At 40.0% G+C, this 576,716-nt stretch overlaps 5 protein-coding genes, 2 long non-coding RNA genes and 3 other non-coding genes across 26 annotated transcripts in view; 3 read left to right on the top strand and 7 right to left on the bottom strand.

Moving 5' to 3' along the window:
* Positions 1-5,447: 5,447 nt before the first annotated feature.
* Positions 5,448-5,549, bottom strand: LOC111756738 (small nucleolar RNA U13). The gene has a single exon (XR_002791148.1). It is a non-coding gene; the product is annotated as a small nucleolar RNA U13 (small nucleolar RNA).
* Positions 5,550-18,560: 13,011 nt separating this feature from the next.
* On the bottom strand, positions 18,561-18,664 carry LOC111756719 (U6 spliceosomal RNA). The gene has a single exon (XR_002791133.1). It is a non-coding gene; the product is annotated as a U6 spliceosomal RNA (small nuclear RNA).
* Positions 18,665-24,120: 5,456 nt separating this feature from the next.
* On the bottom strand, positions 24,121-152,609 carry Usp9x (ubiquitin specific peptidase 9 X-linked). 9 transcript variants are annotated; one of them, XM_063245721.1, is made up of 45 exons: positions 152,410-152,609; positions 124,579-124,832; positions 118,995-119,140; positions 113,556-113,635; positions 110,695-110,807; positions 108,669-108,887; positions 104,916-105,031; positions 104,500-104,751; positions 104,283-104,421; positions 103,629-103,781; positions 102,521-102,625; positions 99,350-99,556; positions 98,451-98,587; positions 96,590-96,738; positions 86,331-86,418; positions 83,710-84,052; positions 81,440-81,535; positions 80,664-80,875; positions 79,324-79,564; positions 78,842-78,991; positions 77,795-77,915; positions 68,977-69,107; positions 68,308-68,586; positions 65,929-66,054; positions 64,721-64,864; positions 62,834-63,000; positions 57,459-57,567; positions 57,106-57,252; positions 56,237-56,383; positions 54,473-54,695; positions 52,122-52,342; positions 48,226-48,416; positions 44,934-45,107; positions 41,965-42,106; positions 39,858-40,611; positions 39,198-39,321; positions 38,010-38,235; positions 36,982-37,111; positions 34,205-34,390; positions 33,446-33,666; positions 33,270-33,358; positions 30,413-30,569; positions 30,002-30,262; positions 29,386-29,481; positions 24,121-28,010 (listed from the first exon to the last, which is right to left on the bottom strand). In XM_063245721.1, the coding sequence occupies exons 2-45, from the start codon at positions 124,672-124,674 to the stop codon at positions 27,873-27,875; spliced, it is 7,746 nt and encodes a 2,581-aa protein (XP_063101791.1). In that variant the 5' UTR covers positions 124,675-124,832; positions 152,410-152,609; the 3' UTR covers positions 24,121-27,872. The 9 variants fall into 9 exon arrangements, with proteins under 9 accessions (XP_063101791.1, XP_063101790.1, XP_063101793.1 ...); XM_063245720.1 differs by lacking the exon at positions 152,410-152,609 and adding an exon at positions 151,368-152,068; XM_063245723.1 differs by lacking the exon at positions 152,410-152,609 and adding an exon at positions 151,368-152,068 and having other exon boundaries at positions 96,590-96,723.
* Positions 152,610-267,413: 114,804 nt separating this feature from the next.
* On the top strand, positions 267,414-295,472 carry LOC134475414 (uncharacterized). The gene is made up of 2 exons (XR_010046513.1): positions 267,414-267,873; positions 294,686-295,472. It is a non-coding gene; the product is annotated as an uncharacterized LOC134475414 (long non-coding RNA).
* LOC134475415 (uncharacterized) lies at positions 287,334-321,726 on the bottom strand. Its single transcript, XR_010046514.1, has 4 exons — positions 321,258-321,726; positions 316,711-316,777; positions 290,503-290,594; positions 287,334-287,747 (listed from the first exon to the last, which is right to left on the bottom strand). It is a non-coding gene; the product is annotated as an uncharacterized LOC134475415 (long non-coding RNA).
* Positions 321,152-512,098, top strand: Med14 (mediator complex subunit 14). Of its 7 annotated transcripts, none has more exons than XM_063245709.1 (31): positions 444,504-444,897; positions 449,063-449,089; positions 451,537-451,642; positions 454,812-454,985; positions 456,332-456,461; positions 457,560-457,688; positions 458,012-458,119; positions 459,059-459,191; positions 460,059-460,209; positions 461,354-461,465; positions 465,728-465,853; positions 467,846-467,924; positions 470,776-470,935; positions 474,787-474,978; positions 475,606-475,740; positions 478,619-478,695; positions 484,039-484,199; positions 484,283-484,429; positions 485,576-485,667; positions 487,088-487,240; positions 487,710-487,979; positions 491,763-491,903; positions 496,047-496,158; positions 500,214-500,345; positions 502,895-503,077; positions 504,101-504,336; positions 505,283-505,462; positions 505,554-505,661; positions 508,420-508,545; positions 508,912-509,104; positions 511,489-512,098. In XM_063245709.1, the coding sequence occupies exons 1-31, from the start codon at positions 444,683-444,685 to the stop codon at positions 511,560-511,562; spliced, it is 4,362 nt and encodes a 1,453-aa protein (XP_063101779.1). In that variant the 5' UTR covers positions 444,504-444,682; the 3' UTR covers positions 511,563-512,098. The 7 variants fall into 7 exon arrangements, with proteins under 7 accessions (XP_063101782.1, XP_063101781.1, XP_063101780.1 ...); XM_063245714.1 differs by lacking the exon at positions 444,504-444,897 and adding an exon at positions 453,538-453,646; XM_063245715.1 differs by lacking the exons at positions 444,504-444,897; positions 449,063-449,089 and adding exons at positions 449,138-449,409; positions 453,538-453,646.
* Positions 407,427-407,563, bottom strand: LOC111756731 (small nucleolar RNA SNORA2/SNORA34 family). Its single transcript, XR_002791143.1, has one exon. It is a non-coding gene; the product is annotated as a small nucleolar RNA SNORA2/SNORA34 family (small nucleolar RNA).
* Positions 512,099-515,721: 3,623 nt separating the features above from the next.
* CUNHXorf38 (chromosome unknown CXorf38 homolog) lies at positions 515,722-535,188 on the top strand. Of its 3 annotated transcripts, XM_063245716.1 has the most exons (7): positions 515,722-515,992; positions 516,178-516,312; positions 521,760-521,879; positions 524,438-524,587; positions 525,006-525,185; positions 532,123-532,295; positions 532,793-535,188. In XM_063245716.1, exons 1-6 carry the CDS (start codon positions 515,777-515,779, stop codon positions 532,282-532,284), a joined length of 963 nt encoding a protein of 320 aa, XP_063101786.1. In that variant the 5' UTR covers positions 515,722-515,776; the 3' UTR covers positions 532,285-532,295; positions 532,793-535,188. The 3 variants fall into 3 exon arrangements, with proteins under 3 accessions (XP_063101786.1, XP_063101787.1, XP_063101788.1); XM_063245717.1 differs by lacking the exon at positions 521,760-521,879 and having other exon boundaries at positions 515,724-515,992; positions 532,123-535,188; XM_063245718.1 differs by lacking the exon at positions 516,178-516,312 and having other exon boundaries at positions 515,725-515,992; positions 532,123-535,188.
* Positions 535,189-537,874: 2,686 nt separating this feature from the next.
* Positions 537,875-538,450, bottom strand: Mpc1l (mitochondrial pyruvate carrier 1 like). The gene has a single exon (XM_013151908.3). It carries the CDS (start codon positions 538,353-538,355, stop codon positions 537,984-537,986), a length of 372 nt encoding a protein of 123 aa, XP_013007362.2. The 5' UTR covers positions 538,356-538,450; the 3' UTR covers positions 537,875-537,983.
* Positions 538,451-556,062: 17,612 nt separating this feature from the next.
* The window catches only part of Atp6ap2 (ATPase H+ transporting accessory protein 2), a 22,495-nt gene continuing 1,841 nt past the window's right edge, over positions 556,063-576,716 (bottom strand). Inside the window, exons 2-9 of the mRNA XM_003469366.5 lie at positions 573,031-573,161; positions 571,241-571,372; positions 566,117-566,212; positions 565,820-565,957; positions 564,390-564,443; positions 563,254-563,403; positions 561,412-561,531; positions 556,063-557,107 (exon numbers count right to left, since the gene is read on the bottom strand). Coding sequence (XP_003469414.1) covers positions 556,916-557,107; positions 561,412-561,531; positions 563,254-563,403; positions 564,390-564,443; positions 565,820-565,957; positions 566,117-566,212; positions 571,241-571,372; positions 573,031-573,161 — 1,013 coding nt within the window. The 3' untranslated portion in view covers positions 556,063-556,915. The remainder of the gene's footprint in view (positions 557,108-561,411; positions 561,532-563,253; positions 563,404-564,389; positions 564,444-565,819; positions 565,958-566,116; positions 566,213-571,240; positions 571,373-573,030; positions 573,162-576,716) is intronic.

The following is a 576,716-nucleotide window of genomic DNA, read 5'->3' as shown; positions in this document are numbered from 1 at the left end:
TCTTAGTGAATCTTATTGCCTTCAAAGTAGTTACCTATACCCTCAAACTTGATACTATCAAACAGAACAGAATATGGTAAAATCAGTCAAAACAAGATGGTGAGAACAATACAGGTCTTCAAATCAAGTTAATAGGAAATCAAAAAAGTTACTATAATATATCCTGCTAATTTTTTTAATTTTTCCCTTAATTAAAAAAATAATAATAAAATAAATTTTTAAAAAGGGGGGAGATTGAGATAAAAGAGGACATAACAACATAACAATACAGGTCAGAACAGAACAATTTAAGCAACATAGTGTTTCACCACAAGATAACCCGACTTAATAGTAGCTACCATAGTGTCTCTTTCCTTGAAATATTTGAGTATAACTTCGTATACTATAGCATCAAACGTATCAAGACAGTGTGAAACCATTCAAGAGGATGAAAGTATTACAGGGTATTTAGAACCAACTAACAGAAAACGAACAATGGTTTCTATATTATCTCTTTGCCTATAAAAATTTTGTTTATACTGTCACATATAATAAAATCCAGTAAGATACAACATGATAAAAGCAATGGAGACAGAAGAACAACAGTTTGATGGGACTTTAAAACAAGATGATATTAAATCAGCACTAGCTATTATGATGTCTTGTTTTCTTCAAAATAGCTGTTTATATCATCACAGACAAAAATATCAAACAGCCCAGAATAAAACCATTCCAATTAATGAGTGAAAACTTTATAAGGCTTCAAAGCCCTATAATGGGAATCACGATTACCACATACTTTTATGTATTTGTATCATTTCTTACACTAGGGAAACTATTCAGTATTCATACATGTGAGTTTGATTTATTTCACTTACGAGTATGGTCTCAAGCTGCGCCCATTTATTTGTATCTCAGTGTGGTCCTTCTTTATATCTGAGTAGTACTCCACTGTATAAAAATACAACTTTTTTATCCATTCCTCAGTTGATGGACACTTAGGTTGTTTCCAAGATATGGCTATTACAAAATGTGCTGTTATAAACATGGGTGCACATATATCACTGTGCTTTTTTTTTTTTTTTTTTTTTTTTTTTTTGAGACAAGGTCTCACTATGCAGTTCAGGCTGGCCTTGAGCTCACTTTGTAATCCAGGCTGGTCTTTGACTCCAAATGATCCGCCTGCCTCAGCCTCACAGTGCTGGGATTATAGACATGTGCCACCACATCCGGTGAAAAACAGCCCCCCCCCCTTTTTTGTATCAAGGATCGAACTGATGACCTCACACTTGCCAGGCAAGCACTTACACCACTGAGCTAAATCCTCAGCCTGCAAAAGCTATTTTTTGTAACTTTTTCTTAATTTCACTCATAGTCTTTGCCTATAGCAAATGGGGCTGATGACTGAATAAATGTATCTTTAAGCATAATCTGTCCTTCTATCCAATCAGAAGCTATGGACATGTTTTACCAGTGCCTCTAGTAAAGTATCTAAGAAGGCAGAGAGGTGCTCGTCTTTCTCCTGATAAATAGCTGACAATTTAAAATAACTAGAGGCCTTGGTTTCTGTCCTTCTTAGACCTTCAAGAATATATACTTGAAAACATCTCCTGCTCTAATCTCCAGTCGGCTGTTAGGCCAGCAGGGAATTTGGGTGAGGACTGCCTGGCTTCCAGTGGGAACAAGTGGATCCCCTGGCGGTCAATCTTCTGGCCATTTAAAAAAAAAAATTTTTTTTTTTTTTTTGGCTTTTTCGTTTTTACCGGTACCAGGGATCGAACTCCCAACTGCCTGCTTTCAAGGCAGGCGCTTATGCTGCTGAGCTAAATCCCCAGCCCCCAATTTAAAATTAACAATATTCACCCTCAAATGCAACAGCAGCTTGTAATGCTGCCTGTCTCTCATTAGAAATCAATGTTTGATTTAAGAGTAACATTATGTCTTTCCAGCCTAGCTTATAGGTCTGAGTAAATCCTCTAAAGACATCAATGTATTTATCAGGGTCATCTGAAATTTTTCTGGATCTAACTTGATCTGCTTAAGATCATTGAGAGACAGAGACATATGAACATGAGTAGTCTCATGGATTATAATTATACTTTGAGCATACATAAGAATTATTTCTTAATGTAAAGAAGGTTTGAATATAAGGCAATTCTGACCATTTTCCCTTTTCCTATAGTATGATTCTAGTTGTAAATTAACATCATAATTAATACTTCCCTGTGCATTCCATTTTGGCTCTAGAGGATAGGCAGGACATGAGTGTGTGCAGAAAAATATCAAATAGCTCTTTTCTTTTCTTTTTTTTTTTTTTTTTTTGTCTTTTCCTTTTTTATCGGTACCGGGGATCGAACTCACGACTGCCTGGTTTCAAAGCAGGCACTTATGCTGCTGAGCTAAATCCCTAGCCCCCTAAATAGCACTTTTCAACATGTAAGGGTAAAACATTTTCCAGTGGTTAAGAATATATTCCAAAGAGTGGGCTGGGGATTTAGCTCAGTGGCATAAGCACCTGCCTGGCAAGCACGTGGTCATGAGTTCAATCTCTGGTACCAAAAAAAAAAAAAAAAAAAAAAAAAAAAATATATATATATATATATATATATATATATATATATTCCAAAGGAGTACAAGACTTTGACACAGAGCTCCCCATGTCTCTGTTCAATGATATTAGTGGAAGACCTCCAAATGATATAGGGAAAGAAACTGCCAACCTGCTAGATGGCTGGTGTGAGTTTGTGTTCTCTAAAATCACAGCATGACTTCTAGGAACAACAGAAGTTAAGAGCAGAGTATACTTATTGGGGAAAGCAAGCTTTTGTCTGAGAGAAAGACAGAAGGGGTCCTGAATGGGTTGCCTGAATTGGGTCTTTAAATTTGGAGAAGTCTGATTTCTTTCGAGTTCTTTATATATTGTAGATATTGGTCCTTTTCTTGGGAGCAGCGGGAAAACATTCTTTCCCACACTGTGGGTTGTCTCTTCAACCCTGTTTCTCTTGCTGTATAAAAGCTTTTTAATAGGGTGAGATCCCAGTTGTTGATTCTTTGTGATAGTTCCTGAGTGATCAGGTTTTGCTCATAAAGTCTTTGCCTATACCAATGTCTTCAACACTTCTACCTATTCTATCCTCCAGCAGATTTATTGTTTTTGTTTTAAGATTTGGATCTTTGATCAATTTTGATTTTAGTTTAGTGTATGGTGCAAGGTATGAATCTAGTTTTAATCTTCAGCATGTGGAAAGTCAGTTTTTCCAGCACCATTTACTGAAGAGGCTATCTTACTTCCAGTGAAGGTGTTGGTCTCCTTTGTCAAAGACAAGGTGAGCAAACCAAGGGTTTAGCTCAGTGGCATAAGCCCTTGCCTGGTAAGCATGGGGTCATGAGTTCAATCCTCAGTACAAAAAAAAAATTAACAAAGACAAGGTGGCTGAGTGTGTTTGGAATCATTTCTAAATCTTCTAATCTGTTCCATTGATCCTCAGGTCTGTTTTGGGTTTGGTTTGGTTTTTTGCCAGTACCATGCTGTTTTTATTACAGTAGCTCTGTAGTATAAAGTCAGGGATTGTGATGCTTGCCTTACCTTTGCTGCCCAGAATTGCATTGCTTTGCTTTGCTTTTTTTTTCCTTTTCTTTCTTTCCTTTTTTTTCAAAACTGTTTTTGTATTCTAGGTCTCTTATGATTCCAAATGAATTTTAGAATTGTTTTCTCTCATTCTGAGAGATATGCTATTGGAATTTTGATTTGGATTGCATTAAATCTATATAACAACTTTAGAAGAATGGTCATTTTTACTATATTGATGGCCATTTTTACTATATTGATTCTTCCTATCTAAGAGTAAGGGATATCTTTCCATTTTCTGATATTGTTTTCAATCTCCTTTTCCAGAGTAGTGTAGTGTCTTGTTTGTTTGCTGAGACAGGCTTTCTCTATGCAGTTCGGGCTGGTTTGAACTCACTTTGTAGTCCAAACTGGGCTTGAACTTGCAGCAATCCTCCTGGCTCAGCCTCCCAAGTGCTGGGATTACAGGAATGCACACCATGCCTGGCTACTGTAGTTTTCAGTATAGAGGTCTTTTACTTCTTCCGTTAGATTGATTCCTTTCTTTCTTTTTTTTTAATTTTATTTTGAAAGTATACAACAGAATAAGTCAGAATAAAGCCAACTAAGATCGTACAGTGAACTTCACAGCAGGTTACCGGGATAACAGTAATAGGTATCACAGTACATTTTGTTATCTTTTTTTTTTTTTTTTTTTTTTTTGTCTTTTTCCTTTTTATCGGTACCGGGGATCAAACTCACAACCGCCTGCTTGCAAGGCAGGCACTTATGCCACTGAGCTAAATCCCCAGCCCCGTATTTTGTTATCTTTATAATAGTTGTTCTTTCAACCACGTATATCAAAATGAGATGAAATATAGAACACTATAGAACTTAAAAAAACAGAATATTGAATAGAGCAGTACCATTAATCAGAAAAGAGCAAAACAGTAGTAAAAATATTTGCCTTCAAAGAAATGGTAGAAGGAAGTCCCCCTTATTTGCTATGGTCAACTTCCCAGGAGATGCTCAGATTTCTGGTTTCCATTTGCTAATGGGCGGGGAGGGGGAGAAGGAGGAGGATAGGGGAAGTGGGATATTTGACTCTAGGCCATGTAGCAGCAGGTTCACTATTGCTTAGCAGGGTGGCAGGATGGTCATTTGTTTTCACAGGGTCCTCAGTTCCAACATGGTGCGGATCTCAGGAGACACTGCTGGTTCTCCCCCTGGAAGGGCTGCAGTCTGCCACCCTGCCTCCGCTTACCAGGGAGGGGAGGTGCCTTCTTGGCTTCCCAGAGTCCTAAGTTCCAACATGGCGTGTATCTCAGGAGACACTGCTGGTTTGATTACTAAATATTTCTTTTTTTTTTTTTTTTTTTGGATGATCTTGTAAAAGCTGTTGTTTCCCTAATTTCTCTCTCAGTGAGTTTATATACAGGAAAACTATTGATTTTTTGAGTGTTGATTTTGTATTCAGCTATGCTATTGAATTTGGTTATTAATTCCTAGAGGTCTAGGGCTGGGGATTTAACTCAATGGCTTAAGCACCTGCCTGGCAAGCTCAAGGTCGTGAGTTAGATTCCTGGTACCAAAAAAAAAAAAAATTCTAGAAGTCTATTGGTGGAGTTTTGGGAGTCTTCTATGTAGAGTATCATGTCATATGCAAATAAGGGTAATTTAACTTCTTCCTTTCCTATCCTTACTCCTTTTATTCTGTCTTTTGTCTAATTGCTCTGGCTAACATTTCCAGACCTATACTGAATAAGAGTGATGGCAGTGGACATCTTGTTCCTGATTTTGGAGTGAAAGCTTTCAGTTTTTGTCCATTTAATATGATGTTACCTGTTGGTTTGTCATAGATGGCTTTTATCACATTGAGATAAAGGTCATATATTCCAATTTTCTGTATGATTTTTTTTCACGTCAGATGGGTAATGTGCCAAGGTCGTAACAAGGTTCAAAGGAGGCACATGTCATGCATGGAGCATGAGCACCCAATCATCACGCTTATGAACCTGAGGATTAATTTTCTGTATGATTTTTTACCACGAATGGGTGTTGGGCTTTGTCAAACACCTTTTTTTGCATTTATTGAGATGGTCATGTGACTTTTGTCTTTGGTTGTTAATATAATGTATATCTTGGTTACTTTTCTCGCATTGCTGGGACAAAATACCTGATACCCAAAGTGAAGGAAGGAAGAGTTTATTTAGCTCGGTTTGTGGAGGTTTCTCATTATTTTGACACTCAACCTGAGGCAGCACAGAGAAAATGAGAGAAAAGATAGAGACTAGAGAGGCCTTTAATGAGGAGACTAGAGAGTTGCAAAAGAAGTGTAGGTGCTCTCTAGGCAGACAAAGGGCTGAGGGCTGCTCATATTTCATGGGGTGGAGCTAAAGAAGCTGCTGACGGTGGAGCAGGGTAGTTTTATCTGGGAATTGGAAAGTCTTTGGCTCCAGTAGGAAGGGAAGGTGGGAAGTCTATTTTGGGTCAGGAAGAAGTCTCATAAGGTACCTTTTTGTAATGTCCTCACCATGTTGGATCTCTGCTATGATGACTTAGCAGATTTATGTGAGCAAAAACCTGTCAGTTTCAGTTCCTAATCAGCTGGCTCCAAATCAGGGTGGCACATGGCAAAGGGCAACAGTTCATGATGGCAGAAAACAGTACAAGCAACAAGAGCAAAAGGGGAAGAACATGGAGAGAAGACTCTTTCTGTCCCTTATATTGTATGTAGACCATACCCACTTGGATGTACACTCACACCCATAATCCCAGCATTAGACCATGAGTCATTCATAAACTCTAGAAGCATGCCTCCCTGACTGCATGAGGCTTGGGGGGGGGGCATGCAGACTCAAACCATAACAGTGTATTGCATTTATTGATTTACATATGTTGAAGCATCCCTGCATCCTGGGATGAATAGCACTTGGTCATGCTGTATAGCCTTGATGATTTGCTGCATTCTGTTTGCCAGTATCTTACTGAGGATTTTTGCATCTCTGTTCAATAGGAAGATTGGCTCATAATTCTCTTTTTTCTTCTTTTGGTACTGGGGATTGAACTCACAACCTGGAGTTTGCCAAGCAGGCACTTACCCAACTGAGCTAAATCCTCAGCCTGATAGTTCTTTTTTTGGTTGGATCCTTCTGTGGTTTTATCCAGGAATCACTTTAGGAGTATTACTTCCCTTTCAATTTCAATTAGAGAGTTTGGGAAGTAGTGACATTAATTCTTTTCTAAATTTCTTGTAAAATTCAACAGTGAATCTGTCAGGGCTTGGGCCTTTCTTTGTTGGTAGGTTTTTAATTAGGTCTTCAATTTCATTGACTGATATTGGTCTGTTTAGAATTTTTTTAAATTTTTTTCTTTTTTCTTTTAATCGGTATCAGGGATTGAACTCATGACTGCATGCTTGCAAGGCAGGCACTTATGCCCCTGAGCTATATCCCCAGCCCCTGTTTAGAATTTTTATATCTTCTTGATTCAGCTTTGGTAATTCATATGTATCTAGGAATCTGTCCATTTCTTCTGTGCTTTCCATCTTACGAGAATACAATTTGGGGGAAGTCTTTGTAAGACAGGGTCTTGCTATGTAGTTTAAGCTGCCCTTAAACTCGCTTTGTAGCCCAGGTTGTATTCCAATTTGTAGCAATCCTGCCTTAGCCTCCCAAATGCTGCGATTACAGGTGTGCACTACCATGCCCAACCTCAGGGTTTCATATTTTGTGTCAGGGTCTCTCTATGTAGCCCAGGCTGGCCTTGAACTCACAATCCTCCTGCCTCAGACTCTGAAACTACTGGGATGACCTGCCTACACCACAACTACCCATTGTTTCCCCTTCTATATCAGGGATTGAACCCTGGGTCTTTGTGCTCAGCTACATCCGCAGCCCTTTTAATTTTTTATGTTGAGATAGTACCGCTAAATTGCCCCGGTGGGACTCAAATTTGCAGTCACCCTGCTTCAGCCTCTCTCAATGCAGAGATTACAGCCTTTCACCACTATACCTGGCTTGTTTTCCTTTTTAAAAAACTAATAAGAGGCAAGCGCAAAATCCTGACTTCAATTTCCCAAACCACCTGCCACCACCCCCACCGCCAATTAACAAGGAGCTGCTGGGGGGAGGGAGGCAGGAGACAGGAGGATTCCAATTTCAAGAGGAGCCTGGACTAGGTTGAGACAGACTATCTCAAAAAACAAAACAGGGTAGTTCAGTGGTCCTCCACACACACACAAACACGCGCGCACACCCGCACACCAATACCACTACCACACATCACTCAACCAGGGAGTAGCTGCAGAGCGCCAAAAAGCCGAGTTCAGAGCATCTGTCTCTGTGTGGTTGCCTGAGCCCATGGCGACTCCCCTAAACGTGTCCTCACCCGGCCGCTCCTGATCCTCGCGCGCAGTGTAGCCTCGCAGCCGCTAGAGGTCGCCAAGTTCTCATTCTAGGCAGCCTGGCGGTTTCCGGGACAAAGACCGGCCACACGACTGGGCAGCCCGGGGGACTTCCGAGCCTTGCTGCTGGACGCGCTCTCCGGAACTTGCGTGGCTTCAGTGGCAGCGGGAACCCGCCCCCTAGGCTGGTTGTGCGGTGTTGGGGTCCCAAAGAATTTTTATTACCTGCTTCCTGCCTTGGGCCCTAAAGGAAGCGGCTCTGGACCCTCGCGGCTCTGCGAGGGGCTGTGCCTGACCCCAGGTCTCCTCATGGGACTTTGCAGCCCCTTGCGCGCCTGGGGCGAAGGGGCTCGTTAGGTGACGTGGAGGGGGATTGTGACTAGGGAAGGCCAAGTGTCAGGGTTGCTCTCTCCAGAAGACAATGGGGTGCGAGGGGCCCCTACTTGGGCACAAGCCGCGGCCAAGGACAGGAGTCCCTACAGAGAAGCCAAAGATGTGCCAGAGAGTGCTGAGAAGATCCTAAGCTCGAGGCTAGCAGAGGCAATTTAGCGACTCAGCAAGACCCTGTCTTTCGTTTTGGGGGTGTTTGGTTTCGCGTGTTTTTGGAGACAGACCGGCCTCAAACTTGCCGCGATCTTCCTGCCTCAGCCTCCTGAGTGCTGAGATGACAGCTCGCGGGGCCACGCCATGGTGGTGGCGGTGCCGGGGTTGGAACCCAGAGCTCCTGCCTGCCAAGGCGGCTGCCCCAGGCCGGAGAGCTCAGTAAATGCAGGAAACTCAGTTCCGCTGAAATCATTACTTCACCGTCTGGTGGGGGTACAAGGCAGTTCACCCTCGATAAGTTGTCGGTCAAATCTCAGGTCGCTCATCCAGAAAAATCGGGGAAGTCTGGGACCTGAGAACGGTTCAGGAAAGCTGAGCCTCTGTGAAGGACAATTCCACCCTTGTGCAGAGCGGAGAACCGGCCAGCGCGGCGCCCCTCTCGGCCGGAAAAAGGATAGGAGGTGACCCCAGATGGGATGGAGGTGACGACGGGTGGCTCTCAGCTGCCAGACCTCATCTGCATCACGAGACAGCCGGGGCCACTGCGCACCTCCTTCTCCAACGCTCCCCAACCCCCCCTCCATCCAAGCAATGCGGTGCAGAAAGCGCTCCCGAGGTCTCCTCCGTCAGCCACGCAGCCCACTGCTCGCCGCCCAGCAAGCTGAGGCAGGCGCTTATTTTGCAAAGAAAGAAGGTTCTGTTTAAAGCCAGCCCAGAGGAGGATTGGCTTCAAATCTCGGTTCCCTGCTTGCAAGGGTGTTTGGGGGGGGGGCGCGAGGGACCGTGCAGCTCTTCACACCTGCTTTGTCACTTCCAGCCATCATCAGCTCTTTGTCCCCTTTCTTGTGGAAAGGACACTGGTTCCAGCCTCCTGGGGCCCGTAATCTGCTTATTCTGTGCGTTCCTAGCTGCGGAGGACAGGAGGGGGTGGGGTCCTGTGCTCAGCAGACAGAAGCTTGGAGCAGCGGCTCATGGCGTCTCTCCAAGAAAAGAAATCTCGCTTTGAAACGAGCATGATGACCCACGTTTGTAATCCCTGCGGTAGGGAGACTGAGGCAAGAGGATCGCTGCGAGTTTAGGCCAGCCTGGACTCCATGATGATTTCAAGGTCCGCCTGAACTGCATGGAGACCCTGTCTCACAGCTCCATGTGGAGCTGCTAGTTACACTGGATTATTTCATATATTAAAATGATCGAAGCTTCAGAAAGGCAAAGGGTAAATTTCAGTCTTTCTTGCAGCCTGGAGCTGTCTCATCCTGTACTGGTTTTGCCCAGACACAGTCCCCAAGGGTTCTAAGGCTCTGAAACCGGCAGGCATAGATGCCACCCGAGGGCGCTTCTCTGGGGTGGTCGCGCTGCCTGAAGTGTTATCGTTTCCTGCCTCAGCTTCTCCTGGGAGCGTTGGTTGGGTAGGAATCGCCGGCTCGCACTACAGCCTCTCATAGCATATAGAAATCTCCGTATTAGTGATGCACAACTTTTAACTTCCCCTACAAGAGCCAGTTCAGGGGAACAGTGAAGCTTCGGATGCTTTTCAGTGTTTTACCCTAACATTAGTTGTCAGGCTGAAGCTAGAGATAGGCAGTGATCACCAGCAGTGCTTCCTTCCATGCCTTTTGATGCATCAGACTTGTTGGGAGCTAAGGCCGGAAAGCCACTCACTAAGAATCCTGCCTGTTGTTAATCCACTGCCAATTGTGCAGCTCAGCGACTTCGGTGTCATCTAGGGGAGCCTGGCATGGCAGAACTAGAGCAACTGCTGGACCCAGGAAACAAGGGCTTCCTCAGAAGTCCTCAGGAGAGGAGAAGGAGAACCCACTGGAGTGGCTCCTCCTGCAGGCTCACAAACAAAACAAAAGGACATAAAGATGAGAGTGCTTATTTGTTATCGGCAGAATCTTTTTTATTGTAGTACTGGGGATGTGACTCAGGAGGGATCACCCACTAAGCTACACCCCCAGTCCTCTTTTTTCTTTTTTCTTTGCTTTTTCCTTTTTAAAAAAAATTTTCCTCTACTTCTTTGAAAATGAAAAATTTTTTGAGACAAGGTCTTGCTATATAGTCCTGGATTACATAGCAAGATTGTCTTTTAAAAAGGGGATAATTAATTAACTTTATTGGTACATTTTAGGTATACATAATGATCACATTCATCATAGGGAATTTGTACCTGTACATTATATAACTTGATTCTTTTTTTTTCATTCTCCTCCCCCTCTTCAACCCATCGCCTCTCCATTTACAAAGGCTTTGTTTCCATTTTTTCCTTCTTTTCTCATCATTTTTTTCTTATCCTTTTCTTCCATCCCCCCTTTCTCTCTCCCTAGTTTTCCTTCTCATTTGAATATTTTCTTCCTATTTTGCAGTATCTATTACACATTTTGATTCCTTATTTACTCTTTCCGTTTCTCACACCGGAAAAACAATGTGGTGTTTACACTTGTGTGTTGGATTTATTTCACTTAAGAAAATGGCCTCAAGATGTATCCATTTAGGTAGAAATGGCTCAAGTTTATCCTTCTTTATGTCAGGGTAGTACTCTATTGTACTAAAAAACCACATCTTCTTTATCCATTCACCAGCTGATGGGCATTTGGGGTGTTTCCAAAATTTAGCTATTACAAACTGCACTGCTAAAAGCATGGGTGTGGAGGACCACGGGACAATTATGCTTGAATAAAGAGCAATTATCTCCACCTTGGCTGACCCCGGCCCTATCTCCATGTACTGAAACTACAGAGCTGGCTAAGCCATTTCCTTTTCCCTTCAATTGGCTCTAAGCAATGTAAACAGGACTGGCTGAAGTGCTGGTGCATAATCCTTGAAGCCAAGGGACAGCCCTGTTTCCTCCCTGGGTCTCTCTAAAAGGTTCAGCACAGTGGGATGGTAGAGCAAATGCTCCAAAAATGTCAGTTGGATTCAGTCTCAAAACAAGAGGTTGACTTCCCACGGCAAAAAAGGTTTACATATCAGGACTAAAACACCAGCCCCCTAAACGTTAAATGGTTCTTCAATTATGTCATGCAAATTGGTCTTACTGCATATCCTTTTCTCTGCATCCTGCAGAGGTGCTTTCTGGCCTCTTAGCTAGCTCACCTCTCAATACTCATGTAATTTCCACCGTTCTCACAGTCACTCATCCACTAGCCACTTCCTTCATCGTGAATTAACACATTCTGGGTGAGGCCCAGGTTGAGGCCTTTGTTCAGAGAATCCTCATCTGGACCAGAGTCAGAACCCCTTAGCTGCCTGCAACTGTAAATATGTCTTGGTGTCTCTACTCTCGACATGCATTGCACAAGAGGTGGTAGCTTAGAATTAATTTGTCGAGATTCCAGTAACATTTCCATGGGATTACAAGTATAAACTTCCCAGGCCACGAGGAGAATGGGAAAAAGGATTCCTATACTAGTCCATATTTTTTTTTTTTTTTTTTGTACCGGGGATCAATTTCATGGCCTCGTGTTTGCCAGCCAAGCGCCGCTGTGTCACTGAGCTGTATCCCAGATCCTCTAGTCCTAGTTTTTGGAGGAATCTCCACACTGATTTCCACAGTGGTTGCACCAGTCTACTCTCCCACCAAGAGGGAAGAAGGGTTCAGTGGCCAGGGATTTAGTTCAGCGGCATAAGTGCCTGTCTGACAAGTGTGAGGTCGAGTTCAGTTCCTGGTACCACAAGAAAAAAGAATAAAACCCAACAAGCCAGGCATGGTGGCACATGCCTGTAATCCCAGCATTCCGGAGGCTGAGGCAGGGAGATTGCTGTGAGTTCGAAGCCAACCTGGACTACAAAGGGAGTCTGAGCCCAACCTGAACTGCATGGTGACACTCTGCCTCAAAAAAAATTTAAAAAAAAAATAAAGCCCAGCAAAACAAAACAGGATAAAGCTAGTCAAAAGAAAGCAATGAAAATAGTACAGAACCTCAAAACAGGATAATAGGAAATCAACAATGGCTAACATAATATATCTTGCTATTTTCACAATAGTTGTCCATTCCATCAGACATAGCAAAATCAAAACAAAACAATAAAACCAATCAACACATAACATTGAATAAAACAAAACAATGAGTTGGAGCAAAACAAAACAGAACAATACTGCACACTATTATCTTCAAAATAGTTGCTCAGGTTACCAGATGCAGGGATAAAACAACAGTAAAATGGAACAAAACATTGGATTTCAGAAACCATACAGGAGGAAATCCTCCACAGCTGATACTGCACACTGTGCCCTCCAAGTAGTGCCCAGACCACCAACCCCAGCCTGCAGAGTCAACCACAAAGTGAGGCAGTAACAAATGGTGGTGGGGCTGTGAGGGAAAAGGAACACTTCTTGGTGCCTGCCCGTGAAGCAGCTCCATTACACTGACGGGTAAGAGATATAGCCAAGCAGAAAAACTATGCCTTTGGGTCGGGAATTTAGATTAGTGGCCTAAGTGCCTGTCTGACAAGCTTGAGGTTGTGAGTTTGATCCCTAGTACACACACACACACACACACACACACACACACACACACACACAAACAACCAGAAGAGCACCCCACTGCTGATTTAGAGGACTCAGGGTGACAACTAAGGGTTACAGAATAGCTTGATGCTATGTTACTGGCTCACTTTTTTTCCTTTAGCAAATCTTTTATTCTTTTTTGTTTTGTTTTGTTTTTATCGGTACCGGGGATCGAACTCACGACTGAGTGCTTGCAAGGCAGGCGCTTATGCCGCTGAGCTAAATCCCCAGCCCCTTTGTTCTTATATTTATTTGTTTGTTTCTGTCTTTTTGAGACAGGGTCTTATGCACTCCAGGCTGGCTTAAGCTCACTTTGTAGCCCAGGCTGGTCTCAAACTCGATACAATCCTCCTGCCTCAGCCTCCTGAGTGCTGGGATTACAGGCATGTGCCACCATGCATGGCCTTAAAACAAAATTTCAAAACCAGATAATTAGAGGGTAATAATGGTTAATACATTTTGTACTGTTATCTTTATTTTATTTTATTTTTTTGTACTGTTATCTTTAAATTAGCTTATCTTTAAATCAGAGTACAAAATATCTGCATATAGCGGGGGGGGGGGGGTGGCTCACGCTGTAATCCCAGCACTCAGGACGCTGAGGCGGAAGGGTCCTTGTGAGTTCGAGACCAGCCTGGACTACAAAGTGAGCTCAAGGCCAGCCTGAACTGCACAGCAAAACCCTGTCTCAAAAAAGACAAAAAAAAAAAAAAAAAAAAAAAAAAAAAAAGATATCTGCATTTAATTGTCCAAACAATATTTTTTTTTGTCTTTTTCTATTGGTACCGGAGGTCGAACTCATGACCACCTGCTTGCAAAGCAGGTGCTTATGCCTCTGAGCTAAATCCCCAGCATTGTCCAAACAATATTAGCACAAACATTTCTTTTCAATGAACTAAGTAAAATTAGAAGAATACCTATTTTAACTATCTTTCATATTTATATAAATACACACATGTATACATATATTATTTCTTTCAGCTTCTCACACTAGGGAGACAATACAAGGTTTAAAAATATGTTTATACATGCAAGTCTTATTTATTTCACTTATGAGTATGGCCTCTAGTTATATCCATTTACCTATGAAAGGCTCAAGTTTATCTTTCTTTATGGCTGAGTAGCACTCCATCATATAAATATAGTCACATCTTTTTATCTATTTTTTGGTTGATGGGCATTTAGATTGTTTCCAAGATCTGGCTATTACAAATTGTGCTGCTATGGGGCTAGGGATTTTAGGTCAGCGGCATAAGCACCTGCCTTGCAAGCAGGCGGTCGTGAGTTCGATCCCTGGTACCGATAAAAAGTTAAAAAAAAAAAAAAAGACAAAACAAATTGTACTGCTATAAACATGGATGCATATATATCACTGTGGTATGATGTTTTAAATTCTGGGGAGATACCCAGCAGGAATACCTGGGCCAAATGGGACCTCCAATCTCAGTTTTTTGAGGAATCTCCACACTGATTCCAGAGTGGTTGCACTACATTCCCACCAACAGTGGAGAAGTGTTTTTTTTTTGGTCTTTTTCCTTTTTATCGGTACCAGGGATGGAACTCACAACCGCCTGCTTGCAAGGCAGGCGCTTATGCTGCTGAGCTAAATCCCCAGCCCCTAGAAGGGTTCTTTTTTACCCACAGCCCCTCCAGCATTTGTTATTGGTTGACTTGTTGATACTAGTCATTCTTTCTGTGGTGATATGGAATCTCAGTGTTGTTTTAATTTGCATCCTTGAATGACCATTGATGCTGAATATTTTTTCATATATTTATTTGCCATTTGTATTTCTTCATCTGAGAAGTGTGTATTCATCTCAGATGTCATTTTTGGGTTGGATCTTTAAATTTGGGGGGTCTGATTTTGTTGTTGTTGCTTATATATCCTTGATATTGGTCCTTTATCTGAGGAACAGCTGGGAAAAACTTTTTCTCACATTGTAGATTGTCTCCTCACTCTTTTGGTGGTTTCTCTTGCTGTGAAAAAGCTTTTTTTTTTTCCCATTTTTTAAAAATCGGTACCAGGGATCAAACTCACAACTGCCTGATTACAAGGCAGGTGCTTATGCCACTGAGCTAAATCCCCAGCCCCTGCAAAAGCTTTTTAATAAGATGAAATCCCAGTTGTTGATTCTTTGTGATAGTTCCTATGTGATTGGGGTTTTGCTCGTAAAGTCTTTGCGTATACTTCTGTTTTCAAGAGCTCTACCTAGTCTATCTGCCTGAAGATTTAGTGTTTGTGTTTTAATATTAAGATCTTTGATCCATTTTGATTTTAGTTTAATGCATGGTGTTAAACATAGGTCTAGTTTTAATCCTCCTCATGTGGAAAGTCACTTTTTCTATCACCGTGTACTGCAGACGTTATCTTTTCTCCAGTGAAGGTGTTTGTCTCCTTTGTGAAAGACAAAGTGGCTGAGTGTGTTTGAAGTTGTGTCTGTGTCTTCTAATCTGTTCCACTGATCGTCAGGTCGGTATTTTTGCCACTACAATACTGTTTGGTTGTTTTGCTTTGTTTTGGTGCCTGGGATCAAACTCATGATCTTGCATATGCCAGGAAGGCACTTGTGCTGCTGAGTTAAATCCCCAGCCCTACAATTCTGTTTTATCACAGTAGCTCTATAGTATAGTTTCAAGTCAGGGATAGTGGTACCTCACACCTTACCTTTGTTGCCCAGAATTGCCTTTGTTATTCTAGAGCTATTCTGGTTCTAGGTGAATTTTAGGATTGTTTTCTCTAATTATATGAGAATGCTATTGGAACTTTGATTGGGATTACCTATATAACAATTTTGGAAGTATGACCATTTTCACTATATTGGTTCTTCTTACCTGAGAACAAGGGATATTTTCCATTTTATTTATTTATTTATTTATTTATTTACTTAATACCTTCCCATTTTCTGATGTCCTCTTCCTTTTTTTTTTTTTTTTTTTTTTTTTGTCTTTTTCATTTTTATCGGTACCAGGGATTGAACTCACGACCACACACTTGTAAGGAAGGCGCTTATGCCGCTGAGCTAAATCCTCAGCCCCTCTGGTGTCCTTGTCAATGTCCTTTTTCAGAGCACTATAGTTTTCAGTGTGAAAGCCTTTTGCTTCCTTTGTTAGATTGGTTGCTAGGTATTTCATTTTTTAGATGCTATTGTGAAAGGTGTTGTTTCCCTAATTTCTCTCTCAGTGAGTTTGTTATTTGTGTACGACTGCCTGCTTACAAGGCAGGCGCTTATGCCACTGAGCTAAATCCCCAGCCCCTCAGAGTCATGATTTTTAAGTCTCTATGTGTGTTATTTGGACAAAACTACTTTTTTTTTAAATATTTTTTTTATCGGTACCGGGGTTTGACCACACACTTGCAAGGCAGGTCCTTATGCCGCTGAGCTAAATCCCCAGCCCCTCCTTCTCTCTTTCTTTATTGTGATACTACAGATTCAATACTGGGCCTTCACACTGGCCTATGTATTGTAATCCCAAGTACTGAGTACAGTCATCCAAGTATTGTAATCCCTTTTGCAGTCTTCCTCACAATTCAGAAAGTTATTATTTACAATCCCATTGAGATGTTATTGGAATCCCAGCAAGTTAATTCCAATCTACCACCTCCAACGCAACCCATAGCAAGAGTAAAGACAGCAAGGCATTCCAAGAGCAGCTAAGGAGTCTTAAATCCAATTCCCATGAGGATGTGAGGACAAAGGCCCTGATCCTAGGCCTCTCCCAGAATTTATTATCTTGTGAAGAAGGGGATGGCTGGAGGATGAGGGACAGTGAGGATGGCGGGAATTGGGTGAGTAGCTTGAGCTGGCAGCCAGGTAGGCAGAAAAGCATCTCTGCAAAATGCCGAGATCAGGATACGCAGAAGGGTCAATTTGCATAATTCATTTAAGGTAGCAACTGAGAATTGTTTTTGGAGGCTGTTGCTTTGGTTTCTTTTTTTTTCTTTTTTTTTTTGCTTTGGTTTCTGATATGTAAATTTTTGTGCTCTGGGGAGTCATAGCCTCTTTATCTAGAGACTCATACCCAGTTGACATTCCTGGAGCTGACTGGATCTACCATTACATATTTGAGAGAGAGCACTATGGGAGGAAACAGGAGACTGTCTGAGGGCTTTAGAGATTACATACTAGTACCTGGGCTAGCCTTATTTACAATGCTTAGGCCAGTTGAAGAGAGAAGAGAATACCACAGTCAGCTCTGTACATATCAGTATAAGGAAGTAAGTCTCCAAATAATCAAACTCACAGTAATTGTTCTGCATTCAAGGGGAGTCACTTGAGTTTCTCCCATACCTCCTCATCTGGCTAGGCCCTATATTTTTGAGGAGCATATTAACACTTTTTCTTCTCATTCCAAGCAGTGGCTACAAGAAACCCTTAGCTGAGCCACTGGAAACACGTCAGGGTAAATTTGCAATGTATAATATTTTAAAATGAGGTTTAAAATCAGAGCTGTGAAAAAGTCAAAGGCATATTTCAACTTTCAGGGTGTCACCAATCATGGTATCTGTAACAAGTGCTGCTCCACACTGGGGGTGGTGGTGCACGCCCATGGGAAGCTGAGGCAGGAGGATTGCAGCAAGTTCAAGGTCAGCCTAGGCTATAGAGTGAGACCCTGTCTCAAAGTAACCAAAATATATAAAAAAAGAGCTGCTCCATAGCAAGAGCTCACATTCCTCACAAAGAATTTCTGCAATTTGTGTGTATAATTGAAACATATGGAATGTATTATTATAGGATGCTGGATTTCCTTTTTAATCTAGATACAAAATGTAATGCTACATGCCAGAATGTATATATCAGCAAACAAATTCAGAATATAGAAACAAAGCACCCTCATTCATTAGCCACAGTTTGAATGCCAACTTTCAAAAGCTGTTTTTAAACCAAACTAACATGGAGAATATAGCTCAGCAGCACAAGTATCTGCCTGGCCAGTGTGAGGTTGTAAATTTGATCCCTAGTACAAAAAAAAAAAAAAACCCTAACATGAAGCTTCAGTATTTACTACTATGTCCAGGTATGACAAATGTATGTAGGTTTTTGCAGTTAGCCTTATATTGTCACTTCATTCTGGACTTTTGAAAAAGCAGCCTTTAGGGTCAGGGATATAGCTCAGCAGCACAGCGCCTGCCCAGCAAGTGTGAGGTTGTGAGTTCAATTCCATTATTAAAGCAGCTTCCCTATGATATAAACAATTACTCTTCTTCTCAACCTCAAACTGATTTTGTAATGATGGTAGCCCACCTAGTTTGGGCGCAGTAGACAGTAATGAAAAGTTTAGTAAAGAGAGGGCATCAATATGGGGGAAGGCAAGTGTGCTGGTGCATGCCTGTAATCCTAGTACTTGGAGGCTGAGGCAGGAGGGTTGCTATGAGTTTGAGGCCAGACTGGGCTCCATAGAAATTTTAAGGCCAGCCTGAACTATACTGCAAGACCACGTGTCAAAGAAACCCAAAAAACCAAACATACAAAAAACGAGAGAGAGAGAGAGAGAGAGAGAGAGAGAGAGAGAGAGAGAGAGAGAGATGGCAAAGCATTGAGTGGCAGCAAAATTCAGCTTCTTGGGAAGGAACTGACAAAAAGATTAAAAGCTACAGGTAAATTGCGTGTCATCCTTGTGCAGGGGCCATGCTAATCTTCTCTGTATCATTCCAATTTTAGTATATGTGCTGCCCAAGCAAGCATAAAAGCTACAGGTATATTGGAGAGATGGAAATTAGCATAATAATATCTCTCATAATAGTATCAAGAAAAATAAAATACCTAGAAATTAACCTAAGAAAGTGAAAGATCTCTACAATGAAAACTACAGTATTCTGCAAAAGGAGATTGAAGAGGACATCAGAAGATGGAAAGATGTCCCCTGTTCCTGGATGGAAAGAATTGATTTTGTCAAAATGGTCAGGCTTCAAAAACTCATATATAGATTTAATGCAATCCCAGTCAAAATACCAACTGCATTTTCACCATAAAATTCCTATGGAGCCAGAAGAGACCTAGAACAGGAAAAGCAACTCTGGGCAACAAAGTTCAGACAGGGGCATTGCAACTGCAGACTACAAAGCTATAGTGATAAAAACAGATTTATTAACCAAAAGACTGTGATCTTATTTGTGCATTTTGTCATGTTTGTAATATTCAACGGCTTTTTAAAAGTGTATAGACATTAGATTTCACTAACCAGGGTTCTCTCTCTGTTCAGGATATCACTTTCTATTTTTGTTAAGTGAATGAACCTTTGGATGTTAAAAGGAATAGATCATAATACTCGGGGAAAAGCTGGGGATGGGGTGTAGCTCACTGGTGAGTTAACTTGTCTAGCATGTGCAAGGCTCTGGGTCCCATCCCTAGCATCATCATACAAAATAAAAAAACAATTCAGATGTGGATTGCACACTGACAAATTATTAATGCTCAAAGGCAAATGTGTTGCCCTTGGTAACTTGCCAATGTTTTCTTAATCCTACTGGACCTTTTAAAGTTAGATTTTTTTTAATTGGTATCAGGGATTGAACTCACAACCGCGTGCTTGCAAGGCAGGCACTTATGCCACTGAGCTAAATCCCAGCCCGCCAATGTTTTCTTTCTTTCTTTTTTCTTTCTAGGATTCTTCAATAATATTCACCCGGCTGGGCATGGTGGTGCATGCCTGTAATCCCAGCACTCGGGAAGCTGAGGCAGGAGGATTACCACATTCAAGGCCAGCCTGGGCTACAAAGTGAGATCAAGGTCAGCCTGAACTGCATAGTGAGACCCTGCCCCAAAAAAACAAAACTACACAAAACAAAGAAACAAAAAAATTCACCCAAAAAGTCAAATGCAGAAAAGTGCAGGAGATCAATCCATGCACTAGAGATCCAAATAATCCAGAGAGGGCCTGGGTCCCACAGCAATGTCCTGCACGAGTCCAACTGGATGCCCAGAGCCCACGACAATGTTTCCTGGAAGTCTGTATCAAGGGAAGGCACAAAGGTCAGTGGTGGAAGCTAGAAAGTCTGCACCTGTGGGATGAAAGATCTGTGCCAGCAGGCTGAGGGATCTGCGTGGAGCCAGAAAGCAGTGCTCAAGGCAAGGACCAGAGCTCCCCCAAAGTCAATCGCAGCCATCCTCAGCAACAGCTAGGACCCGAGGTCCTCTGATGGTAACAGCCAAGTTTGTATCAGAAGAGCCAGCGTGACAAGCTCCTCCAGGAGATTCAAGAGCACCTCAACTTCCCCTCCAGTCCTCCTTTTATGCTCCTGGCAACAACCCTCAGGTTTGCCACTATTTTTTAGAGACAAAAATACACAGCTGGAGGGACATCTTTTTTTTTTTTTTTTTTTTTTTTTGGTAACAGGGATTGAACTCATGACCACGAACTTGGAAGACAGGCGCTTATGCCGCTAAGCTAAATCCCTGGCCCGTGGAGGGACATCTTGCAGCCATAAGTTTTATCACTCATTCTGCAACAGTATTCTCCCTGTAAGAAGACTATTTGATCTTCTCATACCTATCTAAGTAACTTTTTGTGACTGTATCAGCAATAAGAAATACCTTAGATGACACTCAAGATTTGGAGGCATGGGGGCTGGGGATTTAGCTCAGTGGCATAAGCACCTGCTTTGCAAGCAGGCAGTCATGAGTTCAATCCCTGGTACCGATGAAAAGGAAAAAGACAAAAAAAAAAAAAAAAAAAAAAAGATTTGGAGGCAGATTTATTTACATCGATGGGCACTGATCAGGATCATTCCCAGAATGTCAGGTCCCAATCGCTGGTCGTCTAGGGTTTATACAGTGTGCATCATAGTGACCAGCTATGTATCACAGTGACCAGCTGTTTCTAAGAGACAAGAGCAACTGGAATTGAAACAGGAACTGTTATGTGGGCAACTAAGAAACTGAAGTAGACTGGCTGGGGTGTGCGTGTGCGTGTGTGCATCTTTTGCTACATAATGCTGAGTTGCTTGCTTGCTGGTTTATATGTTTATTTGCTGGGCTATGGGTGGATTACAGGGCTTTGCATATGTCAGGACAGCAATCTACCACTGAGATATATCACCCTGACTCTAATCATACCTATGGAGCTACTAGCCCAGACTCCAGTGGCAGTTGGACAAGCAAACCTGTTCATATTTTAGTGCAAGTCTGACCGGGGATCGAACTCATGACCTCGCGCTTGCCAGGCAGGTGCTTATGCTACTGAGCTAAATCCCCAGCCCCAGTTTCTATTATTTTTTTTTAAATACAATCTTGGAGCAGAAAAGGCTAACTATAACCTAAGAGCCTGTTTTTTGCCTTTTTGTGTGTGTGTACCGGGATCAAACTCATGACTCTGCGCTTGCAAGGCAGGCACTAAATCCCCAGCCCCTTTTTGGTTTGTTTTTTGAGATGGGATTTCGTTATGCAGTTCAGACTGGCTTGGAACTCAGTATGTAGCCCAGGCTGGCCTCGAATTCATGGTGATTCTCTTCCCTCAGCCTCTGGAGTGCTAGGATTATAAGTATGTACCACCAGGCCTGACTGCATAAACCTGGTATTCATTTTTTCCCTTGAGATAGGACAGGCAGGCCTTGAACTCAGTGATCCTCCTGCCTCAGCCTCCCCAGTGCTGGGGTTATAGGCGTGCACTACTGCACCCAGCTTTATGGTTTTAGTTTTTGACTAAAATTTCCTAAAAAAGATAATGCTTAATATTAGCTTTGGGAATTTGGGTAAGGTCCAGTTCCCCTGGGTTCATAACAAATGCCTAAGAAAACACTTTAAAGCCGGTGGCTGAATAATCAGTACTTTGTATGTTGAGGGGGGGCAGGTGCTGGGATGAAACTTGGCCTTTGCACTAAACTACACCCCCATACCTTTTTATTTTTTCAAGACCTGATTTCACCCAGTTGCTCAGTCTGGCCTTGAACTTGAAGTAAAAAATATTAAGATGTGTTATGTGCAAGTACCGGTGCCCCATGATGAATGTAATCATTATGTATTGCAAATGTGTACTAACAAACATTTAAAATACTAAAAACTATAAAATGACTTCTATTCCTCATTCATATAAATTTTTTCCAAGGACTCCATGAAAACAATCCTTTCCAGTGTTCCAGTAGCCATTTTGAACGTTTTTCCATCTTTACAATTGAAAACAGCAAAGTCTACACAGGAACTTTTATCTTTTTTTTCCCAGAAGCTCTATTTCGCATGGAGACACCCACTGGGTAACTTCTGGGGTGGGAGCACAGCAGAGGAAGGTCAAGGAAGTCAGTCGCCTCACTTCTCCCCTAACATTGGCAGAACTTTGACACACTAAGCCCAGGCATCTGACCAGCAGGTAGAGCCACAAAGTACCGTAACAGAAACCCTTTCTATGGCACTTCAGAGTTGGATAAGCTCTCCAAGGTTTAGTTCCATCAAGCTGCCTCGTAAATCTGTACAATTAGCTAACTTTACCAGCAAGCACCTGTAAATAGGACTTGGATATACCAAGATAAAGTAAGCAAAAGCCTACAACACGCCCACAAGTCCCAGTACTGGCTGAGGCAGAAAGTCTGAGGCCAGGCTCCACTACACAGCAAGACTCCTCAAAAACTTTTATGTGCAAGCATTAGAAGGCATTCAGCATGACACAGATTACTACCAGAGGGAGTGCTCACGCTTTAAAATGTCCCTGAACATGGCCAGCCTACTGGTGTACCTTTGATTGGGTGAAATGTAGCAAGTTCTTTTTAGTGTTAAGAGCAAAATAAATCTACTGTGCCTTAGATGATAACTCATGTATTTCTAAGTGGAATGCCTTTAAAAAGAATCAACTCACTTCCTTTAGGGTCTGAAATTAGTTTTGGAAGGTTTGGGGTTGAGAGCGTAGTTAAGTGGTAGACAGATTACATCCAGCATGTGCTAAACTCTCTGGGCTCCATTTCATATGAGCACTGTGCGGGGGGGGGGGGGCAGAGTTGTAAACCCAAGGCCACTATGAATACTGCATAACATTTTCAGGGTAGGTGTACAAGGTATATATGAAATGTGAATTTTTTTTGGAGACAGGGTATCACTATGTAGTTCAGGCTGGCCTCGAACTTGTAGTGATCCTCCTGCCTCAGCATCCTGAGGGTTGCAATTACAGGCATGCACACCTGGCCATGAATTTTGTTAAGTTTGGGTCCCCTTTAGAGGTATACCAAATCTGAAAAATATTTCCAGTCTCAAGCATTTTATATAAGAGAACTCAACCTGTATTAAACATTCATACTGAAAGGCTGGGGATTTAGCTCAGTGGCTAAGTGCCTGTCTAACAAGCATGAGGTCATTTCAATCCCCGGTAACCCCCCCCAAAAAATTCACACTGAAATATAATGAAGCTGGGAGTTTTCCAAATGGAAGAGAAAGTTCCGATTCATTTTTTTTTAACTGATGTGGCCAGGCATGGTGGCTCAGGAAGCTAAGGAAGGAGGGTCACTGTGAGTTTGGGTCAGCCTGGGATATATAGTGAAAGTCTCAAAAACAGCCAAAAAACTCAAAACCAATCACAAAGCATAAAAACTTAAGCAGTAGGGGCTGGGGATTTAGCTCAGCGGCATAAGCACCTGCCTTGCAAGCAGGCAGTCGTGAGTTCGATCCCTGGTACCGATAAAAAGGAAAAAGACCAAAAAAAAAAAAAAAAAAAAAAACACTTAAGCAGTAGTCCTTTTTTTTGGTACTGGGAATTAAACTCGGGGACTTGTGCTTGCTAAGCAGGCACTGTGCTGCATAGCTATACCCCTGGCCCTAAAAGCAGTTCTTAAGTAACTCAACTTTAGTATCGTTTCTGTCCATGTTAGTTACTTAGAACATGCCAGCCAAAAGAGTTACTTCTTACACATTAAAAAATACCAGGTCGACTGAGAGTAGAAACTCAATTTTCCCTTCCGTAACACCCCCTTCAGTGACATGTGGGTTGCTGGACTTCAGTTTCAAAGCCATGTTCGGGCAGCAGCTAGATCTACAAGATGACAGCTGAATCATTCTCTGCATAAACATTTCCTTTAAAAATTCCCTCTGGGGCTGGGGGTGCAGCTCGGCAGGAGAGCGACAGCAGGGCCCCATATGTGGGGCCTCAGCATAGCAAAAAACAAAATCAACCCCTTCCAATCTTAGAAATCTTACTTTAATAAAAGAGGAAAAACCAAAATTTAATTTATAAAGTTTTATTTTGTATATGTGCTAAATCTTAGGAATTGTGGACAATCTTTATGTCAGTCTGTTGGCTTGTAAAAGGCTAAGTGTGTGATTTGGGCGGTGAAATTTCCTTTTGGGATTTCAAAATAAAGATTTGCATTTGTGACTTTAAAATGTGGCACACACCCCCTTTTTCACACCTATAAATTTGGAGGAAAAGTGCTACATCTCTGCAAGCACAAAATAATTGTTATAAATACAATCGGCAGCAAGTTCTTAATACATTTAGCACTTCTGTAGTGGTTTATCACACCCAAAACCTTATTTTCAAATACTAAACATGTAAGCGTAGGACCAATTCCCGGTCAAGCCCTACTAGGAAACCAGTACTAAATGTCTTTTTCTGGGTAACACAAAAGCTGGGGTGAGGGGATGCTGATTTTCCTTCTCGGCAGTAAGTCTACAGTACCTCTGAACTAAGGTCCAAAATGGGGCACTTCTAATGGAAAGGCAATTTTAAAAATCTGGTTGTGATTCTAAATAAGGCAGGATATAGCCACCAAATTAATCACAAAAATCAGCAAAGTATAATAGCTCACGGGAGAACATAAGCTGGAAAAATACTTATAAAAACCTGAAAGAACTATTCTGAAGTTGTCTTCTGAATATTCACAGACTGTTGCTTTCATTTACAAACTCAATTGAAATTAAAAAAGTGGTTTTTAACCACTAGGAAGATTAAAGACTTAAATTATCATTCACTAATAAAAGTTAATCATGAAAAAAATAGAAAACATTTTAATAATTCTAGATTTGTGTACATAATAGCGAAAAGACACAAAGCTGAGAAATTATCACTGAAAGAAAAATCAATGAAAAAAACCCAAATATGTCTTATGTTAACTCTGCTTCTATGATGTTGAGTATGAAATTTTGGTTGGTGAAGGGCTTAGAAACAGCAGCAACAGGGTGTTTAGCAAGTTGTACACTCAAATACTTAGATCCAACAGGGCAAAGCTCAGGCTCACACAATTTTACAACTAAAATCTTCAGTCTACATTAACAAATCTACTGTCTTCTATAGAGTAATCATGCCATTTAGAACTCTGGGAATTTTTCTTTCTGAGGAAGACTAGTGATTCTGCAACAAACATTTAAAGTAGGAAATATATGGCTCAAAAAAATCAGCTGGGGAGAATTAAATAATCTTTAGGCACTTCGAAGACTTGAAATTTAAAACGTGCCATTTATGTTCAGAAAAAGACCCCAAAATCACCACTATGTTGCTCTTACAGTAACATGCATTTTAAAATTTCTGGTTATACATTAACGCTTAAAGAGTTATATATAGAAAAAATTTGCACAAACAAACAAAAATAACTGTTCTCTCCCCCTCACTCTTGGTTGTAACAGGCCATTCTTTCCCAAGGGGAGGGAAAAAAATGATTCAGAAGCCCTCACCTGGCCTAGGGTGCTTATAAATTCCAAGCAAAGTTGGAATCTCTCTCCAAACAGAAAAATTCACAGCCTCTTAAAATGTCAAGTTTTTTTTTATAGGAAGTTATTGGGTTTTTAAATTAAGTACATTATATACTTTTGTTAAAGAGCAGGAAGCAAAACAAAAACACCTCTCAGTGAGATGGTGTAATTAGCAAAACTTGTACAAACAACCTTAATATAACTTCACTAGCTGAGAAGCTTGTAACTGAGGAATTTTTTAAGTTAAAATTGCCAATTGAAAATGCAAACAGTACAACCTTTGCTAAAATTTAAGATTCAGGCTAGGAATGCAGCTCAGTGGCAAAGCACTTGCTCAGCATGGGCAATGCCGATTTCCATCCCCAGCAAAAAACCCAACAAAAATTCGTATGTAACACAAAGTAAAAACAACCTTATTGGTGTCAAAATTTCCTAATGTTACAGCAAACCTAGAAGCCTAGACTATTAAGTACTGCAAGTAAAATACCCAAAGTCATAGCTTAAATACCTGCCCCTTGTAATCACAAAATAATGCAATGCTTGACTTTGTTTCTCCTTTCAATTCCAACTATAGCCTTTTGACAAAACATTTTCTCATTAACTGAATTGTTAAAAAATACAACCAAGCTTGTGCTCATTAAATATACATGTATATAAAAAACATACAAAAAGTACAAGATTGTTAGGAAACTTTTACAGTGTCAACATCCTGTTTTTTCTAAGTCTTTAGTAAAGGGCCAAAGGTCAAGTCTGTCTGTGCACAAAAACTTGGGTGTGCCTGGAATCCTGAATGCAGTGTCATGCCTATGCATGCTACGCACAGAATCTTAATATGCAGTCCTTAAAAAAAAAAAAAAAAAGACAAAAGGTAACCAAAAAACAAAAACACACCACAGGACGAAAAGTTCTTCTCAAATCAAATTCTATTTGTGAATTCAGCAAAATAACTTCTATAAAATAAAACAGCAAAATACTTAAATAGAATAGGGTGGGCTGTATCTGTTTGCAGGGGATATTTGGTTTTTAGACAGGTTCCAAAAATTTACACACATTCAAGCCACCAATTCTCTTTTCAATACAGTATTCACTGATGAGTTCCTTGTCTTTAATCAAATATTTATTCTGAAATTGTGATACCTCAATTGTATTAACCAGTAGTTTCTCTTTTAATTAGACCCTGCTTTGAACGTTAAAATTTTTGGAATAATGAAAGGACTTAGGACAATTCTTGCTTTCAAGTAAAATTGTGACTGAGCAGAAAATCAGCCAGACATCTTGGTGTAGAGGTACTTCAAGTACTGTGGGATTCAGACAACTTCCACGTCACTGGGATCCAGCAGAAGGAAAGTTTTAGAAGATTCACTTACTAAGCTCTACCAAAGAAACAAAACAAGCACACCAAATAGTCTTCCATTATGCTCCAGCATCAAGGCATAGCAAACTGCCTGCATATTTAAACTCCCATTACTGATACTTATGTTCTTTATCCCACCCAGAGACTGAACTGTCAAACAGAAGGAACCTATGTGCAACTGAAAACTGCTTGTCACATCTCTCCCCTTGTTTTGTGTTTTATATTCTAGATGTAAGGAAAAGCTCTGAGCAACACAGCTGTCACTCCAAGACAGCTGCAGTCATTATGGTATTTTGTCCTCACTGGCTACACTAACTTGGTGTGAAGCCATGCTAAATGTTACAGCATAACTATAGCTTCAAAGTGATTAACCTAATATCAGAATAAAAAGGCAATGAAAAAGATCTAGAAACAATATTACATCACCAATTTTCCACATCAACCAAATAATTTAAAGGTTACCAGCCTTACATTGTTCATAGTAAAACTGCTTCCAGTGGCAAAGAATTAACAAGAAACTATTGGTATGGTTGACATGAATGGGCTGTTTTGTTGCTGTTGGTTTATTTTTTGTTTTTGTAAAGGAACTGATCCAACTGCCACGAGGCAGGCAAACACGTAGTTTTTGTAGATGTGAGTCTCATCAAGAAAAGCTTCTTGCTTAAGAATTAACAGTCAACATTAATATACTATATACACCTTTGCCATTTACACATTAGCATCAGGCCATTTATTACAAAACACTATACACTTTCCACTGCAGGCGGGTTATATATTGACAGCAAATTTCTGCAGATAAGACAGTGAATAAACTCCACTCCATGTTGATTAGGAATAGTTTTTCTAGTTTTAAATATTAGCCAGACACAGAAAAAGGTTGGACTGTAAGGCCTGGGTGCACAGTCTTGATGGAACCAGTTTATATGTGCATTTCACTGCTCCTTCGGTTGAGGTGGAGACACTTCTTCACTGCCTTCGTAGTTTTCTTGTGCTCGCTGGCCAGTTCTCTGAGGATTGTTCATGTGATGTGCTGCTGGGCCAGTATATGGCTGTCCATGCACATGGTTATTCTGGGAGGGGACAAGAGAGCTTCATGTTACAACTTTCCCTACAGTCAACAGACTTTAAAATTGAAATTTGTAGAAAACTAAACATATCTTTAATTTTTGGGGTTTACATTAGTAGTGAAAAAGTAACCTCATTTGAAAGAGACAAAGCTAGTGTAAATATAAACCCCAAGGATCCAAATAAGAGCAGTGATGATGTAGGTCTCTTATTTGGCCAAAGTGATTTTTGGTGCCAAAATTTTTATATGAAAAAGTGATAATCAAGTGTCTGGTACTCGTTTTGCTTAAAAATCTTCACAATGACTTGTAGCCAGGCATGAGGCAGATGCCTGCAATTCCAGCTTCCTCGAAGGCTGAGGCAGAACTGGTAGTTTGAGGCCAGCGTGGGTAAGAGAATAACCAGACATGACCGATGTAAGATCTTTCTTGGGGCTTAAGCAAAGCAGCTTCTGTGAAATTTTTTTTTAATGGTACCAGGGATTGACCTCTTGCTTGCAAGGCAGATGCTTATGCTGCTGAGCTAAATCCCCAGCCCCTGTGAATTTGTGTTTTTAAACTTTTAAATGCCTGAAATCTACAGGGCTCTTATTTGTCTTTATATCCCCACTGGCCAAGCCAAGGTTTTAGGCTTTACTTTCTTTTTTTTTTTTTTTTTTGTCTTTTTCGTTTTTATCGGTACCAGGGATCGAACTCATGACTGGCTGCTTGCAAGGCAGGCGCTTATGACGCTGAGCTAAATCCCCAGCCCCTGGCTTTACTTTCTATATAATCTGTATTATAAAAATGAATTTTTTCAAATATGTACTATTTAGTATGTTTTCATTCATACCCAGAAACCTAAGAAAGAATGTCTGTTTCTTAGTCTGCAGGACTTGTTCCATGCTAACTTATGGTGCCAGCCCCTTTGGGGTGGGGACTGGCACCTTATGCTGCGACAATCAATCACCTGTGGAAATCTGCCAAATCCTTTTTTCTCCCTGTAATTTTTACTGTCGGCTAAAATCTGAGGCTAAGTAATCAACGACTCCTTTAACTTCACTCCTGTACCCTAATGTCTTTAGCAGGCCCCTTGCAGACTTAGCCTATAGGAAATAGCACTGTAATGTTTTATACTAGACAATCATCATCATTTTATGTTGACAATGATTTAAGTTCTAGTAACTGTAACTCTAGAGGGTTACCTGCTCTACCAGGAAATCCCACAGGGGCCAGTTCCAACTTGTACCATGACCTTACTCCAACCATTGCTCTTTTTATCTGGCCCCTAGTGCAAGCCCAGACAATTCTATTACTTCACAGTCACCACAAAAATTGCAGCCATCCTGTACAGTGAAGCATTAAGATTTGTTCTGGGGAAAAATACATCTGACTTGTTTACCTGTTGATACTGAGATCCAGGTGAATGGGGGTACAATGGAGCATCTTCAGGTGGAGGTGACTCATGCTCATCTGGGGCCTCTTGGTCATCTGGCTCCTAATGTTAAACATTTAAAGGGAAAGGAATTAAATAAATTCAAACTCATTTTTAACTTTTTCTATTTAAGCTAAAAATTTATTTATTTTTGAGACAAGGATTCACTATGCAGTTCAGAATGGCCTTGAACTCACTTTGTAGCCCAGGCTAGCCTCAAACTTGGGCGTGATTCTCCTGCCTCAGCCTCCGAGGGCTAGGATTATAGGTGTATACTACCATGCCCAGTCATGAACTAAATTTTAGGTTCTATAAAACTGCTAGTGTTTTCTCTTTTACTGAAGACACAGATGAACAAATTAAAGCAAATGAAAAAACCTTGATCTGGATTCTCAATACCTACCTTACAGAAAATTTCACAGAACCTCTTTCTCCAAAAAAAAAAAAACAAAAAAACCCCAAAACAAAAAACAAACAACAAAATCACAAAAACTCCTTAATTAACTTCATAGACTGTAAACATTAACTTATTTTTAACAGTATCATTAATACATAAACACTGGCCTATAAAGTAAAGAATTACTTTGCTTTCTTCCATTTCTATCGGGTGCACACTGGTGGCTTTTTTTACCTCCTCTGGACAGAGTTCACAAGCTTTTGCAAGTGTCATCCTAGCACTATGTGATCTCTCCAAGAAATAGCCATTAGAGGTTTCATTGCTTTGCACTGGGGGAGACCAGTTGTTATAAGTGTATTGAGGATTGCCAGTGTATGGTCTTCTTTCAAGTTCATCTCCAAGCCATTCCACTGCCCAGGTCCACTTCCTTTTTAGATCTCCATTGCCCTTTAAAAGAAAATAAAACCATGTATGAGGATATGGAATACTTCCAAACAGTTGAAAGAGACAACACCAAACTCTCAGCATTTTCTTCATTGAAAACATTATCCTTAATTCTGAGATTCTAATTTTTATGAAATAGTAAGAAAATCCCACCTGTAGGATTTGGTAGGCAACAGGACAATTGCTAAAGAGCGCTACCATACATTTTATACATTGGTATGCTCTTTTTTGATAGTGATTCTTAGAGCGCTGGATTGTATCAAATAGTCCATCTCGGTCATCTGGAATTCCTTTAAGAGCATTATGAATTCTAAAAGAGAACCACATAAAAGACAACTATTAAAATTGAATAGCAGCTAATGTTTAGTGTATTACGACGTCACTCAAAAAATGTCTGATCTCACCATTTAATCTCACATGGAAAAGTAGGTACTACACGCTTTAATAGAGGAGGAAATGGATGAGTTCAACAGCTTGCTCAAGCTGCCTAGCAGTCTGACTTGTCTGTGGTCCTCTAAACATGTTAACCAGTCCAAAAGGATTTTGGTATGTCTATTATTGATATGTATTACCAAAAATTTCAATGCTCAGAGTAATACAAACTTTAAAACTACATTTTTGAAGAAGTTAGAATACAGTGATTACGAAACACTGACATAATTTGGCAGTACAAAGTTAATTTGAATTCTAATCAGACTACATTATCAGCAAAACAACATTCATCAGCAATAATGCAATTTACCTAACATACCAATATAGGATTTCACTTCTGCTCCCACCAAACCAAAACAGAATATAATGCTAACTATTTCTGTTCATTTTTGACATAATCGATTTAAAAAAATGATTGTAGAGGCAAAAGTATGCCTTGTTTATGTTAAAAGGTATTATCTGCCATTTTGGGAGGGGTGATGACAGAGAAGGAAACAAAAAGAATTAAAATGTGTTATGTAGCCGGACCTGGTGGCTCACGCCTGTAATCCCAGCACTCGGGAGGCAGAGGCAGGAGGATCCTTGTGAGTTTGAGATCAGTGTAGCCTATGGCTATAAAGTGAGCTCAAGTCCAGCCTGAACTGCATAGAGAGACCTTGTCTCAAAAAGACAAAAAAAATGTATTATGTACAGGTATCATGTAATCATCATGTACTGCAAATATGTACTAACAAAAAAATTACCCACCAGTAAACAAAATGAGATATATACCGATATACCTATACAATCCAGGTATATAAAGGAAGGAAAATACTGATACACCCTAAAATATGGACAAATCCTGAAAACATGCAGAGTAAAAGCAGCCAGAAACAGAAGGCTATATATCGTATGATTTCTTTCTTTTTTTTTTTTTTAAAGTTTTTCTGGGAGAGGGTCTCTGGGGTTAAACTCACAATGATTCTCCTATCTCAGCTTCCTGTGGGCTAGGATTACAGGTGTGCTTGGACTGATTTCATTTAATGAAATGATCAGAATTGGGAGATCCAGACTTGGAAAACAGGCTAGTGAATGGTGGGGGCTGGAATGGACAGGTGGTGACTACAACTAAGTAAGGAATTTCCTTCTGGGGTCATAAAAAGTTTCTAGAATGACATAATGGTAATATACCAACACTGAATGCATTACCAACTGCTCAGTATATACTTTAAATTAGCTGAAATGGTTTACCTCAGTAAAATAACCTGGAGAGTCAGACTTTACACCAGGTCTCAAGCATGTTACACAAGTGCTCTACCATGGAGTCACATCCCTAGAACTTTGTACTTTTTAATATAGAGCCTTGCTAAGTTTCCCAGGCTGATCTGGACTTACAATTACAAGTGAGTACCACTACCTAGGCATTAGTTTTTTTTTTTTGTCTTTTTCCTTTTTATCAAAGGATCGAACTCACGACCGCCTGCTTGCAAGGCAGGTGCTTATGCCGCTGAGCTAAATCCCCAGCCCCTAGGCATTAGTTTTAGGAGTTATTGGCCATGAACCCTCTGTTAATAAATCAAGAATATGTACCAAACAGATGCACTCAAAAGGATGAATGTTTATTTAGGTGGTACCACCAGGGACTGAACTCATGACTTCATGCTTGCCTGGTAGGTGCTTACAACACTGAACTAAACCCCTAGTTGGTCGACAAAATGTTTAGTGGCACATACCTGTAGTAAGATCAGCAGTCTGGAGGATTGAGAGTTTAATTGGGCAAGAACAGTTTAGTGAGTCCTTGTCTCAAAATGAAAAAGGGAAGAGCTAGGGATATATTGGAATATGAATCTTAGAGGACTCTGGGTTCAGTTCTTAAGTATGGCAGCAAAACAAAACAGAACACCAAACCAAATCCAACAATACAACTCCCATCTCCACCCTAGGGATGAGGGTGGGGGCATTAAGCTCACAGGACTCTAAATGTATTTCCTCCTAGGGCAATGGGTTAGCATTCACTCTCTCCAGGACTGAACTATACAGCAATTTATAATGGGAAAGGAAGGTACTTAACCTAAGGACTATTTTAGATAACCACATGTTATTTCATGTGACTAATTCTAAAACTAATGTTTTTATAAAAATGCAACTCAAGTTAATAATAGTAGGAAATGTGGACTAAGAGAAAAAAAAAAAACAGAAAATGATAAATAATTGTAAGGAAAGGGAAGACTTGTTATTGACCTTTGTCCTGAATTTTCAATCACTTTTTTTCCCCAAAAAGTACAAGTTAGTAATACTGAATAGTGATACTCTTTTTGGGGACTTAGTACATATATATAAGTATTTTGGTTAATTTCAACATCCCACCCGCCTTGAGACAGGATCTCACTATGTAGTCCAGGCTGGCCTTGAACTCAGTGAGTCTGAGTGCTGGAACTGCAGGATGCAGGAGTGTGCCACCATGCAGGACTGAGTTTTTTAAACAATCACTAGAACTCCAAAAGGCTAAAAAAAAGTGTGATGAGTGTTAATTTTGAAAGTTATATCTAACACTTGGGCAAGTCTAATTAATTAGTTCAGTAATAAAATTAGTATCCACCTGTGAGTCTGCCAGGAATCCTCAATCAGTAAGATTTGCAAAAGTAGATCCAGATAGGGCCGAAGTTCATAGGTATAGGAATAAGCAACCTAAAAACAGGTAAGACATAGTGAGTAACTTAATTATAAGGATAACAAATCAAATCAGAGACCTATGAATGTTTATTTTCCTTTGACCTGCCAGAGAAGTTCACTGAGGACAGTGGATGAGAACTGAGGATTCTCCCAGCAGCAGAAGCGAAGTAATTTGACAGTTTCTTCTGAGTTACTGCAATCTTCGATAATTTTCTTCACATAACTTGTTCTCACAAATAAAATGTCTGCCACATTCTGCTGAATTGGCATTATAGGTTGTGACAAGTTAGGATCACCAAAAGGATTGGGAAGAGGAGGATTACCTAGAATACAGATTTGGCATCAATGAACAGTTAATAAGGTTCTTCACAGTAATATACAGATGTCACCGTAGTATTTACTTGTGAAGTTTTTATTTTGGAAAAAAAAAGTTTCAAAAGTATAATAAAGTAATATGAACTGCAATGATCGGATATGCCAAAATGATAAAATGCAAAAGGGCAGATGTGGTAGTGCACACCTGTGATCCTAGTACTCTGGGAGGTCTGAGTCCAGTTTGGGCAATTCAGTGAAAAGCTCTCCAAAAAAAAATCCTGTTAAATATGTGAAAAAGGCACAAGGCTCTAAAGTATGGATCTTCTTTATTTCTTCAGAACTATTTTTTTCTTTTTTTGTCTTTTTGAGACAGGGTCTCACTATGCAGTTCAGGCTGGCCTTGGGCTCACTGTGTAGCCCAGGTTGGTCTCGAATTTGCAACAATCCTCCTGCCTCAGCCTCCCAAGTGCTCAGAACTACATTAAATCAAGCACTTTACATATTCAGCAGTATTTAACAATTATTATCAAAAATGGGCTATTTTACCATTGATTGAAGACTGCATTCTTGATGAGACATTGCAACAACGGATTAGCTGTGACACTACTGAGTATAATTTGCCTAACTCAGCATACTGATACTTGATTGGAGGGCCTGGACCTTCATCCAAAGACACAAGCATAAAGGTCGCAGGTACACTCAGTTTCAGCAGCTGTGTCTTCTCTGCCACACCTACAATGAAGAAGAAAAGCAGAGTAGGGGGAAAAAACTGAAAGGAAAAAACGTTAGAATGGCAAGGGCTTTATGAATAAAAACTAGTTCCTCAAAAATATTTGCCGTTTTTATGATCTGAAGCATATCATGTTTATTTAACATTCAGAGACTTAACAAAATTGCTAGACAGACACCATGACTATGACCTTTTAGTCCTAGTAGGCCACAGAGAAGACCAACTTCCTATATCCAGGAAAGTCTAAAAGGACTAGCCTACATTTAACTCAATGTAAGGACACTGAAAGCAACAACTAAATTAAGTGAGAAATAAGAATTTTTAATAATTGCTGTTCTCTACAACCAAGCATCTTAAAAAAGATCCTTACACTTGGGCTCTCTACTTTCTTTCTCATTCTCATACCAATCTGGTTTCTACCCACCTTCCTTGGGTAAAGTTAATTAAGTTTTCGAACCATAACCATGTTTTCCTTGGATTTCTATCCATCCTTCTTGTTCTCACTTGGTCTCCTTTCTTACCTATTTTTAAAAAAGTAATATTCCTCAAGTTCCTAGACCAGGCCACCTTCTCATACCATATGCTTCTCCTGTATGACTAAGCCTATTTTCAGGTCCAGTTACTTTCATTTTGATGAGTCCATGAGTTTTTCCAGAAAAATGCCTTGCCATCCTAGTGTCACACAGGCTCAAACAGACCTCATCATTCTCCCTACACGTTTTTTCTTCTATGTCTCCCCCTCAGCAAATGGCATTGTTATCTGCTCAGCTGGTCAAACTGGAATTCTGGGCATCACTCTCCTTCCTGTCCCTTCCTCCAAGTATCTAATCACTAAATGCCACATACTGTCTCTTATAAAGTGCCACAACTCATGTCTGTAATTCTAGCACTTCAGAGGCCAAAGCAGGAGAATCATGAATTCAGAGTCAGCCTGAGTTACACAGGAAGTTCAATCCTAGCCTGGACTACACAATGAGACTCTGTCTCACAAAAACCAAATCAAAATAACAAAAAGCACTAGAATTTGCTCACTTTTACCTTTCTTACTGCCAGTTTTCCAGTGCAGGCTTTCTGCCTATAGATAATTTTAACTACTTCCAGCCTTACCTTATGTAATGCATTCTACACTGTGGCCAGGGATCTTTATACAAGGTATATCTTTTCAGAACTCCCACAATGCCTCGCCAGTGCTTCAGCGTAAGTCTGGATTTCCTCACAAGGCTTGGCAGAGAAGCATGAGCAGAGACTCCTCCTACACTTACCTTACCATATCTCTAAGTGAGATCCTGTAACTAATTACTTCCTTCAGTGAGGGAGTTAATTCCAAGTCTCTGCATCTATATTCACTCTGCATGGAAAACTCAACTAATCAATTCCCACACCAATTTTCCCATTGTCTTTCATACTCCCCAAATCCATCTTATCAGGTACCCTAATGACATACTTCCATAGACTTTCCTTATGACAGCCATGAGCATAGTTAATGGCAACAAAGTTTTAATTCACCTTCATATTCCATTTAGACAGTAGTGTTTTGACATAATAAACATCATTCTACAATCCCTTATCTGATATCCTGAGATGCAAAAAGGCTTTTTTTGGGGTGTGGGGGAGGGCTGTGTTAGGGATAGGGCCTTGTGCATACCGGCCCACTGCTCTCTCCCTGAGATGTATCTCCAACCCTGTAAAAGTTCTCTTTATAAAGTTCTCTTATAAAATAGGTGTCAAAATGTATTTGGTGAGAAAATCTAGTTTGAACTGACAAGAGGTTCTTGAGAATCTTCTTTCCCTCACCTTGTGCAAATATTCATGTTTTACTCAGATATCAAAGTGTTTGATAATAAGGAGCTGCCTTTTACTATCTATCCAATCAATCAAGAAACATTTACTGAGTGCCAATGTGCAAAGTTATTGATGTTTGCAATATAGCTGAAAACAACAGAAGCAATGTGACAGAAGCACAACAGGCTAAATGACTGGCAAAATTTTTAGGTGAGATGTACTAATCATGGAAAAGACGTGATCATGTGCTACTAGAAAGACGAGGGAACTTTGGGAAAGAGATCAATCATATAGAGGTAACAACAGAGAAATTTAAGTGAAATTGTTGGGGGGGGGGCTGAGATTGAACTCAGGGTTTCCTGGAAATGCTAGGCAAATACTCTACCACTGAACTCTCAGCTTTCAATTTTGCTTACTTCAAGCAAAATTTATGTACAAACTTCTACCCAAACTTAGTGAGTATTACAACCACCTAGGAACCTTTTAACAGTATGGATTCTTACATTAACTTCAGGAATTCTGATTAGATCAGAGTGGGATAAGGGCTAGAAATAAGTATGTTCAAAAAGCAGACAGATTTGGTACCACTACTTTACAAGATAAAATCCGATCAAAACATAAGATTCTCACCTGTGTCTACTGCAGAGATAAGAAATATGCATACTGTTATAAGATAAATTGTGTTCAGATTAAACTCATAATGCATTTTATGAAAACAATGGTTTTTATTTTAGACTAGGTTATATTTCATCTGTTGATCTAAATGACTTCACCACTTAATGTAACACATTATGGAAACCTAAATTCTTACCTAGGTTGGCATACATCACAAACAAATTGAAATACTGCTGTAAATGACGTCCATGTTCTGACACTTCCCTTCTTAAGAGATTTAGGACTGCTCTTAGTAAGTGATCACTCAAGCTTAAATTGTCATAAGCCTATAAAACATAAAACATTAGCAATATATATCTCAGTAACAAAGTTCGTGCATAACTCTATTGAATACCGACATCAGTATCTGGAAGGACTAATTACAGTAACTTTTTTGGGTTTTTTTCTGAGCCAGGGTCTTACTATGTAGTTCAAACTGGCCTCAAACTCTGTGGTGCTCCCCCTGCTTTAGCCTCCCAAATGCTGGCATTATAGGCATGTACCACCACACCTGGCTATTAAAAAGGGTTGCTAGTTGAGAAAGGGAATAATGATCTGTGGAGGATTTAAATATAAATCTTTTGGGCAGGGGGTTTAGCTCAGTGGCCTAAGTGCCTGCCTGGCAAGCACGAGATCCTGAGTTCAATGCCCCGTACCGCAAAAAAAAAAAAAAACAAAAAAAAAAACCCCGAATCTTTTATGCTGTTGTAAATTAAAAAGTTCTAAACTCTTTAGGGTAAAGGGGAAAAAAAGACTACTTAAGAGGCTTTTTTTTTTAGACGGAATCTTATTGTGTAGTTCAAGCGGGTTGTGAACTTACTATACAGCCCAGGTTGGCCTTGAATTCTTGGCAAGCCTCCTGTCTCAGCTTCCCCAAGGCTTCCCACCACATCCCTCCAGTTTTTATTTTTTGACACAGGTCTCCTTAACTTCTTAGGCTGGCCTCAAACTTTTTTTTTGGTATTGGGAATTGAACTCAGGACCTTGTGCTTACCAGGCAGGTGCTAAGCCAATACTCACTATTCGTTTCTATGCAGTAGTCTTAATGCAATCCACAGACATTAGACTGTGTGTATAAATGTTATTGAGGTTAACATATCAAAGAGATGTATATAAGTTTGTGACTTCACCTTTTAGGAAACATGTTTTGTCAAGCGCGTAATTGTTAGAAAGCTGTGCAATTACCTGACTAGAAGGTCCAGGAGATGCAAAAGGTGAAGGACACGGTCCATCTTGCAAGGAAAAGTGTGCAATAAAAACTATAAGTTTTGCAAAAGCACCTCTCACTTCTGCACTAGGGCATTCCAAAAGGTATTCAGAGAACCGATTTGAAACATTAAAGAGGACATTATGAGCAAACCAAAAACGTACGTTCTTGCTGTGACGAAGGAGAATACACAATGCATCATACCTAAAAAAAATTATAGGAAACCTATGATTTACTGATTCAATAACTTGTTTCTATAGTAAAGGGATGGATCTCTATGAACCAAAAAAGAAGCAAAGATCTCCTTTAACTGTAGGAGAGAATAGCAGCAATGGCTACTTCTAGGACTACATTAAAATGACAGATTCTATGTCTTTGGCTATTCTCAATAGTTTATGAATTAGGTGAAACCATGTACTACTCTCCTCTAAACATCCATTATCAAAGTTCAATGACAAAATAACTCTCTTCTCTTGTTTTATGGTCTTACTTCTGGAGGAATAATTAAAAATATGAAATATACTGGTTGCTGCACTTTTACAATTAGAAACTTAAAGAGAACCATTTTAGTATTTTACCTTCCGAATCTAGGGCAAAACTTAAGGAAGCTAAAATACAGTAACTTCAAGAGTAAATAGCTTAGATCTTTCAATTTAATTTTTATAATCTTTTTATTTTAAAATTCATTTCCTGGTGTTTTTGAGATAGGGTCTCACTATGTAGCTCAGGTTGGCCTTGAACTCACAGTGATCCTTCTACTACAACTTTCCCCTAAGTGCTGGGATTACAGGCATGTACCACCATGCCTCTTTTATATAGGGATGTATACCTTGTAGGATCGCCTACAAGGTTAGTGTGAAGCAGAAGCCAGCTTCTGAGTTATAGTAATCCATGTAAATACTAAATATATTAATAGGACTTCTCACATTACTCCTTTTTTTTCTAATGGTACTGGGGGGATTGAACACAGGACCTCACACATGCTAGGCAAATGCTCTACCACTGAGCTACATCCTCAGCCCTCTTGTACTATTCTTATCAAGAATTTTTCTATTGTCCATTTCAAATTTGAAGCAAGCTTCTTATGGTTTGGAAAAATGAAGCAGTCTATCAAAGAACCAAACCACATGTTAGTATAACAGAAATAAAAATCCAAAACAATGTACCAATCACTGGCAGAGCCACGGACTATTTTCTTTGTGTGAAATCCTGTAGTAAAGAGGAACCTAGCAGCAAGTTGAATACTAATCATAGTGATTTCTTCTGCTTCAGGCAACAGGTGATCTTGCCCTATAAATAAAATGTAGATATAAAAAAAAATCAAATAAATTTCTATTTTTAAACAAATTTACATTTTGAGGAGCCCTAAATTTTTAAAAATTCCTTGTTAGACTACTTATGAAACAATTTTCCTCATTTTAGCAGTTCACCAAAGCATGTCTGAAACTAATGTATAGTAAAAAACAAAACTGAACAAAAGCTTTGTCTCCAAACAGTAAGTCAACATACATTTTGCTCAAAGCTAAGGTTCACCTGAAATTTGATCTTTTTGTTTTTGTTTTTCTGAGACAGGGCCTCACTTTGTAGGTGCAGGCTGTCCTTGAATTGACAGTAATACTCCTGCCTCAGCCTCCTAGGGTGCTAGAATTATAGGCATGTGCCACCACACCTGGCTTTAAATGTGATTTTTAACACCAAGCAAAAATTTGGATCCATTTAGAGTGAAAATGTTAACTTCATGAACTTAAACATGCTGATGTCTACTATGAAATCCTACAAGTAAGAATTATTCTTTATTATTAGAAAGCTAAACTCTCAACACTTACCTGGAGGAGGGTTTAAGTAAACACCATTACATGTAAGCAGTTTTTTCATAAACTGGAAATACTCCAGACTGTACTGCATTCGGTTATGCATGAACTGGACATTCTGTTTCCGTACACTTCTCTCAATGGCCGATGGCATAACAATCTGATGGGGCCTTGTGGTGATAGCAAGCTCTGATATGTATTTTACCAACTCATTGTCTTGCTCTATTGTGTCCATTCGTTCATAAAATAGTATATAAGCATTCCACCACCTTTTCTGGCGCCTATATGACATGCGCTTCATCATGTGATCAAACACTTCTCCCATGTACTCTCCACCAAAACACTGGTTTTTCATTTCTTCATCATCATCCATTTTACACTCTGTTACATCTCCATCATCAAATTTATACCAGCGATTTCTCTCACCATCCCCACCATTCCTTTGAATGATGTAAGAGTAATAGTGTCCTCCACTTGCTTGGCCACTGTGTACAAGCACACCTACAAGTCTGTACTTTGTGCTTCCTGTTGCCTCGCTTTCAGACTGCTCATTCTGTTGTATCAACTGACTCTCAGGGTTTACATTATCTCCTTCCAGCTTAGCAACTCCTGCAACTGTGTAAGGTTCCATATCCAGCTCTCGAGGAAATTCAAAATAATCATTGAACTTGATTGCACATTCTCTTTCCCAGTCATAGTCAAATCGTTTTAGTTGGATAGCAAGAACAGGAGGTAATTTTTTAATTAGCAAGCGCTTTACGGTATCAACCTAAAACAAACAAAGTTTTTGGATTTTTTTTAATGACCAATGATCCACTAACAAAGAAGCAAACAAACAAAAACCGTAACAACCCTCTCGCCAAAGACTCAAGCACACTTCTAACTAAAAGGAGTTAACATAGAAAGGGGCCTGGGTTAGTTGCTATAAAACTGCAGAAATTAGTGACGTATAGACATCATTTGTTGACTGGTTTCTATACTACCACTGCTAGTCATTATTACTTGTTTGATGCTGTTATTCTAATGAAGGTGGTTTGCTTTGAGCAAACCGAAGATATACAATAACAATACTAACTAGTATTTATTAGGCAATTAGTTGCCAGGTAATATTCTAACTGCTGCACCAGGAATAATATATGTAACCCTTTCAGTCCTTTCAAGGCAGATACTACTGAACCATAATATAAAGACAAGGATTAGCAATCTCAGAGAAATAACTTGTCTCCAGTCTTTAAAGCTGTGGGGAGCTAGCAGAATGATCTTAGTAGCAATAATCTCAGTCTCTAGATGGTAATATTTTTAGCATTGTACAAGGCCAAAATAAGGTGACTTGGAAGTCAGAGGGTTTCAGAGCCCATAAAAATACATATTCTGTAACTATCTCTCCCAGAGGTCCTAAATTCTCACAGGCAAAAACTAGGTTGGTTACAAATCTGATTCAAGTAGTTTGAAAAGCACAGGTTAGCAAAAGAAATCTGATATGGATAAATAAAATAATTAACACTTTTAGCACAGCAATTCTAGATATAAGAGAAGAAATGTTTTTCTCAGCTCTGTAGCTTTGGGTTTTATTTTTTAACAGTTTCTTGGCAGAGGAAAAAAAGTATCTTACATTTACATAAGACAATGAGAGGTATTAGGCTATTTATAACATAATGATCTGTAAAATTATTTATTCAATTTATCTGTTCTCCCTAACCTCTCTGGTACTACTTTTTAAACTTATTTCCCTTAAAAGCCTTAAGTCAGCTATCTTAATCTCTATTAATGCTGCATCACAGTAAGGTAGAGCAGCAAAAATTTTTCTTTGGTGGTATTGGAGTTTGAAAGCAGGGCCTTTGCACTGAGCTACATTTCCAGCTCCTTTTTTATTTAAAAATGAATGAAATGGTTGGGTATGGAGGTGCATGTCTATAATCCCAGAACTCAGGACCCCGAGGCAGGAGGATCACTGTGAGTTCCAGGCCAGCCTGGGCTACATAGTGAGTTTAAGGCCAGTTCAAGTACACAGTGAGACCTTGTCTCAAAAAACCAAAAGTAACAAAAAAAATAAGTAACCACACATTTCCCTAAAATCCATTAAATCTCATAGATACTTTAAACACAACTGAACAATTCATACCTTTTTATTGCATTTTTCACAATGATATGCATTTGCACCTTCCAATAAATCTCCTTTGACATACTGCTCCAAAGAATCAAGAAGGTTTTGGTGATTTCTAATGTCTACATTCAGAGTTGTAAACGATTCTTCACATTCGTACCTAAAGTTATTATGTAAGAAATGATCAAAAGGATTAAATCATTAGTTTTCCTGTTTTGTTTTTTTTTTTGTTGGTACCAAGGATAAAACTCCCAAACTCACACTTACCAGGCAAGTGCTTGAACACTGAGTTAAATCCCTGGCCTACATTTGTTAGTTCCCAAAAGACACAGAATGTACCAATTCTGACAAGTTAACAAGGCAATTATTTATCATGTGCTGGTTCCTCATTATGTTTGTTATACAGTTTATATACAGTGATACCTCAGTTCATGAATGTTGTTTGCCAACTCTCCATTGGGTGAAAACACATGACCGTGAGGATCTTTCTCATATAAACGCAACCATGGTCATGAACCAAGTATCACCTTTACTAGGTTCTTTGTCTTCATGATAAACCCACTAGAGCCTTATCACTTTATAGAGATGAGGAAACAAATTCAGAAAGATTTAACATGGCCAAGATAACTAGGTAAAATAGTTTTTTACTTGGAGAGAGGGTACTAGGAATCAAATTTAGGACCTTGTGCTTGCCAGGCAGGCACTGTGCCACTGAGCTGTATTTCTGGCCCTATGAAATGGTTTGTTAAAGTCAAGTACGCCTGGACTCTGATTTTAAGCTCTTTATGGCCTACCATGCTGCTTTGAATGAGATTTGTGTGGAAGGTAATTAAGGGCCTTATCTCTGTGGCAACTACAAGATTCTGCTATTGTAGTAAAAGCAGCTGGACAGCACAAAATTGACTAAGCATGTTCCAATAAAACTACACAGAAACAGGTGTCAGGCTGAATGTGGCCTATGTTTTATAGTTTGCTGGTCTTGTTCTACACAAATAAAGTCTTACAATGGATGTGGGACTTTTTATGTAACATTATATGATGTAATAAGAATTGAAAGCAGTTTTGTTTTTGGTCATGCATTTAGGATCTGACTTCAATATTACATTTCCTTCTTGGCCATACTGGGGAATAAATGTAGGGCCTCATATACTCTATCACCAAGCTACACCTCTAGCTCTTTACTTTTGTGGTGCTGGGGATTAAACCCAGGGAAAGCTGTTCATCCTTTGTTGTTTTATGTTTGACATGGTCTCATTAGGTTTCCTAATGAGAAACCTGGCCTCAGCTTGCAATCTGATGGTGAACCTTCTAGAGCTTTCAGTGATACAAACAGTCTGCCACGGTACATGTACCATAGGTTCTCCAGCATTGCTTACATTAGTCTCCTATGGCGCTAGGGTCACAGATGTGCACCATTGTATTTTGCTTCTATATTATTGTGACACTGTCTCACTAAGTTAGCCAGAATGGCCCTGAGCTTGTGATTCTCTTGCCCTGTTACCTGAGTAGCTGGGAATACAGCTGTGTGTCACCAAACTCATCAAGATCACATTCTTTAACATTATCATTTGGCAAAGAAAACTAGTAATTTCCAAATAGTTTGGAAAACTATCTAAAACAAATTGAGGACTAAAAAAAAGACAGATGATCAAACAGGCTAACCAAACAGATGACCCAAACGGCTATTTTTTCAGTAATTAAAATCAAGAGCTTAGAATGACAAGTTAATGGTATGCCTAATGTAAAAGGTCTTTCCCAAGGACCAAAAGGTGCCCAGGCTAAGCAAACAAGTATATGCCCAAATTCTGAGTGAATGGTAACATTATAGCCTAATAGAAATTTTCCCATTTATACAATATTCTCCTGTAACATTTCCTTAAGTTCACAAAGTGCTAACCGGGCATAGTGGCACATGCCTGTAATTGCAGCATATGGGAGGTTGAGATAGGGAGGAGGACTGCTGCAATTATATTTAAAGCCCACCTGGACCACACAGTGAGTTCAAAGCTAACCTTAACTGCATAGCGAGACCACGTCTCAAAAAACAAAAATAAAAAAGCCCAAACACAAAAAACAAACTGCCTCCAACAATCACATACAAACCTAACAAGTATAATATATATACAATGTAGCAGGTAAAAAATACCATCTTACTATTTTGGAGAACAAGGATTGCAAACCAACATTAACTGGTAACAAGTTAAGGCCCAAAGTAATTGTGAAAGGTATGTTTTTCAGCAATTAACTGATTATGCAGCTATTTCAATAGGCATTAATGTCTCTTTAAAAAAACAAAACAAAATCCTTGTTATTTTCAACTCCTAATTTTTTGTATGCAAACATACTGAAGCTAATGCTGTTTTATTCATTCATTCATTTATTTATTGGTACAGAGGACTGAACTCATAACCTCACCTCGCACTTGCCAGGCAGGTGCTATGCTGTGGAGCTGTGTATATCCACTAATGTTGTCCCCCCCCCATGCTGCTTTAAAAGTATTATTTCATTTGAACAGGAAATACTACTCTAATCTTCAATCTTCTAAATCTGATGAATTTATAATATATTTAGACTCTGAGATAAAGAGCAAATTTGTAAGTAATACCTTAATTATATGCAAAACACCATTTTAGTTCTGAGGTACAGTCACAAAGATACACAGACTACAAAACAGTAAGAAATTAAGCAGAACAGAAAAGGAATCTAAAGTTATTTGACAAAACCAAACATAAATCCCACAGTAATCTGGTGTGCCATCAGTTCACAAATGTGTTTGCAAATTGTGTCACATTATAAACCCAACAGTGACCATCTTTTCCAAAATCATTGAATGATTAAGATCATGAACCAAGGCATCACTCATATAATTCATTCAGTTTCAGAAATTTTATGAACAGTGACACACTACTTTTGTACATGAGTGCTGATAAAATGTTATTTTTGTTAATGTATAAACTTTATATTTCTGATATGTAATTAGTACTCACCTATGTGGGCAGCCTTGGCAAATCTTCTGATCAGCAAAGGAACCTCCTAAGACTTTACTGAGCATAGCTGGATGTCCTAAGGCTTTTAAAGCTTCATCTAAACTATCCACCAAGGAATTAAAAAATTCTAAAGCATCATGTTGCTCACGGAGATTAACAGGCTCACCCCAAAGCCTAAGAAATGAATGAAATAAAACATGTAATGTATGACACAATACATACACTATTTTTTAGGGAGAAAAAAGCACAACACAACCACAAGTGAGATTTTATTCCTTGAATACATAGGAACAGGTGCACATTACCTACAGAGTATAATGAGAGTGAGCCTCAAAAGTAAAAGTGGAGCTCCCGGGGGCAAAGAACTGGCATGAAACTACTGGTGTGGTTGGAGAGTATGACTCCAGGAATAACAGCTGCTTCAGACAATGTGACACATACATGTATTTTGATTCAAATTCAAGATGCTATTAAAACGAGGCAGTGGATCTCTTATATGGATGGTAGGCCTTACATTAGGCAAACTAATCCCAGGAAAACAAATTGTGAATTGGGTGTACCTTGAAATGAAAACTGACATACAAAAGTTCAGACACTGATTCAAACTATCAATGACATCTGATTTTGTATTTTCAGAGTAAAGGAAGACAGATTTAATTTTTATATATACCAGAACGATCTTCTGATAAATACTTCTATGTGGCAAATAATGCCATCTCAATTATAATTTAGAAAAAACCAAAACTCACACGTAGTAAATGTAAAATCAGATATATAATTACTTGTTAAAACCAGTTTGTTTCATTATTTGAATGTAATTTCTATCTACTTTCAAAATATACTTGACTCTCCACCCTTTCAAACATGTATACAGTCAATTTATTAATTATAAAAGGAAAAAGTCACCCCTTAAAATGGATAGGCCTGTCATCAAGGGACTATAGTCATCATCACTAGCAAACAAATGGAAACATCTGCAATGCAGATGCAATGCACTGAAAAGCATGAAGCATCATTCCTGTGCTATTCTCGCTGTTTCCCTAAAAGTTTAACCTGAATCTAATGATTATATATATATATATATATATAAATAAACCAAGAGTGATATTCTTTAAGACAACTGGCCTGAACTCTTCAAAAATTTCAGGGACATGCAAGTCATGACAACAGATTATTTTAGATTTTAGGAAAGGACCGGGGGTATACCTCAGTTGCACAGTGCCTGCCTGGCAAGCGTGAGGTCCCGAGTTTGATTCCTAGTTCCAAATAAATAAATTGAATGCAGATTACAGGAGAATAACAGGTAAAGCAAAATTCTTGTGATTTTTTTCTTAAGATATTAGACTAGGATGGAAAACTAAAAAAAATTATAAAAACTATTTTGGGGAAATTGAACTATGTACTGATGAACATTAAAGATTACTAATACTACATTTTTTGGGTAAGAACATTATGGTTAAGTAGGAAAAAAAAAGGTGTATTTGACAGGTGTGATGTCACACAGCTGTAACCGAGCACTCGAGAAGCTGAGGGCAGGAGGACTATCATAGGTTCAAGCTCAGCCTGGGTTACACAGTGAGTTCAAGACTGGTCTGGGCTATGCTAGCCAGACACTGTCTCAAAAAACTGAAAGTATTTTTAGAATATATACATGTTAAAAGTATGCAAGGTGAAGTATCATGTTCACAATTTACTACCAACTGGTTCAGAAAAAATAAAACTCAGTAAATATATAAGTAAATAAATACACACACACATATACATACATACACACAGGGGAAGATAAGCAAATATGGCAAAATGTTTATCACAACCAGGCAACTCTAGAAAAAAAGTATAATATAAACATGATTGTTACACTACTCTCAACCTTTTCTAGAAGTTTGAAATTTTTGATAATAAATAAAAATCTCAGGGGTGAGGGATGTGTTTAAGGCATGTGCATCAAGAATAGATCACAAGGAAGGCCAGGGATTTAGCTCAGTGGCATAATTGCTTGCCTGGCAAGCACGAGGTCATGAGTTTGATCCCCAGTATCCCCCTCAATCACATGTCTTAAGTGTAGATAAAAAGTTCTCACCTAGATTAAGTGTGAGTGTACCAGCACAGGGAGTAAAAAAGCAAAAACAAAGACATTGGAGGGAGGGGGAGAGGGAGAAGGAGCAAACTGTGAGTGACGAACTCCAAGATGAAAGATCAACAAATATGGAATAATTTGGAGGAGAGGAACAGAACAGAACTGAAATACAGGAATATAGGGAGAGAGTGAGGGCTAGCTGTGAGGATAATGGCAACCATGGGGCATGAGTGTAAAACAGGGGCCTGGCTAGGGATGAAGGAACCAATGTGCTGGTGGTTCACCCACTGGACTGAAAAGCAGGGGTCCCTAAGCAACATACAGCTTCCTTCTGCCACAAGCAGGGAAGGTGGACCAAAAAAAGCAATTGCAGGCAACGTTTTTGCTTTCCTACTCCTCTCAGCTGTCTGAGAAGTAATGTGTGGGAGGATTTTTTTGGGGGTGGGCAAGGCCTCGTCTCATGCATGTAAGGTAAGTGCTGGATCCTAATCTAAAAAATATCAGTGAAAATCATTTATGAGACAAATGAGTTCAAACACTGTCCATATCTGCTAGTAAGCAATACTGGGTGATGAGCATGTCAGGATTAGTACTATTCTTTTTTATCCCTAGTTTTGTGATGGTCTTGTTATGTAGTCCAGGCTGACCTCAAATTCATGGCAATCTTTCTGCCTCAGCCTCCTGAGTGCTGTGATTGCAGGTGTGCACCACATTCTTGGCTAGGATTGATATTCTCTCTGATAATGCAATTTCCATAATAAAGTTAGTAATTATCTTGAGACTAAAAATTGCTGCCCCTTATATGTAGAAGTATCAAATAGGTGTAAGTTTTATGTGTCAACTAAAAACAAATAAATAAAAATGCTGTCCTTCTAGTAATGAATTTGTATCTTCTATGGGGACAATGAAGAGAAAACAGGAGCAGTTATAATTGCTAAAATATTAAACACATAGATGCCTTAAAATACATTATTTTAGAAGTTTACTGTTGGTATATTGAGATGTTCATCAAGTTTTTGGATTTTGCTTTTTGAGACAGTCTTCGTATACAGTTCTGGCTGGCTTTAAACTGCATAGACCGGGCTGGCCTCAGACTCTCAGGCAATGCCCAGACTCAGCCTCCTGAGTGCTGCAATTACTATAGACATGTGCCACAAGATGGTCATCAAATTTTAAGAACTAGCTTTACTGTTACTATCCTTCCAGTGGTATTACCTGAACTGTTTCCAAAATCCTCTGGGCACGTAGTACTGCAGCCGAGAAGCAGCCAAATGGCCGAAGATGACCTGAAGATGTCTTAAGACACCAATATTATACTCTTTCCTATCTTCTGTTTTACTTAATGATGGTTTGTCTTCAAATTGTTGAGGGTATCCAAATACATCATCCCTGGGATCAACATTGCTCTAGAAACCAAAAAATATCATTAATGAGCTACACTGTAATAAAATACAGTAATATAAATGCCAGTTAGCACACACAATCTATATTATTATTATTTCCAAAGCACTTCATTTGGGGAGCCATACTAGGGATAGAACCCAGGGGTGCTCTTCCACTGACCTATGTCCGTAGCACTTTTCAGAAATTTTTATTTTTAGTGTCTTACTAAGTTGCTAAATTGCCCAGGCTGCCCTCATACTTGAAATCCTCCTAATCTCAGCCACCCAGAGTGCTGGAATTCCAGGCACGTGCTACCATGCCCACCTTAATCTTCACTTTACAAAGCTTAGTCTTCTAGTGTTTGGCCCCATCATTTTACAAGACCTATTATTATTTTTTTCTGAGACAAGGTCTTGCTCTGTAGTTCAGGCTGGCCTCGAATTCATGGTGATCTTCATCCCTTCCCAAGTGTTGGGATTACAGGTGTGCACCACCATGCCTGGCTACAACAGTTATTATAAATGAATAACTCTCACCATGTATCAGAAAAGTAGATAGTATACAGTAGAGTTAGTGTGGTGATCAACTTAGACTAAACTGGACATAAATTCAGACTCTACCATTTACCAGTTGAAGACATTAATTTTCCAAAGATGACATACAAATGACCAATAATAAACATAGCAAAATAGTATCTACATCACTAACCATTAGGGAAATTGCAAATCACAACTACAATTCCATTAGAGATGTCTACATTGAAAAAAGAATGTAACAAGTGCTAAAGATGTGGAGAATGTGGATTCCTTGTGTGCTAATGGTGGCACTGTGAAATGGTATACTTGTTATAGAAAATTCTTTATGGAATTAGCCTATGACTGAACATTTCTACTTCTGGGCATGTACCCAAAAGAAATGAAAGCAGGGTGTTGAAGAGGTATTTTCACACCCATGTTCATTAATCACATTGATCACAGTAACAAACTAGGAAGCAAGTGTCCACAGAAAGATGGAGAAGCAAAATACTGGATAAATACAAATACAGTAGAATACTATTTAGCCTTTTTTTTTTTTTTTTGGTACCGGGAATCAAAGTCATGACCTTGGGCTTGCCAGGCAGGTGTTTATGCCACTGAGCTAAATCCCTTGCCTGTATTTTTGGTTTTTTTTGACCCTGAGCCTTGATAAGGAGTTCAGCGTGACCTTGAACTCATTATGTAGCCTTGGCTGACCTCAAAATTGCAGTGATTCTCCTACCTTGGCCTCCTAAGTGCTGGTATTAAAGTGTGTGCCATCATGCCTGGCTATTCAGCCCTTTAAAAAGAGGAAATTCTAACATATTACATCATGGATGAACCCTGAAGACACGCTAAGTAAAATAGTCATAAAATGACAAATACTGTATGAGTTCACTTAAACTACTTAAGACTGCCCAATTCATAGAGAATAAAGAATGGTGGGTGTTTGGGGCAGGGGTTTTAGAGGACTGATAAAGTTTTAAATGGATGGAGTTAGTTTTGCAAGGTAAAGACAGTTCTGGAGATGGATGATTGGGATTATACACAAAAATATTAAAGCACTTAATTATGTCTTTAAGAATCGTGTTTGACACCATCAATATAAAATAAGACAGTAAGCTGGGGATGGTGGCAGAATTTTTTGTCTTTTTCCTTTTTATCGGTACTGGGGATCAAACTCACGACTGCCTTCTTATAAGGCAGGCGCTTATGCCGCTGAGCTAAATCCCCAGCCCTCAGTGGCAGATTTTTTAACCCTACTTACTATGAAGGTGAGGCAGGAGGATCCCAAGTTTGAGGTTGGTCTAGCCAATTAAAAAGGACCCTGTCTCAAAAATGAAAACAAAACAAAGGGCTAGGGATATAGCTCAATGGTAGAGCACTTGTCCAGCATGTGCAAGGCATAGAATTCAAATTCCAGTAAAGGGAAAGAAAAAAGAAAGGAGCAAAGTAGACTCTGCCCAAAAGAAATTTATAGCCTAAGGAAGGAAACAAAAAAATACAAGCAGGCCAGGCGTGGTGGTGCAGTACTTAGAAGGTTGAAGCAGGAGAACCACAGTGACTTTCAGGCCAGCCTGGGGTACACAGTGACTTCTAGGCAGCCCGAAGTGCACAGTAAGACCCAGTTGTCAAAAAAAAAAAAAAAAAAAGAAAAAAATCAAAAGCATCCTGAGTAAGTAAAATTATAGGAACATGCAACTACAGCTAGGTAAATTGTCATTTGAGTGCCTCATTTACAGCTTTTCAGTGCAACCAGCTATACCTACTTGTGTCTAACTCAACATCTCAGGGATGTACAGTGGGCTACAGAACTAGAATTTAAATTCCAATTTTCCCTCAGAGCAGTGATTCCTAACTAGGTATGGGTGTAAGCATCCCCTAATGAAGTGTTTCCTTTCCTTTTTTTTTTTAAAGTGCTGGGGCTGGAATCCAGGGCCAGTGGTGGAGCTAGGAAAGTGCTCCACCACTAAGCTATACCCTCGGCCCCTAATCGCTAGGTGATCTGGTCCACAGGCCTAGGAAGGAGTTGAAGCAAGTATGTTTTGGAAGCCCTGCAAGTGGTAAATAACAACTGAAGGGAGGAAATGAGGAAAGAACCATTCAAGATATTTATTGCAATAAGAATATACTCTGGCTTCTCTCCTCTGTTCCCATTAATGCTATAAACATGAGAAGATAAAGAAATACAGCACAGGGTGGATACAAACTTGACCACAGCCTAAGTCTTGCTACCATCTGTTTTGAAAAGCAATGTTGGGGCTGGGGATTTAGCTCAGCGGCATAAGCGCCTGCCTTGCAAGCAGGCAGTCGTGAGTTCGATCCCTGGTACTGGTAAAAACGAAAAAGACAAAAAAAAAAAAAAAAAGAAAAAAGAAAGAAAAGCAATGTCATAGTCATGTCAACTGTGATCCACCACAACAGTCTTTTTGTTGGTTTATTTTGTATTGGATACACTGTAAGCAGCCTAAATTTTGCAATGAAATGGGGGAAAATGTAAGTGTAACCTAGAAGCAAGCATAGATAATAATTTAAGTGGTAGATATTATATAATTTGGCACAGATTAGTGATATATAACTAAAATGTGAAACAGAAAAGTAAAAATCTAATTTAAACTATTGAAAGAAGATGTATACAAACTCCAAATTACACTGAACACCACACAAAAACAATGTGTACATTAAATCACAGCAGTCCAGCCAACAGAGTCCACATATGGTTTTACAAATAGTTTATCAGGCCTGGTCAAAGTTGAATACAACTGGCCCTCTGTAACCACTGGCTTACATCTGCATAGTCACCAACTCCTGACCAAAGTTATTGGGAGAAAAACTGGGTCTGTACTGAACATGTACTGACTTTTTAAACTTGTCATATTCCCTAAACATCATAGTAAAATAACTATTTTCGTGGCATTTACATTGTGTTAGGTATAATAATTTAGAAGTTAATTAAATTATATAAGAGGGAGGGTGTGTATTGTATGTCAGTACTATGCCTTTTTTTTTTTTTTGGGTATCAGGGATCAAAGTCATAACCTTGCGCTTGCTAGGCAGGCACTTATGCCTGCTGAGCTAAATCTCTGATCCCACTATGTCTTTTCCTATGAGGACTTAAGTATCCAAAGGATGTTAACTGTACTCTCTTAAAAGAAAGGTATCGGGTTTCCGAACTTCAGACACAGAAAAGAGAAATGACTAAAAAAAATTTACCTCATTGTCCTGCTTCTCATCCCCAGACATATCATCATCTACATCACTACCTGTGCCTTCAATTGCAAGAATACCATTCCTGATGGAAGGGATCATGTAGAGTTGTTGAATCACAGAATTCATGTAACAAGTAGCACCAGCATTTTTCAACCCCACAAATCCTTTTGGTGGGCGGGGTCCAACAGGTGGCAGGTATTCCCACTCAGTAAGTGCTTCGCAAGCTGAGAGAAGGAAAGAGTCTTGTAGTATGAACACAACCATCCTGTCTTTTAGAGCTGTATTCCACACAAAGCGCCTCCACCACCCTTCCAGTAGCCTAAAGCAGTTCTTTCACTCCACCCTCAACACCCCTTAGACAGCAATACAGGCAGCTGCAGATTCTTATCCACACAGCCGTTCACTCAAATTTTATTTTATGTGGTTTTTGTTTCTGATAGCAGTCTCAGAACTGGTCATACAAGCAAGATGGCATATAGCAGGTTTGCTTTTATCTTTACGATCCATTCACTTCATTTTATACTTCTGTGTGTTTTTAAAAAAATGTCTTCAAACTTGCTATGGCATGAAATATACATGATGATTTGCTCAGTTTTAAACAGCCCTAACACCACTACTCTGTTTCTGACACCGATTTTTCTTTTTTGCTTCCAAACCAGATTGCAGATTTCAAAGTCTCATGAGAAATGTTAATCACCCCCATATAAACCTGGGTATCATTTTCTAAGGGACAAGTCAAGGGAATCATAGTCTACTGAATAAAGCCACTAAACAAAATTAGGTAAATACTTAAGAGATGGAGGAAAGGGGATAGTGACAGACCAAATATATCTTTAGACTTAATGGTAAAGCGAAAGACAAGCTGAAGAGTGTTTTCTAAAGGGGCTGGGGATTTAACTCAGCAGCATAAGCACCTGCTTGCAAGCAGGTGGTCGTGAGTTCGATCCACGGTACTGTTAAAAAAAAATTTAAAAAAGAGTAAAATGAAAATAATTTTTGTACGTAGATTTTGCATACAGAGAGAAGCTGGGAGGGCAGATGTGAACTGGTTATACCTAATAAAAGGGACTAGGAAATAAGCAGAAGCATACATTTTAGTGTATGTTTTTATGTTTAAGTATATTCTCTTTTAAGCACGTGAACATACCACTTAAAAATACATAAGCCTCTATTAAGTTTTTGTTTGTTTTTTGTGTCTGAGACGGGGTATCCTTATGCAGTTCAGGCTGGCCATGTGCTCACTTTGTACCCCAGGCTGGTCTCAAAACCGCAATAATCCTCCAGCCTCCACCCTCCTGAATGTTGGGATTGTAAGCATGTACCACCATGCCTGGCTCACCTATTAAGTCTTAAAAAACCATAACACTACATATATTTGAAAGAATAGCCAAAAGTCTAATCTTTTAAGCAATCCATTTAATCAGAAATACTCTGAGGTTATTTAAAAACCTTGCATTCTGAACCACAATGCATAAAAAACTTTACATTTGTAAAAGATTTAGCAATTATATTAAGTGCTAAAAACTGTACGTTTGCCAGGGATTTAGCTCAGCGGCATAAGTGCCTGCCTTGTAAGTGTGCGCTTTTAAGTTTGATCCGCAGTACCACAAAAAAACACCCAACCAAAAACCAAAAACCAAAAAAAAAAAAAAAACCCTGTGGGTTCTTCTGTATATTCTTCTACTCTATACTGTCTTGACCCTTTATGAGTTTTAGTTCAAGACCTGGTGTCTGCATCCCATATTCATAGGCTAAACAGAGGAATTAACTGGACATAAATAGCATGAACCAAATAGTAGATTTGCACACTCTCAGCACCAGAAAACCCCCATATTTTCTTAAAACTCATAGAAGTAATGCTGAACTGATATTTTTGTCTTTTAGATACAGGGTCTCGCCAAGCAGTTCAGGTTGATCTTCAACTCCTTTTTGTAGCCCAGGATGGCCTTGAACTCCCAGTGATTCTCATGTCTCAGCCTTCTAGAGTGCTGGAATTACAGGTATGTGCTACCATGCCCAGCTGAAAAACTTCTAAATGAGTTTTCTAATGGATGAGTTTTAAATCCCATTTTATTTTGGCTACTTATTACCCTGGAGTTCGTTTGACTTCAGATTTTAAAGTTGAAACTTAAGTTACCAAATACTTGTACTAGTTACTTAGTTAACACTTGAAAATTCTTCTATACAAAGCTATTTGCCTACAATATTACACATCCAATTGCTAAAATCATTTAACTGCTGAAAAATTATGACTTGATGTTTAGTAAAGGAAAAATCAGCAAAAAGAATTTGAAACATTAGAATTATCAACCATCACAACTTCTTTAAAGAACTGTGTATTTTTAAATACTTACTAGTTATTGCTGTGCCAATGTAATACATCTCAGTCAAAGAATCTACTATCTGTTTGAGATTCCTCACACAGCCAACAGCCAATGCCACAAGTAACTCAAAGCCAGCATTAATTGTAGCTGGTGAACTACACACTGGGATAGCCTGTTCGGCTGGGAGCTCTCCATTTCTCATATACTGCAGGTAAACATTGGATGCAGGGAAGATGAAATCATCAATTAATTCCTAAGAGTTAAAAAAGAATTATGTATTAGTAACGATATATTCAGGAAAGAAGTATCTACTTTAAGAAAGGAAATAATTTTAAAAATATTTATTGGAATTTAAGGTGTTATTACAACTCAGACAACATACTTGGATTTTCTAAACCCTCCCTGCTTTGGTTTTTTGAGACAAGGTCTTGTTGTATAGGTCATGCTGGCCTTAAACTTGAAGCAACCTTCTGCCTCAGCCTTCCAAGTACTAGGATTACAAGGCTTGCACCACTATGTTCACCTAAAACATTCCTTTTTTTTTTTTTTTTTTTTTGGTACTGGGGATGGAACTCACGATTGTGCACTTGCAAGGCAGGCACCTATGCCGCTGAGCTAAATTCCCAGCCAAGGGGCTGGGGATTTAGCTCAGCGGCATAAGCACCTGCCTTGTAAGCAGGCAGTCGTGAGTTCGATCCCTGGTACCGATAAAAAGGAAAAAGACAAAAAAAAAAAAAAAATTCCCAGCCAAACATTCCATTTTAAGTGCTATTTATTTATTTTTTGATAACAGGGATTGAACTCACAATCTCACGCTCACCAGGCAGATGCTTATACTGCTGAGCTACATCCCAGGCCCTTAAGTGCTATTTATTGAAACTAAAAACACACTCTTGCCATATCAAAAAAATTTCTGAGTATTAAAATCACTGGCTATGGCCAGTTGAGGTGATACACACCTGTAATCCCAGCACTTGGAAGGCTGAAGCAGGTGGTTGCCTCAAGTTTGAGACCAGCCTGAACTGCATAGCGAGACCCTGTCTCAAAAAAACCAAAAGCAAAACAAAAACCCACAAAAAAGTAACTACTGGCACTATGTATAAAAATAAACCATTTTCCCTCCCCCTAGGATTAGGAATCTAATCAGAGCCTTCCTGCTATCCCTGCCCAAAACACAGTCTTGCTATGTAGTTCATTGGTTGATTTTGGAACTCACTGTGATCCTCCTGCCTCCCAAATGCTGGGATTACAGGTATGTGTCACCACACCCAGCTAATCCCCAGCCATTTTAAAATATATTTTGAGACAGAGTGCTGCTAATTCATCCAAGCTGGAGTTGACCTTTCTTTCAATCTCCCTGCCTCAGCCACCCAGAATGCTGGAATTATAAGCATGTGCTACCATACTCTGCTTCAAACCAATTCTGAGTAAAAATAAAATGCATTAAAATACTTTTAATTTCTTTGAATTACCACACACAAGAAGACACTCATTAAAGAAATAATACATATGATATAGTCTTACAAATTAAAGGCTTACCTCATTTAAATAGTCTGACAAAATATTTACTTGATAAAATACTTTATCCTGAAATTTATTTACATATATTATTTAGTAGCATCTCCTGAATAATGTATGGCCCAAAGATCCTTTGAAGATTATTTAAATAAGGTGAAAAGATACTATCAACCAGACAGTGATATTTAGAAGTATACTTCTCATTTAGGACCAAGAATACTGTACTTATTCTATTTTGATTTTCTTTGGGGGGGGGTTACTAGGAACTGAACTTACTTTAATGAGATTAGCACCCCCCTTTTCACAGCCAATATGAAACTTCTTCTCAGGAGTTTGAAAGGCCAGTAACTCTTTTGTTACTCCCAGGTGTCCTTCCAAGATCGTCTCCTCCACACCTGTTTCACCTGTTCTTTTAACATCATCCTACCAAACCAAACAAACAATAAATGTATAACTTATAAAAGATATAAATGAGAAAGAGCCAGAATAAGACAGAGCTGAGGAGATATGAGGTAATTCTCCTAAACCAATAACGGTGAACCTTTTAGAGCTTTCAATGATATAGCCACTGCAGCATGGGTGACATAGATTTGCCACCACTGGTCTAAACCTTTCCATTCGAGCAGGTTTTCAAGTTTATTATTTTCAGGGCTGGGGATTTAGCTTGTGGCATAAGCGCCTGCCTAGTAAGCATGAGATCATAAGTTCCATCCCTGGTTCCAAAAAAAATAAAATTATTTTCAAAAGTTTCTAGAAGCAGGCTTAAGGAATGATCTGAAGGCTAAAATTCTAAATCTTACCAGGAGTAAACTCTGCCTTCATGATCAAATGCACTAGCCTATCAGATGCATTTTAATGAGAACGATTTCAATACTTTTAAATTGTTTTGCAAAAAGGCTTAATACACTAAAAATGGAAGCAACCAAACAGTAGTATTCCAAGTCTTAAGCAAAGCATTTTACACAACTAGTTATGTATTCATTTTGTGAATGGTGAGTTACTAACATCCACCAATTCAGTTATGTTATTTGCTCCATTTATTATTTTGGAGTTTTCTCTTTAAACAAAACATTCAAAACTATAAACCACCTATTAATAAAGCATCATCAACAATGACATAATAAATAGCATTGACTGTAACTTACCCTAATTCTTTTAAGCCAATCAATTTCATTGTTAAGAAGAACTTCAGCATTGGGTACATTAATATTACTGTTGTAAGCATAATTAAGAAGGTGCCTTAAGAGAGTGAAGTAGTCCCCTGAATGTTTAGCTCTCTCTCTGGCTGTGCTCTGCAAACAATAAACAACAATACGAATCTTCATGTCAATGATCAGAATCTAGTTCTAAAAATAGAGTAGATAATTACAATAGGGAAAATTTTAGTATTTTACCTATTAAATATAGCCTGACCTAGTTTTAATAAAAGCTAAAACCAAAATTAATATCCTGGTTCAAAGAATGAATCATACTGGTAAGCATATGAAAAATGTCTCACCCCCAAAACGGTAAAGAGCAGAGTAATGAAGAAAAGCAGAGGTCTGTGTCCCATGCAACATCTGGTGCACATTAAAAAGAACTGCTCCTGTGCCACCTGACGAACAGTTCTGAAACAGAAATGTGTCATACTTAATACATTATTCTCATTTTTTAAATTTTGAACACTGTTTTCTCTTGGCAAGGGGAATAAATAATGGGGATACAAAGGTAACCCCTATATAAACACACAGATGAACTTAGGCTGTATGGCTAGGACTACATACTGAAATTAGTGCTCAAAGTCTGAGGGATATCTTCTGACATGGTCTCTTCAAAATGCTGGAAACGCTACTTTATATTAAATGCTCTAGAGTAAGCCTTATTCAATCTTTCAGCCTTCTACAGGAATTTCATTTAATTGTGTTTGGGAACAACAGCTCTGGGAATTCTGCTGCAATCACAGTTAGGATATTTTTGCAGGTGTTCTTTGTATTATGAGTGATTCTGAAAGCATAGGTCTCAAGATCAGCAACATTAGAATCATATGGGAACCTGTGAAGAGAAAAGCCAATTCTCAAGTTCCATCCCAAAACTTTGAAATCAAACACTAGATGTGGGGTCCAATAATAAACCCTTTAATGCACCAAAGACTTGAGAACCACTATACAGTATCCCCTCTTCTATCATGATTCATGGGGAAAACGTGTCTCTGGTCTCAATACGAGGAATTTTACCTTATCATTATGAATTTTTAAAAACTGATTAAAAATTATATAGATCTGACTAGAATAAATGTTTCAAGGGGAAGGGGACATCTTCTCTTTCACATTATGCCTCTAGAACCTAAGAGTATCTGATATGAAGTTTGTGCTCAAAAACCAGTTACCAAAATACATGAACACTATTTGTTTACAAAATGATGGTCTGTCTCCATTAGAAAGTACGCTCTTCCACAGAGGACTCTTTGTTGTGCTGATGCCAGAATTTCAGGAACCTAGAACAATGTCTGATAAGTGGAAGAGACTTGACAAGTACCTGCTAACAAAGCATTTGTGTATCTTGCAGCTATCACAAACTATATTTTATGGGTATTTTTGATAGCTGCTAAAGAGCTCAGGATTTCCTCTATACCTCAAGCATAAAGAACTTAACAACATACATTTTATGTATTAAACTTTCACCTAGATTGGGGGGGGGTACTAGGAATCAAACTCAGGATCTTGCGCTAGCCCAGCAGGTGCTTATGCCACTGAACTATATCCCTGGCCCTTCTAGATAGTTTTTAAAACTCAGAAGCTCCTAAAATTCTTTGACTCTTTTTGGGGAACATAAAGGAAGTCATAAGTACTTAATTTTCTGGGAAGAGGGTCCATAATTTCCTCAGACTTACAAAGGTATAGGTTACTCCTGCTTTTAAACAAGTAAGGCATGTAGCCCAAAAAAAACTGGGGAATCTATGAAGAGTTGGTTGTTGCTTGTCAATTCCTCACATAATGCACCTAAGCACATGGGGACTTCCACAAACACGTGGACATTTCCACAGTGCTTCATAACAAATATTTTTGTTTCTATCTCACACCATGTCAAGGCTCTATCATTATCACTTCTACTATTGCTGTAGCTTCAAGCACTGTCATCTTTTATTTGGATCAACAGAATAATTAAGCTGCTTTTTCTAATACCCTAGAGCAGTGGTGGCAAATCTATGGCCTGAAAGTGGTATTTGCTTTACTTTTAAGACAAAAGATGTCAATGTACGAGATCTTCCTAAATGAAAACCTCAGTATTTAGGTTTAATTGCAGCATTGGCATTTTCTGATAAATAAGTGGGTTTTGGGTTGCAGTCTGGTCACCTGTCTCTAAAAGGTTCACCACAGAGTATGTGTGAGTTATCCTCCCTGATCTTACCACTATAGCTGCTCTCTGCCCCTTTCATTTTGCTCAGGCCACACTGGTTTCCCGACCGTTCTGCATCTATTGTTCTTCTGTGTAAAATACACTTCTCTGGTCACCTCCACAGTTACTTTATCCTTTCAGAACATTTTTTGAAGGTCATCTTAACTAGGAAATTTTCTCAGACTACTCTGGATAAAAATGAACCCTACTGGCCCCTGTTAATTGCCCACTTTGGTGAAATATATTACTTAGATCTCAGTGTTACAGGCCTTCTGTCACATTGACTCCCACTGAACTCTTTACAGGGTTATCTTCACCCCTCTACACATCAGAGTCCCTCAGCTCTGCTCTGAAAACAGTCTCTCAGGAGTGGCCAAGTCAAATGATTTGGTGGATCAGAAGGGTAAGCCTCGGGCCCTGGAGGGGTATGGAAAAGCATATCACACCTAAAGGAATTCAGATATTGTAACTTATTTGTGTTACTCCACATCCACTAATGTGGATGGAAGCATTTCTAACAGGACAGTGATCTGGAAAAAGTTATTGGAAAATATGCATTTAAATTGAAACTTATGAGTAGAAGTAGGGTCATATTGTAGAGTGTTTATAAGAGAAATTTAAATGTTTGGATTTAATTCAAAGGTAGTGGGAAGACCTGGAAAGATGTTAAGGAGGAAAGCAACAGATTTATATTTTGTAGCAATCGCTCTGCTTGAAGTGTGGTTAACAGGTTAGAGGGGTACAACACTAGGGATAGGAAGGTCAAGGATACTTTGGCTGCCAGGCAATAGGTCCCGATTCCTTAGCCAGGGCAGAAGAGGAAAGCATACAGTTGCAAAAACATAACTTCAAATGAGGGTAAGAGGAGAACACTAACTATAACCAAATTCCCTTGTTTTTTGATGGTGCTGGGGATGGAACTCAGGGCCTTTTGCATGCTATGCAAGTGCTCTACACCCTTAACACCTTATTTTACATTTTTATGCACATACAAACCCTACTCAAGCACAAACTCACATGCTACATCCTGCACAAAACTTTCACTCCTGCTCCTTTAAGACAAAAAGTAACCTATTCCTCTCCAACTCCCAAAGTACTTTACTTTTATGGCACCAAGTTCTGCCTCAAAGATTCTTATTTGACAGTGTCTTACACTCTACCAACGAGCTACCATTCTACCACCCACCTTAACACTGGATTTTAACTGCCAAGCACATACTAGAGATGCACTTATTTGCCAGTTTGTTACAATTATACCCAATAAATCAGAGTTCACTGGGCAGAATGAGTATCAGTTGTTTAATTTCAACAGTTTTAGCTCTACCAGCAAAGTCTGCCTCCTGGAATGTGTGTGTGTGTGTGTGAACACAGGGGTCCTGTGCCTAAACTACCGACTGTGAAGTTGTACTATACATCAAGCTCAAAGTCTTTTTTAAAAAATTGGTATGGCAATTAAGTGAGAAATGTTTTAGTAGTATCATTATTCAGGCATAAACTCAGATTTGTGTGCAGGTTCACAAGGCTTTTATCTGAAATGCTTGGGGCCAGATGTATACAAGGATGCAGATTTTAGAAAAAGTATCAATAACTAATGTTTAGGTCAAGTTTGCTAACAAATTCTTGTGAGCTTAAGATAAGGTCTTTTATCCTACAATATAATCCAAAATCAAAGTTACTTACTTTTTTAAAGTTTAAATTTTGGAACATTTAGCATTTTGGATTAAGGATGCTCAAAAACTTATCTATGCAAATATTCCAAAATCTGACAATTTCCAAAATCTGAAACATTTCTGTTTTCAAACACTTCAACCAAGAGACACTTAATCTGTAATAAGGTACAAATCAGATACCTAGCGCTCACAAAGACCCTAACTTTAAAAATCCTTTTATTATTGCAGATAAGATTTAGACATCATGAGATGGAGCACTCCCTAAAGCACTTTCCCTACTATGCGTATGTTTCAGGCAAGAGAGGGGCATAATTGTAACACAAGGAAATCTATATAAATTCTACAGGGCAGAAAACCTGCTAATCCAAATTTCTTAATTCTATTTGTCCGAAAAGGTGAAATATGTTCCTAATTGCAAGGATATTTTATTTTAATTTTAAGGATTTTTAAAAACATAAACACAGAACAAGAAATACGAAACCCCAGGTCCCGCTTCATTAACACTGCTGGACAATTATTTTTCCTCTCTTCACCACCCAAATGTATTGAATCGAATTAAGACTTACTCAATGTATCTCTCTTCAACATATATGTTATCCAGCCATCCTCAAGGATGGGATCAATGCCACTCTCCATCCCACTGTGGGGATGTTTTGGAAAAGGAGCTTCTTGGGGCTAGGGATTTAGCTCAGTGGCATAAGCGCCTGCCTGGCAAGTGCAAGGTCATGAATTCGATCCCCAGTACCACAAAAAATAAAAGAAAGGAAAAGGAGCTTCTGAATAGGCTATACTGGATGCCTTCAAGGAAATTATTCAAAGAACTTCCTAAAACAATAAGCATTCTTAAGTCCCTACTACATCACTTCCAAATATCTTTGGTGTGGGCAAGCTGGATCCATTCCATTACCTGATGTATTTTTACTTTTGTGGTACTAGGATAAAACCCAGAGTATGTGCACTGAGCTCCATTTCCAGCCTTAAAAAAAAATTCTGATACAGGGTCATGCTAAATCACTAAATTTCCCAGGCTGGGATAAACTTACAATCCTCCTGCTTCAGCCTCCCAAGTAGCTAAGATTACAAGTTTATGCCACAGCTCACTTTTGAAAGCTTGCTTTATTGTTAGACTTCATTTCATCCAAATGCTTATCCTGACTTGACACTAAACCTTCACCATTTTTGTTATTGTAGAATAGCAGATGACAGATACAGCGAACTTTTTGAAAAAAACAAAACGCATGTAAAACAGATTACATATAATAGTGACACTAAGAGTCTAAAAAGTTACAGTAAATTTTAAGGTCAGATTGACATATGCGGACAAAAAAAAAAAATCAACATTTTCTAAAAATCCGACTTGCACAAAAATAATCCTTAAGCAAAATTACTGTCGCTGATTAAATGCTCTTGAAATGAAAACAAATGCTTTATAACTGATCTCTATTCTAGTATAAAATGCAAAAGTTCTTACAGTAATGGTTTCATGACTCTTACATCAAACTCAAGGAAACCTGGAATCTAGGAATCTAACATAAAGGCCAATGTCCTAGTTAATTTAAATCTTGCAATTCAAATTTTTTAAAATGGGAATGTATATGCACCCTAGGTGACACAATTCTAAAGTAGAAAACTTAGTACCTTGAAAAAATGATGTTAGCATTTTACAAAAACTGAAATCAAATATAGGTTAAGAAAAATGCTATTAAATAAGATTTTCCTCAACACTAATAGATAATATTTGATTTATAATATCTGCTGTGCTAGCATAAATCAGTTAATTTCTGATTATAACAGGATTAAGTTTCTCAAGATTAAAAAAGATGCTTACTTGCTATGACAGTGCAACAGCAAGTCAATAATGAATGTCTGCCAAGCCTTTTCTTTACTGAGAGCATCCAAGGCTGTTGGAATCAAAGCAAAACACAACGTCATCACTTCCAATGCTTCACAGCAGACTTGCTCATCTTCCAAGTCCGGCTCATTGCCTGCATTGGTCTGTAAAATAATAAATGGAAACATATTACCAAGCAAAACATTTAATAAAACTATCTCAGGTGATTTCAAGTAGTGTAAATCATATCGCTCAGTTTCCTTACTTGCAATGCGTGAGGACCCTTTGGAATAGTGTAGAAAAAAACTGTAATAGAAAATTAACTCATAATTCTAGGATTTTGCTATATTCCAGAATGGGCTAAAAGAGCACACTGAACATGCCATCTGCTTCACTCTGCTTCAGGCTCCTAGAGTTTTTTTATATAAGCACTGCATGCTAACTGATTATGCCCCTGAAGCTTCCCTAGACTTTCTGAGTTGTGTATTTCTGTACCAACCACCATGCCTTGATTCCCAGCACTTGGGAGGCTGAGGCAAGAGGATTGAGCCACGCTATGGATAGAGTAAGTTCAAGCCAGCCTGAACTACACAGTAAAACCCTGTCTCAGAAAAAAAAATCTCAAAGAACCACTCTAGTACCTAATGGCAGTTAGGTACTTTTGACTAATTTCATTATTTAGCTTGTCTACTAGATGAACTTATCAAGAGTGACTGACTTGGACAACTGTTCAGGAAGGTTTTGAAAGATTTATAAAGCCTAAATTATGCCAATGTAACTTTATTCATTAAAAAGTAGTAACTATAATAGCATATGGCTTAAACATTCTAGGCAATCATTTGCTGAATGAATACTCAGGACAATACCAGACAGATACTATGGGATGCCAGTATGGTAATAAAGCAAATGCCTGTAAAAGGGAAAAGTACTGCCAAAGTAAGAAATCCCTAGTCTCCATTTTTCCTAAATAAGCATCAGTTTCTACCTATTATGGACAGATGCCTATGACAGAAACAGTAAAGATCAAGCATAGTTTCTTTTCTGTACATAGTTTATTCTAAATAGGTCAGTGTATTACCTGGCTGATACTTTCCTTACTTTTGATTGCTTTAGGAAAACAAAAAATACTTGAAATGCCATGTTACGGCAACTGACAGTTAACTAAACCACAATTTACCAGGACTAAAGGATGAAATAAGAAAATAGGAGAAAGCAAATTCAAGGAGACAACTCTATTTGACCCCAATGAGAAAGAGAAAAGTTTCATTTAAAAAAGCAGCCTCAAACTGGGGGTAGTGGTGCATGTTTATCATTCCAGTTCTTGGCAGTTGAGGCAGGAGGTCCAGCCATAAGTGCAAGACCAGCCTGAACTACACAGTGAGACCTTGTCTCCTTATCCAACCAAAATCCCCATGCAAGGATTCTTAAGTATTTTATTTTCAAGGTTAAACAAAACCCCCTTATAAATTTCTGTAGGTTTTTTTGAGACAGAGTCTTACTATGTAGCCCAGGTTGGTCTTAAACTCATGGTGATCTGGCCTCAGCCTCCCAAGTGCTGGGATTACAGGCATGCACAACCGTGTCTGGCTCAAAGAATAAAATTTTAGCTGGGTATGATGGTATAACATGTGTAATCCTAGCACTCTGGAGGCCAAGGCACGATTACTGTATGCTGGAGGCTAGCACGGACTACACAGTGAACTCAAAGTCAGCCTGAAACACACAGTAAGACCCTGTCTCAAACCAAACCACCTCCAAAAAATATCAAAGTAAAGTTTTACTATATTCTGAAGTATAGGTACAGTTACTTTTCAATCATTAAGAATCAAGTGGTTAGATTTTTAAATATAGCAAGCATAGTCACCCAACACAATTCGTTCTTACCTTCTCATAAATTTTAGAGATTTCTTCATTTGGGCTAAAAACTAGCTGTAATGACCCACATCCTGACGCCCAGATAATTTTTTGTATAGCTCGAATCACACAAATTTCAGGCATGTACCTTGAAGCCTGCAAGATAATGAGTAACTAAAAATGTTGATAAGAGTATTAGAGTGGAATAATGACTAGAACATTAAAATGTTTCTTCTTGTTAAAAAAAAAGCACCCATATATTTTATGTTCCCAAATTGCCTTTGTTCCCAACCCCTTGCCCACTTGCCCAACCCCTCACTTTTTTTCCCCTTAAACAGCAAGTACCACAACATATGCTTCCAAGTTAGAATCTGGCTATGCACTACTTTAATCAGAATCTTTGGGCAACAAAAACATCCATCCCACTTTTTGTTGCCTACCCAAGAGAAATGAGATCCTCTGTCTACATAAACATGTACAGAATTTCATAGCAGCTTTATGCACAGCCCAAAAGAGAAATAATCCAAGCGTATGGATGAACAAAATGTGGAACATTCATAACAGGACACTATTCAGCAATAAAAGGAGCGAACTGATTCCCAACATAGGCAATTCTGCAGGTGATTATTCTTAGTGAAAGAAGCTAGACACAAAAGAACACAAGGCATGATTCATTTGTATAAACATCTAGAAAATGTAAATTCTTCTACAAGGACAATAGAGATCAGAGCTTGAGGGAAAAATACAGAGTCTGCAACTTAGGGCTGCCTGTACATGGTACAAAGACCCTTAGTTTGAGTCCTAAGACCACAAAAAAAGAAAAACTTGTGCAGTGGTTTCACATGTTGCATGTGATTTATCAGCATTCACTGAACTATATATTTCAGATGAAGGATACTGATAATTATTATGATATGCAGCTGATTAAAAACAAAATGCTAATACTAATAAATTGATGTTAAGGGAACACTATTATCTAGGCTAAGATAGAAAAATGAGTTGAGTCAAACAAAATTAAACCTATCCTTATAATAAACTGTACAATATAACTTTCTTTTTACTTTTTTTGAGACAGAGTCTCACTATGTAGCTCAGGCTGGTCTCGAACTCATGGTGATCTTCCTGCCTCAACCTTGAATGTACTGGGATTATAGGCAGTGCCACCACACCTGGTTTACAATGTAACATTTTATGTTTATGTACATCTATAAAATCTACAAAACCTTTGCAAAACTAACCTCATCAGATATCTGCTGAGCAAGACGAACTGACACATTTCTAAGCATGCACTCAGATGAGGGGTTAGGAATGCTCTGAAGGGCACTTTGTAACACCACAGCTTGATCATGAGTAACTTGATTGACCTGGAAAAAGTTAACCATTTTGTATTAGTAGATACCTTGTACAGTGGGATGCCATGTGTCTTTCTCAAGCCCCATTCTAGATCAATTCAATGTGTGTCTCTATTTCTGGGCTTAGCTTACCTTGCATGGAACAAATGATAAACTGAACAGACTGGGTTCAATTTTACCTAGAGACTCGCTAAAGTATTACACATCTTTTACATACACATCCCTGTGCAGACCCTGCTTGTATTCCCCATTAATAAGTTCTGCCTCAAAAAGAAAAAATAAAAGAGAACAGGGCTAACATATGAAAGGTGCTGGGGATAATTTAGCTCAGCAGCACAAGCGCCTGCCTGGCAAATGCAAGGTCCTGAGTTTGATTTTGTTTGTACAAAGAACAACAAACAAAACAAAACAGAAAGGCAATGGTGTTTTTATTTAATACTACAACTAAGTTTTTAAGTTTATGAGAAACAATATTAAATTAAGATATTCCAATACTCTATCACCAATTTTACATTTAGCTCCCTACTGACTGCAAGCACCCCTTGCCACCCATAGTGGCACACTTGCTAAGCATTAGAGGGAAGGTAAACAGGGATGCCTAGGATTATTTTTTGAGTACTTCACTAAGGACCTGTGACAGGGATCATGAATAGAATCTGTTTTGATCCTAATAAGAAATCATCTTCTTTTAAACTTAACACATAAAGTACATTTTTTTTTTGTTGTACCAGGGAACAAACTCACACCCCATGCTTCTCAAACAGGTGCTTATGCTGCTGAGCTAAATTCATGGCCCTACAAAAACTACTTTAAAAAATCCTAACAGGTCTGAGGATTTAGCTCAGTAGCAAAGCACCTGCTGAACAAGTGTAAGGTCCTGAGTTCAAGTCCCCATCTAAAAAAACAAAACCAAAAAATACCCTACCAAAATGGACCCTCAATTAAAACAAACAACATAAAACAAGTCATTTTTATAACACCCTATTGTCCCCAGGGCCTTCACACTGAGTTATATCCCTAGCCCTTTTTCCCACCTTAGATTTTTATTTATTTTGTCTTTTTTGTTTTTGTCGGTACCAGGGATCGAATTCAAGACTGCCTGCTTGCAAGGCAGGCACTTATGCCACTGAGCTAAATCCCCAGCTCCTAGATTTTTATTTTTTGAGACAGGGTCTTGCTATGTAGTTCAGGCTAGCCTGGACTCACTATGTAGACCAGGCTGGTCTTAAAATTGTGGTAATCCTCCTGCCTCAGCCTCCTGAGTGTTGTGATTAAAAATTTTAGACTTCAAGACAAGTCTTTGCTACATCGCCCCGACTGGGTTTGAATTTTCACCCCTTCTGGTTCAGCCTCCTGAACAGCTAGAGTTACACGGGTATGCCACTGGGTCTGGCTATACAACTGTGTAACATGAAATTTCACTTTAAATCTGATGGTAGATCCATCTCAAGACTGTTTCCAGGCAAATCCTGCATATATAAATTTATCCAGGGCTGGGGATTTAGCTCAGTGCCTTAAGCGCCTGCCTGGCAAGCATGAGGTCATGAGTTCAATCCTCAGTACCAAAAATAAACCAAAACATTTATCCATAAATATTTCAGCAATTATTTCCAGGATACAGGGGAAGTTCTTCCTTTAAGAACACAACTGCATTATCATACCTAAAGCAACTATAGCAGGTAATATCATCATGGCTATTAACATTTCAGTGTTTTCCAAGTAAGACTCATGTCATTTCTAAAGGGAAAAATCTGTTATTCCTGAAACGTTCATCTTCTATCAGTAACTTATCAAGACTACCATTCATAATACATATTAAATAACTAGAATTTTAGTTAGAATGAAATGTATAGTTCCATTTCTCATAACTAGTTAACAAATTCTAGCATATATATTTTGAGAACTTTTAGAGCTACAGATCAATGACCCATCACATCATGGCAAAGACAGAGTCAGAACTGAAGACTAAGTCAAAGATCAAAATGAAAAGAAAAGTTACCACAAACTTAACTTATTCTCTCTTTTTTTGGCAGGGGCATTAAGGCAGGGTCTTATTTTGTAGTTCAGGCCTCAGAAGAACTCACAGCAAATCCCCTGACTGGAATTATAGGCATGCACCACCATGCCCAGCAGCATTTTTACTTCTAATAGGAAAACTGAAACAAGGTACCCAACTTGAGCCAACTTTGAACTCTACACTTACAAAATTTAATCTTAAAAATTACTATATATTGGTATGAAAAGATTGTTTGAAAGTCTGCATACCGATGTCATGAGATTCACGCCTTCTACACCTGGCTGACAAGCTTCTGCCACAGCCCGAACATGGCCATAGCCAACAGCAGTTAGTAACAGTTTGGCTATTTTAAGAGCATTGAGGTAGGCACCCCTTCGAGTTTCCATGTCTGCATTTGGTAGGAAGTTATTTCTGGTTAGCATACTCAGGACAAGGGGTAGGCCACCACTTTTCAAGAAGTGAAACTGAAAATCAGAGGAATCATCAGCAAGAGGTGCACCAGCAGGCATTAACAAGGCATAGACCACCTGGGGAAAAAAAGGGACACAGAAGCACTGTATTAAAGGATCTTTATAAAGTAACATATTCTTTGTTTTGTTTTTGAGATGTAGTCTCCCTGTGTAGTTCAGGTGGGCTTTGAACTCACTATGGAGCCCAACTGACCTTGAACTCATGGCAGTCTTCCTGCCTCATCTTTCCCAAGTGCTGGCCTGTGCCAATTACAGTTCTATGCCGATACATACACCCACAAGTAATGTAGTAACTTCTATTTTCCCTAGGATCACCACTAAGAATTCTTGACCATTTCAAAACCATCTCATTATAATTGTATCTATGTTCTTAACATTAACATTTTTTAAACAGTCAAAATTTTAAAACATGGAATAAATGCAAAAATGACAAAAACCAAAACCAACCTCTGTTAGGTATAGCACTTGTGAGGCTGAAGGACCAAAGAAAAGTGAGTCAAGAGATGGGCTAAGGCTACTTTCTCCAAGTTTGGCGTGGTCTAAACAAATAGCTCTTAATTTTTCTATTGTTGTGCTATCTGTAAGACAGAGAGAGAGACAGAGAGAGTCAGAAACAAAACAATTCATTTGTTCACAATATTTTACTCCTGATATTTTAAAGACTAGAATGAAATGGAATAACAACTTGAGTTCTAAACTTAAGAATTTAAGATACAATCAGAGCTGGATTGATTTAAAAAAAGAAAAACAACCAAGGCTTCCTAATCAGTCAGCCTAAGCACACAGGAGCAGTTTCCCACAAACAGGCCTCCTATCAACATGCCATCCCCTACCACTGAAAGAAATACAAATACTAAGTAATTCTCACTGAAAGTAACAATAACAACAACAAAATTACCAGTTTTTCCCTCCAACCTCTCCATTGTTTAAGTCCATGACACTATATTGTGCACTGTTATGTACTGTCTAGAGTTAACACCATGACTAAATTGCTTCACCGAGATTGGTACCCAAAAAACTGAACCCTTAAAAATCAAACATAAAAAATACAGTGCACAGTGCTTAAGCCAAAGTAAGCAGAACTGTTAATTTTGAGATAGGATCTCACTAGGTCATCACTAAGTTGCCCAGGCTGGGCTTAAACTTGAGATCCTTTTATACCTTAGCCTCCCTGAGTGCTAGGAATATAGGTGTGAGCTACCATACTTGGCTCATGAAGTTCTTTTAAATGACAGTAAAAAAAGATTAAGAGTTTTAAAACATAATTTCACAATACAATTAAAGCAGTTATAACCAAACACTCATGGGTTGTCAATCATGTCCAAGAAAATTTTTTAAAGTGTGTATTTGGGAGACACAAATTATATTCAACTTGGGGAACTGATATAGATACATTACATCTTGATCATTTTTATCAATTAAAAGTTGAATTTTGACAATCAGGCTGTTTCTAAGGTAACTCCGTATGATTAAAAACATAAAGTATTGGATAAAATTATCTTCCTTTCCCTTCAGCAGAAGCTTCTTTGAGATATAGAATGAACACAACTGAAAATTATTATATATTTTCTTAGGACAGTTTTATAGGCCCGGAAACAAGGGTCATATATTATTATTATTCTTTTTTGGTACCAGGGATTGAACTCACAACCTTGCACTTGTCATGTTGTAAAATATTTCTGAATATTTTCATGGCAGTAGTTGTCACATCCATCACTTAGTGATTAAAATGGCACTGTTATTTTGCCAGTTTTGTTTCTCTTACTTGGCATTTAGACATCTCTACAGTTCTTTTTTTTAATACTAAAAAATCCTCTCAGCTTAATCTTTGTAATTAATTGTGTCATGAAAATCCAATAAACACAAGAAATTAGGACCTAAAAAAGTCCAGTTTTGACACTTGGTGGCAAATTACTCCCTAAAGACAAACTAATTCCTGTATCTGGATGGATTTATCTCATTTCAAAATATTCTTAGTGGAGGATGGCACTAAAAGGATATGGAAGAAAAACAAAAGCTTAAGAAAAGGGAGTAGTGAATTCTAAAAAAATCATTTAATGGTATTGGATTATATAGTTCATTCACCTAAGGTATCTAACCAAATGTCAATACAGACTTGCATTTGTGCAGACACATGATTTTAGGTCCTTCATTACATATATGCTCATTTTACTATAAAATATGCAAAAGAAAACTTCAAACTATCTATACATAATTCTATTAACCAGGGATAATTATGACTTAGAATATTTTTAGTCTTGCAAGTCACTGTTTCATAAGGCAATATACACTTAGGTCAGTATTGAGCAAGTTTTTTCCCAGTTGAATGTAGAGAAAGGCCACAGGAGTTTTTAACTCTAGTATAGTTTATATGCACACATGCACAAACACTAAATGTCCAAATGTTACACAGCTAATTTACCACAGCCAGAAACAAAATTTATAACCATTTTCTTTTCTTAATAGCTCCTGCTTCTCTCTCTCTCTGAGGTAGGTAGGCTTCTTGATATGTTGCCTAGCCTGGTCTTGAACTCCTTGGTCAACAGATCCCCCTGGCTGTTTTTCTTTTTGCTTTTTGTTTTTAGTGCTTGGGATCAAACTCATGACCTCGCCTTTGCCAAGCAGGCACTTACACCGCTGAGCTAAACCCCCTGGCCCTGGCTGTTTTTCTTATACAAGTTTGGTGTGTGTATGCATAACAACTACAGTGACAGAGTGCGTTAATATTTGTTTAAATCTTAAGAGTCAGTTACTAGGTAAATTTTTCTTATACTTCACCTCATATTAATTCCTACAATTCTATGAGAAATTATCTTCTACATTTTTTTTTATTATCTCAAAAAGGAAAATCTGAAAAACTTAAATATGACAAAGGCTACATAGTAGCAACTAGAAGCAGGATTAGCGCTCAAGCTCCCTTGAGTCCAATACTTATACTAATTTGTCTACTGTACTAACAATCATTACTGGTTTTTTCAAATTTAGGTTCATACTATATTTTGTGTAATATCTGGGAAAAAAGCACCCTCTGAAATTTCCTGCCTGATGATTTTTAGGAAGAGCTCACTTTTGCCACTTGGTGGTATTAAACTCAAACCACAAGATTCTATCATTTGTTTTAAAATCTTGTAATGGTCCAATCTGCATAGAATACAAAGCAACAACTGTAACTGAGATACTAGTGAATGTAACAATACAAAGTCTAAACAATACAACAGATCAAGATTAAATAAAGTTGAGAAGACTTAACTGAGAATCTCACTCAAAGTGATTCTCTCCCATAGGAATCAGAAGAAAGGTCAACAAGATGTTTACTTCAGAAAAAGACGGTAATAGAAGAGAAGCACAAGACAGTTTTAAAAATTTTCTGGGCCAATTAAATGTGATATACTGAACTGTATCAGCAATGTATCCCTAAACGCTACTAGAATGAGAACGAATATGAAAATATATAAATGCAGAAGGGCATAAAAACAAGAGGAAGCAACACTAGAGAGATGCCAACAAATTACTGAAGGTGTGTAAGAGGGTAGAGGACAGGTTTAACTGAACCAAAAGGTGTATGGGAGCAGGGAGGAGAGAAAGAGGGCACCTAAAAGCAGCATCCCACTCAATTCTAGAAAAGTTAAGGCCTTAGAAACAAGTACTGGGGTGAACTACAGATGAAAACAAAAGACCTATATAAACAAAGATGAGTTTCTAAACCGATTATGAACCCAATGAATGAAATAATCCAGGAGTAAAAAGTGAGGCTGAGGCAGTAGGATTACAGGTTTGAGACCAGCCTGGGAAACTTAGTGAGACTGTCTCAAAATAAAAATTTTTATAAAGTGCTAGGGAGGACAGCTCAGTGATGAAGCAAGTGTTCCTGAGTTTGATCACCAGTATCCAACCTGTTCCCCAAAGTAAGAACACATATCTAGGCAGAAGACAAAGCATTATCTTCTAGTAGAATGCCAGTTAGTAGATGTAAAAGGTATGAAGAACTTAAAAATCATTATGCAATTATCATAATAACTGATTTAGGCCATCATCATAATAAAATGACAAAAACAATAATATGGTACAATTTTTGTCAGGAAAAAGAGTTATAGAATATTAAAGCATCTCTTCACAGAAGGAAAATAATGATGTCAGAGAGGAGAAACATTTCAGTTACCAACTAAGTGATCTGGGTTGCTGTTATCTAGAAATAATGCAGTTACTTGTGTCTCTATTGTAGTGCCCTGAAAGAAAAATACCATTACGTAAGTAGTATTCTGTTAGTAAAGATACAACTATATATAATCATCAGGAAACTGATACAACTAAAGGAGAGATATTCAAACATCACAACTAATCTCTGCTTTTTAGAAACATTTAAGTAATAGACAAAGACTAAGAAATTATTCAAGAATAAAGAAACCTAGAGAAACACAAACTTGGCATGCAGTGTATGAACCTAGGCAAGACCCTGAACCAGCAAATATTGTTATATAAGGCACATTACTGAGGTGTTGGTGAAGATGTCCAAGGTCTACAGATTTTATAGTAGTACTATGCTTGCTATATTTTCTGATTTTTATAGCCTTTTCTTTTTGTGGTACCAGGGATCGAACTTGAATACTGTTTTAATTTAAGAAGATGTCCTTGACTTTAGAAAACATACATTAAGCTATTTATGGACAAAAATATATGATTGTCTCCAACTGTCCCCCAGGTTAGAAAAACAAGCAGAGAGAATTGTATGACAATTATAGCAAAATGCTAGTTACTAAATTTGGGGCTTCTTTATAAATTTAAAGTTCTGTCAGTCTGTAAAGTTTTTTTTCTAAAAGGAGAAACTCAAAACAAAAGACAATGCTATCAACAGAAGTAAAGAAAATCACAATTAGCTCATATCCTATTAATCAAATACAGAGGCTGGACAGGAGGACCACTGTTGAGTTCAAAGCCAGTCTGTACTACATAGTGAGATCCCATCTCAAAATTAAAATAACATAAAATAATAATAATAATAATAAAAAAGGATCAATTGCCCAGTATAATGTCATCAGTATACAGTGTGTTCATCTATGATTTCTCCCAGTCAATCAGAGCCAGAGTATCAGGGGAAGAACTTTTCATCTTCAAGAACAAGCAAAATCAAGCAAACATCACCACAGACTGGTAGTGGTATAAATAGAAGCCTATTTAACTGGTTGGGGGACCAGAAATTGAACTCAGGACCTCATGCTTGTCAGGCAGGTGGTGTACTGCTACTGTTTAACTTTTTTTTTAAAAGGAAAATATACAGTGAGCACCTGCACCTGGGGCACATCCTAGGACTGTGCTCCCAGACTTCATGACTCTTGGCATATTTTACTTCCTCTGGTGCCCATGTTAATGGCAGCCCATCTGTCTCAGAGCAGTACTTCCTTTTGTATTATCTCAACACCATTAAACCAGCATTTCTTCTTTGTTGTTTTTTGTATCTTTTTATTCTATTCTCTCCTGGGTCATCTTCAGTTACACTGAACCATCTCTGCTTGGGACTGTCCACGATGTCTCAGAAGATACCAATTACTAGTCTTATTAGTCCTCTGTTTTAAGATTCTATATGGCAGCTGGGCATGTTAGCTCACACCTATAATCCCAGCACTCGGGAGGCTGAGGCAGGAGGATCGGAGCCAGTTTGAGACCAGCCTGGTCTACAAAGTGAGCTCAAGGCCAGCCTGAACTGCATAGTGAGACCCTGTTTCAAAAAAGACAAAAAAAAAAAAAAGATTCTATGTGGAAGGAGAGGGGACCATCCTAAGCGTAGAGTTAGAGATCATGTAGGGGGAGGACAGTCTACATAAGGGGATACTTCAGCATAAAGATTCAACTCAGACTGCATAAGGATGATGTCCATAGGGTGGAATGAGGCTCAACATTGAGAGTCAGTCCTACATAGACAAAAAAGTGGTGGTGGTGATGACTCATTTCATATAAATCATCACACACACACGTTAGAAGGATAACGGAATCCAGGCTTTTTACTATCAGAAAAAGAGCTGTAAATACAGATAAAAATCTAGAATGACTCTAGGATTAACCTTGGAGGATCTGGTCTGAGCTTTTTTAAAAGTACTTCAACATATACACACACATAGTGTACATACATACATATATATACCAAGGTTCCTTGGAGAAATGGCTGACTGTAGGACTGGGGCATACAGGATACAAGTTGTCAGCCTAGAACATCTTCAGCCAACAAGTACAGACATATGTGCTTGGAGATTGATGAGAACATGTAAAAGTGACACAAATCAACCTGCAGAAGTAACTACTAAGAGATTATTTTATTACTTTTTGGAGGGATACTGGGGATCCAACTTACAACCTCATACTTGCCAAGCAGGCGCTGTGCCACTGAGCTGTATCCCCAGCCCCACTGAGATTAATTTTAGCAAAATAAATGATGGTAACTGATTGTACCTCTGCAAAATAATTATAAAGGAAAAAGTAATTTTATAGTGCAGAATTAAGTAAAACCTCAAGCGATCACGGAAATCCTAAGGAGATATGCATAAAACTAAAATCACGTACTACCTGACTGGATACACTAAAAAGAACAGAGCATCACTTGGGGTAGGGGGTTGGGGTTTCCAGGAATCAAACTCAGGACCTCATGCTTGCCAGGGAGGTGCTGTGCTTCTGAGCTAAACCCCTGGCCCCAGAGCATCACTTGTGTGGAGTCACATCTCAGATGAATAGCCTGCAACTAATCATGATAAAACAGACAAAAAATTACTTATATTGTAATCCCCAAAAATATTCGAGGTCATGAAAGTCAAAGACAGAAAGAGGAATTATTCCAAAAGAAAACTAAAGGGAGATGTCAAGTAAGTGTAATGTATGATTAACTTATTTAGAGTGTTTTTTTGTCTTTACAGACTGGCCCTGAACTCATTTTGTAGCCCAGGCTGGCCTCAAACTTGCAGCGAGCCTCCTGCCACAGACTCCGGTGCTGAGATTATTTACAGGTGTGTACCACCACACCTGGCCTTTGTTTAGCTTTTTGAAACAGGGTTTCATTGTATAGTTCAGGCTGGCCTTGAACTCACTATTGTAGCCCAGACTGGTCACAAATTCAGTGATCTTCCTGCCTCAGCTTCATGAAGTGCTGGGATTGTAAAGGTGCACCACTACACCTGGCAGTAATGTAGAATTTTGAACTTCAACTTTTCACTCTGCAGAAAGATTATCAGAGACCCTTAGACAGTGTCTGTCTATTAGATAGTAGTAGGGAGTTGACATTAACTTTAGTACAGCTGTAGTTCAGTTACATCGATAAATTTTCTTGTCTGTAACGAATACATAATGAAGCATTTGAAGGTACAGCAGGCTAGTAAATGTCATGCAAATAGATCCCAAAAAAGTAGTTTTATCTCCCCCCACAAAAAAATTTTTAAATGTAGACATTGTATAGGATTGAATGATTTTTCCCAATGAATGTTTTCCCATAAAAGCCCTGTTTAGTGCATAATTTCACAGAATGTTAAGTTTTAAAGCAACACACATTTAGTAGATCAAAAATATATGCTAGTGAAAAAAATATAGAAAAAAGGCTCACTTTAAGAAAGATCTAGATAATTTTACACTACAATATAAATGAGGGTAAAAGTCAAAGACAAGCTATAAAAATGTAAAGAAAATCACTGCAAAGTAAAGTTAGTGAGAAAAAGTAAATTAATAAGCAATTAGACCTAGCAGTTTCAACACAAAACTCAAAACATTTTAGAAGGACACAAAAGCAAAATGTAGACCAAAAAACTAACCCCTAGGGGCTGGGGATTTAGCTCAGTGGCATAAGCGCTTGCTTTGCAAGCGTGCAGTCATGAGTTCGATCCCTGGTACTGATAAAAAAAAAATCTACCCCCTAACTCTGAATACAAATCTCACAACTGAGGAAATCCAGCTCACTGAAAACCAACTGTTACAAAGGAGATCTAATTCCACTAAGACATATCATTGTGAACTTTCAAAACTGAAGGATAAAACCAAAACTTCCATAAACAAGTATCACAAGAGCTCTTTTGTCATTTATCAGCAACACCATTAGCTATGAAGAATAAATTTTCAACCTAGAATTCTATAGCCAAACTACAACTTAAATGTGAGGGTTTGGCTGTTTCAGGAAGCTATCTCTTAGAGTAACATACCTTCCACATAGGCCTACTACCTACGGGGAGGTATAGTTCAACAAAATAAAATAGCACCTCAAGAATACCCAAAACATTCACTAGTAAACACAGAGCTGATACAGAAAACTAATACAAAGTTCCCAAATGAGAGCTGTGTGGCAGACGAAAAACCACCAGCAGAGAGGAAGAGGCATAGTTCTAGGCTAACAATGGAGGTAATGAATTACAAAATGTACAAAATAATGGAAAATTACCCTTTTTTTTTTGTCTTTTTCATTTTTATCGGTACCGGGGATCGAACTCAAGACCGCCTGCTTGCAAGGCAGGTGCTTACGCCGCTGAGCTAAATCCCCAGCCAATAATGCAAAATTATTTTGAGACATTACTAGAAGGTATGTGGGAACAAGTAAAGATAGATATATACAAAAATCAAGAAAATAAAAAGGAGAAATGATTAAACCTAGGATAAAAATTATCACTAGAGAATTACTTTTCACATAGTCTTGAAAATGTAAACATTAAATATAGATTTAAGCAAGTATTAGGAGGATGTGGGGATGGGTATTTTCACCTACAAGTAGAAAAGCAGTATAGATTTAAAAGTGACAAATAGCTGTTCACAGATATAACTGTATGTACATATACAAGAATAAAGACTAAAGATGAAAGTGATTATTTCTAAAGAATAAAAAAAATTATATAGTTTACACACATGATCCAAATTACAGGACAGGCACAGGCATGTATTTTCAGTGAAGGGCCAAAAAGTAAGTATTTTAGGTTTGTGGACTATCACAACTACTGAGCTCTAGTTACAAGACAAAAGTTATACACAATAAATGATTAAGTGGCTACATACCAATAAAACTTCAATTACACACTAAAATTTAAATTTCTGTAATTTTCATGTGTCACAAAATAGTTTCCTCTGGATTTTATTTTTTCATTGCCACTTAATTTTCTTTGCCATCCTTACATGTTGGGTGTGGGTAGTATAGAAAACAAGTGCTGAGCTGGACTGGCCTATGGGCTACAGTTTTTCAATTGTTATTACATGGCTTATTTAAAACATTTGACAATATATTCCTTTATTGTGATCATGTAAAAATTCTTACCTGGTGGCATAAGTTTCATAAGTACTCGTGCTCCATCTCTAAGAGGTGGCATATTTAGGCTGCTACCCAAGTCTGCAACTTGCCAAAGGAAGGAGATATATCTGGGGTGCAGTGACATTATCTAGAATCCAAAATACGCAAAATTATTACTTGTAAATTACTGCAAAAAAGATCCCCCAAGTTCATGTCAATTTTCAAACTTTATGTTATTTCAACTCTCTGTAATAGTTGGTCTTCATCTTCTCACTTTTACAAATCCTTTATGACACAGATTCAGAGACACTTCCAATTACAATTACTTCTTTGTGACAACACTTTTACTATTGTACTAAACCATGGCCACTAAGTTCCCAATCCAACTAGCATAGGGGCTGAATCCTTTTGACAGTAGAGGTGTTTAGTGTTGTAGTCCTTAAAATTTTTCTAGGTAGGAATCAAAAAGGAGGAGGAAAAAAGAAAAAAGAAAGAGGCCAAGAAAATGATTCATAGATTCACTGGATACAAGCTATCTTACTGATAAATCTGAGAAAGATTTCAGATTATTTCCCAACATATGTAAGTTTTGTGAGACAGATCTGACTAGATAGTCTTGGCTGACCATGAACTTGTGATCATCCTGCTCCACCTCTGGAATGCTGAGATTATAGACATGTACCACTACACTCAATAACCTACATTAAATAGTGCTAAAGGAAGGATCCTTTCTATGATACAAACGAAAAAAGTGATACAAAAAAAATTAATATACTCAGTGCTATAAATTAAGCTCTAATTGATAAATTCTACATATACATAGCTACACTGTATCTATAAGGGAAGTAGTGTTTTAAATTTATAATCACCTTTCAAAGGAATCCATTCTGAAGATGATGTAATTATACTTGGTATTTTGAGTTAAGAGTATATGCTTAATTATGTAATTATACTTGGTATTTTGAGTCATTTAACTGCTAGCTCAAGGAAAAGAGAACCATAAATTACTTTTTTATTCTCAAAGATCTTAGCTTAATCCCTTGCATACAGATGTTCAAAACAGAATCTACTCACCACTCCGGGTAAACAGCTTTCCACTTCAGGATTAGGACCATCACTATAATGATTACCATGGTTTCCAGGAGATCCAGTTGAGGAATCAGAAGAGCTATCAGGGCTTGAAGGCATATTGGAGCTGATCTGCGTAAGTTTGGCTGTAATTAGCTGAAAATGACAGACTATGTTAGTATCAAAGTCAAGGGAAAAATACATGAAACAGAATTTAACACTTAATAAACATAACAAAAACCTCCTCCAAATTCTACACTTTTCATAGATACATTTTAGAAGTACTGTTTCACATAACCACTTAGGTGTGTCTATTAGCCACTCAAAAGCTCTAAATCCTTTACTGATATACTGTGGGTGTCGTGATGCCCTTTAGTGTTATAATCCAAACATTCTAACACATATCAAATAATCAGCACTTACTGAATAAATGAAATATAGTCTCAAGTTTGTTTCTGTTAAAAACTCTGGCAACTATAAATACTTACCGATTTATCTTTTAGGTTTAATTGTCCAATCAGCTTTCTATCATCTCCAGGATCTATCAGCTCTCCACCCACAAAGAGCTCAATTTTTGTATGGGCTACATTGGCTTTAATGCGATTAAGAATACATCGTCGAACTGAACCAATTGTATCATTGGTATGAGACCATACTTCCAAGTCATCTACCTGTCTGCCCTGGTTTGGAAATCGAACTATAAAAGAGAGGTGTTTACCGCGGAAAGCTCTGGTAGGGGGAAAAAGGAAAACATCAATTTAGCACTTTCAAATCTTGTTTCAAAGCTGGGAATTTAACACTGAGTATTTTTTTATTAGACAAAAGAAAATGAATTAAAGATACCCAATAGAATCCCGAAAATTAAAACTGCTCCTTTTAAAAACTGTATATAAACGTCAGGACAAAATGATCACATTCCGTTATTACTTTTGTGTCTAAGACTGCAAAAAAGTATCTATTAAGAAATTAAGCCCGAGACATCATTTCGCTAGTTTTTATGCAACACAAGCTGAACTCACTAGACTATTTGTAAATCTATTCTGAAAAAATTCTTCATATCAAAAATCACATCAAAATTATATTGATGATAACACAGTAAGTTTTTGCAGGTAAGATACAAAATATAGATCACGAGGAGCAATTTTATATAATTTCGTTAACAAACAAACCTTTTTTTAAAACTCCCTAACTGATGGCATTTTGTATAAACATTTCTAAACTATAAATATCATTCAAATATTCAAGAATAAAACATTCAGAGAAATGCTGTAAGACCATCTGAAAATATTTCTTGCTGTTTGCTGTATTGTATGTAGTTATCTGTCAAAGCAGCTTTTAAGAGTACCTTTCAACTACAGTACTGAGTATGCAATTATTAACAAGGTGAATGAATGGCATCAAAATTACACTTCAACTGCAAAGTATCACTGTGACACAATCAGCAATGTCAATGGAAAACTATAAAAAGCAGAGAAAATTGGACTTAATGAGAATGACTTGCCAAAAAACGTACAATTTTAATCAGATCCTGGAAGAAATGTCAATTATTAGGATTCTGTAAGATACAAATAATGTTTTTGATGGGTAAGATATGATATTTTCAAATAAGAATGATTTCTTCCTCACTATCCTTTTATCTATACAGATCTATCATTTTATTTATTTATTTAATTTTTGGTACTGGGAACTGAACTCAGGATTGCCAGGCAGGTGCTGTGCCATTGAGCTATATCCCTGACCCCAGACCCATCATTTTAAAACAAAACCAAATGTTTATAAAATACTAAATGATTAACAACTTGTGCCAGCTGATGAGTCATTCACAAACCTTGACATAGGTAGAATGGTTCTTTCTTCATGATAATCACTGTCACATTCATTTATATATTCTCTTAAAACAGTTAATACTCGAACCATTCGAACAGCTTCCTGTCTTGCACAATTAATACTGTCTTTGTCACCATCCAAAACACACAATGTGTCATAAGAGGCTTTCAAACGATCAAAGCAAGACTGAATGAAGTCTTCGTGGATCACCACCTAAATGGACCAAATGAAGACAGATCAAGTTGTTTTGATATGCAAAAATGTGTAACATTAATCCTACCAGAAATGACAATGAGTAAATTAAAGATAGTTCTCAATTAGTAACAGTCATATTTAAGTACAGTCTATATTGATGAAATACATCATGTTATGTAAGTTTATAAGGATAAACTAGTCAGACTGGAAACCTTAAAAGATTAGGTGCTAGTATCAAAACATTCACAGTAGAATCTTTCGCCATTTCAAAATGTAATAATGTACTTTAAGCAAGATTCGCTTACGTGTTTTATGCAAATGACATATAAATATTTTATGTACTTTTTCCTTTTTTTTTTTTTTTAACCATACTAGGGGTTGAACTCATACTTTAGTGCTCTACTACTGACTACATCCCTAGCCCATTTGTTATCTTTTTTTATTTTTGAGACAGAGTCTTGCTAAATTGTCCAGATTGGCCTCAAAGTTGAGATCCTTTTGCCTCAGTCTCCCAACTATCTGGGATTACACGTGTAGGCCACTGCACTTGCCATGTTTGTTTTAATGTGCATTTATCCTCACCTGATTGACCTGCAGTCTTGGGCCAAGGTTCGTATATATCTCTTTAAGGAGATCGATAGCTCTGCTGGCAATATCATCATTACTCTGAATCACCACCTAGGTTCAAAAAGATTAAAGGGTTAATCCTTTCAAGAGATGCTTTAGTTAGGCATTTATATTCAACCAATATCCTTTAATTTTAATACACTATTCAAATGTATTGCAACATGACTTTCAAAATCAAAAGTAAAATTGAGAAAAGTGGAAAAGAATACAAAACATAAGTTTCCGAGAAAAGAAATTTAAGAATGAAAGACATTTTACCAAGGTTAACATATGCCTTAATCAGTACCTTTAACCTTCTATTTTAACATCTTGATAAACAAGTCATGAGGTGTTCAAGGAAGAAATCAAATTAGCTTGAAGCAAATAAGAGATTTTATAAAACACACCTTAGCATATAATGGACTATGCTCAGTTCCTACACCATGTTTATCACTCATCTAATTACCTTAGTGTTTTTCAAACTATATTCAGAATTCTAGGATTCAGAGGAAGTATTTTAGGGGCTAATCTCTGTAAGAGGCTTGGGTAGGGAAAGGTGTCAAAGCACTGGGACATGGAACAAAAGAAAAAGAAAATGCTTTCTTTATTCAACTACAACTATATACTGGACTAAATAATTTTTAAAAAGGGTTTCAACTATAGTAAGCCCCTGACTTACAAACATTCAAATTGCAAGCTTTTAAAGATACAAAACAGACATTGCATTATTATGAACATTCACAGTTGTGAACAAATTGTGGAAGTAGTTCAAGTGTCTGCTAGACATTGTCACAGTTGTACTGCTGTGTGCTTACTGTACAGTAGTACTGTGCTCAATCAGAGCCCTAGGATGTCTAGAAGCAAGAGGAAGAGAACAGTGGTGATGTGGAGGGGATTGCTACCAGCACAAAAGAATAACCACGGAAACAAAAGTGAGAACAATTGAGAGACTGGACTAAACAAAAAGATGATAGATGACATTCATTCTTATGACATGAATCATTCAATCATTGGCATAATTCTAAAGAATAAGGACAAGATCAGGGAACATGTGAGGTTTGCTGCACCAATGAAGTCAACAATAATATCCAAAATACACGGTAAAATGAGAGAGGAGATAGAGAAACTTCTCAGTGTGTGGATGCAGGTTCAGCATCAGTGTCTAGTCCCACTCAGCTTAATGATTATTTAAGAAAAAGCTAAAAGCCCGTTCAAAGACTTGAAAAAATAAGATGAACTGGGTGCGTCTTTTACTGCGAGCTATGGATGGTTTAACGACAAAAATTATTTATTTATAGTTGTACTGTACTATACCACCACTTTAAGGTAACTGTAAAAACAGCTTATACTATTTTTTGTGTGTGCAGTTTTTTTATGCTTTACAATATGCACTTGTGTCAAAGGTGTATAAAACTCACTTTGCTGGACTAACGAATCAGACTTAAGTTTCCCTGGAATGGAACTTGTTCATAAGTCAGGAACTTACTGCATTCAATTTGTACGTGTATGTGCGTGCTGGAGATTGAACTCTGGGCATCAGGTACAGCTAAGCACATGCTATCCCCAACTCCTATTGCTTTTAAAAACATTGAAAACCACTTATTTAAGAAGTTTTAAATACTCAAGATATTTCATTAAATGCCTTAAGTCTATCTATGGCTTTCAGAAAAACATTTCACAGAAACCTAGAAGTATAAGGTGCTGTGTAATATATCAAATTTATAAAGACAGGAACATTATATAAACTCTATAAGAGATGAATTTGCCTTAAATATACTTCCTCAGGTATTTATAAATATTCTAAGTTAAACAGTGCCAAAAAAGGATACTCTTATAATCACTTCTAAATAAAGTCTTCTATTTTAGCTTCAAATGGAGTAACAACCTACAATTTACACTGAAGGGAAGGAAATGAGAACTGCACTGAAAATTACACCCGGTGAATTAACTGGCATGGGGGAGTCATGGAAGAGCTGTGTGGTTTATATACTCACAAACATATCTGAACACATGGATTCTAATCCTAGACAACAGAAACAACAGCGGTAAAATGAGGGAGATTAAAAGAGAAAGAAATCTCTTGAATGACAAATGACTTAAGATAAAGATGAGCAATTATCACCCTCGACGCCCGAGTCAAGCATCAGAACAGAATACATATATACTTTACACGAAAAGTTGTAATTCCTTACTTGGTCAAATATATATTTAAGATAGAATGTTTAGAGTTCGTATTTTTGACTTACCCTCCAAAGATAGTCTAATCCTATCAACTCCAAATCATCCATCATGTAGGCTCTCCTTTTCGCTACTAGTTTTCCTTCTCGACAATTCACAGCTTTGAAGAATCGCTCAAAACATTTCATTCCATTTTCAGTTAATAGGGAAGGATCAAGCTGAAGCACATTACTTTCAAAGAAGTCCTTATTAATATCAGGATCTAAGTCTGGTTCATCCCCCATCAATTTGGAATACCATTTAAAACAGGCTTCGCGATCACAAAGGTAAACTGCATTCTCAGCTAAGCATTTCCATATTTGTTTTGCCTGAGGGGCACATAGCCACAGTTGGCCATCCTTCAATAAAAATCTTGGAAAAACATAAAAATGAGCAATTAGATTTACATAATTTTTATTCCAAAAGGCAATCTATTTGTATATGTATAAAACAACACATTTATCAAAATTATATTTTAATTCTAGATAAAAAGAGGTTAGTTCTTTCCAAAGAACCTATTTCTACAATTTTACTTGGTACCAAAATCACGTGAGATAATTCAACAACCCTATATTGGACATCCACCATGAGCCCTATAAAACTCAGCTAGGTGATTAGAAGTAAAACACAGTCCCTGAATTCAAACAGTTTAGTGTTTGAAACCAGACATTTTGAAACTAAGATTAATTAAGTAATTTGATTTTAACTATATTAAAAGATTTAGGGTTCCAGTTGTATGGCATTATCTGGATATGAGGTATTCAACTGCAACTTTCACGGGAAACTAATCTTTTATTGAAATTGCTTCAATTTTAACACTTTCTGATAATCTACTGTTCATCACTCAGTACCTGGTCACATTAAACACAGGAACTTACATATGACTTAACATGTAAGTTAAATTATGTTAATATCAACATATTAAACAGTTTAATTATGTTAATAATCAACAGAATGCTTATTATTCAAAGACGCTCTCAAGGATCTTTTTAGTTTTTTGACTGTAGGCTCTAACATTAAAATTTGACAGTAATGAAGGTGAATTCCACCATAACTTGTAACTGCAGTCTCTTCATTTTATTAGCTTTCTAACTGCCCTTGGCATTCACCCACTGCCCCTGCCCTGCCATATCTATGAATACACAAACAGTGAAGACCTCATTTTATTCCGAACAATCATGGTGCTACATTCCAGTTATAGTCCACGGTTCATATACTTTATCCTAGTAGGTTAGTTTCCATTTTAAAGTATTTTATCTAGCCTTGCCTGCCTCTAATTTACAGATAAACAGGTTCACTATAATAAAATGAAATGCTTTCACCGTTTTTCATTTTGTTTAAATTTAGCAACAAAAAACTTTCTTCGCGTGAAGATTCTATTTGAAAATGGGAGGCATAAAAGTAGAAGTGCTCCATTTGTTGGGAGGAGGTGTGAAATGGGAATGAAACTTTCTATTGCTTGATGAGAAATCTCTGAAAGAACCTACTCAGAACCCTAAAGCTCCAAGTCGGAATAATTATTGGTCTAACAGAAAGAGCACATATTTAAGTCAGACCTAACTGAGAAGTCCAATTCCATCACATACTGACTGTGTGATTTCAAACAAGCTACTCAAAGACATCTCAATCTTGTTTTCATACTGGTCAAATGGAACTAAACCTACTTTACTGTGTTGCTCAGAAATGTAAGTATGTAGTTTTTAACACAGGCTGAATATATAGCAGGCATTAAAGTTGTTATTTTGCCTTGAGGAAGTTGTTATAGGTCATAAAGATGAGTCAGTACTCATTGAGTAGGGGTTACAATAGGTTCTCTGATTCCAAACTTACATGTGGCCAAAAAAAAAAGGGCTTACAACCACTTTTCTGTTACAGTAAATTGAAGGGAACCAACATACGCCAATCAATAACAATGGCTCTCTACAGCAGTGATTCCACTCTAGGGAGGCAGCCACTTCTATTCAAGTGGTTGAAAAACAAAACACTACTTGATTTTAAATAAATGCTGCCTTTCTGAAAATTTGGTGGGTGGGTAGTTTTTCTCAAAACCATTATGTAATTATTCAAATTTCTCTACAAGCAATCAGATTTCAATAAAAATAAGGCCATAATTAACAAAGCCCGGGAGAATATCTTCTGGAACAGGTATCAAAATAATAAAAGTAATAGATTTGCTGAAGTGCTGATCAACCAATATTTGTTAGTACTCTTATGGCAAGAATAGACTCCTCTGCTACATATGGTTTTTGAATTCATAAGCTACCCGTCATCATCTAAACTTTTAACCACAAGGTAATTTTTACATCTTTAAATGTATTTGTTAAAACGAACATCTATGAGCACAATCAGGTTGGGACATTTCACATTGGTTTGAAGGAATAAACTTATTTTCCTCATCCTCATCAGAAATGATGTTATTAACACAACTTCATCTTGCCTTTGTCAGCTATTCTACCAGAAGAAAGTTAAAACTTAGCCAATAATTTTAAAGTATTTTTAAACAGGAAAACTTGTAATTCTAAGTAATGAATTTTATGTAAGGAAATAAAAGATGGAAGAGGATCACCTAACTAAGACCTAGCTATATAGCACATGCACTCTACGTTCCATTTTTATGTCTTACGAGCAATACTATTTAGGTAAAACAAACCTAAGGAAGTTAAGCCGTTCTTGCACTTCTTGAACATGACTATATCTACTTCCAAGCCTCACAGTTTGTGGATCATAGTCTTCATGGTCTGCAAATTAAGAAAAATCATGCATTATATACATAGATACCCACACCACTGCCAACTTCAAGCAACGAAACTGTCAAAATGTCATTAATCCTTTCTTATAAGGCACCCTGAAATCTAATAATGAAGTACTAATGAAAATGACGTTAAATGTGCTATCGAAAATAGTTCTTAAGAATAACCCTTTTAGCAATCTTCAAATACAATTAAACAATTTATGACTACAGCTTAAGATTGACCTTAATGGTCTGTAAATATAGATAACCAAGACAAAAAAAGGTTTTTGCTTCAGTTTCTGCTTGGTATACTAAAATATATTTGTGGAAAAATTACTCTGGTATAAAAAACTGTATTACTAATTTATACTTTAGGAAGTTAGATTAACAAAAGATATTACTCTGTATGACCAACTTACCATACAATTACAAAAAAAATTATCATCAACACCATGTTATAAACATCCTGAAATGTGCCATTTTTGTTTAGCATTGGTTACTGGTTTTTCTATGACAGATCCTGGACTTCACAGTATGTATACTATCATCAATGCGATTCTAATTGTGTGAGGCCTTTTGGAAATAATATAGTCTTGAAAGACAGCAAGTTTTTTCTGAACAAAATCTTAAATGTTATAAAGATTGGACACCTACAATGTTTGAAAAATAAAGTTTTATGTTTTAGTGAAGAACACAGGAACACATGTTTCCTGCTTACATAAATATTATTTGCCAAGTGTCTTAAACACATGTTAAGTGTGCTTAAGTCCTATTTTCTTATGAGTATTTTGTTAATTGTTTTAGATTCGAGTTCAGTTTTTATACATGGTGTAAAATGATATAAAGCACTTTTTCAACATGCACTGCCTATTTCATGAAAGTCCATTTCATAAGGGCTCATGATTTGAAGCACTACTTCGAGGTTTTTTTTAGGAAACTGGAAATTCTATTCTACGTAAAATTTTTCTTTTATATCACTATTTTTGAAGTATCTGATTAACCATTGGTGTTCATTGGGTAGGTACTTTTTTTTTTTTGAGATAGGGTCTCTATGCAGTTTGGGCAGGCCTTGAGCTCACTTTGTAGCCTAGGCTCGAACTCACAATGATCCTCCTGCCTCAGCCTCCTGAGTGCTGGGATTACAGGCGTGAGCCAGCAAGTTTGGCCAGGGCAGTATTAAAAGTATTGCATGGCTTTACTTGGCAAGTTTTTTGGGAAAACTTTCAATTTTAACAGTTTCAAACAAATTAAAAGCAGAAGAATTCCCGCATAACCTTTACACACATTCTCTAACGCTTTATATCTTGGCTCTACATGCTGCAACATATATAAATATACGTAATTTTTCTCAATTATTTGAGTGAATTGGACACATATCCCTTTATCCCTCAAAACTAGAATGAATACTGTATTTCCAAATAACAAAGAAACTAGCACTGATAAAAGACTTAACCCACGGTTTCTCAACTGCACATTGACATTTTGGGACAGTTATTTCTTTGCTATAGGGGACTGTCTTGTGTGCTGAATGATGGTTAGCAGCATTCTAAGCTTCTTCCTTGTAGTATCCTTGCCCTTACCCCAAGTTTAGACAATATAGCTTGAGACAGTATCAAATACCTACCCCATTGTTAGAGAACCAAGCATTAAATCAAGTCTACATTTCCATTTCATCTATTTTAATTTTCACAATAAAGTCCTTTTATGCTTTCTTTTCTCCAGGTTCAAAATTAAAGATACACTGTATTTGTTGTGTCTTTTCATTCTTTCATGTGGAGAATTTGGTTTTTTTTCTAGAGCCTTTTGAAAACTAGAAGCCCATTTTGTTAAACTGGGTCACTCTATTTGGGTATCTATGATGCTTCCTCATAGATTCAGGCTATAGCAGTCTGGCAACAAATACCACAATAGTGACACTATGTCTCTCTCAGTAACAATCACAATGCCAACATATAAGCAAAGTGGTTGTACCAGGTTTCTTCTCTGTAAAGTTACTTTTTGTACCTGCCAGTTTTAGCAACCAACCCGTTTCCATTTTTTCATTTAACTGCCAACACCCCAGACACAGGACAGAACTCTGGAAACACTCAATGAAAGATATATAATAATTAAACTATGAAGACCTTCATGTTAAATAAGAATGAAAAGGCCTTCTCATTACAGAGAAGCTTTTGGGCTGTTAAAAATCAACATGGCTGGCAGTTTTCATAACATCTTGAATTGTTAACAGTTAAATGAATAGGATGATTCATTTTTGACTTAGCTATCTAGGTGCCTGATATCCCACTGAAAATGGCAGAAGAAATAATAGACAAAATTAACTTCACTGTTTTTGAAAATAGGTGTGAAAAGGTGGTGAATCATGGCTGAGATTAACATAAATTGGTTCCTGTCAGCACTGTCTAGGGTCTGTTTGAGAGCTCATTATAAAGGTAAGTTCACCTACACACCTGTAATCTAAGCTACTCAGAAGGTTGAGGTAGGAGAGCTATAATTCAGAGCCAGCCTGGGCAACTTAGCAAGAGCTCTCAAAATATAACGGCTGAAGAAGCAGCTCAAATCTCCTCCTGTTCAATCCTCAGTACCACAAAAAGAAAAAAAAAGATAAAGAACCCTAAAGGTTTACTTGTTTTAAAAAAAACTCCTTAGTGAGCTATAACTCCATGATGGTACTGGGCCATCAAATCCAAGGCCACATACATGCTAGGCAAATGCTCTAGCACTGGGCTACATTCACAATCCTTTTGAAAAATTCTGAGATAGGATCTTACTGAGTTGCCTACTTGTCTTAGTTACTTTTTACTCGTCGCTGAGACAAAATACCTGAAGCCCAAAGTTGGGAAAGGAAAGGTTTATTTCTTACAGTTTTTGGAGGTTTCAGTCCACACTCAGTTGGCTCCAAGACAGGCAGGCATGGCTGGACCCTGCCGACAGCAAGCTCGAACCAGCAAAGAGAAAGACACACCTTCTTCCTGCCATTACATCACATCCTGGCTCCACCCCTATGTGGGTGGAGCACTGACACAATCAACCCAAGCACTAGACAACGAACGAATAACAGATGCACAATTCAAACTCTTGGGGGCTGGGGGACACAGACATAAATCATGACACTACTCCATCCTCAAACATACAATCCTTCAGCTTTAGTCTCCTAAATAATGGGATTACAGACATGAACCATCACAGGTGGCTTAAAACTCAGATTTCTCAGTAGAATGGGGTAATTATCATCACAGTCTACATTTACATTATTCAAAAAAAAAACTATATACAAAATCACTCTTTTCTATTATTCTCTACCCCTAGCCCTTTGTCTATTTGAGATCTTTTCATGTAAACGTAACCATTTAATTTGTGGTCTTTTATGAGTAGCATTTCCCACTTCAGCGTATATCCAAGGTTCATGCATGTTGCACCATATTGTGTTTTATCTTTGTAAATGATGAATAGTACTTCACTGTACAGACATACATATTTTGCTTATTCCTATCCTTCAACTAACAGACATTTGGGTTGCTTCCATTTTTTGGCATGATGAACAATGCTGCTATGAATATTCATGTACAAGTTGGTGCATCCATTTGTTTCCGTTTCACGAGCGTATGTAACTGGGGATGGGTCATATGGTAAATTGTTTAACATTTCTGAGGAACTGCTGATCCATTTAGCAAGGTGATTGCACCACTGTACAACTCCATAAGTAAAGTATAAAGCCTCTACTTTCTCTAAATCCTCGTAACACTTGCTGTCATCATGTTACCTCAGCAGGTGTCAAGGTGCACATCTTACTATGGTTTTCCTCTTATATTTCCCTAATGACTAATGATCCGAAGCATTTTTTTTCAAGTGGTTATTGGCCACCCAGAAAAATTACTATTCAGATTCTTTGCCCATTTCCTTAATTGGGTTTTAAAAAAATTTTTGTCAGTGAGTGATAAAGCTCTTTCTGGGCCCAAGCCTTTTATTAGACATGATTTGAAATCCTTTTTTCCTGTTCTTCAGTTGTTTTTTCACTCTTGATACTTCATTCATTTATAGCATAAGTTTTAAGTTGGATTCAGTCTAAGTTACCACCACTCCACCTTGGGTTTTCCCCCTAACCAAAAATCACACAGACTCCTGTCATCTTGTAAGAGCACAGTATTACATTTTAGTGTTAATTGCGTAAGATTCATTTTGAGTTCATTATTTACACATGGTGTGAGGTAGAAGCTCGTATGGTGTTCTTAAAGATGTAGACATTCAGCTGTTCCAGAAACATTTATGAAACCAATTCTTCATGTTCCACTGTATGTTCTCAGCGCCCTTATACTCAACTGACCATAAAAGGTTTATTTCTGATTATGCTACATTAATAGATACATCTATCATTATGCCAGCCTGTCTTATCAATATTGCTCTGTAGTTTTGAAATCATGACGTTAAGAGTCTGTCAACTGTGGTTTTTATCAAAATTGTTCTAGCTCTCTGAACACTTTCAATATCTTCATGAATTCAACTGGATCAGCTTTGCCAATTTATACAGGAAAATAAAGCAAGTTGGTATTTTTATAGAGATTATATTCAATATGCAGATCAACTTCAAGATTATGATCTGTTAAGTCTATTTTGTGCTGCTATAACAGAATACTTGAGATTGAGCAGTTTATACAGAACAGATTTATTCTCCTTAAAGTCCAAAATTGAAGGGCCTGCTTGCTGTGTGATACCATAGAGAGAGGTGGGAGAGCAAAAGAGGACTGATCTTTTATAATGAGCTTACTCTTAAAATAACCTCATTAGCTCAATGACACTAATATACATGGACTAATCACCAATTATTTGACCACATCTCCCAACGTTGTTGCTTGGGGACAGAGTTTCCAACACACAGACTTTGAGGAACATATTCAAACCATAGCATCATTATAACAGTGTTTTAAGTCTTCTATTCCATGGATACAGAATATCTTTGCATTTATATGGACCTTTAAGTTCCTTCAATGTTTTATAGTCATCAGTAACAAGCTTTTTCTTTTGTCTTTTTGAGACAGGGTCTCGATGTACAGTTTAGGTTGGCCTTGAGCTCACTTTGTATCCCTGGCTGGTCTCAAACTCACCCATTCTCTTTCCTTAGCTGAGTCCTGGGATTACAGGCGTGCACTGACACACCCGGCAATACTTTTTTTTTTTTTTTTGGTATCGGGGATCAAACTTACCACCTCATACTTGTCAGGTAGGTACTTGTGCCGCTGAGTCCCTGAGGGCAAGCTTTTTATTTCTTTGGTTCAAGTTAGTATTTTATGCTTTCTGATGCTACTATAATTGAAACATTACTTATAACTTTCTAATTCAGAAGCTTTTCATTCCTTTTTCTTATCTAGTTACCCTAACCTCATGTGGAATGTTAAGTATAATGGTTAGAACAGGTAACCCTGTCTCATTTCTTGTCCTAGACCTAGGAGACAGCAACTGTTATATAGTATGGTATCAGTTGCGGGTCAAGGTATCTTTGATTTGGTTGAGGAAATTCCCTTCTACTCCTGGTTTGTTCAATGTTTTTAAATGAAAGGATAGAAGATTTTGCTGAGATGATCATATACTTCTGTTAAGTTTCTACCATTTTGGGTAGTGGTGTATAGATGTGTTAGGTCTAGTTGGTTTAGTGTTAAAGTCTTCCATTTGTTTTCTAGAGATTGTGCCATTGATCTCACTTGGATTAAGCCTAACTACTGCCTTTAGGACTTCTTGTAAGGCAAGTCTGACAATAATGAATTTTCACCTCACTAGTCTTTACAATATAAGGGAACTAGAAAGAGCATTTTAACTATTCACCAAAATCTCCACTTCTTTTGGTAACACCCTGAGGTGTAGCATGCTCTGATCCAAGTGTCCCTATAAAGATTAAAGCTCAGCTCTTCACCTTATTGCTTCTCTCTCCCTCTGAGTCAAACACCTGTATTACTGTACAGGAGCCATGGGCAGAACAGCAGTCAGTTTCTCCCAAGATATCCCTGCCTTATGAGCAGGCATTCTCATGGGAGTAAAAAAGAAACCACTTGTTTTTTTTTTTTTTCTCAGACTATTTCCCCTGACAGGGAACCAGGGAACTTTTACATTTCGAGCAAACTGAGGTGGAGGGTAATCAGATCTCCAATGTTCTCAGACTGTAATGCCTGAAGTAAAGTTTCACCCTATTAGCAGGCACCAACTTGGGTTAAGAAGTGTCAGTCGTTTCGCCCGCATCTGCTTAGAATAGAGCTTGTGCAACACAGGACTGGGAAAGATAACAAATGCTGGTAGCAGCTGTTCCTAAAGTAAAACTGTAGCCCTAGACTAGCAGCTGTGGGGATACAGGGGTCTTCTTAGTCACACCTGCCCATAGTAAAGTTGCCACATCATAAAGCTGAATATGGAGAAGAGCAAGCTAGTGCTCAAGTACCCTAGGCTTGCTGGCTGTTCTTTTTTAAGATTTGCATCAGTATATATATTCATGTTATTCAGTGAGTTCAATTATTTTCATTATTTTGACCCAGTTTTGGCCAACAAAAGCCAACTCCTATACTGTTAATGACACGTCCACATGATTCCTTGAACACTTTCCCAAGTTTTGGGACTAAGATGTTGAAAGATAGCTTATACTTTCCTTCCAGGTCTGAAAACAGTCATTTCTCCAGACAGGCATACATAGTCTGTTTTTAAACCAGTAAGAACTCACACAGACTTAGTATTTCATGCCTGATATGTAGGAATGATCCAGATTACTTAGAAAGTGTAGGAAAGCCTATGCACCCCAAAAGAATACTGCTGGCTAATGCATTTATGAAGATAGCTACTTTTATGGAGAAAAGATTCTTAAAAACTGTCAGTGCTGGATATAAGAGAACTGAAAGATGTAATAGAAGGTGGAAGTCCTTAGAAAGCAGAGCAAACACAATCTATACTGAAGACAAGTCACTCAACTCTCTCCAGAATCAGGAAACATGGTAAATTAAACTTTCAGTAAGTGTTCAAGTGAGTGCAGTAACTACCATTTAGTTAAAACTTGACGAACAATTGAAAGATGGTTTATACTTTATTGCATCTGTTATGGTATATACCTACATGTCCCCCAACAACCTCAGGTGGTCATAAGAGGTTTTTCTGAGGTGGCTGGATATAGAGTGTATGATGCTGCAATTACCGTGCCCCATTCTGAGTCAGGTAGTACCACCCAAGCCTGGAAGGGATAAAAGGGAGAGGGGCAGGTTTCTGCTGCTGCTGCTTGCTGATTTGCAGTCTCCTGCCTGCTTGTCATACACTTTTTCTCCCCAGCAATGCCCCTCTGCCTTGGAGACTGATAATGGACTGAAACTTCTACAAACTGTTGGCCTTTCCTCCTTTAACTTTGGGTGTGGATATTTTGTCTCAGCAATGAGAAAAGTTACTAAGATAGTATCCATATGAAAAAAAAACTAGAGGGAGTCTTGGGAATCAAATTTGAGACCTTACACTTGCCACGCAGGCACTGTGCCACTGAGCTACATCCCTGGCCCATATGGAAAAATTTAAAGAATGATCAGTAAGCTTTAGCACATGAAAATGCAAATGTGAACATATGAGCAATTACTGGAGAAAATTTTAGTAAGTTCACTCCTAAGTAACATGGAATCAGCTGATCATGCTACTGAGAAAATGTTTTTTTCCCAAAACTAATGACACTAGAGATGAAATATGGGCAGAAAAAATGTACTACTGGTGAAATGGTTATCTGAAATTGAGACTATCAGTGAACTGTGCAAGTCTGATACTATCCTGCTGAATATTATGCCTCTTACCTAACAAGATTTACATAACAATTTCATTATGCAGAGGCAAAAAGCCATAATTTATTGCAGAATTGAAAATGTTACCACAGAAGTGATTTAATGTGGTCAAAAGTTTAGCAGAATTTTACTAGTTTGTTTATTTGGGGAGAAGGGAGGAACTCAGAATCAAACACACAAGTTTACGTCACTAGGCAGGCGCTTATGCTGCTGAGCTATAACCCTGGCCCCAGAATTTTAGTAGTTTAAAAAAACTATCCCTCTCACACTTAAGTATCTGTAGACTAATAAGAAGTAGAACAGTGTTAATAAATTAAAGCAAGTGGTGTATCAAGGTTATAAGAAATAGAAGGTATATAATGAGTACAGAGGAAAATATTATTAGGACTTACAAAAAAACCTTGCATACTGTATGCCAGGCACTATTTTAGCATAAATAGCTTCCCTAAGATCAAACACCTAAATATGTTTAAATCATGTTTCAAACCTAGGCAATCTGACTATGCAGATTCATCTCTCTTACTTTGTGGCAATACAGACAGTATAAGGAAGGAAAGCCGCATGTGGTGGTGCACCACCTGTAATGCAGCACATCGGGCAGGTCATGAGGATCCCAAGTTCAAGGCCAGCCTGAATTACACAGTGAAACCCTGTCTTAAAAAAGGAAGGGAAACTGAAAAATTAAATATTCCTGTGAGCATGAAATTGAGATGAGGCCGTAACAGAATTTGACTAAAACAGAAAACTTTAAGGAGGTACAACTGCACATGTACCAGCTCCAAAGTGCCTAACAGTAGATTTCCTAACCTCTGACAATGAAATGAAACACCACTTACAAATGAGGTAAAAAAAAAAAAATCAAGCACGAAAGAGTGTATCATTTATATAGCTCCACTATGGAGGAAGTGCTGCATTGATATCTGTGAAGGCTTTGTAACACAAAGGAGATTTTGATTCTAATTTATGCTGAACTGAGCCTGAATGTTTGGGTGTTTAGAGTATATACTACATAGAAACACCACTTATTACTCTCACTGACTTTGGTTTCCTTTGGTACAGACATATATTGTATGTTGCATTCATAATTCTATCCTGCTGCTTAGGAACCTAGGACTGAAATGAAAAAAAAAAAAAGATGGTGGTCTGTTGCCTGCCAGCTGTCTGATACTTAAGATTGCTTGTCTATCTCTACAACCTACTACTTGGAGGACTCAGCTGGCCCAAAGGGAAAAATGGAATAAAAAAGAGTCAAAAAAATCAGTAAGGCTATCTAAAGAGTTGCTTAATTTTTCCTTTACGTTTATTTGAATTTACGTATTCTTGAATTTAAGTACTCTACAATAGCAAGACTACTCTGCTCTTCAAATGAGAAATACATAATCTGAGCAACTACTTTGAAGACAACAATATACAATACACTAAGCATTGTTAATCTCCTATTATGCTGACTTGAAATTCTGTGCCATTGTTTTTAGTCTGTTTGGTTTTAAAATTTTAAAAATGATCAAATCAAAAACAAATCAATGAAAGTACAAGCATCTTCATTTTTTAGTATATACTACTTGATTTGCACATCATATTTTTTTTGTCTTTTTTTGAGACGGGGTCTTCGATATGCAGTTCAGGCTGACTTTGAGCTCACTTTGTAGCCCAGGCTGGTCTCGAACTCGCACCGATCCTCCCACCTCATCCTCCTGAGTGCTGGGATTACAGGTGTGAGCCACCACACCTGGCTAATTTGCACATCATATTATAACATCATGTTATGTGAATGCACATCATATTATAACATCATGTTATGTGAATGTTATGTTCAATTATCAGTATGTTCAATTCTGTCTCTAACATTTAAGTTCTCTTGTCTATGGCTCTGGGAACAGACTTCAGATTACAAATTGGACGGGGAGATTTCTGACTCTGGCATAGGACAGAGGAGAATGTGTAGTAAGAACCCATTTATACTTCAGCATACACAGATTCTGACAGAACTGACAGGGATATACATATGGCAGGCACTTAAAATTCACCTGTTGAAATCTCAACAAACTTTACTCCAGTATGTTTAAATTTTCAAAACATGTAAAAATCCAAATTTGTGTAGCATTTTATCTCTTAATTCCTAAGTATATAAGTCTGAAGCACTTACAAAACAGGATTATAAAAGAATTATATGTAAGTATAGACTTAAACAAGTTTTCCTGAAAAGCTACAGGTGGTGCTAAACAGGGAGATAAAGGCTAGAAACCAAAAAATATCTAAGAAGGCAATAGCCAACTGTAGTAGAGTGTATGAACTATCACTTTCCATCTTGTATGTCATTCCTAAGGTAATTAATTGAAAGAGGTCATTATTACTGCATTTTCATAATTTAATTTATCTTGTAATACTTACCTCTAGCATATAGTCTCATGCTTTCCATGTAAGTTGCAAGGTTTTCTGCTACCAGAGTAACTAGGGCATGATTGTGCTGAAGTTGATTGATTAAGTCATGGCGATAAAATACATGAGGACTTCGCTGAGTTTGACTGAAACGAGAAGAACTTAACAATATAATTAGGCAATTAAACTCTGATATAATCATGATTTTACACTATCTAAATGCTTAACTACTTATCAAAAAACAAGACTATAGTTTTCTTCATTTAATTCTTTTAATGACAATTTAAAATAATGTTGCAAACAGGAATTTTTCTTACATACACAGAAACAATGCATCAGTAGCATCTAGCTTCATCCCCTGGGAGTCTACTTCAGTGACTGATTTCTACTCCTGTACTACAGGAGTAACCAAAGTATTTGTGTCGGTTGCATAATCATTTCAGAATTATAAAATATTACTTGTAAGATTAGACTGCAACTGATAGTGAACACTTTACTCAAAGAAAATGTTTTCATAAAACTTATTACCTATTCAAGGTACACATTGGGAGACTTGGAATTTGTAGCCAAGGATGCCTATAAAGTGTCACCAAAAAACATACCTAGTTTCTTTCAATATTTTGTCACATTCATTGAAACCAGCCAGCTTTCACAGCCACTACGATTTCACTGGAGATGAAGTTACTGATCATCAGTAGAGTGATGAACTATCACGTATATCTCTAACAAATTAATTTGAAAAAAGACCAAGTAACATCCATATCTTGGGCCAAATACACTCATATGTCCCTCAAATGAATGTTGCTTTTAGGACCCAGGATATAGCTCAGTGGCACAGTGCCGAAATAAGATTCTCAGTTTGTTTCCCAGTACCCCTCAACCCCCACACAAAAAACAAAACAAATCAAACCAACGATACTTTTAAGAAAAATGTGTACATTTTTTCAGTGATTATTCCCATAGCTTTTCCAATTTCCTATTATTTTTTTCCGGCTTTAAGAAGAAAAAAAAAAAAAACACAAGGTAAATTCAACTGTTAACATACAAACATATATATGACTCTTCTACTTCTGGCCAACCCATGATGATAGTGATTCAGTTGTAATGGGAGTGGCCAATCAGTTAATCTTACCTAAGAAAAATGATTTTTTAGAAAATGTAAGATTAAATGACTGATTTGAAACAATGTTTGTATTTCACTGTGTTACTTTTCCTTTTTAAAAAAGTCAGTTCTAACTGTATTACAAGAAAATACAAGGACAAATTATTTCAATAAGCAGAACTTGGCATCTAAGATAGTGTGTTACTTTTTGATGGTACTGGGGATTTAATTCACCAACTGAGCTACATCCCCAACCCCAAGATAGTATTACCTAAAGACAGCTACTGGTATTAAAAAGAAACTTATCTTTAAAAAGTTTTAAAATGTATTTTTAAGTTGTACTGTATTTTGTTATCTTCCATTATTTGAAAGACAAAATCAACTTGAAAGATTACTTTAAAAAAAGTTTACTTTGACAACCACTCTGGTAATGTTTTAAAATTAATAAAGCTAGGAAAGGTAAAATAATTAATAGACATAACACATGCTATGAAACCATCTAGCATATTTGATGGAGGTATTATATATTTCTGAATCAAGAACTAAAGGCAGTATTCATTTTAATTCTGATATGTATCATTTAATTATGGCTTATTTCCCCATCAATAAAACAATGGTGAAGATGGCAAAGGGTACTTTTGTTTCAAACTAATCTTTCCCTTAATTCTCGTCTTTCACTAGCTTTCTTTAAAATTTGCTTTGTCAACCACTCTGCCATTTTCAACAGAATACTTAAATAAGAAAACTTAAAATTCTAGGTTTTAGTCTTACCTCAAATTCTGAGGTGCTTCACCAAACAAACTACAAATTTCTCTAATTTGTTTCAGTGCAGGAATAACCCATTTGTCATTTGTGCGAAGTTCTTCTATAAAGCGATCTATCCACTGGATCTTTTGTGTGTCACGGTCCTTAAACAAACAATTTCAATGTTTTACATAAATCTGTATTCATTCTTTTATTTTTATTTTGTGGTATAGAATAAAAGCCTTTAAAATTAGTATCCCAAACAGACTATAATTGAGTGTAAGGTTTTTAAGAAAAAGCTTTTTTTAAAATTCCACATTTACTCCTAAAACTCCAACTAGTAAAAACTAGTATTATGAAAATTCAGTGCTGTGTATTAAATTTTCTGGAGTATTTACTCATATCCAGTGTACTTAAGAGGTTCTGCCATATCACAGAATCAAACATTAACATTTGGCACACTGATTATATGTTTTACTGTTTAAGAAATTCTATTATTTTTCTTAACTTACCTATGACCAAAGAAAATATAATTTTTCTTACTTCTCAAGTCCCAAATCAGCTTTCACATTCATGATCTATTTGATTTTTTTTTAATCGGTACTGGGGATTGAACTCATGACCGCCTGCTTGCAAGGCAGGTGCTTATGCCACTGAGCTAAATCCCCAGCGCCCTATGATCTATCTGAAACAAGTATTTCTGTACCACACCTTTGACAATACTTAACAAGGAAACTCAACTGATTCATAAAACCTTAACGTACAGCCCTAAGTAAAGGAAAACAGGCTTAAATGAACAGAGCTAATTATTGTAGATCATTTTTAAAAATAACAATGTTGGGGTAACCTGGATCTATTCTGCAACTAAGCCATCCTAACTGTGCAGGAGAAAGGTCACAACAAATGAGCAAACAGCACACTCTTACCTGGGAGCAACTATAATCTAGTATTTTTATGTGAGCACTAAGAGCCAGGTCCATGATATCTACAGGCACATCATCGCTGTGGGCTAGATTCCACAGAAGGTTCAACACTTTATGTGCCATCACACCATCTTTATCATCTTCTGCAAGACGACGTATCAATTCAAGTAGCTTTTCACGTTGCTTTTTACTTGCATTTGTCCAGCTGGCCTACAAAAAGGATTTAAGTGACATGAAAATAACAATTTGATTATTTCGTCTTAAATACAGTGTTACCAGCATAACTAATTTCAGTTCACTGGAAAAATAACACAGATGGGCAGAGAATTATTCAAAGTACACTAGAAAGACAATAGTATTCATACACGAGAGTTAAATTCCAAGGGAAAAAAAAAAGAGAGGGAAACTTCCATTTACAGTTAAATACTTTAACATTTTAAAATCTTCCTCAACTTCAGTTCTAATGGACATTTTGGGCTGTAAACTTTTTATTGTGCAGGACAATCTTTTTGTGTGTTTTAAATACCTTTTTATACTTATAAAAGTAAAATTCTTACACATTTTTCTTCCATCCACTAACATAAGTGAAAGATCTTTTCAACAGAATTACCATACCCATTTACAATGGCAGATATGGGATATCTTCAAAGACAAGTTAACTTGGCATTCTCAGGAAAAAAAAAAACGTAAAGGAGCGCAAAAATATAACATGTTCATGCATTACTGATCAGGGATTTCAAAAACCCAAATACCGCAATGAGGTAACATTTCACAATACAGAGATTTGAAAATTTTAAATGCTGACAAAAGTGCTGCCAAGGTTGTGAAAACCTTCATGAAACTTCAAATTGATATAACTACTTAGAAAAAAAGTCTTACTTAGTACTCAAATATTTAAAAACTAGAATATGGGTCAAGAACCTATATAAAATCTGATTGAGGAAGTTAGGAACATTTGGGTGTAATGTAAAGAACTACAAAGAGACTCAGGCTTCATGCTTCCTTTGGTCACCTTTACTTTCAAAATACTCCATAGGAACTGCTAGATTTACCAATATCTTCACCAAAAAAAAGTGCTTGTATTATTTCTGAAATAACAACTGCTCAAAAAGATTTGGTAAGCCATAGAAAAATATCAATTATTTAGATCATCCTAAGCAGAAAGTGGACCATGAGATAAAAGAACAACTTTGTTTCTTCCATTATGGCCATTCACCGGTCATGTACCACCACTTCAGAAGTCATCACAAGACGTAAAACAAATGGCAATTAGCTGTATCTTTCACTTACATTAGTGGATGGAGAAAAAAAATGTGTATTTTATTTTTGTAAGTATAAAAAGGTATTTAAAATACACAAAAGATTCACTCAGTGCTTTGTTCCTTTCAAAGTTCAGTTTTTCTGTAAGGCAGGGGTTTACAACTTTAACATGCTTACAGGTCTGAGCATGTTTCTGAGAAACTTTAAAAATACAGATTGTCAGGTTGTATACCTAGTGTTTATAATTTTATATGCCTGGGGGTGGAAACCAGTGATCAGCTTCCCTCCCATATTCTGAAGTACATGTCCAGGAAAGTACAAACATAAGGATCATAATTACAGTATATATTATAAACATCTAACTATTACAAAACTCAAAAATAACACATGGTAAGTGGCACCCTAGATCCAGCTGGATTTCTGAAGTTTACGTTAATATAAATCAAAGGGTATGAATTAGTGACTTTATTCTTTTCTCCAATCTTCTAATTATAATTAGACTATCCAAGTGGTTTTGTTACTCTAATACATTCCTACTCTTTGCTGTGAAGTATTCCATTATACGAACATTCCACAATGTATCCCTAGTATTGTTCATCCATTCTACATGGTAGTTATTAGGTTTTTTTTTTTTTTTTTGTCTTTTTCATTTTTTATCGGTACCAGGGATCGAACTCACGACCGCCTGCTAGCAAGGCAGGTACTTATGCCGCTGAGCTAAATCCCCAGCCCCAGTTATTAGTTTTTACAAACAATTCTGCTACAACTGTTTCTGGACATGTATTCAGGTGCACATATGCATGAGTTTCTAAAGTATATATTCAAAAGTCAAGTACGTCATGAGAATTTTATACTTTACCAGAAATAAAGTGTTTATAGACCCTTTGAGAATACTGCCTTTAGGTCTTAGGTTTTTAATCCCCACATTCACTAATCACTCGGGCTCTTACAAATCCAACTTTAGCCTTCAGTGGGAGAGAGACTGTTACACAATATGGCCTTAAAGAAAGTACACGATGATATCAAGGCAAACACCACTGCCAGGGTCTTAGGCTTCCTGACTGAGTTACCTTTCTATTTAGGAATGTTTTGTTTGGGCTTATGTCCCTATAATTCCATAACATTATTATTCCCTTGCTATCATCTGTTAATTTTCATGGTAATCAATGATCTATTCAGTTAGTCTTATAGTTCTACTGCCAAAATACAAACTGCCAAGAAAAAAAAAATGCAAAATGATAACCCAAGTTCTGAAAGACAATGAGATTCCTTATTTATGAGGGCTTGTTATGGCTTGTGTAAAGATATGACTCATGTCGTCACAGGCAGGGCTTTGCAGAAGTGGCTGGATCTAGAGAATGTGACACTGGGATCAAGGATGTGTGATTACTACATTAGTCTGCTGATAGGTTTAGCATAGTTCTGGGAACAAATGATGGGAAGGCCCATGCTGGGTGTGAGTGCTACCTGCTCCAAGTGGGTATAGCCTGGATAGACTAAAAAGGACAGAAGGGACAGAAAGAGGGCTGCTATGGTCATTTGTAGCTTGCTGCCAGCTTGTTGCCTTCTGCCTGTCTTGAAGTGCTTCTCCTCTGCAATGTCCCTCTGCCATGCCATTCTGTCTTGGAGCCAGCCAACTATGAATCAAAACCTCTACAAACCGTGGGCTAAAGTAAAATTTCCTCCTTTAATTTTGGGTGTTAGGCATTTTGTCTCAGCAATAGGAAAATAACTAAGACAGAGCTATTAAAATCTATCACAAAATTAAAATCAAGTTCTCATTAGAAAACAATGACAAAGTCACCAAATATTGTTTACTAGGACTTGTATTTATCTATTGACTAAGAAAAATTCACAAACCTAATGAATTCGTTCTATTTAAAATAAAATGGTAATTACTTTCCTAACAATTACCTTAAAGCAATCAAAAAGATGATCAAGTTGTTCAGGTGAAAAATCCCATGCCAATTTTGCCAGTAGATCATGTACATTCTTCACAATGGCTTCATGTTTTCCTGCCTATTGAGAAACAAAAATAAAGAAAAACATAGCACAGTAGGATGTAATGATAGTGGCATATTCACTGCTGTAAACTACAAAGTTATTCCCATCTCTTTATCTAATTGTAAAACCTAAAATCCCTAATATATTTTTTCCCTTTGGTTTTTTTGAAAGAGGCTCTTGTTGGTAGTTAAGCTGGATCTCAACTCTCTATGTAGCTCAGGTGGCCTTGAACTCATGGGGATCCTCCTGCCTCAGCCTCCTGAGAGCTGCGATTACAGGTTTATATCACCATGCCTGGTTTTGAAAAATTCCTACTGTTATAAATGCTTTAAATTGAAACCATAGCAATTCTGAATATATACAGTTAATGTATATACTTTACCAGCTCACATGAGCCATTTATTTCAGTTTATGGAATTTAACATATCAATTTTAGTATTGTAAATAGGAGAAAAAGAAGGTTCCAAAGAAAAATAAGGGCTCCTAAATAAATAACATTTCAAAACTCTTTTTCATTTCTATAGACTAAATCATTACTGGTTTTTATATATAAAAACTTAAAAAATGAGTTAACTGTTGATACTGGAGGTTTCTTTTAACTATCTATCAAAAAAACTCATGACTCTTTCTTGATACACATTCATATATGCATGTTTGTTTGGTTTTTTGATACAGTCTCACTATGTAGTTCAGGCTGGTCTTGATCTCTCAGTGTTCCTCCTGCCCTAACATCCTGTGTGCTAGGATTTCAGGCATGCACACCACACCAAACTCAGCCACTTATTTATTTACAACTACCTATAAACCACAACCGTTGCCAAATAAAAAAGGCAGAATACCTTTACAAATATTATGGGTTATTTCAAAAAGTTTTCTGGCAGAGTTCTGTAAATATAAAAAGTACTTAAATGTTTTAAAAATCAAACAGCACAAGTCTGCATTCCATTTCTTGATCATACTGTATTTTACTTTTTAGCAGTTTTCATTTAAAAACTAAGCATCATCTTAAATTCCTTACCTGTGCTGCCCAAATATTATCAAGATCTTGCAATGTCAGAGCTTTTTCTTTGATGACAAAACGAAGAATCTTCTCTAGTTTCTCTACATATTGTGGCTGATGAAGACTATCTCGTAAAACTATGGATAAAATATTATTCTGCTGTATCCACTCCTAAATGTAACATAAAAACTTGTTTTAAAGCAGGAACTAAAACAAATTACTTATGTAGTATTTACACTATTAAACAGTAAGACATTCCAGAATACATTTACCAAAATACCCTAAAATTATGGGGGGAAACCCCACAATTTTTAAAACCCAATTTTGCACATACAGTAATGCTTCATAAATTAGAAACATGGAAATACAATATTATTTTTACAGTATTCACCTTATTGGGAATAAAAAGTACTCAGGCCCCAAAACGTTCTTAAAAAGTACATTCCCCAGCTGAAAAGGGATTAGTTTTTAAAATTTCAAATCTGTTGTAGGTAACTTCTTAAAATACAATAATAATGTGGCAATGTCAAATTGTTACTTTTTTCTTAAAGGTAAGTTCTTTTCTTTTTGGTACTGGGAACTGAGCTTGCCAGGCAGGCACTGTGCCACTGAACTACATCCCTGACCTGTAAGTAGATTCTTATTTATTAAAAAGAGAACCAAAACACATACTGCCATTCGTTCAGCTGTGAGCCACTCTTCCTCCTCAGGATTACCATGCCGATGAGTGTAGTATGATACACTAGAAATCACCTTATTAACTTCATTCAGTGCATTCATCTTTCCATTGAAAGAAGAAATTTGCAATAATCTGAAAACAAAATTAAGTGGTAAGTATGATTCAAAAAATCCACATACATGACTATTTCAAGAGATACCAGTAACTTACCTAAGTATCATTTTCAACCTAAATATTTCTAAATTTTTTACAGTTTCTTCTTGCCCTGGAACTCTTGAAGCTAAATTCTTCAAAGATTTAATAATCATGGAAAGGGCATCATTTTTGGCTTCATTCTTTGCTTCTTTTTTCAGTTCTTCATCAGTTAAATTTTCTAAAAATTGTGGAACCATTTCTATTATTGGAAGAAAATACTTTTTCACTGTATGAAGAGTGAGAAACTCATAGCACTGCCCAAATGGTCTGCAATGAAGAAAGATATGAAACCTGTAATACTCAATTTCTTAACAATTGAGAATACACGCTTGAGAATTTATTAAACCCACACTTAAATAATTCAATAAAAATCAAGCAATAATATTCCAATTTGAACACTACAATGAACATTCACTTAAAACATAACTTACTTAATGAGGGCTGCAATTATTTGCACGTTTAATGCAGATCCATTAAGAAATCGATCATGCAATATCTGGAACCCATTTAAAGTGCCAAATTTGTTGAGAAGATCCACTAGCCAACCCTGCAATACATTTAGTGAAAAAATTTTAACTTCCTGCTTGTGGGAAGAAAACAATACTATCTTGATTGATACATACTAGAAATAATAAATTCAGACTATGTCAAACAATCTTTGAAAAGACTTTAAAATTATGTTATGCATTATGTTCACACGAATCCCACCTGTGAGACAGAAGCAGCTCATTCACAAGTACAAATTAGATCACTGGGACACAGCTCTGTTCATATCAACAGTTAGTGAACAATTAGAAACCACACTTCTATTTCAATGATCCCATCATTAGTACCTGAAAACACTCTGTATTAAAATAATTAAGGAGATAAAGACTTCAAAAAAAATCAAGAAAAAGCTACTTAGTAACTAATGTAGTGAGTTCTGAATTCATTTCTTATTGTAGTTGTAAATATTAAGATTTCCAATAACCACAATAATGTTGAAGCCTCAGTGTGAATTATCAATTATAAACTAGCCCCTGGTGGGACTGTGATAAAGTGGTAGAAGGCTTGTCTACCATGCACAGGGATCTGGATTCTATCACTAGCACCACGACTACCAAAAAAGAAAAAGGAACCCATAAACCCCTAAGTTGTTATTATCCCTGGCACTTATAATGTCTGCTGTACCTAAGGAGAACATGCTGATTGATACTTCTGCTGACTTTTATGAATGTAACCAGTTCTTACCTTAGAACAAGCAGTGTACAACACTATGGATTGTCTTTCAACATCTTTAAGGAAGAGCAGTAACTCAAAGTACAACACACTGGCATAGGTAACAGCAGCGTAGTTAAAAGCACATTTATGTGGAAAAATTTAAGATGCATTAAAAGGTTATGTAAGTATTCAATATATCTAATGCGCCTAAGACAATCCTTCCTCTAACAGGCCACATCTTAAGACACCCCGAGGGAATAACATGGGGATAAGATGCAGATTCTCTACTACGCCTTAAGAATAATTCTATACTTACTCAAAAAAGTCTAGGAATGAGGGAAAAAAGATAAAGAAAAGTTTTACTATTAATATTTCTTTTAGCAAAATATAGTAGCTAGTAATTTTATGATAATCTAAAGCAACTAAATTCTCTATTAAGTCCACTATCACATTTCAACATAAGTTCATTATTTCTTTAACTTTTATTTGGTAACGTTCTTCAAAACAATTAAAATTAATTCCCCAGATCCTTTTTGGGATTCAGAAATTCTAAAAAAGTACATGCTAGTTACATAATATAGTTTTATCCCCTTAACTGAAGATGAGATTTTTGGACTAATACTCAATACTTAAGTGTTTTATTTTTATATATACATATATAAATATATATAAAATAGCAAGTATACCCACAGCTAATCTTTATGTATTTCTTCACATGAAATATGTTTGTGATTAGGTATTATGAATGCTTCTAATTGAAATGTAGTTATAAGCTAGCTTTAGCAGCTGTAAAAAAAATCTTATCTGGATCTAAGCTATTAAGACTTGAAGGGGCAGATCAGTTGCTTTACATAAAAATGATCAAACACATTACAGCTTGTCATATTTTCCAAATGTAATTTCATCTATTACAAACTCCCTTTTTTTAAATCTTTTTGAGACAGGGTCTCGCTATCCAGTTCAGGCTGACCTCAAACTTGCGACAATCCTGCCTCAGCCTCAAGTGCTGGGATTACAGGTATGCACCACACCATGCCTGGCTACCTGAGACCTTTTATCTCAATCTAATTTTTACTAAATTATTTTTAACATTTTGAATAAAAACTCATTTAAACTTCTTCAACTATCTTGGTGGGAGGTTGGGGGCAGAGGAGATGCTACCAGTCAGACAAATCATTCTCTCACAGGCAGCCCTGACAGCTTTAGTTCTGTCAAGGTTCAAACACTAGGCCATAAAATGTAATTGGGGGAGGGGGTTTGTACTGTAAAGAAAATAAATGGTGAAACAGAAGACCTAACCAGAACTCCTAGAGGATGATTAAGTAGTATAGTTCAAAAATATTCCCTAACCCAAAACTGTGAACTATGATGCATTCAAAATTTTGGATTAGGGACATACAACCAGTGAATTATTTATGTAAGTATTTCAAAATCTGAACAACAACAACAAAAACCCCAGATCTGAAACACGTATGGTCCTATGCATTTCAAAAGAAGGATGTTTTAACCTATACCACCATTGGAGAATAAGACAAAAAATTTATGGGCTTTACATTTCCTTCAGCACATTGTATCTTGGTGCTTATATACATCTACGGATATATTATAGTTGAAAATTCTGCCAAATACATCTTTTAATCAATTCTTTAAAAAGTTAGGCAAGTTGGTGCATGCTTGTAATTCCAACTACGTGGGAGGCTGGGGCAAGAAAAATCCAAGTTTGAGGCCATCCTGTCACAAACAGAAAGACAGCTGGGGGAATAGCTCAGTTATAGACCACCTGCCTAATATGTATGAGGTCCTGGGTTCAATCCCTACTACTATAGAAAAAAAATGTGAGTATAGATGGAAGTTTTGATTTTAGAGATCCTAGAGTTTTATTTTCATATTAATCTGATCTACTTAAGCAAAAGTAAGACTCCTAGTGGCACCAATATGAACAGGAAAATAGCATAAACTGTCACTTCTAAGTTCAACACCTTTTTGATGATTTCAGCTTCTAAAAAAATAAACCCAGAATTGTATATGACTTCAAATATTTCTGGCTGTTGGAAAACTGCAAGATCTACAATACCAAAAACACCTAACTTCTAAAATTTTAAAATTACATATTAAAAGAAACTTTTCTTTTTGAGACAGTTTTACGAGGGAGCTCAGGCTGGCTTTAAACTCAGAAATCTTCTCGCTTCCGCTTCTTGAGTACTGGCACCACACCCAGCTAGAAGAAACCTAAGGATATATATATTTTTAAGTGTACAGGATTTATAAAAAGTATATAATCTGCTTATACTGATACAAGGAAGTTTAAATTTAGGTACAAAAAAATTGTGTATTTAAGTGATTTTAAAAATTTAGTTAGCTTTTCGATTCCTGGTACCAAAAAAAAAAAAAAGAAAAAAAGAAAAAATTTAGTTAGCTTTATAATTTCTAAAGATTTACCTCTGTGATATGCATTTACAGGATATACTTGATTTTGTGGTCTAAATCTTAGAATGTGAAAAATGGCCTTCCTGGTCAACGCTGATCTTTAATCAAAGAATCAACCTTTTAATCTACTCTTATTATGAAGGAAAAATATGATCCATTTGATGTTAACCTAAATGATGACTATTTTCAAAGATGCTGGTCAGAAGACAATAGGTATTAACTATACATGGGAAACGTAAAAAAAAGATAGCCATAAACATTGAACTACAATGCTATGGCTGTGAAAAAGGTTCCTCATTCCATCTTATTTTCATATGAAGTCTCAAAGTCAGTTTAACCATTATACTTTATTTCAACACAGAAAAACTAGAGTAGTAGAAACTAAATACTACAACTTTGGTTTAAAAAAAATCTGTAACAAAATTTAAGCAGAATCTCCTTAAGAGTAATATGAAACTACTCTTCACTATGTTAACAGGAGGTTCAGATTACTGAAAGATCTATGGCAGAGCAAAACAACTGTAAGATTTAATTTTGAATATAACAAACCAACACACTTTTGGTGATCGAGGGTCTGGAGAACGAGCGAAGAGTTCATCTTCAGGCAACTGAACACTTGCAGAAACTGATTCACATGGACGTGTACCATTGTAGATATGAAATTTGCAATGAGGATTTAAGGCCATGGCAAGAAGTTCTAGAAGTGGAAACCAGTCTTGGGACAGCTTGGCCACACATAACTCCACTAGCCGATGAGTATTGTTAATAATACATCTCTGTTATACATGGGAGAAAGGTGTTTAGAATATCAAAACATTGCAATTTCAAACATAAATATTATCTTGTAAGATTATCTTATAATGACTTCTCAATTTTTTATTTTGAATTACACTGAATTGCACTGGTACTGGAATCAAATTATTGAAAAACATTAGCATTTATTTACTTGTTTTATTTGGTACCTACTTTCAAAAGCTTTTTGTTGTGGCTTAAAAAACAAAGTAGGTGGGGCCGGGGATTTAGCTCAACAGCATAAGCGCCTGCCTGGCAAGGATGAGGTTGCGAGTTCGATCCCCAGTACCACCAAAAAAACAAAACAAAACAAAAAAACAAAGCAGGTGCTGTAATTTACCAATTTTGCCTTATACCCATAGAGAAGATAATAATTACCACATCCTGTTTGGAATTTGTATACCACAAGCAGCAATTATAAAATATGTCAATTATCCAAAATGGAGTAGCTTTGCTATCCTTATATTCAAATTTGCTTTCCCTTTTACTCTTTTTTTGCAAATAGGGTCTCACTATGTAGTTTTGGGATTACAGGTGTGTGCTACCATGCCCAGTCCAAACATTCCATTTCTTTCTTTCTTTTTGGTACTAGGGATCCAACTCATGACCTGCATGCTTGCAAGGGGAGGTGCTTATGCTGTTGAGCTACATCCCCAGCCCCTCCATTTCTAAGCCCATAATATAACCTATTACGTGTAACAGATGATCAAAATATACAGTTACTGTTTAAATTATTTTTTAAAAAAACTTTGTTATAGTAAAAGACACACTGCCAAGAATGTACTTGAAAGATAACTTTGAGTTCTTTGATGAGGAGTAATGGCAATATGTCTTGTAATTAAACATTCACTGTAGTTTTGATCAGCTGTGTACAACCTACGATAAAACACAGTAAATCAGAAGATCCCAGAATTTTTATGCCATGATCACAGCTGGGAAAGTTCATAGATCACAAAAATTAGATGCTTTACAACTTATGACCATTTTCACAGTAAAACAAGGAACAGAGACTTGGACAAATTACAACATTTAAAAAGCCTAATACACAAATATTTTTTCTTTTTAAGATTTCTGAAATCTGACTTTATTTTATAATCAATGAGGTAATGAAGTATTTGTAGAGATCTGAGTTTACAACTGTCACTTCAGGACAACACTCAACTGAGACCACTTTCAATACCCCACTTTGGCTTATGGTTTAAATTTTTAGATCACTTTTTCTCCCTGTACCAAGTGCCAAAGCTGAAACATTCAAATTTCTTTGTTGTCCCTTTCTGTATGAATAGCATATTTTTCATGTATCTTTACACTAACCCTTTTGGTGTCTCAACTGTGTTATATTCCCTATCTTGGGTGGTTTTCTTCCTTAATCGTACATAGAATAATGGTGCATCTAACAACTGATAGTATCATATCTTCTATGAAATGTTGAAGGTCACAAGACATTTGTGAACCCGTAAAGACTAAATTTTCTCACTGTAAATCTCATGCTTTTTCTAAGACAAGGTCTTGCTATGTAGCCAGGCTGGCCTTGAGCTCATGGTGATCCTCCTATCTCAGTCTCCCAAATGCTGAAATTACAGGCGTGCACCACCTTACTCAGCTCATGCTCATTCTTACTGACTGTGCTGCCTTTAATAGATTTGTGGAAAAAAATATTTTAAATGCTTCATTTTTAATTCAGTTAATGGATCAAAATGTACCCAAATATACCTGATCCCAACCATCTCCTTCTTTACTCTAGAGACTGCTATGTAAATTTAATCTTTTAAAGTCAAATGCAAGACTTACATGAATTTCAAACTTCCAGCCACTTACTGCTTCATCTGTAAGGATTTTAGTGAATGATATTGTCAGCCCGTCTCGAAAAAATCGCTGACATGCTTCACTTTTAACATCAAGGCCTATGAAAAGAAAAACAATGTAAACGAAGTATTTCTCCAGTTGTTTTACAATGTCCAAATATACAAAACAAAATAATAAAAAACTTGATACTGTTCAATGACATCTCACAAATGCAGAGTGAGGGAGGCGCTTACAGTATGTAAAAGGCAATAATACTGTCAAGTTATTATCATTTTGAAATTCTTATACTATATAAGATAAACTGATTCACAAAGAAAAATACTCAACATTTTAAAATATTTAATTATGTAAAGATGTATTAAACCTAGTGATGCTACCTGGAAACATTAAATTTTATGACATTGGATCCTAAACATAAAATGGTTGTCAACAACATGTGGTAAGGAATCTAAATACTTCGTAGCATTTTACTCACTGAAAATAAACCTTAAAGAACATTCACAAATTTTTAAAATCTTGTCCATAAATCACCAATTTAGTATCCACATCCTTATAAGTTTTTTCAAATAAGATGAATTTTATTAACCTGTCTGAATGCTTATATACTTCTATCTTTGCTGAATTGTATTTTATTTCAAAAGATAATAGAGCCATCTGCTACCAAACAGAAAGAACATCCATAACTCTTCAAGACAGAATGAATAACTATTCCATTTATGGAGTCCCACTGTCCCACTACTTGGTAGGGATTGAACTAAGGCCCTAACACTGAGCTACATGTCCAGCCCCCATTTTAAAATTTGAGACAAAAGTCTTGCCAAGTTGTGTAGGCAGGGTTCAAACTTTTGACCCGTCTGCCTCAGGATCATGCTGGGATTAAAAGTATGTGTCTCAAAGCAAATTACAAGTGGAAAAAAATTTAAAATATATAAATAAACAATTAATTTGAGTAGTGGAAAACAATTATAATTTGGTTAACTTTTTGGGGGGGGACAGGGACTCACTGTGCAATTCAGGCTGGCCTTTAGCTTACTTTGCAGCCTAGACTGGTCTTGAATTCACAATGATCCTCCTGCCTCAGCCTCCCGAGTGCTGGGATTACAGGTATGAGCTACCACGCCCGGCTAGAGGTAGAACCTTTTATTTTAGACAGTGACAGTGAACCTTTTAGAATTTTCAATGACACAAACAGCCCTCTATAGTCCTTGTGCCATAGATTCACCACCACTGGCTAGAGGAAGGTCTTGGGACATGGAGGCACGCTCTCAAGAGGTAATCCTGGGACAGCATTATCTTTCGCCATCTCTTGTACTTCTGGCCACCAGGAGGTAACATTCCTCCAATGTACAGGGTCTACCATGATGACATGCAGTTTCACCATGGGCCCAAAGCAACAGGACCAATGTAACATGGAACAAAACCTCCAAAGCAGTGAGCTGTAAGCTCATTACCTCAGGTATTTGTTACAGTTAACAGTCAACACACATGGTGATCCCTATTCAGAAAACAAAATGTTACTGCTTTTTATCTTGATCTCTCATGCCTTAAAAATCAGAGTATTACAGTAGTCCTGATAAATTTAATTCCATTACAACTGAAATAGAACAAAGTAACTTAAAACCATTATTAATTCCTACATTGTTTTACTTCTGAACAATTGAATATAAGAATAATTTCTTCTCATTAGTTTAAAAAAATTTTTTAAACAGAATCCCATCTTTCAAGTGTTTTAGAGGGGGAAAAAAATCACACCATTTCTGTGCATTTAAAAAAAAATCACAAGTAGTGACTAGGTGTGGTGCTGCACACCTGTAACCCAGCACTTGAGAAGATGAGGCAGAAGATTGCCAAGAGTTCAAGGTCAACCTGAAATACATAGTGAGTACAAAGTGAGCAGAAACTATAGAGCAAGACTTTGTTTCAAAGAAACTAAAGCATATGAAGTAATTTAATTTTAAAACAGTATTAATAAAATGGCAACCCTTAGGATCAACCCTAGTAGACAAGATTCTACTAGGTACAGAGATCCTCTGTACACTTGCCTCATAAAGGGCAAGTGTACACAATTTGTAGGTTTACATAGTGCATATTTTGAGACCAGAAATGGCTCAGGACAAATATGCACACAAAGCCAGCTACATCTGAAGTCCTCCCCATTCATCATGTAGAGTACCAAACATAATTGTAATATGTTCTTTCATGTATTATCATTTCCCCTAAAACAGATGGGACTCTAGTTTCTTTCTTTCTAAATTTTTATTTTAAAGAGGGTAAAATTAAACAGAACAGATCATAAGAAAACAATTTAAGAAACATAGATTGCAAAGCAAGACCACCAGAGATCCTCACTATCACATTGTGTCTTATTTTCTTCCAAATAGTTGTCCATATCTTCACACACAATGAATACATACTGAACAATATAGTACTAAACTGATCAGAACAGGATGATAAAGGCATTTTAGGTTTTCAAGACCAGACAAGAGGGAAGTCAATAATGGCTGCAATAATGTCTCTCGTTTTCTTCGAAATAGCTGTCCATATCTTTACGTATGTTGAAATTAAAAGAAAATAGACTAATACACTCTAAACACAGAATAATAGTATTGCTAGATTTTATATTGTAACGTTTCAAAATAAAATGTAACCTTTAACAACCCTTTTACAAATAGGACTAAACAATAGATCTGCTCCTTTGAAATATGAATATATATACAAATTGAATGTGTTCAGAGTTCATAAACATCCTTGAAGGCTTTAAAAGCCTCAGCTAGCAAACAGAAATAAAGTAAACTATGAATCTAAGTAGCATACATCATGGAAAGTATGATAACATCAAAACTTACCTTTCTTACTAAGATCAATAGCAGCTTCTAAAAGCACTTCTAATTCCCCTTTCGGCAAAACTGGAACCACCCATCGAGGCCTAAGAGTTTTTATAAAATAAAAAGATGCTTACTGGTTATGACTGTAAGAGGCACTATAAATGAGTTGCTAATTATAATTACTTACCTTGCTGTGAAAATATTATACTAAAATAACAAAGTACTGTATTAAAAGATTCAGGTTGGCAGAATATCTGCTTTATGTGACTGAGCACCATCAATTGTGTCTACAAACAGAATTTCTTAAAGATACCATGAATCAAAAGACACGTTAATGAGAGAGGGAATAAAACTCATTTCAATAAAGTATAGCAAAGTACTATAATAATTATCAGCTAATTATGTATCAGATGCCTATAATTAAAAGTTCACAGGAAAGGGTTATTTCAGGATAGATTAGAAGAGACATGTCTTGAACTTCTTCACAAAGTACAAAAACTTTTTAGGAAGCAAGGAAATGATTTATGCCTCCATTCATCGTAATTCTTTGATTTTTTCTGATGGTTAAGTGGGCCATAGGGGTCTGCAGCCTCCATGTTTCCACAGATGCCTCTCCTCCCTCAAACAGGGATGCAACCTATACACAAGTGATGCTTTCTCGCTGAGTACAGTTCTGAGCCAACCTTCTAGTTACCCATCCTTCTCCAACCCTTTCCTCCTAAATCAACACCCCGTTCACTCACTGCCTCCTAAAAGAGGTAGCTTTCTTCAATTTATCCCTTATTAATCTCTGTCCTAAGAGCTGACAAAATACGCCCTGTAATTTAATAAAAGGCATTCCATTACCATATAGTTAAAAACAAATATATCTATCTTTGCCATTGTTTTTATTTACATTAAGAATCCTATATTTTCCTTTCCTTAAAGATAACATGCATGTAGTCCTCTGTTTAGACAGCAAAAACAACAAGCAACAACCACCAGTTAAAACTGCAAAACAACCATACAATCTTCTGTTTTGATATTTTTGCTATAGAGAACAGTGAGGAGCTGTTACAAACACATTTATATCATTCTTCATTGTAACTCATTGTACTATAGGTAGCTTCCAGAATCATATATAATGTATTGTTTTAAAATTTATGACTTAACTATTAGGAAAAATATGCAAGATAAATGAAGGAAAGAAAACAAGTTACAAATTATAGGAAGAATCTTGTATCTGTAGCAATACTAAACACAAAGAATCTGCTCAAATGTACCACTAATTGTTAATAGTAACTTTGATTGGGACATGTGATAGGGAAATTAAGAGAAACCTACCTACATAATATAGTTCTACTTTGACAATGCATACCTATTCATTCATATTTTAAATGCAAAGGGTATTTACTTCCCCTGACATGCACACAAAGTGAAAACACAATGAAGAACACTTGGTAAAATAAGTGTCTGTAAGACTCCGTATTCATTACTTTCCTTTTTGCAGGTCAGGGGAATATGTCACACCTGTCTAGTGCTTCCTTGTCCACCCCATGGATGCAAGGAAGACCATACCCATATGGGGCTCCTTGACATGTCTTCTCTTATTTTCTTACAGTCTTTTTCTTGCCTTGTGCAGAAGCATAAAGTTTCACTCAGGATTCACAAAGGACAAGCTTTGAGTAATTCAGTCTTCTCATAACCTAGTTTATCTGAAGGCCATCTCAAAGTTATTAAAGTCACTGAGCAAGTAACCTGCTAATGAGAAAGAAAGCTTCATAAACTCTACAAAAAGGAAATGGCACAGTTCCATTTCTACTTCAGAAACACATCAATTAGGATCCTCATTCATCTAAAAACACCCCTTCATTTATTAAATTAAAAAGCAAAGTACTTGGCAGTGGCTAAGATGTGAGGCAACCGAAGTGGCAGTGGGGTCACTACAATATTCCTCTTTACTCTTCCTATCTACTATCAGGCACAATGCTGAGAAACGTGGTTGTTTTTCTTACATTTGACATACATTATAAAACTAAAACCAGGAGAGAGCAGAAAAGATGGCGGATAGATAACAGCAGCTACAGAGGCTCTCTGAGATAGTCAACTTACATTCCAAAAAATAATACAGCATGGGGAGTCACAAACAGAGGGACATATACCCTGCCGACCCAGGAACCAACTAAGCTGAGAGAAACCAATTAAAAATACAGTCCTGGTGCTACGACTGGAACAGCTAAAGTCTCGCTGCCGCTGCTTGTACTCGCAGTTTGGGTACCTTGCTGCTGCCACACCTGAATTGGCGTAGCCAGGATAGCCCACTAGTTTCAACTCACTGGAGACACCAATGCTCTCAGAGCGGAAATCAGCAAACTGAACTGAGAGTAGAGCTAGCAGAGAACCCTGCATCGACCTGCAGTGAGTGAGATGAATAAAAACCCTTCCATAGACAAAGAGGCTCCATCAGACGACATTTTGGGACTGGGCAAACTGGCCAGAACAAGGGGCTGCATTGACTTCAGTCAGATAGTCCCTTCTCCAGCGGGATTGGTGGGAGGAGCACTTGACCTGGGTGACACCATGGACTGAGGCCCAATAGGCTAGCCCTAACCAAGTCCCTACACCTGACAGTGCATCCTAATGCAGTGACGCCTTCAGTAGGTTGACCTGGAGGGGCGGGCCCAACATAAGCTGTGCGGGTCTGTACCTCCTGGTACACTGCAGTGGGCAGGAACACCTTGTCAGCACACTTCAGGCAAAGAAAGAAATTGGGCCTCCTATATATGCCTGTATGGAAGGAACAAAAAAATATGAGACGAGGAGGCAACAAGAAAGGGTCTGTCCTCAGTCCCCAATCCTGAGAACACTGATGCAGGAAAGGTAAATGCAAAGGAGAATGAGGACAGAAAACATGCAATATCAGGTATGGCACCAATGGACATAAAGCGTTATCTTAAGGACCTCACAGACGAGTTCAAAAGTGAAGTATTTAACCAAATAAAGCAAGATACAAATAGAATTAAAGAAATGTTAAGCACCTCCCAAGAAAAAACAGATGGTAGAATGGAAGAACACAAAAAAGGGGAGAATTGTTTGATGGAGAAAATACAGAGAAAACATAGAATACATGAAGCAGGTTCAAAGAGATTACCAGGAAATTAAAAACTCTATTATAAACTGGCATACCAGCTTGAAAGAACCTAAGGATAGATTATCTGAATTGAAGGACAGGTTTGTAATGTGGGAACATGAAAGGAAAAACTTCTTACACAAAGATGACAAGAGGATCTATAACTTAAGAATAAAGAATGTGAATGAAGAAGCAAGGGTACAAACAAAGGAACTGCAAAGGGTAGTCACAGAAATAATTAAGGAAAACTTCCCAAACAAAGGAAAAGATGCTCAGATGTATGAGGCATACAGAACTCCAGCCACCTACAATCAAAACAGAACTACACCCAGGCATATAATAATCAAGATTCCAGAAATCCAATATAAGAACAGAATACTAAAAGCTGTCACAGACAAGAAACAGATCACTTACAAGGGAAAACTCATCAGAATTACAGCAGACTTCTCGGCACAAACCATCAAATCACAAAGAGAGTGGGGCAAAATAATCCAAGCCTTGAAAGACAATAATCTCCAGCCAAGATTGATATATCTTGCACAACTGTCCCTAGAAATTAATGGAGAAATAAGGTGCTTCCAAGATAAAGAGGAACTGGGGGAATTTACAACCACCAATACAACTCTACAGAGAATACTACAGGACATTCTTAAGAGAGAGAAAAGCACAAGGATTTCAGGAAGAGTGGCAGAGAAGCCCCAACAAATGGAACAAAAAGTGAAATGAAGAGACAGACAACTAATGACAGAAAAAGAGCACAACAGAAATGAGACACAGAAGGTTGGATATAATTTCTAATATAGATGGCCTAGATACACTAACTTAAGGGAAAAGAGAACCACAGGCAGAGTGGATCAAGAGGTAGGGTCCACCGAGAGGCTCTTTATAAGAAATATAATTAGCCTGAAGAAGGTTATATGGACCAAAATCAAATATGAGAAAATGGAACTCGATGTGAAAGGGAACCAGAGAGTAATAGGGGTAATTGGACCAGTATTTATGGATAGGTTGAACAGACAGGCTTTAATAAGTGAAGAAATATAACTAGAAATCCAGTCCAGGAGTGAGAAAGTTCAGAAACACTTAGGTAAATAGCAGGTTGCCCCCCAATATAAAACCATAAGTGTTGGGGAGACCCAAAAATACACAGTTCATCCTGGGAGAGTGAAAAACAGCGGAATCCAAAAAAATAAAATAATAAAATAAAAAGATTAAAAAAAAAAACAGCGGAAGATAAAGCTAATAGTGTATGAGGACTTAAAACCCTTATTACTCGCACCACTCTGCTTGGACAGAACTTGTTCCGTCCTAGTTTGTATACAAGCACTGGATCTGAGGGCACAGACAACTGTCCTGAAGATATCAGGACATAGCACAGTGGTCATCATTAATTTCCTGTTAACTCAATCAGATCCCTGTATGACTTATACTGTTGTATCATGACTGATCTTAGTTAAATCTGATTTGCTTCATTGCTGCTTATTAGTCACAGATTTTATTCAAAATTGTTAGGTTGCTGGTATCAAGTTGAGGAGTATAGACCACTATACTGAAAATGACAATGATTCACTACAATATCCATTCTGATTTGATTACTACCTGTTTCTATAGCTCTACACTATCTAAAAAGTTGTATTTCTATTAATTCTATTATGTACTGATATATTCAATTATACTTTATCTGATGATATAGCCAATTCTGTCGATAACAAGAAACAGCACAGTGTCCATGGAAGAATTCCTTATACAGCAGTTTTATATGTCTTTTTAGTTTTATGTGTCTATAGGAATATGTTTAGTTCTGTCCTGCTTTGTTCTGTTTCTCCAATATAGAGAGGATAGAAATACATGTTAAGACTCATGCTTGCTTAAAACCTATAAACAGTTTATGAGAACTGATCTTATAACACATGATGAAATGAACAAATACTTTGAAGGAAAGAAAGGGCACTGCAGTACCCAGTGCTGATTCCGGAGTGTTATGATGTGAAATCCAGCAATATTATTAATCTCTGTTCAAAATGATTTTTATAAGTTTTGTTAGGTCTCAACATAAATGAAGATATGGATAAATACGTACATGTCTAAGTGTATAGGATAGACATATTAATAATTAGTTTTTGTTGGATAGTTGAACCGAACTGTTTGCAGGCTCCTTGGTTGAATTCCCATTTATATGTTCTACTTTTATATATTAAACAACTATTTGTGGGGGGACAATATGTATACATCAACTAGTGATTTATTACCGTTTCTTTTTTTTTGAAAGTATGTACTATTTCTGCCCGTTCTATTTTGTTTTGTCTTTCTTTACATAATAAAAAAAAAACCTAAAACCAAAACTGACTCACCTATTGATCATATCATCCAACTTTGCCAAGTCAGTATGTGGAAATGCAGGTTCCTCATCTTCAATCTGTGGTGGGGCATCACCTTGACCTTGTTCATCTGGTGGAGTTGCCGGGGAATTTTCATTGGAAGAATCGGGTGATGAAGTCTTGGTTAAAAAATTAAATATCCAAATTTCAGTTTCTTTAACATTTTGTGCAATATTCAGTAAGTCAAAAACAGGTTAGTGTTGCAAATTATAAAAAATGTTGTAAATGCTATAAAGTCTTATAAATAATACTAATGAAAGTTTGAGTCTCAGGGCACCTCTGTGCTACTGTGCTAAAATTTCATTTGGTACTCAACAGCCTAACAAAGTATTCTATTGCTGTTTAGCAGATGAGAAAACAAACTCAGTAAGGTCACACATAGCTCAAACTCTGGAGAGTCAGGATTTGAAAGTCTGGGTTCTTAATCTATACCACTTCTCTGCTTATACTATTAAATGAGCCCTGTTCATGATATATAAATTATATACATCTGAAGCATTCACAGATTTATTTGTAACTTACACTTTTAAAATTAGAAAAAAAATTTTCTGTAATTTCCCTACTTCTCACACTCTTATCCAACAACATTAACTTTAAAACATCATAATTTAGTTTTTAAATATGCCACATCTCTTTTAATAGGGATAATTTTCACTTCTGTCATTCCTTATTTTTTTAGCACATTTCTTTCCCCCAACTTCAGCTATACATAGTATTTTCACAATAATGTAAATAAACTTTTATCATTCCTAATGCCCTATTTTCCTCAGTATTGATGACTGAACCCAGGGCCTTGAACATTCCAGGCAAACACATTACCTATTCAGCTATACCCTCAGCCCATGCTCCTTACTTTTAATTTAGAAAGCAAGTGGTATTTTCTCTTTCAAAATGAAAACAACCGAGATTTTAAATTTATTTTTACTCATATATTCTCAAATTTTCCAGTCACCACTGGTGGACAGCCCTTTTAGAAAAGAGAGCTCCTCTCCCTATTATTTAAGTACCTACAGTACACAGTTACAATCAATAGAGTTGCATAACTAAATGCTTACATGAAGACAGCTGGTACACCACCATTAATTCTACTTAAAACATTTTACATGAACTCCTAAGGTCAATTAAAAATTAAATGATGTTGTGGGCTGGGGATTTAGCTCAGTGGCATAAGTGCCTGCCTAGCAAGTGTAAGGTGATAAGTTCAATCCTCAGGACAAAAAAAAAAACAATTAAATGGTCAACTTTTTTTCTGATATAAGAGACATGCACAGCTAGTCTCAAGGCACAGAATTCAAGTGCAAAAACTCCAAAAGAAATAACCCATTTCAAGTATGTTAACTTTAAAAATCTGATTCAAAGATGAAAAATTTTCCCCTGCTATATATGTACTATACACATACTCATAGAAAATAGACAAAAATAAGAATTTTAAAACATCTGTAATACAAACTTGGCACAGTGTACAGCCTTATAATACCAGTATCTCCAGACACTGAGGTGGGAGGACTGCTGAATATGAGGGTAGCCTGGGCACTTAAGGGAGATCACCTCAAAATAAAAGGATTGGGGATATAGCTCAGAGGTAAGGTACTGGTCTCAACCGCTAGTACTTCAAAACAATAAAAATCTGTAACATCACACCAATTACAGTTATTTCCTGTGATCGTTATGAGCTAAACGAAAACTTTACATGTATGAATTTTCAGTAAAATTAACATTAGACCTGCTTACATTTGTGGCCTTTCCCATTAGATACCTGAGTATTCATTTTTTTTAATTACCAAGAATCTTAAAGAAAAAATTAATGGTCAAGTTGGGCACAGGGTTGCACCTATTGTCCCAGCTACCTGGGACACTGAGGCAGGAGGATCACTTGAACCCAAGAGCTCAACACAAGTCTAGGCAACAGTGAGACCTCATCTCAAAAGGGGAATGGGGCTTAGAAAGACGAGCTGTTGCCTAGCACACGTAAGGCCCTGGGTTTCATGCCAAAAACCTCAAATAAGAAAAGAAGGCTAGAGAGTATTACTTGAATGAAGTAAAACCAATGCACATTTAGTATTTTGTCATTTATAGAATATAATTTTTTCATTTATAAATCTTGGTGTTGAACTTCAATTTTTCCCTAAGGTAGGATCCTAGAAATATAATTACTAGAACAAGAGTATAAACAATTTCTTTTAAGGCCACCAAAACAAATTGAGGTAGGAGGAGACACACAAAATAGTAATTTAAAAATAGTAATCTTTGGCAAAACCATACTTAAAGAAATCTGAGTACTGGCCATCAAATTTGTAACAGAGGAAAGACCTAATTCTGCCCAAGACCAAATGCATTACTACTTAATGTCTTAAGACTGGGAACTAGAGGGGAAAAAGTAATAAAGTTGACACATTTATTTTGGATAAAGATACCTGATGTGCTCATTTCTCTAAAATGGCAGAGAAAAAAGAAGATAGGAAACTTGTGACAGATTTGTCTGTTGTGTAATAACTGTACTATAAAAACTTCTAAATTCTACAATAACAATACTTTTGCCTTAAAACTTTACAGACTCCACAAAAAATACATACTAACAGTAGGCCACAAATTTGTGAGTTATATATATACTCCCTGCTAATTTACCCATAAGTACCACCTGAGCTACCTATGAAAACTGTTAATGTTTGTCTTAGTGTAATACTTCCCAATATAAAACTATACACATATACACGTATATACATCTCAAAGTGTTAAAATCATTATCTAAACTTCCAAGAAATAACAACAGTGAATCAAATCCAAAAGTGGTAAGAACAACAAAGAGATAAGGGTAAGGGGGGGGCACCCAAAGCCAAAATAGTTGGGTTTTTGGAAAGATTTATTGAAATTGTTGAATCCCTAGAAAAACTGATCAGGAAGGAGAACACAAATTGCGAGTTTTCATAAACAAACAAGGATATAGTGCTCCAGGTCCCAAGACACTGAAAGATAACTGAACTGGTTCTATTGTGGACAAGGGAGTTTAGTGGTAGAATATGTGCTACATGTGCCAAGACCCTGTTTGATCTCCAGCACAAATGCACATGTACATATGCACATAAACAACTACTCTATGTCTTTTTGTTGTTGTTGTTGTTGTTGTTGTTTTGTCTTTTTCTTTTTTATCGGTACCGGGGATTGAACTCACAACTGCCTGCTTGCAAGGCAGGTGCTTATGCCACTGAGCTAAATCCCCAGCCCCCTAAACAACTACTCTAATTTGACAATCTAGATGAAATGGACAGATCCCTTGTAACACTCAACTTACCAAAAGACACAAACAGGGAGAAAAAAAGTCAAAAGACTACTTTTAAAAAGTTGGATCTCCAAAGTAAAACCTTTCCACAAATAAAATCCCAGATCAGATGGTTCCACCAGTAAAATCTTCCATATAATTAACGAAAAATGTACTGAAGCCTTTTCTATCTGAAGAGCTTTAAGGCCAGTACAAAATCCTGACAGCAAAATCTATGCTAACCCGTTGGCAAACATGATCTTGGTTAACTGTCATTTACAGTGCCATGAAGTAGTGACACAATTATTACACCTCACTATACAGATAAAGAAATTGAAGCAGACAGGTGACATAAATGACTTAAAAGTCTTAAAGCTAGTAGGGTGCATAACTGAAATCATTTTTAAATTTATTTTTAAAGAGGGTAAAATTAAACAGAACACAATAGATCATAAGATAACAATGTAAGAGACAGATTTTAAAGCAAGACAACCAGAGATCTTCACTATCTATCACATTATCTCTTGTTTTCTTCCAAATAGTTGCCCATATCTTCACATACAATGAATTTACACAAAACAAAATAGTATAAAACTGATCAGAAAAGAATGATGAAGGCATTTTAGGTCTTCAAGACCAACAATAAGGAAGTCAACAATGGCTGCCATAATGTCTCTCATTCTCTTCAAAATAGCTGTCCATACCTTCATGTATTTTGAAAAGAGACTAAAATCACTCTGAACAAATAATAATAGTATTGCTGGATTTCATATCATGATGCTACAGAATCAGCACTGGGTACCTCAGTGTCTCTTTTTCTTCAAAGTAGCTATTCATTTCATCGTGCATTATCGATTCTCATAAACCTTTTAGAAGTTCTACACATGCATGAGTCTCTACATGTATACCTATCCTTTCTGTATCAGAGAGAAAAACAGAACAAAACAAGACAAAACAAAACAAATTCCTAGAAAAACATGAAACAAAAAAGACATACAAACAACAATAGCAAAGAGCCCAGAGCACTGACAGTATAGGCCTTCAAAACAAGGTGGTATGAGCATAACTAAGGCTGTTATTTTACATAATGATCTTCAAGAGTTCCCCAAGTCACTATACAATAATATGCACAATTGTTCCAATCCTATGAATGTTAACTATTTTGTTCCAAGAACTTGTAGAGTTTATAGTACAATCATCTTAGCTATTCTAAGTGTATTTATATAATTTTAGACATTTTTTCTTTTCCCTTCCTTTTTCTTTTTCCTCATTTTCCCTGACATATTATTTTTCCCCTTTATGTATATTATAAAGCCTTTCACTGTAATTACTGAGTTTTTTGTATCTTATGTACTCTTAACATGTCTTACACTAGGGAGACTATATAGTATTTACACATGTGAGTTTGATTTATTTCACTTATGAGTATCATCTACAGTTGTATCCATTTGCTTATAAATATCTCAGTGTGATCATTCTCTATAACAAAGTGGTACTCCATTCTATAAAAATACCACATCTTTTTTATCCATTCCTCAGTTGGTGGGCATTTAGGTTGTTTCCAAGATCTGGCTATTACAAATTGTGCTGTTATAAACATGAGTGTATATATATCACTGTGGTATGATGTTTTCAGTTCTTCTGAGAATATGCCCAGAAGTGGGATAGCTGAGTCAAATGGGACTTCCAAACTCAGCTTTTTGAGGAACCTCTAGACTGACCTCTACAGTGGTTACACCAGTCTACACACATAACTGAAATCTTAACACTAGCAATATAACTTGAGACTACGCTCTTTCTTTAAAAACAAATTACTAATTGAATGCAGATATCTTGTGCTCTGGAGTGAATGCTTTGGGAATGACAATGAGCAATGTATGTACCATTGTTGCCCCCTGACTGACGTGTTTTGACATTTTGTTTTCTCTCTCTGAAATAAAATGGATTTGAAAAATAAAAACTGTAAACTGACAACTTATAACTGTCTACATTTATGAGATACAAATTTATGAGATACAAAGTAGTGTTCTGGCTTATCTTGGCTTCATGCTTTCTCCCAGAATAGACACAGCTTAAACACTTAATTTTGATGATGACTGACAATATTCATTAACAAAAAAAGATGGACAATATACTCAAACATCACTATCTACAACACTTGCACTTTCTTGCTACTATGCAAGACCTATGTTCACTTTCTTAAAAAGATAACCATTTTATGGCTACTTCTTATTCCGAACACTCTTCATCATTCACCACCTCAAGAGTAGACATACCACCACAGTAATTTCAACATCCTACCTGATTCTGTTGGAGGGGGGGCTGAGACTGGCCATCAGGAGCCTGGCCCTGGTTGTCATTCCCTCCGACTGGAGAGCCACGAGTCGTGGCTGTCATACTCGACACAGGGCAGATCTTTGCAATTTTGTCTGCTTATGTAGTTGTCTTGAGAAAAGAAATTATAGTCCACTTATAGAAGATGAAGTACCAGCATTTGTCAGTCTTAAAAAGCTCCAATTCAAGAATAAACCATCTTGCAGAGACCATTGCATAACCTACAAGTAGAAGAAAAAAAAGTACATTTGTTTTAGATATGAAGAACATGAATTAAAACTGAAAATTTGTTATGGGCAAGTAAATCAGGTCAGAAGAAGATGGCTATATAAATGAAAGGGAAAGCCAGGCATGGTGGCACCCGCCTGTAATCCCAGCATGTAAGAGGCTGAAGCAGGACTGCTGCGTGTTTGAGGTCAGTCAAACATTCAGCAAGACCCTGTCTCAAAAATACTAGAGAGGAAAGTAAAAAGTTAGTTTCATTACCACATTTGACATAAACTGAGATATGCCAGCCACTGATTGTACCAAGAAAATATGAAAATATATCTTATGTAAGATTTCAGTTGTTTCCAGCACTGAATCCAAAGATAATATATCAAGATACTTACAAGACTTAGCTGCTACTTTCATTATGGAATGAGAAACTGTCCTCCATTTGCTAATGCTTTAAATATACTACAAAATCACGTGTACTAAAGTTGTAAAGCAAAAAATAATTTCTAAAATCATTTCAGGAAAGACCATGCACACATATATCACTGACATTACAACATTAAAATGGTTTTAACATAAGCTTATTTTAACACTATGGAGAAAAACTCCAAGAGAGAGGCATATACACGAAAGACCACACGAATACAGCAAAACTGAGGCCATCTTCAAGCTAAAGACAGGTCTCAGAAGAAAACCAAACATTCAACATCTTGATCTTAGACTGTCAGCCTGCAGAACTGTGAGAAAACAAATTTCTCTTTAAATTCCCCTAGCAATTGTATATAAGAAGAGAATGTCCCCAAACCCTCAAATTCTATTTTTTCTCTCAAATTCTATTTTTACTAGACCAGTGAATTTCATCCTTAGCTGCATAGTAAAATCATTTGAAGTACTTCTAAGAAGAACTGATGCCCAGGTTCCTCTCTAGATGGAACATCATTTGGTTATAAGGCCTACATATCAGTGCTTTTCAAAAATCTCCCAGATGGGGATGGGGGGTAGGCTCAGCAGCACAAGTGCTTGCCTGACAATCGTGAGGTCGTGAGTCAAATCCCCAGTACTACCAAAAAATAAATAAATAACCGGTTGATTCTAATGTAGTCACCAGATGGAGAAACTTAGCTAATTGATTATAAGTATTTGGTTCTAAATAAGGTGACCACTACTTGCCGTTTTGTCCAAAAAAGTCCATCTACAGCTACCATTGAAATACATAACTTGAAGGAGAGAGGGGAGAAAGGTTGCTTTCCCACAAATATGCCAATGTTTCATTTCTAGCTTTTAAAATCATAACCTGGTTTAAGATATTCAAGTACAAATTTACAGTATGGCATATAAAAATCTAGGGCTCACCTGCATAGGTAAGTATTAACACCCAAATACAGTGTTTATCACAAGACGCTTAGGTGAGCAAAATGTCACATCTGCAAAGAACAAAAGATTTCTGAATGCTATACTATTACTCACTGATTCACACTACCAATCTACATAGCACAGAAAGTGACGACAATTACCTCCATTTTAGAGGATCATACAAAAGAACTGCACAGCTTGTCTAAGTTTATGGAGTCAACTGTCATTCAGATCTGACTTTTTTTTTTCTTTTTGAGACAGGGTTTCACTATGCAGTTCAGGCTGGCTTGGTCTCACTTTGTAGCCCAGGATGGGATTACAGCCATGAACCTCCATACCCGGACTGACTTCCATGACATGTCTTCCTCTCCAAATTCTCCTTACCATTTTCAAACTAAGTGACGTGTACTTTATACTACACCAAAAAAATAAATTATAGGTAGGTTGATGAGGAAAAGTATAACAAAGAAACTATAATACAGTTATTAGAGGGAGATATATATATATATATATATATATATATAAACCTGATTTGAAACACACATGCAAAACTCTGATTTTAAAATTTATCTTGGGTAAGCACAAGGTCGTGAGTTGGATTCCCGGTACAAACAAAACAAAACAAGTTATGATTTTAAAACTTAGAAATTAAACATTGCCACGTTTATGGGGAAGCAACCTTTCTCACATCTCCTTCAAGTTATGTATTTTAACGGGAGCTGTATATGGACTATTACCTTTTAGGCATCAGGGAGAAAACTGAGGAATCTGAGAAAACTAAAAGTTATGGGTGAGGGATGTAGTTTAATGGTAGAGCACTTGCTCAGCACTTTTATGGCCCCAAGTTCCATCTCCAACACCGCAAAAACTAAAAGGAGAATGAAAGAAGAAACCTGTACTATGTCCAAAGCGTTGCAAAATAAAGAGGCACTGCACCAGAAAACCAGGCAAAGGATACAGAAGAGAAGTCTCAGAAAAAGAAACATAAGGGGGTTTTTTTGCTGTTTTTTCAGACAGGGTCTTACTATGTATGTTAGGTTGGCATTGAGCTTGCAGTGATCCATCTGTCTCAGCCTCCCAAGTGCTCGGATTACAAGTAGGGTGCTACCATGCTCGGTTCAGTTAACTTTAAAATAAAGAGTTTTTCACATAGTAGGCACTGTTTGAAGTAATCTAATTCTCCCTAATGTATACAGCAGGAACTTTTATCAATTTCTACTTACAAATGAGAAAAGAGTGAAAGAAATTACCTGTACCAGCACTGACAGGCAAAACTGGGACTTTAAGCTAAGGAGTCCACAGTCCTTAACTGCTACACTAGCCTGTATCTCTCTGCCTCTTTAGTGATTATGAGAACGCAAATTCAAAACCAAGATTTTGTTTCACTAATCAGATCAAACTGGCAAACATAACAAAAAAAGTTTTAAACTTATACTGTGGACATAGAAGCTCTTCAAGTGAAATAATTAAAAGATATTAATATTCTCTCATTTTTTTCCATTCTATACCTAAATTACAAGATATTACATGAAGTAGATAATTTTAAAAACCTGACTGCCTATTATTTTCCTCAGTAATTTGGGGTCTGCTGACAAATTATTTGAATAAATTTTTTGCTAGGCATTCTAAACACTAACTAGCCAATTCAAGTTCCATTTTTCCTTCAAATGTGATCCTATTTTTATCTCTTGTCCTGCACCCCGGGCTTGTGATCCTATGGTATCTGTTTCTCCAATGGATGATGCTCCCCACTCATCATCACCCCCCCTTCGATCTTTTCCTGGATTGCTTTTCTTAGCCTGTGCTTCAATCTTCCCTACTGAAAAATTACCAATCTCTGTCTTTTCTTAATACAAACATCTTTTTTAAAAAATTGTTTCTGCCTCCTCTTTCATTTCTTCCATTCTGACTCATCGCAGTCAACAGTACCAAAATTGCTTTAAACCCAGGGGGTCTTTATGAATGGGTTTGAAGATTTTTAAAAGTACATACAAAGCTTTGTCAGTATGTTCAGGGGGGTGGTGGTGAAAAGAAGGTCTGGTTCAGAGAACAATGGTCTACTAATTGACAAATCAAATGACTGCTTCCCAGTATTCACCTATCTACTCTTCTCAATATCAGACAAAATTAAAACACTGTAGTACTCTTTAGGCAAACCATTACCATTTATGTACAAATTTGTGCTATTTCTACAAATTACAAAAACCAGGGCTCCAACTCCTTACATGACTTGACCCAAATATAGGTAGAAGCTGAAATGACTAGAACTAATTCTATCATCTTGTCCACTAAACCATCATTTAAAAAAACAGTCCAGGAAGCAACCCAGGTGTCCACTAACAGATACATGGACAAGCAAAATGCTGTACACACACACAATGGAATAGATCTCTTTTTTAAAAAGGAAGGAAACTGACAAGTGCTACCATGTGAATTAATCTCGAGGGCATTATGCTAAGTGTAATAAGCTAGACAAAACAGGTCAAATAATTGCATGACCCCACTTACAAGGGAACTGAGAAATAGTTGCACTCACAACAGAAAGTAGAATGGTGGTTTCCAGAGGCGAGGGAGAATGGAGAGTTACTATTTACAGGATACAGAGCTTCAGGCCAAGAAGATGAAAAGGTGCTAGAAATGGATGATGACATTGGTTACAGGCATTAGACCTCATTATTAACTATTTAAATTCTAACTGACCAGGTATGGTGGTGCCTGCCTGTAATCTCAGCACTTGGGAGAGACTGAGGCAGGAGGATCGCCACAAGTTTGAGGCTTTCCTGGGCTACATATGTGTCTCAAAATTAACTAATTAATTAATTCTAACTAACTACAAATGCCTTTGGGAAACTGTCTTGCAGTTAACATTCTAGCAAGCAGGGAAAAGAAATTATACTAGCTTTAAATTATTTATGCATAATGTGCCATCTATATGTATTCCAATTACCCTCCATCTATAAACAATATAAATCAAAAATATCTGGCAAGCCAGACACAGTAGTACATGCCTGTAATTCCAGCTATTCAAGAGGAAAGGCAGGAGGATTCCAAGTTCGAGGCCAGCCTGTACACTTAGATCCTGTCTCAAAGTAAAATAAAAAGAGCTGAAATATAGCTCAGCACTTCCTGGGTTCAATTCCCAATAACACAAAAGAATAAAAAAATCTGACAAAAGTGAGGAAAACACTATTCCAGACCAAACTATATAGGTAAGAATTCTTTTAAACAAACTCCAAGAGAAATGGGAAAAGTGACAGTATAAAGACTCTCAAACACAACTTTCTCTCAGACCAGAATTAAATCACCATCTGCCTGCCTCCTGTAGGACATTCGATCAGCAAAGACCATATCTATTCATTTTGTCTTGCCCTTGTAGCTCTTGCTTTACCTGCTGCTTCTACTTCTGTCAAATTCTCATTTCTACATTTCCACTGTTGCTGGCAGGTATGTAAGGTATCAGCACAGCATACCTGCTGTATTCTGATGTTTTTAAAAGTATCCCTGTAAGAATTTGGGCCAGTGGCATCTTTGCAGACATATGAGTTTCAATTCTACTGTCACTTGCAAGTGCAGGCTCAGCGTGAACTTTGTCAGGTAGCTGTAATACCTGGCAGGCCTTTCTCCCTCCCTCTTTCCTTCCCTTATCCTAACTCCCTTTTAGTTCCTTTCTTTCCTATTTGTTTTTTTTTTTAGCTGACATTTTAAAAGGGAAAGTACCAGTGTTCAGATTTGAACTATAATAGTTTGTATATTCAACATTTGAAATATATTCTATTTTGTTGTACTCTTGTTTCAAAGTGTATTTAAGGTAGGTTTTCTGAAATATAGAAATGAAATTTATTTTAAAAAAAAAGAATTTGGGCCAGGTGTGGTGGCACACACCTATAATCCCAGCACTCAGGAGACTGAGGCAGGGAATTGCAGCGAGTGCAAGGCCAGCCTGAACTACACAGTAAGACTCTTGTCTCAACAAACAAAAAAGAATGTGTTACCTTTCCCTTAATATGTTTAGGTTGTTACCAAAAGGGCAAGAGGCAGAGAGCAATTAAAAGTAATTTCTGCATTCAAACTTAACACTCCTGTTCACAAATCTTACCTCTGCTACTTATACCTAAAAATCCACTTATAATCTTTTTCCCAACTCTTAAAACTGAGATGATATACCCACAAAAATGTCATGAGATTTGAATTCAAGGTGACCCTCACAAGTACCAAGCACACAGTAATTCTTTAAAAATGTAGTTTTCAACCAGGCATGGTGGCACACACCTGTAATCCCAGCACTTGGGAAAGGCTGAGGCAGAAGGATCCCTGCAAATTCGAAGCTAACCCAGGCTACAAAGTGAATTCAAGGTCAGCCTGAAATGCATAGCAAAACCCTGTCTCAGAAAGACCAAACCAGTTTTCTTTCCTTTTTCTATAAGGTATTCTGCAAGGTTCTTGAGTATTTAAGGAGCAAATTTAAAAATGTTTTTAGGTATGATTTGGAAATGTGTAAACGGAGGAAAACATCTCATAACATATATTCTAACTATACTACAGTACTTTTTTTAAAACCAATCCCTTTCAATCAAAGTAGGAGAATAGCTTGGACTTGCTTTACTTGGTTTCAAGTAGCAGTCTCATGGGTCAGAGCTTGTTTCCTGTGTCACTAAGCTAATTTAGGCACATAAGCAAGACTAGAACTAGCTTTCTTCCAAGTCAGAGAAAAAGTATCCTACACAAACTGATCAGCTCAATAATCAATCAAACCATTTAAAGCTTGATATAATAATCACCCGCTCCTATAAGAATGCACATATATTCAACTAATCCCAATGTGAAATTTTACTGCATAAAGCTTTGTTTCATTTTTAAAAAAGTACTGAATAAGTAGAAAGCACCTTGGATTTTCTACAATGCAAAATACAATCAAACTAGCAATATCGGGTTGCTATCATTATCATTTGAATATGAAAATAGCATTTTTCTCATATTCAGATGTAACACCCTAACATCACTGATGATGAGAAAAGCATCACCTTTACTTAAAGATTATGGTTGGACTATATTCTCTTAAATAGTCTCCCACTATGTAAGTGGCAAACCATTTAGGTATTTTAAACTTTGCAAAACTGATTTTCATCAACCCCAGAGAGCCTTAGTACTAGACAAATCCCTCAGGGACACAGACTGGTTCTTCTGTACTCAGGCACTATTTCTCTGTGCTCAAGAATTCTCCCCCATTCCAGAATCTCTCTCACACAATCCTCTATGATTTTATGTGTGAACCTAGTATACTACTATGGTTTGCATTTTTTAAAAGTATCCAACACAACAATAGTTTTCCCACACAAGATGAGAAGACACACAGAAACTGTTCAGACCCCAAAGCTATATGAAGCAGAACACAAAAATAACAAATTCACACTCTGTCTTTAACTTATTACAACTCTCTCTCTCACATTCTTCTATTTCAATGCTACAGTCACATTGACATACTTCAAATTTTACACTTTTTCTTATTAGTGGTTAAAATGTGTTTGCTTTGTGCCAGGCATTATTCTAAGCAAGTTAATCATCAGAATTGTACTATTGTCCCCATTTCATGAGTAACTGTGGCACAGAAAGAAATTGTCAACGTGGCAGATTCAGGATTTGAACACAGGCAGTATAAGCTCTAGTACTGTCCCACAGTTTTACTTACCATACCATACATTAGTAATGCTAGAAAATGAGAAAAAAAGCTACCACTAATCTTAACCATATTCCAACCCCAGAGATAAGCTTTTTTTGGTATCAAAATTTTTTGATGCAGAAATGTTTTTGAAAAACTGAAAAACTTCACTTAATTCATGATTTTCTCACATTATGTATTCTTTCAAAACAACTGGCTGAGGATTTAGCTTTGTGGTATAAGCACGTGTGTGTGTGGCAAGTGTGAGGTTGCAAGTTCAATCCTTGGTATCAAAAAAAAAAAGGTAAAACAATTAGGTGTATCCCTAGAATGATATAGCATAATTAGAAATAACATCTATAACTGGTGTTACATTTTAGATGTAAGATGTCCCCCAAGAGCCTCACTCTCAGTTGAGAGTGGGGCTTGTGGAAGGTCATTATGGCAGACTGCTGGGAGGTAGGGTCTGGTTAGAAAAGCTGGGTCTCTGTGGGCCTGACCGGGAAGGGTATACTCTCCTCCCTCCCTTTTCTCTCTACTTGCCATGATGTATCTTTCCTCTGCCAGACCCTTTCACCATGCCTTCCTGCCTTGGAGCTGACCAACTGCCAATTAACATGAGCCAAAATAAACCTTGCTCTTTCAAGTTCCAGGTGTGGGGCACTTTGTTCCAACAATGAAAAAGTGGTTAAAACAACGGGGCATAGTGGTACATGCCTATAATCCCAGCACTTGGGAGGTTGAGGCAGGAGGATCAGTGTGAATTTGAGATCAGCCTGGGCTACAAAGTGAGCACAAAGCCTGCCTAAACCGCATAGCAAGACCCTGTTTGTAGTCGTTTTTTGTCAAAAAAGACAAAAAAAAAGAGTAAGAAAAATAAAGGGCTACAAGTGTAACTCAGTGTGGAGGCTCTAGGTTTGGGAGAAGATCATATCATAAAAACTGTTGTTCAACAGAGAGCTAGAATTTTATGTTAAGGAATTTGAAATACAGTATTTAATATCTGAGTCCACAGCTATAAACCTCAACATTCCTAAGCAATTTAAAATGTAATCATTCCTGAAGAGTAAAAGATTTTCTTTTCCTAGCTCCACCAGCACTGCTCTTATCCCACATTACTGTGATAAATTAGACACAAAGCCAGTTGAAACAATCATAAGTACAGTCCCCTAAAGTGTGATGTTCTAGACAGCCTCACAGCTAATCAATAACTCAGAAAATTCAAGTGAAGATGTCCGATTAATCTTTGTTAATGTGTCACTTGAGCTAAATGCTTTCTTTTTTTTCTAACACAGGGTCTCATTATATAGTCCAGGCTGACCTTGAACTCACACTGATCCTCCTGCCTGAGCCTCCCAAATGTTGACATCACAGGCATATGCTACCATGCCCAGCTTCACTTCTATTTTCAATACTATTTTGAAATATTCTTAATTTTTGTCACTGACATCACTGTATTCTGTACATCTATGGTTACTTCCTAGACGTCACAGCAACAGAACTGCACCCTGCACTTGAAACTCTACTTCATGCAGAAATGCTTGACAATTAGTCAAACACTTTTACAAAATTTCTTTATATCCAGGTCTGTCAAATAATGTGTACACAATTAGGGTACTGAAAGCTTTTATATGTCCCTAAAAACTTCAGTGAGCTTTGGCATCCTTTTTAAGGCATTCTCAAACACAAAATTTTAAGTGGTTTTATTCGATTTGGGTAATTTTACATAAAAAATAAGTTGTGGAATGAAGGTATGATAAGCTCTGTGAGCAGTTTCCCAATGAAAACACCATAACAGGTGAAAATTATTTTTTCAAAAACAAAACATCTAAGGTCTCTAGAAATTATCCTAAGAATAGTCTTAGGACAAATGAAGCAGCTTTTTTTTAATCAGGAAAATCTACCATACTTCAGTAAGCACAGAGTCTGGCATTTAAGCCAACTCAGCAGGACAGAAGTTGCACTAAAGGCAAGTACAGCAAAAATACCTCTGGGCTCCTCAGCTCCAGGAGAGGAAAGTACCAGCATTCCTCATCATCCTCAACTGTGAGTTGCACAGTCTCTATCACAGCCAAGAGTGGCATTCGAGTGAGTCTCAGGGCCCTTTCCTTCCACCCAGGCCTCACTTGTGGGGGTACAGCAAGCCAAGAACCAGGTAGTCCTAATGGCTATCACTCCGCCTCACCCACGAGAGACCAAGTAAGACCCCTAGGAAAAATAAGCTAAGACTAGAGGCTACTCAGTCTGCCCAAAGTGCAATTTCTTTGAAAGAAGTGAACCACACTGTCTGTCTCAGGTCTGAAGCAGCAGTATTCAGATTTTATCAAGAGGAAAAGCAGCCCATAAGAACAGAAAGCTCTGTGAAGTTCTCTTAAACTGACAACAGTATTTGGGATTATTAAGAAGCTGATAGTTTCATGAAGGCAACAAGTTAAACCATCCAGCTAGCAGTTTACCAGAGAGAACCAGAAACACACAGCTAAGAACTGCCTTAGTGTGGTCAGAATAAACCTCAAACTTCAGACACTGGTGCCCTCGATTCCAACAAATGTGAAGAGATCAGAAGGTAGGGGAAGGAAATTTACATTCCTAGGCACCAGTCTGTGATTAGTAGAGGCTAACGTTTACAAGTGAAACCATGCTTAATGAAAAGGAAAATATGACAATTTCTAAATTCAGGAATGGTGGCACAAACCTGTAATTCCAGTTACTTGGGAGGCCAAAGTAGGAAGATGGCTAGGAGGAAGCCAGCCTGAGCAATTTAGTAAGGTTTTGTCTCAAAATAAAAGACCTGGAATCCAGTATGTAGCTCAGTGGACAAGGTGTTGGGTTCAAGTCCCAGCACAAAAAGAGATACACTTCACACCCACTAGGATGTCAACTGTGAAGACCAACATGTTGGCAAAATTGGAAAGAAATTAAGAGTCATTGTGTGCTGCTGTTCAGAAACAGTACAGTTACTGTGGAAAACAGTATGGTAAGTCCTTAGAAAATTAAATAGAGTTTACCACAAGATCTGGCCCAAAATGATTAAAAGGGACTTGAACAGGTAGAAATATTTGTACACCCATATTCATGGCAACATTACTCGCAGTACCCAACAGACAGAAGCAATCCAAATGCACAAGGAGGATGAATAAACAAAATGTGGGATGCACAAACAATGAAATATTATCCAGCTTTTTTTTGGTACCAGGGATTGAACTCAGGACCTTGTGCTTGCCAGGCAAGCACTTACACTGCTTCGCTAAATCTCTGGCCCTTATTACCTAGCTTTTAAAAGGGAAACTTTGATGCTACAACAAGGATGAACTTTGAGAACATTAAGCAAAATAAACTAGTCACAAAAGGACACAAATACTGTATGATTCCATTTATGTGAGGTACAAAGGTCACCAAACTCACAAAGAAAATAAAACAATGGTTGCCAGGTTTCCCTTTAACATAGTATTTTGCACCCAAAAATAACAGAAACTAAATTCAATACAGAGGTGGTAGTTAGACAGCCAGACCAGATGCCTAGGGCCCACATTCTATTTCTTGCCTTTATCAGGTCACACAGTCTTAGGATTTATGCAGTACTACCTGATCTGCATACATTTTAGGCTTGTGTCTTAACTCACCTTTCTTGCTTTGTAGTTCATAGTACCCTTCAACTATGTAGCCCAGGCTAGCCTGGTGATCTTTCTGCCTCAGCATCCCAAGTTCTCAAGTTACACATATGCTCCACCACACCTGGCTTAAGGTTACTTTTTAAAGTCCTACATTTATTAAAGATTTTCAGGAATTTAGAATCTTTTAAAGTTATTCATTTTATTAGAATTTTTGTTTTGGTTAGCACTCTGATTATAAAGTCAACACAGCTTTTGAGAGATCAGTTTGTTCTTAATCCCCATTTCCCTCATAAACTTCGTTGTGTTTTTTTTTTTTTTTTTTTTTTTTTTTTTGGTGCAGTTTTGCAGAACATGGGTTTTTCAGCAATGCATATACTACAATACAGCAGACCTACAACAGATGATATTTAAATGTCAAGTATCATCTCTTTTTCTCAAGGTGGCTAACACCTCCAGAGATTGTTGGAAAGCTTTAACGAGAGCATGTACATAAAGTGCCGGGCACACAGAAGGGGCCCAGCAAATGATAGGTGTTTTAGTAAGTACCGTACTGGTTATTTCTATTCCAATGTTAATCAGATTTGCCCTACTTTTGACAATTCTTATTTTTGGACCTGTAGAGGCTCATTATGAATATTGTCTCCAGATCAGCCCAAGGAGAAATTATTCTGCCAAGTATAAATACCAGGACTTTCTGCTCTTAATATACACACCAAATTGCTGAGGGTGACTTTTATCTAAGTGAACTTCAACAGCTTTACTAATGTTAACTTTTTATTATTCTACTGCATTAACAACATCCTACCACACTTTTAACCTGTCATGTATTACTTTATATGCGGTCTGCTTTGTTTTGTTTTTGACACAGGGTCTTGCTATAAGCCCAGGCTGACCTCAAACTCACGGTGATCCTCCTCCCTCGCCTCTTGAGTGCTGGGATTACAAGTATATGCCATTATGCCCAGTTCATGTATTACTTTATAAAAGGTAAATTCCAAATCAAAGATATTTTCCCCCTAGAAGACAATTCATAGCACGACATTCCTATCAGCCTGTGCTGGCTCTAAATATGAGAGTAGGGAGAATAACCACACAAGACATCATCGAAATTATGCAGTGCTATACAACTAATTATATGTTCAGGCAAAGAATAAACAAATGAACTGCCTTTTAAGGTAAAAATATAAAACAGAAAATAAGCTAGTAAATATGAAATCAACTGATTCCTAGGGGCAAGTTTTCTATCAATAATACTAAGTTGGCTCAAGTTCACTAATTCTGTGAACTTGAATTACTGCATTAAACACTAATTTGATTAATTTCTATCTTAATGTTGCTTAAATGTACAAGTAAAATTAGGAATGAACTCCTTATGTTTACTGCTCATGCATAACTATAAACCAAAACAAACTATAAAACTAAACACAAACAAATATATTACTATTAATGACAGATGGCAGGGTATTTATGACTAAGGCATGGGTTCCTGAGTTTTTCATGGCTATATTACCACCATTATTGGTCATGAGGGAGACCTAGCTCTCCTACTTCAAGTCACTACACAACCTTGTACACATAGTGAGCTGTGACATCACTTGCCTTGGCACGAGCACATCATTCATGTGTTAAATTGGCCTCTGGTATTCTCATTATCCCAAAATCAAATGGTACAGTTGAGCACAAAGCCATCAAAAACAATGTTAACATCAAGTACTGAAATGATATACCTGTTCTTGTTTATAATGCAACCATGTAGACAGTTTAACATACATGTACCTATGATCAACAGTACAACAAAAATGAAGACAAACTTGTCTTAAAAAGAAGACTTTGTTTTCACTTGAACATAAAAGAGGCACCCAAGAAATACTTACAAGACCTAGATGTGACTAAAAGAACATTAAAATTTGGAAATCAACCATTCCAAATTCTTTTTCTATTTTCTCCTTGGGCATTTTGTTACAACACTATAGAGACCACTGCTATCAGCTAATGATCTTTTTTCTTTCCATTCAAAAACCCATTTCCTTTGTGAATGAAATACCCATTAGGTATAGCTCTGCCCCTAAACGTAAGGTCAATTCTTTTTTTTTTTTTGTCTTTTTCATTTTTATCGGTACCGGGGATCGAACTCACGACCGCCTGCTTGCAAGGCAGGTGCTTATGCCGCTGAGCTAAATCCCCAGCCCCCCATAAGGTCAATTCTTACATCATACTTGATGTCATAATCTTTCAAGAAACTAAGATTTACTAGATACATACACCTTGATCTCTTTTCAAGAAAAGGATATACTTTTACTTAAATACTCCTTTACTTATTGAATCCTTACAAAGGTGCAAGATCGTATTAAGTTCCAGTCCCTAAACAAATCAACCAATAAAAATAAGCAATGTTAAAATATTAAGATGCAAGTCACGTGCCAAGTAGACCTTCTGTAACACTAGTCTACTTTGTTGAAATAATAGGTTAGAATAAACACCAACTTAATAGTATTTACCAATCTTAGCCAAATTATCTCCATTCTTTTGTAAGTTACTAATCAAAACCATGAAATGCTGATCCAACAAACTGAAACAAAGACCTCATTTCATCTAGTCAACATTTTAAGCAAAAGAAGATCATTAATTAACATTTATTTGCATCCTTTTGCTTGGATCTTTCACAACTAGAATGGTTAGGCCATACATGTAAAGGATCAAAAAAGAAACTAAGAATTTCAAATTGCTTTTCATCAATGAAAATTAGTATCTTCAATGTATTCAACAGCCTTCAGATCTCATTCACATACCATACAAAACATTCACCTGAAATGTACAATTACCACCACAATCTTTTCAGAATATTTTCACCACCTCCAAAAGAAACACCATTTTGGGGATGGGGGTATAGGTATATAGCTCAGTAGTAGAGCACGCACTTAGCATGCACAATTGTACAACATTTGAGCTAGCAAATCCCTTGGTCAATCCCTATTGCAGCACAAACAAAACAAAAAGCCTCATATAGAAATAGTTTCATGTCCTGACCAGGAGTGGTGGCACACACCTGTAATCTCAGCACCTGGGAAGCTGAGCCAAGAGGATCACACACAGCAAGGCTAGCCTGAGCTACATAGTGACTTCAAGTCAGCCTGAATTAGGTGAAATCCTGTCTCAAAACACTCCCCCCCTCCACCAAAAAAAAGTTCTATGTCCTGAAATAAAGATTACATGATAAACTACAATTTCCTAATATTTTCTATTTTTTAAAACAGGGTCTCGCTATGTAGTCCAGGCTGGCCTCAAATTCATGGCAATCCTCCTGCCTCAGTCTCCAAAGTGTGGTATTACAGGAATGGGCCACCACGCCTTGCTTCCCAAGGTTTTACCAATATTTAAATGTAAATTATATTAAAGACCTACCAGAAGGCATATACAAAATGTCTGTGGCTATACTTTTTATTGGCAAGAACATAATCTGAATGTCCACAAATGGTAGAATTGAGAAATAAATCGAGTTATGTACTTCACTGAATGGAGTATCACACAGTAATGAGAAAAGTTGTGAATCATGTGTTACAAAAAGCAGCCAGATGCAAAAGTGTACAGTATTACTTCATTTATAAAAAGTCTAAAGCTAGTGAAAGATCAGAATAGGGCAGAGAAGGGGTGGAAGCATAAAGAAACCTTTGAGAAGATTGGAAATAGCGTCTTGATTTGACTGGTGGCTACAGAGATGTATACATTAAAAAAAATTTACCAAGCTACTGTATTTGCCCAAGATTTGTACATTTTACTGTATTTAAGTTATATTTCAAAAGCTGAAATTTTGTAATAGACAAGCCACTCAAAAAGATAGTGCCAAATTCTCTTGGTTTTGCAGTTTAATGCACTGGTTTTCAAAGTATGAACTAGGGACTGTTCCTTTTGCAAGAGATCTGAGAGGTCAAACTCGTTTCTTTATAATAAAACAGTATTTGTCATTTTCACTGTCATTCTCTCAAATGTACATACAGTAGCCTTCTTTCAGAGAATACATGATTGATATAATATAAGACTGAAGGCAGAAGCAGACACAGCATCCTGCTGTTCAGAGATTTGTAAGAACTGGCAAACAACGACAATCATTTAACTATTTTGCAAAAGGTATTTTCACAAAAACATTTATACTAACACATCCAATGGGCTTTTTAATGTATGCTTAATTTTTTAAAAGGTCTGTTTAAATTTCCAATATAGTATATTGATATAATTACACATAAAAGCAGTTTGGGATCCTTAAAAATTTAAAGAGTATATGGGTCCTGAGACCAAGAAGTTTGAGAGTGATTGGACCAATAATTTCAACCTAAATGCTATTTTCTCTAGCGGATGACATCATTTTTTAGGAACAATAATGTTCTTAAAGCTTACACTAGACTTCAGATGAAAATTTAATCAAGCTTTGGGCTGAGTGTATAGCTCAATAGTACAGCACTTGCCCAGTACGAGTGAGGGCCTGGATTTTCTTTCCTGAACTGCAAATCCAAACCAAAGCCAAACAAAACCAAAAAACCTTAACCAAGCCTGAAGTTGCTCTACTAATAAAGAATTATACCTCTAGCTACCAACTACCAAGTCTATAAATTCACAATACAAGCTATCAGAAAAACAATTAACCCACAGAATTCTAAAGAAAATAAAGCATTCCAGGCCCCATGCAGGGATAGAATCAAGGGGTAGGAAACACTTAAGTTGTTATATATTATCTCTCCATTTATTTGTCAATCCAACAACTCCTAAATTCATTAACTCCTTTTTTATCTTTCCTATTTTCCTTTACTTGAAATTTTTCTTGTCTAGACTGTGTTTTCCTCTACATTTCTAGGGATAAAAATAAATTTTAAGCTTAAAAGAAGTTTTAAATGACCTCTTATGGACTTTTATAGATGCAACTTGAGACCATACTCATAAGTGAAATAAGACACATGTGTAAACACTGTATTATCTCACTAGTGTGAGAAGCTGGATAAAATATATGTATATATGTATATATGTGTGTGTGTATATATATATATATATATATAAGCTAGTTAGGATATTTATACTACTGATTTCTCTGAGCTCAATGAAGATTTGTGCTGGTACTGTTCAGACAACTGAATGCAGATGTGTTGTGCTCTGGGTGAATGATTTGGCAACGACAATGCACAATGTATGTACCATTGCTGCTACCCCACTGATATGTTTTGAAATTTTGCTTTTTCTTCTTTTATTTTTTCGTCCTTGAAATAAAATGGATTAGGGGGGAAAATGGGTACCAAGGGGGAAAAATTAATTATCTCTTGTGCAACTCTTTGGTTTTACAGGTGTTATAGAGAAACAAGAGGTTAGTGATTTAATATTGAATAGAACTGGAATTCTAAAACACAGCCCTTTTGACCAACTACAGTACCCTTCCACTGACTACCCCATTCTCATTTAAAATGTAAACACCGTTTTAAACGAAATAGGAAATGAAATTATTGCCAACTACTCAGAAAAATTATCAAATTCTTTTTAAAGTGGCAAAATAGTATCCTAACAAACCAAAGAGAGCCAACAAATAATACTCTCTAGATGCCAGCTTCTGCACCCTCTCCCCTCATGGGGAGCTGAGTTTAAGAACTGGATGTGGCTTGATTTAAAGTAAAGCAACCATACTGAAACAGTACAATCATTATACATAACTCAGATTTTTTTCTCTATCACTTTTCAACTTTCTCAAAAGACAACAATACTTAGTGAGAGAAAAAGTGAGGCTGAGAAAAGGAATTGAAAAAGACTAGAAGTGTTTTGCTTAGGACTCCGTATCTGTGACACAGAAGTCCAAGTCAAATCAGCAGTACCTCCTCCTTACAATGGAGCCTCATAGATTTCATTCTTTTATGCCATTTTTATCATCACTTAGCAGTATTACTGTCTTTGGTCTGGTGGGAAGGTATAGATCCCAGCACTCAAGAGTCTGAGCAGGAAGATCATAAATTCAAGCCTAGGCTTGGGCACTTAGCAATTAAGACTCTCAAAACAGAAAAAGGCTAGGCATGTAGCACACAATGCGAAGACCCTGTGTTTAATCTCCAGTACTACAAAAAAAATTGTCAATTCTGCAAACTACCCAACATATCCAACCATGATGCCACCAGAATTATTTTAAAATCCCCAAAACTAGTGTCATCTTTCAATTAAATGCTTATCTCATTACCTTAGAAACAAAACCTACCTACTCTAAGCAAGGTACAAACTTCTCTTGTGATTTTAGCTCCAAACTATTTTCCTAGTCTCATCTGTTATAATCCTTACTTTCACATACTATTAGTTTTTCCTCTAAAAATATCCTTTCACACTTCCTCTGATCCAATTTCAAATAATGAATCTTAATTTTGCTCCCAGGATATATAACTAGTGATACCTGCCTGAAGACATTTTTAGTTGTCACAAAATGATGTGGTACTGGCATCTTGTGTGTAGAGGTCAGAGATGATTAGGACAGCATCCCCCAGAGCAAAGAATTATCCAGTCAAATAGTATCTGGTCAATAATTTAAAAGTTAAGAAATCTTTAAGAAATCTTGCCTGATCAAGTTGTTCCCTCTGTGTGGAAGTCCATTCATAGGACGAACAAAATGGCTCATCTCTGAAATAGCAAACCTATTTCTCTCTTCTACCACTACTTTTTTTTCAGTGTTTTGGTTTTTGATGCTGGAGATTGAACCCAGGGCCTCATGCTTGCTAAGCATAAACTGTACCACTGAGCTACACCAGCAGCCCCTCCCAAGCATAATTCTTATCATACTATATAAACCATCAGGCTCACTAAACCTTAGAACTCTGATGTGGAGATTAATCCTCTTTGTACTTTCTCTGCCCAAAATGCTATTAAGTGAATGAATTTACTTCAACAGTTTAGAGTAGGAGTCCAGATAAATGCTGCCATAAAGGCAGTACCCCTTCAAACATAATGCATTCCTAGAAATGCAACAGAAGCCAAGTCTTTCATAGTCAAACAATAGTCACATGTTTTTAGAGGCTTTCCTACTCCCAGATTGCAGGAAAATACTATAAAAATCCCTGATTAACCTCATCCATCAATTTGCCATACTTCATTTTTTTTCTTGTTCTTTCCTTTTCCTTCCTTTTTTTTGTGATGGTGAGCATCAAACCCAAGGTAAGGCAAGAGCTCTATCACTGAGTCACATCCCCAGCCCTGCCATAATTAATGTATTTCATTTTAATTACTTCTTTTACCTGATTCACATTCCTAATCCAGTGATGATGAACCATTTAGAGCTTTCAATGATAACATACAGTTGGCTGCTGCACACATGCCATAGATTTGCCACCACTACCCTCATCAGTTCCCTGTCTCAAGGAGTATCAAATTTAAAGCTGTGGAAGCACACACTTGTAATTCCAGGACTAAAGAGGCTGAGGTTAAGACAGGAGGATTGCAGTTAATTCAAGACTAGCCTGAATGACAGTAGGACAATTTTCAAAAGACAAAAAATATAAAAAACAAAACGAAGTTTCAGACCTCCAGCTGATTTACAGCTTTTGCTTTCCCATTCATATTTATAAAAAGGCACAGCTGAACTTGTAAACAAACACACAAGGTACTGCAGTAACACTCCTGAAACCAAACTGTTCTCAAATAGGCAATTCCACTTCACAAAACAGCAAAGACAAAAACAACTCTTTCATCAGCTGACATACAGAAGTCTGAACTTAAGGGAAGTCTAGGGTTGTCAACAATGTGTATAGGAATGGAAACTACACAAAATGTAATATTTCACAGTTAAGGACTAGCTAACATTTTCAAATGGGAAAAGGGTGTAGAACAAGAATCAAAGCTCATCACAAAGCAACTGCAAGAGACTCATTTTTTACATTAAACCATAATATGCACTGTCATCTCATTTTCCAGTCCACAGCACACTAAAAAAAATCAAAGACCAGAAAATAAGCTAAATGATGAAAATAAGTTATGAAAAAAAAATTTTTTTGGTGGTTTTGAGACAGGGTCTCACTATGTAGCCCAGGCTGGCCTCAAATTTGTGGCAATCCTCCTGCCTCAGCCTCCCAAGTATTAGAACTCAGGCATGTGCCACCACACCTGGCTCTGAAAAGGGAATAGTTCTCAGAATTATTCAAAAATGCGTGAGGTCCTGTAACGTACATGGTAAAACCAACCTGTAAACTTCATTACCACTGAAGATAAAAAGAAACAGATGCATAAAATGAAACAGGCCACAAAACAGATTAGGTTCATGATGTAACTGGCTTTTGCAATGAGAATCCCCTAAACAGGATATCGGAAAAACAAAATTGTAGAAGTAGAAAAACATAGGGGCTATCTGGAAAATGAGGCGTTAAATCAATGGAAGCCTGGGGATTAAAAAAGAAAAAGTGGGTTGGAAAGTTTTATCAAAATCAACTTTATGATGGAAGTTTTGAATAGTATTTAGTTGGGCTCAGTGACATGTGCCTGTAAGCCCAAGCTTCCTAGGAGACTATGGCAAGGACCCCTTGAGCCCAAGAGTTTTGTGCCAGCCTGGGCAACACAGCAGGATCTCATCTCAAAAAGTTAAGTTCCAAACAACACATAAGTAAAGTCCTGAGCAGAGATAGAGGACACCTAAATGTGATTAAGTTCATTATGTAACTGATGAGAACCTTATCAGAAATTCAGAGAAAAACATTAACCCCAAAATGTTCACTACAATGTACCAGCAAAAAATGAGATTATTTGTAAGGCATCGGGGCAACTAATAAACTCATCGGATGGAATGTTACAGAGCTATGAAAAATACCTGTGGTAAGCCAGTGATTTCGCTCAATGGCATACAAGCTTGCCTGGCAAGCTCAAGATCATGAGTTCCATCACTGGTACAAAAAAAAGTCTAGTTGTAAGTTTTGAAATAAAATGGAAAAAAGTACACCTACAGTATTTGTCACCTTAAAGATAAAAAACAGGGTAGAAATAGACCTATAAAAAATATGGCTGCTTCTATATGGTAAAATTATCAGAAGTAGAGTTTGTATTTTGCCCAAATCCCTTATCTCATTCTCCAATCTTAAGAGATTTTATAATCAGATAAAAATTAAGACAAAATATATGACATTTTATGAAGTTTTCCATCAAACATTAAATTATAGCTTCAATATTTGAAAGATAGCTTTGATGTTCTGAAAATAATATAGAACATTATCTCCCAAGACACCAAATTAATGAAATATTACTGTATTTAACCAAGCCCTTTTCCAATTTAGCTTATGCTACTGGCCTGCTTTCAAAATAGTATTGTCTCACAGACTAACCTCTAAAGTGTTTGTGGAAATTGATTTTTTAAATTCACTCTAACCAATACATAGGACTGAGACAATTCTGTTCTTCCTTTTAGCTGGTATGATACCCAGTATATAATGAGGCCTTTAACACATAATTGTTGAATTTAAAATAAAGTTTAAAAAACTGATCTCAAGATAGAATTAGAGGAAATGATAAACTGGTGGGAAGTAAAGTATGCTGGAATTAATCTTTAAATCAATAAGCCTCTAGCACCTAAGAACTTGTTAGAAATGCATTACTGCAGGGCTCTACTCCAGACTCAATGAATCAAATTTTAGGTGCCAGTATAGCAATCTATTTTAACCAGCTCTCCAGGTTGAGAATCACCGCTGTAAAGTAGGAGCTGGCAAATGATGGTCACTGAGCAAATCCAGTCTCCTGTTTTTGTTCAGTCCATAAGCTAAGAATGGGTTTCACGTAGGAATATTTGCAATCAATTTGATGATAGAGAAGAACATTAATTTTGAATCTGTTAACCAAATACAGTATTATTTCCTTCCATACACATCAAATCCTTCTATTTTCACTGGACCTGGATTAGATGTGATTATACCCAAATAGCACTGTATTTTTAATTCATCAATATGAAATTTACCAAAAGTTCCAAAGTTCCCTTAGTCCACAAAGTTCAAAATACTTATATGGCCCTTTACAAAAAAAGGTTTACAAATCTCTGCTCAGAATTCAAGGTATTTTCAAGGAAAGCAAGATCTTGCCACACTGTGTCTGTCAGACGCAAAATACCCTGTTATGGTAGAACATGGCTCTAATACCATGTTCTCTGGGGTTGATGTTAGTAATGAGAAGATTTAAAAAATTCCAAGAATTAGTTGAGAGAAAAAGCCAGGAAAAAAAGATGCAATCAATAATCAAAATGTTCAAGTCCAAAACCACCAGTAGCAAGAAGGAAACAAGCATAAAGGACAGGAAATGAGAGGCTTCCCCTACTCCCTTTTCTTCCTAATTCAGACAGTAGAAGATAGAATCTAATATCCAAGACTACCAGCTCGAAAGCATCCCAAGGAGCTGGACACAGTGGTACATACTTGTAACCTCAGCTACTCTGGAAACTAAGGCAGCAGAACTATGAGTTCAAGACTAGCCTGGGCAATACATAGACTCTGTCCCTAAAATTAGAAAAAAAAAGACATCCCAGGGAAAATAATTCCATGCACAAAGATGGATGGGTCTAACACATTCAAAGCTCATGTGCTTGATCAGTTACAGAAAAGATAAACTGTATCATAAAATGATGCATTGATCCTGTGCAGATTTGGAGTAAGTGAAATTACTGTCCTAGATTTTGCCATTTAGGCAATAGTTATTGTAAACAGCATCATTCTAGGTGTTCTATAATACAAAAAAGTAAAAAAGCCAGAAGCCCAGATCATACTACCCATAACCAGAGAGAGAATTTGGCATTACTTATATGTTTAGAAAATAATGCGATTTGTTAAGAAATAGTGTCATGAAGAAGGTAGTCTATGTATGCTACCTTGGTCATATTACTTCATTTCTTTGAGCCATTTTCCTGATCTGAAACATGAAGGATTTGATTAGAACGAAGATCCATTCTAAAACTTATAAAATGATTATTAGGTCAAGCATCTCCAAGAAGCAACTTAGCAAAAGAGGGAAAAAAAAATCATACCAGTACTGACTACATTAATTCAACAAGTATAGCAGTTACTGAATGTCTACGTGCCAGGCACTTTCTCTGCACCAAAGATGTACCAATCAGTGACTTGGGATCTTGAGTATGAGTAGATAGAAGCCATCAACATAAAAGAATTTATAGGACAAGTTTTTTGGTTTTTTTTTTGTTTTTTTTAGATAGGATTTATGTTGTTCAGGCCAGCTTAAACATCTGAGCTCAAATGATTTTCCTGCTTCAGCTTCCTTAGTAGCTAGGACTACAGACTTGGGAAGAAAAATTAAAACACCTGAACAAAATAAAACAAAAATGAAAAGCAGTGTAGCAATAATAAAGCATCAATACAGAAAAGTAAAGGTAAGAGGAAGGGGTAACACCAGAAAATGTCATTTCTGGTGAAAAATTAAAAATATCTTCAGAATAGCAATTCCTAAAGTCAATATGCCAAGAAATTAATTTCTACTAGCACTCTGATATGTGCTCACTGGGAAAAACAAGTTCAGAATAAAATTCTACTTTACTTAAAGAAACTATATGGTAACAGGACAATGCCACTGGCTTATATCATAACAAGGTCTATTTCTTACAAATTAATCCCGCCTCCTACAAGACACAAAAAAAAAATGAAGAAAATGACAGTCAGACTTTAGAGATTCTTACTTTATACAATTAAGCTTCTAGACAACAGTAATTGCCAGAACAGTGCCACCCATGTAACAGGTGCCCAATAAATATTTGCTGACTGGATAAAAGAGGAAACCAATACCTTAACACGTATTTAAAATGTTAAATTTTTGAGCTGGAACCCTAACTCCAAGTGCTTAAAAGCAAGAATACATATTGCAGCCTAGTGACAAAACAAATGCAAAAGGCCTCAATCTCCCTTCCCCTAAAATGAATTGTAAAAAGCCCCTACCTATACAGATTGCCATTGCGTTTTCTAAAATGCCCAGTTCCCCCTATAAATCCACTCTAATTACAATTTAGATTAGAAAGAGTAAGATCTAGTCAAATACATATTTTGAAATGATTCTGATCCTCAATTGAGGCAGAAAAATCACTACTGACAGTGATTAAGAATAAAGCTGAAAACCATCTGCCTATAGTCCTAGATACTTGGGCGTGGGGCATGGGTGGGTTGGTGCTTCAGCCCCGAAGTTATAGCTAGCCTGTCTGAGAAAGAGACTAATTCTCAAAGAGGAAAAAACTGGAAACCCATTTGCTGCTGAATATACATACAGGACAAATCTTTGTATGCAATGTTCAAGGCCATAAAACAGCATGGGTATATTTAAAAACACATTTTAGGTAAGTAGCTCATCCTAACAAACTCTTTTAAACATTTTATTTCCTAAAAGTATGTTACATAGTGATCATCACTTTATAATCGACAGTAATAACTGAATGATAAATCTAAACTCCCCAAGACATATTTCAGTAAACTTCACTTAGGCTTTTTTCCTTGTTATTTCATAAACTTTTAGGGTAACTAAAATTCTATTTTCTATAATTTTACAGAAAGATGTTTGAGGAATCTTGTGTCACATTAAAAATGTTCATAAGGTTAGAGGTCATTCAGTAGTAGAGATACACTCCCTGCATGCAGGCCCTCCTGGGTTCCATCCCCAACAATGCAAAAAAAGAAAAAAAGAAAGCTCATAGATCCTACACTACTAGGCTCTTTCTCCCATACAGTATTTAGCAAAACAGATCAAGGAAGTTAAGAGACAGTTAATAAAAGTCTATTGTTGCTATTTTGTTATCACAAAACAATCATCAACCAATGCTACCAGAATGCGAAATAAACTCAAAGTTTAAAAAGTCACTTTGTGAAAATTCATTATTAAATTAAGCTAAGTAAAACTCAGAATTCTTGAAATGATAAACTTGAAAATACTATATGCTTGTTTACAGGATAATTTAAGTAAATTACCAGGAGGACAAGTGACTGTTTTTACATCTTTAGGAAAGTTGAGCTGCCATCAAACTATCACTCCAAACATAATGGAAGATATATGAAAGGCAAAGAAACTGCGTGCTATACAGTTTCTACTTCTTCCTTGGCCAAACAAGATATTTCTCAAATTGCAGACTATGCTGATAGTCTTAAGCATTACTGTTGCAGCAAACAAAAAGTCCTGAATGTTTTATTAAAAATCAGTATTTCACTAACATGGCACAGCAGGAAGCTAAAGCACCACTGCTTAAGCCTGACAGACCACAGTCTCCTTACCTGTATAAAAAAATACTGCTATCTACAAAACTAAATAAATGGAAATGCTTGTGCTGACACAATCAATTCTCAATAAATAATAATTATGTTGGAAAGTGAAAACAACTGGGAAAAATTCCATTCTTCTCATTTATCCACTTCAAAGTTCTAATAACAACATGCCAGAGCCTGCCCTACTGGTGCATGCCTGTTATCCCAGCACTCAGAAGGTAGGAGGACTGCAAACTCAAGGTCAGTCTAGGCCACACAGGGAGACCCTGCCTCAAAACAAAAAACAACAGCCCAGTACTTTCCACTCTGTGTATCATAGGCAGCTCCTAAAAGAACTGAAAGAAAACTAGAATCCTATTTCTCAATTTTGAAAACAAAAACATTTCAAGATTCAGAAAATACACCAAAAAAAGAAAAAGAAAAATATGATACAGGGGATCACAAATATTACATTACTTTAGAATAAAGATTGACTACTTCCATAACCGTAAGATTCCTTCCCCTAGTTGATTGCCCAGAAGACTTACAAGAGAACTAATCCTCCTAACACATATCTGTTTCAAATAACTCAACCTGCTTCAAAAACTGGATTCAATATTAAAAAATTAAAAAGCAACGTCATGAAATTTTAGAAACCACTAAAAGAACGCCTGCATGTGTTCAACTAATAAAGACCTGAATGACTGGCAAATACATAACACTGATTTTGAAAACTATAAGCACCATTATTAATACCCTGTCAAAGAAAGTCGATCTGTGAAGAAATAATCCACAAAATCCCTCATCTTCTTGACATCAGAAAATGTATTTCAAGACTCTGGCAGACAAAAGACCCACAGTAAATCCTACCATACTTGAGTATTCCACTGATACTCCCTAAGAGAACTGCAGAATACCAACAAAAGATAACAATAATTTGACGAAAGGTGAAAGAATTTACATTCTCTTATGCACTCTGGTCCTTTCAGAAATTCAGAAACTACCAAGTTCAGCAAACAAAAGAAACACCAAGGGAACATTAAGACAACAAGAAGTAAAAGTTAGATGTCTGAGCACACAAAGCGTGGAAAATAAATTCGCATAGTTCCCAAACTGCAATTTCAAATCAGAGAAAGCAAAACATACTGACAACAAATACGTTTTGAGTTCACCATGGGAACATCAATTCTAAATACTTCAACTTCTCATTGTACCCGAATACTAGCACAATAAAGTTCAAAGGGTTAAAATTACAAGTACGACAAAGCACAGGAGTTTAAAAGTTGAAAAAACAAATACTGACATCTTTGTATACTTAACACCCAAATCTTTCAAGATTTGGAAGGCATTTGCTGAAACCAAAATGGCAGCCCAGTGAATCAGTATAACAGTGAAATCTAAAGGAGAGTTTGTGGTCTCTATTTTTAAGTTCAAGCCTACGGGTTGAGAAAGCCAGGCTAGTCGTGGTTAACTATGCCTTGTCACAAAGGCGGATAACAGGCTCCAACAGAAAATTAAGTACCTCCTGAAAAGTTTCTTCCCTAATCAGTACACCCAAAATTATTCTTCCTCAAAGTGAAATTATACATTTCAGGGGCTCATGGGATTGTAGATGAAAGAATGCTACAAATCTCGCCTCTCCAAATAAATTACTGGACCTGTACGAATATTTAACCTAAACCTACAACTCAATTTAAATTCAAAGACAATCTGAGCAATTGTACACACCTGTAAACTGCAACGTGAAAATTCAATTAATGCTGTTTCTGAACTTCCCTGCCCCGCCAATACTTGCTTAATTTAAGCAGGTTCTACGAAAATCTTAAAAACTCCCAAGCCGCTGCAGAAATTCATACAAACAAAAAAGAGCTTATACACCGGCGGCTCCGTAACTCTAACTTCATTTTTTCACAATGAATGAAAAATAAATCACTCATCAAACCCGCAGCCTCACATCGCATAATCTTAAGGTTTCATCACTAACCAACTCGCACATACTGATATTTTTTGCAGAAAACAGTTAAAAATAGAAAGGTGGCAGGTCCAACCTCACTTGGAATCGATCCCTGCAGCCAGACACCTTTCACGGCTCCGGCCCTACACTCCGGCCCTACACAAACGAAGGGGGGCGAAGGAGGTGGCGGCAGCCGATAACTCGCCCCGGACTCCCGGAGCACAGGGCCGAGAAGTGGCGTGTTATCGCGGGCGGGTGGGGGGAGCGGACAAGTCGTCTGGCCCGATAGTCGGGCGGGCGGAGGCGAGGCCTAGCGCTCCGGCTCCAAATCACTCCACCTCAGAAATGGCGTTTGGTGTCAAGTGGAAGGAGACCCGGGAGGCCAGCGGCGCCGAGTCCGCGGAGCGCCAGGCTGCAGGGCCCCGGGCGGGGGCGGCGCTGACCCGGCCCCCGGCGGGCGGGGGGGGGGGCTGCTCACTCGCGGCGCCCGGAGCCGCCATCCTCCCACTCGGCCCCAGACAGGACGGGAAGGGGGAGGAGGGGGAGGGACGGAGCCGTCAGCCATTTTCCCTTCCCGTCCAAAACACAGCCACGCTCCTGGGACGCCGGCCGGGCTCACAGCGCAGCCCCGCGCCCGCCCCGCCCGGCCGCCGGCACAGAAGGAGGGGGAGCTCTCGGCCCCGGGCGGCCCTGGAGGGAGGGACTTCACACGCCCCCCGCGCCACATCCAGCTGTTGGCCCGGGAGCGGCTGGCTACTCACCGCACGTCACGGGCGTCTACTCAGAAGCAGGACACACGTTGGCGGGAGCACCAGGCGACGGCCAAGCTCAGTCCCGGGCCACGGCCTAACCTGAGTGCATCCCAGGGCTGAGGGTGACGGGCAACAAAGTGCGTCGAGGGGTTGCAGCGATCAGGTTCCGGGCTGCGGGCGTGGAAACTAGGGCTGCACCCGGGCCCCGGAGCTCGCTCCTCCCCGCGCCCGCTCTGCAGCAGCAGCAGCAGCAGCGGCCGCAGCCGCCTCCACCTCTTCAGCCGACGGCCGCCCTCTTCCCCTTCTCGCCTCGGGCTGGGGCTCTCGCTGAGCTCAGACGGGCTCCGGGCGGTGCGTTTGTCCTGCGTCACCTCCTCCTGCTCCTCCTCCTGCAGCGGCGGCTTCACCTTCCCTTAGTCGCCGCCTCTGTCCCCGCTCCCAGCCTGGCCGCTTCGCCGCGGCTCGTTCCCCGGTCCCGGCGCCAACTGGAGCACCGGACGCTAAGGCGACCGCCTCCCGCGAGAGAGAGGCGGCAGCGGCGGGCTCCCGAGTGGCCCGAGCGCTGTGCGAGGCGGGAGGAACTCGGCGGCAGAGGCCCGAACGGGCCGGGCACAGAGAGGTTGCGGCTCCGACGGCGGCGGAGACTAGCTTCCGCAGCCGCGAGTGCCCGTCCTCGTCAATATGGCGGATCCGGCAAACCGAAAAAAAAAAAAGAAAAACCGCTCGGCCGGTGGCGGTAGCGGTGGCAGCAGGAGCAACGGCAGGAGCGGCGGCGCAGACTATTAGCCCCAGCACCGCCCAAAACCCCGAGGTTCTCGGCCGTCAGGTCCCGCCCCTCGCAGGCGCCGCCTCCCAGTCCTCCCCTTGCCCCTGCCCAGCCCCCGCCCGGCCCCCTCTCGCTCAGTTGACCCCCCTTCTCCGCCACCCGGGGCTGTGGAGCCAGCGGGACGGAGCGTACCTCTCAGGAGGCTGGGCCATTTGAGAGACGCTTGGAACGCGGAGTTGGGTGGGGGAGGGGAAGACAATGCGGTAAAGTGTGTCCGCGCAGTACCTTTCCTTCCGGTTAGCTCCTCCAGGGGTCATGCTACGGGCAGCCCCCGAGTTCCGTACCCCTCGGCTCGGGAATGGGGTGTGGGCAGAGTTGGCGCGACGACGGACAGAAGTGGGGGAAGGGAGACCCGAGAGGATTGGTATACCACAGCAGAGAGCTAGGCGGTGGGGATTGGTAGTGTGTGACGGTCAGGACAGGGTTAACCGCGAGCCGCAGCCGCGTCGCGGAGTTTTACTTGGGCCGCTTGTTTTTGTTCCATTGTGAAGCGTGGCCCCGCCGCCAAGTGCCCGGATGATGACGTCACTGGCCTCCCCCTTTTCCGGGATTGTGGGGGAGGGGCGGCGGAAAGAAGAGAGCCTGAGACCCAGCACTAGGCGGTCTCTGCCTGGGTGCCTGGGGGTCCCGGCGGCACAGCTGACCCGTGTCACGTGATATTGGAACGGGCCGGGTCACGGGGCGGGGGCAATGCCATGTCCTGAGGGTTTGGCCACCTGCTCTGCGCCGATATGGGAAGGTGTGGCTACAGCTCCTGCAGGGGGATGGGGGGGGAGCATGGGAGTTAGGGCCTCCTTCCTTGCCTGTGAGGGAGGTGCTGTGACAAACTCATTCACAGGGTGCTGCTGCCTCATCTTCTGAAAGCATTTAGGGTTCCTCAAAGCCTAATTGACTGTGACAGACCATTCTTTGGCCATAGAAGCCCTTAAAACAGGCTAGCAAATATAAAAAGTATGCGGTGGCAAGGACGAAAGCACAGCTGCATATAGCAGGATTAGCCTCTGTTGCCAAATCGTCAGCACGACACAAATGTGAGAACCCGGAAGGGACTCAGAACTCATCCGCTATGTCATGGACTATTTTCTACACGTTTATAACCGAAAATGCGGGCTGCATAGGAAAAATTTATCATTTATAATCTCAAATAAATGGCGTGCCTAAAACAACTCTATAAACTCAACCTAGGTGAAGAGGAAACAAATGAAGTTCCCAATTTACATTTCCTTTTGATTCAAAAATGTTTCTAGGCACCACCAAAACACAAAATCATAGTAAGTCCTATAAAACAAGACATATTATATTTTATATTTTTTACAGGGTTGAATGTAGTTAGGCTAAAATTATGCTAGTTCCTAAAAAGGATTGTTCCCTGGGATTCAAACTAACTTAGGTGACATACAACACAATACTGGTGTGTTAAAATTTTAAACCATTTCTCTAGTATAGCAGAAGACTCTTCACAACATATCATTTCATAGCCCTAAAATCTTAGCACGTGTTGCTTGATTTTATAATTATTTCCATGCATGATTTTCCTCCCCCAGTAGATAATAGGCTCCTAAAAAGTAGGCACTACCGCCCATGTACATTGTAGATTTGCAAAGTACATCGTGATTTTATTTAATCCTCAGAACTCTGCAAGGTAGTCAGAATGTAGGTTGCACTCCTTGATTTTAGATAAGGAAACAAAGGATAAGTGATTTTTCTAAGATAGGATAGGCTAAGTGTTGTACACAGGTCTCTTAACATTATCAAAAGTTCACCTTTAACAAAAGTATTCATAAAACAATCAAAAAACAAAAGAAAGATGTCTACTCTCAGCAATTCTATTCAAGCAAATCTATTCTTGAAATTCTAGCCAGGGCAATAAAAAGAAATGAAAGACATTTCTTTCCGGTCAGAAAGGAACAATTAAACTCTCCGTTTGTATATATGACATGAGTCTATACACAGAAAATCGTGGATCATGTATCACTATAAAAATTACCGCTAATAAATGAATTTAACATGGTTGCAAGATCAATAGTTTTAAATCAAATATATTTCTATCCACTGCCAACAATCTGAAAAATTCCAATTACAATAGCATAAAAAGAATAAATAAAAGAATTCATTAAATGAGGCACAAGGTTTGTACACTGCAAACTACAAAACATCATTGAAAAAAACATCAAAATAAATGGAGAAACAGTCCACGCTTAAGGATTAAAAAAACAATACAGGCTCCATGGCACACGCCTGTACTCCCAGCTACTCCAGGGGCTGACCAAGGAGAATTACTTGAGTCCAGGAGTTCGAGGTCAGAGTGGGCAACATACCTACCTCAAAACAAACAAGAAGCTACTATATCACACTGCATAAATATCTGAAACTACCATGTGTCAAAAGTAAAAATTTTTCAGTCACATTGTTTAGTATATAAAACAAACTAGGAGACACTATCACACTATAAATATCTGTAATTACTACATGTCAAAAATAAATTTTCAGTTACATTTCTTTTCATTAGAGTATGTTTGAGATGATATATAATAGTTACACTCATTTTGGAAAATTAGTACATATATAATGTCTTGATTATGCATTTCTTGATCATTTATTGATCAGTTTTGATCCCTTTACCCACCTTCCCCTCCCCTCATTTTGTCCCTCCTTTCTTCCCAATCTCTGTCCCCTTCTCCAAAAATCAGCCCTCCCTGCTTGTTACAATCTCTCTTTTTACTCTTTAATTAATTTATATGTTGGATTTTCTAATGTAAGAGAAACCTTGTGATGTTCCACTTCCTGTGTCTAGCTTATTTCATTTAACAGTACGATCTCAAGATCCTGCAAATGGCATGATTTCATTCTTTATGAATTGCTTGAGTCTAGGAGTTCAATGTCAGCCTGGGCAACATAGTGAAACTCAAGTCTCAAAACAAGAAGATACTACATCACACGGTATAAATATCTGTAATTATTATATGTCAAAAAATCTTTAAAATTTTTTTAAAAACACTGTCATAAGTGACAAGACAACCTACAAAATGGGAGAAAATATTTGCAAACCATATGAGTTTGGTAAATGAGTAAATGATTTCTCTAAGATCAACAGGATAAGTAAATGTTGAACATAGGTCTTTCTATGCTCAAAAAAATTTTGTTGGTGTATGTTTGCAATATATAGTAAATATGCTCACTGTGGGGAAACTGGCACACACACGTATGGAAACTTAATCCTTTTTACTTTCCATTCACCTCCACCCTTCCTCCTATCCCCAATCTCCCTCCCGTCTGTTCAAAGAAGCAACTCTTTGATTCTTTGGTATTTTGTGTTTTTTTTTTCAGTTTCAATTTAATTAATTTCCACTCTGATCTTTATAGGTTTTTTCCTTCTATTAGTTTCAGATTTGGACTGATCTTGTCTAAGACCTTGACAACATCATTAGATTATTTATTTGGGATAGCTCTCTTCTTTTTATGTGTGTATTTACAGTTATAACCTTCCCTCTTAGAACTGCTTTCATTGTGAACACAGGTCTCTAACCCTACCAAAAGTCTACCTTTAACAAAAATGTCCATGAACAAACAATAACATCCCTTATATCTGATAAAGGATTACTATCCAGAATATATAAAGAACTAAAGCTCAAAGACAGCAAAACAAAACAAGTCAATTTACAAATAGGAAAGAGATTTGAATTTCTCCACAGATGTACAAGTAGCCGATAAACACCTGGAAAGATACTCAACATCACTAGTTATTAGAGAAATGCAAATAAAACCACAATGAAAGATCATACTTCACACCCATTACAAAAGCAAAACAGTGGGCTGGGGATGTGCCTAGCATGCTTGAAACCCTGAATTCTATCTGCACCATTAGCAGGGGTAAAAAACAAAAAGAAATAATGAAAGAAGCAAAAACTAAGGAAGGGGATAGGAGATAGGGAGGGAGTGAGGAATGAAGGAAAAGGAGAATGACAAGTTAAACAATATTAGCCAGAATACAGAGAAACCAGAATTTTCTGACATTGCTAGTGGGAATGTAAAATGGTACAACTGCAGATCCTCAAAAAGCTAAACATAAAATTATCATATGACCCAGCAATTCCATTCCTAGATTCAGGCTAGATACTCTTACAAAGAATCAAAAGCAGGGACTCACACATGTACACCAATGTTCATAGTAGTATTGTTCCTACAGCCAAAATGTAGAAACCACCCAAATGTCCAATAGATATATAAACAAAATGTGATATATACACACAATGAAATGTTACTCAGTCTTAAAGAATGAAACTCTGATACATGCTACATGTCATAACCACATGAAGGAAGCATGCTAAGTAAAAGAAGTCAGACACAAAAATTCACATATTATATGATTCCACTGAACCTGAGGGACCTAGAGTAGTCAAACTTATGAAGACAAAAAGTAGAACAGTGGTCACCAGGAAAGGACTGGGAGAAGGTAACATTTAAAGGGCACAGAGTTTTCTGTTGAAGGATGATGAAAAACTGGAAATGGAGGGGGCTGGGGATTTAGCTCAGCGGCATAAGCGCCTGCTTTGCAAGTAGGCAGTCGCGAGTTCGATCCCTGGTACCGATAAAAACGAAAAAGACAAAAAAAAAAAAACTGGAAATGGAAACTGCTAACCGTTGTACAACATTGTGAATATAATTAATACCACTGAATGATACACTTAAAAAGTTACTATGGTAAATTTCATATATATTTCACCATCAAAATAAGTAAATAAAAGGCAGGGGATGTCACTCAGTGACCCTGGATTTAATCTCCAGTAACGCCCCCCCCAAAAAAAGAAAATCCTGTTCGACACAGGCAATTTCCTATGATTGAGCCTATAAATTACTCTCTAGTCTCAATTTAAGTTCACCAATAACTGCTTCTCAAAATCTGTGAAGCTACCTAAAATGTACACACACACACTCACATGCCCTATGCCCTCCCAAGGTATGTCCTACCCCACTGTTTCCTTTGATACTTTCCACTCAATAAATGGAATAGAAAATGAACAGTTCTGAGTTCAAAGAATAAATTCAATGTCATGGTGCAATTCACATTCAAATGCATATAATCTGAGTTGTTTTTTCTTCCTTCTTTTGTTTTGGTTTCTCTTTTTTAACACCTGTCCTTTAGCTTCACAACTGTAATTTTTTTTTTTTACTTCTTGGTTCTGCCTCATTAGAGCAAACATTATTATATTACATTTCCTCATAAAATTTCCCATTGCATTCTCTCCCCTCTTCCCCACTCCCAACCCCAGAAATAATTTGGTAAATATACTCATTGTTTAGTAAGGTATGTCCTTTTTGTGAGAGCAGGAGACACAAAGTGTCTTGCTAGTCCAGACTGGCTTCAAACCTACTATGCATAGCCAGGCAGGCTCCATTCGCTCCATTCTCTTCCCTCAACCTCCCAAGTGCTGGGATCACAGGCCTGTGCCACCATGCATGGCTTACTAGTACACATTTTAAAGGACAGATTTCCAGGGTAAGTTGACATCATTTAATTATTTAACACTTTCAGAGCTAGCTATGGATACAGGTTTCAGTGCTTCACACCTTTGGAAATACCTTCTAAGTTAATGGCCAAACTAATACAGAAGAGAAGAGAGCTTTGATAATATGCCCCCACAAGGCTTCATGATCAAATGGAATGAAGAAAAGTCGAAAATGACTTACAATTTTAATCTACAAATATGATTAGGAATCTAAGTAGGTGGACCTATTTCATCTTGATAATAGGCAGAGAAAATAGCTACGAAGAATGAGGAGCAAGTTAAAAAGATCACAGTTGATAATATGCTATTGCACATGGATATTCATTTGCATTTGAAATACCAGTGCTGACCAACATGGTTAGTAATTGTTATGGTTTGTGTCTAGATGTCCTCCCAAAGCCTCTTGCAGTCACAACTGGGGCTTTTTCAGAGGTGGCTGGATCTAGAGTGTTTGACAGATTCACAGTGCAGTGCTAGGATTAAGAGTGCTAGGATTAAGGGTAAGTGATTACTGAATCAGTCCACTGATTGTTTTGGCACTGCCCTAATCCTGGTAGCCTGGATACAATCAAAGGGACAGAAAAAAGCCTTATCTTGGGGCTGGGGATTTAGCTCAGCGGCATAAGCGCCTGCCTTGCAAGCAGGCAGTCGTGAGTTCGATCCCTGGTACCAATAAAAACGAAAAAGACCAAAAAAAAAAAAAAAAAAAGCCTTATCTTGCCCTTTGTTTGCTTGCTTTACTACCTTCTGTCTGCCATGAACTGTGTCTCTTCTGCCATGCCACCCTGCCTTGGAGCCAGCTGGGTACAGCCCAAAACCTCTACAAACTATGAGCTAAATAAATCTTTCCTCCCTTAACTTGTGGGTGTTGAGTATTTTGTCTCAGCAATGAGAAAAGTAACTAAGACAGAAATCGTATCTCCATCTTGCTGTGGGAAACTCTGAATTTGACCTGTCTCCAGCCAGGGACTTGGATGTAGAGTCCTATGGGGACACCAGAAGTAGGCCCCATCGTTGGATCATTCCTATACTCTGGAGACAGGTAGTTCTAAGGCAAAATTGCCCTTTTGCCTGCCCACATGAGGGAGACTAGCTTCTTGGTCTTAATTGTGATACACGAGGCTCAGATGCTAAGCAATGCCATTGATACTACAAGGAGAACATCAAGGACAAGCTGGGTAATACACTTTATCAAGCCAATATTTAGCTCTCTACCTGGACAAAAACCTTGAAAACTTGCAGATTATATAGGAAAGAAACTTGATAGTTATTTCAAATTTGATAATAATCTTTAACATGTATTTGCTATTACTGCCAAGTTGCTAAGCTGAACAAATTTTCTAAATTATTCATCAGAAAAAAACATTTTGATCAACCATGATTTTTTTCCCTGGATTTCATGCTTTTTTAGTTGGTTCATCTATTGGAAACTTATAATTTGTAGTGATTTCTATTTATTTATTTTTTATTTATTTATTTATTTATTTTTTTTTTTTTGGTACTAGGGATCAAACTCATGACCTTGCGCTTGCCGGCACTTAAGTCACTGAGCTAAATCCCCAACCCATGACTTCTTATTTTAACGATTCCCTTTTGTACCTTATTTTGCATTTGTAATTTTGAGGCATTTTTGTTACAGAATGTTCCCCAGACTGTATAAACTGCAAGCTTCAAAAAGCCCAGGTTCAACCCTCTTAAGAAAAGTAAGAGCCAAATGTGGTGGTTTTGTCTTGAATTCCAGCACTAGACAAGCTGAGGCAGGAGGACTCCTGCAAGTCCGAGGCCAACCTGGGCTACATAGTGAGTTCAAGGCCAGCCTGAATTATAATAACAAGACTCAATCTCAAAAAACAAAAAGGAAACAAAAGAGGGATAAGATAATAACAGCAAATAAATAATAATAAAAGGCCCAACCACGGTATCCTTAGTGTCAGTGAAGAAAGTCTCTTATTTTCTGTTAGTTTCTGTTAAAAAACAAAAAACAGGTGCTGGGGATTTAGCTCAGCGGCATAAGCGCCTGCCTTGCAAGCAGGCAGTCGTGAGTTCGATCCCCGGTACCGATATATTAAAAAAAAAAAAAAAAAAACACCAAAAATTTCCAGCAATGTTAAAAAGTCAAGAAAAAACACAAAAGAAAAAAATACATGTGACAAGATGAAGTGTTTTTTCTCCTGATTTTTGAAAGAACTTTGAAAGGTCCTGGAGGTGAAACATGAGCCCCCAGAGCCCAGGCATTGGATTGGACAGCTCTGCCGGAAGCCTGGAGGAGCACAGGAAGGAAGGAGCAAAAAGAGAGGAGTCACTCAGCCACCAGACAGGGAAAAGGAGCCTGGCTAGGGATTCCAGAGGTAGGATGCCTTGGAGAAGTGCAGGAGATGGATGGCTATTTAACAGAAGGTGGCTTTTCATAATTCTGATACTGTGGAGCAGCTACCCTGGATAATGGGATCCCATCATTGTCACCCTCAGGAAATGACCTCTTCTAGCAATGAACGCATTCCAATTGCAAGTTAGGCTCCTCTGGATTTGGCTGGCATAAGGTTATCAAGCATAGACTGGTCATCTGTAGGTATTAAAGTTTTGGAAAAAACAAGATTTGAAAACTGATAGCAAAATGCCAGAGCTGACTCCAAGCCAACCTGGTATATCTCCAGGAGTATATGCTACCTGCAACAAGACGCATCACCTAGTATTTTACCCAGTCTATTAGCTAGTGTTAAAGGTATTATTTCACTGCTTTTAGAATTTTTGGATCATTTTGGCTTTAAAATTTTGTTTTCTTTTGTTTGTTTTTGATACAGGGTCATCTTGTGTAGTTCAGGCTAGCCTCAAACTCACAGTGCTCCTCCTGTCTCAGTCTCCCTAGTGCCCCCATGTCTGGCCTTTGACTTTAAAATTTGAAAGGTTTTATTTATAGTATACAAAATTACATTTTGTGTATATAATCTACCACAGTGCAAAATAATCTGATCCTTTTGTTTTTATTTGCAAGTTGCTTATCTTGTCTGTTAGTTACCACCAGCAGTTTGTGGCACCTATTATGCCTCACTCCTGTTTTTCTGCTAGTTCTAGTATGCTTCTTGCTCCTAAACAGAGGTATAGCTCTCATCTACTCATATATTTGTCTGGAAGATTCCACAATGTCCAGGTACTGCCTACCTAAAATACAAGTCTGATGATTTAAACAAGGGCAGTGAACTCAACCTGGTTTTCTCAAACATTTTTGCAAAGAAAACTGTCTCAGAATTTTAAAAAGATTTTTGAAAAGGGGCTGGGGATGTACCTTTGTGCAAAGACCCTGGATTCAATCCCCAGCACAAAACCAAACCAAAACAAAAAACTGTACTAGTCCCACCAGGACCAACCATTTGGTCATTCACAAGCCAAATTCATTTATCATTTTACCCTGGAACCAGGTCCATCTTGCTGTCTGCAGAAGCATATACTCCTATTATCTTCCAGACCAGGCTAGAAGTTTTATAGAAAAGGGGGGGGGGGGCTTTTTTCGTTTTTCTTTCTTTCTTTTTTTTTTTTTTTTTTTTTTTTGAGATGTTTCGCTATGTAGTTCAGGCTGACCTTGAACTCATTTTGTAGCTCAGGATGGCCTCAAATGCACAGTGATCCTCGTGCCTCAGTCTCCCTAGTGCTGGGATTACAGGCATGTGTAGTCCATGCCCAGTTTAAATTTTCAACATATTCTTCCTTTTACTAGAATTTCTTCAAAATCTACTCTAATCTGGGAATACTTTTACTTATTTCAGAAAAAAGCAAACACTTTTTATTGGTCTTTTTCCTTTTTATCAGTACTGGGGATCGAACTCATGACTGCCTGGCTTGCATACAGACGCTTATGCCGCTGAGCTAAATCCCCAGCCGCCCAAACACTTTTAAGCTCATAAAAATACATGCTCCTCTACTACCAATTTATATACTACAACATCATTCATTTGGATCTCACTTGAGATCTATCTTGAATTTTATGAAGGAGGAACTATCTTGAATTTTATGAAGGGGGAAAGGAAAGAAAAACAGGAGAGGTCATTTAAATTAGCATAATTCTCTTAGAAACCAAATTATAGGAGAATTATTTACAATATCTCTTAATACTGTTATGTTGAACATTTAAAATTCCTTAAAGTACTAAACTCCCTGATCTTAGTACAGTAAATTTTTTTTATTTAAGGAGAAAAAAAATAGAAAAAGGGTAGAAGTTATACAGAATTTCAGAAAACATAAACAGTAGGAAATCACTAGTCAATAGATTACACATTGTTACCTTAGAAATAGTTGTTCAACTTACAAAATTAAAGCATATAAAGTGGACTTTCAAACAGTGAGACTGCAAACAGTTTTTTTCAATGATTCAACAAAACTCAGTAATATGGTTATCTATCTTATACACTTAATATATATGCAGTTATATTCTTTAGAGTACTTTCTTTTCCTTTCTTTTATACAATGACAATTACACATTTTGGGTTTTATTACTCCCACAGTTCTTACTACTTTTTTTTGAAGACATTAAAACCAAATGTGCCATAGCAGAACAGAGTCAGTCAAATCAAAAGGATGGACATAATAGATAATGTAAAAACAAAATACTAGGTGATCAACAATGGTTACCATACTGCCTCTTGCTATCTTAAAAAGAATTGCCTATATCATCAGTTATAATAAAATTGAACAAAATAGTAAAGAATAAAACCAAAACATTGGAGACATTACAGGACTTTAAAAGAAGATAACAGTCAATCGGGATGGGTGTCATAATGAATCTTATTGTCTTCACAGTTTTGCCTATACTTTCGAACTTGGTTTAGTACAGTAAATTAAAACCATTTCTCTAAAGCGCCTGGGACAAGCATAGTCATGACCTGAGGGCTTAGTTTCACAGAGAACTTTCTAAAATCAAGAGAGGCAGGACCAAGAGGCAAGTGAAAGGTAACCTCCCTCACTAAGGGACTCCACCACAGACTACTAAAGTTTGAGGTCCACTTTCAGGACTTTTAAAACAGAAATTATCAGCTGTGTGTTTCTCTAAAGATATCCTGCAATTCAAATTTCTCACTAATTCAAAGAGGCTTTCTTTCCATTAAAACTGGTAAAATTTCTGGTGTGTGTTTATTTATGTATGTAATCTAACAATTGCATTTTTGATTGCTAAAAAAGGCAGTTCTTTTTTGGCTCTTAGCTTATTTTCCCCTTCCATTCTTTTAGATAAATTTTATTCTTTTTAGGAAAAAAATGTAAATGAAGATTTGTTAACTATCCTCTCCCTTCTAATTTTGGGTTCATGCCCAAACCTCCTGCTACTTTGGGGGGGGGGCTACCCTGAGTAGCACTGCAGCCACCATGGCTCTGCCCTTGCGTTTGTCACTTGCAGAAAGTGCTGTTATTTCTGGTTGCACTGCATGCTCATTCACAGTTTGCTTAAGACTCAAAGATCTCTCCTAGTAGTCCATCAAATCCTTCAACAAACGTAAGATTGCATCTGGAAATAGTGACAAACGATCGCTTTTAAACACATGCTATAACTCTGCTGAGCTCGGTGATGCACACCTGTAATCCCAGCACTCAGAAGGGTGAAGCAAGAGGATTTCCGTGAATGTGAGGCCAGCCTGTGCTACATAGTGAGTTCAAGACCGGCCTGAACTACATAGCAAGACCCTGCCTCAAAATAAAAAATATGGTGATTATAATTCTGGCATATTTTCTACTAGTTATTTAAATTTAATTTGTTATGAAGAATAGTAGATGTAGGGGGCTGGGGATTTAGCTCAACGGCATAAGCCCCTGCCTTGCAATCGCCCAGTGGTGAGTTCGATCCCTGGTACTGATAAAAAAAAAGAAAAGAAAAGAAAAGAAAATGCTGACTTCTAGCTTCTGGTCCAACATGTAAAGAACAAAAAAAGTTATCACTCCCAACCTCACAATAACAAAAATGCTGAGCAAACCCAAAGTCAGTAACTCCTCTTAGAACGATCAGAAAATGAGGTAACAGGGCTAACTGCTGTCCCCTAAATTGGAGACACAATCACAGAAGCCTCAAAATGGAACCCTGCAGCTAGACCCAGAACTAGGATAGGAAGCTGAAACTATAATTGATGAATTGTTGGAGGTGAGTGAGAACAAACTTAAGGTAAAAATTCCACATGTAGGCCAGTTTGCTTTGTGCATTTTACTGCAGGAGCCTACCAGGTTCTCAGTGGGGGGAGGGGTAGGGGGGGTGTCCAGCAGCTTCTCAGCAGGGGTAGAGGAAAAGTAGCTGCTTCTCAGCAGGGGTAGAGGAAAAGTAGCTGCTTCTCAGCAGGGGTAGAGGAAAAGTAGCTGCTTCTCAGCAGGGGTAGAGGAAAAGTAGCTGCTTCTCAGCAGGGGTAGAGGAAAAGTAGCTATTTTGAAATATACTAAAGTGTTCCAGACAAAACAAAACAAAAGCATACCTGCAAAAGAACTCAGGGTCTGCGTGTGCGTGTGCGTGTGCGTGTGCGTGTGCGTGTGTGTGTGTATGAGACATGCATCTGTGGTACTGGGAACTGAACCTGCATCCTTTACATTGAGCTACATCTCCAACCCTCCAGGCTGGGCTCAAATTTCCAATCCTCCTGCCTCTCAGAGTGCTGAGGCGTGCACCACACCTGACAAGGGAAGCAATTTCACCAGCATCTAAACACCTTGCATGTTAACAATCTAACCAACCTAGCAGGGCCCTCTAGCCTTACACACTGGGGAAAAGAATACCCGACTGCAGCCCTCCCACGTCCTCTAGTCTCATCTAAAGGATATGAGGAGATTTAGAAACATTTGTGAAGTCCACCACCCCAGTAGCTGTGCAGGGTCACTAAAAGACTAAGTCCTAATTCATGAGACTATAGAATCCTTCCACCTCTCCACATACTAGTACCATATCACTTAAGATTTGTTTGCTAGTTTCTTTTACCCAGTGCATCGTATCTACTTTTCAACAAAACATTAAAAGGCATACTAAAAAATTAAAAAACACAGTTTAAAGAAGTAGAACAAGCATCACAAACAGAATCAGGTAAGGCAGAGATATCGGGATTATCAGACCAGAAATTCAAAACAACTATCATTAATATGGTAAGAAATGTAATGAAAAAGGTAAACAGCATGCAAGAACAGATGGATAATATAAGCAAAGAACTAGAAATTCTAAGAAAGAATCAAAAAGAAATGCTAGAAACTCAAAGCACTGTAAAAAGGGCTGGGGGGGTAGTCTAGGGTACAGCAAGTGCTAGAGTACACAAGGCCCTGGGTTCCATTCGCAGCCCTAAGCACTAGAGGCAACACTAATAGAAATGAAAAATGTCTATGTGGCCTGTGCATGGCCAAGGGAAAAGAATTCAGCAAGCTTGAAGATGTCAGCAGAAACTTTCAAACCATTAATGCAAAGTTTAAGAATAAAAGGGATAAAAAGGACTGATCAGAATATTAAAGACCTATGGCACAATCACAAAAACTGTTAACAGGAACAGTAGAAAGAGAAACAGGAACAGAAGAAATATCTGATACAATAATGGCTGAGAATTTCCTTGTATTATTGACAGACACTGAATTACAGAGCCAAGACGTTCAGACAAACATGGAGGGAATCTGTTGTTGGTAGAATTATCTTGAAAGAAATGTTAAAAGAAGTGCTTCAGAAAAAAGGAACACCACATAGGTCAGAAACTCAGCTCTTGGTGGCTGTGGTCTGTAATCCCAGCACTCAGGAGGATGAGGCAGGAGGACTGTTTCGAGTTTGAGGCCAGTCTGGGCTACATAGTGAGTTTACAGCCAGGCCAAATTACAGCAAGACCTTGCCTTAAAAAAAAAAAAAAAGAAACAAAACTAAAAACAGAAAAAAAAACCATACACACACACTCAGATCTACATTAAGAAAGAAAGATTAGAGGAAAAAAATAAAAGTAAAATCTTTCATTTTTCTTTTTTTTTTGGTCTTTTTCATTTTTATCGGTACCGGGGATCGAACTCACGACCGCCTCCTTGTAAGGCAGGTGCTTATGCCACTGAGCTAAACCTCCAGCCCCAATCTTTCATTTTTCTTATCCTTAGTTGGTCTCACAGCAGTTTGTTCAAAATAATAATAGCAGCAATGTATTCAGTGATTATAGTTTACAGACAGCTGAAATGAACCACAGGAATTGGGAATATTTTGTTATAAGATATTTGTACTACCTGAAAGTAGCATAGTGTTATTTGAAAGCGGAGTAGAATTAGTTTTAAGTACATATGGCAAACTCTAGGAACAACTTTAAATTTTTTCTCCTATTTTAGAGACACTATTTTGCCCATACTGACCTGAACTCCTAGGTTCAAGTGTTCCTCCTGCCTCAGCCTCTGGCGTAGATGGGACAAAGGCACACATCACTAAGCCTGGCTTGAGATAACTTTGAAAGAAAAGAAGTTTTCTTATAACTGATAGGCTACTACTTTAAATCCACTTTTTTTTGAATCAGGGTCTTGCTATGCAGTTCAAGCTGGCCTTGAACTGGCTTATGTAACCCAGGCTGGCCTCAAATTCATGGTGATCCTCCTGCCTCAGCCTCCCAAGTGCTGGAATTGCAGGCATGTGCTGCCATGGCCAGGGTCTAAATCCATTTTAAATATAAAGACACAGATTAAGAATAAAAGGGTGGAGCTTTCTCTTGCTAATCTGGATCATGAAAAAACTGATGGGAGGGGACGTAGATCCAGATCCATGCTAAAGTACTTTCACAAGGTCCTGGATCAGGCTTGAGTAACACTCCCCCCATGCCGTCCCCATACACACAGCTGGAGTAACTATTAATTTCAGACAAAATAGTTACAATAAATATCACTATAGATATTCTTTTTTCTTATTATATCTCTTTTTCTAAAATTTGTTTTGTTTTTTCTCCTTAATGAATGAATAAGGTACATACAGTAAAGTGGATAAAATGCACTAAAGCATTTAACGGTTTGGCTTTTTCTATGCATACATACATTTTTCACATATTTTAACAATGGCATCAAATCACTTATCACCTACTAAACACTGTTCTAAGAATTTTACATATGTTGATTCCTTCGATCCTCATATTAAACCTGTAAGTTAGGCACTGTTATCATCCCATTTTAGATAAGGAAACTACAGCACAGACTGATTAAGCAGTTGGCCAGATTTGTATGAGTAATAAACTCAGACAGAATTCAGATTTAAGCAGTTAGACTCCAGGGTCTATGTTTTTAGCCTTTCTAGATGATAACTACACATAAAGATAATCATAGAAAGGGTTTTTCCCAAAGCGTGATGCACATTCTTAAATGCTCAATGTTATCATCATTTTTACTGCGTTTCATTGAATTTGAGGTGTCATCAATTGCAAGATACATCAGTATTTAAAATGCCACTAATGAAGAAAGAAAACACTGTCAATTATAATATTGAAGATCTTATTGAGTGTTGTAAGATGCCTCCCAATTTCAAAGATGTGAGAAAATGTACTTTGTGGGAAGAACGAACTATTTTTGGATATACAGTTTTTCATTTAGTGTCTCATAGCTATTCATACCATCTACATCTTGAAGGCCCCCAAATTTATACTTTCAGCCTGGACCATTCCTTTGAATGGAAGATCTACACACCCAACGCTTATTTGCTATTTCCACAGGCACTTCAAAAATAACATGCCTCAAACTGAGGTCTCAAAAACCTACCACCTTTGTATAAGGCAATTCTATTCTTTCTGTTATTCAGGCCAAAAACCTCAGCATTGACAAATCCTAATGTCTCTACTTTCAGTATAAATCCGTAACTGGGGCATTTCTCATGACTCGCTGTCAGTCACTATTGTGCAGCCTCTGTGGCAGAGGTCTCTAGCTGCTCACCTCCTCCACACTTTCCGTTTCCTTCTGGGCAGACATTTTCCAGTCTTCTTTACAGTTGGATATGATAAGCAATGGGATACGACAACAAATATCATATGCTACTTTCAAGCCTGCTTCTATAAAACTCGCAAGAATATTTTATCTGCTCTTCTCCCAGTTTGTGGCACCGGAGTTGGCTCTGCATCTTATCCTCAAAGACAACCTGCTTAGCTCTGTGTGGAAGACAGCAGAGTTGGTCAGCCTGGGCTTTTCCATGACTGCATGGAAGATGGCTGCCCTACAGACTTTTTCATCTATTCATGAATTAGTCACCCTCCTGTCACTAGGACAAAATACTCAGAATTCAAAAGAGGAAAGGTTTATTTTGGCTCAGAGGTTTTAGAGGATTCAGTCCATGGTTGGATGGCTCCAAGGCAGACACAGCATGGAAGAGGGGCATGGTGGAGGAAAGGTGCTCACCTCATGTCAACCAGGAAGCAGAGAGAAAGGGCAGCAGTGGGGGCCAAGAATACACCCTTCCAGGTCACACCCCCAGTGATGCTGACCAGGCTGTATCTCCAAGCATGAGACTTTTGGGGGACATTCTAGATCTAAGTCATAACGTTCCACTTTCGGACCCACAAAGGCTCATGTCCTTTGCATTATGTAAAATATATTTTATCTACCTTTGAGAGTTACAGCCTTAAAAGTCTTAACAGTTCCATCACTGTTCAAGTCCAAGCTCCAAGTCTCTTCTGAAACTCAAGGTAAACTCTTAGCTGTGAGCCCCTATAAAAATGTAAAAAGTTAGCTACTTCCAACATACAATGGCACAGGGTTAACATACCTATCCCAAAAGGGAAAAATAGGCAGTTAAAAAGGAAAACAAGACAAATTTAGCAAGGGAAACACCAAATCCTGAAGCTTCATTTCCAACACCCAGAGCAGACCATGGTGAGATGTGAAACTTTGAAGGGCTTCGGTGACCCAGCCCATATGACCTTTGGTTGTAACACACATGGCCTCTCTCCTGAGCTGGCTCCACTTGCTACCTACAGCTTTCCTGAGCAAACATTCCACGTTCTTGGCATCTCTGCTGCACATTTGGCCTCTCACAGTTTTACATACTGTCCTCATGGGGCATGCTGCCCGACCTCCTAGCCCCTACTCTGAAATCTTGGCGGAATCATCTATGACCCCATAACTCTTATATTTGACATGCCAATAAAACCAGTACCACATGGGTAATGCCAGAGTCTGCCGCCAGCTTGAGTAGTAGCCAGACCCCCATGGACCATGGTTAACAGTGGCCTCTGAGTACCTGGATGGCTGAATATGCTGAAATGAATCCTAGGGACTTCCTTAGCTTAGGTTAAAAGGTTAGACATTTTGGAAACAGCTATTTTGAGAAATAAGCTGAGAGAACAACTGTATTAGGCACTGGTAATCATGATCATGTTTCTTTAGATCAGGGGACATGAGGACTACTTCTGTCTTCCTACTTAAGAGGAAGACTTGTTATGAGTCAGGCATATGCAAGAGATACAGATGGGGGGATAAAACTATCATTTGTTACAAGTTCTCACATTTTCACACTTCAAAAATGGCAGGATTACATATTAGTCTGGAAGACAATAGGTTCAGTCACCTCATTTACTATTTATTCTTGCTGCTCTGGTAAAAGTAAGCCAATGTCATTTGTTTTTCCTCTCTCTGTTCCACATTTCAAACTATTAGAAATCTGAAATTTGGGAGGAAGGTTCACCTTATAGACCTCAGGCTATGATTCCTAGAGTTCTACTATAAGGTTGCAGGTATAAAGCACTTTACTTTTTGCTTCTTTGTACCGTATCATGTGAACTTGATTCCTGTATAACCTAAGAGTGAAATATTTCAGCAGAGGACCCAGAGGCTCTCTTTTCAAATGAAAAGTTTGTACATTTGCACCTTGCACCTATACTGGGTAGGGTCCTGTGGATTTCTCAGATACCTTTGAGCCATATTTCCTGCTGTCTTGATGCAAAGTAGTTGGCTTCTCTTTAATGCCAACCTTTTCAGCAACCAGGTTTTCCTTGGCTCCAACTTTGTAGGTGGTTCCTTTCTGGTGAAACTGCAAGTTTTTTACACGTACTTTTGCTCCTGACACTCACATTAGATCTTGCCAAAGGAAGCCAGTAATATCCATGCCACTGTCTGAGCACTGGGTTGCCTTGAACTTTCCTCCACAAGATTAATTAACTTTCTACTTTTACATCCAGCCTCTCACAAAGTTTTGGGACACGGACAAAACATAGACAAATTCTTTGCCAAAATGCAACACACATGACCTCTAGTCCAATTTCCAAAAATGTCATCATTGCCATCTGAAATTGAGTGAACCTGATCTTTACTGTCTGCAATTCTATCAGATTCTGGTCTTCTGCCCTCCAACCAGAATCTTCCATCAAGCTCAGCATCTAGTAGTCTAGGACTATTCTAGTTGGTATCACTAAACCTTTCTAAACTCCTCCCACAAAATAGTTCCAAAGGTTTCTAAGCCATGTAGTCAGGTACAATCATAGCAAAGCCTCCCATTCTAGTACCAGTTTTCTGTATTAGTCACTCTCCCATGGTTTAGGCAAAATAATCAACCATCCCAACTTAAAGGAGAAGTTTCTTTTGGCTCATAACCTTTAGAGGATTCAGCCCATAATTGGCTGGTTTTAGGGTGGAAATAACATGGCAAAAGGGTATGGTGAAGGAAAAGTGCTCACCCCATGGTAGCCAGAGAGCAGAGAGAAAAGGAAAGAGTTGGGGACAAGAATACATTCTCACAGGTTATGCTCCCAGTGACTCTGACCAGACCCCACTTCTGAGACTTTTGAGGGAATATTTAGTACAACTCAGTACCATAAAATGAGCAACAAATTTTCTGTTGTGCTTGAGCCAGTGGGTAGTGAGAAAACTGATATTGGCATATAGAAAGATGGAGAGTCATGTTAAAAGGCAGCAAAATTCTTGATTAAAATGTCACCCGTGATAAATTGGAAGTCACATCAAATGCCTCCCCAGCCTATAACTTTGGGCAAAGAGGATGAAAAGCAATGTTAGTTATTTCCAAGGTATTTCCAGAGCAAGGAAAGTTCATGCAAGAATAGGATGGTTCAAGAGTAAAAATAAAATGAAATTAGAGTTGGGAGATTCGTGGATACAGAGTAAGAAGAGGAGACTGCGAGCCAGGCACAGTGATGATACTTGTAATCCTAGCACTTTGGGAAGCTGAGGCAGGAGGATACATAGTTAAGTTCAAGTTCTGCCTGGCCAACTTAAGTTACATTCTATCATAAAAATAAAGAGGGGTTGGGGATGTACCTCATTTGTAGAACACTCCTGGGTTCAATCCCTAGTTCTAAAAAAATTTTAAAATTAAAAATATAATAAAATAAATAAAATCTGATCGCACAGTATCCTAAATATGACAAGTCTGTGAAAGGCTTTGTGTAACTAAGTGTGAGGGAATGGCTCAGTTGTGACATGCCGGTGACTTTGCATAACTTCACCTAGGCCACATGAGCAAGGCTTGACTACAAGCCAACCTAAGTCTTGGCGGAATGCCCTGTGATTGCCCTGGAGCAAGAGATGATAAGGACAGGAGCTGCTGAGAGGCAGTCTCCAGTCGGTATCTTGTGAGAGACTGCCCCAAGGCTATTTCTCATCCCTCTCCAACTCTGGGAGGGCTGCCCTCTCCACCCTCCCCTCCATCCCAGCAACTGCACAGCTCAAAACTGCTCTCCATAGGAGAGCAACCTACCTGCTGCTCAGGTGATTGGTCACTTGGTTCCTCAGCTCAAGTATCATCCTCTGGAACTAGGGCCTGTGGAGCTGACCTCACACTGACCTTGCTTATGTTGTTGCAACATACCATCTAAACCCCTTTGGCCTCATTGTTTGTTACCAGCCAAATATACATGGCCCACCCGCAGCAGGTATCAGCTACCATGCTGCTGCCTGGGAGCTGCTGGGCCACTTGACAAAAGAGCCCATTAAAAAACCCCTCTGTTTAAGGGCTGGGGATTTAGCTCAGCGGTGTAAGCCCCTGCCTTGCAAGCAAGCAAGCAAGTCAAGAGTTTGATCCCTGGTACCGATAAAAAGGAAAAAGACAAAAAAAAAAAAAGACCCCTCTGTTTGAAACTGGGTGTGGTGGCACACACCTTTATCCCAGTACTTGGGAGGAGGAGGCAGGAGGATTGATTGAGTGTGAGTACATAGCGAGACCCTCTTTCAAAAACTAAAAAAAAAAAAAAAAAAACAAAGCAAAAAAAAAAAAAAAACTCCTCTGTTATAAACACAGGAACCTTGCCCTGAAACAAAAATCAGATTATGGGAAGTGGTGGCTCCTCATCTAAGCCTGGTTGTTTTTATATGACATCAAGGTGAGCAGCATTAATTTAAAAGGGAAAGAAGCACGGGAGCAAGGACATACCTAAGCACATAAAGCAAACTTTACAGCTATAGCTAGAAAAGAACTGTGGGCATGGTTACTGCCCAGGGAACTATTCAAAAGCAAGGGTGTCTGGAAAAGAACTGTGGTTACAGCCCATGCAACCATCTACTAGTAGAAGCAAATAGATTATGTCTGCAAACCAAAACAATAAAATGTTGGTGACAGTTACAGCCCATGTAACTGTCTAGAAGCAAACATGTCCAGGAAAGCATCTGGGTATGGTTACAGCACACAGGACTGTCTGGAAAGAAACAAATTTGAATCCTCCTACAGTTTTGAGTGAATTAAAATACAAAAGAAATGAAGAGCCTGGTCTGAAAAAGCTGTGAACATTAAAACAACCCTTGGGCAGGAAGTGACCTGGGAAAACTAATACTCTCCCATCCTCATCATTATGTCTCTGAAGTCATTTCCTACTTTTTCCCTTTACTGCCTCTGTTTCAATCCGCCTTTTTTTTTATGATACTAGGGATGGAACTCATGACCTTATGCTTGCCAGGCAGACACCGCTAAGCTAAATCCCTGGCCCCCAATCCGGCACTTTACCGTACTTTTTTTTTTAACCCGATAAACACACCAACACTCCAGATACTTTGTCTTTGTTGCTTCCTCTGCCAGGAAAGAAAACATTTTTTCCAGATATTCATGTGGTAAAACACACCATGGATCCCAGCTTCAGGTAAAAGTGAAAGAGATGGTCTAGCTTTCTCTGTACTGCCACTCCTGGTGACAACATAAAATGAACACTAGGAATAACCAAATTGTTCTGCCACTTGGTCATGCAAGAAGCTCAGATCCCTACAAAGCACACCTTCTTTCTAGGAGCTGCTAGGGGTTGTCACAGGTACAGGAAAAAGTCCACTCCAATGGATATGTTATTAACATCTAATGCCATGTTGAAAATACATTCTCTTTTATCTAGCATTTCTACTACTCTGAATCTATCCTAGACAACCATTCCTAAACAGGTACAAAAGAACAAGGATACAGCCATTAATCATGGAACTTTTGCAATAGTGAATATGTGACAACAGAGAAATAACCCACGACTTACATAGACTTGGAAATAGTATACAGAGGTTAAAAAGAATGATCTATATATCATAATACGGAATGACTCCCAAGACACATTAATGAATAATAGATAGCTATGTATACTATGGGATAAAAATCTCAAGACATACAAATAATATCATACATTTCAAGGAGCATATATAAGCATAGGAAAACACAGAAATCACAACTGATGGAAGTGGTAGCCTTTGGAGAGAAATGAAGAGAAGGAAAACACGACTGAGGGTGGTGATGAAGAGAGCTTTTTGCCTCACTCTTAATAATGGAGTGTCTTTCAAAGACAAAGAATGCTTCTGTAATTAGAAATCAACGTTTCTTTTTTTTTTTTTTAATCGGTACCAGGGATCGAACTCACGACTGCCTGCTTGCAAGGCAGGCGCTTATGCCGCTGAGCTAAATCCCCAGCAGAAATCAACTTTTCAAATGCTGTATACTGGAGATGGAACCCAAGGGCACTTTGTCGCTGATGTTTTTGTTTTGAGGCAATCTCATTAAGTTGCTCAAGCTGGCCTCAAACTTTCAAGCCTTTTGTCTGAGCCTCCTAAGGAGCCGGGAATATAGGCAAGGGCCACTATGCCTGGCTTAGAAATAAATTTTTTTTTAATCGGTACGGGAGATCGAACTCATGACCGCCTGCTTGCAAAGTCAGGTGCTTATGCCGCTGAGCTAAAACCCCAGCCCCAGAAATAAATTTTTTAAAAAGGCCTTCTGACTGTGTGGCAGACGTCCCTCTCCCTTATCAATTCAGCACACTCTGGCCCAACTTCCAACTACTGGCTTCTGCATTACTGCCTGCGGGCTGCGGTGAGCCTCATCATCCTCCAGACATAAGGGAATGCTGGGGGGATCGAGCTCCCAGCAAGCAGCGCTTATAATGACTGGTGGGAGTCAGTGTACCTCTCCGCCACTATCGGAAGCACAGAAGCCACCTTAGGAACTTAGAAGGTGAAAAGAGAACTAACTCCAAGGTATTGAAGAGTCAGTAAGTACAAGTACCATTCCCCAAAGCTGGGAGAATAAGAAAAAGGGGAAAATATTACAGTTTACAAGCTTCTCCCGAAACCCAGGGGTAGGAATGCTCTCACCTCATGCTGGTGTCTGCGATGCGGGTGCCAGGAGGCCGCTTCTGTGCAGCTGGATAACTGCAAACTGGACTCAGCTAGAGAGCCTGGGAAGGGCCTCTGCTGCAGAACCCAAGCTGATAGGAAGAACAGAAAGTTGTTTGTCCTATGGCCTTGGAGTCTCCCTCCCTCACCCTGGATGGGGGTGTGGCCCAGAGGCAGAGCACTTGCCTAGCAAGCTCCATCCCTAGTTCCAAAAACAACAAAACAGTTTTGAAGGCTAGGTTGAAGTGTAACAAGTCAATTGTTTTTAACAGACAGCAGTTTAGTGAGTGCAACTTTTTTTTTTTACTGGTACCGAGGATCGCACTCAGGACCACGCGCTTGCAAGGCAGGCGCTCATGCCGCTGAGCTAAATCCCCAGCCCCTTGTTTTTTGAGACAGAGTCTCTTGCTGTGTGGTTGAGGCTGTCCTTAAACTCACTGTGCACCTAGACCAGCCTCAAACTCATGACCCTCCTGCCTCAGCATCCTGAGTGCTGGGGTTACATACATGCACCACCATCGTTGGCTTGTGAGTCCAAATTTATTCACCAACAATTATTATTTGCCTTTCTTGCTTCATTTATTTCCCTCCACATTTTTCTCCTACCATATTTGAAAGCAAATCACATGATTTCACTTATAAATAATTTGGTATTTATGAAATACAGACTTTAAGAACACAATACAATGAAGACCAATAATAACCTAGTTCCCACTCTGTTCAAATTATCTTGATTGTTGGGACTGGAGATTTAGCTCAGCGGCATAAGCACCTGCCTTGCAAGCAGGCAGTGGTGAGTTCGATCTCCGGTACCGATAAAAAGGAAAAAGACAAAAAAAAATTATCTTGATTGTTGCCAGTTGTAGTGGTGTACACCTGTAATCCCAGAAGTCAGGAGGCTGAGGCAAAGAGGATCACTTCAAATTTGAGGGCAGCCTAGTCTACACAATGAGTTCAAGATCAGCTGAGCTACATAGCAAGATCTTGCCTCAAAAAAAAAAAAAAGAGCCTGTTTAAAAAATGACATTCTAGGGCCTGGGGATTTAGCTCAGCAGAGTAAGTAACTGCCTGGCAAACGCAAGGTCATGAGTTAGATTCCTGGTACCAAAAAAGGAAAAAAAGGCATTTTATAATTAGTTTATTTGAATCAGGACCCAAACATTGTTTTGGTCAATACTTCTGGCTTCATCTTTCCTTTTCTTCTCTCCTTTTCCCCTTTCTTTATTGACAAACGTCAGTATTGCCTAGGCTGGTCTTGAACTTGTGAGCTCCAGTTAACTTCCTCTGTAGTTGGGGCTACAGGCATGTGCTACTATAGTCGGCTGGTTAATATATATCTCTTGCCTCTTTTATTCTGTAATCCTTCTGCTGTGGTTTGAATGTGTTTCCCCAAAACATATGTTGGAAACTTAATTCCCCATGGAGCAGTGTTGAGAGGTGTGGCCCAACGCAAGGCCATAGGATATGTCATTGTATTCATCATAGATTAAGGCCATTATCATGAAAATGGGCTCCTTATCTCCAGAATGGGTTTCTTATAAAAGACAATTGAACTCTTTTTTCTCTCATAACTTTTGCCATGACACAGCACAAATGCCCTTATTAGATGCTGGTGCCTTCATCTTGGACGTACCAACCTACAGAACTGTGAGAAATAAGTTTCCGTTCATTATAAATTACCCAGTTCCTTATATTCCATTATAGCATCACAAAACAGACTAAGACACCTTCCTTTCCCCTTCCTCTTTTCTTTAATGTGTGTGTGTGTGTGTGTGTATGTGTGTGTGTGTCTTTTTGAGACAGGGTCTCACTGTGTAGTTCAGGCTGGTCTTGGGCTCACTTTGTAGCCCAGGCTGGTCTCAAACTTGCAACAGTCCTCCTGCCCCAACCTCCCAAGTGCTAGGATTACAGGACTGTGTCACCATTCCCACCTTTAATGTCATTTATGCATTGAAGAAACCATATCATTCATCCTGTAAAATGTCCCCTATTCTAAATTCACCTGGGTGTATCCTGCTGGTATCATTTAACATGTTCCTCTCTACCTTTTTTTTTACTGTAAGCTGGTAGTTACCTCTAGAGGTTGGATTAGATTCAATTTTTTTGGTAAAAATATTTCATATGTGCTGTGTATTTCTTTACTGGAAGGTACACTTATACCTCATTCGAATGCACAATGATTTTTTTTAAATTGAGGTATAGGGCTGGGAGTGTAGCTCTGTGGTAGAGCACTTGCCTACACGTATCAGGCCCTTGGCTCTATCCTCAGCTGCCAAAAGCATACAAATTAACATGAAATATAACTTTTAAATTGAGGTAAAATTAAGATATACTTTATCTATAATAAAATGCATAAATACTAGCAAACAGCTTAATAAATATTTACATATTATATAACCATGTAACTACCACTTAGTTCAAGGTATAAAGCATTTCCACAGAACCTGTGGCACACATGTTGTTTTTCTTTTAAGACAAAAGATATGAATATATGAGTTGTTTTTTCTAAACTAAAACTTCAGTATTCAGGTTTATTTGCAGCATTGGCAGTTTGTGATACATAAGTAGGTTTTGGGTCACACTTTGGGCATTGTCTCTAAAAGGTTTGCCATCACTGACATAGACTATTCCTGCATAAAATGGTGATTTTTCCAGTTCTGTTATTCTTTCTGGGCCTGAAATCTTTTATGACAAAGAAATTTCCCATCAATTCTGGATGTGCTGAAATATACTTTCCACAAGGCAAAATAAATGCTTAATTCTTTCCATTTATTTGCCAATTTTACAATTAGTAAGTTGGCATCCTAGCAGCTTTCAAAAAGAGTAATGAGGCTTTATATGTTCTTTAGTATCATTTAGAGCTCATGGAGTTTTTAAAATATTTGACATATAAATATATACAGTACTTTGCAGGCACTATGCTCTTTGATGCCCAATCTGACCTACCTTGGGCTAGTAAGATCCTCTTAGAAATTTGGTTCCTTAGTCCTTTAATATGACCTTTGTACCAGGTTCATCTTTTACATATCTAGCCTTTGAGTTGGAGTCAGCCATTTCCTTAAGGAGTTCTGCATGTTTGTTTATTTTAAGCTATATTTAATCACTATGAGGTAAATGTTGAATGTTTATTGTTCTTATAATTTCTTTCAGGTCTTTCAGTGCACAAGACTAGGAAAGATATTTTTTAAAAAATACAAATAAATTAGGAATAAATACTATTTCCTATCTAAAGATTAAAGGCTTTCCACTTAATTTCTTTGATTTTGTGTTCCTATCTCTCTTCTCTCATGTGTAAAATCTTGTTTCCTAATGATATTAACATAATGACCTATTTGCTTTATTCCACTATGCAGACAGAATGGCTTCAGGATAATGACAGTAATGTTATTAGTTACAATTAGATCACCGAATGCCATGTAAGATTTATTCACAGTTATTTTTGTTCTCAGGATCCAGCCCACTAGGGATATACAGTAAAAATACTGTGATTGTAAGTCATTTGAAATAATTAGCTGTATGGTTTTGCCACTAATTCGTTAGGCTCATTTGTTTCAGTTTGTCTTTAATTTTTAAAGACTGCCTTTTTTCAATTTGATTATAGTCAGTTTTTAAATTATTAAAAAACAATCTTACTGTTCTAACATGTATTAGTGATGCATTGCTTCCTAACAAATGATATAAACTAGCAGCTCAAAATAACAAGCATTGGTTATCTCACAGTTTCCAAAGTCAGGAATCTGGAGCAGTTCAGCTGGGCCGTTCTGGCTCAGGATCTCTCATGACACACACAGCTGTCACCCGGAGCTGCTGGTGCCCTAAGGCTTGATAGGTGCTGGAAGATTTACTTCCAGGATGGCTTGATTCTTCTTGTGAGCAAAGGGCTTCCCCTAGAGCAGGTGGCCCAAGAGGGCAGGGTAGACAGGAAGCACACTGTCTCTTGGAACACAATCCCAGAGGGCCATACCTTCGCTTCTGCCAGACACTGTGGGTCACACATGGTACAGTGTGTCAAAGGGGACATCCCAAGGAAATACCAGGAGGTGGAGATCCTTGAAGGTTTTTATACAAAGAAAAAAAGAAATATGAAACAAGTATACCCAGAGAGATCTGGTTTGCAACTTAGTACTTTCTATAGTCCCTACCTTTACTTTTAGGAAATCACTTTTATTCCTTTTGGTACTGGGAATTGAACTTAAGACCTTGAGCTTGCCAGGCAAATGCTGTGCCACTGAACTATATCCCCGGCCCCTTTATATTCACTTTTGCTGTATCTTCCCATTGTTTTATCCTTTAAAAAATCAGAAAATATGTACATATATTTCTAGTCCCAAAAGTTAACTTACTACACAACTTTTCTGTACCTTGCTTTTCACAGTTAACATTGTATGCTAATAGAACTTACAGAGATCTCTTTCACTGCACTTATTAAACTCTATTCCAGAGCTATACTGCAGTTTAAATGTTTTAAAGGTATCATCATTTATTTATTCTTGTCCAAGTTTTGTAATTTTCATCATTGTAACTATGGTGCAGTGAATTATATAAAACTAACTGTATCAAAGTTTTCTAGATGGAGGATTATTGCTTAGAGTATACTTCAAGGTATACATTTAATAAGATGAAGGTTCAATACCTTCTTTGCTGTTTATATATTGCTAAACTGGTTCTGAAAAGAGTTCTCTCACATTACATCTCTATCTGCTACATAGAAAAATTTCATTTTCTCTGTGTTCTGCTCCACACTGGGTTAATCCTTACTATTTGCTTTTTTTTTTTTTTTTTGGTCTTTTTTTGAGACAGGGTCTAACTATGCAGTTCAACCTTGCCTTGAGCTTACTTTGTAGCCAATGCTGGTCTTGAACTCTCAACAATCCTCTTGCTCAGCTTCCTGAGTGCTGGGATTACAGGTGTGAGCCACCATGCCCAATAATCCTTACTATTTGAACAGCTGTATCTAAGTCTATTCTTGTAGTGTCCATATACTTTTACACTGTATTTTAGTGCTAAATTAGTTGACCTTATGACAAAGTATTTCAATGATAATTCATTACTTTAGGAACTATATTTTTTAAATGCCGTTTTGGACTATTTTGGTTTTCTGAAGTATATATGAACTTGTAAAATATTTTTAAGCTAGTAAAAATATTTTTTCTTTATTCAAATTTTTGGGTTTTTGTTTAAATAATAAATTCAGTGTTCACATTTTTATAATGAACCCAGTCACTAGAACATAGTGGCACATACTTGTAACCTCAGCACTCAGGAGGCTGAGGCAGGGGGATCACTGTGAGTTTGAGGCCTGAATGCATAGCAAGACTCTGTCTAAAAAAATAACATGAATGAACCCAGTTTTGGGCAGTCCTACCAGCTTCTAGTGTGAACTCTCTGTCCAAGGCTCTGGGGAACCCTGAAAAGTAGTCTATGGGAGAGCAAATCTGTGACAGGCCCATGTGCTCAGTCCCTGAGCCAGTAAATGTTTAGAATTTACATACAACACTATAACATGTCTGGAAGAAGGATAGCCTCTTTAATAAATGGTGCTGGAAAAACTGGCTCTCCACATGCTAAAGACAAAAACTAAACCCATGTCTATCCCCATGCACTAAAGTCAAAATTAATCTAAGTATTAAAACAGAAACACTAAATCTACTGGAAGAGAAAGTAGATAGAAATCTTGAAGACATAGGGGTAGGCAGAGTTCACGAACAAAAACCAAACTGCATGGGAAGTGCTTTGAAGAATCATTGACTGGGATCTCATCTTATTAAAAAGTTTCTGCACATCAAAAGAAATCACCGACAAAGTGAAAAGAAAACCAACAGAGTGGGAAAAAATTTTAGCCAACTGTTCCTCAGACAAAAGACTTCTGTCTAGAACATATTCAGAATTGGAAAAAATCAAGCCCCCCAAATTCAAAGACCCAATCCAAAAATGGGCATCTGAGATGAATACATACTTCTCAGATGAAGAAATACAAATGGCAAATAAATATATGTAAAAATGTTCAGCATCATTGGTCATTTGAGAAATGTAAGTTAAAACAACACTGAGATTCCATCTCACTCCAGAAAGAATGGCTATTATCAAGAAATCAAGCAATAGCAAATGCTAGTGGAACTGTGGGGAAAAAGAAACACTTCTCCACTGTTGGTGGGAGTGTTGACTGGTGCAACCACCGGAAATCAGTATAGAGATTCCTCAAAAAACTCGGATTAAAGGTTCCATTCTACCTAGCTAATCCCCCTCTGGCTATCTTCCCAAAAGTATTAAAAATATCATACCACAGTGATAATTTGTAACAGCTAAATCTTGGAAACAACCCAAATGCTCATCAACGGAGGAATGGATAAAAAAGATGTGATTTTTTTATATAATGAAGTTCTAGTCAGCTATAAAGAAGGATAAACTCGAGGTTTTTATAGGTAAATGGATACTAGACTAGAGACCATACTCATAAGCAAAATAAATCATACTCCTGTGTAAAGATCCTATTGTCTTCCTAGTGTAAGAAACTGAAAAAGTAAGTAAGATCCAAAGTCTACAATAGATATTATGAAAGGGAAATAAACTTCTCAAAAGGAAAGAACAATTCGGATGGGGAAAAGGAGAAAAGAAGGAAAGGAAAAGTCATATAACTTTCAATAAAAATTATTCCAACAACTTTTAATTTATACTTAGAAGTCATAAAGCATTCAAATTATTTTGTCAGACCTGTAGCACTACAGTTTTATTTTGGTGTTTGTAATAACTGTTAACTTCTTTTTACTAACAAACTCTAAACTAGAGTTAAAGATCTACTCTTCACGGACTATATACTCAGTCGATGCTTTCAAATCAACATGGCCATGTTTCCCATTATGGCAGCTGCAGCATGTGTTTCTAAGTTTCTGGGTCCTTGTTCTCCACTGGGTTAGCAAAATGATTTCCTTTTCCTTTTCTGAGTGATATTTTAAAAAGCATTTCTGAGGCTTGATGTGCTAGTGCACACCTGCAATCCCAGCACTCTGTGAGTTCGAGGCTAGTTTGGTCTACAAAGTTAGTTCAAGGCCAGCCTGAACTGCATAGTGAAACCCTATCTCAAAAAAGAAAAAAGAAACAAAAAGATACCATACACAAAAGTTTTCTGCCACTGTGCTCAGAAAAGAAGAAAAGAAAAAAATTCTGAGGTTAGGGGGGGATGGTGGTACACTCCGGTTATCCCAGCACTAGGGAGGCCTGAGGCAGGTGAATTGTTGCAAGTTTGAGACCAGCCTGGGCTACAAAGTGAGCCCAAGGTCAGCCTGAACTGCATAGTGAGACCCTGTCTCAAAAAGACAAAAAAAAAAAAATTCTGAGTTGAATGCAGTGGCGCATATAACATTGAGGGAATTCCAACATTGAGGGAAGCTGAGGCAGGACAATCTCATTTGCCTCTGTCTCAAAATAAAGTATTTTAAAAATCGCTAGGAATTCAAGAGGCATTATGGTAACTATTGTTGATCACCTTGTATTCTGTTTTTACATTATGTACTGTGTCCATCCTTTTGAGTTGACTGATTCTGTTTTGTTATGTCACATTTTATTCTCTTCAAAAAAAGTAATAAGAACTGTGGGAGTAATAAAACCCAAAATGTGTAATTGTCATTGTACAAAACAGAGGAAAAGAAAGTGCTCTAAAGGATATAACTGCATGTATATTTAAGTGTATAAGATAGATAACCATATTACTGAGTTTTTGTTGGATCATTGAACAGAACTGTTTGCAGTTTCACTGTTTGAATGTCCACTTTATATGCTTTAATTTTGTAACTTGAACAACTATTTCTAAGATGACAATATTTAATCTATTAACTAGTGATTTCCTACTGTTTATTTTTTCTGAAATTCTGTATAACTTGTACCCCTTTTCTGTTTTTTTTTCTTTTTCTCCTTAAATAAAATTTAAAAAAAAATAGCTAAGAATGCAAGGCGTGGTGGCACATACCCATAACCCTCCCACTCTCAGGAGATGGAGGCAGGAGGATTGCCACAAGTTTGAGGTCAGTTTGGGCCACAGAGTGAGTTCAAGACTAGCCTGGACTTCACTGCAAGACCCATTCTCCAAAAACAAACAAACAAAAAAACCACTAGGAACGTAGCTCAGTGGTAGAAGACCCCTGGATTCCATCCACAGTACTCAAAAAGGAATGACATACAGAGTGCAATTTATGGGTCATAAAATAATTATGCATATAATTAAACTGCTTTTGCACAGACCTGCTATTGATACTGTGAATACTAATTGTGACAGTATATTTAAATTTTTGGATTTAGATACTTAGCTGTTTTTCTGAAATGTGAGAAGACTCACTAGCAGAGGGGTGGGGGAAGTCAGACAACAGTCACATGAAGACCAACTGAACCATCAATCTCATTGTTCACAGCAAGTGTAACAAACTGTGTTGAAGTTTCTTGAAATTCCTTGAATCCCAGGTAAAACTATGTTACTGTGTTTCATGCTTTGAACCCTTACAGCCCAAGAGTGAAACATGGGCTACCCCAAAGCTTTCCCAAAGGCTAAAACAGTTTAAAGCACATGTTTTCAGACTACAATGCTACTTTTCCAGTTCCTCCTGCACCCAGGTGGGGGGCATTTTAGCCCTGGGGGTTGAAGTCAGGAAACAATGGGATACAGTTCTAGCTCCTTCTTTCCATTTTAAGGCAAGATCTCAAGTTTCCTAGAGTGTCCTCCCCCTACTCCAATTAGGAATCTTACTGCCTCAGCCTCCCGAGAAGCTGAGCCAACACTGGGACTTTTCAAAAAGTTTTTGCTTTCCTTATAAAAGGGACAGATACCGTTGGTGCCAGCAATCATCTACTGCGGAACCTGAAGCGGGAGACTAACCCCTACGTAGTAAGCAAAGGTTGGTTATGTTTCCTGCTCTATGGAGCCCACAGCGTCCCAAATTCTGGTGGATTCCGTGAGTGCTGCTCGGCCTCTCCCTCCCCTCGGGGCCACAGGGAGTGTTAGGGCTGCCAGGCTTCACCGCAGGCTGGCTCTGGGAACTGTAGTTGCTTGCAGTCAGCGGCTTCGCCCAAGGACGGCCCGGCTCTCGAGTCTCGCAGGCCCAGGCCACATCAAACAGCACGCGAGTAGAAATGCCCCGGCTGCTTTCTGCAGCTCGGGACAATGGCGAAGGCCCCGGAGCCAGCAAGCCAAAACTGGGGTGGCTACCGCGCCATCCCCAGCGCGCGACTTCCCCTCAGGTCTAATCCTACCTCATTCCCTTCCCCCATCCGCGCCGAATCCTGAAATCACTCCCGGCTCGCCTTCCTGCGCAGATCTCTGTCTGAGTCTGTTTCCTGGGAAACCCCACCTACCACCCTACCGATACAGTTATTCAGATGAAAAGATGTTCACCACGAATGGCTTCATGACAAAACAGCAGGTTATAGAGCAGGATGCACAATAGCATCCTATTTTCTTGTTATGTGAATTCTGTATCTGCGTAGAAATAAACATCCGGGAAACTTTTTAGGAAATCATGTAAGAGAATATCTTTATGATCTCATGATAGGGGAAAATTTCTTTGAAAGGACAAAAAGTGCAAACTGTGGAGGAAGGTGTATACATTCAACTACATTTCAATTAAAAATTGCATTAAAGGATGCTACAAAGCAAAGCAAAATGATAAAGAGATAATGTCTTTGTATTTTCAGCATGAGCACTGACAACAGATTGCATCCAGAAGGTATAAAAAATTAGGAAAAAAAGAAATCAGGAAAACAAGGCTAAGAATATGAAAAGGCAATTAGCCAAAATTACACATGGCCAAAGATACTTCCAACCTTACCAACTCGCAGGATAAGGCCAAAGGTTTTTCGCCCAGTAGGGGACAAAGATGCAAAAGACAGTAATACTCAGTGCTGGCAAGAGTGTGGAGAACCAGGCATTAAGACACTCTGTTTTGCTGGGTGTGGTAGTGCACACCTGTAATGCCAGCACTCAAGAGGCTGAGACAGGAAAATCGCTTGAGTTTGAGATCAGCCTGGGGGCTACAAAGTGAGCCCAAGGCCAGCCTGAACTGCCGGAACCAGAGTAGATTCTTTAGAGTTCTGCAAATGTCCTTTGATCCAAAGCCCTATCAAGATAACACTTACAAAACCCAATCTCATCAGAGGCAATTACTGCCCTGATTTTTTCCATTCTACATTTGTTTTGCACACTTTGGATTTTTGTCTAAATACAATCATACAATATGTACTTTTTTGTGTAAGGCTTCTTCTACTTAATTTTATAGTTGTAAGATTCTTCAAATTGGGGCTGGGGATTTAGCTCAGCGGCATAAGCACCTGCCTTGCAAGCAGGCAGTTGTGAGTTCAATCCCTGGTACCGATAAAAAAGTTTAAAAAAAAAAAAAAAGATTCTTCAAATTGTTGCGCATGTCCATAGTCCACTGCCTCTGAGTAGAGTCAAAGAGTTCTGAACATGCTACTCCAAAATATTCCACTCTGGTGTATTGACTTTTTTTTTTTAGTATGTGAGGTACTGAAGAATTGAATCTGGGGCTTCATGCAAGCTAGGCAAGTGCTCTGCCACTGAGCTACATCCCCAGCCCTGCTACTCCTTTTTTAATATTTGATTTTGAGACAGTGCCTTGCTAACTGTGCAAACGGGCCTTGAAGTTGCAATCCTCCTGTCTCAGCCTCCTGAGTACCTGGGGTCACAGGCATATACCACAGAGCCCATATTGATCATTTTGAGTTAAAATCATTTGAAATACAACAGATAAAGATAGGCATTGTGGCCTGTGCCTGCAGTCCCAGCATTCTGAGAGGCTAAAGCAGGAGGCTCACAAGTTCAATCTTAGCCTGGGTCATTTAGTGACTTAGGGAGACCCATCTCAAAATAAAAAAAATGTAAAAGGCAAGGGATATAGCTCAGTGTGAAGACTCTGGGTTTAATCAACTTAGTAGTTAATTTTGATGAACTCTCATCAGTGTTTTCTTTTGTGCTTACTGCTCCCTGTGAGATAGGCAAACTTTGCCTATTTCAAATTAGGAAAATACTCTCTGAGGTGTCCTCGGAAAGATACATGGTTTTATGATTTACACTTCGGTGTATGACTTCCAGTTATTTCGGCATCATTTGTTGCACTAACCTCTTTTTCTTTTTGGTGCCAGGGCATGACCCAGGATCTCTCTCACTCATGCTAGCGAGCCATATTCCCAGCCCTGCGCAGTGCAGCAATTGCATTGCTTTGGTGCTTTGGTAAAAAAAAAAAAAAACAAAACAAAACAAAAAAAACAAACAAACAAACTAATGGTTACCTAGGCATGGGTCTATTTCTAGCTCTTTAATCTATTTTTCAATTTATAGGTCATACTTACAATTTTAATGTAACCCTTGAAACCAGTAGTATAAGTTCTCCAACTGTGGGTTTTTTTTTTCTGATCTCTAATTTTCTAGTCCTTTACATTTCCATATAAACTCTTTCTTTCTTTCTTCTGTCTCTCTCTGTCTTTCTCTTTCCTTCTTCCTTCCTTTCTTAAACAGAGTCTCACTATGTAGTTTATGCTGGCCTTGAATGCACTATGTAGCCCAGGCTGGCCTCAAACTCACAGTGATCCTGCTGCCTTAGCTTCTAAATGCTGAGATTACAGGCATGCGCCCCCACACCTGACATAGACTCTTTTTCTTATCACTGTGCTATAACTGCAACCCTCATATATACTTTAGAACTAGTTTTTCAATATCTACAAAACTGACTGCTGATATCTGAAAATAGATTGCACTAAATGTGTAGATGAATTAGAGAGAATCAACTCTAATTCATTAACACTGTTGCATCTTTCAGTTTATGAACGTGGCCTTTCTCCTCATCTATAATTTTTCTTTGTCTCAAACATGTTTTGTAATATAGAACTTTTTTTAATGTTAGGTTAGTTCCTGAGTATTTTGTTTTTGACGCCATTATGTATGAAATTTCATTTAAAATTTTATTTTCCAAAAGTTTGCTGGTAGCATGACAAAGTACAATTGAGTTGTTTTGTTTTGTTTTTGAGACAAGGTCTCTTTATGTAGCTCAGGCAAGCTTTGAACTCACTGTGTAGCCTAGGCTGGCCGCGAACTCACAACAATCCTCCTGCCTCAGCCTCCCTAGTGTTGAGATTAAAGGCATGTGCCACCATACCCTGCCTGTAGAATTCAGTTTTTAACATACTAATTTTGTATTCTGTCACTGAAAAATTAGCAGTTGTTGGGTATTATTTCCTATGGTTTTCTAAACAATCATGTTACCTGCAAATAAGTACTGTTTCCTTTCTGGTTAGCTTGCCCTTCATTGCCTTCTCCTTGCAGAAAGACTTCTAGTACTCTTGACTAGAAGTGAGAATAGTCTTACTTTGTTCTTGATTTTGAAAAGAAAATGTTCACTATTTCACCGTGAGCTATAATGTTATCTGTAGAGTTTTGTAGTTTCCCTTCATCATTTTGGTAAACAATAACCACAAAAAATAGTGAATTAAGCCAGGCGTGGTGACTCACACCTGTAATCCCAGCACTCAGGGGGCTCAGGCAGGAGGATCATTGCGAGTTCGAGACCAGCCTGGGCTACAAAGTGAGCTCAAGGCCAGACTGAACTGCATAGTGAGACCCTGTCTCAAAAAAAGAATAGTGAACTTGAAGACACAGCAGTACAAATTATCCAAAATTCAGCACATAGAAAAAGAGGGAGTTAAAGATTTAAAGTGCATTAGTAAGGTGTTTGACAACTTCAAGGGGCCCAATAATTATACCTGGAGCCCTAAAAGGGGAAGGGAAGACAGGGAAGAACATTTGAAGGAATAATGGCTGAAACATCCCACAGTCAATAAAAATGTAAACCTAGTAACTCAACAAATCCCAAACATAAGAAACATGGAAAAAATGAGAATTCTGCACCTGAAAAAATGTCTTTCATGAACAAAGGCAATATAAAGATATTTCCAGGTATCAAAAAGCTAGAAGAATGCATCAGCTGCATAGCCATGGTAGAGAAATGTTAATGTTTTCTTGGGAGGGGGTGATACCAGATGGAGATCTGGACCTATGAAAAGGAATGAAGGAACCAGAAACAGTTACCCACATAGGTAAATGTAAGGTTTTTAACATCTTACTTTATTATTTGTCTGTGTGTGGTGCTGGGGGTAGAACCAAAAACCTCACTCCTGCTAGGCCATTGCTCCTCCCCTGAGCTACCTCCCCAGCTCCATAAGAATTTTTTTTTAATTTTTTGAGACAGGGTCTCACTCTGCAGTTCAAGTGGTCTTGAGCTCACTTTGTAGCCCAGTCTGGTCTCAAAGTCGCAATGATCCTCCTGCCTAGCCTCCTGAGTGCTGGCATTACAGGCGTGTGCTACCACATCCAGTTGATGGCAACATATTTTGAGGTCCTAACATGTATAAAAATTAAGTGCATGTACAATAGCATGAAGCCAGGAGGAGAAAAATGAAGTATTGTAGGGCTCATATACAAGTGGTGTGATGTCACTTGCAGGTAGACTGATAAATTAAAGGTGTGTACTAGGAATCTCAAAAAGCACTAACTTTAAAATTCTGTATTTATTTTCTATTTCTGCATAGCAAATGATCACACATTCAGCAGTTTAAAACAAGACCCATTCGTTAGCTTCTAATTCCATAGGTCACAGGTGGGCCTGGGGAAAGCTTAGGAGCTCTTAGTCAGGAGGCTGAAACGAGCTATTTTCCAAGTGGGGCTCTTGCTCAGTAGTTTCAGGGGAGGAAACCACATTCACACTCATTTTTGTCAACAGATTTCAGTTCCTCATGCTGTGGAATGAAGACTGAAATGCATCTCTTGGTGGCTGTCCTCTAGGACCGTTCTTAGCTCATAGAGCCTGCCTGCATTTGAGACTTGTCACCTCTTCCATCTTCAAGAGAACAAAGACATACTGAGTTCTTCTCATGCTTCTACTCTTTGACTTCCTTTTCGTATAAGACAAAATGATTAAAATGGAATCACAGATGATGTATGATGAAGATTCCTCCCCTCCAAAAAGACAAAAGAGGCAAAAGGGGACAACGAACAAATGGGACAGACAAAAAGCAAGTGGCTAAATGATGGACTCAAACCTAACTGCAACAAAAATCACACTAAATGTTAATGATTTTAACATCACAATTATAAGGTAACTGTATGCCTGGGTGCAGCTCTGTGGAAGAAGTCTTGCCTTCCACATGGCAGGCCCTGAGTTCAATCCCCAGGCAAGGCCGAATCAAAACCAAATGAAACCAAGCCCTCAGAAAAGTGAAAAATAAAAAATGAAAAGAAAGAAAAGTGAAAAACAAAACAACAAAAACTTCCAGAGCACATAATTAGCAACTACTCACCTCTGCAATGAGCAGTAATCATTCCTGGACTGAAAACTGCTCCAAATTCACTTAACAAGTAATGAAAAGAAGACCAAAGAAGATAAAACTGTTTCTAAGTGGCTGAACTACATCCCAAAAAAAAGCTTCAGCATAGTTATAGAAATACAAAATCATCCACCTCAACAAGGTAAAATTTTTGTTCTTTGAAAGACATAATAGAATGAAAAAATAAGCTGCAAACTAGGAAGACATATTTACAAAGCATATATATTTTAAAAATTCTAAATTGGGAGTAAAATACATATAACAAAACTACCATCTAAAATGTTTTTTGCCATACATGTGAACTAAGTTCATTTTATTTTATTTTTTCTTCTATCAAATTTTATTGGTACATGTTAGATATATGTAATGATCACATTCACCAGAGTGTTTGTACCTGTACATAATATAACTTGATTCTTTTTTTCAAATTCCCCTACTGTCCCTTCAATCCCTTTTCCCCTTGCAAGTTACAAAATAAAACATTTTTAAGTGCCCAGTTCAGCGCCTTTTTTTTTTTTTTTTTTTTTTTGGTAACTGGGATCAAACTCATGACCTTGCGCTTACCAGGCAGACACTTATGCCACTGAGTTCAATCCCCACCTATATAGTTCAGTGTCTTAAGTATATCCATGTTGTGCAATCAACCTCCAGAATGATTTTCCTTTTTGGGGGGCAGTGATAGAGTTTGAATTCAGGGTCTTTGCAGTGAGCTACAACACCAGGCCTCCCTCTGTTTTAAAATGATTGATTGATTGATGTTTCGATCAAGGTTTCATTCTGTAGCCCGGCTGGCCTTGAATTTAAAGTGATCCTCCTGCCTCAGCCTCCCAAGTACTGTGATTACAGGCATGAGCCACCACACCCAGCTTTTGTTTTTTAAATTTTGAGATGGTGTTTTGCTAAATTGCCCAGGCTAGGCTCAAATTTGTAATTCCTACCTCAACCTCCCAAAGTACTAGAATTACAGATATGTACCACCACATTCAGCTTGTGTGTGTGTGTGCATGCGTGCACACGCGTGTGTGCATTGGGAATGAAACCCGAGGTTTTAGCCAGGCATGGTGGCACACACTTGTAATCTTAGCACTCAGGAAGCTGAGGCAGGAGGATTCCATGTTTGAGGCTATCGAGGGCTACCCAGTGAATTCAAGGCCAGCTTGAACTACATAGCAAAATTGTGTCTCAAAAATCCAAAAAAAGAAACCCAAGGTCTTGTGTCATGGTGGGCACATATGTGCTTTACCACTAAGCTGCACTCAAGCCCTACCTTTTCTTTTTGCAAAACTAAAGCTCTATGTGAATTAAACAACAGAATCCAATTTCTTCCTTGTCCCATCTCCTGGCAATCACCATTCTGTTTCCTGCTTTTGTTTCTTTTTTTTTTTTTAGCAGTCTAACAAACCATATTCAAATAAGATCAGTCATAGTAAGACAATGTAAGTTATACAGGGCTTCAGTTTAATAGGAAATTAAGGATAGTTACTGTAGGGGCTGGGGATTTAGCTCAGCGGCATAAGCACCTGCCTTGCAAGCAGGCAGTTGTGAGTTTGATCCCCAGTACCGGTAAAAAGAAAAAAAAAAAAAAAAGGATAGTTACTGTAGTATATATCCTGCTATTTTTGAGATGGCTGTCTGTGCCCTCAAATCTAGTATGAGTAGACAGACTGGAACAGAATAAAATGAAACTAAACAGAGCAATAAGACTAATGTAGCTTTTAAATCCTGATACACTATTAACAATGTCCTCTGCCTTCCTGTTTTAGACAGTTCCTCCCCTTTCCTTTTCTCAGGGTGCTTTGTATATTTTGGATTCCACTAACTCCTTTAGTTTTTAGATTAGGGGGGCAACCCGCTATCTATCTAAGTGGTGCTGAACTTTTTTACCCCTGAGCTTGATCTTGAGCTGTATTCCTTTACTTACTAAAGTCACAAGGTTTTCCTTCCTTCTAGCTGTGTAGTTCTACACTGCACAAAAGTGTCATGACTTTGCAACTTATCTATGGCTTCTGGACAAGCTGTCTCTATTTCTCTCTGGTTCCCTGTTACATAGAGCTTGTTTTCTTATCTTTGACTTTTGGTTTATTAACACTCTTTCAGGTTGAGTGTATTTCCTATTCAGAGCATCTCGATGGATCCTGCTTCCTAATCTACTCTGCCTGTGTTTCTTTTTGTTAGTGTACTAAGGTTATCTATATTAGAGATTATAGCCCAACTTCTTTGCCTCATCTCTGCTATTCTATTTTTATGCTATTATTTGTCCACTTTTCTCCTTCATTTCACTGTCTGCCCCATTCGTTGAGACCTCTCTGCTACTGTTGCTGGAATCCTGATATTTTTTTTCTCTCTCTCTCTCTAGAATGTCCTTCAGTATTTTTCGTAGGGTTGGATTGGTGGTCACAAACTCCCACAGTTCCTCTTTGTCATGGAAACATCTTGTTTCTCCATTAATTTTGAGAGAAAGTTTCTCAGGGTACATCAATCTGGGTTGGAGGTTATTTTCTTTCAGGGCTTGGACCACTTCACTCCAGGCTCTTCTTGATTTGATAGTTTGTGTTGAGAAGTCTGTCATGATTTTGATGGATTTTCCTTTATTGGTAATCTGTTTCTTTTCTCTGACCGCTTTTAATATTCTGTTCTTTTGGTGAATTTCTGGGATCTTGATCATTACATGTCTGAGTGTAGATCTGTTTCGGTTGTAGTTGTTTGGAGTTCTGTATGCCTCATTTATCTGGATATCATTTCCTTTTCCTATGCTTGGGAAGTTTTCCTTAATTATTTCTGTGAATAGCCTTTGTATTTCCTTTGTGTTTACTCCTACTTCTTTGCCCACATTTTTTATTCTTAAGTTATAGGTCCTCTTGTCATCTTTTAGCCTTTCAATTGTTACTTCCTGGTTCCTTGTTATTTTTAATGGGTCTTTTCTTTCAGGATCACACATTGCAAATCTATCTTCAAATTTTGAAAGGCTAATTTTACTTTCTGTCAAGGCATTTTGCCAGCTTTCAATGGAGTTTTTTTTTTTTTGTCTTTTTCCTTTTTATTGGTACGAGGGATGAACTCACAACTGCCTGTTTGCAAGGCAGGCGCTTATGCCGCTGAGCTAAATCCCCAGCCCTCAATGGAGTTTTTAACTTCCTGGTAATCTCTTTGGATCTGTTTCATGTATTCTAGATTTTGTTTATATTCTTTACCAAAGGTTTCTCTTCCTTTTCTGGGTTCCTCCATTCTTCCATCTATGTCTTCTTGAGAGGGGCTTAGCATTTCTTTTATTAATCTTTTTATATCTTGCCTCACTTGGATTAGAATTTAAGTTTTAAATTCACCTATGAGGTCACATAGGTATTTCTTTATGTCTGCTGATGCTATGGCTGATATTGCATGATTGATGCACTGGTTCTATTCTGTATTTACCTCTCCTGGACTTATTTTCCCAGGGTCAGTGGCTGGAGGCTTTTTCTTATTTCTTTCTCTTGTCATGTTTCTGGTTTCTTTCAGACAGGTATATGGTGGAGGTCTCAGGCCCTCTCTGTATTGCTTATGGTTTTTCTGAAGCGTGCTGGCCGGGGGCTTGCTGCCCTCTCCAGTTTACTGTTATCTGAGGTGCACGCAGGGATGATGTAGGCTAACTGCTCTTCTCTGAGCCAGTCAACCTGCAAGTGCCTTCAGCACGTTAGTCTGTGCTGTGCAGACATCACAGGTTTGGGACAGTTTTGTCCCTGGCTATTGGGTCCCTACCAGGGGAGTGACTGAGCCCAAGCAGATCCCACCAGTCCCGTCTGGGCCAGGGGCGGCTGACTGACTCCACTCCAGTTCTGGGTTCAGGCCTGTCCTGCCCAACTCCAATATGTCTTCCAGCCGGCCACACCCACTGGGGGACCCAATTTCCAGCACTCACCACGAATTAATGCAGTTCTCCACCTTGGCTGCACTCCATGCTGCGCCGCGTCCTCCTTCTAAGGGCCCCGGACTCACCAACTCTCAACATCCGCAGCCGTGGCTTCAGTGCAACTGTGACTCGTCCAACTCCATGGCGCGCCCAGCACAATGTGGGACCGCTAGTGAAGCGTCTGGCTCCAGCCTTTCATCCAGGTTTTTCTTTCCTTCCTTTCTTTTTCTTTTCCCTCAGTTTCTTCCTGGGTGGTGAGAATCCCTCTCTTTTCGTCTGGTCTTCTCCATGGTGTTAAATTCTAGTGTCTCTGTTGTTTTTCTCAGAGAGGCTCTCTACCCTGCTACCCATCAAGCCACCATCTTCAGAACTGCCTGCTTTTGTTTCTAACTACTTTAGGAACCTCATTTAAGTGGAATCATACAGCATTAATTTTGTGGCTGTTTCATTTAGCATGCTGTCCTTAAGGCTCATCCCTGTTAACAGCGAGTCAGAACTTCCTTCTTTTTTTAAAGCAAATGATATTCCATTTCACAGCTATACCACATTTTATTTACACATGTATCTGTCTGTGAACACTTGCATTGCTTCTGTCTTTTGACAGAAATAATTTTGCAATTAATGCTGCTTTCCACATAGGTGCACAACTATCTCTTTGATTCTCTACTTTCAATCCTTTTGGAAACATATCCAGAAGCAAAATTTCTGGATCATATAGGTTACTATAGATTATTACTTGTAATTATAAGGCATATATTTTAATAATGGATTTATACCTTAAATATAGAAAAAATTCACAAAACTCAATAATAAGGAAACAACCTACTAAAATTGAGGCAAGCACTTTGAACAGATCTTTCATCAAAGAAGATATATGGATAATAAAAGCATTTGAAAGATGCTAGGTATCATTACTACCAAGAGAGCAATGCAAAATTAATCCCATATATGATGCCACCATATATCTATTAAAAGAGCAAAAATTAAAAAGACTACACTGAGTTTGGCTAGGATATAGAAACACTAGAACTGCCATGCATTGCTGGTGGAAATGTAAAATGATATAATCACTTTGTAAAATATTTAGTGGTTTCTTAAAAAGTTAAATATACGCCTCTCTTATAGGTATAAGTAGCCATTTTTATACCTACTATTATAGTATACATTCTACTGTTATGTACTTACAGAAGAGCAGACAAAGCTTATATCCACACAAAGAATCATATGTAAATGTTCAGAGCTTTATTCATAATAGTAAAAAGTGGAAACAACCCAAACGCTCATCAGCAGGGGAAAGGATACACAAACTGTAATATATTCATGCAATGGAATACTACTCGGCCATGAAACGAATGAGATTCATTAATATATGCAACATAAATGAATCGTATCTTATGCTGTGTGAAAGAAGCCACTCCATAATTTGTACATTTATATAAGATTCTAGAAGATGCAAAATAATTTATAGAGAAAGCAGATTGGTGGCTGCTGGGGTGAAGAAGGGTTGAAAACAGAAATTCCAGTGGGTACCAGGAAAGTTTGTGAGGATGACATAAATGTTTCCTGTTTTCATTGTGGTGATGCTTCCATGGCAATGTATGTGTATATGAAATCATACATTTTAAATTTGTGCATTTTTAATGTATTGATCATATCTCAGTAAAAACATGCAAGAAACTACCAGAATTGAGTTTGTTACCCTCTCCCCCAAACAGGGGCTATGTTTTCTTACTTAATCTTGACAGCATGGAGAGAAGGGAGAAACGTTTGTCTTTTTATGTTTTTGGTTTTTTGAGACAGGTCTCAAATGTAGCTCAAACTGGCCTTGAACTCAATATGTAGCCCAGGGAAACCTGGAACTCATCATGATCCTCTTGCCTCGGCCTCCCTAGTACTGGCATTCCAGGCCTGTGCCACTACACTCCACTGTCTTTTTTCTTTTTTTTTTTTTTTTATTGAAGGAGAAAAAGAAAAATACAGAAAAAGGGTACAAGTAATACAAAATTTAAAAAATAAGCAGTAAAAAATCACTAGTTAATAGATTACATATTCTCATCTTAGAAATAGTTGCTCAAATTACATAATTAAAGCATATAAAGTGGACTTTCAAACAGTGAGAGTGCAAACAGTTTTGTTCAATGATCCAAAAAAACTCAGTAATATGGTTATCTATCTTATACACTTAAACATATATGCAGTTATAACCTTTAGAGCACTTTCTTTTCTTTTCTTTTGTACAATGACAATTACACATTTTGGGTTTTATTACTCCCACAGTTCTTATTACTTTTTTTGAAGAGAGTAAAACCAAATGCGACATATCAGAACAGAGTCAGTCAAATCAAAAGGATGGACATAACAGATAATGTAAAAACAGAATACAAGGTGATCAACAATGGTTACCATACTGGCTCTTGCTATTTTAAGAAGAATTGCCAGTTATAATAAAATTGAACAAAACAGTAAAGAATAAAACCAAAACATTGGAGACATTACAGGACTTTAAAAGAAGATAATAGTCAACCGGGATGGGCGTCATAATGAACCTTATTGTCTTCACAGTTGTTGCCTATACTTTCGAACTTGGTACTATAAAGCAAAGCAGAATAGGGGAAAATCAGTCAAAACAAGATGGTGAGGGCAATACAGGATTTCAAATCAAGTTAATAGGAAATCAAAGTAGGTTACTATAATGTATCCTGCTATTTTTTATTTATTTTTCCCTTAATTAAAAAGATAAAATAAAAAAGTAAATAATTTTTAAAAAGGGATTGAGATAAAAGAGGGCATAACAACAGAACAGCACAGGTCAAAACAACCATTTAAGCAAAATAGTGTTTGACCACAAGATATCCTGACATAAAAATAGTTACCATAGTGTCTCTTTCCTTGAAATCTTTGAGTATAACTTCATATACTGTAGCCCCAAACATATCAAGACACTATAAAACCATTCAAAAGAATGACATTATTACAGGGTATTTAGAACCAATTAACAGAAAATGAACAATGGTTTCTGTATAATCTCCTTGTCTATAAAAGTTTTTGCTTCTATTATCATATATAATAAAATCCAATAAGATATAACCTTTTAAGACTGATTGAGACAGAAGAATACAAGTTTGATAGGACTTCAAAACAAGATGATACTAAATCAGCATTAGCTATTATGATGTCTTGTTTTCTCCAAAATAGCTGTTCCTACCATCCAATCTTCTCTGCCTCATTTCTGTTGAGCTCTTTTTCTGTCGTTTGTTGTCAGTTTGTCTTCTTCATTTCGCTTTCTGCTCCATTCATTGTGGCTTCTCTGCCACTATTTCTGGAATCTTGGTATTTTCCTTTTTTAGAATATCCTGCAGTATTCTCTGTAGAGTTGAATTGGTGGTTGCAAATTCCTCTTTATCCTGGAAGCACCTTGTTTTTCCATCAATTTCTAGGGACAGTTGTGCAGGATATATTAATCTTGGCTTCACTGCTAGGGTACACCTCCAGGCCCTGGGACATGGTTTGGGCTAGCTTACTGGGTCTTAGTCAGTGGCATCACCCAGACCAGGCACTCCCCACCATTCCCGCTTGAGAGGGGAATATGTGACTGAAGTCACTGCAGCATCCTGTTCCGGCTAGTCTGCTCGGTCTCAGTATGTCCTTTGCTGAAGCCTCCTACTCTATGGAGGGGTCCCTGATCCACTCACTCACCGCAGGTCAATGCAGGGCTCCTGGCCAGTCCCGTTCTCAACTCCATTCACCGCTTCCCACTCTCAGAGCTTTCGCGCCTCTCTCCTTGCCGTGCTGATTGGGATGCAGCAGCGGCTGCAGGAAATTCAAATTGTGGCTTCCAGTGGCTCGGGCTCCAGCTTCTGTGCTGAGACCTTATCTGTTCCTGTTATATCACTGGGATTGCATTTCCAGTTGGTTTCTCTTAGTTTAGTTTGTTCCTGGGTCGGCAAAGTATATCTCCTCTTGCTTAAGACTTCTTGCTCGGCACCATTCCTAGATTTTAAGTGCGGTTTCTCAGAGAGCCTCTGAAGCTGCTGCTATCTATCCACCATGTTCTCCCGGAAGTCCCACTCCACTGTCTTTTTAAAAACCCACTAATTAATTTTTGTTTCTCCCTCCCTCCTTTCCTTCCTTCTGGCTTTTGGAAGTATTGCCATGCAGTCCAGGATAGCTTTGTACTCATTGTCCAGGCTGGTTTTGAACTCATGATCTTCCTGCCTTAGTCTTCCAAATGCTGGGATTACAATTCTACAAGATGTCACCCAAGTTAATAATTCATTGTCTAAGAGTATTCCCCATCTGACACGGGCCCCTTACAGTAAATAAGGCTCATTGACCCCCAAATATAGAGTAGTGTTAGAATAACTTTCCTGATTGTGGCAAAGTATCTATCAAAAGGCAGCCTTGGAACTTCTGTGAAGATGGAGAAAATGTACTTTTTCCCCCAATTCCTTCTTCAAAGTACAGCTCCCTCCCTCCTTCGGTTTAAATGTAAAGTAAGGCAGAGGGAAAGGGGGAAATCTGCTAGAGGCCTCAGGACCCCAGAAAAAATAGGGCTGTGAATTCCATTTTCCTTTCTTGCAAGTTGGCTTGTTGGAGAGGCCAGCGACCCAGAAACAGCAGCAAGCACAGGAAAGGAAACAAAACACACAAACACAAACAAGGACAATCTGTTCTTTCTAGCAGACATCAGGAAACGTGTGGGCAGTTAATTCCTCCCAGCAGGAGCAGTCTGCGGCCCCACCCTCTGGGCAGGCCCAGCAAAGAGCCCTTTGCACCTTTGAGCCCCTTAAGGAGTGGGCTCCCCAATATCCCCCACGCAGAGGTGCCAGGAAGCGGCTGTTACAGCCCTGCGGGGACAGGGAGGAAGACAGGACAGACAGTGCAGGCAGTGGACTTTCCCCTGCGCCAGCAGGAACCTGGCCCCATCCCTCCTCCTGAGGTGAAGTTGGGGACTTAGAGTGGGTGTGAGAGAGGTCATCCCTACCAGGGCATCTGCAGGGGACAGTAACAAAGTGCCACCAACCCTCCCAGCCAGTGGAAGCCTGAACTCTTACCCCTGTCTGGCAGTAACACACGCACAAACACACACCCTCACTGATCAACACAAGCTGAGCAGAGAACCTGGACTTTACCCCTTGACTGGCATCAGCAAAAAGTCTATGCCTGGCCACTTAAGCAGCAGGCAGGGCTGCTGAAACACAGGATTTCAAGACTATTTGGGATTTCATTGCATTGTCCCCAGAGTATCCTGGTTTCTACTTTTAAAAATCACTTTTCATATCAATAATCTGAAAGGTCTCAACAAAGGAGAAAAGATAACCAAAGTGACGGACTTGTTAGAATGATCTGATTGGGACTTTTAAACAGTTGTTGTAAAAACATACTGGCAAACAATGACAAACGTGATTGCTTGAAACAAATTTTTAAAAAGCTCTTGGCAAAGAAATAGAAGCTATAAGGGAGAATCACTGGAATTTTTTTAACTAAATGACAATAATTGGAATTTTTAAAAACCTCAATGTATAGACTCTAGCAAAATATAGAGGGCTAAAGAATCAGAATTTGAGGATAAATAGAATTTATTCTATCTGACTGACCCACAGAGAGAAAAACAGATTGGAAATGAAACACCACTTCAGGGACATGTGAGACTATAACCAAAAATGTAATGTTTGGATCTTGGCAGTTTCAGAAGGAGAGGAGAAAAAAGCTGTAGCTGAAGTAATATTCAAAGAAATAATGGCTGAATCTTTCTGAAATGAGGCAAAAGACATAAACGTACAGATTCAAGAAGCTGATGAGAGGTGTGGCAGCACGTATCTGTAATCCCAGCATTTGGGAGGCTGAAAAAGGACTTTGGGTTTGAGGCCAGCCCGGGCTAGACAGTGAGGCTGTCCCAAAACTGCAGTAGTTTTCAAGTGTTGAAAAAAATTTAATTCAAAATTGTATAGCTAGCAAAAATATCCTTCAAGAATGAAGGGTGAATCAAGATATTCTCTGCAAGCATAAAACTAGGAATTTGTTGCCAGTAGACATACACTGATGAATGGCCAAAGAAATTCTTTAAACAAAAAGAAAATGATCAAAGAAGAAATTTTCGCCTATCAGGAAAGAAGAAAGAATGACAGAGCTAAAATATGGGTAGCTACAATAGACTTTTGTTCTCTTCTTGGGTTTTCTAAATTGTGTCTGACAGTTGAAAGAAAACTGGTTTATGTGGTTTTTGTATGTAGAAAAAACAGCACAATTATAAATGGGGGAGGACTAAGAGTTACGAAAGGAGTTCTATACTCTACTTAAACTGGTAAAATGTTGACACCAGTGGACTGTTAACGCATATATTATTGTAATGCTTAGAGTAAACCATTAAACATGCCACACAGTCAGATATGTACAGCCCAGTGTGGTGGTATGGGCCTGGAACTGCATCACTTGAGAGGCTGAGACAGGAGGACTGTTTGACCCTAGGTGTTTGGGGCTAGTCTAGGCACAGAGTAAAAGCCCATCTCTCTCTCTCTTTTTTTTTTTTTGTCTTTTTTTCATTTTTACCGGTACTGGGGATCGAACTCACGACTGCCTGCTTGCAAGGCAGGTACTTATGCCGCTGAGCTAAATCCCCAGCCCCAAAAGCCCATCTCTTAAGGAAAGAAAGAAAAGGATGGGGGAAAGCCAGGGTACTCTTGTGATCCTGGAGAAGATAAGGCAGGAGACTGAAAGTTTAAGGACAGCCTAGACTAATTTGCGGACACCTTGTCTCAAAATTAAAAAACAAACAAGGGTTATGGCTTGTAGAATGGTTGCCTAGCAAGTACAAAGCCCTGGATTCACTCCCGAGCACTCCAAAAAACAAAACAAAACAAGACAACAACAAACCCAAGCAATGACAACAAACAACCCCCTCCCCCACAAAAACTCCCAAAGAAACCCCCAAAGAACACTATGGCTAAATCAACAAGGAACCTTCCACCCCACTCCAAAGTTCCAGCAATGCATAAGATGGACAAGGAGCAGGCTATTCTCAGGGGAAGTGTGGGGCTAGAGCTCACTTTGTCTTTGGAGCACCGTCCATTCTGCTGCACTGGGGTGCACTGGGAGTGGAAATAGGGCACCGAGCCCCTGTCCAGTCACTTTCTAGTGGTACTGGTGCTCACACGGGGATCTTGCCAGGCCTCAGCCAGGCCTGCTGCTCCACCGGAAGAGGCCTCCAGCCAAGGTGTGGGTGCAGCCCACCCGCTGGAAAGGGCCCCCCTCTGACAATTTGGTGCTTTCCACTGGAATTCTAGCAGCCAAGAGCAACACTGCGTGTGTGACTTATACTACTGCTAAAATGGAATTAAAATGTCTTTGAAAAGGGCCTGATGCAACTTTGGCAAGGGGTAAAAGCAAGCTCAATACATTTGGAACTGTGCCCTGAATGCTTAAGTGATATTTGGGTTCCAAATCAGACAACCTTGGCAAATTCTCCCTACCAGATATTAAGACCTATTTTCACAGGCAGCTTTAGCCTTGGAGCTTCGAGCGATTCAGAAGGAAGTGTGTACTGAGCTCTGGACTATTCAGGGTAGCAAGCAAGCCCAGGATCTTATAGTAGATCACTTCCTAGGCCCTGTTGGCCCTGGGTTTCTGGCTTCTTCCATCCTGATCTCCCAGAATACCTCTGAAGAATCTCCATTAGAGTTATTTATAATTTTGGTACTTTTAAAAAAGAAAAAAGATGTGACTAGGTGGGGTGGCACATGCCTACAATCCTGGCACGCGGGAGGCTGAAGCAGGAGGATCTTGAGGCCAGCCTGGGCTACATGGTGAGTTCAAGGCCAGCCTGAACTGCATAGTAAGACTGTGACTCACTATGTCATAGTCAAAAGACAAAATAAAATAAAAGAAATAAAGAAAAGAAAAAGATAAAAGATAAGATGTGACTGGATGCTATTTGCACATGCCATGCCATTCATTATTCCAAATGCCTTTTTTTTTGAGACAATCAAGGTCTCACTATAAGTTCAGGCTGGCCGTGGGCTTTCTTTGAAACCCAGGCTAATCTCTAATTTGCAAGTGATTCTCCTGCCTCAGCTTCCCAAGTGCTGGGTTTATAGGAGTGCACCACTACACGCGGTTTTCTAAATGTCCTTTTAATCAGGCCAACACAAAAATATCTTACCGTCCTCAACAATGGCACTGGTAACTTCAAATATTAAAATCCATATTAAAAAATTAGCCACCTAATTCCCCTTATCGACACAATATATGTAAGAGATGATAAAATTAGCAGATTTGTGGAAAATTGGTTGCTTTGCAGGACAAAGTCTTCTAGTCGAGGTTTCCTTGCATTTCTATTCATAATAGTAATAGTATTCTATAGCTTTCCCTGTAGAGTTCTTGCACAAGTGTGGCAAACTTAAGTATTTGGTGATTTTGATGCCCTTGCTAATTATTTCTTATAGAATTTCACTTCCTAATTTTTGTTGTTACTGTTGTTTTTGAGACAGCATCTCACTATTTAGTTCAATGTGGCCTTGAACTCACTATATAGCCCAGGCTGGCCTCAAACTTGTAGCAATCCTCCTGCCTCAGCTTCCTGTGTGCTGGGATTATAGGTGTGTGCCACCTAATTGGCTTCATTTCCTAATTGTTTTTGATGGCATACAAAAAGGCAGCTGACTGGGGACTGGGGATTTAGCTCAGCGGCATAAGCACCTGCCTTGCAAGCAGGCAGTCGTGAGTTCGATCCCTGGTACCGATAAAAACGAAAAAGACAAAAAAAAAAAAAAAAAAGCAGCTGACTTTAGACACTGATATTTTGTCCTGCACCTTGTTGACCTTCTATATACACAAATATTCACACAGAAATTACTCTTCCCAGCTAGATATAAGGTATTCTCATGTATTCTTTCTTGCTTTATTGTAGTGGCTAGGAGCTATGTTACAATGATGATTAAGTAGTGAGAGTGGACAATCTTGTCTTATTTTGATTTCAGAGATTTCAATATTTGTTCATAGTGTGCGATGTTAGCTGTAGGCATCATTTGAAAGAAATCCATCTCTATTTGGAGCTTTCTAAGAATTTTTTTTCGATCACGAATGGATGTTGTAACAAGTGTTTTAATGTATTTTGAGATACTTATCATTTTGTTCCTTTATTCTTTTAATACGAGGAAAAACCTTTATTTTCAAATTGTGCACCGATCCTGTGTTTCTGAAATAAACAAATCCTTTTTCATAAAAATACAAGGCAGCCTCTCTACCAGCTCTGGCCAGCCTGCGTCATAGTGACTCACAGCAGCAGCTCTCTGGAGCTTTGCATATTTCTGATGTTATGTGCTGGAATTTTGTGCTCTAAGAGGTAATAGCCTCAACTGGGAAAATCTTAAAAAAGATTTACTGGTTGATTTCTTACATAAATGCGGGCATGGCTCTGTGTGTGTGTGTACTTTAAAACCAGATGCATAATTATCCATCCTTATGTTATATAGCTATTATTTTGCTTATGCATTGCTTCACACTTATGTGTAGATGTAGCCTCTATGATGCTGGCTTCCAACTCACAGGGATCCTCCTCCCTCAGCCTCCCAAATGCTGGGATTACAGTCATGCACCAACATACCTGGCTGATGTGCCCTTTTAATTCTTAATATTTACAGTTCTCTTCTTGACCATGTATCTAAAGGTTTATCAGTTTTATTGATATTTTCAAATATAACCATCTTTCGATTTTATTGCTTGTATTGTTCTCTATTTTCCTTTTTTTGAGACAGGGTCTCACTATGCAAATTGGCTGGCCTTGAGCTCACTTTGAAACTCAGGCTGGTCTGAACTTGCAACGATTCTCCCGCCTCAGCCTTTCAAGTGCTGGCATTATAGGCATGAGCCACCATGCCCATCAATATTCCATTTTGTTGATTTGTACTTTTTACTTTGTTTTTCTTCTACTTTATTTTTTTCTTTTAAATTACTTTAGGTTTAATATATTGATCTTTTTCTCTTTGTTAAGATCAGAACTTTAAATAATTGGTTTTAGATTTCTTCTAATGTAAGTAATCAATGTTATGAAATTTCCTTAAAGGTTGAAGCATTATTCTAGTTGCAGCTCACACATTTTGTATTTTCATTTTCATCCTATTAAGAAAAGGAATTCATTGTATTAATTCCTTTGTGATTTCTTCTTTGACCCATGGGCTAGTTAAAAATGTGTTATTTCACTTCCAAATATCCAGATATGTTTTACTTATTTTGATTTATAATTTAATTCTGTTGTGGTCCAGGTGTATGCTCTGTATTCTGTCTTCTTACTTTTATTAGGTTTTGTTATGATGCAGCATATGGCTTGCTGGGTGAATGTTCCATGTGATCTGAAAAGAATGAATATGTGATAGTTAAGTGGAGCATTTGTAAATGTCAGGCCAACTTTAATGATTATGTTAAGTATTCTTTACTCATTGCTTTTCTGTCTGCTTGCATTATCAATTACTATGAGTATTATGTTGGAATCTCCAATTTCCTTGATTTTATCCGTTTCTTCTTTGAATTTTTTTTTTTTTTTGAGACAAAGCTCTCTATATAGTCCAGGCTGGCCTTGAACACACTATGTAGACTAGACGGCCTGGAACGCTCAGTGATCTTCCTGCCTTAGCCTCCCGAGTGCTGGGATTACAGACCCATACCATCATACCTGGCTGCTTCCTTCAATTCTGTCAATGTTTGTTTCTTAGCATATGGGTGAGTCATACTTTAAAAAACAAAACCAAACTAATTTCTACTTTTGGGGGAGCATTTAAACCATTTACATTTAGTATACCAGTATGATTAGCTTTAAATTAAAAACTCTTTGTCCACCTGCCATCATCAAATGCTAGGGATCTAACACAGAGTCACTCTGTCACTGAGCTATACTCCGTTTTAAATTTTTATTTTTGAGATGAGGTCTTGTTAAATTGCCTTAAATTTGCAATCCTCTTGCCTCAGTCTCCTAGGTAGCTGGGATTGTAGGTATGCCCCACCATGCCTGGATATTTGCTTATTCTCTATATTTCTTTATTTAGTTTGAGGTGGCTTCTCTAGAGTTTACAAAATGCTTCCTTAACTTACCACAGTTTGTTTCCAAATAATATGGTGGCAATTCACTTATTGGGTAAGAATCCTTTGCCTACCTACCCCCACCCTTTGTGTTTATTTACCAAATATTTCACACCTACACAGGCTATAGTCTGCAGTGCACTGTTTTCATCTTTTTTTTAAACAAGTCTCTTGAAAAGCAATTAGAAAATTGGAAAGATAATTTTGATATTTAACCACCTATTACCCTTTTAGCCTTCTTTATTCCTTTGTGTTGATCTCAAATTTCTTTCTGGTATCATGTTTCTCTGCTAGAAGAACTTTTATAAAGTTTGCTTAGAATGCAGGTGTGCGCGTGCCAGAACCTCCCAGTTTTTTTTGTTTTTTTTTTTTTTTTTTGTTTTGTTTTTGTCTTTTTCGTTTTTATCGGTACCGGGGATCGAACTCACGACCGCCTGCTTGCAAGGCAGGTGCTTATGCCGCTGAGCTAAATCCCCAGCCCCGAACCTCCCAGTTTTTGTCTGAAACTGCCCCCCCTCCACCCGCCTTCTGTGCGTGCGTGTTATGTGCGTTCGTGCATGTGTGTGTGACGCTGGGACTTGGGTCTTTCTGTAGCCTGGCACCTGCTCTACTGCTGAGCTGTACCCCTAGCCCCACACCGTAATTTTTGAAGGTTATATTTTCAGGGTAGAAAATTCTAGGTAGACTTTTCCCCCACCTTCAGCTCTGTAAAGAGCTATTTTTATGCCTTTTGCAGTCCCTGTGGAGAAATCGACAATGATTCCTACCTTTGTATGTCTGTATGTAGTGTTTCTTTCTTCTTGGGCTGCATTTGATTTTCTTTTTATTACTGATTTTCTTTTTAGCAATCTGACTTTGATGTGCCTTTAAAAATATTTTTATTTGTATTGGTATATGCTTGCAGCGTATGATTCCACCATGGTGGGGAGTTGGTACCTGTACATGACACGGGGCCTTTGTTCTTTTTATGTCTCTCCCCCGTTCCCACTGCCTCCTTCACCTGATGTCTTGGTGTCTTCATGTAGTTTTCTTTGTCTCATGTTTGGGAGGCCTTGTGTTATTTGGGTCTGTGATTTTACAGGATCTCAAAAACTGAATTTGGAAAATTTTGGCCATTGTTTCTTTGAAAATATATTTTGTGGGGGCTGGGGATTTAGCTCAGCGGCATAAGCGCCTGCCTTGCAAGCAGGCAGTCGTGAATTCGATCCCTGGTACCTATAAAAAAAAAAAAAATATATATATATATATATATATATATTGTTGTTGTTGTTCCCTTCTTTCCCTTCTTGTGGAAGTGTAACTGCACTCAAGCTAAATTGCTTGGTATTGTTGTTCAGGGCACTGAGGCTCTGTGTATTGTTTCTTAGCCTTTTTCTTTTTTGTGCTTCATTTTAAATAATTTGTGTTGCTAAAGACCTCTGATCTTTTTTTCTGTGGTGTCTAATCTGCTATTAATCTTATACAGTTATCTGTAATCCGAGCACTCTGGGAAGCCGAAGCAGGAGGATTGCAAATTCAAGCCCAGCCTGGGCAATTTAGTGACTTAGCAGGACCTGGTCCCAAAGTGAAAACACAGCAGAGGATGTAGCTCAGCACAAAGGTCTTGGGTTCAATCCCCAGTAGAGAGAGAGAAAGAGACAGAAGGAAATTGTACAGATATTACATTATTCATATCTAGAACTTTTATGTGCTTCTTTTCATGTAGCATCCATCTCTATTTCACTCTATTCATATTTTCTTTTACTATATTTCCTACTTTACTGTATTGAGCATATTTAATAATAGCTGTTTTATCATCCTTGTCTGTTATGCCCAGCATTCTGTAATTCTCAAGTCTATTTCTCTTGACTAATTTTCCTCTTGGTGATGGGTCATAGTTTCTGTTTCATTATGTGCTAGATCATTTCCAATTGGATGGCAGGCACAGGAACTTTGAGCTGTTGAGTTCTAGAACTTGCCCCGCAGCTTTGATCCTGTTGGACTTTGTTCTGCAGTCAGTTTATGTTCACTGCAAATCAGCTTGATCCCTTTGAGATTTGCTGTTAAGAATTTTCAGGGTAGGTCCAAAGTGGCCTTTCCACTAGGGCCACATTAGCCACACTCTGAAAGTGTGACACTCTGGATTCTCTACTTATGTTTCATCTACTCAGTGAGATGTCTGCACGCAAGCTGGCGGGGACCTAGAAGATCCTCCTCGATCATGTATGCACTCTGGGAATTGTTTGAACACAACTTCCTGGGCGTTCTTTCTACAGAAGTTGTACTTTGCTCTGCCACGGAGTTTTATTCCCTATATGTGGGACCCAGTATGCCTACTGTATTATGGCATTGGCCTACACACTTTCCTTTGCAGCTCTGTGCCCTGAACAATGCTGTGGTGAGGGTGACATTATGTAAACGTTCTGTATGAGCTATCTAATGACTTATCCAGTAATAAATCTCTTTGTATTGCAGTTCCATTTAGGTTTAATGTTTCAAGCAGTATGAGAAAAATTACATAGTACAGTGAAACTGTAAACACAAACATGGAATCAACATCACATTTGACACTTTATGGAAAAATTACTTTAGATAATTCAGATTGTCTGTTTTACCATAAGGCCCACTTGTTACCTGTGTTACCACATCCTGGATTGCCAGAATGGAGCAGAGCTCACATGCACAGGGAGCCTAGAACTCCAGCTCACTTCTTGGCCATGAACAAATCCCAAAGCTTTCTAAATGTGTTGGCTTTGCGGTCTGAAGAATTGTGAAGCCTTTGTTGATAAGGTAAATATAAAGCTTCCTGGAAGAGACACACTAATTATTGCCATTTCTTGCAAGTATGAGGAAGTCAGTTGGAATTGCATATCATGAAATATATAACAACACATAAGGAATTATCTTCAGACATATACGAGACTTCTTATTTGTTCTCTTCGGGGATGGTATCTTTAGTCAACATGTTAGCAAAATTTCAGGAACCTTTAAATATTTTTGCTTTGTCTATATGATAGCTTTACATTTTTAGGGAAAATAAATATAGTTTAATATTTTAATCATGTGATTGATAGAGTAAATACTTAACTAGATACATATTTTTAAGAGTAAGGATAATTGTTGACGTATTTCCATTTTTCACTCTCAATTTTTCAAATAAGAGTCCATTGTAAAAAAAATGCAGGAAAGGTACCACATTGTTTCACAAGAAGACAATTATAGGATAAATGCAAGTGTGATGGCACACACTTGTAATCCTGCACTCTGGGAGGCTGGGCAGGGGGATTTTTTTTTTTGAGTATTACTTTTTAAAAATAAATAGACTTAACATTCCTTTATTTTTATTTAGTTTTGCAGATTTTTTTTCAGTGCCAGGGATCAAACCTAGGGTCTCACACATGCTGAGTAAATATTCTATCACTGAACCACATTCCCTGTTCTGTATTTTTATTTTATTTTATTTTATATTGGAGACAGGGTCTTGCTATATAGTTCAGGCTGGTCTTGAACTCACTATGTAGCCCAGGTTGGCCAGCAACTCGCAGAAATCCTCCTGCCTCAGCTTCCATAGTGCTGGAATTACAGGCATGCACCACCATGGCAACTCAGTATTTTTAAATTTTTTTTTTGTCTTTTTCATTTATCGGTACCAGGGATTGAACTCACAACTGCCTGCTTACAAGGCAGGTGCTTATGCCACTGAGCTAAATCCCCAGCCCCTTAATTTTTAATTGACACAATAATTGTACATATTTATGGAGGTACAGTGTAGTACAGTATTTCAGTACATGCATGCAATGCATAATGATCAGATCAGGAAAATCAGTATTTCTGTCACCTCAAATATTTATCATTTCTTCATTTGGGAACATTCAAAAACCTCTCTACTAGGTATTTTTAAGATATGTGATTAGTTGTTGACATCGTTATCCTGCCATGCTATAGAACAATACAAATTCTTCCTCTTCTCCAGCTGTACCCATCTGTGCCTGTTAATCATCCTTTCTTTGTTCTCCTGCCACCTTCCTGGCCTCTCTGGAATGCTATCCTACTCTACTTCTGCAAGATCTGTGGGGGCAGCTGGGTAGCTCTGTGGTAAAATCGTGTGCTTAGCATGCAAAGGTAAAATAAAACTGTGAAATCCCTTCATCTATTTCTTGGTGTTGTCATTGAAAGTTGAAATCGTAAACCTCTAGTAAATGTGCATATTGCCAATGATGTAACTAAGAAATTGTAGCTATTCATGCAAAACCTCAAGTAGACTAAATGTCAGCGGAAGGGCTAACAATCCTTTAGTAAGAGGTGTGCAATACCACCTTTTGAGGTGGACGTTGCTAGGGATGGAATCTAAGATATGCCCAGTTCTCTTTCTCCCCAGAAAAGGAAAAACAAAAAACAATTGCACATATCTTACTGGAGGGTTCTATGCTTTCCGGAAAGTATAAAACCTCTACCACTGCACTATGCCTCAGCCCTTAGCTACGTATTTTTAGCAGCGCACTTGCTATCCGCCATCCAGCATAGCTGGTTTCAGGCAATGGGATGAGACAAACTGGGAAGGGCTGAGTTGTCCCTTGGACCATTGCTCTAGCTCTAGGCACAAAGACAAAGTTCATTCCAGAAGGTATGACACACTATGGAAGGAAGGGCAGCAACACTACTAAGGAGTTTGGCAGAAGACGAATAAAACGGTTAGCACTTGGGGCCAAGCCTGGAACTGGAGCACGAGCATTTCTCAGCCAGAGCGCAGAGCCTGCAGTTGTGATGCAGAGCAAAGCCAAGCGCTCAGATGGGTGGAAGACGGCAGGCAGCCGCCAGGTGGGTAGGCCCTGGGAGTGTCGGCTAGTGGATGCCAGGACACAGCCCAGCAGGACTCGCCCGTGCACAGGAGAATGACCACCCCTGAGACTTGGACACCTGGAACACGGCTGGAGCACTGGGGGCATCTCCTTGCTGGTGGCTGGCTGAGGGTCACATGGCAGCCAACTCAATGCCAAGCCCCTGCACCGCGCTAGAGTTCTTCCTATCCAAGAAGTATGTTTGGTCGTAGGGCCGGGCTCAAACTGAGCCTGTAGGTGGGTCCAAGTGGCCCAAGCTTGGGATGGGTGGGTGACACAGACTGAGTGACACAGAACCTACAGAAGTGACTCTGCTGAGACAAGTTCAGCCCAGTTAAGAAGTAAAAAGGTAATGATACAGTGGTCAGCTCAGATTTCTGTCCAATCTATAGGAAATCCTGTTTTAAAAGGAAAATAGATGGTAAGTACCAGTGTATAGATTGACCAGTTCTACCCTTTTGTTTTTCCATTAACGATTTATCTTAGATGTATCTCCACACTGCTATGCAGAGGACTTTCTCATTTTTCCTTCACAGTCACCAGTATTCCATGAACACATCATAATTTGTATAACTAGTTTTCCACTGAAGGACATTTACATAGTATTCAAAGTAGCCTTGTACATATTTTATACATGTATAAATATTTTGTACGATAACTCAATGGAAATGGAATTAATGGGTCAAAAGATTTATGCATTTGTAATTTTGATACATTTAGCAAAATTAACCTCTAGGTTACACCAATTTACACTCCCACGGGCAATTTATGAGAACACCTAGCAACTGAATATTTTCACTGTGTATTTTATTGGTATAAAAAGGCTGATGCTATGATCACAGAGAAACATCTCATGGAGATGGTTCCTGTGAGCATAGGTTGCCAGGGAAGTATGAAGCCGGGAAGATCATGTTTTTTATGAAGTTGTGGGAAGCTGTTATTTTATTTATGGAAGCTCATTAAATAAACTTTATAATTCAGAATATTTAGTTCTTTCCTTTTTTTAAACTGAAGTGTGTAACCCCATGATAAGAAGCAAACTAAATATGCTGCGTTATAGTTTATGACTTGTTTTCCCACACACAGTTCTGTGGGTTGATAGATTAACTGATATTTCGGGTGCTGGGAATTGAACCCAGGGCCTCACCTGTGCTAAGTACATGATTTACTGCTGAGGTCCCCTTCCCCATTTTAAACCTACTTTTTTCCATACCTGAAGTCTAGTTGTATACTTCTGAATATTAAGGGCTTTGCTTCAGAAATATTAGAAAAATCCAAGTGAGCTGGAGCAAGACATCATTTATCACATTTATGCCCGCATGCTTCTCATGTCCACAGGGCCAGTTCTGCACTTCAAAGCAGTTATTTTTCTCTCTAATAGTGTTTGGAGCTCCCAGTGGCTCTTGAATCCAAGCCCATGTATTAAAAATGAATGACAACATCACATTATCATGGCTGATTCCTGCTTTAATCATTCTTGCAAAACCTCTTTGCATTCCAAGACAATGAAAAATGCAAAAAGCTGTTATAAACAGCTGAGTCAAGATTTAATTCTCCAGTATGTTTCTTCTTATTAAGTTTTACATACCCTCTTGGCAAAGGAGATTCAATAACACATTCTGGCAGAAATGAGCGTTACTGACAAACAGCTACATGGTGCTCGATGCAAAGGCATGACAAGAATCTTTCTATGGAATCTTTTAACCACCAATTTATTTAGCGTGGGTCACGTGATCATCTTTGCAGCTTGTGGAAGAGGAATAGAATTTTCTTGTGCGCTGCAGCAAGCCTTAAAGAGGTCTATTTTTTCCTCTGCAAAGTCCACAGTCACGAGACTCTTGAAAAGCCTAACAGCAGGAAAGAGTGCTATTCATTGGGAAAACAACCAAAGCCCATTTTCCACTAGTAATTCGTCCACAGATGTTTCCTAAAACTGATGGTTGTATATGTCAGACATATAATCCTAGCACTGCAAAAAGATATATTTTTAAAGAGCTTTTTAGTAGAAGATTCCCATGCACGTATTTAATATTAGTTGTCCAGACGGCTTTTTTTTTACCCTATGCTGTGCTGGGAGGGGGTGGCCCCATTTCTTTGTTTTCTTCAACAGCTGTGAATAACAACTCACCAATGACTTTCCATGATGAGCCATTTATCCACCCCCTCGGTTCCAGGAGAAAATATGGGAGAAATTTTCTAGAACAGTGTTTCTCAAGGTTTATATTTAAAACATGTTCAGTGTTGGGAATGGAATCCAGGGATTTGTGCCTGCTAGGTGACTCTACCCCTGAGCTACAGGCCCAGTTCTTTGAGTTTTCAAGTGCAACTTAATTGTAGGAAGAGGGAATCCGGTTAAAATGCAGAATCAGATTCAGTGACTCTGGATGGGTTTTCTTTCTTTCTTTCTTTCTTTCTTTCTCTCCTTCCTTCCTTCCTTTCTCTCTCTCTCTTTTGAGACAGGGTCTTACTATGTAGTTCAGGCTGGCCTTGAGCTCACTATGTAGCCCAGGCTGGTCTTGAGCTCACAGCAATCTTCCCACTTCAGCCTTCTGACTGCTGAGGGTTACAGGCAAGCACCACCACATTTCTAACGAATATTTCTTTTTCTTTTTTTTTGGTGCTGGGGATTGAACTAATGAATATTTCTAAATGAGTATGTCTGATGCTTCTGTTGCTCATCTTAGCACATGTGGGTAGCAAGAGCATCTGCCCTATAACCTGCGAGAGGATAAAATTTTTATAGTTATGACACAAAGTGCAAAAGCAATAAGGAAAAAATCAGATAAACTTGGTTACACTAAAATAACCCTTTGAATAAAAAAACAAGCAATGCTTTAGGTAGATAAGATACAAACATGAATGACAAAATGGGAAATTATTTCTTCTGTATCACAGAGGATTACTGACTCTAATTCATGAATACCTTTCAAAAGTAGAGAAGACTCTAAGTTCTGGAAAAGCAGCTAAAATTATGAGTGAAAAATTTAAGAGAAAGAAATCAAAATGGCTCTCTATGGCATAGAGAATCTCAGTCAAAGAAATGCAAATTCAAACCACACTGAAATAACTTTTATCTCCTACCAGGCTAGCAAAACTCCAAAAATTGGACAATCTTCTCGGTTGGCATTCCTACATTTAGGAATCTATCCCAAGGATACATTATGAAAAGAAGAAAGCACAAATCTATTTATTGCGGTGTTAATTAATTATAGTAGCAAAGGATTGCAAATAACCCTGCAATAACCCTGAGGACTTAGTTGAATAACTTTTGATGCATCTACCCAATGAGGTACTATTTACATATGAAAGGGAATAAAAGACACTTCTGTGAAGTATTCTCCAGGATAGACTGTTAAGCAAGGTAGAAAAATAAAAGCTAGTAATCTGAAAATGGGCATGATGGCTCACATCTGTAATCCCAGCATTCTGAGTTCAAGGTCAGGTTGTGCTACCTAGCAAGTCCATGTCTCAAAACATACACACACACACACACACACACACAGAGTATATATATTTATGTGTACATGTATATATATTCAAAGTTTCTGATGGGCACTAAAGATAAAAGGGAAATGCAAAATATTACTAAACTGATACTGTTGCTTTTGTTTTTCTGAAAATATATATTTTATATATAACATAATATAGTATAAATATGAATACTTATCCACATGATAGATAAAGCTTACAATTAATCATATTAGTGCCATCAGGAACCAAGATTATCAACATAGGAGAGGAAAAATTAAACTCTTTAATCCTATGAATAGGAACTCCCAAAATGAATTCATGATATTTTTTCTCTTTAATCTTTTTTTTTTTGAGACAGGGTCATGTTATATAGGTCAAGTTGGCTTTGAACTCACTATGTAGTCTAGGCTGCCTTAGAACTCAGGGTGATCCTCCTATCTCAGTTTCCCAAGTGCTGGGATTACAGGCATGCACCACCATATCCAACTAAAATAATATGTATTTTCATCCAAAGGAAATCCATAGAAAAAAATGACCAACTCAGTGGTAGGGAGCACTTGTACCAGTCTGTGTCCAGTGGAGAGAAAGCATGGGGGTAATGTGAACAGGGAAAGTGTAACATAAAGAATTACTCACTGTATAAGGAGAGTAGCTGACGGGATTGGCTAATCAGAAATCAAGAGAACCCAAACATAGAACAGCAGATACATGGTGCCATCATTACCCATAGGGATGCAGTGTTCAATGAAGAGTCCCTTCTGCCTCCAAAGATTGAAATCCACAGTTTTGGAGAAGACACGGAGTGGCAGAGTCATGATGCCCTATTTTGTGGGACTCAACAGAAATTACTCTCTGGAAATTTCTGGAAAATATTTTTTGAAGCTTGCTGAAAAGCTGTCCTCCGGAACGTGGGAGACAGCCACCTTCTGGGATATTTGGGAAAGCTGTTCCTTACTGGATCCTGCTGGCCACTGTATACTGCAGGACTGGGTATGGGCCTCGGCTGCAGGGCTGGAGCCCAGAGGGCACGCACCAGAAACAGGAAGCAGAGCCCTTTCCCTCTGCAGCGGCTCTTCAATGCCCACTCCAGATAGATTCAGTACCAGTTGGCATAGGGAAGAAGAAAAACAAAGGGCCCAGATTCATTTTCAAAGAGCTGTCTAGAAAGATGACCTGCCAGCAAGAGACAATACATTAATATCTGCCACAGCATTCCCGGCGCCCAGATTTTTGTGTGTGTGCGTGTGTGTGTAGTGTTATTGAAGACTGAACAGGGACCTTTGCACTAAGCTACATCTCTAGCCTTTTTAAGAAGTTTTATTTATCTATTCTTTGAAACAGAGTCTCACTATGCTGGCCTTGAACTCACCATGTAGCCCTGGCTGGTCTTGAACTAGAACTCCTGACAATCTTTCTGCTTCAGCTTCTCCAGTGCTGGGATTACAGGCATGCATCAGCACTCTTAGCTTTAAAAGTTTTAATTTTGAGACAGGATCTTGCTATATTGCTCAGGCTGGTCTTGAACTAGTGAACCGCCTGCCTCAGCCTCCCAGAGTGCAGGGATTACAGGTTTATACCATGATTCCCAGAGAAATTATGGCTTTTAAATACCATTTCCTACTAAAAGTCACTGGAGATCTTTAGAGAAATGGTTGATTCCAGGTCCCAGTCAGGAAAATACAGAAGGATCACTGACTATCTGGTCATCCAAAAAGGTAGAGAAGTTGGTGAAGATTGTCAGGATTGTATCAGAGAGACCCAGTAGCTAATGTGAAAAGACTCCTATTAGCAAATGATGGGACAATGTCAGTATCGATAGAAATAATAACTGCACCTGGCATGGTGGCGCACTCTTGCAATCCCAGCACTCGGGAGGCTGAGGCAGGAGGATCATTGCAAGTTTGAGATCAGCCTGGACTACAAAGTGAGCCCAACACCAGCCTGAACCACACAGAGAGACCCTGTCTCAAAAAACACACGAAAAGTTAATAGTAACTGCAATGGATCAAAACACCATATGTTAACATCTCTAAATTCGTAATGAAACAATCCAAAAACTTCTTGATTCCTTTTGAGAATGCAAGAGAATTTTCTTCAAAAAAAAAAAAAACTAGAAAACAAAAGGGAAATGATCAAGTTAATTTTTTTTCTTGTCCAAACTGACCTCAGTGTAATCACACAGTAGATAAGGGAAAATTTCTCCCCACAGAAATATTCCAATTTAAAAATGGTACAATTAGAATGGTGGTTCTTAAAGTGTGGCTTCTTGGATTTTTTCAGCGGTCCATGAAGTCAAATCATATTTGTTTCTTTCTTTTATTTTTGAAAGGGTCTCATTGTGTTGTCCAAGCTGATCTTGAACTCCTGGGCTCAAGGGATCCTCTTGCCTCGGCCTCCCAAACAAATGGGACTACAGGCATATGCCACCATGACCTGATAACTAATCAGTGTGTGTGTGTGTGTGTGTGTGTGTGTGTGTGTGTGTGTGTGTGTTACTGGGGATTGAACCCAGGACCCAGGGCCTTGGGACTGAATTACATCCCCAGATCTTCCTTTTTTAATTTTGAGATAGGGTCTCACTAAGTAACTAAACTTCTTAGATTGGGGTCAAACTTGAAATCCTCCTGCCTCAGCCTGCCAGAGTGCTGGAATTATAGGTGTCCACCACCAGGCCCAGCTAACCTGCCGCTTTCCTTGTGGAACATGATTTTTACTTGAAAGACCCACTGACAAGCAACCTACGGTTATTTAGAGATTGGAATTTGGCAGATGTTTTCTCAAAAATTAAGAAATAAGCCTGTCACTTCAAAGAAAAATAATTTGACAGCATTTGTTGCCAATGATAAAATTCAAGTTTTCAAGTAAAAACAGAAATTTTGGAAAACTTGTATCCACCACTCTAATATCTGCTCAATATTTTGAATACTCTTCTCTGATGAGATTGGTGATATTAAATGATTTCTAGACAGTGTGTGGTGAACTGTGGCAGCATTTGGGACACCTGCATGACTCAGTGAGCCAAAAGCTTGGAAATGACTAATGTGTGATGCTGCCACATTGTCAATGGTTTTAAACAATCCATTCAAAGCACAAGGCAGATTTCAATGAATACAAAATATATCAATGTGATTTTGGATTTCACACTGCAATTTAGCTTTGAAGAAAGTACCATTTCTTTTTTTAAAAAACGTTGTGTACAGTTGTCTACAGAGGCCTCTCAGATGCTCCTCCTGGGTTGGGGATGTGGTTTGGGGGCAGATCACGTACTTAGCCTACAAAAGTCCCTGGGTTTGAGGCCCAGTACTAGAGAATAAAATAAAATAACTGTATGACATGTTCCTCTCTTTTCTAACTATGGATCTGTGCAAAATTGGATATTCCCCATATGTTGCAACTAATATAACTGTATCACAACTGATAATGTAGAAGACATGAGAACCTGTTTTCTATGAAGCCAGCCATTAAAGAGATTTATACAAATACACAGTGCCAAATTTTCTCTTTAATATTTTATTTTGTTTTGGGTAATACAGTTATCTTTTGTAAGATGTTGTTTATGTTGTGTTTACTGTTACTCTTTTTTTTTCTAGTGCTGGCAATGAAACCCTGCCTACTCTATGCACGCTAGGCAAGTTCTCTACCATTGAGCTATACCCTCAGCCCTTCTTGTTACTCTTAAGTGAAGTTTATTAACTTTTTTGTTTGTTTGTCTTTATTTTTTTTATCCTTTTGGTACCAAGAATCAAACTCATGACCTTGCACTTGCCAGGCAGGCACTATGCTGCTGAGCTACATCCCTGACCCCTTTTTTGTCTTTTTTGAGACAGGGTCTTGCTATGCAGTTCAGGCTGACCTTAAACACACTTTGTAGCCCAAGCTGGCCTTGACCTCACAGTGATCCTCCTGCCTCAGCCTCCCAGGTGCTGGGATTACAGATGTACACCACCATACCTGGCTCTTAAGTGAAGTAATACATTTTAAATATCTTTGTATAATATTAAGCATGGTACATATCAATAGATACAATGTGTATAAACAAAACCTTGTGGAGTATAAAAGAAATCTGAGTTCAAAAAGTTTGAATACCTTTGAATTAGAATATTTTTATTTTTCAGAAAGTCAGTGAAGTAATGGCTCTAGGAATTGATCAATGACCACTATGTGACAGAGATACAGAGAGACACAGAGATAGAGACAGAGAGGCAGACACTCTTTAGGTCCTGATGAAGAGTTACAACATTTTACTTTGAAAAGGGTCTCACCAAGTTGCCCAAGCTGGCCTCAAACTCATGATCCCCCCACTTCAGATTCCTGAGTGGCTAGGATTACAGGTGTGCACCACTGCACCTGGCCCCTAGGTTCTTCTTTGCCTCTGGTAGGTAGATCTAGAGGCTTTCTTGGAATCATATTTTTTGTTTTGTTTTGTATTTTTTTTTTTTGGCACACACACACACACACACCAGGGTCCAACAAGCAAACCCCAGCTGCATAGCTCATTCCATAGGATAAATAATGGTATTTCTTCAATAAATAAATGGCACGGAGGGGTGGAAAGGGCAAGCCATGGCTTCCCGTTCCTATTGTCTGGATTACTTTGCCCTCTTTTGCCATGTGGTGAACTCTTACTCATTTTTCAAATCAAAGCTCAAATATTACACCTCCAGTGACGCCTTTCCTGCATACTCCAGCAAGAACCCATCTGCCCTCTATTGTATCCTAATGGCGATTCATACCGATCTTTGATTTTGCACTTACTATCTCGTATTACAGTGTTACCGTCCTGTATTACACTTACCATACTGTATTTCATGGGCAGCGCTCTCTTCTCCATGCTTGTGTATTTCCGAAGGCTCAGTATGACTTAAGTTCATAGCAGGCACTCAACAGATCTTCCATAGACAAATGAATGAGGTGATGGTTGTGTCCATGCTTAAAGTCCATGAATATACTCTTCATCCCTTTTCGGATGAATTCTGCTACCTTTGTTCCTTTCACATTTGTCTTCAGATTCTTCATCATTTCCCCTATCTAGGAAACCAGACTTCAGTGATCAAGGCTGTGACTGTTCATTTTTTTTTGGTACCAGGAATCGAACTCAGGACCTTGCACTTGCCAGAAAGGCTCTACACTACTGAGGTATATCCCCAGCTCTTGTGACTATTAATTGTGATAAGTCAATTTGATTGGACTAGGAAACCGGATTGGTAAAGCACACTTCTGGGTGTGTCCAGAAGCAATTGGCATGTAGACCAGCAAACTGAGGGGGTGGGATCCACCCCATTGTAGGTGGCACCAAATAGGCTTGCAGCCTGGATGGAATGAAAGGAAAGAAGGAAGTTGGCCCAAGTACTTGAACAGTTCTAGTCTGCTTGAGTGGCATGGCGGTGCTGCCTTTGGATGTCAGTCTCTGCTTTCTCTCGTCTTCCAGTACAGACTTACATCAGCAGCTCTCCAGGGAGCTTCTGGGTCTTTGACCTTGGGTTGATGCTGCATCCTTGATCTCTTCTGTTCTATGGCTTTCATCTTCTTGGCCTGAGCAGCTGAGCTGCTGGATTTTCTGGTTCTCCAGCATGTCAGTTGCCATTGTGGATTCTGACATCTTTGAGCTATCATCTATCCATCTTTTCTTCTAGGGGAATGCTAACCAATACGAAGACTCAGCTTGGCAGGGTACAAGTTTAACAATAAACATGGAATTCCCACTCTGTGGCAGGTACTGCTCTGGGTACAGGATGGTCTGAGGGTTATGCATCTAGGAACCTGCTATCTTGAGTTTACATCCTATTTGGGAGACAGCTAATAATCAAATGAACCCATAAAAATAATTCCAGTTTCTCTGAAGAAAACAAATTTGATCTTTGTGATGGAGACCTGGGGCATGCATGGAAACAAGTGAGGAGGATACACTAGTTAAAGTGGAAAAGGTAGAGGTAACATTTAAATTGATATTCAAGTGAGCCAGCCAAATGGAAAGGGGAGAAGACTTTGTCTTATGGAGTTGAGGAACAGTCAGTGCAAAGGCCCTAAGGCAGAAAAGCCTGTTATGTTCTGATTGCTGGAAGCCCACGGTGCCTGGAGATGAGTGAGTGCAGATGAGAGGAATGTGAGCTAATGGAGGAGGCATAGGAACACACACCGGGTTCTGCACACCAGGGTAAGGGCTTTAGCTTTCCTTCAATGAGCAATGGGAACTTTCTGGTGGGTGCGAGCATTGTCATAGGGGAGGGTGACAAGGTGGAAACCTGGATTTCCATCTGATTCCCAGTGGCGACTGAGACATTGTTAACGGCTGCAGAAGATGGAGGGGGTGGCATGGGGCTTTGCTGTGCTCATAAGAGCTGTCCAAAATAGCGAAGTACAAACTGCACAATAAAACCAAAAAGTGTTGTGGTGGCAGCCTTCTTTTTAAAGCCACCTTGCTGTATTTTATGGTTCATGGTCAATGTGTTCCCATTTAAGGTCCCTAGCCCTTACTGCCAGACTGCTGTGGTGGGCACTTTATTTCTTCCTCTAGTAAACTACCCTCTACTGAGTTTCATTTCTGAATTTCAGAACTGCAGAGTGAGGCTGGGAGTGCGCTTCAGTAGTTAAGAGTGCTTGCTTAGCATGCCAAAAGCCTGAGTTCCATCTCCAGCACAAGATATAAAAAAGACATCAGAAATAGATATTATATTAGAGTCATCTTCTATGTTTTTTTTTCTTTTTTCATATAAGTACTTGCTATGTTACTCAGGCTGGTCTCAAATTCCTTGACTCACGTGTCCTTCTGCCTCAGTTTTCCAAGTAGCTGGGACTACAGGTGTCATCACCACACTCTGGATTTAGACTCATGTAAATGAGTGCATTAAGTGAGTTCTGGGGTCTAAGGGCTCAAATTTGAAAACACGGTTTCCCAGCAACTAGTCTGACCTTGAAAAATAATAGTGAACCCAGTGCTTCTTCCCTCTTTTCCAGTGGTGGCCAAAGTCCTGCTGAACTGTCTGGCAGAGATTTCTTTTCCATCAAGCAAGAGTTAGAGGTACAATCTTTTTTATTTTTATTTTTCGTGGTGCTGGAGATGGACCCAGGGCCACTGGTGCACTAAGCAATGCCCACAAAGAGTACTGAATGCTATGGAAAGCCACCCATGACACCCAATACTCTTGTCCTTAGCTGGCCAGAACCAATCCTGAAGGTCAGGTAGCTCCTTCTTATCAGGCTGACCCACTGATTACCTGGGCTGTGCTGAAATACCGGAGGCACTGGGATATCTCTGACCAGCTCAGGTCTGCCTTTAAGATGCCATTCATGCCACCAGCTGACAGAGTGGATGAAACCACAGGTATTTTCACGTGGCCTGTGGACAGCTTGTCCAGCCACAGTCCACCCCTTTGCTGCCTCTCCAAGTTCTCTTTCTTTTGCTTGCTCCTCTGTAGGAGGAGATGTCTGCATCTCCTCTATAGCCCATGACAGGCCAGCACCTGGTCCCTTCTTCTTCCTCTTGAAACTCAGTGTTCTTTTTTTCCTACCAAAGCTAGCTTGCTCCAGGCCCGTGGTTTTTCTGTGGTTCCTGAAGATAATCTGTCTGCCTGCACTGGTGTCCAGGGTTTCGCAGGATAAGAAGAGCATTACCTCTCATGATGGGAAAGCCCTCCTTTGGGTCCTGTGTGAGGCAAATGAAAGCTCTTCTGAATTTCAGGAGCTGAGTGGGGTGTGACTAAGAGAGCAAGTTCCAGCATCAGGGATCACATCACACTCTCCTACTTGTTAACTGGTGATTTTGGTTGAGTCACATCACCTCTCTTGGCCACTATTTTGCCACATCTAGAGCAGGGGAAAGGCCACCAACCTCCAGTACTTGCAAGCATTAACCATTAGTTGACGTGGACGGCTGGGTTCAGATGGTGAAGAAAATCCTGGTCGCTCGGTGGTGCTAGGTTGCTTAGGTTGCCCCTTTGGGTCCACTCCCTGTTCTGCTTTGCACTGTTCTCCATCTCCCTGATTTCTGCTTGCTTTGTCTGAGGGTGAGTCCCAGCAAGAAATCAAAGGAAGAAGACAAGAGGAAGCCATGGACTCATTTCTTTTATTCTTGTCTCACTACAGTGTGTTGGTGTCCCTTAACATAGGTCCTCTCAACGCAGCCCTCAGAGTAAGACCTGTCCCTTGTGGGGACTCACTGCAGGTGGTGAACTTCGGGCCTAGGGGTGATATCCACCTCACGGGACTGCACTGAGCCTAGTTGACATATCTGGGAGCTCCTAGAGTGATACTCTTCTTGGTGAGTTCCTTCCTTCTCCAAGTTCTGGGCCCTTATTCATCTCTCCTCACAAGGCCTTTAGGAAATAATTGAATGCAGTATCACCTGGTATTCTCTGTCCACAATAAAACACCGAGAGCGCAGGAGTTGTATTACTACTGTTCATTGGCTAAAGTCTTTTGGGTGAGAAAGTGACTATAAGAGTCAGTGACCTGTGATGATTACCTTAGGCCACTTGTCCTATTTACGCACTTGGATTATAATTTCAAAACGCAATTCTGTATATGCAAGTGACATCCACCTATTGCTAATAACCTGAGAAAAGACCATTTTTAGGCATGTGGGTTTTAGGCAGGTCCCCCATTTGTAGCTGCTTGTCTCGTCTACTACAGAACCTAAGGAATTTAAAGACTTTGATTCTCGATAGGCTGTGGCCCACGGGCTCATTCAGGGCTCGACACATCTGTTGTACCAAAAGCTGAGGAAGACTTGTCTCTGTCTTCTTGGCTTGTGAATTATATGAATTTTGCAGTTTGATACGTACAATCTATTAGCACATGGGACTTTTCATTTCAGATCTGTTTTTCCCTCAGGCTACCTGACTAGCTGGTAGAGCTGGTGGGGAAACACATCTCACCCCTTTTGGTGCTGGGGTGAGGCAAGAAAGAAACTTTTGACGGCCTCCTCCCTGGAGCTAGTAGCTGCATCGTGCCCTCAAAACTCTACAAAGAAGATTGGTGTCTCTGTGGTCTCCTGACTTAACTCTGCCACCTCTTCTGATTGTTGTGGCTGACCTCCTTCATTTTTTTTTCTTGTCTTTCCTGAGACAGGGTCTTGCTATGCAGTTCAGGCTGGCCTTGGGCTTACTTTGTAGCCCAAGCTGGTCTCAAATTTGCAATAATCCTCCTTTCCTGCCTCAGCCTCTTGAGTGCTGGGATTACAAGCGTTCATCACCACGCCTGGCTCCTCCTTTGTATTTGACCCCACTGCTTCTAACTTTTCTAAAGTAATGTTCTTCTTGCTATAGTTTCAATCTGTAGTGTCCTCTATGTCCTTGAAAGCTTAGTTCCCAGCCTTGGTACTATGGGAAGAGGTAAGACCATTAAGAAGTTAAACCTGATGCGAGGAATTTAGGTTGATGGGGTGCTGACCTTGAAGGGAATATTGGGGTGATTGCCTCCCCACTTTTCTGCAGTAGTACGGATTAAACCCAGGGCCTTCTCCCTGAGCTGCATCTATAGCACTGCTATTTTTTCCTTTAAGACAAGGTCTTACTCCATTACCAAGTTGCCCAAGCCGGTCTTGAATTTGTGATCCTCCTGGCTCATCCTTCAGAGTGGTAGAATCACAGGCATGTGCCACTATACCTGGCTTCTTTTTGCTTCCTGGCTGTCATGATGTGAACAGGCCTCCTCCTATGTGCTTTAGTCATGTACCATGCTGGCACGGTCCAGAGAGGCATGTCCAAGTGACCATGGATAAGAATGTCTGAAACCAAAAGCTGAAATAAATCTTTTCTTCTTTTTAAAGTTGATTCTCTCAGGCATTTTGCCATAGTGACAGAAAGCTAACCCCTTCAGGTATCACTCATGAGATGTTACACAGCAGCTTCTCAGTCACCACCTGTCACTGCTTGATTTATGACTCACACGCAGGGAGGCATAACTCCTGGAACGAAGGAAGAGTCCTGCAGCAGTATGAGTAAAATGAGTTACATCGTGGCCATGGCTACAGAATTGAAGTAAATTCTGAAGTACTGTATGTATGTGGGACCAGCGAGTCCTACTTAACCCTAATTTCTATTCTTCATCCCTTTTCCCTCAAATCAGTGTACTAGTCACACACGCCTACTAGGGACCACATTTTGATTTGGTTGCGTTGTACTGCACAGAACACAAGGAGAAAGAAACTCTCAACTATTTTCTTTAATTGATGCCCAGAAGAGGCCTCTTTTCTTCCGAACATAATTACCTTTCATCACAACTGATTGCTGTCCTCCTCCACTCTTGTTATTCCACAGCTTCTTTTCTCCCTAAAAACAAAATGTTGTCCTTAAGGTCAGCATTTTAAAAAAAAATCCAGACTGGACCCAAGCTAATGGTAGAAATGTACTTTAGGAGCAGGACGATAATAAGCTGAAATTGCCTATACAGGCCTTGTAAACTCGGACTGTCTGCTGACCGCTCCGATCAGGCAGAGAGCTGGAACAATCCAGAAACCTGAAGGACACGAGCAAATGATACAGTGCTGAAAGCAGCACTGTGCTCTGGTGACACCCTGAAGCCACCCAGGCACAGGGACAGGGAGTCAGCTGGATCCCAGGGTGTCCAACTGGACACAATTCATTTGGTTCGAGTCAGCACTAACACTGGCGGTTAAGCTGCCTTTGGTTTTGGTTTGGGCTTGTTTTTGGTGCTGGTTGTCGATGTCCGCTCCCGGCCGGCAGGAAGGACACACGACAAAGTCTGGTAGTGGACAACCTTTTCTTTTTATTTTCCTTCTCCGTACAGCCTGCCCTGGGTTCTCCCAGCTGAAGCCTCCTCTGGTCCGCTCCCCGCGGCTCCTTTTGTGCTTCAGTCTGCCCCAAAGCCTCTACCGGTCCGCTCTCCGCGGCTCCTTTTGGGCTTCTACTTCCGGGCTTCTTCTTCCGCCCAGGGGTGGCACCGGTATATATACGGGTACAGTGTCCAATCATGTTAAAGTAAGCAAGGCAAGCTGATTGGCTAACATCATCAGTTGCCAGGCAGACTATATTGTTGAGCGGGTTGTTTACGCGGTAAGCAGGAAACTAACATATTCGATGGGAGGGGTAATCTACCTCAGGCTTTGCTCTTTACCACAGGCCTCACGTCCGCCAAGTAAGGCGACCGGGCTCGGGGCTGCGGCTCCCAACAGCTGGTGATGGAACTTGGCCTGGCCCAAGCTAAGTGTGCACTCTACCGCTGAGCTGCCCCCTTAACCCCTAGGTTGCTTTTTAAAAGAAAGGAAATATATTGGCTTTAAAAAACTCTTTTTTATTGACGTGTCCAGAAAAGTGAATAAATCTTAAGCAGAAAACTCTCTGACTTTTTAAACTGAACACTTCCTTGTGGTCAGCATGTAGACCAAGAAGTCACAAATGCCTAGTGACCTCCAGAAACTTCCATGGTGGCCTCTTCTAGTCGCCATCCAGTTCCTTTTTCCTGTTCTCTTTTTGCCTCTTCCACATTTCTATCTAGCATACTATATATTTACACTATTTTTCTTTTTTGAAATCTGCTGTCATCCCCAGAATGAGGTACAACTTTGATGAAGACAGGGATTTTTTGATCTGTTGTCAAGTGCTGTACCTTTAGCTTCTTGAACTAGAATAGAGTTGCTGCTCAGTAAATATTTATAAAACAAATGAATGAAATGCTGTAATAAGGAATGTCAAAAATACATCCAATTAATGAATACACTCTATCCCTGCACTGGAATATTGCTCAGCCATAAAAATGAATGCAGTACTGATACACATGAAAGATGCTATTTGTCTTAGTCACTTTCCTGTCTTTAGGACAAGATATTTGATATTCATAGTTTAAAGACATTTATTTTGCCTCATGGTTTCCTTCCATGGTTGCCAGCTCCAAGGCAGAAAGTCACCTTCCAAAAGTTACACTGATGCACACATGAGACTTATAGGGGGCATTCTAGGTCTAAACTATGACACTGATGAACCTTGAAAATATTATTCTGAGTGAAAGAAGTGAGACAAAAAAGGACACATGTGGCATGCTCCCATTTATATAAATGTCCAGAAAAGGCAAATTCGTAGAAACAAAAAGTAAACTATTCATTGCCTAGGGTTGGGGAAAGGGGAAAATGAGGAGAATTGCTTTAATGAATACAGGTTTTCTTTTGGGGTGATGAAGATATTTTGAAACTAGGTAGAGGAAATTCCTGCACAACATTGTGAATGTGCTAAATGCCACTGAATGCTACTTTATTGTTTGTCTTATGTGAATTTCACCTTAATAGAATACAATTTAAAAAAACAAACCTAGATGCCACATGCCTGTAATCCCAGCTACTTTGGAGACTAAGGTGGGAGGATTTCAAGTTCAAGGCCAGGCTGGGCAATTTAATGAGAACCTGTCTGAAGATAAAATATGAAAGGGTTGAGGATGTAGCTCAGTGCTAGAGCATTTACCTGGAAGATGAGCCAGCAAAGCTGAGTGAAGGAGGAAGAAGATGGAAGGAAATATTCAGAGACTTCAGGGCTGAGAGAGGAAATGGGATGAATCAGTGGAATGGGATTGTTGGGCCCAACACAGACTTTGGTGGAGTCAAGGATCATTTCTGAAGACAATAGGTAATTATTAATGAGTAAAACGCTGTAGAGACAGACTTGAAAGTTCTTATAAATACAGTTAAAGACTTCTAGCCAGGCATGGTGGCACATGCCTGTAATCCCAGCAGTCAGGAGGCTGAGGCAGGAGGATCATGCTTTTGAGACCAGCCTGGGCTATATGTCTCAAAAAACTAAACAAACAACCCCCCCCAAGCAAACAAAAACAAAAACATTCTGAGTCCAGGAATATCTTGCTTTGTAGTGGGTTGAATAGTGGCCCCCAAAAGATATGTTCCCATCCTAACACTGGAATTTGTGAATGTGACACCTTATTTGGCAAAAAGTCTTTGCATATGTAATTAAGTTAAGGACCTCAAGATGAAGACATCACCGTGGATTATCTGAATGGACCCTAAATTCCAAGAATAACTGGCCTTATGAAAGAAAGACAGATTCAAGACAGACAAGAGAAGACAGATGCTCAGGGACAGCAGAGGCTGAGATCCAAGTGCTGCAGCCATGGGCCAAGAAGGCCAAGCAGTGACGGTAACAGCCAAGGCCGACGGGTCCAACCCTATGGACCCCTTGATTTTGGCTCCCATAAGTGTGAGAGAATGCATTTTTATTTCCTTAGGCTACTAACTTTGTGGTAATTTATTACAGCAGCCCCAGGGAATCAGGGCTTCAACTGTAAATCAATACAATACACTGGAGGTGAAATCACATACAGAGCCAAGAGTTGGGGTCCCTGGGCATCCAAGGAATAATACTATTTCCTGTTTGGGTCTCTGAGGAGGAGTTGGTGGGTGTCAGGCTATATTATATAATGGTCACCTGTGTTCAGGTAAAACTCCAGGGGCTGAAGACTGGCTCTTAAGCATTTCCTACTCTTTGGCCACTGTTTTCATTAGTTGTCACAGAGTTTGGACACCAAGGAGAGCATTCTGGGAGGCTGAGGCAAAAAGATCTCAAGTTCAAGATCAGCCTAGGCAACTTAGTGATTTAGTAAAATCCTGTCTCATAATAAAAATTTTTTTTTAAAAATCTGGAGATGTAGCTCAGGGTGAAGCCCCTGAGTTCAATCCTTGGTACTGAAGAAAAGAAAAAAAGGCAGCCAAGGAGAAAGCAACTTATATCTGCTTGGCAGAAATAAAATTTTACTGCTCTATGAGCTGGGCTTATTAATTCAGAGTAGGGAAAGGGAACTGGCAAAGTCAGCCACCTTTTATTTGACAAAGTGACCAGCCACCTGCAGCCGGTGTGTTTCAGACACTGGGTGAAGGGCCCCCTGCATGAGGAGGGCAGGGGACGCAAGCAGGTTTGATTTGGTAAGCACAACCTCACAGAACACTACATACACACAAGTATGAGAAATATGGATGTCAAGCTTCTCTGTTGGAAAGCATTTTACAACCTTCTTTCTCTGTTGCAGAGGGAAGCATGATAAAGAGAGAGCAAGGATCATTGGCATGCTTATTTATTTGACATTAAAGCTTCGACTATACGCTTCAGTAGTATCTGGGTGGATATTATTGGGTTGGGTTCTAGAATGTTTACGAATCCTGGCTCCCATTCAAGTAAGTGTAATTTCATGTTGAAGGAACTGGATCTCCTAGCTAAGAATCACTCCTTTCTCTTTCAGTTCACAGAGGACAGAGATTATTTTCTTTGGCTATGTTCTGAGGAATTAATGGCAAAACTCAACGAAGATTTCCAAAGACTGCGAAAAACAGCTTCTTAGGCTACGGATGTGGTTTTGCCGTGGAGCATCCAGGGATGCCTTGGGTCACACCCCCAGTACCATGAAAAGATTTTCTTTGTTGGGTGTAATTCCAGTACTATGGGAAGCAGGAGGAGTGCATTACTTAGAGACATTCTGTCTCAAAAATGAGTGGGAGGGGAGCCCTGGGGACTTAGCTCGGTGCCAGGCCTCTAGGTTCAATTCCCAGTACTAGGGGTGAGGGTGAGGAAGCTTCACTACCTATATCTCTTCAATATCTCACTATAAAACAAGACAAAAAGGTAAGTATATTTTTTTATTTATTCCTTCCTCTTTTCTGAAGGAGGCCTACCTGTAATGCATGTACTGTATTATTCATCCTCCTCATTTTAAAATTCCCTTTCCTTATTTCCCACACAGCCAGTCTATAAATCAAACCTATGTAATATATGGATTCTAAATGTCAGACGGGCTACTTGTTAGGAGGTTTTACAATCCAAAACAATTCTGTTCTTGTGCTAGTTTTCATTTAAACTCAAGCAAAATCTGCAGGCCTGTGTGGCTCAGAATTCAGAGAAGCAGCAGGACCAGGATGAGCATTCTAGGAATCAGCAGGAGAAGCGAAGGTCCGGACGCGGAAGGGAGGGACGCGAGAGAGACACCAGCCACTGCGGAAAAGCGAGTGCAAGCTGCATGCAGCTGAGCTTGTAGAAAATTCCAGAAGCCGCACGTCCAGCTACGGCGTAGAGGGCTCTGGGGGCGGGGAGCTATGGGACGCTGCGGCGGCCGCTGTAGGGCTCCGCGCGTGCGGAGGGAGGGACGCCAGGCTGGCGGGTGCTGGGCCTGAGGCAGCTGCTGGCCGGAGCGGAGCCAGCGGCGGGGGGGGGGGGGGGGGGGCGGGGCACCCCTGTTTCTGTCCCTCACTGCAGTCTGATGGGAAACCCACCCGCTAAGGGAGCTCGCCTTCTGCCGCGCAGCGCTCCCCAACGAAGGTGCGAGGCCGAGGCTTAGAGGAAACGGAGTCCCCAGCCCGACTCAGACGCCGGAGCCCTGGGGTGGCGTCACGACGCGCAAAAGCCAGTTTAAAACAACTCCCCCAGTCCCCTGCCCTCAGCTCCGAATTGAGACCGCGCCCTCGGGCCTCCTCTGGCGGGGACTCAGCGAGGGGCGCCCTCCGTTCCCTCACCTGGGTGGCTCCCGATGCTTCCCGGGGAAAGCAGAAGCCACAGCCCCTCGAGACCTGCCAAATGCCATGCTGCCGGTAATTTTCTTGATTTCAAGGAATATTCTTCAGCTTGGCGTATGCTTAGGGTTTACACACAGAGTGTATACTCAAAGGTAATTGGGAAGTGAATGCATTCATGAATGAATGGAACTCGCCACAATAGAAGAAAATGGAAGGTTTCGGTTGAGACATAATTTCAGGTACAGAAACTGCTAGAGGAGCATCTTTTCTCCCCCAAGTCAGCCCACCTCATGACCTGCATCAGGGACATGACACCCTAGAGGTTACCATGCATCTAGAGGTCAGTATATTTTCTAGGTAACAAACAGAGCATTGTCACCATCATCGTCATTTGCTTCAAGGGCCATTGCAATGGAGCTCTGCCAATAGCAGAGCAATTATTGTTCACTTCACTGAGGGGCAGTCATAGAAGTTCACCTAGTGATCCAGGAATTCCCTTGTGGGAGTTTATGGAAAGAAGTGCCATCACATGCACAGTTGTGGAAGGCCTGGGCCTTAGCATTCTGGCCAGAGGTGGCTGCATCTCTCGCTGAAGAAAGCGCCTGTAAAAACGTGGATGGGGAGCGCTCCTCTTTTTGGGTAGCACTTGACCTTTCATAAGGTAGCCCGAGAATGTTATCAACAATTTGAGGGGCAAGGAGACACCATAAAACCATATTAACTGATGTATTAGAAAGGGCGGGACCTGAGTGGTGAAATTAGAAGTAACATACTTTACCTTTTTACTTTCTCCTTTTTCAAAAATGTTTTACAGTAAATGTTTATAACTAGAGCAAGCCAGAAATATTTTAAATAACAATTCACTGGTGTGTGAATTTCACGTATACTGTATATATTCCATGTATCTTTTATATATTTTGTTAAAAGATTTTTAAGGATAGAATATAAAATCATTTTTATAAATGTTAGCAGCTAGGGTAACTACACTGGAATTTTAGGATAATCTAGCCTTCTTAGTCCTTGAATCAATTTATCGGTCAAATGACTTACCTGATAAGAAACGGGTTCTAAGTACTTTAGAACATTAATCATATTTGCATGGGGATTCAAAGTACGCCTGCCTTTTCCATTGCCCAGTATTTATATTTATGATAATGTTCTGGTATTTCACCTTGAAATAATTTTGGTGTATGGTATAAGGTAGAGGCAAAGTTTAATTTTTTTCCTAATCTGATGTTTGCTGAAGCCAATACAAGTTATTTCTAGTTCTTTGTCTTTCCAATAATTCCTTTCCAGAGCAGGACATAAATAGAAAAAAAGCTCTGAGAGAATGAACCATTTGTAAACCCTGATTTCTAGCAATGGGGCAATCACTTTTCCTCATTTGGTGACATAGCTTCTCTTCAGAAGATTTGGTGCCATGCTTACATGGAACATTTTCACTTAAAAATGAAAGTTCTTAAATCCAGATGGTGCTCAAAGAAGCCGTAGTCTGCTTAACACTGCTGTAACACAGTACCATAGACTGAGTCATTTATAATAAACAGAAATATATTTGACTTACAGTTCTGGAAGCTGAGAAGTCCAAGGTAGAAGTGCCGGCATCTGGTGAGGGCCCTTTGGCTGCATCCTAACATGGCTGAAAGCATGATAAATGGGCAAAGAAAAGGAGAGGCACCCACCCCCCACCCCACGAAAGGCACCAGTCCATTGGGAAGGGAGAGCCCTTATTATCTAAATACTTCTTAACAGCCTCCTCCACACACACACTGCTGCAACGCAGTTACACAACAACATGGCTTTGGGAGAGATCAGACACTCAAACTAGAAACTATCAGATTGGTTTCAACCAGTGGAAGCAGAGTTAGGTCAAGCTCCCTGGTTGTTAGTTTTGTCCAGTTGGAGTCATATGCTAGGAATCTTTGGGTAAATCAGTTTACTTTGTTGTTCTTCTAGTTTCAAGACACCTTGTGACCATACTCTGAAATATCCATGTGCTCCCTTATGTTTCCCAACCTCTTTTGTGGTTAAGCTGAGACCACATGATGAGTTAGCATCAAAATATGGACAAGCTGGGGCATGGTGGAGTAATCCCAGAACTTTAAAGGCTGAGGCAGGAGGATCACAATTTCAAAGCCAGTGGACTATACAGTAAGCCCCTGTTGCAATTTAAAAAAATATGAATAGAAGTGATGTACTATTTCTAAAGAGCAGATAAGAGTTCTCCATGCCCTTCTCTCTTATAGTAGTGAGGGAGAAAGGAAATTTCAAGATAACTAAGTTCCAAAATGGAAGTGACCTACATTTCTCAGGCACCATTGAGGAGACTTGTCTGATTTGAGTAAAGCAACTGAAAAATAAATCTTTGTTATTACCAAGACTTTAGGGTTAATTTGCTACTGAAGCCCAGCCTCACCTCACCAAGGCAACCTTATTGTGTCTGTCTTAGTTACTTTTATTACTGCTGAGACAACATACCTGACACTCAAAGGTAAAGGAGGAAATGTTTATTTAGCTCACAGTTTGTAGAGGTTTCAGTCTATAACCAAGGCAGGGTGGATGGCAGGCAGGTTTTGCAGAGGAGAAGCAGTTCGTGGCAGGTAGACGGTAGCAAAGCAAGGGACCTTAGCACCTTCTTTCTGCCCCTTTTATATTCTATCTAGGCTACCAGGATTAGAGCGGTGCCAAACCAATGAGTGGACTGATTTAGTAATCACACATCCTTAATCACAGCATCACATACTCTTGATCCAGCCACATCTGAAAAGCCCCACCCTATGACCACATGATGTTTTGGAGGACATCTAGACATATACCATAACAGTGTCATTGAAATCAGTCAACTCCAAGTACCAATGATCAATCTTCTACCACATTCTGTCAGATCATGAGCTGGGCATGAAAAGTCAACCAGATGGATAATGGTTGCTTTTATTATGTAATGTTTACTTATTTTAAAGTTTTTATTGATTTGTTTATAACTGATAAGCAAGGACCCTGACTTTAAAGTAGCTCATTATCTGATGGGGAGACAGGAGTGCATGTGAAAATTTGAACCAGCTCTGAAAAGTAAAAGGTTCTTATTGGCATTCAAATTACTTCATTTTAAGTGCAAGTAAAAAACTCAAATGGTTCAAAATCCAAAACTTTAACAAGATATAAAATAAAAAGTCTCCTTTTGTTTCCTGTGACTGGGTACTCAGTTTTTGTCCTTAAAAGCAATTAATACTACCAGGGAAAGAATGGTTAGGTTTATTTTTAAATAACCACTCAGTCAATGTGGTGTGCACATTAAAAGTCCTTATGAATCATTGTTAGAGTTTGCATTATTTCTATAATGAATATGTTTCAGGGTTTTTGTTTTTGTTTTTGAGACAGGAAGTTCAGGCAGTCCTTGAACCCTCTACAGAGCCTAGGTTGGCCTCAAATTCACAGTGATCCTCCTGCCTCCAACTCCCGAGTGCTGGGATTACAGATGTGCACTACCATGCCCAGCTACAGACTAGCTTTTTTTGGGTACACTTCAAGTAACTGCAGAGAGGTTCACGAGGTCCTGGTTTCAAATTTCACCTGTTGATAATACAGACACGTATAATCGAGATGATTCTGGAGGGCTCGGATGTGCTCAAAACTCTTGTGGTAGACCAGCTCCAGAAGGAAAATGATTGCAGAGATCTTGATGTTTCCAAGCTGTCACTTATTTTCTGAGGGCAAAGAACTGCAGGAGACTCACTGGGTTCACAGAGGAGTATGCAGGAGACACATGGATGATGATCTTGACAGTAGGAGCACATGCCTCAGAGATAAGTACACCAGCTGCCGCAGGCCGTGTAGCCCTGAAGGTGGGCATTTCTGGTCTCTGATGCCTCCTTTAAGAGCCTGGCTGGATGGTGAGTTCCCTGAAGGTGCACATTACCAATCGTGTTTGTGCAAAGCAACTCTGAAGAGCTGGTATGGCATGCCGTATTCTTCCATGTGTACACAACCAAATCGTCAGTGATTAATATCGAAAGCTTCTGAAGGCCACTTTCCCAGGTGCTGGTCAAAGCCTCATCATGGTTCCGGGATCGTTGAGGAAGTCAGTGTGCTAAACAAGCAGACACATGGCATTACTATTTTCCACTTCCGACCCCTGCACCAAGCAGAAGCAGGGACCCAGCCTCCGGGACTCCCAAATGCAGCACCTTTAGGGAAAAGTCCCATTTTCTCACTTAGTCCAATCACCAAGAGACTGATGTAAATGCAAACGTGGGCATCATGTGCGTGCGTATGTGTGTGCTCACATGTGCACTGGGATGACATCGAATTTCTCAGATGATACCCTGGGGAATTGGAAGCTTCGGTTGTGACTCTAAGGTGGAGCTTGGAAGTGGGCTGACCTGGTGGGAAGCTCAGGGTTAGCAGAGCCACTGAGCTGTCCAAAGCTGGGAGGAGAGTGCTGAGCTTCTGCACTTGCATTGAGCTGCTGGGTGTGGGCTGTTCTAGCAGCTCCCAAGGCTCAGGTGAGGGGCTGATGGCTGAGGACGGTCTTGTGATCACACTCTTGAGGTCAGAAAACAAGCCTTTTGTTAAAGGGGAATAGGGCAAGACATCCCCACACCCAATACGATGACCATTTGGAGGGACATATTCATAACCAAACAGAATTTGGAGCATTGAAAATGTAATGCCACCTTCTCTACCAGAAAGAGTGTATGGATTCATATTCAATTTTAATCTGGAATAAAGAACTTTTGCGAGCCAGTGTTTAAAAAATAACTTAGTTACAGCCCAGCAAGGGACTTGCACAGGCATTTCACCGGAGGCGACTTACAAATGGTTGGTAAGCACCTGAAAAAAATGCTAGATGTTATTATGACTAGAGAAATGGAAATTAGAGATGAGCTATTTGACTCTCCTAGGATGGTCACAATCAGGAGGACTGACCATAGCAAATGCTGAAATGAGTGCTGACAAAGGAGAACTGTCATATACAGCCAGTAGATATAAACATTTGGTACAATCAATTGGGAAAATAGTTTCGCTGTTTCTTAAAAAGTGAAGCCTAATCATACCATTGTGACCCTGAAGCTCCACTTCTACGTGTCCACAGAAGAGCAATGGAGGTGTATGTCCACGTGAATACTCGATGCCCATGTTCATAGCAGTGTTATTGATTACAACCAAAAGCTGGAACTAATCCAAACATCTATCCATGCACTGAAGGATGGATAAACAAAATATGGTCTCTCCCAGGCAGTGCAATATCATTTTTTCATAAAAAGCTATGAAGTATTGATCCATGCTGTAATGTGGATGAACCTCGAAAATGTTCTGCACACTGAAGGAAGTCTGACTTAAAAAACCCACACTGTACTGCTGCATTTACATGGAAAGTCCAGGAAAAGCAAATCTGAGAGACACTGGCTGCCTGTGGCTGGCTCAATGAGAGTGTTCTAAAATTGGAATGCAGTGATGGTTGCACAACTCTACATTTACTACAAATCACTGCCTTAATTTTATGGCAGTAAATTATGCATCAGTAAAGTTGTGTTGAAAATTTCAACCTGGGTTTGCAATTGCCCCCAACCTAGATCTAGAATATTTACTAAATAATAATCTGAAAAATAAACCAATGTCACGGGTGAATCTCCATTTAATTTAGAAAAATTAACATGTAGGGCTGGGGCTGTAGCCCAAGGGTAGAGCCCTTGCCTAGCATGAACAAGGCCATGGGTTCCATCCCTAATATTGCAGAAGAAAAAAAATTAGTAACTCAACCAAGTTCTACTTTGTAAAAGTGTGTTAGACATCTCAGACTCTGACTCAAAACCCTTTCTGGGCACAGGAGTGGTACAGGCAGTAAATAATTTTCTCCTTCTCTGGGCAATGAAGTAGGATCTTGAACTGATCAATATGATTAGATAACAAGTGGTAATCAACTTTTATAAAATAAGTTCAGTAGGTAATATGCAGAAGAAAACTGAGCAAAGTTTATTTTCAACATCCATTCAATAATTCCTGCATGAGGAATTAATTTCCTGTTCCCAACACAAATTCAGTGAAATGCATCATTACACACTGCTGTGTGAGTTCAGTCACCCTCCTGAGAGAAAAAAAAATTATCACTTTTTTCCTGTGTACTTGTTGTGGTTGAACCTAGGGACTTCCTACTGAGCTACATCCGCAACCGTTTTTTAGATATTTTATTTTGAGATTGGGTCTCACCAAGTTGCTAAGTTGCCAAGGCTAGCCTTGAGACCCTCCTGCCTCAGCCTCCCAGAGTGCTGGGGTTACAGGCAGGCAACATCCAGATTTGTCTTTAAGTCACCATTTGTGGGGGCTTGTTTCACTCCAACAACCTGGGTGGGAGAATAGCCTGACCAGGCTCCTAGAGTGGAGCAGCCTGCTGAGGGTCTGGCATCTTCTGTCTCCCTATTTCTCTCAGCAGCCTCCCATCCTCCTAGTTGCCTCATCAGGAAATTTACAGCATCCTCTGTGCCTGCTGTCTCTCAGCTCCCAGGCTGGGCCAATCGCTAAGTCCTGTCACTTCTGCATTGCTTGCCTCTCTGTGCTCCTCATCAGACTCACAGATCCCCATCCTGCTTGCCTCGGATCTCATCACAGTTCTCTCCTATCTTTTCTCTCTGCCAATCCCTCCCCCATTCTAACTCCTAGCCTCCAAATCCTTCCTCATTCTCATAGCCTACACACCAGCACTTAAGGTCTCTCCTGCATGGGTCCTCGCCTTTCTGGGGTAGGCATTAGTTTCACATGGCAACTTGCCTAGGTCAGGGAGTCCCCAGATACTGGGTCAAAAATTATTCTACAAGGGTATTTTTTGATGAGATTACCGCACACAATGGTAGATTTCCACAGCAGCAGACGGCTCTCCATACTGTGGGTGGGCCTTGCCCAATCAGTTGCAGCTTGACTAGACCAGCCGTGCCAGCCTCTTTCAAGCAAGGAGAATTCAATAGCAGACTGTGCTTGGACTTTGCCTGCAGCGGTAGCTTTTCCTGGTTCTTTAAGCAGGTAGCAGCCTTAGGGGCTCCCCAGGGGCTCCATCCTGCTGGCCTACCCTGCCAGTTAACATAATTACATGAGCCCATGCCTTGGAATATTTTCTGTCTTGCTCCATACACACGCGCGCGCACACACACACATGCGCACACGCACACACGCACACACACGCCGTGCTATGTTGCTTGGAGGTCTTCCCTACCCCTCCCCGGGCACCTCATCTGTTGTAATATCTCACGTTATGGTATCATGGATTTTTTTTTAAAGAAAACACATGGTCCTCTTGATTATATTGTGAGCGACCAAAGGCAAATCGTACTCTTTTTCTCAATTACAGAACTGCCTGTCTGATTGATGTTCATAGCGATGACAAAGTTGTTTCAAAAGGTGCATGCCACACATGAGCCCGATCTTCCCCATCAAACATGATCTTCTCTCTGAGTTATTTGTGTCAGCAACCACGGGCGGGGACCCTGGGAGACACTGAGATCTACAAGAGGGGACTGAGGAGTCTCTGGAAACTGACACCACAGGGAGTAAAGGAAGCTGGACTGGGAAGGAAGGAAGAAGTTGGGTGTTGATGTGCTTGTGACAGTGGGTCCCACGAGGCACTTGGAGTTGGCATCGCCTTGTCCTGATGTCCTGTCCTGGTAGAGCGGGCTGAATACGATTCTCCACGTGGACCAATCGCCAAGTGTGGAGCTTACATCCTGGTACTGAGAGACAGATGGTAAGCAATAAACACAAGGAGTAAGTAAGTTCTAGAGTACGTTAGAAGGTGCAAGGTATAATGGAAGCGAAAGAGGATAATAAAAAGGATTAGGAGATAGGGAGGTGTAGGTTGCACTGACTAGGTGACATTTGAACAAGGCATGAATGAAACAGTTATACAGATATATATGGGAGAAAAGAGGTCCAGGCAGCATTGTTTAAATGTTTTACGATCAGCATTTATTACTTTTGTTAATGATACCCCCCCAAGAGGTAACCATTATTCTGACATCTATTACAATTGATAAGTTTTGCCTGTTCTTGAATTGTATATAAATGGAATCACACTCTATTTACTCTTTTGTGTGTAGCTTCTTTCACTCATATTATCTGTGATATATGCCTGTGTCATTGCATTTACCTGTCATGTGCTCTGTGGGTGCTTCTGTATTATTCCTGTCTATGAATACTCTACCAGCAGCACATCCATGCCTTCTCCTGTTGATGGACATTTGGGTTCTTTCCATTGTTCATCACATGAATGGAACTGCTGTAAATACTCTTTTTCTGTTCATTTCTTTCTTTTATTTTTTTAGGCAGCGGCTCACTGTGTAGTTCAGGCTGGCCTTGAACTCACTATGGAGCCCAGGCTGGCCTCATGCTCATGGTAATCTTTCTGCCTCAGCCTCCCAAGTGCTGGGATTATAGGTGTATGCCACCACACCCAGGCCGCTATAAATATTCTTAAGCATGCATTTTGGTGAACACATACACTCATTTCTTTTGACTATATACTCAGTAGTAAAATTGTTGGATCATAAGGCAGGCATATATTTAACTTCAGTAGATTCTATAAAACTACTTTTCAAAATGGTTGTATTAATTTTCACTCTTCTAACCATGTATGAAAGTTGTAATTGCTGTACATCCTTTAGGTGGTGGTTATCATGCAATGTTAATTGAATTTTTTTTGTATGTCTTCTTGAGATATGGTGTCACTATGCAGTTCAGGCCGGCCTTGAGCTCACTTTGTAGCCCAGACTGGTCTTAAACTTGCAACAATTCTCCTGCCTCAACCTCCCCACTGCTGGAATTACAGGTGTGCACCACCATGCCAGGCCAAATGAATATTCTAATACTTTGACTAGTGAATTTTTCATGCTTTAATGTATGTATATCTCTTTTACAAAGTGGGGTTATGAGTGTGACAGACTTTCAGGAATAATTTCACAAACTTATTCTGCTGTTATTTTCTTTTTAATATTCAAAAGTGAGAAAAATGAATGCCTAGATAAATCTAGCTGAGCGTGGTGTCACATGCCTGTAATCCCAGCTGAGGCTGAGGCAAGAAGATCGCCATGAGTTTGAGGATAGCTTGGGCTATATAGTGAGTTCAAGGCCACTCTAAACTACATAGCAAGACTTTGTCTCAAAAAAAAAGTCTAAAAAGACTATCTTAATAAATTGAATATTACGGTGCACATCTGTAAACTCAGCACTCTGGGAAGCAGAGGCAAGAGGTTCACAAATTTAAGCCCAGCATGGACAATTTAGCAACTTTGTGAGACCCTGACTCAGAAATAAAAAATAAAAGGGGTTGGGGATGTAGCTCAGTGCAAAGACCTAGGGTTCAATTTCCAGCACTGCAAAAACAAAATTAAAAGACCTCTCTGGTAAATAGAAGACAAAAATTCTAAGTGATGAAAAACACACATTTGTGTGCCCACATATTTTTAGCTTAGTGTTTCTTCCATAGTCAGTCACTTCCCAGTGAGACAGCAAAATGTTCCATCCCCTCGTTCGACCCCAGCCCAGAGTGCACAGAGCTAAAGTTGTCTGTGGGGGCTCTGAAGGCCCCATCTAGAGAATAGCAGCTGCACAGCTGTGCCCAAAAAGCCTGACGTAGGTCATTGACATGTACTTGGTGAAGGCCATCAGGTCTGTCCTTAAGGAGCTTCTGCTAAACCTTCCACAATGTTCAAGCCCATCCTTGCCCATGTCTTTGCCCTTACCGCAGGAGCTGGGGGACTCCATGCTTTCCACCCTCCCAGTGCCAACCAGGAGCAGATTCTACCATGTTCTGCCTCTCTTTGAGCGAGCCCATTCCCATGCCTCGATGACTCTGAGGACAGTTAAAGGAGTGACCATATTTCACACACTTGGGGCATAATGTGTAGAAAACACGAAGAGCAAACACTGGACCCAGAAATCTGTTCTAGCAGACCCCCCATGACTGGACTATGAAGTGCTGTGCATAATTTAATCAACCTTTCCTTTGTATACTTTTAAAAGTCAAGAAAAATGTTAATCCAGTTTCACAGCAGCAATTGAGAGCTTTTTCCCTCCATTTTATTCGATTCTCAGAACTGTTATTAGACCTTTAATTGGATTCATAGATACAACGTTCGCAGATTTTTTCTTTCTGAGATTTAATATTATGTGTTCCCTGACCCCTGTGATTCCCAAGTTTCTATAAATGTGTAAATTATTTATGGTCCAGATGGTGATTTGATAGTATTCTGGATTTTAAAATCTTTTGCACTTTTGCTGTCTGCACAGTCACTGAAGTACAAAATTCAGATTTGTCATTAGGTACTGTCCTAAAAGCCCAAGGCATCCTTGATTACAAATAAATACTCTTTTTCCCATTTGTCTTTCATTGCTTAAAATTAAAAGCCATCTTTCTGTGGGAGCTATCAAATTAAAGAAGAGAAAAAGGAAATTTCTGATTTTTAATTTTGTTGGAGTGGAGAAACATTTTTTTTCTTCAGATCATTATAAACTTTCAAATCTGAAAATGGGTGGCTGTGGATGGACAGACTGCTGATTGTTCCTCAATACCTTTTTCTTTTTTGTCCTTTCTTTCTTACTGTTTTTTGGTAGTTATAGAAACCTTGACCTTGGAAAGGTAAAATGGCTTCCCAGAATAGAAACTACATTACCCAGCCTCCCTCACAACCAGGTGTGATCTTGGGCTGCATTCTGGCCAACCCCGTGCGAACAGAACTTATAGATCCAACTTCTGGGTCAGTTCCAAAGGGTAGTGTTTGCTACTGCTTCTCACACTTCCAGCTGGCTGAAAGGATGTGCTATCGAGGCATCTTGAACCATGTGGATAAAGTGCCAAGGGATGGCATTTTCTTAAATAAAGGAGCCAGGAAACTACAATGGTGGGCACTGAGCTCCCTGGACTATATAATCGTAGAGGAAGAAATGGTCTTTCCCTCTTGTCTTCTCTCCCCTCCTCTCCTCTCCTCTTACTTTTCCTCTGCAAACCCCTCCCAATGGCCCCAGACCTTTTAATTTTTAGTTTGAGATAGCACCCTGTCAGGTTGCCCAGGTTGACCCCAAACTTGTGGTCCTCCTGCCTCAGCTTCCCAAGTTGTGTGCACTACCATGCTTGGCTCTGAACTACTTTCCTATGACATTGCTATTTTGGTTCTCAGAGACAACACTTGAAGCTCTATTCTAATGAAAAGCACAACCACTTAATCAGTTAAGAACATTTGACTAAAGGAACAGACAAATGATCACAAAAGGTCTCCATACTCCATGTTCAATTGTGGGTTGGATCAAAAGACAGGCATCGATGGATTTTTCTTAATACACACAGATGTGCTTTGACTAGATGGTTGAAGAAAGGTGCTCTTGAGTCTTAAGCCAAGGGACAGATTCAGCACTTGGGAATGATTTACGAAGGGTCTCAAATAAATCAGAAGGGGCTGCTAATGTATCAGGAGGGATCTCAGAGACATCAGAAAAAGTTTCATATTCATAAGGATCACTCTCAAAGAAGTCAGGAAAGGTCTAAAATATATAAGAGTTTCAAATGGGTCCCAAAGCATCTCATGTATGTCAGAAGGAGAATCAAAGAAGTCACGAAGGATCTTGAATAGGTAAGGAAGGACCAAAAATATATCAGAATGGAGAACTCATAAACAGTGTCAAAAAGAGGAAGGATCCAGGTGCAATGGTGTATGCTTGTAATCCTAGCATTTGGGAGGCTGAGGCAGGTGGAATGCTTTGAGCTCAAGGCCAGTTTAACCTACATAGTGAGACTCTGCCTCAAAAACAACAAAAAAGCTCAGATACCTGTGGAAGCAAGTGAAGAAGAGTGTTAAATATGTAAATGTTCCAAACAGAAAGTGACAGTCTCAAATGGTTGCAAAAAGTTTGAAATACATCAGAAAAGGTCTCAAGAAAGAGTAAAAAAAAAAAATCTCAAATGTGTTCCAAATAGTCTGGTAGCATCTCAGTAAGTTATGAAGAACCTCAAGTATGTCAAAAGCAGCTCAAACAAGTCACAAAAGGTCTCAAACATGTTAAGAAATGTCTCAAACTCACAAGGAAATATTTCAGATACATCAGGAAGGAATTCACTCACACAAGAAAGGCCTCAAATACACCAGAGAAGGCCTCAAACATGTCAGTACATGTCTTAAACTGTCCTCAAGAGATTCAACTATATAAAATGGGACCACAAAGTTGTTAAAGGAAATGTGGTCTTTGAAAAGGCTTTCACACAGACAAAGTCACAAAGGACTGAAACACATCAGGAAGGGTGTTAAACATGTCAGAAAGGATTGTACCTGATTGGAGGTGTCTCAATGTCATTGGGAAAGCTTGATCAGGAATGGTCCCAACTAGGTGAGGAAGTGTCCTGGATGGGTGAGCAAGCTTCGCAAATACATCCAGAAGAGCAGCCCTCACGTCAGGAAGAACATTGAGCTCGTCTGACGTCATTTCAAATGTCATAGGAAGCATCTCAAATATGTTAGGAGCTGTCTGTCATTCACCAGGAGTGTTTTCAAACAGACAAAAAGAACTTGCCAGGGAGAAATTTTTGAAATAAAGGTTTCAAACAAATAAGAATGGGTCTTGGACATGCCAGGAAGGATTTCAAACAAATCAGGAAGGATTCCTTCAAGAGGGAAAGAGTCCTACATGCACCCTGGCAAGTCTCAGATATGTCAGGCATCTTAAGCATACCATGAAGGGTCTCGAACAGGTCAGGAAGTTCCCAAATGTGACAGAAAGGCCTTAAAGTCATCAGGAAGTCTCATGTCCTTCAAAGACAGCTTCACATACATTCAGTATGTCCAGGAGAACCTGAATTATGTCAGGAAAAATACCTAGTATAAGTCAGGAAGGGTCAAAAAGCTAGAGGCAAGAATCTTACCTGGTCAGGATGGGTCTCAAATATTGAAAAGAAGGTCTTAAGCAATCAAAAAGAATCTTAAATAAATTGGGAAAGATGTAAACAGTGGCAGGAAGGGTCTCAAAATCAGCAGGAAGAGTATTAAATCATCAAAAAGATTTTTGATGAGACAAATTAGAAAGTTTAAGGAATCAGGAAGAGAATTTAGCACACTGGCTTCCCACTATTTGAGTTAAGTGGGATATGTCCCCAACAAATCAGTAAAAGTCTCAATTAAATTGAGAAGGGTCTCACGTGGTATGGTAGTGCACACTTATAATCCGGGCACTCAGAAGGCCGAGGCGGGAGGATCACCATGAGTTCCAGGACAGTCTGGGCTACACTGTGAGTTTAAGGCCAGCTTGAACTACATAGCTATGCTCTGTTGCAAAAAAATGAAATAAAACAAACAGTAGGAAAAGTCTCAAACAATCAGGAAGAACATGTTAGAAAGACTCTCAAACATGTTAGTCATGATCTAAGATCGTCAGGAAGGTCTGAAATCAGAAACAAAAACTGATATTTCAGGAACCTTCTCAACCAAGCAGGAAGTGTCTCAGATGATCAGAAAAAAACTTAAACAAGTTAGTAACGTTCTCAACTACAAGTCCAAAAGGGTCTCACTCAAGTTAGGAAGGCTCTTGAAGAGAAAAGAAATGTCTCAAACCTATGTAAAAGGGTATTTAACATGTCAAGAAGTGTCCCACAGAAATTATAAAGGCTCTCAAGTAAGTCAGAATGATTACAAATATGTTAGAAGAGTTGAAAAGTCATGAAGGATCCTAGACATTTCAGAGTCATGTTTTATAAACGTAAAGCACTTTCTTGAATTATAATATACACACCACACAATCTACCCATGTACAGTATACAATCCAGTGGTGTTTAGTATATCCACACTTATGTGTGATCATTACCACACGCTTACACACATCTTCATCACTTAGCAAAAAAACCCCACTTAGCCTTTAGCCACCACACCTGTATTATTCCTCCTCCCTCAATCATAAGCAACCACTAACCTTCTGTTTCTATAGATTTTCCTATTCTGAACTTATGTATAGTCCCCTGATATGTGGTCTTTTAAGAAAAAACTGGCTTATTTTAGTTAAGCTCAAACTTGTTGCAGGGTGTATTCATACTTTTTAATTTTATTTCATTTTATTTTTTGAGATGAAGTTTTTCTGTTCCTCAGACTGTCCTCAAACTCCTGTGCTCAAGTGTTTCTCTTTCCTCAGCCTTGCAAGGGGTTGGGATTACAGGTGCATGCCAGCATACCTGAAAGTATCTTGTTCTTTTTTATGGCTAGATAATATTCCACTGCATGGAGTCACTGTATTTTGTATATCAATCCATCCACTTATGACAATTTGGGCTGACTTCACTTTGTGGTTATTGTAAGTATAGGTATTAGTGGTTAGGTTTCTGTATAGCTATATGCTTTTACTTTTCTTGGATAGATAGGAGTGGAATTGTCAGATCATATTGTTATTCTGTTTGGAACTTCCAGACTTTTTTTTTTGGTATGGGGAATCAAACTCACGACTGTACACTTGCAAGACAGGCACTTATTCCCTGAGCTAAATCCCCAGCCCCTCAGACTTTTTGTCCAAAGTAGATACATCATTTTACATTCCCATCAGTAGCATATGAGGGTCATGATTTTGCCACACCATTGCCAACATTTCTTGCTGGACTGCCTCTAGCCATGCCAGTGGGTGATAAAGGCAATGTCACTGTGCTCTTGAAAGAGTATCATACATGGCAGGGAAGGTTCTCAAACAGAAAGGAAGCATCGCAAATAGAAAAAGATCTCGCACTCATCAGAAAAGTTTGCCAAAAGTCAAGAGGTCTTAAACATGTTTGATTGTTCTAAAAACAGATGGGCGGTATCTGTGTTAGTCAGTAATACTGTTTAATACATCAGAAAGGATTTCTATTCTCAAATATGCTCTTATAGGTCTTAAAAAATCGGAACAAGGCTTAAATATGTCAGGAAGAATCTCAAAGTTGAAAATTGTAAGGAAGGGTTTTTTATTGATATATAATTCACATGCAATAAAATTTACCTCTTTAAAGAATACAGTTCATCTGTGCGTGGTAGCACATGTCTGTACCCTCAGAAGGCTGAGGCAGGAGGATCACTGTGAGTTTGAGGCCAGCTTGGGCTACATAGTGAGTTTAAGGCAGCCTGAACTACATAATGAAACCCTGTCTCAAAAAATCAGAAAGAAAGAAAAACACGATGTACAACTCAGTGGTTTTTTTTGACTGTTTGTGCACAGGGCTGTGCCATCATCACTGCTATCTAATTCCAGAATGTTTTCATCATCCTGAAAAGAAACACTCTCCTTGTTCATTAGCAGTCAGTCTCCATTTCCCCCTATTCCAGACAATGGCAATGACTCATCTACTTTTTGTCCCCATGGAATTGCCTATTCTAGACATTTTATATGAATGGAATCATGCAACATGTAGCATTTTTGTCCAGTTCCTTTCTCTTACTGTAGTATTTTCAGAAACATCCATGTTGTACTATGTAGCAGCGCTTCATTCCTTTCTATGGATAAATATTGTGCCACTATACAAATATATCACATTTTATTTACCTATTTATCAGCTGATGGACCTCAGGGTTGTTTGTAATTTTTGGCTTTTATGAATAATGCTATTATATTTGAGTACAATTTTTTTCTTGAGACAGGGTCTTACTATGTAATTCAAACTGCCTTGAACTCAGTTTGTAGCCTAGATTGGCCTCAAACTCAGGGAAATTCTCCTGCCTCAGCCTCCCAAGTACTGAGATTACAGGCATGCACCAATAGGTCTGGTTTGAGTACAAATTCTTGTGGGAACATAAGTCTTCAGATTTCTTGGGTACATACTTAGGAGTGGACTTACTGAGTTGTGGTGTAGGGAAGAATTTTAATTCCTATAGGAAAGGTCATAGGTCAAATAAGAAGACTCTCCATCATACAGGAAGGGTTTAAATATATCAGGAAGTGTCCCAAATATGTCACAAACACTCTCAAAGACAGAAGAGAAGAGTCTCAAATATGTTATAAGTCTCATGCAAGTCTGTAATAGTCTCAGCTCAATCAGGAGCATTTCAAAATATGTCAGTAAAGGGTGCAAAGGGCTGAGAGGAATACTTTGAGTATGTCACAAAAGGGTGTCATACTTAAAGGAAGAGTATCAAATAATCAGGAAAGGTCACAACCTGTTAAGAAGGGTCTCAAAAAGTATCAGAAAGGACCTCTAATAATTAGAAAAGGTAGCAGTAAATCTGCAAGAGTCTCAAATATATTAGGAGTCATCTTATTCAGACAGGAAGAATCTCAAATCATCTGTCCAAGTGTCTAACACGACAAGAAGAGAGTGCAACAAGTTGATACAGGTCTGAAGTTGGTAAGGCAGGATCTCAAATTCATCAGGCAGAGTTTAAAGTATGCTTCTTCAGAAGAATATGAAATATTTCAAACAACCTCAAAACTGTCAGGAAGAGTGTTGAACATGGCAGGAAGGGTCACAAATGGTGACCAGATGCCTCAAATCCTTCGCAAATCATCTCAGACAAGGCAGGAACAGTTTTCAAAGTAGGAAGAGTTTTAAGTCGGTCAATCAGTGTCTCAAACTGAGAGCAACAATCTCAAATAGTTGGGGAAGGTCACAACTATCTCAAGAAGTCTCAGACTTGTCAAGAAGAGTCTCGAATAAGTACAGGTCTTAAAAATGTCAGAAAGAGTTTCAGAGAAGTCAAGTTGAGTTTCATGCAAGTCAGAATGGGCTTCAAACACCCTCCAGAGAGGGCATCAATAACATCGAGAAGAGTCTCAATCACATCAGAAAGTGTCTTCACGTCACAATGTGCTTCAGACATTACAGGAAGTGTCAGAGACCAAAGACAGATCTGTAATACATCATTAATTCTTTAAACCAAACTGGAAGCTTATCGACATAGTAAGCAAGATCTTTCAAATTTGTCAGTGAAGGATACAAACATGAAATGTCTCAAGGAAGTTAGAAAAGTTATCTCAGATGTTACGTGAAAGTCATGAAGGCTCATAAATTGTTCTTGCCTTGTTTGAGATAGTTTGTAAAGGATTTGACACACTTGATCTCTACTTATGAGTCTTTTTTCATGGTTTTTGTTGTTCTTGTTGTTTGTTTGTTTGATAGTTTTGAAATACTTTCTGTCAGGAGAAGTGTTAGACACATTGAGAAGCCTCTCCAGTACATTAGAAAAGTCTCAGACACATTAGGAGGTGTCTCAAACATGACAGGAAAGGATTCAGGCTTGTCAGGAAATGTATAAAACAGAAAGAGTTTCATATACATGAGGAAGCGTCCCAAACAAGTTTGGTGGTTTCTCAAACCAAAGTAGTGAGGAAGAGTTACAAATTAGTAAGAGTCTCAAGCAAAATGGAATGTCTCAGAACCAAACCAGAGTGTCAATACGTTGAGAGTGCTCTCCAACCTTCAGGAAGGGGCTCAACAAAATCAGAAAGAGTAGCAAACACATCAGGAAGTGTTGCAGGGGGAAGGTTCTCACATCAGAAATCTTCTCAAACATGTGTGGAAGGCCTCAAAGGAAACAGGAAAAGCATTAAATATGTAAACAAGGGACTCAAAAAGAGAGAAAGAGTTTTTAATATCTCTAAATGGTCCCAAAGTTGTAAGGAAAGTTTTTGAGTAAGTTAGGAAGGATCTTGAACAAGTCAGAGATGTTCCTAATATGGGAGGAAGAGTCACAAAGTTTCTCTAACACACATAAGGAAAGAGTAGGTCAAACATTAGGAAGTTTCTCAAATATGTGAGGGAGCCTCAAACGTGGCAGGAAGGGTCTCAAACTCCTTAGAAACTATACAGAAAAGAGAAGAAGATTCTTAAATATCTAAGGAAACACCTCGAACATTAGGAACATTCCCAAGGCAGTAAGGATGAGCCATATGGAAGTCAGTAAAGTTTACCAAACATAAGGGAGAGTTTCAAATTCATTTGAGAGAAACTCAGTCACTCCAGGAAGATTCTCAAACAAATGAAGAAAGGTCTCAAGCAAGTTAGAAATATCAGGAAGAGTTTCAAAAGTAATATGAAGAGTCTCAACTATGTCAGTAAGACTCTCAAATAGGAAAGGAAGGTTTTCAAAACTGCCAGGAATGATTAAAAAGACACAAGAAGAGTCTCAAATATGTCATAATGGTCTCAAATAGGAAATGTCTCAAAGGCATCAAGAAGATGCTTACACACATCAGAAAGAATAGCAAACATGTCAGGGGCAGACTCAAACATAGAAAAAAATCTCACACAAATCAGGAATGATCTCACACATGTGAGGAAGCTTCTCCAACAGGCCAGGCTGTGTCTCCAACAGATTGGAAGCATCTTGACTCTTTCAGGAATGATCACATACAGGTCAACAAGGCTCTTAAATGTATCAAGGAGGGTCATGAATGACAGAAAAAGTTTTAAACACATCAAGGAAGGGCCTCAACCTCATTAGGATGTCTCAAATACATCAGTAAGAGTCTCAAATGTGAACAGGATGTTCCAGAAACATGACAGGAAGCGCTCCCAAGACGGAGAAAAGGACCCCTGCATTAGGAATCCTCTCAAACTGTATTGGAAGGATTTCTGAGTAGACAGAAAGAGCATTGCATTTCTCAGTATGGATCAGTTAAAGTCTCAATTACAGCTGGAAGGGTCTTAGAAATTTCAGTAAGAGACTCAAATGAGTTGATAAGCCTCTTGAGCAAGTCAGAAAAGATCTTCAATTTCTCACAAAGAGTCACAAAGGAGCCCAAAAACTCAAACATGTCCAGAAGAGTCTTAATGTGTTCTCAAATTTGCCTTAAGCAAAAAGAGTCTTGCTTAAACATTTTAGAAACTGTTGTAATCTTCTCAGGAACCATCTAGAAGAGCGATAAAGGATCTTAATTACATCAGCAATCCTTTCAAACAGACCCAGAAAGGCTTTAAAACTCTTGCTGACAACTTAGAGATGGAAAGAGGCACAAACATCTTCAGATAGTCTCAAACTAGTGAGAAAAATATCTATTAGACAAATAAGAGTTTCAAACAAATCATGAAGGTTGTCAAACATGCCAGGAAGAGATTTAGATACAACAGGAAGGTCTGAAAATATATTGGAGAGAACCTCAAGCATGATAGGGTATGTTCCAAACTTCTAAGGAACTATTTATTTATTTATTTAATAGTACTAGGCATTGAACCCCAGGTCTTTACCCTGAGCTGCATCCCCAGCCTTAAAAAAATTTTTTTTGAGACAGGGTTTCACTAAGTTGCTAAATTGCCCAGGCTGGGCTCAAACTTGTGACCCTCCTGACTCAGCCTCCCAGAATGCTGGGATTACAAGGGTGCACAAGTATCCCTGGCCCCTAAGTAGGTTTTCAGAAAAGCAGTGGAGAATCTCACATGCCATTCCATGTAAGTCATGCAGGTTCTCAGACATGTCAGGAAGAATCTAGAATATGTTTTAAGTACACTAGGCAGGTTCTAAAATAAATTAGAATGAATATTTTACAGAAAATGTTATGAAGGAAAGTGTCTCAAACTTCTTATAAATATTCTAGGATGCAGAGGAATGTTTGTGAACATATTAGGAAGCATCTCAAGTGTGAACTCTTTTCAGAGTACTAAGGATGAGGTGTAAACAATTCTGTAATATGCCTCAAAAAGATGGAAAGGTCTCAGTCTGAGAGTCTCAAACATGTCAGGAAGGGTCTCAAAAAATCAAGGAAGCTCTCAGTTAAATCAGAAAAAGTACATAAGGAAGTACATAAGGAAGAGCCTTATTCAAGACATGAAGGATCACAAACACATGGACAGAAGTCTTAAAACATTCTCAAATCCAGACAGGAAGAATCTTAAAAATGTCAAAAACAGTCTCAAATCCAGAAATTATTACAAATATCTCAGAACAAGTAGCATCATGTCAACAATGAACTCGAACATGTCACAAAAAGTTTTGAAAAATTAGGAAGAGTTGTAAGCAAGGCGGAAAAGGTTTTGAAATATTTTGAAATTTATGAAAAAATCTGGAAGGGTTTTAATCTCTCAGGAAGAGTCTAAAAGGATTATAAATCTCCAACCAGACTGGATCTCAAGGAGAGCAAGAAGAGCTTCATATTCATTGGTAAGGGTTTCAGACAAAAAGAAGAGCCTGAGGTAAATCTGAAAGGGTCTCAGTAAGGGGCCCAAACAAGTTGAGAAGGGTCTTGAACACGTTAGAAAAAAATTCGAAATATACTACAAAATATCTCATATAAGCTGTGTTGGCTCTCAAAGAAGTCTGGAAGAGTCTTATTTATATAAGGAATATTTTTACATATGACAGGAAAAGTCTCAAATATATCAGAAAGTGCCTTAAACTTGCCAGAAAGTTTCTAGAACAGAGGCAGACTCTTGAATATAGGAAGAAACAACTCAAACAAATCTGGGAGGTTCTCAAATAAGAGCTATAATGAAGTTGAAAAGGGTCTCAAACAGAAGGGAAGTGTCTCAGATTGAGTTGAGAGTGTTAGTGGCAGGAAAAGTCTTAAAAACCTTGAGAGGAATCCCCTGCACAGCTGGCAGACTAACACATGTCAGAAAGTCCTACGGAGAGAGAGAGTCTCAAATACATCAGGAATCTCATCGAACAAGTCTGGGAGGTTCTCAAGGTAGTCAGAAGCTCTAAAGAGTCAGTGTTCATTTCCAACTGAGAGAAAGGAACCTGAATACCTCCAGAAGGGTCTCAAGCATGCCACAGAGGGTTTCAGGTAGGTTGGGAAGAGTCTCAAGCAAGTCGGAAACGGTGTATATGTCATGAAGAGCCTCCAACAAGTCACGAAGGCTCTCAAATATGTTAGGAAATCTAAAATACCTGAGACGGGTTCTCAAACATGGCAAGAAAGGTTCAGGAAGAGTCTCAAACTTGTTAGAAGGTATCCAGAACAGAGAGCAAGAGTGTCAACTAAAGCAGAAACATCTCAGGCCAGGAAGTTTCTCAGAGTAATGAGAATAAGCTAGATGAGTTAGGAAGATGTTCCAAAGAACAAGAAGTGTCTTAATACATCTTAGAGATTCCACAGATGTCAGGAAATGTCTTGAGTCAAGAAGGACTCAAAGCCAGGCATGGTGGCACATATTTGTCATCACAGAACTCAGGAGGCTGAGGCCTCTAAGTTAGAGGCCAATCTGTGCTACATAGTAAGTTCAAAGCAGCCTAGACTACACAGTGAGACCCTCTCTCAAAAATCAAAACAAAACAAAATGACTCAAGAAAGAAGAAAGTCAACAAAAGTTTTATAAATATCTGGAAGAGTCTAAAAAATTTATGAAGTCTCTTAAACATGTTAGAAAAAAAGTATTAAACAGGTAAAAGAGATTCTCACATTCTGCAAGAATGGTCTCTAGAAGATGAGAAGAGTCTCCAATATGCCAAGATTTATGTCAGACCATCAGCAAATATTTCAGATAAATCAGAAAGATTCACAAATATGTCAGAAAGAGTAATAAAAATGGAAGAGATCATCCCACACAAACCAAGAAGAGTCTCATACAAGAAGAGTTGCAAGCAAATTATAAAGGATTTCAGCTATATCAGTAAAAGTCTCAGAAAGTCAGGAGGCATTGTAAGCAAGTCAAAAAGTACCTAAAATTCTCCAAAGTTTACAATGTATCTCAAAGGATGTCAGCCAGACAGGCACAATCAGGAAGTCTCAGATAGGATAGTGGGGTACAGAGTTTAACAGTGTTTCCTCAAAATTCATATGGACCTGAAAGCTCACAAAGTGACTTTATTTGGAAATAAGGTCTTTTCAGATGTAAGGGTAAGATGAGGTTGACCTGGATGAGAGTGCGCCCTAAAGCCCGTGCAGGCCATGGAAGATAGAAATGACTGCTGTGTGAAGAAGGGGACAGAGAGCTGAGCGATGTGTCCACAAGGCAAAGAATAACAGGGATTGCCAGCAACCACTGGAAGCTAGGAGAGGGGCATAGGACACACTGTCTCTCAGAGAATCCAAAATGATCCAATCATAGTGACCCATTGATTGCAGACTTTGGGCCTCCTGAAGTGTGAGAGAATTAATTTCTGTAGCTTTAAGACACCCAGTTTGTGGTCTTTCTTTCAGAAAGGATGAAAGCAGTTCTTGTGGGATCCCTAAGCTAGTTCTCAAGAGAGGGTTATTATGAAAGAACAAACCTGGCCACTCCCCAGCCTGTTTGGCTTCCTGTCTAGTGATTGATCTCTCCTTTTTATAGGCACTTTCACCATTGTGTTTTCATCTATCATGAGCCCTTCATCAGAGATGAAATGATGACTTTGAAAATCCAGAATCATGAACTCCTTTACTTTTAAAAGTTCTTGGCCTCAAGTAGTTTGCTATAGTAAAGGAGGGCATGCTAATACAGGAATGCTCTCAAACAAATCAGAAGAACTTGGTGAAATGTTAGGAATCTTTTACATGGGTCAAGAAAGATCTCATATTTAAAGAAGAATTTTACATAGTCAGAAAGTTCTCAAACCTATTAGGAAGGCTCTTGACACACAGATAGGGTCTCAAAAGTATCAGAGAGGTCTGAAATATTCGGGAAAGGACACAAATAATATAAAAAGGGGCTCAGAAATGTCAGGGAGATGCTCACATTCATTAGGTAGAGATAAGGGACAAGAAGAATCTAATATAGATCAGGAAGAGACTAACACAACTCAGAATGTTGTCACATAGTCAGAAAGTATCCCAGAATCATCAGCAAGAGTTTCAAATAGGAAGGGTCTCAAAAATGTCAGGAAGCATCTCAAATAAGTTAAAAAAGGATCTTAAAGTAAGCAGAAAAGCTTTCAGGTGTGCTGGTAAGACTCTCAAAGAGTCTCAAGTAATTTAAGTATGGTCTGTAGTCAGAAAAATTGTGAAAATTGTCAGTTCAAGTCTTGAATGTATCAGGAAGGGTGTCAGTAATACAGGGAAGAATATGAGATCTATCCAAAAGGGTTTCAAACTCACAGGAAGGGGTAAATTACATCAGCCAGTGTCTCTACCACCCCAAGGAATGTCTCAAACGTGTCAGGAAGAGACTCAGTGACTCAGTGACTCAGAAATGGTCTCTACCAAGTGAAGAAGGAGTTGGCTATTTGGAAACATCTCAAACTAGCCCTTAATGGTTTCCAACACAGAAGAAAGGATCTCAAAGTTGTCGGGAAGAGTTTTCATGATCTCAACGAGGCTCTCAGATACACAGGAGGAGTCTTAGCAAGTTGAGAAAGATTTCAAATAGTTTTTGAAGAATCATAGCAGAGGAAATGTCTTCACTAGTCAATAATGTGTTCTAATGTGTCAGGAATAGCCTTAAACACATCAGAAAATTTGCCAAATAGATCGAGCAAAGTCTCAAACCACTTAGGAAGGGTCTCAAAGATGTTGAGCGGTTTCTTACATAATCAGAAAGGCTATAAGACAAGTCATATAGCATCTCAGGCATGTCAGGAAGGGTCTGAAATATCTGGTGGGATCTCCAATGTGTTGAAAATCATCTGATACAAATTAGGAAGTGTCTAGAATAGTTGAGAAGAGTTTTAAGTATATAGGAACCTCAAACATGTAGGAATGACCTTAATATATCAGGAATGTTAGGAAAGGTTTAAATACATCTGAAAGAGACTCAAACAAGTCACAGTGGATCTCCAAGTTGTCAGAGCTTCAAATATGTCTGGAAAGGCCTCAAACAGACAGGAAAGGTCCCAACTGTATGCAGAACTGCCTCGTATGTGTCCAAAATTATGCCAAAATCCTCAGGACAACTCAGACACATCGGCAAGGGTCTCAAACATGTTAGAACAGGTTCCAAAGAAGTCTGGAAGAGTCACAATTAGGTCAGGAAGAATCTCAAAACCATTAGGAAGCCTCACACAAATGAGGAAGTGCCTCTAATACATCAGGAAATATATCAGCTGAGCCAGGAACTGTCTCAAATATGTCGGGAAGGGTCTCTCACATGAAAGGATGAAACTAAAACAAATTAGGAATAATGTCAAACATGTTACCGTTTGTCTAGATATTTCTCCAAAGCCTCATGTACCTACATTTAGATGGGGCTTTTTTGGAAGCAGCTGAATCTAGAGTTTGTGACTGATTCATACTGTAACACTGCAATTAAGGGTGCTGGGACTAAGGCTGGATGATTGCTGGATCAGTCCATAGACTGGATTGGCTCTGGCCTAATCCCAGCAGTCTGGATAAAATAAAAGGGGCAAAAAGAGGCTTGCTTCACAACTTTTGCTTGTTGCTTTTGCTGTCTTCCACCACCATGAATGGTTTTCCCTCTGCCATGAGCCACCCTGACTTGGAGCCTGAGCAGACTGTGGATTGAACCCTTTACAAACTGTGAGCTAAATAGACCTTTCCCCTATTATCTTTGGGTGCTCGGTATTTTGTCTGAGCAATGAGAAAAGTAACAAAGATGCATGTTCAGAAGGGCCTCAGATTAAGTTAGGAAGGGTTGTATATCAGAACTCAAAACAACTCAGAAAGGGCTTAAATAAGTCAAAAAGAGTCTCAAATAAGTCTGAAATCTTTTTACTTACCTCCATAAGGTTGTTAGCTTAGATATGGACAGTTAATTCTAAGGAAATAAATGCTTTTGGTTGCTGTTTCATCACTGCAATGATCTTGGGCCTCTAGCTGCATGCTCTGATGTGCTCAGAATCTCAGAAAGGGCCAGAATATGTGGACTCATCCTCTCATGCCTCTCCCTCGCTCTATCCCTCCCCCAACCCAGGAATTTGTTTTGCAGCCAAGTGAACAGAATGCCAGACTTTTCTGACAAAACTTGCAGGTCATGGTTAAAGACCCAGTGTTTGTTGTTTCCTTCTCTGTGCATTTATATCACAGCTGTCAGCTGGAATTGTCTCAACAGCAAAATGAATCCAAACTTAGAAGCACCTAAGAGTTTTTTTAAAGACTGGTTTTTGATCATTTGTGTTCAAATTAATAGCACTTAATTCTACACAAAGAAATTCAGTGAGTAAAACTGATTGACATTTTTTTAAAATAGAAAACTGGAAAGGGGTCCTGTTGTGTAGAAATTAAACCATGGCATGCCTGTAATTAGTGGTTTACATCCTCTTTCAATGGAAAATAAACACTGGGTTCAGCATGGCTGGTCTTCCACTTCCTTATTTACAGAGGTGTCTGGGTATCCTTATCAATCATTTGTTTACTGTAAATGCCCTAATTAGATATTGGCCAAACTTGCCACTAACTTTGCATTTTTTAACTCTAGGAAAAAAAATTTTAACCCCAAGTAGAGGCTATTGTGCTTGTATTATGCACATGAAAAAGAAATAAAATATGCTCTCCTGGACTGTGTTTTAGATAATGACACAGAAAATGTGGGAGTCAGCAAATGTGGTTAAAGGGTAAGAAGGAAATCTTTTGTGCCTTGAAAGTAAAGAATTAAAGAAAGAATACCTTAGGAAAGAAAACACCTACAGTTCCTCAACTCTGAAGAATTATTGCATGTGAGAGCAGATCTGAATTATAATTTGTCAAATTAATAGCTACAATAATTAAAAATAGATGACCTAATTTGGTTTCATAAATTATTTTTGAGAATAACCAACTCATGCCAAAGTGTCTCTTCAGTGAAGACTTCGCCTTCTCTGGTGTCTTCCCAGCCAGCTTCACAGGTGGAGGTTCTGGGGGCTCCCTAGCTCCCTGTCCCACCCTGTAGGCCTGGGCCTAATCTGCCAGCCAGGGTTCTCTGTAATGAGTACCTTCTGGAGGTGTTAGTGAATACTTCCATGAGTGTCCTTGAAATTCACATTTTTATCTATGGATCAGATACTGGGGAAAGGGGACACTTCCTGTGGTGGATTAAAGATGGATCTTAACCTTCCCCCAAAGCCTATGAGTTAAATAGCTCCTGAGGAGAGCTATTAGTTTGAGGCTAGTAGGAGGCTTTAGGTCTTTGGGCACAGTGGGAATCCCCTTTCTTTTGCCTTTTCAGGGCTCAACAAGATGATATTTTACCAGTTCTTACTGGTGTGCTGCACTGCCCCAAGCTGGCAGTCTGGCTATGTGGCCCAGGCTGACCTTGAACTTCTGACCCTTTTGCCTCAGCCTTCCTAGTAGCTGCACCCAAAGGACCTGTCAGAAAAACCTTTTACTCTGGAGCATTTCTAAACACATACACTAATAATACAGTATATGAACACCTAACCCCTGCTTTCAACAATTGCAAACACATGACCAATCTTGTTTCTGCATTCCCAGCTATTTCTGTCACCCTATCATGAGATTATCTTAAAGCAAATGACAGACATCATATCCTTGCCCTGGAAAATAGTTAAGTAACTTTAAAAAATAAAGAGATTTCTTTTCTCCACATATCATCGCTATCACAAAACATTTTTTGACAATAATTTTTATATCTGTCCAGTCTTCCATCTCATATCTTCTTTGTTCTTTTTCCTTTTTTTGTTACCTGGGGTCAAACCCAGGGCTTTTGTACTTAGCTACACCTCCAGCCCACCTCCAAGCTAGGCTAGACTCACAATTCTGCCTCAGCCTTCCAGAGTGCTGGGATTAGAGGCATATGCCCACCATTCATGGTTAATTTTTTCTTCTTTCTTCCTTTTTTTTTGACAGTGTTTCATTGTGTAGTACAGGCTGACTTTGAACTCAGAATCCTCCTGTCTCAGGTTGTCAAGTACTGGGATTACAGGTGTGTGCCCAGCTTATATTGATAACCGGTTTCTGTAAACTAGGAACCAGGAAAGGTCTCTCATCACATGTAGTAAATATGTCCCTTAAGTCTATTTGAAGGTTACACTTATCTTATATTCTTGCCATTTGTTTGTGGAAATACTGGAGTATTTGACCTGGAAAATTTCCCAGAGTCAGTTATTTTACTGGCTTCATCTACCTCTCTTGTGTCATTTAATATTGTCCCTTAAACTTTGTATTTCCTATAATTTGGAAGTTAGATTTAGAACATGATCAAATTCAGGCTTGATTTTCTTAGCAACAGTACTTTGCAGGTGGTACTATGTACTTCCTAGCACCATCACATCAGGGGGACCCATAATGTCCCATTTCTAGTGATATTAACATTCAACAGTGGATTCCTGTGTTATATACTTCCCTTTTAAGGTTCCTATCAGCTTTTTATATAATAGAACTGCCTAGTTCCTTTATTTCATTAGGGCTTACAAATTTGTTAGATTCTAATTCTATAATTTTTTCTGCCTATACCAGGTAGAATTTTCCTATGATAATGAATTTTATCAATTTGATACTTGGAGGTATAGTTCACATAGGAAAGATAGAAAAGTTTGGTTCTTTAGCTTTATTTATCTATTTTCAGAAAAATGAATTGATAGTCTAAAGATGACCAGAGGTTTTTTTCTTTAAATTAGAGCCTATGGATTTTAGCATATTTCATGTGTTTTACACATGATCTTAGCCAAAAGGCCAAGAAGCGATGTTTTAATGTTACATTTATTATTCATTTTAGACTCTTCATCCTTTAACAGTTTCATGGAGTTATAATTCACATACAGTTCACTCATTTAAAATGCACAGTTCAGTTGTTTTTAATCCTTTTTTGGGATGGGTACTGGGTATCTACAAATGACTCAAGTTTATCTTTCTTTATGGCAGAGTAGTACTCCATTGTATATAAATACATTTTCTTTATCCATTCTGTTGATGGACATATAGGCCACTTTTAAAATTTAGCTAGTATGTATTGTGCTGCTATAAACATGTTTATGCATGTTTCTCTGTAATATTATATCTTTAACGCTTTGGGGAAAGATACCTAGGAGGGGAATACCTGGGTAAAATGGAATTTCTAGCTTTAGTTTTTTGAGGAATCTCAGCATTTGCTTTTATTTGATTTCTTGATGGTAGCCATACTTTCTGGAGTAAGATAGAATTTCAGTGTTACTTTCATTTGCATTTCTCTAATGGCCAGAGATGTTGAACATTTTTTCATGTATTCATTGGCTGTTTGTATTTCTTCCGAGAAGTATCTATTCATTACAGTTGCTCACTTTCTGATCGGGCCTTTACATGGAGGGGGTCTAATTTTTTTTGAGTTCTTTATATAGTCTAGATACTAGTCCTTGGTTTGAGGAGTAGCTGGTAAAAATTTTCCCTATTCTGTAGGCTGTCACTTCACTCTTTTGCTTGTTTCCTTTCATGTACAGAAGCTTTTTAATTTGGTGTGATCCCATTTATTGATTCTCAGTTCTATTTCTTGTGCCCCTGGGTTTCAGTTCGCAAGGTCCTTGCCTTAACTGTGTAGGCACAAATACTATAGCTCCTTTATTACCCTCGGTCTTGTATCAGCTAAGAAATGTTCCACAACGTGTGGCAGAAACCCAAATTAAAATGGCTTAAATTTGACAGGGGTTTACTCCTGTAAAAGGAGTTCTTTCTGATCCTTTCTACTTTAGTGCATGGCTCGCACTATCGGGAGTGCTTCCTGGTCCTCGGTGCCTGATGCGATGGCGATGGCGCAGGCTCCTTATGTGCATCTGGCGGGCCCTAAGCAGGGGGAAGCGAGAGAGGCCAAGCGCAAAAGGTGAAATCACTCACATGACTCAGTTCCCTATCCAAAGCTTTCTCAGAAGCTTCACGCAGTGACTTTTGCTTTCACCTCCTTGGGCCCCAGTATCTGCAGGGTAAGCTGGAAAAGTATTGTTTGAAAACTGGGCACCTCACCACCCTGAACAGCACAGTATCAGGCTTCTTTCCCTTCATGGTGAAGGTGCGAAGAAAGAGCAACAGGTAAGTGACGAATAATCTGTGCCACGATATCAGTAAATCCTTGTGCTCCATGACTTTGTGAGATGCTTGTTGCACACTCTGAACGCGGCCACTTCAGGATCACAGCGGGTGCCCTGACAATAAGAACAGAGACTCTTCAACTGCGTCCTCTTACACTGCTTGCACACAGAGCAAGGCTGTCAGGGCTGCTTCCTGTTTCTTAAGATTTCACTTCTTTGCCAACACTGTGGCCCCACCATCTCTTTTACAGCAGTTCTCTTGCCTGGATTTGGTGACTCTCACACTAATGCCTCCATCTGTTTTCACCCCAGGCTCCTGCTTGTGCTTGCACCGTCTGATGACCGCTCCGCTGTCCCCTCATGTCCAATCTTGACCTCTACCCTATTTTCACACAGCTTTTTTTTTTTTTTTTTGGCTTTTTCCTTTTTTATCGGTACCGGGGATCAAACTCACGACTGCCTTCTTGCAAGGCAGGTGCTTATGCCGCTGAGCTAAATCCCCAGCCCTCTACCCTATTTTCAACTTCAGCATTCTCAGGTTGTCTGAAAAGCTCCAACCTTCCATGAGGGTAAATTTCAGTTCTGCTAACAGTAACCATCTCAATCTGCGTGCATACCTGTTAAATTGTAGCCCAGATGTTAGGAACTTTTTAATAACCAAAGATAAACTGCTTAAACAAGCAAGCAGGAAACAGAGGTGCTGTGCCATCATTTATTTATTTTTCAACCAGTGGTTTTTTGAGCACTTTCTTTGTGTTCTTGTGGACTACAGAATGCTGTGGGCTCATTTTGTAAACTCTCTGTTCCCTAAAATGAACCTGCGTCTACAACCAGCCATTTCTCCAAGAGACGAGGCTCCTCTTCTATTACAAAATGGTATTTGAAATCAAGTCAGTCCTAGGCATTAGGTGTGCTCTTGGTCAATCAGTGCTCCTAGGCATGGCCAGCTGACAGAGGAAGGAGACATGTGTGTTCACTACCATTGTGTATCTACAAATCTGTGAGTGTTTCTGTATGTACCCACTCACATCTGTATTAAGTTAAACATGGCGAACATGGCAGGCTGAATGTCTCAGACTCAATCTAGTACCACCTCAGATCATTTTTACCTTCTCCCTTTGCTTCTCTGTAACTTCCCACCCTGACAGTGGGAAACCTGGCTTCCATTGTCTGCCATTCATTTGCTCAGTTGTTCCCTTTCAGAGAACATGCAAAGCAGGATTAGAGCCTTCAATGCATACCCTCATGGGAAACAACGTTAACAACCAAGGTATAGTGTTCATGTGTAGTTCCTTTTGCCTTTAGTCTTAAACTTATTGCCAAAGTGACCTAAGTCAGCACTCTCCCAGGAAATTGTTTCTTATATCTATGATGCATTTAGATTCATTTGTCCTATTCTGCATGTTGTAGTTAGGGGTTGTGAAGAACTATTAAAATCAGGACATGGAATTTATACTATTATTTTATGATGGTCACACACAAGAATTAACACAAGAAAGTGCAGGAAATCTATCCACAACACCGAAGACACAGAATATTCAGCCAAAGGCCTGGATCTCACAGCAGTGTCCTGTATGAGTCCAGATGAAGACGCAGAGCTCATGACAGCGTCTTCCACAAGTCCAACTGGAGGTCTAGAGCCCACAAGAAGGACTCACACCAGTCTGTTTTATGGATCCATGCTGGGAAGGCCCAAAGTTCAGTGGTGGAAGCTAGAAAGTCTATGCCAGCAGGGTGAAGGAGCTGTGCTGGTAGGCTGAGGGTTCTACGCTGGAGCCGAGAAGTCATGCTCAAAGCAAAGACCAGGGCTGTCCTGAAAAACACCACAGCCATCCTCAGCGACACAAAGGCCCCGAGCTCCTCTGATGATAAGCACAGTTGAGTACATGCCAGGAAGCCAGCATGAGGAGTTCATACTGGAGATTAAGCAGCACACGTCTTCCCCTCCAGAGCCAGGAAGCAACGCTCGACGTGAGGACCAGAGCTTCTCCAGGAGACCTAACAGCTCAAACAACAACTTGTAGGAGAACCCACAATGCCTCCATGCCTCACCGCCTTAACGCCTCCCTTCTCCACATCTCTATTTATGCTGGCAACTTTCCTCAGGTGAAACATCGATGCTTAGCACCATGGTGATTTAATTCTGCTGGTGTTAAGTTGACCACCAGTTTTTAACCTATAACACTGCCTTCCATCTTTGGACCCCCTGTCTCCCTGAGTGATTTTTTAAGAAAAATTGCATACATTAGAGTTCATTCTTTGTGCTATGATGTTGTATAGGTTTTGCAAAAATGCATAATGTCGTGTGTCTGCCACTATAGCAGCACCCAGAATAGTTACGCTGCCCTAAAAATCCCCTGAACCTTACTTACTCAATCTTCTCTATTCCCCAAGCCCCTTGAAACCACCAATCTTATTAGCTCTGATTTTTACAAAATGACATACAAAAGGCAATCGCACATTGCATAGTCTTTTCAGACTGCTTACTTTCACTTAGAAAAAAGCATTTACAAATTCATCTGTATCTTTCCATGGCTCAATAGTGCATTCCTTTTTATCAGCAAAAGTAGTAGTGTACTATGCACCACAGTTTGTTTATGCATTTATGTAATAAAAGACCTTTTGGTTGCTTCTAATTTTCACTAATTATGAATAAAGCTGATTTAAATATTCATGTGGGGAAAACTGAAATCAGTTGGTAGATACGTAGGAGTGCAATTGCTGGATTATATGGTATGTTTAGCTTCATAAGAAACTGCCACGCAGTCTTCTGAAGTGGCTGTAGTATTTTTATATTCACCACTAGCAGTGAATGGTAGTTCCTGTTGCTCCACATCCTTGCCAACAGTTGATATTGTCAGTTTTTGGATTTTAGGATCCAAACACTTGTGTACTGGTGTTTTGTTGTTGAACACAATCTTCGGTAGACCACACTATTTCTCCTGTTCTGACATTACATGCTGCTTTCCCCTTGAGGACTCACATCTGAGCTTTTTGGCATCTTTTATGTAATTAGACCTTGCCTTCTCCAGATTTCTTGGTGGAAAGAGAACTGGCTGTCACCTTGATACAGCTTCAGGTGCACTGCATGTGGATGATAAGGAAAGTACCATGTTTTTTCTGTATGAAATGGTGTCTCTAGAGGATAACACTGCCTCCCTTACAACTCTAGACAGCACAATAATCAAGGTGCAGTTCCAGGTTTTTTCTGGTAACCAGCAGGTCTGTGCTATTGCATCCAGAGAGCTAAATTGTTCCAGGAACTAAAGTATAGTTCACTCAATACAACTTCTGATGCCTTCCCCATCCATTTCTGCCTGGAATTCAAGCTGTCTTAGCCCAAACTCATGGTCACATTTAGTTGTTGCTTGCCCACATGTAGCTGGGCAAATTATATCATTTTATTTTCATTAATTAGGTACAATACTTTTATAAAGAGATACTTCCCCAATCTACTGTGTGATCATTTACTGTACAGTTTCTATAGGAAAAGAATATATGTTTGATCCTTTCCCTTTATTTATCAGTTTTCAGGTGCTGAAACAGTACCCTGACATCCTTCAATGTGTCCAATTATTAAATAGCAACATGAACTTTAAAATCAAAGTATTCATTGGAATTTTTATTGTGGTAAAATACATATAACATATGGTTTTTGTGGCATTAAGCATCCATAGCATTTCAGTACCCATTGAAAAATCCATCTAAAACCATCTTTTACTATTTCCTAGTCGTGGGCCTTTCGAGTGAAATGAGGAAAATTTCATTCTCACATTTGCTTTCCTCTTTCGTCCCTAATTTCCAGTTAACACAAGTGAGAAGTGAAACGCCCCACCTCCTGAATGCTGTGTGCAGTGTCACATTATGAGTCACATTTAGCATGGACACTGTCACCAGAGTCTACAGGATACAGGCCCAATAAGTATGCCAGGGCTGAGGTTTTAAAACAAATGCAGTTTCAACATGAGAGTGATGTTTAAATCGGAGTTGAATTACTTTCCTCCTATTTATGTTTCCTTAAAATTCATCACTGGATCTTTCATGTATGAAAGTGTTTGCATTTCACATACTTTGACATGTCTTTTACATTGGAAACTATGTGCATGGAAATCTTTCCCTTTGAACTTTAACCCAGACTTCAGCAGCTGAGCAGACAGCTGCAGAAATCTTACACAATACAGTTGAATGGACAAGTTGTTCTCATCTTTACCCATTTCTCTCCTTTTCAGTTTATTGAATCTCAGTTTTTTACCCTCCCTCCATCTTCCTTTTGGGCTTATACACTCAGTTGGATAAATAGTTGGAAATCAAACCTGTAAGTTTACATAGAAGCATTACAAGTTTCTGTTGTAAAGTCTACAGGAAAAGCTTACATTAAGAAATCAAAGCCCACATGTAAACAGCTTTCAGAAAAGCAGAAAGAATTTGCATAAGGAACAAATTTTGTATATAAAGAAGCCCTGCAATCCAGAAGGCTTCAAAAAGTGTGACATACCCAGTTACTCCAATGCTGTGACATCTTTATGTTAACAAGTACTCAGAGGAACAATGATGGCTTGGTGATTGACAGCCATGTCAAATAAAATGTTATTTTTGAGCTTATCTGCTGAAATAAAGATGAAAGAATGAGTAGCTTACTCATTGGATATTTCAGAAATACCAATTATATACTAAACTCTATGCCTGGCATTGGCATCGTGGCTATGAAAGGTCCTCGTGGATCAATGGTTGAGAAGGAAAAGCTGCCTGGTATCAAGAATTGTGAAGGGTCTGAAATTTTATTCCACTTGCAAGTTAATAAGTTAACCTGGCACAGTTTTGCGGTTGTTGGAAGAAGACATGCGACTCCTGGGTCAAAGGCAAAGGATTTTATTACTCATGGAACAGCGAGCAGCATGAGCATGAATATATTTGTGCCAGTTTTTCTGCCCCCGAGTCTGATGAGGGTGATGTGGATAGGCTCAAGTGAATGCCTACACACATACTGCATTGCATTACAGGAGAAACGCACTAAAGTTAGGGAACCTGAATCTTTTAGAATTGGTGATAAGCATGCTTCTCCTTTCCTTTGGAGGGAGACACTATCTCTATCCCTCAAACCTGTTGGCTATACAAACATCATTAAAAAGACAGTCCCAGGGGCTGGAGGTTTAGCTCAGCGGCATAAGTGCCTGCCTTGCAAGCAGGCAGTCGTGAGTTCGATCCCCGGTACCAATAAAAAGGAAAAAGACAAAAAAAAAAAAAAAAAAGACAGTCCCAAACATGCCACTGCCCATCAGCCCACAGGCAAACACTGTCAGGTGTCCGTTATGGTTGGTATCTAGATGACCCCCTAATACGTCATGCACTCATAGGAGGACCTTTGGAAGATGATCGGATTATAGGGCATTAGAGCTGATTGACTGTCACAAAGTGGGGCCTGTTATAAAGAGGTGGGTCAGGGGCTGGGGGTTTAGCTCAGCGGCATAAGCACCTGCCTTGCAAGCAGGCGGTCGTGAGTTCGATCCCCGGTACCGATAAAAATGAAAAAGACAAAAAAAAAAAAAAAAAAAAAAAAAAAAAAAAGAGGTGGGTCACTGTGGGTGTGACATGAAGGGTTATATCTCTCTTCCTGGTTCCTCCCTTCCCTCTCTGTTTTCTGTCTGCCATGGTATGGGAAGCTCTTCCCAGCCATGCTCCTCCACCATACTATTTCTTCTTGTGAGCTGCTGACTATGGACTGAAGTATGAGCCAAAATAAATCCCTTCTCCTTTAAGTTGCAAGTATTGAGTATTTTGTCCCAGTGACAAGAAAAGTGATTAAGACAACGTGTGGATCAGCCTAGACGAGATGAGCAGAGTGGCCTAGCTGACCTCTAGTTGACTCCAGACATGGGAGCAATAAACTCAGTTGTTTATTACTCTGGTTTTGTGATTTATACATAGCATTATTGTGGCAATAAATGACTGATACCATCACCAATGGTTTCTTAGTTTCCAAATCTAATTTGTCTTTCCCACTGTAAGTAAAGCTATTTTCTGAAATAAAGATCTTATCAGATCTCTTACTATCTAAAAGCTTTCTGGTATCGACTACAACTCAAACACAGAATCCAAAGCCTTTAGTGATCTGATCCTTATTTTGCTTTTATTTCTTTATTGACAAATAAAAATCGTACTTATTTATACTGTACTACATGGTGTTTTGCCCATGGGGTTTTTCCCACGTCATCCTTCACTTCTCTTCCCTCCTTTTCTATTTTGCTTCCGGCATTCTGCTTACAGAGACCACACAAATGTTTTCTCAATGAGGAAAAACAAAATCCTTAGAACAATTTTAAGATTATAAAAGTATTAATTCACGTCACTACATCTGGAAACTACAGACATGGACAAAGCGCATCACCCAGGGCAACATTCCCTTGAGGTTTTTACCACTCAGGTCTTTTTGCGTATATGCTAATTTCAGATTCATTTCTTTTTTTCTGGAGGCATAAAAAAAGTTTTAGGAATAAATTTAAAAGTACACACTCAAAGAAATAGAGTGTGGGCCCTCAAGAAAGAGAGGTACATTATTCCCTTGAACTAGGATCATTTATGTTTCCCTTGAGAAGGTGAGAACTCTATTGGAAGTTCCGTCCTGGGTCTTGGTTTATGGGAAAAGGGTGGCCCACCCACAGAAAGATAATACTCCATTCATAAGGAAAATCCCACTTTATAGGTGAAAAGAAATGATCCACCTTCACAGATGGAAAAGGCCAGTTTTCAGGTGAAAAGGTATTTCCCAGACAGTGTGTTTTATGAGAAGAGAAAAACATTATCTCTTTCTACCTATCTTTATATCTTCTGTCCCACCTCATTTCTCCCCCTAAGACTTGGGTCCCTTATTCTCAAGGGATACAGAGGGGCCCAAGGTCCTCCTTCTTATAATAGCTTCAGGCTGAGGAAGGACACTGATCCTGCCTAGCCAGGGATCAGAAAGTTTCGCCCTCTCTTACAGGAGACAAAAGAAGATGGATTTTGTTGAACAATCATCTTTTGATAGTCGGAAAAAGCAGACAAGAACATCAGCAGGTCATTGACACAAGCTTCATTTTATAACCATTTTAAATAAACAGGGGCTTAAAATTAAAAGCAACGTATTAATGAATGTCAACTCAAAAAGTTGCAGAAGTCAGACAAAATCAGCATTTGGGATAAGGCTTTTATCTTTCATATTAACCTCTATTTGTAGAGAATAGTTAACCCAAGTACAAGTGTATTCTGGTGCAATACAAAAGCAAAAAGTACAAAACGAATAGGTTTATTGAGCAGAGGTTGTGGAAAGGAGCACACAACCCATGGCGGCTGGGCTGTCTCCTTTGATCAGATACCGAGAGGCAGAGGGTCTGATGACCTCTGGCCGGAAGTGGTGCATGGGGCGGGCACTGATGACGTGTGAGGAACTGATTGGAACTCTGTGCCTGCAAACAGGAAGGGGAGTTGCAATTAGGGCTGAAAAAGAAGCAGGAAGTGGTAAGTGTTCCCACTTTGGCCTTCTGCCACGTTAGACCACTGCCAGATTTGTACAGTAATTTATACTAGGGCAGGAACCTTTCAATAAGAGGTATAGGTTAAGAACATACAGACTCTTCCCTGTTTTGTGAAAGAAATCTAATGTCTTTTCTATTCTTCTTTTCCTTCCCTCTTTCCTTTTCTCTTTCTTGGTTGTCTTTCTTTCTTTTTGATGCTGGGGATTACTGGGGAACCCAGAGCCTTTGCATTGAGCTTTTTATTTTTTATTATGAGACAGGGTTTTACTAATTTGCTAAATTGCCCAGGCTGGACTTGAACTTGTGATTCTCTTGTTTTAGCCCTATAGCGCTCTGGGGATTACAGTTATGGGTCACGATGCCAGCTCAGATGTTTTTTTTTAACATTAAATTTGGAGGAACAAACATCATTAAGAGAGACAAATGAGCATTTATGGAAAATAATGCAGTATCTGTGATAGACTGGGTTAATAGCTTTCCCATATAAACAGCTTATTAAAGTCCATTAAAAAGTGCACATGGATTTGTAAAAAAGACAAAGAACAAGAATAAGCAACTCTCGAATGGTTACAAATACCCTCCACTCCAGCCCAAAACAAAACAAAAAACATGTTTAACCATAACGTTGCAAATTATAACTATGATCTAAAAGTTTTGGCTTGCAAGATTAGCTGGGGAAAAATAGTACATGGAGTGTTAGCAGGGGTACTCACATGTACTGCTGGTCACATATAAAATTCACATTTTGGGAGGGCAGTGTAGCACTGTTTGCCGAAAGATCTATAATATTCTGACTGTTTGGTCCTATGATTCTGCTTCTTGAAATTTATTTTAAAGATCAGATATGTGTCTGTAGAGCTATGTTCACTGCAAGTCCATGTAATAGAAAACAAGGAGAAACGCCAACATTCCCGAGGACAAGAAATAGAATAAATTAATTATAGTACATTCAATCAATAGGCTAGTGACCATTAAAATAATAAGATAGGGCAGGGGATGTAATTCAGTGCTTGCTTAGCATGTGCAAGACCCTGTGCTCCATTCTGAGAGACACAGAAAAGAAAAAGAAAAAAAAGAGCTATATTTATTCACAGCGGAAGCTGCTCAGAATCATTGTTAGGTGAGAAAAATGGAGATATAGAACTGAATGTTTCATAAGGTCACCTCTCCATGTATGTATATAATATTTCTTGAAATAATATCAATAGTTATATGATTTTTGGAGACAGGGTCTCACTATGCAATTTAGGTTGGCCTTAAACTCACGGTGTAGGGTAGGCTGGCCTCAAATTTGTAGTGATCTTCCTGCTTCAGCCTCTTGAGTGTTGAGATTAAGATATGTGTCACTGAACCTGGCCAATGTTTAGATACTGTTTCTTTACCTGATATACCAAGACATGCAGCATTTTCCCACTTAGCTGTGGAACGTAAAATTGCAGACTCATGGAAGTAGAAAGTAGAATGGTGGTTGCCAGAGGAGGCAGGAGCGCGGTGATAAGAAGAGGATAGATACGAACAAAGGTTATAAAGTTGTTAGGTAGGAGGAGTAAATTCTGGTGGTTTGCTTCCCAGAATGACGACTATAGTTAATGATAATGACTATTTCAGCTGGTCATGGTGGTGCACGCCTATAATCCCAGCACTTGAGAAGCCGACACAGAAAGATCACCATGAATTCGAGGTCAGCCTGGCTACATAGAGAGTTCAAGGCCAGTCTGAACTGCATAGTGAGACCCTGTCTCAAAAAACAGTAAGAAAAAAGAATAATGTAATTTGAAAACTACTACTAGATTTTAAAGACTCTTACCACAGAGTAATAATAAATAAGAAGGGTCAAAAATATGTAAATCAGCCTGATTTACTCCTTCTATAATGTATTCATCACCCACATCATCATATACCCCATATTATTTGCCCATTAAAAAAAAGTTTAGAGTGAAATATTATGATGGTTATTTCTGGGTGGTAGGATTATGGTAGTATTTCAAATTATTTTTGAAGTTTTACTTTTTAATATGTCTACAGTGAAATATGAATTATTTATTAGAAAAAAGAGGGTTGAGTCATTCCTTTTAGTTATTTGAAAATATTATATTTTCTGGGGTGTCTTGATATACTTAGAGCCCCGAGTGACTTCAAAGTGCTGCTGGTCGTGGTTTTGATGGGCTCCAGGCCCCAGGCCACTTCATAATTCTGCTATAGTTGAGACTTTCTTTGCTCAGAGTCTTTGGGAGGCAGCCTGGGGCAGGGAGCCCTTGGTCACTGAGAGGGGCCCTCACCAAGGCACTTGTGGTATTGGTTCCAGGATTTCCAATTTGGCTTGGATCAAGTGTAGTTCGTTTGGCCAAGTCTAGGAGCGCTGAGCTTGTTGATGAACGGAGAAGGATTTAAATATACAGAAGCATGGATTTCAAAAATTCAAATAGGATGCCTCATGGGACAACTCTGAAGTCCTTCTAGAAACTGCACTCTCTGCTTCCTCATATGCTTCCTGTATTAGTTATCTATTATTGCATAACAAATTATTTAAAATTGCAGTGACTCACAACAATCATAATCATTTGAGTATCTCTGATGCTTTCTGTGGTTGGAGATTCAAGCAGGGGACGTGCAGAGACAGCTTCTCTCTGCTCCACAATCTCTAGGTCTCAGCTGGAAAGACTTGGTGAGCCAGAACCAGAATCCTCTGACGTCCCACTTGCCCTCAGTGGTTGATGCTGGTTGCCAGCCAGAACAACTATGCATCCTTGTGGTCTTCTCGAGACCCAGACAGCAAAGTATCCTGGAATGAGCCCATTGGAAGCTGTGTCCTTTCTACCACTTAGCCTCGGGTGTCGCATTAGCCTGTGCCACCATACTGTATGGGCTGGGGCAGCAGTGAGCCTCTGCCCAAGTTCCAGAGGAGGAAACAGTTTTTGATGGAGGGGCCACCGTCACACTGAAAGAAGAGCATGTGGGATGAGAGATGTTGATTGAAGCAGCCAGAGCAGGAAACTACACCCTTCCCAAGTTTCTGTGAACTCACCAAACATTGTGGATCCATATTGTAAAAATGAAATCAAATCTTTCCTCTCCACCTTTTCGCCCTTCTCTCCCATCCTCTAGCTTTGCTTCCTTCACTTTCCTGTTTCTTCCTTTCAGTTATAAGCAGCACAACTGACCCTGAGTTGTTTCACAGGATCATCTTCATAGTCTGCTCAGAGGCTCCTTAAATCATTTTCTTTTTGCTATGTTTACATTTGATTTTCTCCATCACCATATCCTTTATGCTCTAGGGATCAGGAGGCTGTCTCTCCAAATGATCCCTTGTTACATCTTACCTAATTATTTCCAAGAAAGATTTTGTAGCATTAAAAACATTAGAATGGGGACAATGCTCTTATTTAACAAATCCTTTAGAGTGCTCGCTAGGTGCCAGGCACTGTTTTAAGCAGGCACTTTACAAAATATTATCCTGCTTCACTTTCAAAAATTATCCCAATATATAGGTGAGGAAATGGCGGCCCAGAGATGTTAAGCAACTTGCCCAAAGTCACAAAGCTATATCACATGGCAAAACTAGGTGTCGAACTCAGAGCATCTGCCTCCCAAATCTGTATTCTTAGCCACCATGGTGTGCTGTCCCTGTATCACTGTTCTGCTGGCCCCTGAGTAACTTGAGCAACAAGGACTCTTTAGTCTCTAGAAGAAATGCAAGCTTTCAGATGTACAAAACAGTAGGTAGCTAGGGAAATATGCCTGGATGTCTGTGCAAGGCCTGGAAGGGAGGGTTGTGTAGCAGCCCCAATCTAGCCCTGTCCCTGCCCTAGCAACACTGCTCTATCCAGAGGGACTGAGTGGGAGGAGCGATGGCCATTTGCTAGAGTTAAGTGGTGAAATAGAAAAGAAACTCAAAGTATTTGTTAATATTTTGTATTGCTGCTTCCTCCTGCAGTTGCAGAGAGACAAAGAGATTTCCAGTGACTTCCGGTAAAGACTTGTGAGACAGGAACAAAGTTCTGCAGACACCAGGCCTGGGACTGTTCCGTCTTCGAAAAGTAATCTTCCCCAAACAGCCTCTCCAGACAGTGTCAGGTTTCCTGGGCTGAGTATTTATTTAGGAGGCTGCTGGTGATTCTAATCGCTTGGGACATCTTAACAACTGAAGTCGCATTTGACGGAAAAACTCATAAAGAAGCTGTGGGTGATTGAGGGCATGTTGTCAGAAGCCTGGCTCCAAATATCTGTGATGCCACGTAGGTGGAATTCTGCAGTGAGAATGCAGAAATATTTTGATGAAAATATCAGAGGGGTTTATCTGATTCTTCTAATACAGTGTTTTCAACAAGAAAGAAACAAGTTCTCCATGAGCTGAAAAGCACCATTTATTTGAAGTAAGTAAGTAAATGAAGTTATTTGTTATTGGAGTTAAAAAAAAAAAAAGCTAAGCTATAACATGGTTCCTTGAGGCAGATTTTCAGGAAGCCCAGAAGGAGGAGAGAAAGGAAAGAACTAAAAGAGAGAAGGCTTGGAAAAATATGCAGCTTGGTCTTGGTCATTCGCCAGGAAAAGCTGGGTAATGAAGGACTAAAACCAAAACAAAAACCAAAAGGAAACAAGGGTAAGGAAAAGGCCACAGGGAATAAAGAACTGGCCATGTGGTCAATAAAAATGAAAAGCCCCGAGTCTTGTCACGGGTAGAGGGTGTGGGCCCAGGGAGTGGGGCGCAGGCCAAGGTCAAACGCAGGGTGGGAAAAAAACTCCCCACAAATGGCAAATAAATGAACAGAGAAGAAAAGAGGAATACGGAGCTAGAATAGAAGAGAAAAGGAAGCAATTTTAACAGGAAGCTGACCAAAATAGATATGTATAGTGTGAGCTGAAGGGAAAGGAAGAGAAGGGGCAGTTAACACTATGCAAGCTGAGGAATTCAAGGAGGGTTGATTTTCAGTACTAAACAGCTGAGGTCCTTCCAATTACCTGCAGAGTCTCTGCAGAGTGTGGACTGTAGAGGATGTTGTCACAGGAACAGCTTCCGTGATTTGGCCAGGACCCCAACTGCTGGGTTTTAAGTGCTCCAGAGGCTGAGGGTGGCAGGCAGCAGGGTCAGGTGGGACAAGGGGATGTGCAAGGCCACAAGGAAGGCACTGGGATGCGCCAGTGGTTGGTTGGTGAGATGCCCTGGCCGGGGCTGGGTGGAGCTCAGTGGTAAAGCACTTGGCTACCACGCACAGGCCCACGGCTTCATCCCCAGCACAGATACCACACCAGCCTAGCAGAGCCCAGCCCAATCTAACCCTAGCCAACTGGCTGTAAGTATCACAGCAGAAAGGGACCAGGCCTCGTCTAGCTGCTAGCCTGAGTCGTCCCCTGACTATGAGGGCCACATGGCCTACATCTGTTGATGTAGCTCTAGGAAGAATTCTGGCCTCAGCTGGAATTTCTCGGGGGCCCTGGTTCCATATGCTGAGATCAGCAACAGGGAAACAGTGCTGCTTATGTTGTCTTGACCTTAGGTTTTTCTTTTTCTTTTCCTCTTTTTTGGTCTCCCTAACTGGAAGCCACAGATATACCTGTTCTTAGCCACAGTTCTCCTTTTTGCCCTTCTTTTGGTCCTGGCTTTGTTCCTTATGTTTAAGGCACCGTGGGCACCTGTCTGCTTCCTAATACCCTCCAAGGCTGGGGCTTGTGGTTTAGTCTTGCAGGTTCCTTGCATAATTCTGAGTCCTGCCCAGACTCCTTCCCAGTGATTGGCTCCAGCTATTAGACTCTGTCACCCATTGCCCATCTGTCCCCTTGGCTCAGCACTGTCTAGGCCTGGATTCCATCACATGCTTTAAGCACCTTTGTGGTCCTTCTGTCACCCAACTTTGATCTTTCCAGTGCTGTCCCCATCATGGCCTCTGCCATCCTTTGCCATAGCTGTGAGACTCGTGGGCTGCTCTCAGCCCAGAATTGAGGGTCTCTTGCCCTGTATTCCCACAGCTGTGCCTGTCCCAAAAACATCTGTGAATTGGAGGTGGGAAGCACAGTTTTAGATGTCAGTCTCTCCCAGCCTGTTCCATCTACTGTAGACAACTTGGTCATTCCCAGATGGCTTTTTGGACTTAAAAAAAAGGAAAAGAAAAATCAATAGCTTGTTTCAGTATCTTCAAAATATTTTACTAGCAGGGTTGTATATTTAACTACACTGGAGTCCAGCAGAAACTAGGAAAAACACATTTAAAATTCAGAGATGTGGCGGATACTGGCCCATTCATAGCCCTTTGGCACCGGCTCCTCCAGCACAGGACTGAGCTTCGACTGAGGCACTGGGCCCACTCCCCAGACTGTGGGCTGCCAGGCAGGAAGTACCAAGAGCCACCCCCAGCCCAAGATGGAAGGGACTTTAGGATCACTGCCCGTGCTTCCTATTTTTAGTGTGTGGTGTATGCACAACCCCAAAGCATGTTCTACACTCTCTTCCCGAGTTCCTCAGTGGGATGGAGCCTTCATTGCCCAGAATTAGAACATGCTCAATAACTCATCCTTTTGAAAAATGAGTGCATATTAATTATACATAGTAATGGGTTTCATTGTGGCCTTTTTATACATGCATATAATATACTTTTATCATATCCATCTTCCCATTACCCCTCCCCCCTCCTCTCGCCAATAGTCTTCCTTCTACTTCCATGTTGGTTTTTTGTGGTTGTTTTATTTTTTTCATCCCCAGATCACACATGAGAGAAAACATGCAATACTTACCTTTCTGAATCTGGCTTATTTCAGTTACAGGATGCAATACAAATAACTCACTCCTCCTCCTCCTCCCCCCCTTCTTCTTTGAGACAGGATCTCATTATGCAGTTCAGGCTGCCCTTGAACTCACTATGTATCCTACATAGTGACTCATGGCAATCGTTCTGCTTCAGCCTCCAGAGTACTCGCGTTACCGATTTGTGCTGCCATGCCTGGCTAATAGCACACCTCTTACAGCTTCTTTTCTTTATGTCACTTTCCAATTCCTCTATTGGTGTTTTCTGAGATTGCCTCTCCCTTGTCTCCCAAATTTGGGCTCATATGCTTGTCTTGGAGCCTGCTTCTGGAGACATCCAAACTAAGGGGAGAGATCTTGTGTTCCAGGTTAAGGATTTACTCCTCTTCTTGAGAAGCACACTCACTTTCAACACAAGCATCTTAATGCATTTTCTATAATACACTGAGACAGGAAATAGCAAAGTCCCCTGTGAATAGCACATCTTACCTGGGTCACATGAACTCTACTGGCCTTTGAGATAATGGGGGATATGATACTTGGGGGAAAAATAAACTTAGGTTATAATTAAGCAGCTGTCTTCACCTCAGTACTCCTATAAATTTTGTTTGTTTGAGAAAGGGTGTCACTTTGTAGGCCAGCCTGGCCTTGAACTTGTAGCAATCCTCCTGCCTCAGTCTCCTAATGCTGGGTTACAAGTGTGTGCCACCATGCCTGGTTCTTAATGAGCTTTGTACATTTCCAGAAGTGCATTTCACAGGCTTCCTAAGTTTACCTGCTCTTACAGTCCCATTTCCTGCGCATGCCTTTCTGGAGGCCTGTGTTGCCAGAAATACAGTAGGGAAAGACCTTGGTGCCTGACCTACAGAATTAAGCAAGCTCATTGGTGGATGGAATGCTCATTTCAGGGCACCATGTTTTCTTTAAAACCTCAGCCAACTAGAACAGACAGCTATGGGCTGAGGTCAGGTGTTAACGTTTCTGTTATACAGAAAACCAGTGATATCATTGGTTTGACTTGACCGAACATTTGATGCGGCAGAGATACTTGTTTCCTTAATGTGTGCTCTGCAGCAGGCAGTGTGAGCATCAGCTGCAAAACTGAGAAACACTGAATCTCAGGCCTCATCTAGACCTGAGTCCCAGCGTGTACTTTAACAAGAGCCCCAGATGATTTCTAGGTACATGAATATTTGAGAACCCCAGGCTTAGCAGTCAACTCAGGTGAACTTCCGCCTGGTGTAGGGATCTCCTGCAGTCTGTAGTCCTTGTGGCAGGAAATCACTACCTCACTGCATTATTAGCAAGGTCCGTGATTAGAAAATGAGTCTTTCTGGTGAGCAAAAATTTCTTCTCTGCATCTTCCATTCTTGGTTCTGCGAGGAATGAGACAAAACTGTCCTTTAGAAAACAACTCTGTGACTATTCCAAGGCAACTAACTGTCTGGTCTCTGGTAAGTTTTGTCTTTTCTTAGTTAAACACTTACTGGTTTTTCAAACATTTTTATGCCATCAATTATGCACCAGACACTGTGTCAAAAGCTGAGGATACAGAAATGCACAAGGTAGAAATGATCCTTGAGAACACGCTGTCTCTGAAGGGAAGCAGAATTAACACAAAGGATTATTTTGACTGCTGTTTCTGCTTATGGAAGATGAAGATGTAAGTGCCTTTCTCTGTCCTTTGCACTAAGCACTGAGAACCCCCTGGATAGTCTGTGTTCAGTGAACCTAAGAAGACTGAGAGGTGGCAAGAAGGCTGTCCAGTTGCAGCCGTCCTGAGCTCCTCAGTCTCCTGTTCTGCCAGCCGCCTTCAGCAGGTTATTCTACATTGGCCCCAAAATGCACAAAAGTGGCCACGTGTGAACAACAAACCGAACTCACTGCCTCCCAGAGCCTCTGCCTTTCACAGCCCAAACCAAGGTACCACCATCATGTGTTTTTCCTTTCCCTACACCCTCAGATGGGAGGAATGACATGGCAGTAAGCTCCCTGAGTTCTCCTTTTGCCTCATCTGTCCAACCCTGGCTACTGGAGAAGCTGGCAACACAGAAACACCAACTTTCGCCAGCTGCAGCGGGGAGCTCTGAGTCCCCTCTGTCAGGGGTGCCCAAGACGGGAGCCTGGCTTTCTGCTCGAGGGCACTCTGTGGAGGCATTATCATATGTTTGATCACCCTCATAAAAACGGCCATGAAAAAGGACTTCCGGAACTGTTGTGGCACACATTTGTGATCCCAACACTCTGAGAGGCTAAGGCAGGGGGCTGCAAGTTCAAGCCCTGCCTGGGCAATTTAAAGACTTGGCAAGACCCTGTCTCAAAATGTAAAGAAATGAAAAGGGCTAGGGAGGTAGCTCACTGTGAAGGCCCTGGGTTCAATCCTCAGTAACCTTTTCTCCTCCCCTCGTAGGCTAAGCGAGTTTGATACGAAGGGGATTATTCTGAGGAGGATTAATAGCAATATATCTTTTACTGTAATAAATTTTTATTTTTATTATTATTTTTTGAGACAGGGTCTCGCTGTGCAGTTCAGCCTGTCCTTGAGCTCACTTTGTAGCCCTGACTGGTCTCAAACTTGCAACCATCCTCCTGCCTCAGCCTCCCAAATGCTGCGATTACAGGTGTGAGCCACTATGCCTGGCTTACTATAATAAATTTTTAAAAATGTAAACATTCACTGTATCTTTCATCACCCTTTGCATAAGTAATGTGAATATATATGACAAACAAAGGGGTAAAGAAAGTCACTCTTAGATAATGGAAATCCAAGAGAATTTGTCAACAGTGAGACCAATGCTTTGATTTTTTCTTAACATTCCCAGGACTTTTAAAAATTTCATTTTAGTAGTAGATGTTTACAGTATATATAAGTGCTTATATTTCTGTAAGGAAATAGGTGCATGTAGTTAACACATCTTAATTCTTTTTAATCCCTGCCCCTCCCCTCCCTGCCCCTCCTTCCTTCCCCCCCTTCCTTTTCCCCCATCTGTGTTTCCTTTTGCCCTAACTAGCAGATCTATCTTAGAGAGTGGCTAGAAAAATTCATTAACACAGAGAATCTTGTGATAACAGAAGGAATCTTGGAATAGCAAGAAAGAAGAAAGAACAAAGGAAAGACCAAAAACTTGGGTAAATACAATAGATTTGCCTTTTTCCCTTGCATATAATAAATTGTACTTGATGGTTGAATAAAAAATTAATATGCCATTGTATATGGCTTTAAATGTATGTGGAGGAAATATTTAAGAAAATTATAAATTGGGGAGGGAGGAAAGCATAAGATTTTATACATTCAACTGAAAACATGACAGCACAGGTAGACTATGATAGGTTATATACAATTTATAATGCATTGTAGACACAGAACTGCATACATATATTATCATGAAGGGCCAATAGAAGAACTATAGGGAACATACACTCAATAATACTACAGATGAATAGAAAAAGAATCCTAAAAAAATACTCAAGTTACCTATAGGAAGGCAGGAAAAAGAAAATAGAAATAGAAAATAAAGGAAAAGCAAAAACTAAAATTCAGACTTAAGCTTTTACATATCAATAATCATACTAAATTTAAATCGCCTAAAATACAATTATAAGACAGAGTTTGGCAGAGCAGATAAAAAGAATCATGGTCCAACTATATGTTGTCTACAAGACACACACTTCAAATATAATGATATAGGAGGTTGAAAATAAAAACAAAGGAAAAGTGTATATTCAAATACCAATCAAAAGAAAAGAGTGGCTAGGGCTGGGGATTTAGATCAATGCCTTAAGTGCCTATGCGCCAAGCACAAGATAGTGAGTTCAATTCCTAGTACCAAAAAAGAAAGGAATGACTACACCATAGGAGATGAAGTATACTACAAAGAAAAAAGTTACCAGTGACAGAGGGACATTCCATAATAATAAACATGTTAATACACTAAGAAAACAGACATGATAGGACATAGGAAAGTAGACTTTGTGGAGATGGGAAGGAGATTTCAGGATGAGAAGGGAAGTAAAACTGATTAGGATGCAATATGTATGTATACCAATTCCCCAAATGAACGTAGCTGTTATGTATTGCAAACATACTATTTAGAAAAAATAAAAATTAAAAAATACACCAAGACAGATTTCTATGTGTGTATGGACCAAGTAACAGGGGAGCTAATAATGTGAATTAAAAATTGATAGAACTAGAAGGAGAAATAGACTAATCCACAATTCTAGTTGGAGGCTTCAACATTTGATGAGCAGCTGGGTCAAAAAAATCATAGAACATATCACCATCAACCAACAGGATGCAATAAACATTCTACCTAATAAGCAGAATATACATTTTTTAAAGTGTCCATGAAACACACGCAAAGATCCCAGGTCATAAAACAAATACAAATTGAAAAGAATGAAAACCATGTAGTGTGTTTTCTGACTGTGATGTAATCAAACTAAAAATCAGTGATAGAAATATCACAGAAAATCTCCAAATACTTTGAGATTAAACAAACAAACATCATTTTCAAATAATCCACGTGTCAGGGGATGACTCGATGAAATTAAAATATACATTATAAACTATCAAATTTTTTGCTATACGCCAGTGCTGAGAGGGAAATTTATAGCACAAAAAGTTTACGTCAGAAAGGGGGAAAGTCTCAAATCAAAGATTTGATTCCTACTTCAAGAACCTAAAGGGCTGGGGATTTACTCAATGGCATAAGCACCTGCCTTGCAAGCAGGCAGTCGTGAGTTTGATCCCTGGTACTGAGAAAAAAAAAACCTAAAAAAAGAAGAGCAAAGTAAACCCAAAGCACTCAGGAAGAAAATAATAAATGTAACATCAAAGATCGATAAAGTTGAAAACAAAAGAAAAGAGAAAAATCAATGAAACAAAAAGCTGATTTTTAAAAAAAGATCAATAGAAACCGTTGTGGTGACACAAATCTAAGCATGTGACAGAAGTGCACAGAACAATACACATGCATTGTGCCAATATCAGTTTCCTGGGTTGCATATTGTACTGTAATTATGTAAAATGTAATCACTGGGGGAAGCTAGGTAAGTGGCTCATGGCACCTCTCTGTATCATCTTTGCAACTTCCTCTGAATCTGTAATTATCTCAAGATAAAAAGTTGAAGTAATTGGACATCTGTACAATTTAAACATTTGTTTTGCAGTGCTATGTAAATTCTTTCCAGGAAACCTACAGGGTGCTAAGATAGCTTATAACTAGTAGCCCTTATTCCTTTATCTCGTCTCAATATTACATGACCTTGGCCTTCCAAGCACCTAGTCATCTCTCTCTGAAAGGTGTCTAAACTGTCAGTGTTCTTCAATAGTGCTGGGGGAAGGGCATTGAGCTTCAGATGGGCTATCACCTCCCTTTTCCCAGCCACAGTACTTTTTTTTAATGTGACCTTAGTCTTCTTTGGCTATCTTTGCATCCTTTTTTTTTTTTTTTTGTCTTTTTCCTTTTTATCAGTACCAGGGATCGAACTCACGACTGCCTGCTTGCAAGGCAGGCGCTTATGCCGCTGAACTAAATCCCCAGCCCCTTTTTGCATCCTTTTTAATCTTCTAGTCAAATGAAACTATCAGATCCTTGCATGTGAGTAGAAAAAGTATTTTCACCCTTAGTTCTTATTCAATAGGCTATCATGAACCTAAATGGGGATCCTTGTGGGGATTTCACCTTGTTGATTCAGGTCAGCTCTGTTCCAGCCAACAAGAGTTTTCAGCATTCTGGGAATCTGAGGCAAAAGGATCACAAGTTCGAATCTAGCTTGGGCAACTTAGACCATATCTCAAAATGTAAAATAAAAAGGACTGGGGATGTAGGTCAGTGCAATGGCCCTGGGTTCAGTCCCTAGTATGAAAAGAGATGGAAAGAAAGAGAAAGATTACAAACTTGTGTTATACTTGCATGTATAATAAGGACTATTCTCAGATTGTGAGTCAGCTGTAACCATATCAGTATTTCCAGATGCCTTCATCTCTGTCTCTGTCCCCTAAAATATTGAGCAGCCTTAGGTACAGTAGCCACACAGGTGCACTTCTCTGGTGCTCACAAAAGAATGAACCACCCAGGGGCCAGGGATTTAGCTCAGCGGCATAAGCACCTGCCTAGCAAGCATGAGGTTGTGACTTTGAGGCCTGGTACCAAAAACAAAACAAAAAAAACACCCAGCTGTGAGGAATAAAGTCAGCTCTGAGCCGTCAGCTGCTAATGCCTCCAGGCTCTGCCTTGACTTTTTAAAAAATTATAATATCAAAACTATATAATCTGAGATCTACCCTTTTGCAATTTTCAGCATATAATATTAATAACTATGAGTACAGCGCTGTACGGTTGATCTGTAGCACTTTCTTCTCACTTTATAGTTTGTTCTTCTAGCTTCTTGAGGTGTAGTCAGGCTATTCATTTGAGACTTTTCTTCCTGTTTCATATAAGCATTTACCACTGTAAGTTTCCCTCCTACAATTACTTTTAACTGCTTTTAACTATATTCCATGAAACAACATGTTCTCTCTCTCTCTCTCTCTCTCTCTCTCTCTCTCTCTCTCTCTCCCTCTCTCTCTCATACACAGGGATGGAACCTATTGAGCTGTACCCCCAGTCTCTTCTGTGTTTTCCTTTGTCTCACTATATTTTCTGATTCCCCTTTTGATTTCTTCTTTGACCCATAGGTTGTTCAAGAGTATGTTATTTAATTTCCACATATTTGTGAATTTTCCAGTTTTATTTCTGCTACTGATTTCTCATCTCATTCCATTGTGGTCAGAGAAAATACTTGGTATGATTTCAATTGTCTTATATTTGTTAAGACTTGTTTTGTTGATTTACCATGGATGATGTTCTGTGTGTGCTTGAGAAAAATGTGTATTATGTTGTTATTGGGTAGATTATTCCACATATATCTGTTAGGTCTATTTGGTCTGTCGTTCAAGTCTGCTGTTTCCTTATTTATTTTCTTCCTGGGCACTCTATCCATTATTGAACATGGGGCATGAAAATCACCCACTATTATTGTGTCACTGCTGTCAATTTTTTCCTTAAGTTATAGCAATGTTTGCTTCACATATTTAAGTGCTGTGATGCTGGCTGCATATATATATATATTTTTTTTATTTAAAGAGAAAAAAAGAAAGGAAATACATATTGTCGTCTTAGAAACAGTTGTCCAAATTATAAAATTAAACCATATAAAGTGTATATTCATACAATGAGATTGCAGACAGTGCCGTTCATTGATCCAACAAAAGCTCAGTAATATGGATTTCCATCCTACACACTCAAACATACATGCAGTTATATCCCTTAGACCACCTTCCTTTCCTCTCTTTTTAATAACAATTACACTTTTTGGGTTTTTTTTACTCCCACAGTTCTTATTACTTTTTTTGAAAAGAATAAAAACCTAACGTGACTAAACAAAACAGTCGGTTAGAACAGAAGGATGGGCATAGTACATGATGCAAAAATAGAATATCAGGTGATCAAAAATGGGTACCATTGTGTCTCTTGCTATTTTTAAAAACAGTTGCCTATATCATCAGGTATAATAGAATTGATCCTAACAGTACAGAACAAGACCAATAAAACCTACACTGGAGACCTTACAGGATTTCAAAAGAAGATAATAGTCAAACCATAATGGGCATCATAGTGAATCTTATTGCCTTCAAAGTGGTTGCCTATACCCTCAAACTTGATACTATCAAACAAAATAGAATATAGTAAAATCTGACAGAACAAGATGGGGAGAGCAATACTGGGGTTCAAGTCAGGTTAATAGGAAAACAAAAAAGTTACTATAATATGTCCTGCTGTTTTTTAATTTAGTTTTCCCTTAATGGAAAAAAAATGTAAGAGAAAAATAGATTAATTTTAAAAAGGGTGGAGATTGAGATAAAAGAGGACATTGTATTAGAACAACACAGGTCAGAACCAAACAATTTAAGCATCATTGTGTTTCAGCCCCAGATAATCTAACATAATAGTAGTCACCATAGTGCCTCCTTCCTTGTATTATTTGAGTATAACTTCATATACTATAGCATCAAGCCTATCAAGTCAGTCTAAAGCTATTGAAGACAATGGAGAAATTACAGGGTATTTAGAACCAGTTAACAGAAAACAACGGTTTCTATATTATCTCTTTGCCTATAAAAAATTTTGTTTTATACTACCACATATAGTAAAATATAGTAAGATACCACATGTTAAAACTAGTGGAAACAGATGTACAACAGCTTGATGGGACTTCAAAACAAGATGATATTAAATCAGCACTAGCTTTTATGATGTGTTGTTTTCTTCAGAATAGCTATTCGTACTATCACCGATACTAAAATCGAACAACCCAGGTTAAAACCATTGCAATTAATGAGTGATAACATTATATGGATTCAAACCAATATGATTAAGAATCATTATTACCACATACTTTTATGTATTCTTATCATTTCTTACACTAGGGAAACTATTTGGTATTTATACATGTGAGTTTGATTTATTTCACTTATGAGTATGGTCTCAAGCTGTGTCCATTTATTTATAAATATTTCAATGTGATCATTCTTTATAGCTGAGTAGTACTCCATTGTATAAAAATACCACAATTTTTTATCCATTCTTCAGTCGATGGACACTTAGGTTGTTTCCAAGATCTGGCTATTACAAATTGTACTGCTATAAACATGGGTGCATATATATCACTGTGGTATGATGCTTTCAGTTCTTCTGGAAATAGGCTGCATACATATTTGTAGATAGTATATCTTCTTGTGTAATTGACCCTATTATCAGTATGTCCTTTGTCTCTTGACAGTTTTTCATTTACCATCCATTTGACATAAGTATGGTCATCCCAGCTTTCCCTTGGTTCCATTTGCATGGAATATCTTTTTCCATCCTTTCATTTGTTCTTTCTAATTCTCAGCAGCACTCAACCTTCTAGAATACACTCAGAGACAGGTAAAACAGAAAGAGGCCCCAAATGCTGCCACAGTAGAAGCCACTGCCTCTGCGGCACCAGGTGCCCTGGGATCAGCAGTAACCCCCAGGCCTCGAGAGTACTATTGGTGCTGTCTGTCCTGGGAGACAAGCAAGACAGTGATCAGTCCCTCAGGCAACCCTTCAAAAACACTAACAATGAACACACACCGGTTCTCACTCTGCCTGAGGGCAGGCCTCTGAGAGCTGGGTTGGCAGGGGTGGGGGTGGTCCTCTGGAAAAACGGCTCGCTGCTGCCCGTACTGTTTTGCACTCAGCACCCCAGGCGGCTGAGGCAAGTTGAGTCCTGTTAGCACTCCAGATGAGCAAGACAGAAGCCAGTCCCTCAGGCAGCTCCTGACCCCAGGAAAGCCAGAATGTTCTGCATCCAGTCCCCTCTTCTTTTCTTCCCTAGGGAGAAGGCAGGAGCTTGGAATTTCCTTGCCAATCACACCCAGGAGGACAATAGTGGAAAGGTGTTGTGAATTTTTTAACGCCAAGGTGGCTGCTTTCGGACTCATCAGAGAAGCAAGAGCCTCTTCACTGGTTTCTAGACTTCTCATGAACAGAATTGGTCTGCGTGTTGTTGTGGAATTGGTGGCCCCATGGGAGTGAGGAGGGTTTGGGGGGTTCCTGTTCTACCATGTTGTTGATAGCACTCTGCCTCAGCTTTGGAGTTGAGACCACACTTTTCCTCAGGGGTCCCAAAACTGAATGGGGTACAGGAACTGAGCCCTGGCCACTGGAGAGCAGTCTTTGCTCCCACGGGCCACCCCCCTTGGATTGGCCAAGACACTGTCAAATCTGTATTGCAGTCTGAAGCTGCCCTTACCCTGCCTACACATCCTCCCTTCTACCCATCAGAAAACCTCCTCCCTCTTGCCTAGCTTATCATCTGCTTCCCGGAGGACCTAACTACCACACAAGATGGAGATCTCATAGCTCTCATGGCTCTGCCTCGGTTTCCACTCTAGGCTAACGGTGATTATTTAATGAACGCACTCTGGGGAAAGTCATCCAAATGACTTCTCTCCAGTTCATCCTCTACCTCCTCACCAGACCTATTATTGCTTCTTCCTGGGAGCATCACCAGACTACATTTCCCAGCCTCCCTTGCAGGCGGGTGGCTAGCAAAAAGAATACATTCTGTTTCTTCTCTTGAATTTGTAGTGCTTTTGGAATGTTAGAAAGAGGATATGATGGCCTCTAAGATGTATGATCACTGTTTCCTTTTCCTTGTTTCTCTCATCATCTAACTTAAAATGGACTCTGAGGGACCAGATAAGGAGATATGTAGTTGGATGGCAAAAAAAAAAAAAAAAAAATATTGTGTTGATTTGCAAGACCTGGTTGGGAAGTCTTTAATTGGATGAAGAGGGAGTCAGATTACCATCTGGAGGTAATGCTAGCGTGTTCATTATCACAGGGTTTCGTTAATGTAAGTGCCTAGCTGGTGAGGCCTATGCCCGCTCACTGGAGAGAAATCCAACTCCCTGTGCCACCTGCCCATAGATGCTGAGCCTCCTATTGTTCTGCAGTGACATTTTAGGTTCCGGTTAGGAAAATTGAAAATATTACTTATCATCTCTGGGAATGACTTGTATTTTGCTGATCTAACCTGTGCTGAATTCTCAATGAAGCTCAAAATGCCTGAACTGGGAATATCATGCCAGTGGAACTGGTGTTACAGGAGAACATGATTTGTGGCACCCTCTCTACAGTGGTCCTCCATCTGCCTCCAGATTCAAGACATTTGCCACCTAACCCCCGCAGCATCTCCCTGTGCTGATATAAAAGACATTCTGTAGTATATATAGTCCCTATGGTAATGGATAAGAACATGACAGAGGTTAATGACCAGCTTTTTTTGCTATTATTACTACTGTTAGCTGAATCTACAATTTCATTTTCTTTCATGAGTGACTTTATGGGCTACACATTAGCAAATGCGTGGCTATTTCAAGTCCCTTTTTGTTTTTTGTGACAAGGTCTCTTTCTGTTTCAGACTGGCTTTGAACGTACTATGTAGCCCAGGCTGGCCTCTGATGGTGGTCCTCTTGCCTCAGCCTCCCAAGTTCTGGGATTACAGTACATTATTTTACTTTATAAGCTATACAACTGAGTGCAGTCAGTGCTAAAATGCTTTCCTAGAATATGCAAGACCATGGGTTCAACCTCCAGCATGGCAGGAAAACAATTACTGTACAGTAAAAGGGACTTTTTCTTTTGTGTACAATCCTATGACTTTTAAACCATATATATTTGTGTAACTACAAGCCCAATAAGGACATCAAATTGTTCCATCACCCCGAAGTTTCCCTTATGCTGACACTTTATAGTCCCATCTACCACCCCAAACACTGCAGATCTGCTTCTGTGTGTATCAGTATTAATTGCTGAGTACAATTCTGTCATTGTGGGTATACCACCCACTATTAATTTATCCAGTCACCAACTGAACAACATTTGAGTGGCTTCCAGTTTGGGGTTAAAGCAATTGAGGGGATATTAATATTATGTCCAGGTTTCTATGTGAACTTAAATTTTCATTTCTTTAGGGCGGAGGTTGGTGATTTCTTTTCCTTTCTTTTTTTTCTGTAAAGGGTCACATAGTAAACATCTTAGGTTTTGTGGGTCACTTGTCCCTGTCATATGTTTAAAAATCACACACACAATTCTTTAAAAATGTAAAAAGCATTCTTATCAGGCATATTGTACAAAAACAGGGCACTGGCCTGATCTGGCCTGCTTGTCTTGGTTTGGTGACCCCTGCTCAAAGGTAAATATCTCAAAGTGGGATGGATACATCTGTTTAACTGTATATAAGAAGCTGCTGCCCTGTTTTTCAGAGCATCTGACCCATGCTGCCTTGTTAACATCAGTGTGAGAATTTCAGTTGCTCCACACCCTCAGCAGCATTTGATTTTGTCAGGGTTGGTGAGATTGTTGCCCTTCTAATAGCAGGGAGTAGCATCTCCTTGGGATTTTGTTTAGATTTCCCTAATAACTAATGATGTTGTTCATTTTTCATGTGCATATTTGCATCTATATATGTTCTTTAGTGAAAGTTTGCTTATATCTATATATATATCTATCTTATATCTATATATCTTTTATATATATATATATATATGTATGTATGTATGTATATGTTCTTTAGTGGAAGTCTGCTTATATATTTTGCCCATTTTCAAACTGATTTTTGTTTAGCCATTGAGCATTCCTTATGTCTCTTAGATAGGAGTCCTTCATCAGATATGTGGTTTGCAAATACTTTCCTCAGGCTAGAACTTGTTTTTTCACCATCTTAACAGGCTCTTTTGTAGAGAGAAAGGTAATTTTGACGAGGTAAAATTTATCAGTTTTCCTTTTACAGATTGTGTTTTCGGTGTCAGGTCTAAGAATTATTTTCTTAGCTTGAGGTCTTGAAGATTATCTCCTACTTTTTCTAAATGCGCTATAGTTTTGTTTTACATTAAACTCCTTGTTTCATTTTGAGTTAATGTTTGCATGAAATATAAAATTAAGGTTGAGATTTTTTCCCCCTGAGGATATCCAATTACTACAGCACCAGGTTGAAAAAGCAATTTTCCCTCCACTGAACTGCTTTTGCACTTTTATAAAAAGTCAGTTGTGGGTGTATTTCTGGGTGTTCTGTTTTGTTCCATTGACCTATGTGTCTATCCTGCTGCAAAATACCACACATTTTTGATTACAGTAACTATGTAATAAGTCCTCAAGTCAGGTAGTATAGTTCCTCCAACTTTATTCTTTTGTTTTCAGAATTGTTTAACTGCTCTAGTTCCTTTGCCTTTACATTTTAGAATCAACTTCTTTAAATCTGAAAAAAGAAATTCTTCTGGGATATTGACTGGAGTTTTGTTATTAGCTACATCGGTCGATCATTTTGAGGGAATTGACATCTTTCCTATGTCAAGTCCTCCAATTCATGGAAACACTATATCTCCACTTGTTTGACTTCTTTCATCAGTTTTTTATAGTTTTTAGCATACAGATGTTATGCATGATTTTTTAATATTTATACCTAGATATTTCATTGTATTAGAATTATATTATATCCAGGTTGACCTCAAACTCGAGTTGATCCTCCTGCCTCAGTCTCCTGAGTGCTGAGACTACAGGCATGTGTCACCATGCCTGGCTGTTAATCATATTTTAAAAAATAATTTACTTTCTAAAGTGTTGTAATATAAAAACTTGATAGCCAAATTGTTAGTATAGTACATAGAAATATGGTGTGTTGACTTTATACTCTGTGACCTTGCTAAACTTCTTATTTATTCAAGAATTTTTTTGTGGATTTCTTGGGTCTTTTTCCACAGATAACTGTGTTGCCTGTGAATAAAGATAGTTTTATCTTATTCTTTTCAGTATGTATACCTATTTATTTTTCTTGCTTTATTGCACTGTCTAGGACTTTCAATATAAAAATGAACAGGAGTGGTAACAATGTATTTCTTGGCCTTACTTCCGATCTTAAAAGCAAAGCATTTAATCTTTCATATATAACAATGAATTTGCTAAAGGTTTTTATAGATGCCTTTTATTAGCTTGAGAAAGTTTTCTTTGAAAAAAAAAAGTTTTCTTTGTGCACTTAGTTGACTGAGAGATTTTTTTGTTCCTTCCTGGATAGATGTTAGCTTTGGCTAAATGATTTTCTGCATTGGTTGAAATGATTATGTGAGTTTTCTTCAGTCGTTCATTGATATTATGGATTTCATTGATTTTTGTGAGTCTTGTATTCTTGGGATAAATCTCACTCGCTTATAGAGTATTATTCTCTTTATATGTTGCCAGAGTGGCTTGGCAATATCCATTTGTAACTATGGTGAAAGGAGATATTTGCTTTTCAACTTCTTTTCTTCTAATATCTTATCTGGTGTTTGTATCACAGTAATATTGCCCTCATAAAATAATCAGAAATTATTCTCTTGGATATTCTGGAAAAGATTGTGTAGAATTCATGTTACTTGTTCTTTAAATGATAGAATTTGCCATTGAAACTACATGGACTTGCAACTTTTCTTTCTAAAAGACATTTAACTATGATTTAGGTTTTAAAAATAAGCATTGGACTAGTAATAATTTTTAAAACCTAAAATTTAGTGAAAACTTGTTATAGTGCCCAGCACAGAACCCAGCACCAGGATTTATAGCACTTAATCTTGACAACATTTTGGGGTAAACAATATTAACCCACCACTGAGGAGTAAGTAAGGTGCTTTCATACCTTGTCTAAGATCACAAAGCTAGTAAGGGGCAGAACCTGGATTCAAACACAGATCTGTATGACTCCAGAGAATATATTCACTCATCGTCTTTGTGTTCTCCTCCCTGTGAACCACCAGATATAACAAGGAGAATGGCAAATAGACTCTAAAATTCACCTTCAGTGAGCACAGGAGGCAGCTAAGGCATAAGACTGAAATACGTCCAGGAGAGCTGCTTAGCGCAGTTAGGATGGGCACAGGCCAGGGAAGAGTCCCAGAAACGGCACCTGCTCTTCTGACGCCAGTCACATGTGGCAAAGCAGAGCCTTCTAGATTGTGTGGGACATCATTGTGGGCCAAATCAATAACACTTTGATACAGGAGATAGAGAATGGCAAAGCTGGCTGGGGAAATAAGCAGACCTGTCAATTACAAGACCTCAAGTCAATGCAAGGACCCCATATGTAGAACTTCTCACAAACTCCCATGAGATGTGGATGGCATGAAAAAGAATAGCCTTCCAAAAAATTGCTATTGTGTGGGAATTTTCTGGGTAGCCTGCGGGCATCTATTTTTAATTTTGCTTTTACCCTCTTTTTCTTTTTGTTCAACCCAAATTTACTCTGCAGACATGGTTTCTCCCACACCCCTTCACCCTTCACTTTTCAGATAAACTTCAGGCACCATCTTTGGCTTGTCTCATCCAATTCTATGTTCAAGGTAGGAAGGACCTGGAATACTTTTGAAAGGCGAGCCATTCTGAAGAAGCCACCCTAAACAACTTGAAGTGTCACCGTGTGATATGGGTGCACAGGCTGGTATAGATGTGGTGCCAGACCAGGAATCAGTGGTCAGCGATTTTGGCAGGCAGCAGTTTGTTGCTCTGGTAGGGTGGGAAGAACACTGGGATTGTGGTCATTGTAGGTGGGAAGAAGGAAAAGGTAACCCACTATACTTTTATACCTTAGCCTATACCTTGAGAGACTCCACACTCTGAACCAAGGAAATGATTTGCTTCATAAAGCTCTGCTCCATCCCTTCTACCTGGTACAAAGAGCTGGTCTAGGAAAAGCAGTCACTCCTGAAATATTAGTAATAATAAAAAGAAGCTATATGAAAATATGGTGAAGAATCAAGGGTTGAGGCCAAGAAAAGGCCAGAAACACATATGAACTTGAAATATCTAACCATGGGACAAAATTTAAAATCTTGACCAAAGATTTATACAGGTTGTTTATGTAAAACAACTTGATAAAAGCAACATGTGTGAACCAGGAGGTTAAACAGACATACAATAGCTCATGAGAAAGATAAGATTAAAAAGATTAAAAAGATTTTTAAAATCACTTGGCAGAGCTCAAGAAAGAAATGGAGACCTAAAAAAATAAAGGGGAAATGAAAATCATATTAGAAATAACAAAAAGGAAAGAGATTTTGCAAATAAACAGCCATGAACATGGAAGGAAGGCTTGAGAAAAGTAAACAAAATGAATGAGAATATAACAAATACTATATTATTATTTTATCTTATTTGTTTTTTGAGACAGGGTCTCACTATGTAGTTCAGGCTGGCCTTGAATTTGAGTTGATCCTCCTGCCTCAGCCTCCCCAGTGCTGGACCTACAGGTACACCACCACACCTGGCTAACAAACACTTTTTAAAGTGTGAGAACTTTAAAGAGAAAATAAGATACATAGAGAACAAAGGTGATCTACCATATTCACGATTGGTGTTTCTGAATAACATAATAGATTAAATGAGCTGACAACATCAACAGAAATGTTCAAATATATAATTCAGGAGTGCTTCCAGTAACAAGACTTGAATTTATAGCTTGAAAGAACAATCCACTCCTAGGTAAAATCACCAAAAAGCAAGTAAATTCAGTACATATCCTGATAAAGATACTAGACTTCAGAGATTTAAAAAAAGAATCCTAAGGGAAGCATTGCAAATAAACGAAATCACTTGTGAATGGGAAGAGAATTTGTCCGGCTTCTAACCTTTCCATAATAGCATTCAACATTAGAAGATGGAGGAGCAATGCCGAGTGAGTCTTCAGGGAATAAGAATGTGTGCCAGGCCAGACTGCCATCCAAATCCAGGGGTACAAACAGATGCCTTTATTGTTCCCAAGAGCCCTTCTTGAAGACAGAACTCTCCAATGAATTTCTACCAACAGATGCAATAGTGAAAATGACGAGGAGTGATCTATGGGCCCATTAAAAGCTAAAGCAACTCTAGAAGCAGAACACTGTGTAAATGTTATATATGCCATGATATAAAGAAATAATGTAACCAGCCAAATTCTGAAGATCCCCGAGGGGGAAACATGGCAGTGGTATATATGCCAGTTTTTCATCCTTTGAAAATTATTTAAAACCTATAACTCAGTAATAGAGATCGGAGTGTTTCTATTTGAAACTGTAAATTTGCTTGAAGCACTCGTTCTGTGCGGAGATTAAAGAATATTTATTCTTAGTATTTTATTTAAAAATAATTTTAGATTTACAGAAGAGTATTTCTGTATACCCTTCAGCCAACTTTCTCTTTCATCTTACATAATTTTGGCATATTCATTAAACCAAGGAATTAACACTGATACAATACTTTTAAGTAAACTACACTTTATTTAGATGTGTGCCTTTTCTCTTTTAAGCCCTAGCCCAAGATTCTATGTTGCATTTAATCATCCTGAGTCTCTTCCAATCTGTGATAGTTCTTTGTCTTTTCCTATCATTAAGGAACATTTATTTGTGAAGACTTTTTATTATGGAAAAATTCAAACATATACAAAAGTAGAAATTACAGTATATAAAGAATTCATCAGTTAGCTTCACTAATTATCAATGTCTTGCCTTCCTTGTACTGTTCATCCAATGGGACAATGTTTTTGTTGGAGTATTTAAAGCAAAATCTAGAGCATGTCATTTCACCCAGAACTGTCTCAGTAAAAATCTCTACTTAATAAGGACATTGAAAGTACTATAAATCCCCTGCCAGTGTTACACTTAAGATGAACAATAGCTTCCTAATGTCATCGCATCCTGAGCTATCTTTGGAGCTGATTTGTTCACATCAGGATCCAAGTGAGGTTCATAAGCTGTATTTGGTTATTACAAGTCTTAAATTTCTTTTATTCTATAATAGCCCCATCTCCTTTCTCCTCCCATACCACTGACTTATTGGGACAGCTGGATCATTTGTCCTGCAGAGTGTCTTACATTCTGGATTTGGTTGATTGCTTCTGAAAGATGTCATTTAACTTGTTCTCTATTTCCTGTGTTTCCTAAAAAATAGATAGAAAGGCTACTTAGATCGAGAAACCTTTGTTAATTAAAAATTTTATGGCAAAAATATTTAATAGGTACTTTCTGTCACATCCTATCAAAAAGTAAATAATGTGGGTTGTAGAGATACTGAAATTGGGATCGGATGGTGTCAGCCTGATTCCTATATTATAGAATTTTCTTTCAAGTTTATACCTAATGGTTTATGTAGTCATTAATGATCATCGCCAAGATCCATTACTTTATTAGAGCCTGAGAAATGGTGATATTCTTAGTCTATCAATTATTCTGTGTATCTTTTGAAGATGCACATGAATTATTGACAGATTAAATGATATAAGGCCTGGCAGTTGCTGCAAAACAATAATAGTAAAAGGGGGATAGTGAAAAAGGATATAGATAAAACAAGATTGGCTTTAAATTGTCAAAACTGTAAGATACGTATGCAGCGTTCTTTACATTAGTCTTTTTTTTTAAGGTTTGAAAATTTTCCGTGATAAAGTTTTTGCCAAAATGCTATGGGCAGGTGGTTAGACATACTCCATTTGTCCCTCGAGACCCACTCTCCACCCTTCCCTTTCCGGCCCTGCCCACTCGGGGTCCGTGCCCGGTTGGCTTTGGGAATCAGGATGCAAGGGAAGGAGAGTGAGTTTGGGCCTTTGCATTTTTGTGTTCTATGACTGATGAGTCATAGTGAACTGTCTGCCTTGGGCAACCAAGCACAGATCACAGCTCTTCCACACAACCCTCTTGGCTGCAAGATCCTATCCTTGCCCCCAAGGTGCTGCCCTGTCCCAAATGGTTTCCCTGTACCCTGCCCAGACTTTTATGTGTGGTCCTTTATTAAACAGTTCTCAGATGACCCAATGTGAGTGCACCATCTGCCTCTCACTGGGTCCCTCTCTGATCTGGGAAGGCAGTCAGCAGCCACAAGCTGGAGCAGGGAGGAGGGCATGGAAGGGCTTGAAGTGACAGGGCTGGCCACTAAGGACACAGGTGAACATCGCAGTATTTAACAAGAGTCAGGACACATTCTGCGTGTAAACAGCTAGTACTGATACTAGCACTGATGTATCCTGGTAGAGTCTTGGCTCTGCTGGGGTGGAGGTGGGGGAGTGGCTCAGACCTGCAGGACAGGCCTGGTTGGGTTATTTGAACTCAGGTTTTCCCAGATGGCTGGGGCCTGGTGGTTTGCAGGATCCTCAGATTCTTATCTCCCAGGGGAATCTCAGCTGCCAGCTGTGGCTCTGGGGGTGCAACCGGAGAGTCTCAGTGGCCTCTGGGAAAGCAGCCCTGAACTCCTCCCCAGGGAGCTGGGGTGGTAAAGGTAAGTGGTGGTTCCATTTAGGGCACAGTGCTTGGTCTGGAGAGTCCAAGTGAGGTGGGCAGATGGAGGGCCTTCTTCCCAGGCAAACTTGGTTGCACACAGCAAAGGAAAGTGACCAGGTATTCCTACAAAGATCATTTGGCTTCTTAATTCCATTGGTCCAGAGCTTTTTAAAATGTTTTCATTGTAAAATCCATTCACTTGACATTTTTCACAGCTAATAATTTCAAGGGATTCAGAAATCGAAGGTATAACTAGATCCGCAGTGAAATGTCTCTCTCTAAAGCCCTCTCATCCTCTGCAGTTCCTGCTCCCCAAACAAGCAGCCACAGTAACCTCTCAGAGTTTTTAAAGGTAAATTTGCGCCAATATGAATATTCATCTGCGTTCCCTTCCTTTTCACACTATATATGCTCTTTCCCACATCGTATTTTTTGCCCTTAAAATTTTATGAGAAATCTTTCCAAATTGATACATACAGTGCTTCTTTGTTCTTCTGTTGCTGTCATTACACAACAGCATGCCCAGAAAAATAACCTTTTGACTTGGTAAAACTTGTCTTTTCAGTTTTTGTGACACTATTTGAAGCACTGGAGATATTTTTTCCAGAAAAAGAATTTTGAGTCATCGGTAGACCATTATCCTATAACTGCTTGGGAGACCTGGGGTGTTTTCTAGGAAAATAAAGATTACTTAGAAAATTTACCTAGACAGCTAGGACTAAGATATTTTCAGCTGTAAATTCCCTTTGGCACAGATTAAAACTATGTTCATCTTTTTATACAGAAGTCACTATAGTTCAACTACATAAGCATACGACAGTGCACCCAATAAATTTTGAAGTCCTTTAACCTGGGTCTAAAAATCAAGGCTGGATCTTGTCCTTACCAACAACTGTGAACTTTACAGAGGGTAACAGGGAAGAATCTAACCCAAATCAACTATCTGTAAATGCTAATACTGCTCTATATCCAGTGACAGGGTTGACATCAAAGACCTGTCATCACACCTGAAATCATTCCAAAAGACGCTTTTCCTCACAGTCTTGTAGGCTTTGCATTCTTTTAAGTCTCTGCTTCATATCCTTTTAAATTAAATATTTTACTTTGAGATAATACTAGATTCACATCAAGTTGTCAGAAAAGATGTGGAGAGATTCCCACTTCTCTTTCCAGTGATAACATCTTGTAACACTTTAATTCAACATCGCTAGCAGGCAGGATTCTGACACCAACCGGAGTCAAGGTGCAGAACATCCCCACATCCCAGAATCTCATGTATTGCCCTCTGGTGACAACTCTCACTTCCCTCCCATCCTACCTCCTCCTGACCCTTGGCAAGCATTCATTGGTTCTGTGACTTTGTCTAGATAGTTATAGAAATGGAATCATATAGTATATAGCCTTTAGAGATTTAGCATTACTCACTCAAGAGAATTCTCTGGAGCTTCATGCAGGTTGTTCCTCATCCTTAGCCAACTTTGGTGGTACACGCTTGTAATCCCAGAAACTCTGGAAGGCTGAGGCAGGAGGACAGGAGGAACACAAGTTCAAATCTAGTTTGGGCAACTTAGTACCTAGTGAGATACTATCTCAAAATAAAAAAATAAAAATAAAAAAGAAACAGGGATGTGAAGTACAAAGGCCTTCGGTTCAGTCTCCAGTTATCACCCCCCAAAAGAAACCTCACTCTTTTTTGTTGCTGAGTAGTATTCTATTCTATGAATGTACTGTAGTTTATTTTCTTCTGTTAAAGACATCTGGGTTGTTTCCAATTGGAGGCTGTTATGAATAAAGCTGCTATAAACTTTTGTGTATGGGTTTTTATGTGAATATAAGTTTTTATCTCTCTTGTATAAATGCCCAGGAGTTCAAGCACTGGGTCATATGGCAAGCATATATTTAGTTTTTAAAGATAGTGCCAAACTGTTTTCCAGGGTGGCTGTATCTGTTTACATTCTCACCAGCAAGGCATAAGTGATCTAGTTTCTGTGCATCTCATCAGTGTTTGGTAGTGTCACTATTTTTCATTTTAGCGAGTCTGATGGGTAATTATTATATTCTGTGTGCTTATTTCCCAACTCTACATTCTTTCAGTGAAAATTTTTTTCATATTTTTGTCTTTTCGAAGTGGATTGTGTGTGTGTGAGTGATTTTTTTAAGTTTATGTTTTAATATTGAAGATTTTTGTTTTGTTTTTGTGGCGCTAAAGCTCATCTCTCACTCTCAAGAGTTCTTCCATTGAGCTACATCTCTACTTTCACCTCCTTTATAACATTTGATTTTGAAACAGGGTCTCGGGGGCTAGGGATTTAGCTCAGCGGCATAAGCGCCTGCCTTGCAAGCAGGCAGTCGTGAGTTCGATCCCTGGTACCGATAAAAAGGAAAAAAAACAAACAAACAAAAAAAACAGGGTCTCATTATGTTGTCATGCTGGCCTTGAACTTGCGATCTTTCTGTCTCAGCCTCCTGAATAGCAGGGTTTACAGACATAACCCATTGTGTCAGGCTAGTATTGAATTTGAAGAGTTCTTTATATATTCTAGACACCAGTCCTTGGTCAAATGTGTGGATTACACGTATTTTCTCCTGGTTTGCAGCTTGCCTTTTCATCTTCTTAGCAGGATCTTTCCCAGAGTAAATGTTTCTAATTTTGATGAGATTCAATTTATCAGTTTTCCTCTAATGGCTTGTGCTGTGGGTGTTAAATTTAGGATTTGCCTATTCCAGACTCTGATGATGTTCAATATATTTTTCCTAAAAGTTTTATAGTTTCGTGTATTAAATTTAAATTGCTGATCTGAGATCACTCTGTATGAGCGAGACTTCTTTCGTCAAGGTTCATTTGCTGCCTGTGGATGTCCAATAGCTCCAGCGCCATTTGTTGAGAAGACCCGCTTTGCTCCATTTCATTGCTTTTGCACCTTTGTCAAAGGTGTGTCCCCATATTCATACAGGTCTGTATCTAGGTTCTGGCTTCTATTACACTGATGTACGTGTCCTTCCCTCCACCAATACTACTCAGTCCTGCTTATTACAGCTATATGGTAAGTATTGAAACTGGATTTGTGAACATTGAAAAACAATTCCTCTTTATATTTTGTTTCAGTTACTGTAGTTCCTTGCCTTTCCATATACATTTAGAATGATCTTGTGTATATCTGCAAAAATTCTTGCCAGAATTTTTATAGTAATTGCATTAAACCCATATACTAAATTGAGAATTGATATATTATACTACATTAGATCTTCCAATCCATGAACACAGTGTGCTTTCCTAGATATTTAAAACTCATCACTGTTTTTGTAGTTTCTATTATATTTATATATATATGTTTTTAACCATTTTATTGTGTTTAAAAAGATATAAAATGTATTATCATAGTCATTTTTGAGTGTACTATTTAGTGGCATTAAACAGATTCCTGTTATATAACCATCACTACCATCAGGCTCCATAATTCTTTTCATCTTATAAAACTGAAACTCTGTACCCAGTAAAAAACTCCCCACTGCCCCCTCTCCCCAGCCTCTGGCCACGGCCATTCTCTCCCTCTGAACCTGACTACTGTAAGTACAGTACCTCATGAAAGTGGAATCAAGCATTTGTCTTTTTATGACTGGCTGATTTTACTTAGTATAGTTTCCTCAAGGTTTATCCACGCTGTAACATATGTCAGAATTCCTTCCTTTTCAGGCTGAATAACATGCCACAGTGTGTACATACTGTATTTTGCCTATCCACTCATCTGTTGATGGACATTAGAGTGCTTCCAGGTTTGGACATTTATGAGTACTATTTCTATGCATACTATGAACATGGGTGTACAAATACTCCTTAAGATCCTATTTTCAATTCTTTTGAGTATATACTCAGGAGTGGATCTGCTGAATTATATGCAATTTTATTTTTAATTTTTTTTGAGAAACTGCCATACTCTTTTATTTTCCTTTTTCTTTTGAGTTTTTGTTACAGGTTCTCTCTAAGTAGTTCAGGTCTGTTCTTGAACTCACTATGTAGCCTAGGCTGGCATTGAACTCATGCTAATCCTCCCAAGTGCCAAGATTACTGGCATGCACCACCATGGCCAGCATCATACTCTTTTCTACAATGGCTATACCATTTTATAGTCCACCAATAGTGTGCAGGTTTTTAATTTCTCCATTGCTACTTCGCAACACTTATTATTTCTTAAATAGTTGCAATGCTACTATGTGCAAAGTGGTATCTCATTGTAGTTTTGATTTACATTTTGTAAATGGCTAGTGATAAAAAACATCTTTTCATAGTTTATTGACCATTTGCGTATCTTGTTTGGAGAAATGTTATATCTTATTTTGAATGATTATAGATGATATTTTATATTTAATTTTTGTGCTGTAAGTTCATTGCTAGTATTTAGAAATATAATTAACTTTTTATGTTATTTTTGAATTGAATATTGTAGTTTTATTGGACTCATTTATCAGTTCTAGGAGGACTTTTTGTTTGTTTGTTTTAATTCCTTAGGATTTTCTACATAGACCATCATACCATCAGCAAACAAGAATAGTTTTATTTTTCCCTTTCCAATCTGTATGCCTTATATTTATTTTTCTTGTCTCATCACTCTACCCAGGACTTCTAGTATGATGTTAAGTAATAGTAGTGAGACCAACACTTCACAATGAATTAGTTTACCACAAGCTTATATTTATATTTAATAATAATAAATTTATTGATAAGATCACAAAACACCATAGAGTTTGAAATACCATTGTTCATGATTTATTTGTTCCTCAAAGATTCTTGAAAGATGAATGGCATTATTATCCCATTTCAAGTGAGAAAACTGAGGCTCAGAAAACTTAAATGATTTGTCTCAGGTCACCCAGGAAGTAAGCAGGAAGATTTAGCATCCATAGAGGAGACCATCCCATTTATGAAGTTTTAGAGAAAGCTTCATATCAGTCACATGACCATCACAGAGGGAGCAGGGCACTGTGCCCTGGAAGGCCAAGTAGGGAACCCTCAAGTGACCCAGAGAAAGAATGGGAAAGCATACTAGACAGACGAAATTCCAGGGACCACAATCCCTAGCGAGAGTAAAACAAATTCTTTGTATTTTGTGATTTTTATGGAAATGTTCTAATAATCCAAATTTCCCTCTGTCACTTTTCTGAATCCACATTTATATGATTCATTTTAACAGTTCAGAATCACATTTGATAAAACCTGAAATAGACTGGAATGGAAGAGACCATTTATCTTCTTATATAGATAAGAAAAAAGGGGCTGTGGATTTAGCTCAGCAGCATAAGCACCTGCCTTGCAAGCAGGCGGTTGTGAGTTTGATCCCTGGTACCAATTAAAAAAAAAAAAAAAAGTAAAAAAGAAAAAGGCTGGTAAGAAGCTACCTGGGGTTGACAGAAACCACACTGGGCCTGAAAGGAGTAACAAGAAGCCAATTTGCCTTTCCCATGAGCCAACTGATGTGTGGGCTGGGAAACCAGAACACTGCCTACCCCACCCCCACCCCAAGCAACTGGCTGATTCAGAGCACAGGCTGAGGTGATAGCAACTGAGGCACCAAACAACTTAAATGTTTGTATTGTTTGATTGACTTTACAGGCCCAAGGTCCATAGTCTGAGCATCTATTAAAAGGATAACACTCCTGGAAACAAAACCATCAGCCAAGGTTCCAAAGCCACCAAACCAGACATCACTGGCCACCTGATCCCTGATCCCTGGTCGCCCACCTTGGAGGGCAGTCTGCACCCCAGTATCAACTGTGCCCCCTCAACTTCCTAAGCTGGATGTTTCCTGCCTTCCCTCTAACTTCCTGATTAAAGCATTTTTCTGTAAAAAAAAAAAGGATAACAATATGCAAAATAGAAAATATGGGGGATTTCCTTCTGTCTTATTTTTGAAATCCAATATTATTCTGTTTTTGTTCTGTTTTATTATTTTGTTTTATTCAATGTTCAAAATTGATTTTATTCTATTCTGTTTTGTTTGATTTTATTATACCTGATGGTATGGACAACAATTTTGAAGACAACAAGAGTCATTATGGTAACCACTGTTGATTTCCTATTATCCTGTTTTGAAATGCTGTATCACTTTCACTGTTTTGTTTTGATTGGCTTTATTCTGTTCTTTTCATTTTGTTTTGCTTCATTCTCTTTAAAATATGCTTTCGTTCTTTTTTGACTGGTTTTATTCTGTTTTGTTTTGTTTGATTTTATTATGTCTGATGGCCTGGACAGCTATTTTGAAGAAAACAAAGAGACATTGATTTCCTATAATCTGTTTTGAAGTCCTGTATTACTTTCATTGTTCTGTTCTGATTAACTTTATTCTATTTTGTTTGGTTTGGTTTTATTCTCTTTAAAATTAAAAAAGAAGCTATCTTGACCAATTTCATACACAGTTGTTTTATGTTTTCCCTGTTTGCATTTATTGAAAGAATAATTTCAATATTATGTGAAAAAATTACTCTCAAACTTCAATATCCCAACACAATATTATCATGTATCATCTAGCCTTTGTCAGCTTTTTCATAGTTGGGCACAGTGGTGATAGTGCACATTGGTTTTCAAATATGATAAAAGGCAGCCGGCATGGTGGTGCACGCCTATAATCCTAGTACTCTGGGAGGCTGAGGCAAGAAGATCAAAGGCTGAAGTTTAGCTTGAGCAGCTTAGCGAAACCCTGTCTCAAAATAAAAAATAAAAAGAACCAGGGGTGTAGCTCAGTGTGAAGACCCTAGTTTCACTCACTAATAGTAACAGGTAAAAAGGGCTGAAGATGTGGTTCAGTGGCAGAGTGCGTGCCTAGTATGTAAGAGGCCCAGGGTTCAATCCCTAGTACTGGAAATAATAGCAATAAAAAAGATAAAAGGGCTTATATGCCTAATCGAACTACTAGCATATTTCTGTGATTTAGAATTTGTAAGTAACTGGCCTATACCCACTGCCTGATGAGAGGTGGATACCCTTTTGCCCAAGGGCAGAGGCTGTTTTTCCCTTTCTTTTTAGCTGAATCAGCACTTCCTCCTGTCCCAGAACCTCAGTCTTAAGGAAGATTGTGGGCTGGGTGGAGATCTCAAAGGATTTGTTCTTTTCTCTTTTAGATCCATATTCTTCCTTCAACACTGTTTCAATTCCACATCTCCTCAGTTGCTGCCTCTTTCTGAAGCCCTTTCTTGGCATCTAACTCCTGTTCAAGGACTCACTGGTGCTTTTAATCTCAACAGAAAATCATTCATAGTACAGCCTCTCAGGGACCTAACCATCAAAAGGAGACCCCTTTAAGACAGAAATGTTCCTGAACAGAGGGAAGAGAGGAAACCTGTCCTTTGAGGGCCCCCTTCATAAAGATCAGCCATAGTGCTGCAAAGCCAATGAGCCACAGCCCCCATCCCCACAGAACTCAAGTTGCATAGTTGGGCATAGTTGTGATAGAAAAAAGAAGCTGGTAAGAAGCTATCTTGGGTTGACAGAAACCACACTGGGCCTGAAAGGAGTACACAGTTCCTGGCTTCTTCCCAGGTACCTGAAGTAACTTCTGGCTGTCTGCAGGCTGCCCACCTCTGCCTAGAACAATGCCAGGGACTTAGACTCTCCATCAATAGGCCCTGTCAAACAGCCATCTGTATCATTCCAGGTCCTGGCAGGAAGCAGATGGCACCTCAGATTGGGTAAATTGAGAAGAGTTTAATAAAGAGACTATTTACAAAGGCATATCAGGGTATAGGGAAACCACAGGCCAGAAGGAACAGAAGGAGGAAGCAATTACTGGAAATTTGAGAGAGAAAATTCTGTGAGCAGGGCCTCTTGACAGGAGCTGTGACTTTTGGTCTAGAGATACAGCTAGTTAGCCCTTAAGGAGGAGAAAAGAAATACCCTGACCTCCCTCCTCACAGCCATCTCCTACTAGAAACCAATGCCAAGAAGACACAGGAGATTTTGGCAGAGTTCACTGAGGCCCACTGCTGGGGACACAGCTCGGCTGGGGAAGTGGAGAGGGAATCTGGAGGGGCAAGAAGGAGCCACGTGGCACACTGTCTGATTTTGGAAATGTTCTGTTGTGGTCCTTGCCTGAGGTTGTTGCTATCAGCGCTCCTGTGGGTGAGGGGTGAAAGGTGGCAGTGTTATCGCCTGGTTGGCGATGCCACAATATTGTCAAGTATTTCTTTATAAATGCCTCACCAACTAAAAGTATTCTAGGTCCTTCTTGCCTCAAGCAAAGAATTGGACGAGACAAGCCAAAACCTGTGCCAATAGTTTATTTGAAAAGTACAGAGTGAATGGGTATGGGAGAAACTAGCTCTGCAGAGTAAACATGGGCCAAAGAGAAAAAGAGGGTAAAAGCAAAAATAAAAGTGCATTCTGCATCTAGGAGATGCAGAGTGGACTACAGTGAAGAGAGCAGGCTTCTCAAAGCAGCTGGTCTCTTTTTTATGCCATCCATACCTGGTGGGAGCCTGTAAGTTCCGCATAGGGGGCCCTGGGAATTACTTGACACTATCCTGGGGTCTTGTAACTGACAGATGCAGCTTATTTCACCAGCCAGCATTGCCATGCCCTACCTCCTGTATCTGCAGGCTTGGCGTCTTCCCCTCCCTGGGCATTTCTAGCAGGATGTGGGATAGCCCTCCTTTTCCTCTTCGGTCTGTGTTTGGGGGCTTGAGTTTTCTCTCTGTTCACCCCACAGTATCTGTAAAGGGCAGTGCTGTCCATGAAGGAAGATGGTTGCCCTAGGCCCCAGCCTTCAGGCAGAAGCTTAGATTCCTATACCCATCCTGCCAGCCCTGTTTTTTCCCCCTGCCATGTCCTGAACAGCCACTGCAAGTGGGCTACCAAACATCCCTGCCGTGGCTGGTCCCTGACCTTGCATCCCTGCCATGCACCCTGACCTTGTTCCTGCATATCCCCATGGCTTCCCAGATTCAGAATGAAAGGACTTCACCTCAACTGTAGGCCAGCATGGGGTCCCACTAGTGCCCAGTCCATCCTGAAACTCCAGCTGGCCTCAGCTCCCTCGCCTGCTGGCAGCTCTGTCCCTCTTTATTCTTGGCCTGCCCTGTGGTATCTGCTGCAGTAGAATGCTTCTCCCTCTTAAATAAAATTTAACCCCTTCATAATTTAATAAGCCAGGATGATAATTTATGATCAGAACGCTAAGAACACTGGCTTCTTGGAGTTGCTTTACTGAAACTTTCTCTTCATATAAGACACAACGGAGCTTCAAAAGAGACCGAGGGAAGCTGGGGGAAATGAGAGACTGTCTTTTTACTTGACATTCATTTTTACTGAGACGCTTCGTTTTTAAACCAAGTCGGTATATGTAAAATTACATACTACTATTTAAAAAAAGAATTGTAGCTAATTGTAACCAGTGACTTTGAGTGGCATGGATGATAGCAGCACAGTGCAAATTGCAAATACATAGCCCCAAAAATGACAATGACAAATAGGGCAAAGCCACTGGGGATTGATTCGACACTTCTGCTCAAGGCAGCCCTCACTTGAAGTGGGACCACATATGCTTCCCTGGTATTGTTAGGAGTTGGATGGAACGCATGGTAACTTCTGTGGTAAGTTTCATCTATTCCCCCAGTGACCTGCATCCTACAGAGACAGGTGCCCTGGGATTCTGTTTGGTTGGATTCCCTACCTGGTCTCTATGTTGTCACCACACCTAATGGGAGATCCCTTTGTTACACTGGCGCTTCCCTGGGTTCTGTTTAATAATCACTGTAATGGATTGACATTCAGAGAGCTGTGATTTATTCTTTGGGTTCATTTGAATATTTATTAAGAATGAGGCCATTTCTGTCTCAAACTCTGAGGTTTTTATCTGCCACTCTTCTCCCTTCCTTTACTATCCACCTACCTGGCAGGGATGGGGAGAAGGGAGAATCCTGAGTGAGCACAGGCCTATGCTGATAGCTTCAGGAGAAACACTTCTGTCTCTCCTCTCATCATTTGCTAAAGCTCTGACTACTGGCCCCCAAGGTGAATGTAAATAAGAGACTCTTGATAAGAGCTGAGAGAAGCTTGACCCCCAACTGGCTTTGTGAGCTGAGGGAGATACTAAGATACATAAGGGATCTGTAACTAGGGATCCCTACAGATTTGTGTGAAGACCAACTCTGTGATAATTGCCAGTAAAACTTTTCAAAACAAGACCAGTAACAGTCCACTAGTATCTTGCCCTAATGAATATTAAAATTAATGATAAAGCTAGTGTAATCCAAAGGATAAGGTATTGGCACATGAACAGACAGATTAGTGGAATAGAATAGAAAGATATTGATTTTATGGGAATTTAACACAATGTGTAATAAAGGTGGCATTTCAGTTCACCAATGGCTTATTTGATAAGTCATCCTAGAACAATGACCTATTACATGGAAAGTACAAAGATAGAATATTTGGTTAATTACAGATGGATTAAAGATGCAAAGGTGAAGCAAACATTCTAGAAGTAAATTTAGGAAAATATTTATATAATATTCAGGGAGAGAAGTCTTCTCAAATCACACAAGAAGCCAGAAGCTACAAAGGAACCAAAATAGATTACATATATATATATATATATATATATATATATATATATATAACATTTTCTGTGGTAGAAGACACGACTTTAAAAAAAGGTCAGAGGAGAGCTAATAAGTTGTGAGAAAATAGTTGCAACCAAGTCAGATAAAGGATTAGTGTCCATAATATTAGAATATGAATATCCATAATATTAGATGCTGATAATCAACTGCTTTGAACTTCCAAAATGGCAGTTTGACATTTAAACCCAACACATAGTGCTTCGATATGTTGATTTTTTAAAAAGACAATCTAATAGAAAAAAGTGAAGTCTATAAGTTATAAACAGACAATTTATAAAAAACATGTCAGTAGCTGATCTACAAATATATGATTACAAATATCTGAATATATGTTAAAATGCTAACAGGAGGCTTCTAGCAATAAAACAGAAAATAACAAATGCTAGAAAGATGTGCAGAAACTGGGACCACTATACAATGTTAGTGCAAATGTAAAATGGTGCCCCTGCCACAGAAAATAATCTTCAAAAAATTAAGAGGGCCAGGCACAGTGGCTCACGCCTGTAATCCCAGCACTCGACGGGCTGAGGCAGGAGGATCGTTGTGAGTTCGAGAGCAGCCTGGGCTACAAAGTGAGCTCAAGGCCAGCCTGAACTGCGTAGTGAGACCCTGTCTCAAAAAGACAAAAAAAAAAAAATTAAAAGTAGAATGATATATGGTCTAGCATCTCACTTCTAGATAAATACACAAAATGATTAAAAGCAGGGTCTCAAGAAATATTCATGCATCCTTGTTCATGGCAGCCTTATTCACAACGGCCGAAAGGTGGGAAACACCCAACTATTCTTTGATAGATGAATGAGAAACAAAATGTGGTAGTTTCACACAATGAAATATTATTCAGCCTCACAAAGGAAGTCAATTCTGACATGTTCTAAAACATGGACGAATATTAAAGACATTGTGCTAAGTGAAACCAGCCAGACACAAGAGGAGAAATACTGTATGATTCCACTTGTCTGAGATATCTAGAGTAGTCAGATCCATGGGGACAGACAGCAGAATGGCAGTTGCCAGGGGCAGGGGGAGGGAGGAATAGACAATGTGTAATAGGTGGGGAGTTTTAGTTTTGCAAGATGAAAAGACTTTTGGAAACTGGCTGCACAACCACATGAATGTAGTTAACACAGCTGAATCGTATGCTTAATGGTTAAGATGGTAAATATGTTTTATATATTTTACAACTATTTAGGAAATTTAAAAAATATCCCCACACAAATCACAAGATAACATTTTTCACTCCTCTGGCAAAATTTAAAACTAATTTTGACACTGATGTGGGAAAATGTGTACTTGCTTTGTTCCTGGTTGGAGAGAGTTGTGATAGGGTTTTAATTGTTTAAGGGTTTAATAATTTGGTGGGATCTATTAAAATCAAAGATGCATATGCTCTTTGACATAGTAGTCCTATATTTGGAACTCTAGTCTATAGAAATCCATATACCAATACATAAATATATTTATATAAAGATGGTTTGTGTTGGTAATAATTAGAAATAATTCATTTTAAAATGCAAATGGTTGAATATTGAACAACTAGTTTAAAGAATGAGTAATATCTATAAGGATCAACCTGAAGAAATATGTGAGATATTATTTTACTAATAACGTGACATATTATTGTATAAAATAAGCAAGTTTCACAGGAAAGTATGTGGTATGTGTAAAAAGCAAATAAAAACCCTATGTTACGTTTATATGCTGTGATAGTTAATTTTATCTAACAACTTGACCAGGCTATGGTTCCAGGTGTTTTGGTCAAACATCAGCCTAGATGTTGCTGTGAAGATTACGTGACTATCAATAGCCTTTGAATGAAGCACATTGACCTGCATGGTATGTGGGGAGGCCTTATCCAAATCAGTCCAAGGTCCAACAAGCAATGACTGAGGTTCCCTGAACCTCAACCCTGCAACACGGAAGCACAGCCTGAGTTTTCACATTGCCTGGCCACCCCGGGGAATTTTCACTCAAGACTGTAACATCAACTCTTACTTAAATTCAGAGTTCAGCCGTGCCAGCTCACATGAGCTCTCAAGCCAACTCCTTAAAATAAAACATCTCTGTTGAGAAATTTAAAGCTTTCTCATTACAATCAGGAACAAGACAAGGATATCCTACTCTTACCACTGCTGGCCAACAACATAGTGAAGTCCTAACTAAGGCAGTAAGATGAGAAAAGGGATACAGATTGGGAAGGATGAGATAAAACTGTCTCTGTTCAGTGGACATCCATGTAGACAGTTCAAAACAATCCACATGAAAACTCCTTGAACTAATAAGTGATCATAGCAAGGTTGGAGAATACATCAACTATAAATACAGCACTCTGAGGAATAACACTGGGGAAGGATGTGGGGATCTCTGTACTTTCTTCTCAATATTGTTATGAACCTAAAACTGCTTTAAAATAAAGTCTTTTTTTTTTTAAACAGGGGATTGGACTCTTGACCTCCCACTTACCAGGCAAGTGCTTAAGCCACAGAGCCAAATCTCTGGCACTAAAAATAGTCTTTTATTTATTTATTTTGTGGTACCAGGGACCAAACTCACGCTTGCCAGGCAGGCACTTATGCCACTAAGCTAAATCCCTAGCCCAATAAAGTCTTTTAAAATAGACTTTTCTGTTTGTCTGTCTCTCTTCTACAGACAGACAGACAGACACACACACACACACACACACACACACACACACACACACGCACACATCTCCTGTTGGTTTTGTTTCTGTAAATAACTTTGACTAAGACATACGTATTTGTATGTTTTGTATAAATATAAAGAATATCAGCTGAATATGGTGGTGCACACCTATAACAACTCAGGAGACTGAGGCAGGAGGATCATGAGTTTGAGACCAGCCTGGGTAGCTCAGCAAGATCCTATGTCAAAAACAAAACAAAACCAAGAAAAAAATTAGATGGCTAATAAGCCAAATTTACCATTAGTGATCTCAAAGGTGGGATTAGAGTAGGGAAATAAATTTTTTTTTCTAAATGTCTTCCTCTCTGCTTAACTGGCTGCCATGTACATAAAGAAACTGCAAATAAGTCCATACAAAAGAGAGAAAACAAACCCTATGGGCCCTGTGGCTATCTTGCTACATAGTGGCAGACTTTTGAATTGAATTCTGGGGCCTAAATGCTCATTTATTGTGTAAATCAGCTTCCCCTTGCTGGAATAAACCCCTGAGATAAACAACTTCAAAGGACAAAAGCTTTATTTTGGAACATAGCTTCAGAGGTATCATCTGGGAGTACTTGTTGCTTTGGGCCAGTGATGAGGCAGCACAACATGATAAGGAGCCCGTGGTGGAAGAAAGCTGCCCACCTCGTGGCAGCTGAGAGAGAGAGACTGCAAAAAGGGCCAGGGTGCCACTGTCCCCTCCCAGAGCAATCCCCAGTGACCTAACTTTCTCCCCCTAGGTCCCACGTCCTTTTTTTCTTTTTTTGGGGGGGCGGGTACCGGGGTTTGATCTCACAATCTTGTACTTGCCAGGCAGGCCCTTGTGCTGCTGAGCTAAATCCCCGGCCCGGCCCCACTTCTTAAAGGGTCCTCCACTTCCCCATAGTACCACAGGCTGGGGGGACCAAGCCAGTAAACAATAACCCTATTCTTGGAGTGATCTGGAATTCACAAGAAGTGGTACAATCCAAGTATCTGCACTTGTGGACTGTTTCACTGTGTGTCAAATGAATGAAATAACTTGGGCTCTAACTGCCTTCTGAAATGGTCACCCTACATCTTAGGTGGTCCTGAGAAGCTATGGTGAATTGAGCCAGTGTACATATGGTTAGGACAATAATAGTACAAATCTCGTTTTGAAGAAATAGTTAATCAAGCACAGTTTTATAACGCCCAAATGAGAGGACCAAGATTGGGGCTCAGATGAGTGCTCTACTTCAGGCGCTCTTTTACGTTCACTTCCTAATGTGGACACTGAAGAGGGAAATTCAAAAGCTGTGTGACGTGCAGTGCTGTGATGACTATTTGGGCTGTTTTACTGGTGCAGTTTACACCTGGATCAGTAAGATCAGGCCTCAGCACACTGTGATTACTTCTTGCTGCACGGTTAGACTTCAAAATCAGCTAAGGGCCTCTTAAAAATAAAATCCCCAGGCTCCTTCCCTGGAGTTTCAGATTCAGTAGGTCAGGGGTGAAGCTGGATATTTCTACTTTTAAAAAGTTTTGGGGCTGGGGATTTAGCTCAGCAGCATAAGCACCTGCCTTGCAAGCAGGCAGTCGTGAGTTCAATCCCTGGTACCGATAAAAATGAGAAAGACCAAAAAAAAAAAGTTTCACACACCATTTTGACACAAGAGTTTGGTTAAGAACCAGAGGAGGGCTTAGGGGGTCAGCTTGGGTTCTGGGTTTTGTCCTGTCCAACCTGATTATAATAGGCAGCTTTTATCATATGTTGCAGGAAATGAATGGCGACCCTCAAAGGCAGAGAAGGGTGGTGTCATTTAAAAAAGCCCTGGTGAAGGGCCCAGGGGAAGAACTTCTATGAGGGGCACTGCTCTAGGGCTCAAGGACTTGTTGGGGATTCAGTCCTGCTCCAGCTGGCTCTCCAGTGGAACTCTTTATCACCTCCCCTTGATGCCACTCTATCTCACTCATCATGGGCCTGTCAATAGGCACTTTGTTTGACAGAAGGGCACCTAAACCCATCTGTACCTGAAACCCTCCTACTGGAGGTTGGACAGACAGATACCAGCTGGACCAAGACACCTCTTTCGATGCCTCTGTGCCCCCTTTTTGTGGACACTTCCTAGGACATGAATAATCCTTGAGGGTGATGCTAGGGGATTTGTGCAGCTGTATTTGATAAGGAATGGACTCAAGTTAAAACCCTTAAATTGGGATGTCAATCGTGTGAAATAGACAGGCCTTACTATCATTAACTTTGAAATTGGGAAACAGCATATAAAGTGATGAGTGTGCCATTGTCACACAGCTGGTCATTCACAAAACCAAGTCACTAACTCATCAATATCTTTCTACTCTTACGCCGTTATGCATTTCTCCACCTCACATTCAAAGAGCCAGATTTCCTGTGGACTTGCTACTGTACAAACTATCAAAGTTTCCATAAGTATGTTTAGTAGTTCCTTCTCGCTCCTTCTCTCTCTCCTTCCCTTCCTTCCTCTCTCCCGTCCTCCAGTGGGTATGGCAAGTCACCAACAAATTGACCTTGGGCCTCAGCTACAGCCTCTCAAATTCACCACCATGTTGGTGCTGAGGCCACAGCATACTCCCCACTAGAGACTGAGTGCAGCAGGGAAACAGGCAGGTCCCCACTCAAGATATGTGGAAATCCCTATGATTGACATCTTAGGCTCAAGGACTACCCACTGGCTGGGCCAAACCTTCCTTAGACCCCATTGCAAGCTAAGACGGTTCTGCCTAAACCTCCCTTTTCTCTCTCCTTTCTAAATGTTTAAAAATCCATTTTATTCAAGGCTAGAAAGAAAAAGAGGAGGAGGATGAGGAAAAGGAGGAAGAGAAAGAAGGGGAAGGGGGAGTAGAAGGAGAAAGAGGAAGAGGTGGAGAAAAACTACAACAAAATTTTAAAACACATCAATTAGGGGGCAACAGTGGTACATACCTTATGCACTGTCCTTTCCAAATCATTCACCCAGAGCCTTTTCCCTCTCCTTTGCAAGGCAGACCTGCATGGAGGGCTCATTGCCTCTAGTCCTCTCCATTTTGTGCCCATAGTTTCTCTCACTGGTCTTTTCTTTAATAAAGTTTGCAGGTTTGTTCTTTCTTTCGTTGTGAACTGAGCCCGAGGCCTTTGCACTCGGCTATATCTCCAGGCCTTTTTTAAATTTTAAATTTTAAGATAGGCTCTTCCTAAATTGCTAGTTTCCCAGGCTAGGCTTGAATTGGAAATCTTCCTGCCTCAGCCTTCCAGAGTGCTGGGGTCACAAGTGTGCATCACCATGCAAGGCATTAGCCTTGCTCTCCTTTCTCTGAAGACCAAACTAACACCATCCCTCTCTTTCTTCCTCCCTCCCTCTCTTGCTTCATTCTTTCTGTATTCTATGCCAACCATACCAGAGGTATGCAGATTTTATTATATGGTCTATGTTCTCAGGGTTTTTACAACCTATTAAAAGTGACAGACTAAAGAAGACATTAAAGTACCATGAGTCAAGCATAGTGACAGGAAGTATAAGAAAGCATTGGCAGGGCCAGAGGAGCTGTAGCTAACCCAACTGACGCTAACATGGAGGAAGCCACTGACTGAGAGAAAATAAGAACCAGCATGGTGGACCAGGCTGGCCGGAGGGAAGGGTAAGAAGACTTCCAGGCATGTTGCTGGGGCTGATGCTTTTAGGCAAAGAGGGTCAGGAGACAAGCCCAAAGAGGTGAGCAGAGGCTGGACGTTGGTGAACTGTGAATGCTTCCCCGAAGGCTGGATGTTTAGTCTGGGCCAGAATTTCCCAAATGTCAATCTAGGCTGGGCTAGAGGAGAATTACCTGGTGCCCAATAAGAATACACCTCACTTTGGAGTCCCCTATCAGAGGGGAGCCATTTGGGGATTAAATATGTGCTTTCCTCCTCTCCTTTTGCATTAAAATTTGTCCCTTCAAGCTCTAAAGGGGGCTAGACAATTCCTTAAAGGATATGTTTCTCTTAGTTTTTGACGGACTACCCCTCTACTGCATAGTGGTACTAGGTCCCACTCACTGCTCTGGGAAAATTTTTGTTGTTGTTTGTTTTCATTGCTTAAGTGGTCACTTCCTGCCATCACTCCCCAGCCAGGCAAAATGAGAAAGGCCCTGTTCAGTCTTTCCTGTGATAGTTGAGCCAGGGGCCTTCTATTATCATTCCAAGGGGGCTGGGACACTTGAGACCACCCTTTTCTCAACAAAAGATGACGACAGAAGGAGTAGTACAGGCACCCAGAATGGGGGGAGAGGGGATCAGAAAGCACAGTCCCTACTTCCCTGCCTTTCAACCAGACAGTTCCTAAAATGTGCCCAGCCTATATTGGATCCTGCTCAGTCCAGAACTTGGGTCTCTACCATTCTGAGCTTGTGAGGCCTGACCTTAGACTAGGCCCCATCCCACCATGCTTAATCTCATGGGCCCTGGCCTAAGATGAGAATTGGAAACACTCACAGAAGTGGAGGGAGCTGCTTCAGCAGGGAATGGGCATCCTTAGGAGGCAGGGTGAGTCTGAGGAGTGTTGTGAGTCGCAGGGAAGTTGTTAGGCAGGCAGCCGGGTAGAGGAGGCCTGGATACTGAGCAGTGGCCTGCTCTCCATATGTGGCCCCTGATGAGACTTAATTAGTAAAAGACAGCCTAGAACAGAGTGTAGAGTAAGAAAAGAAGGGAAGCATTAAGGTGTAGGCAGAAAAGAAAAAGTCCTTGAACAAGAAAAATGGTTCATGATGTATTATAAGGAATAGAAAGAAAACAAATGCTGTCAAAACAACTGAAGTAACAGTGAATTCTCACTCTGCACCAGTCATTAATCTAATTTCTTCATGAGCAATAAATAATTTCTCATAGAAATCTTCTAAAGTAAACTGGAGTAGATGCTGTACCACTTTAGTGCACCCTAGTGCACTTGAGAAGGAGTCCATTTGAGGAGTTGGCCCAGAACATGGTAGGACGGAGGTACCACAGATCTGACAACCCAGCTACCAGCAAAGACTATGGCTTATTAGAGTCCCAATACTCTAGCCCCCTCTCTCATGTGTGGTGACATCAGGCTCATATTCTATACCATTCCCAGAGTTCTCCAGTAGAATTGGGCCATAGTGACCCACACTTATATCTTGCTGGATAACCACCCTTTGAGGCTTTTCCTTTGTGGACTTTCTTCTGGACTCCCCTACCAATGTTGTCTTCACCCCTCAAATAAACTACTTGCACTCAAATACTTGTCTTATAGTCAGCTTCTAGAGGAATCCAAACTAAAATATCGATGTAGATCATAGAAAATGTGAGAACAACAAGAAGACTCTGAACATCGAAAAATGAAGAAGTAATCACTGAGGTGTAATGTTGTTAATCACCAACTCTTCAAATTTGACAAGAATGTGTATTTGTAAATCAAACACACAAACTTAACTATCGCATGGTTTCTCTTATGTGATATATATATATAAATATAAATAAAGAGCAAAATAAAAGATAATAGGAAATAGGGGGTTAGATATTTATCAAATAGGAAGGGGACCAAGAAACGGAGGGACGGGGGACAGAGGAGAAAGGGATGAGAAAAGGGCGAGGATGTGTAGCATACATGTACCAACTCCTCACGAGGAATGTAAGCACTCTGTGCTGCAAATATGTACCCCCACCAAAAAAAGTTGAAAAAAACAATGTGTATTTGTGCTCACACCAAAGCTTTTGACAGAGTATACACTCTTTTTGGTTATAAATATCACTAGAGATATCTTACCTTTACTAGGCATTAAAGCCTTTCTCCCTTTTCTCTGTGGTCAGGAGATCTCACCAAGTATTTATTTAAAAATATTAGCTTTAAAAAGCCCTTTAGGGCCGGGGTTTCGCTTAGTGGCACAAGAGCTTGCCTGTCAAGTGCAAGGTTATGAGTCCTCAGTACCAAAAAAAAAGCCCCTTTGCAGGAATGGGGCCATAGTTCAGCAGCACAGCACCTGCCTGGAAAGTGCAAGGTCCTCAGTTCAATTTCCAGTATCCCCCTCCAAAAGAAAAAAAGCTCTTTTGCTTTTCTTAATCTGCATTAAAACTTTTTTTTTTTTTTGTCTTTTTCTTTTTTATCGGTACTGGGGATCGAACTGACGACTGCCGCTGAGCTAAATCCCCAGCCCCAATCTGCATTAAAACTTAAACACACCTGTTACCTGGTTTTATTTATTTATTTAGAGACAGGGATTCCCTACATTGCCCAGGCTGGCATCAAATTCTTCAGCCAAAACAATATTCTTGCCTCCGTCTCCCAAGTACCTGGAGCTACATTCCTGTGGCACCATACTCAGATTGTTACCTGATTTTAAAGGAATCCTACCTCTTTCCATTTGCAAGTCTGAGCTCACTAGAAAATTAAATTTTATCAATCATATTTCAAGAAAATATAATAAAGACAAACATATCTTTGAAATGTTTTCTCTACATATACTCTCTTCCTAAGTTGCTTTTCAAAACACTGGAGAGTATAAATCCTAGCAATGTTTTATGTTGATTACGAGAAGCACAGTTTAATAAAATTTCAGCTACAATGAATTTTAAACAAGCATCAGGAGTATGTCACCAACCTACAAACATAATGTTAAACAAAATACTTCATATTGAAATGTAAACACTGTGCAATATAATAGGATAAAGGACTCCTTAGTTATTTCTATCAGTGGCCATTAACTTGCTTAAAAGAGCTTTTGTGACTCACAATCGTGATAAAATTTCATTAGGTCTTGCCTTTCGCAGTCCACGTTTACAATTACCAGCCACACTGTGGGCTTTATTAAGCAAATACTCTCGACAATATACATGACTTATATGTTGGCTTGTTGACTCCACCTGATACGTGTAAAATGTGCAGTTTAACATATTTGAGGCAACTTAACTACTTAACTGATAAATGTGGCCAATAAAGCCACCCCCTGCAGTCCTACATGAAAATGCATGTTTAAAATATGCTGAAAAAAGCTACTTTAAGGCTGGAAGATAAAGTCTACACCTTGAGTTTTGTAAAAGTGGTTTACATGAAGAATATTCTTGCTTTAGTATTTGAGTCATTCTTAGGACACACAAAGGGCAACAGTATCACTTAATTCATTTGAGGTCTACTTGCTAATAGACCTTTGGGCTTTTATTTTCCTTTCACTCAATTCAATGAACTTCCGGCAGGCAGAATTCTGCTTTTGTAAATAGTCACTTGTAAACTAATGTTATACTTAAATGTGAAAGGTTCTTTTTGAAAGGGTTGCTGGCCCAGACCGGACACTATAGCCAGAAAAAGCCTCAGCCGGAATTAGGGAGCTCCTGCCTCCCCCGCCCCTAGAGATTTACCTGTAACCCTGTACCCCCACCCTTAGAAACCTACCTCTGGCGCCAAACTAAGACCAATGGGCAACCTGTACATCCCTAATGCCCCTTAGGGTCCACCCCAGACCGAGGCTACTTATGTGCCTCACTCCACGTGTTGGGGGGGGGGGTGGAGATGCCGCGCCCCGGGGGGGGTCAGTGGTGTCTCTCCCCGCATTCCCGAAATAAAGGTTACTTATATTTTATACTTATCTTTTCAGTTCTATCAGACCTATCACTTTTTAATATGATTTGGCTCTCATGTAGCATATTTGCTTAAAAAGAATTGGATACAGTATCACGGAAACTGTAATAGCGAAGGTTACGAAAAGCAACAAGGGCTAACATTAATTCCATGATGCTATGATCCAAATGTTATTTGTCCCCCTCAATATTTTCATCTGTTGGCAGCTTGGTTTCCAGGGTGGCAATGTGGATGCCTATGAAACCTTTAAGAGGGAGGCCTAATGCGAGGTCCTGGGTCACTAGGCCCAAGCTCACAAATATTTTTCAGGTGATAGCACGTTCTCTCGAGAGGACTGTTGGAAAAGCCCTAGCCTGGTCCCACTCAGTCTCCTTGGCTTCCAGCTTGGCAACAGTGTCACTTCCTATGTGCACTTTCACCATTGCCACAACTCGAACCAATGCCAATGCCAGCCCGATGCCCTGGAACCTCCCAAACCAGAAGCTCAATAAATTTCTTTTTCTTCATGAGTAGCCTGCCTTGGGTACTTCATTATAGCAGTGAAACTTCACTAAGAGAAGTTCTTACAAAGCATCAGGCTTTCGTTTTGCTTTTGAGATAGGGTTTTGCGGGGCTGGGTATTTAGCTCAGTGGCATAAGAGCCTGTCTTGCAAGCAGGCAGTCGTGAGTTCGATCCCTGGTACTGATAAAAAAATGAAAAAAGACAAAAAAAAAAAAAAAAAAAAAAAAAAAAAAAAAGAGATAGGGTTTTGCTATGTAGTTCAAGCGGAGTTGAACGCACTTTGTAGCTCAGGCTGGCCTCGAACTCGAGATGATTCTTCTGCCTCAGCCTCCCAGGTGCTGGGATTACAGGTGTGCACCCACACATACCCGTAAGCCCCCCACACCTGTTACCAGGCATTCTTTATTTTTGCCACCTCATTTTAGCCTTATAAGAACTCAGCCCAGGCAAATCATTAAGGACCGCAAAGCAGGATTCATTCACAGCTTCCTGTAGAAACCCTTGATGCTACTTTGTGCTGAGTCATGGCTGAATCTGCCATAAGCAGCTGTGGAAAGTAACTAAAAACAAATATGAGATCAAGCCAAGGTTTGCATTTGTATTTTTGTTTTTTTTTAAATAAAACCATGTATTACAGTGGGAAATGACAGTCTAAATTTAGTTCTATATTTGCATTAAAGTCAAAATGAGGTACATAATGTGGAACCACTATCTTACCCATGCAAGTCATGTGGTACCCATAATTTAAAACTGGAAGATGGAAGATTCTTAATATGCCCTTTGTGTTAGTTTTTTTTTAAATTTTTTTTGTCTTTTTCTTTTTTATTGGTACCAGGGGCCGAACTCACGACCACAAACTTGCAAGGCAGGCGCTTATGCCACTGAGCTAATCCCCAGCCCCCCTTTGTGTTAGGTTTATTAATTCAGTTTTTCCTCCCAGGTTTATTGAGGTACAATTAACAAATAAAAATTATATAGAGTAATTATTTTTCTGATACTAAACCCAGGGAATGCTGACTTAAGTCCCTAGATTTTCTTTTTTTGGAGGGGGTAGGTCTTGCTAAGTTACTCAGGCTGTGGTCCAACTTCCGATTCTCCTGCCTCAGGTTTCCAAGTAGCTGAGATTACATGCCTGTGCCATCATGCCTGGCTGTAATGTGGGGGTCTTCTTGTTTGTTTTGTTTTGTTTCTGTTTTCTGATGTTGGGGCTCAAACCCAGAGCCTGGTACATGCCAGAGAAGCTCTCTACCACTGTGCTACAGTCCAGGGTCCCAGGAGTGAGGTTTCCTTAACAGCAGCCAGGTAACACAGTTCAGGTGTAGAAGCCTACTTTGAACACTGCAAGATTCTATGAGCTCCCCTTCTCTGTTGGGAGCTGTTGCAGCTGGAGATTGATCACATGTGTGGGGCTAAAGCAAGGCCAGCCCAGAAAAAAACAGAGACCAAAACAAGCTATGTAAACAAGTTGTTCCAGCACCAAAAAGGCAAGAGGCCCAGGCCAGTCAGGCAAACAAGTTGCTAAGCAGTGGGGTTGAAACTGGCATTCTTCTTTGTACTGTATAAATAAATGTGTTAACAGTCCTTGAGCACTCCACCTGACCCCAGATTTGTCTTTATTTTTCTCATCTTCTAGGGATCCTTAACCCTAAGAACCTCAGAAGCTGCATGGGTCCCCACATATTTTAATCCATCTCTTTTGTTTTGTTGTTGCAGAGGATGAGTGGTCAGTTGAAGCTGGAGAAGCTATATTGGAAAGCTCTGTAGAAGATCTTTTTAAGTGCAGTCCAAAGATTATAAATCCCTGCATTCTGAAATTGAAACTCTGTGAAGTGGATTAGTCTGTGACAGTAGTCAGCTATTAGTGTAGCTGGCAATTGTCAAAAGGTATTAGGGATTTGAGTTTCTTTTATAACAAATTACTTTTACATTGTTTTATATACCTTTAGTAGTTGTAAATATTCAGCAAGATGTTCAAGACCAAGTCCAGGTGAGATCTGTTTTATTTTTTATTTTTATTTACTTATCATTTATTTATTAACTGGTACCAGGGATCAAACTCATGACCTTGCACTTGCCAGGCAGGTGCTTACGCCACTGAGCTAAATCCCCAGCAAGACCTGTTTTAAACACAATCAATTATTGTTATGTATCAAGGTCAGTTAGGTCTCCTCAGGAATACCTTGGAACCAGCTACAGCACCTGTTAGTTTTTCCATTAGTGTCAGCCATTCAGATGTGTCATGGCCATTGCTTGACCAAGTTGTTTTCTGTGTAAGATTGGGAGTTTATTGCTCCTGGTGACTCTCCTTAGGCACAACACACACCAATGTGGTCTCACAGTCTTGATCAGAAGACCAGGGACTCACTGAGTATAGGATGATGCAGCAGAGGTTCTCTTATGTCCTGGGTCCTCACTGACCTTGGAGGGCTAGGACCAAAATACTAGCTCTCCTCTTAACCCAGCTGTCTCTCTCTAATTGTTGGTCTCTATACCTCAGTTGTTGAACATCCAGAAGAAAAGATTGAAAACGTATCATGCAGTTAGAGGCATTAACATCTTATCTAAATATCAAGTATCTTACAACACAAAAAAGGACCATTATTTTTAACAACTATGAATGTTTTAACATTTGAATACCTATGTTAACAGTTTCATATTTTACACAGAAAATTAGAAATCAAAACCATACCTGATACTTTAACACGACAATCATAATGACATTTTTAAACACACTTGAATTTGCATTTGACATCAAATATCTCCTTTTAGTCAATTATCTCTCTCTAATACATAAAGGTATTTACCTAACTTGATGATGTTTAGTGGGATGTAGATTTCAGAAGCATTTCTTGAAGGCAGAGGTCTGAATCTGAACCACTATAAATCCCTGTTTTACATTTTGGAAAACCAGTATATCTAGAAGCATGAATATATGAATACACCATGAGGTTAAAAGCAATCATCTGTCTAACAATATGAAAACCTTTGTATTGGCATTTTTAAAATAAAAAACATTACGGTATTATTTCTTTTGATGATGACCAAAGTGAACATATTATAATGATATTTTTCTATAACTTTAGTTGGAGTATCTCCTTAAGGCTATAAAGATCACTGGGGCCTCAGATCAATGAACAGGAACAGGTTAAAAATGTTACGAGGCAGCTGCTTTCTGATATATCAATTGAAGGCCTGTCCAATAATCCCAACCCCGAGGGACTTTTAAGTATCTTAATATAATTTTTGATGACTTATGAAAAACCCAATTATAACATTTAACCATTTAATTTTTAAACAAAGAGAGACTCTTTTTAGCACCATTTTTACTAACTGGGAACCGAGGTGGAAGCATGCTTTTAAGTCTATTATCCAAATTAACCTTGATTAAGTGATCCAGAAATGTAAACAAAATTTAAAAAAGAAAGAAGGAAAGAAAAAGGAGAAACATGGTTGAGCTCAAAATAAAAGTAACAGCTATTTACAGAATGGACAAATGGACAAACATGGACAGACAATCTGTACAGATTGAAACACGCAGAAACAAACATAGCTGTCAGTGTCCACAAGAACTCTGGGGGCTCTTTCACGCCCGTTTGCTGAACTCGCTCGCTTCTTACGCCCCGTGTCCTCGGAGTTGAAACACCTGTCACCTCCAGCACACCCTGCGCTCAGAGCGTTTCTCAGGTGCTCCGTGCCACTTGCACACTTGTGCTATGAACTCCTCACACGTGAGTGATCACTAGCTCAGTGACTTCCAACGACAGTTTAACTGACTGGACAAACAGACAGGTACACAGGAGACTGACGAACATCTTACACAATCAGAGTGCGCTCAAATATATTTTAGCCAAATTCAGTTACACAAAATTTTACAGTTGTAGAATTTGTAATTTTAAATAGACTAGTCAGATTTGTTGTAGGTCAATTAGCAGAGATCTCTTATCAAATAATTTGAAAAAGACAATCTTATCTGTAACACATTTTTGTCATAGGACTTAGCATACACTTCTATCATCTATTTGGGCCTTTTCTATTTTTTGTTACCATCTTCTGGCATCTTGGGTCAACTAAGGTTGGTTCTAGCTTCATCCTTTTCTACTGGTTGTGGCACGGTATCAAGGCATCACTGTCATAGGACTGAGCATCTGCTTCTTGAGAGGTGGAATCAACTCCTTTTCTGGGTTTGGGTCCATGATACCGCCAGATAGCACACACTGGCACCCAGAATGGCCATGTAACTTTTCCTGGAAAAACAAAGCATACCTTATACCCCCTATTAGCACTGCACTGGGTGCTTTTATTGTCCAGTATTAAGACTTTTCCAATGGACTTTTTTTAGCTTTATTTGATTGCGCCATACTTTCTGCTGCAGTAGTTATATCATTATTAGAATTAAATGTTTTAAATGGTATATACTGCCAAGAGAAATCTCCCCTTTTGATTTTGAAATTTAAATTGTGAGTGCATTAAAGTACTTTTCGATCTGAAGATTATAAAGACATTGTGATAACTTATAGAGAAAAAAGAAAGCTGCATTTTGCATTTGGGCACCTTGGGCTCTCTCTTGACACGCAGGTGGTGCTGCTGCTCTGGGCTGGAGGCCCCACTGTTGTTGGGGATCTGAGCATCAGCGCAGTGTAACCTTTTGATGCATAAAGCATGTGCACAGGTGAGAGGAAAAACCGGGGTGCCTCAGGCAGGCTAGAGCTGTGTTCCACCTCTCTAATCAGTATCAGAAGATCCAAAATCCTTAGGTACCCTTCTTTTACTTATAGATTTGCCAATTTTTGTCAAGGGAAGAATAACCAATTGAGCCATACAATACTGGAGGGAGATTTGAACTGTGTTTTGAGTAGGCTGAACCATAACCTTGATTTTCCCTTAAGCTGAAACTAGCAACATTGTTTCTTTACCTTCTTTGTCTGGGCCACATTCCAGGCTCAGTGGAGGCTTTGGTGCCCTGGGGGCCTGTGAGAAGTAGCAAGAGGAGCAGAAGGCAGCAGTTATCCCTGTTAAGTAACCCTTTAAAATCTGGAGAGGTCCAGCTAGACTTGTGTTGGTTTGTTTTCTTGCTAGTCTTGCTCTAAACTGTTTTTCAATTTCCTCCCAAGTATGTAAATTTAGGGTTTCTTCTTCTGGAGATGAACTCAAGCAATTTAGCAAGCTGTGTAGGGTCAGTGTATTAGAAATTAAAATTGAGGGGCTGGGGATTTAGCTCAGCGGGATAAGTGCCTGCCTTGCAAGCGCACAGTCGTGAGTTTGATCCCTGGTACCGATTAAAAAAAAAAAAGAAAATTAAAATTGACTGAAAGCAAAAAAGACCTAAATAAACATGGAGTTACATTAATCATCAATTTGAAATAAGTACCCCTGTAGTAAACAAATTTTGAAAAACAATGGAAGTTTAGAATTTACACTACTAGATATTAAGACTCACTACAAGGCCATAGTGAGACAGGGATATGCTGGAGGAGCCAGCCTATGATCAGCTGTGAAAGCCAAATGATGAATTTTTAGAAGTTTTAAAGGTTAGCTGTTGTTGTACTGGTTAGTTGAAACTGTCTTTTGTAAGAGCATTCTGTAAACAGAAAATCTGCAAACCACGAATCGGGACCATATTACCCCCAACCATTAGAAGCCTGCGGGGCCAAGCTAGGCCAGGGGAAATGTGTCAGAGCTGTCACACTCCTACTTTTGGCAGGGCTGCCCCAGGTCCAGCTGGAAGTTTTTCTTTTGTAACAGTTTGAATTTATGTCGAGTGGGCCAATGATCCTGTGGTCTACACTTTGGACAGATAGTTGAAGGTTTTGCTGAATGGACAGTTTAGTGGCTCAGTTAAGGTTATCAGGATGGTGGTCACGCTGCCATCTTTTCCCTGCTTGGAACCTGATTCTGAAACAGTGCCTGGAGCCAATTCCATTGTGGTTGTCTCAAGAAGTTCATGATTATTAAGATCTTGTCTAATCCAGATCCACAGAGGAAATGTAAGTGCTGGAATCAAGCATACAGCAAACACGTCCTTATACATTTGTGATTCTTTTGCATAAGTTTGCCACATAGTTAGACAGCTGATATAATCAATATACCTTTTTTTTTTCTCCTCAGGAGAAGCGTTTTCTCGCAGGCCCATTTATAACTGGCCCTTGAGAATAAAGGGAGTTTCAATGGCCCACTCTTTACACCTAATGAAGCCAATATCAATATACTCCAGTGATGACTATTGAGCTATACCAATGCACTTCTCCCCCTAAGTCGCGCGCACATGAGAAACATGTGCCCTCAATTTCTTACCCCATCTGTGTTCTGGCGCCATATGCCTCGACCCATTCAGCTCCTGAGGTTCTTGAGTTTAAGGACCCTAAAACGATGAGAAAAATAAAGAAAAGACAAAACTGGGGTCAGGTAGAATCTTCAACATCTCCAACACCCTCTCTCCTCTGTATGTTCTGTTTTCTTCACCAATCAGAATAGAAGTTATTCACAACAAAGAACCTGCCTGGTACCCATGCCACATGATTCTGCATTGCGATTTCCCTGTGTAGCTGTTTTAAGCAGAAGACATTGGGCATTTTGGAAAACAAGGGCCTCACACTTCACAGCGCACTCAGAGGTGGCAGTACTTCTCCAAACATGTCATCGAATGGCATCAGGGGAACCAGTCCTCTTGGCTAAACTTATTTTTCAACCCACACAACTTCTTTGTCTGCTGGATGCCACCTTATCCCCTGCTTTAGTTGTTTTACGAGTTCCTAAAGAGACCGAAGACAGCAGCAAGCCCATCCCTTCTTGTTTTGGCGCTCTAGGGTGCCTGGCTCAGAATTGAACCCCAGGAATCCTCAATGTACCACTTGACATAAAAGCATGAATGTCCAACCTTCTGACTTGTCTCAGTCACAATGAGTACACATGTAAAATATACATAGTATAGTTAATGTTTATAAGTAACAAAACTTAAGAAAATTTTTACATCAGCCAAAAAAAAAATAATGCAAGTGACCTGTGGGCTGCAGGTTGGACACACCTGCATGAGAGCATGAGGAGTGTGTGTGTGTGTGGGGGGGGGGTTCTTTACTGCCACCCTTCCAGTTCAGCATCACACGATGAATGAAGAGGACCTGGTAGCGTAGACAGTGGATACATGATTCTCCATGCATCTGCACCTCAGATGGAGTGGTGACACTGCAGAGACCAGGGCTCATAGAGATCTCCTCAGTCTCCGTCACTTCTGCACAGTCATACACACCTGCACCGCTGGATGGATGAGCTGCCACATAAGCTCCAGCATGTTCTTGACGAGCAAGTCACAACATGCAAAATATACCTGGAAAGCACTGACAGCTAGCTGTTCATCTCCCTGGCCAAAACTTCACACATTTTGCCATTTGTTTCTGGAACTTGGGAGTCCAAATGAATGGACATTCTGCTGCATGGGAATTATTGAGCTTTCTGTACCACCTGTTATTTACTTCATACAAATTGGTGGAAAATTGTGACTCAGCTCATTTTCCTTACAATGCACATATTCACATAATCATGTGAATTATGTAAGTAAAGTTTGAGTTCCTACATTATACAGCATTCTGCGTATGTGTGATGAATGTGATACTGTGAAGACATAGCTCCCTATTTTAAGCCCAGAGTACACCTTTTTGATTTATTTCATTAGTCTCGATTTCATTTTCCATTTCTTTAACAAAAAGAGTTGATGTTTGTTCCTATGACACAGTTTAGAGATTTGATGCTTGTTCTTAGATTCCAGGAATTCTGGTTGCTTAAATCCTGAATCATCTAACTGGTAATTGAAGCAATTAGTTAATTGCAAATTGATCAGGCTTTCCATCCTGTCTCCCATGTTGAATATAATTTCTGTTCTTGCTTGCTAGTCTTACTGTGATGTCCCCTTAGTCCTATCCTGAACAATTATTTCTTTGTGTGTAGTAGCTTCCATAATAAAGCAATATATCATTGCAACAGAAAAGCTCCGGATTGATTTCATTATTAGCTGGTGAGCCAGGAATATCATAATGCACAGGGTGAATATATTAAAAGCCATGTATGGAACAGTTAACCTGGCAGGGCCTTGCGTCAGTGTTGAGAATTATTGCTCCTGTGAGTTACTTGAAATTTAACTGTGCCCTCAGAGAATAATGTAACCCTTTAACCCCATTTGGTTAGGATATTTACTTCTCCGCACAGTCTTTAGCCACCATTCTGTCTTTTAGAAGTGACTTCCAAGCTGTTCTGAGCCCAATGCACGACGAGAAACACATTTTATATTACATACACAAACATATATAAAATGGAACAGAAGCTTAACAGAACCACATTTTTTCTATGATGCCTTCTCTTAATGTTTATTCTGTTCTGATTATAAAACAATAAACTGATATCCACTAAATTGATTTCAAAACCTGCTGAGTCATGTATGGTTGTCTGAAAAATACGATTTTGGAAGCAATTCCTGAAATATTCAGATAAAGAATAAGAAAAATCTTCATTTTCCAAACTGTTTGTTAGTTCTTTTAGGATTTACTTCATGTTTCTGTACTTTTTTCTTTCCCATTCTTTTCTGCTTTCCCTTTCTCTCTCGTCTTCCTCCTGCTCCTCATTCTTCTTTGCTTTTAGATATATTCATGTCTTATAGAGGATGAGGATTTAGTTTCCTTCTGTACATCACCTTCAAATATGCATGTATTTCCCTTCCCCTCCTAATATATTATGACTTTTTGACTATGAATCCTTATTTCTATGATCATACTTATGTGTATCAGGGTCCTAGCATGAAGCATATGGCACACTCAAGTTGGGGAATTTTCGAGGAATTGAAAAAGGGACTATTTATAAAAGTGTGGGAAGAGTATGGGGAAAGGGCTAGAGAAAGGGTTGGTCAAGCTGTGGGAACTCCACAACCACTCCTGGGCCCCAGAGAACCCAGAGACAGACAGCAGTAAAGGAAGAGCTGCCTGACAGACAGCTTTAACAAAAAGAGTTGATGTTAGAGTTGATGTGGGCCTGCCTTACAGGCCCACAGCCAGCCAGGAACAGAGCCAGGGAACTACATACCCCCACCCATCCACCTCCTCCCATCTGTGGCTGGGACAGCCCTGAGCCAGAACCCCCTGGCACCAGACACCCATGAGTGGAGTCCACTGATGTCACTACACCCTCAGCGCAGGGCAGGTGGAGAGAGCCAGCTTGTTATGTGACTGTTAGTCACAGCTGAGTACAGTTAGAGGTCTTCTTTTCTTAACTCTTCCTTGGAGTTAATAATTGGTTCTTTTTCTTTAAAAAAAAAAAAACCTTTGTTATCCTTTTTGTATTTCTTGAGCTTTAAATTTAGCTTTTATTTAAACTTCTACACAGTGCGACAGCTCTACCCAGCCAGTGATGATAAAGGACAGTCCTTGGTATCCCGTCCTCTTCCCTGACCACTGCCCAGGGTAACTGTCATGCATGGCTTTTCTCTTGACTGGGTCTGTCGCTAGTTCCCTTTGCATCACTAAATGATGTGGTGACCGTACTATCACTGACTGCACAGCATAGTCATTAACTACAGATGTCTCAGTGTGGAAAAGGATAGGTTTTGCTCCTTCACCAGTTTCCCCTTCCTTGCTTCCCAAACACAGCTCTATATATCTGTTCCCATACACATCCATACTTCCACTCCTCCACATTCAACCTTTCCATTAGTATGATTATGAAAATGTAATGCATGGCCAAACTATGTAGCACCCCTTGATTATTTTTTCTTGCTCACTCAACTTTTTACTTTTCCTGGAATTAATAAGGATCTGGGTTTCTTCCCTTCCTTCCCTCCTTATGAAGCATGAGCTCTACCACTTAAGCTAATTTTCCTTTCAAAATGTTCAGACACACATCAAATATCCACCAATTCTTTTTTTTTTTTTTTTTTTGAAGAACTCTTTCCTGGAGCTCTCCGTATTAGTCACTTTCTACTGATGCTTTGCTGCTGTCTTGTCTCCTGCGACCACCTGTTGCCTCTCTTTCAAGTTACAACTCCCCTTTCCTAGTCCCCTTGTCTTTCTCTTTCTTAGCTCTACCCCTTGATTTGATGGGGCAGCTCTGGCAGATTGTAAGAACTGGATGCATGGAAGCTAATTTTTTTGGGACTGCACATCTGAAAGTGTCTGTCATCTATCTTCACGTTAATGATTTTGCAGGTACAGAATTCTAGGTTGGAATTCATTTGCCCTGGCATTTGGGAGGCATTGGTCCATTATCTGCTAGGTTCTAAGTATTGCTATGAAATTCATACCTGTTCTAATGCATGATGCTATGTGACTAACTTTTTTCTGAAATGGTAAGAAAATTTTATTATCTCACATAGGAAGTCCAAAAGTTGACATGTTTTGGGATCAGCTAGGTCCTCATGAGCCTAGTTTTCTTCTGTGTTTATGCTCTTCCAATTTCAGCTTGCAGGCTTCCTTATGATGTTGCCCCCTCGTGGGCATAAGATGGCAGCCACAGGGCTAGGCATCCCATCCAGATACCACACGATGCAGCAGAAGACAAAGATAATTTCTTTCCTTTGCATCTTTTTTTTTTTTTAAGTTGAGCAAGCAAGAGTTTACGCTTGTTAAAGGGACTTCCGGGAAGATGGCGGAGCAGTAACCAGCAGAGAAAGCAGCGTCTCTGAGAGTCACTGTAGAAACACTGGAGTATAGCTCTGTGAGGAAGACAAGAAGGAAGGAAGGGGGTCCCCTTGGCCCAGGAAGAATCTGAAATGCAAGTTGAAGCCCACAGAGAAAGTAAAAAGGAAAACTTAAGCAAAGAAGAAGGTAGTAGCTGGCGACACCTTCACCCTGAGCCAGACTCACCGTGCACGAGGAGCTGCTGGCGACGCATGGTCACGGTGACAGTGGCGGCTGGCCAGCCTGGAGGCCTCTGCAGAGACACGGCAGTGGAGGGAAGCGGTGGACGTGGAGGACTGCACTGGTTCGCGGTGAGTGCAGAGGACTCAGTCCTCCCGCTGTAAAAACGATTGGCTGGGAGCCATTTTGGAATTGGGCAGAATACGCCGGAACCCGAACTGCTGCTAGCTTCCTCCAGCAGCTCCTAGCTGGGCGCCGACCCGGGGACACTGCTTAGACTGCGGCGAGCATAATGAGTCTGGTCTCAGAGCATGCCTGCTAAGGTTGTCTGCTACTCCACTATAAAGCAACTGCTGGCTTGTGAAGATAAGGTGGCACGATTCGGGACTGTGTCACCACAGGCTGTCTGTTAGTGAACTCAGAATCCTGGAAGTGGACTGTTTGGTTTTGTTGTTTCGTGGGGTATTTTGTTTGTTTTGCTTTGTTTTATTCAGTTGGTTTTTATTTCTTTCTCTTTTTTTGAGTGTGACAGTGGTTCCTAAGCTCTCTCTGTGTGGTTCTGTTCTCTTTTTCCTTTTATCTTTTCCATCTCTCTTCTCCTTCAGTCTTCTGCACCAGTTTCTCCAAGTTGGCGAGACCCACCTTTGTCCTCCAACCTTACTTGCAATCTCTTTCTCTTCTACTTACCTGTTTTCACCTTAACGTATTTTAAATTTTAACCCCGAGGGCAAAATTGACACATTATGTATTTATATATGGCACCTGGTTTGTTTTATGTTATGTTATATAGTCATGAATCTAGTTAACACAGTTAAAAGTTTCAAATTAAAGGTTAGCTCAGTTTGTTGTTTTCTAGGCTGTTTGTTGCTATTGGTGCCACTACAGCCAAAATTGACATAATTGTTCTAAACAGCTGTTGGCGCTGATAACCCATGATTGAAATTAACTAAAGGTCACAGAAAATACTACGGCACAGTGCCAAAGTGCCACTACACAATGCGGTTTCTGAGGTTCTTGGGATTAAGGACCTGAGATGATGAGGAAAATAAAGAAAAAACAAAGCTGGGGTCAGGTGGAGCCCTTATCCTCCTGATGAGAGAAAAATTACTGTTTAACCAATGCGGCATGTTTATTTACAAACTGGGAAAGATGATGTCAATTTCAGCCCCTCTGCCTGGCAACCCATTGCTTGGATTGTCTAGGAGCTTGGTGTTTTTCTGGGCTGTAGCAACTTCTTCACCTGGCTGACCTGGGTGCTCTTTGTTTTCTGGTAGGATCACCTCTGGGTCCTGCCCTAGGTCAATTTGCAGCTTCCACAGCTCCCAACGTATGCGTTTCTTTTGTTTTGTTGTTGCAGAGGATGAGTGGTCAGTTGAAGCTGGAGGAGCTGTGTTGGAAAGCTTTGTAGAAGATCTTTTTAAGTGCAGTCCGCGTTCTGAAATTGAAATTCTGTGAAGTCCATTGATTTGTGACAGTACTCAGCTACTAGTGTATCTGGCAATTGCCAAAAGGTATTAGGGATTTGAGTTTCTTTTATAACAAATTACTTTTGCATTGTTTTATATACCTTTAGTAGTTGTACGTTTTCAGTAGGATGTTCAACACCAAGTTCAAATGAGACCTGTTTTATTTTTATTTGCATATTACTTATTTATTTACTGGTACCAGGGATCAAACTCATGACCTTGCACTTGCCATGCAAGTGCTTACGCCATTGAACTAAATCCTAGGCAAGACCTGTTTTAAACACAATCAATTGTTGTTATGTATCAAGGTCAGTTAGGTCTCCTCAGGAATACTTTGGAACCAGCTACAGCACCTGTTAGTTTTTCCATTAGTGTCAGCCATTCAGATGAGTCACAACCATTGCTTGACCAAGTTGTTTTCTGTGAAAGATTGGGAGGTTAACAGACAGGTACACAGGAGACTGATGAACATCTTACACAATCAGAGTGCGCTCAAATATATTTTAGCCAAATTCAGTTACACAAAATTTTTACAATTGTAGAATTTGTAATTTTAAATAGACTAGTCAGATTTGTTGTAGGTCAATTAGCAGAGATCTCTTATCAAATAATTTGAAAAAGACAATCTTATCTGTAACACATTTTTGTCATAGGACTTAGCATACACTTCTATCATCTATTTGGGCCTTTTCTATTTTTTGTTACCATCTTCTGGCATCTTGGGTCAACTAAGGTTGGTTCTAGCTTCATCCTTTTCTACTGGTTGTGGCACGGTATCAAGGCATCACTGTCATAGGACTGAGCATCTGCTTCTTGAGAGGTGGAATCAACTCCTTTTCTGGGTTTGGGTCCATGATACCGCCAGATAGCACACACTGGCACCCAGAATGGCCATGTAACTTTTCCTGGAAAAACAAAGCATACCTTATACCCCCTATTAGCACTGCACTGGGTGCTTTTATTGTCCAGTATTAAGACTTTTCCAATGGACTCTTTTTAGCCTTTATTTGATTGCGCCATACTTTCTGCTGCAGTAGTTATATCATTATTAGAATTAAATATTTTAAATGGTATATACTGCCAGGAGAAATCTCCCCTTTTGATTTTGAAATTTAAATTGTGAGTGCATTAAAGTACTTTTCGATCTGAAGATTATAAAGACATTGTGATAACTTATAGAGAAAAAAGAAAGCTGCATTTTGCATTTGGGCACCTTGGGCTCTCTCTTGACACGCAGGTGGTGCTGCTGCTCTGGGCTGGAGGCCCCACTGTTGTTGGGGATCTGAGCATCAGCGCAGTGTAACCTTTTGATGCATAAAGCATGTGCACAGGTGAGAGGAAAAACCGGGGTGCCTCAGGCAGGCTAGAGCTGTGTTCCACCTCTCTAATCAGTATCAGAAGATCCAAAATCCTTAGGTACCCTTCTTTTACTTATAGATTTGCCAATTTTTGTCAAGGGAAGAATAACCTATTGAGCCATACAATACTGGAGGGAGATTTGAACTGTGTTTTGAGTAGGCTGAACCATAACCTTGCTTTTCCCTTAAGCTGAAACTAGCAACATTGTTTCTTTACCTTCTTTGTCTGGGCCACATTCCAGGCTCAGTGGAGGCTTTGGTGCCCTGGGGGCCTGTGAGAAGTAGTGAGAGGAGCAGAAGGCAGCAGTTATCCCTGTTAAGTAACCCTTTAAAATCTGGAGAGGTCCAGCTAGACTTGTGTTGGTTTGTTTTCTTGCTAGTCTTGCTCTAAGCTGTTTTTCAATTTCCTCCCAAGTATGTAAATTTAGGGTTTCTTCTTCTGGAGATGAACTCAAGCAATTTAGCAAGCTGTGTAGGGTCAGTGTATTGGAAATTAAAATTGAGGGGCTGGGGATTTAGCTCAGCGGGATAAGTGCCTGCCTTGCAAGCGCACAGTCGTGAGTTTGATCCCTGGTACCGATTAAAAAAAAAAAAGAAAATTAAAATTGACTGAAAGCAAAAAAGACCTAAATAAACATGGAGTTACATTAATCATCAATTTGAAATAAGTACCCCTGTAGTAAACAAATTTTGAAAAACAATGGAGGTTTAGAATTTACACTACTAGATATTAAGACTCACTACAAGGCCATAGTAAGACAGGGATATGCTGGAGGAGCCAGCCTATGATCAGCTGTGAAAGCCAAATGTTGAATTTTTAGAAGTTTTAAAGGTTAGCTGTTGTTGTACTGGTTAGTTGAAACTGTCTTTTGTAAGAGCATTCTGTAAACAGAAAATCTGCAAACCACGAATCGGGACCATATTACCCCCAACCATTAGAAGCCTGCGGGGCCAAGCTAGGCCAGGGGAAATGTGTCAGAGCTGTCACACTCCTACTTTTGGCAGGGCTGCCCCAGGTCCAGCTGGAAGTTTTTCTTTTGTAACAGTTTGAATTTATGTCGAGTGGGCCAGTGATACTGTGGTCTACACTTTGGACAGATAGTTGAAGGTTTTGCTGAATGGACAGTTAGTGGCTCAGTTAAGGTTATCAGGATGGTGGTCACGCTGCCATCTTTTCCCTGCTTGGAACCTGATTCTGAAACAGTGCCTGGAGCCAATTCCATTGTGGTTGTCTCAAGAAGTTCATGATTATTAAGATCTTGTCTAATCCAGATCCACAGAGGAAATGTAAGTGCTGGAATCAAGCATACAGCAAACAGGTCCTTATACATTTGTAACTCTTTTGAATAATTTTGTTCCATATTTAGGCAGGTGATATAATCAATATACCTCTTTTTTTTTCAAGGGGAGGGGTTTCTCTTAGACCTGTTTATAACTGGCCCTTGAGAATAAAGGGAGTTTCAATGCCCCACTCTTTATACCGGATGAAGCAGTATCCGTACAGTCCAGTGATGACTATTGACCTGTACCAATGCACTTCTCCCCCTAAATTGCACACTTATGAGACGTGTCCCCTCACCCTCAATCTCTTGCCCCTTCAGTGTTCTAGTACCACATGCTGTGACCCAACGAGGCTCCTGAGCTTCTTGGGATTAAGAACCCTGAGAGGATGAGAAAAATAAAAGACAAATCTGGGCTCAGGTGGAGTCCTTATCCTCCTGATGGGAGAAAAGGTACTGCTCAACCAATGCAGCATGTTTATTTATATACTGGGAAAGATGATGTCAATTTTAGTCCCTCGCCTTAGCAATCCCATGCTTCGATTGTCCAGAAGCTTGGTGTTTTTCTGGGCTGTAGCAACTTCTTTATGTGGCTACCCAGGCGCTCTTTGTTTTCTGGTAGGATCACATCTGGTTCTTGCCCTAGGTCAATTTATAGCTTCCATTGCTCCCAACACCAAAGAACCAGAGGCTAGGCCAAATGAACAACTTCTCATGTTCAAAAAGCTGAAAAGGTAGTATCTTCCAACAGACTCAAAACCTAAAATTCAGCTGTTACGGATTGAGAACTGGTGGTCAACTTAATGCCAGCTGGAAAAAATCAGCATGGCATTGTGCGAAGATGCTCCACCTGAGCCAGCATAAATAGGTGGAGAAGAAGGGAAGGTGTTGAGGGTTAAGGCATTAATGCCTTGTTGCGTGGAGGCATTGTGGGTTCTCCTGTGTGTTGCTGTTTGAGCTGTTGGTTCTCCTGGAAAAGCTCTGGTCCTCACATCAAGCATTGCTTCCTGGCTCCGTAGGGGAAGACATGTGCTGCTTGGTCTCCAGGATGGATTTGTCATGCTGCATCCTGGCACGTACCCGACTGTGCTTGTCGTAGGAGGAGCTCAGAGCCTCCCTGTTGCTGAGGATGGCTGTGGTGCCTTTCAGGCTAGCCCTGGTCTTTGTTGTGAGTGTAACTTCTCGGCTCCAGCGTAGAACCCTCATTCCACTAGCACAGCTCCTTCACCCCGCTGGCATGGACTTTCTGACTTCCACCGCTGACCTTCGGGTCTTCCCGGCATGGATCCGTAAAAGAGAGTGGCGTGAGTCCTTCTTGTGGGCTCCGGACCTCCAGTTGGGACTCCTGGGAGGCACTGTCCCGAGCTCTGGGTTTTTATCTGGACTCATGTGGGACACTGCTGTGGGATTTAGGCTCTTGACTAAATCTATGTCTTTGGTGTTGCACATAGATTTCCTGCATTTTCGTGTGTTAACTCCCAGTGACCATTATAAAAATAATGTTATAAACTCCATGTCCTGATCCTAATTGTTCTCTGCACAACCCCTGACTACAACAGCAGCTATACACCTGGAAGATCCCTCAGAGAAGTAATCCTCATCTAAGGGTCCTAAATACCAACAATAAAGCAACCCACCATAGCCAACTTGCAAGCATCACCCCAGGAATTAAACTAAAAAAAGAAAAGAAATAAAACACTTAAGATGCAATCTCAGACATCCAGTTCACCAAAGGCAAACCCAGGGGGCAGTGAAGTGGGACAATATGACCCATTAGGTCTCTCTGAAGTGGAAACAAAGCAACTGAATGAGGCTCTGGAAAAAATGAAATCAGAAATGATCTCCTAGATAACTACAGAGATTATCAAAATATACTTGTTAAAGGTTGGAAGAGAAACTTGCTCAGCAGAGCAAATGTGGGCGAATTTAAAAGTAGGGAAAGAAGTACACTCTACAGCATGAGAGCCAACCACTGTGAAAGAGATCAAGTGACCTCTTTCATCTTTAAAAAGTGAGAAAACCTTTCCCACAAACTCCTCAGTGACAGCTCTTCCTACATCTTTGGCCTACCTGAGTCTGGCCTCTAATACCACCACTGACAAAAGGAAGTAGAATCACTTGGACACTCAAGCTAGAGATAAGGTCTGTTTTCTTGAGGTACAGATAGATATCAGACAACATCAGGATCCTGCTAGTGGGTAAGGCATAGGATGGCTGTTAGGTAGACAGTCAACAGTGTTTATTTCAGCATGGAATCTTGTATTCAATAAACATTTTAGTCAGGGGTTGTACATAGAGAACAATTAGAATCAGGACATGGAGTTTATAATTTTATTTTTATAATGGTCACTGGGAGTTAACACAAGAAAATGTAGGAAATCTAACCACAACACTAAAGACATAGAATATTTAGCCAGGGGTCCAAATCCCACAGCAATGTCCCACATGAGTCCAGATAAAAACCCAGAGCTCGTGAGAGTGCCTCCCACGGGTCCAACTGGAGGTCCGGAGCCCACAAGAAGGACTCACGCCACTCTCTTTTACGGATCCATGCCGGCAAGGCCCAAAGGTCAGCGGTGGAAGCCAGAAAGTCCATGCCAGCGGGGTGAAGGAGCTGTGCTAGTGGGATGAGGGTTCTACGCTGGAGCTGAGAAGTCACACTCACAACAAAGACCAGGGCTAGCCTGAAAGGCACCACAGCCATCCTCAGCAACAGGGAGGCCCCGAGCTCCTCCGACAACAAGCACAGTCGGGTACGTGCCAGGAAGCAGCATGACAAGTTCATCCTGGAGACACAGCAGCACATGTTTTCCCCTCTGGAGCCAGGAAGCAGTGATCGATGTGAGGACCAGAGCTTCTCCAGGAGAACCAACAGCTCAGACAGCAACTCATAGGAGAACCCACAATGCCTCCACGCAACAAGGCATTAACGCCTCAACCCTCAACAACCTCCTTTTCCTTTTCCACCTATTTATCCTGGCAACTTTCTTCAGGTGGAGCATCTTCGCACAATGCCATGCTGATTTAATCCAGCTGGCATTAAGTTGACCACCAGTTCTTAATCCATAACAAACATTAACTATATGTTAGCAATTCTTATTAACTCTTACTAGCTGTGGGATCTTATGCAAGTCACATACCTCCCAAGGCTGTAATATCTTCATCCATCAAATGAGAATAGGATTATCTGGTTTGTTGGATGGTATACTATAAAATTAAATTATTTGGTGTATGTAAAGTCTTTGGTGCTTAATAGTAGCAAGTTATTAGAGTTGTACATAATTATTGTAGATGAGGTCTACAACAAAACTTTCTGAAGTTGGCCCTAGACAAATGCAACTATTTTTCTCCTGAAGCTCACAGGATCTTTTTTTGTCCCAGTGTTCTAAAATTCTATGATTGTTTGCCTTGAAACAGATCTTCTTCTTCTTTTTCTTTTTCTGCTTCTTCTTCTTCTTTTTCTTTTTATCTCTCTTTCTCTTTCTCTCTCATCTTTTGTGCTGTCTACTCGCAAATGTCCTTCAAGTCTGAGAAATTTTCTTGAATTATTTCTTTGATGATTTCTATTCTTCCATTTTTAACATGTTCTCACTCTGGAGCTCATGTTATTTATATGCTGAGCTTCTTGACAGACTCAATGATTTTATTATCTTTTCTCTGATCTTCCATCTCTTGTCTCTTTATTTCACACTTTGGGAGATTTCCTTAGCTTTCACTTCCAAACTTCCTATTGAGTTTCTCATTTCTGCTATCCTATTTTTAATTTCTAAGGGCCCTCCTTTCCCTATTCTTGAAATGTTTGCTCTTCATTTGGTTGCAATATCTTCTCTTATTTCTCAGAAAATATTAAATAACAAAGTGGTGATCTCAGAGCATAGTCTCTTGTTTTTGCCAGATTCTTTTACCCTCAGGGTTTTAGTCTCTGTCTCAGGATTTCCTGAGATATCTGATGGCCCTTGGCTAGCTGCTCGCATTTAAGATTATAACCTAAAAATACAACTGAAACAGAAGGTGGTGGGGGTTATTAGTTATAGATTTCACTGTAAATTATTAGACCATTATTTCAATGTCAGGATATTTGGGTATTTAAGTTGTCAGGTTCTCTGAGAAACTTTCTGGAAAGCAGACACTTAACTTTCAGTGGAGGTCAGCTGGGAGAAAAGGGCTGAGGTTCTGATGCCCAATAAGCGTCCACTTACTACCTATTTTCAATATGGGGTTCCACCCTCAACAGTGCTAAAAGCCACCCACCCGCCAACCCCCCCCCTCCCCAGAGAACATAGCTCAGGACCCAGCTGGCTGGGAGGAGCCACAATTGCCTTGCTGAAGTTGGGGGTTGGGTTCAATTTGATTCTGACACCAACGCTGCAAACTATGACATTGTCTTCGGGCTCTGAACTTAACCCTTCTCTGCTTGGCTTTGGGACATGGAAGGGGCCAAGGACACTGCGCACCACTGATTTTGCTAGCAGCTCCCTGTGAGTCATCACCCATAGAGGGCAATAGAGGGAAACGGAAGGCCAGGCAGAGTCAGGGGTGGCTGCTTTCTGCCGGCTTCCGGCTTCTGTGAGCAGCGCCCAGCCCCTGGTTGTCTTTCTTGCAGCAGCTCCACTGGAGCAGAGCAGCCTTGGGAAAGATGGGGCTTGCCTTTTATGACGGTCACACAGCCTGATTGTCCCTCCACCGGAGCAGAGCAGCCTTGGGGTGTATGTGTGTGTGTCTCCCAGCCCTTTGGAGCTCTTGATCCAGAAATTATGGCTTTTTAGTAATTGTAGCCTCTCCTGTTCCCTCAGCATCTGAAGTGGTTTAGCTCTTTCCTGTAGACACAACTTCCGCAATACCTCAGAATGCTTTTACCTTTTCAGTTACCCAGTTAACAACTTTATGCCTAGTTAATGATTCTTTATACTAAATTCCTTCAGTTCAAACAATTGGCATGGCTTCTGTTGCATCAATTTGATTATATGAAATTCCTTCGGTCTCAAATAATGGGCATGGTTTCAGACTCTACCCGAACTGATATACCTACCTACTTTGAACAAAACCTTCTTTCCAGCTGCAGCTGTGCCCCACTTTCACAGATATGGTTACCTCCAAATTCTGAGTCTCTCTGGAGTTTTACAGTGGAAATTAGCTTGCTTGTTAGTCTTCCTGGCCCCTTTAATAACAAGGACTAAGCAGCTGGGCATGGAGGTGCGTGCCTGTAATGTGGCATTTGGAAGGTTGAGGCCAGAGGATTGCTAGTTTCAGCCCAGCCTGGGCAACTGAGCAACATAGTGAGACTTTATCTCAAAATAAAAAATAAAGAACTGGTGATAAAAAATAAATAGCTCAGTGTGAAGTCTCTGGGTTCCATCCCCAATACTGAGGAAAAATCCAGGACTTGGGTTAGATCGTAGCTTAGTGAAGCAACATTTGCCTAGCGTGCGCAAGATCCTGGTTCCAGCCCCAGCACCACAAAACAAAAACAAAACCAAGGAACACCCCTCCAAAAAGTAAGACTCAGCCTCTCGTGGTCTGTGGGATCAGTAACTATTCTTTCTGTTTTCTAGCTTCTAAAGTTTTGTTTTCTTTCTCAGTATCTTTGTCCCTGTAGGGTTTACTTTTTTAAAAATCGAGCTTCATTATAATGAAATTTAGTGATAAAAACCTATTACTTAACAAAAATAAGAATAAAATACTTTACTTTTTAAAATAAATAACAACAAGCTTGAAAAAATATTTCAGGACAAGCCAGGAAAGTGGTCTATTGTAGGGGAGAGAATCAAGTGGGATCCAGAGGAAGCAGGTGGGGAGCTGGACTGGATTTCTCAATCGCGTGTGAGTTGTACTCACTCTGTGTATGGTTAACTTCACAACTTTAAACAAGTACACTTAAGACTACCTCTGTATCACTTAGCAGCTGCATAGAATAGAAGCTTAACCAAGTTAGCTCTGTCTTTCTCATATGGTTGAAGAGCTCAAACTGGGCATGGTGGAGCATGCCTGTAATACCAGCACTCAGGAGACTGAGGCAGGAGGATCACTGCAAGTTCAAAGCCAGCCTGAACAGCAGAGCAAGGCCCTATCTCAAAAAGACCAAAAAAAAAAAAAAAAGGACGGTGGCTCACATTTATAATTCTAATACTCCAAGAGGCTGAGGCAGGCAATTGTAAGTCAATGTAGTGACTTAGCAAGATACTGTCTCAAAATAAAAAATCTAAAAAGTGTCGGGAATGTAGCAGAGTGTGAAGGACTAGGTTCAACCCCTAGTACTGTTCTGAAGTGCCAGGGATTTCTTCTAGAGATTTTTCTTAGCTTCTTCTTGTCCTACACAAGAATTGGACAAAACAACTGTAAAAGTAGTGAGATTTTACATTTATTAAAGCGAGGAAAAGAAACACAGTCTGTAGGCGAGCGTGGGCCAATTGAAAGTAGGAAACAAATGTGCTCTATAGGGTGAGAGGCTTGTGCTGTCAGAGAGCACAGGGCTGCTGTGAGCTCAGTAGCCTCTGTCTTTGTGTCTCCCACTCCTCAGGCTGATGTCAGCTCCAGACCATCCTATCAACAACCTGCTTAAAATCTCCGAGAGAGGAATTGAAGATAGCATCCTGATTGGTCCCAGTTGCAGGACTTTGGGAACAGTTTTTCTGCTTATTTCCTGGATCTTTGTTATTGACAGATCAGGTCCTCTTGCTCAGCCACTTTGCCATTCCCTAATCGCCTGCCTCAGTACCAGAAAAAAAAAAAAAGTTCAGAGGAGAGCAACTCAGGGGTTGACACAACTTCTTCATGGTGCCCTGGGTACTCAGTAGCCTCCTAGCTCTTGGCACAGTCATATTTGTCATTTATCTTTCTGCTTCTGAGATGGCTGCTTCACTTCTGAGTATGACATATGTGTTCCAGAAGGAATGGCAAATGACAAAGGACAAAAGATAAGCCAGCAGAGCTGAACCCCCTTGAAAAGGCTTACCTGAGCCATCCAAACAGCTGTTTGGCCATGATTCTGTCACACGCCTCTCCAAGACAAAGAGAACATTGTGACTCTGAAGGAAACTGGGGCCTCGGGAGAAAAAAGGGTTCATGAAGTGGGTTCTTGGGAGGTAGCTGTTGCCACACAGTATCTACCCACTGGTGGCAAGGAGAAAAAGCAACGTGGGTATCAGGTAGGTGACCAACTATGGCTGTCACAGTTTCCAGAAGGATTGAAATCAATGATACGTGTAGAGTGTCTAGACTTACCCCAGCTTATCTGGCCCATGAAAGAGAAAAAAGTGAAAAAATGAGTCAAATGGATAATTTAAAAGATACCGTGAGAAACACTGTTAATTTTTAATCCTTATGCCCTTAGGGCTTTATTTGGTTATTTGTTTTTTTGTGGTACTGTTTTTTTTTTTTTTATCGGTACCAGGGATCAAACTGACAACCACCTGCTTGCAAGGCAGGTGCTTATGCCGCTGAGCTAAATCCCCAGCCCTGGTACTAAGGTTTGAACCCAGGGACTTCATACTGAGCTACATCCCCAGTTTGCTTTTTTTTTTTTTTTTTTTTTTTTTTTAAATTTTGAGACAGCTAATTAGCCCAGACTGAGCTCAGACATGTGATCTTCCTGTCTCATTATCCAGGACTCATATGAGTGTTTTCTCTTACTGTCTTCCTATCTTTAGTATGTCAGGTTTGGTCTTTATATTTGTGTCTCATGATCACACAATGGCTTTCGTAGCTCCAGGTACCATACTTCACAAAATGGCACTGAGGTAGGGAGCAAAAAAGGGAGAAATGCTTTCAGTTTTCTGGTGCTAAGAGTGAGCAAAACTTTCCCTGCATTCCCCCACCGGACTTGCTTTCTGATTTCATTGGTCTAGTTCGGATCACATACCCATGCCTGAACTGAAAATCACTTAATTGTCTGATACCTGGGTGGGGGAGGGGAGTACCTTCTCTGAGTGTGTGGCCACAGAAAGTGATTCTGTTTTCTCCCTTCCTTCCTTTTGTTTGTATGCGTGATTTTATTTTCTTTTTGTTTTGAAACAGGGCCTCACTTTGTAATTCAGGCTTGCCTTGAGTTCACAAGGCTCCTTTTGCTTCAGCCTTCTGAGTGTTATGATTACAGTTATGTGACACACTTGCAGCTTTTTCATTTTGTGTAGTCCAGGTTGGCCTTGAACTTGCCAATCTCCTGCCTTGGCCTCCTGAGTACTGGCATTATAGGTGGCCAGTGCTCCTCCTGGCTAGAGGGTGATTCTAAGGAGAAATGGATTTAGGTAGGCAACTAGCAGTGTCTACAATATTTGGTAATTCTAATCTACTGAAGAGAGAGAAAAACAGAGAGAATAAACAAGAGCGAGCGTGCGTGCTGGGAATGCTTAGAAAGAGGTAACGGTGTGGGAATTCTGATTCCTTCATGAAATGATTTCCAGTTTTGTTGACATGGATAGTCTTACTTGAGGTTTTAGGGTTTTTGTTACTTTTCTCTTTTTGCTGAGACAAAATAATCTGATTCCCAAAGTTAAAGCAGGAAAGATTTATTTGTTTCATAGTCTATAGAGGTTTCAATCTGATCGACTGACTCTGAGGCAGGGTAGGGTAGCATGGCAGATGAACATCACAAAAAAGAACAGTTCATGGCATGGGCGGCAGAAAGCAGCGAACAGCAGCAGCAAGTGACAAGTGACAAGCAGAGAGCCTCTTTCTGTCCCTTATATCTTATCCGCGCTTATCTGTACCCCTTAGGGTGGGGAGCACTCACAGCTCCAGGGTGAGGCAGCCTCAATGCTGGCATCACACCATGCACCCAGCCCAGCCTCACATCCCGTATCCCAGGATACAGACATCTAGGCACACGCTCTAACACGGTTCTCGCAGTTTGCAGTACTCTCCCTCATCTGTGGCTTCACTTGTGCCTTTAGTTACCCAAAATCAACCAAAAGGTCTTAAATGGAAAATTACAAAAATAAGTAATTCATAATTTTTAAACTACATTCCCTTCCAAGTAATGGGATGAAATCTTATGCCATTTCCACTGCATCCTGCCTGAGATATGAATCATCTCTGTCCACTCTCTCCATGCTGTATGGATGACCAGTTACTTATTAGTCATTCAAAAGCTACCTTGGTTATTAGATTGACTATTGTATTTTGTTTTGGTTGAACTCATGACCTCATGCTTGCCAAGCCGTCACTTATGCCGCTGAGCTAAATCCCCAGCCCCTTGACTGTTGTTATTTTAATGCTTATGTTCAAATAACCTTTACATAATGGTTTAACACTACATCACCACACCTAGGTTGCTCACCCCATGTCATCTCATCATGTACAGACCATGTCATCTCACAACATAACAAGAGTGGTGATTATAGTGCAGTGTTTCTCTACTAGGAGTGGTATTGCATACCTATAATCTCAGCACTTGAGAGGCTGAGGCAGGAAGATCACCATAAACTCAAGACCAGCCTGCGATATACAGTGAGTTCAAGGTCAGCCTAAACTGCATAGCAAAATCCTGTCTCAAAAAAAAAAACAAACAGGGTGCTGGGGATTTAGCTCAGCGGCATAAGCACCTGCCTTGCAAGCAGGCGGGTATGAGTTCGATCCCTGGTACCGATAAAAAGTTAAAAAAAAAAAAAGGAAGCAACAAAAAGGTATTTTGAGAGAGACAGAGTAAGGGACCATAGTCACATAGAATATTTTTATAACCGTTCTCTTTTATTATTATTAATCTCTTATTGGATCTAATTTATAAATTAAGCTTTGTCATTGTATGTATATTAACTGAGTTTGAGGGTGCTGGAGTCTCCTTCTAGAGCTGGTTTCTTCTTCCTGTCTTGAACAAAGAATTGGACAAAACTGCCACAAAAGGTCGTGAGGTCCTACATTTATTAAAGCTAAGAAAAGAAACATACCCTACAGAGTAAGTTTGGGTCAAGGGAAAGGAAAAGTAGACTGTGCAGCGTGAGAGAATACTGAGGAAGAGTGAACTTAAGCAGCCTGGAACTCAGTGCCAGCGTCCTTTTGTACTTCCTCCTCCTCCTCCTCCTCCTCCTCCTCCTGCTCGGGCTGCAGTCAGGTCTAGGCGGTCCTGTGGGAGATTTGCTCCAGTGCTCGAAAGATGAAGGGAAGCCAGCACTCTGGTTGGTTCCACATGCAGGGCTTTGGGAGCTGTTCTGCACACATCCTGGGACTTTGTGATTAACAGATCAAGGCCACTTCCCCAGCCAGCCTGCAATGCCCTAACATCCTTCCTCATGTATATATAGGAAAATACAGTACAGATGGGATTTGGTATGGGATATAAACTTCGGGTCTTGGAACGTATCACCCATGGATAAGGGGGAACCACTGTACCTATCTCCCTTACTTCTAAATAGCTACATGCTGTGTTCAAGTACTTATGCTCTAGCCCAGTTTTCCAGTTCAAGTTAAATCCTTCATTTCAAATGCTATTTTTTGTTTATTTGTTTTTCATTTTAAAGAGAATAAAACAGGCCAGAAGTTTAGCTCAGCGGCATAAAGTGCCTGCCAGGCAAGTGTGAGGTCGTAAGTTCAACTCCTGGTACCAAAAATAAAATAAAACAATGAGAATGATATTGGATTTCAAAAACAAGACAGCAGGAAATCAATACTAGTTACTATATTACCCATTGTTATCTTCTAAGTAATTGCTCAAACTACCAGGTGCAGGCATGCAAAGTTAATTAAACAATATAAACACTAAGTTGTTGCTTCAGTTGCTATCATTTCAGAAATTTCAGGTGTACAGCTTCTAATTTCTTTTGTGTCTATGTCTCCTGCACTTGTTCTGGATGGACTGGGGGTCTGAGACTGTACCCTGCGCCTTCATCTTGATATTTTCCTGTGTTCCTTTGAATCAGCTGGTGGCTGAGTCCCAGATGTTTCCTGCACTGGCTGCCTGTCCCATGGTGTAGGGGATTGGGCTAGGCACCTGGGTTTCTGTGATCCAAGGTTTCTGGGGTGGTGAAGAGGTGCAGGGTAGCAGTTCACCCGTACTCCCCAGATGGTGGCGGGGGCCTTGGGCGTGGCCTCTTCTCTTCCAGACCTGGGGTAGGGGTGCAGGTGGGGCTTATCAGGGGTGTGGCTTCTTTGCCTCAGAGCCTGTGGCATCACTTGCTGGGTTCCATTGTGGGTTTTTTTTGTTTTGTTTTTGGTACTGGGAATCAAACTCAGGACCTTGCGCTTGCCAGGCAGGCGCTTACATCACTTAGCTAAACCCTTGGAAGTATGTTTGGTTTTTGAGACAGGTTTCACTATGTAATTCAGGCTGGCCTTGAACTCACTGCATAGCTCAGGCTAGTCTCAAACTTGCAATGATCCTCCTGTCTCAGCCTCCTGAGTGCTGGGATTACAGGTATGCACCACCATGCCCAGCCATCTCAGAGAGTGAACAGGCCAGTCTGTATTATGGAGGAATAAAGTTGGCCCTCATTTGATGAGAATCATTCCTCTGTGGTCCCTAGCAGTCACTCAGAGCCCTGCCCCCTTTGGTGAGCTCGCTACCCCTCCACATTTACAGTACTCCTCCTTAGGCCTGATGACTCTGTTCAGATGGGGAAGGAAAGCAGTGTCCTTTCCAAGCCTTGTGTGGGGCACTTCACATGGCTTTGAATTGGATTTTCACAGGAACAAGAAGTAGATTTATACAGGGCTAGAGAGGAGCAATCGCCTCAGTGCTGTGACACACTTCAGACCAAGCCTGTCTCCGCAAGCCTCAGATCTCTGAGCAGCAGGGCCTCTTCTTCCTCCCCTGTGACTTACCCCACCTCCGCCTGCGCTTGGTGGCAGTAGGAGGGAGAATAAATCTGGAGTCACAACATCTGGCCTGGGATCCAGTGTCCTCGCATGGTACAGGGTGACCTCAGGCAGGGAAGGTTACTTCCCTCTTATGTGTCTTAATGATCTCACTGGTTACATGGGAAGAGCAACACCTGCCCCATGGGGCTGCTATGGAAATGAAGCGAGGTCATTGCCTGGAATTCTCTTTAGAAACTCCAAACACTATGTGAATGTCACAGTCATTATTATGGATGGATTTATTGTTTACCTACTCAGTAAGATACTAAAGTGGAACCTTCCCAGTGCCATTTTACATCAGTCCAAGAGAAACTGTATTGCACAATGAGTGTGGGCGGACCTATAGGGGCAGGGATGACAGATGCTCTAAGACTCTTGAGCGCCCTCAACAGTTTGATTATAAAGGCATCAAGTGAAAAAACCAGGAAGGAGGACTATGAAGAGAATTTTTTAAAGAAATCTCTCATACTTTGAGTATGTAACCCTCTCACTTGGGCGGCGGAGGGCTGTATTCTAACCTCAAGTCTTGTAAAACGGTGCATTGAGGAGACCTTTTAGGGGGGCATGGTGGCTCATGCCTGTAATTCCAGCATTCTGGAAGGCTGACATAGGAGGATTGCAAATTTGAGCCTACCGTGGGTAATTTAGTGACTTAGGGAGACCTGGTCTTAAAATAAAAAGTAAGAAAAAAGCTGAAGCTGCAGCTCAGTGGGAAGTCCCTGGGTTCAAGTCCTAGTAGCACAGAAACAGTGGGAGGCGCACCTTAAAGAGGTTGCTGTCTTTTTCCTGTGGTTGAGGAGCCAGCACTGGAGCCTGGGTAAACACAGCCTGTGACAATGGCAGAGGGGGCCCAGAGCAGCCACCAGCACCTCCACAGCTACGTACATATTTATGGATCTCATAAATATAAAGTTGAGAAAATGAAGCTGGGTACAAAAGGGTACAAGATTGTATGATTCAGTTTATATAAAGAACAAAAAAGAAGCAAAGCTAATTGATGCTATCAGTAGTGACACTGATGTAGGGGTTGTACTTAGCGGGTAGCAGAGATTGAACAGGGGTATGGGATCCCTGGGGATGCTGATGATTAATGCTCTGGTTACATGAGGGTGCTCTGTTGGAGAGAAGTCATCAAGCCATAAACTTGTTACTTGTGCACGCTATAATAGGTTTCTTAGATTTCCATAGAGGTCAACAGAAGACTCTAGTCTGACAACTTTGAAACTTAGCAAGACCCTGTCTCAAAATTTGAAAAGAACAAAAATAAAAGGGCTGGGGATATAGCTCAGTGTGAAGTTCAATCTCCAATACTAGGGGAAAAAAAGATGATTAATTCCTGATGAATGCACTAAGGTCATTATTGTGGAAGTGAGCTGGTTACTTCAAGAGTGGACTTGTGAGAATGATTGTGATCCCTCTTGCTCTCTTAGGATCTTTTGTCCTGGAACAACTAGCTGAAGGCCGTTGCTGGGTACCAATACATTTGATTTTGGCCTTCCCAAGCTCCAGAACTAGGAGAAATCCATTTCTTTGTAAAGGATGCAGTCTGTGGCTTTCTATTACAGCAACAGAAAGTAGATTGAGGTGGGGAATTTCCCGATGGGAACTACTGGGAACACCAGGATCATTCAATGCATGTTTTTTGGTCAACACAAGCACATATTTCTCTTGCAGATTTACCTAGGAGTGGGATTGCAGGCTCAAGGGGTGGTATTTGTAAAAGTTAGAGCAATATGAAGTTTTTCCCGAGTGGATTTGTTAGAGATGGCATGGATTCACACCCCTACTGCAACCATCAGCCCAAGAACCAGGAGCCAAAATAGTGCAGCGATTAGGGAAACAGTGTGGTCTGCTTCATTCATAAGAGATGAAATATAAATCTATCAAATTTTGATCAAAGACTTTGGATAATTAGACATTCCACACAGACCCAAAGAATCCTTCTTTTCCTCTGAGAATTTGTTTTATCACTTGCTACTGCTTTGTTCCTAATGCTTAGCATTTAACCGTTATATATAGAAAAAAGAAAAAAAAAGATTCCAGACATTATGTAGTCTCTGTCTGGAATGGCGTTATATTTCAACAGGATATTATCACTCAGGCAAAAAAGAAATAATTTTTACTGGGTAGAAAATTATTCCATTGTGCAGTATTATTCAAGCAATTAGAAATCACATTGCGTGGTGAATGATCATCTTTTTTCCCTGGAGTTGTTATTCTACTGTTCATATTTTAAATGTGAGGCTTCAGAAAGAAAAAGCCCTTTTCAGTAGACACATAGATGTGGAACAGTTCAGGCAGGTGAGCCAGCGTGGAATCTCATTGCCCAAGAAATTCTTTCTGGAGTTCCCCTGAAGTACCCTGGCTTACTTCACTCCTCAGCAAACTTGGTTCCTTGAATCCATTGCTTTTAAGCCAAGGAAAACTTAGCTTGCCACCTCCCCTCCCCCAGGGCTTTATGGAGAACTGACAACTGAAAAGTTGGTGTTGTTCCAAAAGTTTATTGGAAAATATGCCTTAGAATTCAAAACAGATTTTTCTTCAGTTCCATATGAATGACTTGGTTCCTAAGCAAGCCACCAGAGCCCACGTCACCCATGAGAAATGAGACTGTGGTATTAATGACGGTCAAGAGACTGATTACTGGGGAGAAGTGTTATTTCCTGGTGAAACCCATCTAAGCTTCACCTTGGGAGAACTGAAACATAGCTCACCCTCTTTCCTCCCAGAAGCAAGGGGCCCTGTAGCAGGAGGAATTGGGATGCCTAGGACAAGGAAAGGAGGTAAAAGGCATCCAGAAAACTGAGCAGGCAAGGTCTTCCCAGCAGAGACAGAAAGAAGGGAAAAGAAGCTAGGGTAGGCCCAGCAGTGAGGGAGGGGTGGCGGTAGATGTGTTTATAGCTTTGGCTGCCGGGAGAAGGAAAGCCCCTGGACATGGGGGTGATTTTGCTCATGGAACACTGGCAACTTGGGCAGTCATGACTGAGGTACTGTCCCAACCAATACAATCTGCTGTAACTTAACCTTTCTCCTTTTAAAAAATTATCATGGTTCTTCAAACAAAGGACTTTGGAAAAAAAATTATCATGGGAGCTGAGCAGGGTGGTGCACACCTGTAATTCTAGTACATGGGAAGGCTGAGGCAGAAGGATTGCAAGTTTAAGTACAACCTGGACAACTTAGTGTCATGCTATCTCAAAAAAAAAGAGATATAGCTCAAGTGCGAAGGGTTTGTGTTCAGTTCCCAGTAGTGAAAAAAGAAAAGCAAAAAATAAAATATTTCAGATACATCAAACATATGCAGAGCAATGTAACTAACAACCAGCTTAAGATATAAAACATTAGGGCCAGGGTTTTAGCACAGTGGTATAAATGCCTGCTTGGCAAACAAGAGGTCATGAGTTCAATCCCTGGTACCAAAAAAAAAAAAAGATATAAAATGTTTCACATATAGTTAGAGCCTTTTGTGTGCAAATTGTCTTATTTTCTTTATCTTTGAGACAAGCACAAATTTTCTATACTATTATTATTTTCGTGTATTATGACATGTATCACATACTATAAATCCTAAATGTATTAGTTTACTTTTCTGTTACTGTAATGACATACCTGAGGCTTTCTTTGTGAAGCAGAAAGGCTTTTCTAGCTCATAATTCTGGAGGATGAAAATCCAAACAGCATGTCACTGGCTCTTAGGAAGCACCCCTCTCCCCACATCATAACATGGCACAGGACATCATGGTAGAAGCAGACACCAGAGAAAAAGGTCACATGGTAAGATAAGTCAGAAGCAATTCAGTGATTGAACTTGCTCTTTCATAACAACTTGCTTTTGTGCAAATTAACTCAGGTCTCATGTGAGCCACCTTAATCCCTTCTGAGGACACCACTCACAATGATTTAATCAGTTCCTAGGCCCCACCTCTTAAGGTCTTACTACCTCTTAGCTTTGCCACACTGGAGACCAAGCTTCCAACTCATGTACCCCTGGGGAACACACTCAGATCATATCCAGACTGTAGCACTGTATCACTTATATCCTATTATAAATCATTAGGTGTGTTTATCGCTAATGATTTATAATATTTTGCCCATTTTAACATTGTATATGTATTTTAACATTCTATATGTCTTTCTGCATTTGTTTTTTCTTTTTTTTTCTGATGAGTGTGGATCTCAACAATTTGTTTTTTCTAACCATCATGTTTTAAAAATTAGTCCACGCTGAGAATATGGATCTGGGGCTTCTGGTGTATTGTGTCCATCTTCCAAATAGACACATCATTTCTACCAGCCAAACTTGGACTAGGTAGGCTGTGTATTCACTTTTTTCTGTCTTCCAGAGGATGTTGGACTCTTAGTTCATAGCCAGAATGACACCTCTTTCTAAGAACAAATTGTTCAGATCCCTCATGCAAACCCTCCTTCCTGGGTCTCAAGAGAAGCTTCCAGTGGACGTGGCAGGCTGCTTGATGTATGTATTCAAAGCATTATCAGACCTTGAGAATGAATTTGTCATGACCATGAGGTACAGGTGGAAGAAATGGCTCTGGTTCCAGTGGCCAAATGACTCATGTCCCTGAAATTCTCTGCCTCTTTCCCTTGCAGAGAGTCCAGGTCATGCTGTCAAAGTGTCATTGGTTCACTCTTTAAAAGGGGAAAAGGAACCCTCAGAATTTATAATAAAAGAATCACACAATGCAAGAGCTAGTTTACCTTGTCCCTTCCTCCTTCCCAACACTAGTGCAAGACGAAGGACATCTGGGCAGCAGCCAACCCAATTGTCTGAGCAGATTCAAGGAGAAGGGGGTGATGACTTGGAAAGGCCAGAAGCAGCGCCGAGCACCACCCTGATGGTCAGTCAGTGGCGTTTAGAGCCATTTCTCTCTCTTGGCTCTGCTCACCGAGGCAGGGCGTCTCCTGGCAAAAGCCCCTGTTGCAGGGTTTCTGGCACTCAGTGTTCTGGCCTGTGTCAAGCATTCCTTGAGAACTGTCTGGCCAGTCAAGTGCTGGCGCCTGCCACATTGTTCTGAGCAGGATTTTGAAGTACAGAAAGGGCTCCTTCAAGTTCAAGTTCCAACCCCGACTTGACTGCAGGGAAGCTGCTCATTTACCACTGCTTTCCCTGTCACCTTGCCATTCTGTGAGTGGACCTGCGAAGGGAGCCCAGCAACTTATGGTTGACAGGGACCCCGAAGGCCTGGCGCACCACCTGGGTTATCAGGCTGTTGGTTTAGTAGATAGATGTTAAGGACCTAGAGTGTGCCAGGCTCTGGGTTGGGCCTTGGGAATGCAGCAGTAACCAAAACCAGATGGGGCCGCTACCTGCTTGAGGATTGCATTACAGCCAGTGGGATCCCAGGGTGACCAATGCCGATCAATCAGACAAATGTTAAATACGGAATGCTGTGGGCCAGACTGAGGGGACCTCAAGGTGGGCTTCCCGGAAGAGGTGAGACTTGGCTGATTTGGGAAGGAGTAGGTTTAACACTACGAACAGAGAAGAACTTGGAGGAAAGGGAACTGCATGGGGTCAGATGGAGCATAGCAGACCGGAAGGCCACAAATGCCACGGGATCAAAGCAGAGAAGGTGAGATGAAGGGGGGCAGGTAGGAGTCACACTATGTGGAGCCTTGACCCCTGTGCTAAATGTTCTCATCTTTATCCTAAGAGCAATAGGAAGCTATCGAGGGGCTTCAGTGGGAGCACAGGACATAGTCAAAATGTGTCTTTGACCACTGTGTGGAAAACAGATTGGAGACTGTGTACAGGGGCAGGTTATTGAGGAGGTTATTTTAGGTGAGAGATACCAGTGGCACGGGCAAGGGTGGTGCAAGAGATGGTGATAAAGAGGAAGGGACAGGCTTGACAGATACTTGAGGCTAAAGCAATGTGATTTGATGATGGCATGGATACAAGGGTGACAAGGTGGTGTTCATTAAGGAGAGCATGCAGGCTTCTTCGGCAGCGGATACTGTCCAGGGTGAAAGAGGGTCAGGTTAGCAATGGAGGATGGAGTTTCAGGCGCTTTGGTCACATCTCAGAGATGTCATTCTGGCCAACACTTGGGTCTGGGACTATAAGAAGAGATCCGAGCTAAAGATCTATGTCCACTCTGGAGACATCTGCAAACAGGCAGTGAATCAGTTGCGGTCCCCAAAGGAAGTAGATGGCACAGTCAAATTCAGATAACCTAGTGAGTTTTAATAATTAGGTTTCTGCTGTGTGATAAACAACAGCATAGCCTCAGTGACTTTATAGAGCACACATTGTATCTCTTGGAGACTGCCATATGAGTTGGTTTTGATGTAGCTGATTTGGGTGGGCTCAGCTGGGCCGGGCTGAGGCCGGGCTGGATCCCATTCATTTCTATCCTGTGTGTCTAGAGCCCGCTGCAGAGGGTGCTGCACTGAAGACTTGGAGTTCACCAGTCAGGCCTCCAGTAGTGGGCTTGGGGAGGGAGCCCATGTTGTAGATGCCCTGACACAGGATAGCTGAGAGAAAAGGCTGGCTGCCATCCAGAGATACTGTCCAGTCCACTGGCCATTGATGACCTCGCTAGATGCCCTCTTTTGGGCATGGACATGTACATGAACACTGTCACGTCCCAGAGGTCCATTCACATATCTGCCCCAATATCTCCTTACCACCAGTTTCCCAGTCTTGTTTTTTCCAGGTTCCTGACCAATTGATTGTCCATCACCAAGGGGCAGGTGGACCCAGCCATCTGGCCATTCCAACAAAATGAACAACTGAAGAGGTCCCTGGAAGTTTTATCTCCTGAGAGGATTTTCCTTTATCACTGTCCTCAGGGCTACTCCTGAATAAGGCTGGAGTGTGACAGACACCCACTTCTGGCTGTGTCAGCAGACCATGCAGGCCAGGTCTTTTCCTGCTTTGCAAATAGGTCACACGGAATGGTGGCCATGAGACCACAGGCGTGGATTGAACAAGGAATAGAAAAACAGTAAGAACTGGCACTGTGGGCGTCCACCTGTGCAGTTTTCTATTGCTTTTCAAACATGCTGGGCCAGTTGGGCATTGTGGTACACACCAGTAACAACAGCACTTAGGAGGCTGAGGCAGGAGAATGGCTGCTAGTTCAAGGCCAACCTGGGCTACATAGTGAGTTCAAGGCCAGCCTGAACTGCATAGCAGCAAGACCTTGTCTCAAAAAACAAACAACAAACATGCTGGGCCTGGCCTCATATATTTCACTTCTATTTTATAATGTAACACTGTTAGGTATCTCCAAGTTTATGATCTGGTAGATCAGTGAATACCCAGCTTATAATGGGCATTCTTTGAAAAAGTGTAACAGTAGACACTGAATTTTATTAAATGCTGTTATAGGATCTGCAAAGATAAGAGTATGGTTTTTCCTCTTTTCATACAATTTTTCAGAAGAATTCCTGCACACAGAACTAACCTTGCATTCTTAGCATAAGATCCACTTAGAGAAGGTAATTTTTTTACTATGGTACTTTTGTTTGCTCATATTTTATTTTGGATTTTTACATTGATATTCATAAGTGACATTGGTCTGCAGCTTTATTTTGTGTGTTATTTTTTGCCAGCCTTCTCAGCTTACTAGGATGATATTTCCTTTTTTTATGCTGTAGAACACCTAAGGCATTAGAGTTATCCACTGCTTAGAGATTTGCTAGAATTTACTCCTGGAGCCACCTGGACCTGAAGTGTTGGGAGACTTGACCGTGACCTGTCGTTTCCAATGAGTGTCTTTGGTCAGCTCATCATGTGGGGAGAAAAAGCTGCTTTTAACAGAAAGAACTGCCAGCAGACAGGCCTTAGGTCAGTGTTGCTTGGAGTGTGGCCTGGAATGACCCAGGATACCAGTGAAAAGGACCTTTGACCTTTTGAGTTAGAGTTTCTTAGGGGAGATATCAAGTTCGCATTTTTAATGTGCTCTTTCTTACTCTCCTGGATGCTCTAGTTTGAAAACTCCATATTTTCAAGAAACCTCTAGTTGCTCCACAGTAAAATAAAAGATTATCTTAGTCTGTTTTCTCTGTGATCACAAAATACTGTAAGCCAGGTGGCTTATAAATAACAGACATTTGTTTCTCATTGCTCTGAAGACTGGGACGTTCAAGATGAAGGCTCTGGTAGGTTCAGTGCCTGCTGGGGACCCACTTCCTGGTTCTTAGATAGCTGCTTTCTCACTATACTCTCACATGGTGAAAGGGATTACTCTCGGCATGATGGTATCTATAATCCCAGCACTCGGGAGGCTGAGGCAGGAGGATCACCATGAGTACAAGGCCAGCTTGGAATACATAGGAAGACCCTGTCTCAAAACAAACAAGCAGCAGAAGGGGTGAGGGCACTCTGGGACCTCTTTTATAAAGGTACTAATATCATTCATGACTTACCCTCAAAGACTCCAACTCCTTGTACCATCACATTGGGGGGTTACAATTCTAATATCTGAATTTAGGGGGATACAAATATTCAGTCAATAACGAAGACTGTTATGTGTCCAGGTCTCCACCTTTCTGCTTAGATACGCTAAACAAAACTTATGTGTGCCTTGGAAGACACAGTCATGGTAAAAAAAAAAAAAAAAAACTTATGTGTGCCACTGCTTTAAACTGAGCTCCTACACTAGGCTCCAAAAGACCAACCCAAAATGGAGTCACTCGTGCTGAGGTCCCACATGACCAAACTGAAACTTATAGCTGTTTGCAGGTAACATCTAATCTTCCAAAATCAGAACAGGAAAAAAAAAATCAGAACAGAGATGATAGCCAACTCCCATTAAGCCCATGCAATGCTCCGCTTTTTTTTTTTTCTCAAAGGAAAGTAACTTTGAAACCACCAATCTCCTTTTTGTTCCTTGGTATTGCTTTCTTGCTTTTTTATTAGACTCTAAAGGCCACCCACTCTACCCCACTCATCTGATTCTTTCTGTTTTTTAGACTGGAGTAATGCCTGGATCATTAACAGAAACCAACTAGATCTTTAAAATTTCAATTTGCTGCAAGTTTTATTCTCCTCCTCTTCTTCCTCCTTCTCTTTCTTCTCCTTCTCCTCCTCTTTCTTCTTTTTTAAATCAGGATCGCACTATGTAGTCCAGGCTATCGTTGAACTGAGTAGTAGCCCAGGCTGGCCTCAAACGTGTGGCAATCCTCCTGCCTCAGCCTCCTGAATGCTAGGATTACAGGCATGCACACTGTGCCCACCCTGCAAATTTGTTCTTGGCAGGTGCCTATGAGCCAAGTAAAGCCAAAACACCTGTTTTCATCCTCTTGACCCTGGATCTAGTGGTGGCCTCAAGGAGAATCACATGCCCTGCCTCTAAAGTCTGTGTTTTCCCACCCTCTGAGGTCTCATTTGCCCACCCCTCTGCCCCCACTTACCTAATGATGCCTGTTGGGTTGGTAAAGCTTTCAACACTGGTCAGAACATCACTGACTAGAAGGGTCAGGGACGAGTAGGATGACTAAGTATCCTGGTCTGCCCAGGACTTTCCTCTTTGAGTACAGCCCCACCTCCTGGAACATCTAGGTCCCAGTCAAAGCAAGACAGTTGGCCACTATATCTTGTGTCACATCTAGTACAATCATGTGGTTCATCGACCTTTTGACACACCTAGCTGTCCAGAGTTTATTCTGGGAAATCTGGTTGGGTGAGTTGGAAAGAATACCGCCCCTTTAAACTGCATTTAACTCTTTAAATGCTGGGTCCGCGCTGCAATTTGGCTCTGAAATCTTGTTCAAACAAGATTCACATGCACATTCAAGTTTGAGAAGCACAGGCCTGGAGCACTTGCTCTCAGACTCAGCTGCACAGGGAATCACCTGAGGAATTTGGAAAAATTACCAACACCCAGTCTCATACACAGTGATTCTGATTTCCTCCGTCCAGGGTGAGGCTTGGATATCTGAACTGTTTGCCTGAAGTTCCCCAAGTGATTCTAAAGTGCAACCAAAGGGGAGAGCTGCTGTTCTAGAGTAAACAATGGAGTCATCTCAGCCTGTTCCTGCTTTTCTATCTGTCCAATTTTATCCCATACTGTACCATATAGTATCCTATGCCATGCTATACTGTTAGCGTCTACTGGCCACACAGTTATATTCATTCACAATTCTGATGGCGATTATGCTCTGCTAGAGTCTCAATACTCCAGTCATCTCCACCCAGCTCTTGCCCCTCTGGATTTCCATGACACTTGTAATCAGATTATACAGTACAACGCTTTATATATGTCAGCTCTTATAGCTCTCTAGTTGTTTACTCCTTATTCTGTTCAGTAATTTTTTGGTGACAAGTGACAGAAGTCTAGGTCAGCCTGGCATAAAATGAAAACCCAATATATTGGCTCATTAGAAAGGTTAGGATCTAGGTGCTCAACCCATGTCATCAGATGTCATGTCCTCCTTCACTCGATGGTGATTTCTTCTGTGCAGGCTTTGTTCTCAGGCAGGCTTTCTCCACTTGGTAGTCCAAATGACCACCCTAAAAGTTCAAAGGTTAAGGATCTTTAACTCTCAGAGCACTTTGAAATCTCTACTAGAGGGGCTGGGGATTTAGCTCAGCGGCATAAGCGCTTGCCTTGCAAGCAGGCAGTCGTGAGTTCGATCCCCAGTACCGATAAAAAGGAAAAAGACAAAAAAAAAAATCTCTACTAGATAAATCTCTACTAGAAATCTCTACTAGATAATTATGTTTCACATTATGCCTGGGACTTCAATGAGCCACTTATAATGTCAGCCACAGTTTACAGAAATTCAGGCCTACAAAGAACAAAAACAGAACAGAGAACACGGGCACACCTTGGGGACAAAAAAAAAGATAGGGACTAAAGACCTCACTCTGCTCTTTTATTAATGCTAGATGCCACACTGTGATAAGCAGTCATAAGTTCAAAGGACCTCACCATTTACCAGACATTTATGTGCCAACTACCATACATCAAGTACCGTGCTGGGGACCAATCAGGAAGATACAGGCTCAGAGGATGGCAAGTGAGACAGGCACACTTGTGGCCATGCCGCAAAGTGGCAGGCACACCATCAGAAGAAGAAGAAGAAGAAGAAGAAGAAGAAGAAGAAGAAGAAGAAGAAGAAGAAGAAGAAGAAAGATTGCATCAAAGATTTTCTAAAGTCCCTTCCAGTTTGAATTTCCTGATATTTATTTTTCACCCCATGAAGTCCTCCTTCCACGGAAACAAGGGTAGTTAGCTCTGTGGGGATGTGGGTGGATTCCATCTAAACCCACTTACAGATCGCCTTAGGAGTTCTTTTTCTAACAGTAAAAACTGTTTCCAAGGCCACTGTTTAAAATTACTTATGTGTTCCAGAGGGAAATCACGTGGAATGACAGAGCAAATGGAAAGTGGATGTTTCAGTGAAGACATGAAAAGATCTCAAATTTTGGTCAACTTACTGGAAAGGAAAGGAGACAGGCCCATGGCACAAGAAGAATTTCATCTGAATAACTCATATCTGCAATGTGAAGGGCAAATTTATGCTAAGTCCAGGAAAAGGCTTTAATGTCATTTTAGTTTTCAAGTAAAAACGTGTATGTGGACTGTAAATTTTGTGCTAAGCCTTGGGTATTATAACATCAAAATTTGAAGGGTTGGTTGTTCTGTAATCCCAGCACTCTGAGAGGCTGAGGCAGGAAGTTGCCAAGTTCAAGCCCAGCCTGGGCAACTTAATGACTTGGGAAGATCTTGTCTCTAAGTAAAAACTAAAAAAAGGGGCTAGGGATGTAGCTTGGTGTATACCATTAAAAAGACAAACAAGTGTCTGTTTTGCATCCCTTGGACATGGCCTTTTCTGCTCTTCCTGTGAGCGCTGGAAGGCTGTCAGTCTAGAGAGCAGCTCTGTGCATCATAACGGCCACTGCCACAGTTAGCATGCACCATTGTGCTTTTCATCCTCTCACCTGTCATACTTACTTAATCCTTGTTCTGTGACTGGCAGGCAAGTAACATCATCAGCCCCATTTTACCATCATGAAAAGGAGAACTCACAGAACTTGATATAATTTGCCCAAAGTCACCGGGCAAAGCAGACTCAAACATGGAGCTTCCTGGCTTCTTATAAATTTATTTGTAGGTACATGTTTGTGACACCTGACTACTTTCATTGTGGGTATTGTGTGCCTGTGCATGACACATTTTAATTCTTTTTGATGTCCCTCCCCCTGCTCCCCAGCCCTCTCCCTCCATCCCTTGGTCCCCTTCCCCTGCTCCCCAGCCCTCTCCCTCCATCTCTTGGTCCCCTTCCCCTGCTCCCCAGCCCTCTCCCTCCATCTCTTGGTCCCCTTCCCATCTGCAGCATATCTGGCTCTCTGCTTCCTTTTATCTTTTATTTTGCCTTTTACTTTACTCAGCCTTTAGACTTCTCATATGAGAGAAACCCTGCAGTATTTAAGCTGTACATCTGATTTATTTCACTTAATGTTTTGTTTTCAAGTTGCATCCATTTTCCTACAAGGGAGTCGAATTTATCCTTCTTTATAGCAGAGTAGTATTGTGTGTAAATACATTTTCTGTATCTGTTCATCTGTTGATGGACATATAGGCTGCTTCCAAGATTAAGCTATTACGAGTTTGTGTGTCTAAAAACATGGGCATGCATGTATCACTGTAATATGATGTCCTTAACTCCTTCTGGATGATTCCAAGCAGAGAAACAGCTGGCTCAAATGGAATTTCTAGTCCTAGTTTTTTGAGGAATCCCCACACTGATTTCCATAGTAGTTGTACCAGTCTACACGCCCACCAACAGTGGAGAAGGGTTCCTTTTCCCCCACAGCCCCGCCAACGTTTGTTATTGATTGATTTCTTGATGGTAGCTATTCTTTCTGGAGTGAGATGGAATCTCAGTTTGGTTTAATTTGCACTTCTTTAGTGGCCAGCAATATTGAACATTTTTTTACATATTTATGGGCCATTTGTATTGGTTCTTCTGAGAAGTAGTGTATTCATTTCAGTTGCCCATTTTTTGATTAGGCCTTTTATTTTAGGGGAGGGTCTAACTTTTTTTGAGTTCTTTGTATATTCTAGATATTAGTCCTCTGTCTGAGGAGTAACTGACAAATTTTTTTTCCCATTCTCTAGGCTGTCTCTTCACTCTGTTGGTTGTTTCCTTTGCTATGTGACTTTTAAATTTGATGTGATGCCATCTGTTGACTTTTGATGTTATTTCTTGTGCCACTGGAATTCTGTTCAGAAAGTCTTTGCCTGTGCCTGTGACTTTAAGAGTTTTATACCTATTTTATCTCCCAACAGGTTAAGTATTCTGTTTTAATATTTAGATTTTTAATCCATTTTGATTTTAGTTTAGTACATGGTAGGAGATATGAATCTAGCTTCAATCTTCTGTATATATATAGCTAAATTTTTTAGTACCATTTGTTATCCTCATATGTTTTTAGCTCCTTTGTGAAAGATTAGGTGGCTTAAAGTGTCTAGAGATGTTTTTGTATCCTCTATTCTGTTCCATTGATCCACAGGTATGTTTTTGTCCTAGTGCTATGCTGTTTTGGTCACTGTAGCTTTGTAGTATAACTTGAAGTCTAGGATTGTGAAGCCTCCTGCTTTGTTCTTGTTGCCCAGAATTGCTTTTCTACTCTAGGTCTCTGCTGGTTCTAAATGCATTTTAGAATTGTCAAACACAGAGCTTTTTTTTCTTTTGTTTTGTTGGTACTGGGGATCAAACTCACAACCTCATGCTTGCCTGGCAGGCACTTGTGCCGCTGAGCTACAGCCCCAGCCCCAACACAGAGCTAGTTCTAATACCAGGGGTCACCTAAAGATAGATTACAGACAGATGGATGATGTTGATGAGGAAGGAAATCCCTACTCTTATCTCTTACAGGGTTAACCAGCATCACAGACTTATTTAAAAGGGGCTTGAGGGAAATGTCCAAGTTAGTTACAAATTGAAGCCTGCAATTCTCACCCAGTTTCCCTGGCTTCCCAGGCACAAAGCCACCATGTAGCAAGACCTGGAGAAGCCCAGGGATTTGCGTTCCCAAGGATCCTTCTTTCTGTATCTTCTATATCCCAGAGGAATTTCTGAGCCTCGACAGGCAACAAATGGTCCCCATTTTCCCAACTTTGAATGAGAATCACTTGAAGCAATTTTTAAAATTTAGAATTGCCTGTTGAAATGATTACATCCTGAAATGATACTGTTGTGGAAATATTGGGTTAAATAAAATACATTATTAAAACCTATTTAACCTATGTCTTTTTAATTTTTAAGATGTGGTTGCTAGAAAATTGAAAATTACATGTGATTCATGTTTTATTTTATTTGGCAGGGGTGCTGTCAAGAGTATGCCAAGCTAGAAGTGTTCTCTGTGTGTGTGTGGTACCAGGGATTGAACCCAGGACCTTAACACTAGGCCACATCCCTAGCCCTTATTTTATTTTTTACGTGAGAGAGGCTCTCATTAAGTAGCCCAGGCTGGGCTTGAATTTGTGAGCATTCTTCCTCAGTCTCCCCAAGTGCTGGGATTACAGGCATGCATCCCTGTGCCTGGCCAGAAGGTCCATTTTAGGATGAAAGTGCTCCTGGGAGGGATAGGGAAAGAGATGGCTCATGAGTTCAGTGTGGCTGCCTGGTCCCAGGAGGTTGTAGGAGAAGGTCAGGGTAGGGTAGGAACGTTCTCTGTGGGCTCTTTCTCTCTGCATCTGTTCCATCTTCTCTCAACAAACCCCCCATCCCAGTCCCTCTCCTAGTCTACACAGAGCATGGCCTGTACTGGAGAGCTCCCAAGTTTAGATTTCTTTTGTTTGAACAGCTAAAGTCAGTTGAAAGCATGAGAGTCAAACTTTTCAGACAAGGCACAGCTCATGTCCTTGCACTAAGTCAGCTGTTCTTAAGGTCATAATCTCATTACCAAAGTGGCGGGATGGGGAAGGGAAGGATTCCCCCAGAAAACCCATGAGGGTGAAGGGAATAGAGGCACACCAAGTATACAAGGGTGTGATTGGCACTTGCTCGGTGCCAGGCTGTACTGTCACCTATGCCTGCACATAATGTTGGATGTGGCAATCAACAAACAGGTTGAGCCACAGAAGCCAAGGAAGCTGTCCCAGTGTGCTTGGCTGGCTTGTCATAGGCTGACTTGCATCTGTCCTGCCCTGCCCTCAACTCCAAGTTCCTTCCTTGAAGCTCTAAACACTCACTGTGACTGTATTTGGGGACTGGGCCTTTAGAGGGGCCTGAAGTTTAAATAAGGTCAGGGCAAAGCATATATGGTGTCCTTGTATACAGTGGAAGAGACACCAGATCTCACTTCCAGCCCCCAAGAACACCTGTAGTGTGCTCAAAACATACCATGCATGTTTAAATAGCTAAACATACTACAATGAAAGACACATTGCTGTTAATCCCCTCCACGTCCTCCCTTTCACTTCAAACACACTTAGCCCATTGTTCTTGCCACTTTCTGTAGCAGTTCTGGAAGTCTTCTCTCGAGTCTTTACAAGGTATGATTAAAAAATGTGGTGAATGCAGCTGTTAAGTGCCACCCAACAGAAAGGGGCATGTCGAAGCATTATGGTGCGTCCCTGTCCCCTGTATTCACCCAGTCTGGCACCATGCAACTTCCGGCTCTTCCCAAGAGGCAAGGTGACCATGAAAGGGAAATGTTTTGAATCAGTTCAGGACCTTGAGGAGGCCATGACAGAAGAAAGGCTGTGTGAAACTGCAGAAAGAGGATAGTAGTCTGTGAATGGGGAACAGGGGCCACCCCAGAAAGCAACTTCCATGGCACCTTGATTGTGAACTTGTAGCCTCAAGAATGGTGAACAAATAATTTTCTGTTTAAGCCACTCAGCCTGTGATATCCACTATGGCAGCCCAAGCCGACCAATAAGGAGTTGTTCAGTTTTCACTTACTACCTATTTTAGATTCCAAGAATGAAGCAAAGAGTTCTTTTTTTTTGGGGGGGGGGTACTGGGGATCGAACTCATGACCTCACATTTGCCAGGCAGGCACTTACGCTGTTGAGCTAAATCCCCAGCCCCAAGCAAAGAGTTCTTAAGACAATACCAAAAGTATGAGATATAGGAGGAAATTTTCATAAATTGTACATCAAAATTTAAAACTTTTACTCTATGAAAGCCCATATGAAAAGGATATAAAGGCAAGCTATAGCCTGGAGAGAATATATGCAAGCAGTATAATTAACAAAGAACTACCACCTCGCTAGACATTGTGGCATGTCTGTAATCCCAGCACTCCAGAGGCTGAATCAGGAGGATCCTGCAAGTTTGAGGCCAGTCTCAGCTATATAGTGTACTAGTGATTGAACCCAAGGCCTTCTCACTAAGCTGTGTCCCAAACCCTTTTTCCGTTTTTTTATATTCAGAGACAAGCTGGACTTGAACTTGCAGTCCTCATGCCTCAGCCTTGCAGAGTGCTGGGATTACAGGCATGTGCCACCAAGCCTGGCCAAAATATATTTTTTAAAAGCTCTCAAAACCCAGCAATAAGATCACAAATAATCCAATTAAAAATAGGCAAAAGACGTGAAGAGACACTTCACTGAAGACATACAGATGGCAAAGAGACATGTGAAAAGCCATTATAAATGAAGACCACAATGAGAGATTACCACACACTTAGGAGAATGGATACAAATTTAAAATAGTGACCAACACCAAATGTTGAAGGGGATGCAGAGAAGCTAGATTACTCCTACATTGCTGGTGAGACTGTAAACTGATATAGCCACTCTAGAAAAGGGTTGGTCAGTGTCTTTGAAAAATTAAACCTGTGGGCTGGTGCTTTACCTTAGTGGTAAAGCATCTGCTTTAATTAAACCCAGCAATAGCACTTCTGAGTGCTTCTCCCAGAAAAAAGAAGACTCATGTCCGGTCTATACAAAAACCTGTCCACAAATGTTCATAGTAGCTTGATTTATAATAGTCTAAAACTGGAATCAGCTCAGCTGCTCCTCAACAGATGAATGGTTAAACAAACTGCTATCCCATACTTTGCAATTCTATACCATGTAGTCTTCTGTTGCTATTTAACAACAAAAGGAAATGAACCATGGATACATACAGAGCCTAGATAAATCTAAAGCCAAGCACAAAAGTTTTGTGTGATCCCATGTGTATAACATGCTTGAAATGACAACATTTTAAAAATGTACGAAAAGATTGTGAGTTCGACTCCCAGTTTAAAAAAAAAAAAAGTAGCACAAATGAGCAGTTGTAGGGACTGAGGGTAGGAATGAGAGGGGAGTGGGTGTTGAAAAGTCAACAGGCAGAGACTTCCAAGTATAGAACTGCCCTGTGTCTTTACTGCAGTGATGGACATGTGACTATACAAGGATCAAATGGTATAGAACAAAAGGCGCACAGAAACACACAGCCACACATTCAGTAATGGAAGTATAGCTAGGGAAATCTAATTTATATCAGTAGGTTTGCTGGGCATGGCAATGCATGCTTGTTATCTCAGCACTCAGAAGGCTGAAGCAGGAGTATCACTGGGAGTGTGAGACCAGCCTGGGCTTCTCAGTGAACTCAAGGCCAGCCTAAACTACACAGTAAGACCCAATCTAAAAAAAAAAAAGGTATATTAAATCAATGTCAGTAACCTCGTTGTAATGTTACAATATAGTTTTCCAAAATGTTACTAGCGGGGCCAGTGTACCGAGAACTCTCTATATTATCTCCCCCCCAACACAAACTTTTTTTAAGACAAAGAAAAAAAAAAAAAAACAAAGCCTCTTAGACCTAAGCGACCCTCCCACCTCAGCCTGTTGAGTAGCTGGGACCATGCTACCACCCGCAACGATCTTGATAAATACATTAATTAAAAAATGTTCCTTACTGTAGAACAAAGCAAAAGGTTTGAAAGCTATTAAAGTGCTAAGAACAGTCCCATTCCCCCCCCCGTGGAATTTTATTGTCTTCCTCAGCACGTGCATCGCAGTGCTCATCATTGTTTGATAATTGTCTGCAGACTGTCTCCGACCACACTGTGAGCTACTGAAGGAGGGGTCGTGATTTATCCTTTGTCGCCTTGGTGCCAGACCCGCGTACGCCTCTCTGTGCGCCGGATGAATGGAATTCATTCAGCTCCAGCATGGCGGTTGGCAGATTACACCTCCGCGCGTTTGGTCGGCGGGAGCTGGATTGCAGCCCAGGGCCGGGAGAGCTTTGTGCTTTGTTCCCCGGCAGAGCCGAGGCTCTGCGCCGCGCGAGCTCGGGGAAGGGGGTGGGGGGCGTCTGCCCCCTACGCCCAGGTGCGGCGAATCGCTACAGGACCTGCACCTTTCTCACACGTTGGGAAGAGCAATCGGTCATCATGGTGGACTTCAGATACGTTAAAACTGGAGGTCACTGTGCCCCCTGTGCCTCAGGGAGTAGTGGGGATAACAAAAGAGCGACATTGCAGTCTGAAAGCGGCCTTTTTGTTCTAGGAGGTGCTGAAATTTCCCAAGCGTAGGAGGCAATTACTGGAGAAAGCGTGTTTGAAGTGAGCGAGCTACGCCGCACGAACAAGAAAAATCTGTAGTTTTTTTTAAAGCTAATATTACCCTCTAAAACCAAAGGCTGGGAGTATTGTGCGTTCCGGCCGGCTGAGGCTGCTGACAGCCCGCCGCTTGGCCGGGGTGCCGGTTTCCGCAGGCAGCAGCCCAGTTTCCCTCCCAGATAGAAACCTGGGGGAGGGGCGGCGAGGCAGTCAGAGCGGGGAGGATGGAAAGCACTCTTTCCGAGCCACTCGGCTCCCTCGCGCGGTCTCTACAAACCCAGGCCTCCTCGGCGAAGCGGGGGAGACCTCTGGATAGTTCTGATTGCTGGTGGAGACCAAATTAAATTGCCTCCTTCGAGGGGGATATTTCGTACTTGTTCCCCTAAAAGGCCTCTGGCCCCTTAAAAAAAAATCTATCTCCCAGGGTAGCTGCAGATGCTTGAAATTCCTCCTGGGCAAAAGGAATTCTCCTTTTCAGCCTTCACTTTTAAATGCAAATAATCTCTCGATTTACTGCAAAGAGAATAAATTTTCAGAGGTCACCAATGAACTCTGTCGGGTGTGTGTGTGTGTGTGCCTGTGCGCGCGCGCGCCGGTGTTATTAGGGACTGAACCCAGGAAATGCTGAGCTACATCACCCCTTTTGTTTCACAAAATTGGCCGGGCTGGCCTTGAACTTGTGATCCTCTTGCCTCAGCCTCCTGAGTAGCTGGGATTATAGGTGGAATAGATAGGATTATAGGGTGCACCACTGCACCCAGCAGCAACAGATGCTTACACAAATATAACATAAGATGAAAATCGTATGAATTAAAGACTATTAGGTATGTGACCACCGTAGCCTACTGAGAGAGAATAATTTCCTTTGTTCACATGTTTCCTGTTTGTTGAACAAGAAGGATGAAGCACAGCATCTTTAGTTTAAACTCAGCATCACTGTGTCTCAGGCACTCAACTAGGTACTGGAGAGAGTTCTTCATAATAAGGTATGGGGAATAAAATATGTGTACAGGGTAATAATAATATAGATGCTAAGGGCTATGACAGGGACGGGCCTATGGGCTGAGGTGGGTAGTCGGGGAAGGTTTCTCAGAAGAGGTGCCAAACTCACAGTGTCCTGAAAAGTGAGCACACCTGTCTTAAGGGACGTGGGAGGTCGGTCATCTCAGGGAGCAAGGAACTCAGTAGACATAGAGGCAAGGATTAAAAATATACTAGGCTGGCAGAGGTGCTACCCACACCTCTCTCCAAGCAAACCTGCTCCCAGTGAGGCAGGAAAAAAATAAATTTAGGTAGAAAGGTCACAAGGAAACTCAGTTTTTTGTCTCCCTGTTCAGCTCTGCACATGGGCAGGTTAATCATTCAAGGAGTACTTGTGTCATAGGGTTAATTATTACAAGTGGCCTAACTTTGCCTGGCCTGATCTCATCCTCTTTTGAGACTGAGGGCAGTGAGATAAAAGTAACTGACTTTCAGGATCTGTAGGACACTCAGTTGCCACATCGTTTGGACTGATGCCTAGAAGTCTCCATACCTCCACGCACCTTGATTCCAGGAAAGGCAGATCCTTGCAGACCACATACCATGAGGTCACCTCCCTTCCAAGAGGAACAAGAACACAGATAGAAGGATCTGAGGCAGCAGGGTCTCCAGCAAGGACCATCGTGGGAGCCAAGTCGCTCCTCAAAGCTATGAAGTCACAACTGAGCCAATGATCCAACCAGACCTGGCCTGCCCCAGCCAATCCGGAAAAGCTGGCCTCCTATGAGTAGGTGCCTACTAGTTCCTCAGGTGGGAGGAACCAGTTTCCCTTACTTTCTGATGCTGCCTAGTAAATCTGCCAAGGCTTTACACTGATGCATCCTCAAATTCTTTTTCTATGATGAGAGGCAAGAACTTATCCAGAGCCATGCGTGGGGGGCCCCTGCACCTGTAATCCCAGTGTCGAGGAGGCTGAGGCAGAAGGATTGCAAGTTCAAGCCTAGCCTGGGAAATTTACTGAGTTGCATCCCTAGTACCACCCCCCCCAACACACACACACACATGCACAAGCTCTGAAGTGTTGCCTCATCGAAGAAGTAGCAATGTGGTTAGAAGAAATGGAAAGTAGAGATATATGGCAATAATATGGTGGAATTGTTGATTAACTGGTTATGAAACACAATAGAGAGGGTGCAAAAGAAACTGAATTGCCAGCATTATATTGAAAAGAGGATTAAAAAAAAAAGAAAAGAAAAGAGGGGGTGGCTTCCTCCACCAGCTTTGCCAGAGAAACTTGGACCAGACTTGCTTTCCAGATGCAAATAACTAGAAATTAACAGAGCAGCTGGGATTTAGCTCAGTGGTGTAAGCACCTGCCTGGCAAGTGCGAGGTGGAGAGTTTGATCCCCGGGAGAAAAAAAAATCATAAAAATTTCCCACAAGAAAGAAATGGACAGTATACCCCTTCCAAATCTCCAGCAACAGGCAGCACGGAAGTGCGGTTTCTTAAAAAAAAAAAAAAAATAGGAATGCAAGGGAGGGTGACCTACAGCTTTGCTTTGGTTTGGACCTGCACTGTCCCCAAAAGGCCTTTGATCACCAGCTTGTGGCACTATTGGAAGGTGAGGGAACCTTTCAGAGATGGGGCCTAGTGGAAGGAAGAAAGGTTACTGGGCCCTACCCTTCAAGGAGACATTGGGACACCCTGGTCCCTTCCTGTCCCTCTCTTTTCACTTCCCTGCTGCTACAACATCAGCCTAGTCCTGCCCTAATAAAGCTGAAAAGCCTCAGGAGGATTAGCCCGAACTGCTTTTAATTGAACTACTTGTCCAAAAAAAAAGGCACTTTAGGCCTGTTGTTATAGCACAAGCCTAAATACTAGTAGTCTAGGAGGCTGAGGCAGGAGAATTGCAAGTTTGAGCCCAGCCTAGGCAACTTAGTGACTTAGAAAAATGCTGTCTCAAAGAAAAAGGAGTGGGTGGAGTGGGGCAAAGGAGACTGGGGAAGTAGCTTAGTGCAAAAGCCCTGAAAACCTGCAGTACCATGGGGAAAAAAAGGTTCAGTACTCCTTAAAAGAAGACAATAAAATTCAGACTTAATATTCATATGTTCAGCATCCAATCAAAATTGTTAAATTTACTAAAAGTCATAAAAACTTGGTTGCCCATACCAGGAGGAAAAATAACCAATAGAAACAAACCCAGAGGTGACAGAGATGAGGAAATTAGTAGACAAAGACTATTATAAACACATTAAAATACTTGGAGGACAACATAAACATGAAAGGGAGAAAATGGAAGACATTTAAAAAAGCCAAATGACCATTATTGTATTTTTCCACTTATATGTGATATCTAGAATGGCCAATTCATAAAGACAGAAAATAGAATGGTGATTGCCAGGGGCTGGGGAGAGGAAGAAATGGAAAATTTATTGCTTAATGGATACAGAGCTCCAGTTTGGAAAGATGAAAACATTTTGCAGATGGATGGTGGTGATTATTACACAACAACGTGAAGGTATTTAATGTCACTGAACTGTACACTTCGAAATGGTAAAAACTGTACATTTTATGTTATGTCTATTTCCCCACAGTTTAAGTAAAAAGAAACTTCTGGACAGAGAAAATATAATACCTAAAAGGAAATGTTCACTGAATGGACTTAAGAATAGATTGGATTGGGGGCTGGGGATTTAGCTCAGCGGCATAAGCACCTGCCTTGCAAGCAGGCGTTCGTGAGTTCGATCCCTGGTACCGATGAAAAAAAAAAGAATAGATTGGATCCTGTGGGAAAGAAGTGTGTTACTCAGTTTTCCATCACTGTGGCAAAACACCTGAGATAATCAACTTTCTTTTTTTGGTACCAGGGATTAAACAACTTTGCACTTGCCAGGCAGGTGCTCATGACACTAATCCCCAGCCTGAGATAATCAATTTAAAGTAAGAAAGTTTTATTTTGACTCATGATTTCAGACATTCCAGTCCATGGTTTGTTGGCTTTTGTGGCTTTCGGCCTGTGGCCAGGCTGAGAATCATGATGAGAAATATGTGGCAGAGAAGTTGCTCGCCCATGTGGCCTGGAAGCGAGGACTAGAATTCCAACATCCCCTTTAAGGGCACACCCATAAAGATCTACTTCCACTTAGGCCCCACCTCCTAAAGGTTCTACCATTCCTACAGATCCATGGACTACAAGAAATAGCTTATAGACCCTAGCTAGACTAAAGCATAAAAGGGGAAAAAATGTTCCAAAAAGAATGGAGTAACCTGTGGGAAGCAATATTGTATCATCTAACAAATGTTTAATGTGTAAGAAAATGGGTTAAACATCAGATTAGATGCTGCAGAACAAAAGATCAGTGAACTTGAACACACAACAATAAAAACTATCCAAAATAAGGTTGAGACAGAAATGAGACCTCACCAGCTTGAAGGGTAATATCAAGCAGGCAGTCTTGTTTACTTCAAAATGGAGTTCAAGGAGAGCAGGAAAGAGGAAATGGCAGGAAGAAATACTGAAGTCACTGATGATCAGCCTTTAAAAACTGAGTGAAAACTATAAACTTACACGTACAAGAAGCTCAATGAACCCAAGTAGAATACATCCTAAGGAGATCACCACAAGGAAAATCCTCACAATCCAATTCTTCTAAATAACATGGAGAAGACATTAAGATAGCCAAGAAAAAAATATTTTTTTGGCCGAGGAACAACAAAAAGTATCAGAATTTCTACCAAGCAGGAGAATATGGAATGACATCTTTAAATACCAAGGCAAAAAATGCCAGCTTAGAATTCTATGTACAAAGAAAATACAGCTAAAATATGAAGGTGAGAAAAGGACTTTTCCAGACAAACAGCTGAGAGAATCTGTTCTCAGCAGACAGGCACTACAGAAATGGTAAAGGGAGATAGATCTTCATTTGGAAGGAAAATAATACGAGCTTAGAAGCTAGATCAAGAGAAACAAATAAGCAGTATGGCAGTGGTAAATGTAGGACTTTTTTCTCTTTTTTTACCTTACTGAGAGGATATTGACTATTTGATGCCAAAAAAACCCAGATATATATTGTGAGGTTTATAATCCATATTGAAGCAAATATAGGCTAACCACAGCACAAAACATGGGAGAAGCAAAGCATGTGTGTTTTATGAGCTTCTGTTACATATAAAGTGGTACAATGTTTTTGCAAGGTATGGTACAAGTTAAAGGTGCTGGATGTAAACCCATGATAAACCCTAAAAATAAGAGATATCACTAATAAGGTAATAGAGATAAAGTGGAATGCTAAAAGTGCCAATCAAAATATGGCACGAAACTGCATGGCCTGTGGGGCAGCCTAGCAGAGCAGCCCTGCCTCTAGCCGGGACAGCAGTGACAGCCATCCTGGGACAGCAATGTGACACACCAGTAGCACCCCCCGAGCCAGCAAGGGCTCTGAATCCACAGTAGCCATCATCTCCGGGGGGAAAAAGTCGAGTGGGAGGCTGAGGCAAGAGGATTCCAGGTTTGAACCCTGCCTGGACAACTTAGCAACCTAGTGAGACCCTGTTTCAAGATAAAGAATAAAGAAGGGCTGGGAATGTAAAGGTCCTTGGCTTCAGTCCCCAGTACTAGAAAGGAAGAAAAAGAATGAGAGAGGATAGGGGGAGCCAAGAGAGGAAAAAAATAAATGTAGAAAAGGCATAAAAAGGAAGAAGAAAAACATAAAAAGCCAACTAGAAAACAAGTAGCAAGATTATACGTGGAAATCAAACCACAGTACTAATTAAATTGTTTAGTTTAAATACTGATTAAACTGTCAGAAGAGACTGTCAGACTGAATTTTCAAAAATACCTATTCACATTTATTCTCATTGTTTTCAGATTTGTTTCTGTCTGTTCTTTGTTGTCGGTGGACGTGCCACCTGCTAAGTGGATTTCACAGACAGCTGTCTTGAAAACATTTCTAATCTTCAAGGCACAGCAGTGAAGGATGTTCTAGTGTGTTCTCTTTTTTTTGTGCCGGGGATTGAACTCGCAACCTAGTGCTTGCTAGGCAGGCACTTATACTGCTGAGCTAAATCCCATTTTCTGTGGGATGTTTTGCTTTTCTTCCTGACATCAGGGGCTTCTGTTTAGAGAATAAAGTATGGTGTCTGATGATCTTTTGGAAACTCATTTTCTGCACAGTGCTGACACGTGACTGTGGAGAGGGACCATTTTTCTGTGTCATTTGGAGGCTTATTTCTTTGTAGTGGAGATGGTGGTAGAATCATGGCTAGTGATCTGGACTTGGGAGTCTGAAACCACCAAGGCTGGGAGACCGCACGGTCTTTTTGCTTTTTTTTGTCTTTCTCTTTCTTATCGGTACCGGGTATTGAACTCACGACCATGCACTTGCAAGGCAGGCGCTTATGCCACTGAGCTAAATCCCCAGCTCCAACCTCATGGTCTTCTGAGCTCTGAAGGCCACACTGGTGGTGGCCAGAAGTGGCTGGGAGTGGGGGTGTGAAGGGATTCAAGTTGTCTCATGGCAGATGTAAGTTAGGGTTGTGGAAGAATTTTTTGATCACCACATTGCTAAGGACAATTACAGTTCCAGGAGACCTTGGCAGGCCAAGGTCTAAGATGACGGAACGAGGTGCTGTTTGACCAAGAGGCAGGAATGAAGGATCTCTGTCTCTCACTGTCTCTCTGTCACCTGTAATTTCACCACTCGGGGAGGCTGAGGCAGGAGGATCAGGAGTTTGAACCCAGCCTGGGCAATTTAGGAAGATCTTGCATCAAAATGAAAAACAAATAGGCTTGAGGATATAGCTCAGTGCAATGTCCTTTGGTTCAATCCTTAGTAACAGAGAGAGAGAGAGAGAGAGAGAGAGAGAGAGAGAGACAGACAGAGACAGAGACAGAGACAGAGACAGAGACAGAGACAGAGACAGAAAGGGAGAAAGGGAGAAAGAAAGAAAACCAATTCAGAGATGGAAAGTAGTTCGCCCATGCTCACCCAGAAAGCGGTGTAGCCGGTACTTGAAACCCAGGTTTGTAAGCCAAGTCGGGCTTGGTGTGTCTACTCCTGCCTTCCTTCATTATTGTGCTGTGGTTCCAACCACACAACATAAATGCTGGCAGCTCTGTTTTCAAGTTGTCTTTCCCATTCTCTGACTGTATTTCTTAGTTTTTTGGCTCAGAAAATATAGGCCTAATCCTATGCAAGCATGGCAGTCTTCATACAGAAACTGCTACAATTATTTTAATATGGAGTGTGTGTGTGTGTTTGAGAGAAAGATTGAGCCTCGAGCTGCCACACTGAGCTACATTCCCAGCCTTTTTCTTTGTTTCTTTTGTACTGGGGATTGAACTCATGACCTTGCACCTGCCAGGCAGGCGCTGTGCTGCTGAGCTACATCCCTGGACCTTCCCAACCTTTTTTATTTTGTATTTTCAGTGCTCACTTTGGCAGCACATATACTAAAATTGGATACTTTTTATTTTCAGACAGGCTCTTGCTAAATTGCCCAGGCAGGGCTCAACTTGAGAACCTCCTGCCTCAGCCTCTTAAGAGTACTAGGATTGTAGATATGCACCACCACACCTGTGACATCTCTTTACAACCTGGCTGGACTGTCTCTGAGCTCATTTTCCTCATCTGTCCACAGTGGGGACAGCTGCTTTCCTGCAGTAGCATCGCCACCAGCAGATTTTTAGGGAGTGGTTGCTATAGTTTCGGTATCTGGTGCAGAATGATATTTATGTCAAGTAGTACCCAGTGGTTCTCAGACACAAGTTTTTTTTTTTAAAAAAAGGGGGGCACTTGAAGATACAGAGGGCATAGCTTTATTTTTGTAAGAGTGTGCAGACATATAATAGGGTGACTGGGAAGACACAGGCCACAATGGCTGAACCTGCAGATAGGAAGCCAGCCAGGCAGTCAGCAGAAAGAGTTGGAGTGGAGTGAAGGGCCTGAGCACAGAAAGGCAGGGATAAAGGACAAAAGGACCATCTGGGTGCAGATACTTTCTGTGCCTCAGTGTGGCCCTTGCCATTGGTAAACATAATGAATAAACTTTATCATCCTAAAAGGAGAGATATGCTGCGGAAAAAAGCAAAAGGACTGAAGGGGAAGGGGCATCGGGATGGTAAATTGGAGTGGTGGCTGCAGCAAGTAGGGTGTCCAGACAGCCTCATCAACAAGGTGACAAGGGAGCAAAGACTCAGAGGTGAAGGAGTGACCAGGCTGACTATCTAGTGCAAGAGCGACCCCAGCTGGGGGCACCACCAGTGCAAAGGCCCTGAGGCAGAGTGGCCTGGAGTGGTCTGGGGAGGCCAGCAAGGCTGGGGCAGAGGATACTGCCCCCTGCCCACACAGTACATCCCTTCTGCCATGATGTTTTCCCTCACCCCAGCCCACTGTGATGGAACCAGCCAGCCTTACGCTAAAATATCTGACCCCGTGACTTAAAATAAATCAGTCCTCCTCTCAGTTGTTTTGCTCATGTATTTTGTCACAGCGATGAAACGCTGACACATTTATTCTGTCCTAGTCTGGGTTCCCTGGAAGCAGTGCTGAGTGCCAGGAGTTTATGTGGAAGGTGACCTCCTACGTCCAGTAGGGGCGCCAGTCACAGACGTTGGGAAGCTGGGTTGGGTCAGCCGAAAAGCAGCAGCCACCACCCTGCAGTCCTCTGGGAAGCTGCACACACTTTGCCCCAGAGCTTATAATGGAAGAAAAACCTGAAAGAATCCTCTAACTCCACTTGCTTTTAACTACTGGTTTGTAGTTGACCCTGAAAAGCACCGGTTTGGGAGGTCACATAGCTGAGTAATCTGTTGCTGCTTATCTCCTACTGGCTGAGTTGGAGATAATACCTAGGCATGCAGGTCATTATGATAACAGTTGTCTGACTGCTTCCCAGGGGCTTGGAAGGCACTTTTGTCTGGAGCACTGACCCTTCACCTGGGCTGGAGCAAGTGTCCTATCTGTGAGCTTTTGACACCAGGAGGCTGAAAACCACCATGTTCTGAACATGTGTCCCTGAAGAACCATGAAGTTTGATAGTGTGTCACTGATTGCTTCACCTCCAATCAGCTTTCCCCATGTCTCAAAGCACCCAGCAGCTAGACTGCTAAATAGCTCAGGCTGGGCTGGAATCTGTGATCTCTTGCCTCAGCCTCCCAGAGTGCTGGGATTATAGGTCTGTGCCACCAGGTTTGGCTTGCCCAATTTCTTTATCACATCCCATCTAAACCCTATCTGGGGGAGGCTGATGTGAGACCTGGGTCTCCTTTATACATAGCTGCCTAGTCAGTATTCTTCCTGTCTTGTAAAACTTCTTGTCTCAGTGATTGGCACACTGTGGTGTGCAAAATGGGCCTGGTTCATGACAATTTGTCTCAGCTGAGGGGAAGAAGCCGGGGCATTTTTTTCCCCTCTGTCACAGGCCAAGGCCACAGTCTAGGGGTAGTGACCCATGGCCCTGGAAAGGCCCCAGGCAGAGGGCAGGAGATGGGAAGTGAGCGCCCAGGGCTCTACGTGGGCAGCCCCGTGTCTGTCTCAATGGCGCACACTGACTGGACAGCCTGCTGTGTACCCTGTGGCCTGGCGAGGCTGGACCCCTGGCCCCAGTGTGGTTGCAGGAAGGCAGATTAAATGTGGCCACAGGGCACTGGACTCCGTGTGGCTCTGGGCCTCCAGACTGGGTGAGGCAGCCCCAGCCAGGACACTGACCCTGGCCAGGGCAGGAGGAGAATTTGCCCTGTTTCCAAATAAATGAAAAGGAAGGCTGCACATACGGTTCAGGCGGGCTATGGGTTCAATCCCAGTTTCACCCAAAAAGGAAAGAAAATACAAATTGTTGGTGAGGATGTGGGAAAGTTGGGACCTTCCTACCACGCTGGTGGGGATGTAAATGCAGGACCCAGCAGTCTCATTTCTAGATCTACACACAGAATACTTGAAAATGGAACTCACACGGATTCTTGCAGGCCCCTGTTGATTGCAGCACCTTTCACAATAATCAAAAGATGGAAACAGCCCAAGTGTTGGCCGGCTGAAGTGGATAAACAGAGCTGCTGCTGAAATGCTGGTGTCTTGCTACTGCTTTTTTTATTTTTTATTTTTTTGTCTTTTTCTTTTTTATCGGTACCAGGGATCAAACTCACGACCACACACTTGCAAGGCACGTGCTTAAGCCGCTGAGCTAAATCCCCAGGCCCCCTGCTACTGCTTTTGCTCCAGAATCCATTTGTTGGCTTGAGAGTAGGGGGGAAATCGCAGACCTCGCACAGCTCCCGAGCATTTTGGGGAGGAGGATGGGACGTGTTATTGTGGGTACATGAATGGAACTGGAAGAAGAGTCACGAGAACTGGGAGGAAATATGTTGGCCAAAGGATCTGCTCAAACAGGCAATGCATGGTCCTCCATTAGTGGCTGTTGAAGAAGGATCCAAGGAGTGGGTGCAGGCCGAGGCCCAGAAAGTCAGCCCAAGGACTGCTGCCCAAACGGTGCTCTGGTTTTCGCTCACTGACCTCCAGGCAGAGGCAGCCAGCCCCAGAGCTGCCCACTGTGAAACTGCCGCTAAGAACCGTCTGCATGAACAGAAGCTTCTGCCATCTTGCAGACAATGGTGGCAGACATGTGTGGCAAGACCGCTGTGACCACTGACTCTGAGCAGATCCAGGCACGTGGTTAGTAGTTTGGCTGATTCTCTTGAGGGAGTGGTGCCCAGCAGTGCTTATCTGGTGACAGTGAAGCCATTGTACGCCTCAGCCCTCTATCACCTTTGTCTTAGATACACTGGGGAGGATGGTAAAAGGCTTCAAGAGTTTTTTGCAGTGGGTGCTGGCTGCTGTGAGGGAAATTAAGCTTCCCAGGGAGATTTCCCTGAGATAGACAAACCCCCAGGAAAAAGACAAGTGGCCACTGACTACTATTAAGGCTCCCGGTGATACCCAATTATATCCATTTTGCCCACCATGCAGTATGGTGATCACTGAAATGATGAGTCTCAAAAAAGATTTTATCCAAGAGGTGTCCAAGCATGAGGAGATGGGAGACTAAGGGTCAAACTGTCTCCTTAATGAGAAGGCTTGGGGGTATTTAGGGGATAACATAAGCAGAGTGATTTAAGGAGTAGGGAAAGGTGATCAGAGGTGATCGGTGGTCTGTACAAAGGTAGTCAACCTTAATAGCTCTTCATGGTTCACAAAGAAGCATATTCTAAAGGTGAAATTTTTGGCCCCATATCAAAAGGCTACACATCAGATGTGTGCACAGGCCCCATTGATGAGCTGGTGGCTTCAGCTCAAGTGAACTTCAATCCAAGCCTGATGGTACAGGCCTGTAATCCTAGCACTCAGGAGGCTGAGGCAGGAAGATTTCTGTGACTTCAAGGCCAGCCTGGGCTACATAGTAACACTCTGTCTCAAAAACAAACAACAACGAAAAACAAAAAGTGGACTTCAAGTCCCTGAAAAGTAACCTAGGCAACCATTATCATGACCCACTTATCAGAAACATTATTTATAGCAATGCTAGCAGGAAATAAATAACATTTCTCAACTGTAAGACCTCCAAAAGCAGTGATGTTTAAAGGCAACTAAAGCAAGTGACAAGCTGGGCATAGTGGTGCTGGCCTGTAATCCCAGCACTGTGGGAGGCTGAGGCAGGATAGCAATTGGAGCCTAGCCTAAGCAATTGAGTGACTTAGAGAGATCCTGTCTCAAAATGAAAAATAAAAAAGGGCTAGGATGTAGCTCAGTGTCAAAGCCCTGGGTTCAACCCCCAGTTTAAAAAAAAATCAAGTAACTAAAAGCAAGTGAAGCCAGAGGATTCATTCAGATTTTCTCTGTTTTATTACTGCCTCAAATTGGGTTTGCAGTGTAAACAGTGGTGTCCCACTGGAGAATGGAAGCCTGACCCAATCAAATCTAGGTGGGTTCTCAGAGCCAGCCAAGCAGCCCTGACAAACTTCCCTTGCTTGAGAGCAAGGAGAACGTAAGACCTGCTGTCTTGGGGATGGGGCTGCAGAGGCTCTAGATTAAAATGGAGCCTCAAAGAAGGATGCTGTGCTGGATGTGTGCGCTGTGCTGGAGTCAGCCAGACGGCCATGCAGCTCTGAGTGAAACAGTGCACAAAAGGGAACTCGGTGTCATCCATAAGGACCTCACTGTGCAGGAGAAAGTGTGGGTGACAAAAGGACTTCAGAAGTTTGTTTGGTTGCATCGTAATCTCCTCACATACTGCTTAAATACAAGGCCCTTTTAATACAATAGCTCAGAGCAGCATTATCCCTCTGAACACCTAAAACCATCCCTCTTCCTTTATCCGAACCTTAGCTACATTGAGAAAGATGAAGCCAGGTGTGATAGCACAAACCTGTAATCCCAACACACTGAGCACCCAAGGCAGGAGGATCATAGGTGCCAGACCAGCCTAGACAACTTGTGACTTAGTGAAACCTGTCTCTATCAAAATTAAAAACAGAGCTGGGGAGGTAGCTCAGAGTAGAAGCCCTGGATTCAGTGCCCAGTACTGAAAAGAAGAAGAAAAAAAAGGTGACTAGAGGTAGGACCAAGGTTTTCCTGACCACAAAAGCCCTCAGATTTAGCTAATATGCTTACCAATAGATAATGTTCATAATGAGGAAGAAAATCTAACCTGTGATGAGAATCCATAGGACTTGTTTTTAGTCAGTTTATTGCTGCTGAGACAAAATACCTGACACTTGCAACTTAAAGGAGGCAGAGTTTATCTTGGCTCATAATTTCAGAGGGTTCTGTCCATGCATGGTGGGTAAGTTCCACAGGAAAAACAGCATGGTGGAAAAGGAAAGCTGCTCACATCATGGCAGCCAGAAAACAGTGCAAGAAGGGAGGAGCCAGAGTGGGGACTGTTTCCTTCCAGGTCACACCCCAGTGAGCAACTGGAGCCAGGCCCCACCTCCTAATAGCAAGTGAGCTATGAATGAAACAATGGATTAGCACATTGGTGAATATAAATTTCCCGTGATCGGATCACCTTCCAAAAGCCCTGCTCTGAGTGCATGAGAGTTTGAGAGAACATTCTAGATCTAAACCACAACAGGACCAACTCAGTGTACTATGCTTGCTACTTTTGGACCTCAATTTGCAACAGGAGTTTGGTGTGGTATATCCCATTCCACAAATGCCAGCGTTCCCCCCGCCCCGAGGATATGAAAATTGTCATATAGAGAAATGCTAGAGGGGAAGTCTATATTGTTTTTCAACCCACCTTCCTATTTCATCCTCTGTGGTCCAACAGAAGCTAGAAGTATCCCAGGAAGAGAAAATGAAATCATAGTCTTGACTGAGGACTTAAAAGCATTGGCACTTAGTTTACTGTGCTATCTTACGGGTACTAGAAGACCAAATAAGCTTATATTGTGTGCTAGGTCTCCAAGATAAGTACTAAGCTTCCTGGCATTAGGGTCAGGATGTCCAAATCTTTCACTGTATGGACAATGCTTTGGAAGGCAGCTAAAGAAGTCTGTCTCAGTGACCTTGGTGGTAGTGTTGTCATATCATATGGGTAGCCAGCATGAGGGAGTGATAAACCCTGACAGATTTCAGGGGCTTACTCACCAAGCAAAGTTTCCAGGCATTATGTGGGTAGAGATATGTGGTGAATTGACAACTAGTGGTCACCTTGTAGCACTCAGCTGAACTGAGTCAGCATGGTGCTGGGCGTGGAAGGCCCACCTAAGGATTATTACCAACAGCATGAAAGGAGAACTGGAGGGGAAGATTGTGTGCTGTCGATTTCCCTAGAGGAGCTTGGTGCACTAGCTTTCCTAACATAAACTTAGCTGATCTCATCACTTGGGTCCTAGCTGTCACTGAGGATGGCTGCTGTTGACTTTAGGGGAGCTCTGGTCCTTACCTTGAGCATTGCTTCCTGGCTCCAGTGCAGATCCCTCAGCCTGATATTTCATCCCGCAGGTGCAGACTTCTTGGCTTCTACCACTGTCTTTTGGGCCTTCCCATTGCAGAATCTTGATATAGATTTGCATGAGATATTGTCGTGGGCTCCAGGTCTCCAGCTGGACTGGTGGAGGACATTGCCTTCGGCTCTAGATCTTTAGCTGGACTCATGCAGAACATAACCATGGGATCCAGGCCCTCAGCTGGATTCTTTGGAACTCTAGTGTGTGGACAGATCTCCTGTACTCTTTTATATTTGACTCTTTGGGTGACTACTATAAAATAATCCTATAAATTATGTGTCGGGTATTAAACTGTTTCCCTTGCAAAACTCTGACTGCAACAAATGTAACACTCAATCTCTCAGAGTTATAGAAAAATGAACTCCTTGCCTTGCCTCCTCCCCCTATGAAAAAGGAAGCCACTTAGTATTTTACTGGACTCTCTGGGTATTAGAGACATTATGACCTCACTTTGGTATGGTTCTAGATCTTTCATACCAGTTAACCTGCCAAATCAGCATCTTTTTTATGCTGCTTAAACTGACAGCTGTGTTGGAAGCTGTCTTACAAGCTGTGGCATGCTGTTCATCTGTAAGGTTCGGTAAACATCATGATCAAGATGGATAAGTGCTGACTAAAGACTGACAGAGAGAGGAAGCTTCTCCCCCAGAAATGTTCCTTGGGGGTTGGCACTTCCTGACAGGCGTTACTAGATGCAACCCTTTTTAAAAGCAGCTATTAGCTTGCTGTTGGGCACTGGTCAAAATGGAACATCTTTCCCAGCACCACAAAACAAACAAACTGGAACACCTGTTGGGCAGAGGTCTTGTGATTCTGTAGTCTGACGGTCCTGTTTTGGAGTTAACTCAGAATCTGTGGAAGATGGGCCCAGGAAACTTGTCAAAAAGGAAAGGGAGAGGCAGACACACAAGTTTAAATACCACATTGTTTCTCTGGTGTGAGAAACTCAAAGGCTAAACAAGGAGCAGAATGGAGTGTAGATACTGAGAAGCAGGAAGACCTTGTTCAGATGGGAAGGGGAACAAGGGAGGAGGGAGAGGACAGCAAGGAAGGGAAAGGGGATTTAGAGAAAGCGAGAACTAAAGGAAAAACTGGAAACACAGGTTTTATAAATGGGAAAAGAAGGTTTGAAGAGAGGAGAGGGAAATGGAAGAAAAAGTAGAATTAAGATATATTATGTACAGGTACAAATTCTCTATGAGGAATGTGATCATTACATATGGCAAATGTGTACCAATTTGCCATATGTAATGTACCAAAGACAGCTAAAAAAAGAAGAAAAGATAGAAAAGAAAAAGGATTAGAGAAAACACCTGACCTGGCTTGAGTAGCAGGTTAAAAAAAAGTGAATTATCCCTTTGTGGGTAATTTATCTCCCACTCTGGTGCCTAAAGCAAAGCTACTGGCTCAGTGGGACCCTCGATTCCTGGAAGTTCCCTCTAACACCTGGGCCTCTTCACTGATGGTTCAGCTAAGCTGAAACCCAGCAGCATCCCCTGGGATCCTACAGCTTCGCAACCTCCCACTAGCTTAGTGGGCAGGGCTCAAGGTCATTCCCATTGCTCTAACAAGCAGACTTTCCCTTAGATGAATCTCATTATGCTTTTGCTGGCTTCTTGGCTCTTGCCAATGGCTTGGTTGTGTGGTTTGCCACATGGATAACTATATATTGACAGATGAGGGAATCTCTCCCTGAGGCCATGTGAAGCAGATTAGGGCTGCGGAGCAGAGACCCTCTGGGTTACTCATCTAGAAACCCTTGGAGTGATCCATTCAGAAGAGGCCAATTATTGTGGCTTGTGTCTAGATGTCTGCCTGAAGCCTCATGTGGTCACAAGTGGGGCTTTCCCTAAGGTGGCTGGATCTAGAGTGCTGGGATCAAGGATATGTGATTACTAAATCAGTCCATTGATTGGTTTGGCACCGCCCTAATCCTGGTAGCCTAGATAGAATATAAAAGGGGCAAAAAAAAAAAAATGCTAAAGTCTCTTGAGTGCTCTTGTCCCCTGCCTATTTGCTGTAGACTATTTTTCCTCTGTCTCCACCCTGCCTTGGAGCCATCTGCCTGTGGACTAAAACCTCTACAAACTGTAAGCCAGCTAAAATGTTCCTCCCTCAATCTGGGTATCAGGTATCTTATCTCAGTAAGGAGGCAAGTAACTAAGCCACCAATCCAGCTGTTAACTGAGGCTGTACTGCACAGATTACCACCACTGCTGCCTGGGTCAGGTGTGGAAAGACACCCACCTCATAGACTGGGCCCAAAGTAGAAGAATTTATGTGTCTGATGTAGAAGCTACCATTACACCCCGGACTTGTAACTTCTGTATGGAGTTGACCTGTTTGTCTCACAATGAGGAAGGCCACTTTGCAGGGAATATTGACTCCACCTGTTCCTGGAAGAGTAACCACAGTGGACCTTTGACAACCCTCCCCTGTTGGGCCTATCAGTGGAGCCTCACTGCTGTTGATGCTTTTCGGGTTTTACTGTATTGCTGTTCCAGTATGATCAGTTGAGTCTGAACAAATCACTGTGATCCTTTAGGCTAATCTGTGTCACGTGATCAGCTTCCCAGACCTTTTGTAGACAGACAATTAATGCCCCTTTGCTCCAAAGCCACACACGAAGGGCTGATTGTCAAAGTGTTCAGTGGACCTTCTCTGCTCCCTGCCATCCACAGGCATCTGGTGTTAGGAAGTTTGACCAGCCCCTTCAAAAAGTCTTTTTTTTTTTTTAGTACTGGGGATTGAACTCATAACCTTGCGCTTGTAGCAGGTGCTTATGCTGCTGAGCTAAATCCCCAGCCCCAAAAATGTCTTAAAAAACATTTTTGGCTCTATTTTCCTCACCTTCTTCTGGTCTCCACATTGTAATAGGGCAATTTCATCACTGAATGTAGCAATTCCCGGAAGCCCTCCTCAGCTATGTCCTAAGTAATGATCAGGAAATGATAAGGAAAAAGGAGCAGGATTTATGGAGACCTACTTTGAAATTTCAGAATTCCACCTGGACTATTTCTAAGTAAGCTGCTTCTTCCTTTCCTTCAATGGCACCCCAACTCATCCTGGTTGGTGTACGTTCTGGCTGGCAAATCAGCATCAAGAAAGCCTAGGTTATTGAAACTGAATTCTGGTTCAGCCATCTGGATTCTTTTGTTGGACTACATGGTCTAGAATAATCACAAGGCTAATGACCACTTGGTAGAATGCACTACCTACTGAATTCCTCAGAGATCTACTTGGGCCAAAGTAGGCAACATAATGAGTCTAAGTTTTGAAAGAATACCCTTGTGCCTTTTGCATCTGAGTCTTGTGGACAAAAGGTCTGGGTATGATTAATAGATGATTAGAAAAGGTGAAGTTTTACCTGTTGGAATGGCCGTATCAATATCATGGAAATGGAAGGAGAGCAATAATTATATCTGTGATGATCAACAAGGCTCAGAAGAGGTGTGATGGTTAAGTTTGTCAACTTCATTGGCTCAAGAGCCACTAGTATTAGTAGAGTATGCTTCTGTGTCTGGGTAGGTCATGGAGACTTGACCTTGGGCACTGTATCTAGTCCCTGGCCCCTTCCTGTGGTGCTGTTCCCCTGATTTCCAGGAGCCATGATATAAGCAATTTTCCTCCACTGAACACTTCTACCATGATGTTTCTGCTTTGGAACCAGCCCACTACAGACTAACTCCTTTGAAATTGTGAGCCAAAGTGAATCTTTTCTGTTAATTTGTGAGTTCCAACAACAGGAAAGGTGTCCAATACAGGAGAGAATGCCTCAGATGCCACAATAAGCAGAGGAAGGGAGGAACATTAATGAATTGTCATCTTTTAGAGCCACCCTGAAGCCTTCCTCAAGAACAGATACCCTGTGTGGCTCTCCTTAACTGTTTTATTTGCTCACTTTAATTTCAGCTGACTTCTGAGCCTGCCAGCCTTGGCCAGACAGCTCTGACCACAATTTGATCACCATTGTCTTTTATCTTCTGACAACTCTATCAGAAACAGCAGAGGAGATACCCAACTGGCAAACTTTACACAAAACACCTGGCAGCACCTTGATGACTTCTTGACTCTGTTCCTATGGCTGTCATTCAATGAGACAAATGAATGCCACTCAACTGATACAGTGGACAAGTAAAACAGACTGGTCTGACTGCCCTCACACAACTCTCCAAAAATAAGGATCATACTCATTGTTCAAACAAAACTGGGAACCTTAATGTGTGCTAGCTGCCCAGAGGGCCACATTGTTAATCACTGCTCTGTAATGAAGGCCCCACTTAGGAGGAAGGGGCAGCAATTGTCAAGCTTAGATTAATAATATTCCAATTATATCCCTTGCTGGTGAGTAGAATAGCCCATCCTTTCACAGATGGATCTTTTTTTTTTTAACCTCTTCTCTCTACTGTGCTTCTTAGCTGCTTTTACCCCATAGCACCAAAACTTTTGTACAAGTTTACCACTTTGATTCTGACTCTTTGTTTCTTTCTTTCTTTTTTTGTGTGTGTGTCAGGGATTAAACTCATGACCTCACATTTGCCAAGCAGGCACTTATGCCACTGAGCTAAACCCCCAGCCCCTTCTGACTTTTTCTTTGTCATGTCTGCCAGTTTTATTTTATCTCAGCTATGCATGTTAAGAGATATTTACTTTACATTATCCAGAATTGATATATATTTTAGTTGACACTTTTTCAGATAACTGGTTACTCCTTTCCCCTTTTCAGTGTACTTCTATGACTCTTTAACTTTTTCCAACTCAGTTTCTACATTTTTATAATCTGAGTTTGTTCTTATTATTTTTCTGGGGTAGGTGATAGTTTTTAGTTTTTTTGAGACAAGCTCTCACTATGTAGTTCAGGTTGGCCTTGAATTCTCTATGTAGCCCAGGCTGGCGTCAAATTGACAATAATCCTCCTGCCTCAGCTTCCGAAGTGCTGAGATTACAGGTGTGAGCCACCATACTTGGCTGTTTTTGGTTTTTTTTTTTTGAGACAAGGTCTCACTATGTAGCATAAGCTGGACTTGAACTCACTACATAGGACACAATTACCTTGAATTCCATGTGAGCCTCCTGTCTCAGCCTCCTGAGTGTTGGGATTATAAGCATGCACCACCACCCCTTTCCATGTTCCTCTTATTAGTGATCTCATGGCTTCTCTATAGGCATGCACTACTTTTCAGCTTCCTTTGCTTTCTGTTTCATAGTTTTGAACTGTCATACCCAAGAGAGGCAATATGACAAAGCCAGCATGGCTTTCGGCACAAGCTGTATCAGGGTTTCCCAGTCGGCCTCACGACTGACTGCTCATTGGTCAGGTGCTGAGCCTGTCCAATCTGCTACACCCATGATTGATGATGGCAAACGGGGAGCAAACACTGAGTCAAATGGATCTAGAAGTGGTGCAGCTGTCTCAATAGGACCCAAAGATGGAGTAGGTTCCCTTAGGAGCTATGGGAGGAGAAATACTGGGCATATCTGAGAACTGCTGTGGAACACCATGTGACGGATGTATGGGCCTCTCTGGAACCTGTGTCTTCTCTTTCTGGACAGGGAAGAAGCAGGGAAATAAGAGGCTGGTGAGTGACTAAAAGGCAAATAAACAGAGACCATCAGATATAAACTATGCCAAGAGTCTTTTAATCTTTTTGCTCATAAATGGCTTAGAAGCAATTTAAGAGCTAGATGTGGTAGTCCAGCTGCTAAGGAAGTAGAAGCAAGAGGATGGGAAGTTTGAGGTCACCCTGGGCAACTTAGTGAGACTCAGTCTCAAACTTGAAACAAAACAAAACAAAAAAGAGTACTTATCAAGCACATCCAGTTTGTGTAAGGCCCTGGGTTCCATGCTTAGCACAAGAAAAAAAGAAAAAGAAAGATTGTCTTTTTTAAAAGGCAGACAACTGTTTACATTTTCACACATTTAGAAGTTATCTAATTTTTTCTTACATTTAGACAGTTGCAAATTACAAGTGATAGTTATGATGAAAGACTGCTATGACAAAGAGATCTCTATCACGTACAACCTTAAAGAATAAAGAATTTTATTTCTTTCCCAAGTAATGGTTTTAAATTTAAGGCTGGTTTATTATCAACACATGGTTTCCAAGATGAATCTAGTGGTTGGCATAACAGGCAGCAGAGAGCAAGAGCAGAATCCCAGGGTCAGAGTATATCTCTTAAGCAAGTGAAGCTACAGTTGCTGCATCACTTCTGCTCACATTCCTCAGGAGAAATCTTTGTCACATGACTGTAGTTTGGCTACAAGGGAGTCTGGGAAATGTGGTCCTGGGTTGGACAGCACATCCTAGCTACAACTTTATTGTTAGGGAAGAAAGGGAATGAATTTCAGCAAGGGTTTTGCCTCATGGTCTGTATATCTATAAACTAAAAAACAAATTATTGGGGGCTGGGGATTTAGCTCAGTGGCATAAGTGCCTGCCTTGCACGCAGGCAGTCGTGAGTTCGATCCCCGGTACCAATAAAAAGGAAAAAGACAAAAAAAAAATGTTTCCTTTCTAATCAATATCTAATGGTAATGTGAAAAAAAGTTAACTATTAGAAAAGTCCTATTGAAAGAAAGGAAGAATTCAAAACACTGCTAGTCATTGGTCTACTAATAGTCATGGTTCTTTAAACCCATTTAGCCAATACCAGTTCCTGTATTTACAGTAGGCTTAGTAGGCTACAACAGGCTACAGTAGGCTACAACAAAGATGCCTCCTAAAATTTAGATCTTTAAAAAATGTCTATTTCTCCTATGTTACATAGTGAACTGAAGGTTCTAGGTCTCCACACAGTCGAACAGGGAACCAATCAGACGGGGAACCAGTGCACACAGTTGGACAGGGAACTAGTCTTGTGACAAATCTGTCTTCTTTAATGTGAGACTTCCAAGGTCACTGTAATCATTTCTATTCCAGCCAGTGAGCCAGGAGAAGGTGGGATTATCCAGGGCTAGAAATTGTCTCTTAACCAGTTACTTGTGCTCAAACTTCACTTATGAGAGGTTAGTCCAATGGTCACTGTCTTAGTTACTTTTCTTATTGCTGAGCCAAAATACCAGACACCCGACGTTAAAGGAGGAAAGTTGTATTTCAGTTCATAGTTTATAGAGGTTTCAGTTCATAGTTACATGGCTCCAAAGCAGGTTGGCATGGCAGAGGGGCATTGCAGAGGAGAAACAGTTCATGGTGGGTAGAGGGCAGCAAAGCACAAGGCAGCAAGGGAGCAGGCAGTAAAGTACCAAAGTAGCATGCAACCATAGCAGCCCTCTTTCTGTCCCTTATATTCTGTCCAGGTTACGCTCCCAAGTGTAGCACTCCCACTCAGGGAGGGCCTTGCCATTATCCACTCCCGGAACTATGCCAAACCAATCAGTAGATTAATTTAGTAATCATATACCCTTGATCCCAGCACCACACACTCTAGATCCAGCCACCTCTGCAAAGCCTTACTTATGGCTGCATGAGACTTTGGAGGGACATCTAGACACAAGCCATAACAGTCACACTGAATTTTAAGAGAGAAGAAATTTAGTTTCTAGTTGGTAGCCAGAGCTCAGCTATGATACTGTAATGGAGAGAATGGGTTTTAGTGAACACCTGGTGATTTCCATCACAAGGTATAATTTCCAACATATTAAAACTGACATTTCAAAGTAAGATGTATGCCATTTTCATTAAGTATATCAAATTGATACTAAATTCTGTAGTAATCTGATGTGCATTATCTGTTTCTTTTTTAAAGCTTAAACAAGCTCTTCTTTAACAGCTGGATATATTGCATTATTCTGTTCACTCTTTTAAGTCAAAATTCCCTTCCATTCCATTTTACTTCCCCCACAAAATGTTAATGTACTATATTTTTAGGTTTGAAGATCTTTTATTAATTACCCTATCACATGTCTCTGAAACAAAAAATGTGTACATGTGTGTGTGTGTGTGTGTGTGTGTGTGTGTGTGTGTATGCTATGTATATACAAGAATATATTTAAAATAAATGTCTTTAGGGGCTGGGGGTTTAGCTCAGCAGCATAAGCTCCTGCCTTGCAAACTTGTAGTCGTGAGTTCCATCCCTGGTACTGATTAAAAAAAAAAAGTCTTTTAAAAACAAACATTTAATTTTCTGCAACCAAAAGGCTCTAAGTGCTAAATACTGTTCTTTTAGATTAAATTATCATTATAATAGTTCATAGAACCTGATTGATCAAAACAACCTAAATTTACCATGGATTTTGAAAATTAATCATTAAAACCTTTATTTAAAACATATCACAACAAAAATTTTTAAAAAACACTTCACTTAAAAAATGTAAATAAAATCACTTAAGTTGGATGGACTTTTTCTTCATAGTTCATGTATACATGGATGACTACTGCTAAAATGAGACATGTTCAGCATCAGCTGTATCCCTGTTTTTCATTTTTATAGTTACAAGCATTGAGAAAAATTACTCATATAAGTAAGTAGTATTATGGCTTATAGCTAGATGTCCCTTCAGAGTCTCATGTGGTCACAGGAGGGACATTTCAAAGGTAGTTGGATTAGGGTGTGTGACTATGGATTAAGGGTGTGGTTCGGGGACTAAGGATGTGGGAATGGAAGCCCTGCCCTGGGTGTGGGTAGAACCAACCAGTCGGCTTGTAGCCTGCATAGACTATGAAGGGGCAGGAAGAAGGCCCGCTTGCTGTGTGCTACTTGCTTCCTGCTGCCTTCTGCCTGCCATGCTGCTTTCTGTCTGTCATGCGGTGAATTGTTTGTCCTCTGTGATGTTCCTCTGGCATTCCACCCTGCTTTGCTTTCAGCTGGACTGAAACCTCTATTAACTATGAACAGAAATAAACCTTTCTTCCATATCAGCAACAAGAAAAGTAACTAAGACAAATAGCATTAGAAAGGGTTTTGTTCTAGTAACATTTATTCATTAAATGCTTGCTTTCTTCTTTCTTTCTTTTTGACACAGGGTCTTGCTATGCGGTTCAGGCTGGCCTTGGGCTCACTGTTTAGCCCAGACTGGTCTCAAACTTCCAAAGATCCTCCTGCCTCAGCCTCCTGAGTGCTGGATTATAGGAGTATGCTACCATGCCTGGCTAAATAACTTATTTCAAAATGTGTGAGGACAGGCAATTGTGCTCAGGGAACAACCAAGGTAGAAATTTAACAGGAAGCCCTTTTCCTATAATGCAGGACCACTGTATTTTCCAACAATAGGACAAACCTCCATTTGCATTGTAGTTTAGGACATGCTCCCTGGAAATATGAATGATGCCTTCTGGAGTGAAACAATATGGAGGCCCCACCTCCCAGATTGATTCCTTTAATGGAAAAGTGAGCAAGAAGTACATTTGGGCTGGGCCTAGTGGTGCACACCTATAATCCCAGCACTGGAGAGTTTGAGGCAGGAGGATTGCTGTGAGTTCAAGGCCAGCCTGGGCTAAGTAGTAAACTCAAGGCCAGCCTGAAGTACCTAGGGAGAATGTGCCTCAAAAAAAAGCACATCATTTGGGTTTTAGAGTGCATTAAAGAAGATAGAATGCTTTGATTTTCTATGGAAAAAATGTTAGCAACTACCACAGATCTAAAAGAATTGAGAAATAAACTCATGTTTATGAGTTATAAGACAAAGTGTAAAGATGTCAGTCATCTCCCAGGTGATATATAGATTCAATGCATAGCCAATCAAAACCCCAAGAGACATTCTGTGAAACCTTAGAAACTAACTCCAAATTTTATATAGAAATGTAAATAGATGAGAATAGCCATATTACTACTGAAAAACATGGCAAGGATAACCGCCTTACCAACTAAAATGTCAATATAAAGATATAGTAATTTAGGCAGTGTGGGATTGTACTGCAGACAAAATGACTAATGGAACAGGACAGGAAGCCCAGAAATAAGCCTGGACATGCTAGCAGAGGTGATATTCCAGATCACTGAAAAAGGTAAAGTTTTCAATGAATTGCCTGAGATAAGTGGCTAGCTATGTAAAAGGAAAAATATCAGCTGGACTCCTATCTCAGGTCACACACAAATATCAGTTTTAGGTGGCGTACAGGCAGCCTGACATAAAGTTTGCATCTTTTTTCTCTCAGTAGAAGCCCGAGTAGGAAATGTTTGTTGATGGTGGGGACACTCGTCTTCCCAGGGGTGTCTGAGAATCATTGGAGAAATCCCAGCCCTGGTGAAATGGGCATCTTTCCTCCAAACTGTGGTTCCCTCCATGTACCATGTGACATCTGAAGCCTTCTTGGATGAGGTGTTTCTATGGCACTGGCTCCAGTTCCAGAGTTAATACAACTACTCACAGCCATGTACTCCCGAGTGCAAACAAAGAGTTTATACAGGGTGACTTCACTGGGAGTAAGAGAGCAAGACCCAGGAAGGTGTGGACCCACTTAGTCCCCAGAGAAAACAGAGACCCTGGCAAGCAGATGTGTCTTGCCTCAGGGTTGTTTTGCTGAATGACACAGCCTAAAACAACTGAGTCTGTCACCCTCCCACTCCCAGACCCTGTCTGAAGACAGCATCCTGAAAGTTGCTGCCAGGTGTGGGGAGAGGGGTCAGGGAAGGAGAAGGGAAAACCTGAGGCTCCCTGTGTGCCCCAGTTTCCGCTCCACAGAAACTTCACCAAGGCCTGCCTTCCTTTCCTTTCTGTTCATTTCATTCCCAAATGACATAATAGTTTCATGATTCCGGTGCAGTGGTTTAGATCCCATGGAGAATGGACTGGAATGTTGGATATGGGATGCGATACCTTTTCCTGAACGAGTTATGGTGATGAAAAGCCATCAAATACTAAATAAGAAACACACACAAATTTAATTTAACACATTCTGAAGAGAAAAATCATTCTGATAATAAATGCAAATAAATAAAAGGCAGAGTCAAATTAAAATGCAAAATAGCAGCTAAACAAAAAACTAAGGGATGGAAGGGGCATTAAAGATACATAAGAGGCACTTGATTTAAAATGCTTATCTCACATGCATGATAAAATAAGCGATTCATAGTCAAGTAGATTGCAAACAGAAATGAATGCAGAAAATCAAAATTTAAACAATGATGCTTTTAAGACACTTGGATAAAAAACAGTTGGACCTTTTACTTTTTTATTTTCTATTTTTTTTAGTTGGACCTTTTAAAAGATAAAAATTAAGAGAGGCATGGTGGTGCATTCTGGGAGATCTGTTTTGGCATGACCCTTTAAATTTTAAAGATCTTTTCACTCTTATCTGGAAAATCCTCTTCTCTTCCTCAACCCTTTGTTTATTCAAATCCTACCCAACTCCCAAAGAACCAGTTTAAGTGACAGTCCTCCCCTGGAGACCTTACATGGCATTTATTGCATCTACTACTTATTTTGGCACTTAATAATAGCAGGTGCCACATAGGAGTATTTATTATGTACAAGTTCTGAACTAGATCTTCAGGGACAGATCTCACTAAACACTCACAACAATCCTTAAGGTAGCCAGTATTGTTCTCCTGTTGGGACACAATTATAATGTAGAAATGCATTCATGAGATGGTAAATTTATAGATATTTCTAGAAGACTCGGACCAAGTTGCTATTCTGTTGTCTCTGGTAAATTCAGTTGACCCTGACAATGTCAGAGCAATTGCTTTCATTCAGTAAAAGCTCTCTCCCCCACAACATTCCTATATTATGGTAAATCCTTAATCACTTTCTTTCAGTCAAGGCTCTGTCTCTCTCTGTCTCTGTCTCTGTCTCTGTCTCTGTCTCTGTCTCTCTCTCTCTCTCAAACAATTCCTATATTATGGTAATGTTCTTAAGTATACTCATTCTGTAAGAGCCTCCTCCCCTGGTTCCTGGAATTTTTCTATTGTTTCAAGACTAGCCTATCAATATATGATTCAATGTATGTAACCAATCATGTAACATTTGATCACTTGCTTTGTAACCTCCCACTTCTAATTCTACATAGACTAAACTCCTTCCTGATCCAGGATGGTTGCTTTAGAGGAATTATCCCTGCAACAGTCTGCTCCTATAAACATTAAATGCTCCTTTCTTATCTCCTCGGTGCAGTCTTTTAGTTTGGTTTGGTTTGGTTTGGTTTGGCTTGACTTGGGAAATTTCCCCCAACACTCCCATTTACATAAAAGAAAATGAAGACCTTTCAAGGAGGATCAGAATGAAAAAAAAAAAAAGAAAATGAAGACCCTGAGAGACTTGTCCAAAATCACAGTTGCAGAGTTAGAACTCAAATTGGAGTTTTTTCTTTCAGGTAATCAATATTACATCCCATCTGTCTATCTAATTTTTTTTTAAACAGGGTCTTGCTATGCAGTTCAGGCTGGCCTTGAACTCACTATGTAACCCAGACTGGCCTCAAACTCTTGGTGATCCTCTTATCTTAGCCTCCCTCCTGTGTATGGGGATTACAGGTGTTTGTCACCACAACTAACTTGTATCCTAGAATTTTTGAATCATTCTGTAATTGGCTAATGTGAACGCACTTACCTATGATGTCACCATTATTATGTATCACATTCTATATTAATACTTAGATTAATAATGTGATTTATCTATTCCACTTAAAAATTTAGGAGTTGGCAATTATGTTCAAAACAAACCAGGTGGTGGCGCACGCCTATAATCTCAGCACATTGGAGGCTGAGGCAAAAGGTCGCCAGACCAGCCAAGCTAGATAATGAGTGAGTTCAAGGCCAGCCTGAACAGTAGTGAGACACTGTCTCAAAAAATCAAACCAAAACAAAACAAAGTAAAAACATAATAATGGGAAAGGAAAATGTAAAATTTATTTTCTGTAACTGATGTTATTATATACTGCACAAACCCAATTGTCAGTAAAATACATTAACATAAACAATAAGAAAATTCACTTAAATAATGGGTATTAGCATGCAGAAATCAAAAGCCTTTGTATAAAATCTACTGCTAGTATCACATCCACAGTGAAAAGTTGTAGGTTTTCCTCTAAGATCAGGTACAAAAGACAAGGACGCTGGCCTTCCCTACTTCCATTCAACATAGGACTTGGAGTCTCAGCCAGCACAATTAGGAAAAAGAAAAAAACAAAAGTCATCCGAATTGGAAGGTCAAAGCTAAATTGTCCCTGTTTGCAGGTAACACAATCTTACATATAAAACTAAATTGTCCCTGTTTGCAGGTAACCCCACCAAAAAAATTCTTGGAACTAGTAAACTAATTCAGTAAAATTGCATGATACAAAGCTAACATACAAAAATCAGTAATATTTCTCTATATTAACAATGATCTGAAAAAGAAGTCAACAACAATTCCATTTATAGTAGCTACCAAAAAAATACTAGGAGGTCTGGAGATTTAGCTCAGTACTGTAAGTGCCTGCCTGGCAAGCCCAAGGTCGTGAGTTCAATCCCTGGTACCAAAAAAAGAAAGAAAGAAAGAAAAACATTAGGGATAAATTTAACCAAGGAGGTGAAAAAGTTGTGTATTGAAAGTTATAAAACACTGATGAAAGAAATTGAAGATGACATAAATAAATATCACAGGAAAGGCTATCCCATGTTTATGAATTGGAAGGATGTTAAAATGTCCGTAATACTCAAGCACTATACAGATTCAATGGAATTTCTATAAAAATTTCAATGATGTTTTTCAGAGAAATATAAAAAAAAACCTAATATTTTTTTGTCTAAAGTTTCACTATGCAATTCAGGCTGGCCTTGAACCCGCTTCGTTTCCTAGACTGGCTTTAAATGTGCAGGAATCCTCCTGTCTCAGCCTCCCAAATGTTGGGATTATAGGCATGCACCACCACGCCTGGCACTAAAATTCTTATGGAGCCAGAAGAGACTAAATAACCACAGCAATATTGAGCTAAAAGAACAAAGCCAGATGCAGTACACTACCGGATTGCAAAACAGACTGCAGAGTTGTAGTAATTAAAATAGGCATTGTACTGGCATAGAAACAGAGGCTTAAACTGGTGGAAATGAACAAGGATCCCAGGAGTAAATTCATACATTTGCAATCACATAATTTTCAAGAAGGTGTCAAGAGCACACAGTGGGAAAAGAACAGACTCTTCAATAAATTAGATACTTATCATACCATATATAAAAAATCCTATCAAAGTGAATTAAAGTCTTAAATGTAAGATCCCAAAATGTAAAACTATTAGAAAACAAGTCATAGGAGAAAAGTTTCAAGAGACTGACATGAGAGATGATTTTTTTGGGATATGATCTAAAAAGCACAGACAACAAAAACAAAAAAAATGGAATAAAATCAAACTAAAAATTTTCTGCATAGCAAAGGAAACAGATTAGCTTGGTATAGTAGTGCATGTCTGTAATCCCAGGCCAGGCTGAACTACATGGTAAGACCCTGTCTCAAAAAAAGAAATTGAAGGCCTATAATGCCTTTATCATTCTGTTCTGATTTTTTTTTTGAGACAGGGTCTCTTTATGCAGTTCAGGCTGGCCTTGAGCTCACTTTTTTTAGCCTAGGCTGGTCTCAAACTCGCAATGATCCTCCTGCCTCAGCCTCCCAAGTCCAGGGATTATAGGAGTGAGTCACACGCCCGGCGATCTGATCAGTTTAATACTATTTTGTTTTATATGAATTCATTGTATGTGAAGATATGGACAACTGTATGGAAGAAAACGAGGCAATATGATATCCAGTGATGATCTCCTGTTGTGTTGCTTTGAAATCTGTGTCACATTGTTTTCTTCTGATCTGCTTTGTTCTGTTTTGTTTAGTTTTACTCTCTTTAAAATAAAATTTAAAAAAGATACATCTATGATTATCTAAAAAAAGAAAAAATATATAAAGATATAACTTACAAAAAAGATAATTTATTGAATCAGAAAAATTTTATAAACTATATATTTTGACAAATTGCTAGTATCTAAACTATATAAGGAATTTGAAGAACTCAATAATAAGAAAATAACCCAATTAAAATGTAGGCAAAAGGGGCTGGAAGTGTAGCTCAGCAGTAGATTACTTGACTCACATATGACCTGACTTCACAGGTCCAAAAATAAAACACCAAAAACACAATAAAAACAAAACCAAAACCAAAGCAAAGCAAAACACAACAAAAAACAAAGGAGCTGAATAGACATTTCTCACAAGTAGACCTGCAAAGAAATGCAGATTAAATGCAGATAGTGCCTTGCACCTGTTAGAATATCTACTGTCAGAAATAGGAAAGATAACAAATGTCAGAGAGTTCATAGAGAAAAGGTAGCCCTTGCACACTATCAGCACACATAGTGGAAAACTAAAAAAGAGTTACCATATTCCCCAACAAAGCCATTCTGGGTCCATATCCATAGGAACTTAAATCAGTATGCCAAAGAGACACCTGCACTCCATAGTCACTATAGCAGTGTTCGCAACGACCGAGAAAGGGAATCCACCTAAGCACCCATCAATAGATGATGGTCTGGGGAATGAGTCACATATACAAAATGGAATACTATTCAGCCTTTAAAAAGAAGGGAACTCAATAACAGAGATGAACTTGGAAAACAGTATATAGAGTAAAAAAAAGCCAGAAAGAGAAGGACAAGTATGTTTTTACTTATATATGGAAACTTAAAAGTTGAACTCATAGAAGTAAAGAGCAGAATGGCAGTTACTGAGGGGCAGGGGACAAAGTTGGGGAGATGTTGGCCAAAGGATATAAAATTCCAGTTAGATAAGAGAAATAAATTTATGAGATCTATTGTGCATTATGGTGAATACAGTTAACAACATATATATGGTACACATGAAAATTTTTAAATGTTCTCTACAGCTGGGCATGGAAGCACACACCTGTAATCCTAGCACTTAGAAGGCTGAGGCAGGAGAATTGGTGTGAGTTTAAGACCAGCCTGGACTACATAGTGAGACCTTGTTTCAAAAAACAAACAAACAAAAAAGAGGTTGGTATATGAGGTAATGAATATGTTAAATATGTTAATTAGGTCAATTTAACCACTGTACAATGTATAAACATTTGAAAACATGTTTTACATAATAAATATATACAGTTTTCATTTGTCAATTAAAAAACACTGTAAGTATACATACATGTAATAAGACTATACATGTAATAAATAACCAGTCAAGAGAAACAATGGAAAGTAAAACATCATTTATACTAGCAAAATAACATAAAATAATATGCCTGTGTATAACTATAGCAAAGAAATGTAAAAAACTTTTGTGAAGAAACTATAAAACACTCCTAAAAGATCTGAATAAACAGACTAATGCATTCTTCCATAGGAAAACTTAAGCACACAAAGATTTTAATTTTTTGCAAGCAAATCTAGAAATTTAACAAGAACACAATCTTTGTGTGTGTGTGTATGTGTGTGTGTGTGTGTGTCTTTTTCGTTTTTATCGGTACCAGGGATTGATCACGACTGCCTGCTTGCAAGGCAGGCGCTTATGGCGCTGAGCTAAATCCCCAGCCCCTAAGAACACAATCTTAATAGAATTCCATTAGTATTTTTTCTCTTAAATCCAAAAATGTGGATTATAAAGTTCATTTGAGGAATAAACAAGCAGAAACAGACATTTCTTTAAAAATGGAAGCAAAGAGGAAGCATAGCTCTAAAAGATAGGACAACATACCACACAGCTTTTTTTTTTTTTTGGTACCAGGGATTGAACTCATGACCTTGTGCTTGCCAGGCAGGCATTTATGCCACTGAGCCAAATCCCCGGCCCCAATCACACAGCTTTTATACTTAAATTGGTATGATTATAGGCCCCTAAATTGACAAATGCAGCAAGATACAAAAGCCAGAAGAGACCCACATGCACATGGAAATATATGAGAAAGCCTTATCTCAATCATGGAAAAACAATTTTGAATAGATGGCATTGGAACAACTGGATAGCCACATGAGGAAAGATAAAATCTGATTTATTCCTTATAGTAGGATAAATTCCAGCTAAATCAAAATTCCCAATGTATAAAATGAAATTACATAACTAATGAGAGAAAATGTAGGTGAATTCCTTAAAGCCTAGTTGTGGCAAAACATTCGTATGACTCAAATTTTGGAAGTAGTAAAGCAAAAGATTTGATCACATAAAAATAAAAATGTTTTGCATGTTAGAAAACAATATAAAAAAAACAATATAAGACAAATGCATAGACAAATAACTGGGGAAAAGATTTGTAGTATATGATCAAAGAGCTTCCTAAAATTAGGGTGAAAAGACCATCTAAATTCTGTTTCTATTTTTGCATATTTAAGTCAGAGAAAAGTTTTATGCATAAAATTGTTACTTTTTCATCTAACATTTTACAACATAATCATTTTTCTCATATGTACTTACTTACTTTCTTTCTTTCTTTCTTTCTTTCTTTCTTTCTTTCTTTCTTTCTTTCTTTATTCAGGGTGTGGGGAATCAAACTCAGGATCTTGCATTTGCCAAGCAGGCGCTATGCTGCTGAGCTATATCCCCTCTCATATGCACTTTTTTGGGTAATATTTCATTTTTATCTATGAAACCGTGAAATAAAATTTTATTGAAATTTAAAAAGGAAGGAAGAAAAGAGAGACCACCAACCTAATAGAAAAACTGATAAGAGATATACCATACCATTCAGAGAAAAGGGCTCTTAAATATATGAAAAGCTGTTCAACCTCACTTATAAAAGGAAAAATGCAAATTAAAACTATACAGAAATCTGAGCACAGTGGTACATACCTATAATGTTAGCTACTCAGGAGGCTGAGGCAGGAGGATTTTGAAAATTCAAAGCCAATCTCATCTCAAACAGAAACAGAAAGAAAACATTAAAAACAACTATATAGAGATAGCATTTCTCACACACAAGATTCCAAAATTTCAGAAGTTTGACTAGACATATTTATTATTGACTGGCTGATCTAGCATTGGTCTCTCCTGGGTAGAGAACTGGACACTCATCAGTGGCAATAGTTAAATCAATCATGGTGAAAGGGAGCCCACGTAGCTGGTGCATACAGAGCCACCATCACCACCACTATGGCCATTCTGTTCATAGGTACTAGGGTGGGCAAGGAGAGGGGTTAGCTGCAGTCCATGATATAAGTCATTCCTTGTCCCCACAGGGACTCCAACTGATGGCATTGCTGTGAGACAAGGTATGCCCACCAGGTACCTCTTCCCCAGCAATGTATGTATCTTTGATAACATTTTCCTAATCTAGTGTCTACAGTTCTCTTAATGGTTTCCAGTGGACATCAGGCTCATTTTAGGTAGTTTAAGCAGAAAGGGATCACATCCAAATCAGCCAGAAATTATGCAGCCAGGAAAACTACACAGCCCCAGGAGAAGGTTCTTTATGGTTGATACATTATATCAAATTGAAAAGTCTGGAAATTGACAAAGTAACTCAGCAGCTCTCCCTCCTTGTTGTAAAGGACATACTGTTATCTCTCTAGGATATTGTTCATTGTGTCAATTTGAGATCAGAACTTTAAGTACTCAGCAGCTCTCCCTCCTAGGGTGCAAAGGCCAGGCTGTTATCTGTCTACCATATTGTTCATTGTGTCAATTTGAGATCAGAACTTTAAGTAATTGGGCAGGGGGCCAAGGTCCTTACTTTGTAACATCCACAGCCCTGCAGGCAGAGGGCAGGAAGATAAGGTTGAGTACTACACTCTGCCCCCAGGCCCAGGCTGCTTACAATATAACAGAGGGAAAGAGGTTTGCTACATACTTTTTGCCCTTTTGCGCTTGTGGCTCTTGGTATCTGCCACAGCCACCATGAATACGCTGCCCCTCAGCCATGACACCCTGCCTTGGAGCCAGCTGAGTATGGACTGAAACCTCTACAATCTCGGAGCTAAATAAGCCTTTCCTTCCCTCAGTTTGGGCGTCTAGTATTTTATCTCAGCAAGGAGGCACAGAAGTAACCAACACAGGTTCTAACCCTGGGACTAGAGTTCAGGGAGACAACTTCTCTGTTTCTTTTTCAGTATGTGTTAAGTACATAATTAGCTATATGAACTCCATCAAAATATCTAAATCCAAGTACACTGTGCCACACTTATCAATGACCCATGTAAAAATTTTTTTTGTCTTTTTCCTTTTTTATTGGTACTGGGGATCAAACCTACGACTGTCTGCTTGCAAGGCAGGTGCTTATGCCACTGAGCTAAATCCCCAGCCCCAACCCATGTAAAAATTGAAATACTTTTAGTAACAAGAAACCCATTGCTAGCCGGGCGTGGTGGCGCACACCTATAATCTCAAAAAAGACAAAAAAAAAAAAAAAAAAAAAAAAAAAAAAAAAAAAGATACCCATTGCCTAGCATTGTGCCTGACAGTTAACAAGCACTTAATGAATGTTTGTTGAGTGACCAAGAAAAAAAAATGTTTTTGAGAAACCTGCCTAGGAATCTCTGCTGGCAGACTGATTCCTAGTGGTCAAGTATCAGTGAGACGATGGCACTATTCCTCAGGGTTTTTAGTTTTCGTTTTCGTTTTTGCATTTGTTTTGTTTTACTGCAGTACTGGGGTTTGAACACTGAGCCTTTGTAGTGAGCTACCTCTCCAAACCTTTTTAAATTTTTTTCTGTTTTGAGGCAGGGTCTCACTATGTAGCTCAGGCTGACCTTGAACTCACTATGTAGCCCAGGCTGGCCTCTAACTCATGGCACTCCTCTAACCTTGGCTTCCTGAGTGTTGAGATTACAAGTGTATGCCACCACAGTTGGCTTATATTTTGGTCTCACTAAATCACTAAATTGCCGAGGCTGGGTGCCAACTTGCCATCATCCTGCCTCAGCTTCCCGGAGTGTGGGGATTATAGGAATACACTGCTGTGCTCAGCTTTGTAGGGCAACTTTAAATTTACTCTTATGCTTACAAAAGGATATCTATGATTCCAAAATCTCAGGATTTTGTACCTACTTCCTAAATGATGTCGATACCTCAGGGTAGGGGAGAAACCCTCAGGTAGAAGTTGTGAGTCTGGCCCCAGACACAGAAGTAGCATTATAGAGACAATCTTCCCTGTGGCTGTCTTCACTTGGTTGTCCTGCCAAAGGTCATGAGACCTAGAGTTAGAGACAAGTGGTTTACTTAGATGACTGACTCTGGGATGCACAGTGAGCAGGTCGGAAGCGAGGGAAGCTGACGCAGGGTGAGCCAAGACGAGAAGGAGCACCTCGCAGGATCCCTTGAGGGATGCTGGGCACAGACTTGAAGGGCACGGGAGCTGAAGTGTTTATCCACCTGTGGGAGGGGTACTGGAGACTGAACGTGGGGCCTGGGCCTTGAGCTCCATCCTTATTCTTTTTTTCATTTTTTGGGACACAGTCTCTGTAATTCACTAAGTCACCCATGCTCTCAAACTTGCAATCTCCTGCCTCGGCCTTGCAGATTACTCTTAGTTCTTATTAATATTGCTACCCTGGGGGCTGAGGATTTAGCTTAGCGGCATAAGCGCCTGCCTTGCAAGCAGGCGGTCGTGAGTTCGATCCCCGGTACCGGTAAAAAGAAAAAAAGGGTAAAAAAAATATTGCTACCCTGAGAACTGCCCCTGAAATTGTTAATTCCCAGATATTTTCAAGCATGCTTCCTTGGCCAGAAAGCACTGGGACACACAGAAAGCCATCGGTGTGCATGGGAGTGTCTTCAGTGACCTATAGGATGGAAATGGTGTGACCCCCAGGTAGCATCTGCTGTAGTCCCCCTGAAAAGATTTGTGTGTGCCTTGAGGTGGGGAAACCAGAAGGAGCACACTGGAAAAGTATATCTTCCTGTCTGAGTCATGTTTTGGGATACAGTGGCTTGGAACTGTGGGGTTTTTTTTTTTCTTTCTGGTCTCCACATTTGTGGGCAAAGGAAGCAGCTGTCAAGAGGCAGGGAGATGGCAGGTCCTCCTCTCCAACCCACTCACCCAAGAAAGAACGCTGTGAGCAGGAGTCACAGTAACTCAGGCAGGTTTCACTCTGAGCAAAATATTGAAAACAAACTCCCAGAAAGGGCTTTTAACTCCACTTTGGGAATGTGGAGTTAATAAATGAAGGTACGGCATGACTTGGGTGACAGAACTACCACATGAAACATTTAATGCTTTCACATTTTATTATACAGAAAAAGTATAAGCCGGGCATAGTGGCATCCACCTGTATTCCCAGTTACTGGGGAGTAGAGGGTCTGAGGCAGGAGGCTCATAAGTTCAAGGCAACTTTGTGAGACCCTGTCTCAAAATAATTGTTTTAAAGAACCAGGGATGTAGCTCAGAAGTACAGCTCCTGCCTAGTATGTGTGTAGCCCTGGGTTCCATCTCCAACATTGCAAAAAAAGCAAAAGATTGTAAGTTTATGAATCAGACTGAAAATAGCTGTCATACCTAAGGCAAGAGATGTATGTTTATTTAATATCTAGTTAGATGTGTATAAAATATACATATGTGATGTATTGCTTATATAATTTCTTTAATATACAATTTATATATAATATACATTTAATGTTTAACATGTGTATATGTGTTTAATATACATTTACTTAAGTAGCTTAGCTTAAAATGTTATTTATAGGGACTACATTTTATGAAGTAGATGAGTCAGAATAGGTTTGTTATAAAGAATGAAGAAACAATCCTGAATTTCAGTGTCCTAATACTGTATAACAAAATTCTATTTCTCACAGTCAGCCGGTTCCTGGCTGTCAGAGTCATCTTGTGTCTACACTTTCTGGAACCCTCTGCCTCTTGGTCCCCTGCAGAGGAAGAGACAGGAAACTTACTTGACCTTTTCCTGCCCAGCTCAGAAACCAGCCCTCCCCTCACAGCCCATAGGTCAGAACTAGTCACATGACTGCCTATCTACACAAGGGCTGGATAACAAACGTAGAGCAGAAAATAGAATATTTTGTGAATATTACAGGCTCTTGAAGATGAAGACAGACAGGTACATGTTGGGAGATTGATAAATGGATAGACTCTCTGACATTTGGTACCACTGTATCTAATCTACCAATTTGATTTTCTCTTCTCAGAGGTGATTAATTATTTGAGGATGGAATCCACAGTTTGAGAGAAGTGACAGTAATGTCACTCTTAGCAGAGTAAACATTAAACCACTAAATATCTAGCATTTTGCCCACAAAGGCAAAGCATTATGTTGCTAATTGGGTTCCTCAGGAAGCAAATTCTGAGATGAACTTTATTTTGCAGGCTGCTTATTAGCAACTAATACCTACTGAACAAATAAAAGGCAGTCAGAAGATGAGCCACAACACAGGCATGGTGATGATTTTGACCAACCCAAGGACACCTTCAGGGCTAAATTGTCTCCCTGTGAACTTAAATGGCCAAGCCTTCATACCACAATTCTGAACTCCTTAGTCACTGGACAGGGGCTGTGCTGGGAGGGGTGTGATTTTAGTAAGTACCTATGAAATATGATCTCCTTTCCCCAGGGCAACAGGCCCTTCAGGGAAGAGGGATGAGAGCATATCCCAGGGTCTACCACACATTGCAAAGTCCATCTTGTAACTTCAGATCTTTGCGAATAGAGCCATAGTTACCACTACTCTTTCAAGAAGTATAAGCAATATATGACTTTTAGGAATAATTCTTTTTACTTGGTTTCTTGCTTTTCTTAAGCTAACAAGAGCTTCCTGCAATCCAGTGGCTACTCATCAACTAAAAGATAAAGTGTTTTTTTTTTTTTTTTTGTCTTTTTCCTTTTTATCGGTACCAGGGATTGAACTCACGACTGCCTGTTTGCAAGGCAGGCGCTTATGCTGCTGAGCTAAATCCCCAGCCCCGAAGTTTTTATTTTTAAAGATGAAGTTTAAAATAAATATTTTAAATCTCAACATAATAGCTCTTGCCATGTCATGTTACTCAAGAACCTAATCAGAGAGTGTTCAGTGGGTGGAAAAAGGCCTCCACCTCTGGAACTGATTCCCATCAGGTGATTCATTTCAATCTGTGAAGAGTCATGGGGAAAAACTTGGAACAATGTGCATGCTTGATTGGGTTCAGATATACACTGAATCATCTGAAGTAGCAGCAAAAAAACAGGAGGAAGTTGTTTTCCCTTTGAAAACAACTAGTCCAAAGACAGAAAAAGTTTTATGTTTTTGTTGTTGTTGTTTTGTTTTGTTGAGACAGAGTCTTGTTATGCAGTTCAGGCTGGCCATGCACTTACTTTGTAGCCCTGGCTGATCTCAAACTTGCAACGATCCTCCAGCCTCAGCCTCCTGAGTGCTGAGGTTACAGGAATACAGTACAGGAATTACAGTTTTATGTATCTAGAGAAGTAAATTGGTATAGGTATGTTGTGGTAGCTGGTACTTGGAGCCCTCCATGTCCAGCTACAGTTCCACTATGGGAAGAAAGATTGTTCCCAATCAGCCCAAAGTCTAAAGGGCTGACCACCTTGGAGACCAAGGGATTTCTCATGTGGCACTCTTCTAAAAGCCCCTAACACAGAGATCATACTACATTCCTTCCATCCATGCCATATGTTTTCTTTTGTTTGTTCCCCAATTACTGGCATTGAACTCAGGACTTTCCCACTGAGCTACACTCCCAGCCCTTTTTATTTTTAGTCAGGGTCTTCCTAAGTCTTCAGATTGTCCAGGGTGGGCTTCAATTCATGATCCTCCTGTCTCAGTCTCCCACAGTACAGAGATTATAAGCATGTGTGACCACAGAGGCTCCATGCCATGTCTCTGCAAAGCTAAGGTTTTGGCAGTTGCTGTGAAAAAAACAAAGTCCCATAGGAGAATCAACATGGAACAGGAAATGCACATGGTGCTATCCAATTAGATTCCCAGGTTTGAGAAGCTGTAGTTCTTAATACTTACCAACATCCTATTAGCAGGTAACCAGGATTTTTCTAGAAAGAAATAAAAATATTAATGTTTCTTTCAATTTAAGTGAATTTCTCTCAAATGGCTAGTAAGCTGTTAGGATATATCATATCAATTGTTTGGATGCAACTACTCAACAGAACTTTTAGATCTTTGCTTTGGCCTAAGGGCACCATGAAGAGATTACTGAAAAACCAGGGGTTCTGTGAATTCCATGAACCAAGAACATCCAAGAAATTTAAGCAGTTTTTTTTTCTTTTTCCTTTTTATCAGTTGTAAGGCAGGCACTTATGCTGCTGAGCTAAATCCCCATCCCGATTTAAGCAGTTTTAACACTGATTGGTGTTGCTAAATTCACAAGGATGTAGACAAATAGGGAAGAGGAGGTTGATAACAGTACAATCTAATGAAGGAAGTAAAAGACCTTTACAGTGAAAACTGCAGTATTCTGAAAAAGTAGATTGAAGAGGATATCAGAAAATTGAAAGACACTCCGTTTTGGGGTAGAAAGAAGCAATACAGTGAAAATAGCCATACTCCCAAAACTTGTTATACAGATTTAATGCGATCCCAATAAAAGTTCCAATAACATATCTCACAGAATTAGAGAAATCATCCCTAAAATTCATGTGGAACCAGAAGAGACCTAGAATAGCAAAAGCAATTCTGGGCAACAAAGGCAAGGCAGGGGGCATCACAATTCCTGATTTGAAATTATATTACAAAGTACTATGAGGGCTGGGGATTTAGCTCAGTGGCATAAGCGCCTTCCTGGCAAGTGCACGGTCATGAGTTCAATCCCCGGTACCAAAAAACAAAACAAACAAAAAAAAAAACCTACTGTGATAAAGCAGCATGGTACTGGCATGGCACTGACAAAAAAACATACCCAAGGATCAATGGACAGATTAGAAGATGCAGAAACAGGCCGGGGATATAGCTCAGTAGCAGAGCACTTGCCTAGCAAGCACAAGGTGGTAAATTCAAGCTCTGGTACAAAAACAAGGAGGAGGAGGAGGAGGAGAAACAACTCAGAATTTCACCCACCTTTCTTTGACAAAGGAGCCACACACCTTCGCTGGAAGAAAGATAGCCTCTTTAATAAATGGTGCTGAAAAAACTGACTTCCCATATGCTGAAGATTGAAACTAGACCCTTATATCTTTTACCAGGCAGTAAACTAAAATCTGAATGAATCAAAGATCTAACTATTAAAACAGAAACACAATCTGCTGGAAAATAGAATAGGTAGAACTCTTGAAGACCTTGCTGCAGGCAAAGACTTTATGAACAAAACCCCATTTGCACAGAAACTGTCACAAAGAATCAACAACTAGAATCTCATCTTACTAACATGCTTTTGCACAGCAAAATAAACCATTGACAGAGTGAAGACACAGTGTGGGAAAAAATTTTGCCAGCTGTTCCTCGAAAGACTACTATCTAAAATATACAAAGAACTAAAAAAATCAGACTCCTCAAATTTAAAGACCCAATCCAAAAATGGGCATCTGAAATAGACACATCTCAGATGGAGACGTAGAAATGGCAGATAAGTATATGAAAAGGTGTTCGAGATCACTGATCATTCAAGAAATGCAAATTAAAACAATGCTAAGATTCTCACTCCAGAAAGAATGGCTATTATCAAGAAATCAATCAATAACAAATGCTAGCACAGCTGTGGGGAAAAAGAAACCCTTCTCCACAATTGGTGGGAGTGCAGACTGGTGCAATCACTGTGGAAATCAGTGTGGAGATTACTCAAAAAAAGTAAAACTAGTGGTTCCATTTGACCTAGCTATTTCGCTTCTTGGCATCTTTCCAAAAGAATTAAATGCATTATATCATAGCAATATATGCAACCCATGTTTATAGGAACACAGTTTATAGTAGCTAAGTCTTGGAAACAGCCCACATACCTATTAAACAATGAATGGAAACTAAGATATGGGTTATTTTTACACAAGAGTACTCCTCTGCCATAACGAAGGATAAGCTTGAAACATTTATAGCGAAATGGGTGTACCCTGAGATCATACTCTTAAGTAAAATAAATCAGGCATACATGTGTAAATACTACATAGTTTCTCCAGTATGAGAAACCAAAAGTGTAAATAAGGGCCAAAATGTATAATAGATATTAGGAAATGGAAAGAAGATATTGAAATGAGAGGGAACAAGGGAGGGAGGAGAGGCAAAGAAAGGATGCGACAAGGATAAAAAGAGAATAGAAGGGGAAAAAATGGAAAAAAACCTTTATAAATAAGGAGAAGAAGCGCTAGGGATATAGCTCAGTGCCTGTCTGGCAAACGTGAGGTCCTGAGTTTGATTCCTGACACCAAAAAAAAAAAAAAAAAAAGAAGAAGAAGAGTTGAAGAGAGGAGAGGGGAATGGGAAAAAAAGGAGCAAGACACACCATGTACAGGTACAAATTCTCTATGCTAAATGTGATCATTATGTATAACTAAAATGTATCATAAATAAAAACAAAAAAAATAAGAAAAAGCCATTTCTTGGAAGGTACCAGAAAGTCAAGCTTCCATAGGGGATTTTAAAAATACCCTCCATATAATATTTATTTTTGTACATCTAAAACTAGATACAAAATTCAAATGAGATTTTTAATTTTGTTCTTCATTAACTGATCTACTATTTAAAAAAGAGAATTTACCAACTGATCTCTGACAAAGGAGAAAAGGTGATCCAATGGAGCAAATATAGTCTTTTTCAACAAATGGTGCTGAAACAACTGGATAGCCACAGTGAAAAAGCCAACTTAGACACAGACCTTATGCCTTTTACAGAAATCGACCCAAAATTGATCGCAGACCTAAATGCAAAATTCAAAGCTGTAAAACTCACAGAAAGACAGGCATAGTGGTGCACGCCTGTAATCGAGGCACTCAGAAGACTGAGGCAAGAGAATCCTCATGAGTTTGAAAGCAGTCTGGGCTACATAGTAAGTCCAAGTCAGCCTGAACTACATAGGGAAACCTTGTATCAAAACAAAACCAACCCAAAACAACACTCTCAGGAGTTAACACAGGAGAAAGTCTATAGGGCTTGGAGTTTGGTGATGGCTTTTTAGAAAGGGCACCAGAACTATGAAAGAAAGAATTTATAAACCGACTCCATTAAAATTAAAAGTTCTCTACTGCAAAAGATATTGTCAAGGGAATAAAAAGCAAACCACCAGCCAGGAGAAAACATTTGCACAAGACATATCTGAGAAAGGTACAAAGAAATTTTATAACTGAATAGTAGGGAAACAAATAATTATATTTAAAAGGGCCAAAGGCCATAACAGATACCTCACTAAAAGAAGATAAACAGCAAATAATATATGAAAAGAGGCTCCATATCATGTCATCAGGGAAATACAAAGGAAAACAAAGAGATACACTATGTACCTTTTCCAGTGGCCAACGTTTGAAGTACAACCGCATCAAATGCTGAGTGAGATGGTGGAGCAGCAGGAACTCATTCATTGCTAGAGCAAATGCAAAAGCATACAGCCATGTTGGAAGACTTGCAAAATTAAACATACTCTTATCATCCTACCCAGCAATCATGGTTTTTTGGCATTTACTCAAAGGACTTGAAAATGTAGGGCCACACAAAAACCTGTACACAGATGTTTATTGTACCTCTATTCATAAGTGTCAAAACTTGGAAGCAGCCATGACGCCCTTTTGTAATGTGTGGGTAGACACTGGTAAATCCAGACAATGGAGTATTATTCAGCACTAGAAAAAAATTAGCTATCCAGCTATGAGAAAGCATTGAGAAAATTTAAATGCAGATTATTAGGAAGACACTAATCTGAAACTATACTAGGATGTCAACTATATGATACTCTGGAAAAGTCAAAACTACAAAGATAGTTAAGAACATTAACAATGTTGTGGGGAACTCATCACTACCGAAGAACTGAGCTGCACATAGAAAGGCGGGGAGAATCAATTTATTACACCAGAGGACTCAGAGGAGCTAAGTGCTCCATAGTCTGAGTCCTGAATGGCTTTTATTGTTTCTTTTTATAGGGATTGGAGGGTGGGTGGCATGGTAGATAGTTGTTTTTTGCTAGCAGCCATTTTGGTCTTAAGTCTCAGTTTCCCAAAGTTTTGTTCTCCTCAGTAGTTGTCAAGGGTTAGAGGTCAGGGAGGGGTTAACTGGAAGGATCTGAGGACAGTGAAGCCATTCTGTATGGTAGTGTACTGGGGAGTATGTCATTGTATATTGTCTATACCTGTAGAATGGATTGTTACTGCAGAATGGGTTGATATAATCCAGGCTCTGTGTATGATAAGGAAAGAACTGCCAAGTGTACACACAGTAGCAAGTGCCAAGCATCTGTATTTATTGAAGATCACAGGAAGTTGTGCTCAGGGCAAGTCAGTGCCAACAAAAGGCAGGGACAGAAGAGTGGTAAGGTGACAGAAAAGTAAAATCACTGCACATAGGCCATAGCACACAGTAACGGCAGCAACAGCACATGGATCAATCAGGCTTTTGGAATTTAAAGATTCCAAGGCTGTGGCCTTGGCATAGTGATGTGTCAAGTGTAACAAAGGCAGTGCTCTTAGGAACAATGTTGGCAATGAGGTGGGCGGTGCGTATGTTAGAGCAGGGCATATCTGGGGAACTGGGCACCTTCCCCTAAATTTTCCTCTGTATTCAAATCACACTAACAATAAAGCCTGCTATTAAAAAAAACAACAAGGGATATGGCAGGAAAAAATGAGAAAAATTTGGAAAGCAATAAAGGAGACAAAAAAACTAGCTCTAGGTTTTGAAGAGGATGGAGGATTGGAGTTGGATGAAAAGATGAAAGATTTTGGATGAGGGATTTCAGCTATGAGTGTGAGATGTTAACATTGGAGATGAAGAGAGGAGAAATGGGAAATGTTTTAAAACATTTTCCTATGCAATATGAATAGAATTTTCCTTTGAAACTTTTTTAAAAATTACTTTATTAGGCTTTGGGATGTATGTAGCTCAATGGTAGAGCACATACTTAACCTGCATGAGGTCCCAGCATGAAAATAAATAGAAAATAAAATATAATTTTATTAATTTTTTTTGTTTGTTTTGAGAGAGAGCCTTGCAATGCACTCCAGGCTGGCCTGGAACTCACCATAATTGTCCTGTCTCAGCCTCCTGAGTGCTGGGAATAGATGCATGCACTGCCGTATCTGACTATATTTTATTAAAATTTAAATTACTTTTGAAATTGTTTCTTGAATGTTGAACTGACATTTCTCTGACAATACCACTATTAAGACTTGTCTATTGGGGCTGGGGATTTAGCTCAGTGGCATAAGCGCCTGCCTTGCAAGCGCACAGTTGTGAGTTCGATCTTCAGTACCAAAACAAACAAACAAAAAAGACTTGTCCGTGGTACAGCTTAACTTCATGTGGGTTACATGTCCAACTCTTACTCATTTTAAAGTATTTCATGAAAATGCTTGCTTTTCTCAGTCCTGGGGGGGAGTGGGCAGAATTACATAGTGTGCCATAGAGCCTTTCTAAGAATTAAGAAACTCCCTCTATTAGTGTATAGACTTATGCCTTATGTCAATGTTTGTTCAGATGGAAGATTCAACTACCACATGTCCAGTGATGTTCTCTAATTAAAGCACTTTGCGGATTCTTCCTCTTTCTTCATTCATCTTTTCTACCTCGCTCCTCAACTTAAATCTGAAAATAGTTGTAAGTGCAAATGAAGTTGAGAACCTAAGCAGGAAGTTTTACTCTAAATGAATCTGGTGTTTAAAATCTATGTTAAATAATGTAAATCCCATTCTAGATTATGTGTAGAAAAATATATATTACCATGCTGATGAGAGTATGTTCAATATGGCTTTTTGAAGTGAGTGTCAAATTTGACATTACCAGATGTCACACACTTAGGTCATCTTACACAAATAAAAGTCATTACTGAAATTATTTCCTACCTTAAAACTGTTCCTACACATTCGACATGTTCATGTAATTCAGCCTTACACAGCCCATATGCAATGACGGTTTTCAGTGGTATTTCTTTTCTGTTAAAATAACTGTGGATAATCCATTAACAGTAGTGAACACATGTAGTGGCTAGATCTTAGTTTGCAGAGATTATATCCCTGCTGAACAGAACCAGGGCTCCTTGGAGAAGCAGATGATTTGAAGTTGAAGTAAGGAGAGTATAAGGAGCTTGGAATATCTTGTGCCACAAAGTGTAGAATTACTCAAAGCCTGATAAGTTCAGGCCAAAAAGAAGATAGAAACCAGCTTGAAAGGGCTCCCGCTTGCTAACCATAGGACAGTTTTGAGTGTCAAAATGAATAATGACTGGATCAGATGATGTTAAATTAAAAATTTCAGCCTAACACTATTCTCTTAAAAAATTAAGGAGAAGGGAAAAGTTGCTTACAGAGCAATGTCAACTAATTAATGTAAATTAATTAAAATTTTAAAACCAGTTTAGGGGTTTTTATTTTTTTTAAAAAAGGCTGGGGATTTAGCTCAGTGCAAAGGCCCTGGATTTAATTCTCAGTACTAGAAAATAAACAAAAAGCAACATTTTGCCGCCACTGTGATAATAATTGATTCAGACCAGAATCATCAACAGATATAAAATCATTGAGTGAACTGTTGTTAAGAAAAATATGCTCACAAAGCCTCAAAGTACTGTTTATTGACTCCATAGGTTCGTGTGTTTTCTATCAGAAGTTTCAGACAAGAAGAACTGTTGCTCCGGGACAAGGCTTTTATTCTTACACTCCAGCATAAGGTGGAAAGTCATGGGGCACTGGAATATCAAACAATAGCAAAGATGCAAAACTTTTATGGCACCTACAGGGCCAGCAAGGAACCAGTTTCTTGATGTCATCACATATACAAGTGTAGACGGGGGAGTTTTTGCTGTACCTATTCTCTTCTTCATCAGGCCTCTTCATGCAGTGCATTTTAAATCTCTACCTGGGATGTGATTTTCACCATGCTAATAAGGTAGAGGTGACTGTGTTACTTTAATGACTATTATATGCATGTGCTTTTTCCTTACCAACTGGTATGTCTCCTTTATCATCTGGGAATGTTGCTAAGTAGGTTTTGGAGAAGGGCAGATCAGCTTCCTGCCTCAGTGGGTTTGATTCTAATGATTTTTTAAAATTTACTATTTTCTCATCACCAGGACACAATACCCAACATCCACAATTTAAAGGAGGAGGAGCGCCTTAGCTTGGCTCACAGTATCAGAGGCCTCAGGCCATGGTAAATTGGCTCTAAAGTAGAAAGACCATGGTGGAAGGGTTTGGTGGAGCAAAGCCGCTTAGTTCATGGCAGCCAGGAAGCAGGGCAGGGGAACACACCACAGAGGAAGGGCCAGGAAGTCAGACAGACCCCAGTGTCTTCCCCCTCGTGTGCTGCCTACATGTCAGTCATCCCCAGACACATCCAGAAATGGCTTACTAACTGGCTGGGCATTTCTTAATGTATTCAAGGTGACATATGACATATTGTAATTAGTGGTCACAAAAGGACATATTGTCAGTAGTTAATATTGTTCTTATAAGAAATATGAACATGGAAATGCATATTAGATAAGTTTAGTGTCAATGCCAAATTCCCTAGGTGTGATAAATGTATTGCAGCTGTATAGTCTTTTTTTTCTTATAAAATATATCTCACACGTAATCTAATTAATAAATGGCTAAAGAACTGAGCAGATAGTTCTCAAAAGAAGAAATGACTAATATGTTTTTTTGTGTACCACACACATATACACACACAAATCCAACACCTTTAGCTATGGGGAAATGCAAATGATTGAAACTAAAAGCCAGTCAGAATGGCTCCTGTAAAAAAAAAAAAATGCAAATCCTGGTGAAGACATGGAGAAAAAGGAACCTTTATATGCTATTGGTAGGGAAGTAAATTAGAAATTATGGAACCCAATAGTTTCTATGGAAACCAATACGGAGTTTCCTTAAAAAGTGAAAATGAGAAGTACCATAAGATCCAGCTATGCCATTCTTGGGTATGTGACTGGATGAAATGAAGTCAGGATTTAAAAAAGTTACTGCATGGCCATGCTTGTTTCTGCTGTATTCACAATAGCCAAGCTGGCAACTCAGATTAGGTCCCTGCTGACAGAAGAGCAGATAAAGGCACAGGCCAGCCACACAGTGGGGCAGCATTCAGCCAGCACCAAGAAGGGAATCGTGTCACTGGCAGCAAAGTGCGTGGGCCTGGAGGTCCTCGTGCTAGGTGATGTAAGCCAGACACACAAAGACGAGGACCATGCGTTTGCTTTCATGAGTGGAAACTGCAAAGAGAAATAGACTTGAGAATAAAAAAAGGGCTAACAGGAGAGAGAAGGGAAGCAGGCTGACAGAAGAGAAGGCAAAGGGAGCATGGATTTGACCAATGTTCAGTGTCTGCATGTTTGGAAATATCAGAGAAACCCGTTAATTTGTGCAGCTGATATGAGTTAATAGTCATAACTTCTTAATTTAATGAAGCTAGTGAAACCCATCTCGAAAAGACTAAAACATTTTAAAAGAATAAAAATATGTTTGAAGTATGCATGACTGAAATGTCAAGATGTCTGAAACTTAGTATCTTCCACAAAAAGTGTGTATGTAGGTGCATTTACACAAAAACACCATTAAACAGAAAACAAGTTTGGCAAAATGTTAGCATTTGGTGAATCTAGGTAAAGGAAAGTAGTTCACTGTAGTATTTTTACAACTTTTCCATAGGATTAATTTCTTTCAAAGTAAAAAAGTAGAAAAAAGAAAATAACTAAAAAAAATAAAGAGAGGCTGCAGCCACAGATAAAATGCAAGAGGCAAGTTGCAATGGGCAAAATCAGAAGCAGAGTGAAGATAGCTGGGGTGACTGCACACCTGTAATCCCAGCACTTTGAGAGGCCGAGGCAGGAGGTTTGCCATATCCAGCCCAGCCAGGGCAATTTGAGCAAGACCCTATCTCAAAACAAAAGGTTAGAAATGTACCTCTGTGCAAAGGCCCTGGGTTTGATCCTCAGGACCAAAAGAAAAAACAAGTAGAATAAGGACAGAAAGCACATTCCACAGTATTCTGCAAATTCTTCAGGTAAGAACAAAGTGCATTAATATGATGTTAGTAGCGTCTTAAGCTCCTGATCTACCTCACGGAGCAAACAATGTAAGAGAAACTCAAATGGTACAGCTTAAGCTCTTACCTTCTTTCCTATAGGCCTGGTCTCTAGACTCTTCTTATTGGTGGGCCTGCTGGATTTTATCCTCTTTGGTGGCTGCTTTGTGCCAAGGATGACATAGTTCCCACAGCCTGGGAAGTGCACTAGACACCAGCTATCTCAGACATTGTAAAACGCATTCCTGAAAGTCAGACAGAGATGGCATTTCTCATCTGTTTTTTTTTTTTAATTTTACCTAGTTTTTATCTGTATGTGTGGCACTGGAGATTAAACCCAGGGCCTTTTTGTTGAGCTATGACCCTGCATTGCCAGACTCTTTATATTTTTTATAGTTTTAAAATTTTTGCAACAGAGTCTTGCTAAATCACTAAATTGTCCAGGCTGGGCTTAAACTTGCAATCCTTCTGCCTCAGCCTCCCAGAGTGCTAGGATTGCAAATGTGCACCCCCTGCCTGGCTTCTCCTGTGGTTTTCAGAGCAGTCTTCCTCTAATATTTGTGCAGATCTTTCTTTTCTAGGGCACATTGTGGATCTGACTAGTCTGTCTCTCCTAATGACTTTCCTTCGTCAGGGTGACCTAGCCAAATGGCATGTCACTTGTTTTTGTGTGTCACTCTGAACAGTGTAGCACTTCTTTGGCCGCCTTTGCTCATTATTTATTCATTCCTTGTGATTACTTATTTATGTCAGTCACTTTATTTGAAATGATAGTTATACAAATGTTTAAGCAGCTGAGCATTGGGAAAGGGCAGGAGAGATGAACAAGAGACACAAAATATACCACAGAGATCAGTGCCTGTGAGCTCTTCTCTTTTAAGAGTTATTGTGGGGGCTGGGGATTTAGCTCAGCGGCATAAGTGACTAGTCCGATCCCTGGTACCGATAAAAACAAAAAAGACCAAAAAAAAAAAAAAAAAGAGAGAGAGTTACTGTGGTTATGTTCCTCTGAGTGTACAGTGGGAGGTTCTGGTAGACACAGCCAGAGTGTGATGGTGACAACACTTGAAGCTGCATATCCCCCATCATTCCTGCGCTCGGGTGCATGGCAATCTCTTTGACCATCATCATTTGCCTTTTTTTCATTTTCAGAGCCCTCTTGGTCTACTGTTTTCCAATGGCTCTTGATTACCTGAAATCCCCTTGTGGTCCTTTTGGACTCTAGTAGCTCAAACCTGAAAGAAGGCTCATTTGTTCTTTTCATGGCTGCAGAACATGGCTCCTCTGGACTAAATGAAGACCAATGTGTGCAAGTTGCAGATCTAGACTCAACCTTAACTGAGCACCTGCTATATGTCAGGCACTCATTTGGAAGTGAAGGAAAAGATCAACTGAGACACAATGTCTTAACTCAGTGCTTCAGAGTATTTCAGGCCAGCTTCACAGTGATCTCATCTGAAGAAAAGTGATTAGGGAAGAAAGAGAGAGAAGTGCTAGAGATAAAATAGTGTCCACTGCTTAGAAATGAGTACACCATTTAGGAATTGTGTTCAGCTGCTAGTAAGAGACAATAAAGAATGGCTTAAATAAATTGAGAGGTCATCTAAGTCAGTCAAGTCCCAGGATCTTTCTGTCCTTCTTTGCCCTTCTAAGTAACAATTTTCATCCTAAAGTTTGCCTCCTGGTTGCCAGATGGCTTCTGTAGCTCCAGCTCTCCTCTCTGTGTCTATTCCATACTGGAGGAAAGAAAGAAAGAGGAGAACAGGGCAGAAAGACACTTGCCGGGTAAATCAATTTCTTTTTAAAGAGATTTTCCAGAATCTCTACCTAAAACTTGTGCTTGTATCTCATTAGCCAGAATTTAGTTATGTGACTATCCATACCTAAGGAAAGTATCTCAACAAATCAGAGTTAGTTCTTTGATCACTCATTTGCAAGTCCAAAATCAAATACTAAATATATTGGCTTACTTGTCTTTTCATTTGAGACTTGGTGTCTTTTTTTTCTTCAGCACTAGAGACTAAATCCAGGGCCTTTGTACCAATTTATATCTCCAGCCCATATTTTGTTTTGAGACAGTCTTGCTAAGTCACTAAACTGCTGGTCTTGAACTCATAATCCTCCTGCCTCAGCCTCCCAGAGTGCCAGGATTACAAGCATCCACTAGCACAGCTGGCACTTTTTAAATCAACTTGGGTGGGTTCTTTTTCTCACCCAATTGTCTAAAACAATCATCCTCTTCCTCTTAAAATGAAAATGTTTGAGGCTGGGGATTTAGCTCAGTGGCATAAGTGCCTGCTCAGCAAGCATGAGGTTGTGAGTTCAATCCCGAGTACCAAAAAAAAAAAAAAAAAAAAAAGTAAATGTTCGAATTTTAACATTCTCAAAATGTTAAAATTCTTACCAAAGAAGGATAGGAAGATGTATTAAGTAGATATGAATTAATGCTAGGGCAAGTAGAAGGGAATCTCATATAAGAAGCCCCTGATTTGGGGCTGGTGACTTCTGTTACCATCATTTAAGGTATACAAAGTAGCCAAGCGTAGTGGCTCACTCTTGTAATCCCAGCACTCCGCTTGGGAGGCTGAGGAAGGAGAATCTTTGCAAGTTTGAGACCAGCCTGAGCTACAAAGTGAGCTCAAGGCCAGCCTGAACTGCACAGCACGACCCTGTCTCAAAAAAGACAAAAAAAAATTAAAAGTATACAAAGTGTTTCCTCTTTATGTCTCTATGTTATTAGGGATACACCCTTTGTTAACCTAATCTTTAGCACTCTATGAAGTAGTGACCAAGGCTGTGGTTCGATTTATCCTTCCTAACTCATGAGTGAGTGCTGCCATTCTCATGCTATAGGTGAGGAAATCAAGGCTCCAAGTGATCAAGGGACAGTTGAGGGAAGCGTGTGACCAGGAAGAGGTAACACTGGGAATTGCCCTAAGCTGCACTGCTCTGAAGTGTGTGCCTTGAATACCTCACTATCAGTTCCTTTGGCCCACTCAACTATCCATTACAAGTTAGGACAATCACTGTGAGAAATTTCTTAGAAATATGGGGGGCCAGGGATATAGCTCAGCAGCATAAGTGCCTGCCTAGCAAATGCAAGATTGTGATTTTGATTCCCTGTAGCACCCCAAAAAGAAAGAAATATAAAAGGGGAGGAAATGGGGCGAGGCAGGGCAAGCTGCTAGACAGTAATGTTGGTCTGGCCAAAAGTGAAGAAATACTAATTTCTCGTAAAGCAGACACTGTTGGTTTACAGCGGCTTTTCTGAAAATTATATCTTACTTGGGAATGTTTCTATCCTCCTTCCCTCACTCCTTGATGTTCTAAGTGGATACATTTCCTTAATCAACAACTTGGCTGTCTGCCTGTCTCAGGACTTGCTGCAAAGGAACTTAAGCTCAGATAGTCCTGAGGATTCATTTTAGATCCTGATTTCCTCCTCTATCACAATCACATTTCTTTTATTTTTAAAAGTATGTTGTGGCTTCAACTTCTAGTCAAAATGAAAGAACCTGGAACAGATTTGCCCTCTCAGCCGAAACAATGAAAAACCATATATATGCTTTTTTTGTCTTTTTTTTCTCTCACACCTTAGATTTCAAATTTTTTTTTTGTCTTTTTGAGACAGGATTTCATTGTGTAGTTCAGGTTGACCTTGAACTCAGTTTGTAACCCAGCCTGTCCTCAAACTCACAGAGATCCTCCTGCCTCAGCCTCTAAAGCTCCAGGATTATAGGCCTGTGCCACCTTGCTGGGCTGGAAGGGCTTTTAAGATATTGGATGTAGGAAAACAAAAAAGTTACCATAATATATCCCGCTATTTTTAAATGTATTTTCCCTTAATTGAAAAAAAATAGATTAATTTTTTTAAAAAGAGTGGAGATTGAAATAAAAGAGGACATTGTAACAGAACAACACAGGTCAGAACCGAACAATTTAAGCATCATTGTGTTTCACCCCCAGATAATCTAACATAATAGTAGTCACCATAGTACCCCAGTATTGCTCTCCCCATTTTGTTCTGTCTGATTCTACTATATTCTATTTTGTTTGATAATATCAAGTTTGAGGGTATAGGCAACCACTTTGAAGACTATAAGATTTACTAGGATGCCCATTATGGTTTGACTATTATCTTCTTTTGAAGTCCTGTAAGGTCTCCAGTGTAGGTTTTATTGGTCTTGTACTGTACTGTTTTAATCAATTCTATTATACCTGATGATATAGGCAACTCTTTAAAAATAGCAAGAGGCACAATGGTAACCATTTTTGATCACCTGGTATTCTATTTTTTAAATTTTTTTGGTATTCTATTTTTACATCATGTACTATGCCCATCCTTCTGTTCTAACCGAATCTGTTCTGTTTAGTCACGTTAGGCTTTATTCTCTTTTTTTTTCTGAAATGACAAACTTTTTTTTTAATTTTAAAAGGGGTAAAATTAACCACCACAAAACAGAACAAAATAGGACACAAGAAAGCAATGTAAGAGATATAAATTTGAAAGCTAGCCGACCTGAGATCTTCACTGTCTATCATATTGTCTCTTGTTTTCTTCCAAATAGTTGTCTATGTCTTTGCATATAGAGAATACATACAAAACAACATAGTATAAAACTATGCATATAGAAAATACATACAAAAAAACATAGATCCAAACTGAATGAGGAAGGAGTTTTAAAACCAGACAACAGGGAAGTCACTAATGGCTATTGTAGAGTCTCTCATTCTCTTCAAAATAGCTGTCCATACTTTCATGTATACTGAAGTCCAACAAAACAAAACGGGCAGGGGGGAGGGGTTGCTTAGTTTCCCGGCATTCCAGGTCCCAGCATGGCACGGGGCCCAGTAAATGTCGGTGACTCCCGTCCTGGGCTACCGTAGCCTGCCATGCTCACAGCTGCTTAAGGGGGGTGGGATGGGTTGCTTCAAGCTGTTTCTTTCTAATAAATTGACCGTTTCACTGCCCAAGTTCTGAAATGGCCAACAGACCATAGAAAGACATCTCTTTAGGCTCCTGCTTGAAACCAACAGCGTCAGGAAGCTGCAGGCCTTGACTCAGAGCCAGAGGCTTTATTCTCTTCAAAAAAAGTAATAACTGTGGGAGTAAAAAAACCCAAAAAGTGTAATTGTTATTGTAAAAAAGAGAGGAAGGGAGGGTGGTCTAAGGGATATAACTGCATGTATGTTTGAGTGTGTAGGATGGAAAACCATATTACTGAGCTTTTGTTGGATCATTGAATGGAACTGTCTGCAATCTCACTGTATGAATGTCCACTTTATATGCTTTAATTTTATAATTTGGACAACTGTTTCTGGGATGACAGTGTGTGACCTATTAACTAGTGATTTCTTACTGTATATTTTTTTCTTGAAATTCTGTATTATTTGTACCCTGTTACTGCTTTGTTTTTTTATTTCCTTTCTTTTTTCTCTTTAAATAAATTTTTTTAAAAAGATATTGGATGTAAGGTGATAATGGTGAGTAATTTCTTGAGAGACCAGAGAGCAAGGAGAAGTCCCCATGAGTGCTTCAGACCCATCCTGGAGAGGTAGCAGGTTGCAGCACACAAAGGAGGTGCTGGGCCGGGGAAACACTGGGGAGATGGAATTCTGGAGAGTCCAATGCAACATTGGCAGAACAGGGAGCCCTGAGGTCTGCAGCGTCCCCAGCAGGGTCTGATCAGCATGATCATGAGGAAGATACCCATATATGGGAAGATGGCCATTTAATACTTAGCTGCAACAAGCCTGGCATGGTGGCACAGGCCTATAATCCCAGCACTTAGGAGGCTGAGGCAGGAGGAATGCCAAAGACAGTCTAGACTATAAAGTGAGTTCAAGGCCAAAGTAAGTGCAAGATCCAACTCAAAAAGATCCTGCGAGATCCTGTCTCAAAAAGATGAAAAAAGGGAAAAATAAAAAGAAATATTTAGCAGCAACAGTAGCCAGAACTCACGTAAGCCTTAGGAAAGTGCCTGTTTTCCAGTGGTGCAATTGGAGAAAACTTTGTGGGTCAGAGGACATTAGAGCACTCTGCAGGGCCTTGTTTCAGTCACAGGAATAATTACCCCTTATGTGAACTAAAAACAGTTCTGATTTTTCCAAACAGATTACAATGACTTGGCTAGATAGGCTATAGCCTCCGGCTATTTGATAAAACACAAACCTGGTCATTGCTGGAATTATAGTCACTGGAAATATATTTGAAGTCCCTAATTGGTGGGTTTTAAGCAATAAAGATTACCTGAGTTATCTGAGTGGAGTTGAACTAATCAGTTGGAAAATCTTAAAAGGAGGACTGGAGGACACAGGTCTCCTCTGAGACCTGTGAATAGCCCTGTGACCTGTGGCCACAGTGTCTGCTCTGCTTGGAATTGCACCTTCCTGACTGAGTGCCCTGGGGGCAGAGATAAGGATGACAGCATATTTCTCACTAGAAAAAAATGCAAGCAAGTCAGTAGTGGAACCACTGGTTTCAAGTACTGAAAAAAAAGTCAACCTACAATTTCATGCGCAGCTCGGCAGCTCGGTGCAGTATACACGCCTATAATCCTAGCACATGAAAGGCAGAGGAAGGATTTCTGGTAACATAGTTCAAGGCCACCCTGAACTACTGTGAGACCCTGCCTCAAAAAAAAAAAACGAAACCAAAACCAAAACCAAACCAAACCAAAACAACCCAATGTTCCCAAAAGCAACCACTAAAATAACAACAACAAAAAAAGCCAGTTGAGTTGTGATGGCTCACTCCTGTAATCCCAGCACTCCACTTGGGAGGCTGAGACAGGCGAATCTGCAAGTTCGAGGCCAGCCTGGGCTACAAAGTGAACTCAAGGCCAGCCTGAACTGCATAGCAAAACCCTGTCTCAAAAAAAGGCAATAAATAAATAATAAAATAACAAAAATAGTTATGACTTGTATGAGAAAAAAAAAAAAGATAAAATGAAATCCTAAAAAACGCTCAGCATGTTCTGGCACTGACTATTGGTAGTTCTCTCAGGTTGCTTCCTGTGTCACGTTGATGTATTTTTTTAAAAAAACATTTCTTTGGGAGGGGGTGCGAGGAGCCCTAAGTGCGGCCAGCCTCCACGGTTCCTGCCTGCACACCTGGGCAGTGGCCGGGGACCTGCGCCCTGCCCAGCCCACTGTGGCCTGCCATATAAGAAGGGTTTTAAAGGAGTTTGCTCCCGCCCCTCGGCTCCCTCACCCTTGGAAGGTCCCTGAAGTGAGGTCTCAACCTGACAATTAAAAAAAGGGTTTTTGCTGGGGAATTTAGCTCAGGGACTCAAGCGCTTGCCTGGGGAGCCTGAAGTCTTGAGTTTGATCCCTGGCACAAAAAAAAACAAAGAGGAGGGAGGGTTAAAAAAAGTTCTTTCCTTTTTAATACTGCAGGGTCCTCTCTGCCCTGGTCCTAAAACCAGCAATTTTCCTGAGGATCCTTGGGTTCCTTTGTTTTCTTTTCTTTTCTTTTTCCTGTCTTTTTCATTTTTATCGGTACCAGGGATCAAACTTACGACTGCCTGCTTGCAAGGCAGGTACTTATGCCGCTGAGCTAAATCCCCAGCCCCTGGGTTCCTTTCTTGAGGAACAGTATTTAGAAACAATGTTTGGAATATGGGTGTGTTTGTCGCTGTTAGGGGCTCCTGCTTCTAGGTACTTTCAATGGTCAAAGCTAGGGAGCATATGTGTATATACTGACCCACATATATATGGCTAATGGCTCTGCTGTTATATATATATATATATGGCTGTTCATCTGTATACATATATTAGACTAAACATTTTCATACTGATGGATGACTTAGACTCTAACCAGTATTACAGGGTTCATTCTATTTCTCCTTTCTTGTTTCTCCGTTCCTTTCGTCTGTGCTGGAAAGAAACCTGGCTATGACATTCATCACACATTTACTTGTTTGTTTAATCCTACTATACATACAAAGTAACTTGAAGAGTCAGGTCCACACATAATCCTGTATACAAATGTCTACAGCAGCTTTATTCATAATAGCTAGTGACTGGAAGCAAAGAAGATGTTTTTCATTGGGTGAATGGGTAAATAAACCACAGTACACCCATAAAATGGAATACTATTCCAGAATAAAAAAGAACGTACTATTGGCTTATTTGTCAATGCATTTCATTAAGTGAAAGAAACCAGAGGAGACTATGTCTTGTATAAGTCCACTGATATGCCACTAGGGAAAAGGCAAAGCTGGAGGAACAAAAAAGCAAGTGAATGGCTGCTAGGGAATGGGGAACTAGGAATCATTGGACACAGGGGTGAATGAATTGTCCTGCCTGGTACTGGGGTGATGGACACAGTAATATGCATTTGAACTGCATACAACCTAGAGGACTACATATTACAAAGAATAAGCTTTAAGGTATGAAAAACTACAAAAAATCAGCAACTAAAGAGCTGACTGAAATAAGTGTGCGAAATGATAGAGATCTGTGTTTATTTGGTACTGGGGATTGAACCCAGGGCCTTTAACATGCTAAGCATATATTTTACTACATTCTTGGCTAGGGAAGTGATGTTCTGATGAGGCTATACACAAAAGGAACTGTAGGAGCCAGGGGTCCAGCTCAGCAGTACAGCGCCTGCCTGGGAAGCACAAGGTCCTGAGTTTGATTCTTGATGATGATGATGGAGGAGGAGGAGGAGAAGATGACGATGACTATGTATAGTCATGGGCTCCAGTTGGTGAATTTGTTTTTCATAACAGTATGGGTTTCAAAATGTCCTTTAAAGACACAAGGTTCAAAGTGAAAGGATGGAACAGATATAATAGACTAATACTAATCAAAAGAAAGTTTAATCAATTAGATTAATGTCAAAGTAGGCTTCAGATAAAAGTGGTTATTTTATGCTGAGAAAGCAATGAATTCATCAGTAGGACATGGCACAAAACATTTATATGTCCAGAAACAGAACCTCAAAATATATGCAGCAGAATCTCTGAGAATTCCAAAGAGAAACAGAAAAATAAGCAATTATACTTTATTTCAATACCCCTCTCTAATGAATAGAGCAAATAGAAAATCAGTAAAGCTATAAAAAGACTTGAACAGTACAATCAACAAATTTAACCTACTTGACGATTATAGAACAGTCCATCAACAATACCAGAATGTGCATTGTTCTCCATTTGCATACCAAACATTTACATAAGTGAACCATAGTGCAAGGCATAAAATGACTCTCAATAAGTTTAAAAGGATCAAGTCATATGTAATATGTTCTTTAAGCACAATGAAATTACATCAAAAATAATTCAAGCATATTTGTAAAATCCACAAACATTTGAAAACTAAATACTGTGGTATATAACCCATTGAGTTAAAGAAAAATGAACAAGAAAACTAGGAAGTATTTTGAATTGAGTGAAAGGATGAAAACAGAAAATTTGGGGGATGTCACTGGAGCATTACTTTGGGGCAATTTTACAGCACTAAACGTTTATACTGGAAAATAAGAAAAGTCTAAAATCAACTACCTTAGCTTCCAACTTAAGAAACTAGAAAAGAAACAGCAAGTTAAACCTAAAGTAAGCAGAAGGAAGGAAAGAATAAAGACCAGAGCAGAAATCGATGAAATGGACAACAGAAAAGCAATAGAGAAAATGAATGAAACCCAAAGCTGCTACTTTAAGAGAAGTAAAACTGATTAGTCTTTACTTAGAATGATTAGGAAAAAAAGAAAGAAAAAACACATATTACCAAAAATAAGAATGCAAGAAGCAAAATTACTATAGATTCTAGAGATATTAAACACATCATAAGGGCTCTGTGTGGTGGTGCATGCCTGTAATTTCAACATTCTGGGAAACTGAAGCAGGAGGATTAAGTTTAAGTTCAGCCTAGGTAACATTAACTTAGTGAGATTCTGTCTCAAAAAACAAAAAAGGACTGTACCAGTCATTCAACAAATTGGGCTGCAACAAATGACTGTACACTATGTGAAAAAATGTACTTCACACCCGAAACAAAGATGGACTCAAAATAGATCAAGGACCTAAACGTACAAACTATATAACTTCAGAAGAAAAGATAAGAGAGGAACTTGGTGACTTTGGTTTTTTTTTTTTTTTTTGAGACGGGATCTCACTATGCAGTTCAGGCTGGCCTTGAGCTCACTTTGTAGCCCAGGTCGGTCTCGAACTCACAACGATCCTCCTGCCTCAGCTTCCTGAGTGCTCGGATTACAGGCGTGAGCCATCACACCTGGCTGAACTTGGTGATTTTAAATTAGGCAAAGATTTCCAAGAAATGACACCAAAAGCCCAATTCACCGAAGCAAAGAATTGAGAAATTGCATTGCATCAACATTCAAAACTTCTCGTCAAATATACTGTTCAAAAGAATGAAAAGATAACCTGTAGACTGAGAGAATATATTTGTAAGCCGCGTATCTTATAAAGGACTTGCATTCAGAATATATTTTTAAAACTCTCATAACTTAAGAATAAGAAAACAAACAACCCAATAAACAAAGCAATGGAAAAATTTTGCAGGTACTTCACCAGAGAAGATACATGGATGGAAAATAAGCACATGAAGAAACATTCAGCCCAACACTTATTTGAGAAATGCAAATTAAAGTCACAGTAAAATACTACTTCATACTTTTTAACTGATTAGGGTTGATCATACCAAGAGGTGGCAAGGATGTCGAGGAACTAGAACTTTCATATGGTGATGTGGGACATAAAACGTGACCATTCTGAATAGCAGTTTGGCAGTTGCCTAAAAAGTTGAACATATGCCTACCAGATGATTCAACTATCCTATTTCTATATATTCATCCAAGAGAAATGAAATCATATGTTCATACAAATAGAAATAATCATTCTGAATGAAATAAACCAGAGAGAATACACAATAGTAGAATTCCATTTACATGTATACTTTAAATATATATAGTTTCTCATATGTCAACTATATTAAAGGTGTTAGAAAATGAAACCTTAAGGAACCACTCAATATTCACTACATAGTTTTATTTAGTCATATTCTCTTATTAGCTCCAAAACTGGGTATTATGTTTGCTCTTAAGTCTTTGAATACAGTTTAAATTGTTTTCTCAGGGTAATTGAGTTAGCTTTCTGGTTGCTGACACTCACAGCTTAAAGGAGAAGTTTAATCTGGTTCATGGTTTTGGAAGATTCAGCACATGGTCGTCTGGTTCCAGGGCAGAAACATCATGGTGGAAGGGCAAAGTGAACAGAGCGGCTTACTGCCTGGTGGCTTGGAAGCAAAGCAGAAAAGAGAAAGTGCCAGTAGAAGAGGCACTTGCCAGTGACCTGTCTCCTAACCATGCTGTTTCCTGACATGCATCAGCTATGAATATCAGTGGATGAATTAAGATCAACTGGCACAATAATACATGTCTTAGAGTAGAATTACTAGGGAAAAATGTTTTTTGTTGTTTTTTCGGTGGGGTTGGTTATTGGTGAGGGTAGAGATTGAGTCCCGTGCCTCACATACCTACAGTTTACCACTGTGCTACACCCTTAGCCCTTGTTTCTATTTGTTTTTTAAAAAAATTCTTAGCCATGCGTGGTGGCACACACACTGTAATCGCAGCACTGGAGAGCGTGAGGCAGGAGGATCACCACAAGGTGGAGGCCCACCTGGGCTATATAGTGAGTTCAAGGCCAGCCTGAAATGCAAAGTGAAACACTGTCTGAAGAACAAACAAAACTCTTGCGGTACATCCAAAAATTCCTTCCATAAAGATTATATCAATTTGGGGCTGGGGGTTTAGCTCAGCGGCATAAGCGCCTGCCTTGCAAGCAGGCAGTCCTGAGTTCGATCCCCGGTACCGATAAAAAGGAAAAAGACAAAAAAAAAAAAAAACAAAAAAAACAAAACAAAACAAAAAACCCAAAGATTATGTCAATTTGCAGCACTATACCATGAATGATAGACTTGGGCCATGTTAAGAAACTTTATGTTCAAAATTCACTAAACACTTCATAAACTCATCGTTTTTTGTTTCTAAGTAACGCACACCAGTACTATTGCTCTGCTCTTAAATTGCCCAATTGTCCTTTTGCTCAAGTTTCCTGACATTTTGCTTCTTGCTATGGCATTATTGCTTCATTTCACATCCTTTTTTCCTTTAAAAATATTTATAGCAGTTTTATTAAAATATTATTCATATATTATACAGAACATCCACTTAAAGTGTACAATTTAGGGCTGGGGATTTAGCTCAGCGGCATAGGCACCTGCCTTGCAAGCAGGCAGCTGTGAGTTTGATCCCCGGTACCAATAAAAAAAAAAGTGCACAATTTAATGGTTTTTAGTGTATCAACGAAGTTCTGAAACGATTACCACAATCAACTTTAGAACACTTTTATCATAGCAAAAAGAAATTTTGGGAGCCAGTGGCACACACCTGTAATCCCAGCTATTCAGGAGGCTGAGGCAGAAGGATCACTGTCTGAGCAATTTAGTGACTTAGCGAAGCCTTGTCTCAAAATAAAAAAGAAAAATTTAAAAAGCTGGTGGTGTAGCTCAGTTTGAAGGCCCTGCATTCAATATCTTCCCCCAAAGCATTCCATATATCTAAATATAAAATATAAAGCTCTAAACTTTTTAGAAAGAAACATGGGAGAAAATCATCATCATCGTCGTCAGTGGTTAAGCAAAGAATTCTTAGGACACCTGAAATAGGATCATTAAAAAAAGGACTTGTATGCAGGGTTCAGGGTATATAAAGAGCTCTCAAAACTAAACAATAGAAAACAAACAGCTCATTTTTAAGAACATAATTGTTCCACATGAAGACGGTAGTGTGGTTATAGGAATCTGTGAACATGTTCAAATTTTTAAGTGTCTGCACACTAGTGCCAATAATGTTGTACATTAATTAGAAAAAAATCAGCAACTTGTCAAATCAGTTCACCCTCCTCACGAGCAAGATCAGAGTTTGTCTTCTCTCTAAGATACACGAATCAAGAAATTGTTTGAAAGCTTTGGCTTCTATTCTATGTATAACTTGTTTCCTTGCTGCAGTAATTCCCTTGGTTTAAACTGCAGCCTTGGAAATTCAATTGTAACTTGCTAGGTTATGACTATGACAACTGTTTCTTTAAGGGCAGGAAAGGCACGTGTTAATTGTTCTGTGTTACAAAGAGAAAAATGTATTTGTCCCTTGCAATAATGTCCAGTTGATTAGTTGAGCAATGAACATTTAAACTCAAAGCAGGCTGGGAAATCCAGGCCGTCAATAGCAATTCAGTCTGTATTGTTTTAGGATAAATCACCCTTGTGAGCCTTAGGAATTGTAACTTGTGTTATACAGAATATGCCCTTTCTTACATTTTCCAAACTAGAGACGAATGTGACATTTAGATGAATGACCTGGAGAAGAGGGCACTGTGACAGTCAGCTTCACTTTTCCCTGGGCCACAGTGACTGTCACAAAATACTTAGGGTATTGTATCAAAAGCCCCAAGGGGAGGGGCTGGGGATATAGCTCAGCTGCACAGTGCCTGCCCGGCAAGCATGATGTTGTGAATTTGATCCCTGGTAACAAAACAAAAGCAAACAAACAAACAAAAAAACCCCCGAAAGCGCCAAGGAAACTCAGCTGGTCTGGCCAGCTGAATACAATCTTAATGCTTCCCTAAAAAAGTCTTTTAAAAAAAACCAGTCTTTAAGGCATTACACATACTGAATCATTAGTTGTGATTCTGCTAGTGCGTGGATATAGGGGCCTCAGGTTTGGGGGTACTAGGAAATTACAGGTCTAATACCAGAATCACTGCCCCAGGGGAGCCCTGTGAGAAACAGTGTAATCTTTGAATCTAGGCAATCCTGCAAGCTATATTTATTACATATGTGCTTCAGGGAAACATGTGGAATGAAACTCTTTAGCCACATTTTACTCTGAGTACAAAGGGAATTCAAAGCTAAAGGTCAAATGCAAAGCATAACAGAATTTTTCCATGGCTCTGCAGGGTAGTGCTACACCAATGGCTGGCTTGGCATTTCTCTCTTTCTGTAGGCACCATCTCTTCTCATGGGCCCCAAGCACTTCTATACCCCCCAGACTAAGTGCTTTTATCCTGTTTTTCCTCTTTATGCCCATAAAAATACATGTTCAGCAGCAAAGTTTTATTGAGCATCTACTAGGTGGCAGATAATAATTGTGATACATACGCAAATAAAACAAAAATCTGTTCCTGTAGAACTCGCATCCTAGTGTGTGTGTGGGGGGAAGCAAACAATAAATATAATAATCAAGTAAATTATATAGTATGGTACCTTTGATACATTTGAATTACTTAAGGAAACTGGTTAGCTGTCTCTGCTCAGTTGGTGATAAGTGATAATTCTCTTTTGCACCAGCAATTTCCCTTCTGTACTGAACTATTCCATTGGTACACCTGCAAAGACTTTATAGTTCCTTAATCTTAAGGGAAGCCCTCTCCTGATTCATTCTGTTTTCATCATAGCAGTCAGAGTGATCCTGTTACAATCCGAAAGCAAATGATGACCTTCTATAAATCTTCTAGGACCTCTCTGTCTCAGAATCTGGGTCCACCTCCCAGTTCAGCTCGACAAGACCTGCCTACAGGTCCTGCTTAACACTGGCCTCTTGGAATTCACCCACCACCTGGACAAGCTGTTGTCTCAAGATTTTGCACCTTGAGACCATAATGATAAATCAGACATGTAAGCTGAAATATCACATGGTTTCTCTTATATGGGAAACCCAAGGTATAATAATTAAAGAGCAACAAAAAAGCTAGATAATAAAGAATAGGAAGATCTTCTGTAAATGGAAAGGGGACCAAGAGAAAGAGAGGGATGGAGGGTGAGGGGGGATAAAGAAAGACTTAAAATGCATTATGTCCGTGGACCAACTTCCCATAAGGAATGTGATCTGTACATACTGCAAACAGGCAGCAATATGAATTAAAATTTAAAAAATGAAAATACTAAAGAGCTACTGAGAACTAGATTTTGGCATTTGCTCTTTTCACTTTCCTGGACTGCTCGCCCTGCCCTGGAAACCCTTGCATCCTTCAGATTTGACCTAATGTCACTTATTAATCTCCACCCCATCGCTACTATCACCTGTCGTGAACATCCCATCCTTCCTGTTCCTTGCTTTAGTTTGTTCTCCTTAGTAGTGCTACTCACATGCATGTGTGCACACTATATATATATATATATATATATATATATATGGAAAGAGAGTGACAGAGAGACAGTATGAGTGTGTGTGCATATGTGGTGCTTGAACCCGGGACTTATACATGCTAGACAAGTGCTCTAGTACTAAGCTGCACCCTCAGCTTTTTTTTTTTTTTTAAAGGACTGGAGTGTGCCCGTGGGTCTCGAACCACCGGACCCATCGGCCAGGGCGGTTGGGAAGCCAGACTCGAAGGAACCGTTGGGCTAAAGCCAGCCCCACCCTCAGCTTTATATCTATATTTCATAACTTTATTTGTCTGTTTTAATCTGCTTTCTCAACCAGAATGGGAACGTTTTTTGGAGGGGGGAGTACTAGGAATTTAACGCAGAGCCTTCACACTAAGCTGCATTCTCAGCCCTTTTTTATTTTTTATTTTGAAACAGGGTCTTGCTAAGTTGCCCAGGCTGAGCTTGAATTTGCAGTCCTCTTGCCTCAGTCTTTTGAGTGCTAGGATTACAGGTGTGTGCTACCACACCTTGCTTATTTACTTTAAATTTGTTTTCTCAGATAATGAATTGAAAAAAATGGAGTTACATTTCCACATTTGAACATTTTTAAATACTAAATGTACTAGGAATTTTTTTAAAGGTTTAAAATGTATCACTTTCAGCATTTGGAGATTTAAAGACAAAAGCATAGTTATTTGTGCAGAAATGTAAGATGTTATATGATGGCTGAAATAAAAAGTCTTAAGAATAGTGTGTGTGGAGGAGGGTTTGAAATATCCAAAAGACCATCATTTTACTTTTCAAAATGGAAACTCCCTATTTTAGTCACTGAGAATTCTAATCACAGAGCTTGCCAGATTTTAAAATGTTTATTTTAAAAATCCACTCTATATATCTTCTCTCTTTCTCCTCCCTCCTCCTCCTCCTTCCTTCCTCTCCTTTTTCTCCCCTTCCCTCCTCCCTTCTTCTCCTCCTTCTGCTTCTAGTGGGGGTGGAATCCAGGGCTTCTGCACAGGGATACGTCTCCAACTATTTTTTTAACTTTTGAGACAGAATCTCACTAAGACAATATACTGCTCAGGCTGGGCTCAAACTTGTCATCCTCCTGCCTCAGCCTCCCAGAGTGCTGGGATTACAAATGCCATACAGCACCACACCCAGCTCCTATATATTTATTTCCTTATAAGTCATTTTAAAGCACAATTATTTGGTCTTAAAGTTTCACCCAAAACCTGTAGATTACTTTTACTGGCTTCAAATTTGTTAGATTTTATTAATTTTTGGAGGGCCAGTTATACTCAGGTATAAATGCAGTGTTCATTTATTTTATTTGTTAAATGGCAATTGTGAGTCAATTCATTATCAGGGTCTCCCTCCCAGAAAAGAACGTCTTACAAGAACAGGCGTCATTATCCCACCATGATAAAAACCTCAAGCATCTTTAGTTGAAGGATTCAGATTACATCTATTGCAACACCAAGGCACCAACCAGCTCATTAATCTCCTGCCTTCCTCACCTGTAACTAGCTGCATGCAGATGATTCCAGCTTCCCTAATGTGACTTCATTTTCATTAAATTAAAAAAAAGAAATTAGCAAGTTGAAACAGCAGTGGAAGTAGCAGAGGCAACAAGTGTCACTTTTTTATTTCCTCCCTGTCCATTCCCAATTATTTCTGTCACTTGCTAGATAGATGTGGTCCAATAAAAAAGGATTATCACACACACACACACACACACACACGCCATCATCCTAGGAGTTGACATACTTAGTTTTGCTCTTTGATTTCCCATTTTCATGTTCAAGTTATTCAGTTTCTAGCTTTCTTTTAAAGTAAGGATTATCTGTACTACAAAACTAGATGACAAGGGCCAGGGATTTAGCTCAGTAGCAACATAAACACCTGCCTGGCAGGTGCAAGATTGTGAGTTCAATCTCTGGTACCAAAAAACAAAACAACCAACAACAACAACAAAAAACCCTGAATGACAAATTATCTCTCTCAAAACACAAAATATGGCCAGGTGTGATGGTGCACACCTGTAATCCCAGCACTCTGGGAGGCTGAGGCAGGAAGATTCCAAGTGTGAACTTGTCTGAGCAAACTAGCAATTCAGTGAAACACGGTCTCAAAACAATTTTTTTAAATGAAAAGGGCTGCAGTCAATGTGAAGGTCTTGAGTTCAATCCTCAGTAGCACCAACACACACACACACACACACACACACACACACTCACACGCGTGCATACACACACAGTGACAAACCAGACAGCTACAACGCTATAGTACTGGCGGTATGTGCAGAAAGAAGCATGGAGAAGCAACAGAGAACAACAAAGTAACCAACAGTGGCTTTCAGACAGTTTAGGAAGCCCAGTGGAAAAAGTAGGGCTAAGTAGGGCTACACTCAGATCTTAGAATCAATCAGTCAAATCATCCTTTGAGGATAAAGATCAACATTGGAGATCTGCTAACTGGTAGAAACCAAACAGGATAGTAACAACAGAGCCAAAGAAAAAGACGGCCAGAAAAGTAGGGAAAGAGCAGAGAATCTAGAAGAAAACAGAGCCTTTGCACATGCAAGCAAGGTTCTTGCTACTGTGAATTTGTGTCTCCTGCAGCTCAGGGGCTCCCCGCTGTGAATATGCTTCTTCTGCAGTTCAGGGGCTCCCTGCTTGGAACATGCGTCTCTTGCAGATCAGAAGTGACTCCAAGGAGGTGCCCAAAACTCCAGGCTCCAAGAACGCCTTAGAGGATAGCGGGCCTTAGTCTCAGGCCTGTGACCCAACTCCTGGGGCTTTTTATTTCCTGACTCTGAGCTCCCATGCTCCTTCTTAGTTACTTGCTTTTAGTTTGCTTTGAAAATTCTGGAGCTCTCGCAGCTGAGCTGTGTATTGTTGAGTCTCTCATTAGTTATGCTCTGGACATGTGGGTTATGAAGATAACTGGTTGCCTAGGTTAGTTTTCAGTGGCTTGAAGGCTGTTTTTGTCAAAACTGCTGAGTCTTCCCTTGAGCCTGCACAGGTGTTTGATGGGTGATCTTTTGACACGGTGTGTGTGTGTGTGTGTGTGTGTGTAAAGGGGTGCTCACCCTCTGATCACACTGACTCGACATTTTCAGAACAGGTTTCGCGAGAGGAGCGTGAAGATCCACTGCGCATGTGCAGAGCACTCAGGCCTTGACTTCCATTGTGCTTCTCTGTGCCTTTCAATCACTCGGCTTCCTCACCGAATGTGTGTCCCCAAAGGCGAAGGCGAGGTGGATTCTGGACTCCGCCCCGTCTCAGATAAAGTCTCTAGGCTGGGCTGCATTCACTGACCAGAAAAATAAGCCACTATATTTCCAGACCCTTCACAAAAACAGCGGGAGAGAGTTGTAGCCATAAAGTTACAAAATCTATTACCTACCCTCTAAAAGTACAGAAAAAGTAAATTCACTTGAAAATGAACAAAGGCCATTGCAGAATCAAGGACAAAAGCACTTGATTGTTTTAACAGGTACAGAAAAAACATTTGACACTCAACAAACTCTTCCAAAAAAAACTTACAGTTAGTGCAGGCCTAGAATCCCAACACTCCGGGAAGCTGAGGCAGGAGGATTGTCAAGTTGGATGGAGCCTGGCCTGGGCAATTTAGCAACTTAACAAGACCCTGCTTCAAAATACAAAATTAAAAGGACACAAGGTATTGCTCACTCCAGTACCCATCCTCCCCATCGAAACTTGCCCGAAGGGTCATGCATTCCCTGAAGACTTAGAGAAGAACCTGCTTTGCCTCTTTCAAGCCTCTGGTGACTTCTGGTGACTCGTACCTTCCTTAGCTATAGTTAGTGCCACACCCCTCAGTACCTCCATATTCTCACGTCTTCCCTCCTTCTGTGTATACCTGTGTCCATATCCCCCCCCCTTCTGTCTCTCATTTTGTGGCACTGGGGATTGAATCCAGGGGGTGCTGAGCTACATCCCTAATCCATTTTATTTTTTATTTTGAGATAGAGTCTCATTAAATTCTCCAGGCTGACCTCAAACTTGCAGCCTCCTGCCTCAGCCTCCTGATTGGCCAGGATTATAGGTGTGTGACAACAAAATTGGCTTTCTTTTTCTTATAAACATACCAGTCATTGGATTTAGGTCCCACCCTAATCTAGTGTTACCTCATTTTGTTTGTTTGTTTGTTTGTTGTCTTTTTGAGACAGGGTCTCGCTATGCAGTTCCGGCTGGCCTTGAGCTCACTTTGTAGCCTAGGCTGGTCTCGAACTCACAACAATCTTCCTGCCTCAGCCTCCCAAGTGCTGGGATTACAGGCGTGAGCCACCACGCCCGGCCTAGTATGACCTCATTTTAATTTGACTATATCTGGACTCTGTCTCTAAATAAAATTACAAGCACCAAAAGTTAAGGCTTAGACATATTTTGAGAGATCCATTTCAGTCCACTACTATAACATTAAACATGTACTTAAACATATGACCCAGCATCACAATTTGGGGCATTGTGTTAATTCTCTATTGCTGCGTAAGAAACTACCATAAACTTAGCGGACTAAAACAGCATCACTTAATTAGTTTACACTTCTATGAGTCAGACAAGTCTCACATTAATCTGCTTGCCAACCTAAGCTCTCATCCAGGAGGTACAGGGAAGAATACACTTGTATACATCGAAGTTGTCAGAATTTATTTCCACTCAGTTGTAGGTCTTCGGTCCCTGTTTCCTTCCTGGCTGTCACCAGGGGTCTTACTCAGCTCCTTGCAGGCCTCTCTGGTCTTTTGCATACAGCCACATCCATTTATAAGTTAACAACAGGGTGTCAAGTCCTATTTGTGCTTTAAATCTCTGACTTCCCTTTTTGCCACCAGCCAGAAAGAAAACTCTGCTTTTAAAAGGGCTCATAGGCTGGGGGTGGTGGCATAGGTTTGTAATCCCAGCACTTGAGAGTCTGATCCTTTTAGGATTGGTATGAGTTCAAGGCCATCCTGCACTACATAGCAAGACCCTGTCTTAAAAACAAAACAAACAAAAAACCAACTATAAAAGGGCTCATTTGATCAGGTGCAGTAGCACACACCTATAATCCCAACTTTTAGGAGGGTGAGGCAGGAGGTTCCCAAATTCAAAGTCATGCTGGGCCATTTGGTGAGACCCTATCTCAAAATAAAAGGATTAGGGATGTAGTTTAGGGGATGGGTGGGTAAAGGCTGCTGGAATAGATTTTTCTGTCTCTGTCTTACACAGATAAAATAACCATGGCAGTTATAACTTGTTATATTTACAGACCCATCATATTCACATATTCCAGATGTTCCAGGAAGAGACATCTTTTGAGGCCATTAAAAAGCACTGCTGGCCATGACCTGCCCTCTGATCACCAGTGATCCATATTTTTCTAAATGAAAAACATTTTCACTTCCTCCCAAATTCCCAAGACTCTCATTCCATTTCTGCTTCCACTCAAAGACCAAACTAAATCTTATCAAGTCAAAAGTTCAAAATCTTATCATCAAATCATTTCGATAAAGTGGAGCTGAGATGCTGGGCATGAGTTCTTGCCATCTGTGGACCTATGAAACCAAAGAAGTTACCCACCCCCAACCACAATGGTAGAACTTGTGTGAGCTAAGAGTTATAGACATTCTAGTTCAAAAAGGAGGGAAAGGAAGGGTAAAAAGGAGTCACCAAGCCAGATGTGGTGCCATAGGCCTGTAATCCCAGCTACTTACGAGGCTGAGACCAGAGGATCACAAAATGAAACACAGTTTAGGTAGTTTAGCAAGATTTGGCTCAAAATAAAAAGGGGTGGGGATGTAGGGTACTCCCCTAGCATGTGTAAGGCATTGTTTGTCCAATCCCCAGTACTGAAAAAAAATCCCCATCCAAAATAGTTTTAAACTACTGAGAAATCCTTAAGGTCAAGATTTGGTACTAATCTTATGTGGCTCTCAACTTTGTCCTCTGGGCTTCCAGTTCCTCGCTCTGAGCCACCCTTCTTTTTTCAAAAAAGATACAGTATGTTTAATTGTGTTAACTTTCTTCCTTCCTCAAGAATTCTGGAGTTTCCCTCTTGAATTCTGTCACTTTCAGACAAAGTGCGAGGTGTTTCTGCTGAGAGAAATTTCACAACTTTGTGGCCTTCAGCAGGTGTTTTGGGACCTCACTATACTGAGCCAACCCCTTTTCTACCTATGGCTTCTGGAGAGGTGACTGAGGGACACCCTTGAAGCACACCTTCACCCTCTTAGAACCCAATACTCTGGTCTTTTGATCTTCTGCAGTTTCTAAAAAGAACTGAATGACCACATACTCTGTGTTTCTTTCTGCCACACTTTTGGAAGCAACCTCTGTATTTTGGTGTTTGGGGTCATACAGATATAGCTAAAAGTTATCCAATTTCTTGATTGCATCTTTAACATTTTGCATGGAAATCTCTTTAGCTAAATATCCAGATTCACTCCTCTCAATTCTACCTTGTACATAACTGCAGGATTTTTTTTGGACTAGAGATTGATCATAGGGCCTTTACACCGAGCTCCATCTCCAGCTTTTTTCTTTATTTTTTATTTTGAGATACAGTGGGTTCAAACTTGCTTTCAGGCACTTAGATTTGTACTAATTTTCTACCGTCGCATAACAAAGTACCGTGAACTTGCCATATCCTGAACTGAGTTCCATGTGTGAGTATTTATCTAATGTAGCTTTCGCTTTCTGGGGGTTATTTTTATTTTATCTATGTCTCATCTAAGTCCTCTATGCCCCACTATGATGTTGTTTTAAGTGGGGTGCTGGAGCTGGATCCCAGGGCCTTTGTACTGAGCTACATCCCCAACCCATTTTTACTTTTTATTTTGAGACAGAGTCTCACTAAGTCACTAAATTGTCTAGGTTGGGCTCCAGCTTGCCATCCTCCTGCCTCAGCCTCTCAGAGTGCTGGGATCACAGGTGCCTGGCATCCACTGGGTTTCTTTCACAGTCTGTTAAGCCTCTTCAACTCTGCACCTGTACCCACCAGTCAGTCTGCAGTAGCAGACAGACAGAAGTTCCTCTGGAATTTAGTTACAGGTAATTTGAACATCATGGCGGACTCTTTTCCCAAGTTCTGCCAAAGACATGATTATATGCTGTTTTATTTATTTATTTTTTTGTCTTTTTCATTTTTATCGGTACCAGGGATTGAACTCACGACCGCCTGCTTGCAAGCAGGTGCTTATGCCGCTGAGCTAAATCCCCAGCCCTTATGCTGTTTTATTTTACAAAGTTGATTTTTGGGGTGAATGGATGAATAGAAAGACTTAAAATGAGGTGGTATGGCCATTGACCTCCAAACTCAGAAGGCTAGTTTTTCACAGCAGTTAGAGATTGTCAATTCTGAAACAAGTTTCTGTATATTCTAGGATAAAGCAAAAAATATATTGAGCTAGATTTTTCACTGTTAGAAAATGAATTCACAATTATTTGGGGATGATAATGTGCAATGTATGTATCATAGTTGCCCTCTGATTGAGATGTTTTGAAATTTTCTTGTAGTTTTTTTTCTTCTTTTCTTCTTTCTTGAAATAAAATGGATTTGGAAAGAACTTAAATTAAAAAAAAAAACATTCAAGACAAAGAAAGGGAAAGACTGGAATATTCTGTGGTACTGTGCCAGCCCCTTTATGGCCCATTTTTGTCTCCCTCTCTCCTCCATTTCATACCAACTATTGAATAGAGTGCAGTGACTGGCTGGAAAGGCCTATAATCCACCTGTACCACTAAAGCCATCACCCTCTGTATTTCTTCTGGTCAGTTCTCTTAAATTTTTAACACACCTGGTTTGAAATCGGAAATTACTATTTTTATTGTCCTGAAAATGTACGGACTTGAGATATTTTACCTCCAATTTCCCCTTCTAATTTTACATGTTGTTACTAATACTTTAATTTCAGCTTGTTTTAATACACTGGAATTAAATCATTATTGTCACTTTTGTTTTTTCTTAATCAGTGCCCATATAGATGTATTTGCATATTTACCAATTTGCATGTTTATCAATTCGGTTTTGAGTAATTTTGTCTAGTTGGTTGGTTATTGTTGGCTTTTTATTTTTTGTTTTAGACAAGGTCTCACTTGTAGCCAGGCTTCAGCCTCCCCAGTGTGGGGCATCACAGGCTGTATCACCGCGTTCGATGTTGCTTCATCCATCCCACGCTGCTCTCGGGATTCCAAATATTTCTTTCTAAAATGAATCCTTTAAAAGACTCCTAGGGTGATGGTCTGTGAGTAATAAGCTCCTTCAGTCTTTGCCTGAAAATGTCTTTATTTCGCTCTTCTTTGAACACAAAATTTAGTCCCCCGGTATGGCAGCTATGAAAATATGCCACTCAGATCGATTGCTGCCGGAAGCCTAATTGACAGATGGCCTCAGCGCCGCGGTATCTCCCTGGCGTTCGCCCCTGGAGACCACACTTCCCGGAGGCTGCCCGCAGCCGGTGACTAAGCACGGCGGGGAAAATGCGGCACATCCGGCCCGGGAAGTCACGTGGCTTCTCGGTGGGACACTCCAGCTGGAGCGTAGCCTGAACCCCGGCCTGCGAGCCCTCCTCTCCCGGAGTCAGAGGAGCTGCGGGGTGCTCTGCAGACTCTTCCACCTCCCCCTACCTCCTCAGACCCTGAAGTTCCAATGCCATTTCAGCGTTTGCGTCTCAGAGGACCCAGACTAGCACAGGCTTTGACAATGAAAGCAATATAAAATGCATACAGCCGTTCCTTGATTGGCATGTTTTAAAATTTGTTTTAGTTTTATTTTCTTTTTTTCCTTGAAATAAAACGGATTTGAAAAAAGTGCTCACACAATTAAAAGGCTTAGTCCCCATCTGTGCCTCCATCTACCATTTCTCCACCACAAGCACTCTCAAACATGTACTACTTTGGTTTTGTTTTGTTTTTTGGTACTGGGGATCGAATCAAGGGTCTTCACACTGAACTACACATCAGCCCTTAAATTTTTTTTTTCAACATAGTGTCTCAGATGGTTAAATTGCTAACGCTGGGCTGAACAAATCCTCCCTTAGCCTCCCTTAGCCTCCCAGTATGCTGGGATTATAGGCATCTCATCTGGTTTTACTACTGTTTATTAATTTATATACAGTGATTTCAAATTTTTACTTTTACAAGTACGTTTGCCAAATTCAAGGCTAGCCTAGGCAATTTAGTAAGACCTTGTCTCCACATTAAAAACAAACAAAAAAAAATTTAAAGGGCTAAGTATGTAGCTCAGTGTTCCCTGGGTTCAGTCTCCAGTACTGGGGGATGGGGAAGAAGAGAGGAGAAGAGAAGAGAGGGGAGGGACGGGAAGGAGAGGAAAGGAGAGAAAGATGTTATCCTGTTATCTCTGACTTCGGAGCTCCAATCCTTCTGCTTTTGTCTGTGAATTTCTTCTTATAGTAGGTTATTCTTTAAATTGAATTGTGGCGAAGTGTTGTTCTTTCTACCGGAAGTGAATGCAACCCAGGTTCCTAGTTTCAGTTGAGAGACAGAAAACATGCGAGCAATTTGAACATAATTAATACAAGGAATTATTAACTAGCTAAAGGTGATCACTAAAAGGATGAGAGGAATCGCACTGCAAGGAGCAGCTGCTACCCTAAGAGCTGAGGGAACGGATCCAGGAAGGGCGACCTCTGGAACACTGACTGTCCCTAGCTTGGGCTGAGGTTCAGTGCCTGTTAGACAGGGTGTGGCCGTGGCTGGCGGGCTAGAGGAAGACTGCTCTGAGGTCCACGGGGCAGAGCTGGGGACTCCGCCATGGCTTCGGAGAAGGGAGCCAGAACGCTGGTGCTAGCGAGCCTTGGCTGAAGAGCCGGGAGCTACTATTAGGTTGCGCTCCACTGGGTCCCCGGACACTGCCAGTAAAGATGTCACCCGCTGGTGAAAACTGCCGAGTGGCGAGTGCTACTTTGTCTCCTGCAACCCTCTGGCAGTTTCGCCATCCATTTCAGGAAAAGGAAACCTACAGAGCATTAATACCAGCTTCCTGCCTGTTTGCACTGCTCCTCCAGCACCCTCACCTGACAAAGGTTGACATTGCGCTGTGTGACAAAGGAGGAAGCTGCACAGCACAACGCCGCGGGGCAAAGAAGGGCGGACCTGGAGCTGGGAGACCACAAACTGGCACACTCAGTTCTGGAGACCGGGCCGATTTTGAATGTGGATTTTAGAGTTTGGGGTTATCAATTGGCATGGGTAATATAAATGTGGACTTCAAACCTTCAAACCAAAGATTTACGATTTTTTGGCAGAGATTGTTTCCTGATAAAGCTTTCTAGATAGCACTGCCTCCCTATAAAGAATCCCCAGCTCCTTTGTGAACTTGTTAGGTAGCCCTAATGATGTGTGTGTGCAAAAATACTTACATTTTAGTACTGAGAGTGTTGTGCTGCTGATTAAGTCAAATACCTAGGACCTATCTAGAACTTCTCGTCGCTAACATGGAAAAAAAATCCATAGAGTAACAGAATATCTCAAAGAAATAAGCACGCAACCAAGAACAAGTAAGAAAGTGAACAAATTCCTCAAATAGACATAACCAGATACATCTAGACATATAATTAGAGCTTTCTAGAGATGGAATGAAATATATGATCATTACATTAAAAATAACTCAAAAAATGAGTTAAAAAGGATAATGGACATATCTAAGTATGATGCTAAAAATATTGACTGCCGGGTGTGGTGGCTCATGCCTGTAATTCCAGCACTCAAGAGGCCAAGGCAGGAGGATCATGATGAGTTCAACCCCAACCTGAACTACATAGAGAGACCTTGTGTCAACTTCCTAACGATGTATTTTAGGTTCTTCTCGGCGGTACACACAAAGACTGAATCAGGAGATGTTTGCAGGACCTAGGACATAGCAGTAGAGAAATGAAAAAGCAAAAGATATGTATCAAGAGACGTGGGGAATAGACTCAGAAGTTTAAACACCCACATGATAATGACTTTTCATGGATAAAACAGAGACACTAGAAAGGAGAGAATAAAGAAAGGATAGAAAGAATGTTATCAGCACTCAAGAAAATACATGTTTTCAGGGCACCAAGGTCCACTAAGTATATTTTTCTTTTTTTACAAATCCCTTACCTACTTATAGTGAAGCTTTAGAATTTATAATCTAAAGAAAATTCTAAAAACATTCAGAGTAAAAGTAAACTGGTTGCCTATAAAGAAATGAGAACAGGGGCTGGGGATTTAGCTCAGCGGCATAAGCGCCTGACTTGCAAGCAGGCAGTCGTGAGTTCGATCCCTGGTACCGATAAAAAGGAAAAAGACAAAAAAAAAAAAAAAAAAAAAAAAAAAAAGAAATGAGAACAAGGGCTGAGAATTTAGCTCAGTGGCATGAGTCTGCCTTGCAGGTGTGTGATTGTGAGTTTGATCCCTGGTACCGATTTAAAAAAAAAAATCTAAAAAAAGAAATGAGAATAAAGTTGGCAGTAATGGCTGCTATAAGACAATAGCTTGAAATTTCTGAGGGAAAATTATTTTGATCTCAGAGTGCTGTATCTAGCCTCATTAGTATTCAACATTGAGGATGAAATGAAAACGTTTGTTGCTTGTCTGGTTCCTCCAAACTGTTTTCTTTCCAGACCCTCACAATTGTAAAATTACTAAGTATCTAGATATGGAAACCATTTTTAAAAGTGTTATTTGGGGCTGGGGATTTAGCTCAGCGGCATAAGCACCTGCCTTGCAAGTGTGCGGTTGTGAGTTCAATCCCTGGTACTGACAAAAACAAAACAAAACAACAACAACAACAACAAAATGCCTACAAGAGTTATTTGAAGATATACTATGGCAACAAAAAAATGAACAGAGGAGCCTGGATGTGGTGGCCCATGCCTGCCAGTCTAGCATTCTGGGAGGCTGAGGCAGAAGGACTGCAAATTTCAGCCTAGTTTGCGCAACTTAATGACTTAGTGAGATCCTGTCTCAAAATAAAAGAATATTAAGAAGGGCTGAGGATGTAGTTTAGTGTGAAGGCCCTGGGTTCAATCTCTAGTAGTAAAGAAAAAAAAAACTAATTAAATGAATAGGAAAGAAAAAAGGAAAGAAATCTAAGTAAATATTGAAGCATATTATAAACAAAAGGATCAATAATCTAATTCCATTTCCAGGTGATCTCAGTATGTGAGGGCCACAGATAGAAGAAGAAATAGATTGTATACTAAGGTTCTTTTGCTTCAAGTAGGTATAGAGTTTGAGAAAGAGAATCATTAGGGTACATGATTATGAGAAAAAAATAAATGTTGTTACAGGAATAACTATATGACACAAACAGAATTATTGTACTCTATAAATTATTTACAGCACTATTTACATTACAGCTTGTTATGTGGGGTCATCTGAAAATGGTTCTTTTACTTTTAGGGTTTTTTCATCTCAATTTGGAAAAGGGAAAATTGGAAAAATAAAAACTAACCTTTATTGAGCAGTTACTATGTGCAAACACTGTTTTAAGTCCTTTAAATGTAGTATTTCATTTAAACCTAATACAATAATTCTAAAGACAGGAGAAAGAATTATCACTACTGTTGTAAAGGTGAGAAAATTGAGGTACTGTATAGGGTAGGTAAATAACTTGCTCAAATAAGTCAAGATTTGAACTGAGCCAATCTTTTGTATGTATTGTTTTGGTGCTATATAACAGGTGCTGTACTCTACCCACTCATTTATAATTTATAACCGTTGTAAGGGGAGAGGAGAGGCCAGTTGGAATGAATGAATAAGACACTATTCCTGCCTTGATTTCCCCACATGCAGCCAGTGACTATGGAGAAAGCAGTATGGGGTATGGAGTTAAGTGATTGGGTTGTGACGTCAGGGAAAGCTGGGGTTCTGTGCTCATGAACAATTTAAAGTTTGTAAGCTTTGGTGTCAGCAACTAAGCAATAGGGACAACAACCACACTACCTCATTTAGTGGTTGTGAAGACTGCCGTATCCTATGTAAAGCACCCAGGCTATTGCTATTTTAGGCAATAATGTTCCTTGAAGCTCACCACTTACTCCATTTGGGGAGATTAGGGAACACTTCATGGAAGAGGTAATATTTGAGCTGGGTTATGAAGAGAAAATAAAGTGTTCACTACAAGGAATTGGAGAAAGAGGTCTGCTACTGGTGAGCCAACAGTATGAACAAATGCTTGGAAATGGGAAATTAAATTGGGTTAGATCACACAGTACTCTAAAGGAAATACTAGCAAATAAACCTACAGTGGAAGCTTTGATTTGTATTTTGGAAAAATAAGTGGAACAAGATTTTGAACTCCCCACAGACAGAACTACCTTGATTTCCTTCTTAATTTTGCCACCCTGTGCCCCACTGAATAGACCTGTGTAGCGAAAAGTTACACGTGCTTCCCATGTGTTAGGAGGCTAAAAAGAGGCCTGTTCTCCCCTGCTTCCACTCTCAGCTGGTCTCCATTGTGAGGGCTACAAAAAGCCTTTGTGTTTTTCCCAGCCTCCTTTGCACCCTGTAGCAGCCATGTTTCAGTTTCTGATGAGTGAACTACAAGCAGAAATCTGCTGGAGGGCTTCTGGGATAGTTTTGCTTTATAATGAAACGTCGAATATCCTGGCACTGTTTCTTTTCTACTACTTCATGCCAAGTATAGAATTTCAACAACCATTGTATGACCGTGAGTTATGGAGTAGAGCACAGAGTTTAGACATGAACCAATTCCCCAGCAGCCACAAACCTCCAGGCAGCTTGTTTGTCTTCTTTTTGTGGGGAAGCTATCAGAAATCGAACTCAGGACCTACAGGCATGTGCTGTGCCACTGAGCTAAATATCTGTCTGATATGTGAAAAAAATGAACCACTGGCCACTGTTCTTATGTCCTAAATAATTTTTATATAATGGGAAGTATTTGGGCTTTGAGAATTAAAAAAACCTAGGTTTTACTTCAGCTAAGTTTCATTTATTCTCTTGTTCTCAGGTCAGAACCCATAGTCCTAATGATTTTGAAACATTATCTAGTATTTGCCTGGGGTCAGTCTAGGACTGGGAAAATCTGTAAATGGGTTGTGACAACTACATCCAAGAGACAAATGGACTAAGGTTCAGTGCCACTCCTCATCAATACAGGTTTCTGTATAGACTTTTCAATCTATTACTTGTTCTATCTAGAAAAGTGTTCTGTTGTCAAAGAGAAAATGCTCTGACATTAAATCGTGACCCTCAGGGTCAGAATAATTGAATGAAACATCCATAAAAAGGAAATAACTGACTGATATGGAAATTCAGTGTGTCAGAACTGTTACTTTGGTGCCAAAGACAAGGCAGTGCAGTGAAAAAATTGTTATACAGTGATTCCAAGGGATGATAATGCTTAACCCAGTATCAGATTTCAAGGTGTGGATCCATCCACATGTTTTTGTTTTTACATCTTGGTGACCCTCAAAGTTCAAGAGCTTGGATTCAGTGCAGTCTAGATTTCATTACACTAAATACATTTCCAGTTGTTTGGCTTGGTAAAAAACCAGAACTCTGAAAAATTAAGAATACATATGCAGATGAAATTATTAAAGAAATGACCATCTTTTTTTTTTTTTTGCGGTACCGAGGACTGAACTCAGAGACCTCACACTTGCCAGGCGGGCGCTTATGCCTGCTGAGATTAAATCCCCAGCCCAAGAAATGACCATCTCAAAACATTCAACAATCCTATTTTGGACTTTTGGTTCAGTGACTCTGTTGCTATTTCACTATCTCTGGACAGTACCTAATTCAAAAATCTTTTGATAGCATTTGGTGGAAATAATTTTGGCATCCTTCATAAACATCAAAGCAAAACTGAAATTATAGTTCATATTCTCTTGAGCCTGGTTTTCTCTCTAAGATTTACTTTTAGTTTAGAATTTGAAATTTTCTTCTCTTGCAGCTCATTCCATCTTGTTCAAAAAAATCTCTAGAAATAAAAATGACCAAGCTGTGATATATATATGTACTAGTTCCCCAAGATGAACGCAGTTAGTATCACCAACATACACTAATAAAAACTGTTTTAAAAAATCTCTAGAAATAGACTAAATTTTGGAGGAATAAAAATGAATTCTGGACAGATCCTGTGCTGGATTTGGGAGAGGTGGTCCCCCATGGGTCTCGGGTACCCTGCATAGCCTTGCCAGGTATGCCACAATAAGGCTCAACCATCTCCGATACCAAGCAGTTTCCATAAAGTCATGTATGCAATTAAATTGATAAAGGTGACTGATGCATGACTATGATGTGACAACTTGCTCCTTAGGAAAGTGGGACTGCCTTGTTTAATGCTTGCTAAAGATCCTGAGCTCTTGGCCCTGCGTTCCTCACCTGTGGTACAATTCTCTGGGTGGATGCTCTTTGCCTCATGATACTTAGGGACAACTAGAATTACCTGATGTGCCTAGTGTTTTGTATGTTGTAATCAACTGGTTTATCCTGATTATTGATTCTCATTGATGACTCTCTGGGTACTTAGGAAAGTGGGAAGTTTATTTGGTACTAACCCATTCAGCCTAAGTCTATCAGGGGCAAACGAAAAAAAAACTTCACTCCATTGACTCATTGCAATGGGGGGTTTAGGGGAAGGCTAGAGGGTTGGTGAAATTGAAATGAAGCAGTGCTTTGGTAGACTTTAAGCGACTGTGAGTGTAAAAGCTCAACCCCAGCACTAAACTGCCAGGTGGATCCTTGGAATCTACTAACTTAGAATATTGAATCTGCAGCTTTGTACCGAAGGTGGAAGTAATCAGATGACGTAGATATTTACACCAAAGTGACTTACATCCTTTGGGCAAGAGCGAAATTTTTTTTTTTTTTTATCGGTACCGGGGATTGAACTCAGGACCGAGTGCTTGCAAGGCAGGTGCTTATGCCGCTGAGCTAAATCCCCAGCCCCAAGAGTGAAATATTTTAATCTTGAAGACATACTTCTGAATAGCAGAGTTGCCAACAGTCTATGATTTTAGAGAATAAAGCTTCTTGGTCCAACAGCAGTGGTGGTTGTTGTTATACTTTATAACTGCAGTATGTCCTTGGGGGAAATAGTATTTCCTGTTGACTGTGCAGCTAACTTTATGTGTGTATCATTCCAGCCTAAGAAATGGCTGGGAAGATTTCTACTTTATCACTTTGAGCTAATTTTTATTATCTCAGTCCCTTCTTTTGACTAAGAGCTGTGAAGTTCATTCCATAGGCCCTTATTTTATGAAATCCAGACCTGTACCTCTGAGGTCTGCTGACCAGAAGGCTGTTTAGATAGTTGGATTAAAGTCAGTCCTTCATGTTCCTTTCATTGTAAGACAAAGTCACATGACTAAATAGTACTATTTATGATTATGAAGATCACACATTTCAATACTATTAACAGACAAATATAAGTTTTTATAATCAAGCTCTGTAGTATACTTGTAAATTAGAAGTCAAAAATTAAAAGTATTTACCACATTTTTCTTTTTTCTTTCCACATTTTTCAATCTACTCATTGATTGACAGATATTTGGATTGTTTTCATCTTTCAGGTATTGTGAATAATGTCACCATAAACAGGCATATGTGAGTACTAATGTATCCATAGAGACCTATACTATACATATATAAATGTACATGAGTGGAATTACTGGGTCATACAGTAATTACATGTTTAACTTTTTAAGGAAGTGCCAAACTGTTTTGTATGGGAGCTGTACTACTCTGAAGTCCCACCAGCAATGTGTAAGGGCTCCAATTTTCCACAATGTTGCTAACACTTGTTGTTTTTTATGACAGTCGTCCTAATAGTTGTAAAATGATATTGCACTGTAGTTTTTGGTATTGGGAATTGAACTCAGGACCTCACACTTGCCAGGCAGGTGCTGTGCTGCTGAGCTACACCCCCAGCCTTACATTGTAGTTTTGACTTGTATTTTAGTGATGTTAATGATTTATGATGGTAAGCTTCTTGGCTATTTGTGTATCTTCTTCATAGAAATGTCTATTCAAGTCCTTCATACATTTTTAAATTCTGTTGTCTATTTTTCAAATTGTAAGAGTCCTATATATAATGGATACCGGATCCTGATAAGATCTATGACTTGCAAGTATTTTCTCAAATTTTGTAAATTGTCTTTTCACTTGATATTGTCCTCTGATGTACATGTTTTTAACTTTAATGATGTATGATTTATCTATTTTCTTTTATTGCCATATGTTTGCTTTTACATCTGAGAAGCCACTGCTAAATCTAAGATCTTGAAAATTTATCCCTATGCTTTCTTTTAAAACTCTAAAAGTTGTAGCTTTTCTATTTAGGTCTTTAACCTATCCTTATACATGGTGTAAAGTACAGGTCCAACATCATTCTTTGGTATCATTTGAATATCCAGTTATCTAGCACCATGTGTTTCTTTATTTTTCTTTCTTTTTTGAGACAGGCTCTCTCCATATAGTTCAGGTTGGCCTAGACTGACTATGTAGCTCAGGCTCCAACTTTCAGTGATCCTCTTGCCTCACCCTCCTGAGCGCTGGGATTACAGGCATAAGCCACCATGCCTGGCTTCCAGCACCATTTGTTAAACAGATGATTTTCCAATGAAGGGTCTTTGCCAAATCGGCCAAATAGAAATGTGAAAAATGTTTACTAATCATCAGGGAAACATAAATCAAAACCACAATGAGACATCACCTCACTCTAGTTAGAATGGCTATTGTCAAAAAGACAAAAGATAATAAGCATTGGCAAGGATGTAGAGAAAAGGGAATTTTTCACACTGCTGGTAGGGATGTGAATTAATTCCACGTTATGGCAAATAGTATGGAGGTTACTCAAAAAAAGTAAAATAGGACTACCATATGATCCAGCAACCCCACTTCTGGGTACATGACCAAAGGAAATGAAGTATGTCAAAAAGACATTCACACTCTCATGTTTGTTTAGCACTATTCACAATAGTCAAGAAATGGAATCAACCTAAGTATTTATCAAGTAGTGAATGCATAAAAGAAATGTAGCATATATATACACTGGAGAACTATTCAGGCATAAAAATGATGAAATTCTATCACTGTGACAACATGAGGGGAACTGGAAGACATTGAGTGACGTAAGCCAGGCGCAGAAAGACAAACACTGCACAATCTTACTCATGAGTGGAATCTAAAAAATGGATCTCATAGAAATTGAGACTAGAACAGTGGTTACCAGAGGTTGAATCTGTTCATCATTCTGATTGCTAGTTCTCACTCCACACTGCTACACCCAATATTTGTGCCTTTGAATGTTTTTGGCAGAAGTTGCTTGGGAAGCTACTCTTACCCTGAGAATGCTTGAAGTTGTCTGAAACAAAATAAGCCTTGTGCCAGTCCTTTGGACAAGTATAAACCCATAATTACAGATAGGTTAAAAAGATGGTAGGTTAAAAAGATGGTTCTAAAGAAATGAAAGGAAAAAATACATATATATTTAAAAATATATATATATATATAGTTCCTGTCACTCCTTTTGCCATTAGCAACCTTCAGTGGGAGTGTGGGCTGCTGTCCTTACTGCTGTCACCAGCCTGGGGTGTGGGGTACTGGAGGCAAGTGTTCTCTTATCTCAATGCTTCTGTTGTCTGATAGTTCCCTTAGAAATGTCTCACCAAGTGAAAACATTCCAGGTCTTTCTTACCTGGAACCAAGAACTGTAGGAGACAAGCCAAAAACTATGCCAAAAATTTACTTGACAATCGAGAGGTGATGAAAGGGTAAGGAAAGAACCAAGTCTGTAGAGTAAACTTAGGCTGAACAAAGAGAGGAAAGGATAAAAGTGAAAACAAAAGTGTACTCTGTGTTCAGAAGACTCAGAGTGGGCTACAGTGAAGAGTCACAATAGTGGGCAGCCCCAGAGAAGTTCCACATACCGGGCCCTGGAAATTATTTGGTGCTGTCCTGGGAGCTTATAATTGATAGGTGCTGCTTATTTCCTGAGTCAGCTTTGCCATGACCTGTCTCCTATATCACTTCCGTCTTTTTTTTTAAAGAAAAAAAACCAATAAAAACAGTAGCACAATATTTCAAAATAAGGTCATAGGAGAGCAACAATGGCTAGCACATTGCATATTGTTATCTTTAAAGTAGTTGCTCATATTACAAGATATAGGCATCAAAATTTGATCAAACAATACAGCCACAAATCTTGCTTTTCAATGAACTAATAGCAACTAGTAAACTGTCTTAACGATTTTGCATCACTTCTGTCTTAACAAAGCTTCCTCTGGTTGGTGGAAGTATCTGACTAGATTCTAAAGTTCTGCAAAAATTCATTGTGACTTTCCAGCCCAGCTGCTGTTTTGGAGGAAGTACCATACTCTGTGATTTTTGGTGACATCTCTCTGTAATATACTTTCATTTGAATGTGCTTGGATGTAAATATACAGCCATGTAAAGATACAATAAAATGAAAGGCTTTAACTTTTATTTAAATACAATTAGCATGTTAAAGAAAATAATACATATACTAAGATTTCTAGTTTAATGAACTAATAATCTTAGGTGGTGGACAAGTCATATCCATTTTCTTGTATATATGTTGTATTTTATGTAATTATTATACCATACCATGTATAGACTTTAATTATTTTTATGTCTTTTAATCTAAGTAGCCAAGTTTTGTTCTTTGCATATTCAAAGAAAACTACTAAGCAGGAAGGAAGCTGAGAACTTTGTAGCTAATTTTCCCTAAGCACACCTTTTTCAATTACCTTTATAAATTTTAAGGTGGCAAAATACACCCATGACATTGTATGAATACTGCAACAGTCTCTTAATGTATAGCCATTTTTTATACTTTTTTTTTTTTATCGGTACTGGGGATCGAACTCAGGACCACCTGCTTGCAAGGCAGGTGCTTATGCCGCTGAGCTAAATCCCCAGCCCCCAATGTATAGCCATTTTATAATATATGAAAATAAGGATGAATAGAAATTATGTTTAGTAATCAAAAGTTTTAATTTTTTTAATTTAGAAATTGGCCAAGAATCCAAAGATCATCAGTGAATTCAGCCTAATATTTAAAAGCTTAGCAAATGTCAACTGAAGCTCTGGAAATTACAATTTTAATTAACACATTAAGCTCTTTCTTTTTTTTTGGTACTGGGGACGGAACTTACAACCTCACCCATGCCAAGCAGATGTCTGTGCCATTGAGCTAAATCTCCACCCCCAGCTCTTTCAAACTGCGGATTTACAAGAAATTTATAAGCTCAGAGCCTTTTGTTTTATTTTGTTTGCAGCGTAGGGCATTGGACCCTGAGCCTTTGCACTGAGCTAAACCTCAGCGCCCCCCCCCTTTTAAAATTCAGAGGCAGGTTCTTGCTAAATTGCCAAATTGCTCAGGCTGGGCTCCATCCTCCTGCCTCAGCCTCACAAAGTGCTGGGATTATAGACATGCGGCACTACACCTGGCCCTTCCTATGTATTTTTTTTGTACCAGGGATCAAACTCATGACCTCATGCTTTCCAGGCAGGTGCTTAGGGTGCTGGGCTAAATCCTTGGCCCTTTTCTGGGGATTTAGCTCAGCGGCATAAGCACCTGCCTTTGCAAGCGGGTGGTCGTGAGTTCGATCCCTAGTACCGATTAAAAAAAAAAAAGATGATAAATCCCTGGCCCTTCCTCTATATTTTTTAAGAAAGAGACAAACAGTTTATTAAATGCTTTTCTTTCTCATAAATATTTGTGACTATCTGCACTAAATATTCCTAAAATAGGTACACGACAAGGTACTCTTTCTAACCTATTGTCATTAGCATTTCCCATTGCTGCTTGGGGCAATCTGAATGGAAGACTTGGGAGGAAGGCAGACTGGCACTCCTCCTCTGTGGTTCTACCCTGACAATCTCCAGCCACTCCTATTTTTTCCCCTCCTGGTCCTGGTGCCTGTGAAACGTGATTGGCTTTATCTTTCACTGACAGTTGAACAACAGGGGAAGGTGACTGCAGCCTTTTGCTTCTGCTACCACATGGCTCAGCTGTGGGGTACGGAAGACCAGTGTGCACGAGGATAATAATCAGTTGGTGACAGTCATGAGCCTTGGAGTAGCTTTCCAGTGGCCTGCTTGGCCATGTTAAGAGGACACCATGGGTCTTCGCAAGTGCCCAGTCCCAGGAGCCCTCCATTTGGGTGGAGGTGGCATAGTGGGGTGGGTGAAGGGAGAAGCAATGGCTACTGACTTAGAACAAATGGACTCTTGTGGCCATGGAAAGAGTAATCACTCTGGCACCTGGGGAAGGGACACCTTAGTCCTTTGGAGGTATGGGGACTTAGCAGGGGTAACATTTACTGTTTCCTTTGTCCCTTTGATCCAATACTGAACAGCAAAAAAAAAAAAAAAAAACAAACAAACACCTTGTCTACCTGAGTCAGGCCACAGCTACACTTGGCACTGAGACTCACCTGGGGAATTCACCCTCTCCAGCCTCGCATCCTTAAGCTCTCATACCGGCAGGACTGCCCCTGAGCATTCTACTGTGGCCAGCACCCTCACAACAGCAGGACTGAGTCTTAATTTAGCTCATTTCTCATGCACACCAGTACACTCTTACTTCAATCTGATTGACCAAGATTAAAGCACAAAGCCAGGCAGGGTGGGTGACGCCTGTAATCCCAGAACTCTTGGATCCCACGCAGGAGGATTTCAAGTTTGAGACCTGGGCAATTTAGCAAGGCATGACTCAAAAAAATAGGTTCATCTTCACTACATTTTATGAGCACAAGAAAAACCCTGTGTTAAATTATGGAGATTTTGCAGTTTGTTACAGAAGCCTCCTGAGTGGCTAAGATGACAGGCTCACATCACCAATGCTAGCTAGATGATTTTTTTTCTCCTACAATGCTGCAATAAACTTCCTTAGACATGCCTAGTAGTGTAGAGTCAGAAAGACCTTTCGGAGGATTTTCACCTTTAAGCTGCTACTAGAGGGATGAGACTCTAACTATTAAGCTACTACTAGAAGGATGAGAATCTAGCTATTTGAAGACCCAGGAAACAAGAATTTCAGGTATCTGGAACAGAGGACAAGCCCTGAGGTGAGAGGGAATGGTATGTCCAAGATCCAGGGAGGACCCCATCCAGTGCGGTGATTCGGGAAAGAGGAACAAGACAAATTTGTTCTTTTTTCCATGTTGGTCAGACTATGCCCACAATATCGTGAATTGCTTTCCCCAACTTTACTATGAACATAGCATCTGTTGAATGAATGAATTTACTGCTTTTGCTCACTATTTTGGAGGAACCGATTATATCTTATTTTTTTGTAATGAAAATCGAACTCAGGGCCTCATGCTTGCTAGGCAGGTGCTGTGCTACTGAGCTATATCCCCGGCCCCCTGATTGCATCTATTATAAAAACAAAAGCTTTTGAATTCCTTTATTACCCTCTGGTATTGGAGCAGTGCCTGTGTATTTCAAAATGAAACCCTATCTATCCCAATTTCATTTTTTTTTCTGCCCAGAAGACTTAAAAGGAAATGTGCCCTGTTTTCCTCTCTGTGTCTTGCAACCAATTTGTTGTCCCGTTTGTTAAAATAAGACTGACTTCATGCAAGGTCTAAAGCATTTAGGTCAATTTAGTTCTCAAACTATTTGAGCTGTGACAGAATCAAAATGACCAAGCTAAGGAATGACTGAAAAATGTGAGTGGAAAAGATATATACTACCTACATTACAGTGCCAAACAGTACTACACTTTAAGATGATAAAAATTATTTCCAAAAGTGGTTGGAAAGTGGGTCATTCCTTTTGTAGCTCAGCCAAACATGCTAAGATCTTTTCTCCTTCTTCATTCATTTCTTCTGTTAGCCCCTTGTCCATTTGGTGAGTGGCCGAGTCTCAGTATCTGGTTGGGAGGTGGAGACCACTGCACTCCAAGGCTCTCATTTACCTTATCTATCTTGTCTCCTATGTTAACGCGCAGCAAGACTGACAGTGCTAGCCCAATGTTTCCACTCTACTCTTCTTTAGAACATCCTTTTTGATAACTATTACTTTGCCATTTTAAAAGCTATTCAAACTCACAGAAATCTCAATAAAACCTAGTCTCATTGATGTGGGTGAAATTTTCTCTTGTCTAAAGCAACTTCCCCATCTATCAATTTTTTAAAAATTTACAACTTTCCTGTACTCTCTAGGTAGAATCTTACTACCCAAATGGAATGAGTATCAAAAGGCAAGGTGTATAACTGTGTTTTGTACAATAAAGCAGAATTAAAATCCTATTGATATCACAGAATCAGACTCTTAGTGTTAGAAAAGAGTTTAAGGACCATCTGGTGCAACTACCTGTCTTATATGTGTATGTGACAACCAGGGTTTCTTCACTGAAGTCAATATTGTTTTCAGTCTAGAGGAAGAAACTTCAATAAAACAAGTCAAAACTACAAAGAAATGATCTGATTCTAGCTAATATAAAAGTTTTATTTCTTCTCAATGCAAAATAAAATTACAATCATTAGATCTATTACATTACATCTATTAGAAGGGTTATTTTAAAAAAAGTAAATGGTGAAGATGTGCAAAAAAAGGAATCTTTGTACTCACTATTGCTAAGCATGCAAATCAGTACAGCTGTTTTGGAAAACAGTGTAGTGATCATTCAAAAAGCTACTGTAAATCCACTAAATCCAGCAATCCCATTTCTGGGTTTATATCCAAAGGAATTAAAATCAGTATGCAGGGGCTGGGGATTTAGCTCAGCGGTATAAGTACTTGCCTGCCAAGCACAAGGTCATGAGTTTGATCCCTAGTACCAAATTAAAAAAAAAAAATCAGTATGCCAAAGAAGTCAGCATTCCCACATTTCTCCCAGCACCAGTCACAATAGCCAAAAAGTTGCTATCAACATATGAATGGATAAAGGATTGTATACAGCATATACAGTTAAGAAAGCAAAACAAAAAAATACTGTTATTTGCAGTGATGAGTTTGAAATCTAGAGAACATTTTGCTAGGTGAAATAAACCAGCCACAGAAAAACCAATGTGTTATGAACTCACTGAAATGTGGAACTTTAAAAAATCAAACTCATAGAAGTAGAAAGTAGAATAGTGGTTCTCAGAGGCTGAGGGAGGCATAGATGGGCCCGGAAAGGTTGGTCAAAGGGTACAAAGTTTTACTCTGAAGGAGTAAGTTCTGGTGATCTATTGCACAGTTAGTAATAATGTACTGAATAGCTCCAAATTGCTCAGTGGACTTTATTTTTTGTTTTTGTTTTGAGACAGGTTCTTGACATGTATTTCAGGCTGGCCTTTAACTCATGTAGCCCATGGGGGCCTCAAATTTGCAGTGATCTTCCTGCCCTAGTCTCTGAGTGCTACAATTACAAAGTTGAGCCACTATTCTTGGCTGTTTAGTGGATTTTAAATGCTTTTACTACAAATAAGTCAGGTGGATATGTTAATTAGCCTGACTTGCTCATTCCACAACGTACACATGCATGAAACATCATATTGTGCCCACAAATATATACACTTATCAATTGAAAATAAAAATAAGCCAGATACCCTGGCAAGTGATGTAATCCCTGTGGCTTGAGGGACTTAGGCAACAGAATTGCAAACTGGAGGCCAGGCTGGGCAGTTTAGTGAAACCCTGTTTCATTATTTATTTTAGCCAGGGATTTAGCTCAGTGGTGTAAGTGCCTGCTGGGAAGAACAAGGTTGTGAGTTTGATTCCTGGTACCAAAAAAAAAAATTTGTTTTTAATTAGATTTTATTGGTACATTTTAGTAACACAAAATGATCGCTTCTCGGTCTTTTGGCTAAGATCAAGTGTAGAAATACAAAATGATCACATTCATTATAGAGAATTTGTTCCTGTACATAACCCCCCCCCCATTCCCCATCTTTTCTCTTCAACCGGGGCTCCATTCCCCGTTTACAAAAGCTTTGTTTCCATGATTTCCTTCTTTTCATTCTCTTTAAAAACTATTCCCTTCTCTTCTTTTCCCTTCAAAATTTAAAAAGGGCCAGGGATTCTAAGCCTAGCCTACATTGAGGCCCTTGGCGATCTTATCCCTGAAAAGAAACAAAATTTTGTTCTGAGGCAAGGTACACTGGGGTTAATGCAAGTCCGGCTTTCAGAAACTGCACCCGCAGGGTAGACAGCAAAAACAGCCTTCAAGCATTACGATAAGTATCGGCAATATGTGTAAATTTGCTTTAGGCCACAGAGATGGGAAGAAGTGATTACATCCCAGGGGTTGCACCTTCAGAGGACAGTGAAAGATTTTCAGGAATGACTAAGAAGTAGCCTGAGGCGGTGGCGGCCAGCCTGTAGTCCCAGTTACTCCAGAGGCTGAGGCAGGAGACTGTTGAACACAGGAGTTCCACGCTTGGTTTGGCGAACACATGGAGACCCCAGATTCCAGCTCATTAAAAAACAAACAAAAGAGCCGGGCCGTTGGTGTAGGCTGGTAACCCCAGCACTCTGGGAAGCTGAGGCAAGAGGACTAAAAGTTCGAGCTCAGTTTAGGAATTTAGCAAGACCCTGTCTCAAGAAAGGGCAGAGGCTGGGATTATAACTCGTACAAAGACCCTAGATTCAATCCCCTGTATACAACAAAAATCCACGGGTGGGGGGGGGAGGCTAAAGAATAGTCATTCCAATCATTAACTGGACAATGAGAATATCCTAACCTTAGAGAACAGCTGCAGAAGTTTAAAAAGGGGCGCAGCAAATCACATTTTAAACCGCGAATTTCTACATGAACTGCGCATCAGGATCACCTGGGCAACTACAAATTGCGATTTTTCAGTCCTCGTGCCAGTCCGATGACCTCGGACTCTATGGGGGTAGAACCCACAGGCCAATGGTTTTTTGTTTGTTCGTTTTAAAGCCCCCAGGCAACACTAAAGTGCGGTCACGGTTGAGAGAGGATCACCGTTTTAAATCACGTGCAAAATATTTTAAGCATAGCTTTTGAGGGGGAAAAGGTGGCGGTAGGCACACAGGAACTGAAAACCCTAGAGGGTGGGGCAGCGTGGCCACTGTAAGAGCAGATAGGAAAACCTAGAGCCTGCAGCAGAGTTAAGGACTTTCTGTCGGACTGATGGCATTTGGGCACCAGTAAAGGGGGTCATCACACTCTCAGCTCTATCAAAATTAAACTAGCCGGCCGGAGACTCTGCCCCAGCCCGTCAAATTTTCAAGCACATTTTCCCAGTTTAAAAAAAAAGACCTGCAACGTTCTGTCCCACGCAACACGCCTTAGACGTCTGTGGGAGGAGCGAGGACCTTGAGAAACCAAAAACGCGCTGCCACTACTACAGTTTTCTGCGCGATTTCAGAACCACAATTTAGGAACTACCAGAGAGGCCCTCCCGGCTTCTGGTACCCCGCTTAGGGGGTGATAATTGACTCCTCAGGACAACTGTAATCTTTAGGAAGTCGCGGCAGGGGGGAGGGGGGCCAGGGTAGGAGCCGGCAAACTGCTGACGTTCCGTGACGCGGCCCGCTCCGCCTTCACTCTCGCTTCCGGCAGCGCGCGACTCTCTTTTCCGCTCTCCCGCCCACGCGCCGGCCCCGCCCCACCCCACTCCCACGCGCCCCAAAAGCTGCAGCGCAGGAACGCGCGAAGAACCATCACAGGTTACTATCGGAAGGCCCCCTGCAGATTCCCCTTCCGCTCTGCCCAAGGACTTCCGCTTTGGGCAGTCAATATGGACGCTGCGGCAGTCTAGTTGAATGTTCACTGAGCAGCCGTGGAGGCGCTGCTTCTCTGCGGCTGTAGTCGCGTGTCCCCGCCCTCCCCATCTCCCTCCCCCCCTCCTCCCCCCGCCTCCCCCCGCCCTCGCTCGCGTCCCTGGGGCCCGCAGGCTCAGCGCTACATGGGGGCGGGCCTCCGCAGCCAGCGCTCCGCTTCCTGTTCAGCGGCTGCAGGGCCGTAGGCGGCGGTGTCTCAGGCTGCGTCTGCCTAGGCGCGGTGACCGAGAGCCCAGCAGGCTTAAGGGCTGCGTCTTGTGCCGCTGCGCCGAGCCCAGCCCCGCGCCGCCATGGCTCCAGTACAGCTGGAGAACCACCAGCTGGTCCCGCCTGGAGGCGGCGGCGGAGGCAGCAGTGGCCCCGCGTCAGCCCCAGCTCCTCCTCCTCCCGGAGCCGCTGTGGCGGCAGCCGCCGCGGCTGCGGCCAGCCCTGGCTACCGACTGAGTACTCTCATCGAATTTCTGCTACACCGGGCCTACTCTGAGCTCATGGTGTTGACGGACCTGTAAGTGCCGCGAAAGCCACGCCGGCTTCCCAGCCCCCCCTCCCGCCTGCCGGCTGAGAGAGGGTGCGCCTCCCTCACCCCAAGAGGCTGCCGTTTTCTCCGCTGAGCTGCTTAGTCTAGAATTTCGGAACTCCTGGGGTTCGGGGAGGTGGAGGAGAAGCTTTGTATTGGGGGTCTTGCCGGCGATGAATCAACCGAGACTTGATTTTGTGTTTCGTTGAAGATGGTCTTTGGGATTTTTGTCCGAGTGCCCGGCAGAACTCTTTATTAATTTTTTCGCTGGAAGCATTTTAGCCCAAAGCCCAAAACTGGAGTTGAGAGTAAGATTTCAACTTAAAAAAATCTCCAAGACGGGAAATCTGTTTCACAGCTTCTTTAAGGGAATATATTCGAAATGTAGCTAGCAATTGCTTCTCTTGCGTGCAGGAGATAGTGTGTAAAATGGACCAACGTTTTAGATTCTCAGTATTTCTGAAACGTTTGAGAGTGAAGTCTTCATGAATTTAGTGAACGTAAAATATTTTTTGTAACCAGCCCGCTGTCATTTCAGTCTCCCAGGTACCCGTGAAATGCCTTGGGGCATGATTAGGGTGTTAATCCCTTCAGACTAGAATCGGAATGCCCTGTAAAGATTCTGTGTGTGTAGAAAAAGTGCTATAAAGTTTTGATGCTCAGTTTTACATCTTATAACGTAGATTGAGTAAAAGTAAGTCCATATTCGTTTTGATTAGTGTTTGTCTTTTATCCATTGTAAGACTTAAGCGTTTCCATTTAAAATATATTACTATGCTAATACTAGGTTGTACAATGTCACAGTCATTTGTTACTAGAGACTTAAAATCTTTATTTGCAGTGACTAAAAGAATAAAAGTTCCACTTACTCTTACAAAGCATCATTCTCAATTTCATTGTACTCTTCATCGAATGAGACAAACAGGTGGAAGTTAAGCCTCCCCCATCCAGTGACATTTAAATAGCTGTGGTAATTAGAAATTATTGTAATAATATACTTCTGAACCTTTTGTTGGATTTCATAAGATCCAAGAGTATCCACAAGAAAGTTTGTGTATGTGGAGATCTCCTGGCATGTGTGCATCTATGGAAAAAAGTGTTGGGGACTGTTACTGTCAGTGTTTGTGTGGTTTATTTTTCTGCACAGGATTTGTCGAATAAGTGTATTTATAGTGTATTTTTTGACTAGGACTTGGTTTATGATGAGTGAAACATCTGTTTTATTGCTGTAGAATAAGTCCACACAGTCCCATGCCCTTTGTAAGATGATGATTTCCATGCTGTGTCTCGTTTAACACAGACCTCTCAGAACTCCACTCATAGGTCCACATGCCTACATTTCATTATCTCATTTCAGCATACCAGGTCCAAATTCTCCCCTCTACCTCAAAGCCTTTCCTGTCACTCCAAGTACTACCTTCATCCTTTGTGTTGTTGCTCAGACTATTTTGGTATAATTCTTGGTTGTTTCCCCTTCACATCCCACACCCAGTGTACAAGTCTAGTCATCTCTGACTTAAGAATTTGACCTCCCCTCAGTGTTTCCAACCGACTGGCAATCCAAGCCACCCACCCTTATGGTCAGCTCATTGCTATTGCTAGTGGTATTCTCTCTTGCCCGCTTCTATGGGTTCTTTTCCATGAAACAGCCAGAAAAATCTTTTGAAAAGTTCTCTGCTAGGAACTTTCCAGTGGTTCCCCATCATCTCACTTAGATTAAAAAGTTTTTGTAGTCACTTATATATAGAATGACCATAAAATTCATAAACATAAGAAGGTGCTGTTGATGATAATGCCTGAATAACAAGCATAAAACCAAGACTGTCTTGTGCAAACCAGGATATGGTCAATTTACATAAACCATACCTTTTCCTTCTTTAATTCATGTCCTTATACTTCTCCTTATTCCATTCAGTCTGTACTGGCCTTCCTGATATTTCTTGACACACTCCCATCTTGGAGCTTTTGGTCTTGCAAAAATCTGTGCTATTTGCCTTCTTCTTGTAGGTCTTACATCATATATAACTTGGCAGAAAGATTTTTTTGGACCAATCATAAGCTATAGTGCTCTGTCCTTCATGATAGCCTTCTTTCTTGGTGCTCTTATTTTTCTCTACAGGATTTATTGCCCCCTGATGTTATTAGTATATTGTTGTTTCTCCGTTGCTGGAATGTAAATGCCAGGAGTACAGGGATTTCAGTTTGCTGCTTTCCCCAAGGCTTAGAACAATGCCTGGTACTAACTCTGGGGGTAAATATTTTGAATGAGTGAATATTTAGGATATTAGTCATGGAGACTTTAATGGGGAAAGTCACAGTTGTTCTTCATAACAGAGGTGTATAACTTCGTTTTTTGATCTGTGGTAACCAAAATTAGGAACTAATATGAAAGCTCCTAAATAGTGTGTTCTCTCCCTTGCCTGCTCCTATGGTTTCCCTTGTTCTAGGTAGAAGCTGTCGAGATTGATATATTTTGTAGAGCCAGTGTCCTAGTATGCTTTATAAGAGACTATAGGGACTTCGCTACTTATTTCTGCATCACTCGATGTCTGTGAACCGTCTTGGCTATTTAGGTAGTTTGGTTTTGACCTCAGATTTCTGGGCTTTTTTTCTGCTGCTCGTCTACTCGCTGATTCCCCCGTCATACATGCTTATGTATTAAAGCTTTCTTTCTGCCTTGACTTAGATTGTACTTTCTAACCTCTTTTGGTTAAAAACAGAAGTGCTAGCATCTCTGTCATGTAAACTTGTCATCCCACTTTAGCAAATTACATTTTTATGCCTTCTGCCAACATTTGCAGTTAAGGACTTTTACTCCAAATGTTGCACGTTAGGAATTTAAAATAGGTTAGGAGATATGGGGGTAAAGGGGAGGCAAGCAGAAAAGCCTATCCTTTGTCCCCGAAAAGGGTAGCATTTATGATGTGAGACCATCCTTTTAGGTTCTCTAGGGTGGACGAGAGGAGTTGGAACAGTGGTTCCAGTTCTTTGGACCCCAGAAGGATCCTCACTCCCCCCTCTTCCCACCCTCAGAAGCAACTCACCCTTCTCATTTTCTTTCTTCCTTGAGGACAAGACTATAGTTTCTTAAGGAGCGTTCTTTAGGAGTTTTTGCACATGGAAGAATTTAGCAATGGCTGCTTTTATTCATGGTCTTCTAATAAGACCTTAATTTCTACTTTATTCCTTTTTTGGCCCTTTCTTTCAGTCCTTTAATAGTTCTCTGTATCATTCTGATTATAGCTTGAGCTTCTGTCTCACAGTCTTTCTTGAAAATAGAAGGAAGCCAGAGCTCATTTTAATAGTTTCCCATTTCTGTACTTTGAGCTTAGTTTTTCTGATCCTGTGGTTACATGGGTTGGGGAGCATTTAGGGGACTGAGTGTATTCTCAAGATCTGATAGTGCTTGCTTCTATAGCACATTTACTAAATTCAAGATCTGATAGATGTAGAATGAGCTTAAAAGTTGTTCAAGCCATTGAATCTTAGATCATAGGTTAGCAGAATGTAGCAATTCAGGAGGCAAATTAAGACCTTACTAAGCATAAGTAGATATGAGTGTGGTAAGTGGCTAATTTATCGGGGAAGAAGTTGACATTGATTGTTAGCTGTCAATATTGGAACATTAGCTAAAATCAAAACACTACTGCAACTTTTAAAATAATAACAAATCTTTTCATTTAACCACTGCGCAGCATCTTCGCAAAACCCTTGATCACCACTTGCCTGTTCTTAGGTTTAGTTGCCAGTTTTGTCCACTCTATCAAAGCATGAGAGATTATTGCTTAGAAACAAAGTATCCGTTAGGTACAGCAGCAACCAAGTATTACTCCTGCATCTATGGGTGTTTTAGTCTTAAAAATATTACCTGATTCTCTGTGGTATTCATAGTGTGCTAATGTGAGATTTTGGATTTTTAAAATGTTTCCGATTGATACATTTCTTGGAGCATTTTGAATGGAGAGAAATGTTCCTTTGTTGAGTTTCCCCTTGCAAACATATTGGTAGGAACTCAAGTACAAACTGGATAGCCACATGAGCTCATAGTAGCTGTTTACCCAATTTCTCTAGGTATTAGCAGAGTCAGAGTAAAGACCATTATCACATTTTGATGAAAGTCTGTATGTATTTAATCAATTTTTTTTCTTCTTAGATTACCAAGGAAGTCTGATGTGGAAAGGTGAGTATGTAAAAACCTTAAAACTGGCTCTGGTTTTTATTGATCCATCTGTGAGTATGGGTGTGTGGGTATTGCTGATACAGGGCTGCGGACTGGCCCAAAGAACTGGATGGCTGTGTGCTTAGGAAGTACTGGCACATGTAATGTTGTCATTCTCTTGGCTATGCTTGGATGCGAGGTCAGTTCTAGATTTTCTGTTCTGCAGATCTCTATTGAGTGAGTGACCAATTCAAGTCCTTGAGGTGGGTGGGAAGATACAGAAGATACAGAAAGTATGGTCCATAATAAAAGAAGCTGAGGAGCAGACTGGCTTTAGAAAGGTGGCTGCTAATTTACCATTTTCTGTAATATAAGATACTGTGGATATCTTTAGAGAATTGACATTTGCTTCCTACTATTACTGTTACAGAGTTGAGAAAATTTTGGTTCAACGTTTGGGGCTTAAAACTTAACACTAGTATGTTCCCGTAAGAGTTCAAATAAATCCTGTGATTGGGATTTAAAGAAATGTTTGGCATGGGGATTGAACCCAGAGCTTTTGCATAGAGCTACATCCCTCGCCCTTTTATTTTTTAATGTTTTATTTTGAGACAGGGTCTCGCTAAATCACCACATTGCCTAGGCTGGTCTTAAACTCTCAATCCTCTTGCCTCAGTCTATATCTAGGATTACAGGTGGGCGCCACAGCACCAGGCCTGATTGTGATTTAAGTTGTAACTATAGTACAGATTATTTGACTGTATCTTTGCTATTACTTATACTTCTTGATTGGTTTTCTTTTAATTCTAAGTCACTACAGAGGAGTTTAGTACTTATTAATGGCTTTCCTCCACTGCCAACCTCAAGTGCCCTTTTTGATCAAAAAGAGAGGCAGAAGACACCTTTGCTATGGTGTGGCTGTTCAGTTTTAAAGGAAGGAAAGATAAGTAAGTTAGGTTTGCACTGTACACTTTGGGATAGAAGGGCATTGAGCCTTTCAAAAACTGACTCATGCTTCCTATCACTTGAGGAACCCTGTTACAATAGTTTACAAAGAAGAACATCTTATTTCTGGGAGAGGAACATATTTAGGAAACCAGATTAATAATATACAAATCCATTTGTTCTAGGACAGGGGCAGAGACCTCTCATCCTCTAATCTGTTACTGAGTTAGAGTGACAGTACTGAGACTCCTTGACTTGAGGAGGCTGCCAAATTTCCCTGCTTCTCGGGTGCAACCTGGGGCACATATTATGCAGGTGCTCTACCACTGAGGTGCACCCCAGCCCTGCCAACTCCTACTGTTCATTCAGCCCTTCCACTGTGCCTCAGTGTTGCCTGTGATGCTCTCATAGTCTGTCAGAGACATAGCTGTGCCCTTGATTTTTCTCTTTTTAGAAATACTTTTTGTATTGTTGGCTGATCTTAAGCCACTCAGGTTGTTTGTGGGCTTGGTAAGCTCTTGGTAGCAGCTCAACTCTGTAGTCTTCATTTTGGATTGTACTTTAGCAAAAAACTTGGTACATTTCATGATGGTGGTACTGACGAGAAACAGGAGGTGGGTTGGCTCTGTGGGTCATTGAAAAGCCATATTAATTTAGGTCAGAGTCTACTTGGAGGGAGGTTGGTGTTTTGCTAGGTCCTGTCATTACTCTTAGCATGCTGAATTTTTTTTCAATGTCTTAAGGTAAATCATGTAAAGTTTCAGTTTTGTAGCTGCCATGAGCGTGAGAGGTCTAGCTAACACAATGACAGCATAAAGCTTTTTGTGAAGCTTTTAGGACTTTGTGAGATGGTAAAAATACTGATGCATATTGAGAGAAAAAGCATGGAAGTGAGCATAGCATAAAAATAGATATGGACAGACTTTATACATTTTATTTTTAGTACTCATATTTTCTTTAATTTGACTTAGATCATTTCATATTCAAGTTTTTCACTGAAATTCATTTGGTAAGAGTTGCCCAATTAAATTCTTCAATTATTCAGTTTTGAAAATTGTACTCTTGTACGATGAGAAGTGAACCCTTGCTTCTGTAAGGAAGAATATAGTGTCAGGTTTTGGTAAAGAGATATTTCAGTACCCTTCTCTTACCAAAAAGGCTTGGTAGTTAACTAATTTCAGTTATGAAATTCATACTTTATAACTCCTAATTTGATCCCCTTTGTGACCCAGTTAACTTCTGTCATATATCCATGAATTTAGTAATTTTGTTAAACAACTTTTATTACAATGTGAAGTTAATTTAAAAATATGATTCACTGCTTAACATGCCCTTGAGTTTATTACTTGAGGTAAAAATAAAGCATATGTACCTGTAACATACAAAATGTGATAATACATGTTTAGATAAATATCTTAGATTCCTTTTATTGTAAACGTAAAGGAAGATTTTTTTTAGCTCAAGTGAAATAAGTTGTGAAATACTTTTTCTAATATATTGCTTCACTAAAAATTGCTTTATAGGAAAATAGAAATAGTACAGTTTGCTAGCCGAACACGTCAACTCTTCGTCCGATTATTAGCTTTAGTGAAATGGGCTAATAATGCTGACAAAGTGGAAAAATGTGCGGTGAGTTGAACTTTTGACTTTTACTTTGTGTAGAATAACTTTCTGAGTATTATAATTTAGTTTCTAATTTTAGTTTTAACACCTTCATATTTTAAATGATGTTACTTGCGTGAGTATTCTGTATGATGATGTAGAATGTATTTCTGTAGAAACCCAGTGTATGTTTGTGGACATAATCAGAAAGAAGAGTAGAAGATATCTGGAGAGATTTTACATGAGGAGACTGAGACAAACTAAAGAAGGGAAGCTTAAAATTCTATAGTTCTTAGAATTTGTAAGGTTCTCCCTTAAATTTTGCTTGTTGAATCTTGACATCCTTGTGAAAATGGTAGAATTGGTATTTTCTTCCTATTTACAGATGAGATGATAAAGTTCCTAGAAATTTCATGGCTTCTTCAAGGGCACAGGGCTGATAACAGACTTTATCTGCTCATTTGTTTATTCATGGACTCAGTCTGCAAACTTCTGTAGAATGCGGGTTACAGGGCATGGTGGATGGAGATTGAATAATGTGCAGTCCCTGCCTTCAAGAAGCCCATATTGAATTACTGTTTTGAATTCTAAGGGGTGCCATGCAGTGAAGTATACCAAAAATCCTGAAATATACCCCATCTCCACAAGTTTTAGTTATGTTCAAGAAGCAAAAGGAGATGCTGTGTAAGCTCGCTGAGTTTATTGCTTTGGAAGAATAGTGTGTTAACAGATGAGGCATGGAGTTGCTCCTGTTTTACTTAAGTCACTCTTAATAACGAGCATGGAGTTTATATTGGAAAGGGTAGAGTGATTATCTTAAAGTGAATAAAATACTGAAGTAACAATAACATTTGGGCACTTAAATTGGGGTCAGCTTTCCAAGCCCAACTCTACAATGATGAGTAAACTTCTAGCTGCTGTCACTTATATTTGGGAAGCGAGGGTGTGTGGGGAGATTGTTTAAACACAATAGTGATGCTCAAATTCCTTTTTTATATAATTATGTAATAGCATTTAGAAGTGTTACTAGTCTTTTTAAAGCAGAAAAATTGAGCCAGGTGTGGTGGCACATGCTTGTAATCCCAGCACTTGGGAGGCTGAGGCAAGAGGAATATTGCAGGTTTAAGACCAGCCTGGGCTACAAAGCCAACCTTAACTGCATAGTGAGACCCTGTCTCAAAAAGATCCCCCTCAGAAAACCCAGAAAAATTACATTGGTTAAATTACATTGCAGGGATGTTTAAATTCTCTAAATTTTGTGAGGCTTCCTGGAAAAATTGAAATTAGTGCTACCTACTACAGAGGTGACATAATAAATTTATTTTTGGCAGTCTAGCAAGCTAAGTTCAGAATATTTTAATAGTGATTTTTATATTTACAAATGTATGAGGGTTTGCTTGTTTCATAAAATTTTACTTTGGAAAGAAATCTGTGACTCAGTGTTTCTGCATGTGATTTTCCTGACATCTCACTTCAATTTTAGCTTGCTATGTTTGTTTAGCCTCTGTCTCACTAGATTCCTTTATCATCAGACATACAGCCTATGCAAAAGTGGCCAAAGTGAAAAGAAAAAGGGGCTTTGAAGAAGTTGAAAATTACAAATTTTTTTGAAATTAAAAAAAAAACTAATTTTAATTGATGTTAATACATAATTCCAGCCCTGGCAGCTAAGCCAGTTGCAAGACTGGAAGAGTTCTATAATACATACTGGTATCCTGCCACATATTTTCTGTTGCTGAGTAAGCTGATATCCCTCTATATAACACTGATCAAAGGCTTAGGGGGAGAATATTTTGTACCGTAGATTAAGTTTTCCTTATGAGGGGATATTGATAAACTGGCGTCCCAATAGGATTGATGCAGATCTTCTCATAGGGAAGTCTCTGGGATTCTTGGACTTTGACTTTGATTTGATTTTACAGTGACTTGAGAGAAGGAGCTCTTAGTATGACCTAAATCTGAGTGAAATCTAAAATCTGAAAGCAATTTTTCAGAAGTTGGACATCTTAGCAAGGTCACAGCTGCTAAAAGGTAGTATTGGTGGCATTGATAAAAATCTACTGTACTGGTCATAAGAGGTAACATTTTTACTGGCCTATGCCACATAGTGGTCTAAGGAAAAAAATTTTTTGGCTCCACCCAACATATTCTGATCATTGGCCATTTTTGTTTGAACAGACGCCTTCACTTAAACTTCTATTTTCTTATCGCTAAGGTGATAGTAACTACCTATTTTCTAGAATTATAAAAGTCAGGTAAAAGTATAAGTCTGGAAATGCAGAACTAAGAAAATGTAGAGCATATTGTATTCATAATACAACCCTCTTGAATTCTGGGTGCCATGTTTTAAGTTGGCCATTGCCAATTTGTTTGGAAGACAAAAGAGAGGGAACTTTTAAGTATGGTCTAGAAGAGAACCAGAAGATAAAAAGTTTCAAGGAGGTGGTTTTTCAGCTCCATTATGAGCTGTACTACTGGCACCCTTACGAAATGCATTGCATAGAAAACTGATAGGATTTCTGTGTTGAGCATGAAGTTGCCCTGTGTCTCACAATGGGCAATACTTTTTTTTTTTTGGTGACGGGGATCGAACTCATGACCTTGCATTTGCCAAGCAGGCACTTGGGCCGCTGAGCTAAACCCCAAGCCCTAGGCGACACTTTGAGTGTTTCCTGTGTTCTAAATGTTTTATTTGCATTAAGTCTTAATTCTCAGAACAACTTTATAAGATTGGGAATCATCTCTATTTTACGTTGAAAAAAATTGAGGCACAGAGAGGTTAAGTAACTTCTCCAAGGTTATGGGGCTAGTAAGTTGCAGAGTTAAAATTGAGACCAAGGCAACATAGGTCCAGGAGCCATGCTTTTAACTACTTCATTACCAACCAACTCTGGAAATTATTAAAAATAAAAAGCATTTTATTCTGTTTACTTTTTCTAACTTATAACTTGTACTGTGTGTATAATGTTAAGGATGGAGAAATGGGTTAGAAAACATTTTACTTAAAGTAATGGAAAATTAAGTTTTAATGTCAAATACAAATGTATTAAATATTTCTTTAAATGCTAGGGAAGCTTTAATATATTTGGAAAACCTATATTAGTGTCTTTTGAAATTTACTTTGGAGTAAATTATTCAATGTAAAAAGTAGATAGTATTCAAGGCAGTTTAATAGATTTGCCTTTTGCTTTTAAAGATGATCTCAAGCTTTTTAGATCAGCAAGCCATCCTGTTTGTGGACACTGCTGATCGCCTGGCCTCGTTAGCTAGAGATGCTCTGGTCCATGCGCGCCTGCCTAGTTTTGCCATTCCATATGCTATTGATGTACTGACTACTGGCTCTTACCCACGGCTGCCAACATGCATTAGGGTAAGTGCTACCCTTGAGTTCATAAAAATTAAAGTCTTTGGTAAGTAAAATTGGGGGATTTTTAAAAAATAATATGGGGCCAGAATGTGAATAGATTTCAAAATGGGTGAATTTGGAGGGTGGGTAGTGGTGAGCAGAGGGCAAATGTGAAGCCATGAGTTTGATTTCCGGTACTCACCGAAGTAGGGGAATTCATCTAGTGATATGAAGTTGATTTCATAAATGGTGCATGAGCCTGTAATCCTAGCACTTGGGAAGCTGAGGCAGAAGGATTGTTGTAAGCTTAAGACCAGAGGACTGGTGATATATCTCAGTGGCATAAGTATTTGCCTGGCAAGTGCAAGGTCCTGCATTTGATTCTGGAACCAAAAGGAAAAAAATACCACAAAGATAAGTTCGAGACCAGCCCGGGCTACAAAGTGAACTCAAAGCCAGCCTGAACTGCATAGTGAGATCCTGTCTCAAAAAGACAAATAAGTAAGCAAATAAATGGAGCATGAAGATGACCATGCTGTCTAATGGTCTTAGCTAGGTGACTAGAGGAATTACTGGCACTCTAATCATGGTAGTTTTGGTCAACTGTCATTGGATGAACAGAAATAAGTGTTGAGATTCTTTGGGTAAAGTAAGAAAACATTATGTAAAGATAGACTCGTAAAAAATAATGCCCTGGGTTGGAGGTATAGCTCAAGTAACAGACCACTTGCCTGACTTCCTTAAGGTTTGGGTTTCATCCCTAGCACTGCAAAAACAAAAAGCAACAAACAAACTTAAAACCTCTCTCTCTGTCTCTGTCTGTCTGTCTGTCTCTGTCTCTCTATCTATCTATCTATCTATCTATATTCATATTTTAACCCCTATACTGGGGACCGTCTCATTGAGCTGTATTCCTAGCCCTTCTTTTTCTTTTTTGGTCTTTTTGAGACAGGGTTTTACTGTGAAGTTCAGGCTGGCCTTTACTCAAGCAACGATCTCCTTGCCTCAGCCTCCTGAGTGCTGGGATGTGCCACCACTCATACCCTGCCAGCCCTACTTTTAAAGTGGCCTCTGAAGTTGCTAAGTTGCCCAGGTTGGGCTTGAATTTGCAGTCCTCCTGCCACAGATGAGTGCTGGGTATACAGATGTGTACCACCACATTTGGCATATACACTTTTTTTTTTTGGTACTGGGGATCGAACTCAGGACTGCAAGCTTGCAAAGCAGGTGCTTATGCCACTGAGCTAAATCCCCAGCCTGGCATATACAGTTTTTACACATTATTTAAAAGTCACTTAAACCATTGTTACCTTGTTTTGAAATTTCTTTCTTTAAACAAATTTTAAAAAGTCATTTAAATTTTTTTGTAGGATAAAATTATTCCTCCAGATCCAATTACCAAAATTGAGAAACAAGCCACGCTTCATCAGCTTAATCAAATTCTTAGACATCGGCTTGTTACCACAGATCTTCCACCTCAGCTTGCAAATCTTACAGTTGGTATGTACCTGAAATGTGTATGTGTGTGTTTTCATGCATTTCCTCCTGGGAGGAAGGGAATATGGGTCTGATTATTTTGCCTGGTTGGTCTAAAATTCTAGGCTTCTGTTGGTTACTTCTGTGCCTCCTTGCTGAGATAAAATACTAGACGCCCAAACTGAGGGAAGGAAAGGCTTATTTAGCTCCGAGATTGTAGAGGTTTCAGTCCATACTCAGCTGGCTCCAAGGCAGGGTGTCATGGCTGAGGGGCAGCGTATTCATGGTGGCTGTGGCAGATACCAAGAGCCACAAACGCAAAAGGGCAAAAAGTATGTAGCAAACCTCTTTCCCTCTGTTATATTGTAAGCAGCCTGGGCCTGGGGGCAGAGTGTAGTACTCAACCTTATCTTCCTGCCCTCTGCCTGCAGGGCTGTGGATGTTACAAAGTAAGGACCTTGGCCCCCTGCCCAATTACTTAAAGTTCTGATCTCAAATTGACACAATGAACAATATGGTAGACAGATAACAGCCTGGCCTTTGCACCCTAGGAGGGAGAGCTGCTGAGTTACTTAGTTAAAGGCTTCTAGACCTTTTAATTTGACACAATGTATCAGCCATAACAGGACTCAAGTGAACCTCCTGCCTCAACCTCTCAAGTAGCTGGGACTGCAGCCATGTGCCATGTGGCTGAAATCTTGTTTTTAAGATTATTTTCTTGAATGACCTTTTCAGTTTTATTCAGAGAACTATCATTCATTATGAAATTTTGACCCACAGTTTTGGTGCTGTTTGAATCTGTGACCTGGAAGCTGTTTTCTCTTTAGTACCTGATGTACGGTGCTGGTATTTGAAGCTGGGATTGGTTGAAATCATCTGGCAATAGAGTCAAAAAGAGTTCCCAGAGTTGAACCTCAAGAAAACGCAATTTATGTTAGAAAAGTTGCCTTTGGCTTCTTAATGACCTGCATGCTAACTACTGTTTATGCAGGAACCACTGAATTGTCTGAATACTAATGAAAAACTTGGGCTAGTTTATTTTTCTCACAAGCAAGACTGAAAGTTCTAGGTTAGCAAGAAAGTGCTTATTTTTTTAGCCAAGTGCACTTCTTCTTTTAAAAGCAAATGGCCGTGTGAAGTTTCGAGTTGAAGGAGAATTTGAAGCCACCTTGACAGTAATGGGAGATGACCCTGATGTTCCATGGCGGCTTCTCAAGCTAGAAATTCTGGTTGAAGATAAGGAAACGGGAGGTAAATCATAAATACTGATTTAAATCATAGGTGCTGATTTAAATGTTTGATATTTTTATTGAAATATTCCTGCAGTTATTGAAGTATTCCTGCAGAATAATAAATGTGTTAGCAATTTATCCTGTAATTTGAGTTAAATTTTATCATAACCAATATATTGTATCTATTGACTATCCAAGTTTCAGTGTTTCTCAGAGCATCATATTCTCTAATTTCCATAGATACTTTTAAAAATCAGCTGTTAGTATAGTTTCTTAGTTGCACTGTGACATGACCTATGCACCTTTCTGATTAACTGCCTTCTTTTCTCCTTCCAATGGAAGATGGACGAGCTTTGGTTCACAGTATGCAAATCAACTTTATCCATCAGCTGGTGCAGTCGAGGCTCTTCGCTGATGAAAAACCTCTTCAGGACATGTACAACTGTCTACGTATCCTTCTGAAATTTGAGACATGGATTTTCTCTCTCCATTAATCCTGAACTGTAGCAGTCTAACTTCTCCCTTCACTAGGGTACACTTCACTCCTTTTCTGGGTACAAATAGTGCTGGGGGAATGGCCAATGTGAAGACTGTGATACATCTGCAGGAAAACAAATTTAAAATTTTATTGTTGACTTTGCAGGTGTTCCCTCAAAGTGATTAAAATAGTTCTGTTTGGGGAAAAAAGAATACTTTTTGATCAGTCAGTCTGGACCTTATGGTTTGCTTATGTTGCTTAAAAATTAAATATAAAACCTTTTCTAAAATTATGTTGCATAGCCAGGAATGGTGGCTCACATCTGTAATCCCAGCATTTAGGAGACTGAGGCAGGAGGATCACCAGGAGTTCAAAGTTATCCTGGGCTGCATAGTGGGTTCATTTTATAGTGAACTATAAAATGAGACCCTCCCTCAAAAACTAATAACAAAAAAATCACAAATTTTGCTGTTTAGGGGGATGAATCATTGGAGAAATATTCTAGAAAACTCCTTCATAGGCCGCTTTTTATTGTTATATATATTTTTTGGTGGTACTATAAATTGAACATAGGGCTTCTGCTTGGAACTATATTCTTATGTGTCCCTCTGTTTTTTTTTTTTTTTTTTTTAGTACCAAGGATCGAACTCATGACCTTGTGTTTGCCAGGCAGGCATTTGTGCCGCTGAGCTATATCCTCAGTCCTCTTATTTTTTTTTTAACTTTTAAAATTTTATTTTGAGAGATTTCCCTAAGTTGCCCAGGCAGGGCTTGAACTGGTAATCCTCCTGCCTCAGCCTTCCATTGTACGAAGCCTGCTTTTTGAGAGTAGATCCTTAGTTAAATGAAGTTTGCTGTACTTGATTGGTTGCTGAAGTAATATATTAGATTTCCTTACCAAGCTCTCTTAGATTCTTTCTGCTTGTCTCTTCAGTTAGAAGTGCTGCACTCCCAGACTCTAATGTTAATCCGTGAGCGGTGGGGGGATCTTGTGCAAGTGGAAAGGTATCACGCAGGAAAGTGCCTTTCCCTTTCTGTTTGGAAGTAAGTAAAATTGGTTCTGCTAAATTCATGAGTACTCTGCCTTTTTTGTTTTCTCCCTCTCATGCATCTGATTTAATATTTGCCAATAAGTGATGTGCCTGTAGTAACAAAGTCCCATGACATTCTGTAGACCACCTGAGATCCGTAACTGACATTTTTCTTTGAACATCACCATGTGTTTAAATACATAGATGTTTATCTGTTTGTACTAAGATTTACTATTCCTTAAAAGGGTAGAGATTAGTTCATTCTTGGCTGATACCAAATTGCTAAAAGATTAGATTGTTGAGTATCACTATTTTTTGCTTTTTTTTAGTACCACTTTTTGAAATGTATTTGATTATCAATTTCCCATTTTTTAATTATACTTTCTAAGAACTTTGTTTTAGAGAAAATCTGTATCAGGTTATTTATACTGTCCAATTCCTGTTCAAATGTGGCTAATTTCCCAATTTTTTGTAAGGGAATCAAGTGAATAGATAGCACCTAGAAGATAGGTTGCTCTGCTTTATAATTATTTGTATGTGCATGTGTCTTATTTTTAAATTCTATATCTGTTTTTAAAAATATATTTAGTCACACATTGTGTTAGGTTACAGAATAGCTGTCTTCTCAGTATTAATATAATCTCTTACAAACAATGAGGGCTTGCCTGGTTCTAGATTCTGGTTAAGATGCCCAATAGCAGGCTGGGGACTTAGCTCAGCAGCATAAGCACTTGCCTGGCAAGCGTAAAGTCATGAGTTTGATCCCTAGTACCAAAACATAGAATAATAAAGAGATGCCCAATAGATTATTTCTCTTTTATTCCCAAAGTTAACAAGCTATGTTAAAAATAAATTGTTAATATTTCTTTTTTCTCTTCAGTCAACAAATTCTTGGTAGAAAAACAGGGACAGCATCTGTTCACAAAGTTACAATTAAAATTGATGAGAATGATGTCTCCAAGCCTTTACAGATTTTTCATGATCCTCCTTTGCCAGCTTCTGATTCCAAATTAGTAGAAAGAGCCATGAAGGTAAAAGTTTTTAATGTACTGTAATATTGGTTAAATGAATATAATTTACCATAGACAGATTCTTTAAAATACCTAATCATTTCTAAAACCCTGTATGAAACTTGTTTTAAGTGTTATATTTCTGCATTTGTTTTTTTTTTTAACATCTGGTACTATAATGCATACCTTTATGTTATTTTGTTTACTTATTTTTTGTTTTTTTTGAGACAGGGTCTTACTGTGTGGTTCAGACTGGCTTTGAACTCTGTATAGTCCAGATTGCCTCAATCTCACAGTGATCCTCCTGCCTTAGCTTCCCAAGAGCTGAGATTACAGGTGTGCGCCACCATGCCCATCCTGCATAATTTTAAGTGTGTTATTTTTTTTTCCCTTTTTTTGGTAGTGGGACTTGAACCAAGGAACTTGAACTCAGCAGATACTCTACCATTGAGCTATGTTCTCAGTCTGTTTGAAATTTTGTAGTTAATATGAGCTCATCATTTTAAGGTCAGGCCTTTGAACACTACAATAATTGGTGTATGTATAGTATTTTGATCTCTACTCTTCAGAATAATAGCTATTCAGAATGGGTATGATGATTCACACCTGCAGTTATAGCTTATCAGGGACTGAGGGAGAAGGATCACAACTTAGAGCCAGCTTGGGCAGTTTAGTGAGACCCTGTCTCAAAATTAAAAAGGAATGGGAGCCAGGCATCATGGTGTACATCTGTAATCTCAGCACTCAGGAGGCTGAGACACGAGGATCATTGTGAATTTGAGGCCAGCCTGGGCTACATAAGCGAGTTCAGGGCTAGCCTGAACTACACAAGACCCTACCTCAAAGAAAAACCAAAAAAAGGGGATGGGGGCAAGTGGCGAGATAGATAAGTGGTAGAGCTTTTGCCTAGCATGTGCAAGGCCTTGTGGGTTCAGTTCCCTAGCCTTTGAAACAAAAAGCAAAGCACTGTAGTTTGTATGGTTTCATTGCCATACAAGTTAATTTTAACCCAATTCCATATAAGTTAATTTTTAACTTTGTCTGTTTATTTTTCCTTGTTAAGTGTGATTCTAAAAGGAAGTTATTGAAGCACCAGTAATCTACTCTCAGACTTTAAAAGTAAAAGTGACTTAACTATGCATGATTTTTGTTCTTATTTGTGCAGATTGACCATTTATCAATAGAAAAACTTCTGATTGACAGTGTCCATGCAAGAGCTCATCAGAAACTCCAGGAATTGAAGGCCATTCTTAGAAGCTTCAATGCCAATGAAAACTGTAGGTGTTTTAAATTGATGTTTTTGTGTTTGTTTTCTTTAGATTAATATTCACATTGGTTTTATGAAGAGTCTTTCTTAATATGACTTTTTTCCTGATACTGGTTTTGGCTGAGCATTAACCTGCCTCTTAGTTTTTCTTTTATTTTCTAACATATTTAGCCTGGTCTTACTTTTGAAATGTTTGTGTATTGTCTCTCTTTAGAACTTTTCCCCTTTTGAAATGGAACTATTTTAACATGAATGTTAAATTTCTTTGGATTTTTCTTCTAGTGATAAAGCACTACTGCAAATGTTTATAATATTTTAATAAAATATGACTGAATAAAGCAAAATTCAGCCTTTATCTTTAAAATTTTTGAATTAATATATTAATGATTTAATATAAGAAATGTAGATGTAAATAAAGAGTGGAAAATCTTGCAGGTTCTGTACAGAGCTCCCGGGAAAGTTTTGCAGATCACTCTTCAGCAAGTGAGAGGTCTTTGTAGAGGTGTCACTACCTGGACAGTTAAAAGATCAGCTGTGAACTCTTGAACAAGCCACTTACATACTTTAACTGTAGTATGAAGATTTTAGTCCAGGTTCTTCCTGGATCTGTAGTACGAGTGTGCTACAGCAGTGGCTTTTCAGCCGACAGTTTTTACAATGGCCTTGCTAGGTGTTAGAGAAAAGTGTTTCAGGGACAGTGACTTGAAGGCAAGGAAGAAGTTGGCATTTGGGGTTGGTTCCTCTAAGACTCCTTTAATCAAGGCATTCTGGAAATGAGTGCTAGAGGAAAGGGTCTGCTGATCCATCATTTAGGGTATAGTACTTTTTTAAAAAATTCATGTTCATTTTTTATATTATCCAGGTCTTTGTTTTTTTAAGAGAAGGTTGGCTTCAAATGAGATCCTTCTGCCTTGGCCTCCCAGGTGCTGGGATGACAAGCATATGCCATTGTATCTGGCTTCATGTAGTCGTATTTGATCCTTTTTGCAGTGGGAAAGCGTGCTTTAGTAAGATCCTTTCCTGAGACCAGGGACTGTAGTCGCCTTGGTATCCTCTAGTACAGTTGCCTTTCTTCCAGCTCCTAACTGGAATAACCTGAGGAAATGAATAGCTAAGTGATTAGAGCATTTTGCGAAAGGGCTAGATAAATGCATAGTTGCAGATTTTGAACAGTGCAGATTGGTAGTATGTGGTTTCCTAGGGTAGAAATGGCTTGGGAGAAGCAACATGGGACTGTGGAGAGATCAAAATGTATCATGCAAGGCAGTAGAGGTAACTGAGATACAGTAAACAGTTCCTGGCATTAACTAACTTAACCGGCAGCACTAGAATCAGTGCATAGTGCTCAGTTTGGAAGCTCTGACCATTGATAGCTATTCTTCATTGGGCTTGGTTGCTTTTGTTCATTTTCTATAAAGAAGAATAAAGACATTGGCAGTCTAGCCAGGCGTGGTGGCTCACGACTGTAATCCCAGCACTCGGGAGGCTGAGGTAGGAGGATCATTGCGAGTTCGAGACCAGCCTGGGCTACAAAGTGAGCTCAAGGCCAGTCTGAACTGCATAGCAAGACCCTGCCTCAAAAAAAAAAAAAAAAAAGACATTGACAGTCATAAAATATATTTGTAAATACACATCCAAGTATTATCTCCCTTTTGGACTCTATTCCCTATCTTCTGATTTTTTAAGAATACATACTATTTCATTTCCCAAAACTAGTAGTACTTGGTTGCTACACATTAGAAATTGTTTTGCTTTAAAGAATATCTTTGTACAGCACTTCAAAGGCCGTGGCAGGAGGATCTCCGTGAGTTTGAGGCCAGTCTACGTTATATAAGCAAGTCAAGGCCAGCCTGAAAAGCATTGTAAGACTGCCTCAAAAATAAATTAAAAAAAATAACTTTTGTACCCCATTAGGAATCATAATTATATAGAAATGTGAAAATCAGCAACTCTGTTTCAAATTTGTAAGTACTTTTTATTGTTCCACTTAATGTAGTACATTCAGCAGAGCATTATTGATTTGAACTACTCAGGCACACTCGTCTTAAATTACATAATATAAAAGAAATTTTTGTTCTGTTTTGTTATTTTTCTATCTTTTTGGTGAAACTTCTGCTGGACTTGGGTGTTAAACATTTGTATAAAATGTGTATTAAATATACTTGAAAGAAGTTAATTTTCATTTAATTAAATGTCTACTGAAAGTTTTTACCTTATTAATTTGTTTGATAGTTTATATAAAGAGTATCAATGATAACTTCACTCAAATGAAATAATGCAAGAGCTTTTGGGTTTTCTTTGATTCTTAAAGGAATACTTAAAGGACGCTTTTTGAATATTCTGCTTTTTTATTTTTTTGGTGCTGGAGATTGAATCTAAGGCTTCCACATGCTTAGTATGCACACTACCACTGAGTACACTCTCTGCTTCTTAAAGCATTTTCACAGATTTGTCATTTTTTCCCTAACAACCTGTGGCATGGAGAGGATGATACTGTTTTATGAAGTAGCACAGAGAATTTGTGCCTTCATGAAAAATCTGTCACTCCTTCCTCCCTGGCTGTCTTTCTTTTTTGTACTATAGTTTTAGAGGATTTTGATAACAAGAAGAGGATGTTTCTTAGCCAGGATTGTGGTACAGGGCTGTAATCCCAGTACTCTGAGAGACTGAGGCAAGAGGATCACAAATTCAAGTACATCCTGGGCAATTTAGCAACTTAGTGAGACCCTGGCTCAAAAAGTGAAAGTAAAAATAAGAGAGCTATTGATGTAAAGGCCTTGGGTTTCCTAAGAAGAAAAATAAATAAATCCTTAATCCGATCAGCACTTAGTGTGGCTTCAGTGCTTTGCTTACTGGATTTCCTTTTAATAACTTGTAGGATTAAGGGAAAATTTAATTAGGCCTGATGGAAATACTATGAAACTAGATCAAGTATATTGTCAGCCTTGGGGATTTCTCTTTAGAAGTTGCCTGTATTCTTGTTTCATTTGTAACTTTAAAATGAGGTACACAAATAACTTGAAAATGTTTTTTCCTAAATAATCAGTAATGTTTAATAGATTTCCAGTGTTTCTTGAAACACTTTGGCCCTATTTAAAAAAACACTTTTTTAAATGACAGATGATAATAATATTTAAGCTATAGGTGACATTTATTCTTTTTACCAAACAACTAATTTTCTCATTGATATTTTTCAATATCAACAGTATGCCTAAAAATTAGCTTACTACCAAGTACTGAGTGAAAATAAAACTAGAGTGCAGCTGGTAAGATTGGTTTTTCACAAATTTTTTAAACCCTTTTAAGAAATGTTGGGGTTTTTTTCTTTTTTGATATAATAGCTGAGTGTGTTTCTTTCAAGTGAACTTGAAAATTAATTACATTCTACCTTTTGAGCTACTACTAATTATAATAATTCCAAACTTTTGGAAAGTCACATTTTCCCTCTTAAACATACAAGATATTTCAGTAGTTGCTTCTCCTCACTGAAAAATACATTTTTTTGGGAAATATTCACATAGAAAAATAATGTTGAGATTTCATGGACTTCAGAAGGAGAGAACCAGGCCTCACCAGTAGGTGATCCCTGCCTGGAAAACAGTGCCATGTGCAGGCTGCTACCAGAGTAGGGACAGCCAGAATCAATCCTCTCTCTGTGTGTCAGTGCCATTCTTAGACTGCAGCAGGAAAGAACCAGGCCTCACCAGGAGGTGATCCCCACCTGCAAACCAGCACCATGCATGGGCTGCTGCCAGAGTGGGGACAGCCATGCCCAAGCCTCTCTTCGTGAGTCAGTGCCAATTGCAAACTGCGGAGGGAGAGAGCCAGGCTTCACCAGAAGCTATTCCCACCTGGAAATCATGTTTTCATTGTTTTGTTTGGTTGGGTTTTATTTTATTTTATTTTGATTATGTTAAATCTGATGGCCTGAGCAACTGTTTAAAAGATAGCAAGACATTATGGTAGCCATTTTGGATTTACTATTGGCTTGGTTTGAAGTCCTTTATTGCATTCATTGTTTTGTTTTTACTGTTTCTATTCTTTTCTGTTCTGTTCGGTTTTTACTATGTCTGAAGATATCTGCAGCTATTTTGAAGACAACAAAAGGTATTATGGTAACTATTGTTGATTTCATAAGATTTTGGAGTCCTGTATCACTCATACTGATTTATTTTGATAGGTTTTACTCTGTTTTATTTTCCTTGGTTTTATCCTCTTGAAAAGAAAAGGAAAGAAAGAAAGAAAAGTAATGTTGAATTGTTAACTGTTCAGCTTCCATAGAGACTGCACTTCCAGCTCTTGTTGTTCCCATCTTGGAGCCCTGTGGAAATTCGGAGTGCCTACACATTTTTGTAGATTTGCATTCTGGAATGTTCCAGTTGATGCTCTATGGACTTGGTAAGTTACTAAATGATATAGTGACTCAGTGGAAGAAAAAATATTTTTTTCTTTTCTTTTTTGTTTTTTTGTTTTTTGTCTTTTTCCTTTTTATTGGTACCAGGGATCGAACTCACGACTGCCTGCTTGCAAGGCAGGCGCTTATGCCGCTGAGCTAAACCTCCAGCCCCGAAAACATATTTTTAACAAAAGAAAATTAAGAATGTTTTGCATTGTGTGTTGGAAGGGATGGTCCAGTGTATATAGCATTGAAAGTATGTAAGGAGAGAATAACTGGCTTGTGTATATTTCTTTGGGCTCTTAATTTAAACTTACTTTGGATTTTTTTATACTGCAAGATAAACTTCCGAATATAAAGTGCATTCATGCTCTTATGTAAAAGTAATAAGGTTTATGGCTGATATTTTTTACATTTATCCAGTAGCTCAGTTTGTATCTTTCTACTAATGAGGGATATGGAAATTAGTTAGGGATTGTATTGTCTTTTGTGTCTGGAGAGCATATTTATGATGGTATAAATGTGTGTGATGACTTGAGGTAGAGTCCTGGAGGAACGTATTTTGTTTTGACTGAAGCATAATAAAAGTGAAAGTTCAATTTCAAATTTGGTTTGTAACCAACTTGGTGTTCTGAAATGATGAAGTATTACTAAGAACCTAGTGTTTTTGTATTGCTTCTAGAAGTGCTATTGAATATATTAGCAAATTTGTCATTCAAAATTAGTATTGGAAGAGTGATTGAAAATAAAAGGTTTTATGATCATATTGTATAGCTGTAAAGGTAAGTTTTTATATGAGCTGCTCATAGTAAATGACACATGGCTTTTCGAATCCCATCACATTTATGATGGCTAGATGACAAACAAATGGTACATTTATGAATATTTCTAACTGTGGTCTCAAGCCAACTAGCTAACTGTTCTTTAAAGGCTTTTCCTGATTAACATAAGCAAATAATAAACCTAAACATAAAAAATAAGAGAAATAGTAGAAAATTGTGTTTTTTTTTAAACACTTTTTTTTTTGAGACAGGGTCTTGCTGAGCAGTTCAGGCTCGCCTTGAGCTCACTTTGTAGCCCAGGCTGGTCTCGAACTCAACAAACAATCCTCCCACCTCAGCCTCCCAAGTGCCGGGATTACAGGCATGAGCCACCATGCCCGGCTAGAAAATTGTTTTTTATGGATGTGTACTTCTGTTAGGTTAGACTACTCTAGCAGAATACAGTAGGAATTTATTTTCTTGCAGTTCTTGAGGCTAGAAATTCTGTGTGGTTGATTTCTGCTGAGGGCCTTCCTGGCATTTAGGCAGCTGCCTTTTCTGGGTATGTCTTCACATGGATGGGAGAAAGGGAGCATGCTCATGTCCCTTCTTATAACCACCTCTATCCCTAGTTAACTCCTAAAGGCCTCTTCTCTATATGTTCTCACCTTGGAGGTAAGGGCCTCAACAGAGGTGCTTGGGGAGGGCTGGAGGACACATTCATTCTGTAGTAATGTGCTTTCATTTGTTTTGATATTCTAATTTTTTCTTTAGTTTTTTTTTCTCATTGATTGAAATCATTCTCTTTTTTGCTCGGTATTTATTGACATTTTTCTACTTTTTTGTACTGGGGGTTGAATTCACAACCTCACACTTGGCAGGCAGGCGCTGAGGGCACTGAGCTAAATCCCCAGCCCAACAATTTTCTTATGTGATTAAAAATTTGGAAAGACATTTTTAGCAAGCCAATCTTTAGCCAACAACTCTTGCTTATACCAAAGATCATTTGTGTTTGGTAAATAAACACTTCAGTGAAATCTTATAGTTTGTATAATTTTTAAGGTTCTAAGTCTAGTAACATGAGTTTCAAATACTTTTAAATTGAAACTATTCATTAACTAGAGAAGGAGCTTTGGTAAGAAAAACATAGGAGTAGAATTGTGTATTAGTTTTCTTATTTTCATTTGCTATCATTTGTGTTATCTGTAAGCAATTAAGTGCTTTATTTTGTAGACCAAGCCACATTGGATGACATGGAGAAATCTATCAATGATGACATGAAGCGGATCATTCCTTGGATTCAGCAACTTAAGTAAGTTTATTTCACTTAAGACTAAAAATGGAAATCTATTTTGGCAGGATATATTTTCTTCTTGACCATTGCTCTTGATCAGTCACTGTCCTTAAGTTTTATGGCATGAAACTTGACTCCTTTTGGTACCTTTAGAATCTTAAATTCTCTTGGGATAGGTTCAGGGTGGCAGTGCTTCATATCAGATTCTTTAGAGCCAATGTAGGTATGAAGGGCATGACACTCAACTTTCATTCCTTTCTACATTTTCTTCTGTATAAGCACTTTACAGATCACTTATATAATGACTTTTTTGTATCAAGTGTTCTCTGTACTAGAGTCTTATTTGTTCTTCTCCAGAATAATCTTCATAGCATGAATTTACCAGCTGACACTGTCAGAAAATTCATTTCTGCTTCTCTATTACCACCATTCAGTTTGTCTCAAATTCCATTGAATGTTTTTATACTGTTAAACTAAATAAAATTGGAAATGGAGCTAGAGGTAATTCTGTTGGGTTTCATGCCCCACCTCAGTAAACAAAGCTACCATTATGACAGCACTAACAAATGCTTTTAAAATTAATAAAACAAAATTCTAAGGAATAAAAATAAACTTCAGAGATCTGAACCCAAACTAACAAATTCAGAAGGGGGGGGGCGAGGCTAAAAGACACAAAAATAGGAGTGTTCAACGGGATCTTGTTTTTCTGTTCTTCTAGCCTCCTTTTTCTTTTGCCAATTAACAATTTTTGGGGGGTGAAGGGTACTGGCAATCGAACTCAGGACCTTATGCTTGCCAGGCAGGCACTATGTCACTGAGCTATATCCCCAGCCCATTATAATCTTTTAAATATGTGAAAAATTCAATGTAATCAAGTAATTTTTTATTAACAGCATGTTTTTACTGATAGTATATAGGTAATATATGAGTCTCTTTTAAATAACTTCAGTTTAGGTGTATATTAAAATCACAGTTATTAGTTGCTATCATTTTGTGTTAGCTATAACACTCCTGAGATATTAAGGAAACAGATAATTTAGAATCTGAGTAATTCTAAAATTTTCAGTGTTTTACCATCCTTTTTGTGCATTTTGGCTAAACAAACATGGTTTTAATACTTAACAATAATTCACATCTTGTGTAATTTGAGGTTGTTTATCAATTCTCACTACCAAAAATATAACCTAAAACCAGAAAACTAAGCTTCCAAAAGCTTTATCTTATTAAATGTATATCTGTACTTTAACTTACATAATTTATTTATAAGAAAAATCCTGATTGTTACTTGTGAATGCACTTCTCAAATAATCTGTGATGAGTAGCCAGTTTATCACTAATCTATCACAGCGTTAATTGTTTCGAAACAACCTCATGAGATATTACTACTAGTTTTACAATCATCACCAAGTGTTGGGTAGTTAGGTTCAATGTTGACCTTATGGGGAAATTTAGCCTTGTTGATTTGATTTGTGGCCAGAATTGTGTAAAGAAGTAAGTTGATGAACTGAGATACCACTGTATATCACTATTTAGGTCTAGTTTTGTTTGTTTTTGTTTCTGTTTTTCCAGTGTTAGGGATTGAGCCAAGGCCTTCTGCATGCTAAGCAAACTCTGCCCCTGAACTACATACCTAGGCCCAGTATTTAGAGTTTTTCATGTGGCAAAGAAATTTGTCTCTTGTTTATTGTAACGTACCTAAGTCAGACTGATGATAATACTAATCATGACAATGATGACTCTTTATCTAACTGTTCTGTTTTCTTTTAATAACATACATAATAGATATACCAGTCTCGCAAAGATATGTTAAGAATTGAAGAGATTTGAAAGCAATTGTAGCAAGTTTAGTAGATTTATAACATTTATCTAAAATAAAGCTCATTCATTTTCAAAATTGGTTTTCATTCCGTCATCAGTATCCAGTTCTAGCAATTGATCCTTTAAATTTGTGGTTAAATTTAAGTTATGTTTTAATGGAAACAGTGATTGCCAGGTTTTATGCACTTTTTAGTAACAGCAAACTACTCTTAAGATGGCATATATTCTAACACGATTTAAATGTACATGACTGGTTCATGATTTGTACCACATATAATTCACCGTGCAAATGTGATAGTTGCCGAGCTCACCTGCAGCCTGTTTAACAAGGCAGATGACTCTACTAATCATGAGCTTCTATTGTTATATTGCTGTGAAAATTTGTATTTTTGTGTAGTTATTTCATTGTGCATTAATGAGAGTTTGCAAACCAGTTATTGTATACTTTTTTATATATTTAATTCCCTGATATCCTAATATCAAGGATAACCAAATAAAAGGAGAGGAGTACTATAGTAAAAGTATCAAAATGACTTACCTAAAAAGGAGAAGGCAGGAAGATAATTTGTACTTACTAGCACCTGCCAGGTATACCAGATACTTAATACATACACAGTGTAAAAAATGGGGCTGTATATGTCCAGTGACACCAGAAAATGAAGTACCTTTATGCTTATTTATTATTTATTGTACTGTTTTGTTCTCTGAATACTTTAGACGCTTTAGAAAGGATGTTGAGATTAGTTTGTACTGTCTTTAAAAGGTAGTAAATCCATCATTCTCTATAATAAATTAAGCTAGTATCTCAGATTTACAGTTCATTTTCACTTATAAGTAGTCAGAATCATTCATATTGCAGTTTAAACTTATTAAAACTCGAACAGTTCAACATAAAACTATGTAAAATGACTCATCAGTATGGTCTTTTTGTTCAGTTAAATTTCCATAAATTGTTTTTTTAGTTGTCTTCAGTCTGCTTTTTAATCAGTACCACACAATTAATCAGAAAAGCCTATGATTTTATGATGTGAATTATCTCTTTTAAATTAAGGTTTTGGCTTGGACAACAGCGTTGCAAGCAATCTATAAAACATCTGCCTACAATAAGTAGTGAAACATTACAGCTTTCCAATTACTCAACTCATCCTATTGGAAAACTTTCTAAGAATAAGCTGTTTATTAAACTTACTCGCCTTCCACAATACTACATTGTAAGTATGCAAAGGGGTAGTTGGGGATCAAGTCCAGTAATTCCTTTAGTATCATGAATGATTTATTGTTTAATTTTCTAACGAATTCTATTGAATATTTGACTTTCACGTATTCTCAACACAGTGTGTAGAGATGGGGGAGAGAAGAGAGTTATGTCTTATGGCAGCTGCCATCCCTCATCTAGGATCTCTTTTATAGTGAGTCTTAGTTTTTGATTGGAATGAGGCCTCTCTTCCATTTGAAGAAACAACTTGACAGCCAGCACTATGAAAGTGGTGTCTGGTAAACTTGTTTGGTCTCAGTTGAATATGAACTTACATAAAGCAGCCTTTGCTTTGTTATTTTTTATTGTCGTTGTTGCTCTTTTTTTTTTTTTTTTTTTTTTTTGAAGCGAGTGTCTCAATATGCAGTCCAAACTGATCTTGAACTCACTGTGTAGCACAGGCTTGCCTTGAATTTGGGATGTTCCTGCCTCAGCCTTCTTAGTACCAGGATTACAGGTGTGCACCACCACTTCCAGCTAAAATAGTTCTTAATTGTTTGAGGGCATATCCCATTTTTTTGATTGCTTGCAGCTACCTTTAAGCGCATAGAAAGATCCTTTCATTTTCCATTTTCACTTTTTTATATGGGAAATAAAGCAAAGTTTCATAACAATAAGAGAATAATAATAGTTAATGCATTGACTATTGTCTTTAAAGTAGTTAATCAGAATATAACATATGAGCATAAAGAATTCTTCAATCAATATTAGCACAAACCTTTCTTTTTAGTGAACTAAGTAATAGAAACTAGTAGTATAACTATCTTGTATTTTGTTTTTTTCCCTTCCTTCCTTTCCCCTTCCCCCCAACCTAGTTCCTTATTCCTTTTGAATTTAGTTTTTTCTTGTTTCACAACATCTATTGTACATTCCATTTTCAGTCTTACTGGGTGTTTTCCAGGACATCTTCGAAGTAGTTAAAATTTGTAGGAATTTGAAATATGAACCCACCGTAAATATATTTCCTTGCTTATAGAAATTTTTTTTTGGAGAAATTTCTGAATATACCAGATAGCTACTTTTGGCTAAGCATCTAATGTATTTGAAATTTTTAATTCAAGATTGGTGGTTGAAGGTAATGGGAATGAATTTTTTTTTAAATGTTGAGCTGTACTTTTAAAAAACAGTATCTTGAAAAGAATACCCTGGGTAGGCTGGTAGATCTTGAGTTGCTGATATAGATTAATGAGTCTGTTACTGATGCAAGTTTTACTTTTTTCTGAATTTTAAAACACAAGCTGTGGAACTAGATATGTCACACAACAAAGGGCTATTATTTCGGTTCTCAGTAAACTACCTCATCTACATGTAAATGATTATGCAGAATACTTGTATGATAACCAAACCTGTGGACATACTCAGTTACACACAAAATACCATTTAGATAGCTGTAATCTTAAAAAATTCTTTGGCCTTATTTAGCATCAACTGACAGCTAAGTTTTAGTGTCAGTGCCCAGTTGCAAAACAACATTTGTTTTACATAACTTAGACCAAATACGGGTTTAATCCCTATCCTGCAGATTTATCACTTAGGATGATATATTCATAAAAATGAACATTAACAACAGAGGTGAGGCTTACTACAGCTGATTTCCCTTTAAATGTCTGCCATTTTATATTTGTTGATCAGCTTTATTCAGATAATTTACATATGATAAAAATTCAGACTTTATGAGTTTTGATAAATGCATAGTTATATAACTTCTGTCTCAGTCAGGATATAAAACACATCCATCATCTCCTACTGTTGACTTCTTTTCTGTCTATAGTTTTGTCTTTACTTTTTTTCCTCTGCATGATGCCTTTGATATTTATCCATGCTGTTGTATGTATAATTTCTCACATTTATTGTGGCAGAGTATTTCATATAATGGATATATCACAGTTGCTTAATTATTTTATCCATTGAAGGACATCTCCATTTTCCAGCAATTGGAGCAGTTGTGCCAAAGCTGTTAAACATTTACGTATATTTTTGTGTGACTATATGTTTTTCTTTCTTTTGGATAAGTAATTGGGAGTGGGATTGTTGGGTCACGTAATGTGTTTTATAAGAAAACTACCAAACTTTTTCAAAGTGACCATACTGTTTTGCTTTTACCAGTAATATTTTGGGAGTTCAAGTTGTGTCTCATTCTTGTCAGTAATGGGTATTGTAAATTGAGACAATTTCAGTTGCTTGATAGGTGTATAGTGGTATTTTAGCATAGATCTGACTTACAGTGCCACAGTGGCTGATAATGTTAAACATCTTTTCATGTGCTCACTTGCAATCCATATCTTACTTGGTGAATTGTCCATTTTACTTTAACTTTTCCATTTTCTCAGGTGCATCAGCAGTGTAATGCTTTCCTAAAAAGATATGGGGAGGGATGAGTATTTAGCTCAGCAATTCTAGCACTTGCCTGATAAGTGTGAGGTTATGAGTTCAATCCCTGCTACCAAAAGAGAGAGAGAGAGAGCGTGAGCGAGTGCGAGTGAGCTATGGGGAGAAGAGGAAGTGAAAGAGACTTTCTTTTTCGAAAGATGAGAATATGTGTTGGTCAGGAGCCTTTTTTTTTTTTTTTTCTTTTTTGGTCTTTTTGAAACAGTCTTGCTATACAGTTCAGGCTGGCCTTGGGCTCACTTTGTATCCCAGGCTGGTCTCAAATTTGCAATAATCCTTTTGCCTCAGTCTCTTGAGTGCTAGGGGATTATAGGCATGCACCACCACCCCTGGCTGGAACCTTTTCTAGTGGCATTTCTTTTTTTTTTTTTTTTTTTTTGAGACAGAGTCTCCTTAGTCTGTTCTGGTCTTGCACTCATGGTGATCCTCCTGCCTCAGTGTGCTGAGTGCTGTAATTACAGGGATGTGCCACTGTGCCTAGCCTACTAATGGCACTAATTTCTGTCACATGAGGACTTTTTTTTAGCTAGACCTTCCAGCTAGTAAGGTGGGTTAGAGCAGTGTCTTGTAGCCAAACTTTCAAGATCAAAGCTCAGGTCTATCACTTCTTAGCTGTAAGATGTTGGGCAAGTTACTTGGGTTTTTTGTGCCTCAGTTTCCTTTTCAGAAAAATGAAATAATACCTACTTCCCAAAGAAGGAGGATTAAATGTTTTCACATCTGTAAGGTACTTCAGATAGCATTTGGCACATGGTAAGCTCCTCATCACTGTTAATCATTGTTGATACTGTTATCTCACAGTGACCACATTTTTCATTTGAAAAATCAAGGTTATTTTTACATCACAGTGAGATACAGTTGTCATTTTCCTCTGCCATAATGGATTTTTAAGAATGTTTTAATGGTTAAGGGAGGCAGCATGGCAATTTAAAATGCGTACATAGAATAAAATACGTTCTAGAAAATCTAGCAGACCTGCTGGCCTTAGGCGTACTTTTTTCCACTTTATAAGCTAAACATGACTATCAAGAATACCTAATGCTAATAACTTTAAATATTCCATTTGCTATAGTTTATGGTTACTTTCACTTGAATCTTTAGTCTGATCTACTTTTTAGAAAAATTATATTTACTAGAAATGTTTTTGATATCATAGTCTATTTGTCCTTATTTTTCTTTTTTCTTCTTTTTTTTTTTTTTTTGTCTTTTTCATTTTTATCGGTACCAGGGATCGAACTCACGACTGCCTGCTTGCAAGGCAGGCGCTTATGCCGCTGAGCTAAATCCCCAGCCCCTGTCCTTATTTTTCTAAAAAGTCATCTGTGTTAAGTTTATGATTCTGAGCCTTACTTGACATAAGGGTGAAATATCCAACCCTTGTTATTTCTCGAGTCTCATTTCTGATTTGGGTCTTTGTAGGTTGTAGAGATGCTGGAGGTTCCAAATAAACCTACGCAGCTGTCGTACAAGTACTACTTCCTATCTGTGAGTGCTGCAGATCGTGAAGACGGCCCTGTTATGGCACTGCTGTTACAGCAGTTTAAGGAAAACATTCAGGACATGATTTTCCGTAAACCTGGGAAACACGCCAGAACTGGTACCAAACGCAAGGTATGATCACATGTGGAAATGAGTACAGATTTTGGATATGTTAACTTTTTTGTATATTTTTACCTGTTTTTAATGTGGGAAAGATTTAAATACAGTTTTAAAGAGGACAGCTATGATGTATAAGTACTAATTGGCTGCATTTTCTTGGGACTGCTTCTGTTTTAGGTAATAATCATACACGATTTTCCACACAGAATTTGTTAAATATACTATTTACTACTAACTTACCAGTACTCAGGTTAATATTTGCTCAGTAAACATCTGGTAAAAGTGTAACGTTTTAGTTAACATTGAGCATGTTTTTTTGAGGCAGGGTTTTGTTAGATAATTTAGGTTCCTCTCAAACTCACTGTGTAACCAAGGCTGGCCTCGAACTTGTAGCAATCCTCCTGTCAGCTTCCCGAGTACTGAGATTATAGGTGTATACCACCATGCCTGGCTAACTCTGAACTTTGTTACAGTAGTCATATGTAATGTTTTTTTTTTTTGGTCTTTTTCGTTTTTATCGGTACCAGGGATCAAACTCACGACTGCCTTCTTGCAAGACAGGCGCTTATGCCGCTGAGCTAAATCTCCAGCCCCAATGTAATTGTTTTTTAACCTAGTGTGTTTTTGCTTAATTTCTAGTTGTCTGATGATTCATGTCCAGTAGAATCCAAGAAAACCAAACGATCAGGAGAAGCGTGTGCCTTCAATAAAGTTCTAGCTCACTTTGTTGCTATGTGTGACACAAACATGCCATTCGTAGGACTTCGGTTGGAGGTAATGTTTTTGAAATAACTCTGGATATGTTGAGTGAAAAAGCAGTTTTTAAAATGCATTAATTGAATGAATTCAATTAGGAGAAGTAGAATGGTTAAGATCCTACTACTCATTTTTGGAAGGGTGGGGCTTCAGTCCTCATGGTTCATGATATACATGCAAACGTAAGTCATTTTGTGTCATTCTAAGTCTTCTGCTCATTATGTAAATTCTCAGTGAAAAAATACAACTTTCAAGAATTAATATCTTTTTCATCTCTCAGTAGCTGCTTTAAACCTATTAGAGTTGGTTAGTTGATAAAGGGTTGGCTCCTTTTTTGAGTTGATGAAGCCATGCATATAGCTTAAGCATTAATTAAACTGGGCTTCTTTATGAGAAGCCAGAAGGAATATTAAACTATATTTTTATTTTTGTCACATGGGAGAAATGATAACATTTGTGCAGAATCAATGTCTTTAAAAACATACAGTTGTGCCAGGTATGGTGTGCATGCCTATGATCTAGCACTTGGGAGGCTGAGGCAAAAGGATCAGTGTGATTTTGAGGCCAATCTGGGCTACATAAGGAGTTCAAGGCCAGCCTGAACTACATAGTGGGCCCCTGTCTCAAAACAGAAAGGAAGAAATATAGCTATGATTTCTAGGCATGAAAGTAGAAAGAGGTAAAAATCTGAAATTTCTTATATTTCCAAAAAGAGGCTTGACCAAAGATTGACAACCCTGCATAAGTGATTAAAACTCTGATTTCTCTCTAAAAGTTTTCATTTTTGTTATAGTTCCTTCTTTTGTAAGTTACTGTAAATGATGAGATCTAGAAACAGGAAAGTGGACCTTTTTATTGGGCTGATGATAATGGCCTTGAGAAGACTATGAAAATAGCTTTTATGCTTTGAAACTGATGGGCAAACCCTTTTTTTTGGTACCGGGGATTGAACTTATCACGAGCTTGCAAAGCAGGTGCTTATGCCGCCGAGCTCTGCAAACCTTTTCAATAAAGGGCCAGGCAGTAAATGTTTTAGGCTTTGTGGGTCATATGATCGCTCTAGAACTCAAATCAGCTGTTGTCATAGTTGATATTTAAAGAAATGAACATAGCTGTGTCCTAATAAACTTCATTTTATAAAAATGGGCAGAGGGCCAAATTTGGCCCACAAACTGTTATTTGCCAATCCGTCCTTTAGAGGACTTTGAGATCTGCAAGCAGAGGATAAGGTGTGAAATTGTGAAGAGTGCAGTATCTTAGAGAAAAACCCAAGCCAAGAAACAGACACCTAAAAGAGGTACTCAAGACCTTGATGTCCCTTGGCTCCTAAAACTGTGAGTGAGCTTGGTGAATATCCTCTCATCTGGGAACTGGCCATAGCTCCTAAACTGTACAGAGAGTATCTATTTCCTGTGTTCTTGAACTCTTCATCATGTCACTTAGATTAATTATACAAGTGTAATTCAGTTATAACCTTTGCTGTGGAATGGGAGGATACATGGTACTGGGACATTGCAGGGCATTTGTGTCCTCTCTCCCTACCCACAGGCCAGATTGTACAAAAATGTGTTTTTGCAGGCTCACAGAGAGTAATGCCTATTGACATGTATCTTCTCTGTGCCCTGTCTCTGGACTGGTATCCTTATCACACACAAAGGACATTTAAAAACATTTCTGTAGTACTCTACTGAACTCAGTAAAGGTTTTCAAAACTTACTTACCTTCTCCCAGTGAAAATTCTAGCTATATTAAAAACAAAAACACGTCTTCTTCTTATAGTAATTTACCCTTTATGTGATTTAGTTATGTGAATAACTAGGTCTAATCTTACCGGGGCTGTTTGTATCTCTGATTGATAGAATAGTGGCTGTATCTTTGAGACCATCTCATCCTTTCCTTCACTTCCTTTGAATCCAAATTCCCACTGCCTATCTGCCTAATAGTTACTTTTCTAAATTTCTGCCCTTCCCAGGCCAAAGAGTGACTTAAGTACTAACTGAAATCCTTTCTGGAAGAGGGTACATATAAATCCCCTATCAAAGGAGACCTGACAGTATCTGCCAGAGGCAAGCCTTTCTTCGGTAGATCAGATGACTTACTTACATTCCTTAACATCTTGTCATTCTGTAGAAAAGGTTTCCTTGCATTCATCATCTTAATACTTTTTGAATCCTCCATTTGGGAAAGAGATCTTTTTGAGTAGATGCATAAATTAGAAATTTTCTTGGGTCTCAGACAGAAAATAATTTGAATTTTAAAAAATAGAAAATTGTTAAAAATGTATTTCAGCAAAGGAATAAACTTAAAAATATTTGTGATGATTAGAAATGAGATGAGTATAACTCAGATTTGTTTTGAACAAATAATAGAATTTGCATAAGAAAACCAGTCTTAGTTTTTCACATGGCTTGTTTGAAACCACCAGATTTGATTCTGAGTTACTTTTAACTTGCTACAAAAATTAGGTTTATCTCCTGAATTTTGAAGATTTGCTACCTATGAAGGTGTTTTTTAAATTAGAGACTTAGGCAGTGTTGAGTTTCACTGGGCCTAACCTAGTTTTTCAGGAAATCTAATAATGGGGTCAATGATAATGTTGGAACTTCGGGAAAGACTGGCCCTAGATGCCTAGAGAATAGAGATAGAACCGGTGTGGTAATGCCTGCCTATAATCCCAGCACTTGGGAGGCTGAGGCAGGAGAATCATTGCGAGTTTGAGGCCAGCCTGGGCTGCAAAGTGAGCTCAAGGCCAGCCTGAACTGCACAGCAAGACCCTGTCTCAAAAAGACAACAAAACAAACAAAAACAAAAAGAGAATAGAGACAGGAGTACATAGAAAAGATAGGTTTCTTTGTAAAATTAATGGTCTGTTATGACTGTGCTTTTCTTTTCCCAGTTGTCCAATCTGGAAATCCCACACCAAGGAGTGCAAGTGGAAGGTGATGGCTTCAGCCATGCTATTCGCTTATTAAAGTAAGCCCCTGTCGTGTGACGCACCGGGTGCCCCTCATTGCAGTCACACTGCCAGAGCTGTTGCGCTCCTTCTGTACAGGGGCATGAAGCAGAGTCACAATCTCTGAATGTTTTGGATTTCTGCATAGACTTACTGACATCTAAGGGAAGATTCCCTTTAAGGGTGGAGTGCAGTTCAGCAAGATATGGTATTTTAGGATGTCTTTTCTCTCCATTTCTTTTATTCCTTCAGCAGCTATTTACCAAATGGGACTGTATGTCAGGCTGGAATTCTCATAAGGCCCTTCGGGATATTGTTGGTTACTGGAGGTGGATGGGTGCTTTAGAAGTTAAAAGGCATATCCCTTAAGAAGCACCAGTTGTACTCATCATGGGGGGGGTAATAACTAGGAAAGGGGGGTTTGGGGAGGGTAACCGCTGGCTAATGGAAAGGTACGAAAGGAGGCAGAAGAGAGCTCGGCAACCCGGAGCCAAAAGTTTAGCATGGCAGGCACTAGAGAGATGAGGCTGGAGATGTAAGCAGGAAGGGTCAGATCCTGTAGAACTTTTTAAAGTTTCCTTAAGCAATTTAAACTGTCCTAATGGCACTAAAATGTCATCAGATGATTTTAAGCAAAAACTGACATCATTAGATGAGTGTTTCTGAAGCTTAACTTGGTAGAAACGTGGAGAGTAAATTGGAGGGAACAAGACGGAAGTAGTGAGACCAGTTATTGAGCTGGTTCACCACCACAGTTGGCAGCTTGGACTGGGTTAGGATTCACAAGGATTTAGGAGGTAAACTTTCAGATTTAGTTGATACTGGAGGTTGAGAAAGGTGGAGAGGAGATGGCAAAGATGCTTCTTAGTTTTATCTTGGGCAAATGATGGATGATGGTAGTGGTTTCTGTGACAAGGGACATTGCAGATGTGAGTGTGAAAGGACTTTCCTAAGTTTGAGGTGCCCCCATGTCCTCTGAGCAGGCAGATACATACAATAAACTCAGATTACCGATCTGAGAGGGGAAGTAGCTAAAGTCTTCATCCTGAATTGAGCTGGGGAAGTAAATCACCAATGATGAGTATACCAAAGGAGATGAACAGAGGGCTTGGTTCTAAATGGACAGAACCAGGAGCTGAAGGATGCTTAAAAGTAAAGCTAATGTGGTTATGTGGACTTTAGACAGTGATAGAATGTGGACTTACAAAGCTGGAGTACCATGAAAGAGACCAGCTTCTTGGTCCAGAAAATGGTAGGGGTTTTTGCTTTGGCATTTTTTTTTTTGAGAGGGGAAGCATTTTATTGTTTTTTAGATGTTCGTTAATACATAGTTTATTAGTATATAGCAGTTTTTATTTAGTGAATTCCCATCTGCCAAGCCAGCATATCTTCAGATTTGAGCAGTGGGGCTTTAACTTTCATTGCATGGGAATCCGTTTGTTTCTGTGGAAGGTAGAAAGGCCTAGCAAGTACAGTACTATGCACATGACCCACATACCATGGTGCTCACTTTGGGTACTAAGGATTGAAAAGGGAGGATAGCTCTGCTTGCAGCTTTTTAAAATTTTCATGATGCCGGAGATCGAACCCATAGCCTTTGCATTGAGCTACATCCCCAGGTCTATTTTTGAGATAGTCTCACTTAAGTTGTCCAATTTGGACTCAAACTTGTGATTCTCTTGCCTCAACTTCTTGGAGTATAGGGATTATAGTTGTATACCACCACATCACACTTCTATCTGACTGTCTTAACACTGTCTTTACACAAAATTTTCAGGAGACAGAGCTGGTTTTACAGATTTAGTAGGAAATGTAATATTTTTTATTGCGTTTAGATTTGAATTGGTTTGCCTAAAATACTGTATAGGACACATTTCTTCTACTTTGCTGAAAATATGTTCTGTTCTTGTTCAGCCATATCTCCTTGAAAATCTGTTGAGCTGGCCTCCTTGGTGCTTCTCTGGTACCATAATAGATATATTATAGAAAATCCTTTATTCATTCAGTTCCATGGACCCATTGCCTCCTGCAGAAAGCAGCCTCGATTGCACAGCATACATGAGGTTTAGGACGTCATTTTGAGAGCCACATGCTTATGATGGCTAGTATTGAGCTCTCCAGCAAGTTTCTTACCTTCTGTGTTCAGATTATAGTCCTAAGCAGTGGCCCTCATCCCCTGGACATACGAATTGGAGTTTTTGTCTCATCTGTTGTGCATGCCTATGTGTGTGTTTACCTCCTGTAGCTTTTGCTACAAACGCACAGCTCTTGTTTTTTGCAAGTAGAGGGCTCTGCTTCTCCGTGTGTGTGTGTGTGTGTGTGTGTGTGTGTGTGTGTGTGCGCGCGCGCGTGTGTGCGCGCGGCCTTTGTGAAGTCTTTTTTGCTTCCTTTAGGTATACTTGTGCTGCTTTGACTAGCTCTTTCAGGGACTCTTCTGCTTTTGCACTGTGAGGCCAGAGTGTGCTTACTGATGTTTGTAAAAGCCTTCAGAACAAAGCAGTCACCCATCTGCCCTAGAGGACCTTTGCTTAGTTCTTTAGTTTGTTCAGTGCTCAGGAAGGACTGGGGAAAAAGCCAGGAGCGTCTGTTTAACAAAGATTTTGAAAAACTTTTTTGAATTGGTAGAATTTTTTTAGAAAAGGTTAACATGTTATTCAGGAGATGTCTTCCTCAGTTCTTAATTTTTGGCTAATATGATAGTATTTTGTAATATTTTAAGTTTGTAGCATGGTATCTTTCTGGAGAAAACCCTGTGTGCTATCATGCCAAGACGATTAAAGTTGTAACTTAGTTTCTTTTGTATTCTATTATACTTACAATCTTATAAGTGAGTAAATATGTAACAGGTTCCTTGTTATATCTATATCACGAATTATGAGAGTGACACAGAATGGACTTTCAGAGTCTTGCTGTCTCTCTAATAGAAGTTGAAAGGAGTCTTACACTTACCTTAGCCCTCACTTAAAAACATAGCAGCTTTGGTGCTTTCATTTTCTAGCCAGGTAGGTTTCATGAAAAACCTACTTAATATAAAAAGAAGATAATTCTTCAGTTACATTTTCAAGCTCAAAATAAAATATCTTCTGGATGTGGTGGTATACACCTGTTATCCTCTCATTCAGGAAGCTGAGACAGGAGGATTACTGTGCGTTTGAGACCAGCCTGGGCTACATGGTGAACTCAAGGTCAGCCTGCACTACAGTGAGACCCTGTCTCAAAAAAATAAGAGAGGGCTGGAGATATAGTTCAGCAGCATAGCGCCTGCCTGGCAAGCATGAGGTCGTGAGTTCGATTATACCAAAAACCCTAAACACACACACACACCTCCATTTGAATTGCCTACTTTATAACTCTTGAGTAGAGCTGTGTCTCGAGTGTGGGGACAGGCAAGTCCTCAGTGTACCTATCATGTTGAAGAACATGTGTGCCATATATGCAGTTTCCATAGCTACCTAAAATATAGTTGGGCAAAATCTTCCTGTTAGAGTGGTAAAAAGTTTGTAATTTAAAGAGATAACGTTTGAAAAACCTTAAAAGCTACATATTGAAGAAGAGATATGATAGAAGTTTTAATTGTGGAAATTTAGTACTATATTAGTTCTATTTTTATGTGACCTATATAGCTTTTATCCCCCTAAAATTTTTTATTTTATTTTTTGCCACATGCAATGTCACTTTTTTTCCTCTCCTACGTTGTTTGTACTGGGTCATTGGTTCTTGAACCTAGGGCAATGTTGGGGTATTTTTGGTTATCATTAACTGAGAAGACGAGTGGGAGAGACTTCTGGCATCAAGTAGGTAGAGGCCTGGACTACATGAGTCCCCCACAACAAAGTATGGTCTAGCCCAAAATGTCTTAATTGCCAGCATTAAGAAACCCCATTTGAGGTGTTATATTCTGAGTAAGACTTCTGAACCAAGATTCTGTATTTCTAATTACATATATTTTGTAATTTTTTCACTTGATAAGGATAATCATTATGCTAAATCTGAGAAGCAACTATTTTCTTTATTAACTCATTTCTTGTTCAGGAAAAAAATGTGCAGCTTCCTGCCAGTGTTTCTTTAATTTTTAGTGATTAAGAATTACTATATTTTATAAATGGAAATACCACTACTAAAAACAGAATGTTATAAATAGAATGACATCTGTTATTCAAAGACGATTGATAATACTAGAGCCGTGCAAAAATAATAAAAGTGAAGTATTTTATGGCAGACTTTAGCAGTAAGGCTAGTACTATAATCTGCCAGTTTTGGGGGGCAAATGTGAAATGGGTTAAGAGATAGTGTATTAGCTGGACGTCGTGGTACATGCCTGTCATCCCAGCACTCAGTAGGCTGAGACAGGAGGATCATGGTGAGTTTGAGGCCACCCTGGGCTACATACATAGTGAGTTCAAGGCCAGCCTGAACTATGTAACAAAACTGGCCTTAAAAAAGAGGGAGGGAGTATAAGAGGGAGAGAGAGAAAGAAAGATAATGTGTAATCAATATGTCACATCATTATTTTATCCATTACTAAAATAACTCTAATAACTAAAATATATTACCTCCTGTTAGGACAAATGAGATAGTTCCTAAAGCTGTAGAAGAAAAATGGATAGGTAGATCTTTTTAAAATATCAAAAGCTACTGTTTCTCTTGTATATATGGTGTGTGTCTGTGTGTGCATGCATGTATATGTGACAGACAAGAGTTACTACATGGAAAACCCCATCATTGTAAGAGTTACCCTTACAGAGGAAGAAGGGTCCGGGGGGATAATGAGCCTGGGGTTTTGTAATGGCAACTTAGGGTAATTAACATATATGAATATCTGCTCTATCAGACACAATAAGCATTTTCTCTGTTGTTTTGCCATTTTTTTCCTACCATTGACCCATAAAGTAATTCTTCATTTTACAGCTGGGGAAACTGAAATTCCAAGAGGTTAAATGAGGTTGAGTAAGATTAGAATGCATGTTCCTGACTCCATAGTCCTCGTTCTTTGTAATTTGTTGCCATGTCTTCAAAGTGTAGCTTTACAAGTATTTTGTTCACCTTAGCTTTTTCTAGAAGATGCTCTGATTTTATGGAGCCTCTGTTCTTGATTTTCATTTTATATGTGTGGTCTTTAAATGACAGAATTATGAATAATGACAAATCATTACTTTGTTAAAATGAGAGGTTCTAATCCAGGATGATATGAGTTAAATGGGATAAATACTATTAATTTACTGTGAAATTATTCCCTCCTTTGCAGAAGGAATTAGAAGTAAAATTTGAACTACAGTTCTGATGTCACACCCTGCTTGTTGTTGTGTACATTGTGCCTTGTCTTTCTGTAGAAAGTCACTTCATCTGCTGTCTTTCATCACCAGAATTCCTCCCTGTAAGGGTGTAAATGAGGAAACCCAGAAAGCTCTGGATCGCTCTCTTCTTGATTGCACTTTCCGATTACAAGGTAGAAATAACCGCACATGGGTGGCAGAGTTAGTGTTTGCCAACTGTCCACTTAATGGGACTTCTACCAGGGAGCAAGGTGAGATGTTTCATACACTTTGTCTTTGCATATTTGTGAATTTTTTAGTGTTTATTACTATTAATCTTTTCTTAATCCTGTAGGACCATCCAGGCATGTTTACCTGACATATGAAAATCTGTTGTCTGAACCTGTTGGTGGTAGAAAAGTGGTTGAAATGTTCCTTAATGACTGGAACAGCATTGCACGATTATATGAGTGTGTGTTGGAATTTGCACGCTCTCTACCAGGTACACATGATAACCTTCCTTTTAAATTACTCCCCTTGGGGTGGAGATGTAGCTCAGTGGCATAGCGCCTGCCTAGCAAACGTGGGGTCATGATTTCAATTCTAGTGCCCCAAAAGAATAAATAATAAATAAATAGTTTTTAAATTGAAGTAAAAAAGTGTACATTGTTTTAAAAATATATATATATCCAATAAAAATATGTTCCTTTCATTCCAGACTTACTTCCTTCCCCCAGAGATAATCACTATTAAATTTCTTTTGTTTCTAGAAATTTTTAAACTCAGGTATGCCTGTGCATACCTACGTTATTATAATGTACTGTACTTATTTACTATCTGCCATTTAATTCAATTCTGTTAATTGCCTTAATCTTCACAATCGCCTAGTAGGTAGTTAATGTTCCCCATTTTACAAATAAGATAAGTCACAGATACTAAGAATATTACTAAAGGTCACATAACGAATAAGTGGCTGAGTTGGAATTGGAACCCTCTGTCTACTCTGCTGGACTGCTTCACTATTTGTCCCCCCTCCTTTTTTGGTTCCCTTTCTTGTCGTGGCCCTATTTTGTAGCATATTGTTTGTGCTGTTACCTTAAAAGCTAGAAGGATAAGCTTGAGCTATTTCTAGATAAATGGATGCATCTTGAGACCATAAGTAAAAGTAAATCAGACGTGTATAAATACTGCATTATTTCTTTGTTGTGCAAAATCAATAGTGTAAATAAGGACCAAAATATATAATAGGTATTGTGAAACTGGAGGAAAATGTTCAAATGGGGAGGGGAATGAAGGAGGGAGGGAGGAGGACAGGAAAGGGAAAAGTAAAAAAAATAAATGAGAAAAGGAAAAAGTGGAAAGAAAGCTTTGTAAATAGCGAGGGGAGGGGAGGTCAAGGAGAGGGTAGAGGAAGGGGGAGAAGAAAGGAATTAAGTTTTATGTACAGGTACAATTGTCCATAATGAATGTGATCATTATATATACTTAAAATGTACCAATAAAATCTGATTGTTTAAAAAAAGGTACTTATTTTAGAGACCTTTTTATTTAGGTATGTAAAATTGCCCAAATCTCCTCTTTTTCATAGTTGTATTTTAAAATTTGGCACGTATACTCTTAATTTCCTTTTTGTTTCTGTTTTGTTTAGATATACCTGCTCATCTCAATATTTTCTCAGAAGTTCGTGTTTATAATTACCGAAAACTTATCTTGTGTTATGGAACCACGAAGGGAAGCTCAGTAAGTCTATATGAGTTTACAACTCTGAAGTCTCTCTTTCCCAAATATTTTTAAAATCAAAAATTGCAGAAACATAAAAATTGCCTTAAAATGAATCTGTACTGAAGTATGGTCCCATGGCTCCATGGTTGCAGTACCTGTCTAATATAAGTAAGGACCAAAGTAGAAATCAGAGATAAAATTGTAAATGTTAAAGATGTGGTTGATATAAATATACCATAGTATACTATAGCAATTAACTCTTTAAAAAATTTAAAAATACCCTTTTTGATGAGTTATATGAGCTTGAAGCGTTTTTGGACTAAATAAGGGTGATATCCAAATCATGTTGACAGTGTTATTAGTATAAGCAAGAGTAAGTGGGAGTGGTTCTGAACAGAATAATGTTTCTTTGCTTGGGTCACATGGATGTTATCGTTGTTTGATCCTATCTTAATTTTGAGATTACTTCTTGTAATCTGTAGTTCCTTAGTTTTTTCTCACTCCATATGTAAAGTTCTAGAAATTTAGTATAAAAATGCAACCAGCTGACCTCTGTGAACTCCTTTATATCAAGTCAGAAATTACTTGTATGGTTTTTTTTGTTTTGTTTTGTTTTTCTGAGACAGTTTCACTATGCAGTTCAGGCTGGCCTTAGAATCATTTTGTAACTGTGGCCAACCTTGAACTGACAGAGATCCTCCTTGCTCAGCCTCCCAAGTGCTGGGATTACAGGTGACTTGCTACTACCTATGTGTTTTAAAGTGTATTAATGCAATGTATCTGTTCGGAGTGACTTCTTCTCCTTTGTAACAGTTCTTAGATAATGGCCCTAAAAGTGATTGTTCTTTGAGAAAATAATAAATAAGAAACACTAGTGATATTAACCAAGTATAATTTAATCAAAGTTTCTTTTTACTGAGCATGGTAGCTCATGCCTGTAGTCCTAGACACTCGGGAGACTGAAGCAGAAGGATCACAAGTTTGAGCTAGCCTGGATGATTTAGCAAGCCTCTACTCAATAAATGAGTAGATGGGTGGAGGAATAAATGAAAAAAGTAAGAAGGGCTGGGTGTATAGCTCAGAGGTGAAGCGCTTCCTGGATTCAGTCCCCAGTACCACAAAAAAGGTTTTTTTTTCTTTAGTACCTTCTCTTTCTGTTTTTTTTTATAGAAGACTAACACATGCTCTGGGAATATACTGACCTATATGAATAGTACATCTGGGATTTGAATCCAGTCTTGTTTTTTTACAAAAAAATTATTTAGAGGGATAATGAGGAAGTGGAAATGAGTAAAACTGAAGCCCATTAGTCTGTAATCAAAAATCAAAGATTTATTAAAAAGGGGGGATCTTAGATTGTTAGCATTTTGCCTTTTGTTGTCTACTTTTATCTTATCTTTTACTTCCTGTTTCTGAAACATGCAATCTCTTGATTTAGATTAGTATCCAGTGGAATTCCATCCATCAGAAATTCCATATTTCTTTGGGAACAGTTGGCCCAAATTCAGGTTGCAGTAACTGCCACAACACCATTCTCCATCAGCTTCAAGAAATGTTCAACAAAACACCAAATGTGGTTCAGTTATTACAGGTAATTAAGTTAATGTTTATGTTTAAAAATGAGACCTTGGGTGCTAGTGTCTCATGCAAACTCTTTGAAAATATCATATAGATTTGTCTTTAATGACTAAGGTGGGCATCTTTCCCTCTATTTTGAGCCTGCTTTGGCAATTGTCTTTGATCAAAGTGGATGCAGTAAGCTGGGCATGGTGGCGCACAACTGTAATCCCAGCACTCTGGAGGCTGAAGCAGGGGGATTGCTGCAAGTTCAAGGTCAGCCTGGGTACAATAGTGAGTTCAGTGACAAACTGAACTATACAGCAAGGCCCTGTCTAAAAAAAAAAAGCAGGCACAGTGACCTGGTTTGCATCTTCAAGGGAAAGTTTTAGGAAATGTGCCAGAAGGACATTCTGTCATTTGTGATAGTTACACATTAAAACTTCTAAGGTTTTAACATCTGTACAGAAACTGGCTGCTCTCACCATATGTACTCTTTATAGGTACTATTCGATACTCAGGCTCCTTTAAATGCCATCAACAAACTCCCCACTGTGCCAATGTTGGGCTTGACCCAGAGAACCAACACTGCCTACCAGTGCTTCTCCATTCTGCCACAATCATCCACCCACATCAGACTGGCCTTCAGGAACATGTACTGCATTGACATATACTGCCGGAGTCGAGGTGTGGTGGCCATACGGGATGGTGCCTATAGTCTTTTTGATAACAGCAAGTTAGTTGAAGGTTTTTATCCTGCACCAGGACTAAAGGTAACAGACTTTAGTATTATTACAGCATGATATGTTAAATGGAAACTGTTTTCCAAAACAGTTTTTCTGGGGGAGAAATCATGGACAAAAGCAACAGTCCTATTTGGGTTTAGTAAGCAGCAGTGTTAATTCATCATCTGTGGGAATTTATCCTGAAGGTTCTAACATGAGTGTTTAATCTTCTGGCTTGCCTGGGCTGCACCGAGAGAAGAATTGTCTTGAGCTGCATATAAAATATGTAACATAGTAATTCGTATAAGTAGCAACACTTCTTTTCTAAATGTATTCTTTTTATTATAAAAAAGAAGGCATATGGCTCACGGGCTGTAAGCTAGTTGTGCCCGAGAAGTCCTCATGAAGTGCTGTGTCCATGTGTACAAGCTAATAAGTCCTTTATTTGCTTACCCTTTGATGAATAAGGTTGAAGACACTACAGAGTGCCATGTTTGCTCTTGGAACCTTGAAAGTCATTTTCATCATTGATTATTAAAATGTTTGATCATCAGTTCAACTATGATGCTTTCTACAAGTGTAACATCTTGTGCCATATCCACTGAAGACTCTCCTGTGATTGGCTCAGTTGTTTACCTTCAGAATCAAATAGTTCCAAAAGGCTTGTTTTGGAAAATAATCTCTGGCCCATTTTCCTGCTCAAGTGTAACTACTTTAAATACACATATTGTTGATACTTAGTATTTCTATCCATCTCTAAATAGCATATTTGCGGTATTATTTGTTGACTTTTTAGTAAGAAGTTTATCTGATTCTCATAGTGGAAAAGAAATAAATTCTTAAGTTACTTTTTTTTGCATTTTTCCCCCTTTGCGACTACTCTCAGTACATGGATACATTTTTCTTTCCTCCTGTGTTTGAAATATAGTTGGATAGCAACTATGATTAGGAGTTTTTTTTAGTGTTCACATTATTAGGAATAAATAAACACTGTCCCATCAAACTTACTATGATTATTTTTCCTTTCTTATTCTGTGTTTTATTTACCTGGGAGATGATGATGACGACGACGATGATGATGATTTGGCTTAGCTTTTTCTGTACTCCATTTTAAACTCCTTCCCAGTTGTATAACGCTCCTCTTAGCACATTCTCATTTATCAGATACCTTACTGGTTTCATCTTGAAATCTCTTCCATGATCCTTTGATCTGCTCCACTTTAGCAATAGCACTGTAGGCTTTTTGTGGAATTGTGACATAGGAATCCACAGCAGGATGAAGAGGGAAGTGCTATGGTTCTTCCTTATGTTGCATGCCCTGTGGCTTTTATCCCATGTTTTATTCTTGGTTTGCTTGGGTATTTTGGTATCCTGAATCCTATAGTAACTTCCCAGGAGATGGTACATGGGAGGTTATTTGAGACCTAGTATATCAGAAAGCTGCTCCCCTCATCTAATTGAGAGTGGCTAGGTGTAGAGAGATTCTAGTCTGCAATTGTGTTCTGTAAAAATATTGAAGGCATTGTTTCATTGTTTTTTAGATTTCATTGTGACTGTCAAGATACTTGATGCTATTCTAATTCTTGAACCTTATATATCTGAGTGGGCTCTTTGAGTTTTAAAACCTTTGCACTGGGGGGCTGGGGATTTAGCTCAGCGGCATAAGCACCTGCCTTGCAAGCAGGCGGTCGTGAGTTCGATCCCTGGTACCGATAAAAATGAAAAAGACCAAAAAAAAAAAAAAAAAAAAACCTTTGCACTGGGAAATTTCCTTGTGTCATTTCTTGCTATTTTCTGTCTTAGCTATTTCTGGTAACTGCTATGCTGATGTTGGGGATCTTAGACTTATTCTCTAATTTCCTTGTCTTTTCTGGGTTGCTCTCTTTGGCTCTGGGAAACATCTTTATTTTCTATTCTAACCCTTCTATTTTCCTTTCTGCCAGGATTGTTCCTTTTTTGAAATTTCTCTCTCTCTCTCTTTCCGTCTCTGTCTCTGTCTCTTTCTCTGTCTCTCTGTCTCTCTGTCTCTCTTTTGGTACCGGAGATCAAACTCAGGATCTTGCCAAGCAGTCACTTGTGCCACTGAGCTAAATACTGGGCCCATTTTTTAAAATTTCTAAAAGCTCTTTTTGCTTCTGAGTGTTCATTTTATGATGACATGTTCTCATATGACCACATTATCTCTTCTTCCCACATAATCTCCATTTCTTACCTTTTTGAGGGAGTTACTTCTTTTAGTGTCTTTCTTCAAATATTCTTAACTCTATTCTTATTTAAAGAGGACTTACTGGCTGTTGTAGGAGGATCTGGTTGGGCCATTTCTTTGGAAAATTTTCATTGTTAGTAGCTTTAGTTTTTTTTGTTGTTGTTGTTGGGCTGATACGAGTACCAAGAAAAGAGTGTCCAAGTTTCCTGAATAAATGATACACATCTGACTCTCAGTTGGGGGAAAGTCAAATGAGAGAAAAAAAGTAGTATTCTTGAATATCAGTATATAGATTTTAACCCCTACTTTTAATATGGCACCTTTTCTCTCCATTGATCCTTGGAGGTTCCTCAAGTCAGAACTCTTCCTCTAGGAAAATGGAGGTCAGCCTAGCACAGCCAGAGTAACAGAAAATTTTGGAATTGAAGTGTCTCTTAAAGAGACTTTAAAGATGGGTGTGGTGGTGCTTGCCTATAATCCCAGCACTTGGGAGGCTGAGGCCAGAGGATTGCTGTGAGTTCAAGACCAGCCTGTGCTACACAGTGAGCTCAAGGGTAACCTAAATACGTAGTGTGAGACTTTTTGAAAAAACAAGAGATTTTCGCCCAGTCCTGTTTTTAATCCCACCTTCATGCCCATTTCCAGAAGTGCCTGGTACTGCCAATTACAAAGTATCTTTGGAATCTTGATGGAAATAGCTTTGCTTCTTGGCTTTCCTTATGGGTTGCTTATAGTTTCTCACATTGGATGCTTCATCCATCTGTTTTGCAGACTCCAGAATGTTTTGCTATTTTTTTTCTCTCCTCCCATTCCTTTTGTGTTTGTGACTATTTCAGTAGTTTTAGTAGGGTACTGAGAAAATACAGAACGTGTATTGCAAATCTGTTTAATTAAAAGTCAGACTGTGTGCTTTTAATAGTTTTCTTGTGATTTTGGTAAGATCATGATACACATCTTTGAAGACTGGGAAGTAGAGGGTATTAAAAGATTGAGCATCTGTTTGAGACATAAACTCTGGTAGCTTTGCTCAGTTTTTTTAGTGCCATATCCTATAAAATAAGGCTGTGTCACTCTTGGTAGCTCAAGATTAAGTCATAATTTGAAAAGCCCAAAGTTGGCTTAATTCTTAATCAATTTTCCTGTCATATTCTTACTCATTAAATGGGAAAATTTACAAGTTATTTGTATAACCAACATACAATTTTTCACATCCACTCATGATTTCTGGTCAGAAGTTAATAAGAAAATATTTTGACCTGGAGGTAAGAGGTACATGGCTGTACTTCTTCACTTTTTTGTTTATGTAATACTTCTTAACTGTTATAATTTTTTACTTAAATGTTATTTTTTATGTCATTAGATTTTGTTTTGTTTTGGTAGCAGGGATCAAACTCACGATGTTGCACTCGCCAGGCAGGCTCTTATACTGCTGAGCTTATCCCTGGTTTTATTGTTATTGTTAACCAGTTTTCCTTCTCTCTTCCATTAAAATTAGTAATACTCTTCTAGATTGTCCTAACAATAATTTTCAGGGATGAACATTATATGTTTGCTTCTGTTAGAAACTGTAAATGATTAAAATATTTTGCTAAAGTAACGTAAATTATACCCATTTACATCCACAGACATTCCTGAATATGTTTGTTGACAGCAATCAGGATGCCCGCAGGAGATCTGTAAATGAGGACGATAATCCCCCTTCTCCTATAGGAGGAGATATGATGGACTCTTTAATATCCCAGCTCCAGCCTCCACCCCAGCAACAGGTAATGTTTGAGCAGAACTCCAAACAGTGTCCCAGGTGTGTAACTGCACAGGCTCTGCAAGTGTCCAGGCTTCTCTGCTGAAAGGGGAAGAAGTCCTCAATAGGCCCAAGATGCCCAGAAATTTTTATTATGTAAAAAACTGATGGAGGTGAGGCGGCTTCTTGTAATGGGAAGCGAATAGTGCCAGAGGAAGCCTTGACCTCACACTGAGCTCGCACATGCACTTAAGCTGATGTGATGCAACTCCAAGGATGGGAGCATCCACTGAGGGACCTCCAGAGATCTTCGGGAGAGTGTCCTTGCCATGTCCTGTCGGACACCTGTTATTAAATTATGAGTATGGAGATTTCTGTGTCTAGTGATATTCTGCAGAAAACAAGTACACAAATATCGAGGGTTCTGTCCTCATACCATGGATAAGCCACATTATTGAATCCTAAAAGCTGGTATTTGTTCTCATGATGGCCCATGGGAAAGAAGATGATCAGGGATCCTTTACCCCTCCTGTCGTCACATAGGCCTTCCTCATCTGGGAAGCACTCATTGTGGGTGTTCAGAAGCTTACTGCCTTGGCTTTCTGAGGCCCAGTATTTGTTGTAGGTGAACACACGACCTGAAGGGGCTCTTTGGCGTGTCATTTAGATTTGGTTTAAAGAATAGCTCAGTGTTTCTCAAACACACTTGAGACAGAATGACTTGAAACAGCACTGTACAGAGAATTCACTTACCTGTTTTATTACAAACTGGCTGGCTGACTGCTTAGTGACTGCAACTTTCCACTGCTTATATACATACCAAGGGAAGGTTTTGTGGAAAGTGTACTGTTCTGGCAGTTATTTAGATTTCTTGTCTTCTCTCTTTACTTTCCTCCTTTTTGGCTTGGTTTTTTGAGACACAGTCCAGGCTGGCCTTGAGCTCACTATGTAGCCTACGCCGGCCTTGAACTCACAATTCTACCTCAGCCTTCTAAGCACTTGGATTATAGGCATGTGCCACTGTACCTGGCTTTGGGGCTTCAATTTTAAAATGTTTTTAAAAATTTTTTGTGGGGCTTCCCTGCTTAACCTTCATAAGAATACAGGAAAGCATGTGTAAAGTGCAGTCAAACCCCATGGAAATGTTGCTATGTAGCTAAGGTTTGTGACAGACATTGACTCCGGTGAGATGCTAGCTCTCTGAGAATGTTGGGCCACCATGGGAAAGAAGTACTTCAGCTTGGATTGTATGATTTTGCTGTGTCTGATGTGGAATGCTGGGGATAAACCACATCTTGAGGAAATAAGTGACTCGCATGAGCTGACTAGTTGACCATAGCCAAGCAGGGCCGGTGTTATATGGGGAACATATGAAAAATGTGATCTGTTGTTCTCCTCTGGCTCCAAATAAAGTCATGCATTAGCCGCTCTGCAAGTTTTTTGTTTGTTTTTGTCTTTGAAAAATCATAACCTGACACAGAAAGACTCTGTAGTACTCATTTATTCCATATTCTGCTTTTGATAAGGTGCTGTCTACCAGTAGCATTTCATACTGAGCACGAGATTTTTAGAAAATAGTTACAGGGTAGGGTAAAGGATCAAGAGTGGATAGGTTAGGGAAAAGTTAGAATAAACAGCTGGCACAGTGGTGTGCACCTGTAATCCCAGCACTGAGGGGACTGAGGTGGGAAGATCGCTTCAACTAAGGAAGTCAAGACCAGACTGGGCAGAATAGCAAGAGACCCCAGCTCAAAACGAAAGTTGGAATAATTTTTCATTTTGTGAAGATTTTAGAGTTTTTCTGCTTTTTCTTGTTCTAAATTTAACCTACAACTTGAACTTTTTTGTTAATTTCTTTTTTTTTTTTGGTACCGGGGATTGAACTCACGACCTCACATTTGCCAAGCAGGCACTTACGCTGCTGAGCTAAATCACCCAGCCCTTTTGTTAATTTCTAAATTGAAAAGTTTGACATTTAATACCAGTCGAAATTCTTTATAAAAAATACCAATGGCTGCAAGTTTTTGGTTAGTGGCCTTGGCTTTGGGAGAATCCAGCAAATGACTAAACAACTTTAGTTTTCAGTTCTTTTCTGTTTAACAGATACAGTAGCTAAACTCCAATTTGTAAACCGATAAACTCTTTGATAGTTGTAAGGGAAACATTCATAAAGAGTTTCATGTATATTTTACTTGATGTTAGCAGATTTTTCTTCTTTTATATAAAATGCATTTGTATTCCACAAGCTGGTCCATGAGAAAAGAATAGGAAGAAGCAGTAAGAGAAAAAAAAAAGACAAAACTGGACAACTTAGTTTTTGAAATGAGTGAAAGATTCAAGGCAGCTTCACAAAAGAGGATCTGCAAGTGACCAGAAAGTACAAAAGATGTTTAAACCTCATTTGGCATCATAGAAATACAAGTGAAATCACAGTGATAACACTCTACACACCACAAAAATTGACTTTAAGAAAAATAATTGAATGTTTCACATATACTAATGCATCACATATACCATAAAAATAAAAACAATGGATAATTCTTGCCAACATTTGGTATTAAGAACAAGTGAAACTCTCATTTACTGCCAGAAAGTTTGTAAAATAATTACCTTGTAGTAGTGTTTAGCAGTACACCAGAATGCTAAAACTCAACATTATGCATACTTGTGATTTAACAGTTACTCTTAGGCATATATGCAACAGGACTGCATCAAAAATCAAGAATTTTTATAGCAATATTATTTTCAAAAATTTTAAACTCAGTATCCAACAACTGTAGGATGAATGAATACATTGAAGCACATTCATACAATGGAATCTGTTAAAGAAATGGCAAAAATACCATTGTCACATACTACATACTAGATGAATTTCACTGAGATAATGTTCTACAAGAAAAGCCAGACAAACCAGGCGTGGTGGCACATGCCTGTAATCCCAGTACTCAGGAGGCTGAGGCAGGAGGATTGTTGTAAGTTCGAGACCAGTATGGCCTACAAAGTGAGCTCAAGGCTAGCCTGAACTCTCAGCATAGTGAGACTGTCTCAAAAAGACAAAAAACAAAAACCAAAAAAACCCTCAGACACCACCAAGATTACATTCGTTTATAGAAAATGCAAAAACAAGACTAAGGTTGGGTGGTGGAATTGGAATGCTACCTATCTTTTGGGGAAAGACCTGGAAGGTATAGAGGGTCTTCAATGTCTTGTGCTCTGGCATTTTAAAAAAATGCAACAAATGAGCCAGTCGTGGTGGTAATGCTCCTGTAATACCCGCACTTGGGAGACAGAGGTAAGCAGATTGTTACAAGTTCGAGACTAGCCTAGCCAGGGCTACAGAGTGAGCCCAAGGCTAGCCTGAATCGAGTAGTGAGACCCTGTCTCAGAAAGACAGGCACACACGCAAAATCAACAAACTACACATTTAATATTTGCATGTTTTACTACATAGGATCTGTATCAGTTTTCGAAAACTGACAAGGAAGGTAATTAGATTGTTCTTGGTTTTTTATCACGAAAGGTAAAGGTAAGGTGAATAGAGGTCAGGTTGAATTACTGTATGTAGTTTACTAAAACCTCTACAATACGAGATGCACTATTTTTACATACCATTGAGGGGGTAGGCCGGGGGAGACACTGCAAATTAAACTGACATGCCAGAAGTTGAAAGATAACACTATAATTTCAGAGATGTTAACATGTGGAGGGAAATGTTTTGAGATTGATGAAATGGTAGATAAATGCTGCAGATACATGAGTGGTGTGGTAGATAAAATGAACAGGATATACCTTGAGGGGTAGAAACTGTGATGTCGCAAGGTTGGGAATGAGGATGCTGCTGTTTGGAAAGTGTTTTGAAAATCAGTTTTTAAAGACTTAGCATATTTTAGGGCTTTGTTTTGGTTTTTTTGAGATAAGAGTCTCACCATGTAGGTAGCCCAAGCTGGCCTTGAACTCACAGCAGTCCTGCCTCAGCCTTCTAAGTGCCGGGACTGGAGGCATGTGCCACCATATCCTGCTATTTTGCACACTTGTGTATCTTGTATTTCCTTCTTGTGTGACTAGTAAAGTGTGTAAATGTTAATACTACAGCCATAATCAGGGAAAGTCACAATCTTCTACTGCCTGCAGTTGGCCATACACCAACATTTAATTTTCTTCTTTTCAGCCATTCCCAAAGCAGCCGGGAACATCAGGAGCTTATCCCCTTACTTCACCCCCTACATCATATCATAACACAGTTAATCAGTCTCCCTCTATGATGCATACGCAGTCTCCAGGTAAGATGTCTCTTGTCATACTCTTTTTTTTCTTTCTTTCTTTTTCTTTTTTTTTTTTTTTTTTTTTTTTTTTGGTACTGGGGATGGAACTCATGACCTTGTGCTTGCTAGGCGCTTATGCTGCTGAGCTAAATCCTCAGCCCCCGTATTCATCTTTTAAGTCTAAAATACACATGTGTGCATGCACATCAAGAAACACTGCGTGTGGCCTTGGGCTTCAGAGAGAATCCCCTTTCTAGACTATGGCTAGATAATTGCCATGTGTTCATTATAGCAGGATTGTGAAATCTGTACATGGTTTAGGAGTACTTTAAAAAGATTTGAGTTAAGATGAGGTATTGTCACCCAGAATCAAACTTGTACTAATCACAGCATAATCAGAAGATGATCTGTGTCAGAAGTTGACAGTCTTAGGCTCATAGGCCAAGTCCTGTATACCACCTGTTTTTGTAAGTAAATAAAATTTCATTGATATACAATCACACTTCATGTACAACTATGGCCACTTTCCTTCCATAACTGTCTCATTTAGGCTTTGATATATGAAGGATGGCTGTTTGCCAAGTCTCAGAGCCAGGCAGTGCACATCCTGTTTGTCCAAACAAATTGTCTTTGTCAGCAGCCCCATGAAGTATAGTGTAAAAGTGCTTGAGAATGGCAGTCTTTCCTTTTGACTCAGTGATTCAGTGGTATCTCTTCAGCATTTGATCTGTAGTAAGTACTGTGTGTGATGGGGATGCTTTGGGGAGCCAGATGCTGGCCCTGCTGGCCAGTGCTTGTGACCTAGCACCAGAGCGAGGAAGGTAGATAGCAGCTTTGTTTGAGTGGAGGTGAGGCACGACCTCTTGCCTGCTGGCACCTGTATTTCATCTGTTCTGTATCAGTAATGCTGCTGAGTATAATCATTTTTAAAGTTGCAGCATGAAAGATATACGTAATTTAGGATATAAACTAAAAGAAATGCAAGAATTTTTAAAAAGTACATGCGCAGTAAAATCCTCTTATTTAATATAAATGTTAGTTCAATCAACTAAAGAATGCATTACCATTTAAAGATGTAGCTTATTTATGAGAAAACAGAACAAACATAAAACTTTGACCTTTTAAAAGTGAAAAATCCAAAAAATGCATTTCTAATAAGTTTACATTTTGTAGAGCAGAATTTGCAGTGTATATTTTTGTCCATTATAAAATATAAAGTAATCATATATATGAAAAATTTATGACCAGCAGAATCTATTAATCTGTAGATAGGAGATAAAGGGACATCACTTGCTAACCAGCTCATATCATTTGTAAAATAGAAATAATAAAAAACATTTCACTTAGAGATATGAGAATTTAATGAAACAATTCACATAAAGTGTTAGCCTTGGGGAAAACATAGTATTTAGTCTGGGGCCTGGCACATGACACATTCCTGCTGGACCAGCCCCTTATGTACTGCCTGGTTTCCCAGACTGGGGAGTTTGACATCCAGCATGGCCCAGGCACTCAGTCCTGGCAGACTGCACCCCATCTGTGTGTCTTACCACTGGATTGCTCTACAAATTACTGAAGTACTGGGGCTTATTTTGTTTGTAAACAGATCTTTGTTTTAAATGTCTTTAAATTACCCCCCTTTTGTGGAGGGGGGAATGCATATTCTCTTGAAGTTCCTAGCTAAAAAATCTAAATCTGTAATGCCAAGCATGATGAGTGTTAGACAAAGAGTCACTGAAAAAGAGCATTTGGCCAAAGTCGGCCATCTTTCCAAAGGAGCTTTGTTTGTATTCTGCCCATCCTCCCATCACACAGCTTAAGCCGTGACTTAAATAGTCTCAGCTAGATGGGTTGGAGACAGACAGTAAGGTGTTTCATGCAGTTCCTGGGGCTAAAGGAGCCTGAGGTAAAGAAGTTGGTAGATTGTCCTTAATGGCCAGAGTATGGAGAGACAGGGCCCTGTTAGGAACTTTGCCCATTATTATGTGGGTAAAGGAAGCCATTGTTGGATTTTAGTAGAGCACCATAAAGGTTCAGTTTGCTAACACGGAGACAGGAGTGGAGGAGGGGTGGCTTCACAGGGGAAGCAGGCAGTTCTTCAATCTGTTGGTTGTGCAAGTCCCCAGGGACTTCTCAGTGAAGCCATCTGTGGCTCATCAGAGATAGTGGGACCACATATGAAGCCCTGGAAATTGTTGTCATACCTGGGGTCACTGAAGCCCGAGTAGATGGGCAACCTCAGCCCCAGCAAGTGTGGTATGGAAACAGCTATGGAGAACGTAGGCAGACAGAGAAATTCAACCCCAGGGGAGTGTGTCTCTAGGGTATGAGTTGAAATTGTTTTTGCATAAGAGGGAAGAAAAATAATTTTGAAAAAACTATAGTAGCAGACAGGTTTATCATTCTTAACTATGTGCCAAGCCCTTTTCTAAGTATTCTACTCATTTAATCCCCACAGCACATTTGCAGCATAGGTCCCGTTATCCCCATTTTATGGAGAAGTCATTTGTTCAGATCATACAGCGAAAAAAGTATAATGTGTAATGGTTAATGAAGTTGCTCAACATTTATTGAGTATAACACATTGCTTTAGGTATTATAGAACATAAAAATAATGACATTATGGCTGGGTGGGGTGGTGCACATTGTAATCCCAGCACTCTTGGAGGCTGAGGCAGGAGGATCACCATAAGTTCCAGGCCAGCTTGGGCTTCATAATGAGTTCAAGGCCAGCCTGATCTACACAGCAAGACCATCTCAATAACCAAATAAATGAGTTAATATGAAATTATGTAGTAGAGAATTTGATACCTGTTGCTAGCAAAAGATAGTGATAATGTAGCAAGAATATTAATGTTATATTTATTCTTAGTTTTGGTAGCCATAGTTGCCCCTTTCATAATCCTAAATTAAAACTAGCCTTATAGCTTTAAATACTAACTTTAAATTCATGTCTCCTAGTTTTTATATCTAACTGAGATGTGACCCCAGAACTTTAACCCTATATTTGCATATAGTATCAACCTGAAACTCATCCTGGCCAGAACTACCCCAGTTTGGTAAATGACAGTCCCTTCCTTCCTGTTATGTAGGGTAGAGCTTAAAGTCATGCTGAACTCCTTTTTCTCTGCACTTGGAATATTGTGGCCACCTCTCACTTCTAAGCTTCTGCTCCACACTCTCCGCCGGCCTCCCACTCATTCAGGGTAAACCAAAGTCCTTAGTGGTCTGCAAGTGCCCTGGCGGTCTTGAATCTGCCCCCAGACTTCCTGATGTCGTATCTTCCTGGGCTTCCTTTCTCACTGCCCTGGCACACCAGCCTCCCTGTTCTGCATCACCACTGCCTCCTCCAGCCCATTTGCGTTAGCTATTCTGTTTGTGTGGAATATCTTACCTTGGATAACCTCATGCCTTATCCTGCAACTTTTTTCCTGTCCAGCTTATGTCTTTTGGTGGGGATTGATATTACGGATTTGAATCTAGGTCCTTCACACTGAGCTATATCCCCAGAGTTTTTTTTTTTTCTTTTTAAATTTTGAGACGAGTTCTACTAAGTTGCCCAGCCTTCTGCACATGTCCTCTTCTTAAAGAGGTTTTCTTGGATTGCTTTATATTAAGAATAATACCTTCCTCCAGTACTATTTAAAATTGCCTCTTAGCTTGCTCTAGTTTACTCCATAGCACTAAACATTATGTGACAGATTTGTCTTTCTTATTTTACTAGAATATAAGCTCCATGAGAGCAGGAATTTTTTCTCTTGTTAACTGCTGCATCCTCAGTGCCTAGAACAATGCTTGGCATGAAGTTGATATTCATTCCTATTTATTCAATGAGTGAGTAAAAAGTACACTGGATTTTTTAAAAATTATTTAGTCAACTTAAGAACTAGAATTTGGGCCCATAGAATTGAGCTCTTTTTCAGTAATGAACTCTTTCCAGTTTTTCTTTCTGCTATTTATGGGAGCTTTACTACTTGTTTCTTGAGGCTCTCGGGAGATTTTTAATTTGGGGTCCTCGGACAGGACATAATATGTGTCCTGTAAGGTCATCTATAATTATTTTCCTTTATTAGGAAATCTGCATGCTGCCAGCTCCCCCAGTGGGGCTTTGAGAGCCCCATCACCAGCGTCATTTGTTCCAACTCCTCCCCCATCCTCGCATGGAATCTCAATAGGACCAGGGGCCAGTTTTGCTAGTCCACATGGTGAGTCCATACATGGAAACTACAATAGCATAAGAGCTTGATGTGAAAATATTTTTTGTTTAATAAGCTTCTTATTGCAAAATTAGTATTTATTTGTTTGCTTACGAAATAGCAAAAGTATTGTTTGCACAAAAAGAGTAACTTTTCTTGATCACACCACATGAGTGATGAGTGGTCGGGTCTGTCCCTGCTTGATCTGTCTCTCTTTCTCTATCTTTCCCCCTCACTCTGCCTTGTTTGCCCTGCCCGTCTGCCAGCCTGTCCACCTTGTGTGGCTCTTGCTGCCTGCTATCTACCCATGGGCTGTCTTCACTAGCACGCATCAACCCCCACCTTCCCCTAGGAACTGTATTGTTTCCTGAATTTTAAAGCTTTTAACTCATTCTAGTTTTAATGGATTCAAGAATAGAAGTGGTAGTCAGTGAAATGTTTCTTTTTTATTGTGCCAACTGCCTAGTTCCTCTTTCCAGAGGCATTTTGCATTGCTAGTTTCCAGTATATTCTTGCAGAACTGTTTCATATACACAAACAAATACACATGCCTTTTTAAATATATATGGCAGCATATTATACAGAGAGTCTGGTGTCTTACTTTTTTACATGACATATTATGAGTACCAGAGCTGGGCATGGTGGCACATGCCTTTAATCTTAGCACTTGGGAGGCTAAAGCAAGAGATCACCATGAATTTGAGGCTATCCTGGGCTACAAGGCAGTTGAAGGCCAGCCTGAACTGCATAGCAAACCCTGTCTCAGACACACAAAAAAAGACAAAAGAATTATACATACATATGTGTGTATACACATATAATATCATGAATACCAGCCCATATCAGAACATAAAGAGTTTCCTGTTTTTAAGCTGTATATAGCAATAGTTTTATTATTAACACAAGTGGGAATATTTGTTAGTAAAAACTGTCATTCTACTACATGATTTAGTGTTTTCTCTTGCCTAGACATAGCATAATTTAGTTGCTTTCTTGTATTACATGTTTCAAATGTTTCCAATTAAAAATGGTGTCATTTCTGTTCACATCCATGATTATTTCCTTAGGAAAATTCCTAGAAATGGAATTATGGTCTCAGCAGGTTTGAGAAATTCTAAAACTTTTGAAACATTGCAAATTGCTCACCTGAAAGGTTTTACCAGTTTCCTATAACATTATAAGAGAATATCTATTGTGTTGATCATTGCCACCTCAAGGTATTAAGATTTTTTTAAAGTCTTGGCTATTTTGATACATAAAGAATGGCATCCTACTATGGAGTATGTGTTTCTTTGGTTAGTAGTGGAATTAAACCTTTTTAAATGTACATTGGCTACTGAGCATTGTGCTCATGCCTATAATCTCAGCACTCTGGAAAGCTGAGGCAAGAGGGTCACAGTGATTTCTAGGCCAGCCTGTACTAGATAGTGAGACCCTGTCAAAAACAAAACAACAAAAACCCAAGCCAGGTGTGGTTGTAATTCTAGCGCTTGGGAGGATGAGGCAGGAGGATTGCCATGAGTTTGAGCCAGTCTGGACTATATAGTGAGCTCAAGACCAGCCTGAACTACACAGTGAGACCCTGTCTCAAAAAAAAAGGGGGGGGGGCTGGGGATTTAGCTCAGCGGCATAAGCGCCTGCTTTGCAAGGAGGCAGTCGTGAGTTCGATCCCTGGTACGGATAAAAACGAAAAAGACAAAAAAAAAAAAACCAGAACAACCCCTCCCCCCCCAACCAAAAGTACATTGGTCTTTATGGTTTCTTATTTTATGCCTACTAACTTATATACAGCACTTTGCTTATTGTCTTGTGTTTTTCTTTGTATAAGAAAAGTAAAGACCATTTACTCACTAGTATATATGGTAGAAGTATTTTCTCAGTTTGTAATTTGGTGATAAAGGGACATAAATATTACATATAATTTTTTTAGGATGAAGTTTAAATATCAGAATTGTTCAGGAAGTCATTGCTTTCAAACTTGATTCTTGGTTCATTTCTTAGCACGGCCTTTACTAAATAAAGAAAATGGAAAGTTTCCTTTTCTTTGTCTTTCTCTGAGTAGACCAAAAATATAATGTCAGAGTTCATTTAAAAATACAATATTTCTGTCCCTAAAGAAGCTTTGAGTCAGGTGTGGTGGTACACATGTGTAATCCCAGCAGTCGAGGAGGCTGAGGCAGGAGGATCGCTGCCAGGCTGGACTACATACTGAGTTCAAGGCCAGCCTGAACTACATAGTGAAAGCCTGTCTCAGAAAGAAAGAAACTAACTAACTTTGAAATCGGTTACTGTTTTCAAGCATATAGTGGCATAAACATGTAGAAAATTGTGCCAAGGTAAATTTTATCCTTTCGTTTTTCTAGTTCTTGTATTCAGTTAAAAAGTAGAAAAAAATATATGAAATAGAGATTCAGGTATAACAGGTTAAGAAACTTCAAGCTTTACTGAAATATTGTCTTAAAAAATAAACCACCATTTAATGGCTGAATACTGACAAATAATTTTCAGTTATTAAAATAAAAGCTTTGAGAACCATGTGTTTATTTATTTTTTTTTAGGAACGCTTGATCCTAGTTCCCCTTATACTATGGTGTCACCAAGTGGACGAGCAGGGAACTGGCCAGGGTCTCCTCAAGTGTCAGGCCCCTCACCAGCCACACGTTTGCCAGGAATGTCACCAGCCAACCCATCACTACATTCTCCAGTTCCAGATGCTTCTCATTCCCCTCGAGCTGGGACAAGTAAGTGTCATCCACATTTTTATGTTCTTAGTATAACAAATGACCTATTACTTTGTTTATTTGTTAGACAGCCTCTTGGTATGTAGTTCAGGCTGTCCTTGAACTTGCTATGTAGCCCATGCTGGCCTTGAACTCGAGGCAATCCTCCTGCCTCAGCTTCCTGAGCGCTGGGATTACAGGCATGCTCCATCACCATGCCCAGAAAATAACCTATTTTATCCCATCCTCACATTTGAAAGTCACTTTGACATTTGAAAGTTAGTCATTAATTAACAGTAGTTATTTGCAAAGTCATGCATCATATACGAAAGGGAGATATCTCCTGAAGTTGTATGAAGTATGTCCCAGTACCTCTCCCATGACCGCTAAGTTGACGCTCCCATATTGGATTATAAAAGATACCTAAAGTGACAAGGTTATGCAAATTAACAAAGAAGACAAGACTGGTACTTTTGTTAGCTTTGGCTATATAACTCAGTGCTTAAAACAACAATCAAATGTTAGCTCATGGTTCTGCAGTTTGGCACCCTCTGCTGGCCTCACTTGTGTGTGAGTGGCCAGTTTCTGAGTTGGCTAGGGACTGGATTGCCTAAGACAGCTTCACCTATCTGCTTTTGTCTGCTCTCTGTGGTCTCATACTTGATTCCAGGCTTGTTCATGTGGTTGGACAAAGTTCCGAGAGAGCGAGTAGAAGTTTAGGTTTACTGTTAGCTCAATGTCACTTCTACCATGTTCTGTTAGCCAAAAGTAAACGAGAGGCCTGCAGGATTCCAGGTGAATGAATAGACCCCATCCCTTGAAGGATTTCCTGTAGTCACTTGCAAGGGGCCTGGATAAAAGAGGAAGAAGAATTGTGGCTGTTTTTGCTAACGGGAAGTTTTAATATATTATTGCTACACCAAAAGGAGTAACTGAAATAGTGCAGATTGATTTAGAATACCAACTGTTTCTAAGAAAGTAAAATAGGAAACAATGAGACAGTACATATTTGTAAATGCAGTAACATGTTTTCCTTCCTCAAAGGTTCCCAAACAATGCCAACAAACATGCCTCCACCTCGAAAACTACCTCAGCGCTCTTGGGCGGCATCCATACCAACCATCCTCACTCACAGTGCCTTGAACATTTTATTGCTGCCCTCGCCAACGCCCGGCCTTGTGCCTGGCCTGGCAGGGAGTTACCTTTGTTCCCCACTTGAGAGGTTCCTTGGATCTGTCATCATGAGACGACACCTTCAAAGAATTATTCAACAGGAAACGGTATGGGTACCTCGTGAGCTTCCTAGTGGTGATTATCAAAGGCAGAATGCTGAGTTGTCCTATAGAATAGGCTCCGAACTAGAGTGACACTCTCATCCCCATCAACCAGCTGGTTACAATTAGATTTTCCTTCCTGCTCTAGCACTAAAAATAGATGCCACTATTTCCTTTGCATTCTTAGGTTAACATTTTTGCATTTTGTAGTCTGCTATGCTGTGGCTTCCATGTTGCATGACTAACGTGGACCTAAAACAGTAGCATCTGAATAACCATTTGCCTTTACAGGCAGGCTGCCTTCAAATCTGAGTGTCTGTTAAAGTAAAATTATTCACAATTGCAGGGATGAAAACTCCCTTTTAAATACATGAACAATTGAATTTTATTTCAAACCCTTACAGAAAAAGACATCTCACCATCCTATAGTGATGTGGTTGGGAAATAATGTAAGGCCATCTCACCTGAAAATAGGCACTTTTGAGGGAAAATTTCTTCACCTTTCTGATAATGGTATCTATCTATTAGCAATTATGAGAATTTGAGTTATTTAGTATAAAGTCCTTAATATAATGTCCTGCCACTTGGTTCACATTAATTATTTATAATAATTATTATCAATATAATGTAATAATGAGGTAGTCAAAGTGGTAAATGTTTAAAATATCCACTCCACATTTGGCACAAAGCCATTCTGCAACTTTGGTATTCAGATTTGAGAGGAAGAATTAAAAGTTTTAGCATAAGCTGAATAAATGAACATTGAAACCGTATTAATCATCTCACTGATGATCAGCTCTGCCACTTACAATCTGTGTCTGCTTTCAGGTCTTTGGACCTCATTTTACTCACCTGTATCAACTAAGTTGTTTTCCTTTTAAAATAATTCTCTGTCACATACTCATTTTCTTTTGTCTTACGTGTTAACTCGAAACGTCCTTCTTATTTGCAGCTGCAGCTGATAAATTCCAATGAACCTGGAGTGATCATGTTTAAAACTGATGCACTAAAATGCAGAGTAGCCCTTAGTCCCAAAACCAACCAGACCCTTCAGCTAAAAGTGACACCTGAAAATGCAGGACAGTGGAAACCTGATGAGCTTCAAGTTTTGGAGAAATTCTTTGAAACAAGAGTATGTGTATAATAATGCATGGTTTATTATATTTAGTGAAACAGGGAAGTCAAGGTAAATGAAGAATAACTGTTCTTATTTATCTCCACAGGTTGCAGGACCACCGTTTAAAGCCAATACATTAATAGCCTTCACGAAACTGTTAGGAGCACCCACACACATCCTCAGGGACTGTGTGCATATTATGAAGTTAGAGCTGGTAAGTTCTAGGGGAACATGCATTTTTCTTACAAGGTCTGTGTGGGGAAATTGACACTGGGTGGGAGCAATGTTTCTTAGTTTTCACTCTTCCTGTGCTTCCATTTTTCTCTTAAATTCTGAATTTTTAACTTAAGTTTTATTTATCCTTAACTAGTTGAGACAATTCCATCCAGAGCAATATGATATAATGAGAAATTCCTCATCTATCTGTACGCAGCCAGCTTCTGTCCAACCAGAGTTCGCAGTGGCTTGCCTGTCTTTACAGAGGATCTGTTCTTGAAAGCCAGTGTTTCACTCAAATGCACTTGCTTTTAATGAAATGATAACATTTTACACATTGTGTTTTGTACTTTTTCATTATGTAATCTTTTATACACACACACACACACACACACACATACATACATATACTTTTTTTTTTTGGCTTTTTGAGATAGGGCTTTGCTATGTAGTTCAGGCTGGTTTGAGCTTACTTTGTAGGTTAGGTTGGTCTTAAATTTGCAGTGATCCTCCTGCCTCAACCTCCCAAATGTTGAGATTACAGGCATATGCCACCACACCCAGCAATGTTACAAAAAAAAATTTTTTTTTGGTCTCTTTGAGACAGGGTCTTACTATGCAATTCAGGCTGGCCTTGAGCTCACTTTATATCCCAGGCTGGTCTCGCTGGGATTAGAGGTGTGTGCCATCACGCCTGGCTCAGTGTTACAATTTTTAAAATCTGATTCCTCACCTTTGTTGTCATAGACACTGCGTTAATATCAAAGTGCTTAGTCACAGACAGCAGATGCTGCAGGGCCAGCAGTCACCTCTTGGTTCATATACCCATCATTCCAGTCTCTGTCTCCCCATGTCTCTGCCTGTATCTCTTTTTGTTTTACAAATAACAGCAGCCATACTGAATTAGAATTCATCCTCATGATCTCATCCCAATTACATCTGCAAAGACTCTGTTGTCTAGTAAGGTACTGGGAATTAGGACTTCACATCGTTTTCAGGCAGTTAATTCAACCCATAATAGCATTCAGAAAGATGTTTCTCACCTCTAAATATTTGTTAGTGTTTGTGGCGGAAGGCTGTTGAGGTTGACTTTGTATTTAAAATGGAGGAGCATGTTGCTTAGTTTACTGAACGGGTCTTGGGAGATCTTTCCCTATCAGTACATAAAGTAGGTCCTTGTGTTTTTCTCTCTGAACAAAGCTTATATTTCTTATATGAATTTATTAAAATGGTGAAGCCATCTTCTCTTGTTGATTTTGGAGGTAGGTTTCTAATCTTTTACTGTTACAAACAGGGCCACAGTAAAGAGCCTTTTTGCAGATGTGCCTATATATCTGTAGGGTCCATTTTTAGACTTGGTAGATGGGCCAAGGCATGCTTATCATTTTGACAAATACTACCAAATTATTCTCCATGGAGATCAGGCCACTAGCAGGTTATAAGAGTATCTCCTTGTAAATAGCTGTATCCGTCTTTAGATTTTAAGTCTTTCTCTTACTGATTTGTAGGCCCTCGGTGCATATTATATAAGTTAGCTCCTTGGGATATTACTTGCACTTTATAAAGGTTATTTTATTTATTTAATTATTTTGCTGTGTTGGGGGTGGAACCAAGGACCTTGTACATGCCAAGCATGTATTCTACCACTGAGCTACACCGCATAGCCCTGTTGTATTTTTTCTTAATTTTACATTTGTACTTCCAGTAGTTTTAACAATTTTTTTTTTTTTTTTTGGTGCTGGAAATTGAACTCACAACTGCACTTGCAAGGAAGGCGCTTACACTGCTGAGCTAAATCCCCAGCCCAACAATTTTGTTTTTTGAGACAGGCTCTCACTATGTAGTTCAGGCTGATCTTGAACTCCCTTTGTAGCACAGACTGAGTTCAATCTCATGGTGATGCTCCTGCCTCAGCCTCCTGAGTACTGGGATTACAGGCATGTGCCACCATACCCAGTGGTTTAACTGTTTCTTAACAATTATATAAATGGAATGCAGGTGGTAACTGATTATCATTTTTCAGTCTTACAGTAGTACTTTGATTTTCATACTTCTAGTGTTTCTTCAAGTAACCCCAGTACACTACTGCTGCTTTTAGTTGGTTTTTTACTATGGAGGAAGCAATGTTCTTTCACTAAGAACCTCAGCATTTGGCATCTGATCTGATGGGCTATAGCAAACATTGTGTCAGAAAGAAGTCGTTTGATTTTTTAAAGGAGTGAATATTTACGTGTCTAAAGCACTGGTGGAGATAATTGAAACTCATTAACACAGTTTGAGTAGCTTAGGGAAGGAGTTGAAGAAGGACTGGAAAGTCTAGATTAACCAGTTAAGAAAGCCCTGTTGCTAGGCGTCCTCAATCTTCAGTGCTGGAGAATAGAGGAGAGGGGGAGAAGGTGTCACTGAATATCACTGAACATTTGTGAGCTTGATGTAACTAACAGTGTGTAAGGGTGGCCTGGACAGGCAACCGCTAGAAGGGACTGTGAAGGACCCAAGGGAGAAGTAATGGAGCCCTGCGCTTGGTGGCCTCTGAAAATAAAAGAAGGAATAGGTGGCAGAGCCACTGCAGAAGCTCAATCCACAGGTCTTTGAGTTAATGAAGTAGAGGAAGGAAGTGGAACATATTACATAAATTCAGTGTTGACTTTCAGTTACTTTATGTATATATTTTTTTGGAAAAAATGACTTTCATTACGTTGTGTTAGTAATTAGGTATAAGATGAAATTCTGTTTTGCTTTTTTCACCGAAACAGTTCCCTGACCAGGCAACACAGCTGAAATGGAACGTTCAGTTTTGCCTGACGATCCCTCCCAGCGCGCCACCAATCGCACCTCCTGGGACGCCTGCTGTGGTGCTGAAATCCAAAATGCTATTTTTTGTAAGTACCATCCGGCATCTGTGTATGCACAGAGTATCTGAGGAAAAAGCCACATGAGGGAAATAGAGCAGCATTTGGATAACTGCGCAAATTATTCATTGCTGCCAAATACAGGCCCAGATTCCTTAAGTTTAGACTGCATGGGATCTTGCTTCCTTTAGCAATAATAGAAATGTATTGAACTAAGAAACGGTGGCACAGTTGCATTTGAACTGTACTGTGTAGTTCTTTGTCACTTTTTTTGTCATTTTTAATTTTCTTTTGCTTGTTGAATCAACCTGAAAGTACAGTAAATTGTAGCACCTTTGACAAATATAGACAGATATTTTATTTTCTTGCATTTCTTTTCTCTTTGTGTGTCTGCAGCTTCAACTAACTCAGAAAACATCGGTCCCTCCCCAAGAACCTGTTAGTATTATAGTTCCCATCATTTATGACATGGCTTCAGGTACAACCCAGCAGGCAGACATTCCCAGACAGCAGAACTCTTCTGTTGCTGCCCCCATGATGGTCAGCAGCATTCTGAAGAGGTTTGCAGAGATGAATCCGCCACGACAAGGTACATGACCAGTAGACAATGTTTTATTACATATATGTTATAAAGTTCTTTTGAAAAACACCTCCTATTCTCTTCTCCCCCTCCCCACATCCCCTACCCTAATAACAGAGCTCTGGTTGCCGTGGCCCTCTTAATGTCTGCCTGTCTCTTTCTTCCTTTCTCACTGGTTCTTCATTTTTGTCCATTTCTCTGCTGCCTGGACTTTATTTTTGTTAGTGATTTACTATTGGGACTGACCCAGTTGCTAATGCCAGAAGCTTGTATTTATAGCACACATTGATTGCCACAAAGCCCTAGGTTAGGATGATAGAATTTTCCATGGCTGTGAATTCCTGCCCTACCATCAGTACCTGCCACTCTGTACATCTCAAAAGTTGAAATGCATGTTGGTTTCTCATATTTCATGGTTCAGTCATGAATAGAATACTTATCATTAAAATTTCTGTATCTTCTAAATGTTTTGTGAAGAATAAAAGCTGATACAAATGGCATCACTGCTTTTTGGGCTTCTTATATAAGTGTCAGGCGGGTGCAAGTGAAACTTTTCACCAAGTGCACAATGAATGAAGCTCTCAAACTGAACATTTCCCAGGAAACCAGAGTGCTTCCAGAAAGATAAACGAAGTCCCTTTGCTACTGGAGTAGCGTACACTTAACCATGTAACTCCTGGCAGTGCTAAGTTTGGGGTTACAAAATAAAGCTCACCCAAGAGAACTTTTCTTCCATTTTTCTCATTTCTAATATTAAGAAAATTTAAATTAAATTTTTGCTGATTTCTACCATTAAGGAAGTCCTCTTTTTGTTTAGAAAAGGTTTGATAACAGAATTATGGTAAACGAGGGAAAGTTGTTCTCTGAAACATTTTTAGGTACCACAGTGTCAAAGTTTTAGGAGTCATGAGAGAATTGGTTATTTAAGCTGTTTGCTTCTCCATACTGTACATAAGCAGTTTCTCACTAGTTTATAAGGAATACGCTGGGCAGTAGAGAACAGTATGCTTCTTTTGTTGTGATACTTCTACTTCTTACAATTTTCTGCTTTCATCCTTTGACTTCTCTCTTCTTTCAGCTAAAAGTAGGTCCTCAAAAATCAAAGTTTAAAGCTATCAGAATTCTCAAAGCAGTCCAGTAGAACTTTTGATAATCATTCCTTCAAAAGCAGTTTACTATCATTATCTTACATGTTTTATATATTATGTCTTGTGGAATTTAAAGTGAAAGGGTAATGTTTTGATCCTATTGAGATCAAGCTTTCCTACCTTATCAATGGAAGTACTTTTAAAAATGCATACATATAAATCACTTTCTTTTATTTAAAAAATTGGCCAGCTATTTTAGAAAGTGTTTTACTCCCCCTTTAGTTGGACAAGGCTTTAGATTCCCTTTTCTTTCTGGACCTTGATTTTTCCAGTGGGTGAGAGAAATTCGGCAGTGGTTAGCACAGGGTCACCGCACACCCTGCCCTCTGCTGGCTTCCCATGAGGCTTCAGTTCCCCTACTGTCAGCCGCATAGTGTTAGACCCTGGTCTGGTGAAAGGGCCCCAGCTTTGGGTTTATCATATTTAAGCATTTGTAACATTTATAAGAAGTGAGAGGCGAAAGGGAAATAGAGACCCTTCCCCCACAGCAGATGTTAGTTTTGGATTGTTGGTCTACTATACTCGGGTTTCCCTTCCCTCCTCCTGCATGCACCCATCACTTCTTCCAGGGTGAAGTGCTGAAGAAAAATCACTTTATGAATTCTAAAGGTTGACTGTTTCCTTGAAACACAATAGAAATTTCCAGTAGATGTCAAAGATAACTGCCACTAGCCAGAGGTGGCTAATGAAGTTAAATTCTAGATTCAGTATCATAGTCATGTGACCTATATTACATGTGCTCAGTAGCCACTGTGCATATGTACACGTCTGTTCCCACAGAAAGTTGTTGGATGGTGCTGTTAGACATTTTTATCTAGTCATTAGTGCAACATTAGGACATCTCTGAAGTTGTAATACATAAACTAGATTTTTTTCCTTTAGATCCAAAATGCATAAGGAGCCAGTAGCCTTTTAGCCTTTTAATGTAAAGCTTAACTTTAAAGGCTTATCCAATGAAACATTGTTTTTCCACAACCCCTACCATATCTTCTTCAATTCAAATCTAACTGGGACTCACTCAGAGTGTTCTTCTGAGGGGGGAAAGCAACAGAACTCAAGCCAAATACAATCTGACACTTCATTCCACACAGCTCAGCCCTCTATATCTGAACAGTTAAAATTCAGTCTTTTATTTTGATCTTTAAAGTTCTTCTAATTTTAAATTTTAATTCCCTCCCCCACCAGTGTGTTAACATCATCTTTCCTGTATTGCGAATAGCTAATGACCATTTTTCTCTGTTGCAGGTGAATGCACAATATTTGCAGCTGTTCGTGATTTAATGGCTAATCTTACACTGCCCCCTGGTGGGCGTCCATAGACACTATTGTTTTTAAACCAGGAAGGCTGACAAATGAGACAAAACAACAAAAAAAGTCTGAATTCAGCCTTCAGTTTAAAAAAGGAAAAGGACTTTTTTGACTTTAAGAGCTAACTATTCTAAACTGGCAAAAATTTTCAGGGTGCACTTCTTTCATCAAAAATATCATCAATCTTTTGTATAGTGAACTTGTATAGTGTGTTTAAATGGGACACGTTTCAAACTAGGTAATTTATCAGTGTCCACTTGCCAGTAATAGAGTTAATATTCTGTTTTATACTATAAAGTTATGAAAATGCCAAACTTGTTTATTTAATTGTTTTCTTATGTTTTGGGTGTAATAGTCCTTTTTTATTTTTGTTTTGTTTTTTAAGGCAGGTCTGTCATTTTTGAATACTGTAAAACTGTGATAAACTTTATATTGAAGCTGTATTTTAATATGACCGCTTTGAATCCTTACATGAAAATGTTCTGGGAGTTGTTATAAACACATCCCAAAGAAGCAATATTTAATAAAACTAGGTTAAAAAATGACACTCACTGTGTGTGTATAAGCTCTCTAGACTACTTAGGGCCTCCCTCCATCTTTAACCTGGGGGGTCCAATAATTAATCTGAATTTTGACCAGAAACCTCCTGTTTGTTTCAAGCTAATTTATCTTCTTCAAACATTTATAACTGGACTGATAGTAACATTTAGCACCTTGATTGTCTTTCAGCCTAGGATTTGGGTACAAAATAAATCTAGACCAGTGGTGGAGAACCTTTTATAGCCTGCAGTGATACAAACAGCCCGCTGCAGCACATGTGCCATAGGTTTACCACCACTGATCTACTAGTCTTTGAGAAGAGAAAGCAAGTGATTCATACTAAAACGATCCCAAATAATGCAACCATTCTCATCTGCTGAGGATGTGGGAACTTTCCTGCTAGGCACATTTTATTCACAGGATACTTTTGCATACAGTATTAACTAGGACACAAAGAACTTTAGAGTTCTACTCTTGCCTGAAGTTTCCGTGCCATTTCTTTACCTCACTTCACTTTTCCTTACCTTCCCCAACAAAACTGAAGTTACTCAATCAATCTGAATTTAATTTGTTGTCAACAAAATGATAGAATGGTTTATTTGGAAGCAACCTGGTCTAGTCATTTTGAAGAGTCCAAGATTCAGGCCTGCCCAGGGTCTAGTGGAATATCAGGTACTGACACATCTCAGCAGGGTTTCTTCTTGGAGCACTGTACTGTTTCTCCCAGTCAGGGACTTTTGAGCTTCATAAAACAATCTGAAGCAAAGATCTTCTGGTGACTTGATGTTATTTGGAAAAGGTTTTAAAATGATATACCATTCTGAGTTATCTGCACACTGTAAAAGTAGTTCACCATTAAATTATAGATGTTTTGTCAGATTCCACTTTAAGATAATTTAATTTCTATAACCACCAAATTTTAGTTTCAAGCATCTCACTGCAACAGTGTATCTGTTCTCAACTTCGCTTGATTCTCCATTCACATCTGGTCAGAGGTGAGGCCTTGTCTTTCTTCTGTCTTATTTCTGCCTTCATCTCCTGCTTCTCACCCAACTCTGTTGCTAGTCAGGAACAGGTTTACCCTTCCTGTAGCTTACCTGTTTATCCTTCTGTTTTCAGTCTCCTTATTGTGGTACTTGCATCAGTTTGGCAGTTTACAACGTCTTTATACAAGGGCCAGCCCTTTTGTGTTTGGTGCTGAATCTTTTCTTTCATGTAGAAATCTACATGTCATATACAAGAAGAGTTTTTATGGGCAGAATAATATTGTTTCAAATAATTTTATAAACAGACTTTCCAGGTATTACTCCTTTTAAGTGTGGTTTTAAAATGTTAATTGCACTTTTATACATAATGCATTCATTTGGGCACTTTTTGCTAATTATAACTCATCTTTGAATGCATTGTGCAAATCAGAATAGCGATCTGAACAATTTGCTTTTGGTGTTTATTAAGAGTAAGCCCATAAATTTGAATTTTGATATCATGCTTGGTACTTAGAAGTGACACATACTTTTATTAGAGCTTGAGAACTTTAGAATTTGAATTGTGAGTTTCATCACAAATCATATATGTTGCCTCTTTTGTTACCTAAGTTCAATCAAGGGGACTGGATGCCCATAGTGATTTCCCTCAATAGGTGGTTTGGGACTTAAGTGTTAGGTGTTTTCAGTGTGATTTTAGTATTTACAGTAATGAATAAATTTTATACACGTTTCAGAGAACTACCAACTTTCTCTAGTTAATTTTGATGAAGATGTTTTGGACTGTAGTCTGGTTTAGCATTAGTTTAGCCTCAAGAAACTGGTCTTGATGGCCAACTTTTTCCTGTCTGCTGAAATGCTGTTTTAAAACATAAGGAAATGCTTTTAGAGTTAGGAAGGAAAGAGAAAACTTAACAGAATATACCAAGTTATTGGTGGTAGGAGCCGAACCTTACATTTGAAAATGGAGTGAGCTGTGCAAAAGCATAAACTGAAATATGCATGATTTTGAATTTAAATACCACTAACAACTGTCGCAACTAACACAGTGACTTGTGCACCTGCAAAATGCTAACAGTCATTCTCTGGACTGGTCAAACTGGTAACTTCAAGAAGTGACTTAGAATTTTGCCACTCTGAATTCTGATACAATTTCAACATAAAAGCTGTTCTTTAATGTTTGTTGTTTCCCCAAAGAAATACCTATTACACATTTTTAAAGAGGTGAGGTCTTGCTGTGTTGCCCAGGCTCACCTTGAGCCCCTGGGCTCAAGCAATCCTCCTACCTCAGTTTCTCAAGGAGCTGGAACTACAGGTGCATGCCACTGCTCCAGGCTTCAGGTGTTCTTGATAGGATATTAATCTACTGAAAATTTTAAGAGAACTTAAAATTGAAGGAATAGAAAAGAATAATGTTAATGTAGGGTCATTGTTTCCTGTGGAGTTTTTCATTTGATTTGATGGAATGGACAGGGTGTCAAAGGTTATGATTTGAATTCCCGTAGGATGGATTGCATTGAAGGTTTAAACGTAAAGAGTAGGGGAAGCCAGCCTGCTCTGCCACACATCTCCAAGAGCACAAGGTCTTACAATTTTCTATGAATTGTCTCCACTTCCAAGTGGTCAATGATTTATTCAGATATCTTGCCCAATAATTTAAGTGATGAAATTATTTTATCTAGATCAATGTAAAATTATAGCTGTTTATCCAGAGCCTGCTATGTGACAGGCACTGCTTCAAGCATTTACAAGGTTGTAGTTAATGCCCCCAAGCATCTCCAGGTAAGTATGAATGTCCTCTTATGGATGATCATTAGAGGCCCAAAGGATGTGAAGCAATTTGTTTAGGATGAAGTTAGGATTGCTGAAAAACAAATTACTAAGAGGCAGCTCGAGTCCAGAGCTACTGCTTCAGAACCCTTAGTTCTGTATGTTGGAGAAGGCGTTAGTGTTTACACTGTTTTTTCAAAACCATGTAACTACACAAATTTTCCAAACACAAGAAATTCACTAAAAGCTAAAACTGACACAACTTCTGTGTCATTTGGAGTTGACAATCTAATACCCTAGTGACTCTTGGAGTTTCAAATCATACTGCCTTGTGCAGTCTAAATAATTACCCTCTGACCTTTCCCCCATGCTTTGGGACGCACTTAGCTGGCTTGGGACTGCCCTCCAGAACTCAGCACCTTGCTCTGTGCCTCAGCCTGGCAATCAGCGGCCACGTTTCACTAATGCCTAAATTTGCTCCAGCCAGTCTGCGGACTTAAAAACGCGGTAACTGTCTTCAGGATTGCATAATGCAAGGCGTATACATAACTCAAGAAATATTCCTTGAGCACTTTCTGTGTCTTTACAGATTATCAGCAGTCCCTACATCTGGAGAGGGAGTTTGAGGGGCGGGGGCGGCGGGGTTTGGATCTCAGTTTCGGGGCCATGCGTGGGACATAAAACTTTCAGGCTGAGGTTGCCTGGGGAAGCACCAAAGTACTTCGCACAGCTACCACGTACAATGGAGTGGCCTTGGCATAGCGCGGAAACGAAACCGCCCGGCCCCTGGGTTCTGTACCACGGCTTTCGCAACCTCAGGCCTGCGCAGTGAGGGCCTCTGGGCGGGGCCGCGCCTGCGCCTCGGGTAGCGCCCAGGCTCCAGCGCCTGCGTACTGCCGTCCTCCCCGCCCCCCTCTCCGGCCTAGTGGAAAATGGTGCTGTCAGAACTGGCGCTGCGCCTAAACTGCGCCGAATACAAGAACTGGGTGAAGGCAGGACAGTGCCTGCTGCTGCTGCGTAGCTGCCTGCAGGGTTTCGTTAGCCGCGAGGTGCTCTCCTTCCACCGCAGCCTGCTCGCCGCAACCCCCGCCTTGGGCCCTCGCGCCACCTGCCGCGGCGGTTCACGGTGCACCCCGCGCGCTCGCCAGGTGAGCACCTGGCCGGGGGCCTTGACCGCCGCCCCTACCTTATCCCGTCCCTTTCCTGGAGCGCAGAGCGTCCCGTTCTCTTTGCGGGGCGGGGTCAAACATGAAGCCTCGAGGTCAGGTTCCCAGATGCCGCCCTCCCTCCGGAGCGGCGGGGGTGGGGGGGCTTTCACCGCCGCCCCCTGTAGTTTCAGCCTCAGTGTCAGGTGTGCGCGGAGTGGAAGCGGGAGATTTTGAGACATCACGTCAATAGAAATGGAGACGTGCATTGGGGAAACTGCCGGCCAGGCCTCTGGCCCAGCGACGCCTGGGAGGTGGCCAAGGTAAGCACCTGTAGCCTGCGGGAAGGAGGGCGCGGTGGGTGCAGTGCCGGGGAGCCGCTAGTGGTTCCTGTAGAAGCCTGGGCCTCCAAAGAGAGGTGCACAGATTGGCTGGTCTATCTGGGGAAAAGTGTCTAGACAGCTAGAGTCTATTAGAGTGGACCCGATCCAGCTTAGTGAAATAGAAGTATTTCAGTTTGCAGCCCCTGCTTGGGAAACTATTAAATAAATTTCAGCAGTAAGTGCTGGGTGGGACAGGATGTAGAGTGAACGGGGCATAGAAAGAGAGCTATAAGTCGTGTTTGACGTTGGGCTCATTTGGGATACAGGGTGTCATGAGGATGACAGAGGAGGCCGAGGGAAGTTAAGGTAAAATAGGAAGAACCTAAATTGTTCAGCTAAAGAATAAAACTTTGAGACAGTGGAGGTAAGGTAAGTAATCAGATGGAAACTGTTAGACCAATCTTCACCTCTTGGCAGTGTGACTTACTCTGGATTTATTGGCCAAGTGTTTTGACTTACTGGTGTTTGCCAGAAGCCCTACAGTGGGAGGAGCGGGAAGTGAGAAGTAGCTTCCTAACACAAAGTAACTTTTGGAGTCAGTATTAGCTGGGGTAGCACCTAGGAAGGAGGTGATGTTGGGCCAGCCTCTGTTCCCTAACTTCAAAAATGAGGCAAATGAACTGTGTCTGACTTAGCTGTCATGGAACAGTAAAGCCACCACACCTACATCCTTCTCCACATTTTTTTAAATTGCCACCATAGAGTTGTCAAGAGAAAGCTTTTCAAGAAACAAGACTACCCTTTATTGTGACTACCCCTCACCTATTTGTTCTCTGTTGCTGTTTTCACAGCCCTGGGATCCCTTTGAAGCTGGTGCCACCTGCTTGTGCCACTCTTTACTCCTTTTTGGATGTTTTTGAGGCAGAGAGAGTTGAGGCTGATCCTTCTGCCTCAGTCTCCCAAGTGATGGGATTGGAGAGATGTGCCACCACAGTGGTCTTCTCTTTGTTGCTGGCTACCTGCAGACTGAGTCCAGTCCAATTCTCTTACTTCCTGGGTTTGCTTTTCTAACAACCTAGGTCCACTGTACTCTCCTGTAGGTCCACACTCTGGAGCTTGTGGGCACAGGAAATCTCATTGGTCAACATCCTACCTACCTTTGGCATGCTTACTCAGACACTTCTGGCACCACCCTTTGTCCCTGTACTGTGATCTTTCAGACTTTTGCTGTGCTCGCTATTCTCAGTAGTCCTGTCTTCCAGCCTGCCTTTGTCTTGCCAGCAGCCCCACCCAGTTCCCACTGTCCAGCATTATAATCAGCCCCTTGTGGTTAGCCTGGTCTTTTTCTCCTTTCTCTGAACTTGCCTGACCCAACTCCAGCCCTAATGATACCGTCATCTGCTTCTGCTCAGACAAGAATTTCACAAAAGAGCCGACTGGTTTCGATTTGTTGGGCCACGCCTCTCTCTTGGCTCAGGTTCCCAGCTTTCCTCACCCAGCTCCCGTTCCCATTCCTCCACCCTCGCCGCACTGCACACGTGGCTCAGGCTTACTGGAGTGGATGAATGCCCCCAAACACAGACTTCCTTGTCATTTTGCCACACCTACCAGCTTATGCACAGTCCCTGCTGTAAAAAAAGGGAAGAGGGCATCTCCTCTCACTGCACTGTCCTAGTTCTTGGATGTTAAGTCACATCCCCTCCCGCCTGCCCAAGGAAGTCTTCAGTCGTCTTTCTCTCTCCCAGCTTGTTCTCATTCCCAGATAAAAAGCTCAAATCTCACCTTGGTTTATTAATTTAAAAAAGAAAAGTGGTAGTGCACACCTGGAATCCCAACACTCTGGAAGTCTGAGGCAAGAGGATCACAAGTTCAAAGCCAACCTGGGCAATTTAGGACTTAAAGCAAGACCCTGTTTCAGGGCTGGGGATTTAGCTCATGGCACAGCGCCTGTCTGGCAAGCACAAGGTCCTGAGTTTGATTCCCGTTACCAAAAAAATAAAAATAAAAGTAAATAAAAAGAAGGCCTTGTCTCAAAGAGGGTAGGGTAGGTGTGGATAGGGTGGGGTGGGTGGGGGTGAGGGTGGGGCTGTAGCTCAGTGAGAAGGCTCTGAGTTCAAACACCAGTACTGACAGAAAATTTAAAAAAAAAAGGATCAAGCAGCATTACCATATAACCCCGCAGTTTTAGGTACATACCTAAGGGATATGAAAGCAAATATCCACACAAAAACATGTCCACAAATGTTCTATACAGCACAATTCCCAGTAGCCACAAGCTAGAAATAACTCAGATGTCTACCAGCTGATGAAAGAACAAACCATACAATGGAATATAATTTTGCCATAAAGAGAAATGAAGCGCCGATACTTGTTACGATGCGAATGAATCCTGACAACATTATGCCAGGTGAAAGGAGCTAGTCATATATTGTGAGATTCTATTCATGTATGTAGTCTGCTGTGTGACTCATTCATCCAGAATAGGCACTTCTATAGAAGACAGAAACAGATGAATGGTTGCCAGGGCCTGGAGTATTATGGGAGTAATAGCTAATAGATAATGGGGTTTCCTTTGGGGGTTATGAAAATGTTCTAAAATGACTGTAGTGATAGTTGTACAATTCTGTGACTAAAAACCACTGAATTGTGCACTTTAAATGGGTACATTATGTCAATAAGCTGTTTTAAAAAGTTCTCCAATAAATACTTAGAAAATAAGATTTAGGGAAAAAATACAGCTTCCCTTTGGTCTGCTCTCGCCAGTTGCCTCCCTGTTTCGCTGTCTGCCTCTCTGTATGCTCAGCAGAGCTGCTCTGGAAGAGGACTGGGCCCTGTTCTCTTTCCCTTGGCTTCCGATACTCCGCAGCTTACCCCCACCCCACCTCTGCCCTGCCACTCCACCGCCTTGGTGACCTTTGCCGGCCTCATTTTTCTTACCTCTCAGGTTGGCTGAGTTGCTCGGTCACTCTTCTTGAAACACTTTGGCTTTGTGACTTCTTGTCTCATGCCTCTCCTCCAATCTCTCCAGGACTTTCTTAGCCTTCCTTGGATTCCTGGGCTGGGTCTCTCCTACTGCTTTCTTCCCTGTTATTTTTCCCAAGCCTGTGGAGTTAAATGCTGCCTTTGTGCCGACAGCCACCAAATATGTGTCCCAAGTCCTGCCCTTTCTTCCGGACTCCAGATGCATGTATCCACCTGCTTCCCTGACCCTTCCACTTCATTGCCTCACCGGGACTTGGTATTTAGTCCTACAGTGTCTAAAGTGGGCCCCCCACCCAACCCCCATTCCCACCACGAACTTTTCAGATTAGAGCCATCCTCATTTTCTGTCTTTTCCACTCACTACCCCGTTCTGCCCCCATTTGTACTTGCAAAGCATTTTTGGATTCTTCCTCTTTATCATCTACATGTCACACCCCTCACAATCCTACCTGGACTCTGCCTCTGTTCCCTGCCTGCCACCGCTGCTGCTCCAGGTTCCTCTGGTTGATTCCCCAACACAGCAGCGTATGTCCTCTGCAAATGGGAATCCTGTCGGTTCATGCCCGTGCCTTCATGGCTTCCTGAGACCTTGGAATAAACTTCCTTCCTGAGCTGGTGAGGCCCACCATGATCTGGCCCCTGTGAATTTCTCCCACTTCATGCCCTACTCAGTGAAGGGACAGCAGAGGGTTGGCAGTGATAGTAGCACCTGTTTCTTACCACTGTGCACTCACCAGAGGGGACATGGTGGCACACAGTATAATTTTTAATTTTTTAAGAGGCATAAAGGAATTAGGCAGAATTTTAAAAGCATACTCACAAAAAACTAGAGTGTGGGCCTTCAAAAGGGAGAAAGAGGCACCTCAGGGCTGGGAGCTGAGAATACTTGTGTTTTTAGACAGTAAAAACTGAAATTTTTAACTTTAGAGTCACATATATTGGGCTTGGTTTCATATATGAAAAAAGTGACAGTACACCCACAGGTAGGAAGATAACTCATTTTACAGAAGGGCAACAGATTCAGAGAATTCAAAGAATGTTTTAGGCCAAACAGATCATGCGGTATACTTTTTAAGAAGCTGCTTTCACTGCAAGGAGGCAGTAGAGCCTCACTATTGGCTTCCAGTTCTGAAAGGGAATAATTATGAAAGTAAAACTGTCATTTGGAAGACACTGGTTCCTATCTGTGAGAAAATGCCAAACAGGACACGCTTTATAATGCAAAAGGAAACACAGCCGGCTCAGAGCAAACTAAGGTTCCCTCTTTCCTATCTTCCTCTCAGCAGCAGCTGAATTAAAGTTTCTTCCATTTCATTGCCTTAGTTTGTCTGTGATAAGTAAATTGGCTGCTTTGTTTCCTTTGCAGCATCCATAATAGACTTTTGGAGTGCTCCTGTCACTGGCTATTAAGGCATGAAAAGATAGTACTGGCTACTGTACCTTTTGTAGGAGCAATTTAATGCACACAAAACCCTTAACTACATGCGGCTCAGGTGTCTGATTTCCCCACCATAAGAAAGATAATCGCAGTGACCTCTGGGGTGCATTGGCAGACAGCACCAGCATTTTCAGAATACCAGTGCCAGCAGCACTGTAGGAGGCAGCAGAGTTGCCTGCATAGTGAAATGCATTTGTTTTCAGTGCAACAGATCTCTTAGTTAATGTTCTTATTGAGAGTCATTTTTCATGTGTCATCTGTTCCTTTCCCTTGGCAAGAATGTACCCTTGAGACTCCTTGCCGGGTAAAATTGTGTCAAGATGTAAGCTTGGAAACATTTCAGGAAAGAAATATGCCCAAGTCTTGCTATAACACCATTTTTGTGGCCCAGGCCATAAAATCCTGCTAAAAGCAAGATTGTGTTAAAATGTATCTCAAATCCCAGGATTCCCTCTGCATCTCCTATGTAGGTCCCGCTCACACCATTGACACCACTATTGCCAGCATGTGCCAGCGAGTAGCGTGTGCCAGGCACTGTACTCATGCCCTACCTACATTCACTTACTGAATTCTCACCATAGCCTTCAAAGTGTTATCCATTTACTGATGAGGAGCCTGAGGAGAAGCAGCTTCCCTAGGGTCACACAGCTGACAGGTGGCTAAGTTGGCAGTTGGATTTAGCCCTGTCACACTGTAAAACCCAAATTCTTAATGGTACCATACTATACTTTCTCAGGTCACTTAGAAAGCATCCAGTTTGGAGTAACTATTATTTTTAAATCTTCTTAACAACTTAGCCACTGAAATATCAGTAGGAAAAAGAACCTTCTTTTTGCTTACATACCATTAAAACAGGACAGGAAACCAATTATTTCCCCAATTGTATTTTGAACTTATGAGGCTCTCACTTGAAACCTTAGAGTATAAAAGCATTTCAAGTCATCATTTGAGAAACAGGCAATTAACTGCTTCTCTGCCTCCTAAAGCTGGAGGAGACTTAGGTGCCCCGTACCATCCCCTACTACAGGCCTTCATGCCCCGAGGACTGACAGACAAACGAGGACCTGAGGAATGTGATGCAGTTGCTCTTTTAAGTTTTATCAACTCCTGTGATCACTTCATGGTTGATCGAAAGAAAGTCATAGAGGTAAGAGCTATCAGATTCAAAATCAAACACTGAGTCAGTTAGGTCGGTACTGGGAAGGCCAGCAGTGAGAGACACCCTGTGACGCTAAGCCAGCTACGTGGGCATAATATAGCAGTCCCCAGAACAGCAATGTGCAAAGAAAGTTAGGCTTAGGTCCAACGCTGGCATCATTGGGCAGGCTCATGCCATGAGCACCTACAGTGATATCCAAGTGCCCAGTGCACATGCAGTCAAGAGCTATCCATTTAGTTCTTCCTAAGTAAAGTTTCTTGGCAACTTGTTGCAAGAGCTATATGTTTAGTTCTTTCTAAAGTTTCTTGGTAACCTCTTACCGTGCCATTTGCCATTGAAATATATGAAACTTGGATTTCTCTTCCCTATCTGCCATAAACAGAAGCAAAAATATTCTGTTACTTTACATATGGCTGGGCATGTAGCTCAGCGGTAGTGCTTGTCTATTATGCATGAAGCCCTGGGTTCCATGTCCAGCACCAGAAAAAACAACAGAATGCACCGTCCTTTCCATTGTGTGCCACAGAATCCTGCTCTTCCAAATCTCAGTGGCTAGTGATTACAAGACCAGATGATATAGAACTGAAGAAAATATTAATACTGATGGATAACATTGTCAGAACAGTTCACTATGCTTGTGAGATATTTTGGGAGATTTAGATTTTTCTCTAGTCCATCAGAGAACAACTCATAAATTAATACTTTGATGGTCATTGCAGCATCCCTGGATTATTTATAATATGTAGAGAAAATGCTGTGTATTTGCCAGTGTGGCAGTAGCTGGAAGCATTAAAAAATCCTTCACCTCACAGAGCCAGAGACCTATCACAGTGGTTGACCCGGTTTGATCTCTGTCAGCCAAGAATGTGGATGACTATGTAAATTGTATAATAATATATGATAGTACCATTTTTCTTAAAATGTAGACAAAAGTTGACTTTCTTTTCTTTGTGGTTTCCACATCAGAAAACTCCCTTGACCCAACTTCCTGGCATTCCAACAATATCTAAAAAATTTTTGTATTGTCTGCTTCAGCCTGCGGGTGTATCCAGAGCCAATATGTGTGCTCTTTGACAGGCTGTTTTCAGTTAGGAGATTTGGAAAAATGTGAAATAGCCTGCCATATGCAAGAGTTTAAGGGCTACAGAGGGTTGCAGACTTATTTATATTTCTTTCTGTCTTAGTTACTAATCACTGGTACAAAATAGCCAACTTATCTCCCACAACTTAAAGAAGAGAGGCTTATTTGGGCTCACGGTTTTAGAAGTCTCTGTCCATAGTTGTCCATAGCTGGCTCCAAAGCAGAAACACCATGGCAGAGGGCACAGCAGAGGAAAAGAAGCTTGCATTATGGTGGCCAGGAAGCAGAGAGAAGGGAGAAGTCAGTGAGGGAGAAATACCCTTCCAGGTCACGCCTCCAGTGACCCGCCTCTAACCTGGCTCCACCTCCAACAGTAGCTCAGCTATTGAACTCATTAGAAGATGAATCTAGGGATGAGTGCAGTATGGCACCCCTTGATCCAGTCACTTCCAAAAGCACCTCTGACAGAGTTTTGGAGGGACATTCTAGATCTAAACCATAACACTCTGGTTAATGTATTACTCACGTGGCAGGGGGTTGAACATTGCTGCAAGCGTTGACCATTTTATAGGCACCTACAGGTCACATCAGAAACTTGTGGATTATTTGGAAACTTGCTCCAACAGCATAGGAAGGGGAAAAGGCTGAACCACTGATCTTTGCCTGATTTTTATCTTTTTGTTCCAGGAGTCTTATGACCAAAATCTGGCTTGTAGTCATGTTTTATTTGTCCTGCTTGGCTTTTAAAATTTTTGAGGTGAGCATGGCAGCATATGCCATAACCCTGGCTATTCAGGAGGCTGAGGAGGAGGAGGAGCACAAGTTTAAGGCCAACCAGGGTAACTTCGCAAGACCCTCTGAAAGTAAAAATTAAAAAGGGCTGGCAGTGTAGTTAGTGATAAAGTGCTTCCCTAACATGTGTGAAACCCTGCCTTCAGTCCCCAGTACTGCAAAAAACAAAGCAAACAGCAATTTCAAAAAAACCCTACATTTAAAAAAAATCTGAACTTTGAAATTCCCTTGAAAAAAATTAGAAGACCTGGTGACATTGGGCTCATGTACTTCCCATGTAAAGAGATCATCCATTTATAGAGCCCACTCCTTTAGACAGGGTAACCACTCTCTAGTTTGTCCCAACTGGGGCCAGCTTCACTCAGGTTATGCCTGCCCATCAGAGACATTTTAGATGTGACCCAAGGAGGACTTTACTTTTTGATGTATGCTCTTGCACAAGTTGAAATGAAATACAGATCCGACTTGGGGACTGCAGAGCTCACTGTCCTCTGTACAGATCGGAGCATGTGCCAGGTTATGTATACGGTTCCAAGGAAGATCTGCCCCTTCTCATCTGATGACCACACTTGCTGATTTTTTAATTAGCAAAGCTTTTCTGCAGTTTTTCTGTGGAGCTATAAGATCTGTTTACCCTGTTGACTTTGAAGTCTTTTATCTTATCTTTCTCTAGGTGATTAAGTGCCGTAATGAGATCATGCACTCTTCAGAAATGAAAGTATCATCTACATGGCTTCAGGATTTTCAGATGAAGATCCAAAATTTTCTGAATGAATTCAAGAATATCCCAGAGATTGTGGCAATATATTCTAGAATAGAACAGGTAAGAGTCATATTTAGCAGTTCTGGCATACAGAAGTAAGGGTTCAAAAATAACCACTCACTTAGGATTTGACATTTATTAAATTTAAACTAAATTTTGTTTTATTTTTTGTGGCACTGGGGAAGGAACCTAGGACCTTGTGAATGCTAGGCAAGCGCTCTACCACTGAGCTCCATCCCTGGCCCAAAACTGAATTTTAGAATGTAAGCAGAGGAAAGGGTAAGTGACGGCAGTGGGCTGAGGGTGCAGGTCAGTGATAGGGTACTTGTCCAGCATTTGTGAAGCCCTGGAGCCCCTCCTTGGCACCAGCACCAGGCCCCCTCCCCCCCAAAAAAAACCCAAAATACAAAACAAACTAACAGAGTAGGTTAAACTCAGTAAACAAATCAGTTCATGTGTTTGTGTGATCATCCTACAGCTACTGACCTCTGACTGGACTGTTCACATCCCCGAGGAGGACCAGCCTGATGGATATGAAAATGAAATAGGAAGTTACCTGAGTGTAAGCCAAGTAAATGAAATCGAAATGGAATTACTGAAGGAAAAGCTTCACGAGATGTACCTCCAAGCAGAAGGACAAGAGGTGCTGCCCGAAGAGGTAAGGGAAAGGGTTCCATTCTCTCTTGTGAGGAAAGACAGGCACCAGAGAGGGGGAACAGTTTGTGTTGACATGGTTACTAGTCAAATAATTTCCAGAAGTTAGTATTTTTTGGCACTGATCAAATTACATCTGAACAAATATTTTCATTCAATAAACAAGCATTTGAAAAACACACAAGCATTTGAGGGCCTAACTATGCTGCAAACTGAAACAGGCTAAGGGCCACGCCACAATTTGGTACAAGAAGCTTGGGAGCTTCAATGCCCGCCAGGCACAGGCATTGCCCAAAAAAGCTTTGCAGAGGTCTGTGGGGATGGAGTGCATGACTTCAGTAAGGGTTTGGCAAATTGGCAAAGGAAGAATGATGTTCCTGGTCAAAGGAAGAGTGTGGGGAAAGGCATGAAGGACGAGTTTGGGCCTGAGCAATGGCCAGGTGACCACTGAAGTACGTGCAGGCAGGAGTGCGGTAGGGTGAATTGAGCCTCGGTTTGGAAGGTTTTCTGTGCCATGCCATGGAATTTGGGCCTTCTTCCCCCTAGCAGTGGGGAACCAACAGATTTTTTAATTTATTATTTTGAAGGTAGTAAAATACAACAGAACAAGACAGAACAAAGCCAACTACAAAGACAGAGTAGTGAAATTGGTACAGAACGTCACAGCAGGTTACTGGGATAACAGTAATAGGTATCACAGTATATCTCATTACCTTCACAATAGTAGTTGTTCTTTCAATCACGTATAGCAAAATGAAGTACAGAACATTATAGAACTTATCAAAACAGATTATTGAATAGAACAATACCATAAATCAGAATAAAGCAAAACAGTAGTAAAAATATTTGCCTTCAAAAAGATGGTGGAAGGAAATCCCCCCTATTTGCTATATTGCATATGGTCAACCTCCCAGGAGATGCTCAGATTTCTGGTTCCCATTTGCTAACGGGGGGGACAGGAGAAGGGGGGTAGGGGAAATGGGATGTTTGACTCTAGGCCGTGTACTAGTAGGTTCACTATTGCTTAGTAGGGAGCAGGCTGATTGCTTGGTTTCCCAGCGTCCTAAGTTCCAACATGGCGTGGATCTCAGGAATCATTGGTGGTTCTCCCCCTGGGGTGGCCTCAGCCTGCCACACCACAGCCACTTACCAGGGAGGCGAGCTGCTTGCTTGGTTTCCCAGCGTCCTAAGTTCCAACATGGCGTGGATTTCAGGAGACAATGGTGAGCCAACAGATTTTTTAAATAAAGAAGAACCATAATGTCAGATGTGCCTTTTCAAAAGTGAACTCTTACAGCACTTGGAGGTCAGGCGAGTGGTGACTGACTGGCTAGGGGCATTGGGTTGTGTGAAGGAGGGAGAGGCAGCACAGAAGCCGGCCCCTGGGAACTTTACACCTCGGAGCTGACAGATCTGAGTGCTGAGTACATTACTTGGGACCTGGCACAAGGCTGGAAGAGTAGGAGACGAGGGCTAAAGGGTCACCAGGGTTCTTACATCTGCAGGCTAGCAACAGGCTCAAGTCCTGGTAGGGAACACAGGAGGCAGGAGTCACCTTTGTTACGAGCAAAGTATAAAAGAAACCAATAGTCATAGGACTGTATTCTGGTAAGGTTCAGAGATATTCCAGTCCTGGCTGCATTCAGATTCACGATCACCAGGAAACTGTTCACCTTCCGTTCCTCCTTGGCAAGGAGAGTAGTTTGCTGGTTACTTCATTAAACAGCGGGAGTGGCTGTGTAACATGAAGCATGTATTTCATTTACGCAGCTGTGCTCCTTCCTGGCTCACACGCCTCTGTGAACTAGATCTGATGTTTTAGACAGTGTGGTGAGCTCTGTTAGCCCGACGACTGGCCGCCATTGGTGTTTGTGTGTGCCTGCTGTGGTTTTTAAAGTGATGACTCAGAATGCTCAGCTTTTGCTTTTCTAAAGCCTCTGGCTTTATTTTCAGGTGCCATTAGAACCAGACTCAGTTTTCTTTCTGCTGCTGCTTCCAGAAAGAAGCATTTCAGAGTAAGAGAAGGTAGCCTGAGGCCCAGGCTCACTGCCGAGCCCTCAGTGGTTCCCTCTCCTCTTGTGGGAGCCATAGTTATTTACTTGTTAGTGTAACCAAGAGCAAAGTGTGTGAATAGCAACATGCTCGAGCCAGGATGCTGATGGTAAAGAGGTGGAAGGGGACCTGGTGGTCATGTTTCCATCTCCCTGGCTAGCCAGGAGAGGTGAGGGCCCTAAGGAGCTGGTGCTGGGGTGCAAGGTGGGCTAGAGGCCTCTGTTTCAGGTCCCTTGGCTTTGCACATACAGTGCCGCAGACCTTGGCAGCATGGGGGCTTGGCACCTGTAAATTTCTAACCCTCATTTTCTCCATTTTACAGAAAGGAAATAGGGGTTAGTTGGCTTGTCGCTGGGTCACAAAGTCTCCAGGAAAAACTGATGAATTCTCATTTTTCATGCTTTCTGCTCAGTAGACCATGACATTCTTTCTCATATTTCAGGTGATCAGAATGTAGGTTGGGATTGATTGACATGTCGTTGCAAGGAAGTTGAAGGTCAGCTTTCCCCGTGTGTGGAACTTAACCTTTTCTGAAAGTTCAGTGCTGTATAGGTTATCCATGTTCTTTAGGGTTAGTCTTCAAAGTCAGAGGATTCAATAAGACCACACACTTCAGTCAGTTGAACATGTCATCAATCATAAGACATACCATTATTTTGGTTCCTTTTAAGGCAGAAAACATGCTTATTGTGAGGTATTAACCATAGCAAGATGCATTCTCATTTGAGGTAATAGGATATGCATCCAGGAATCAAGAAATATAATGATTACATTATGAGCACAAGACTGTGAGTATGGTCTAAGACCTGTTTCTGCTCTTCATTAAAACCATAGAGGTAAGGTTGGAAGGCTAACTTGATGACAGTGATCAACAGTGGTAAGTGTGACAGTTCCTGAGACACATTGTGGAGCAGCAGGCCATGCCACAGAGCACTCGGCACCTCTGTTCCTTTCTGTTAGCTTGACGAGACTTAATGATCAACAGTATTATTAAAAGGAGCACACATTGAAATGCACTGTGCTACGTAGCTGCGATCATAAGATGCTTTCCTCTCTAGACCCAAATGGTAGGATACACAGAACATGTCACCAGCTTGGGCCTACTTGCCCCCAGAATTCATTCAGGTGCCACCCAGGTGCCCTCCACAGAGTCCTGCCAGCCCTCAGAGCTCTCTTAGGATCTGGAAGCTTAAAATTTCAACTAGAAGCCAGGCATAGTGGTTCCCACCTATAATCCCAGCATTCAGGAGGCTGAGGCAGGAGGATTGGTGTGAGTTTGAGGCCAACTAAGGCTACATAGTGAGTTTATAGCCAGCCTGAAGTACATAGTGAGACCTTGTCTCAAATGACCAAAGAAGTAATAATAATAAAATTAAAAAGTAAAATAAAATTTGAGCTAGAGAACATTGAGTGGAGCAGAGGGATAAAAAACATGTAAAATATTTGCACAGACATTAAGTTCATTATTGATCTCTTAAACTCTGGTAAAGGAACCACCTTCCCAAAGGCCCACAGGGAAGTTTAGTGAGAAGGGGCCGTGACATCAGGCAAGGGACACAAAATAACACCTTATTTGCTATATTCTAGGATATTTATTGAGCACTTGCTGACCAGGCACAGTTTAGGATATTGGTGTGCATCCGCAAACAGCAGACAAAGATCTTGTCAGAAGAAACAGGTGTGAAAGACTCAGCATTGTGTGGGAATAGTGTGGGGCAGAAGAGGAAGAGATACATCAGAGAGTGGAGGAAGGGGATTGGGGTGGCAGAGTTGGGAATGAGTGTTTGTGGTGGTCAGGGTGGCCTCACTGGGAAGGGGAGCTCTGCGGTAACCTTGAAGGAGGCAGGGCTTGGTCCTGGGCATATCTGGAGAGGGGCAGGCGGGCAGAAGGAGCTGTGAGTGGAGCAGCCTGGCTAGAGGAAGAGGAGAGGAAATGTGTCCTGGGTGAGGTCAGAAGCCAAGGGAGAGCAAGTGGGTCCTACTGGGCCACTTGAGCCCTTCCTCTGGGGGTTGGAACCTAGCAGGCCTTTGCAAGTGACAGTGACAGGACCAAAGGACCTGAATGGTGACACCCTGGGGGAGGTGGGGTGGAGACTGAGATGAAAGCAGGGAGACCCTGCACAGATGAGGTAAGAGATGGTGGGGGTGTGGCCCGGGGGAAGTATGCTGGCAAGGGGACAGGAGGGGCCAGAAGCCAGCTGCCGCCAGGAGCAGTGAGGGAAGTGGCTGAAGAGTGAAGCAGTGCTCGGCCCCTTTTCTGTGGCCCAGTGGACCAGGGTGCAGCAGGCTGACTCTCAGCGGGCCAAATGTTTCGGAGATAAATGTGGGCAGGAAAGAATGTACCCAACTGGTGCTAAGTGCTCTTAGTAGGTCATTTCAGGTCCCCTCCCCAAGACTTCTAGACAGTGTTAGTGTCTTCTTAATTTGTAAACCTAGAAGTCCATGGGTCCAAGAGCTCTAATAGGTCAGATGTCCTGATCAGAGTCACATAGCTGGTTAAGTGACAAAGCTAGGCTTTAGCGTTCAAAGACTGTGTGGTTACATTTCATTATTTTTCAAATATTTTCAGTTTTCTATCTCTACTTCCTTTACATATAAATGTGCACAAGCCTCCTTGTCCTGTTTTTGTTTTTTTGACATAGGGTCTCACTGTATAATGCAGGCTGGTCTTGAATTTGCTTTTGTAGCCCAGACTGGTCTCAAACTCACAGTGATCCTCCTGCCTCAGCCTCCCAAGTGCTGGGATTACAAGCATGTGCCACCACACCTAGCCCTCCTTGTTCTTAATAATTTTTATTTACTAATTGTTTTTCAGTGCTAGGTATTCTCTACTACTAAGCTACATCCCTAGTCCCCCAATAATCATTTTTTAAAAGCCTGCTTTGACTCTTTCTCACCCCAAGCTGTGAACACCTCTTAGGTACATTGATTGTATTTCATGTTTTCTGCAGAGGGAAAATGTGAATTGTAAGGCACTTGTTCCTATTGGAAAGAATGCGGATGGGCGTGGGGGTTTGAATGGGGCAGTTGGTGAAGGAGGAGCAAAGAGAAAAGAAAGTGCACAATGGAGCAGAGCAACTCTGAGGGACTGTGGAGACCATAGGGCGACAGAACAGGGATCATAGGTCCAGTTGCCAAGTGAGCTGGCCTGGGAGCAGGCAAGGAGGGCTCTGTGAGGGCCAGATGTCCTGGAAGCCAAGCCAGCCAGTACCAATGGGCATTGGTGGAGCCTTGGGGGCACCAGACAGGAGCAGGAGACTTTTGTTCAGTGCTCCTGATTATTGATGCATGCTATGAATAAAGTCATTGGTAGGGACTTCCTTTCACATTTGCATGGGTTCTCAGTTACTACTCAAAGCCCAGGCATCTCACAGGGACGTGCGACTGGCCCGAAACCCCGTAACTGACAGCTCCAGTCTACCTTACTAAGCACTATCAGTTCCTGTCCTTCTCTATACCTAGCTGTCTCTCTCGGCTTTCCCTAGTCATCCTGGGCACAGCCTCGCCACCCTCCCCCACTCTTCCTCCCCTGACAGCCAGCATCTGGCTGCTAAAGTGACTTACATCACAGTAGCCCAAGTGCTGGCTGAGGTGCCACCTCACACCTCCCTGTAAGGAAGGAATCAATCATGTCCCTTTCTAGAGTGTAGGAGCTGACAGTCCATTAGGGGAGGGCACTGCACTATTCTTCATTCAAGTTTAGAGAATCTTGACTTAGCTTGGGATTAAGTCAAAAAATATTCCCCATACCCCAAAATGTAGTAAGCACAGTGACCAGTGTGGGCATTCTGGGATAAGCCTAGTGAAAACACTTCCGTGGTATTACATTGGCACCTTGTATTGGGTTCATTGTTGAGAGGTATATTGCTGGGGGATCCTGGAAAAAAGTATAATCTTTAGACATGGCAGTTCAGGCAGAGACTATTAAAATAGAACTGGATCAGAATTAGAACTGCCTTCCATGTCTAAAAGCAGATCCTACAAGGATGACACTTTTGCAAAGTAACAAATGTGCCAGGTTAATTACTGCAGCATCATTAGAGCAGGAGGTTTGAAACATATTAAAGTATGAAACATCCATAATTGAAATAATATTTAGCCATTAAAAAGCAATGAGACGCTTCTTGATAATCTCCTATAGAAGAGATCAGTTGAGGAATTCGTGGTATAATGCCACTTGTATTTTTTAAAAAATGTCCAAAGATACACTTGCATATGCATGCATGCAGTTCCCGGGAAGAAGCACAAAAGCATCATTATGCTCACCTTGGAGGACAGGAGCTGAGTAACTAGGGACAGGGTTTAGAAAAGGACTTAATTTTGCCTTGTTGATTTTCAAATTATTGCCTGCACATTTACTCGTATTAATTTTATGGGCATGAATGTATACTTAACAGTAATAAACGGGCAAGGCCAAATTCAAAGTGAAAGGGCTTCATTTTTATGTATGTACATACATGTACATACAAATGTAAACTAAAACCCTTCATATCAATTCAGGAAGATCTAAAGCAAAGGAATTTCAGAAGACAAGCAAACACCTCTTTTACAGTTTCCTAGGCCACTGTCCTGTGGCTTGTTTGGTTTGAGCGGAGACTGCCTTGTTTTAAAGGGCTTATTTTGTTTTCAAACCTAAACCTGTGTGTGGACAGATGCCCGTAAGGCAAGGTTTCTATCTCTTGCTGGATACATGAGCAGCAGCCAGTCCTCTGCTGGGGTAGGACGTACTGGGGCTGGAACCCAAGGCCTTACGCATGCTAAGCATGTGCTCTACCACTGAGCTACTCCACCCCAGGAGCCAGCCTGGAAGCTAGTAAGCTTTTAATGGGAATTAGAAATCTGCTCCAAAAACTGTCCTAAACTGTGCTTTGTATGATTTCCTCTTACAGATTTCAAGTCGACTAGAAGTGGTGAAGGAATTTCTGAGAAACAATGAAGATCTTAGAAATGGCCTTAAAGAAGATATTCAGAAGCTAGACAGCCTCCATCTACAGCATCAAAAACCAGATTCAAAGGAAGCTGGGAGACAGACACCTGAAAGAAAGGCCTGAGCTGAGTTTAGGCATGTGATGTTTTTCGTTTTTATGAGATAGGGTCTCACTATATACATGCTGGCCTTGAACTTGTGGCAGTGCTCTTGCCTCAGCCTCTCGAGTGCTGGGATCACAGGCATGCACCATCGTGCCCGGCGGCTTGTGATGTTAGATCAGGACAGCATGGCTCGCCTCTTTGATGTCTGTTCTCTTATGGGAAACCATGGTGGACACACAGGAGTCTCACCTGGCTTTCTTACGTCCTTGTCATTTCCAAAGCCCTCTGATCTTTAGTGATTCAGCATCAGTTCCCTGGCAGGTTTGTTTAGCCAAATATACCTGAGGTCACTCAATTGGTTTTAGGCGAATCAACTTTCTATCATAATCAAAAAGCATTTTTGCCCTTGTGCCCCAAAACCATGCTAATGATGCTCTTCCTGTGGCATTAATAGCAACTGGCTGGTTTCCTTCAGGAATACAGTTAGCATAAGTAACCATCTTCAATGTTTACTCTTTTCCCCTCCAGTGCAGAGAATGAAAGCCTTCCCTTTCATCCTAAGTTGCACTTCGACACAAACGAAGCGTGTGCACACAGGTCAGCATGGTTTCCAGCTCAGGCATCCTTTTCTATGCAGAGGAGGAAGTTTCCAGAGTACTATAGCCAAATAACAGGTTTTTCTTGTCCCAGACTTGCCTCTGAATCTTCGGGGACAGTTTTGTCATAATCATAATAAACTTGGGGTTGTGTAACATAAACCAATCAGAAAACCCTAGCTCTCCTTGTGCCGTCACTCGCTGTCTCCTGAGGGCTTCCTGGTGTGCCAAGGGTCGGGCCAGGCCTGCACCAGGAACTCACACGGACCTCTGTGCCCCTGGCAGGTGTGGCCTGTCCCTGCTACCTGCTGCCTGAAAGCCTCCCATGTCAGGACCTCGGTGGAAGTGTTGGGCTAGAAACCCTTCCTTTTTGGAAGAAGTCAAAAGGGAAACATGCCCAGAAGGCAAGTTTCTAGCCATTTCAGCTTGAGATAAACAAAACTGTTCCTAGCTGGCTTGAGCCCCCTGAGGCCATGGGTGGGGCCAGGTAGTGGGAGGTCACTGGGACCTCAGGGTTGGGCATGGTGGCTGTGTACGTGACCCTTGGGAAGTCAGGTCCCCAGCAGGCAGGCTCAGACTGTCTTTGTTCATATCTCCAGTGTGGAGCACGGGGCCTGGCCCGCAGCTGGTGGTGAATGTTTGTTTGGCTGAAGATTTCATCTAGGTTACTAGGAGTATGTGTAAGCGTGCATGTTAGTTATACTGTTAACTAAGCCTGGTCCTCCATTATGAAATTTAAGAATGAAACTTCTCAACATTCTTATGGAAACTCATTTTCTTTTAGCAGTTTCACAGATTCATTCATATTTCCTTTCTTTTACCCAGAAAGTATTCTGCTTCTGACTTTGTCAGGTTTGTTCCTGAGTGGCAATATACACTGTCCCATGGTGTTCAGTGATCAGTGGGGTTGGCCTCACTGGCGTCTTCCCCTCCCTCTGCTCATCGCCAAGACCACTTGTACTAAAGTGGGTCGGGTCATCTCTGAACTTTTGGTGACAGAATCACCTGGATGAAATGCTGCAGGCAGAGCCTGAGGGAGATGGGTGTACTTTGCCTGTTTACTGGCCCACAATGGCATCGTTGGAGAATGGGCAGAGGAAAGGGGTGTATATTTCTACCCCACTTGTCTCAAAATGCATTTCAGCTAATTCTGTAATCCAGAGGAGCGCAGCTGTGCCTGCTGTCTCCCACTTCCCAGTTGCTGTTTGGTCTTTAGTCTGGCGCTTGTGTACTGCTGGGGATCGAGTACGCTATGCCACTGCTGAGCTAGAACCTGCCACTTGCATTTTCTTCCTCCTGTTGTTTCATGAAGTTCCTTGAAAAGACTTCAGTAGTGAAGTAAGAATTTTCATACATCTAGCAAACTCCAAAACTAAGAAACTTGGATGAAATATCTCCTAGCTTTTAGATCCAGGATCTAGAAAATGTGGGAGCAAATAGGATCTTGATTCACTAAGCAACTTAAAACCTGATTTCTAACTTTAGAAACTTTGGAATATGACCCCTTCGATTTTATACCTGCATCATTCATTTTTCCTTCTATCCAGCAAGCACTTCTCAGATGTCAACCATGTCGCAGACCCTGAAGTAGATGAGAATATAAGGATTTGGAAGGTATGGGTGATAATGTATGGGTTGTCATTTTACAGGTTTATTTATCTGTTCTATTAAGTCAAAGGTATTGTTCAGAAAGCTTTATACTGGTAACATTTAGTTACATTGAAACAGAAAAGAAGACATGGCTAGAGAGGGCATTAAAGCAAATGTAGTGTATACAGAGAGGTCAACCTATGAGCACTTATTTGATGTCATTGTGCCCATGGGTGCCGGGGGCATGTACAACAGCATAGTTAACCAGCTATTAATAGAGAACCAATGGAATAAAGTGTAATGTCAGCTTTCAGGATGTTATGCAACTGTTAGAAAGACTGAGGCGATACTGCTGTACAGCAGTATGAGGTGATCTATAAGAAAAGCAAGGCTAGGGGTGTGGCTTGGTGGTAGAGCACTGCCACCAAAATTAAATGCACAGAAAACCAAAATGTTTAACTGTGCATAGCATGTTGTAATGCTATATGTATTTTATAATAACTAAGGTTTGAAAATCTTTTGGGGCTTGGGGTAGTTATAAGGAATTTGACTTCTTATTTTGTGTACACTCATATGACATTTTTACAAATGTGCACTCGTTTTTGTAAATGGGAAAGGGAGGAGAGATTAAAAGGAGGGTAGGGGAATGGGGAAAAGTCATGTACAAGTACAAATTCTCTGACAAATATGATCATTGTGTATATCTAAAATGCACCAATAAAATCTGTTGGAAAACAATAGATGTGCACTCATATAGTCTAAAGTTTTTACAATTAAAGTTATTATTTCAAAATAAAGAGAGGAGCAACGTAAATTCAAATTACAAAACCTCATGGTATTTCCTGTAATTTTTGGTCTCCTCTAGGGTAGGGTGAGCCCTCCGAATCATGGGAGGAAGCCCATCAAGCATGCTTCTTCTGCCTCGAGCAGCCTTTGGTTCACTGTGGATCCAGCAATATGATCTACTCTCAGCCTCTTCCTGGGACTCAATATGTATTTTATAGTTTTGGAAAAAGTCAAGAAAAAGATGACTTTAGCCATATGGCTGCCTTTGGCTTTATCAGGAAGATGGGACAGTATAAAACACCTGAATTCTGGGACATGACTAAAGTGTGTTTGTGACCAAAACTTCTGGAAAACTAGCTCTGCTAACTCAGAAAAAGTTACTGGCTTCGTAAAGTTGTGGTAGAGACCTGTTTTCAGTTTTCAGTTGTCAAGGTCAGAATGGATAGTGTTTGAACATTTGAGGAGATTCTGAAATGATTGTTATATGATTCAAAAGGCTCATTTTTTAAAAAATATTACTCAAATGGCTTAAACAGTAATATCTAGGCAGAAAAGGGCTAGATCTCTTAGTTGAGTGGCTGTGTTTCAAAGAAGTAAGAGTAGCATTGCATTAGAGTGGAGGTGTTGCCAGCTTTTGAATGTTTTTTTCCTGATCATTTTTACCTCTAAATTATAAATGTAGAGTGATAGGAAATTATCAACAGCTATTACCTCACTTTCCCTTACCAGGTTAATTAGAAGAAACCTACCTGCTCTGAAATATCAACAGACAATGGCCTTTTATTGAAATATATTCACATTTTTAAAAATACATTTTGTAAGATATGCCTAAAATAGATGAATCTCTATGCATGTAATACTCAGTGAGGTGAAAACATATCCTTAGGGTTGGGGATTTAGCTCAATGGCATAAGCACCTGCCTGGCAAGTGCAAGGTCATGAGTTTGATCCCTGGTACCAAAAAAAAAAAAAAACCCAAATCTTTAATGTTTTAATAAAAATCTTAACTCATTTTATAACTTTAGGAACTAGTTTTTATTACTCCACTGTAGTCTGAATTATCTGAAGTATTAAGAACTACTATTCCAGAAACTTCTCAAACCCATGTTCCACCATCCGCACATTAGTAATGCCACACAACTGTAAACCAGGCATTTTGTGACACCTTTGGGAGGGTGGGCAATGACCTTACACGCTTTATTTATTGCTTGATACTGAGTATCAGAAAGGTATGAAAATTCTTATTTCAGAACCATGTATGGTAACCGGCCTCCAAGGGGCTTCCTGATGATCCTTGCTCCTAGCATTTACAACTTCATGCTGCCCTCCCAGTATGTAGGGTGGGTCTGTATGGACACAGCACAAGTGGTGGTAAGTCACTTACGCAAGAGGACTTCCATCTTGGCCTCTCTTGGAATGTCATTCTGGTGAAAGCCCTGCTGTGTTCCAAAAGCCCACACGCAAACAACTATAGAGATAAGTGAGCTTGGAAGGCTTGGAAGCAATTCTTCCTAGCCCAGACAAGTCTTCAGAGACTCCTTCCTGACCCTCAGAAATTGTGACACCAGTTGTTGTTTCAAGCTATCAAGTTGGATGACTGCACAGTCACGTATAATAATATTATGCTTCTAACGTGTCCCTCACCTGCCAGCCCACCCGCAAGTGCGGAAGGTGAAATGGAGACTGCCCACTAAGGGGACTAATGCTTAGATGCCACGGGAACGTGAGGAATCTTCTGGAGTTTTCTGAGATTTGCATTAGTGGCTTTGTATTTGAAATATTTATCAAAAGAAGAGTTAAGCACCTCGGAACACACACACTGGGTTTCCCAGTAACCATTGTGGACCTTGCCCAGTCCCCAGCGGCAAAGATGTGGGGAAATTGGGGTACAGTCCTAGAGGAAGCCTCTGCCCTGGAGATAATGGCCTCATTCCTCAAACCCTACCCTTCTTTCCCCCTTCTCATACTTCCTGCTTTAAAAAGTCAGCAGTACCCGCAGGATTCCCAGAGGAATTTTGACCACTGACCCTCAGCCCCCAACTCTTGCTGCCCTTCAATACAATGCTAGGGTTAAATGTGCGCTACAAACTCTCTCTTGAAGGATAAGAAAAGAAGGGAAACGATTTTGTCATTTTTCTTTTCTATTTCCTTAGAACCCAGGGTGGACAGCAGCCATTCTCTGAATTGTTTGTGCTGTTTCCATGGCAGATTCTATCACTACTCTCTGTTACCAAGACCAAGATTCTCTTAATGAGTGCTTCTTAAAAGTGTAACCTTGACTTTACTACATTAAGTTAAATCTGCCAGGGAACATTTCCCTCCATACACACCTCCTTTGGTATAGGGATTTGTGACTGTACCAAATTTTAGGTCACATTAAAAATACTCCTTTGCCCTGGACACCAAATGTGCCCCAGAAAGCTAAAAAAAAAAAAAAAAAAAAAAAAAAAAGCTATGAGTTAGTGAATACATTTTCCCATTCAGCCTTCCTCCCCCTTGGTTTGACTGCTGGTTCTCAGGTCCTATGCAGAGAGAGACCAGCCAACCTATCCTCACCCAGAAAACTCCCAGTACACGTAATTAAGCGACTCGACAGCCTCGGTTTGATGCCCCTTTTTTAATTAAACTGCAGGTTTCAAGCGGGTTCGCACTGTCTGAGAGTCCAAACCGAAGTTTCCATCCGTGGGTCTGCAGGAGGCATAGAGTTCAGTCCGAGCTCGCCCGCTGCACAGCGCCACCCCCAGGCACTACGGGGCTGCTTCCTGTGAGGCCACAGGACTGTCCCTGGGGTCCACAGCGCCCCAGTAGTGGTAGCGCAGGTAGCGGCTGCCCTGCATGCCCTGTGCCACCACGTTGGCGCAGTGGCAGGTCATCAGCAGATAGTTTCGAGGCTGCACTCGGTAGGCGAAGCGCATGAAAGCCAGGGAGTATAAGAAGAGCGCTGTTGTCATGCGGCCACTGATGATGTCGGGCGGCTTCTTCATGTCATTAAAGGCAGCCAGCGGCAGGCCCCAGTTGGCCACAGGCCCCCAGAAGTGCGTGCTGGTCAGGTAGTCTCGGAACTCCTTCGTCTTCACGTAGGATCTCGCCCTCTGAAACAGTGTTCCCACGCCCGCCATGGCCGTCTGCCCAGTGGGAGGAGGACTAACAGCCCGCCTGCCAGCCCACAATGCCTTCGAGCGTGGAGGCCAAACGTGCCGCGTGCCAATGCCTCGCGCCTGTTGTTGTCTGTCGTAAAGCGCTTCGGACTGCGCATGCGCCGTGGTCATGTGCGGCAGTCGTGATAGGAGGGCATGGCGTCGTTCTTTGGAAGTGTCCGAAGCATGCTGGTGTGCAAGTATGCTGTGTGTGCATTCTTGTGCCAGAGATAGAACCACAGCCTTCACTTTCATCCCTCTGGTGCTGCGGCCACTTTAAAGCTTTTGGGGACTCCACCTGCCACCCAGGGAGGAGAGCTGGTGGTAAAGGTACCCTTTCCCTCAGTAATTCACAGATACTCAGGGTGAGGAGCACTTTGATGGTGGTTATTGTGTTTTCCACCAGTCTTTCACCTAATCTACTGATGAAAATTCTTCAATGACATTAGTGATTATTTTCCCAATGTTTTCTTTTTCCAGTAAAAACAGCAATTAAAAATAATTGTAGAGGTTGGGGATATGTTTCAGTGGTACAAGTGCCTGCCTGACAAGCACAAGGTCCTGAGTTCAATTCCTAGCACCAAAAAAAGTTATATTAATTGTGTATGCTTTCAAATATTAATACTTTAGTGATTTACAAACAAGTTTATTGTAGCTTTAAAGTTAATATTCATTATCTGTATTCATGTACCTCCCAAATATTTTACAGATAGCATGTAAAAATAGAGCCATTGCTCAAAGGAAAGTAGCATAATTTTTAGATAACTTTTAAAATGCTGGATTTCCAAATATCATGGCTATACTGCTACAAATCAGTTCAGTATAAGTTTGAATAAACAAATCAGCAAGGATGTCTTGAATGGCATTTTAGGCCTACACAGCTACATACTTCACCATCCTAAAAGAAGTGTAAGCTGTTCCTTTTTGTAGAAGAGGCTTTCAGTACTTGTAGATCATGTACAGGTCATTACTTGGTTTTGATTACTTATGGCTCTGTAACCACCTCAAAACTTAAGTGGCTTAGAACAACAACTTGATTTTACTCAGAAATTTGAAAGTTGAGCAGGACTCAACAGGGACACCTCATCTGCTCCATGTGTCACTAGCAGAGTGGCTCAGCTTGGAGACAAAAGGTTGTTTTCCAAAGGCTCACATGGCTGGCAAATTGATGCTGGTTGGTAGTAGAGAGTTGGTGGCTCAGTTTTTCTCCACATGGGACATTCCACTGGCTGTTTGGGCTTCCTGACAGTAAAGCAGGTGAGCTTCAAGATCAAATATACAAAAGAACCAATCAGAAACTATGTGTTCAGTAGAATTCTAAGATGACACCAGTGTCTAAATTACTTTCTTTTTGCTAGGACAAAATATCCAACACCCAAAATTAAAGAAGGAAAATATTTATTTATTGATTGATTGATTGATTGTGTTTTGGAGACAGGATCTCACTCTGCAGTCCAGACTGGCCTTGAACTCACTTTGTCAAACTTGCCTTGATCCTCCTGCCTCAGCCTCTTGAGTGCTTGGGATTATAAGCACATACCACCATGTTCCACCAGGAAGTTTATTTTAGATCACAGTTTCAGAGGTTTTAGTCCATAATTGACTGACTCCAAGGCAGGATGGCACATGAAAGAGAGGTAACAGTTCATGGCAGTGGAATACAGCCAATGCAACAATGGAGAGTAAGTAGGGACAAACCTTTCTGTTCCTTATGCAGGCTATCAGCCCTAAGTATATCACTCTCATCCTTAATCCCAGCACTGGACCACAAACTCTAAATTCAGCCACCTCTGAATGTCCCCCCCACCCCTGCCTTCATGACTTCATGAAGCTTTGAGGGGATATCTAGACACAAACCATAACACAGAGCAACTTCCTTCTGCTTTCCCTTTTATTTCTAAATGCAGGTTACAAGCCTTCTGGTTGGTGCTTTCCGTATCCTGGGATTTGACATGAGAGAGATTCTTCACAGCTGGGTTAAAGGTGGAGGCATCCACTTGACCAGGAATGCAGGCCACTCCCAAACTGCTAGCCAGTGAGGAAACAGATTTCAGTCTCAAAACCATAAAGGACTGAATGCTGCTAATAACATGAATGAATTTGGAAGCACATTCTCCCAAGTCTTCAAGAAGTCAGTCTGGCTAACACCTTCGTTTCAGCCTTGCAAACTCAGCCTTGCTTGGCCCAGAATTCTGACCTACAGAGCAACTGGCCAACAAATGGGCACTAACAGCTGGGCATTGACTTAAGCCATAATGCTTGTGATAATTCTTTGTCCAGTAAAGAAAACTAATGTAAGCTATTTTGTTGTTTTTGTGGTGCTTAGGATAGAAGCCAGGGGCTTGTACTTGCTAGGCAAGGGCCCTCCTGCTGAGCTATACCTCCAGCCTTTTAATTTTCTTTTGAGACAGGGTCCTGCTAAGTTGTTGAGGCTGCCTCCACCTTTTTCTTTTTCTCCCTAGGAAATTTTTACTGATAAATGTTTGTGATACATGGTATTTATATTCATTTCAAGGAATTTGTACAAATATATATCTTGATCATTTTCAATCCCCCTTTTTTTCTCCCTTGCCTGTTCTCCAAAAAGTCTGCCTTATTTTACCCTTTATTTATATTTTGGATTTCTCATATAAGAGAAACCGTGTGATTTTTAACTCTCTGCATCTGACTTATTTTACTTAGTATCAATTCAAAGTCCATCCATTTCTTGCAAGTGAAATGAATCGCTCTTCTTTATGGCTGAATAAAATTCCATTGTGTGTGTGTGTGTGTGTGTGTGTGTGTATCAGATTTGCTTTATGCATTCATCTGTTGATGGCATCAAGGCTGCTGTGTAGCTATAAACATGGGTATATATGTATCGTCATACTATCATGCATTTAATTCTTTGGGGAATATACCCAGCAGCGGTATAGCTGGGTCAAATGGAATTTTAAGCTTTTAGTTTTTCCGAGGAATCTCCATACCAGTTTCCTTAGCAGCTGTACTAGTTTACATCTTCACCAGCAGTGTAGAAAGATTCCCTTTCTCTCACATCATCAGCACTTGCTGTTTTTTTTTTTTTTTTTTTTTTTTTGAATTCTTGATCATGGCTATTCTGAGCATGTTGAGGTGGATTTTCTCTCGTGGCTAAAGATGATGAGGATTTTCTTCATGAACTTACTGGCCATTTGTACTTCTTTTGAGGTGGGTCTATTCATTTCATTTGCCCATTTTTTGATTGACTGTTGGTCTGGAGGGAGTTAATATTTTTTAGTTCTTTGTATATTCCAGATATTAGTCTTCTATCAGAAAAATAGCTGGCAAAATTCTTTTACATTCAGTAGATTGTCTCTTCACTCTGTTGACTGACTCCTTTGCTGTGCAGAAGTGTTTTAATTGTTGGTTCTTGGTGTTATTTCTTGTCCTATTGGAGATCTAGTCAGGAAGTCCTTACCTGTGCCTGTGGCTTCAAGTGTTTTTCTTATATGATCTTCTAACAATTTCAAAGTTTGTTTTTATAACCACATGTTTAATCCATTTTGACTTAATTTTTGTATGGAGTGAGAGATATCCATCTAGATTCATTATTTTTTCTGTGTCTTTTTGAGACAGAGTCTCACTATGCAGTTCAGGCTGGCCTTGAACTCACTTTATAGCCCAGGCTGGCCTCAAACTCACTTTGTAGCCCAGATTGGCCTTAGACCCACAGTGGTCTTTCTGCCTTAGCCTCCCAAGTGCTGGGATTACAAGTATGCACCACCATGCCCAACCAGGTCCAGATTCATTCTTCTGCAAGTGGATAACCAGCTTTCCCAGGACCATTGGTTAAAGAGGATGTCTTTTCTCCACTACATGTTTTTGGCCCCTGCCCTGGTTACTTTTCTCTCATTGCTGGGACAAAATACCCAATACCCAAAATGAAGGAGGGAGATGTTTATTTAACTCACAGTTTGTGGAGGTTTCAGTCCATAATCATCTGGCTCCAAGGCAGGGTGGCTTGGCACTGGGGCAGCACTTCAAGGCAGCAGCCAGCAAAAGCAGCAAGAGGAAAAGCGAGGAGAGCAAGCCTCTTCTCCTCCCTTATATTATATGCAGGCTACCCCCTGCCCCCCCGCCAGGGCAGATATAGCACTCACAAAAATCTATGCCCTCCTCTTGAACAGGATGAGTACATTTATAAAATAAGGATCCTGGTTCCCTGCTGAGTCTCTTAAACTTCTAAACTTCGCAAGTTGATACAGTATGTCAACCATAACAGCCCCTTTGTCAAAGAGTCAGATAGCTTCTGGGCATGACTGTGCACACCTGTAATCTCAGCACTTGAGAGGCTAAAGCAGGAGGATCACTGTGAGTTTGAGGCAAGCCTGAACTGCATAGCAAGACCCTATCACAAAAAAAAAAAAAAAAGTCAGCTGGTCAAAGGTGCATGAGGTTGTTCTGCATCTTCCATTGGTCTCCGTGTCTGTTTTTTGTGCCAGTACCATGTTGTTTTGTTACCATAGCTTTGTAATACAACTTGAAATCAGGATTGTGATGTCTCCTGCTATTTTTCTCCCCTCAAGATTACTTGGCTATTCTAGGTTTCCTCTGGTTCTCTATGAATTTTAAGATTTTTTTCTAGTTTTGTGAAGAATGTTGGTATTTGTGTAGGGACTGCGGTAAGTCTGTGTATGACTTTTGTTTATAATGGCCTCAGCTTCCTGAGTAGCTTGAGATTACAGGCTTGAGCCATCACACGTGGCTACACTACATAGGTCTTTATGGACCCAGCCTCAGAAGTCATGCATTTCACTTTCACCATCATCAGCCTCCTCAAATTCAGTGGGAACAGATACAGACTCACCTCTCAGAGGCAGGTGTGTCAGTAACAAAGAAGAGCATACAGGATGCCAAGTACTGTTCCCATTTCAAGACAGGGTTTTACTTTGTAGTAGAGTGTGGCCCTAAACTCACTATGTAGTCCAGCCTGCCCTTGAACTTGTAACGATCCTCCTGCCTCAGCCTCCCCAAGTGCTGGGATGACCAGCATGTACCACCATGCCAGGCTGAGATGAAAAATATCATGGCAGCCACCTTTGAAAAGTACAATCTACCATATTCCTTGAAATTCACTAGTTATAGAAGTAGAGGTGAAAAGATGTCACAGATTCTCTGTAAAAGGAAGATGTCAGCTGTGGTGATCACACAGCAGTGTGAGGTTTCAGCCTGTGCGTCCACGGCAAGTGCTTGGCTTGGGGCCTGCTATATAGCAAGTGCTCAGGAAGCTGTATCTGTCCTCATCATTGTCATCCAGTTCAGCCCACTCATTTTACAAAGCCAGCTTGAAGCTTTAAGGGAGCGTGTCATTTTCCAGGTGACACAGTGAATTCATGGAACAGGATTGAGGTTTCTACTTCTCACATCAAGCTTCTGCACAAATCCCTTTGACTTTCTGCTGTGTTTTTGTCATTCTAACTATGTTATGAGCTCCTTTAGGCTGGACAGACAGTGACCAGCTGTCTGAGGCCCATGATAGAGTGCTCTCTGAGGGTCAGTGAGGCTCTGTGGCCAGCCCAGCGCTTCCCCTCAAAACACCTGAACCCTGAAAGAGAAATACTACCTCTCGCCGTGGCCTTTTCACTGGCATGGCCCACATGCAGTGTGACCAGGTCTGCCTGTTCCAAAGGGTGTTTCCCGCTAGGCAAATAGGGATGCACATAGTGTGGACATGATTGTCATGGTAGGTGCTGGGCTGGCAAATGTTGGGGTGCACACAGTTGCCCTCCATATGCATGGGCTCTGCATCTGGAGTCAATCCCCTGGCTGCAGAGGATCAGGAAGGAATCTCATTGGTACTGAGCTCATGCAGACAGTTTTCTTTCTCATTGTGCCCTGAACGATACAGTGCAGCCACTACGCCCCCAGCATTCACATGTCATCAGGTTCTGGGCAGTGGGGTGATGAGTCGAAGACTGCGGATGAGCTGTGGTTTATATCCAGCCGTCCCGCAAAGCCTCATGTGGCAGAGGCGGGACTCTGGGAGGTGCCTGCGTCAGGGGGCAGTGCGCTTGTTGATGGATAGGGCACTGATGAGTTGATAGTGAAATGTACCGCTAGGAGGCAGGGCTTGGGGGCCACTGGGGTTGTGGCCTGGAAGGTGATAGCTCCCTCCTGGCTCCATGCCTGGCTCTCTGCTTTGTGGCTACTGTGATGTCAATAGCTTTCTTCTCCTGGGCCTTTCCACCAAGCCTTGCCTGGCTTGGAGCCTGCCAATTAGAGGCCAAAAATGTGAGCCAAAATAAACCTCTCCTCTAAACATTTTTTTTCTTTTTGAGGCAGGGTCTTGCTAATGTATACTAATTTCCAATTTGTGGCAGTCCTCTTGCCTCAGCCCCCTAGGTGCTGGGAATACCATGACTGGCTCCTGGTAGGTTGAATTTTTTGGGGTGGTGGCACATACCTATGATCTCAATACTCAGAAGGCTGAGGCAGGAGAATCGCTATGAATTCAAGGTTAGCATGGGCTACAGAGTGAGTTTAAGATTAAACTACATAGCGAGACTCTCTCTGAAAAAATAAAATAAATTTTTTAAAACTTTTAAATATTTCAGTGGTATTGGGGATCAAATCTGGGTCCTTTGCACTTAAGCTACATCCTCAGCGTTTTCTAAATTTAATTTTATTTTTAATTTTGAAACAAGGTCTTGCCAAATTGCCCAAGCTGCGGTTGAACTTGGGACCTTCTTGCCTCAGCCTCCCAGAGTGCTGGGGCTACAGGTATGAATATTTATTGATTATGGCAATCAACGAATGGGCCACACCTACACTAGAAACAGAAAGTAAGACATGGTAATGGAACCTGGCTAGCAGTTAAAGAGAGACAGGAATGAGAGGGTCACCAAGGTGGATTGAGAAAGATACAGAGCTAGGAATGAGCAAAAATGTGGAGTGGAGTGTGGTAGCATATGCCTGTAATCCCAGTACTTGGAAGGCTGAAGCAGGTAGATCACGAGTTCAAGGCCAGCCTGAGCTACAAAGCAAGTTTAGGCCCAACCTGGACTATAGAGTGAGGCCTTGGTCTCACAAGACCAAAAGAAGAGCAAAGAAACAAACAAACCTGTGAAAGATTTGAAATGTCTGACTGTTTTAAGATTAGAGAATATTGTACTGCTGGCCTGTAATTATCCCAACCCTCAGGTAATCTTGCCCTGCTGTTGGTTGCACTGGGGTGCTTGTTTGTCTGGTTTTTTTTAGTACTGGGGATTGAACCCAAGGTTTTTGCACTGTGCTATCTCCCTAGCCCCTTTTTATCTTTTATTTTGAGACAGAGATTTGCTAAGTCACTTAAGTTGCCTGGGCTGGGCTCAAAACTTGTGATCCTCCTGCCTCAGCCTCCCATAATGCTTGTGTGTCACCATGCCTGGCCCATTTCACTGCATTTTGATAGGTGAGACTGAACAGCTACAGGTTTATAATTGTTTCAAAGAAAACTTCTCTTATACTTGCATTACCAGAACTCTTTGTGTCGCTCAGGCATGAGCTGTGAGGTACTCGCTGAGAGGTTGAGAGGCACTCACACCAGCATGGCTGGCAAGTCTGACCAGCACCCCTCAGCAGGAAAATAAAAAAGAACATAGTCTCTGCCTTTTCCCAGTATTTTTTTTAAATTTAAGATCGGGGTCTCGCTGTGTACTATAGGTAGACTGTAAACTTGCTTATGTAGCCCAGGGTGACATCAAACTCCTAGCAATCCTCTTGCCTCAGCCCCCTGAGTGCTGAGATGACAGGGTATATTCCACCATGCCCTCATCCTTTTCCAAGTTTTCTTTTTTTGTACTGGGAATGGAACTCACAACCTTGCGCTTGCCTGTTTGGCGCTTTGCCGCTGAACTAAATCCCTGGCCTTTTCCCCAGTTTTGAAAGTGCTGCTTCGTCCATTTTCTTCTATCCCAGGTTCTCAGTCATGAGCCCCATGAAATCTGGTTGACATGAATGACCCTGGGTCTATGTGACTCTGCAGTGAGTTCTGGTGCAACAGAGCAGAGTGCTTTTTAATTGTTCTTTTACACTTTTTATCCTGAAATCATTTCAGACTCTCTCAAAAGTTAGAATAGTCTGAAGGTGTAATAGTAAAGCAATAAATGTTGCCCTTGAAAAAACTTTTGACATATGCCTTTTACCTAGATTCACCAACACTTGTATTTTGCTACATTCATTTGCTCTGCCTACCCCTAAGTGTGTGTTTTAAGAACTTCAGTGTGAGATGGGGGTGGGCACACACACTTGTAGTCCTCGCTACTCAGGAGGCTGAGGCAGGAGGCTCACTTGAGCCTAGGACTTTGAAACTAGCTTGGGCAACAGAACAAGACTCCAACTTGGGGCAGGGAGAGAGGGAGGAAGAAAAGTTCAGTGTGTATTTCCTAAGCATATAGACATTCAGAGTTTCTTTACATGACCATGATAATAAAAACCAACATTGAGCATTGATATAATACTTTATAACACTTTATGCTTTGTAGTCAAAGTTGCCAACTGTCTCAATAACAAAAACCATTTTGTGTTTCTACTTCAGGATCTAGGCCAGGATCACATGTGACATTTAATTTAATGTCTCTTTAGTCTCCTTTAATCCAAAATACTACTTCCTGTTTTTGATGCATGACTTGACATTTTAGACGAGCAAGCCACAGTTTGCTGGAATCCCTTAACAGGGGTTCACTTGGTGTTTCCTCATGCCACTTTTGTGGTCTGAATGTGCATGTCATTCCCCAAATTTATATGCTGGAAGCTACTCGCAAAGTGACAGCATTAGGAGGGTGGGAGTCTCTGGGGAGTGATTATGTCATGACAGCTCTGCCCTCATGAATGTGATTAGCACCTTTATAGTGTTTGGGCACAATTGTATGATTAGTAAAGGCACAGTTACAGAAGAGCATACTTACAGGTATTTCCTAGTAAAAGCTAGAGATCGGTTAGAGTCCTGTGACCAGGCTCCTGCTGCTTGTCACGGCTGCTAACTTAAGTCGCCCTTGACTGTCTGGGTCCGACTGCTTTTCTTCTGATAATGCACTGGGCCAATGTGACTATTCTCAGCTTACGTTTCCCTTATTAAGAAAATATATTGCTTCTAACTGGCTTCAAGGACTTTGGTTGGGGCAGAGTAACCCAAAGATACTTTTTAACTGCACTTGTTCCACTTGAACCCCCTGCCCTCCTCTCCGGGATTTTCCTGCTGTGACAAACAATTCCTGACAATATGTGGCTTGATTCAATCCACGTAACCAATCGTGTAAAGCCTTGTACTTCCTGCTTGCAAACTGTGTTTAAACCAAGCCCAGTGCTGCCTCAGTGCTGATGATTTGGAACTGAGGTTCCCATCAGCCCACTCGTGTAATAAACAGTAGCCTTCTAGATTCCTCGGTGCAGTCTTCCATTAGCTTTGATATTGGTTTTTCTATAACAATGGAGAGATGGGCAAAAGGGTTGAAGAGTGCACTGGAACCCCTTTGTGGACTTTCTGTCATTTTTGCCATGTGAGGACACAGCAGGAAAGTGCTGTCTTGAAAGCAGAGTGACCTCACCAGACACAGAGTCTGCTGCTGTCTTGATTTGGGACCTCCTGGCCTCCAGGACTGTGAGAAATATATTTCTGTGGTTTATAAATGCCCAGTCTAAGGTGCTTTATTCTAGCATCCCAGTGGACTGAGCCACCTACCTGAGGATGCTTGTTTGTGGCAGGGCCACCATGGGAACAAGGTTGCGGCCCTGAGCCCACGTGAGGAAACTGGCAATCCATCTGGCTATTGGTGACATAAAGCGAGTGTTGGCCACATTTCTCCTCCCTTATAGCCAGTGTTTTCTCCTTGCAATTAATAAGTAATTCGGGGGGAGGGGCTTTGGGATTATGTATATATCTGTTTCTCATCAAATATTTAACTCACTTGTTTTAATATCCATTGATGATTGTTCCCCGAATCAAGTACTACTATAGTGATAGCAGCGTTTTACTTTAATGATTTTTCTGTCTAATGGTTTAAAGCAATAAAACTCAGAAATGTATTTTATTAAATTTGCCCCGGAATGCTGGCCAGCATTTCCAGAAACAGATAAGCGTTCCTGAATTACGAGTGTGCAAATGGAACATTGAGGCTTTGAGTAGTTTATGAAGCTTTTATTTATTTGTTTTGCCATATCCTGTGCTGATTTCCTTGGAATATTTGCTCTTCAGTTCTACCAAAGGGAATAAATAGCACTGTGCCCCCAGAGAAGCTGGATGAATAAAACAGTAGGCAGACAGCTTGGCTCGGCTATTTTCAGGCACGGCTGAAAGTAATCTTCGAGCCATCTGTGGCCCTGATTCTCATCTTTCATGTTCTTCACTGTTTTGCTGCGGTGACCATGGCGGCTCGAGGCTGGGCGCTTCTCCATCTTCCAGGGCAGCGGGGACGTTAATGCAGTGAGAAACTTCTTTGCATGGCCATCCGGCCAGGGTCTCTCAGGCAGTGAAGTGACGAATGGGAGGAAGTTGTATTCAGCCTCCCTGAGACCTCGGCTTCCTCCAGTCCCTGATTTCCCTCCAGTCACCTGGCGCCTCCAGGGAGGGTGAAACCAGCACCTGTGAAGGGGGCTGCAGCTTCTGGCTCCCCTGTCCCCGTCCCCGCCCTGCCAGGCCTCGTCACAGGACCCTGCTGAAGGGGAGGCCCCAGCTGGGCAGGAGACTTAAATTAATCTAGGCTGGATTAACAGAAAAAGCATGCAGGTTAAGATTTTCAGCTGGAGGCTGAGGCAGGAGGATTGCAGTGAGTTTGAGACCAGTCAAGGCCAGCCTGAATTACAAAGTGAGACCCTGTCTGGAAAAAAAAAACAAAACCAGAATTTCCCATGACTTTGGTGTCTTCATAAGGAAATGAAGGTCCAAAGAACAGGTGAAAGCGGCCTGCTAAGGGAGGCCACCGTGGAAAGGCAACTAAATGATGTGGGGAGACTGAAGGGCAGTAAGAATTCTCTTTACAAGGCCTGTTTGTGCAGGATTGTCTTAGCTGTGAGTCCAGCAGAAGAGCTGGACTCAGTGGAGTGGCCAGAGTGCCTGACCTCCACTGCTGAGTGACCCTTCACCTTCACACAGGAAGTCTCCCTGATGACTGCTGAGCACTCCCACCCTGAGAGGATTCTAGGAAACATGATCCAGCTTATCCAAGCTGACACAGAGCCAGCTGTAACACCCATTTTTGGAGGCGGGGGGGGGGGGCAATGAAGGTTTGAGGCAGGATCTCACTATGTAGTGCAGGTTGGCTTTGAACTCACAGCAGTCCTCCAGCCTCAGCCTCCCTAGTGCCGGGATTGCAGGCTTGTGCCACCACATCTGGCTTAACCCTACCATACCCCACCCCCTTTAAACACTGCCATGTTTTTCCCCATTCCCTTTACTGATGTATATAAGAGTACTTGTGCATGCACACACGTGCACACACACACACATAGCCGTCTTGGGCACATGTTGCTGTTTCTTTTCCCTGAACCTTGAGAGTAGGTTGCAGATGTCACCCTGCTTCACTCTGTAACAAAGCAGATCCACAGTCATGGGTTGGGGACCAGGACATTGACAGAGCACTTCACCTCTAGTCCATGTTTGCATTTTGTCAGTTGCCCCCATTGTGTCCTTAGTGGTGTTTTCTTTCAGTCCAAGCCCCAGTCCAGCACAGTGCAGGGCATTCAGCAGTCACCTGTGATGTGGGACAGTCCCTGAGCCTGTCTGTTGCATGGGACATTGACAGGCTGGTTGTTGGCCTTTGCCCGCGGTTTGCTCACCAGTCAGTTTAGGTCTCAGGCTTACGCTGCAGAAGTGAGCCTCAGCCTTCGCAGGGTTTTGGCAGGACGAACGGTTCACCCAGGCCAGCCCACTGCCCACTGCCCACTGCCCACTGCCCACGTCCACCCTGAGTCTCCCCGCAGCCTGGAGCAGCAGTAGGAAGATGGGGAAGGAGCACAGCTGCTGCTCACGGTTCCTGTCCCACAGGAACACTAGGCCAAGTCACCACGTCCTGTGATGGGCTGAAAGGAAGTTTCCCAACTCTGCCACATGTGTCAGCATTAGACTGGACCTATTTATTATCAGTATGTTCTCATGGATTCATAGTTTGGTGGTGCAGCCCTTTAATCCCAGCACTCTGGGAGGCTGAGGCAGGAGGACTGCAGGTCTGAGCCCAGCCTGGGTAACTCAGTGGATTAGCAGGACCCTTGTCTCAAAAAAAAAGTCAAGGGTGTCGTTCATTGCAGAGGTCCTGGGTTCAATGTCCAATAATCCCCACTTCCACCCCCAGAACTTCACTGCCCTGTGAAGTTTACTCCTTGAAGCTGTCTGCTCTGATCTTTTGGCATTAACTGAACAAATTATCTGTTTTCCAAGTGCCATTTCCTCCCTTGCCAATTCTGTTCTGTCGGCCCTTACACCTTATAGGAACTAACTTCACTGTTTTCTGGTTTTTACTTCCTGTGTTGCTTTTCATAGAAAATAAGGTGATGTATGGATGTTTCCTTCTGCTTTCTCACACAGAAGCTAACAGAATATAATCTTTTTTTAATTTTTATTTTTCACATAATGATAAATCCTGGTGCTGGGCTTGGTGCATGCCTATAACCCCAGCACTCAGGAGGCTAAGAGGCTGAGGAGGGAGGGTTGTGAGTTCAAGGCCAGCCTGGACTACATAAGAAGACCTTGTTTCAAAAACCAAAAAAAAAAAAAAAAAAAAAAAAAAAAAAAAAAGCAACATGTAATAGCAACTACTCCATATCACCTAGGGGTGCACGTACCACAGTTTATTGAACTAGGATCCTTTATTCAGAAACTTAGGTCATTTCTACTATTTTGCAAGTTCAAGTAATGCTTAATATCCCTGCATATAGACTTTTTTTGTTGTTATAGGTACGTTTTAAAAAGAAAGTCCTGAAGGTGGTATTTGCCAGGATAAAGAGCAAATACAGACTTGGTCTTGTCATAAATTACCACATCTGCCTGCCTCAGGGTCCATGTGTGTCATCACCCACCTACAGCCTTCTCAACGAAGTATATTGTCAAGCTGTACAGTGCCTCAGAAAAGGGTGTAGCTTTTTACATGAAACATGTCGAGGTATAATTCACACACAGTTCACACACTTCAAGTGTACAAGTTGGAGGACTTCACAGTCATGCAGCCATTGCTATAATCGATTTTAGAACATTTTCATCAGCCCGAAAAGAAAGTCCCTACTCATGAGCAGTTGGGGAATGGTTTAGAGCTTCAACATATATTTTGGGACGCAGTTCAATCTAAGAATATATCATAAATGTGTTACCAAATGTGATGCAATCCAAGTTGTTAACAAATTTAATGCAATTCAAATGAAAAATAAAAACATATTAATGGGACCAGATGAGCTGACTCTAAATTTTTTTTGAAAAGCTAAGAAAACACTGAAAAGTTGCTCTTCCAGGTATTAAAGAATACTAGAAAGCCTCTGGTTAAAATAGTATACAAATCAATGGGATGCGTACAGTATGTATGGAACTTAGGATATGATGAAGGTCACATCTCTAATCACTAGACAGAGGTGGCTTTTTAAGAAATGATGGTAGAGCAACAGGATACTCACTTGGGAAAAGATACAAACTAGATCCACACTTCCCAGAGTACACAAGAATAAACCCTAAATGGATTAGAGATCTAAGGTTTGAAAAGGCCACTATACAAGTACCAGAAGAAAAAGAATTTTCTTATAGCTGTGGTGTAAGAACAACACTTCTAACTTGACTCAAAATCCAGATGCCATGGGGGGGACCGGAGATGGAGGGAGGAGGGGGAAGGGAAGAGAAGATGAAAAGAATGATATGTCATGCGATGCCACGTGTACACATGCGCCCATACAAGTACAAATTCAGATGCAATAAAAGAAAATGTTGATAAATTTGATGATCTAAAATTTTAAACATTTTGGTAACCTTATTGAGATTCCAGAACCTCAGAATGTAACCTTATTTCAGAACAGGGTTGTTGCAGACTTTCAGATGGATCCCACTGGGGTAGGATGGGCCCTTAACCCAGTGACTCTTGGCGTTTTGCTCTGTAGTACCTGGATGGGCCCCAAGGCCTTGTTCATGCAAGGCAAGACCTCTCCCACTGAGCCGCACCACCGGTTGGGATGGTTGTTAGAAACAATTGTACTCCAAGACTGAAACAGAAATAGAGCCTGAGTTTCCAGCATGATGGCTTTAGCCATCATGTGAGCTAATTCCTTAAAGTCTGTGTGGGTGGGTGGTACTGGGGATTGAACCCAGGGACTTCACACTGAGCTGCCTCCCCAGCCCTTTTTATTTTTTGAGACAAGGTCTTGCTAACTATAAGTTATCCAGGCTGGGCCTGAACTTGTGGTCCTCCTGCCTCAGCTTCCCAGAGAGCTGGGATTCCAGGCCTACGCCACCACATCCAGCTTTGCCTAGAGCAGTCTTTAAAGTCAAGCTCCTGTTGAGGTGTATCTCACTGTTGACTGACTCAGGTCAGTTTCCCTCAGTACATGGCAGGCCCTCTCAATATGAAGATTCAAGTTTTCTCTTTGTTTCTGGAAAACCCAATTAGAGTAGAAAAATTACCTCTCTTACACTGTCTTTTAAGGATCTAGTTACACATTATATTGGAGTTTTTGTGGATAGCTTCCATTTTAAACAACTTTTTTTCAAGGCAAGTGCTTATGCCACTGAGATAAATCACTGGCTAAACCACATTTTCTCTCTCCCTTTTTATTTTTTATTTTGTTTATTGAGAGACAGGGTCTCACTATGTAGTGTGGGCTGGCCTTGAACTTGCTTATATAGCCCAGGCTGGCTTCAAACTCATGGTGATTCTCTTGCTTCAGCCTGCCGATTACTGGGATTACAGGGGTGTGCCACCACGCCTGGACTATTAATGGCCCTAATTTCTATCACTAGGAGATTTTAATATTTAGCTAGATCTTGCACTAGTAAGGTGGGTTATTACAAACCTTAGAATTTGTTCTTCCCACTGTGCTAATTTATACAACCGAGGCTATTAACGTTCTCATTATATAGACTAAAAACTTAGTTGGGCATAGTGGTGCACACCTGTAATTCTGGCTACTTGGAGGCCAAGGCAGGAGGACCACAAGTTCAAGACCAGCCTGGGCAACTTAGCAAGACCTGTTTCAAAATAAAATGTAAAATCATCACAGGTGTAACTCAATGATATAGCACTTGCCTAGCATGAGCAAGGCCCTGGGTTCAAGTTCCAGCAGTCCAAAAAACCAAACCAAACCAAACAAACCTGAATTAAAGAGACTAAGGGAGCCAGTGGCAGCCATGTGGGCCGCTGGGAGGAGAAACAAGAAGCCAGCACGTTTCTGTGAGCCTGCCAATGTGCAGGCTGGGTGACAAGAGGAACGGAGCCTCTACCCTTGTAAGCAACTGGCTGACCCGTAGAAACACAGCTGGTAGCTACTTAAGTAAAACAAAAACCCAAAATACCCACAAAAAAAATCTTAATACTTGCAGTGTTTAGTTTGACTTTGTAGGCTTAAAGCTGGTGGTCTGAGCATCTGTTTAAAGGATAACAATATGGAGTATAGCATAGCATCTATGTGGGATCTCCTCCTGAAGGTGGTAGCCATTGTTAATTCTCTATGATCTTAACGTTCTGTAGAATTTTCATTGTTTTGATTATATCTGATGGCATGGGCAGCTATTTCAAAGACATTCAAGAGCTATTTTAAATCCTCTATCGCTTTTTGATTGGTTTTATTTTGTTTTATTATGTCTGATATTATGGGCACCTACTTTGAAGATAACAGAAAGAATTATGGTAGCCATTGTTGATTTTTTACTATCTTGTTTTGAAGTTCTGTATCACTTTCACTGTTTGATTAACTTTATTCCATTTTGTTTGGTTTTCTAAAATAATTTTAAAAAGCTATTAAAAAAAAAGGCTAAAGGAATTGCCCAAGATTCTTTAGCTGGTAAATGGGAAAGTGGCAAACTAAATTCATGTGTATGACTTTTGATTACTATGTTGCTTATTAATGGCCTTCTCTAATAACTTATTTTCCCAAGAAACTGCTGCATGTTCAGTCATTCTGCTGCAAGGGTATGAAAAACTGTATCCAAATCCAAGGTTAGAAGCTTTGACGCCACTGCATTTAAGTGTTAAGTGTACTGCTGAGCATGGCAGAGCACACCTGTAATCCCAGCACATAGCAGGCCTGCATTTGAGTCCAGCTTGGATTTTAAGAAAACAAAAAAACAAAGGAACTTTACACTTGCCTGGTACTGTAGTATGCACCTGTAGTTCCAGTTCCATGGGATGCTGAGGTAGGGGTAGTTGAGACAAGGAATTTGGGGCCATCATGGGCAACACAGTTAAGACCCTGTCTCAAAACAAAAAAAGGCTTCTATCTTCCATAGGACTTGGCAGCAATGACAATGGATTATTCCTTCAAAAGAAACAGCCTAATAATCAGCTCTATAGTCCTGTAGTTAGGCCATAAACAGTCCTACTACATACAGAATCTCAAATATTGTATGAACTTAAAATAGCCTATCAGTATGGTGGGGAGTGATGGGTTTTCTCTTCCAATGTCAGCCAAACAGTTTGTCCTAAGTCTGCCTTTCCTGCTCACACAATTCTCGACATGGTGATTTATGTTCCTGAACAAATTAGACTTAATTTAAGAGCAGATCATCAGCAACAGGTACAATATTCTTGGCAGAACATTTATTTTGCTTTCTGCCTAACATAGATAGGGTGTTAATGCCATTTGCCCTATAGTACTGTAATTTTTTTCTCTTCCCCTAGAACTTAAAAGTCCTGAGTTTTAAATTACAAGCACTAGTTTACCTCATATTCAATCATAACAATTTAACTTCTGTAGCAATGTTTGTAAGATATTTGTGAAAGAAAAATGGATTGTAACTATCTTGCAGCATTAGTCTTGCTCCCATATGTAGGCCCTGTTTGGGGCCACTGGATTCATAGTGGGCACTGTTTTTGGCGTTAAGCAGCTGAAAAACTCTCATCCTCATAAATCTGGCAAAGAGCGGGGGTGGGGGGCCTTTGGATGACTGTAGAACAAGGTCAACTTTTTTTCCCTGTGAAGCTGAGTATCACTGTTATTTGTACTAGAATGTTGGACAAAAAGAAACACGTTTCCTCCAGTATGTGGACTTTGAAACGTGTGACTGTGAAAACCCCCTTACAGTAAGTGGTAAAAAACACTACTGAACTCCTCAAACCTGCCAAACTCAGGGCGTACTTAGAAATGATCTCATGATGTTTCTAACGAAGCAGAAACAGCCACTACTAAACCCCAGGAAGGTTCCTAGGAGAAAGGCTGCAATGTACATGAAATGATCTTGCTATATAAACATGAAGTTTAAATTCTACCATCTTTTAGGAAATAAAATGGTGATCTTAAACCTTTAAAGTTCTTCATATTCTAGCCAATTAGCTATTCATTTTATTATTTTTTAAAATCAGTTTTCCCATTTTTAATAAAAAATTTAAACCTAAATTTAATAAGAATTGGTAATTAAAATGCCTTCTTTACTCTGGTACCAAATCTCAGGAGGCAGAGAGAATACAAATGTAACAAAAATAGCACGAATCATTTTGCATAACAGAACATCCAATTCTGATGAAATAAAAGCCTGCTTAGGTTTTTACAATATGGATTTAGTATTGAAACGACATGAATTTGTAATCATTAACTTTATTTGTCACTCTTTATAGACATTGGTCCACTTCCACATGAAAAGAACAAACCATTTATTTTCACCTAATCTTCTACAGAATAAAGTTGCACCACAGACCACAGTAACTTCCCAGGGTTTTGGGAAGTTACTGAAATAACAATATTTCAGATTCATGCCTTTGGATGTCCCCAAAGATTTGTTTGGCCTAATTACAAGCATCTACATGCCACGTAGCCAGTCTCTTCTTAAGTCACTGTAGCATCCCTACGAGACACGTGGGTCACCGAACTTGCAGCAGAAGTTAGAACAGCCACACTTTCGATCAGGTACAGCTCAAACCCAGTGACTAGCCAACCATTCAGTGTCTTAGGGCTGCCCTAAGACAGTGTCTCTCAGTCAGAGGTATTTACAGCAAATACACTTACATACGCTTCATAGTGTGTAACAGCGCCAAGAGGATTTTCGTCTGTCCTGTACAGGCAAGTGAAGCATTCCTTAGTTTCTCTAATAAATTCAGTGCATTTTCCCAACATAAATAACATAAGCTATTCTAAGTGTTTACATTTCTTTCAGTGCATGTTTCCAAATTTACTAAATGGAATGAAATTGTGTTATTAAATGGCTATATCATAATACTCAAGCATGTTATGGCGTCTATGTCACATATTTTGATTCACATCAATACTATACTCTAAAAATAATCACAGGCACACACAAAATAGAGAACAGAATTTGCTGTTTTTTTATATAAATTTAAAGTGTACTATCTATTTTAAACCACACTAAAAGATATATTTTAATAAAACAGCTCATGTTCAAACTCCTTGTTTAAATCTGGCATGAGGAGAGTTCAGTCCATTCGAATCTTCTGGTTTGTCATCCTGTAAATGATGCTGTCATAGCCAGGATCCATATTCCAAATGTTGTAAGAGGTGATGATCACGGCCAAGGTCAACGCGATCAATATCCAAAATACCATGTTGAAAATCACTGAGTAATCAAAAGTATACTTGTATGCAAGGTTATAGGGGCTTTCAGTGTTCTACAATATAGAAAAGAAGGAAAAAGTCAAGAGGGAGAATTTTAAAACTTAAAAAAACTATTCCAGTTTAGAGGCTAGGATTGACTGTTTTAACATTTACTCAAAACAACAACAATAACAAACCCAAAGAAAACCCCAAAACAAAACAACACCCCCCAAAACATTTACTCCTCAGTGGCGTAGAAAGGTGCCGCACTGTTGGTGGGAGCGTGGGTCAGGAGCCCTGCTTCGGGAAACTGGGTAACAAAAAAGCGAAGGCGGCAAGGCTGGGATACAGTAAAGCTGCAGTCCAGGGAAAACGTCCACAAGTGGACCGAGAGAGCGTACGGGAGCGCCAACAGATGGGCAGCAGGCACATCCATACAACGGGACATGCAGGGGTGGAGCAGCGCCACGGCCTGAGGACTCTTAAAATAACACTGAACAAAGGAGGCAGAAAAATGCACATGGTGACTCCATGTGTACAAGATGCAAATATGGACAAAACCAAACCACACCCCTGAAGGAGTAACGCATATGCAGTCAGACTGGAGAGGAAAGACACAGGTGCTGACAGGACTTTTGAGGTGGCAGGCTGCTGTCGCTTGGCAACAGAGCCTGCTTGAGGCCTTGAATTCCATCCCCAGTGCTGCTGCAAACAGCCGGATCAGGACTCCCTCTGGATGGGGCACGGTTCAGGGAAAGGACAGGGGGACGGACGTCTTAGGAACAAATAAAACTATATCGTGCTAATACTATCTTTATTCTTACTCTTTTTTTTGGTACTGGGAATCAAACTCAGGACCTTGCACTTGCCAGGCAGCTGCTGTGCACTGAGCTATATCCCCAGCCCTCTTTATCCTTTAAATAATTAAATTTTGTATACTCATACATGTGTGATTTTTTTTAATTTAAAGAGAAAACAAACGATGCACATCTGCAGTCTTGAAGCGCTGTTTGCCAAGCCTTGGGGTGGGGGTTGATTCCAGGCCTGAGCAAAGGTAATGTTTGAGAGACTTCATTTCATTCTGGCTGGAAAGTTGAAAAAGTAGGACAGGTCTGGGGATGTGGCTCAAGGGTAGAGCATCTGGGAGGCCCTGGGTCCCACTGCCAGCACCATGAGTAAGAAAAAAGTCGGACAACAGCAGGATGCCTGCTGGAAGCAGGAAGGTGATGGAACAGCCACCTGAGCCTGTGGATAACCAGAAGGCACTGGGAGCCAGGCGTGGTGGCACACATCTGTAATCCTAGCACTCAGGAGGCTGAGACAGGGGGATTGCTGCAAGTTTGAGGCCAGCCTGGGCTACACAGTTTAAAGCCAGCTGGAACTACAGAGTGACACCTTGTCTCAAAAAACACTCAAAAAAGCCACTGGGAATTTTTGTGCAGGAACTGAGTGACATAATCAGATTTGTCTCTAAAAATAATAACTTTGATGACAATGTAGTGAGACCAAGAGGTAGAGAGAGAGGCACAATTACAGCAAAAGGGCCTGAGCAAGTTGTGTAAACTAGCTGAGTAAACTAAAGGCCAGGGCCTAGAGGAGCTAAAGATAAGTCTCAGGAAATTAGAGCACCAAGGACAAAGGACAAGTCCCTGAGCGCACAAGAGCAAGCCGAAAGGGCTGGAATGCAAAGAACAAAGAAATACTGCAGCCTGCTTTGCAGACATCAAAAGCCTAACAGCGACAGTGGCAGCTGCTTACCTGCACATCCCCCTGCACCATTCTTGTCCAGAGACCGGTAAAAGTCCTAGAGCAGCGATGGTGAACCTTCTAGAGCTTTCAGTAACAGACAGCAGGCTGCAGCACTCTGCCATGGATTCGCTACTGCTGCCCCAGACTTACTGTCAACAGTGTCTTTCTCCTAATCCCCCGCCCCAGTGAGAGCTTTCCCTGGGTTCTAATAAACCATACTGATGCCATTCCAATGCCCACTGCTTGCCGTGTGCCATGAGCCAGAATTTGCCGGCCCCACAACAAGAACCTGGGGTGGGGATGGGGGTCCAGGAAGAGCCAGAGGAAAGCTGGGAGCACTGAGCAAGGCAGGGTGCCTGGCAGGGCAGACAGAGGAGAGAAAGTGACCGATTCCTTTTGTCTCTGCAGCCCTAGCACCTGGCACACGATTCCTTCAACTCCTAACCCTTCCCTAAAAATAAAAGACAGCGATTTCCATAGAGGATGGACACAGATATGTGGGCTCACCTTCGGGGAGCTATGGGCAGAGGCCAAAGGACTTTATACCCTTGAAGGCCGCACTGTCTTTCATTTACTTATTTTGGTAAACAGGTTCCTTTCTGCACCCACTGTAAACACACACTCCAGTGACCTGACATGCACTTACGGTCGCACAGTCACAACAGCAGTCTCAGTTTGGAACATTTCCTCATTCTCCTGTGGCATGAATGGGCAGTTTGGACAGAGGGGAGGACAGTGCATGGAGGGGGTCACTAGTGACAGACAGGGCACCACAGACTGGATCGGTCATGGATCACTTGACACTGTCTTAGACTGTACGCGGGGATAAGCCATTAAATTGTGGCCTAAACTGATTAAAGAAATGGGAAGTCAAGCCAGAAAGCAGAACTTTTATTTAAAGACAGATTTGAATTTAATGCTCATGTAAGTACTAATTTGTGGAGGTAATATTCATTCACTACCTTGAGGCAAACAAAATCCATCGGTACCACCTAATTCTTGCCCTTCACCACAAATACAATAATTCTAGAAACTATTTCCTCATAGAATCTGGCTAACCAGTAAAGCAGCTAGTTTTTACGCTCCAACTCATACACCTCAGAGCAGACTAGCTCTTTTATCAAAGAAAATCCCCAAACAACTGGGACCTCCTTCAAGCAGTCAAATTTCTTCCTGGAGTCACTTGTGTTAAACAATTAGCAGGTCTGACTCGGCAATCTTGAATCTAACACTTAACAGTCTTCCTATGAGACCCAAATCTGTCTTTAAATAAAAGTTCTGCTCTCTGCTTTGACTCTCGCTGCTTTTGTCAAGTTTGAATGGTCACTTCCTGGTATGTCTGCATATACTACCATCTGGGATTCTGGGGGTCCTTTTTGGCTGTCTGGGGCTGCAGGAACCTGTGCTCACCCCACCCGTGGTTCACTGTTTTGTGTCCACTTTTGGGGAGACTAGCTGGGATGTGGCCTGAGGGTGTGGCTTGCGTCCTGTGGGGTGCCACACAGGGACCTGTCTGGGACCCAGTTTTACATTCATTTCTTGTTCATGAGCTCACAAACTTCCTGGAGTTTGTGAGTAACAAGGATTTGAGCCCCATGGTTAAGAACTCCCAAGGAGACAGCTCCATTCCCAATACATAGGCTGAGCACCCAGCTGCCTCTGGGGGTGGGCAGACTGGTTTCCATTTTCCCCGCTCAGGGGCATGGTGTTTTCAGGTCCCCAAACTTCACATGCAGAGGCCAGTCTCAGTCTTCCATGCTCAGTGAGCCAAAGGCCTCTCTGCGTCCCAACTGGCAAGCATCCTTTTAATGGCCTGCTTACCACAGGTCCCCTTTGTTATTAGAGGCATTTCCCTTCTTGAGAACTGGGTGATGCACTTCAAAAGGGGTGTTATTATTTATCCAGCACTTCTGATGTTGCAGAGTGGAAACTGGGCAGGGAGGGGGCTGCTGTCTTCAACACAGGTCCCTGTGCCCAGTTCAGTGGCTCACAGGCCAGTCAGTTTGGGACCATCTTAAACAGGCATTAGCCTTGACCTTCTTTTGACTCTTCAGTCCCATTCTGCTAACAGTAATACTGAGCAGGGTGGGGGCTGCAAGGGGGCCCAAGGAAGAGGGCATAGGAGTGATTGAGCATCTGACGGTGCCGTTGGTGGTGTTCATAGCCCCATGAGGCATCATGGGGTGTCCACACCACTTGGTTCTGTCAGCACACATCTGCTGATGCTGGGTTTCTGTAATGTATAGGATTATACACACACAGCCACCTAACCATGGCCATTGGCCTTGCCTCTGACTCTCTCAGTGCTTAAAATCAAGGCAAAATCCATACTAAAAAACTGTTGAAGTGAAGCAACATTATAAAGTCTACACAGGGGAGCCAGAAAGCATGGGACCATGCCAGAGCTCATGTCCCTCCTGAGAGCACCCAGTCTGCAGGCTGAAGGGCCTCCCTGCTCCCTCACATGAACCTCTCATATTTCCTTGTGTGCGCTGATAGCTGCGTTAGCTCAAACTTTTGTGTCATCTGATGGTAACTCCCAAAAACTCAGTGTCACAGGAAAGATTTTTAAAAAAAAAAAAATAAGTTGGTTTCACAGTTTTAAAGCAGGATCTAAAAATGTACTCACCTCTGGCTCTGTCTCAAGGATAGTCCTTGTCTTCCTCACAAGAGATGTGTCAAAAGATTTGACAGTCACTAATTCTACCACTGCATTTCCACCATAGAGATTGTACATGTCATCTGCAAACTGAAAGTGAGTTAACATTATGAATTCAGAATATACATTTTTGGTTTCCATTTGTGTTTGATATAATTTGCATATATACTTATCCCTTAGTAGCCATGGGGACAGGTTCCAGGACCCCCCCCCCCAAGATAACAAAATCTGTTGGTGCTCGAGCCCCTTCTATAAAATAGTGTGTTGTGTTCCATGTATTTGTGCACTCCTCTCATACACTCCAAATCCTCTCTACGTTATCTACAACACAATACAATGTAAATGCTACACAAATACTGTTAGACTGTATTATTTAGGGGGCAGTGACAAGAAAAAATCTATACATATTCAGTATATGTATAGTTTTTCCCAAATGTTTTTATTCTTCAGTTGATTAAATAAATGGATGTAGGACCCAAAGCTATGGATATTTACTGTGTACAACATATTATTTTAAAATATGTATACCTTGTGGAAAGGCTCCATCAAGCTAATTACCATATGCATTACCTCTCACACATCACTTTTTGTGGTGAATCAAATACACTTATGTAAATTATTTGGAAAGCTTCTGTGCAGCATCACTGGCTCATGATACATACTATGCCCTAGACTAAGCAAATCTTAAAGATTTTGATTATGTTAAAATATTCAGAAAAGTGTTAAGCTTTAATATATATTTGAGAGTTCAAAATAAAATTACTTAAGAGTCTGAACTTACTGGCATATAAATTGGAGGAAGGGAAACAGCAAAGGAAAATGAAGACACCTTCCTAAACGGTCTATGGCTTGTTACAAACATTTGCGGAGACTTACATATGAAGCCTCCCTCCCGAGTCATAGGGGAGTGACTCCAGAGCGGAAGAGCCGGCATCCACTCCCCATCTGCTACATGACTGCTACTGCACTGCTAGGTTACAATCTCATCATCTCACAGTGTACAGTGGGTACAGAGTTTCAGTTGGGGAAGATGAAAAAGTTCTAGAGATGGATGGTACTGGTAGTTACACAACATGTAAATATCCTAATACCATTGAACTGTACAGATAAAAATGGCTGAAATGCTAGGCATGGTGGTGCATACCTGTCATCCCAACAATCAGGAGGCTAAGGCAGGAGAATTGACCTGAGTTTGTGGCCAGCCTATACTACATAGCGAAACCCTGTCTCCAAAAAAAGTGGGGGGAAGCTGAAATGGCTGGGCATGGTATCTCAAGCCTATAATGCCAGCACTTAGGAGGTAGATAAAGGGACAGGTAAATAAAGTTTAAGGCCAACCTAGGCTACACATAGTGTGTTCAAGGCCAGCCTAGGCTACATAGTAGATCCTGTCTCAGTAATTCAAAAAGTGGTTTTATGTTATATATATATATATATATATATATATATATATATATATATTTATCAGAATTAAAAAATGTATTATACTATAGTTACCAGTCATCTAATGCTGCCCCATCAGTATTATCAATAGATATTCCAGTATACCCCTATGACTTGACTCTATCATTAGCTGTTATAATTAGACTCTCAAAGAAATCAAGTTAGACTTCAGTCACACTGGGGTATAGCTTAGTGATAGAGCACTTGCTTGGCATACAAGAGGCCCTGAGTTCCACCCCAGCACAGCAAACCTCAAAAATAAATAAATAAATTCAGTCAACAGTGTTTTGCAAAACAGATTTTCCCATTAAAAAGCTAAACATAGGTGAAACAGTCACACCCCAACCTCCATACCACATCCATATTTACCTTTTGCAGAGCATCCACAAGGATCATAGAAGCATCTCTGAACTGTTCAGAGTCTTCCCCATAATGTTTTCCAATTTCATCTAACCCTGCCAGCTCCAGTGAATACAAATCAGGAGAATGATCTTTGGCTAGATGCTTGTGACGAGACAACTTAAGGAAACAAACAAAGGCAGTGGATGAAGTAAGATGTCAAACCTAGAAAGATGAGGTTTTATGCCTAAATAATCTAGGGAAGTGGTGGTAAACCTGTTAGCGCTTTCAATGATAACAAACAGCTGCCTGTGGCACGCATGCCATAGGTTCGCAACCACTGTTTTAGAGTATCATGGAACCAGGCCAGTGTACACAGCATACAAACAGTCTAAAGTGGTCACAGAGATACTGGTTTAATGGGAATTTTTCACTTTGGGGGATAGTTAGTTAACAGAACTCCCTAAATATTAAAAGCTCTTAACAAAATTGCTTAGTTTTAAGATCTCCTATTTAGGGCAGGGCATGAAAAAGCAGATGACTGGTCCAGTTTGGTATCAGGAATTGATGAGCCACTGGTGTCTACCTCCCGAGTGCCCTCCTAGATCACTGCCCAAGTCCCCTAGCACTAAACTCCAAAATCCTTGAATTGACACCTGCTGCCAAAGTTTAGGAAATAACTTCAGAAACTAACAAACTAACAAAGGTAAGGGTTTTTATTTCAGCCACAAGGATGATTTCTTTAAAAAAAAGCATTCACACACACAAAAAAATACTGCTCAGGCAGATTTATTCCCCTCTTGACTTGGCTGATGGTATTATTAGTTCAAACAGTTATGTCTATTTTCGACCCAAAACTATAGATGCAGGAATTAAGTCTTGCTGTCTGACAAGAAATCAATGGCCAACTCAGAACTATAGCCAGGGTGTTTTCACTCCCAGGCCTGTGTTCTTGGAGGATACACTGTCTCTCCTAAAAGTAGAAATGCAAAATAACTTGACTTCAATAGGATACGAGCTTAAAATTCCCAGCACCACAATTTATTTCTCAGCTTTTGTGAGATCATGCATTTAGGGCACGTAGTGTCACATTTCGATCAGTCCACTAGCATTCAAGTGTTCTCCAGCAACTGTGATGAACTGGGAAACGTGAGCCGCCTACTTACCAAACTCGAAATGTCATGGAGCACTTGCAGTTCAGAAAGGAAGAGCAAGTCAACCTTCAGAGAACCAGACAAGTGAACATTATTCTAAACATGCAGCAGAGATCGACATTTGCCATTTATCAAGTAAAGAAAAGGGAATTACAATCACGGAAGTGATTCAGACAACTATCCTCCCTTTGGGAAGTTCACTTCCACTGACAATGCAGGGTGTTGCTCAGTGGACTCCATTCCCAGCACCCTTCCCCAAGAAAGCACATAAAACACTTGCTAACAAAAAGATGGTGGCCAGCCCCTAGCGCAGTGACTCCTCTCCTCGGTAGCTGTACTTCCATCAGGGCCATGATGCAAAGCCCCCAAACTGTGATTTTTTTCCCTTGCAGGAATTGGGGTATCTGGCATAGGGCAGCGAGATCCTGCCAATGGACCAGCTGCTCACTGTCCTTGAACATGCTCCACACCAGAGAGAGAGGGACGGTGGCCTTAGTCATCCAGAGGAGGGGGAGCGGCCACAAAGCAGCATGCCCTGTGGTTCAAGTGCATGAGTAGATGGCAACGTTGAAGAGTTGAAAGCAGAGGTGCCTCACCACCAGTGTCCAGAAAGAAAGAAAAATGTGGCAGTGTCACGGCCATGAATAACGGCTCCCATGTTACCAGGTCTACACAGCTCCACCAATCAAGGCCGTGGAGTATGCCCTATTTGGATTAATAGGGAGCGACTCTGTGTTAGAACGTAATATTATACCACTGCTTAACTCACACCAAGGGTAAATCTACTCATGGGTTAAGAAAATTATAGCAATGGAAAGAAGAATCTATTCCAGCAGTAAATCTGCACAATTTTTTCTAACACTTCAAAATTTCTAAAAGTCACAAAAGAAAGGGAAATTGATAATGATATTCAGGTGTAGTGGCACAGGTCTGTAATCCTGGTACTCTGAAAAGCTGAGGCAGGAGGATCACAAGTTTGAGCCTACTTTAGGCAACTTAGCAAGCCCCCATCTCAAAAAATTAAAAGGGCCAGGCATGGTAGCATATACCTGTAATTCCAGCACTTGGGAGGCCGAGGCAGGAGGATTGCAATGAATTGGAAGAAAGCCTGGGCTACACAGTGAGTACAAAGCTGGCCTGAACTAAACACAAGACCCTGTCTCCAAAAAAAAAAAAAAAAAGCTGGCGTGGTGGCTCATGCCTGTAAACCCAGCATTCGGGAGACTGAGGTGGGAGGATCGTTGTGAGTTTGAGACCAGCCTGGGCTACAAAGTGAGCTCAAGGCCAGCCTGAACTGCATAGCGAGACCCCATCTCAAAAAAGACAAAAAAAAAAAAAAAAAAAAAGAGAGAAGGGAAAAAATCGGTGTAGGCTGGTGATGTAGTTCAGTGCAATGGTCCTGGTTCAAAAAAAGACATGCATTCAACAACTGCACTACTTACTTCATTGTTCCTACTCAGAGAGTTGAGGGGAAGTGAATTGAGAACAGAGTTTTCTTGAAACAGGCGATTACGCAGCTGCCGTAATGTGACTGAAAGGTCTTCAAAAACTGAATTTGCCTTCCCCACCATATACACTCTCTGTAAGAAAAATCCAAAATCATAAGTTCCTCACAGTCTAACCAATTCATTTAATACATAGAGGTCTGGCAGCATTTTTCATAAAATCAGCTTTAAATTTTCATTAAATAATGAATGCTTAAATTTTTCAAGCATCTTAATAACTTTTTTATCACTTACTTCCTCACTGGGAGCCAACTGCAAAACCACAGGAGTTTCTTCAGAAAATAAGGAGTGAATGGAATTTGCAACGCTGTCCAGACTAAAAGGAACTGCCTGAAATTTAAGAGGAAGACCACAATTATTTCCTGAACCAAAGTGGGAAGAAAGAAGAAACGAAACAAAGGCACCAGCATTTTAAATGGAAATATAGAAGACCCAAATCATTCCCAAACAGAGAAGTTGAAGATTAAACAGCCCCCTAGTGGGCCAAGCCTGTATCTCCCAATGTGCCTAAAGGGGAAATAACTTGCAGAGAGACGGACAGGATGTTGCTTTGCATAAGCAATTTTCTGGTGGTCATTCATGTATTTTAAGCAGTAACACATTTGGTTTCAATATTGATTAAACATATCACACGGCATGTACATTCCACTATAAAGTACCGTGCAGTATTTAAAAAAATGTTGCAGGAATCTGAGGTAGTGAATGTAACTGAAATAGGCCATGGTTTTCATTTCAAAATTTTAAAAGATTTAGGGTTCATCTTCAGATAGACCAGACTCTTAGATGAGGTATAAAATATATTCCAAGAATTGTACCTCTTAGGAACACATGATGATATTATTAGATGGAAATAACACCAACTGTGTTAAATGCAACTTCCTCCCTTTTGTTTTTATTAAAGTGTAACATACAATAATAACTTGCACAAATCCTTGGTTTGCAGCTCAACAAACGTTTTACAAATGGCTGCACTCATGTAACACAAGCAGATACACAGCACTCCACCCTCAAAGGTTACGAAAATTCTGGCTTCTCCCCTCCTACAGATTTGTTTTACTCCACATTATTTCAAAAATAAATTACTGTAATTTTCCCAAGTCATTTTGTTCCTCATATTATTGTATTAAAACTGACAGTGCAGTAATGTTGTTTTAATGGAGATTTTCAAAGTGATTTTTTTTCTAGTGACTTTACTACTTAAAGGTTGGTGTTTATACATAGCAAATTAATACTGATGTGGTACAGGCAGAAATCAATGTGATTAGATAAATCTCACTGATGAAATCCCAGCATCAACATTAAGCTTATTTATTTTGAGATTCTGTGAAATGAAATCAACTTTTGCTTAGTCAAGGTGCATATTAACTCTTCCCCAAATTCTCTTCAAATGAATTAATGAGTAACCCTGGGAAGGAGTGCTCAAACTTGCAAAAGCATACTGTCACCAGCCTCCCCATCACATGGTGTAATCCTTGGGTGGTCACACGGTTGGCCTCCTCAAACTTTGGAGGGAGTTCAGTGGCAAAGGACTTGCAAAGCCCCAGCCTCATTTTACCCAGGGAAATGGCGCTCTGGCCAGGAAAGCAGAAGATCAAGGGAAACCACATTATAAACTATAAAAATGCTTTTGGTGAAAATAATCTGCCTTTTGATCTTCACTGTTTCCCTCTTCCATTTTACTCACATTTATTCTGAAATTCTGATTTCTTCAGGTCATTAATATTCAATCATGGACAACCTAAATTATTTTAACATCCATTTAAGGAGACAAATTTTCCTTCTCTTACCACTTCAGATGCACCCACACTTTTTTGTTTCTTTGAGACAGGGTCTTGCTCTGTATTCCGGGTTACCTTTGAACTCACTATGTAGCCCAGGTTGGCCTCAAACTTGCAGTGATCCTCCTGCCTCAGTCTTCCAACACTGACATAATTTTTAAATATAAGATACACTTAGGGGCTGGGGATTTAGCTCAGTGGCATAAGCTCCTGCTTTGCAAATGCATGGTTGTGAGTTTGATCCCCAGTACCAAAAAAAAAAAAAAAAAAATTACCTAAGACACACTTATTTTTATACAGTTCTAAGTAATTTGGAGCCAGATACGGTGGCTCATGCCTGTAATCCCAGCATTCCAAGAGGCTTAGGCAGAAGGATCACAAATTCAAACCCAGCCTGGACAACCTAGTGAGACTCTGTCTCAAAATAAAACATATTTTTAAGAAGGGTTGGGGATATTAAAAAAATCAAAAAAGGAAATTCTCACAATAACTTATCCTTCAACCCCCTAATTATTTATAAGTACATTATTTTAGCTATCTTTTTCTTGTTGACTTTCTAAAATAAATTCATACGGCTTAAGGAGAAAAATACTTAAAACTTTTCCTTGAAAAATGTCTGCTTTTCTCCTCATTTCCCATTTCTCTGAGGCACTCACTTTGTAATGCTTTGTTTCCCTTTGTTGTAACCACCATTTCTAAACAAGAGGCTTCTGTGACTAATCTTGATTTTTTAGGCTTAGGCACTGCTGTTCATTACAGAAAATGAAGACTTAGCTCCCGCGTGTCACCAACCCCAGCCACATGCTTTGTGCATGCATACGCTGCACTTCCCTCCCACCCTCCCAGCTCAGCAGTTACCTCGGCTCTCCCCGGTCAGTACCATTTCGTTTTATGACTAGAAATAACACTCACAGCCCAGCCTTATACGATACAATCATTGCTTTGCCTTTCTTGAGCCGCAGTGGCAATGATGAGAAATCTGCCAGTGTTCTCTTCTCATTCCTTGGTAATGACAATGTTTTTTCTCTCTGATAGCTTTTAAGATTTTCCATTTCCTTGATGATTCTTCAATTTCACTCTACCTAGCTGTTGATTTGGCTTTAGCGTACTGGGTATTCAATATGCTTTAAAACTTAGGAGTCAGTTATTTTGTCTATTTTTAGCATTTCCAAATCCTTTATTTTTATTTTTAATTGACAGTTAACAATTATATATACCTATTGGATATCTAAAATATATTTACACTATTGGAATGATTACATCAAACATTAAGCCTGTCGACTCACGTACTTTTTTGTGAAAACATTTTAAATCTTTTTTAGCAATTTAAAAATAAAGTACATTATTCAGTACAGCCATTTAGATCACTAAAGCTTGATCCAGCAATCTCACTTCTGCATATACATCCAAAGAACTGAATTAGTATGTCAAAGAGGAAAGCATCCATTTTTCAGCATGCTTCACAACAGCTGAGCTGAGAGCAGCCTCGGGGTCCAGAAGCAGCAAAATGGAGACAGAAAAGTGCTGGGGTGAAACTGCACAGAGAGTGCTTGTCTAGCATGCAAGAAGCCATGGGCTCAATCCCCAGCACCTTAAAAAGGGTGGGCAGCATCCTGTCATTTGTGACATACCAGATAACCCAGGAAGACGTTATGCTCAGTGAAGTAAACCAGGCACAGAAGGGCTTGTATGGTATAGTCGCAGGTCCATATGGAATTTGAAACAGTTACACTCATAGTAGAGAGGAAGCTGAGTGTGGTGGCACATGCCTGTAATCCCAGCACTCAGGAAACTGAGGCAGGAGGATCACTGCAAGTTTGAGACCAGCCTGGGCTACAAAATGAGCTCAAAGCCAGCCTGAACTGCGTAGCGAGACCCTGTCTCAAAAAGACAAAACAAACAAACACAAAACAAAACAAGAAGTAGAGAGAGGGAAATGGAAGTTTCCAGAGGCTGGGGGTAAGGGTAAAAGGAATAAGGTGAGAAGTCAATCCAAAATCTTTTCCCTTTTTTTGAAACATGTTCTTGCTATGTAGCACAGGCTGGCCTCAAACTTATGGCAATACTCCTGCCTTAGACTCCCACATGCTGGGATCACAGCCATGTGCCACCATTCCTGGCTTGCATCTTCTATTTATCAAGTGCCTTTAGCTTGAAGTAATTCTTATGCCAAAGTGACACATTTTGGGGTGGCATATTCTGCTACCCTTGACATTTTTAAGGAATCATTTTTGTAATTATTTGTAGGTTTAACTGCACTGTGTTCAGAGAGGGTGGTTTATATGATACTGACTCTATTGTTTATTTAGATTTGTCTTGTGACCTACCACCTGGTCACTTTGAGTAAGCATGCCATCTGTGCTTGGAAATAAATCTATAGCAGAAGAACTGAAAAAAAAATTCCAAAAACATCAGCATCATACAGACCCCAGTCTTACAAGGCAATGAAATTAAAAATTAAAAGTTTAGAAATTATTGAAAAAGAACTCATGCATTTAGAAATGAAAAGTTCTAAATAGCTCACAAGTAAAAGCAGCACAATCTAAATTATGAAATATTTACAAATCAACAAAAGTACCATAGATCCAACAATGTCTTAAAACTGCATCAGAATCATTATTCCTTCTTTCACAATTTTAATGTATGTATTTTAAAATTTCCTTGAGATTGGTCTGTCCATCTGTAGTTCCAGAAGGTGGCATGTTTGTTGTATCTGCTTTCTTGTGGCACTTTTTTTTCTTTCAGTGCTTTACAAGTCCCTTTCAATTTTTTACCAGGAGCCTTAGCTGTAGAAATGTCCCTATGGGGTGAGTCTTGAGTTCAGAATGAACCTCTCTATACCTGGAATTCTGAGTTCTCTATGGAGACTCTGTGCTCCCCTGCAGCAGCCCTGGTGGCAGAGGTTTCACCAGTTCTTGAGAATAAGTACCTAGGCACTTAAGAGTCCCAAGCCTTTTGTACGGACACAACTGGTAGTATCAGCTCCTGCTCACCATAGTGGCCCATGTGTTTCTAGTCGTGTCTGGCACCTGTACACAACTTTCTTACTTTACAGTGGAGTTATGCTCATAAAAATGTTTTTATGGCATTTCATCCACCACTCCTATAATTTTTCAGTGCCAGTGAAGTCCCTCCCATACTGCCTGAAAACCTGACAAAGATGGAGCAAGGCAGAAAACAGCCTCCGGTTTCAGAGGAAACATGCTGCAGGGAGGGGATAGACAATAGCCAGGAAAATGCAGTAGGACACATCCTTAGCTGGTTTTTCTAGTGACTTTCTTTTTTGAGCCACAGACTCTTCTGAGTGGGTAACATCTCAACTCTTATCCTAGAGGGTATTTTCATCTCATAGAGAGTGGCTAATTTTAATAAGTTTACAACTAGTGTGCTTCCAAAATAAGACATGGGAAGTGTATTTACAATGCTCTTAAATTTATAATGTTAGCTGAAAAGAGAAAGTTACAAGTGCATCCCTCTTGGTTGGGCATATAACTCAACTAGCATGCACTGCGCCCTGTTTGATCCCCAACACAGCCAAAAGGAAAAAAAGTATGTATTTTTAAAAATAAGAAATACTCACATTCTCCAAAGGATATGAGATGACATGGCTGGGAGGTAGAGCCAGTTTGTCAACTCCCTTTACCAACACCATAATGGTAGCCCTGGGACGATGGAATAGATTACCCACTGCAAGTCCTGGCCAAGAAAGGTCCTAACAGTAAAAAAAAAGGGAAAGGTAAGTCCTGATGTTGAAAAGCAAAAAATGGTGCTTAACGATCAACTCGGGGAAACCAGCTCACCAGTGACACCTAATAATTAGTTAAGGGGTTTGGGGATGATGCTGGCCAGGAAAACTCACAGGGACAGAAACACTACTTAAGGCAGTAGCTGCAATTGCCTCATCAAAGATGGTGACTTCCACCTTCTTCATTTTCTTAAAATTCTGTACACTTGAAACAAAATCTGATAGTAAGTCATCTCAAAACTACTGTGGAAAACAGTGAGGCAGTATACGGAACACAGGCACTTTTGATATTCCAGGCTACAGAATATTCTCTTTTTCAGACAGCCATGGAGGTCTCCTTCCTCTCTGTCATTTCTTGTCCTTATGCATGGCATCCCTTTCATCTTTCACATGATACAGCAAAATCATCATTCAAACATTCTCTTTAGATTTAGCACTTTATAAATAAAGTTCCTACTGAAAGTTAACACATATTAGTTTACTTATAGTTATTTCTAAAGGTTATTTTTACAGCCAAATTTGTAGTCAAATTTAAGATTGTAGGACTGGGAATACAGCTCAGGGAGACAACATTACTCTAGCTGCCAGAGACCCAGGGTTCCATTTCCAGCTCTGCAAAAAAATGGAACAAAACAAAAAAGTGAAGTTTCTAAAGAAATTTTAGCCCTAAATGTAAAAGATCAGTCCTGTTCACACTGTTGCCCAAAGAGACAGCAAAGAGTTCAGGGCTCCACCCTTAGGTCCAGCAGCCAAACAGTTTCTACATGGAGCTTTGGGCGACAGAAGGGCTGGAAAGAATGCGCACGTTGATGACTGATGTGCTGTGGAGCCCATGCCAAAATTACCACATTTATAAAGTAGGAGGATGATGAGAGTGAGACAAAGCAAGTTGCATCTCCTCCTTTCTAAGTCCTGAGCTTCAGACCTTCTGGACTGACTGGATCTCGGACCCTCTGCTGTGATTACACAAGCAGCCTATTACAACAGGTTATAGGTTTATTCTAGGAAGCTGAGGTCACAGGCTGCCAGTGACCCACTGCTACTGATCACACTGTTTTCCTAACCTGACAGGATATATAGACATTTTATCATTCGCAGCAAAAAAATGGTATAGCCTATTAATAGCAGTATGCCTATATATGTGTATTTACTATGTATCAACAAATATTAAAATCTATTTTTAAAACTTAAAATAGGACAGATGCATTCTCTTATATACAAAGAATTTGAATATAAATATATAGTTAATGATTTACAATGATTTAGTTTTAGAAGATAAGCTTGATCCAAAATTTTTCCAACTACAAATGAGGTTTTTAAACTTTTGTAGTCTGTAGCACACATACCTATATTTGTTGTTGCTTTCTTGGGCTCTTATCAGAAATTAAGAAATATATAATTCTCTATGATGACTGTGATCATTATGTATATCTAAAATGTACCAACAAAATCTGACTGAAGAAGGGCTGGAGATTTAGTTCAGCGGCTCAAGAACTTGTCTGGTGAGTTCGATCCCCAGTACCAAAATCAATCAATCTGATTGAAGTAAAAAAGGAAGTAGCTCCAAACATTTAAAAAAATACATACATATTCATATACATATATATAGATATATACACACATACTTCTTTAACAGAGAAGCCCATGGACAATGCAGCTACATCTGGGATTCGCTCTCCTGGTATAGGCCAATTTCCATTTCGGAAGACAACAGACCCTGGTGATTTTAATATACTAAACTCATTCCCCAAAACACCTGAGAAGAAAACAGATAATTAGTAAACGAATTAGCAGCTTTGTAACTCTTTTGTACTTACCCTGAACACTATGAAATATAATACGTTTCCCCATTCTCCACTGTTTTAACATACAACATTATGGTTGGACAAAATGCTGAATGCTAAACATCAGTAGATGGGGTGGGTCTGGGGTCTGAACTCAAGGCCATGCACCTAAGCACACACACTCCCACTGAGCTACACTTCCAACTCTACCAATAAATTCTTTTCCAAAGTATCAGTCTAAGAATTTAAGTCTATATATTCTGCTGGAATAAAGATACAACTATGAAACAGGATTTTCCTAATGATCTAGATGCCTTTTATAGATACTCCTTAACAAGAACATGTAGCAATTTGGTAAAATCAGAAACCAGTGATGCTTCTCCACAATTTGAAAACCAAACATCAAAAAACTCTGCCACAGACTAAAACTGAAGAAACTTGGAATTTCTAAATTATTTCTGCTATCAATCCTCTCTGCAAAATGCAAGTTCCTAGTATTTCTTCATAGGACTATAGCATAGTAATGTACCTTAGGCTAGATTACATCTTTCCTTACACTCCACAAGCAAACCTAGTAAAATGAGGACTGTCAAACAGGGGTATGTGTGTTACCCCAGCCAGACTATAAAATCATTTAGATTTCAGAAACAAAGTCCAGGAAATAGTATTTTTGGCTGACACATTTGAAGGATAAGAAAAGATATTCTGTAATGATGAAGTCAGCTAGTCTAAGTATTATGTCTAGGATTAAACAATTAAGGATAAAAGTAAGCTGGGTGTGATGGCACATGTAAGTAATCTCATTAGGGAGGCTGAGGCAGGAGGATCACCATGAGTTCGATGCCAGTCTGAACTACATAGCAAGACCTTATCTCAAAAAAAAAAAAAAAAAAAAAAGCAAAATAGAGGGACTCTTTTATAAGTCCTCCCAGGCTAAGGATAACGCACTGGGTTTCCTTCACCCACTGGTGTTAACCCAGTGATGTCTAGCTTACCCAGGAACAAACAGCTAATGGAAACACATCTTAGCCATGCCTAGTATGAGAAAATGAGACTGTGACCTAAGAAAGTACCATTTACAGGGCAGGGGAACAAAGTTGGAAGCAATAGTAAATGTTTTGGTATACTGAGTAAACAAAAGAATGGTGCTGATACATGACAATTATGAGTTTCAGTTCATCACAGCCACCACAGCAAGAAATTCCAAATTGTTTTAGCAGAAGCAGACAAAAAACAAAAACAAAAACAAACAAACACTAAACAGCAACAAAAAACCCCCACTGAAATGGGTGTCTGTAGCTGACAAACATCTACAGTTTGACAAACATCTCAATACCACTGAGGTGGTGGTACTGCAAACCCTAAGAAGAACAGACAATATAAGACCCACACTCTCCAAGTGCTGCACTTTTAAGGAACCCCATTTGGGGCCAAAGATGCTTTTGCTTCACATGTAGCCGGACTCCTCTGCCCAGCAAAGCTATACTATGTAACTCTGCCTGGACTTTGTAGTTGGTCAGCATCCACTAACCCCAAGATTCCTTCAGGAGCTAGCAAGGAAAGGCACCTTGTCCGAACTTCCGCTCACTGCACACCTCATGTCCCTGGGATACCCGGCAGAAAGTCACCTGTCTTCTACTTGAGTGCTACCAGGGATAAGGGACGCTGCCTCAGTTTACAAACACTGTGTGCCAGAAGTCAGCCTCATTGTTCCAACATTCTACCCCGTGAAAAGTTTTGCCTTGTACTGAACTGAAAGGAGCTTCCTAACTTGCATCTTTTTAGGCTAGCATGCCTCCACTCAGTCTCACCAAATAACCTTGTCTGACTTCAGAGAAGTAGAGAACTCCCCAAGCTAGCAGCTGCCTCCCTTCTCCCTACCACAAAGGTATCTGCACAAGCCCTCCCTGTACCTCCTTCCGACCCAGGGCAGGGATGCCCCCTCCAGCCTATGGGAATCCTGTGTTCAGCCTTCCAGGAACCGTGTTCGCGCACCTATGAAATTCTTCCTTCAATGCTTAATCCACTGTTCAGAAACAGACAACATACCAGGAGACAGGTGATTTATGATAGTGAGCATAAAAAGCTGGCCCAGAGGAATATAAGCTCCATGAAGGTAGGAATTTCAGGGTTTTTTGTTTCAATTTTTGAGACCAATTGCCCTGTGTGCAGTTTAGACTGGCCTGGAACTCATGGCAATCCTCCTGCCTCAGCCTCCCAAAGGCAGGAATTGTGGTCTTGTTCACACGCAATCAGTGGGACTGAGATTGGTGCCTGACACACTGGCACTCAATAAATACATACTGAGTTAATGAGTGAGTGAAGTCACACCCCCAACTACCAATTTTTCCCTCTCAATAGGCTCTTTTACTTCAGCACAAAAACATGCTCAGGACCTCCCATTCTACAATTAAGACCACATAGTCACATGTGGTGGCTCACACCTGTAATCCCAGCACATGGGAGGCTGAGGCAGGAGGATTGCTGCAAGTGTGCGACTAGCCTGGGCTACATCATGAGTTCAAGGTCAGCCTAAATTACATGAGACCCTGTCTCAAAAAAACAAAAATAAATAAACAAAAAAAAAAGCCCACAGAAAGAAAAGAACTCCTGTGGTCCTATCATCTCCACCAGGTATTAGTCCCTGTAATACCTTTAGAGGAGCAATCCTGATGCAACCATCAAAATCACACTGATGGCACCTAGATTTTTAGTTGGGCCTAGATCTCTCTTGAGCCTTAGACATACATGCCAACACTCTGCTGACATTTTCTTTAAGTACTACTACCTCCTTTCAAACTCAACAGGTTTGAAACCAGGTTCACCATCTTTTCACATGTTTCTGCTACATTCTCCAAGAATGATGCTACCTTCTATCCCACTGCTATGGTTGGTCTTTACATCCCATCTACAGCACCACGGCTAATTAAGCAAATGAATCCTGCTTTTTTTATCTCCTGAACCCTTTTCGCCTAGGTCCCTCACTAGGTTTGCTAGGGCTGGCGGCTTTCCAGATGGTCACACCACTCTATGATCCCACTTTCACCTTACTAAAATACAGATCTACTACTGGGTCACCCTTCTGCTTAAATGCCTTTACTCACCACCCAACGCCTTCTTGGCAAATCAAGACCTCAGGCAACCAACCCTATCCCTGGGATCTCTCCAACTTAGTATCTGTACATTTGGGCCCCAACAAACTAGTTGCTCCTTTGCACTCTTGTCTCTATGCCCTCCCCGATGCCGTTCAGTCTAAAATGCCTTTTCTTCTCACACCAACCTTCACTTAACTGCCCAGAGACACTTCCCCGGGGGAAAGTTCCCTCTACCCAAGGGTCCTCTCTGAGAACGCCACTGTACTATACTATGACTTTCTATGAATGGTGACTGGAATCAATCAATTAAAAAACTGGTCCCACTTTTGTCTTCTTGGCATCAGTGACCACTTCTACACAACAATCCTTCACATTCCATATGTTCCTTCTTGGCCTTTCCTCTCCAGGCTAAAAATATTAATTTTTCTTTTA

This window comes from Cavia porcellus, unplaced genomic scaffold (assembly GCF_034190915.1).
Source record: "Cavia porcellus strain 051 isolate PalLab524CR breed Dunkin Hartley unplaced genomic scaffold, mCavPor4.1 scaffold_3, whole genome shotgun sequence".
NCBI lineage: Eukaryota > Metazoa > Chordata > Mammalia > Rodentia > Caviidae > Cavia > Cavia porcellus.
This window is presented reverse-complemented; position numbering and strand designations above follow the sequence as displayed.

Excerpts from the sequence above, each read along its gene's own strand:
- CUNHXorf38 (XM_063245716.1), top strand. The coding sequence starts at position 515,777 with ATGGTGCTGTCAGAACTGGCGCTGCGCCTAAACTGCGCCGAATACAAG. Across the intron at positions 515,993-516,177 it reads GCACCCCGCGCGCTCGCCAG|TTTCAGCCTCAGTGTCAGGT; the intron begins GTGAGCACCTGG and ends CGCCCCCTGTAG. Across the intron at positions 525,186-532,122 it reads AAGAGGTGCTGCCCGAAGAG|ATTTCAAGTCGACTAGAAGT; the intron begins GTAAGGGAAAGG and ends TTCCTCTTACAG.
- Mpc1l (XM_013151908.3), bottom strand. The coding sequence starts at position 538,355 with ATGGCGGGCGTGGGAACACTGTTTCAGAGGGCGAGATCCTACGTGAAG.
- Med14 (XM_063245709.1), top strand. The coding sequence starts at position 444,683 with ATGGCTCCAGTACAGCTGGAGAACCACCAGCTGGTCCCGCCTGGAGGC. Across the intron at positions 457,689-458,011 it reads TGAAGATAAGGAAACGGGAG|ATGGACGAGCTTTGGTTCAC; the intron begins GTAAATCATAAA and ends TTCCAATGGAAG. Across the intron at positions 459,192-460,058 it reads CTTTCCCTTTCTGTTTGGAA|TCAACAAATTCTTGGTAGAA; the intron begins GTAAGTAAAATT and ends TTTTCTCTTCAG.
- Usp9x (XM_063245721.1), bottom strand. The coding sequence starts at position 124,674 with ATGACAGCCACGACTCGTGGCTCTCCAGTCGGAGGGAATGACAACCAG. Across the intron at positions 104,752-104,915 it reads ATAATTGCAGCCCTCATTAA|ACCATTTGGGCAGTGCTATG; the intron begins GTAAGTTATGTT and ends TCTTCATTGCAG. Across the intron at positions 57,253-57,458 it reads TGCTCTTTACCGTTTTGGGG|AGCACAGCCAGAGAGAGAGC; the intron begins GTGAGACATTTT and ends TATTGTTTGCAG.